Here is a 576,716-nt window from a genome sequence, read left to right on the forward strand (position 1 = left end):
GGTAATGTCAAAAAATTAAAGAAATTCCTACTTCCCTGATTTTGTAAGTTTGTCTCTGTATTTAATTAACTTGTAATGAGATATACCTGTGCACTGCCCGCAAAGGCAGGAAGTCTGTTATATAATGAGCCACCTTTCCTTCTGGTTTATGTTACATTTACAGTGCCTTGAATTATGTACACATTATCTAATATTGTTGTGCACAGATGTTGTGTGGTTTTGTGAGATGTTTCAACCTGGATCCATTAAAAGTAAAATATTTACTTCAAACTGGATTTATGAAATTCAGAATACATTTCAGAAAAATAATAAGTTGATTTCATATAACTGTATTAGCTAGCAGGAAAAAAAACTTTAAAAAACTTTTATGAGCATTATGGGAACAGCAAGGATTATTTGAAACCCGAAAATTGCTCAACAAGGCCCTGTGAATGTATTATTTTGCCTTCTTGCCCGAAGTTAATTGGCTCCACAAAAAAATTAATTCCTGAGATCAATTTTGTTGGTGCCAAGATGTGGGGAATACAAGGCTGTCCTTTCAGATTGGTGAGAATTATTCAAACAAATCAGGTTCTTAAAACCAATACTACGTGACTTAGAGTACTTACAGGTTTTTAAATAATCGTAAAAAGAGAAACCATGATGGTGATGTGGAGTATTATACTTGGCTGCTATTCATATTCTAAAAACGTCACTGTAATTTTAAATGTTTCACTTAACTCATGATTTCACACAATATTCTCCAGAATGAGAATCTGAACTAACTGTTGCGTAGATACCCAGAGTGAAACCCAGCTCACTAAAGCCAGTGTTTCTAAATCCCCGATTCATAGATTCAACACTTAAAACAAATTAGGGGACGTAATGATTTTTTTTTTTAATTAAAATGTGACACTTAGAACTGGTACATCTTTTAGGCTATTGATGGTTATCTAGACCTATTCCATCCTCTCTGTGACGTTAACAAGATAAGAGAGGAACCAGTTTCCTGCAAACTATAAATATACTGCAGGCATATCTCTGCAGCACAGCCACTATGGATTTAGTTGGAACCTAGAAATAAAACGTGGTACTCCACTACTTCTGGTTGTATTAGACAACACTTTTTATTCTGTTAGAAAAGGAAAGATTGAAAGTATGTGATCAGAAGTGCTCTGGTAATTTCTAAATATGAATTTTCTCCCAAATGCAAAATCTGTTTAAGATTTGCAGGATTTGTTTGTGTGCTGTATGTGTTACTGCGAAGAAAATGCTTTCTGGACTAAGGGTTTAAAGAAAAACACTTCTCTAGATACACTTAACTCCTGGAAGTTTTAGCCAAAAGGCAGATGGAAGGACAAGCAGAAGAGAGAGGGCAGTGGGATCCTGTTGATAGTGGTCGTGAAGTGTGCCCCCTGGGGACAGACAGGATTCCCGGGCCAGCGACCCAGAAGCCTGAGCCCATCACTGCCCGAGGGAGCAGTAGTCTTTGTAATGCGAAATTATCATGATAATTTCATGAATGTCCTCATTCACACATGCCCAAAAGAGGTGGGAATGCCTTTTCCTCTTCAAAGCACAATGGTCTGCTACAAAGCTCTGCCCTAAAATACAGGATAAACCCTTTGTCCCACCCGCTTTCAGCATAACTGTGGATCTGAATATAAGGAGAACTTGGCAGGTGCTCTCCCAGCATCAAGCGCCTTTACAATCTCACAACACTCTATGAGGCTGGGATTCAAGATCATCTCTCCGTGAAGGCAGGCAGATCTGGGGTTGGAGCTGGGTATGAACCTGCGTCTTCCTGCGTCGAAATCCCCCTCGCTGTCCCAACTCATCACCTCCCTGCACTTTTGCATGAGTGGATCTGGTGAACACAGCGCTATACTGCTCTAGACTGTACTGGGCTATATTTGAGGATTAGTCCTGCCACTAATTAGGTACTTTTAACAATCATATCTTTTAAAATTACCGAGCAAAGGGCACCTATTCAAGGGATGGTTCATTGTAAGGACTTAAATAAAGGGATGATGTAAGCTGCCTGCTTGTCAGTTCGTTCAGTGTACAGTCAAAAAGTGTAAGGGATATAATCAAAATCCATTAATTCAGTAAGCACTTAATGAGTGCTTATTTTAAAAGTGTAAGATAAAATGATAATAAACAGGACCAACTCAGAGTTTAGAGCCCAGTGGGTGGCAGGATGAAGAGCCGGGAGCTTGGGCTCCTTGGGGAGTTGAGCTGGGCAGTTCAGCGTGGGGAGACGGCCCCTTCTGGGCCCCCTGATGGGCGCTTGGAGGCTCCGGGAGGCCTCCTGAGGACAGCCGGGCTGCGGCGTGAGCAGGAGCTGGCAGCTAAGAATGCACGTGCAGGAAAGGAGGAGACTTGAGAAAGAGCACCCTGGGAGCTGGAGGCAGTTCTGTACTTTCAAGCGTCTGTAGGTGGTGGGGGACGGGGCCAGAGAGCCCCGTGAAGACCCTGCGGGCACGCCAGCAAGTCTGGGCTCGTCCCCAAGAACCAAGGGGGTGGCCAGATCAGATTCGCCGTTTCTGGAGCTCACGCTGGCTTTATAAGGAAATGAATTGAGGAGGGCAGAGCCAGGGAGACCAGAAACCAGGCGGGCTGGAGCGATGGCGATCTGCACAAACATTTGATGTGAGAACTTGTGGAGAACCATGCCAGAAGAACAGCGGCTGAGCAGCCCAAAGCCAGAGACTGTTCATTTTCTATTGGGATGAGACCATGTACAAGATTGGAAACTGTCGACTGAAAAAAAAAATGCACAGCCTAAAAGTTGAGAATCATCTTTTATTTGGCAAACAAAACTGAGGATTTAAGCCCGGAAGACAGCCTCTCCGATAGCTCTGAGGGACGGCTCCCAAGAGCTCTGGGGGGAGCCAGGATGTGTAGGAGCATTGCAACAAAGACCAGGGAGTCAGAACATCAAGAGAGTACTGTTAAGTGAAGAAAATCAGACATCTCAAGGTAAGGAATGTAGCGCTTTTCTGTGCATGGGGAGATGCAAGAGTCTGGGCTTCTTGAAATCATTCCTTTGACACGCACATTAGCTCTCTAGGGCCGGCGTCCTGTGCTCTCCCATCCCCTTCCCCTCAGGGTGCACCCTTGGGGGCGGCTGCCATGGCTGAGGGCTTGGCAGAGGGCAGATGGTTTGTCTCCACCCTGAGCTCCCGCAGGGCTCACCTTGGGCTGCGGCAGTGGCTGAGGGCTCGATGGCCTCCGCATCCTTTGTTTGTTGATACGCAGGCAACAGTTTTCATTAACAAAGCCTTAGGATGAGGTTTAAACCAGCTGGGAAATTCGTAGTGGTCCCTGCAGAGCAGCCCTGGGGGTCTTGGGCTGAGACTGTTTGACACTGAATTGAAATAGGAGGTGGCCTGTGGAGGAAGAAGCGTGAGCTTTGGCTTGAGACAGAACTGGATTCAAATCTGAACTCTGGCAATTCTGCTGTGAGACCATCAGAGAGCCACAGGGTCTCCCAAGTGCAGGCACTCAACATTCCATAGTTAATGTGCTCAGCAAATAAGACCATGCGAGGTGCATAAAGTACCTGGTTGGCAAAAAAAAGCAAAATAAGGGGGCTTCCCTGGTGGCGCAGTGGTTGAGAATCTGCCTGCCAATGCAGGGGACACGGGTTCGAGCCCTGGTCTGGGAAGATCCCACATGCCGCGGAGCAACTAGGCTCGTGAGCCACAATTGCTGAGCCTGCGCGTCTGGAGCCTGTGGTCCGCAACAAGAGAGGCCGCGACAGTGAGAGGCCCGCGCACCGCGATGAAGAGTGGCCCCCGCTTGCTGCAACTGGAGAAAGCCCTCGCACAGAAACGAAGACACAACACAGACAAAAATAAATAAATAAATAAAAAATTAAAAAAAAAAAAAGCAAAATAAGCTCTATTACTTACTAGGGAAAGACACAGCTGCCCGTGATGCCTGCCGAAGACCTGCATTTACCCACATGTTGGCGGAGCCCGAACTTGCACCAGAGAGCGACGTTCTCTGATACAGTCACCGTTTGTCGGGGACACACTAGTGGCGGGCTCTCTAGAGACAGGGCCTCGTTTAACCTTCGCAGCAGCACTGGGGTTCCTGTTGCTCCGTCCGTCTTGAAGGCACTCGAGCTGAACTGTCCCACAGGCTGTGTGGGTTTTGTCCACACTTAAACCCAGGTCTGAGAGATTCTAATGCTTAGATTAATTCTACATGAATCCCATGCATAAGTTTTCTGTACTTCTGCGTACATCCCATACATATCCTGCATAAACAGTGCCAGTAGGGGATGTTGTTTTGGTCTTTGTTTCTGGTCTTTTGTTTAACGCATGACAGATTTTTAAAAAATTAATTTTATGATTTTAAATAAAAACCATAAAAAGGGGTATTTTGGGAAGTCTCACTCTTAACCCTGCTCCCTTTCACCACTCCCATCTGTTCCTAAACCCATGCGTGTGCACATGTGTGCACATGCACAGTGTGAAGGGGGAGAGGAGAGAGCGAGAGAGGGAGAAGGAGAGGAGAGAACCACTTCTATTCATTCCGCTTCTATTCATTTCTGCAATAGCTTTCCAGAGTTTCTTTAAACAATACGTGCAAATATGATTATATATTATTTTTCTCTCTTGTTATACAAAAGGTAGGATTCCGTATTCACAGACCTTCATCATGTTTTCTTCATTTAATGTGTCCTGGAGATCTTTCTAGATCAGTGTATATTCCATTCCCCTGCTTGGCTGCACCAGTGGTCATTTGATTAGAATATTACTACTTAAGAGCATTCAAATGATGCCCTGCCGGCCCACAGAGGCTGCTCTTAGCTGGGCTTCCTGCCTTAATTTCTAGTTGAGGGAAATCCCGCTAGTTGCCAGCTACCTATTCTGAGGCTTCGTCAATTATGCCATTAAACCACTCAATACTGGTCCATATTAGAGGGGGCTGAGATAAACCTGTGGATTTGAGATCCATTGGAATTATGCTCAAGTTAAATCCTCAGTTTGCATTTTCTTTCCGTTGACATTTCTTCAGAGGCATGTAAACCTATTCTGTTTAGGTTTTTCAAGCGCATCACTAGGTGAGAGATGCAGAAGCTAGACATAAGTCCCACTCTGGTGAGAAGATGTGTATCCATACATGCTACCTACTGTGTGTTTTCAGAGTCTCAGGTGAAACCACACCAGCGGTCTACGTTTGTGGGACCCACTAGCTGGCCCGGGCTGGTGGCTCAGGGCGGGAGCTGTGGACTCGGTCAGTCCCAGCTGACATCTCCGCTCTGCCACTTACCGGCTGTGACTGCGGTGAGCCCCTCCCCTCTGTCCACCTCAGCCTGCTCGTCTTCACTGCATGAGGCTGTTGAATTATGAAAGGAGTGACTATTTGGGAAACACTTAATGTCTGGCAAAGAGTGAATACTGCCTGTAGCATTTGCTTAAAAAATAAAAACCTCGGGCTTCCCTGGTGGCGCAGTGGTTGAGAATCTGCCTGCCAATGCAGGGGACACGGGTTCGAGCCCTGGTCTGGGAAGATCCCACATGCCGCGGAGCAACTAGGCCCGTGAGCCACAACTACTGAGCCTGCGCGTCTGGAGCCTGTGCTCCGCAACAAGAGAGGCCGCGATAGTGAGAGGCCCGCGCACCGCGATGAAGAGTGGCCACCGCTCGCCGCAACTAGAGAAAGCCCTCACACAGAAACAAAGACCTAACACAGCCATAAATAAATAAATAAATAAATTAGTTAATTAATTAAAAAATAAATAAATAAAATAAATAAATAAATAAAAACCTCTCAGGGAACCTCAACCTCTGTATCTAAGGCTGCCCATCTGAATGTGGAGCCAGCAACAATATTTCATGGAAGCATTGTGAGATAAAGTATAAAGAAACGACTTAGAAAAGACAAAGCCTGATACGTTATGCAAATGTTAGTGCGTCTCTGCAGTTTATACTTGGAGACAGAATCATTTTAACGTCGGCCCCTCGGTATCACTACCAAACTAATGAACATCATGGAAAACCGCATCCTGCTAATGGAACTAGTGGGAAAGTTAAACTGGTCGATGATATTTAAAGTAGTCTCACTAAGTGAAAACTTCCATTTCATGAACTTCTCGATTTTGCGGTTCTTCTCTTCTTATGAGAGTGAAATACAAGGTAGTGATGTTCATCTTTATCTTAAAGAACCGCTTTAGGTTCCCTCAGTTTGGCAACTTTGATTCCATAGTTAAGACAACTTCATAAGTGATGTGGAAATACAGCTTCCTCACAAAGAGCATGCCTTGACCGGGGCAGAAGCCTGCCCGTGGGCATCGTCTGGGAGCTTGCAGGGTGGGATAGGTGCTTTAAAGTGGCTGGAGGACGGGGTAGAGTGTAGGCGCACTGCGGGGTGGACAGAAAGGAAGGCAGGTGGTGGGGTACAGCCGTGCTCTGACTTGTTTTTGCTAGAACTTTGAATAGAGAGAATTTTGAAAGTCATTTAAAGAACTACTGTTTTTGTTCTAGTGTTATTTATGTCACTCTCCTTAACATCAAACTGTTGTACATTTTCCAAAACGTTCCTGAAGCACGCATAATAGCGTTCAGTGGAGAAGGTGGCTCTGCAGCGCGTTTAGGGAAGAGCTCACGTCCGGCTGGGCTGCGGAGGTCCTGCCCCGTGAGAATGCTAATGCCCACGAGAACCAGCAAACGAGTGGGTGATGCCCATGCTCATATGTGTGCCCTGGTCTGAATGGCAAGCGTCCACTGCATCTCTAAGGGTTTTCCAAAAAGCACTTACAGAAACGTGTTGGAAACAAAAGGACAGATACAAATACAACTTACGATTTGATTGGAAAAAAGGCTGTTGTTCTTCCTACCACATGCATATGATATTACAGACCTTCGTGTTAGACGTTGTTGTACTCTGCCCTCTTTATGTGTCATTCTACATGCTGACGCTGCAAGAATTCAGTACTCACCCTAATGTTTAAAATAGAGCCAATAAGCCAGACTCTGGGAGTAGAGTGTGGCCACGGCTCTTCCCTGAACAGCAACAAAATGAGGGGCTCACCCGAAGGGAGAAGAGGCCTCATGTAGCAAGCATGGCGGTCAAGATGGGAAAGAGCAGACATTCAAGGAGAGCCAGACTCACCGGGAAATCACATCCGGAAATGTTGCTGTCATCGTTCACCAGGCACTGTGCCCAACACGAAAGACCCAAGAGTTTGCAGCTTGAGACTCTGAACACATCACACGTCAGGACCCCAGAGGGCTCCTCGTGGGGTGATAAGGAGTGGTGTCTCATCAGACAAGTGTGACTGCAAAGCTAGTTCACAGGGGTCTTAGTAGGTAACGTGGGAGTGTGTGTGTGTGTGTGCGCACTTTTTGTTGTTTTTTAAGTCTTTACCTGACTTTTCCTCTGGGAGGCCTGCTGTCTGGGCTGTTTCCTAGAAGTCTGTGTTGGTGCTGCGCCACCCGAAGGTCTTCAGTGTGTCCTGAATCACGTTCTGTTTTGTTCACGCTGCATCCTTCCACCTGTCACCTGAGATCTGCATCACTGCTCTGGGAATCAGTCCCTTTCAGAAAACTACCCCCCTCATCCCGAGTTACTGTCTATACATCTTCCTGCCATCCATTCATTCAGCAAGTGTTTTAGTGAATACGTGCTATGTGCCAGGAGCTGTGCTAAGTGTCAGATACAGTGATCCACACAGACCTGGTCCCTGCCCAACTTTTACATTCTAGCGGGAGGTAGGTGAGGGGTGAGGAGAGACCCAGGTCAGAGGGCACCCTGCCCAGACCTGAAGGTGCAGGTGCAGCTCGCCAGAAGCAGTGATGTACCAGCTGACATTAGCCAGATTCTGGACCGTAGCTGTTGATCTTCATGTTCCCAGGTGATGGTAAATACAGTGTTTACATAAACTTGGCTATTTTAATAGATCGGTGGAAAATCAGCCAGTCAAAAACTAGATCAAGGACAACTTAGCACGATTTCATCATGGCCATTGGAAACAGATTTTCCAGAATGACACCCACTGTTCTGGGAGTGATTGTACACTCCTTTGATGACAATAAATGATTTCAGAAAAATTAAACTCCTTATTAATACAAATGGACGGGTCATCAAGTTGGTTTAGGCGGTCGCTGTACTTCTCTACGCTTCTCACCCTCCTCCAGTGGCTCTGTTAGGGCAGAGCACGTAGTGGCGGCCAGTGCCTTTGTAAAACCCACCCATTTGGTCTACAGCTGCTGTTGACTCTGCAAAGGTCACACCTTTTCTAAGCTGATGCAGCTCAGAGTTGATTCTGAGTAAACAACAAATGTATTTCAAAACACTCATAGATGTTGACTATATCCTGTCCACAGTTTGCTCTTTTTAGAAGAAGGAGAGAAGTATATGTAATCACCATAGATTCCTTTATAGTTTTAAGGAAGTAGTAGTGGTATGCTGGCCCAACTTCCTCAGTATCACCGGGGGACTTATTAGAAATGCATATCCTCAGCCCCATGCCAGATCTGAATCAGAAGCTCTGGGGCAGGGCAGTCTGTTTTGCAGAGATCCTCCACATGATTCTCAATCTCTGCCATAAGGGAAAACACACACACACATACACACACATACACACACATACACACACATTTCCAAAACAATTATTGATGTTACTATTGATGCATAAAATATATAATTTTGAAGTTTAAAAAATTGTCTCAGTTTGGGATTAGCAGATACAAACTATTATATATAAAATAAACAACAAGGACCTACTATATAGCACAGGGAACTATATTCAATATCTTGTAATAGTCTATAATGGAAGAGAATATGGAATATGTTTAAAAATTGTCTCTTTTCCTATAGCCGCATGGACCTAAGTATTATATTAGGGCTGGCTTTTTATTCCTTTAGCAAATGTTACTGTTCTCCATTTGGAAACTGATTTAATCTTCTAGACTCCAGTGTCTGTCATATGGGCATGCTGGATGAGGTAAACTGTAGTGCTCTGTAAATACAGGCATTGTTATAGTAAAGGGAGAGTGGGAAGCTGTTCAGTACTACACTTACATGGAAAGTCCCATATGTATTCTCTCTAGAAGCTTTCATAGGCAGTTTACAAAGTAATTTGAGTCTTCAGGTTTACAGGTTCCATAGTAATGTAAAGATACTAGCACCGAAAAGCATTTTCTTCAAGTTGGCCACCCTAAAATATATAGGAGGAAACGCATGTATTAGGCAGAAGGTAATGAGTATTTTTGAAAGGAAGTGTTTTGGGGTGTAACACAGTGGTAGAGATTTTCGAGGTACGTTTAGCTTTATCTAAAAATTGTCTGCAGATTATGACTCAAGTTCAAGGTCAATTTATATAGACAAGACTCCATTTATTTTTTTTTTCTTACTGTACTCAAGGAGTATCTACCTATCTCCAATTGAAAGGCACCTTAAATTAATTGTAATTGGAAGTCTTCCTTCTGGTAAAATGGAGAAAGTATAATTGTTCACCTTGTTTGCTCAGTGGAGGTTGCTACAGCTGAACTTTGATCATTTTTGCTTCTTTGGCAGCAAATCACTTAAATGTTAGAATTTGAAAAATATATTAGGCCTTAAATCTCTCTTTACTTACCATATTACCCCCTATTTCCGAGAAGAAGTTTCATGGTGGAGTTTTTTCACTTCTCCCAGTAAGATGTTATACTCCTTAAGAGATAAACCAAAGAACAATATCCATAATTATTTTTGTTTCCATCCCAGTACCCAGTAACACCCAACAATACCCACTAGTACCCACCATAGGTACCCAATAGTGCTCAACAGTATCCACAATGGGTACCCAATCATAACCAAGAGTACTCACCATGGGTACCCAACAGTATCCATGGTGACCCTAAGGTCAAGACTATTCCAGAAGTGCCACTTCCCAAACTTTTCTCTCTGCATCCCTAAACTGGACACATGAAATTTTGTGGCCTCGTGTCTTTGAAAGAGGGCATAGCTATGCTTGAGGCTAAACCATGTAAAATACCATTCCTATAGGTCAGAACCAGTTGAATATCAGCAATTTCATAGGTCCAACTTTATTGTATATATATTTCCAAACTGTGAAATAGGATAGCCTGAAACCTAAGGAGATTGTGAAGTATTTCCTTGGCATTCACACACTTTGACAGCTTTGGGAGCCCAGCTTTGCTTTGTTGATAGCATCTCTAGAGGGTTTTTGTCAGGGGAAGGTGGCAGCCCCTCAAGGGCTGGAAGAGGTAAGAGCCGTATCAAATTCCAGACCTTCCCTTTCCAAGTAGCCTTTCTGATCCCATACCCTTCCCCAGGATTGTTAGGAAGGCTGAGAGAAGGTTCTTCATAACTTTCCTGTTTCAACTTTGAAGCCCTATTTTTTTTTGTTTGTTTGTTTTGTTTTTTGCTGGTACCTGAGGCTACCGAAGCATAAAGAGCGTTAAGGTAAGGATCAGGTTATTTGGGCTTACACTGAGATTTATCTGCCTAAATTGGCTTTTAAATAAACTAAAATACCTCACCCCTCTTCTCTTCTCCCTTCACCTGGCATGCATTTTGTTCTCCCGACCTGGTGAGGTTGTTCCAGAGTTCAACTGAGATGATTGACAGGACAGCCCCTTATTCTGAACACCCCAGGCCACGGTTACCTGAAGTGACCATATGCCACACACTTAAAAAATACTATCAAAATACCCTTGGGAAAATTCAGAAGTTCCAAACTGATCCTTTCAATGGGATTTTTTCCTGGACAACCTCCCATCTTCTTTCATCTTCTAATGTACTCCTTAACATAAAAGAATCTGGAAAAGTCTGGCTGACTGCTTTAAATCTCTTTCTAGAAGAAAACAGACCAGATCCTTGGGGATGACAGTTGATTTGGTGGCTGTTGCTAGGGTAGAATTTCTGCCACGTGTAAATAAGAATGTGATGCTAATTTATCATTCAAAGAGAATTTTTTTCTTTTTTGGTAAGCGCTAATGTGCAAAACCTGTTAGTACAAAGGGAGAAAGAGAGACAGAGAAGCTGAGTGTGGGCGGAGGAGGGTTGTGATCTAGTGCGTTGGCAGCGAAAGGGTTTGAGATTAAAGCAGCGAAGGACGCTGGCGGGGGCTGGGGGCTGGGGTTTGGCACCGAACACGTAGCACGAGAGAAAACTGTTGCCGCGAGGCAAGCAAAATAGGAAAGGGAGACAATTTTTACTAACTTTATTTTGGAATCCAAATAAAATGGTTATGAGGATTTGCGCTTTCACACTTGCAGTTTAAATTTAAAAAAGAAATCCCAAAAGGTTATTGCTACGTAAGAGATAATACAGATGCATTTTCCAGAAATACAGAAGACCAAGGTCTGAATACAGGCTTAACAACAGGGAAGGAATCATGGGGAAGTGTTCTCCAGAGAAACAGAACCAAAAGCGTTGGATGGGGGTGAGGGGAGAGACAGAGACAGACAGACAGACAGGGAGGAGAGCCAAAGTCTACCCGTGTAAATGTTAATCTCATCTAAAAGATGCCTTCCCTGCAACATGCAGACCAAACATGGGCACTGTGGCGAGGCGAATTGATGTATAAAGTGAACCACTGCAGGAAGGAAGGACGTCGATAATTTAAGCAAGATTTTGTACTTTTTCTCTGAAAGTTGTTATGAGAACAGTTCCATTTCTTGGGGATAAGTTAGTGCCCGTCCTGTGGGAGGAGATGGCCCTTGGGGCCCCCAGTCACCTTCAGCGCTCTTTGAAGGTCTGCTTTCACCCCCTCCTGAGGCTACAGGCCCATCCTGACGCACAGGAAAGGAAGCACAAGTGTGGATTGCCACTTGGCCAGGCTCCTAGCACCTCCATCCTTCCAGAGCAATTCAGGAAAAAAAAAATACATGAAATGTAGATGATTTTTTTAAAAACAAAAGTCAGATCATGTGAGTCCACCAGTTCCCCCATTTCATGAAGGAGGAAAACCAAGGTCAGTGGCGTGAACAGCTGGCACGAGCTGGTCGCCATTCCCTTTCTGCCTCCTGGCCACGGCTGCCCCTCCCCGCTCAGATCTGCTCCAGGCTCCTTTCTGAGAAGCCGCACGTGGGTCCTTGTGGGGCCTTCACACAGACTGTCCGCTGGGGCACTCCTCCTCCCACATGCCGCAGGCTCACCCTCACCTCCGTCAGGCCTTGGCTCACCCTCACCTCCGTCAGGCCTTGGCTCACCCTCACCTCCGTCAGGCCTTGGCTCACCCTCACCTCCGTCAGGCCTTGGCTCACCCTCACCTCCGTCAGGCCTTGGCTCACCCTCACCTCCGTCAGGCCTTGGCTCACCCTCACCTCCGTCAGGCCTTGGCTCACCCTCACCTCCGTCAGGCCTTGGCTCACCCTCACCTCCGTCAGGCCTTGGCTCACACACCAGCTTCTTAGTGAGCCCCGCCCGAGCACGGCTGAAAACCTGCCAGCGCCTCGACCCACCTCGCTGTACCCCACCACATCTACCACATGATACAGCCGACTTATTCATGTTATTTGTGGCTTTGTATTCTCCATTCTGGAGTACAGGCTTCATAAGGGCAGCGGTTTGTATCTGTTTGGTCCACTCATGTATCCCAAGTGCCTGGAATAAGGCCTGGCACGTAGCAGACACCCAGTTAATTTTTGTCGACTGAACACATGAGTGATTTCCTAGTGCGCCGCAACAGTTGGTGGTCAGCTGCCGCTAAATCCCTCACTCAGCATTTCTGGGTTTTCCTCACTGGCCTGATTGAGGCAATCTTGGGAAGAGATGGGAGTCCTTTCCAGTTTGCGAATATCCTCTGGGGGCATCCATGCACATGGGCACGCCAAGAGTATTTGTACATCTGATTTTAAATGATCTTATTTCAGCTAAATATAGAATGCAAATCATCCAAGAAAAATTTGAATTAAATATATTAAAGGCTTCTCTCCCCTTCTCAGTACACAGAAAATACTTAGAGAATGATGTACTTTACTCTTATCAAATAAAAATAAATCCTTACTTTAGACCCAGGCATAGATAAGCACCGGTAATGACTTGCCAGCATGCAGTCTAATTTTATTTACACTTTCCAGTGACTAAATGTGAAGTTCTGTGGTTTGGTCTTTTTGCTTAAGAAGTGTCTTCCAAAACAAAAGCAAACAAAGCGGATACTTAAATCTCAGGCTTTCAGAAGCATATAAAAAATTGCCTATTTGCAGAATAGCAAATTCATATGAAAAATATAGCCATATTTTTAGAGCAGACAGAGATGTAGAGAAAACCCTTGATTTTCTAATATCAGATTATCTTGATGTCTTCACCTCTCTTCTTTTCACCAAGATGGTTTATTCTAAAAACTCCAGCTTGAAAACTTTGCTCCCTTTTTCCAGAAGAAAAGGCCCTGGTTGCAGTGGGTTGCTGTGTGCTGTGGGCATCTGAATGGAGAACGCTGGAGCTCAGAGAGGAGGCTGAGGTCTGAGTGGGTAAGGAAAAGGCACTTGGAATGGAACCAGCTTTCTCCGAGCTTCGAGCATTGGGGATGGGAGATGCCCCCAAAACACATGAGAAATCCGTACGTGGAAGCCGGTGTTGAAAGTTAGTGTTACAATGCTCACAGGCTGTTGGCTGCACTCTGCTCCAGGGTCTTGTTTGGAAGAGCAATCTCTGGGCACTTTGAGTCCCGGTGGCTTCTGCCTTTCTTTTGTGAGAGGGTCGGTGGTTTTCTTTGGCCTGGTCAGGCCCTCAAGAATCATCAGTTAGGCTAGCTCGTTAGCTGAAAACACAGTTCAGTCTGAGTTGTCTCATTTTATGGCCCTAAGTAGCAGGTCGCAGGCGTGGGGCCTTGGCTCTGTGTCAGGCATCCGTCTAACAGCCTCCACGTGCTTTCTCTCTGAATCCTCACAGTTACGTCTAAAATGACCCGAAAGAGCTGCCAGGGTGTGGCAGACCCAGGATTCAGAACCACGCTGCTCTGACTTCAGAGACCCATTTCTTTTTTTCCTTCTTTTTTCTTAGTAGTATTTCTGTCTATTGAGCGCTTACGACATGCCAGGTACCATGTGAGGCATTTCACACACAGTCTTCCATCATTCTCACAGCAACACTCGGAGGTGAATGCTATTATTGTTCCCACTTTGAGGGTGGAAAACGAAGCTCAGAGAAGTTCTGTATTTTGTCCAGAGACACACACCTGGAAGGCGGTATAAGCAAGGTTTGAACCTGGGCAATTTGTCTCCTCAACAAAGACACGAGTCTGCAAAGCTCAGATTCTCCTTCCCCACCAGACCTTCATAAAGGTTGAGTATATACATGGACACAAAGAACACTTTAATTTAAATGTAAAATTAGAGATTTTACGGGCCACATACTTTCACTATAGCCAAAAAAATTTAAAAATGATATTAATGTGGCTGAACATATTCTTCACTACTTGGAAATTGATAAGCATACTTCTATATAACCCATCTATCAAAGAGGATATTAAAACTGAAATTAGGAATCTGGAAACATATGAAAGGGGGAATATTTTATTTTGAAGACTGTGGGATCCCCCAAAGCTCAATGTATGGAAGGAAATGCCTTCAATATGAGAGAAGAAAGACTGAAAGGAGCTGAGAACACATCATAAAAAAGTAGAAAACAGACAGAAAATGAAAGTGCAAAGAGAGAATTCAGAACAGCTGAAACTAATAACATATAAGAGAAAGTACAAGTAAATACGGAAACTGAGTCTTTGAAACTGGAAGTGGCCGAGGTGGTCTGAGTTGTGGGTGGTGTCAGGATCTCTGAGGGGCCCTCTTGCTGCCATAGTATGGGAACTCCTGGTCTTTGAGGACCTTAGCCCGTGTCTTTCCAAAACTGACAAAGAAGCTACATTGGTCTAATAAAGCCAAACCTGCTATGGCATGAAAGAAGACAATTAAAAGTATTTAACTGCTCTGCTTTTCTTATTTTGGAATAGTGTGCCTCACAGTGGGGTTACAGATTCCTGACATGTGATGCTGGCTTTTGTAAACCAAATTCCACTTAAATGCACTTGGGAAGTTTGCACACAACAGGGAATCTGCGTTCCATTCACCTGTGATGGTGCATGGCCTCTTCCCTTCCCTCAGTCTCCTTTATCTACTGATAAAGTTATATTTTCTTCAGAGTTGTGCTGTGCTTGCTGACTGCTTATTCAACAGATAGACCATGATTTATAGACCCTCTTTAAATTCTTTGCCACTCAAAGCTCATGTATCACCATTGATTTGGGCTTTTTGGAGGCAAGCTTTTGGATTTTTCTGTTATTACAAACTTTCTATTTGTATTTTGTGATTGTGAATCTACACTTTTACTTTCCAGTTAAGATTTGCCCTACCAAATAGACTTCACAAACCATTCCCCCATCTAGCCTGTACTACCACAGTAACAATGTCACAGTGCCCAGGAGTTGTGATGGTAATTCTTCTACCCTATAATGTTTTAAAATAAGATGTGACTATTATAAACCAAATGAAAGATTTGAAAATTAAATTTTTTTCACTAATTACACTTTCTTCAGAGTTATACTGTGTTCAGTAACTATATTCTGGATGAATTCACCTAGAAATGACAGTTCTGGGACATGTTAAGTGTTTGGTTCCAGATTTAATTGCCGTGAGCAGTATGGGCCCACTGCTGTTACCTTATTTTAATCTGTTGTAGAGGGAAGGGGGGAAGGACTCTTTTATACCCAACAAAGACTGGCAACTCCAGTAGCCACAGTGAAGTGCTAGGGTTATGTTAAAAGGCTTTGGTCAAGCTAAAAGCCATTGCTTTGTAGGACCATTGACCCAGGAGATACATATGAGTAATGCATACTTGTATGCAGTTAATGAGTTTCTGATAAACTTTGTGGAAGTACTCTTTTTTAAAAAAATTTTTTAACATCTTTATTGGAGTATAATTGCTTTACAATGGTGTGTTAGTTTCTGCTGTATAACAAAGTGAATCAGCTATACATATACATATATCCCCATATCTCTTCCCTCTTGCGTCTCCCTCCCTCCCACCCTCCCTATCCCACCCCTCTACGTGGACACAAAGCATCGAGCTGATCACTACCAAATGTAAAACCGAAAGCTAGTGGGAAGCAGCCGCATAGCACAGGGAGATCAGCTTGGAAATATTCTCTTTTATAATTAGAATCAGGTTCTAAATGCTCAATTCAAAGGGGGTACTTTGAATCATAGATCTATCACTTTGTATTGATCTCTCTTCTGAAAACGTATTTATATTGGATTTGTTTAAATCAGAGTTCAAAACACAAAATCAGACTTCACCTGTATTTTATGGTTACTTAAGAAATAAGATTTGACTGCAAACAGATGGATAGATTTTTTTCATAGCATGTATACTAACCCAGCTATAAAATCGGCCTATTTAATGCTTAAGCGTGCTTTTATATCAGAAGAGCATTTTAATTTAGCCCTCTTGAAAGTGATCTCACCTTAGTATATACAAAAATTTGGAAATACTGAATGCGGACATCCTGCCTTGGAGAATAAAGCACACATTACATACCTAAAGGGGAAATCAAAAGGCCTAATTTGCTTCCTGTAGCTGCTTTTCGTCAGGTTTATAATTCGTGTGCAAAATCTACAAATGGACCTAAATCCTAGCCCATAAAAGCCACCTCTGAGGACTGTTATGGCAGTTAACAGTCTTATGGGAGGTAAATTAACTGTCTTTGAGGGCAGTCACGGTGAACACACTCAGGGAGAGACACAGAAAATCGTCACGTGAAGGGGGCAGAATGAGCCATCTCTTCTCTCCTGGGCTGACTTAACTCACAGGTGCTGTGTGAACGGCGCATGATCAGTTCTCGAGTTAAGTGGGCAGGGGTACCTGGGCTGAATCTACGCTCTTCAGGGTTAGACATACTCTGTGATCACTCCGGGGGTATCATGCTCATTGTCTCCCGAAAAAAATAAATTACGAAGTTTGCCAGTCTTGGGAAAAGAGGGTTAGGGAAATTTAATCAACATAGTTAAAAAACAAAGCAAAACAAAACAAAACAAAACAAAAGCCAGAAGAGGGTTTCACTGTAGCCTATCATTGGATGATATTCACGAAAACAAATAGACTTTGGGAATTTATAGCAAAGATCATCTACTCTTTATTCTTTAAAAATAGTGAACTTCTTTTTGCCAAAAAGGGTGATTTAACATTGATACATTGAAAACCTATGAAATCCATCTCTTTACTATTGTAGCGTAATGTGAAAGGTAGGCCATGGGTATACAGTGTCCATGTGTTAAGACTCCAGCAGTTAGCAAGAAGGCAGGGGAACATGGTCAACAGAGACACCACGCAGCTATCAGATAATATGATCAAGGTCTCCTTCATGGTGGGACCCTACCGTAATTCATCTAAAGGGGCCCTGCCGCATGAAACTTCTCTGTTTGTTTGCATACATTTATCTCCGTTCTTGTTCCTCACCTAAAGCGTGTATAATGTCGGCAGTTTGGGGTATGCTAAGACCCCAGGGACTGTAAGCCCTCTCTACCACCTGTAACCTGGGCAGCTTCCCCAGAAATGTTGCCACTGCTTTTAGGTAACTCCAGAAAGAAGGAATAAGGCAGTCATAGGAAACACTCATATTTAAATTAAGGTGACTATATCACGATTTATTTGTCAATTATATAAGATTATCAGGTAAAAGTCACAATCATTTTAAACTTGGTTTTAATTGTTCAGTTTCATTTTTTTAACCAAGTAGAATTTTTCAGAATGCACGTTAACATTTCTAAACGTTTGTTATCAAATGAGTTGAATCTGGGTTAATGATGTTCCGTTATCTTTCTCAGTGCACCTGTGGTAAGGACTTTACACTATGGATGGGAAAACAGCAGCTAAATGGTAACTATGATATAAATGCCTTAAAGCCACGCTTTGTTTTCTGTATTTCACTCAAATGCATTTTTTGGTGACTCATATTGAGAAGTGTATTAGGTCTGCACACCGTATATGTCAGTCTGTTCACCGTCCTTGGCTCACGATGCTCATGTCAGGACCAGAGGTCCACCCTCACACCCTTTGGAAGGAGAAGATGGACAAAGTCTACACAGAACGTGCCACATTACTTGCCCCTCTGAAGCTCTCTGTGTCTGATTCCCCACGAGCCACCCTAACCATCCGTGTGTGGCAGGATTTTTTTCCTGGCCCCTGCCAGGTGGTGCAGCTTTAGCAAATGCAGCCTCCAGATGTTCCCTTCCTGCCCTGTTCAACCACAAGTGTACAGACCTGGGCTTGGGCCAGCTGGGTCCTTTAAAAAAAGGACCAGTGTAACATGGAAAGCAAAGCTAACAAATTATTTAACGCCACTTAACCTTGGTGTGTTCTTCTGTAAAGATGGCATTTGCCTTGTTGGCCATAGTCATGTCGCTCAGCTGGAAGCTCTCAGGGCACAGCAAACTGAAGAAAAGTAAAATGGAGATTTATTATGGAGATTTCCAGTCAGGAGGATACATGGCTTTTGAGTATATTTTTTCAGCTAGGGTTGATATGCTAAATAGTTGGGTTTTGTTGCTGATAGCAATGATGTTGGGTTATTTGAATAGGGCAAGCGTCCTTACAAAGGACTATTTTTAAAAATATTTATTTATATGGCCGAGCCGGGTCCTAGTTGCGGCACGCGGAATCTTTGTTGTGGCATGCAGGGTCTTTAGTTGTGGCATGTGAGATCTAATTCCCTGACCAGGGATCGAACCCAGACCCCCACATTGGGAGCACGGAGTCTTAGCCACTGGACCGCCAGGGAAGTCCCCCGTAGGACTATTTTGAACACCAGTAGGCAGAGTATGGATTAACGTGCCAGGAGCACAAGACTCCTGGGTGGAGATTTCTGGAAACTTCCTGTGGATATCTCTTCCCGTGGAAATTTCTCCCTCTCCTGGAGGGAGAAAGAGAAAGGGAATTTTCACACACACCGTTGCAGAAATCTAACTGGAGACCTGGGATCAGTGAAGGGGCAGATTTGAACTCAGGGGACCTCCAGGTGCTTGGCTAGCGCTCTTCTATCCTCTGTCTGAAACAAGGAAATCCTACCACATCATTGCTTACAGGTCAGGAGCATAATGTGGATGCAGATGAGCTCCCTGGGGAGGAAAGCCCACTTTTGGACATTGCTTTTGTTGATGACTGCAGTATGAATTAGTGCAGAAGATAAAACAAAGTTACTAACCCCCCATTCTCAACCAAACAAAACGAATGTGTCCAGAGGTTATGGAATATACATTGTCTCAGCTTCCCCCTTCTTCAACCACAGGCCCCCGGCTTTGGATCAAGTCACATAGACAACAAATGTGGCCGAAAAACCAAGGCTGCTTACCTTTTGGCTTCGGTTTGTTTTTTTTCTGTGATGAGAGTCCTTTCAAAAGATTTAATACACAAAGTTCTAGTGATAGTTCACAACGTGTTGCTTTTCCAGACGCCGGATGGTGTGTGTGTCAACAAGGAGGGATGACTTAGTCTGGGCAAGGACCGTCTGTATCATAAAACCCAAATCCTGAGAACTGTCTGGGCGCTGTGTGTCTAACGTGTGTAGTGCACGTCAGCAGCCCAGGGCGCTGGACGGCTGCATGAACCTCTCTCGCCATCTCCTTTTTCCTTTGGGCACTTTTGTAAGAGGAGCTCCGGGAAAAACCTGTCTTTGTAAGTCAAGGCCTGACGTCAGAACAACTCACCCGTGTGAATGAACGTGGCCTCTGCCGCATGCCCTTAAATGCCCATCCAATACTGGTCCAGATCAGAACACTTGTGCCCCAGGCCATGCCATGGTTTTTCTTGTTTTGTTTTTTGTTTTGAGGTGAACAGAAAGGAATCACATTCTCTGGATTAAGTGAGCCATTTTGATCCTAATTTTTGAGACAAATCGGTAAGAGTCAACAGTTTTGCTTTTTCCATAACTGCATCATACCCCCCCCTTGTATAAATGGCAAGGCACATTGTAAGAATATGGCTATTAAAATAATGTTTGCAAGGAAAGGATTCCCAAACCACAGATGAAGACCTGCTTATTTCAAATGACTTTAACAGTACACAGTTCAAATATCACATGATAATTTGTGTGGGCGCTAAGGTACTCATCATGGGGGGACAGACTTAGTAGGAATTTTGACAACCTTTTACGAAACTCTCTGCTCGTTGTATGTCAGGTGGTCGTAGGGGTCAGGGAATCTAAGCCATTCCTTAGCTTATCCTTTTTATCCCTGATGCCCCCATGGTCACGTTCTACTTAAGTGCTTTAAATTGACTTGGCTCTCTTAAAGAAATATTTCTTTCGTTTAGGCCTTTTATGTATATAATTATATATAAATATATGTAATCTCTCATTCAGCTTCTATGTGACTCTTAAGACAGCCTCAAAGGAAATTGATATATCTGACTTGTGAAAGTTTGGTGATAGTGTTGATTATTTAACCAGAACTCACTGTTGTATTCTACTTTGTGTGTTTTTGAGAAGTGAAAACTGCTTCAGCATTCTACAAATCTCAGTGGGTTTCTAAAGTGATTCGATATTTTTTTAAATGGCAACATCTTCAAAATTTAGTTCTGTGTCATAACACAGTAGTGTTATATGAGAAAGTAAATGCTCACAGGGACTTTGTATTTATTATATAACTTAAGCAGGCCTTTTAACTGCAGTCTCCTAGGGTCTAGATGTTCACAGCCATTAAGCAGAGCTTATTTTCATGAGGGAATTAAGTGTTTTGTTCTTGATTAATGAAAATTTCTACTTGATCTTATTATTCATCAAGAGACACACTTATCCCCCTTTTCAGAAGGTATGGATACCTAAGGAGATTTATTTGGAATATTAATGTTTTAACAATTGGCCTGTTATCAAAAACATTCCCTCATTGAAAATTAAACACTATTTTGGTGTTTTTTAATGAAAAATAATATAGTGTTAGTTGTTTTATAACATAAAGCAGTACTAAAATTGTAGTTTGTTTTCTAGTTAATTTGTTTGAATTCATAAAAATACTTCAATCAAAACTGCAGATTTAGGAATATTAGGGCTGAAGAAGTTGTTTTCATCAACTCTGGTCTATTTTCAAGGCAGTCCCATTCAGTGTATTGACTTTATAATAATATTTTTCTTACTAAAATTATAATGCCCTTTTTAAAAAATAGGCCTGACTACAACGGTACTGTAAGAATGGATCTGTCACTTTAGTCAAGATTTGTTAACAACGATGCTAATAGAAATTTGTAATCAGTTGGCATGCAGGTGACAGGTAGGGGAGCAAACATTGAGTGCCTCTTGTGTGCTGGCCTTTATTAAAGGTTATGAGTGGTAAGAGAAGCATGACTTCCAATAGCAGGCTGTTTAAAATAAAATTGTCAGTGCAGATTATATGTGCATTAAATTTCTTAAGAGGTTTAGTGCAACACATTCATATATGCAGATAAAATGCATTAGTTCTAGGAGTCTGGACAGCAAAGCTGTGATGGATTGCGGATGAGAAAAATTAAAGGAGGCTTTTGAGAAAGAAAAACTTAGAACTAGTAGTGAGGGATTTGGTGCACTGGGGAGGGCATGAATTAGTGCCTGGCGGCTGAACTCCACTTTTAACATGCCAGACAAGGAATAAGTTATCTTATTAGAATGCAGAGAGTTTGTGTGATATGATACATGTTGATAATTTACTAGCAATTAAATGGAAAAGTCTGACATGTGAAACCCACATGTTTCTATTGAGCTTGGGAGCAAAAGACACTTGCTTATGAATTATTTTGCTCCGATAACTTTGTATTTTAAATAAGTCACAAAAATTAAAATCAAAGTAAAAACAATGTGTCTTTTTATAGACCTTATCTATATAAATAGAGGAGTTTAACGTTTAATCAGTCTTTGTCTTATATCTTTATAAAGGTTACTAGCATTTTCAAAGAGAAAACAGATTATTCAAAAATCAGTTAGCAATGTTAAATTTACAGCTGTAAGCACTAATGTTAAAAGTTGTAAAATAAAATCAATTAAGACGCAGACCCACATGTTGACCAAAGAGTTCATAAAATATTAATCATATTTATTGTAAACCTAACTCTTAGGCTATTAAAAGGGGTTCGTGGTTCAATTATCATAAAAGAAATTTTATAATTTTATGAGAAAACCAACATTTTAACATTTCTTATTCTCTTCCTTGACCCATATTTTAAAATGTTTTTAAGAACATATCTTTCAAGTTAGATAATAGGCAGATATTGTTTCCTCTATATATGAATTATTATGCATAAAATACTAAAATTAATATAGAATTAAGGTAATTGAAAACTAACAGCATATGGAAGAATACTTGGAGAATTTAAATATACTTATGGTTGCATAGGTCCACTAATATAAGGTTTCATTACCGATATCAGTTTCTTCCTTGATCATTTTCCTTGGTAAAGGGCAGAGACAGATGCTTTACATTCTTTTAAAATGCTGAACTACTAGTAATGATCATCATAATTTTGGCACCTTTCCTGGTGTTAGTCACCCTCTTAGTATTCTTTTAGTTTTTATTCTTTGCAGTGCGGGCTGGCATTTCTTCAACCGAGAATGAGGAAGATTGTTCATTTCGCAGAGGGTGCACAGTCGTGGTGTGACCTGCCATTGCTCTTCTTTTGCTGGAGTTACAGCTAATAATTTCAGTTGTGCTTAAGCTGTGTTGTAATCTGATAACATTCTGACATATAGCTAAATTGCTAATTTTATGGGGGCTATCAGAATGCAGAGTGCACTTAACTGTGAGCCAGCGTGTTTATTCCTAAAAGGCTTGGAGTAACAAATGTTTAGTGACAGTCTTCTCCTTCTCCTGATATATCATCACTAAGGAATCTCAAAGCGAAGGAAAAGAATCCGCAAGAAACACATTCTACAGGTGTTGCCACACCTGAACACAGGGGTGAGTGACAGCGCCTTTATGTCTATGTGTTTGTAATTTACATCTGGACTACACAATATTTCATGAAGAAAGGAACTGTGGCTGGGCGCCTGTTAGACTTATATTAACAGAAGTGGACTCCAGCATTAAGTAGGGAGAACACTTAACAGATAGATGTAACCGATAATCAGTAAACTCCTCATCGTGTTTCTTTTCTGTTGTCAGGCTTTCTCGTTTTTAATTTGTCCAGGAAATGTGTGCCTTCCAGCAATCATTTGGAGAAAGAAGGAAGAAAAACAGAAAGAGGTTGATTCCAGAAAAGGGTTACTGAAAATTCTAAAGTTTGCGTCCTGGTTTAACAAAGACCCGGAGAACAAATATTTGATGTTTTCCATCCCGCGCCCTGCACCCCGCGCTCCTACGGCTTAATTCAAGTTAAAGGCAAATTTTCTTGTAACAGGGAAGTCACTTTAATGACTCCAGAAAGGCAACTAAAGAAACTTAAACGACAAGTAGAAACATTTTGCCTGTAAAAGAACGAACAGTAAACACTCCAAGGAGAAACGCGTCCTCCCCAAACCTGCGGGCAGCCCAGGACACCCTCCCCGCGGGGCCGAGCGCTCAGCCCGCGCGAATTGCCGACTGTCAGGAAAGTAACAGGTGTCAGAGCTGCGCGGCCCAGAAACGTCAGCCTGGAGGCTGCAGCAGCAGACCAGGCAGCACGGCTCGGTCGTTGTCGTTTTTTCTTCGCCGGAAAAAAATGCAAATGCAACGGACAAAATCCCCCCTCAGTAAGGTAAGAACCACCAGAATCTTCTGTTTCTTCCGCAAAGTTAAGAATTCCGATCCAGTGAGTGCCAGGGTCGGCGCGCGTTAACAAGCGACGGTCCGAGTCCGCCCCGCAGTCGCGGAAACGCCCGGGTACTTTGGAGAGGGAGGGGAGCCGCACAGCCTCCCAGGCGCCCCACCGGCCCAGTTTGGTGCAAATACCAGTATGCCCTTCTCCACTGTGGGTGTCTGGATGGGAGTGAGGAAAAGCAGACTAGGGAAGAATCTGGAGTACGTTTCAAAATAAAAACACCAGAGAACTGGACGGAGGGAAGAAACAGTTGAGGGCGAGAAAAGACCCCCCAGGCCAAGCGCACAGTGGGGGCCCCGGGCCCTGCGTCACCGGAGCGGCTGCACCGCCGCGCACGCCTAGCGCTCAAGTGACCGCCTTGACCTTCGCGGAAGCTGGGCATCGGCGCGCGTGTTGCAGTCCTGGGAAGGTGACCTAGTCCAGGGAGTCTGGACAGCCTGTCCCACCGTGGGTCAGCAGGCCCGCCGCCCCGGCTCAGACCCGGAGCGCTGCGGTGGCCCCGCTGCGCGCGCCTGCCGGACACCGACACCAGCGCATCCGTGCGCGCAGCGCTCCAACTTTCCTAACTTCTGGCGGCCGCTCCTGGTTCTGAGCGCCCATTGGGCGGCACAGTTCTCTTCAGTAGCAACCGTATGGATTGGGGCTGGGGAAGGAGAGTCGGGCCGTTGTCCAAGAAAGCCAAAGGTGAGGACGCGGTCCTCAAGGCTTTGGAGTGATGGTCTCCTAGTTTTTAACTAAGGGCAGCCATAGTTTGCCCTTTCCATTCTCTAACGTGGCCGGGGCAAACTGGGTTGTGAACACAAAGTTCGTTATAAAGTGAGTACTGGAAAGGGAGTACTGGGGACGAACCAGGTTTCTAAACCTTAGCTTACTGGAAACAGTATGCCTTGAAGGGAACTCCAACCAAATGTCTGAGTTTGCACTCTCCTGGGAGCTCTGAGCACAGCTCAGCTGGAGCTGCTGGCCCGCTATCAGTAGGGCTCCCGGGCTCGGGCACGGAGCAGGCCGACGTGGCTCGCCCAGCAGTGCACAGCTGGAGCGGCTGCAGGGCGGCGGGTACCGAATGCGGAACACTAGGATGTGAGAACGCCTCGCAGAGACGCAGCGTTTCTCGGTCCTCCCTCCCGGGCCTGGGGCGCCCTGTTAACACAGGGCCGCCGGGGTGCGGGGCGTGGCGCGGTGAGGCCGAGAAGCTGCGGGGCGCGCTACGGGGGCGCGGGCGGTGGCGGCGTGGGGAGAGCCGGCTCCGCCAGTGGGCGTCTTCTGCAGCCGCTGCCGCCTCCACGGGCAGCGGCACTGCGGCGCTTCTCTCCGCTGCTTTCGAGCAGTCGCGGAGGCTCCGCCAGCGGAGCGCGCGCACACCACGCCACGCTTGCTCCGCAGCCCCTCGCCCCGGCCGGGAGCACGCCCCAGGCCCTCCCACACCCAGCGCGGAACACGACGTGAAGACCGGGCCGAGAGGGAGAGAAGGGTTAGATTGACGGTCGGGCCGAGTGGCCCCGGAGGGCTGGTTCTGAGGGGGCGGAGCCCGCCGAGTCCCGGCCCGCCGCGCGCCCCTCCTGCCCGCGGCCGGCCCCCACCGGCGGCCCGAGGAGGAGGGCCATGGCCGGCCCCGTGGAGCCGCTCGTTCCCCGCCCCCAGGCCCCCCTGCCCGCGGCCGGGGACGAGCCCGGCCCGGGCAAACTCCGCCCGGAGCCCGGGGGCAGCGCAGCCGGCGGGGGGAGCGCGGCGGTCCAGGGCCCGGCCCCCGAGGAGCCTGGTCGCAGCCGGGCCGAGCGCGCCGTGCCCCCGCGCCCTCCCCCCTCCTCCGCAGGCCGCGCCAGCCCCGCGGGGGGCCCCGGCGCCCTGCCTGCGCGCGGCGGCTGGGTCGCAGCCCGCGCTCCCTCCGCGCTCGCCTTCTCCTCCCCTGTCCGCTCCTCCACTCCATCTTCCTTTTACTTCTGGCCGCCGCCCCCTCCGCCCCCTCCTTCTCCTCTCCCCTCCTCATCTGCCTTTCACTTCCCCGTGCGTCTCCCAGGAAGGGAGGGCGCGGCGGCGGCGGCGGCGGCGATGCTGGCGGAGGAGGAGGAGGAGGACAAGAGGCAGCTCCCTTGAGCGTCCCCCCCAGCAGTAGTCACCGCGGCGGCGGGCGGCGGCGGCTCTTCCTCTCCCCTGCGCTCCAGGGCTTGCTGCTGCCAGCTCGCGCCGGGCCCCGGCCGCCGCCGCCGCCGCCCCGGCTCCCGCTCGGCCCGGCGGTCCTCCGCGCGGGCTCCCACGGCTTCCCGGGCGCCGGCGGGGGCTGCCCCGGCTCCGGCCCCGGTCCCAGCCTCGGCGGCGGCGGCCGAACTCCGCGGTGGCCGCGAGGCGCCGGCGCCGCCCTCGTCGCCGCGTCCTCGCTGCTTTTCGGTGCCGACATGGAAGATGGACCTTCTAATAATGCGAGCTGCTTCCGAAGGCTGACGGAGTGTTTCCTGAGCCCCAGTAAGTGCCTGGCTCCACCTTCCCCGCGGTGGGCGGCCGGCAGGGTGCGTGTGCCCGGGGAGTTTGGCGGCCAGCGGGCTTCTCTGGAGGGGCGGGGGGCTCGGCCAGCGGCGGGACACCGGCGTTTCCCAGGCTCCGCGTGCGTGCGGGGGAAGGGTGAGCGGGAGAGCGGCGGGAGGCCAGCGTTAAAACAGGACCTGCTGCCCGCCTCGGGGTCCCGGTGCTGTTTCTGGCCACACTTGCCCTGCATGTCTTTATACTCTCAACTCTGTGATCACTGACACCAGGTTCGTCTTTTTAGCCTGCAGCCACTAGGCTGGAGTCGAGGCGCTTCTTTCCGCGTGGGGTCCCGCCCGCTGCGTCCCCAGGCTAGGGGAGGGCAGGCCAGGGCCCCGGGACCCCGCGCTCCCAAGCGTGAAGGCGCTCGCGGTTCCCCGGCTGGGTGTCGGCGCCTGGCCGCTGTACCCCCGGACCCCGCAGTGACCCTGTTCCAGAGCGTGGACTAGCCGCGTGGAAGTGGGTGCGTCTCCGCCGAGAGTCCACTTTCTCTAGATCCTGGGGGTTAGCTGGTGGTCGGGTTGGCCAGGGGAAGGACAATGGGGCGTTAGGGTGGAGGAGAAAGGTGCCGCCGGTTCGGACCCCCCGCCCCCCGCCCCGGGATCACGGCCACTCCGCCTCCCTAGCCCCGGGATCGGGGCTGAGAGCGCGCGGGAGCAGGGGTGGCAGAAGGCGTGTCACGGGGGAGGGGGACGGGACTGAGCAGAATCGTCAAGGCAGGTATTTGCTAGAAGGCAGGAGGCGGGAGATGTTAAGGGAAGAGGCGCCGGGTGCACAGAGGAGGGGGTCGCCGTTGTCTTGGATGGAGGGCGAGCGAGGTGAGGACCGGAGACCTGGGGCGGGGCGGGGCGGGGAGGGAGGTCGCGCCCGCGGAACACCGGGCGACTCCGGCGCCAGCCGGGGCGGGCGCGGCCCCTCGAGGCCCTGGGCGCGGGGCTCCGGCGCCACCGTCCACCGCGTGCGCACCCGAGCCTTTGTCTGCTTCTCGCCGGGGAACCGCGTTTCCGCGGCGCCTTCTCCAGGCCGACTCTTCCAGGGTTGCTGTTGCGGCTTCCGTCTCCCATCTGCCGCTCACTCCGCAGTCCCGGCCGGCCCGCGCCTCCTGGGTACCCGGGGTCTAACCCCTCCTCGCGGCCGGAACTTGTCTGGGCTCACCGCCCGCAGGGCGCCTTTGGGGTGCAGCCCCTGGGCGTGCGAGCGTGTACGGTGCGGCCCGGCAACCCCCCACGCCCTCCCCGCCCAGCCCCGCCCCGCCCCGAGATCCCGCCTCCCTGGCGAGGTTCAGTCCGAGGGGGCCGCGTGGTCCAGCGGCCTCTCGCTTGCTTGCTGGCTGTCTGGAGCCGCTGGCGGCTGTCTCTGCTCATATTTGCCGGTGGACCTGATAGAACATCGGGGCGTGGGCCCTGGGCTCGCAGCTGACCCCTAAATCCCGTAGCCTCCCGTAGTCTGACCTGCACAGCAACTCCCAGGAGTCTGCTTCCCTCGGGCCCCACCTGCGGGTGTTGATTAATTCAGAATGTTGCGGTTCAGGAAGGACATGGTCTGGGCAGGAGTGGCCTCGCCAGCTGCCCTTGGATGTGTTAGGAATGGACATTTTTACTTGCTGAAACAGAGCCTGGTGGCCATGAACTGAATGAAGGTTGCGGGAGAGGACGGAGCTCCCGACCAGCTCTGACTTGTGTTGGGTTAGTTGGGGCCTAGAATTGGGGCTCCTGTCTGCCCGCCTCCTCCTGCACTAGTGATTTCCTTCTGTAAAAAATAAACATCTACTCTTTACAGTTGGCAGCTGGTGGGGTGGGAGGAGTGAGGGTGCGGGTCAGAGGCTGCCACATCTTGCATATGAACGTTTTGGGAAGAAGGCTGTGCTAGGGAGACCAGCTGTGCAGGGGTTTTCCTAAAATGAAGTTTCTGTTTGTATGTTGTTACTGCTGTTTGTCTCGGGTGGGGCAGGTTGTGAGGGATATTGGGGAGAAGAATAAAGATGAACAGCTCAGGTGGGATGGAGATGTCCTAGGGGAATCCCTAGCAGGCTTTCCTTTTGGAAAGACAGAGGACCCGGAGAAGAGGGCCATCTGACCGCGCTGCCCACCCCCCTCACCCCCGTGGGAAGTTCCCACAGGGAGAAGCCCAGTGATAATAGACTCAGGAGTTGTTGGGTTTTTTTGTTTGTCTTTTTCTCTAACCAAGTCAGTGAGAGGTAGCTTGGGGTTTGAATAGGAACCAGAATCTTCTTTGGGACGTTACTAAGGTAGTAAATACTAAGGTTCTTTTAAGCAAAATCTATTATTATACCCATGTCACTGCAAAAGTGGAAAAAGGCTAGATGGCGACTTTAAGGACCATTGCCAGTTTCTGCTCTGACACTGTATCCTTCACGTTGGGGGACTGTTTCTGTCTGTTGCTGCGTGACAAGCCACATTTGTGTGAATGGCTGAAGTACCTGAAGCTTGGCAGACTTTTTTGATATTTGTCAATAAAAATGAGTCTTTTTGAGAAAACTTTGGAATTCTATAAGAATGGAAGAACGCCCCAAGTGTATACAGATGTGTCGTGATTGGTGCATGTTTATTCCCTTTTTTTCCGTTCAGTTTGATCTCCTCTAGGTCTAACAAGCAAGTTGTCATGTAAAGGCTGCTGTGTCCAACTGTTGTTTGTAGGAATGCCTGCTTTTTATCATCATCAAAAAGCAAATTGTGTTTTAAAAGTATAATATCCTAGTTCCATTCCTGTCCACTTTGGCTCTGCATTTTGGCTCACACAGATTCACTAGTTCGCTCAGTAACGCACGGAGCAAACACTTACTAAGAGCTACTGCCACTTGCCAGGCGCTGCCCTAGCCGGGCTGCAGTCCAAGAGGATGTCACCCACCAGGAGAAGAGAGCTCCTAAAAGCAGGTGCAGCATTGATGCCCAGTGCTAGAAGGGTCAGTGGTCACTCTACATCCCTATCAGGGTGTTGCTGACTTCACCTTTCATTGCTGACCTCTGAGCTTGTCCTCAGGCACTGGGCTCGAGCACTTTGCTGCTCGGAGAGTTGATGCTGGTTGGAATAGAAAGCAGTCCCCGTGCAGGGAGAGCCCAAATCCTCCCAGAGCGAACTGAGAAGTCCACTTGGCAGCGTGTGTGTGTGTGTGTGTGTGTGTGTGTACACATGTACATACACACAGGAAAGGAAAGCCAAGAAGTCGTGCTTCGATAGGCCTGTAGGAGTTGCATTCAGTCTTCCGGAGGAAAGAGCTTACCTTGAGTACACTTGGTGCCGTGGCGGGAAGTGCAGGAAATATACCTGGGGGGCAAGGACTTTACCAGTCGAGTTGGGAACCCTGCCTTAAAGACATCCAGAAGTTAAAGGAAGGTCATTGTCTTTCTCTCCCTCTCACGAATGCTCCCACCGCTCTGCTACTGTATGTTTCACCAGTTGGCTGCTCCGAATGATGCAGAGTGTTGTAGAAAAGAAAACTGTTGGTCAATGAGAGATCAGAGACAGCAAGAAAAATGAGCTGGGAAAGATTTGTTAGTGCAGGTGGCAAATATTCAATACTTCTTCACACAATTTGTATACTTCTCAAATATTCCAAACAGGAAATGTGTATGTGTCTAGGAATCCTAGACTTTAAATATACTCCGCATCCATCACTGACCACTCTTGCTCTGTTTCTTGAGACTTAAGATACTGTGTGGCCAACACTTGAGCAAACTGAGATAAATATGATCCCTTTAAAGAGCAAATGTGTCTACCGCATAGAAGCTACACTGGACTTCACGTTGAACCTGTTTTTATGGACCTGTTGAGACTGGGACTGCAGAGGGGTGCAAGGCCAACAACACAGCAACCAAACTGGGTATAACTCAATTAATAGCCAACTAACAGGTAATTATTGAGGACCTATTCAGTGCACATCATTTTAGGGAGATGCAAATGATAAGAACTAGTCCCTCAAAGGACCTGAAATATAGATAGGATACCTACCAAGATAACCATCAAAGGAAGGCTGGGAACTCTTGCTGCCAGGCCAGGGTGCAGGTCATGAAACGACCAGGCGTAGTGGAGGTGCCTACGTCTGTTTTGGCTGGAGTAATCAGGGCTTAAATCCAAAGGGCAAACTGTTTAAACCGGGTGGAACTATTTAGATTCATTAATTTTAATTTCATGAAATTCCTCTTTTAATTTCAAAAAGCTTCCATGAGCAAAGATAATCCCTAAAAATTTAAATGACCAATGGTGGAGACAGTAGAAGATGGTGTCTTCTACAGTGTCAACCTGATATATTAACTTTAGGTAATTTCTGCATCTAAAACTTTTTCTACCCCATTAAGAAAAATGAATGCGGTACGATAGATAAATAAGTGATGGTAACGTAGCATGGTGACTGTAGTTATTAAGACTGTACTGCATATTTGAAAGTGGCTAAGAGAGTAGATCTTAACAGTCCTCATCACACACACACACACACACACACACACACACACACACAAAATGCAGTGTGCTAGATGATTACGAGATTTCGTTTACGATAAAGCAGGTTAAACTTGGTGTGGTGAACATTTTACCAGTTAATACATTGTTAGTTTTTGTTTGTTTAAAAACAGCTCATGAGGTCCGAGAAGGAAAGAAACTATAATTTTCGTGAGAAAGGAATATTTCTGTCTTAAAAGGAGAACTCTTAGTTTTAATTCAAAACATTTTAATTTCCTTTTAAAATGTAAATCAGTCCCCTTCAGCTGATCTAAGTCTGTCTAAGGGAAAACTCCACAGCGATAGGATCGCTCAAATCTTACAAAGGAAGCAGAGGACGCCTAGCACTCTGATTTTATTTGTAGCATTTACCCCTTTCTGGAATTCTTGTGCTCATTTACTGGCATACTTGTTTACTGCCTGTCTTCCCTGTGCAGAAGGCAAGCTTGGTGCCAGCCTGAGGGCAGGGGCTTGTCTTACTTGCTTACATCCCTGAGCCTGGAAAGGTGGCGGACACATAGATGGAAGGAGGTCAGACATTTGTGTTGAAAATTCAGAGATGAACGGAAACAACAACGTGGTGTCCGCCTTCAAGGAACTCAGAAGTTGAAGGCCACTCATCGAAAGCGTCCTTGGCCTTGGCCCTTGTCCTGAGGAGCCAGGATTCCACCGTGGGTGAGAAAGGGCCACTGTGGTCAGAGCGCACGGCTGAGCACAGAGACGAGCCAGCTGACAAACAGGTTCCCGACGGAGGCCGTGCGGACGCTCCGGGACCCAGAGCTGAGCCCCGTCTCCTCCGAGGGCCCCAGAAAGGTTCCAGAGGAGCTGGGCTGGGGCTCGCGGTGGAGGGTGCTTCCAGCCAGGGCTGGGCGGGGCCGGGTTCTGGGGAAAGCCTTTCTGGCCAGGAGAGGCACGTCGGAGGCTGCTGTCAGGAGGCAGGTGGGGCGAGGCCTGGGGAGGGAGGCTGGCGAGGCGGAGAGGATTCTTCTGGACCAGCGCCGAGGGCCTCACAGTCACCCTTTGAGGGACCGTACAGAAGAGGGAAGGTAGGAAGGCAGGAAGCCCACCTTCCGTGGTGGAGCTGGGCTCGTGGGCGATGCAGACAGAGGGCTCGGGTCTGTGGCGGGCACGCCCGGTGAGAAGAGGCGGGCCTGAGCCAGGCAGCCAGCACGTGAAAGGCGGCCCGAGGCAGGGAGGATGGCAGCCGTCGCTAACAGGGCGGGCGGCCAGGTGAGGCGAGGGCAGAGGGCCGCTCGGGTCCTGACGGGAGGCTTGGGCTGCGTGTGGTGTCCTGAGAAAAGAGGGGCTGGCACTGAGCCCCTCCTCTGGGCCGAGCGTCGTCGGTGCCTACGTGCCATGGTGGAGACGCTGAGCAATCAGGCATACAAACCAAAAGTGTCAACCGTCAGGAAGATCAAGTGCCGTAAGAGTTGGCAGGTTTGAGCGGTCTGTGAGGGTCTCTCTGGGTAGAGGAGGTTAAACTGCAGATGTTAGAGAAGGAGCGCCCCAGGCCGAGGGAGACCCCCGGAACCGAGCGAGGGCCTCGATGCTGGGGCTCTGAGCCCAGGGGAATACCGTACCTGTGGAACGAAGACCACGAGGCACACGGGCCAGGTTAGGGCTTTGGAAAATTTGCATCTTACTCCCCGTGCAAGGGGCAGGTCCTGGAAGGTTCTAAGCAGTTGTGATCTCAGAAGTTCATTCTGGCTGCAGTTTGGTGAGTGAATCTAGGGTCTGCGGGGGAAACGGAGGACCCGAAGGCCACCACGGTAGCCAGGACAAGAGACACTGGTGGCTTGGACTAGGGCGGTGGTGACAAGTGGAATCCGTCGAACCCTGTACCTTTGGGAGGTGTTAGAACATGTCAGATGAGTGGGCGGGTCGGCTACTTGGAATAAGGGGGAGCGAGGACCAAGAATAGGGCCCAGGGCTTTAGCTGGACCACGGGCCGCAAGGTGGAACTGTTCCGAGCTGGGGAACTGGCAGGGGGGCGGCAAGGGACCAGGCGTCCTGTTGGGCTGTGTTGAGTCTGAGATGCCTGCTGCGCAGTTTAGTGGAGATGGTAAGAAGGCAGGTGGGTAAGTAAGTCTGGAAATCAGAGGGTTGATGGACCAAGACCGGAGAATAAAGTCTATAGTCATGGTGTCTAAAACCCTGGGGCCGTGTGCCCCCCACCGAGAGTCTGCAGATGCTTTGCGTGACCGGGAGGGCTTTGATGGAGTCGGCTAAGGAGCGGGCGTGTGGTGCGGTGTAGGTGCTCCCCCAGTCTGCTGAGTGACAGGAGGGCTCTGGAACCCTGCGGAGGGAACTGATTAGGTGTGTGACTCTCCAGGTGGGCGTTGAAGCCATGGCGGTGAATGGGAACCTGAAATAAACAGTGGGAGTGAGGAAAGGGCAGGAGTCAGAGCTGACAGAAGGGAAGGCGCCGTGGAAGCCCTGAGAAGGGGTGGTGCGAGAGCGAGGAGGTGAAACGGGCCAGGACGACCATGTTGTGGAATTTGGAAGAAGAACCTTGAGGCAGAGGCAGCTGGGGCACCCCCAGCGACCTCTGTCCAGGGCTTCCGAGTGGAGTGGCGGAGGCGGAGAGCCACCTTCAGGGGCTGAGGAGTCGGTGGGGACTAACTCAGTCGCTTTAGTCCTCAGAGGAGGGAAGGGGAGACGTCGCCCCGTATCTACAGGGAGAGAAGAGCTGGCTTTTCCCCACGTAGGACTGGCTGGAGAGTGTTTATTTGTTGAGGAAAAGGAGTTTGAAGAGTAGGAAAAAAGAGAACAGAGCAGAACCTTAGAGAAGCTGGGAGCAATGGAATGTAGTGGGCACGAGAAGGCTTGGGACACCAAGGGGACCTTGTCCTCGGCGAGAACGGGGGGAAGAGCGGGTGTGGGTGCTGAGAAGGGTTTGGGTGGAGAGAGGGAACGGGAAGAATTAACAGCGCCTTCACAAGATCCTCTCCTCCCATTTCCCTGACTGGACAACCTTGCGGGCACGTGGGGGTGAGCGGAGTAGGAGGGCCAGCCCCGAGGAAGACGAGCTGCCCGGGGCCACGCAGGAGTCAAGAGCACGGTCGCAGGTCCTGCCCAGGCTGGAGAGGACGGACTGGTGACTGGATGGTTAGCTGAGGGATGGGAATGACGGAGAACTTTTTAGAAGGGAACTTATATGATCGAAGGGACAGTTAAGGAAGACTTGCCCATCCGTGGTGTGTAGAGAGGCTTACGTGAGAGCGAGCGGCACAGAGCCCGTGCACACACACTTCTGCGTTTAAAGAGTACGCGGAACACTTGTAAGCTCTCCGTACACGTCTTGGTGAAAAGGGCCCAGTGGGAGGAAATTTGAGAGGCGTCTTGAGGGAGAAAGAGTGTTTGGTATGTGGAGCTAAGCAAGGCCCTGGACAGAGGCAGGCGGGTAGGAACGTACAGTCAGAATCCAGGAAACGGGAAGTGGGATGATTGGATGGTGGTGAGGGCTTCACGCAGAAGAGAAGGGAAGGTGGAGCTGGTAGGACGGAGCAAGGAAAGACTGCCAGGTCCTCCCCTGGAGGCCATTCGAATGTTTCACTGGGGAAGGCGTGGGAGGTGCCGCGGTGCGCAGTGTTATCAGATGCCGTAGCACGCAGATGTTTATCGAGGGTCTGCCGTGTACCAGTTGCGGTCGTAATCACCAGTAATGGCTATGTCCAGACCCATCCTTGCCTTCAAGGAGGGATGCGGACAAGATAAAAGGCCGTCTCGGACAACTGATGGAGGCGTGCATAGGCGTGAAGAACACTCTTTAATGGCACCCATTGCCCACTGTCCACAGGGCCATTTGCTTGACATCCTGAGCTTCTGGCCCAGGTCACACCGTCTCCTGCGACAGGGCTTCCTCCCCGATGCCAGCTGCGGGGACCCCTGGAATCCCGCCCTGCCCCCCAGCTTGCTCACCGGCCCCGTCTGTGTCTCCCTAATGCCTGGTGCTTGTAGGCGCCCATGCTTGCGTGTGCTCCGTGAGGGCAGGCAGCATGCTTTATTCTTTCTCTTAACCTCAGTGCCTAGCACAGTGCACAGCACAGCAAGTATAATGGATGAGTAAGTGAAGGTGTTTAAACGGGAGAAAATGATCAAAGTGTCCTTTAAAAATGTTAGTTTTTGCAAAGGAAGGGAATAATAAAATAAGTAATGTGGTTGATAAATTTTGCTAGCATAACTTGAAATTCCACTTGATTCTTTTTTCTTTTTCATGTGATCCAAATACACTGTTTGGCACCAATGACTAGGGCTTCTGAGTTACGGAGAGCACAGCATGTTTGTCCGCCTGAGCTGCAGGATGGGGAGCTCCAGGGGCGGCACCAGGAGACGATAGGAGGAGTGGGGCATAAGTGTGTAGAGCATTTTGGACGCCTCAGCTTTAGTTCCTGAGGCGGTGATAAAGAGCTTTTTACTTTGACAAAAACATTTTCTACACTAGGAAAGAGAAAGTGTTGCTTATGAAGTGCTGAAACAATGCCATGTGTTTGGATGTGATGAATTATTTAAAAGAATAAGCATATTTGGACTTGTAAGTTGGTAACTACTCTGTAAGAAGCAATTTTGCATGAAGAGCAGGTCACTGCTGGAGCAAAGCATCATGGGTGTATGGTATTCAAGTTGTACTTCTCTGTGCGTGACGTAATTGTGTGCTTCTGTTTTGGAGTTTTAGCAGCTTCCAAAATAAACATCTTAAATGATATCCAGAAGGGCTTGATTACTATGGTTTTCTAGATTTGGTAATTATATATTTATCTTTGCTATTAGGATTACATACATTTTCACATTTTCTTTTTCTCCCAGGACCAGAAGTTTACTTTGAAAAACATTCTTGTGTCCTCAGTCATCACGCCTTTTTAGGATAATACTCTTTGTGTCTCATGATTAAATATGTCATCTAATTATTTTTTTTATAAAACTGCAGTGATTAAAACAATGTGGTACTGGCGTGTGAATAGACAGACCAGTACAACAGAATAGAAAGGCCTTAGAACAGAGCCAGACTCATAAAGGAATTTAATGTATTTTAAAAGTGTCATCTCATATAGGAGGAGTAGAGATAGACTACTGAATAAATGATTTGGGGACAACTAGGAAGTCATCTGGAAAAAAAATAAAATTAGAGCATACCTTTTACTATACCTCCAGGATAAATTCCATATGGATCATATGTTTAAATATATATTTAAAAATATACCATAGATGCTGGCACAAAAACAGAAATATAGATCAATGGAACAGGATAGAAAGCCCAGAGATAAACCCACGCACATATGGTCACCTTATCTTTGATAAAGGAGGCAAGAATATACAGTGGAGAAAAGACAGCCTCTTCAATAAGTGGTGCTGGGAAAACTGGACAGGTACATGTGAAAGTATGAAATTAGAACACTCCCTAACACCATACACAAAAATAAACTCAAAATGGATTAAAGACCTAAATGTAAGGCCAGACACTATCAAACTCTTAGAGGAAAACATAGGCAGAACACTCTATGACGTAAATCACAGCAAGATCCTTTTTGACCCACCTCCTAGAGAAATGGAAATAAAAACAAAAATAAACAAATGGGACCTAATGAAACTTAAAAGCTTTTGCACAGCAAAGGAAACCATAAACAAGATGAAAAGACAACCCTCAGAATGGGAGAAAATATTTGCAGATGAAGCAGCTGACAAAGGATTAATCTCCAAAATTTACAAGCAGCTCATGCAGCTCAATATCAAAAAAAAAACCCAGTCCAAAAATGGGCAGAAAACCTAAATAGACATTTCTCCAAAGAAGATATACAGATTGCCAACAAACACATGAAAGAATGCTCAACATCATTAATCATTAGAGAAATGCAAATCAAAACTACAATGAGATGTCATCTCACACCGGTTAGAATAGCCATCATCAAAAAAATCTACAAACAATAAATGCTGGAGAGGGTGTGGAGAAAAGGGAACCCGCTTGCACTATTGGTGGGAATGTAAATTGATACAGCCACTATGGGGAACAGTATGGAGGTTCCTTAAAAAACTAAAAATAGAACTACCATACGACCCAGCAATCCCACTACTGGGCATATACCCTGAGAAAACCATAATTCAAAAAGAGTCATGTACCACAATGTTCATTGCAGCTCTATTTATAATAGCCAGGACATGGAAGCAACCTAAGTGTCCATCAACAGATGAATGGATGAAGAAGATGTGGCACATGTATACAATAGAATATTACTCAGCCATAAAAAGAAATGAAATGGAGGTATTTGTAATGAGGTGGATGGAGTTAGAGTCTGTCATACAGAGTGAAGTAAGTCAGAAAGAGAAAAACAAATACAGTATGCTAACACATATATACGGAATCTAAGAAAAAAAAAAAAGGTCAGAAGAACCTAGGGGCAAGACAGGAATAAAGATGCAGACCTACTAGAGAAAGGACTTGAGGATACGGGGAGGGGAAGGGTAAGCTGGGACAAAGTGAGAGAGTGGCATGGACATATATACACTACCAAACGTAAAATAGCTAGCTAGTGGGAAGCGGCCGCATAGCACAGGGAGATCAGCTCGGTGCTTTGTGACCCCCTAGAGGGGTGGGATAGGGAGGGTGGGAGGGAGGGAGATGCAAGAGGGAAGAGATATGGGAACATACGTATATGTATAACTGATTCACTTTGTTATAAAGCAGAAAGTAACACACCATTGTAAAGCAATTATACTCCAATAAAGATGTTAAAAAAAATAATAAAAAATGTACCATAGAAAGAAGAAAAATGAGGAAATTCCTTTCTAGCCTTGGAGTAGGAAGAGCCTTTAAATGTGACTCAAAATCTGGAAGTAATCAAAGAAAAGATGGAGAAGTGAGTCTACATTAGCAAAAACACCTTTTGATGGCCCTAAATACCATAAGCAAAAATCACAGTATATTCCTGCGCATCTCCCGTGCGGTGACGCCCTCTGCCTTCCTGTGCTGTCTCTATCCTGCTTCCTACAGGACAGTTAGGGCTCCAGCAGCACCAAACTGTTCTTAACTGTCAGCCCTAGAAAAAAACACTAATAGCCCACATCACAGCATAGGGCCAACCTTCCTAACATACGAATAGCTCCTAGAAATGGTTAAGAAAAAGAACAACCCAATTAAAAATTAGTCGAAGGATATGAACACAAAGATGCTCAACCTCATTTGTGATAAGATAAATGCCATTTAAAGTCACACTGAGGTACCGTTTTCTCCTGTCGGGTTTGCAGAAATTAATAAATTTTATAACACACTGTTGGCAATTTTATGAGGAAGCAGGTACTGGCATGCATTCCTGGTGGGAGCATCCACTGGTACAGCCCCGGAAGAGGGCAATTTGGCAGTATCGATCAGTATTAAAGATGCATGTACCCATTGAATCAATAATTCCACTTCTGGGAATTTATCATTTCGATAGACTCACACTTGGGCAAGATGACTTAACAAGGTATTAATATATTGCAGCACTGGTTGAAGAGAACGTTGGAAGAAACCACCTGAAGGCCTACCTGTAGGGGCCTGGCTAAATAAAATCTGTAGCAGTGAAACAAAGGTACTAAAGCTCTTCCAGATACATCGCTATGTGAAGAAAGCAAAATGTAAAGCAATGCACACATGTACACACACACTTTTGTGTTAGAAAGGACAATAAAAGTGTATACCTGTGTGTGTCTGTGTTGCATAAAGAAACGGGGCAGAAACTCAGGGAAGCGCCCACAGCACTTTCTCTGCAGGACTGGTGGAGATGGGGGGCCTGGGAACGAGTTGTAGGGAGACTTTAGTGTATACCTTTTATATTTTTTGATTTTTGAATAACAATTTATTACCCATTCAAAAATTAAATTTAAAAATAAGTAAGATTTTACTGAAATGCCGTTTAACTAATTGTAGTCGTCCTACTTTGTGGTTCACGTTATCCTTTTTTTTTTTATTGTCCTCCTATTGAGATCATAGTTGATTTTTCAGCCCCTGAAGTTTGTTCACTTGATTTCTGCCTTTCTCTAGCCTCCCACTTACTTCTCCTACACAAGATCTCAAAATGTCAAACCATGAATATTAAAGAAAAAAGTCACATGCATCAATACCTCTCATACTTACCAACTCCTTTTCTACGTCATGCACAGATTTGAAAATGGAAAAAAAAAAAGTCACTTCCATTTTAATGTAATTTCTGACTCTGATAGAGTCTATGGATTCACATTTAAGATATGAACTATTGTTTACACTGTTGGAGAGCTGCCCGGCCAGCTTCATCTGGTAGAAATCACTACATTTTGGCAAGAAACTGAACGTCTTCCCTGTGAAAACGTGGGCTTTACATTTTAGCGCTTCTTAAGTGAATGGAAATGTAGCCTCCAGTTGTCTTGCAACTTAATAATACCCCTCAACAGGGGCCACAGCAGTTCATTATAATTTATTCTCGTTACAGTGATTGGATTTTTTCCTTTTGAGCAGGGACAGTGTGAACTCATGCATTCATTCCTCAGCAGACATGTGCTGAGCCGCTGTGGGAGCCGTCTGGCTGGACCCGATGAAAGCCTGCCTCTGACCTCAGAGACCTTGCTGTCCAGCAAGGATACTGCCCTCCTTCTGGCTGTGCCTTTGTGGTGGAAACATTCTTTAGATGCTCACATTTGATCTATTCTCTGATTTTATTTTGGGTTTAAAGTTAATATTCACCATTTCTCTCGGTATCTAAGTGGGTTTCTTTCTAACCTCCCTAGTTATCAACCCTGCTGATTTTCCTGTGTTCTGCTTATAATGTTGACATTTTTCTTTGTCTTATCGCTTAGTATTATTTCCTCCTAGTCCACCCATTGGTTTTATTTTAGCTGCTACTTCCTTCCTAGTTACTGGAGTTTGTGCAAACCCTTTTCTAACCTTAAATGTCAGCCTTCCACTACCCTAACCAAGTTCTCTGACCCACATATTCATGCTTCTGGGGTCTTGACACAGTTAATCCATGCTACACACCCTAGCCTTGGGGATGCAGACATTGCCAGCTTGCACATACTTAAGCCTCTTTCTTGAAGGCATGGTTTTCCCATAGTAGCCAGGTTTTCAGGGAGAGCCCTGATGATTATTGCTCTTTTTTCCTGGAGTGAGGCATGTGGATCAGGTGTGTGTGTGGGGGGGTGGAATCCTAGTTCTTTCACTCTGCTGAGGACTGCAGATACTTTCAGAGGATTTTCAGGTCGCTGGGAATGCCTTTATCTTAAAGGTTATTCTTTATTAACGTTAATGCTCTAGTTTAATTGCATTTCTCCTAAGATCCTACCATAGCTGTAGAGTTTTGGCACCTATGTGTCTTGTAAGTGTTATGTTCTTTTTGTCAAATGGGCCATCGTTAGGAAATTTGTCATTTTTTTTTTTTCTAAGTGATTTTTGAACTCTTTTTGTTTTGTGTTGGTACATTTTTTAATGTATCCTGGCCAGATTTTCAAGATTCCAGATTATTACGGCTTCTTGCATCTGGGTTATGGTCTGGTGAGAAGTACACCATATTGCTCTTATGGCAAGGTACCAGGGTGTGGGACGACCCAGTCTTTTTGCAGATGTCATTATGAGACAGAGATCTGCCCTGGGGAGGGGGTGTGTGTGGAGAGAGATACAAACAGTTCATACTCTTGTTCATTTTTTCTTTCTTTGTTGATACACTGCTGGCCCTGGTCAGTATTTCCTAGCGCGTTGGGACTGGCGACTTCTCAGTAAGGAGAAGCAGAGAGTCTGAGGTGTTAAGAAATGGGTCTGTGTCGCTGTTTGTTAAGCAGATGCTGAGGACACAGCATAACCCGGTGCTTGTGGAGTTAGGCGAGCCCACGTTGGAGCGAAGACGAGACGAGATGACGTGTATGCAGTGTTGGCAACGGCGCCTTGAACAGAGTTAGTGCCAGAGCACAGTCGCCCGTCCTCACGCCCCTGGGCTCTGAGCGAACCCCGTGAGACAGGCTTTGCTGGGAGGGAAGCACGGCAGCCCTGCGAGGGCATCATCTGGCAGGGAGATGGTCGAGTGGCAAAGGGAAACGAAGAAAAAGGCTGCCTCGAGCATCCGATTGGCTGGGAAAGGTGTTTCTTTGTCGTTGCAGGAAGTACAGCTTCTGGAAACACTGATACCAGGAAATGGCTGGAGCCTTAGAGCAATTCCAGTTTCTTGGCAAGGAGTTAAAGGAAAGTGTGTTGAAAATAAAAGGGAAGAATTTTTGGAAAGAGAAAGAACTGAAAAACAGTGATTGTCATTAGAATTCTTGCATTTAGGGGAATCTATTTTTTGAACGGCTAATATAGTCATTTCCCCCGTTTGTGGAGGCTCTGCAGTTGCAACATCTTTGACCTCCATTTTCTCGTGTCCCTGAACTGTTCACTCTCACTTGGCCTGACTAAGGAGGGACGTTTCTATGGGGCCTCCCTGCTGCTGCAGTTGAGTGGGAAAGTGCAGCAGCCCTGGACGCAGGGACAGGCCTCACGTGAGGCGTGTGCCGGCCCAGGACGCAGCTCCCACGTCTGGGCCTTTATCCAGAGGACAGGATAGATTAGATTTGGTTTGTATGTGTACTGTTTACTTTGCCACTGGCTCTTTATTCACTTCAGACTTTTGTAGAGTTTTGGTCTATGTTCTTAGTTAACTACATGAATTGTCTTAGTCCTATGTACGTGTTACATTTTTCTTCTGTAATTTAATAGACTCTAACTTGGAGAAAGGTGGGAATGTGCCCATGAACAATTACCTCCTTAAGGGTGAATTTTGAGGCTACACTTGAAACCATTTTAAAAAAACATTCTCCATCTGGTTTACATTTATCTGAAACAAAACTACCAACGAGTTATCTCATTTTCATGTAAAACTTTACAAATAATTTGAGGAATTACACTTTTATCTGTTACGATCTTTTGGAATTCTTTAATACTATGTAGTAGACATGTATATTAAAAAAAATACTGAATTGGCTTCTGCTTTACCGCAGAGAATAGTTCATAAAAATTAAAAGAAATTCCAGATGGGCATTCAGCGGTGCAACCATGGCAAAGGCTCCTTCCCCATCCTTCTCTTTGGACGGAGACCTGGGTGATCGCTCTGTCATGATGCCGAAATTGCTCACCTGTTCATCTGTCTTTCCTTGACACTGTGAGCTCGAGGTTTGCTGTCTTTATATCTCAGATGACCAGCAGAGTCTTCAGTAGGCATCATTCACTAAGTGTGTATTGAATGAGTGAAGGATTTCCAAGAAGCAGGAAGGTGCACTGGAAACCTGTACTTTGGAAAAAAAGTTGGGTTCAGATCTCAGCTCTGCTTAATTTCTGAGCTAAGCTCTGCTTATCTGTAAAATGGGTGGTCAGTACATGTTAGCTTCCCTTCAGTACTTTTCCCCAAAGAAGAAAGAGCAGATCTAAGCCATAACACTTTGGAATTTTCTTGAATTGTAACAATTTTAGATTTGTAATGTTTTCATTTTGATTTTATGTTAAGTATGAGAGGCTCAGCTTAGTTCTTTTGCATTAAAAGAGACAAGAAAATGCAGAGCAGTTTTCAGAATTCCTTAAAATAGTGCCTCTGATTCTTAAAAGAGTCTGTGACTTCGCAGAAAGGTCTGTAAGGAAGCGCCAGGGCTGGGGCTGCAGGGCCCCCACCTGCCAAAGGGCTGGTCCTGGGGGGCCCGTGTGGCCTCTCTCTGAGAAGACTGACGCAGGGTTCAGGATTTGACCTGAAAACCCAGTGGTTTCCATTGCTGGGTGATTTTGCCTCTTTTATTCTCCTTTCTTACCTTATATAAGGCTAACTGTCCTCAAGTGGAAGAGTCTGTGAAACCATTTGTGGTTGGTTTGGTAGCGGCTTCGGGTGGAGTCGAGTGATTGGCTGAAGCCAGTGAGAAGTTGAGGGGCTCCGAGCTGGCCCCTCCTGTAGGTTTTCCAGAGTCGAGCGTGGTTGCGTTGCTGTGAAATCACCCTGCGCTCACACCTCTGACTCCAGTGGTTCTCTTAATTACTCCGTTTCCCTTGAAGAAAGATTTCAAAGAGCTCTAGTTTCTTAGTTGGGTTTTCCCTGGAAGCAGAGCCCACGATAAAAGACCGGTAGTTGATCTGGGAGGTGATTCCAGCAGGTGGGAGCAAGGGAGTGGAAGTGTGGGTCATGGGCAAGGAGTGAAGCCAGTAGAGGGCGAGTTATTCACACGGCCCTGTGGGCAGTAAGGGCCCCACTCGAAGGCCTTCCCTCCCGGAGGAGAGGGGCCTCCAGCCGGACGGGCCTCCCTCCCTCAGGGCTTGGGGGTGGGTAGGGGCCAGCAGCATTTACCCACCTGCTCCCCCCGCACTGGGGAGGGCCGTTCTTGGCAGCACTGGCTCTGCACTTCCAGCCTCTTCTGCGCTTGCTGGAGGGCCGTGTGTCTCTCCTGGAAGCAGGAAGGCTCAGGGTGTGCACCTCTTAGGGTGTGGACCGCCCCAGCGGAGTCTCACCTCGCTGGGAACAGGCCCCCACTGCTGGGCCAGAAACCAGAAGTTTCGCATGCTCTCTGAATAATCAAATTTCCACCATTTTGTTATTCCTAGTCCTCAGCTTTTAAAAGTGATTCTTCTAGATAATGTGGAATTATTATCCATAGGGATAATAATTATAAGCACAGGAAATGTAGCTTTATTTATAAATTTGGCACAGATGGAATTTAGGTTAGTAAAAAAATATCTTTACTGTTGCGCGTTTCTGAATCAGAAGATTGTATAAAGTAATTGATTAATTCAATCAATATGGTGATTGCCTAAGACTAATAATAAAGAGACTATTTTAAAATAAATACTAACGCTAGCATATTCTATGAAAACATCTATATGAAATGATGGTCTTAGAACAGGGGCAAACTTTTTCTGTAAAGGGCTAGGTGCCTGTTTTAGACTTTGTGGGACATAGTTTCTGTTGCCACTCCTCAGCTCTGCCGTTGTAGCAGGAAAGCACAGGCAGCACATAAGTGAATGAGCTTATTTACAGAAACTGGCGGTGGACCGTAGTTTGCTGACCCCTCATGTTAGAAGAATATATTATTTTTGATGAACACAGATTTCTCCCTTTGGGTGTTTAGAAAGCACTAAGCACTCTTTCAATAGAAAGAGTGTCTGAGGTCATAGTCGTAGTTTGGGAATGTGGACGTCCACCCCAACGCAGTGTGGCAGGCTGACTCTTTGCTCTAGTGGCCCAGTCTGTTTAAGACAGGGCGCCCGGCTCCAGTAATTCAACTTCTGTGGGGAGTCGAAAGGGCAGCAATTTCATGAAACGGGAATTGTTGGGTTTTCCTTGTAGAATTTGCATCACTGATTTTTATTTTTCTAGCATCTTGTAGTCCTAAATCACTTCACAAAGAGTAAGACAGAAATCAGGAGACATGTATAAATATGCACTTATCTCTGGGACCCATATGATGTATGTGTAATTTCTTTTGGCAGACTGCTTTAAATTTTTTGTACAGTTGAACTGGCTTGGAGAGATGATATTGATATATCCTTTTTTGGGGATAACTAGATTAATTTACACAGAGGCCAATGACCTAGTGCTCAGAATGGCCAATTTGTCAAGAAACCCCTGTTGTCACATACATACATACATGCCTGTCTTTCTTTTTTTCTTAATATATTGATTACGGATCCTAGGGAAGATTTGGATAATGCAGCCTGACTTATTATTTAGATATGTTAGGGAAATTTTTCCAGGGTTTACATACTGAATGTATGCTAAATACATTTGTATAATAATATATATATATTACATGTGATAAACTGTTATTATTATTACAATGCATGTGTAATAGTGACGAATGAATAATGTAATGGCCACATTAAAGGAGAAGCCTGAGGGGAAACCACTGGGCCTGTCTTCACACCTGTGATGCCCAGGGGTAAAGGCAGCCTGTAGGGATGCTGGAAATGCCCTCGCTCAGGGGGGATGACAGGAGGACCCCAGGGCTCTCTCGAAATGGTGGGAATTCCTCATCAGCTGTCTTCAAACTGGTGTACCCACTTCCAAGAGGGGACTTGGGCAAAGGTTTTAAGAATTTAAGAAAAGGATTTAAAGAAATCAATTGCTATGTCCTCAGTGTTCATATAGACTCTTGAAAAATGAATTTGCTTCCCTTGCACGATTGCGCTTCTCCCACTTACAAAAGAAGAAAGGCTTCCCACTTTCCTATCCAGAGCCTCACCGTGGCTTGTTGCCCCGGGGTGTAGACGTGGGTCCTGAACCGGGGCACCATCTCAGAAGGCTCTGCTCTGAGGGAGGGTCCGGGGAGAGCGAAGGGAGCAGAGCTCCTGGGGACGTGGAGACTCTGCTTCTCACGTTAACAGATCATTACCGAGCTCCTTGTGTGTGTCCATCCGTGCTCCATCCGTCCTCCATCTTCGAATTCTAACGCAGAAGTGAGATGCAAGTTAGAATGTGTAGCTAAATTATAAAATAATCCTTTCAGACTGAAATTAGGCCTGACTTAGTTATTTGTTGGCATGGCTTTCCCGTAAGGCTGTGTGGTGGACACAGACCCCATAGACTGAATGAACTATTCCTCAGCTCCAAGGTTTTGACAGAAATACATGTAAGACATATTTGTTGTAAAAAAAAAAAAAAGAAACGTATATCATTCACATCTATTTAAACCTGCGATAAAAATTCTTATGTGTCAACCTAAGAATGTGTGAGAGGGTACAATTTCTTCTGGAAGTAAAATACGCTGCAGAAGCGTGAGTAGATGTGAAAGGTGCTCTTGACCTGAACTGATGTGCTGCACGTGGGTGAATTACCTGGGCCCTGGCGTCCCCCACCTAAGAGTACCTGAAAGCCCTAAAAGGTGGAGGGGAAGCCAAAAGGGTAAAGATGACAGATGGGGATTATGCTTGAGGTTTGGCTGACAGATGTCTTCAAGACCAGAGAGGACCCCAGAATTGTCTTCCTACTGTCAACCAGCTCATACCCCTGATGTTGTGACCAGGATGACTGTTTGGGATTGCACACACCTCCTTGCTTTGCAGAGCTCGCCCTCTGGATATCTCTGTGGTGGCCTCTGTTTATTTTAAATTCCACGTTGATGCACTTCAATCCAGTGAGTGTTTTTTGAGGACCGCATGTTGTCCATACAGAGGTGAGCAAAGCTGGCAGTGTCCGCAGCCCCGTGGCCCGTGGTCCAGCAGTCCAGGCAGACCTACACCAGCACGCTGGACCCGTGTGCCCAGGGGCTGAGCTAGGCTGCGCCTTTGACCCCCTGAGGAAGAGACAGAGAGAAGGAAGAGGCTGATGAGCCGCTGTGGATGCTCTGGAGAGGGGGGAGGGGAGGGAAGGTGCCCTGGTGGAGGAGCAGTGGGTGCAGAGGCCTGGGGAGAGGGCGCTTGTCGCTCAAGTGCCCGTGTCTGGATCTGGTGTCTTGGGGCAGCCTCGTCACCATCAAAGCGACACGCTGCGGTCCCCACAGAGTGAACAGATGGATCTCACGCGCGTTTGTGACAGCACCTCCCCGATGGATGAGGAAACCAAATTCACGGGAGGCCACGCCCTTAAAATGGGGGTTGATGGCCGGAGGGCAGATGCGGCCAGAGCTGCCACAGCCGCCTGGGGAGGCCTCCAGTGACCTGGGTAGTTCCAGGGATAACAGCGCTTTACAGACCTGGAAGCGTTTTCAGTTTGTTAAATCGTTTTATATTCATGATCTCACATGGTTTTTTTGGTTATTTTTTTGAAGTATAATTGACTTACAATATTATGTTAGTTTCAGGTGTATAACAGTGATTTGATATTTTTATACATTATGAAATGATCAGCTCAGTAAGTCTAGTGACCATCTGTCACCATACAACGTCATTACAGTATTATTGACTATGTTCCCTATGCTGTACGTTTTGTCCCGGTGACTTACTTATTTTATAACTGGAAGTTTGCTCTTTTGGTTCTTAAAATAGTCCCAAGAGGACAAATTGTAAGCAAAGAGAGGCTCAGAGGCGCAGACCTGGGCCCCAGCGCTGTAGACGCAGTGAGCCTTGGTCCATGCTGGCTTCTGTACCTGGATGTGCTTGCGTGGTGACCTCCTTGTGCGTTATCACCCTGAAATGGACTGCCTCTGCCTCCATGATCCAGCCTTTCTGGGAGGGGAACCTTTTTCAGATTACTCACGTGTAACTTTTAAAGCATCTACTGTTAATAATTTATTTTACACAGAAATCTTCCAAAAATGTGTGATGCCTTTCTTATCTTATTAGATGTATATTGTTAATCTAATATTTTCCCTTTTGTCCTTATGAGCATCAATTATTGTTCTTTTATAATATAGGAGTGCCTGAAAGAACTCTTAAGGTTTATGGTTCTATAGGCTGCTTTAATTAATAATCTCAGACAATTGTGCATTTTTGTTTATCTTTCTTGCAACTTTTAAGGTTTTTGTTTCCCCTTTCTTTTTCTCTGTGGATCCATGGGCATCAGCCACAGAGGCTCTCCTGTCCTCCCGTCCCTAGGCAGCTTGCTTTCCATCTCCTCTGGTCAGGAAAAGCAGACACCACATTTGTGTGTAGGTTACTAGCCCTAAATATGGGATCTGCAGGCCTGCCCGTGGATGGAGGGCACCCACTCCTTGGTGAAGTCACTCCTGACTGCGTGGAGAATGGTTACTGGAGTAGTGGCCTTGGATGAGTGACACTGACTTTGTGTGCATTTTCAGTATTTCCCGATAGCCTGCTGGGCAAAGTAACAATCAGGATAAAGTTATTGTACTTACTGGGTGAATTATGTTGTTCTCTGCCAAACTTATAAACTATTTTTAATAAGAAATTTTTATTAAAAACGTATAGACCGTTATTTACACAATCCAGGTTTGATCTAAATTTGTATCTTACAGAAACAACATTGCATAGTTTATCAAAACTTTATTTTATACATCTGACATCCAGATGAGAATCTGGTGTAGTTTCAGTCCTTTGTAACAAGAAGTTTTGGAAGAGAGGAAGAGGTGGGGCCTCACAGCAGTTACTAATAGTTAATAGTAATGTATAGGTTATTACATGAAAGTTCTCCTTAATTTTTACTAGTTTTCATGTTCTTTACATTTTCTTTGTGCTAAAGTAATTAACTGCTTTTCTTGCCATTTTGGAATCACATGTTTAAATTTCACTTGTTTAAATTTCACAGTACAATTTGTTGATAAGTAACATGAAATTTTTACTTTTAAACCTTTACAAACCAAGAATAGTATAGTTGTACTTGTCTAATATGTGTTCACTGAGTAAATGATGTGTTATGGTTGGTGATTTGAAAAAGGTGTAAAATCTTAATATTACATATAAAATAATACAGAAACAGAAAGGCATGTGGCTTTTAAAAGATTTAAAAGAAAATGGTATATAAAAGCCATCAGAACTTTTATGCTTTGAAATGTCTTAGCAGTTTAAAAGCATTTTCAACATCTAGAAATTTCACATTGTCTGCATTTTTTATATCCTAATGGAAAAGAGTGACATGCATGCAATTTAAAGAACTTTGCTTCATTTGATGTTACATAGATTATTTTTTGTCTCCCTTCATTGTTTATCTTTTATTAATTGCAGTTGAGAATTATAATAGGTATGACTTCCTATAAGAAATAAAATTAGTTTCTGAGTTTTCAGTTGTACAAACTAAGGTAATGAATGAAAAGTCATAATAGCAGCAAGTCAATAAAATACAGGTATCAGAGTGTAATGTAAAGAATGTAAGCCTTGTAATCAAATGACCGGAGTTTGAATATGGAATAGTTTAAACACTGGTTCCTGCATCTACTGGTTATGGATGGCTGGGCAAACCACTTCATTTCTGAGTGTTTTCGCCAGTCTGTAAAATGGTGGCAATCTTACTATCCGCCCCTCCGTCTCCTCCTTCCTCCCTTTTTGGTCAGGATAAAGATGAAATAATGAACGTGAAAGTGCTTTGTAAACTGTAAAATTCACCACAAATGTGATGCATCATTAGGGTATTGTTACAAAACCTGGGGGACAGAGAATATATAGTTAATAGTTCTCATTGTTATATGGTGTTTGAGTGGCAGTTTTGTGCTCTAGGCCCTGAGAGACCAGCTCCCCCTCAGTACAGTAGTTAATTTGCCATTGTTGTTCACAGGCTCTATTTTAGATTGCTAAGTGGGCAACTAAATACATACCTTGTTATACAGTGTGGGTGACTTAACCTTGGGATGATGAACTTAACTTTTACCAGTATGACTTGTAAATATTTAAATGATCAAGTTTTAAGATTTTATAGTATATGCTTTTAAAAAATCTTATTCTCTTTGCATTTATCTGTGTAGTTATGTTAACAGCATAGAATATACAGTGTAAGTGTTCTATCCCAAACGCCGGTGCAGATGAGGTGATCTGAGCAGAGGAATAGGATTATGTGCATCGTTTCAGAATGCAACACAACAGTGCAGTAATTGGTATACGAAAATTAAATTATTTTTCTTTTAATGGTAGATTTTCTTTGATATAAAAATAACTGAGCCCTTCCTTCCTTCCTTCTACCCTCCCTCCTTCCCCCCCCTTCCTTCCTTTTTGTTAAAATTTCTTTGCATTTCTTTGCATTTAGTTTTGACTCCTGCTGTGCTTAATCTGAATTGTAAAGTGGAAATAGAAGGGAAGGGTGGATGTGCTGCATATTAGAATCATTTCCAAATGGAAAAGGTTAAAATAATTTCCTTTCTTTCTTCCTTCCTTCCTTTCTTTCTTTCTTCTTTCTTTCTTTCGGCAAAAAAGTAGGAGGCTTTACTCTGAGGCATTTCACAAAAGGCATAATCTTCGAATCTGATTAGATATCCATTTTGAGTTGGACCTTTTCACGCAGCATAAAGAAATCTTGACCTATTTTTAGAAGAGAAGTTATTGACAGCATTTACTAGCAGCGAGTACTGGATGGAGGAAATGAGGACCTATGGGAAAGTGGGATTATGGAGAATAATTGCTAAAAAGCATTTTCTTACTTCAAGAGGTGGGCAAGGCACATTTTTAGAAATTATTTTTTGGCTGTAGGGAAATTCAAGCCAGATTTTGCCTTCTGCTCTGGCACCCTGCCTTTATTGTAAATATCATTGCCCAGGGAATTCAGTGAGAACTCTGGAAAGCCTTTACTGCAAATCTGGGAGGATCTCCCTCCCGCCTGTGCCCGGGAACCGCACACTCAGATCTGGGGGTGCCTGGCCCTTGCTCTTCTTTTCCGCATGTTTGGATAAGAAGAAATAAGAAGAAGTTTGTAGTACTGGGGCAGGGCCTTTTACACACCATTAAAAATGAGGCCTTTGTCTTTGTGATCCTATGACGCTGCTTGACACATAGCAGGTGCTCCAAAGAGTATTTACTGAATATTGACTGGATGTAGCATCTGTTTTCTCATGGCAGATATGGGTCATTTTCCAAAGCCTGTGTGTGCACGTCACTGCCATCCACCATAAAGCTTAGTTTTGGGGACGGAACAGATTGCACCCAGTCTTTCATGGTCAAGTACAGTCGGTGCATGTCAGAGATAGGTTTATCTGGTCATAAACACACCTCGAAGCCCGGGCGGGACGGGGTGGGTGGAAGATATGGGCAGTGGCTGGAGCAATGGAAGCCTGGGGGAAGCAGGTGGCCCCTCTTTTGCCGGTTCTTTCTGTGTCAGCTGTGTTCCTGCCCTTGGCGTTCGTACTCGACACTTTGGTTCAGGTGGGGAAGTGCCTCAGCCCTGACCTGTCACTTACTGTTGGCGAGCAGTTAGTTGTATAACTTCTTTTTTGCCCCACTTATCTCATCTATAATATCGAATGGAAAGAAGTACCTTGTTCTTAGATTGAACTAGTTAAATAATAGGAGTCAGGGCAATGCACTGAATACATACCGGCTATTATTTCCTTTATTGAGGATTTTCAGGTTAATTATCTCAAGTGTGATCATAGCCATCTTGCTAGAGAGGCAAGCTATTGTTTTGAGATCATAAAATTGGTTTTGAGGTGTCAAGTGGCTTGGTGACAGTCTCTCAGCCTGAGTGGAGGTTTTGACATTGCCATACCCTCCCGGTAGCCTGCCCTGCCTTCCTTCCGGGGTGAAGGGTGTCTGGGCCGGGGGCTGGTTTGGGAAGCAGGGCTTTTGTACACTAGATGGAATCATGCCTGATTAAAGCAAGCGAATGCGTGGCATCAGAAGGAAGCTGATTTCTATACCTCCAATTAATTTTTCACATCTATTTTCATGTGGGTGCATGAACAGCCTATCCAGTTTTTGTAGAATAATTGCTTGTGTAGCAAATTTCTCTGTTTGAATAGTGAGTGTTGCATTTACTGTGGGAAGTAGACGGGAACAGACAGCTGCTGTTCCTGGGATTCACTTGAGCCCACGGTACGTCTGGAATGTGAGGTTTCCTGTCAGGGCTGCTTTCGCCTGCATTCTTCCTGTGAAGATTTACCAAAAAGCTGTAAATTGTAATCAGATTAGGGTGCTTCTTTTTGATGATGGATTTTTTTTTTTTTAACATCTTTACTGGAGTATAATTGTTTTCAATGTTCGACGATGGATGTTTGTTTAATCCTCAAAGTTATATATCAATGGAAAGACTATAGATACATAAATGTAACTTATCAAATTATATTCCCATATTTTCACCCTCAAAATAATTGTTAGAACTTTGTTTTGAGGTGTGTGTTTGTGTATTGTGTCAAAATTTTCTTTGTACGGAGACAATGAACTGGCTTGTATGTTTGCTAATACGACAAAATGTATGGGGGCAAGCATATGGGATTTATTTCCCAGGATTTATTCTAACCCACGGATAGAAATATGGGATTCTTTTGATAATGTGCATCACATGCCCCAGGTGAACAAGAGATTTTTATTTACCACATGAATGTAAATGTCTACCTATAGATAGAATTATGCATTTGAAATTTGTAGAAAAAATAAAGGGCAAACACTAAGGGACTTCCTAGAGGGCATGGGAACAGCTTGCATTACATCGAGACACTTAACAATAATGATAAGCCTTAGCTTGTGATATTTGCAGTTATTTTGAATGTTACTGTTTGAAACATTGCATCCAGGCAGATTACTGTAATTATATAGCATTTAATATTTTTCTGTTAAGAAAGTAGAATCTTTGGTTTTTATTAAATTAAAGTATAATATTCCTGTCTCTTTATTTTTTGTTCCTAATTACTCCTCAGATGGTTATTAAAGTTATCTTCTTTATTGAATGCCTCAAATTATATATCTCAGCAAAGACTATGGTCTTTAACATTTTTTATTTGAACAGACCTATGCATTTATTTGAACGTAATTTAAACTGTTCGCTCTGAGAAGTATTTCCAAATCTCTGAAAAAATTTTACAAAATGCATACGTAGGAAAATGTTTAGACTTGTCACAAATCCCTTTTAAAGTAAGTTAAAATAGATATAAATGTACTCTAAGTAAAGCATCCACTTGTTTTATTGTATGGCATAATTCTGAATCTGGTATGATACTTGCCACGGACAGTGGTTTCCTAAGTTAACTGTCTATAAATACAGACCTAAGAAGTTTTCCAAGTTTCTTTACCCACTAACTGATTTAATGGACTGGCTACGATTGTACACTCAGAGAGAAGCTGTGTATTATTGAACTCCCCGGCTTCCCAAAGACCACGAACACACACACACACGTGCACCGTTTGACTTCGTACCGATCTGTGATGGGATGCTCATGCCAGGACTAAATTGGTGCCTACGTTCAGTCTTGTAACATGATAAATAATAACCCCTGCTCCTCACAAATGATAATAACAAGTAAGATCCCTTTGCGGATACGACCTGTTCCGATGCCTTTTATAAACCCGTTCCCTGTGCTCGGCACGTGCCCACAACACTCGTTTCTTCTGGGGTCTTCCTTGCCTGTTTGTCCCTGTGATACTGCCACCGACTGTGGGGGCGCCCATGGCTGCTTCTCGGTAACTGTGAGGTGGCCTCTGTGAGGAGTGCAGCGGGGCTGCCCAGTTTCAGTAACAACATCCCCTCTGCCCCCTCAGCCCTTAACGAGGTGGCATGAGTCTTTGTTGAACGGACAACCTGGAGAAGCTGTAGTCCAGCCACTTCTTGGGAAACATCATAGGTCAGTGATTGCCGCCTGAAAGCTTGAGCTAGGACGGGCCAGAGGCCTGTGCTGCACGTGGACCCTGGACCGTGTCCCGTCGGACCCGTCCGTGTGAACACGGCTCTGTAGGGGGGATGTTATAATGAGGTTGTGTCTGCACAAAGTTTGCTGTGAAAGACCAGCAGCTGGGGGGCGTGTTCAGTCTTTTAATACCAGGAATACTGTTCTGTTTTTCCAGAACAAGTGGTCTGCTTTTATCCTGTGGATGCCGAGTTGTGTAAATGAGCAATTTGCATTTTCACCTTGACTGCTGAAAGTTTGCAGGCAAATTTGTGGCTTATCTGTAGTGTGTGTGTCACTTTCTGTGGGATGTGTTTTGTCTTATCCACATTTGTGCTATTTTATTTCCCTATTTTTTGCTTTCTTTTTCATTTTTGTTTAATGTATGTTATCTTGTTTTTTCACTCCTCTTGATGTATACTTGCAATACATACTCTGGAACAAGGCAAGGTAAATAATCTTCATTTATTCATTATTTAGTACAGTCTTGAGCCGGTAGGGTGTATTATCTTTGTTTTACATAAGAGGAACCAGCATTTTTAAGGTCCCACAGCTAATAACGTGAGTGGCAGGATTCAGGTTCAGCTGTAGGTTCCTTTCCTGGAAAAGCCAAGCTCGTTCCACCAACCATGCCATGTTCTCTCTCAGGAAAACCAACAACTACAATGTGACAACTCATGACACTCCACAAACACAAATGAACTTTGCCTGGGGAGCTGCAAACACATCCACACCCCAAGCCAAACACATGCAGGTTGTCCAGGCTGACCCCACAGGGTTCTCAAAGCGCGTGGGCCCTACCCCACACCTCCTGCATCGAAAGCTCAGGGCAGGGGGCCCAGCACCAGCTGATGCACTCTTTACTTTGAAAACCACTCAGTATTTTTTTTAGAGAAAAAAAAATTGTTTCCTTAAATAACGGGCGCTTCAAGTCCGTGTACATTCGAATTCAATTTTTAAGGATTCAGTTTTTAGACATCGCTTCCATAACTTATCTGTTGGGTGAAAAGAGTAAGTTTTAGAAGTAAAAATGATCTGTACTATTCCTGTTCTCAATAGTCCTCCAAACTACCGGCCCCTGTTTCCTTTGGAGACGTGAACACAGGGTTTTTAAACGTTTACGTGTTGGTTTCTTTTCTTAATGATTCCATCCTTTCTCTCTTCCAAGGGGAGTTTTTCCGTTTTTTTTCCAGCCTGCGATTCTGTAACTATAGAGAAAAAGCTAACCTATCAGTAGAGATTGTATAATATGTTTACAAAGGACATCCCGCCTGAAGATACTGAGGAGAATCCTTTGCACTCAGCCCTTTGGCTGCAGTGCTCACTGACATCGGTACGTGCCCTCGTGGGCTCTCTCCTTCCCCCCGCCGCGAGGAGCCCCACAGCTTTAATTTTCTTGCCCATCACTCTGATCCCCTTCTGCACAAAGGAAACCGGGCCCCCGGGTTCCTGAAGAGTCTCTGCTCCTGTGAGCGTGCAGTGCCCTCATCATGGAGAGGCAGCTTCTGAGCTCGATTTCAGGGGCATTAACTTAATGGAGGGTGTGCCTTATTGTTCATTATTACGGGCCTTATTATTAATTTCTCCCTGGTGCTTTGTTTGGATGTAGAGAAGTAACCCTGCGTCTCACAAGTGCATAAACCACGGGCATTGACTTCAGTGTGCAGTGTTAACGTCAGACCAAGATAAAAAGCTGTGTTTTTCTATACAATGACTTCCTTTCTTCTCTGAAGTGAGCATGGTACCCTCTTTACAGAAATTGTGAAATAATCTCTTCCGCATTCATTGACTGAAAAACACACAAGGTGATGGGGATGGTTTAATCATGCAGCCCCCGGATCTCGGATGGAAGGAAACCCTGTGCCTTCAAGCTAGAGCTGGGAGCCCATCTTGGCAAATCTGAGTGATTCCTGGGTGTGTAGCACTAAAGAGCAAAACAGATGTTATAGAAGCGTGTCAGTCGAGATGTCCTGGAGCTGGTGTCCCGTAAGCCCTCCAGGTCTCTTTCTAGTTGGAGTTTATGTGCCTGAAGGAACCCTCATTCCCATCTTTGTGACTAAAGTTATTGCGTGCAGCCAGCCTTTTAGGCTCTGGTGTGTCTGACGTGTGCAAGGACAGCCTTCCCCGCGCCACTTCGTCCCCAAGGGCTGTAGAGTCTGGGCAGAAATTCTCCCCCTGGGATTTACCGGGATACTGGGATCCAAGTCATAGGAAGTCCATCTTTTTTTGTTCTTAATTTGAAAGCACAAGATACGGCGATTGTGATGAACCCTTATCTCACAGCTTCTTGGAGCTGATAAGAATCAGAGCAGAGTTCAGTTTTCTTTAGGAGTCTCATTATCAAAACAGTGCCTTTCATGATGGTTCTCTGAAGTGTTAGAAGTTCGTTCAAATTACAGTGTAAGAAATTTCTAAGGAGAGAGAGGGATCCCACTGTTCTCTGTCCTCAAGGGCCTTCTGTGTAGCTGTTATCTGACGTTGCCATCACAGTCTCCTATCTGAGCTTTCTTATGAGCTTTCAACTCAAACTGGAATTCCATTTCGTTTGATTCTAAAGCAGCATAGCTTCTGTGGCTTCCTGCTTAGCGAGGGATGGCATTCACCCCCTGGCCTCTGTAATCTCAGCCTCTTAATATCCTTTTTTATTTTTAAAAATCTTTAGTTATGTCACTATCCCCTTGAGTATTAGGTACTGTCTTTTGGTGGTGGCTGTTTATAGTCTAAGGGTATAAGGGTAGGTTTTATGTAAGATATAATTTCTGAATGACATTTGTAAGACATTTGCAACCTCCATAGGCTATACATACTGGTTTGGGGGATGGTGTTCCTTTCTCCCCTCTTTACTCTTGGTAATTACTAACAGTTCTTATTTCTACGTAGAATGTTTTGTTTATCCACGGTTTTGTAACAGTAAGTTTAATCTTGTAATAAAAAACATGGAGAAAGGTATTTAAGACATAATTAATGGCATACTGTAATTAATAAATCTGTAGTGATACAGGTAACACAGCATTCATTCTTGGAAGGAAATTATTGATGACAGGTTACTTTTGTCCAAATTGTCTCACTCAAACAATCCTGAGGGGATTGACTTTTTCTTCCCCACCCCTGCCCCCAGGTGGGTGCTAAGGATGGTGTGTCCATTTATGACATGTCACATGGTTACGTTGAAATTAAACCCTCCTTTATTCGATCCAAAGAGAATAGTTAGGTGGCCTCATACACACTGCACAGGAAAACAGTGACTCCAGTTATTTTGACACTTATGTTTATTTTATTGTTTAGACAAAATTCATTGCACTGGGGCAGTTTGCAGGAGAGCTAGATGGAGCTTTAGGCTTGGATCCGTGGGAACTCCACCCAGCTGATTCTGGAGGAGCTGTCCCTTGGGTTCTGTCTCTCCAAGATTTCCTTCATTCTTCGCATTTTCTACTCAGAAGACTTAATGTGTGTACAGAGTCTCAGACTTAGGTCTTTTGCTAGGCTGTCAGCATCATACTTTCTGTGGGGTTGCTTCAGCTTTTCCCCATCTGTATGTAAAACGTCAGGGTTGTCAAGTGTACATTTCTCTAATAATTTACAGTAGAGATATTCTTCATTTCCAAATATGCTCTGAAATGTGTCCTACCAGTGTTAATTGTGGTGGTCAGAATCCAAATGTTCTAGTGTGTAATGCAGAGTAAGAAACAGAACAAAGAATGAAAAGGAAAAACTTCCTTCAAAAACGATCTATATGGGAAATGGATTCTAGATATGACACCAAAAGCACAAGCAACACAATAAAAAATAGATAAATTGGACTTCATGAAAATTCAGAACTTTGGGGTATCAGGGGACACTGTCAAGAAAGTGAAAAGACAGTTGATGGAGTGAGAGAAAATATTTGGAAATCATATGTTCGATAAAGGTTTAATAGCCAGAATATATAAAGAACTCCTACAACTGAAGGATAAAAGATAACTCAGCTACAAGATGGTCAAGGGACTTCCCTGGTGGCACAGTGGTTAAGAATCCACCTGCCAATGCAGGGGACACAGGTTCGATCCCTGATGGGGAGGATCCCACATGCTGCAGAGGAACTAAGCCCGTGCACCACAATTACTGAGCCCACGTGCCACAACTACTGAAGCCCGTGCCCTAGGGCTTGTGCTCTGCAACAAGAGAAGCCACCGCGATGAGAAGCCCGTGTACCGCAACGAAGAGTAGCCCCCGCTCAGCAACGAAGACCCAACGCAGCCAAAAATAAATAAAATTAAAAAAAAAAAAGATGGCCAAAGGACTTGAATAGATATTTCTCCAAAGAAGATATACAGATGGCCAATAAGCATATGAAAAGATGTTGAACATCATTAGCCATTAGGGAAATGCAAATAGGGGTGGGATAAGGAGGGTGGGAGGGAGACGCAAGAGGGAGGGGATATGGGGATATACATATGCATATGGCTGATTCACTTTGTTATACAGCAGCAACTAACACAACACTGTAAAGCGATTATGCTCCAATAAAGATGTTAAAAAAATGCAATGAAATACCATTTCACACCTAATATTGTACAATAGGTATAATTTAAAAATGGAAAATTATTGTTGGTGAGCACATGGAGACATTTGGACCCTCCTGCACTGCTGATGGGAACGTAAAATGGTGCAGCCATGAGGGAAAACAGTCTGGTGGTTCCTCGAAAAGCTAAACATAGAATTACCATATGACCCAGCAAGTCCGCTCTTAGGTATATGTCCAAAGGAACTGTAATCAGGGACGCAAACAAATACTTGTATGATAAGGTTCATTGCAGCACTATTCACAACAGCCAAAGGATGGAAACATCCCAAACGTCCATCGACAGATGAATGGATAAACGAAATGTGGTATATACATGCAATGGAATATTATTCAGCCTTCAAAAGAAAGGAAAGTCTGACACATGCTGCAACATCGGTAACTATTTATTTTACTTTTTATTTTTTTTGCAACATGGATAAATCTTGAAGACATTATGTCAGATACAAAAGGATAACTATTGTATGGTTCCACTTACATGAACTATCTAGCATAGGCAGACTTACCAAGACAGAAAGTAAAATGGAGGTTACCAGGGACTCGGCGGGGCAGAGAATGGGGATTTGTTGCTTAATGGCTACAGAGTTTCTGTTTGGGGTGTTAAAAATGTTTGGAACTAGATAATGGTGATGGTTGTGTAACATTGTGAATGTCATTACTGCCATTGAATCGTACTCTTAAAAAAGGTTGAAGTGGCAAATTTTATGCTGCATATTTAATAGTAGTATGTCTATTTAATAGTAGTGTGTGTATATCCTAATTTATCTTCCCCACCCCGTCCCCCCGGTCATCCCCTCTGGTAACCATAAGTTTGTTTTCCATGTCTCATATGATAGTTGTCTTTCTCTGTCTGACTTACTTCGCTTAATATGATAATCTCTCGGTCCATTCATGTTGCTGCAAATGGCATTATTTCATTTTTTACGGCTGAGTAATACTCAGTTGTGTATATATACCACATCTTCTTTATCCTTTATTTAAGATATGGAAGCTACCCAAGTGCCCAGTGACAGATGAATGGATAAAGAGTATGTTCGCATTTTTTTTTACCACAATTTAAAAAATGTTATGTACCAAAACCGTTAAACACTTTAAATGGGTTAATTGTATGTTATGTGAATTATATCTCAAGATAGCTGTTAAAAAAACCCCAAATAATATTAATATTTCAAGGGACCTAGTTGACTTTGTGACATTTAACGGTGAAGGAAAATTCCCCGTATCTTGATGTCTGTCATGGAAAGCTTGACCCCATTGATCCTACTTCTCTTCTTCCACACTCAGCCCTGCTTCCTGGGCCGTACAAGTGGAGGGAAGCTTTTGCTAAATGTTCATGTGGACACATAAAGGGCCGCAAACGTCTACCTGGAGAAATTTCAATTCCATTCAAACATGCCTCCCTTAATAGTTTATTTAAGAGGGAGCGGGAGGGAGGGAGGGAGGGTAAAAGAGTGAGAGAGAGAGAACGAGTCTGTGTAATTCCTTCATGTCACTATACATTAAATTGCATGGAATAATTACAGTCCATTTTCCACATAACTACAATCCTTACATACATTTAAATCAGTGTCGAAATAGCCCTGCTTGGATTCTCTGGTTTTGTACTGAAGTTAAGAAGATTTCAAGGAACTCGAGGTGTTGTTTGATGAGGGTTTCACGTTTGATTTTTCCTAATTGTGGATGAGTTCTTTATATTGACAATGGTGTTTAATTGGAACCAAAATGAAATCAGTACAGTAAAAATGGTTTAATATGATAACAATTTATTCTTGTTCGTTTTTAAGTTGAAAACAGTTGCTAATCCTGAGCTGGTTAAATTTCTCTAGTGAGCTTTAATTTTAAAAAATCTCATAACTCAAAGTAGGCAACTTGAAAGTAGTTTTTAATATTAACATATACACACTACTATATATAAAAAAATAACCAACAAAAACCTACTATATAGCACAGGGAACTATACTCAATATTTTGTAATAACGTGTAAGGGAAAAGAATCTGAAAAAATAGTTATATAAATATAACTGAATCACTTTGCTGTACACCTGAAATTAACACAACAGTGTAAATCCACTATACGTCAATAAAAATTATTCATGCTTTACTTGGAAAGTTTATAAACAAATTTATATCTAATTAAGAAAATAAAAAGTTTGGATTTGAAAATGTCATTCAAGTGACTTGTTTTCTGGCTTTCTGAATTCAGTATGATGATATTTAAAGACTCCAGGTCAGGGGAAACGGTTTTCTATGGAACCTTAGCTGTATGCTGTTGGGATCACACCTCACTCTGGCACACAGCCTTCTGGAATTCTCCTTTCTGGAGGCATCTAAGGAGAATGTAGGATCCATTCTGTAACTGCTTGCTGGAAGTCTGGTAGACTCGGTGCCCTGCCTTTGAGTTTGCTGCCTCTTCGCCTACAGCTCCGTCTTATCTGCTCACGCACTCACTGCACAGCTCAACTTCTCCAACTCTTAGGAACCCTTCAGAAGTTTTTTTTCAACGCTTAGTCATCACATCCTCCCACACCGTCTGCCCACTTGCACATCAAAAATACTGAAATAGTGTCAAGCCATTCATCTCTGTATTAAAAAAACAACCAGCACCGTGAAAATCTGGGTATCAGGGATTCTGAAAACTGTGATGAAAGTCTGGGCTTTTTCAACACATACGTCCACTGCCCTCAGTTAAGTAAGGGGTCTTTTCACTATCTAGATTTTTTTTTTTTTTTTCAATCCAGCACTTGGATTATTCAGAGCATTACAGTGCTTTTTACTGCGAGGGAAACATGCAATAGTGAAATCCTGGTTATCGATCATTCTGGAGGTTTAGACCAGCTTAGTGAATTAGTGAATTTCACCACCCCTTGAAGCACCACACTTGAAAAACTTACCATTTTGGATGGAAATGTTTTAAATTCTGCTTAAAATTTCTGTGTGCTATTCTGACTTCCAAATCAGAGCAAACTGATATCACTGAGCCTTTTCTTGATAGAAATAATAGAAATAAGAGAAATCAGTGCGTCCTTACTCTGTGTCAGGCACTGTGCTTAGCGTTTTGCCTGGATTGTTTTATTGGCACCTCAGTCCGTCCCTGTGAGGTAGTGGTGATTATCCTCATGGAATATATAAGGAAAATAAATGTCAGCGGGATTAGGTAACTTGGCCTGTGAGCACAGAGAGTTTCAAAACCCAGGCAAGTTGATCCCAGAGTGGCGCTGTTCTCTTAATTTTTTTATGCTTGAAGACTGTCACTTCACACTAGTCTCTTAAATTCCGATGGTTTAAGATTTTTATCATTTACAGCTGTTTGTGTTTGTTACGCTGATGTACCGTGGCACTGGTTTATAATCCACATAAGCAAGGTCTAAAATTATGTATAAAGCAAGAATAAACCACTTTCAAGTAAAAGATTGAGAGGAAACCTTATTAGTAAATTGCAGTCATTGAAATCTGGAGAATTTGTCTTCTGTGATGTCTTCCCAAGCTACCATTCCTTTTTCCTTTAAGTAACTTTAAAATATATTAAGACTTTTGTACCATTAAAAAAGTTTCTGTTTCAAACGTGCTTCCCTTGATGACATTTCTGGCAGCTCCTTTTTGAGGGTGTGTAGGTTTGTCTGGTTTCTTTTCTCTCCCTCTCCCCATTTCCCTGCTTTCTTCCCTCCCTCTTGGTCTCCCTGCACTTCTTGTTTCATAGGTTAAAAGGCATAGGACGTGATAGAGTCCCTTGGCATCTAAGTTGATTGTAAAGAAATTTTTTTTTTTTTTTTCCGCCGTGCCCTGCGTCTTGTTCGGCAGTGGAAGTGCAGAGTCCTAACCACTGGACCACCAGGGACTTCCCCAAATTTCTTCCTTTTACCGGGTTTCTTTCTCACATGAACTTTTCAACTGAAGGTGTTTTCTCATAGCTCCGCTGTGTGTGTGTGTGTGTGTGCGTGCGCGCACGCACATGTGCATGTTTTACCATAAGGATTTTATTAGGTATTTTAGGGTGAAGAGAAAGTGTATTAGTCATGGTTTTCCAGGAAAACAGAACCAATCCCAATTAGAACCAGTCGCAGCTGACCTAAAACGAACGCTATTCATGACCTCTCACTTGTGATAGAAAATTCCACTTAAAACTATGAGCAATCTTAGAGGCTCTTATTCTTCTGAATAGTCTAAAACAAAAAACCAAAACAAAACAAACAAAAATATCCACCCACCAAATCAAATAAATGGTGCCTGAAACAAGCAAACAAAAAAGAACCAATTGTGTGTGTGTGTTTGTGTGTGTGTGTGTGTGAATGTGGAGAGAGAGAGATTGATTTATTGATTGATTTTAAGGAGCTGGCTCACATAATTATGGAGGCTGCAAATCTGAAATCTGTATGGCAGGCTGGAAGTTCAGGTAAGAGTTGGTGTTGCAGTCTTGAGTCTGAATTCTTCAGGGCAGCAGGCTGGAAACTCAGGGTGGGTTTCTGTGTTGCAGTCTTGAGGAGAATTCCTTCTTCTTGGGAGAAACCTCAGTCTTTGCTCTTAAGGCCTTCGACTGATTGGGTGAGGCCCACCACGTTATGGAGGGTGATCTGCTTTACTCACAGGGGACTGATTTAATCACATCTAAAAAGTACTTTCATAGCAACATCGAGTCTGGTTTGACCAAACACCTGGGTACCATGGCCTAGCCAAGTTAACATGTAAAATGAACCATCACAGGAAGAAAGGAAACAGTTTAGGACAATTATCTATGTGTTAGAAGCCTTAGGTATGATAGAAAATGAGGGGAGAAACCTCTTGGTATCAGGGATTTTGTCTTCTGTATCAGTCTCTTATAATCCTTTACTGACAATTTAGATCTTATGCAACCTGTTAGAGATCCTGATCTGAGAGGTAAAAGACCTTCTCAGTTCCAGAAAGAGTCAGTTTTGACTTTGCAAATTTTATATTGTGAGCGTCATAGGCAAGTCATACTGTAAGAAGCGTCGTCATTTTTAAGCTTAAATTTGGTATGTGATGCTTTCCTGAACGTCAGTTCCAGTTTTTAAATTTTTTAGTTCTCTAAATGTTATGAATGATATCTTTAAAATATGCAGTTTGCTTCACCGTGTCGTTTTCATCACAACAGTTACATTTGATCAGGGTCTTCAATTTTTTTTTTTCTCAAATTATTTCAGGACAATATATGGAATAAGAATTGGAGGTAAGAATCAAAGTGTGAGCAGTTTTACCTTTCTCTGCCCTTCTTGTCCTGATATAGCATCTGCTCTGGAACCAAAAATTGAGTCCGAGAGTTCTGGGCTCTTCCATGAAACTCGCCACCATGTGAGGTAGCGTCCTTCCTTCCTCATCCTTTGCCTTTGGCCACCCCGCTTCACACCTTATCCGTTCCTTTACTTGGACATTTGCTCTCTTCCTTTGGCCTTAAGTAGCTCTGCTCAGCATTTCGCCAGGTCCTGGGCTGCTGCTAGCCTAGGGAACAGTCAGGTTTTCCACAGCTACCTGGTTACAGACCCTCAGGTATGCTCTGTGGCATCAGGAAGCACAAAGCTGGTAGGCAGCTTCTCTAGCCTCGACGTGTCACAAGGTATTTCATTTGGACACTGACGAGACGCAGCCGCTCTTCCGTTTCTACTGCCCTTCGTCACCTCCCCACGTTTAGGCACTGCTGGGATGGGGTGGCGGCAGGAGTGGAGACATGAAAGAAAACAAAAAACCCTGCTTTACTTGGTGTCTTTATTCTGTGAGCACAGAGATTGGTCCTTGGTATAAAAAAAAGTATCATGGCCCAGCGTATTGAGTGGCCTGTCGATTTTTTTTATTAGATGGAGGGTAGGAATTGGTAGGAAAATAATACAATTAATGGAGGAGAGTAAAGGGATATGAGTAGGGAAAGATTAAAATGTATTCTCAGCTTCTCTGAAACAGATTCTTCATTTTAGACATTATTAGAATTCTGGCTTACTGTTGGTTGAGACCTTGAAAGTTAGCGCAAGGGTAGCTAAGAGTAAGTTATGACAAGCTCAGAGTGTCTGGGTGCTTATGAAATATATCATCTCGTGTAATCTTCACTGCTGCCCTATACGTCATCCAGGGATTACAGATACTGCAACATGCTCAGGGAGTTCAGGTAACTTATTCAGGGTGCTCTGTGGTGAGTTAGAACCCGGTTCATCTGGCTCTCAAGATGACACCCTTGATCATTACCCAGCATGTCTTTCTCACGCTGGCCCGGGGATGAGCCAGGCCATACTCTTAGGGGTCTTTGGTTACCTACTAACACTGCTTTTTTCTTTTTTAATGCTCACCCAACACACTTCATCCTTCACATCGTGTTGGAGGGTTTTGTGCTTTTTGCTGTGCGCTGTCATGTGAACATGGCTATGACAGGAGGAGGGGAAGCCGGTACAGGTCATCACCGTCTGGCCCGGGGGAGGTCGGGTGATGGGTGAGGGGCAGAGCTGACATTTTTGTATATCAGTACAAGTTGCCCTTGCTGGAGGCCTGAAAAAAATTGGAGGGGGCACCAGAACCCCCTCTTTGTGACTCTCTGTGTGGAAAAGGACCATGTAATTCTTGGATTCTCTAGTTCAAGTGACTGTTTTCTCCCTCTGTGTCTTTGGTCCTTTCTTCACATAGACCACTTTCTCCTCAAGGATGTGAACCACGTGCATGCGAATTGCAGCCGGTTGTGTGCTTGATGTCGAGATGGGCCCGCTGTGGTGTGAGGAGACCAGGCCTGACATAGACGGCCAGCACAGACACCTCTGGATAATCCTCACATGCCTTTTCTATGTTTGCAGAATGGGTGGATTTCATGTGTGATGTAGTGTCCAGGTTTCAGATCCAAGAATTGCTATCAGAGTGAATTTTGCTCCTGTTTCTTTTTTGCTTGTGCAATCTGCAAGTTAAAGGTCTGTTATACTAACATAAAGTAAAAAAAAACCCCAATTACTAGACAATTAGATTAGTCAAAGTGATTTTCTCATGCACCAGTTTTACCAAGTAAAACAGTATCAAATACACATTTAAACAATACATATTATATATCTATACTTATATATCTATACCTATACACAAATTATTTTAGCTATCAAAAAAGTAGGGTCACTATATTCTTCTCTGAGTATTTCATTGGTCAGTTTTCTAATCTTTAATGCATGCAATTTATTTTGGAGAAAAAACAGCCTTAATTGCTATGTGATTATTCCACTGTGCTTCACTACTGAGAATTGTGTGAATAAGCGTGGATCCTTAAAGCTGAAGGCCAGTGCGGTTTATTCTGCTCATGAGATTGATTTTGTGTTTGGTTGACCTTTATTTTGGCTAAATCTCATGCTGTAGTTGCGACTGTGCCCGTTAGGCGGATCTACTGCCTGGTCCTGGTTGGCCTGGGAGTTTCCCGGTTTCAGCACAAAATGTCTCGTGTCCTGGGAAACCCCGCAGTCCCAGGCAAGCCGAGAGCATTGCTTACCCTAGTGCCAGACTTTCCGAGGAGCGCATTGCTGCAAACACCTGGCCACCTCCTGGCCCTACCTTAGTACTGACAGTTGGTAGCTGATCACCTGTAGCAGCTCATTTTAAGTTGTTCTTGCAGAGTTGAAAGGTGTGGCACTGCTGTAGGTATTGTAACCCTTAGGGGTTGAAGGGGCTGACCCCTTCCTGATTTCTAGGCACTGCTTTGTTAGGTATTTTGCCTTTGCAAGGGGTCAACTTGCCTATATCGGAGTCAGAGGACGGGAAGGAACCCTGCCCCCTTTAGAAATGGGCTTCACCCTTTTAAGCTTGCTCTGCTTGTTTTCCCAGAGGCTCTCCTGGCATTTCAGGACTTAGGGATGTAAACATAACCACACTTGAGAAAGCATCTTGCACTTGAGAAAATGTCAATCATATGTCCTTATGAGTATCTCTCATACCAAGATATATTTTCTTGAAGTTCTCTTAGTTTTGATTCTAGGCATCTAACACAGGAATAGTATTGACTAATTCTGCAAAGATTCAGGAGATGTCTGCCAGTACAATTAAAATAAAATATTTATTTTAAATAAAATTTATTGAAAAAATGGTCTGTTGCATATTTGTATTGCTTTCAATTTGTGTGTGTGTGTGTGAAGATGCTGGAGATATACAATATGTGTGCCTTTCTCTTTGCCGTTTAGAAATCAACTCTTTTATTTGTGTAGGAAACTGTAGTGCACATTAACTTGTTGGATTCAGGAGAAACTGATTGTACTAAGTTGTCTGTTAACAAAATAATTCATTGTGCTAGAAGGAAGCTAGTCTTTTTGAAATTCAGTGGCTGTGTAATAATTTGCTAGTAGGATATTAATTTGGCATCCAAGCCAAGTGTACGTAATAATGATATTGGCTTTGCCTGTATATGGTAATATCTTGTTATAATATCTTGTTATGTATCTCATTACATATATATATACATACACATACACATCATGATAATATCACAAAGAAACTTTAGAAAAGGCCACAAAACATCTATCCCCTTTAGGCTGTCTGCCTAAAGAAAACGTTTCCCTAAAAGAGTGAAAGCTACTTGGGGAAAAACTGGAATTATTCTTTAAAGAGTGTTTACTACGGCTGCCAAGGAGCAGTTACTTCATGAACTCATGGGATATGTGCTGAAGGTTGCTCCCCGGGACCTTATGCTGTTTCCTTGCTAAATATGGTTCGGGATGTTTGCCCCTTCAAACTAGGCTTTGTGCTAAAGAGAGCACTTATTTTCCGAATAATTTTATAAATTGGTTCCTGAGAGGTTTCTGGGTGAGGAAAGTAGAAAATATCACAGCCACTGCTTACCTTGAGTTCTGGTAACTTGCGTTCCTGTCATGTGGGTAAGGCCAAACGGGGGACTAAAACACATCTGACCTGGAAAATGTCTTCTCTTCAGTTGGAAAGAATAACAGAGGAAATTAATTTAAGTAACTTACTAGAAAGCCAGTATTTGCAAACTGCAAGTCAGGTGTAAAACGAAAGGAAGAAAACTCAAGTTTGTGGGCAAAAATCAGGGTTTTAAAATATCTAATGTGAATCAATGAAAATAGATTTTGCTTTATTTCCCTCTGTTTTGGTCTTCAGGGTGTGATTCATGCATTCCTCTGCAATGCTGCAAACACAACAAGGACGCAGGGTTAGATCACAGGAACTGGAAAATGAAAGTGACCATAAACGGGGAAATGGTGTGTAAGCAGGTCCTGAATGAGGCGCTGAGAGAAAGTAGCATAAATGTGAAAAGACATTTGAATTTTATTAAAGTCAACTGAGTAGTAACTTAATAAAATGAATCAAAGCTGAATGAATAAGTGTTATTATGCATAAAGTATTTCTTTGCAAAAAGGAGTTTTAAGATAAAACTTTTGATACCTATCATATTTAAAAGAACCTCAGGCTCACACATCTAATGCTTTATCATTGTTTTGTTTTAAATATTTCTTTTAAAACAGCAACAAAGCAATAATATCTCATTGCTTTCATCATAGCCTAATAATCTTTGCCTTTTGCTTCTGTTTGCCACTCATGGAAGAAATCCAGACTTATCTTTATCCCTTTGGTATCCGAAACATTCCACAGTTTGTTGAGAGTATCTGAATAAAAAGCTTTTTCGGAAGCCTGACATTTAAAATGATAGGTTTTACGTAATTATTATGACTTTAATTCACTGCCTTATCAAATTTGTTTTAACATAATGAAGGGAGTTTATTTATTTTATATGCATTTTTGTAAGTTCGGTGCGATGAGTTTACACCACTTTGCTTAGATTCTTCTTTGATCCCATTCCTTCCAGTGAACAGTTCCCCTCATCCAGTCCTTATTTCTGTTTGATCAGTCACTGCACCTGCAGAGCGATTTTAACATATTTTCTCTGTTTTAATTCATTTAATCGGTTATTCAGGTGTTTACTGGATGCCTCTTGTGCACCAAGAACTCTGCTAGGTGCTGGAAATGCATCAGTGAACTAAATAAAGAGTAGTTCCCGTTTCGAAAAAGGCCCAGGGGAGAACAGCTACTGCAGGCTGGGCGCACTGGGGAGCTTCGCTGGAACCAGGCACACCCTGATGATACGTGGGCCTTAGGCAGACGGGGGTGGAGGTAGGGGGTGCGTTCGTAGGGGAGGGGCCAGTGTACGGCCAGGGCACAGGTCAGGCTCCCGTGGTCTGTCCCAGTGTCCTGGGGTCGCTGACCCTGCGCTTACAGTAGGGAGATGGGTGGAGGAGGGGAAGCGGAAGAGGCGGTTTGCGATGGGATTTGGGGAGGCTTTCTGAGCCACAACCACAGTTCTGATTTTATCTTCAAGGCACGAGGACCGGCTGAAGACTCCTAAGGAGGGAGTGTGGGGAATAAGGTCGAATGAACACCGACAAGGGCGACTTTGGCAATTTTGGACCCTGGTTTGGAGGGGCACGAGTTAAAGCAGAGCGTAGGCAGCAGAGGGTTTAAGACCCAGTCACTGACGGAAGGAGTGAAAATAAAGGAAATATCTGAGCGATGTCTGATGTCGTCAGCACAGCTTGGAGCTGTGGTGTCCTGTGGCAGAGAGGGGAGGAGGATGGCAGGGCCCCCGGAGGACCTCCTGGTGTCAGGTCTGGGCGGCGAGGAAGGGGTCCCAGGAGGAGGGCCGGCTTGGCGAGTGAGATGAAGGGCTTGGCTTGGGCCAGCTGAGTCTCAGGTACATGTTGACTGGACAAGTGGCGAGTGCGGGCTGGTGTTAGCAGTTCGAGCACGTGGGTCTGAGGCTGAAGAGAGAGCAGTAAGTTGTTAATGAGAATATTGCTGTATCTTTAACTTTTATGCTGCCTTTGGAAGAGGAGCTCTGCAACAGATTGACTCAGGTAATTTCACACTTAGTTGTGACTAATAAGTTCCACGACCTCTGCTTTACAGTTCTGTGGGCTTCCTCAGTATCCAAGAATAGGCAATTTATTAACTGTAATTAAATAAGTATTTGTTTCATCGTCTGCTGGGTTATGGAGTGAGACATGTTAAGAAAAATATCCAAACACACACAAAGAAGGTATAACATCACTCTTCAAAAGGCAGCGTCTATTGGGAAAATAACATTACCGTCTATTACACCACATGATGCAAAGAACAGAAACAAAGCGAGACATTTTGGTTTTCAATTTAAGGTATGAACGTATGAAAGAACTCGAGTAAATATAAAAGAGGAGCTATCTCCTAAATAAAAATATTCTTTTCTGTTGGAGTTTTAAAATATTTTGTGTGTCAAGTTTGAATGCATTTTCGTCTTTACACATCGCTTCTGATTACAGGTGTAATAAAGGGTTTTGCTGATAGTGTCACATCATTCTGTTTGAATTTATGCCCTGTTGATTACAATGGTTTTTGATGTGTGGAAGCCTAGATATTTTTATAGTTATTCATGAAAGAAATGTAGTGAGGTGAGAGTGTCTTGCTGGAAAAGAATTTTTCTGGGCTATTTTAGTACCGTTTCTCATAGTCTACTTCAGTTTGCATTCTTGGCATTAGATAAAACCATATAGGTTTGTTTCTCATGCCATTTTCTAATGTGAAGACTGTTTCAAAAGTGTATGCAGATAAGGACAGTGTACCTGATGTTTGCTTACATGTGTTGGGCTGGGGAGAGGAACGAAAAGACCCTTCCCTAGGGTTGCCCTAGTTGAGAGGAATACAAGAATAACAAATGCTTCCCATCAGAAAATTACTTTCTGTTCTCTGAGCAACATAAATCTCGTTTGGTCTACCTTTAGATTTATAATAGGTAATTTAGCATGGATATTCTTGTGTTGATATTTTTTCGGAATGATGTTGTTCAGTATATGATGTTTTGAAACCCTAAATGAGATGCGTTGTCTTCTGCGTGTGGACAACTTGTTTTCAGTATCAGGGAGAAGAGGATACATGGGTGCGTGAAAGAAGTGGGGGAAGATTGTATCCCATCTTGGCGACCAGCAGAAGTTGTCTGCAGTAGTTACTGATGACAGTGTAATTTTCAAACGGAATTTGGCAAGTCTTCATAGGCTGGGAAAGAGAGCTGATTTTTGAATGAAGGAGACAAAATAACCTAAGCAGTACATGATCTTTGTTTTACTTATGGTTGCATAAAACAAACACAACTTGTTTAATCCAAACATTGTGGCAGGCTTTCTTAGAGAAAATTATATTAATATTTATGGAGAATTTTCTGCATGTTGCTTTCAAGGGAATGAAAATGTGTAATGGCTGCACTAATAAAGAGATAGGCTTGCAGATAATTGCTCAGAGATTAGGTAAATTTTAGAGAGAGTGTTCCATGGACAGTAGTAATTATGGCTCATCTGTCAGCTTTTGGTCACAGCCCCTGCACGCCTGCTGGGTTAGAAGGCGTGTGTCTCAGGGCTGGACCTCACAGTGTCCCGTCATCTGGGGCAGGGACTCGACCACGACAAGCCCTTCCTCAGGACTGGGAGGGACCGCCGGGAGGAGGGGTTCTCTCATTCTGCTGAGGCTGGTAAGCAGGGGTGCATTTGCTTGCACTCGTGTGAAGGAAGCTTGTGCTTCAGTCAGGATGGGCTAGGTCAAAACGCAGTAACAAGTGCCCTGGAAATCTCAGTGGCTGCACAGAATGGTGAAGTATTTCTTTTTCACACACAGTTTTCCACAGGCCCAGATGATAGCTTCATCGCTTCGTGCTTTTTGCTTGCTTGTTTGTTTGTTTGCTGAGCTAGTATGAATTGGGATTTTGTCTCTTGCAGTTGCAAGGGTCTTTTGAGAAACATACTGGAATTTTATCCAGTGGAAAGGAACACCACCTTAGGAGAGAGATACAAGCAGAGCCAACGGTTAGGAACGGCATTAGGATTCACTGTAACATGGGTACGGGCCCTCAGCTGCTTCCACTGGAAGACTCTTAAGTTAAAACTTCAAGTTAGACTAATAGTTTTCCTTATTTTATGAAGGGAAAGCTGAGGTGAGGTGACTTGGGCCTCCTGTTAAAGGTCAAATAGGAATTTAAAGACTGGGACTTAAACCAGAAAAAAGGATTTCTGACTCCACATGCAGTGATTTGTCAATGCTTTACAATCTCTCTCTCACAAATAAAGGTAGAAAAGTTTCGAGGGCCTGGCTCATAAAGTATCTAAAGAAAAGGCAAGTGTATATGAGGTTGGCACACACAGTAGGCGCGTTGCCCACAAGTTGGGAATTGCATTTAAAAATCCTGTGAGTTATCATTGATGGCAGCAGAAGCACCACTTGAATTGGAAGAACTTTTTCTAGAATAACAGAGGGTGACTCTTTGCCGGGACAAGCGTTTTGGCATCATCTCATAACACGGAGGTCATGTTGGGGTCTGTGCTCTGTAAACTCAGCGGACACCAGAGACCCTAGAACTCAACTGGAGATGAGTTCCACATGCCTGAAACTCCCTTCCTTCCGCGCCCGCCCAGCTCCAGTCTGAGTCGGCATTTGAATAACTACATTAAAGCTTTGCGGTCCACACTCCATCAGGGACTGGGACGGGCGGTGCCAACTTGGCCTCGTTCTTCCAGGGAGGAGGAGCCGCTCCTTGTGGAGATGCGTGTGCACTTCAGGTCTTTCAGGTCCTATGGTTCATGAGTTTCCGAATTTAACTTTCTTTCTCCATCTTAGTGGGAAAAATACTTTGAAAAAGTTGTTTTTCTGTTTCCAAGTTGTGAAGCAAGAGAATAGATAAAACATGAGTATAATTATGACAAGGTAACAACAGAATAAATATACTTCCTCTTGGAAGATGAAGAGCCCTAGGTTGATCGTATTCAATTGCAAATATTATCACGCCAGTCTCCTGGGCTCCCACCACTCGGGTGACCACTGACATAGCGTAGAAGCCCTTTGCGATCTGACTCAACCTGCCTTCCTCAGCCCAAGCTCCTGCAAGGTCTCCACACACTCCGCGTTCCAGCCACACCACGCTGCAGATGCTTGTCTTCCAACCTGACTTACTGTTTGCTCTCTGCCGGCCTTTGTGCATTCTTCCCCTGGTGCCTCCCCTGAGCCTTTCTCCCTCTTGCTGTACCTGGTACACTTACTGCTCCAAGAAATGCTCTTCTGTTCCCACTGTAGTCACTGGTGATGTGGTGTTTCTGGTTTTTCCCCTAGGTATGAGGTAAGATTGCATTTCCCCATCCCCTTCAAGCTTATAATCATGTGACTTGCCATGGCCAATAAAATGTGGAAGGAAGCGAGGTGTGTTACTTAACAGTGGACGTCTTTGATAGCCAGTGCACAGTTTACCGTGTTGCCTTCCCCCACCAGAGTAGGTAGTGATGTTCTAGACTCTCATTTTGAGTGGCTGAATGAGAACAAAGTAGGGGTGAATCCCCAGAACTTCAGTGGGCAAGTAGAGTGAGTGAAAAGAAATCCTTGGTGTTTTCAGTTACTAAGGTTCTGGAAGAGTTTGTTACTTCAGTGAAATTTAGCTCTTACTGACTGATGCATGCCCCCTATAATGAGCTTCCCTTTCCTCAAGGTTATTGTTAACTACTGATGGCATTTTTGAGAATTTACTGTGTCTCATGCTCTGTGCAAGGTGCTTCATTTGTGTTATCTCAATAAATCTTCTCAGTAGCCCTATTGGAACTTCTTTTTATCACTATTGCACTTTTAGGGAAACTGAGGCTTGGAGACGTAATATAATTTGTTCAGGGTCATGCCGTGTGTCTCTGGAGCCTGTGCTTCCAATGACTGCTCTCCCTGACCCCCTGGGCCGCAGTATCCTGCAAATATCCCTGAGCTCCTGTTGTGGACCCAGCTCTGCACTAGGTCTGAGGATGAAAATGTGAATCAGAAATAGTCTCTGTCCATGAGAAGATTAGGGTCGTACAGGGAGAGAGGGGCCTGTAAGTACCACCATGAAGTCTTAAAAGTAATGCAGCATAGTGGCTACTCAAAGATTTGGAATCAAAACCTGTCCCCTGCTGTATGGTCTTGGGCAAGTCCTCAAACCCACCCCCACTTCCTGACTTCTATTCTGTCATTCCTAAAATGGGGGAAGTTTCAAAATTGTATAAGCTATAAAATGCAGAAGCCCATCTACCTCAAAAATAGCATTAGCATGGAATAGGTCAAATATTTAAAAGTCCCTGGCACTTGGCAGCCTACGATACCTGGGAGTTCCCAGTTGATCTTGTTGTTTCAGTAGAAGAGTCAGTGAGAACATGAGGAAGGGAGCCCTCCATCCGAGGGAAGAGGAGCCGGAGAGTTTCATGGAGGAGGTGGTGCTGGGCTTGAGCTCTGGAGCAGAAGTGTACATTACTCACAGGAGGTGGGAGAGGGAAGCGCGTTCCAGGCTAAGTGGAATAGCATGGACTAAGTTATGAAACATTTAGGGAACTACAAGAAATGTAGTATTAGAAAAATACGGAGCACAGTGGAGGAAATGGCGAGAGATGACATTCTGGCAGGTGTCCTTGGCCGACTGAGTTGCTTCAGCTTTGTGGCTCAGGCCTTAAGGAACCATTGGGAGGGATAAATCTGTGCTGTGGCTTTTTTTTTTTTAAAGTGTGGTTTCAGGAAGTGTGGAAGCAACGTCAAAGATGGATTGGAGGGGGTCACAGACGAAGGAAAGGAAGCCAATTAGTAGACTGCTGGAGAGGGAGAGATGATGAAATCTTAAATTAAGGCAGAGGGGATGGAATGGAGAGATTAGATATAAAGCAACACTAAGGAATGAAAATTGAGAGACATATTCCTTTATACAATTTCAGGAGTGAGGGCAAGAGAGGAGCCCAGGAGAGCTCCCGAGTTTCGGATTTGGTGACTTAGATGTGAGTAATAAATATTGGGAATGCAGAAAGGGTTCTGTTTTTTAACTATCAAATTTTCTTTTTTGTATAGGGATTATTCACTTTAACAAATAAAACAATGTGAAAAATGTTCAAAGTAAAGGAGGAATTCTACACCCCATACGTGATGACCCTGTTAGTTTTTCCCCATTTGTTTAAAACCACATGTCTGTGTAATGATCATCTTAAACAAAAATAGTACCTTTTGCAGGTTTCTTTTGTCATTTAATAGCATGGTATGAGCAGCTTTCCACTTAAGTGCATAGAGATGGATCTATTTTATTTACTAGTGTAAAAGGATAAGTTGTATTTCATTCCATTTATAATGTTTCTGTTTACTTCTTTATATTTGCTTTTACAAGTAATGCTATAAAGGATACTCGTGTATCTATCTAAAAATTGTGATAAAGTTTACAAAAAAGAAGAAGCGGCTGGTAGGAGGGACTCAAGTTCTTAAATTCTGTGTTAGGGAAAACCCTCCCTGTTTGTCATATATTTTTCTTTTTTGCTAATCTCAATAATATTTTCTTTATGTACATGTCTTGATTGTTGTACTTTCCATGTATCCTAGAAGGAGCACACTGTGTAAAAATTGGCTTAAACAAGTAGAAATATTCTCAGTTTGGATGATAATTTGTGTGGTTTTATTACCTGCTTTAGCTAATTGGGGGATAGTATTCCATTGTTTGCTTATACCACCTTTTATTTTTTTCATTCCACCGTGGATAAACATTTAGGTTATTACCAACTCTTTGTTATTTATTTATTTTTTTTTTAAAAAAGCTATTTCGGGAACAACACATCCAACATTGAACTTGCCCTGTTTCTCTACGCTAGTTTAGTACTAGTTCTGTGTACTAGTACTAGTTCAATGTGCCAATGACTTCTCCTTGCTTGGAGGCGTGCTTCCCACCTGACCCCATCCTCACTGGTACACTATCCTCCCGCACCCTCTGCAAAGGCCTTTCCTCTGAACAGTGTAGGAGGGGCTTAGCGTCCGAATGCATTAGAAGAGGACACTATGTCTTCAGGACTGTGTGCTGGCAGGAAGACCTCTCTCTCTTACCCGAAAGCCTTCCTGCTGTGGACACAACATGGGGTATTAGAAGTGTCATTTTTGCTCCTAAGTGTTACTTCTCTGATTCTGTTTTAACTGTTTCCTGCTAACAGCATGTGGGTTACAATTGCCTTGGCCCTTATGTCACTAAAGTACAATTCTAAATTATCGTAAATGTCAGTGAGTTTTTAAAGAGTTGCCATGGAGTATAATCCCATAAACCTTTTGGTGCATTAATTTTCCCTCAGTGTGATTGCACAGCAGAATCCTGTGGGAGAGTCAAGGTTCCTGTCTTAGACTTACTCATGCAGACTCTTCAGACAACACAGCTTTTAAAAAGATGCTCATGGGTTACCAAAGCTGGTTCACGAGAGATCTGAAAAGGAGGCATATCATTAGTAACTACCATATTATATAAATATTTTTTCTTTCTAACATAAAATTTGTTTTTAACTTATTTCCCTTCTTTTGAAAGTTAACCTCATTTTGTTTTCGTATTGGAGAAAAAATGACTTGCAATGCCACATAAATAAATATAATACAAACTAGTTCAGACTTCATATTATCTATCTTTTAATTAGAGCCTTATACCTGTATAAGATATAATTTAGGAGCACTGGATTTTTGTGAGGTTGAACTTTATACCGTATGGGTGCCTATTTATGAAGAAGAACACAAATATCTCACTTTTGCAAATTTCACAAAAATATGTGATCATGTGAAATTTTGCAAATGTCACAAAACCTCTCATTAGGGTCTTTCCCAGGACCCTGGAGGGGCCTGTCCAAGTGCTAGGCCTTGAAACATAGCTTTTTGGTAAATCATCCTCTACCCCAAAATCTTGTTCCCGGTCAGTTTCCACCACAGCTGAAGTTGCATGTCTGGAGGGGCACTCTAGTGGTACATTGCTTTTTCTGGAATTCTTGCAGTAAAATTAAAACTTCTGAGAGAGACTGAAACAGTTAAGCCACAGAGACCAGTAGGTTTATTCTCCAGGCCCGACCCCCGTGGCCGTGGGCCGTAGCCAAATCCTGGAGTGTTTTGTTGAGGAAGGGTGTGATATAGATTGGGGTGGCGGGAGGGGAAGGGGGAGTTGTCTGTAGGATGGGGGGAGGGGGAGGGAGACCCGGGGTGGGTCAGGAGGACTTGTTTTCTGTCCCTGCAGTTTGTTACCATTGCCTCACACCTTAGCATGAGTTACTTTATGGATTTATGACATTACTTTTCCCTGTCCTTGTAAAAGCCTATGGAGAACGCTGGGGCCTAGAGAGTAGTGAAGAAGGAAGAGGGCAGTGGATCTGGAAGAAAAGGGCTGGATGAAAAGTGAAAACTCAGACCCAGAGACAAACTTGTTTTATCAACCTGTTTAGCTCGGTAGATCCTGATCTGTTTTCGTTTTTAAAAATAGTGATCAGAAAAACAATTTTCTCCTTTGTTTCTGACATCTATCATATAACAATAATTATTGCAACCAGGATAGAGTTGGGTTAAATGCTGTAGTAGTAGGTATGGGACCCTTTATATTTGAAGACTTTGAGAAGAGACAGTATAATCATAAACTCTCAATAAATTAGACAGACGTGAGAGACCCTACCTATTATTTAACTCAACTAAGAGCAAATAAGTAAAAATATCAGAAAACAGCCTGCCTGACTACTCTCTGAAAAATTTTAGAAGGACTAAGAAGTTGTCTGTTAGCAAGTTCCTTTTTCTTTTTAATATTTATTTATTTATTTATTATTTATTTATTTTTGGCTGCATTGGGTCTTCGTTGCTGCGCACGGGCTTTCTGTAGTTGCGGCGAGCGGGGACTACTCTTCATTGCGGTGGCTTCTCTTGTTGCGGAACATGGGCTCTAGGCGCACGGGCTTCAGTAGTTGTGGCGCATGGGCTCAGTAGTTGTGGCGCACGGGCTTAGTTGCTCCGCGGTATGTGGGATCTTCCTGGACCAGGGCTCGAACCCGTGTCCCCTGCACTGGCAGGCAGGTTCTTAACCACTGTGCCACCAGGGAAGTCCCTGTTAGCAAGTTCTTAATGTAAAAATGTCAGGGGATGAGGCATCCAGAGACTAGGAACTCTTGAAAGCAGTTACTCTTGTGAAGTGAATTTTTTTTTTTTAATTTTTATTTATTTGTTTATTTATTTATGGCTTGTGTTGGGTCTTCGTTTCTGTGCGAGGGCTTTCTCTAGTTGCGGCAAGCGGGGGCCACTCTTCATCGCGGTGCGCGGGCCTCTCACTATCGCGGCCTCTCTTGTTGCGGAGCACAGGCTCCAGACGCGCAGGCTCAGTAATTGTGGCTCACGGGCCCAGTTGCTCCGCGGCATGTGGGATCTTCACCAGGGCTCGAACCCGTGTGCCCTGCATTGGCAGGCAGATTCTCAACCACTGCGCTACCAGGGAAGCCCTTGTGAAGTGAATTTGAAGGATGGGGCAACTGGACGTAAGTATTGGAGTCTATCAACTTTTGTGTGTTGGTGTCTTCATCTCTACCTCCTAGAGAAACTGTAACCATGACATGTTGTAATGCCACTAGTCACATGAAGCATTACATAGTATGTAGCAGGCACTCAATAAATGTTAGCAAATCGTGTGTAATAAATTATGTGTGATAAGAACTGCTTGCGAAGCAGAATGCTAGGGGGAGGGATAAACTGGGAGATTGGGCTTAACACACACACACTACTATGTATAAAATAGGTAACTAATAAGAGCCTACCGTATAGCACAGGGAACTCTACTCAGTACCTTGTAATGACCTACATGGGAAAAGAATCTAAAAACGAGTGGATATGTGTATATGTATGACTGATTCACTTTGCTGTACACCTGAAACTAACACAATATTGTAAATCAACTATACGCCCATAAAAAATTAAGAAAAAAACAATACTCATTATCGCATTTGAGTAGGTAGAGAAAAAATATTGAAGTCATACTTAATCTAAATCTTTGAGCACTAGATTCGGCTAATATTGCTTTCAGCAGCAGGTATGTTTTAAGAATTGATTCCTTATTTGTGAGGCAAGACTGGAGCGGATAGAGTAGGAACAATATTTGCAAGTACCAATTTGTGATCGCGCTTGCTATAATCCTGGCAGAGAAGTTAAAGGCAGTTAATAGGCCCTGTGGGAATGTCTGTGGGCAAATGCTTTCTGTGTCCTTGCTTAAATAGCCGCAAGACCTTGATGGAGTACACCCTGTGGGAGTGAAAGGTTTGGTGAGGGAAGATATGGATGTAAATCTGCCAGCGAGAGCTAGAAAACCCAGTGAGGAAAAAGCTAATACAAGGGGGGGTGCATCAGCTGAGCTGGTGTGCAAGGCAGAGGGGAGGAAGGGGGTTCCGTGACAGGAGCCCAGGAAGCGGGACTTGCTACGCTGTCCACGGAAGGGCACAGTAGAGCAGTTTACCTGTGCCCGTGTGTCCACACACACACGCACTCGCACAGTTTGGTTCCTTGAACAGAAGCGCAGACCCTCAGAAGGCAACCAACCCACTTTCCCATCAGAGTAAGTTTTACCCTGATCTGAAAACTGTTAACGACCAGGGCTCTTGGCCTCCTTAATCAATAGAAATCAATCAGAGGCCAGACAAGAAATCCAGGCAAGGCGCTTCTGGGGCCCCTGCTGCAGCAGGGGGCAGTGAGAACGAACAACACGTTCCCTTGCTGGCTCGCTTGCCGAGGGCAGGGGGCGGTGAGCTGGGGGTAGGGGGGGTTCCAGGGCTCGGCAGGAGGGGTGGCTTAGGTGCTTCGCCCACCCCTTTGGTGGCGTTGTGTGCAGGGGGTGTACGCAGTGCCCTGCTTCTGCTTCCAGCTCTTCAGAAGTGGCACTTGGGCTTTTTGGTCTCTTTGTATCTTGTGGTCCATAATTTGCCCCGACTGTGCAGGGACGCAGTTGTTCTTAGTTCCTTATAGTTTTTTTTTTTTTTTTTTGTATTTTGTTGCTGGAGGAGACATTTGTCCGGGTGCAGGCACTGCAGCAAAGGGTCCCAGGTCCCAGGTCCCACCCTGTCTCAAAGCCAACTTTCCCGAGAACTCACTCCCTGCCATTTCCTACCAATCGGCCTTTAGAACTGTGCGCTGGCTGGCCTCTCGCTCCCTACCAAGCGGGTGAGCACCTCGGAAAAGCTCAGGGCCTCTTGGCCATTCGTCCCCAGGCTGGAGCGCTGAAAACCCCGCGAGGCTTCCCTGGAACCCCCTGAGAAGTGAAGATGATTGATTGTAAGGTGTCAGATTCTCCCTGGGGGGGGGAAGTGTTGGTGGAGAGAGACTCAAGCCTCTGGCTGGGGAGCGGGGAGTGAGGTGTGGTGAGGTGAAGGTTCCAGGCTTGCACTGTGATGTCAGCGGCCCCGGAGGGAAGAAGCGTGTACTCAGCCCACGGCAGTTGGAATCTGTTGGAGGGCGGTTGGCCAATCCTTGGCCTGAGAGAGTTGGGCAGTAGGAGACCCCACCGGTGCATCAGCTTTCACTCCAGCTGGAGAGGAAGTAACGTGAGGGCTCGTGCAAGTCCCGCTTCCCAGGACGGCCCGCAAGCCTGATGCCAGCCCCAGGAGTCAGGCTGCCCCAGAGGCCGGAGAGGCCGGCTTAGCAGCTCTGTGCTGCTGGCCGGAGAAGCGCTCCTGCCCCTGACCCCGGCCCCCAGTGGCTAATGGCTAACTGTGGGATGGCAAGATTATATGGTGAGGAGGAGGCTTGTTCAGACCGTAGAGCCATGCAGGCTCACTCAGCCCTTGCTGTGTACCAGTGTGCCCAGCCTGTTTAAAAACCCCTGGGTTCTCTTAGTTGCTGTTTTATGGTGTCATAATGTAACGGGGACACCTAGTATTTTCCTAATTAATGTAGGTTAAGTGATAGAAGCAGTGGCTTCAAGGGTTCCTCTGACTTTTCATTATTCTAAAAGGCCAGGAGGAGAGACGGATGAGAAAACAAAACCAAAAACTGATATTAACACAGTTTATCAGAGAGAAGCTTGGAAAGAGGTAGAGGGAAAAAAAAGGGAAAACTGCAGATGCCCTGTGCATTTGTGGAACAGAGAGAAATTCAACCCCACTGCAAGGGAGTGAGTTAAACTGAGCAAGGGCTGCACATAAAGACTTGTTTGCCTTATGAAGATGAGGGCTGACATTTTGCAACTGCTTCTTTTTGTTTGCCTGTTTTAGTATGCTTTTGTTTTCAGCAGAGCATTTATTACTCGCCAGAAATGCCGGCAGGAAGGGAGGAGTTGGCATAAAATTCACTATGATGATTTGTATTCTTTACAATTCATCCATAATTGCCCTGTAATATGGCATTTCTAAGATTACCAGAGTGAAATAGAGATTAGAATGTCTGGATTAGAGTTCTGGTTAATCTGGAAGTACTTTATGGGAGGGCCGTTTCTCACCTCTTTTGAAGTGTTGGAGAGGCACATTTGGGTAGGGTAGAAAATGGGAAGGAAAACATTCCGTAAGGGACAGCTGGAGATCTCTTCCAGAGACAAGAGGGGATGGGGGTGATGCAAAGGTTGTTGTGATGCACTGATCTGGTCCCTTTATTTTACATAAATTAAGGTCCAAAGCCACACTCCTAGCTGAGAGCAAAAGCAAGTTTCTAGCTCCTAGGCCAGGGTAAGTAGTTTTAAGTTCTCCTAATTTATTTGAAAAACGATAGAGATAAGGATTTTTTTTCTTTGAAAATTGATTTGTGATTCTACCCACTGTATGAGCTTAGTAGAAAATAGAAGAACCTCAGGAACCATTTATTGAGCAGTTATCGTGTTCTAGACGGTATATTGAGAATTTTACCTGCATTATTTTTATTAGTCTTTACAGTAATTCTTATAAGACTGGTACTATTATTATCACCATTTTACAGATATGAACCTTAGGATAAGTCCATTGCCCTACATCACACAGTAGGGACCATACCATTTGTACCCTGATTATAAATGAAGGGAAGGACTTCCTTTTTCGTGATGTGGAGCAGCTTCTGTACCAATGACTTAAGTGTGGAAGATTGTAAGCAGTTTTGCCAAAAAGTATTTTTTCATTAATTTTTTCTGTTTCAAAAGATAATTTGACAATAAGTTGCCACTGCATTTGCATGTAACTCTGAAAAGTTATATTTTTAAGGTCTCTTTCATATCGTTAGTCTTCTGGGGCTCTCTCCAAGATCTGGAAATAAGGAGAACAGAAATTAAATATCAGTAGTGAAGTTTACTTTCAAACTGTTACAACAACTAATTTTACCATTCTCAGATGCAGTGAAATAATTGCCAAAATGTATGTTGGTATTTTAAGATCTAACCAGCAAATTGACAGATTTGGAGGTTTTCCTCAACAAAAAATAAGTGGGAAAAGAGTCTTGTTAAATTAGACTATGAGTGGTTTGTTGGTCTGATTCATGGCCTTGAGTAAGCCAGGAGGCCAGGGACCAAAATGTTACTTATGCTGGTGAAATTCTTGTTGTCATAAGTGTTTGGTTCATAGAAGACATCTATTGCACTCTTCCATGTGGGTTGCACACAGCAGATCTTAGTTGCCCTTTCTCTTCTTTTCCTTTATACTAGCCTTGCAGTCTTTTTTCTGTTAGCTTCTAATTACATTCCATTATATATAAAAATAGGATTTCAAGGCATATGAGGGACACAACTAGACTGTAAGTAAACCTAATGTCATTTATGTTTTTCCTTGTCTACCTTAGTTTGACATTGCTAAGATCCGTCCACAGCTACTAAGCAATCTGGAAAAGAATTAACTGGAACACGTAATACAGACATTCTGTTTCTAAAGTGGATTTGTTTCTGTCCTACAAAAATTTCCCAAGTCTTTGTTTATGCGCTACATTTGGACTTGAGGGACTTCTTCTTCCTATTAATTACAGTAGTCACATTAAATATCATATACTATTCTGTAGTCAACACAGATAACCTAAGGGAGAAAACATTTTTGTGGCTAAAACTTGAGTTCTGTGTAGGAAAATACAAATACAACCAAAAACTCATTGGCTTACTTTTCTACATACAGTTTGTTTTAAGAATTAAGATAACTTCATGATTAGTTCAACATTAAAACCTGATTAGAAGAAAGTGGCTTAAAAAAACACAACCCACAAGGATAATTTTCTTTTTTCTTTTTTTTCATTAATTCTGAGATATACATTTTAAAGTAATAACTAGAATTATGACTTATAACATTATACCAGAACATATAAGATTTTTAACAATTTCATGTAATGTCAGACATTTATATTAACATATTTCCATACAAATAACCCAAAGAAAGTTTAGTATTAGTTGTTTTGTTTGCTTGTTTGTTCGTTTTTTTATACTGCAGGTTCTTATTAGTCATCAATTTTATACACATCAGGGTATACATGTCAATCCCAATCGCCCAATTCAGCACACCACCAACCCCACCCCACCCCACCACGGTTTCCCCCGCTTGGTGTCTATATGTTTGTTCTCTACATCTGTGTCTCAATTTCTGCCCTGCAAACCAGTTCATCTGTACCATTTTTCTAGGTTCCACATTCATGCGTTAATATACGATATTTGTTTTTCTCTTTCTGACTTACTTCACTCTGTATGACAGTCTCTAGATCCATCCACGTCTCAACAAATGACTCAATTTCGTTCCTTTTTATGGCTGAGTAGTATTCCATTGTATATATGTACCACAACTTCTTTATCCATTTGTCTGTCGATGAGCATTTAGGTTCCTTCCATGACCTGGCTATTGTAAATAGTGCTGCAATGAACATTGGGGTGCATGTGTCTTTTTGAATTATGGTTCTCCCTGGGTATATGCCCAGTAGTGGGATTGTTGGATCATATGGTAATTCTATTTTTAGTTTTTTAAGGAACCTCCATACTGTTCTCCATAGTGGCTGTATCAATTTACATTCCCACCAACAGTGCAAGAGGGTTCCCCTTTTCTCCACACCCTCTCCAGCATTTGTTGTTTGTAGATTTTCTGATGATGCCCATTCTAACTGGTGTGAGGTGATACCTCATTGTAGTTTTGATTTGCATTTCTCTAATAATTAGTGATGTTGAGCAGCTTTTCATGTGCTTCTTGGCCATCTGTATGTCTTCTTTGGAGAAATGTCTATTTAGGTCTTCTGCCCATTTTTGGATTGGGGTGTTTGTTTCTTTAATATCAAGCTGCATGAGCTGTTTATATATTTTGGAGATTAATCCTTTGTCCATTGATTCGTTTGCAAATATTTTCTCCCATTCTGAGAGTTGTCTTTTCGTCTTATGGTTTCCTTTGCTGTGCAAAAGCTTTGAAGTTTCATTCGGTCCCATTTGTTTATTTTTGTTTTTATTTCCATTACTGTAGGAGGTGGGTCAAAAAGGATCTTGCTGTGATTTATGTCAAAGAGTGTTCTTCCTATGTTTTCATCTAAGAGTTTTATAGTGTCCGATCTTACATTTAGGTCTCTAATCCACTTTGAGTTTATTTTTGTGTATGGTGTTAGGGAGTGTTCTAATTTCATTCTTTTACATGTAGCTGTCCAGTTTTCCCAGCACCACTTATTGAAGAGACTGTCTTTTCTCCATTGTATATCTTTGCCTCCTTTGTCATAGATTAGTTGACCATAGGTGGGTGGGTTTATCTCTGGGCTTTCTATCCTGTTCCATTGATCTATGTTTCTGTTTTTGTGCCAGTACCATATTGTCTTGATTAATGTAGCTTTGTAGTATAGTCTGAAGTCAGGGAGTCTGATTCCTCCAGCTCCATTTTTTTCCCTCAAGACTGCTTTGGCTATTCGGGGTCTTGGCTATTCGGGGTCTTTTGTGTCTCCATACAAATTTTAAGATGATTTGTTCTAGTTCTGTAAAAAATACCATTGGTAATTTGATAGGGATTGCAATGAATCTGTAGATTGCTTTGGGTAGTATAGTCATTTTCACAATGTTGATTCTTCCAATCCAAGAACATGGTATATCTCTCCATCTGTTGGTATCATCTTTAATTTCTTTCATCAGTATCTTATAGTTTTCTGCATACAGGTCTTTTGTCTCCCTAGGTAGGTTTATTCCTAGGTATTTTATTCTTTTTGTTGCAATGGTAAATGGGAGTGTTTCCATAATTTCTCTTTCAGATTTTTCATCATTAGTGTATAGGAATGCAAGAGATTTCTGTGCATTAATTTTGTATCCTGCTACTTTACCAAATTAATTGATTAGCTCTAGTAGTTTTCTGGTAGCATCTTTAGGATTCTCTGCGTATAGCATCATGTCATCTGCAAACAGTGACAGTTTTACTTCTGCTTTTCTGATTTGAATTCCTTTTATTTCTTTTTCTTCTCTGATTGCCGTGGCTAAAATTTCCAAAACGATGTTGAATAATAGTGGTGAGAGGGAACAACCTTGTCCCGTTCCTGATCTTAGAGGAAATGCTTTCAGTTTTTCACCATTGAGAATGATGTTTGCTCTGGGTTTGTCGTATATGGCCTTTATTATGTTGAGGTAGGTTCCCTCTATGCCCACTTTCTGGAGAGTTTTTATCAGAAATGGGTGTTGAATTTTGTCAAAAGCTTTTTCTGCATCTATTGAGATGATCATATGGTTTTTATTCTTCAATTTATTAATATGGTGTATCACATTGATTGATTTGCATATATTGAAGAATCCTTGCATCCCTGGGATAAATCCCACTTGATCATGGTGTATGATCCTTTTAATGTGTTGTTCGATTCTGTTTGCTAGTATTTTGTTGAGGATATTTGCATCTATATTCATCAATGATATTGGTCTGTAATTTTCTTTTTTTGTAGTATCTTTGTCTGGGTTTGGTATCAGGGTGATGGTGGCCTCATAGAATGAGTTTGGGAGTGTTCCTTCCTCTGCAATTTTTTGGAAGAGTTTGAGAAGGATGGGTGTTAGCTCTTCTCTAAATGTTTGATAGAATTCGCCTGTGAAGCCATCTGGTCCTGGACTTTTGCTTGTTGGAACATTTTTAATCACAGTTTCAATTTCATTACTTGTGATTGGTCTGTTCATATTTTCTGTTTCTTCCTGGTTCAGTCTTGGAAGGTTATACCTTTCTAAGAATTTGTCCATTTCTTCCAGGTTGTCCATTTTATTGGCAGAGAGTTGCTTGTAGTAGTCTCTTAGGATGCTTTGTATTTCTGCGGTGTCTGTTGTAACTTCTCCTTTTTCATTTCTAATTTTATTGATTTGAGTCCTCTCCCTCTTTTTCTTGATGAGTCTGACTAATGGTTCTCAATTTTGATTATCTTCTCAAAGAACCAGCTTTTAGTTTTATTGATCTTTGCTATTGTTTTCTTTGTTTCTGTTTCATTTATTTCTCCTCTGATCTTTATGATTTCTTTCCTTCTGCTAACTTTGGGTTTTGTTTGTTCTTCTTTCTCTAGTTCCTTTAGGTGTAAGGTTAGATTGTTTACTTGAGATTTTTCTTGTTTCTTGAAATAGGCTTGTATAGCTATAAACTTCCCTCTTAGAACTGCTTTTGCTGCATCCCATAGGTTTTGGATTGTCGTGTTTTCATTGTCATTTGTCTCTAGGTATTTTTTGATTTCCTCTTTGATTTCTTCAGTGATCTCTTGGTTATTTAGTAACGTATTGTTTAGCCTCCATGTGTTTGTGTTTTTTATGTTTTTTTCCCTGTAATTCATTTCTAATCTCATAGCGTTGTGGTCAGAAAAGATGCTTGATATGATTTCAATTTTCTTCAATTTACTGAAGCTTGATTTGTGACCCAAGATGTGATCTATCCTGGAGAATGTTCCATGCGCACTTGAGAAGAACGTGTAATCTGCTGTTTTTGGATGGAATGTCCTATAAATATCAATTAAATCTATCTGGTCTATTGTGTCATTTAAAGCTTCTGTTTCCTTATTTATTTTCATTTTGGATGATCTGTCCATTGGTGTAAGTGAGGTGTTAAAGTCCTCCACTATTATTGTGTTACTGTCAATTTCCTCTTTTATAGCTGTTAGCAGTTGCCTCATGTATTGATGTGCTCCTATGTTGCATGCATATATATTTATAATTGTTATATCTTCTTCTTGGATTGATCCCTTGATCATTATGTAGTGTCCTTCCTTGTCTCTTGTAACATTCTTTATTTTAAAGTCTATTTTATCTGATATGAGTATAGCTACTCCAGCTTTCTTTTGATTTCCATTTGCATGGACTATCTTTTTCCATCCCCTCACTTTCAGTCTGTATGTGTCCCTTGGTCTGAAGTCGTTCACTTGTAGACAGCATATATATGGGTCTTGTTTTTGTATCCATTCAGCAAGCCTGTGTCTTTTGGTTGGAGCATTTAATCCATTCACATTTAAAGTAATTTTTGATATGTATGTTCCTATGACCATTTTCTTAATTGTTTTGAGTTTGCTTTTGTAGGTCCTTTTCTTCTCTTGTGTTTCCCACTTAGAGAAGTTCCTTTAGCATTTGTTGTAGAGCTGGTTTGGTGGTGCTGAGTTCTCTTAGCTTTTGCTTGTCTGTAAAGCTTTTGATTTCTCCATCGAATCTGAATGAGATCCTTGCTGGGTAGAGTAATCTTGGTTATAGGTTCTTCCCTTTCATCACTTTAAATATATCATGCCACTCCCTTCTGGTTTGTAGAGTTTCTGCTGAGAAATCAGTTAACCTTATGGGAGTTCCCTTGTATGTTATTTGTCATTTTTCCCTTGCTGCTTTCAAGAATTTTTCTTTGTCTTTAATTTTTGCCAGTTTGATTACTATGTGTCTCGGCGTGTTTGTCCTTGCGTTTATCCTGTATGGGACTTGCTGTGCTTCCTGGACTTGGGTGGCTATTTCCTTTCCCATGTTAGGGAATTTTTCGACTATAATCTCTTCAAATATTTTCTCGGGTCCTTTCTCTCTCTCTTCACCTTCTAGGACCCCTATAATGTGAATGTTGGTGCGTTTAATGTTGTCCCAGAGGTCTCTTAGGCTGTCTTCATTTCTTTTCATTCTTTTTTCTTTATTCTGTTCCGCAGCAGTGCATTCCACCATTCTGTCTTCCAGGTCACTTATCCATTCTTCTGCCTCAGTTATTCTGTTATTGATTCCTTCTAGTGTAGTTTTCATTTCAGTTATTGTATTGTTCATCTCTGTTTGTTTGTTCTTTAATTCTTCTAGGTCTTTGTTAAACATTTCTTGCATCTTCTTGATCTTTGCCTCCATTCTTCTTCCGAGGTCCTGGATCATCTTCACTATCATTATTCTGAATTCTTTTTCTGGAAGGTTGCCTATCTCCACTTCATTTAGTTGTTTGTCTGGGGTTTTGTCTTGTTCCTTCATCTGGTATATAGCCCTCTGCCTTTTCATCTTGTCTGTCTTTCTGTAACTGTGGTTTTTGTTCCACAGGCTGCAGGATTGTAGTTCTTCTTGCTTCTGCTGTCTGCCCTCTGGTGAATGAGGCTATCTAAGAGGGTTGATGGGAGGGACTGGTGGTGGGTAGAGCTGACTGTTGCTCTCAAGGATAATTTTCTTAATCCATGATTGTATGTATGGGTTTGTCATATATTTATCTATTTGATATTCATTTACACAACAGATATTAGGAGCCTACTGTTTTAGGAATTGGGAATACAGCAGTGAATACATTAAAAAAAAAAAACCTCTGTGCTCCTGGATACCTCCATGATGGGCGTGCACGGGTAGACAGAAATAAACAAGTGAAATATATAGAGTGTCAGGTTGGTGATAAGTGCTACAGTGAAAAATACAGCAGTGAGGGGGGATATAGAGTGTAGTTATAATTTTAGTTGATATAAGCAGGGAAGGCTGCACCAAGAAGCTAAAATCTCAGCAAAGATTTCAAGCAGGTGAGCCAGGCAGATCGCTGGTGACAAGGTTTTCATGCAGAGGGAACAAACAGCAAGGCAAAAACCTGATCTGAGAGCATGGCTGGCATATTTAAAGGCTTTGCAGGGAGGCCAGTGTGAGTAGGGGAGAAAAGCAAAGATTGTGGAGGGTGCTCAGGCCCCCATTAAGGGTTTTGTCTGTTCTCTGCATAAGATAGGGAGCCATTAAAGGGTTTTAAGCAGAGGAGTGATCTGACTTACTAAAATCACCCTGGTTGCTGGTTTGGGAACAGACTCTAAGGAGAAGAAGGGTGGAGCCAGGGAGGCAGGTTAGGAAGCCAGTGACCAATCCAGGCAAAGGATGATGGTGGCCGGGCCACAGCAGAGGCAGTCGACTGGATGAAAAATCGCGGGTTGTGGATATATTTTAAAGGTACAGCTAACAGGATTTCCCAGTGGATTTGGACGTGGGGTGGGAGGGAAAGGCATGAGTGATGGTGTCAAAGTTTTGGCCAAGTTTCTTGGCCAAAGTTTTGGAAGAATGGGGGATCAGGTTGGTGGGAAAATCAGGTGTTTGGTTTCGGACATGTTAAGTAGAGCTATTGAGTAGGCTTTTGGCTAAGTTATGACAGAAGTCTGGGTGTTAAAACTTGATTAAAATGGGCATTGATTTTCATCTGAGGCTGTTGTAATGGACCACAGGCAAGCATTTCATGGATATGTCTCATGGTTAATTTTATTCAGTAATTTAAATTGACTAGAACAGTAAAATAATAATAATCTTTTAATTTTGGCGGTTCTATGGGCTCATCTTTATTAACTTTGCAGGCATCCATCCCTGTAATAATTGAGCTATTTTTCTTCACTATAATACAGCCAAAGGCATCTAGCCATCTTTACTGTAACCGTGCTGTGGTACAGCTTTGGTGGTGGTGGGGTATTCTAGCTTGAATTTCATAAGGACTAACGTAGAGTCAAGTAGGTTAGGAAGAGGAAGGACTGAGGCTGGGGCAGGTAGGCTTCAGGGCTGGCCCTGAGGGAGTGGGCCGCTATTTAAGGGAGCAGTCTACAATTGGCTGGACGTAGACTTTAGAACCAGTGGTGGTTGAGGTTGCCTGGCTCCTGTACTCAGAATAATCGGGGTTTGAGAATCAGCTGCACTTGGTTTAAATTTCGGCTTTGGCAATCACTAGATACTTGACTTTGAGAAAGTTATCTAACTTCTCTGAATTACGGTTTCTTTATCAGCGGATTGGATATAACCCTAATTTCCTGATCTGGATCTTGTTTACCATACCAGCTTTATCTCCTGCCACCCCTGTATGTGTTACTTCTCTTTCAAATTATGCAGGAGAGTATATGGTTCTCTGGCTTAGCACAAATTCTTATTGCATCCCATAATGTCAGTTCTATTTTTGGTGATCCTAAATTTGCTCACTAGGTTCAGATGGTGTCCGCCAGATGTCTCTACTATAAAGGTATCTTTTCTCCTTTGTAATGAGTAATCTGTGGAATGATACTTTGAGATGGTGTGAATATCATGTTTCTAACACCCTTTCATTCAGTGGTTTTAGCATTCATTATCTTTGCTTGCATTAGTACTTTGGGGCTTACAGAATGATGATTTTGAAAAATTCTATTTGTTGTACATTTAAACCTTGAATTATCCTTATAGGCTAGGTGAGCTCCCCTCACCACCCACCCCCAATCCCCTGCTCTCTCTCTCTCTTTTTTTTTTTTTGTTGTTGTTTTGCTTTGCTTTGTGTATCATTATGGACTCATGGATTCCTTTTATATTCAGTGTTATGATAATACGTTCCAACATTTATTCTTTTTCTTTTTATATTTAATATGTTGCAATACATTGCTGTATTTATTATTTCTGATCCTCAAACTGCCCCGTATTTGGGCAGTATCAATTCTTTCAAAACTTTTCCTCAGCCCATTTAACATGTCTCCATTAGCCTTAGACACTTACTTGCCCTTCTAGCACAAAATTTTCCATAATTATTTTATACTTTCCTATCTCAGACCTGGAATTAGCCATTTCTCCAAGGAGCCCCAGTCCTGTTTAATGGGGAATGGTAGTTAGTAGCCAAGACCTGATCACCAAGTGTGCTCACTGCAACTTGGCTGTTATTCATTCTAGGCCCTTTCAGTGGATAAAGCTAGAAGTTTATAATGCTAGCTCCAGTTCAAATCCAATACCATAGGGTTCTTCCTCACTAGGAAAGGCAGTTAAAAAAATTATTATATCAAGTAATCAGCATAGAAAGCAATTATTAGAAAGTCGATGTATTACAGGCTAGTGTGACTCGATAAGAATCTCATCTTATGGTACAAGTATTAATATGGATGATTTAGCTCACTTAGAATAATATCTTTTGTGGGCTATGATAGAACAAGAAATCTGAGGAAAATTTTTGTTGTCTTTGGAATCTTGACTTGATAACTCTTTGCATCCCTAACTTATTCAGAATGACTACATGATTCATAATATTAGTGTCTTTACAAGTTGGATAGTTTAGGAGTACACTTACCATTTTAACATTTCTTAAATTATAACACAAAGATATTTATTAAAACATAAATGTTTACTAATAAGACTTTGAAGAAATTGAAATGTGACTAATGTAATGTCTTAATATTAGCTGTAGATTTTGTTGATGTGATAGTCAACATATGAATTTTGACTTTTAAAGTTTCATACCCCATACCATCAACTCTCCTAATTAGAATATTTTTAAAAATTAATTAATTAAAAAAATAGAGGTAATGTTGGTTTATAACATTATGTAAATTTCATGTGTGCAACATTATATTTATACTTCCATATACCCTACAGCATGCTCACCACCACAAGGTTAGTTTCCATCCATCACATACAGTTGACCCCCATTATCTGTTTCACCCTCCTCCCTGCCCCTTTCCCTCTGGTAACCACTACTCTATTCTCTGTATGTGTTTGTTTTTGTTTGATTTGTTCATTTATTTTGTTTGTTTTTTATATTCCACTTGAGTGAAATCATACAATATTTGTCTTTCTCCATCTGACTTATTTCACTTAGCATAATACCCTCAAGGTCATCCATGTTGTTGCAAATGGCAAGATTTCATCTTTTTTATGGCAGACTAGTATTCTAGTGTATTTATATATATGTATCATAACTTTTTAATCCATTTATTCATTGATAGGCACTTAGGTTGTTTCCATACTTGGCTATTGTAAATAATGCTGAGATGAACATAGGTGTGTGTATATCTTTTTAAATGAGTGTCTTCATATTCTTTTTTTTTTTTTGGATATTCTTTGGATAAATACCCAAAAAGTAGGGTTGCTGGATCATATGATAGTTTTATTATTAATTTTTTGAGGACTCTCCATGCTGGTTCCGTAGTGGCTATACAAGTTTACATTCCCACCAACAGCATATAAGGGTTCCCTTTTCACCATATGCTTGCCAACACTTGATATTTCTTGCCTTTTTAATAATAGCCATTCTAACAGTTGTGAAGTGCTATCTCATTATGGTTTTGATTTGCATTTCCTTAATAATTAGTGACGTTGAACATCTTTTCATGTGCCTGTTGGCCATCTGCATGTCTTCTTTGGGAAAATGTCTCTTCAGCTCCTCTGCCCATTTTAAATTGGATTGTTTGTTATTTTGTTGTTGAGCTGTATGAGTTCTTCATACATTTTGGATATGAATCCCTTATCAGATATATCATTTGCAACTATCTTCTCCATTCTTGGTTGTCTTTTCATTTTGTTGATGGTTTCCTTTGCTGTACAGAAGCTTTTTAGTTCGATGTAGTCCCATTTGTTTATTTTTGCTTTTGTTTCCCTTGCCTGAGGAGTCATATCTAGAAAGATATTGCTAAGACTGAAGTCAAAGAATGCATGTCTTATGTGTTCTTCTAGGAGTTTTAAGGTTTCAGGTTTTCCATTCAAGTGTTTAATCAATTTTGGGTTGACTTTTGTGTATAGTGTGAGATGGTGGTCTAGCTTCATTTTTTTGCACATGGCTATCCACTGTTCTGAACACCATTTATTGAACAAACTATCCTTTACCCATTATAGGTACTTTGCTCCTTTGTTGACTTGTAATTGTCCACATATGTGTGGGTTTATTTCTGTACTCTCAATTCTGTTCCATTGATTTATGTATCTTTTTCTGCTAGTACCATGCTCTTTTGATTTGTAATATAGTTTGAAGTCAGGAAGTGTGATATCTCCAGCTTTGTTAAACTTTTTTCTCAGGATTACTTTGACTATTCAGTGTCCTTTGTGGTTCCATATAAATTTTAGAATTTTTTGTTCTATTTCTATAAAAAATGTCCTTGAGATTTTGATCAGAACTGCATTGAATCTGTAGATCGCTTTAGGTAATATGGACATTTTAACAATGCTAATTCTTCCAATCTCTGAGGACAGATTCTTACATTTATTTGTGACTTCTTCAATTTCTGTCAACAATGTCTTATAGTTTTCAGTATACAGACCGCTCACCTCTTTAGTTAAATTTATTCCTAGGTATTATTTTTATTTTGTTTGTAAACGGGATTGTTTTCTTAATTGCTAGCTCATTGTTCGCATATAGAAATCCAACAGATTTTTGTATGTTGATTTTGTACCTTGAAACTTTCCTGCATTAATTTATTACCTCTAATAGTTTTTTTGGTGGAGTCTTTAGGGTTGTCTATATATAAACATGTCATCTGCAAATAGTGACAGTTTTACTTCTTCCCTTCTAATTTGGATAACTTTTATTTCTTTTTCTTGCCTAATTGCTCTGGTTAGGACTTCTAATACTGTGTTTAATAAGAGTGGCAAGTGGGCCTCCTTGTCTTGTTCCTGACTTTAGAGGAATAGCTTTCAGTTTTTCATCATTGAGTATGATGTTAACTGCGGGTCTATCACATATGACCTTTGTACATTCCTTCTATACCCACTTTATTGATAGTTTTTTTAAAAAAATCGTAAATGGGTGTTGAATCTTGTCAAATGCTTTTTCTGCATCTATTGAGATAATTGTATAGTTCTTAGCCTTCATTTCGTTAATGTGATGTATCATGTTGATTGGCTTGTGGATGTCGAACCATCCTTGCATCCCTGGCAAAAATCCTGCTGATCTTGGCATATGATCACTTTAAAGTATTGATCTATCTGATTGGTTACTATTTTGTTGAGGATTTTTGCGTCTATATTCATCAGAGATATTGATCTTTAATTTTCTTTTTTTGCATTGTCCTTGTCTGATTTTGGTGTCAGGGTGATGTTGGCCTTGTAAAATGAGTTAGGAAACGTTCCCTCCTCTTTAATTTTTTGGAAGAGTTTGAGAAGGACAAGTATTAAATCTTCTTTGATTTAATGTTTGGTAGAATTCACCTGTGAAGCCATCTGGTCGTGGACTTTTGTTTTGGGGGAGCTTTTTGATTACTGTTTCAATCTCTGTACTAATGATTAGTCTATTTAGAGTTTCTCTGTCTTCATAATTCAGTCATGGGAGGTTGTATGATTCTAAGAATTTGCCCATTTCTTCTGGGTTGTGCAATTTGTTGGTGTATGGTGGTTCATAATATTTTCTTATAATTCTTTGTATTTCTGTAGTATCTGTTGTTAGTTCTCCCTGTCTCACTTAGTGAGCCTAGCTAAAACTTTGTTAATTTTATCTTTTCAAAGAACCCAGCTCTTAGTTTTTTTATTGGTTTTCCCTGTTGTCTTTATAGTCTCTATTTCACTTATTTACATTCTGATATTTATTATTTCCTTCCTTCTACTGACTTTGGGCTTCACTTCTTTTTCTGGTTCCTTTAGGTGTAACGTTAGATTGTTTATTTGAGATTTTTCTTGTTTCTTGAAATAGGCTTGTATTGCTATAAATTTCCCTCTTAGTATCACTTTTGCTAATTAGAACATTTTAAACTATATATATATATATATATATATATATACACACACATATACATAAAAGAACATTTTAAACTATATATATATGAATATGAAACGATTTGAATTAAAACTGATTATGCTGCAATGAGTGTTTATTATGCTAGTATGGCATTTTTGTCTACTTATATTTTGAAATATTTGATATTTTTCTTATGAACACATAATACAGTCTTTTAAATAAAAAACATTGCTGAATGACTGGGTCAGCTTTGTGGATTAAGTTCTTTTCTTTCTTCTGGCAAATAGCATAAAATCCATTGAAGGCAATCTCAGGTAGGTTATATTGTTAATTTACGTCATGCTAATATATATTCAGCTGCCACTTAACGATTTTTGATCTTTCGAAGAGCTATTTAAGCTCTTTGTTTGCATGTCCCAAGTGTGAGGTGAACTTGACATTGCATTTTGACCAGGATTGAGGAGCAGGGCAGGACTAGGTGAGTAATACTTATAACGGTTCAAATTTCTGGGAACCCATTCCATACTGCTGCGGTTCTTGCTATTGGAAAACCTGGCCTTTGAATGAGAGACAGCAGCCAGAACTGACAGGTTTACTATGGTAGAGTAGAGCAAAGAAAAATAAAACAATAAACAAATAACTTCTATATTGACACCAACTACAGTTGCACCAGTTGTATTTCTTTTTTTTTTTTTTAATGTTTTATTTATTTATTTTCTTTATTTTTTTGAATGCGTTGGGTCTTAGTTGTGGCATGTGGGATCTTTGTTGCGGCATGCAGGATCTTTCATTGTGGCACACAGGCTCCTCGTTGTGGTGTGCGGGCTTCTCTCTAGTTGTGGCATGCAGGTTTTCTCTCTCTAGTTGTGGTGCGTGGGCTCCAGGGCACGTGGGCTCTGTAGTTTGTGGCATGCAGGCTCTCTTGTTGAGGTGTGCGAGTTCAGTAGTTGTGGTGCATGGGCTTAGTTGCCCCGCGGCATATGGGATCTTAGTTCCCTGACCAGGGATCAAACCCACATCCTCTGCATTGGAAGGCGGATTCTTTACCTTTGGACCACCAGGGAAGGCCCTGCTCCAGTTGTATTTCAAGTGCAAAACTTAAACTTCATCCCAGGTTCTGCCTTCAAAGAATAACAAACAAAGGTTGACTGAAAATACTTGTCAGGGAAAATGCTTGAAATCTATTCAGCTGTTTTTTGGGCTATGAAAGAAAAGCCTCCTTTTTATTGGCTGTTAGGACTCACAGACAGGAAGGTTGCAATGTGATTCCCTTTTTGACCATGCTATCTAATTTACAGTGAATTATGCACAGTTAAAAACTTTCCCCTTTCACTCCACCCTCTGCTCTTACTTCTCTTACCAATGAAAATACCTCTTTTGTTGCTTTACTGCTTTTGTAATCCAGATGACTAATAAGATTCAATGGGAAATTATCCAGGAAAAACAACTCTGTCTCATCTTCTTACTTATTTTGGTCTAAACGATTTGTTAATTGAAGGGAAATAACTCTACAAATTTATAATTTCATCATGATTGTAATTTGGAGTTAAATGTCTACACTATTTAAAATGATATTTCTTTAACTTAAGTCATTTTTCAGCATCTGTCCAAACACTGAAATGTATGCATTAAAAGAAGAAAAAAGAAGGCTGCGGTATTGCAACTGGTGCATCATAAGCACTCAAAAAGTGTTTGGGTAAATATTAAAAGCATAGAGAACTCTATATGTTTGACATATGTTTGCTTTATAGTTCAGTTTAATTCAAGAAGTATTTCTGCCCTTGGAATTAAGAGTGTTACTCTGGAGGCAGACACCTGGATTTTAACCCCAGCTTTGCCACTGACTCGCTGTGTGACCAGCTCTTCAGCCTTCCTCTGCTTCTGTTTCCTCTGCTTCTGTTTCCTCATCTATAAAATGGAGGGAATAGCAATTCTCTTCTGAAAGAATTTTTGTGAAGAATAAATGAGTTAATATATGTAAAACAATACAGCGCTTAGTCCATGGTTAATACTTAATAAATGTCAGCCATTATCATTATTGTGACTACTTTCCTGTAAATCACTATTACCTGACTCTTAATTAGTAAACTTGTGGGAAAAAAAGCCCAATCCAAGATTTTCTTGAAATAAATACTGGTGTTATTTTATATGAAAACCAATTATTAAAGATTATTTAGTCATTATTCTTCTATCTGAACCTCTTCTAGTCTTTATAAACATCCCTGAAACATATTCACTAATAATCCAAAAATTTATCTCATCCTCAGATATATACAACTGAAAATCCAAATTCTTCAATTAACTTTCAGAAGAAACTTTATACATTTTTATTTTTGTCTTAAAAAAAGAAATAATACAGTATGCATATTTAAGCTTAATATTTTGCCTCTTGAAGTGTTTTTCTTTAACTTAACACTCTTTAAATTTTCTTTAAACTTACACTTTTAAATTTTAAATAAAACTCAAAATTTTTAATATACTATATGGGTGGACATTTTGAAAACCTATTCCCTCAATTTCTAGTTTGTTATTGAACTTTCAAGTCATACCACATTGCAGATAAGTTAGTTAGCCTAAGCATATAGTCCAAGACTTTTTTTCCCCCCAATTCACAGTTTTTCTCATCCATCCACTTGGCTTTCCATCGGTCCATTCATCCATCCATCCATCCATCCAGTAACAAAAATTTTCTGTGCTCGGCACTTTTGTGTGTCTGGGGATAAATGTAATTAGTTTAGAACATGACAGTAAAATGAACACCCATGCAATAACAAAGCACTGTAAGAAATACTCGATTTTTAAAGTTAAAAGGAGGTAATGTTCACTTTTTACAGTTTTTGATTGTCTGTTTTACTTACACCTAAGATAAGGAAATAAAACATTTTTCTTAATTTTAAACCAGTGTATTTAATTAATTTATTTATAGTTTTATACTTTTATAGTTTTTTCTTTTTCTAAACAAATTATTTTTATACAATTTTTAATTAATTTTTCTTGGAGTATAGTTGCTTTACAATGTTATGTTACTTTCTACTGTACAGCAAAGTGAATCAGCTATATGTATACATATATCCCGTCTTTTTTTGATATCCTTCCCATTTAGGTCACCAGAGAGCACTGAGTAAAGTCCCCTGAGCTGTACAGTAGGTTCTCATTAGTTATCTATTTTATACATAGTATCAATAGTGTATATATTGATATACAATCCCAATCTCCCAGTTCCTCCCATCCCCCTTCCCCCTTGGTGTCCATACATTTGTTCTCTGTGTCTGTCTCTATTTCTGCTTTGCAAATAAGATCACCTATACCATTTTTCTAGATTCCACATATATATGTTAATCTACGATATTTGGTTTTCTCTTTCTGACTTACTTCATGCTGTATGAGTCTCTAGGTCCATCCACGTCTCTACAAATGACCCAGTTTTGTTCCTTTTTATGGCTGAGTAATATTTCATTGTATATATATGTATATATACCACATCTTCTTTATCCATTCCTCTGTTGATGGACATTTAGGTTGCTTCCATGTCCTGGCTATTGTAAATAGTGCTGCAGTGAACACTGGGGTGCATGTGTCTTTTTGAATTATGTTTTTCTCAGGGTATATGCCCAGTAATGGGATTGCTGGGTCATATAGTAGTTCTATTTTTAGTTTTTTAAGGAACTTCCATACTTTTCTCCATATTGGCTGTATCAATTTACATTCCCACCAACAGTGTGAGAGGGTTCCCTTTTCTCCACACCCTATCCAGCATTTATTGGTTGTAGATTTTTTAATGATGACCATTCTGATGGGTGTGAGGTGATACCTCATTGTAGTTTTGATTTGAATTTCTCTAATAATTAGTGACATTGATCCTTTTTTCATGTGTTTGTTGGCCATCTGTATGTCTTCTTTGGAGAAATGTCTATTTAGGTCTTCCACCTATTTTTTGATTGGGTTGTTTGTTTTTTTGATATTGGGCTGCATGAACTGTTTGTATATTTTAGACATTAATCCTTTGTCAGTTGCTTCATTTGCAAATATTTTCTCCCATTCTGAGGGTTGTCTTATCGTCTTGTTTATGGTTTCCTTTGCTGTGCAAAAGCTTTTAAGTTTCATTAGGTCCCATTTGTTTATTTTTGTTTTTATTCTCATTACTCTAGGAGGTGTATCAAAAAAGATCTTGCTGCAATTTATGTCAAACAGTGTTCTGCCTATGTTTTCCTCTAAGAATTTGATAGTGTCTGGCCTTACATTCAGGACTTTAATTCATTTTGAATTTATTTTTGTGTATGGTGTTAGGGAATGTTCTAATTTATTCTTTTGCATGTAGCTGTCCAGTTTTCTAAGCACCACTTATTGAAGAGGCTGTCTTTTCTCCATTGTATATTCTTGCCTCCTTTTTCATAGATTGGGTGACCATAGGTGCGTGGGTTTATCTCTGGGATTTCTATCCTGTTCTGTTGATCTATATTTCTGTTTTTATGCCAGTACCATACTGTCTTGATTACTGTAGCTTTGTAGTATATTCTGAAGTCAGGGAGCCTGATTCCTTCAGCTCCGTTTTTCTTTCTCAAGATTGCTTTGTGGTGGTGGGAAGTCTTTGTTGTTTCAGGGTTAGTGGAAGCCTAAGCATATTAGAAATCTGATAGAAGGGGATAAAGCGAGTTTGAAGACATGAGATGTAGAAGGGAGATACTTGAGTGAGCAAGGCAAAGAAGTAATGAAGAACCGAGAGGGATAGCTAGCTGAGTTAAGAACAGAAGGTAGAGAGAAATGTTGAAGAGGAAAAGTGAAGGATGCTCTCAGGAGGAAGAAAAAAAGGTCAAGTCACATGTCAGGGAGATAATTATGTGTCTGGATGTTAAGAGTAATGTAGCCGTCTTGGTTCAGCTGCTTTGGGATCAAGACAGGGAGTCATCTCGGGGGAAATATAAAGTATTGGCATGACTGTGCATTTTTCTCTAAACAATTAGAAATACCAGTGAAAGGAATTGGATGGTGAGTTTGCCTAGTGTTGGGGATATGCAAGGGATTCTGTGGTGGTAGCTAAGGCATCATTGCAGTAATTGGCAAAGGTTTCCAGACTCTACAGTGAGACAAAATTAATTCTAATGGCAGAGAAACCAGGTGAACAGGAGCCAAAGTGTACAGTTGAGGGCAAAGACCAGGCTCAACAGGAATGAAAGAACAAGACATAAGGATAGGAAAAGGTGGATCAGTCTGCTAGGGCTGCTATAACAGATTACTATAGACTGTGTGGCTTAAACCACAGACATTGATTTCTCACTGTTCTGGAGGCTGAGAAGTCCAAGATCAAGGTGCTGGCTGGTTCAGTTCCTGGTGAGAGCTCTTTTCCTGGCGTGCAGATGGACCTCTTCTTGCTGCATCCTCACAGCAAGAGAGACTTGGCATCTCTTAAGGACACTAATCCCGTCAGGAGGGCCCCACTCCCATAACCTAATTACTTCCCAAAGGCCCCATCTCCAAATACTGTCACACTGGGGGTTTAAACTTCAATGTAGAATTTTGCAGGGTTACAATTCAGTCTGTAACAGAAGGTGTGGTCAGACGGGAACTTTGTCATGGGGGAGCGAGAACAATTTTTCAATCCATCATTTATGACCTCCAACCCATATAGAGGAGTATTTGGGTGCAAATTAATTATATTTATTCTAATTTAACAGGTAAGCTTGAAGGAATAATAAGCAGTGGGTTTACTGTAATTTTATGTCTATAGTTTTATTAGCTGTATAACCCGGATGACAACGTAGTTTGTGATGTGTAGTATTTTGAGATATAAAACATGGTATAAAGGTACTATCATTTTTTCATAGAGAACCATTTAACATATAAGCCAAGTTGAGAATAGTAAATAAAAATTTGTTTTGGACATTCCAAATATAAGTGTTTATTACATTGGCAGAATTAATTTTTACTTAGCAAGTATGATCTTTCCCAAATATTTAAAATTTGTTTTAAAGTGATTTTAAAGTAAATTACAGTTTTTTAAAAAATTAATTTTTAGGTAGTTTTTATAAGGCAGTTTATCTCTGCAGGAGACTCTCAGTCCTGGTTTGAGTGACGTGACTGAGCTGCACCAGGGTGGTTGAGTGTATCTCTCTGCCTTTCAGATCTTGTGCTTAAGAGTTGCGAACATTGGCAAACACTTGAAAACAGTTTAAATCTCATTCCCAACCCCCAAACGACTGTTTTAATGGAGCTAATGTAAGAGTTACATGCACATTTTCTAACAAATTGCTTTTTCTTTAACTCTTCTAAGTGGAATATAACAGAATCATTCTTCTGGAACTGTAACTTTGACATACATTTGCGTAAGTAGGAGGAGAGGTGGTCGTCATATAGCTAGAGAGCCTTTTTAAGAAAACTCTCTTTCTCTTAAGGTTGAGTTTGAGGGCAGAAAGTTTCATTATATCTAACGTAACACGTTGGACTATTTTTTTTTGTTGTTAATAAGTGGCTAAAACCTGCTTAACTCACAACTGTAACCTACACCCTCACAGTTATACACCTTCCTTCCCCCGAGGTTCGCACAGTAATGGTGGAAGTGCCAGACACTGTAAACTGATAAGATAAGCAGCACATGGTCCACTGCCATGAGCCAGGGGTCCCTGCTGGGCTGGCTGACGCACACAGCCCTCCCCTGATGTCAGACAGCTGATAAGTAGCGCCTTGGCTCCTTTCCCACATTTTGTGCCAGAGGGAGAAAAGGCTCTTTGTCTGAAAAATCAGCTCTATTGAAGTTTTTTTTTTAACATATTATTGCTTTGCTTGACTGTAGGCCAGATTCCTGTCTGTTAAACCATTTAGTATTATTTCTGAGTTGTTTGGCAGAAATGTTGGTCAGCAAAAATATGTTTAACTCATTATGCATGATTTCTGTGATATATTTGTTACCACTTACAAGACGTCGCATTTGTTTTTGTATTTTTTGTGAAAAAATAAGTGTGGCAAATTAGACGATACCTGGGTATCACCCCAGGTATCTTAATAAATCTATGAGGAGGGGGGAAAAAAAAGAAGTATCGACTGGGATCAGTTCAGCAACCCTTAACATCTGACAGGCCATTCATCTCAACACACTTATTGGTGTTTATACTGAAATATGAGAAATATTAGTTTCATGGGATTAAACTGTTAAAACTGGTGATAATCTACTGGTGTGTACACCAAACATATTCTCTCTCCTGATTAAAAGCATCCAGATATCAGACCACACTCTCGAGCCAAATTATCATTACAGTGATAAGGTCTGAGCTTTATATCATCCGGTAAAATGTCTGCTTGACTATATTAATGGCTCATTATGAAATCCTTGAGAAGAAAGAGAGCTTCAAATCTGTAATTTTATGACTGCCTTGTTAAAAAGGGGAGCCCAAGGTGCCTACAGCAAATTGAACGAATGGTCTGCAAACCTAAACATCCTAGTACATTTTATATCAAAATTATTAATTATTAATTCAGAGATCAGCTCAGGTTAGTGAAATTCAGATTTTTCATTATCGTCTAGATTTTCTATTTCAGATTACACGCTTTTGAATAAAGTTAGCATGAGAACTATAGATTACAGTGGTAAGCATGTACATCCAATTGGAATAATGGAGAAGGGTAAAATATGTTGAAAATGAAAAAGCTGTGAAAAATGACTGTTTAATGTCTATGTTTTTGTCACTCAGGAAATTGAAAAAAAGTGTTTTGGGAATGTATAAATGCCACTGAATTCCTAAAGTTTTATTTTGAAGCTGTGATATTCTACTGCGGCCACTTTTCTGATGACATAGTATTGTGTCTTCTGCTAATTAATACATAAACTAATGTTTTATATGTATGTGCTAGCAATAGCTAACGATTTCTGAGCACAATTTTAAAACATTTTCATCTCATATCCTGACTTAATCCTTAAAACAATCCTATGAGGTGTAGATACGATTTTTGTCTCCATTTTACAGATGAGGAAATTGAGGCACAAAAAGGCTAAATAACTTGTTCAGTAACTCAGTAAGTGGGAGAGCTCAGAGAAGGACCCTGGCAGTCTTTCTTTAACACACAGATTAAACGGTGTCACAGTGACCAGAAAAATAATGCACCTTTTCTTTGGCTGCCAACTTAACTATCATTATAAGTGATTAAGTATTGAGGAAGGGAACTGGAGCTTTAGAGATAATAGGTGACATTTATGAAACTTTCAAGAAAACAGATATGTTTGCATTGGGTGGGCCAAAAAATTCATTCAGGTTTTTCCGCAAGATGTTATAGAAAAACCCGAACGAACTTTGGGCCAACCCAATATTTAAATTTTTCTCTAATATAAATGAACACTGTTCTGTTCCTTCTGTGCAGCAAGTTTAAATTAGTGTGCAGAATTTAGATGTTTATATTCCTAATTGTGGCATTTCTTAGTCATCAGGAAGAAACTGGGTCATTAATTATTATTATTACTTTTTAATTTCTTAAATTATTTTTTAATCATTTTTTAAATTGAAGTATAGTTAATTTACAATGTTGTGTTAGTTTCAGGTGTACAGCAGAGTGTTTCAGTTATACATATACATGTATCCACTCTTTTTTAGATTCTTTTCCCATAAAAGATTGTGACTTACTTCACTTAGTGTGATAATGTTTAGGTCCATCCATGTTGCTGCAAATGACATTCTTTCTTTCTTTTTTTATGGCTGAGTAATATTCCATTTTGTGTGTGTGTGTCTGTGTGTGTGTGTGTGTGCGTGCGCACGCACACATACATACCACATCTTCTTTATCTGTTCATCTGTTGATGGACACTTAGGTTGTTGTAAATAGTGCTTCTATGAACATTGGGGTGCATGTATCTTTTCTAATTAAAGTTTTCTCAGGGTATATGCCCAGGAGTGGGATTGCAGGATCACATGGTAGCTCTGTTTTTAGTTTTGAAGGAACCTCCGTACTGTTCTCCATAGTGGCTGTCTCAATTTACATTCCCACCAACAGTGCAGGAGGGTTCCTTTTTCTCCACATCCTCTCCAGCATTTATTATTTGTAGACTTTTTAATGATAGCCATTCTTACTGGTGTGAGGTGATAGCTCATTGTACTTTTGATTTGCATTTCTCTAATTACTGGCAATATTAAGCATCTTTCCATGTGCCTGTTGGCCATCTGCATGTCTTCTTTGGAGAAATGTCTGTTTAGATCTTCTGCCCATTTTTTGATTGGGTTGTTTGTTTTTATATATATATATATATATATATATATATATATATATATATTAAGCTGTATGAGCTGTTTGTATATTTTGGAAATTAATCCCTTGTCAGTAGCATCATTTGCAAATAGTTTCTCCTAGTCTGTAGGTTGTCTTTTCATTTTGTTTATGGTCTCCTTTGCTGTGCAAAAGCTTTTACGTTGCATTAGGTCCCATTTGTTTATTTTTCTTTTTATTTCCATTGCTAGGAGACAAATCCAAAAAAATATTGCCGTGATTTATGTCAAAGGGTGTTCTGCCTATGTTTTCCTCTAGGAGTTTTTACAGTATCCAGTCTTACATTTAGGTTTTTAACCCTTTTTGAGTTAATTTTTATATATGGTGTTAGAGAATGTTCTAATTTTCTTTATTTTACATGTAGCTGTCCAGTTTTCCCGACACAACTTATTGAAGAGACTGTTTTTCTCCATTGTATATTCTTGCCTCCTTTGTTGTGGATTAATTGACCATAGGTGCGTGGGTTTATTTCTGGGCTGTGTATCCCATTACACTGATCTATAAGTCTGTATCTGTGCCAGTACCATACTGTTTTGATTACTGTAGCTTTTAGTGTAGTCTGAAGTCAGGGAGCATGATTCCTTCAACTTTGTTCTGGCCTTACTTTCCCTCAGAGATAACATTATCCACAGCAGTGATATTGACTCTTAAACATAGGAAGTTTTTAATATCTCAGTGCCAATTATAAATAGTGTGTGATTTCTTGTTCCATTCTATTGGCAGGACTTGATTCCTTAGGTTTCCCAACATAATTTCATGGCATGTGCTGTTTCAGTATATTCATATTTATCAGCAAAAAGCTAGTAGAATAAACAAAGAAGGTAACCTGCTTGCTAGGTGGGCAAGGCAGAAGGCTTAGTCCCCACAGACTCAGGTTGTTAGCTTGATGGCTAACAAACAGCCTGGGTCATGACATGCACAGCTTTTCCTGCCCTGGTGGATTCACTGTCATATGGGTATGTTTTAGGTGGGATCAAAATAATGAAATTACTAGAAGTAAAGGGAACATCTCATTATGATAGTGATTTCATTCATTTATTCCTTCAATTCTAAGACATTTATCAAATGACTACTATGTGAAAATGAGTTGAATCTCTTTATTTGTGGATTCTGCATTTGCAAATTTGCCTACTCACTAAAATTTATTTGTAACTCCAAAATCAGTACTCACAGTGCTTTCATGTTACTCATGGGCATGTGTATACATAGAGCAGTGGAAAATATGAGTCATCCTACACACACGTTCCCAGCTGAGGTCAAACAATGCCATACTCTACCTTACTGTTTCAGCTCTCACCCTGTAAACAAAAGTCCTTTCCGTGGTATATTTAGTGGCACGTTTTCCCCATTTTTGTGCTTTTTATTGGTGACTTCACTATTAAAAATGACTTCCAAGTAGAGCACTGAAGTGCTGTTTAGGCTTCTTAGGCACAAGGAGGCTGTGATGGGCCTTATTATGGAGAAAATACAGGTGTCAGATAAGCTTCATTCAGGAATGAGTTACAGTGCTGTCGGCTGTAAGTTCAATGTTAAGTACTAATCAACAGTATACGCTAAATGAGGTATACTTATTATATATTTAAGGTAGCTTTAAATAGAAAGACACATAAAACAAGGCTATATATTGATCGGTTGGTGAAAATGTTGTGACAGCAGTTTATAGGAACCAAACCCTCTATTTATTTCTCCAAGGGCAGTGTCTCAATATTCACTAATTTAGTGTTTGCTTTGGCTTTATAGAACATAACTACTGCTACTAACAAGAGTCAACAGTAGTTACAGGCTCTGGGAATAAGAAGATAAATAAGTTATAGTTTCTGTCTTCAAAGATCATGCTAATGGTGGAGAGAGTCTTAAGTTAAAGTTTAGAAAATTGATGTACCGAAGATCCCATATAACATAGGTCTTTTCAGCAAAGACTTTGAAGACTTTTGGGGGATGGGATGCCAGTTTATTAACTTTATTAAAGGGAATTGAGTTATTCCTGTTTTAAAATTAAGTAGTACGTACGAGCATATTGGTTTTGACTTGGAAAACATTTATCTTAAAATATAATTTTTTTGATATTAAAATAATGAATTAATAAAGTAAAATAATGAATTGCTGTAATTTCAAATATGTATTTTTTGAAAGTGTATAGTAAATCACATTATTATATGCATTGTGTTAGTTCTTAGTCGGAACTCTCCCATTTATCTTGATTGTTCTCCTAGTGAATGCAACTAAATTTAAGCATTAGGAAGACTGTAGTTATACATCTGCATGGCTCAGATATCAGATCAGATTAATAGTCTTTTTTTGCATGTTTATTATTGGACACAATATTTATGCATTTATTAAAAAGATTCATTCTGCCTTTAAAAACAGTTTTAGAAGTAAGATTGTCGGAAAGGAGAATGTATTGGTTTGCAAGGGCTGTCATAAGGACATCAGTCACGTTGGATTATCCATCTGTCCTTCTACATTTTATTACTTTCCCTTGTTTTTCGGCATGTAAAATGCAGTTCTGAGGTAGTGACTGTCCATTTTATTTCTTGAACCAAACTGCCTCTGAGAATATTCTCCCCATGGCACTTCTCTATGCTCTATTTAACATTAATTCTTCAAGGAAATGTGGGCCAAAAAATATGAAACCAATAGTAAAGCAATTATGCGCCAATAAAGATGTTAAAAAAAAAATAGATAACCAACAAGGACCTACCGTATAGCACAGGGAACTCTACTCAGTACTCTGTAATGACCTATATGGGAAAAGAATCTAAGAAAGAGTGGATATATGTGTATGTATAACTGACTCTCTTTGCTGTACAGCAGAAACTAACACAACATCGTAAATCAACTATACTCCAATAAAAATTCATTAAAAAAAAAAAAGACCAATAGTATCTCCAAGGAATAGTCAGCATCAGCAATAAAGATTGCCCACAAATGAGTGCAGTTTAGTTCAGCTCTTAGAAGAAAACTACTTAACACCTGTGTTTCAAGTTTATGCTTCCAGCTTGGCAAGTCTAACTGTACTCTTTCTTTCATGGGGCACCACTATAGTAGGAAACAGGGTTTTGCTAAGAGACTGCAGATTTGCCTCCCTTTATGCAGATGTGTTCTTTTCTACAAAACAGTTATTAAGCATAAACCATATGCAGAGCGAGCCAGCCTTTAACAGAGATTTGCAGATTTGATTTGGTATTTAAGGTAAACGTAGACGATGAATTCTTTTGTAAAGCAAAGGAAGCTTTTGTGAAGCACATGATAACTCATCCTTTTAGGAAATTTAGATGTTTTACACCCTGGATTTACTTAAGGTTGTGCATGATAGGTGTGTGCTAGGTTTTCTAAAGATCCTTCACTCTGTAAGGTAAACCTAGATATTGTTTGACTGAAGGCATAAATCTGAAAAAGAAGGTGGGGCAAGGGAGCCTAGGTGATATTGCACAGTGCTGATGGTTTACTTTTTTTAAGAAAATGCAATGATCATAAAACCGCATAAGGCAGGTGTTATTACTTCTATCTAACAGAAGATAAAACTGAGGCTCAGGGAGATTAAATAATTTATCCAAAGTCACACAGTTAACCAATGTTAGAGCCACTTTTGGGGTCCATGTCTGCCTGACTCCAAATCCTTACTTTTTCCCTAATCAATCATCGGTGTTTTATTTTTACTGATCCTGGGAGCAAAAGCCAGGACATGCGAACTGGAACATAGAGACAAGCTACTATACAGAGCAGTGGCTCTGGGGGGCTGCAGGAGAGCATGGTGGGTTGAATGGTCCCTCCCCCGACCCCCATATGTCCCCATACTAAACACAGAACCTGTGAATGTTACCTTATTTGGAAGAAGAGTCTTGCAGGTGTAACTAAACTAAGGATCTTGAGATGAGTTCATCCTGGATTACTTGGATGGGCACTGAATCCAATGACAAGTGTCTTTACAGGAGAGACGGGGAGGGAGATCACACAGCCAAAGAGGAGGAGGGAGGCTGTCCAGGAGGCCTCAGGGCATAGGTGCTGCGGCAGCCGAGAGCCAGGGCCCCTCGGCCAGAGTGAGGTCCGCCCGCCCTGCCCCCAGAACTGTGAGAAAATGAACTTCTGTTGCTTTAAGTTGCCGGTTTGTGGTGATTTGTTATAGTAGCCACAGAAAACTAATACAAAGAGTAATCTTTTATTCTGAAACACCCCTGAGATGGGTCTGAAAGCCTGGCTTGAGTCTCCACTCTGCTAATGATCAGTCAGTCGTATATTCTTGGGCAGATCACTTATCCTTGTTTCAGGTTTTGCATCATAAAAGGGGATGAGAATAATAGCCCTAGCTCCCTCAAGCCTTTTGTTAGAATCATGAGACCATGTACTAGGTGATCTATAAAGGTTTAAAGAAATTATGTTGATGTACATCACTTTATAGAAATCAAAAACGTTATTTGTTTTACATGTTAATCACTTAAAAATAGTAATGTCAAAATCAATTTTTAAGTAGGTTGGCAAAGTTGGAGCATGTCTTTTGAATACTAATACAGCCTAAGAACACTCTTGCAAGAGAGGAAAACACAATAAATTTACTTCTCTATGTGGAACCCAGGACAGAGCATGGCAACTGAATGGGCTGTCAGTTAGTTTCTGCTGTGCATTTTAATAGCCTAAATTAAGGGAAAGAGATCTTGAATAAGCAGGAAAAAAAAAAAAAAAAAGTCCTCAGAGCAGTGCTGTCCAATAGAAATGTAATGCAAACCACATATGTAAGTTAAAATTTCCTGGTGACCCCTTAAAACACATGCACCCCAGTGTTCGTCGCAGCACCATTTACAATAGACAGGACATGGAAGCAACCTAAATGTCTATCAACAGAGGAATGGGTAAAGATTTGGTACATATATGCAGTGGAGTATTACTCAGCCATAAAAAGGAATGAAATTGGGTCATTTGTAGAGACATGGATGGACCTAGCGAGTGTCAGACAGAGGGAAGTAAGTCAGATAGAGAAAAACAAATGTCGTATAATAACGCATATATATGTGGAATCTAGAAAAATGGTAGAGGTGATCTTTGCTGCAAAGCAGAAATAGAGACACAGACGTAGAGAACAAATGTATGGACACCAAGGGGAAAGGGGTGGGGTGGGAGGAAGTGGGAGACTGAGATGGACACATATACACTACTGATACTCTGTATAAAATGGACAGCTGATGGGAACGCACTGTATAGCACAGGGAGCTCACCCGGTGCACTGTGGTAGCCTAAATGGGAGGGAAGTCCAAAAGGGAGGGGATACCTGTATGTGTACGGCTGATTCACTCTGTTGTGCAGTGGAGGCTAACACAACATTGTAAAGCAACCATACTCCAATAAAGATTAATTTAAAAAAATTTCCTAGTGACCCCTTTAAAAAAGTAAACAGCTGAAATTAATTTTAATAATACATCTAATTTAACCCAATAAGTCATCCAATTATTTAATATTTTACATTGTTATATTCGCACTGTTGTCTTCGAAATCCATATATATTTTATACTTACAGCACATCTCGCTTTTGGAGAAGCAGCTTTTCAAGTGCTCCGTAGCCACACGTGGCTAATAGCTACTGTGTTGGACAAGCACAGCCCTATAGACTTTGTGACAGAAGAGTGTGCTTCTAGTTCTTACCCCAGAAAATGTCAAGTTTCCAGGGGTATAGGAGGCACTTGGTGAATGTTTGTTGAGTGATCTAATAAGCACCCGTGTATTCTAATAGAGCCTTTATTTTTTATCTTCAGAGGAAATTATACCTATTAATTACTTAATTCTTTTAAAAACCTTTAATGAGCTCCTGTTATGTGGTAGGCATTCTACTTAGAGCAGAGGATACAAAGGTAAGTAAGTTAGAGTGTCTTGACTTTCAAAGAGATTAGAATCTTGAGGTCAAAACAGATAAATCGATCATTAACAAGGTAAAGTGAAAGATGGAAACTGATGTAGTAGGTAGAACTTTGGATTTGGATTCAGCAAGACTTGGATTTGGATCTTAGTTTTGGTACTTTTTAGCCTTGTGACCCCAGATTATTGATCTCTTGAACCCCCTCTAATCTTATTGAGAAAAGGCTGATAAATGCCAGGCACTTATTAGTAAGCCCTTAATAAATGATAATTTTTTTTTAAAGTATTTTAAAAGTAACTTTCAAACCAGCTAGTTTCCTGATCTGTTGAGGGTGTAGGGAGAGACTGGGGGAGGCTTCACTTAGGAGAGGCGCGGGTGCTCGTGTGGAGACGCAAAGGCAGTGCTCGCGGTGCAGTTGGCGCACCTGAAGCCTGAGGAGAACAGACACTGGTTAAAAACATGACAGTTTCTCTAAGTAGCTTTTAACTCTGGGCTGTATATTTTTCATAGTTTTGTAAACCCGGGTTCGAATCTCATTTCTACCACTTACTAGTTCTCAGTAATTTAACCTCTCTGAATGTTGGCTTCCTTGACTGAAAAATGAGGATAATCATACCAAAGCCCTTACTGTGCCCCTTTCCAGTTACTACTCCTTAGAAAAACCACTTTTCCGACTTCTTACAGATGGTAATTAAAAAAAAGTTTATAAATGGCATCATGCAGTATTTACGCTTTTGTCTTTTGCTGCTTTTGTTCAGCATTCTGTCTGTGCACTTCACCCATATTGTTGCGCGCAGTTGTAACAAGTTCTTATTGTTATATGGTATTCCGTTGTGTGAATATACAACTTTCTTCTCTATTCCGTTGATGAACGTTTTGGTCTTTCCAGGTTTTGGCTCTCAGAAAGAGTGCTTCCTTGAATGTTCTAGTACTGTGTGTGGCTTTGATGGTCAGAAGTATGCAGTGCTGTCAGGTGGGATTGCTGGGTCATAGGACCTGCATATGTTCAGTTTCACTAGATGCTGCCCAACGCTTTTCCAGTGTGATCACGCCGATTTATCCTCCCGCCAGCAGCATATGGGAATGAGGGTGGAATTTTGACTTGCTCGTTTTGCCAGAGCTTACTCACTAAAGCTGGGATTGTTTTTTGCAAGTGTGATTAGGATCCTGTCACTCCCATGCTTTAGGAAAGCCCTTTAGTAGCTGTCTTTGCCTTCAGGACAAAACAGTTTATGGCTTACCAGGCCTGTTGTTATCTGACCCTGGCTTTGCTCTACACATTTATCTCTAGAATCTTCTCTTGGCATTGTACTTCTCAGCCGAATGGAGTTAGTTGCAGTATCCACACCGCCCCCCCCAACAGCCACCCCCAAACACACGCACTCATTTCCGGACTTTGACCCATGCTGTTCCCTTTGCCAGAAGGCCTTCCCTCTCCTCCTTGGCTAACCCTCATTAGTCCTTCAGTGCCCAATTTAGATATCACCTCTGGTCTCCCTGTCAACAGACTTTTCATATAGATGTTTGTGACTGACTCCCTCACTAAATTTGGAAATCACGAGCGAAAAAAAGCAAAACCAGAAACAAAACAGAAAAAAAAAAAAAAAGGAGACTGTACTGTTGTTTTATTTCAAGACAGACCCACTGGGTTTTAATTCTGCCTTTGCCCTTTACTAATTAGACCTTGGACAGATCTTTTATTCTGACTCTCAGTTTTCTGATGTGTGAAATGGAGGAGAAAGAGGGGGAAGAGGAAGGGGAAAGAGGACAGGGTGGGGAAGATGGGGGAGAGGGAGGACAGAGGGGAGGACGAGGTTTAGGTGTTGGGAAGATTGAGGTGTGGAAGAGCACTTAGAACCTGGCACCTCGTAAGTGCTATGTACATGTTAACTATTATAATTTGCTAACACTGAAGTGCTTTTGCACTTTTACTTGCTAATACAGGCAGTTCCAGACCATACAATTTATTTTTTGAGATCATGATCTGCTCTGCTTCCTCTGGAGCTAGGGACCAGGTTCCAACACTGGGAATGTGGCTGCTGTCTTCAATACCACTGCCCAGCAAGGGAGTGGATGGGACAATGGCAAGTAGAAATGCACAAAGCTCTTCTGTTTTTAAGTTGCATTTTTCTGGATTTAACGTATTTTGGTTGCTGTCAACATCTGATGACTATTTTCCAAAATTCTGACAAAGTTGATTCTGACAGTTTTTGCTCTATGGAGGGTCAGGTCATTTGAGCTCCCTACTTTGCCATTTTTGTTAAGGTCACTCTATCTATAAAAAACTTACAGCTAATATTATACTTTATGATGAGAAGGTTGATATTTTACAACTAAGATGAGGTACAAGGCAAGGATGTCCCGCTTTGCTGAAACCATGCACCTCAGATTGGGACTTGAACCCATGTGTTGGGACTTGAACCCAGCCTACACCCACATTGGGACTTGAACCCACACAGCTGGGACTCGAACCTGGCCAAAACCCACGGTGTTCCAACTGAGATCACACACCTGGTCTCAGGACTTCATGAAGCTCAGGTTCTTGATGTCTCATCGCAGAAAGAATTCAGTGAGAGTCAAGATGATTGATAGGTAAGAAGTGGATTTGTTTAGAGAGAAACACACTCTGCAGACAGAGTGTGGGCCATCTCAGAAGGTGAGAAAGGCACCAGGGTACAGGGTTGTCAGTTTATATAGGGGTGGGTAATTTCACAGGCTAATGAGTGGGAGGAGTATTCTAGCTGTTTTGGAAAGGGGCAGGGATTTCCAAGACTTGGGCCATCACCCACTTTTTGATGCTTATGGTCAGCCTTGGAACTGTCATGGAGCCTGTGGCTGTGTCATTTAGCTTGCTGATGTGTTACAGCGAGCGTGTACTGGGACTCAAGGTTTAGTGGAACTCAACTTGTCTGCCATCTTGGACCCATTTGGTTCTAATCAGTTTATGTCATGTTCTCAGGCTGTGTCATTCTTTCAAAGGTTGTGCCCTGCCCCCTTCCCTCCTGTTTGATCACCACCCCTTTTCAACCTTGTACTGAAGGATCTAGTTAATGCAATAAGACAAGAAAAGGAAAACAAGGTATCCAGACTGGGAGGGAAAAAAATAAAAGTCTTTTTTCACAGATGTTGTGATTGTCAGTGTAGAAAATCTGAAAGAATCAACAACAACAAAACTCCTGGAACTAATAAGCGATTATAGCAAGGCTTCAGGATATAAAGTTACTATGCAAAAGTTAGTTGCTTTCCTATGTACCAGCCATGAACAAGTGGAACTTGAAATTAAAAACACAATACCATTTACATTAGCACCTCCAAAAATGGAATACTTAGATATCAACCTAAGAAGATGTACACAAAATATATCTGAGGAAAACTGCAAAACTGAGTGAAACCAAAGGAGAACTAAATAAACAGGATATTCCATGTTCATACATAGGAAGACTCAATATTGGCAAGATGTCATTTCTTTCCAACTTTATCTATAGGTTCAATGCAGCCCTAATCAAAATTTCAGCAAGTTACTTTGTGGATATCGACAAACTGATTTTAAAGTTTACATGGTGTGGCAAAAGACCTGGAATAGCCAACACAAAATTGAAGGAGAAGAACAGAGTTGGAGGATTGTCACTAACTGACACCTTGACTTAACTACAAAAGTACCGTAATCAAGAGAGTGAGGTACTGGTGAAAAAAATAGACAAATAGATCCATGGAAAAATACAGAGCCCAGAAATAGACTCACATAAATATAATCAACTCATATTTGACAAAGGAGCAAAGGCAATACAGTGGAGCAAAGATAGTCTCTTAAATAGAGGGTGCTTGAACAATTGGACATCCACAAGCAGAAAAAGAAATCTATTCACAGACCATAAACCTTTCACCAAAAAGTAACTGAAACTGAATAGTAGACCTAAATGTAAAATGCAAAACTATAAAACTCCTAGGAGATAACATAGAAGAAGCTTTATGAAAATAGAGGTGGAATATTGATCTTGGGTGTGGGCGATAATTTTCTAGATACAGCCTCAAAGGCACAATCCATCACAGAAAAATTGAGAAGGTGGGCTTCATTAAAACTAAAAGTTTTTGTTCTGTGAAAGACAATGTCAGGATAATGAGAAGGCAAGCTACAGACTGGTAGAAAATATTTGCAAAACACACATCTGATGCAGCACTATTATCCATAATATACAAAAAGCTTTTAAACCTCAACAGTAAGAAAACAAATAACCTGATGGCCAGCAACCTTAACAAACACCTCACCAGAGAAGAGCCATATATATATATATATATATATATATATATATATATATATATATATATGGGTGGCAAATAAACGTATGAAAAGATGTTCCAAATCATTTGTGGTCAGGAAAATACATACGAAAACAACAGTGAGTTACCACTACACACCTATTAGAATAACCAAAATCTAAGACACTAACAATACCAACTGCTGGCGAGGATGTGGAGCAACGGGAACTCTCATTCACTGCTGTTGGGAATGCAAAATGGTACAGCTACTCTGGAAGACGGTTTGGTGATTTTTTACAAAATGAAGCATCTTACCACACAGCCCAGCAGTTGTGTTCTTTTACCCAAATGAGTTGAAAACTTATGTCCACCCCAAAACTTACACACGTATGTTTATAGCAGGTTTATGTATAATTTTCAATACTGGAAGCAACCAAGGTGTCCTTCGATAGGTGAATGGATAAATAAACTGTGGTAAATCCACATAGTGGAGTATTATCCATTACCGGGAAGAAATGAGCTACCAAGCCATGATAAGACATGGAGGAACGTTAAATGTATCTTACTAGGGCTTCCCTGGTGGCGCAGTGGTTGAGAATCTGCCTGCTAATGCAGGGGACACGGGTTCGAGCCCTGGTCTGGGAAGATCCCACATGCCGTGGAGCAACTAGGCCTGTGAGCCACAACTACTGAGCCTGAGCGTCTGGAGTCTGTGCTCCGCAACAAGAGAGGCCACGATAGTGAGAGGCCCGCGCACCGCCATGAAGAGTGGCCCCCGCTTGCCACAACTAGAGAAAGCCCTCGCACAGAAATGAAGACCCAACACAGCCAAAAATAAATAAATAAATAAATAAATAAATAAAAAAGTATCTTACTAAGTAAAAGAAGCCCATCTGAAAAGGTTAGATACTGTATGATTTTTAACTACATGACATTCTGGAAAAGGCAAAACTATGGAGACAGTAAAAAAAATCAGAGGTTGCCAGGGGTTGAGGTGGGGGAGAGATGAACAGGCTGAGCACAGGGAGGGGATTGTTAGGGCAGTGGAAGTACTGTGTATGGTACAGTAATGGTGGACACATGTCATTGCACATTTGTCCAAACCCACGGAAAGTACACTGAGTGAAGCCTAATGTCAACTGTGGGCTCTGGGTGATTCCGATGTGTCAGTGTAGGTTTATAGACTGTAACAAATGAACCACTCTGGTGGGGATGTTGGTAGTGGGGGAGGTCACACACACGTGGGGGGCAGGTGACATATAGGAAATCCTTGTACGTTCCTCTCAATTTTGCCGTGAAACCTAAAGCTGTTCTAAGAAGTTGTCTTTAAAAATTGCGTTGAGTGTTTTGAGCTTATTCTCTTAGACTTGAATACATTGCAATAAGCATCACTGTAATTATTTTCCCCTAAGCACTCATATTAGCCAAGGGATGTGAAAATGTACTATTTTTAAAGACACCCTTGACCCTGTTAAAAATATCTCCTCTGCAATTTTTTGGACTAAAAATTTGTAAGAACCTAGCAGCGTGTTACAGTGTCAGAGACAGGAAACGTCTTTTATCACCAATAACAGTTTGGAATTCAGCATGCCATTTGAAAGCCACTGAAAGATTTAAAAAGGGCCAGGGGGATTTTTTTTTCTTTTTAATGAAAAAAAGCAGAGACTTAGAATTCTTTGGGAGAGATGGTATTGGGTTGGCCAAAAGGTTCTTTCGGTTTTTTCCATAAGACGGCTCTAGCAGCACTTAATTGTCTTTAACTTCATTTGAAACAGTTTTGTTAGATTGTATGTGACAGCTGTCACATCAGCATGCATTTAAAAAAAGACTTACCAAAATTGGTGAATTTTTGTGTAGCCATCTTAATATTGAAGGTGGAAGAAAAAAAACAACATTTTCGGCATATTATGCTTTATCATTCCAAGAATGGTAAAAATGCAACCAAAACGCAAAAAAAGCTTTGTGCAGCGTATGGAGAAGGTGCTGTGATTGATCAAACGTGTCAAAAGTGGTTTGCGAAGTTTCGTGCTGGAAATTTCTCGCTGGACGATGCTCCACAGTCGGGGAGACCAGTTGAAGTTGACAGTGATCAAATAGAGACATTAATTGAGAGCAATCAACTAACGTTGATTGTGGGATAACTACCACACGGGAGATAGCCGACATACTCAAAATACCCAAATCAAGCGATGGAAATCATTTGCACCAGCTTGGTTATGATGCTTTGACGTCTGGGTTCCACCTAAGTTAAGCGAAAAAAACCTTGACCGTATTTCCACATGCGATTCTCTACTTAAACGTAATGAAAACATTCCGTTTTTAAAACACCTTGTGACGGGCGATGAAAAGTGGATACTGTACAATAACGTGGAACGGAAGAGATCGTGGGGCAAGCGAGATGAACCACCACCAACCACACCAAAGGCCAGTCTTCATCCAAAGAAGGTGATGTTGTGTATATGGTAGGATTGGAAGGGAGTCCTCTATCATGAGCTCCTTACAGAAAACCAAACAAACAATTCATTCCAACAAGTACTGCTCCCAGTTAGACCAACTGAAAGCAACACTTGATGAAAAGCGTCCAGAATTAGTCAACAGAAAATGCATAATCTTCCATCAGGATAACTCAAGACTGTGTGTTTCTTTGATGACCAGGCAAACACTGTAACAGCTTGTCTGGGAAGTTCTGATTCACCCGCTGTATTCACCAGACATATTGCACCTTCAGATTTCCATTTATTTAGGTCTTTACAAACTTCTCTTAATGAAAAAAATTTCAGTTCCCTGGAAGACTGTAAAAGGCACCTGGATCAGTTCTTTGCTCAAAAAGATAAAAAATTTCGGGAAGATGGAATTATGAAGTTGCCTGAAAAATGGCAGAAGGTAGTGGAACAAAAGGGTGAAGATGTTGTTCAAGAAAGTTCTTGGTGAAAATGAAAAATGTGTCTTTTATTTTTACTTAAAAACCGAAGACACTTTTTGGCCAACCCAGTATTACAGTAAGATGTGGGACATTTGGCTTTTACTATTCTAGTGCACCTATTTGGTCACGTAGCTTGGCCTTTCCCTTATTTGGTGATCTCCCAAATTCCTTCCAGTTCTAAGACTTCAGTTTTATATTCCATGTTGATTCTTAGCAGTAATACTTTTACGTCTTATTGAGAAGTGGAATTATGCTAATAAAATATTCTCAGAATTTTTAAAATATATTTTGCTTTTTAAAACTTGGAAATAGGATTGATTCAAGAAAATGATTCTTGTCACTAAAGATTTTTATCTGTATTCTTGTATGTCTTTATTACATGCTTTGCATATATCCCCTGGAATATTGTTATAAATTTCATTTCTTGAAGGAAATTCCTATCTTCTCAATGTATACCACAATGTAAACTCTCCTCTTGTTTTAATATGCTATGATGATAATGTTATAATTTTTGACATACTTTGGGAAAATTTTTGTTATAAGCCTAAATGTAGCTGTCTCTACCCAGTCTTTTGCTTCCCTTTTTAAGTTAAAGTTGTTGGAGAGGAATAGTTAATTTTTCTCTCCCATGAAGAAGCCCTGATTTATCTATTGAGTTTCTATTTGATAAGTGTGGGATAAAATGTTTATATTAAAGTAAGGTATATTAGGTGTCAAATACACTCCTAGTCTGTCAGTTACTTAATAGTTACTGATGAGTGTATATCAGAAAACGAGAGAGATTCTATATGGAACTTAATCTTGCATTCATTAAGTAAATAATTAGAAATGATGACCTAACAAATTAGAAGTATGCAATACACTGTGAAGGTGAAGGGTCGAATGCTTCTTGGGGGGGCAATGGCTCACTGCAAAGAGTTCCTGGACCCAGTTCCAGCTTGGTGTGTGTGTGTAGGCTTCCCAACACCAACAAGCAATTCTCCGACACCAGCAGTGTGTCTGAGAATTCAGCTCAATTTCGACACTTATCTACCCAGAAATAGAATCAGATTCCACAGGTAAAGGACTTAGTGCCACAAGACCTCCCCTCCACTTCAAACACCAGTCCCAAGCCCGGGTGGTTACCTCCGCTTTGACCTACCGGGTACAAACTGGACGTTTCGAGGACCTTCTCCTACTCAGAATGACAGTCACATGTCCAGGTTGTTAACCTGTACTTCTGACTGACTGGCTATAAATCAGAGGTTCCCAGAACCCCCTCCTCTGGTTTGATTAATTTGCTAGAAGGGCTCATTGAACTCAGGAAGACCATTTTACTCACTAGATTACTGATTTATTATAAAAGCATACAAATCAATGGCCAGATGAAGAGATGAATAGGGCAAGGCCCTGAACAAAGGAGCTTATGTCCTTGTAGGGCATGGGACCCGGCCGGTGGTACGGTTCGCCATCATGAAGCTCTCAGAAAGGGCACAAAAGCCACCTCTTCTGGATTTTTATGGAGGCCTCGTTACATGACTGAATCATTGGCCAACGGCAGTTGATTCAACCTCCAGTGCTTCTCCCTTCCCCAGAAATCAGATGGTAGGACTGAAAGTTCCAACCCTCTTATCACATGGTTGGTTCTCCTGGGAACCAGCCCTCACCCTTGGGTGGGACCCAAAGGCCACCTTCCCTGAAGCCTTCTCAGGAACTGAGGACAAGAGACTGAATATTATTCCATTGCTCTTATCACTCAGGAAATTCCAAGGGTTTTGGGAGCTATGAGCCAGGAACTGTGGATGAAGACCAAGTATATATTTTTTCTATAAATTGAAGTATCACACTCACTAATTTGTTGGACTAGGCAAGGAGAAAAATCTGTCTATAGTAGGTCTGTCTAGCCCACATGGGTGTGGAATATGCCAGGGCAGGTGGCCACCGGTGATGTTTTCTACGATTAAGTCTGAATGAGTTTGAGGAAAGATTTTTAAAATAAATTTATTTGAGTGATCTCTGTTTTTCAGGAAGATGTTCCTAGTCAAAACATTTTATTGTTGTTTAGTCAGGAGTGTCGAGGGGTCTTGTCCGTCCTTGTTCGCCCTCTTGTGTTTTTGTGGGCTTAAGGATGAGACGCAAGACGAGAGAGCCTTGGCTGCCTTGCTTCACTCAACTGCCAGCTCTTCGTGTGGTCAGGCACAAACACCAGCCCTGTGTTTCTTGCTTCTCTCAACAGCCCTGCTTTGGAGAACAATCTTGGACTTCTCAGGAAACCTTTGCTCGAAAATCCACTATTTAACAGTCTTCCCTGTAAATACTTGTTCTGAAGTATGGGGGTTTGAGTTGAGGATTTTTTGTTCCAGCGTTTTGGGGGAGAAAAATTTCAGACCGAGGGTTTTGTGGCTAAGAGATTTTTAAATTTCTTCTGCAGAATCATAAAGAATAGTCCCTTCCCTTTGAATGCTGTGCATTTCTGGAGAGAAGGCTGGCCTGTGTGGTTGAGGGGGAGGGAGAAGAGAGGGGAGAGGAGGAGGGGAAGGTATATATGTGCATATGCCTTCATCTGTCTCATCATCGTAACTACCGTTTCTTTGAGCCAAGTTTTATGTCTTTTCCATACGTTAATTTTAATTCTCATCTGAGCCATGAGATGGATGTGTAATTATTACTCATAGATCAGAAAACAGGTCAGAAAGCCTCGCTAACTTGCTAAGTCATTCTGCCTATTAGTGGCAGAACCAAGAGTTTGAAATGATTTTTGTCTGATAAACATGCACATATATACCTTTTAAAGACATTTATGTATTTACGTGTATATTTATATATATACACATATAAAATTAGTATATTAGATATAAAATTAGTATACACTACTGGCATACTCATTTGAACTTGTTGGAATAAGAAAAGCACCTTCTGGCAAGCCCCCTTTTATTCTCCCCCATCCCCCAAAGTAAGGCATATTACTTTTTGTAAAAATCAGTATCACATTTTAACTGATGTATTTTGACTTATTGGCAATGAGCTGCATATTTAGTATTATATTTCCTGTGATAGTGGACTTGCACTGATTTGTAAATAATAGCATTCATTTGCAAGGTGGTTTGCAAATGTAGAATATCTCCTCGATCTTGGGTTAGATTGAAGATAAACTGGCCCAACTGGGGAAGAGACCTTGGTCTATTGTACAGTGGTACAGCTGAGAAATGAGAACTACATCATAATGGTATAATTTACTCAAGACATAGAGGACAGTAGTTTCATTATTTTATTCTTATATCTTTAATGTGGTCTGAATTGTTGTGGTTTCTTACGAGGTTTCTACCCAAGCACTCCTAATGTCAGAGGAAAGGTAAAAGCATACCTGCTTGGGCTCTGTGTCTGTAGTTTGATTACTTCCTTACTTCCCCAACTCCCAACCCCAAATAGATGTTGGCACTCTGAATTCCTCATCTTTACCTTTTGTATCCCCACCCAGAACACCTTCTTCTGCCCCCCGGAGATTCTTGTATCCTATTTTGAGAATCACAGACTTCTCCAGATTCTAAATGTGAAACAAAACCAATTTGCCTGTTAAAGGTTAGGTTGGATTCTTTAGCCTTAAGGCTGCTCCTTATTATTAGTTAAAAGAAATGACATATAATCAGTTTGTAAGGTATTTTAGCTGAAACATGGGAAAATCCATTCATTCAGCAAACATTTGATCACCTCTCTTTTTACACACCACATACTGTTCCAGGTGTTATATATAGAAGTGAGTCAAACCCACAAAATGTCTGTTCTCCTGAAGCGGATGTTACAGTTGGGGTTGACGGAGAACAGATAAGATAATCATGTAAATAATTCAGACAGTTTCCAGCAGCGTCAAGGGCTAGAAAGGATGTAAAACCAGCTAGAGGATCGAGAATGACTGTGGGGTGTGGTGGGACCTGCCTCAGTGTGTAGGCAGGTCAGACTGCTCTGAGAAGCCACACTTGAGCTGAGACCTGAGAATTGGAAAGGAAGTTGTTAAATCTAGAGAAAGAGAGTGGAAGGAAAAGACAGCAGAAAGCTCACAGGCCCTCAGGTGGGAACTGCCTGCCTGGGCTTGGGTACCTGAAGAGCAGGGGGAAGGGTAGGTAAGCTGACCAGTTTAACAGAGCTCGTATGAATACACCAGAATGAATAAATACGTAATAAGAAAATACGTTCTTATGCACTTTTTAGCCTCTTCAGATTTTAAAGGAAATGTTTGATGAATGTAGTGATCATAAATAAACTTTATAATTTCAAAACCGTCTGGAGGATAAGAATTTGTACATGAATATATTATTGGTTCTTTGGTACAGAGATCCTATTTAATTTCCTCCCAAGAGAGTGCTGCATACAGTTAAGTACCAAACCTTTCCTATAGAAAGTATAGTTTTTTAGTTTCCTAGGCAACACACAAGGATCTACAGTATTATAGCATAGTGATTGAGAAGTGAACACTGAGATCAGGATAAACCACCTAGTAGCTATGTGACTTAAACTCTCTCTGCCTCAGTTTTCCCATCTACAGAATGGGAATAAGTAGAAATAGTTATGCCTGTAATGATTGCATAAAGTGCAGAGTACCATGCCTGTCACATTGGAACAGTCAACAAAAGTTTTAATTGTAATTTTAGGATGGGATATAGTTGACACTAAAATAATTTACACAGAGGCTGTAAGTTGGCTTGCTTATTACTCTCTCCTACTCTTAGATTTTTATCCTGCTCCTTATCTATCTCCCTTTTAATTTTGTTTCTTCCCTGCCCCTCCTCTTTGCTATTTGTTAAAACTTCATTAGGGATTAAATAAACTTGGTTCAGTGTTGTTCAGCTTGGGGTCCTAATAATGTACGTTTACACTGCAACTCGGTGCAGCTTTTTTCTAGTCGGCAGTACGTTCTGAATTAGAGCTGGGGTGGCAGGGGCACGTTTTCTCTCATTCATTTTCTCTTTGCTGTGGTTATTGGGCATCCCCTCTCATCTGGAGGGGGGCGCCCACTCGGGGGGTGAGTTGATGCTTCCAGGGAATGTGAGGGTTTTGCTGAGGGGGAGCAAATCCTGGCAGGGGTCAGAGCAGCTGTTTACGGTGCAGGAGATGAAAGTGGACATCTGTACTCATTTCTCCTTGTTCATGCTGACATGGATACTTTTTGGTGCCCCTTGTTCCCTAACATACTTGGGAAATAAAAGCACATTGCTTATGTTTGTTTATCTACAGTGCCACAGGAAATTAGCGTCTAGATCTCATTACTAAATACACATATATCTTATTAGTAGGCTTCCCTTTTATTTTGTTTTGGGATATTTAATTTCCGTACACCATGCTTTTAAGTACTGAAATGATCCTGATTGGAGTATTTTATACACTTGTCTTTATAAAGTCCAAATTATATGAGGAGAGACACCGTATTTTGATGAATTAAAGGTAAAGTCCTGGATTTCTGAAATGTACCTTAACATGCATTTCAAATTTACTTTTTTCCCCAGTGTGTGATTTACAGATGCAGAGAGATGGAGATAACATCATACCATTATCATACAATGAAAGAAAATAGACGTCTTTCAAAGAACTTTCAGCTAATACAATGTTCAAATGTTTAAAAAAATTAAAAAGACAAATCAGTCTTCTGTGAGAATGTGCTTTAATTTACTTTTTCTGGTTTGGTGACTGCATTGCACAGAAAATGGTTTCCTTGGTTAAAAAAGTCAATCTAAAAATCTCAGCTCAGTGGAGCAACCAAATATGATGTATGAACTTCAGGACATTATTGAAGCAAAAGGATTAGATTCTAGTTTAGATGATGGGACCACAGAACTCCTTGAGAACCTGATGAAAGCATGTTGCGCTTTCCCCAGGAAAATGTACATATGTTCAGGAATGCAAAATGCCACAGATGCCTCAGGGAGGTATCTGAATATATGAATATGTGAATTTTGGGGACTACAATTCAACATATAACGTTCCCTAAGTGATTTTTAATTGCCATAATTTCAAAGGCCTTCTGTTTCAGATGGTTACTAGAAGTCCAAAAGTCCAGATGCCAAGACATTTAAATCAGTGTTATATCAACATCTTCAGCTACACTTAGCACATCTCCATCAGGTATCCAGGCTGTACTTTTCAGAATCTCAGTGTTCTCCATCTTCTTAATTTTTTTTCCCTCCCTTCCTTTCTTTCTTTTGCTTACATTCTTCTTAAACTTCCACATGTGGGAAAGTTTATAGTATCAATTCAGGAGACACTTATTGAAACCAGGATTTCTCAACCTCAACACTATTGATACTTTGTGCGGGTGGTTCTTTGTTATGGGGCTATCCTGGGCACTGCAGGCTGTTTAACAGAATCTCTGGCCTCTACCCACTAGATGCCAGTACAACTCCTCTTTCTTCACCCTCCCCCCCCACCACTGTGACAAAACATCTCCAGACACATTGCTAATTGTCCTCCTGGGGACAAGGTTGCCTCCTGCTGAGAACCACTGATTTACACTTTACTATGTGCCAGGCCAGGCACTGGGGAATCCGAAGATTTGACTCTGACAACTCCCGTCCTCAAGTGACTCAGGTCACTGACACTGGTTACACATGTAGGCCGTGCAGGGCAGCAGAGAACAGCGTATCAAGGAAACTCAGAGTCAGATTGTGCCAGGGGTGAGAAGGGAGTAGAACAATCCGGGAATCTAGAAGCTAAATTTAAAAAGCAGCAGCTTTTTCACACGTATCTTGAAGAAATCTTAGCTGTTGTTTCTAATCGTTAGGCATTATCTTTGATATTCTCTAGACTTTTTTCATCTTTTGTCTTAAATTGCACTTTAAAAAATATTTATCTGAAAGCTATGTTGAAGAAGAGCTAATACCAGTGCCTGTGCTTTAATGTAAAATAGTTGGAGAATTGAGACTTTTCATTGATTTAAGAAGATCAAATTCATTCCTTTTCTTCATAGATATAAATTTAATAACTGACTATATTTCTTCGTGATAGTACACCCTGCATTTGAATGTAAATGTACATTTTGTTTCTAGCTTTTGAAATATTTTAAACATTATAATTGTTTTGATTATTAAAATCATAAACAGCTATAGTGAGTTTAGTGAAATAATGATGGCCATGCTGACTGAGTCATTTCTACTGCCAAGGAACAGCTTTGAGAGAGTACAGTTGCTTTTCCTGACAATCCAAAGAGAGAGGTCATGTCACCGTTGTTTTGTTGTATTTTTTAGTGCAATGACATTAGGAAATCGATTTTAATTTTGGAAATCGTTTTATCTGATATTATTAAATTGCATTATAATATTTAAATCATTTAAATGTCCAATGGAATTTTGAAACAATACACAGTGGCACTAAAAAGTAACAAAAATGACTTCATACATGATTCATGAAAACTAATTTTAATACTTCATAAAATTTCGTATGTTGAGGGAGGGATTTTCTGGGTTTAAATATAGAATTGAAGTTAATATGATTAATCTTTTACGAGTTCATGTTGGTGATTATTGGCCTAATTTCATTTATCAGTGGTCAACATGAAGTTTTAGGGGAATCAAGACCTTACTATTCGAAGGTATTAAAAGCTCTTTCAGCATTGCAAGTCAGAGGCATTTTGACCTTAATTGCCCTAAATGGACCTACCGATTTTTGCTTGCTCTGTTCTTGAAAACAGGGAAAGTATCAAAATATTTATATAAGCATCCTACAGAACAGAGGGGCACGGTGTCATACGTGTTTGTAGATGGGCTCAAAAGTTTGTTATTTGGAATAAGTCTGGTTGAGCAACGAAGCCAGGATTTGGAGACAGAGGATAAAGAAATAATCTTTTCAAAACTGTAGTCTTGGGTGAACTCCTTTGTTGTATGATGCCTCTTAGATTTTTAAAAAATGGTCCTTCTGGAAGACAAAAACTGAGAGCTTTTATTTCTTACAGAGTTTTTGTTTTTGTTTTTCTTTTAACTTCCTGGAAGAAAAATTGCTCATGGTTTCTCCCTCCATGAAGGATATGAATCTTTTTTCTATTTTAAGAGATATCATAAAGACCATATCGTGCAGTAGTGTAAGGTGTATTTTTAGTATTTCTTTCCTCCAAATGCATTTCTCTAACTTGTCAACTTTTTTAGATTTCATTTTTATCCCCAGAAATATTCGTTGTTTGGAGGTCAAATTTATATCTCAAATAAAAATGCACTGACTTAAAAAAAATGTTTTGTTTATCTCTCTGACAGAATTTGGTAAATAATGGTTATAATTTGGTAACTATTAAAAAATAATGCTAAAATTCTGTGACTCCATAGTTCTTTAGATTATGCAAAAATATGTAGTTTTCTTTTGAATAAAATACATAAGTTAAATGAAATTTGATGATCTGCAGCAATTGCAGTTATTTCAATTTATAGTTAAAGGTATGTGTCATAATTCTTCTTCTCAGAGATTTACTTCTAAAACACCTGAAACACATTAATTTAGTATGCCAGAAAAAAGCATAGTGCCACTCTTTTACAGCAATAAATGTTATGCTTTTGTCATCATTTTCTTTTTCAGGTGTTTTCTTTCAGACTCTTCTGCCCAAATTCCAGAGTCCTTTGGGATTTTAAACAAGTCTTATTTTGAACTGTATACTTATTTATATAAAAATCAGCTTACTGGGTTTTTTTAATGAGGAGTTGTCAAAATACATACACATTCATTCTTTCAACAGATAATTTGTTGGGTATTTATTATATGCCTGGCACTATTCTAGGCTAGGAATAAAGTAGTGAAGAAAAGAAAATTGGTCTATAGACTATACATACCAAAGGGAAAAATAAAGTGGAGAAGAGACTCTTTATGTGTTTGTTTTGAATGGCAGCATTGGCAGTTTCAGAAAAGATACCAGGGAGCCCTCACTGAGAAAATGACAGCATGAGTGGGTTAAAGCCTGGAGGAGGTGAGGGAGCGGTCCTTGGGAAAACTGGGTTAAGAGCTTCCCAGGGATCACAGACCTTCAAGACGGTGGAGAAGTAAGACGTGGAGATCACCTTCCTCCATACAAATACATCAGAAATACATCTACATGTGGAACAACTCCTACAGAACACCTACTGAACGCTGGCAGAAGACCTCAGACTTCCCAAAAGGCAAGGAACTCCCCACGTACCTGGCCGTGTGGCTGACAAGGTCTTGGTGCTCCGGCCAGGTGTCAGGCCAGAGCCTCTGAGGTGGGAGAGCCGAGTTCAGGACATTGGTCCACCAGAGACCTCCCGGCCCCACGTAATATCAAATGGCGAAAGCTCTCCTAGACATCTCCATCTCAACGCTAAGACACAGCTCCAACCAACGACCAGCAAGCTATAGTGCTGGACACCCCATACCAAACAACTAGCAAGACAGGAACACAACCCCACCCGTTAGCAGAGAGACTGCCTAAAATCATAATAAGGTCACAGACACCCCAAAACACACCCCTGGACACAGTCCTGCCCACCAGAAAGACAAGATCCAGCCTCATCCACCAGAACACAGGCACCAGTCCCCTCCACCAGGAGCCCTACACAACACACTGAACCAACCTTAGCCACTGGGGGCAGACACCAAAAACAATGGGAACTATGAACCTGCAGACTGTGAAAAGGAAACCCCCAAACACAGTAAGGAAAGCAAAATGAGAAGACAGAGAAACACACTGCAGATGAAGGAGCAAGGAAAAAACCCACCAGACCAAACAAATGAAGAGGAAATAGGCAGTCTACCTGAAAAAGAATTCAGAGTACTGATAGTAAAGATGATCCAAAATCTTGGAAATAGAAAGGAGAAAATACAAGAAATGTTTAACAAGGACCCAGAAGAACTAAAGAACAAACAAATAATGATGAACAACACAATAAATGAAATTAGATATTCTCTAGAAGGAATCAATAGCAGAATAACCGAGGCAGAAAAACGGATAAGTGACCTGGAAGATAAAATAGTGGAAATAGGTACCGCAGAGCAGAATAAAGAAAAAAGAATGAAAAGAATTGAGGACAGTCTCAGAGACCTCTGGGACAGCATTAAAGGCACCAGCATTCAAGTTATAGGGGTCCCAGAAGAAGAAGAGAAAAAGAAAGGGACTGAGAAAATATTTGAAGAGATTATAGTTGAAAACTTCCCTAATATGAGAAAGGAAATAGTCAAGTCCAGGAAGCGCAGAGAGTCCCATACAGGATAAATCCAAAGAGAAACACACCAAGACACATATTAATCAAACTATGAAAAATTAAATACAAAGAAAAAATATTAAAAGCATCAAGAGGAAAACAACAAATAACATACATGGGAATCCCCATAAGGTTAACAGCTGATCTTTCAAGAGAAACTCTGCAAGCCAGAAGGGAATGGCAGGACGTATTTAAAGTGATGAAAGGGAAAAACCTACAACAAAGATTACTCTACCCAGCAAGAATCCCATTCAGATTTGACAGAGAAATTAAAACCTTTACAGACAAGCAAAAGCTAAAAGAATTCAACACCACCAAACCAGCTCTACAACAAATGCTAAAGGAACTTCTCTAGGCAGGAAACACAAGAGAAGGAAAAGACCTACAATCACAAACCCAAAACAATTAAGAAAATGTTAATAGGAACACACATATCGATAACTACCTTAAATGTAAATGGATTAAATGCTCCAAACAAAAGACATAGACTGGCTGAATGGATACGAAAACTAGACCCTTATATATGCTGTCTGCAAGAGACCCACTTCAGACCTAGGGACACATACAGACTGAAAGTGAGGGGATGAAAAAAGATACTTCATGCAAATGGAAATCAAAAGAAAGCTGGAGTAGCAATTCTCATATGAGACTAAAAGGTGGTTCATTGAGAAAATAAACAAAATTGGTAAACCATTAGCCAGACTCATCAAGAAAAAAGGGGAGAAGACTCAAATCAAAAGAATTGGAAATGAAAAAGAAGTAACAACTGACCCTGCAGAAATACAAAGGGTCATGAGAGATGACTACAAGCAACTATATGCCAATAAAATGGACGACCTGGAAGAAATGGACACATTCTTAGAAAAGCACAACCATCTGAGACTGAACCAGGAAGAAACAGAAAATATAAACAGACCAATCACAAGCACTGAAATTGAGACTGTGATTAAAAATCTCCCAACAAACAAAAGCCCAGGACCAGATGGCCTCACAGGCAAATTCTATCAAACATTTAGAGAAGAGCTAACACCTATCCTTCTCAAACTCTTCCAAAATATAGCAGAGGGAGGAACACTCCCAAACTCATTCTACGAGGCCACCCTTGCCCTGATACCAAAACCAGACAAAGATGTCACAGAGAAAGAAAACTACAGGCCAATATCACTGATGAACAAAGATGCAAAAATACTGAACAAAATACTAGCAAACAAGATCCAACAGCACGTTAAAAGGATCATATACCGTCATTAAGTGGGGTTTATCCCAGGAATGCAAGGATTCTTCAATATACACAAATCAATCAATGTGATAAACCATACTAACAAATTGAAGGAGAAAAACCATATGATCATCTCAATAGATGCAGAAAAAGCTTTTGACAAAATTCAACACCGATTTATGATAAAAACCCTCCAGAAAGTAGGCATAGAGGGAACCTACCTCAACATAATAAAGGCCATATATGACAAACCCACATCCAACATCATTCTCAATGGTGAAAAACTGAAACCATTTCCTCCAAGATCAGGAACAAGACAAGGTTGTCCACTCTCACCACTATTATTCAACATAGTTTTGGAAGTTTTAGCCACAGCAATCAGAGAAGAAAAGGAAATAAAAGGAATCCAAATTGGGAAAGAAGAAGTAAAGCTGTCACTGTTTGCAGATTACATGATACTGTACATAGAGAGTCCTAAAGATGCTACCAGAAAACTACTAGAGCTAATCAATGAATTTGGTAAAGTAGCAGGATACAAAATTAATGCACAGAAATCTCTTGCATTCCTATACACTAATGATGAAAAATCTGAAAGAGAAATTAAGGAAACAATCCCATTTACCACTGCAACAAGAAGAATAAAATACCTAGGAATAAACCTACCTAAGGAGACAAAAGACCTGTATGCAGAAAACTATAAGACACTGATGAAAGAAATTAAGGATGGTATAAACAGATGGAGAGATATACCATGTTCTTGGATTGGAAGACTCAACATTGTGAAAATGACTCTACTACCCAAAGCAATCTACAGATTCAGTGCAATCCCTATCAAACTACCAATGGCATTTTTCACAGAATTAGAACAAAAAATTTCACAATCTGTATGGAAACACAAAAGTCCCCGAATAGCCAAAGCAATCTTGAGAAAGCAAAATGGAGCTGGAGGAATCAGGCTCCCGGACTTCAGACTATACTACAAAGCTACAGTAATCAAGACACTATGGTACTGGCACAAAAACAGAAAAATAGATCAATGGAACAGGATAGAAAGCCCAGAGTTTAACCCACGCACATATGGTCACCTTATATTTGATAAAGGAGGCAATAATATACAATGGAGAAAAGACAGCCTCTTCAATAACTGGTGCTGGGAAAACTGGACAGCTACATGTAAAAGAATGAAATTAGGACACTCCCTAACACCATACACAAAAATAAACTCAAAATGGATTGAAGACCTAAATGTAAGGCCACACACTATAAAACTCTTCGAGGAAAACATAGGAAGAACACTCTATGGCATCCATCACAGCAAGATCCTTTTTGACCCACCTCCTAGAGAAGTGGAAATAAAAACAAAAATAAACAAATGGGACCTAATGAAACTTAAAAGCTTTTGCACAGCAAAGGAAACCATAAACAAGACGAAAAGACAACCCTTAGGATGGGAGAAAGTAGTTGCAAACAAATCAACAGACAAAGGATTAATCTCCAAATTTACAAGCAGGTCATGCAGCTCAATGTCAAAAAAACAAACAACCCAATCCAAGAATGGGCAGAAGACCTAAATAGACATTTCTCCAAAGAAGATATACATATTGCCAACAAATACATGAAAGGATGCTCAACATCACTAATCATTAGAGAAATGCAAGTCAAAACTACAGTGAGGTATCACCTCACACCAGTCAGAATGGCCATCATCAAAATATCTACAAACAATAAATGCTGGAGAGGGTGTGGAGAAAAGGGAACCCTCTTTCACTGTTGGTGGGAATGTATATTGATACAGCCACTATGGAGAACAGTATGGAAGTTCCTTAAAAAACTAAAAATAGAACTACCATATGAGCCAGCAATCCCACTACTGGGCATATACGCTGAGAAAACCATAATTCAAAGAGAATCATGTACCACAATGTTCATTGCAGCTGTATTTACTATAGCCAGGACATGGAAGCCACCTAAGTGTCCATCAACAGATGAATGGATAAAGAAGCTGTGGCACATATATACAATGGAATATTACTCAGCCATAAAAAGAAATGAAGTTGAGTTATCTGTAGTCAGGTGGATGGACCTAGAGTCTGTCATACAGTGTGAAGTAAGTCAGAAAGAGAAAGACAAATACCATATGCTAACACATATATATATAGAATCTAAAAAAAAAAAAAAAAAAAGAAAGATAAAAATGGTTCTGAAGAACCTAGGGGCAGGACGGGAATAAAGACGCAGACGTAGAGAATGGACTTGAGGACACAGGGAGGGGGAAGGGTAAGCTGGGATGAAGTGCGAGAGTGGCATGGACATATATACACTACCAAATGTAAAATATATATAGCTAGTGGGAAGCAGCCGCATAGCACAGGGAGATCAGCTCGGTGCTCTGTGACCACCTAGAGGGGTGGGATAGGGAGGGTGGGAGGGAGACGCAAGAGGGAGGAGATATGGGGATATATGTATATGTATATGTATAGCTGATTCACTTTGTTATACAGCAGAAACTAACACACCATTTAAAAGCAATTATACTCCAATAAAGATGTTTAAAAAGAAAAAAAAAAAGAGCTTCCCAGGCAAGGACACCAACATGCAAATGCCCTGAGGCAGCGTTCTTGGTACCTCTGACCAAGTTCCTGGAGTGAAGTGAACAAGAGGGAAAATAGAGAAGTGAGGGATCAAGGGGGTCATTTGGGGGAGGGACTATTATTTTGAAGATACGGGAAGCTATTTGAGCCAAGTGATGTGATCTGACTTATATCAGAATTTTCACAGCATTGCTTTGTTGCTGTGTACAGAATAGAAAGAAGGAAGGCAAGGGTAGTAGCAGGGAAACCATTTAGGATTTAGGAAACTACTGAAATGCGTAGGTGAGTGAGGTTGTGGCTAGAACCTGGACAGCAAGAGTAAAGGTATTGAGTGGTTGGATTCTAGATTTAGAGCCCACTGGACTTAGTGACAGAGAGGGGAGTTAAGTCTGACTAGAGAGATTTTGGCCTGAGCAAGTCAGAGAATGGAGTTTTCATTTACAGAGATGATGGAAACTGTTAAGAAAAAGGTTTTGGAAAAGTCTTATTTTGGAAATATGTGGATTAAACAATTTTAGGTAGAATGTTGTAACATGAATGTATTATTAATTTGTTTTTAAGACATACTACTGTAACTTTATAGTCAGTGTCAAGCTCAGGTATATAAGTCTTTTCTTTCTTTTTTTCATTTTCAAGATTGTTCTGGTTATTCTAGGTCTTTTGAATCCATAGCAATTTCTTATAAAAAGCTGTAGATCAGTTTGGAGAGAATAAATACCTTAATGATACCGAGTCTTGTAATCAGTGTATATAGTATATCTCTCTATTTAAGTGTTCTTTAATTCGTATTTGCTGTGTTTCTAGTTTTCAATGTATGGATCTTAAATTTATTTTGTTAAAGTTGTTTCTACATGTTTTATTCTTTATGATGCTATTGTTTTAGTTCATTTTTCAATTATTTCCTACTAGTGTTTAGACAAATAATTGATTTTTAGATATTTATTTGTATCCTGTGACCCTGCTAAATATGCTTATTTGTTCTAGTAGTTTCTTGTAGATACTTTAGGATTTTCTACCTACAAGGTTATGTGTGTTGTTTGTGAATAAAGACAGCTTTCCCTCTTCCCTTCTAGTCTGTATGCTTTTACTTTTTTTCTTGAGTTATTACATTTTTTTTCTTGCGTTAGTATACTGACTAGAGCCTTCAGTACAATGTTGAATAGAAGTGGTGAGAGCAGACATCTTTGCCTTGTTCCTTGTCTTAGGAAAGCATTCAGTTTTTTACCTATGAACTATGGGTTTTGCTATAGGTTTTTTATAGACGCCTTTTATCTGGTTGAGGAAATCTCCTCTGTTTCTATATCATGAGTGGATGTTGGATTTTGTCATGTAACTTTACCTGCATCGATTTAGGTGATTGTATGATTTTTGTATCATAACTTTATTGTTATGATTATTAACTTGCTATGTTATGTTAATTTATTTTTGGATGTTATACAAACCTTACATTCCTAGGATAAGACCCTCTTGACTGTGGTGCATATTCCTTTATATATATTGTTGGGTTTAATTTGCTAATATATGTATTTTTAAATTTATTTATTTTTTAAATTATTTATTTTGGCTGCGTTGGGTCTTCGTTGCTGCACGCAGGCTTTCTCTAGTTGCGGTGAGCGGGGGCTACTCTTCATTGCGGTGCGTGGGCTCCTCATTGCTGTGGCTTCCCTTGTAGCGGAGCACGGGCTCTAGGCGTGCGGGCTTCAGTAGTTGTGGCACGCGGGCTCGGTAGTTGTGGCTCGTGGGCTCTAGAGCGCAGGATCAGTAGTTGTGGCACACGGGCTTAGTTGCTCCGCGGCATGTGGAATCTTCCCGGACCAGGGCTCGAACCCGTGTCTCCTGCATTGGCAGGTGGATTCTTAACCACTGCGCCATCAGGGAAGCCCTAATTTGCTAATATTTTATTAAGGATCTTTGCTCTACATTCATGAGGCATATTTATGTTTGGTATCAGGGTAAAATGCCTCATAACAGGAGTTGGGAAATCTTCCCTCTTGGCTTTGTGTGGGATTGGTATTATTTTCTTCTTAAATATTTTAGATAATTCACCAGTGGAACCGTATGCTTTTTAAAGAAATTTATTCTCAGTGATGTTGCTGACTGTTTAACCTTTCAGAGGGTTATCCTCCAGTGGGCTATTCCTTATGCACCCACTGTGTCTGCTAATTGAGCCTTTGATATTAACACCTTTTAACCACTTATCCTCACTCAGGTATTTAACCCCCTTTCAAACTTAAATTTATGATATTTGCCCACTTTTTGCATTCATGGTTATTTTAAAATTCAAGAAAATTTAAGAAACCTTTTTGAATAATATTATACCACAAATTGAACTAATTTAAGATACTTGGATTGGGAATCTCTGCTGCTGTGGACTGAATTATGTTTCCCCAAAATTCATATGTTGAAACCCTAATCTTTACTGGGACTGTATTTACAGTAAGGACATAATTCAGGTTAAATGAGGTTATAAGAGTGGGCCCCTAATTGCATGGGATTAGTGTCCCTATAAGAGGAGATACCAGAGAACTAGTGTTCTCTCTCTACCATGTGAGGGAGGCCAAAAGGGAGGCCTCTGCAGAAACCAAACCCTGATGGAACCTTGACCTTGGGCTCACCAGTCTCTAGAACTGTGAGAAAATAAACTTCTGTATTTAAGCTGCCCAGTCTGTGATATTTTGTTATGACAGCCCAAGCTGACTAATACATCTCCTTTATGCTGTTGCTTTTGGAATGTGTTTTCCTAATTGTGCTGTCATGTAACTGAATACCTGATAGGGTCTTCTGCATGGGCTTTTCAGGGCATCCTGGATTGGGTGCTTGCTACGGTCTGCTGGGACTGTTACAGTAGCTAGTTAAATGAATGCTAGTTTTCACAAACTATAACCTGTCAGGAGTGTTCCACCACCGTTGGTGTGTTCCCTCAGAATCGTGTACATATTCCTCAGAACTGTCAGTGTCTTTCAGTGCTAACGTGAGCTTGGGAAAGTAGAGATTTACTTTTCCGAGTTTGAACTTCCGTTAAACAAAAAATTTTTACAACTTTAACAGCAGTTGGCAGTTATACTTTTTGTTAAACTGTATACGGGTCACATAGTTTGGGAACTGTATTATATTCCTTTTTACTTTTAAGTGGATTAATGTTAAAAATAATCCAACTTTCAAAGGAGTATTTACTATTTTTGCATAACAAATGCCACAAATTTAGTGATTTAAAACAATGCCCGTTTATTAGCTCACAGTTCTGTGGACCAACAGTCTGGTGTTGTGTGACGTTTTTTTTTTTGCTTAGGGTATCACAAGGCTAAAATTAAGGTGTTCACCTTACTGAGTTCTCATCTGGAGGCTCTGGGGAAAGTTCAGCTTCCTAAACTCGATCTCGTCATTGGCAGAAGGCAGTTCCTTGTGGCAGTAGGACCAAGGCCCCCTCTTTCCTTGCTGGGCCCCCAGAGTTTGACTGCATTCCTTGATGCATGGCCCTCCATCTTCAAGGCGGCAGTGGAGCTCTGAATCTTTCTTGTGCTTGAATCTTGGAGTTCCCTTTCTGCCACCAGCAGAGAAAATTATTTATTCTTCAAGGGTTCGTGTGATTAGGTCAGACCCAACTGGATAATCTTCCTGTTTTAAGGCCAATCTATGATGTAACATAACCTAATCATGAGAGTAAAATCCATCATTTTCAGTCCTGCAAATTATGCAGGGTGTGTACACCAGAGGAAAATCTTACGGGCATCTTAGAATTATGCCTGTCACAAAAGGGTTTTCTGTAAGTGAATATGTCTGTGATTTTGAATCTTGATGATTTGAATGAAGAGGGATTGATCAAAGTATTTACTATGCAATCCAACTGACAAAAACCTATACATACGTGTTTTATGTTTTTCTAGAATGACTTAATCTTTCTAATGAGACAGTGTATAATACAATTTCCCTCCATGATTTAAAAAATAGTATAGGGATGGGAATGAGCATTTACTTTTGCTATGTGTGATGCAGTGCAGTATTGCTGAGAAATCTAGTTCATTTGTAAATCTGTCATCAATGTGAATGACTTCCAAAGTGTACATCTCTTAGTTTCTACTTCCTTCTTCTGAGCTGCAGATTTATATTTCCTACTGCTTACTGGAAATCACCATATAAGTAATCTGATAGGCAACTGCATTTCAGCAGATCTCAAACCAAAGCCATTTTCTTTTCCATGCATCTTTCACTAACTCCTGTATTTCCTATGACTGTCCGTTACCTAAGCTAGAAAAGGTGGAGTCACCTTTGATGTATCCTACTGCTTCATTGTCTTTTTAATTTGTCACTAGTTCGTGTTGGCTGGCCTTACCCAGGATTAAAGAGAATTTAAAACTTTATAAGGGTAAGGATATTGTTTGTTTATTGTATATCAACCACATAGATATGCTGGCTCATAATAGGCTCTCAGTGAACACTTATTGAGTGAATAAATGAATCTCAGTGTTTAGAACTAATCATGTCAGCCAAACTCTGTGTTCAGTTAATGTACCTTCCCAGCCTTGCAGCGTGGTTATGTGTCTGACTACTCCTCTTTCTACTCCTTTTTGAGGTCCCTCAGAGTTCACTTACAGATTTGTCTTCAGCTGACTTCACCCCCTCCTCACGCCGTGAGCTGTGCTTATAGACTTGCCCATGGCGTCCATACCCCTCTGGCTCTCTCCAGTATCTAATTGGCTTAACCCGGGCTTTGGCATCCATCCCTGTGTGGTCCTGCCTTCCTGGAAGCTCTCGAATTAGACCTGCCTTGGTCCCTTTGAGTTTAGTGTTCAAATACACATTCTGGTTAATACGGGGGTTAGCTAGACAATTTATGGATTTGATAGTTCTCAGTTTAAGCACTCATGGGTATGTATAAAATGTGTTACTATTCTGAAACACACCTAGATAAAATGGTCTTTAAATATAGGTAAATAAAGGTTTTGTCAAGTCAAATTACATTTAAACAGTAGCATGATTAGATATCTATAAAAATCTTAAATCTCATAATATTTCTTGATATAAAGGTGCCCACTGTTTTGATGAAGGTGGATAATTATTCATTAATCACTTATTATGTGTTCAGATCTTTGCATGTACTGTGTCCTTGTGGAGTAGGTACTATTATTGGCCTCATCTTTTGTTTGTGAGGCCAACAAGGCTTAGCAGTTTAAGTGGCTTGCTTAAGGAACATGAGCCTGTGCTTGAGCGTACATCTGGTGACTCAGAACCTGGAGGACCAAGGGATGCTGTCTCCCACAGGTTACTGTACATTTACAGGTGAACTTGAGTTAAACGGGTGAGAGTCTTCAACCCTTTGTGCTGCAAGGCGTGTGCCTGAACGGCTGCCTCTGTTGTAGGCTTCTCTTTGCTGGTGTTGTTTTCTGAGTCAGGAGAAGGGTAAAGGTTGGCGTCGTAAGCTTTCCTTGTGGTTCTACTCCAAAATCATTGTTTTCTTCTATGTCTTATCACTTTGAGCAGCATAAGTTTTTATTTGGCTTTCTCAGTTAAAGAAACTTTCATCGATATCCTCAGCCAAGGGAAAACACGTAATTTCATTTTGGTTTAGAAATACAGCAGTGTGGGATTTGCCTTCTGATAAATGCAAATTACAAACAATGAAAACGATGTCTTTGCAGCCAAGGCACCCTTCAGGCTGTTAATTCACTTGGAATGAGCAATCAATTAGGTAGGTCAAAATTCCCAGCAGCATGTTCAATTAAGGTTCATTAATTGACTCCTTTTTAGGGCATAGGCAAATCTTCTTTCAGTAAGAAGGTACTTGGGTAGGAAGGAATTATTTAGGTTATATAGATAGATAGATAGAAGGCAAGAATAATGATTACAAAGCATTTAAATCTTTTTTTAGCTTTATTGAGGTATTATTGACTTATATGTATCTGGAAGGTATACAATGTGATGATTTCAGATACGTATTTATTGAGAAATGATTACCACGATAAGGTTAGTTAACACTTCCATCCCCTCACATAATTTCCTTTGTGTGTGTGTGTGGGGGGGATAACTTTTAAGATCTACTCTCAACAACTTTTAAGTATATAATACAGTATTGTTAATTACAGTCACAACACTGTATATTAGATCCCCAGAATTTATTCACTAACTCATAGTTGGAAGTTTGTACCCCGTTGACCAGTATCTCCCATATCCCCGACCTGTGAGCTCTTAGCAACCACCAATACTCTCTCTTTGAGTTTGGCTTTTTTAGATTCCACATACAAATGAAATCATAGAGTATTTGTCTTTCTCTGTCTTATTTAACTTAGCATAATGCCTTCAAGGTCCATCCATGTTATCACAAAAGGCAGGATTTCTTTCCTTTTTATGGCTGAATAATATTCCTCTGTGTGTGTGTGTGTGTGTGTGTGTGTGTGTATCACATCTTCTTTATCCATTCATCTGTTGATGGACACTTAAGGTCGTTTCCATGACTTGGCTATTATGAATAGTGCTGCAAAGAAGATGGTGGTACAGATAGCTCTCTTCAAGATAGCATTTATTTCCTTCAGATATATACCCAGAAGTAGGACTGCTGGATCATATGTTAGTTCTATTTTTAATTTTTTGAGGAAACTTCACACTGTTTTCCATAATGGCTGCACCAATTTACATTCCCACCAACAGTGCACAAGTGTTCCCTTTTCGCTAACACTTTTCATCTCTTGTCATTTTGATGATAGCTATACTAACAGGTGTGAGGTGATACTTCACTGTAGTTTTCATTTTCATTTCCCTGATGATTAGTGATATTTAGTACCTTTTTATGTACTCATCTACTGACCATTTGTATGTTTCCCTTGGAAAAATGTCTATTCCAGTCCTTTGCTCATTTTTTAATTGGATTTGTTTTTGCTATTGAGTTGTATGAGTTTCTTATATATTTTGGATATTAACCATTTATCAGAGAGTTTGCAAATATTTTCTCCAATTCTGTGGGTTGCCTTTATGTTTTGCTGATTGTTTCTGCTGTGCAGAAGCTTTTCAGTTGGATGTAGTCCCACTATTTTATTTTTGCCTTTATTGCTTGTGCTTTTGGTATCATATCCAGAACAACTTTGTCAACATCAATGTCAAGAAGCTTTTCCCTATGTGTTCTTCTAGATGTTTTATGGTTTCAGGTCTTATGTTTAAGTCTTTAATGCATTTTGAGTTAATTTTTGTGGGTGGTGTAAGTTAGGGGTCCACTTTCATTCTTCTGTGTGTGGTCATCCAGTTTTCCCAACCCTGTTTATTGAAGAGACTGTCTTTTCCCCACCGAGTCTTCTAGACTCCCTTGTCAAATATTAGTTGACTGTATATTTGAAGGTTTATATCTGGGCTGTCAGTTCTGTTCCATTGGTCCGTGAATCTGTTTTTATGTCAGTACCATACTGTTTTGATTAGTATAACTTTGTAATAAAGTTTGAAATCAGGGATGGTGGTGTCTCCAGCTTTGCTATTCTTTCTCAGGATTGCTTTGGCTCATTGGGAGTGGGTCCCATGAATTTTAGAGTTTTCCTTTATTTCTGTGAAAAATGACATGGCATTTGCTTTTACTTTGCTCCTTGTTTTTCCTCCTTGGTTAAAAAAGAATGATATCACTGGCTATGGGGTTTGACAGAAATCCAAAAAAGCATCTCATCTATTCGTTTTTATTATAACTTTGGAGCTATTTTAATGATATTGAAAACCATTTACAGCTCTCACATTTTAACCTCTATTCATTGCGTATAAAGGACTTTGCCTTTCTAAATAAAGAAGCCAAAATGGAAATTACCTTTAGAGCCCATTAATCCCTTCCTTTATTTGATAAATGGCAAGAAGGAACTGCTATATAAATCCTTATGTTTATAAACTCATGTACACCAGTGTATTGTGGGGTAGAACTTTGACGTAAAGATTTCATATTATAGTGTACACAGGGATCTGTTTCCAGAATTGGAGCTACATTATAGGTGGATTGAAGGATGTCAGAATTAGAAAAGCATATTCAAGAAGTAAAGAAATTCTTGTTTTTCAGAAAACTGAATATAGACATTCAAACCGTTTGGATGGAAAAAGAAACGTGAAAGTAGTGTAAAAGAAAGAAACGAATCTCATCTGGTCTCAGGGAGGATTGGGAACTTGAGTGGGAGCTGTGGGCTACTGAGAGGTGGGGTCCATTGCTTGGACACTTGCTTTCCGACCTGGGTGCATCTGTGATCTTGCAGGGCTGGGCACAGTTTTCAGCAGCACATCTGCACATCTGTGAAATCACGTAAGAAAAATGGTGACTCATGGATTAATTCACTAATTGATGATGGTCCCTGTGTTGGAGATTGCCAAGACTACTTCTGAGTTTGGTGATTTGCTAGGAGGACTCCAGAACACATAGTCATGCTTATGGTTAAGATTTCTTACAGCAAAAGTGCCAAATCCGCAAAGGGGAACGGTACACAGGGTGAAGGCGTGGGGGGGATCGGGCACGAGCTTTCAAGAATCCTCTCCCAGGGGAGCCACACAGGACTCGGATAATTCTTCCAGCAACGACTGTGACAACACGTATGACGTGCTGTCTACTCGGGAAACTCATTAGAGGCTCAGTACCCAGAGTTCCTGCTGGGGGCTCGTCGCACAGGCACCCTCTGCCCGTCACCGTCCAGAATTGCAGACCCCCAGAAGGAGAGCAGGTGTTTGGCATAAATCATACTGTTTGCACAAGCGGCCACTGGAAACACTCTCAGGGCCACGTTCCCAGGTGCCAGCCTTGCAAGCAGCCTCTCAGAACAGTCTCAGGCCCGCCGTCAAGTCTCTTCTGCACGGACCCAGGGACTGTGCTCCGTGGACAGTGGAGAGTGAGACAGATCAGCTGTCCTCATGGAGCTTACAGTCTACCAGGAGAGGCTGACGTTTAATAAGAGAACAATAAATAAATAGGGACTTCAGCTTGGGGTGAGTGATTTGGAGTATGAGAGAATCACGGAACAGGGCAGTGAATGTAGAGTGTGTGGTCAGAGAAGTTGCCTCTGAGGAAGTTGCTTTGAAATTGGTGAGATGTCTCGCTTAGCCGGGTGAAGAGTGGGCAGACATCAGCAGAGACCACGGATGGGGAAGGGCTTGGCGCATTTGAGGAAACAGAGGAAGCATGGGGGAAAGTAGGATCTCAAATTAGACTTATTTTCAGGGCTAGCCTGTGGTTACAGGTGGTTTCTGCTCCAAAGATTTCTTCCTGCCTTCTTATCAACGTCTGAGGTTTAGCAGTCAGATTTCTCCGTTTATAATTTGAAGTAAAATGTGTAATATAACTCCAGATTGGGAGGTAGCACTGATCAGTAGCAATCCCATTAAAGTATGATAAGCTCAGATGGGGAAAGTGTCAAAAACAAGAGGCAATTTGCCTTTAAGAGGTAAGCTCTTGGGCTTGTAGCTTTGTTCCAACCTTAATTATTGCTTTTGTGGTGAAGAAAAAACTAATTCAATTACTTCTCTGTGCTCATTTTCCTTTTTTATACTTTGAGGATTAGGATTTATTTTTCAACCAATATTATTGATCATTTACTGTGTGCCAGATACATGATGCTCTGGGGCTTCAGTGAACTAATACATGTCACCGTTGTAGCATAGAATCATATGCAGAGAGAGCGTTGAAGTGAGGCCAGCAGTGATTAACGAAGGCTCTTAGCTGGTTTATCCTTTTGTGAGGGAAGGAGATTAAGTGGTTGGAGCAGAGGTGAAGCGAGATCAATACCCAGTAGGGAGAAGGTGTACAAAGTTTGAGTGTTGGGAATTCTAAAGGCAAACTTAACTGATTTTAAGCTTATTCCACTGCTAACCTGCACTTGATTTTGGGTAAATACAGAAGGTCATGCTTAGAAGCATACACATGCAACCCAGGAGAACGATTACCTGCAACTTGTGTTGACACACACACACACACGCACAGACAACTTCGCAAAGCGTTGCCATTGAGCACCATGACGATCCGCCACTGCTTAGTATGACATGAGATATCTTGTTTTAACTCGACAGATTTTGTTATTAAGGCACTAAAATGATTACTGTACATTTAGAATATTTACTCTTTAAGACATGTATTTTGGAATTGTCTTTTGAAGCTAATGAGAATTATTTCTGCAGTAAATTGTTATATACGCCTCTCTCCTGGGTAGTTTGAGAAGGTGATGACACCTCAGACGGTGAGGTGGGGTCCACTGGATTCCCCTCTCCTGAACCTCCAGATCCAGTTACAGAAGCTTTGATTTCCTAAAAATTTCTGCCTGACATTGAAGTACAATTTGGTTTCCTAAAATGTTAATTCTAGTTTTGTCCCCTGGGTTCATACATGGAAAAAAAAAAAAAAACGGAAAAGAAAAACCAATCCAAATTTCTTAACCTTTTTTACTTAACGGCATTCAGATTAAGTAGTAATAGTGTCCACCAGGAATCTTGTGTTCTCCCAACTAAACATTTGTAGTCATTCCCTGACTCCTCACGTGACATGCATTTCAACCCCCTCACAGTTCAGGTTATTCTTTGACAATTGAGCTAATATAGTACAATATTTAATAGCATGAGAGGTTTTGTTTTGTTTTGTTTTGTTTTTTGGTTGTTTATTTTTAATCAAATGCTATCTTACGGTTGAATTAAGACTTTAAGAAGCTGAAAATTATTTACTTATTCTTCACACCTGGAGTAAACATAGGGAAATTAGAAAATTGAGACAATTATTGTGATGAATCAGAGAAAGCACTATTAGTAACGTATACCTTAGAATTTTCAAGTATACGGTTTCTTCTAATCTAGCTGAGATTAGCTATAGTGAGATAATGGGGCAGGAGAAGACTTGATGACAAGACCCTTAATTTGAGAGGAAAGAATTCTTTTAAGATTGAGAAGACCTGAGTTAGGGTAACATAAGGGCACTGTGGAACGGGGCTCGGGAACCACAGCTCAGGAACAGGGCTGGGCGGTGGGAGGGTGCTGGGCTCCTGCCATATGTTTTTGACTGCTTTTTCAAAAAAGAATACAGACATGTATTGGGATTTTTCTCCACAAATTAAGATAGCAGAATTAATACTTGAAAAATTGTGCTTTTTCTTATTTCTAACAATAGATCCTTTAGTACTTATAATTAATTTAAAAGTATCCCTCTGAGTGAGAAGAACAATAGTTCTTTAGCCTCTGATTTGAAAGTGATTTTCTGATTTTTTAGGAATATTTAGATAGTAAGATTTCAGAAATAAAATGTTCTTCAGCATGTAGATACCCACTTTTGGAATAATAATTTGTTATAAAGACAGATTTACAGGTATATCTGAAGTGAACCTAAATGTGTATCCAGTTGGTGACAAAATCAGAGAGAAGAATATTCCAAGTGACTTTAAAATATAGTAATTTGTACATTTCTAGTGAGATATAAGCTAAAGGAGAAAAAAAAAAAAACACCGTATCTGTTTACAGCACTCATACTGTTACATGTGTATTGTATGATAAAACAAATGAGTAGTTATGTAATCTAGTCAGTCATTCCTGGAACTGAAATACCACTGCCCACCAAAAGGAACCAGAGATCCTAAGGAAAATTGTCTGTATCCAGATCTGGGGCAGAAAATGTACAAGCTGAACCTGAAACACCCTATCCTTGCAGATTGTAAGGAAGCCGTCAGGAACTACTAGATTCTTGTCACAGTGACTTGGGAACCAGCTTGAAGAGGCTCCTTCCACTGGCCAAAAGATGGGACAGTTTGAGTACCAGCAAGGAAAATAATTACAACGGAAGAAACAGATCAAATTTGTTCACATCTATGGGTTCATAGTAGTAATATTTTTAGTTCCTCACCTACAGGAGAATGCTACTGAACCAACTCATTGTGAAAACTGGTAAATAAAGGAGAACAAATTAAGCATTTATCCTGTCTCATCTCAATGAACTAACCAAATACTAGATGAGGTGAAGTTTCTCTTTGTATTATTTCAGCTAGTACATGAAAAAGGCATTATAGAATTAGGAAACCACCATTTTCAAGGCATAATGAATCAATAGCTCATAGATCATCAGTGCTGCTAATGTCACAAACAGAGACAGCCAGATGGTGTGAACCTTTTGGCAGAAGAATACAATGCCGCTTATAAAAATTGACTACTCACCTCGATGTTGAACCTCAATCTGTTGAGGTCTCTAGATCTAATTTCAGTTTTCAGGAAATGCAGAGGAAAGATGAACATGCTAAACAGCACAACAGGGATACAGTCAGAAAAATCCAAACTCTAGAAAACCATAGAACCAAAGTTCTGTTTTCTTCAGTAATAAATATGTGGGGAAAACAAAAAAGATGGAGGGGGAATCTAGGATAAAGAAACCTATGAAAATACCAAACAACTATAACTGCAGCATGTAGACCTACCTGGGTCGAGGTTTATGCAAACAACCTGGTCAAAAAATATCTAGAAAAATGGTACAGGTGAACCTATTTGCAGGGCAGGAATAGAGAGGCAGGCATAGAGAATGGATGTGTGGCTATGGGGCGGGGGAGAGAGGGTGGGATGAACTGGGAGATTGGGATTGACCTATGTGCACTGCCATGTATAAAACAGATAGCTAGCGGGAACCTGCTGTATATAGCACGGGGAGCTCAGCTCCATGCTCTGTGGTGACCTAGATGGGTGGGATGGGGGGGAGGGGTGAGAGGGACCTACAAGAGGGAGGGGATGTATGTATACATACAGCTGCTTCACTTCGTTATGCAGCAGAAACTAACACAACATTGTAAAGCAACTATACCCCAATTAAAAAAATATATTGAGCATTAGAAACTCAAACACTTGGATATTTGATGGTTTTAAAAATGATTATTAATTTGTCTTTATATGTGATAATAGCATCTTATAATCTGTATGCAGGCAAAAGATTGCATAGGTGAGAGAATGTAGTTTATTAGTGGAAATGAAGTATTTTTAAATATATTGGTTCAAATGTTCATGTTACCTTGGAATAGACATTAGTATCTATCTGTGTGATTCACTGTGTGGATTATTGGTGGCAAATTTTTAATCACTGGATGCTAGTGTGTGCTAATGACAGCTGTGGTCTGATCCTATTACTCTCATTGGGTTTGTTTCAAAGAAACACTAACCAAGTCTTTTATTGACATAAACAAAATGTACCGGCCATGGGAAGCTATGGAAACATTAAACCAAAGTCAGACAAAAACAAAAGAAGAATGATTTCATCATCCGTACATCTGCCATTTTCCAGGAGTGTGGATAATTATTTCAGTGTCTTATATTCTGGGTTGGTCCTGTGTTGGCCCAAAGGTCCTTTGCAAAATTGCATGTTAATAGGAAGTAAAAATGGATAAAATATTAGAAATAAGTGCTTTTGTTGGCTAAGAAAGTTGAGCATACTTTAAACGATAAAACAAAAATGGACATTTTAGAAAGTTTGGAGTTTTAATGCTAAAGAAATGAGAAGTTACAAACCTGTGATTTGATTCTGTGGACAATCCAAGAATTGGCTTTCATACAGGTGAAAAATGACTTTTTGGTACTATCAATGCCAGTAAATGTACTCAGCAAAAATGCTGTATATGGATTAGCTCATTGAATTATTATGGCACTGTGAGATAGATATTATTGTTCTCATTCCTATTCAAATCCCATTCCCATACAGATAAGAAGCCAGGCTGAGAGAGTTTAGGTGCTTTGTCCAGGCTCAGGCCCAGGTGAATAGGTGAAATGAGGAAACTAACTTTTGCTTTTTATCACTTTTAATCACCAAGACATAATGACTCCCCCTGCCATTCTCATGTTGAAGGCGGTAGTTATTTTCATGAAATGTGAATGGTAACTTGGGGAGAAAAATTATAATTAGGTCTTTTGAGACATTTGAGATATAAAGCTATGTAATAACATTTGGAACTCTAAAAGGAGTTTACAACCAAAATGGTCTATTTTCCATCCCATTCTCTTCTACATACTTAAATCCAAGATTTGATTAATTTCTTTAGAAGTTTACTTAGACATCACAGCTCATTTATGACTCAATTGATCTTTAAAAAATATTTTGAGTAATTTATACAAAATAAGTGTCAAGGAGTGGGGAGTTACGCTCCCTACTTCTTGAGGGCAGAGTATCTGCATAAATTATTTGGAATTCTTCTGTATGGAAGATTTGTCTACTCTTCTCTGTTTGTTCATTTATTTATTCAGTCATTTATTTATATCAGCATGAACTCATGGGTTGTCTTAGTCCATTCAGGCTGCTGTAACAAAATACCACAGACTGGGTGACCTATAAACAACAGAAATCTATTTTTCACAGTTCTGGACGCTGGGAAGTCCAAGGCCATGGTGCAGCTTGGTTGGGTGAGGACCCTCTTCTGAATCACAGAGTTTCTGTGTTCTCACATGGTGGAAAGGGGCTTGGGATCTCTTCGGATCCACTTTGATAACGCACTAATGCCATTCATGAGGGTTCCACCCTTTGCCTCTAACACCTGGCAACCAGTGATCTTTTTACTATCTTTTTCTATAATTTTGCCTTTTCCAGAATGTTGCATAATTAGAATTATACAGCATGCAGCCTTTTCAGACTAGCTTTTTGTACTTGGCAATATGCATTTAAGACTAATCCATGGCTTTTCATGGCTTGCTGGCTCATTTCTCCTCGTTGCTAAATAATATTTGATTATATGGTTATGGTACAACTGATGTGTCCAGCTTGCCTTTTTTAAACTTTTTTTATTTTTTAAAATTTTATTTATTTAAAAGATTTTATTGGGGTGTAGTTGACTTACAATGTTGTGCTAGTTTCTGTTGTACAGCAAAGTGAATCAGTTATACATATACATATATCCACTCTTTTTTAGATTCTTTTCCCATATAGGTCATTACAGAGTATTGAGTAGAGTTCCCTGTGCTATACAGCAGGTTCTTATTAGTTATCTATTTTATATATAGTAGTGTGTATATGTCAATCCCAATCTCTTAATTTATCCCTCACCCCCTTTCCCCCCTGGTAGCCACTTTTGCAGGACATCTTAGGTATTTCCAATTTTGGTTGATTATGAGTAAAGCTGCTCTAAACATTCACATGCAGGTTTTGTGTGGGTAAATCAGTTGGGTAAATACTTGGTAGTGTGACTGCTGGATCATATGGTAAGATTATATTTAGCTTTATAAGAGACTGCCAGTCTTCCAAAGTGACTGCCATTTTGCATTCTTACCAGCACTGAATGAGAATTTTTGTTGCTCCTCATCCTTGCTAAAATTGATAGTCGGTTTTTTGGATTTTAACCATTCTAACAGGTATGTAATGGAATCTCATTTTTGTTTAACTTCAACTCACAAATGATCATCTTTGCATATTCTTATTTGCCATATCTATATCTTCTTTTGTGAAGTGTCTGTTCAGCTCTTTGGCTCATTTTTAATTGGGTTTTTTTATTATTGAGTTTTAAGCATTCTTTGTATATTTTAGATACAGTTCCTTTATCTGGTATGTAATTTGGCAAATAGAAAGTTGAGAGTTAAAATCACTTTGGGAATAAGTGGAAAGGAGATGACTCATGTAGTTCTGAGGCAAGATGGAGCTTGAGGTGATGGAAGAATTTCCAAAATAGAGATTAAAAATATAATAAGATTTTGCTGTCATCATCATAGATTATTGTAGAGAAAGCAGAAGTAAAGAGCAAATAGAAAGTTAGGATAAGAACCATTTTGTGTCACAAAAGTGATAGAAGGAAGTTTTAAGAAGGAATCAAATGTTGAATATGTACCACTATGATGGACATAATGAAAGTATGAAAATTACTTTGTCTTCTTGAGGTCAAATCAGCTGTCAGCTTACTTCTATATTCTGTGCCTTTTGTATCTGGGGACCCTAACTTGCTTTGTCAAGAGAACTCTCTCTCTTACTTTAATGAGTCTCTTATCTTTAGCACCTTGTAGAATTTCAAATTGAATTTTACATCACTGAGGCTCTTTTGCAGGGTGAACATGGGCTGGATCTTGTTTTTTTTTTTACCTAATACAACTACATAATTATATATTTTATATATATATATATATATATTGAGAGATCTATATATCTATATAGTTTAAATTGATTTTTTAAATACTGAATTCATTGAAATAAATCAGTTGCCTTCTCAATAATACCAGTCTGTTTTAGAATCATACAGTTGTGACTTTAGTCCCCAGCAGAATTATTTAATATGTATAAATTCTGTGCCTTGTCTGTGCTAGAAACATGCAGCCTGTTGCCTGAAGTCATAAAGATATACTTGCTTTTTCTCTTTTCTGCATCTAAAAGTACAATTTTCCATTGTCTTTTTCACCTAACCATCCCTAAGGATGGTAATTTATTGAATAATTCACAGAGCGTGTACAATAGTACAAATAATTACAATCACTGAGTAATAATTATTGATAGCCTATTTGTGATTTTGAGTTGTTTAGTGAAATGGCATACCAACATGAAGCATCAATTTGAAAACGTAATTTTATATCTTTTTAAGTGAAGATATGTAAAAGTTCTTTGCTTGAAAATTCTGTGTATATTCAACAGTTATTAGACTATGAAAATTATTTCAGTGAAACTGACTACGTATATTGAATATCAATGAAAAAATGTCCAGTATTTTGAACTGAACATTAGTTTTATCATTGGATTTAGTGACCCTGAGAAAAGGAGAATTTGTGTTGTAAACAGTAAAAGATAAGAACTTATTCATTAAGCATGTTTTTTAGCACCTAAAATGTACCAGTGCTTTATTCTCCCATTTGATAATGTTGCTAGAGTTTCACTTACCTTAAGTCTTAAATCTATGATAATTACTTACAAAAAAGTGGAAGCACTTTGCAAGGCTTAACTGAACAGCACTGGAATACAACATCGGTTCAAATATCACACTGAAATTTACTGTTGCAAAACAGCTGTATAACATGACGTAATATCTATAGTTTAAAATTGCTAAAGTTCTAACTACTTTTTTTCCCCTACTTTTTCATAGTGGTAAAATATAAATAACACACAATTTGCCATTTTAACCATATCAAGGATATAATCCAATGGCATTAATTATACTCACAATGTGTGCAACCATCACCCCTGTCTACTTCTAAAACTTTGTCTTTATCCAAAACAGAAACTCTGTACCCATTAAGCAAATAATTCCTCATTCTCCTCTCCCTCGGCCCCTGCACGCCCCTAGTCTACTTTGTCTCTATGAATTTACCTGTTCTAGATATTTCATATAAGTGGAATCATATAATGTTTGCCCTTTGTGTCTAGCTTATTTTATTTACCATATCATTCTTAAGGTTCCTCCATGTTGTAACAGGACTTCATTCCTTCTTATGGATGAATAATAGTCCATTGTATGTATATACATCTTTTAAAAATATTTCTATGTTAAATCAATCGGCATAAATGTCATTTTTCTATATCTTTGATGTAAATGAAGATGTCGTATTGGTTAATTTTATTCTTTTCAATTCTTTTACAGGTTTGACAGATGAAAAAGTGAAGGCATATCTTTCTCTTCACCCCCAGGTATTAGATGAATTTGTATCTGAAAGTGTTAGTGCAGAGACTGTAGAAAAATGGCTGAAGAGGAAAAACAACAAACCAGAAGGTAAGATCTCATTCAGATTGAGTGTGGATTATTTTCTGTTTTATAATGACAAAAAAGGTATTTAATACATGCTAGAAAGTAAAATATTAGTAGTTTAATTCTGGAAGAATTTTATTCTGTTTAAAAAGATAACTTAAAATAAGTTAGAAGGAGGGGAAACAAATACAAAAGGATGATCTGTAACTAAAAAAAATGCCTGGCAAAGAATTGAAAATTTATTTAGATATGACCACATTGAAAAATGCAGATGTCAATATTAGACTTGATTTTATTTAATGATTATTATTGATTATAAAAATATTCTTTATAGATTTCAAAAATAGATTTATATTATATTTTGCAAAATGAATTATTCAAACAATTTTTGTATGTGCACAGTAGGAAAAGATGTCTTGACTTACATTAGACATTTTATTTACACTCATAAACTTAAGATGTGGTTATATTTATGGAAAAAAGAAAGGTGGACTCAAAAGGAATGTGAAGTCAAATAAATTTCCGCCAAAATTGAATCTATGTTAATATATTGGATTTGGTTATTCTGGTATAATTTTAATTTTGGATTTAAATGAATTTATATTTGGCCACTTATGACTTCTCATTTCTATGAATGTTGCTTTTATAGTGGAAATTAAAATTTATATACGATTCTAACTATATGGAGAACTTTTATATTAAAAAAACCAAAATATATACTATTTTTCTGGAAATTTTTTTTGTGTAAAAAAATGCTACATTTAAAGTTCAAACATGACCATTACTAAAATATTACGCTGTTAGACCTATGCTAATAGTGTGCTGCCTGGAGCTGATTTTCCTCACTCTACATATGAAAGTTTCTATAATTTTCTTACATAATTTTTATAATAAAAAAGAGGTGGATATTTTTAAAAAGAGAGTTTTTGGTATTGAAACACAAAATTGTTTTTAAAGTGTCCATGGGTGTGTGTGAATGTGTATGCATGTATGTGTGGATTGAGAGGGAGGGAAAAAGGGAGAGAGAGAGAGAGAAAGAAATATACCTAAATCAGAGACAGGCATATTCTTTTCAAAAGGATCATGGCATTAATAGTAAGAAAAAAGCTTGACATGGCATGTTTCATCTATTACAAACCTTACACATTTCCAAACAGTTCGAGATGTCTGAAACTTTCAGAAGTGTGACAGAGTTGTACTTAAGGCAACCTGCTGTATAATGGTGGACAGTAATATAATGCAAACATATATGCTGCCAACATTGTTAATCAACTACACTCCCATATAAAATGAAAAGTTAAAAATACATATGATGTCTCTGAGATATGAAATTGAGCGTAGGTCTTAGAAAATGAAAAGAATCGCATGCTGTTTTAGTGTTACAGTGATAGTTAACTTTTAAAGTTTTATAAATATTTGAATGTCATTCCACATCTCCCGAACCTGTTTTCTATATTAGTTAACCAAATAATACTTTAAACCTCTTAATACATATACTCAAGAGTTAAATGATTATTAAGAATAGCAATGTGTAACTGAAACAATACTCAGTTATGCTGGAAGAAAAACTTGTCCTTATAAGGAGATGATTTTGACAGTGACCCTGTGCTGGGCTAGAGACTGTTGATGCCACCGAGAATGTGAGTGAATCGTCCGCTCGGGGCTCACCGTCTAGTGGTGGGGACAGGCATAGAAGTAACCTCAGCGCAGAATGCATCAGCAGGAAACAAGGATGCAAGCAGTTTGCAGTGGAAGGGCATTAAAAGGACCCTTTAATTCTACTGCTGCGGTCCAGTAAGACCCTTTTTACCTCCCCTTCCAAGGAGTTTATCACAAGAATGTATCTCATTACATCTGCTTTATATCCCGTGAGATTCTGTAGCATGGCCCCTGCAGACTGTTTAAAGGCAAGGTTTAGCACTAAACTTGTGTGAGTAGCATGGAAAAAGCATTGCCCAGTCTTCTTTGAGATGTAGAAAGCCAGTTAAATATCTTCATTTCATTTATATTGTCATGGATTAAAGTAGTGGTTCTCTGAACCATCTCCTTTCTTTTCCCTCACCCCCCCCCCCCCTTCATTATTATCCCTTCATTGAAAATGTCTTGAGGAAGAAAATTTTTGTCAGGAGATTTTTAAGCAGTGTTTCTATTTCCACGTGTGGACCCAGGAACAGAAAGTGTGATAGCTAGAAGGTCTTGGAGAATATTTTGTTGAAAATGAGAAAAACCTATCCAAATTATTTCATTTTGTGTCAGTATAGTAAAAGAAAATGAAGTAAGGAAAACTGTGCTGGAATAAATAATTTGCACAACACTTTGTACATTATAAATACTCAATAAATATTTATTTTATTTATTTTTTTAAACACCGATAAACCAGCCTTGCATGGAAATGATCTATATTATGGGGACAGAAAATCGTGTAAAGGCATATTCTGCTTACAGAAAGATCCTATATGAAAATTCAGATTTTTAAACAAATGAATAAAGGGGTGATTATTTAAATTACAAAGTTATATTTGCCTTTAAAATGGTCAGCTTTCATACTGCTTGCACGTGTTTCTTAATGATGACTGTGCTATCCAAAAAGCTAGTTTTTCTTCAATCATTTAGCATTTTATTCAGCACCTACTGTTTGCTTGGTGCTCAGAAGGCAAAATGCTTAAAAAATAGAGAACGCATGACATTTTATTTAAACTATGGTAATATTTATAATGGCCTAATATTGTGTGACCATAGAGCAGTTGTAATTTTCAAGACAGCTCACATATATTGACCCTTTACATCTGGTTGAATTAAGGAAGGTTAAGTAAGCTCATGTTCATTTGGCAGATGTTGGAAATGTGCAAGGGAAGCTAAAGGGTCACTAAGGGTCCAGCGTTTATCACAAGAATGTGTCTCATTACATCTGCTTTATATTCAGTGAAATTCTGTAGCATGGCCCCTGCAGACTGTTTAAAGGCAAGGGTTAGCACTAAACTTGTGTGAGTGGCATGGAAAAAGCATTGCCCAGTCTATCACGTGTACCTGTAAATGTCAAGTAATTAACAATGAAAATGTTAGTGCTGTCAGCTGCCTTTAATGTTTACAAGAATGGTTTCTTTTTTTACACAAAGAATATAGTTACATTTTTTCACCTCTCCATGATTCTAGAGATGGGATTTAATTTTCATTCAAATAAAACTGTTAGATATTTCATACTTAGAATTAGTGGGATTTAATTTATGCCCCCCAAACCTATTATATACAACCTAAAATGTGGATTAAGTAGCATTTGCCCTACTTGGTATATAACATACAGTTTCTATGCTAGTGTATATAATGTAGCAGGATATTAAGTTAACAAAGCATGAATTTGCCAAAGCACACAATGTTAGAAGACTTCAGTTAGTAAGACACTAGTCAGTGATGTGTTAACTATTAGGACATACCATGAATAAGAAAAAACACATAATTGAAATAGTTTACTTGGAACTTCATTTTGGGCACTTTCTCTCTTTTCCTTAAAATTACGTTGTCTCAAATGTTGAAATTACATTTTCACATAGAACTTTCATATTCTTTTTAATAATGGAAACCAGAAAATGTGTTGAGTGTTGCCTGCCTTAATCTAAATTATAAATAAACCTGAATTCACCATCTGGTAACCAGAAGGGGGATAAAGTTGATATTAATTCATTTGTAAAGAGTTACTTGATGTATTTTGTTAATTCTGTTAATTGTACATATTACTGTTAAAGGCATATCTTTAATATATTCTTTTTGAGAGTGTTTGGGCTCCTTAGCAATCCAATCAAGTTGATTGGGATTTTGATAATTTCAAAAGATTAAGTCAGATCATCACAAATATTGTTAGTGATTATGAAACTAATTCAAAGAAATTTAATAGCTTTGTTATAGACTAGATTGATTTCTGAAGCAGTTTTTATATTATCTGTAAAGCTCCTATCGGTGGTAGCTATTATTTTTTCATTCAACATTGTTACTACATTTCCTAAATGAAAATTTTGTTTGCAAGGGATTCTAACTAATGAAAATGTTATGAGCTGATGGAGTTTTGAAAATACTTTTTGTTGGTGTTTCTTTTTATAAAAATTGTATTTGTTAATTGCACATATTATAGAAAAAGATGTGTAATAGAAATCATTGCATCTATTTAATATAATTTTTTTCGGCATTTAAAATTTTGTTTCATGTAACGCAGATTTTTAAAAATAAAATAAAAAGCCTGTGAAAGATAAGTGAAATAACCATTTCTGTGTGTGCGTGTGTGTGTGTGTGTGTGTGTGTGTTTTAATCTACCCCTTAAAAGCTTCCTGAAGATTTAACATTGATCTGGATTATTTGACCAAAGGTTGAATAATCATTTCTAGAAACATTCATTTGAGTGGTGAGTTGTAGCTGGAATGTGACCAGGTACTACTCATTTCTCTAGCTACTTATTCAGCATGCCAGTTGACAAAGATCTGTGTAGTACCTACTATGGGAGTGTAGTTGGAAAACAAGGAATATAAATTTGATTCCCTCAAGGTCACTTTCTGACAGAGGAAGACAGATAATAAACACATAAGCTATGAATGAGATTTATTTCAGTGTTTGTTGACTGTGTATATTTGAAAACATCTAGCATAAGGTCTAGCAAACAGAAATTTTTAGGAGAATTAGATTTGCTTGAGATTTTAAAATCCACATTGTTTGCTTTTGGATAGTCAGACAGAGCCTATGTTTTATATTAAGCATGTGTGCCTGTCCATCTGCCCTGTCCTGGGCTCTTTGTAAGTCACAGGAACACTATTTCTCGTGTTTACTGCCCTTAAGGAACTCATAATCTTGTGGTGTGGAAAGAAGATATGAAACTATGAGAGTACAGCAACTGAGGGTGTATAATCAAGTGTTAAATTGTGTGGTATAGTTTATCAGGACAACACTTGTGAGAATTGGGGTCATTAAGAGATATGAAAATTGAGAAGGCTTTTTGTAGGAATTGGTTTTTGATTTAGGCAACTGGTTCCCCAGATCACCACCAACATCACTTGGGAACTAGTTTGGAATGCCATAGGTTGGGTCTTAGCCCAGACCTTCTGAATCAGAAACTCCTGTGGTTGGACCAGCAATCTGTGTTGTAACAAGCGCCCACCGCGGGCCCCGGCCCCGGCCTGGCCCCCGGCCCCCGGTAATTCTGATGCAAGCTAACACTTGAGAACCACAGCCTTGGGCACTGGGGTGGGGGCCTGTGGAGGAGCTGGGGGGAGCAACAGGAGAAAAGGCAGGGCTGCAGGACTTGCTGTGATTTCCTTCTGGGAGAGGCTGAAGAGGGAGGATTTGTCACAAAATTCTGGGTAGAAGCAAGTTGACAGAAAGTAGTAGGGTGGTCGAAAGCAGGTTGGCTATAACAGCTCAAGTAGGAGTTTGGTTAAAGAGAATATGTTCAGTCACTCTTCTTTTCTTTTTAAAAAAGTTTCTGGATTTTTGTTTGTTTGTTTGCTTTCGTAGTGCTGGCAGTTTTGATATGCTGTGGAGTCATTTGGTATAGATTTTACATCTTGAAACTATTTTTTCTTATTTTAAGAATGGGAGAAGTTGCTGTTAAAATTTTTGTCTTTCTACTTTCATTTTATTTTAACTATTTATTCATGTTCTGCATTGACTGTAATAGGGAAAGCAGAAACAATGTAAAAATCCAAAGTAGGTGTTTAATTGATAGCTTTGCTAAAGTATGGTGAGTTGCAGAGCTACTTATATTATCACCTTTTTGCAAGATAATAATCACATATAAATGCATAGACAAAGAGCTAGTAAAATATATGTCATTGTGGTTGTTTTTGGATTTTTGGGATTTATAGGTGTGTTTATATCCTTATATGTGTTGCTGTTATAATAAGAAATAATTAGAAGAAATATTAAAAGAAAGTTTTTAGAGTTTTTCTTATATGGAGGGTTTTGCCCCAAATTTCAGTACTTCTAATTCAGTTTAAACCAATTATTCTCTGCTTCTTTGGCTACTCTTCTGTTGCAAGGGATAATAAACATTTATTCTATATTTACTAATCCCTTTATTATTGGCTTTTCCTCCCCCTCCCCCATATGTTATCTTCAGTGACATAGATTATCACATAGGAAGTTGGTGGCTGAAATGGGGTCTAGCAAAGCACACAGCTCAGTTTTTTCCCAGAGTCATCATTTTGGGTTTACAAATTATTTTACTCAAATTTACCAAATATCTTCTATATGTTTAGCATTTGCTAATAAGCATCAGACATGAATTCAGTTGTAATGGAATTTGCTGTCTAAAGGGGGCAACAAATATTAAGTAATTTGACCATAGTTATTTAAATCAGTTATATAAGTTTTTTCCTTGTGATGAGAACTTTTAGGATCTATTGTCTTAGCAGCTTTCAAATACCATGCAGCCGTGGTAACTCTAGTCATCATGCTGTACGTTGAATCCTCAGTATTTACTTATCACATAACTTGAAGTTTGTACCTTTTGACCACTTTCACTCAATCTCCTCATCCTAAATCAGTTTACAAAGTATTAAGGTTGAAACCTTTTTCTTGAAGGTCAGGAACAAGACAAGCTTGCCCACTCTCACCACTTCTATTCAACATGGTACTGGAAGTCCTGGACAGAACAATAAGGCAAGAAAAAGATATAAAAAGCATCAGAATTGGAAAAGAGGATGTAAAAGGGTCTCTTTTTGCAGATTACATGATTTTATATATAGAGAATACTAAAGACACTGCCAAAAAGTTGTTAGATCTAATCAGCTAATTCAGGAAAATTGAAGAATACAAAAATCAGTAGTTTTTCTATACACTAACAATGTATTATTTGAAAAAGAAATAAAACAATCTCATTTACAATAGCATCAAAAACAATAAAATTCTCAGGAATAAATTTCACCAAGGAAGTGAAATACCTCTACTCTGAAAACTACAAGACACTCATGAAAGAAATCGAAGAAGACACAAATAAATTGAAAGGTATACTGCGTTCATGGATTGGAAGAATTAATATTGTGAAAATGTCCATACTACCCAAAACCATCTGTAGATTTAATGCAATCCCTGTCAAGATTCCAGTGGCAATTTTTTATAGAAGTAGAAAAAAAAATCCTAAAATTTACATGAAACCATAAAAGACCCTAAATAGCCAAAGAATACTGGGAAAGAACAAAGTGGTAGGTATCACACTTTCTGATTTCAAGGTATAGTACTTAAAACAGTATGATACTATATGAAAAAAGACAAATAGATCAATGGAATAGAATCAAGAGCCCAGAAATACACCCAAACATACGTCAACTAATATTTGACCCTGGAGCCAAGAATACTAAAAGGAGAAAAGACAGTCTTCAGTAAATGGTGCTGGGAAGATTGAATTTTCACATGTAAAAGAATGAAACTTAGACCCCTATCTTATACCATTCACGAAGATTAACTTAAAATGGATCAAAGACTTAAATATAAGACCTGAAACCATGAAACTCCTAGACAAAAACAAAGGAAAAATAGCTCCTTGACATTGGTGTTGACAATGATGTTTTAGATATGACATCTCCAAACACAAGCAACAAAAACAAAACTAAGCAAGTGAGACTACATCGAGCTAAAAGCTTCTGCACAACAAAAGAAACAATGAATAAAATGAAAAGCCATCCTATAGAATGGGGAAAAAATTTGCAAACAATCTGATAAGAAATTAATACATCAAAATAAGTAAGGAACTCATTCGATTCAATAGCAACAACAGTAAAAGAAAAAAAATAATCCAATTTAAAAATGGGCAAAGGACCTGAATAGACATTTTTCCAAAAGAGATATGGGAATAGCCAACAGGTACATGAAAAGATGTTCAACTTCTGGAATCATTAGGGAAATGCAAATCAAAACCACTTCACGTGAACCTGCTAGAATGGCCATCATCAAAAAGACAAGAGCTTTGGGACTTCCCTGGTGGTCCAGTGATTAAGACTCCATGCTTCCACTGCAGGGGCACGGGTTCGATCCCTGGCCAGGGAACTAAGATCCTGCATGCCACGTGGTACGGCTGAAAAAAAAAAAAGGCCAAGAGCTAACAAATGCTGGCAAGGATGTGGAGAAAAGGGTATCCTAGTGCACTGTTGGTAGGAGTCTAAACTGGTGCAGTCACTGTGGAAAACAGTATGGAGTTCCTTAAAAAAATAAAAATACTATTATCATAGGATCCAGCAATTGCACTCCTGGGAATATATCTGAAGGAAATGAAAACACTCTGTCAAAGAGATACCTGCACCCCAATGTTTTCCTGCAGCATTATTTACAATAGCCAAGACATGGAAGCAACCTAAGTGTCCACTGATGAACAAATAAAGAAGTTGTGGTATATATATACAATGGAATATTATTCAATTATTTAAAAAAAGGGGAAATCCTGCCACTTGTGACAACATGGATGGACTTTGAGGGCATTTTGCTAAGTCAGAGAAAGACAAATGCTGTAAGATCTCACTTTTTTTTAATGTTGAATCAAAAAAAAAAAAAAACTGAAAAGGAGACCAGATTTGTGGTTACTAGAGGTCGGGGGTGGGGTGATGGGAGGGGAAATTTGGATGAAGGTGGTTAAAAGGCACACATTTCCAATTATAAGATAATTAATACTAGGAATGTAATGTAAAACATGATGACTATAGTTAACCCGGGTATGTGATACACCAGCTGTTAAGAGAGTAGACCGTAAGAGTTCTCATCACAAGGAAAAAATTTTTTCTTTTTTTCTTTTTTTAAATTTGTATCTATATAAGATGATGGATATAAACTAAACTTACTGTGGTAACCGTTTCACAATATATGTAAGTCAAATCTTTATGTTGTATACCCTGAACTTGTATAGTGCTGTATGTCAATTATATCTCGGTAAAACTAGAAAAAAATCTTTTAGAAAGATGCTAAAAAGGAAGATTGGTGTTTAAGCTCAGGCCTGAAGGATGAATTTGCTTTTTTTTTTTTTTTTTTTTTTTGGCTGCACTGGGTCTTCGTTGCTGCACACGGGCTTTCTCTAGTTGCGGTGAGCGGGGACTACTCTTTGTTACAGTGCGTGGGCTTCTCATTGCGGTGGCTTCTCTTGTTGCGGAGCACGGGCTCTAGGCACGTGGACTTCAGTAGTTGTGGCACGTGGGCTTCAGTAGTTGTGGCTCGCGGGCTGTAGAGCACAGGCTTAGTAGTTGCAGCACAGGGGCTTAGTTGCTCCGCGGCATGTGGGAATCTTCCCAGACCAGGGCTCGAACCTGTGTCCCCTGCATTGACAGGCGGATTCTTAACCACTGTACCACCAGGGAAGTCCCGAATTTGCAATTCTATTAGAGGAGAGGGAGAAAGAGTTTGAGGACTCCAAAGGTGGAACGGGTTTTGTTGGAGAATCGTGGAGGAGGAGGATGCGGATGGGAGCAGAGAACGATCCTACCAGACTGTTCAGGTCATATTTAAGGGCTTTGGATTTTATCTTGAGAGTAACATGAAGGTATGGAAAGGTTTGAAGGAGGTCTGATAAGACATATTTTGAATGGATTTTCACAGTCTATATCTTGTTTGGTATGAAAAAAAAATCAATGCAGTGAAGTTTCCGTCTCTGGTCAGTTGTCATCTTCCCAGAGCTCATCAGCACATTTGTTCGATGGTTTGTTGTGTCAGTATCAGTTGATAACTTACTTGCAGATATCTTAATGCAGTAGCTCAGTATTTTGAAATGGAAGCCAAAAGTGTGTATCTCTAACGTTTATGAAATATCAAGGAAAAAAGTTTTGCTGGGAACTTTTTATAGAACCTGTATGACTAATATTTTCAAGTGGAGTAAATAAATGTTCATGTTGGTTTTAGCACAATTTAAAACCTAATGGTGAAACATTAACTGTATTTGGGGAAAAGTGAACATTGAGTGAACAAGATACAGGAAGAGAGAAAGCACTCATTTCTTTAATCTGTATAAATCACGAAACGTTATCAAGAATGACTCATAAAGCACAGAACATTGAGAAGAGACACAACAAAACAAGAATGGTTCTCAAACTTCCAAAACAGTTGAACAGGAAATGATAAAAATGATGAAAGGAATGATTTATCTTGGAGTAATTTTATAAACATGAAGAGCTTGTCATCAACAAATGAACCATTAACACTAGGGATGTTTTAGAAATTAATCTCAGACTAAGGATTTTAAAAGTCAACGGTCCTTAGATTAATCAGAGTTGAAACTCCTTATTTTGGAATTTATGTGATGTTTTTCACTTAAAGAGTTTACCTAAACTATATATAAACAAGCATATTTATTTTCCTAATTATATATGTATGAGATTTATTTGAGATGGACTTATTAATAATATTTCTCACAGCCTTGAAATTTTTTTTAGACATCAATGGAGGCACTCAGATTTCAGTTTGGCTTGTAATTGTCCTTATACTGTGGTGCCTATTCAGTTTTCTATACATTCTTTTACTGTGGGGTTAAGAAAATTAAGTTCTAGACTAAGTCCTATTAGAACTTTCTTCATAAATTTTTTATATGAAAGTATAACACAAAGAATGGAAACTTAAAATGTGTTAATTTATTGGCAATTTCTAAGATATGTGACTTCAGTTCTTTTTTTGTGTTTGATATCCTAAGGAGGAAATTAGAAGTGACTTTAGAAGCAAAATATTTTTTCTGATATTTTTTCACATAAAAAGACTTATGCATTCCCCATACACATTTAAAAATGTAACATGTAGCATATATTTAAATTATTTTTGTTTTAAGAATTGCAAATCCGTTTCTTAGAGCAGTATCTTGTTATGCAGAATTCTTGCTCTAAATATTCGTTGAAGGACGGAATACACTTAAGTTAAATATGGACATGCAAAGTTTCAGTAAAACTGGGGATTACTAATATAAATCAATCAAAGCTTTATGAAATGAAATTAATGCCTGGCTAGTAAACATTTATAGAAAGAATGAATAAGTGAATATAGTGAAGCCCATAAGATTACAGAAAATTCCCATACTGTTTTGTAAAAAGAAAATTTTAAAAACTAGTTTTTATGCTATTAAGGAAAAACAACAATAACAATACTCTAACAGGAAAAAGCAGGTATAGGAGATGCTCCTATGGATAAAAAAATATATATATTAACTTACTCAAATAGTAAAAACAAGCAGAGATCTCAGTAAAGTTATAAATTGTGTAATAAATGAATTTTTCAAATGATAATGGCAAATAATAATGTGGTACTTATTTGCCAACTACTATTTTAAGTGCTTTACATATATTCAGCTAATCCTCACAACAATATTATGAGAAGGATATTATCACCATCCCCAACTTACAGATGAGGAAACTGAAATAGATCTGTAAAGCATCAGAGCTGGGATATGAACACAAGTATTGAAAGCAGGGCCTGGGGCTTCCCTGGTGGCACAGTGGTTAAGAATCCGCCTCCGGTGCAGGGGACATGGGTTCAATCCCCGGTCTGGGAAGATCCCACCTGCCATGGAGCAACTGAGCCCGTGTGCCACAACTACTGAGACTGCACTCTAGAGCCCGCGAGCCCCAACTACTGAAGCCCGCGAGCCCCAACTACTGAAGCCCGCGTGCCACAACTACTGAAGCCTGCGTGTCACAACTACTGAAGTTCACGCACGTAGAGCCCGTGCTCCGCAACAAGAGAAGCCACAGCAGTGAGAAGCCCACGCAAAGCAAAGAAGAGTAGCCCCCACTCACTGCAACTAGAGAAAGCCTGCTTGCAGCAATGCAGCCATAAATAAATAAATAAATTTATTTTAAAAAAAAAAGAAAGCAGGGCCTGGGAGATATATTTATACACCTATGTGCATCATAACATGATTTGCAATGGCCAATGGTGGAAGCAGCCCTAGTGTCCATTGATGGATGAGTGGATAAGCAAAACGTGGTCTATCCATACAGTGGAATATCATTCAGCCTTAAAAAGGAAGGGAATTCTGACCCATGCTACAACATGGATGAACTTTGAGGACATGATCCCATCACAGAAGGACAAATACTGTGTGTTTCTACTAATACGAGGCACCCAGAGTAGACAAATTCTTAGAGACAGAAAGTAGAACAGTGGTTGCCAGGGGCTTGGGGAGGGAGGAATGGGGAATCAGTGTTTAATGGGTACAGAGTTTCAGTTTTGCAAGATGAAAAAGTTCTGGAGATTGATTGCACAATAATGTAAATATAGTAAACACCACTGAACTGCATGCTTAGAAGTGGTTAAAATGGTAAATTTTATGTTGTGTATTTTATCAAAAATTTTTTACTTAAAAATTAAAAAAAAATCCAATCAACTATCACATCATTTAGGAAGTCTTTGGGGGACACCCCCAGGTTGATTTAGATGGGCCAATTGCTTCCCATGACACCCCGACTTGTTCTCCTGGCTCTGGGATACTGTGCATAAGAGTAAGTCCATGGTCTGTGAGGCTCGAGAGAGAGACCCTCTTGAAGAAAATTTGGTATAAAAGCGAGTATTTCTTTTCTTTTTTTAATTTTAATTTTATTGGAGTATAGTTGATTTACAATGTGGTGTTAGTTTCAGGTGTACATCAAAGTGATTCAGTTATGCATATACATATATTCATTCTTATTTAGATTCTTTTCTCATATAGGTTATCACAGAATGTTGAGTAGAATTCCCTATGCTATACAGTAGGTCCTTGTTGGTTATCTACTTTAAATATAGTAGTATGTATATGTTAATCCCAAACTCCTGATTTATCCCTCCCCATTCCATGTTTCCCCTTTGGTAACCATTAGTTTGTTTCTGATATCTGTAAATCTGTTTCTGTTCTGTAAATAAGTTTATTTGTATCATTTTTTAAAAATTAGATTCCATATATTCATATGATATTTTTCTTTGTCTGACTTACTTCACTTACTGTGATAATCTCTAGGTTCATCCAAAAGTGAATATTTCTTTGGATTGGGAAAATAAATGACCTTAAATTAAGAATTTTTAAAAGCTGAAAAATCTATGAACATTACACAAATCCAGAAAATTAACATAATACTGTATTAACTTTAGTTATTTCCACTTTTGAGGAATTGTGAATAATATTAATCCAATGTTAAATAACTCCCTAGAAGAGCAGTTTCATGGGAAATGCTGGGTCATGTTGCTTTTATTGGAGTGTTTTTATGTGTTGACTTATGTTTTGGTCTTTTTGACAAGATTTTAATCTTATCTCTTGGATAGGGATCTTTGAGTCTTCTGAACCCATTTAAGACATCATAAGATGTGTTTAGATGTGTAAAAAGTATCATCTGTTTCATACTTATCCTATTTAGCTTCGATTTCTTAGAGATTTATTCTATTTACTAGGTTTCTAATTGTAAGAAGGAATCATTTGGTGGCAGAGCTTTCCAGGATTGGCTAAGCCTCTAATCTCTTATGCAATGTTTGACATAATGGGCAATATTAAATGCTCACTTAATGAATAAAAGATTGAATAAGTGAATGAATAATTCACAAGCACTCTAATGTATACAATGAAATTAGTTTTGATTCATGGTAAGATAGTGATATAAGGTTATTTTCCTAGCTCATTATATTAAAAATACAGCTTTTTATATTACTTTGAACTGGAATCTTTAGAGTAATTTATATATTGCTTAGCATAGAAAATGAGTCACTTGTTAGTGCCCAAGGACACACTGTCTAAAGGTAGCTGTTATTTTATTCTACTATGTCCTTGTAGTTGTCGAACATGGTAAAGGGAATAATTATATATGTAATTCAAAGTGAAATATGATATTTATGATTATTTTAAATATTGCTGTTTTCCTTTAATGATTTAATTTGGATACATGATAGAGGGGAAGTGTGTGACCAATTTATTCTAAAGCCCCAGAAGCTCTCATAGGTCTCATGTTAACCTCACTTTTCCATTCGTTAATGAAAAATTACTTTTGGAAATGTAAAAGTTGCTTATAATTTGTTCTTTCATCCTTAACATGCAAAGTGGTGTCAGACTACTAAGTGCTTTTATACTGTCATCAGAAATAGTGCCAGCAAGTAAGGTTTCATGTGTGATATGGTAGTAGAAGGTTCTTTGATCTGGATCAATAAAAACAGGTGAGGGACAGCCTGTTTTTGATGTGTGTAGATCTTTGGGAATAATGTAACTCAATAAAGCAATCATTAATTGGACAGTTTAGGAGTTTTATATTTTTGAATATCAGGGTTAGAATAGGGAAGCAGTATGGTGGTTATAGGTAATTATGGTCAGAAAATATAATCAAAATTGCAGTATTCAGACAGTTTGCTGTAATTCTGCTGTTTCTCTGGACTGTAACATTAGAATGATCCTATATTTACCTTCTGATTCTTACTATGCTTTCATGCTTCCTGAGATAGTAAATTGAGTTGTAAAAAGTTAATTTGACTGAACTTATATGTCTGTGATGCTGTTTGGAGTATATTTTAAAAAGAAAACCTAATAGGGATACCATCATTTGGTTGTTAACTCTGTAATTTATTTCTGGAGAAGTTCGAGAATTAATTTAATTTCAATATTATTGTAATCACACTGTAATTATACTCATTGCTTGGTGACAGCACACAGGTAGACTCAGTTTCACATACAAAAATACTAGGCTGTTACTTCCTGACTGCCACCCCAGCACGGTGGGCTTCAATAAGTATTCGTCGCACCATCTGCAGGGGGTGTAGCTTAGGTTAGCTATCAGTTTATACAGTCACGTGATTATTGTATTTGTGATCCACTCATTCATTTGTTCACTCATATATTTACTACATGCTAGTCAAAGCAGTTCTAACTAAATCAAGTGATTCGATGTATGGTTAGGCCGTCTGGTCTGCCAGCCCAACAGTGTTGGATGAAAAGTTGGAGAATATTACCTTTTGTAATTTATCGTCATTTAAAATATATTTATTCTTTCCTTATTTTTTTAGCAAAAAAAAAAAAAATACACAGGCAGGTTCTCCATATTCTAATTATGGTAGATGTTCTACTGCAACCAAATTTTGGAAATGCATATTTGTTAATGAAATTAAATTTCTGTACAACCTATTCACTTTTAAAGTCAAGTGCTGAAATTAATTTCATAATATTTTCCTCTCTTTTTGATAGATGCAGTTGTGGTTCTATTACATTTAATTATCAAATAAGATTTAAATCCTGGGATATATTTATTTAACATAGGTTAAATTAGCTTTGCCCAAGAAGAACCTGATATCTACTACCAGATAATTAAAAAAACTGGAAACAGAATAGTTTCCATAAATTTAGAAGGGTGGCTTAAACTGATGTTGAGGATTCCCATTTCACCATGTTTGAATTTATGCACACAAGTACTTCATGACTTAGTGAACATGTAATTCCTTCATAGCAAACTTAATGGACCTATAATTACTTTATAGCAACAGATGTGCTGGGCCTATTTTAACAGGAATTTTTAACTTGAAAGCATCTATTTAATCCTAATTTTAGAAATAGGGAGAATTTTGAAGATGAGAGGAATATGCGTAGAGCACAATTTTTGGGGGGCAGTGGATATCGGGAGTTCAGTTATGGACATATTAAGTTTGAGATGTTTATTAGACATAAAAATATAGGGTCAGATAGGCAGTTGGATATTTGAGTCTGAAATTCAGAGTATGCTTAGGGCTGAAGAAATGAATTTGAAATCATGAGCATATAGACAGCATTTAGAGCCATGAGACTATGTGAGTAAGTGTAGACAGAGGTTCAAGGATTAGGTGCCCTGGAGAATTTCAGCATAGGAGTTTGGGGAAAGGGATCTAGCAAGAGAAACAGAAGGGAAGTGTTCAGTGAGCTAGGAAGATAACTGAGAGAGTGTGCTGGGAGCCAAGGGCAGAAAACCTGTGGGATGGAGTGAACAGCCGTGTCAGACGCTGCTGGTGAATCAAGTGAGATGAGGGTGAAGAACTGATCCTTTACTTTAGCAATGTGGAAGTATTAGTGATTTGCCTAAGCATGGTTTTGGTGGAGTGGTACAGTTGATTGGGGTGGGATTTAAGAGAGAGTGGGAGGAGAGGGCTTGGAGGTGAAGTGTATATACAAGTCTTTTTTTTTTTAACATCTTTATTGGAGTATAATTGCTTTACAGTGTTGTGTCAGTTTCAGCTGTATAACAAAGTGAATCAGCTATATGCATATGTATATCCCCATATACCCTCCCTCTTGCATCTCCCTCCCACCCTCCCTATTCCACCCCTATAGATGGTCACAAAGCACCAAGCTGATCTCCCTGTGCTATGCTGCTGCTTCCCACTAGCTATCTATTTTACATTTGGTAGTGTATATATGTCAATGTTACTCTCTCACTTCGTCCCAGCTTACCCTTCCCCCTCCCTGTGTCCTCAGGTCCATTCTCTACATCTGCGTCTTTATTCCTGTCCTGCCCCTAGGTTCATCAGAACCATTTCTTTTTTTTTTAGATTCCATATATATATGTTAGCATATGGTATTTGTTTTTCTCTTTCTGACTTACTTCACTCTGTATGACAGTCTCTAGGTCCATCCACCTCACTACAAATAACTGAATTTCGTTTCTTTTTATGGCTGAGTAATATTCCATTGTATATATGTGCCACATCTTCTTCATCCATTCATCTGTCGATGGACACTTAGGTTGCTTCCATGTCCTGGCTATTGTAAATACAGCTGCAATGAACATTGTGGTACATGGCTCTTTTTGAATTATGGTTTTCTCAGGGTATATGCCCAGTAATGGGAATGCTGGGTCGTATAGTAGTTCTATTTTTAGTTTTTTAAGGAACTTCCATACTTTTCTCCATATTGGCTGTATCAATTTACATTCCCACCAACAGTGCAAGAGGGTTCCCTTTTCTCCACACCCTCTCCAGCATTTATTGTTTGTAGATTTTTTGATGATGGCCATTCTGACTGGTGTGAGGTGATACCTTATTGTAGTTTTGATTTGCATTTCTCTATTTATTAGTGATGTTGAGCATCCTTTCATGTAGTTGTTGGCAATCTGTATATCTCCTTTGGAGAAATGTCTATTTAGATCTTCTGCCCATTTTTTGGGTTGGGTTGTTTGTTTTTTTGTTATTGAGCTGCATGAGCTGCTTGTAAATTTTGGAGATTAATCCTTTGTCAGTTGCTTCGTTTGCAAATATTTTCTCCCATTCTGAGGGTTGTCTTTTCGTCTTGTTTATGGTTTCCTTTGCTGTGCAAAAGCTTTTAAGTTTCATTAGGTCCCATTTGTTTATTTTTGTTTTTATTTCCATTTCTCCAGGAGGTGGGTCAAAAAGGATCTTGCTGTGATTTATGTCAGAGTGTTCTTCCTATGTTTTCCTCTAAGAGTTTGATAGTGTCTGGCCTTACATTTAGGTCTTTAATCCATTTTGAGTTTATTTTTGTGTATGGTGTTAGGGAGTGTTCTAATTTCATTCTTTTACATGTAGCTGTCCAGTTTTCCCAGCACCACTTACTGAAGAGGCTGTCTTTTCTCCACTGTATATTCTTGCCTCCTTTATCAAAGATAAGGTGACCATATGTGCGTGGGTTTATCTCTGGGCTTTCTATCCTGTTCCATTGATCTACATTTCTGTTTTTGTGCCAGTACCCTACTGTCTTGATTACTATAGCTTTGTAGCATAGTCTGAAGTCAGGGAGCCTGATTCCTCCAGCTCCGTTTTTCTTTCTCAAGATTGCTTAGGCTATTCGTGGTCTTTTGTGTTTCCAAACAAATAGTGAAATTTTTTTGTTCTAATTCTGTGAAAAATGCCATTGGTAGCTTAATAGGGATTGCATTGAATCTGTAGATTGCTTTGGGTAGTAGAGTCATTTTCACAATGTTGATTCTTCCAGTCCAAGAACATGGTATATTTCTCCATCTGATCGTATTATCTTTAATTTCTTTCATCAGTGTCTTATAGTTTTCTGCATACAGGTCTTTTGTCTCCTTAGGTTTATTCCTAGGTATTTTATTCTTTTTGTTGCAATGGTAAATGAGAGTGTTTCCTTCATTTCTCTTTCAGATTTTTCATCCTTAGTGTATAGGAATGCAAGAGATTTCTGTGTATTAACTTTGTATCCTGCTACTTTACCAATTCATTGATTAGCTCTAGTAGTTTTCTGGTAGCATCTTTAGGATTCTCTCTATATAGTATCATGTCATCTGCAAACAGTGACAGTTTTACTTCTTTTCCAATTTGAATTCCTTTTATTTCTTTTTCTTCTCTGATTGCTGTGGCTAAAATTTCCAAAACTATGTTGAATAGTAGTGGTGAGAGTGGGCAACCTTGTCTTGTTCATGCTCTTAGTGGAAATGGTTTCAGTTTTTCACCATTGAGAATGTTGTTGGCTGTGGGTTTGTCATATATGACCTTTATTATGTTGAGATAAGTTCCCTCTATGCCTACTTTCTGGAGAGTTTTTATCATAAATGGGTGCTGAATTTCGTCGAAAGCTTTTTCTGCATCTATTGAGATTATCGTTTGGTTTTATCTTTCAGATTGTTAATATGATGTATCTAATTGATTGATTTGTGTATATTGAAGAATCCTTGTATTCCTGGGATAAATCCCACTTAATCAAGGTGTATGATCCTTTTAATGTGCTGTTGGATTCTGTTTGCTAGTATTTTGTTGAGAATTTTTGCATCTATGTTCATCAGTGATATTGGCCTGTAGTTTTCTTTCTTTGTGACATCTTTGTCTGGTTTTAGTATCAGAGTGATGGTGGCCTTGTAGAATGAGTTTGGGAGTATTCCTCCCTCTGCTATATTTTGGAAGAGTTTGAGAAGGATAGGTGTTAGCTCTTCTCTAAATGTTTGATAGAATTCGCCTGTGAAGCCATCTGGTCCTGGGCTTTTGTATGTTGGAAGATTTTTAATCACAGTTTCAATTTCAGTGCTTGTGATTGGTCTGTTTATATTTTCTGTTTCTTCCTGGTTCAGTCTTGAAAGGTTGTGCTTTTCTAAGAATTTGTCCATTTCTTCCAGGTTGTCCATTTTATTGGCATATAGTTGCTTGTAGTAATCCCTCATGATTCTTTGTATTTCTACATTGTCAGTTGTTCCTTCTCCGTTTTCGTTTCTAATTCTATTGATTTGAGTCTTCTCCCTTTTTTTCTTGATGAGTCTGGCTAGTGGTTTATCAATTTTGTTTATCTTGTCAATGAACCAGATTTAGTTTCATTGATCTTTGCTATCATTTCCTTCATTTCTTTTTCATTTATTTCTGATCTGATCTTTATGATTTCTTGCCTTCTGCTACCTTTGGGGTTTTTTGTTCTTCTTTCTCTAATTGCTTTAGGTTTAAGGTTAGGTTGTTTATTTGCGATGTTTCTTGTTTCTTGAAGTAGGGTTGCATTGCTATAATCTTCCTTCTTAGAACTGCTTTTGCTGCATCCCGTAGCTTTTGGGTCATCGTGTTTTCATTGTCATGTGTTTCTAGCTATTTTTTGATTTCCTCTTTGATTTCTTCAGTGATGTTTTGGTTATTTAGCTTCCATGTGTTTGTATTTCTAACAGATTTTTTCCTGTAATTGCTATCTAGTCTCATAGTGTTGTGGTCAGAAAAGATACTTGATACGATTTCAATTTTCTTAAATTTACCTAGGCTTGATTTGTGACCCAAGATATGACTTATCCTGGAGAATGTTCCATGAGCACTTGAGAAGAAAGTGTATTCTGTTGTTTTTGGATGGAATGTCCTATAAATATCAATTAAATCCATCTTGTTTAACATATTGTTTACAGCTTTTGTTTCCTTATTTATTTTCATTTTGGAAGACGTGTCCATTGGTGAAAGTCGGGTGTTAAAGTCCCCTACTATTATTGTGTTGCTGTTGATTTCCCTTTATGGCTGTTAGCATTTGCCTTATATCTTGAGGTGCTCCTATGTTGGGTGCATAAATATTTTCAGTTGTTATATCTTCTTCTTGGATTGATCCCTTGATCATTATGTAGTGTCCTTCTTTGTCTCTTGTAATAGTCTTTATTTTAAAGTCTTTTTTGTCTGATATGAGAATTGCTACTCCAGCTTTCTTTTGATTTCCATTTGCATGGAATATCTTTTTCCATCCCCTCACTTTCAGTCCGTATGTGTCCCTAGGTCTGAAGTGGGTCTCTTGCAGACTGCATATATACTGGTCTTGTTTTTGTATCCACTCAGCCAGTCTGTGTCTTTTGGTTGGAGCATTTAATCCGTTTACATTTAAGGAGTTATCGATATGTATGTTTCTATTACCATCTTCTGAATTATTTTGGGTTTGTTTTTGTCAGTCTTTTCCTTCTCTTGTGTTTCCTGCCTAGAGAAGTTCCTACAGGAGCCATTTAGATGGAGATCTCTGGGATAGCTGTTGCCGATTGATATTACATGGGGCTGGGAGGTCTCTGGTGGTCCAGTGTCTGGAGTTGGCCCTCCCACCTCTGAGGCTCAGGCCTGACACCAGGCCAGAGCACCGAGACCCTGTCAGCCACACGGCTCAGAAGAAAAGAGAGAAAAAAGAAAGAAAAACAAACAAATAACTAAATTAATTAAATAATTCATATAAAATATTATTAAAATACAAAAATAATAAAAAAAGAGAGCAAGCAAACCAATAAAGAAATCCACCAATGATAACAAGTGCTAAAACTATACCAAGATATACATAAAAATCAGAAACAAGTCAGTCACAGACAGCAAATCTCAAGTCTACAGTTGCTCTCAACATCCACCGCCTCAATTTTGCATTGATCTGTTATCTATTCAGGTATTCCACAGATGCAGTGTTCCTCAAATTGACTGTGGGTATTTAATCCACTGCTCCTGAAGCTGAATGGAGAAATTTCCCTTTCTCTTCTTTGTTCGCACAGCTCCTAGGGTTCAGTTTTGGATTTGGGCCTGCCTCTGTGTGTAGGTCGCCTGAGGACGTCTGTTCTTCGCCAAGACAGGATGGGGTTAAAGCAGCAGCTGATTAGGGAGCTTAGCTCATTCAGGCCAGGGGGAGGGAGGGGTACGGTAGTCATAATTGGAATGCAGGGCGAGCCTGTGGTGGCAGAGGCCAGCATGACATTGCAACAGGCTGAGGTGTGCCGTGTGTTCTCCCGGGGAACTTGTCCATGATTCACGGGACCCTGGCAGTGGCAGGCTGCACAGGTTCCTGTGGAGGTGTGGATAGTGATCTGTGCTTGCATACAGGATTCTTGGTGGCTGCAACAGCTGCATTAGCGTTTCATGCCCGTCTCTGGGGTCCGCGCTGATAGCCGCAGCTCGTGCCCGCCTCTGGAGCTCATTTAGGTGGTGCTCTGAATCCCCCCTTCTCATGCACCCTAAAACAATGGTCTCTTGCCTCTTAGGCAGGTTCAGACTTTTTTCCAGACTCCCTCCCAGCTAGCTGTGGTGCACTAGCCCCCTACAGTCTGTGTTCATGCAGCCAACCTTAGTCCTCTCCCTGGGGTCTGACCTCCGAAGCCTGAGCCTCAGCTTCCAGCCCCCACCCGCCCCGGTGGGTGAGCAGACAAGGCTCTCAGACTGGTGAGTGCTAGTCGGCACCGATCCTCTGGGCGGGAATCTCTCCACTTTGCCCTCTGCACCCCTGTGGCTGCGCTCTCCTCCATGGCTCCGAAGCTTCCCCCCCACCCATCCCCCTATCTCCTCCAGTGAAGGGGTTTCCTAGTATGCGGAAACTTTTCCTCCTTCACAGCTCTCTTCCAGAGGTGCAGGTCCCATCCCTATTCTTTTGTCTCTCTTTTTTCTTTTTTCTTTTGCCCTACCCAGGTATGTGGGGAGTTTCTTGCCCTTTGGGAAGTCTGAGGTCTTCTGCCAGCATTCAGTAGCTGTTCTATAGGAGTTGTTCCACATGTAGATGTATTTTTTTAAATTAATTAATTTATTTATTTATTTTTGGCTGTGTTGGGTCTTCATTTCTGTGCGAGGGCTTTCTCTAGTCACGGCGAGTGGGGGCCACTCTTCATCGCGGTGCGCGGGCCTCTCACTGTCGCGGCCTCTCTTGTTGCGGAGCACAGGCTCCAGACGTGCAGGCTCAGTAGTTGTGGCACACGGGCTTAGTTGCTCCGTGGCATGTGGGATCTTCCCGGACCAGGGCTCAAACCCGTGTCCCCTGCATTGGCAGGTGGATTCTCAACCACTGTGCCACCAGGGAAGCCCTGTAGATGTATTTTTGATGTATCTGTGGGGAGGAAGGTGATCTCCACGTTTTACTCCCCCACCGTCTTGAAGGCCCACCCTGTGTATATACAAGTCTTAAGGCTTGTTGTGAAGGAGAAGAGAGAGGGCATGGTATCTGGAGGGTGAGGGCCTTTCTTTTGTTTTTTAACATGGGTGCATGGGTTTTGTACTGACAGTATTCCCAGGACGGGTAAGTTCATTACCCTCTGGGTAAGATACATCGCAGTATCTACCACAGAAACCAAGTGCAAGAAGGTCAGAATGGTTTAGAATTCACATTTCAACCCGTCTGTAAGAAACTATTATATGCCAAGTGGTGGTCTCATTTCAAAGCAGAATATGTACAGTTATCTGAAAAGTCTATGAAATACTCCTCCCTTCTCTAACTACATACGTATCTTTATGAGTTCAGATTTTCTTTGATTACTTCAACCATAATAACATGCCACAAAAAATTAGGTTCAAGAGCCGTTTAAAAAAGAATCTAGCCTTTTAAATTAGGCAGACTTTACAAGGATTTATAAAAATGTAAAAATATACCCCTCTTCCCAGTAAAATTTTCTTTGTTTTGGAAAATAGTAGTTTCTTTGTAAAAATTTGTATGCGTGTTATGTGTAATGGGATTATTACTATTATTTTAAAAGTAATAAGTACACATTTAAAATGCCTCAGTTTTTATTTCTATTACAGCAAATATCAGTACTTATAAAAGACATAAATTAAAAGCTCTCTGGGCTCCTCATTAATTTTTGAGTGTAAAGGAATGTAAGATTAAAAAACTGAGAACCACTTCAATGTAAGAATCTCCCAGATTTCCCATGGCTGGCTTTTCATGAAAGACTAAAATCCTTTAAGAAATTATGGTCCAAAAAAAGAATTCTAAATACTCTGTGTAAGTACTTTATGCAGTAGAGTTGTGCATAATGTATACATTCATTTAATTTCTTCAATTCTATAATATATTAACATTATTTTCTGATATTGTTGAGCATATAAAATATGATGTATTTGTCTTACCAATAGCTAGGGCTTTTTGTTAATTAAAAGCCAATTCAGTACGTTGTGACATTTTTTATTTGCTCAAATTTATTAGCATTCCCATCTTAACTAGCATATTTAGATTTTACATATTAGAAGCAAATCTAGAGTGTGTAAGTAAAGGGAGAAGGAACTTTTGGGACAAGTATTGTACTTAAAAGCATATAAGTTCTAACATTTGTTTTCATAAAACATAAAAAAAATCACTATGCAATCACTATACAATTAGTATCAATCATGTAACTGGAAGTGTTGTATACTTACTGCCTTTTTATGAAAATATTCTAGTCTATAAAATACTTAATATGCCTCTTAAAAGTCTTGTGCAAATAAATGACCTGCCTCTCATGTAATCTTTTTTTCCAATTTTTAAAATAGTGGTAAAATACATATAAAATTTACCATCTGAACCATTTTTAAGTATACAGATCATTGATATTAAATGCATTCATAATGTTATGCTACCATCACCACCATCCATCTCCAGAACTCTTTTCTATACCCATTAAACAGTAACTCCCATTCCCCGCTTCCCTATTGCTCCCAGAAATCACCATTCTACTTTCTATCATTTTGACTAAGTATCTCATATAAGTGGAATCATACAGTATTTTATTTGTGACCGGCTTATTTGATTTAGCATAATCTTCTGAAGGTTCATCCATGTTTTAACATATATCAGAATTTCCTCCCTTATTAAAGTTGAAAAATGTTCCATTGTACGTATACACTACATTTTGCTTATGCGTTCATATGTTGATGAACACTTGGATTGCTTCCATGTTTAGCTATTGTGAATAAGGCTTCTATGAACATGGTTATACAGATATCTCTTCAAGCTCCTGCTTTCGATTCTTTTGGGAATATACTCAGAAGTGGAATTGCTGTATCATATAGCAATTCTATTTTTAATTGAGGAACCACCATATAGTTTTTCATAGTAACAGAACCATTTTACATTTTCACCAGCAGTGCACAAGGTGCCAGTTTCCACATCCTCACTAACACTTTTTAAAATTTTTTTGATAATAACCATCCTAATGGGTGTGAGGTGGTATCTTGTAATTTTGATTTGCATTTCCCTAATAATTAGTGATGTTGAGCATCTTTTCATGTGTTGATTCGCCAGTTTCCTATCTTCTTTGGAGAAGTGTCTATTCAAGTCCTTTGCTCATTTTTAAATCTGGTTGCTTATTTGTTTTTGAGTTTTAGGAGTTCTTTGTATATTCTGGATGTTAATCCCTTATCAGATATGTTATTCAAAAATATTTTCTTCAGTTCTGTAGGTTGCCTTTTTAATCTGTTGATAATGTCTTTTGATGAACAAATTTTTATGCAGTCCAATATTTCAATTTTTTCTTTTGTTGTCTATGCCTTTGGTGTTGTGTCCAAGAAATCACTGATAAATCTAATATCATGAAGATTTTGCCCATTATTTTCTTTTAAGAGTTTCATAGTTTTAGCTCTTACATTAAGGTTTTTGATCCGTATTGAGTTCATTTTTCTATATGATGGTATGTAAGGCTCCAACTTCATTTTTTTGCATGTGGATATTCAGTTTTCCCAGCACCATTTGTTGAAAAGGCTGTCCTTGCATCATTGAATGGTCTTAGCACCCTTGTCAAATTATTTGACCGTATATGTAAAAGTTTATTTCTGAGTTCTCTATTTTATTCCACTGACCTACATGTCTTTCTTTATGCCAGCACCACAATGGTTTAATTATTGTAGTTTTAAAAGCAGAAAGTGTGAATCCTCCAGCTTTGTTCTTTTTGAAGATTGTTTTGGATTTTCAGGGTCCCTTGAAATTTCATACGAACTTTAGGATAGGTTTTCCTATTTGTTCACCAGTCATCTTTGGGATTTTGATATGGATTGTATTGAATCTTTAGATTGCTTTGGGTAGTATTGACATTGTAGCAATTTTAAATCTTCCAATCCATGAAAGTGAAATGTGTTTCCATTTATGTCTGCTTTAATTTATTTCATCAATGTTGTGTAGTTTCTATTGTACAAGTCTTTCACTTCCTTTGTTAAATTACTTCCTAAGTATTTCATTCTTTTTGATGCTAGTGTAAATGGAATTGTTTTCTTAGTTTCATTTTTGGATTGTTCATTGTTAGTGCATAGAAATTCAGTTGATTTTTGTGTGTTGACTTTGTATCCTGCTACTTTGCATTTATTAATTCTAATAGTGTGTGTGTGTGTGTGTGTGTAATCTTTAGGGTTTTTTGCATATGAGATCATGTACAAACAGAGATCTTTTTACTACTTCTTTCCAACTTGGATGCCTTTTATTTCTTTTTCTTGCTGAATTATGCTGGCTAGAACTCCCTGTACTGTGTTGAATAAAAGTGTTGAAAGTTGACATTCTTAAAGGAAAGGCGTCTCTTTTTTATTATTGAGCATAATGTTTGCTGTGGGTTTTTCATATATGGGGTTTCATTTTGTTGAGGTAGTTTCTTTCTGTTCTAGTTTGTTGAGTGTTTTTATCATGAAAGGGTGTTGAATTTCATTAAATGCATTTTTTTGATTCAATTGACATGATCGTGTGTTTTTTTTTCCTTCTTTCTATTAATTTGGCATATTACACTGATAGATTTTTGTATGTTGATCCATTCTTGCATTCCAGGAATAAATCTCACTTGATCATAGTGTATAATCCTTTTAATATGATACTAAATTGAGTTTGCTGGTATTTTTTTGAGGATTTTTGCATCAATATTCATAGGAGATATTGTTCTGCAGTTTTCTTTTCTTGTAGCTTCTTTGTCTGGCTTTGGTATCAGGGTAATGCTGGCCTCAAACAGAAAGCTAGAAAATGTTTTCTCCTCTTCGGCTTTTTGGAAAAGTTTGAAAAGGATTGGTGTTAGCTCTTCTTTAAATGTTTGGTAGAATTCACTAGTGAAGCCGTCAGGTCCAGGGCTTTTCTTGGTCAGGAGTTTTTTTTTATTATTATTATTCAATCTCCTACTAGTTACAGGTCTCTTCAGATTTTCTTTGTCTTCACAATTTAGTCTTGGTGTGTTTTGTGTTTCTAGGAATTTTCCATTTCATCCAGTTCATTCAGTTCGTTGGTGTGGAGTTGTTCATAGTACTCTCTTATAATCCTTTTTATTTCTGTAGAATCAGTAGTAATATACCTGCTTTTATTTTTTATTTTAGTAATTGGAGTCTTCTTTTTTTTTCCCTTAGTCCATCTATCTAGGGTTTGTCAATTTTGTTGACCCTTTCAAAGAATCAAGTTCTGATTTCACTGATTTTCTATATTGTTTTCTATTCTTTATTTCATTTAGCTCTGCTCTAATCTTTTTTTATATCCTGCCTTCTGCTGGTTTGGGGCTTATTCTTTTTCTAGTTGCTTTAGTTCTAAAGTTAAGTTGTTGTTCTGAGATATTCCTTATTTTTTAAATAATCATTTATAGTTATAAATTTTCTCCTTAGCAGTACTTTCACTGTGTCCCATACATAAATTTTGGTATGTTGTGGGGTTTTTTTTTTGATGCATCTTTAAGTGTTTTCTAATTTCTATTGTGATTTCTTTTATGAGCCATTGGTGATTAAGGATGTGTTGTTTAATTTCCATAAATTTGTGAACTATCCAGCTTCTCTTTTGTTATTGATTTCTAACTTCATCTCATTGTGGTTGGAGAAGTTGCTTTGTATCTATCTTTTTGGTATATTGAGACTTAATCTGTGGGCCATCGTATGGTCTGTCCTGTGAAATGTCCCATGTGCACTTGAGAACAATGTGTATACTGTTATTGTTGGGTAGAGTGTTCTGTATATATCTGTTACATTTAGTTGGTTTATTATGTTATTCAAATCCCCTATTTCCTTGCTTATCTTCTGTCTGATTGGTTTGTCCACTATTGGGAGTGGGGTATTAAAGTTTTTTTTTTTTTTAAACATCTTTATTGAAGTATAATTGCTTTACAATGGTGTGTTAGTTTCTGCTTTATAACAAAGTGAATCAGTTATACATATACATATGTTCCCATATCTCTTCCCTCTTGCATCTCCCTCCCTCCCACCCTCCCCATCCCACCCCTCTAGGTGGTCACAAAGCACCAAGCTGATCTCCCTGTGCTATGCGGCTGCTTCCCACTAGCTATCTATTTTACATTTGGTAGTGTATACATGTCCATGCCACTCTCTCACCCTGTCACATCTCACCCCTCCCCCTCCCCATATCCTCAAGTCCATTCTCTAGTAGGTCTGTGTCTTTATTCCCGTCTTGCCACTAGGTTCTTCATGGCCTTTTTTTTTTTTTTTTTCCCTTACATTCCATATATATGTGTTAGCATACTGGTATTAAAGTTTTGAACTATTATTGTGGAACTGCCTATTTCCCTCTTTGATTCTGTTAATTTTTGCTCCATATGTTTTCATGGCCTTTTATTAGGTGTGTAAATGTTTGTAATTGTTATGTCTTGTTGCTGTATTAAACATTTTATTAACATATAATGCTCTTCTTTGTTGTTTATAAACTTTTTTGACTTAAAGTCTATTTTATCTGATATTAGTATAACCACCCCTGCTTTCTTTTGGTTATCTGCATGGAATATATCTTTCTGACCTTTTACTTTCAATTTATGTGTCTTTGGATCTAAAGTGAGTTTCTTATAGATAGCATGTATTTGTATCATGTTTTTTTTAACCTATCCTTTAAATCTCTGTCTTTTGATTAGAGAATTAAAATCATTTACATGTAAAATAATAACTGATAAGGAGGAACTTACTTCTATTTTGCTATTTGTTTTTCCACATGTCATATATATTTTTCCCTTATCTCCTGCTTTATTGTCATCTTTTGTGTTTGTTTAATTTTTTTTTGTGACCCATTTAAATCCCCTTCTCATTTCCTTCTGTGTATATTCTTTAGCTATTTTCTCTGTAGCTAGTACTATGCAGATTACATTTAACATTCTAGAGTTATAACACTTGAATTTATACCAGCTAAACTTAAATAACATACACAAACTTTACTCCATTAAGCTCTATCTCCACCCCTTTTATTTTATTTATTTATTTATTTATTTATTTATTTTTTAATAAATTTATTTATTTATTTATTTGGCTGTGTTGGGTCTTCGTTTCTGTGCAAGGGCTTTCTCTAGTTGCGGCGAGTGGGGGCCACTCCTCATCACCGTGCGCGAGCCTCTCACCGCCGCAGCCTCTCTTGCTGCAGAGCACAAGCCCCAGACGTGCAGGCTCAGTAGTTGTGGCTCATGGGCCCAGCCGCTCTGTGGCATGTGGGATCTTCCCAGACCAGGGCTCAAACCCGTGTCCGCTGCACTGGCAGGCAGACTCTCAACCACTGCGCCACCAGGGAAGCCCTCCACCCCTTTTAGTTGCTTGTCATAAAATTACTTCTTTATACATTGTTTACCCCAAAACATATGCTAATAATTATTTTAAATACATTAGTCTCTCAAATTATGTAAAAAACAAAATGTGGAGTTACAAACAAAAGTTACACTAATACTAACTTGTAAACTAGTTTTAAAAAAATATTTTAGCCTCAAATCATGTAGAAAACAAAAAGTAGAGTTTCAAACAGTTGTTAAAATAATACCAGCTTTTATAGTTGCATGCCTGTTTTACTTTTACTGAGATATTCATTTTTTTCATGTGACTTTGAGTTACTATATGCTGTCTTTTATTTCAACTTGCAGAACTCCCTTTCTTGAAGAGCAGGGCTAATGGTCATAAATTCCCTTTTGTATCTGAGAATGTCTTAATCTCTCTTTCATTTTTGAAGTATAATTTTACTGATACAGGATTCTTGGTTGATAATTTTTTTCTTTCAGAACTTTAAATATGTTGGCCCACTGCCTTCTGGCCTCCAAATTTTCTGATGAGATATCTGTGGATAATCTTACTGAAGATCCCTTGTGTGTGAAGAATTGCTTCCCTTTGGCTGCTTTCAAGTTTCTTTGTTTTTTAAAAGTTTGATTATAATACATCTTGTATGTGTCTCTTTGAGTACACCTTACTTGGAATTTGTTAACCTTCTTGGGTGTTTATATTCATGTCTTTCATTAACTTTGGGAAGTTTTCAGAGATTTCTTTAAATATTCTCTACACCTTGTTTTCCTCTTCCAGGACTCCCGCACTGCATGTGTTTGTTGGCTTAGTGGTGTTCCACAGGTCCCTTAGGCTCTGTTTACTTTGAGTATGTTTAAACAGTCTTTTAAAGTCTTTGTCTATTGATCTGCCATTAGTTCTTTTTTAGGGAGAGTTTGTGTTGATCTGTTTTTTCCTTTGAATGGGCCATATTTTACTGTTTCTTTGTGTGCCTGATTTTTTTTGTTTGTTTAAAATTGTATATTTGAATGAAATACGTAACTCTGGAAGCCAGATTCTCCCCCTTCTCCAGGATTTGTGATTTTTGTTAGTTTGTTTTTCAGTTGCTGCAAGCTATCTCTGTTCTGAGGATCAGCCTAATGTGTAAGCTCAAAATGTTCTTGGGTCTTTTCTGAGCCTGTGTCTTTACCTGAGCCTGCATGGTATGTGCAGTTGTTTTTGAATGTTTTTAATGTCTTTAATGCTTCGCTCCCAGAGGGGAAAAAGAGAAAAATGGAGGATGGGTAAAAAGAGAACTGGCCTTTTAAGTCCCCTGATAGTCTCTTTAGCCAGAAGAGAGGGCCTTGCAACAGTTGGGGGAAGTGTAACAACAGTGGATGCCCTCTGTTTTGCCAGCACCGCTGAAATCAGAAACAGCAATCAATGACCAGATTGTAGGCCCTTGATATCTGGAGGAGAAGGTCCTTTTTGCTCACCCTGACTCCCACAAGCTGTGTGCAAACTGCTACAGGAACACTGCACAGCTGCCTGCCATGGGAGTAGGGGGGAAGGTAGCTGGTACTGTGCTAAGAGCCAAAATCGACCAAAATTAACTGTAATTTACTATCCAAGCTTTCGCTGGAAGTTGCAAACCTTCAGTAGACTCCAGACTTTCAAAATAATTACATCCAACAGACTGTGCCAGTGCAGTTGTTGTCTAGAGCGGGAGACTAATTTTCAGAATTCTCTCTCTCCCTTCATGCAAATCTTGTAATATGATGTATTTTTCCCATTAGTTTGTATTTCCTTGTTTTTAAGATGTAATTTTTACCCCAAGTCCTCATTCATTAAAAATCCTTTGACACAATAAAATGAAGTAGCATCAGTTGTATTGTATATTCTAAATTTAAAAATTTTATCCATAGTGCTAATTTTTATTGCTTTGAAAGACAGTTTACAACAAAACTAGATCTTTAATACTTTGCTACCTCATCTGATTTTATATATATAAGTAAGTAGTGCTTACTTTTCCTTTAAGTGAGCTGTTTCCCTCAATTAAAGTTCTGATGTTTGGACCCTTATGAACTGTACCACCATTTCCCAAACGTCTTCAAGGTAAATCTGTGAAACAGATTTTTTAGAAAATAATTGTGAAGTGTTTCATACATATAGCTTTAGGTCCATACAAATTACAGAAATAACTTATTGAGCTTTTACATAATGTGTTGAAAAATCAAAGTTTTACATGACAACAGAATTAATGACAAATATAAATGAAAGAACCAGCAGTATGTTGGAGTGGCTTGTATTGGCTCAGCCAGTTGATACATTTTCAGGAATTTTATGATCCAGATGATATCAAAGTTGGTAGCTTGAAATCAGCCATGGTGGAAGTATTCACACCACAGCAATCAACAAATGCTATCAATACAAATCAGAGTTTTGCTTCTTTTCCTTTGATAGAGCTGGTAAACATTTACTTACAGAGCAATGAATTCCTCCCATTGTAGTCCATATCAAGCTACCAATGTGAGGCCACCAAACAGGGAATTAAGAAGAGATAAGCGGTAGCACAACATTATATAGTATTTCTATCATACAGATACGGTAGATATAAATAATCTCAAGGGTATAGATAACAGTAAGATGTCAAAAAATAATTAGAGAATGATGAGTTTTCAATATTTATTACCTTTAAAATATATTCTGTTTAAGTTTATATAATTAAGTTTTTAATAATGGCTATTTTAACGACCATCTTGCAAAATTCTTGAAAGTTTAATAATTGGTTCTTTCGAGCCCGTGCAAGCTGGTTTCAGCACATGATGGGAATATTTATACCACAGAGATTGGAAAATGCTACAAATCAAAGCATGCTTTCCCCAAGGAGTGATTTGTTAAACACTTACCAGCTCGCCACTGGAGATAAACCCTACAGTGATTCGAGGTCCGCCTAAAATCAGCAAACATTTTTAGGGGTTTGGTGATCCTGGGTCATTGCCTGCAAAGTAATATGGAAATTACTCCATCTTGCACCTCCCATTACAAAACATTTAGCATACTCCTGGAAGTCTGTTCAGGTCTGGAAGAAGCATATTCCACACCTGAGAACACTCTTGGCCCTATATGCTGGATAGCACAAAAGGCTGGGCTTTGACTGGGACCCAGAACAAGCTCAGTCTGCCTGTAACAGATCCAGGCCATGATGCAAATGACTCTGCTTCTGGTGCCACATGACCCGACGTATCCTGTGATGTAAGATGTATCAGTGGTGAGAAGGACTGGGTTACACAAAGGGGTATGGAGGTTATGCTTGGTCCTGAGGTCATTCACTTGGGCGCCTATTTGTGACACTTGCCTTCTAGTGATGTGAAACGGGTAAGTTCCACAGCAGTGGCCTGCTTCATTAAGAACATCCTTAAATTAAACTGACGTTGTTTTTTCTACGACTGTGGGAGAGCTTTAAAAAAGTTATTCAACACTTAGCATATTTTGTTACCATTTGTGCTTGTTGCCTAATATTACACAAAATATTTATATTTTTTGCTAGTGTATGGCATAGAAAAAAATTACAGTGGCTACTAGCACAATTTGGGGTCATTGCCATGATTTGTGCTAGCCACAGGCTGCTTTAGCAGAACAAATGTCAACACGGTTGTTCCAGGATAAACTGTGATACTTGAAAAAGTCACTCAGCTCTTTGAATATTTCAGCACCACTTGTATTTGTTATCCAATATTCATATAAAAGGCCTTTGATGATTCTTATGTTCTGATTTTAGACAAATGTAAGGAAAACAATGACACCAGCCACATCTATAGGTTCATTCATTGTAAGCCAAAATTACAGCTTCGAAGATACTAATTCAATCTTTATGTTTGCAACTAAGTCTTTAATGAGTTACCTTATCACTGGAAACATGACAACACTGTGGATTCTTTTGCTGACTTTTCCTGCAGCAGGCATTCAGCAGTGTCAGCTGTACATTTGTGTGTGCCTCTCTGGTCAATACAATAACAGTAACTTACCCTGAAGCCAGTGGCTTTGACATTTCTAGTTTGAAAAGCTATTCCAAACAATTTTGGGCTTTTAAAGAGTGCATCATGTCTACATTTAAAATGTTCATTTCTTTTTTCTTTATACACTGAATGATTGGTCTCAAAATAACCTTGCAACTTAACTGGTACCTCAGTACTATTTGAAAATGTTCTGTTGCATAAGACAGGATAAGGTAAATTTTTAAAGCCAAGAGAGTGATCTTTTATCATATTTTTGTTTCTTATTTACGGTTTCACCCTGTTTCTTTGGGGTAGATTCCTCCCTTCCATGAGTCAGAGAATCTTCTGATAGGTCAGTTTCATCTTCTTCAGTATCTTTAGACATAAATAGTGCAGCTGTAGGTTGAGAAAATGAGTTTACTAAGCGCCCCCTTTTAAAGCCAATGATCTGGGGCTTCCCTGGTGGCGCAGTGGTTGAGAATCTGCCTGCTAATGCAGGGGACACGGGTTCGAGCCCTGGTCTGGGAAGATCCCACATGCCACGGAGCAGCTGGGCCCGTGAGCCACAGCTACTGAGCTTGCGCGTCTGGAGCCTGTGCCCCGCAACGGGAGGGGCCGCGATAGTGAAAGGCCCGCGCACCGCGATGAAGAGCGGTCCCCGCACCGCAATGAAGAGTGGCCCCCGCTTGCCGCAACTGGAGAAAGCCCTCGCACGAACCGAAGACCCAACACAGGCAAAAATAAAATAAATAAATAAATAAAGTAGCTATAAAGCCAATGATCTATCCTTAAATATAAGAAAATATACTATATATGAATTTTATTTTTAAGATAAAATAATTAAAATATTAAATTCTAAATAATAATAGTTTTGGATGAAGTGTACTTTTTCTGTGTCTATGTAAATACAAAGAAAACTTAGGAATTCAAATAACTACTTATTGGATGTTAATGAAGTTGCAGAGACTATAGCAGGTGTGACCAAAGGTAGCAAATAAAAGCACTGTGAAAGTATTGAGAACATGAATTAGCCTCTGAATACTGATATCCTAAAGCTATGACCTTAAAACATTGTAGAAAATATTAGGATACAAAGGATGCATTCCATGAATCATGAGAGGACATGTAGCCTATGAAAAATACAATGTACACTTGTGAGAAAAAGGTGAATAACATTTTAGTGTGATTATGGAAATATCAATAGTTTTTACCTGTGAGTTCTCTGAATTTTCTCTGGGAGGCCAGAGGTCTCTGAAGTACATGTTGATAATTGCTGCTACTCAATGAAAATGATGAATTTGAATGCAAAGCTAGACTTCCAGCTATGACTGAGTGAAGAAAGAAGCAAATTCTCTTCTCAAAAAGCAATTATAAAATGGACAGTCATGGACAAAACCAGACATTTTAGTCTCTGGATATCAATCAAAGGCATACAACAATTCGAGAGGCATTTATGATTTGTAAACTGTGACCTTCAGGTAAGAACTGTGGATATTCGTCATGTTATGGCCTGGAGCGTCTTCCATTACTCCCTGTCCCCTTGGTTGGAGCAGAGGTTCTGACAACTTCTCTGCCACAGGTGAAAGGGCTCACTCAACTTGGAGGCCATCCCCTCTCCCCCACTCACTGGAATTTTGGGGGCCAGTGAGTGGGGGAGGGTTGGCAAACAGCTGAGCTGCGCCAGCCTGAGACTTCAGTCAAGATTGAGGCCAACATGCTCCTGGCTGAGGACATGCACACGTTCCTGGAGGAGCCCCTTGTCTCTTCACAGCTTCTGCTGGTCACCCTTGCAAAGGGCCCAAATGACATAAAACTCAAGCAGACCTGAAAATGGTTTGAATTTTGGATTTGCTCCCCTTCTGATGGACAGACCCATCACAGCTGATGGAGGATGAAAAACCTCACATCAGAAATTAGACGACTTGAATGAAACAGATTCCTGGAAAAATTAAATCACCAAAACTGATGCAACAACAAATAGAAAATCGGAACAGGTCTTCAGTGATTAAACGTATTCCCACAACCAAAAGCTTGTTTCCAGATCACTGTACCGATGAACTGTATCAAATATTTTAAATGGAATAATACCAATCCTTCACAAACTCTTTCAGAAAATAGAGGAGGGGGGAAAAGCTTCCCAACTCATTCTATGAGTAATGTATTAACCTGATATGAAAACCAGACTACAACAGCACAAGAAAAGTATAAATCAAGTCCCTCCTGAACATAGATGCAATAATCCCTAAATAAAATTAGGAAACCAAATCCAGTAAGATATAAAAAAGATGGTATAGTATGACCCAGTACAAATACCAGTTGGTTTAATATCAATAAATCAATTATTTGAATTTATTAAAGTTAAAAAAATGTTCATCTTAATACAGAAAAAGCATTTGACAGAATCCAGCATCCATTCATGATAAAAACTCTCAGAGAAGTAGGAGAAGGGAACTGTTAACTTGAGCAATGAGAAACAAAAAGTATCCAGATTTAAGTGGAAAAACTAAATCTGTCTTTTTTCCACAGATACATGGTCCTGGATGTAGAAAATTTCAAATATTCAATAAAAAACCACTAAAACTAATGAATGAGTGAGCAAGGTCTCGGGATTCAAGGGCCAATATACAAAAAAAAAGTCAATATACAAAAATCCATTCCATTTCTATCTACTAGAAAGGAACAATTGTAGATAAATTAAGAAAATAATTTCATTCATAATAGAATCAAAAAATTAAAAGCTTAGGAATAAATTCAGCAAAAGAAATGCAGAATTCGTATACTAAAATCTATAAATCATGCTGAGAGAAATGAAAGAAAAATCTAAATAAATGGAGACAGATTTTATGTTCATGGGTTGGAAGATTCAATATTGTTAAGATGACAATTCTCTCCAAATTGATCTATAAATTCAATGTAATACCTATCAAAATCCAGGAGGTCTTTTTTGTACAAATTGAGCAGCTGATTATAAAATGTAAAGGACCTAAGAAGAGCCATAATCATTTTGAAAGTGAAGTTTAGTATTGAGGAGTCACATTACTTGATTTCAAAACTTACTATACAAATGATATTTCAGACCCTTTGTTACTGCCATAAAGATAGGCATATAGATCAATGCAACAGAATTCAGAGTCCAGAAAAAAATCCCTACATAGTCAAATGATTTTCGACAAAGGTGGCAAAACAATTCATTGGGAGAAAGGATAGTTGTTATAGAACAATTGGGTATCCACATGCAAAATAAAAAAATACCCTTTCCTCATATTGTAAATTACAATTAATTTAATATGGATATTGTATCTAATTGTAAGAGCTAAAATTCTGAAATTTCTATCTAGGAAAAGATATTCATGATGTTGGGTGAGGCAAAGAGTTATTTTATACAATACCTAAAGTATGATCTGTAAAATAAAAAAAATTTTTTGGAAAAACAGACTTCATTAAAGACTTGTATCTAGAATATATAAAGAATTCTTAAACTCAATAAGAAAACAAATAACCCAATTTAAAAATAGACAACAAATTTGAATATGCATTATCCCAGAGAAGATATGCAAATGACCAATAAAGGCTGCTCAACATCATTAATTATTAGGGAAATGCAATGAGATACTGTTCTACGCTCACTAAATACATTAAAACAGACAGACAATGTCCAGTATTGACGAGCACGTGGATAAACTGGAATCTGTACGATTCACTTTTGGAAAAATAAAATGGTAATAGCGCTCTGGAAAACAGTTGGTCAGTTTCTTAAAAGGTTTAATGTACCTCATTACTCATCAAATCCACTCCTAAGTGTCTATCCAAGAGAAAGGAAAGTGTGTCCATACAAAAGATACGTATACAGTTGCTCATAGGAGCATTGTTCAGAATAGCTCCAAACTGAAAACAATTAAAATGTCCATCAGCTGGTAAATGGATAAAAACAAATGTGATATATCCATATAACGGAATACTATTTGACGATAAAGAGAAATGAAGTACTGATGCGTATTCTAACATCGATGAACCTCAAAATATGGTGCTAAGTGAAAGAAGCCAGATGCAACTAGCTCCATTTTATGTGATTCCATTTATATGAAATATCCAGAAAAGGCAAATCTGTGAAGACAGAAAGCACATCACTAATGCGGCTGGGCTATGGATGGGAGCAGAGATTAACTGTAAATGGGCAGAAGGGAACTTTCTGGGGGAGGGAGTGTTCTAACCTGGATTGTTGAGAGGGTTTCACGCCTCTGTAAATCGACTGGAGTCACTGAATTGTATACTTACATTGGGTGAATTTTATGGTATGTAAATTCGACTTCAATAAAACTGCTAATGAAAAAGCAATATCAATGCACACTTCTTAAGAGTGGCTACAATTAAACACACCGACCGTATTGTTACAAACGTTTCTTAGAGAAAATGTGGGCTAAATTCTCTCACAAATCTACATTTTAAGATGCAGCTTTACAGCATGACCACTTTAGGCGTGTTGGGAGGAAAGGCGAGGTCAGCTGTGCCACGCCTGCGTCAGAGTCTCACCAGCTCCGGCAGCCTGGCTCCCGCTCAGCTCCATCCCTGGTTTTCCAGAAGATCCACCTAGTTCTCCCCGTGTGTCTGTACCCTGTCCCCAGTCCCTGTGAACAGATCAGTGTGGGGTTAAACACCTGTGCTTTCCTACGGGGAGAGCAGAAGTTTGCGTCCATTCGGAGGCGCTCTCTGATGGCAGCAGCCTCGGCGGTTTATCTTCTTGCACAGGTGGTCATGTCCCGCCTCATTCAAACTGCGGGCTTCCTTGACTCCTTCAAAGACGCTAGATCCTTGGCTCTCCAGCCTTGTGCTTCCCGACTAAACCGCCTGTGGTTGCAGCCCTGCCAGAACCCCGTTTCTTCAGGGCTTGTCACTACTCTGCATCCCTTGCTTGTTCAAATCCTTGAAATGACATTGCCTTTTACTGGGAACTCTCACCGTCTTTCCCCTTTGAAACGTGAGTCCACTCCAGAGTTTCCCTGGATCTGATCCTCTTTTGATTCCTGAATACTGTCTGTGAACTGGACTGAATCTAGAATTTTTACGATTAGACTGTCCCACTCCTCTCCACTTTGTTCACACATACCCAAAGATAAATGCAGGTGTCTGGAATATCCTAATCACTTGCCAAGAGATGGCCTCTTTTTGGCAGTTGGAACACGTAGCTACGGAGTCTGGTCACCCAGGTGAGAGTCTGGACCGGCAGTGATAGGAGAGACTCTAGTATTGATTGATCTCATTCCACAGATAGTTAAGGAACAACGAGTCCAGGTGCAGGCAGGAAACCAGGCACAGGAGGTACAGCACTGAACAGAGTGGAGACAGCTGTTTGTGTCATGGAACTTTGTTTTAGCAAGGAAAGGGATGATTTAACATGCAGACAGATGGAGCAATGGGGAGTGAGGAGGGTCATGATGGGGAGCTCTGGATGGGCACTGGGGTCAGGGCAGTCTTTCAGCAGGTCGGGAGGCTCTGGTTTCATCAGATTGGACTACATGCTCTCCAAGGTACTGTTTAGCCGTAAAATTTTACATTTTGTGAATTTTTAAAAGGAAAATTTCTAGCTAGGTATTCAGATACTGTTGATTTAAACCAAGCATCCTACTGAGGAAAGGCTTTGCTTTTAAAACACTTAAAAAAACTGCAATGATGTCATTTGAAACCAAAGATTTAGGACTTAAATTTATTAGCACGAAAAATATACACATATACACACAGGGGTGCATGCGAGACTGTTTCCTTTAGTACTGTATATGATACTGGGAACCTTTCCAAGTGTGTGTGTGTGTTTGTGTGTATGATTAGTTCAATCAAATAATATAATTTGGCCAATTGACTTCTACTTAGTTATATACAATGTAACGCATACTCTGTGGAGCGTAACCGCACAGCACGGTCATAACGTGATGGTTATACGTATATTTACTTACGTATAAAGATGTTAATAATATAATTTGGCCAATTGACTTGACGTAGTTATATACAATGTAGCATACGCTGTGGAGCATAGCTATGTAGCGTAGTCATAACATGATGGTTATACCTATAGTTACTTACATATAAAATGTTAATAATATATATTATAGTTTATAAAAGCATTTTAAATGTAGTTTATGTAGAATGACACTATTTTATGAAATGTGAATTATATTTACAGTGTATTTAGGTATAGAAAAAATACAGGAGACACCTAAAATTTTAATGATATTTAATTCTGATTTTTGTATGGTATTAAGTGATTTAAATATTGTTTTCATTTATTCACATTTTGTAGTCTTTCTCTGCCCTTTACATATTTATATAATAAAAATGAAATAATAAAATTTACATTTATGAACATGACTGGAAGGCATTGTAATATTATGATTTGATTTCTTCAGATATTTGCAATGTACTCATCACAATCTTACAGACATAAAAATAATATATACGCCTAGGAAAAGTTGTTTGAACCATTCCAAATAGCTGTTGAACTATTGGACTATAGAAACCTAATTTTACCCATTGACTTTTTTATTTTGTTTTTTTTCTTTTTTTCTTTTTTCATTTTTTTCTCCTTTTTACCCATTAACTTTTACTTTGTTTAATTTATAATCTTTTCTTTTGTTGTATTTCTTATTTTCAGAAATAATTTATGTATTTAGACATTTTTGCTGTGAACATTCAGGTTACTGAATCTCTTAGCATTATAATGACAGATCATCAATAAGGAGATATAATTTATTTTTACAAGGATCATAAAAGTAAAAATAATTGAAACAATTTTTGAAAAATTTTACCCAACATGTATTAGGTAGGCAAGTTAGAAATGATAAAAGAAAGGGTATTTCTGGGGAGGAGGACATTTGTTTCTCTAGAGATCACATGAAAAACTGGGGTGTATGAGAGAAGGAACAATAGGCTGTGAGAATTCCTGGTTTCTTATTTTAAATGTGTTTAAAGGGTGCAGGCTGGCCTTGCTGACGATTGTCCATGGGTTTCTCACTGCCTTTGCCATTATGATGATGCTCTTTTTTTAGAAGAGTTTGTGCTTCATTGTCTGTTATTTCTCCCACTGCCCCTTTGTCCTCCAAGCCACTGCAGGCCACACAGTTATTTTTCTGCATTCATTCAGTAGCCATTTTTAAGTATCTACCATTATCTGGGAGATGGGGTGACCCTCCCGCCAGGGATGGTCAAGTCCCACATTATCTTTTAAGAAGTTTTAGGTGCTATAGATCACTCTAAAGTAAAATAAGGTAGACTGAAACTGTCTAAATTGTCACCTCAAATAAATTTAGAAATATGAGATAGTTTTGTTAAAAGCATAGTTTAGTCTACTGATCTATATTTAGTTTCTCCTCCTTTGTCTAAGGATTTAATGATTGAAGACAACTAGAAGATTTAAAGAAATGATTGTGCTGCTAGCCATTCATTCACTCATAGAGAATAACAATGGAATAAAGAAGAAGAATAACCTAACAGGAAAAAAAACTTTTCATTTCCTCGTAAGATCCTGGGGAGATGTTGTTTTATATGTATTTGATATACTTGTCTACAAATATCAGGGTTTAGTATTTTACTATCTCACAGTATTAAAATAAAACCACCTATCAAAACCTTTTGCCATTTTTTTCTTCTTCCTATAACATTAATGAACATCGTATTTTCTTTCTAAGGTGGTAAGAAGAAAATTATCATAATATTAGTTGCCATTTTGGCCTCAAACCTCCAGGTTATTTTTATATTAATATCTGTGTTCCCATTTCCACAGCCTTGAACCTTCTGAAATGTATGGTTAGGTGGGTTTATATTTTGAATTGTTCATTTGATTTGTTTACTCATTTTAAACTATTATCAACATTTTATGAAAATAGTTTCTGGTAAATTAGAAGAGGTCATGATGTCACATATGGATGAATTCTTTGACCTATATCAGATAGTTGTTTAAATTTTATATTCAGTATAATAGTGGCTTCAGGTCTATTATACAAGGTATTGATTTTATTTATACTTTTGGTGCTGTGGTAGATATGAAATTATTGAATTAAATCTGTTCATTCACTGAGGATATTATATCTTTTGATATTTTCAGACTGAGAACATAGTGGGCATTGAATAAATATTTATTCATAATCATCACTAATAAATGTATTTACTGTATACTCATGGATAAATATGATCAAGTAGTTATATATCCAATCATTCATTTAACAGATATTTACTGAATTGTCTACTTCACGTCAGAAATAGTTCTAGGCACTGAAAATAAAGAATTCTACGAGAGGTATTTTTGCCCTCATTAAACTTTCACTGTAGTGTGAGTAGAGGGAAGACAGACAATAAAATAATAAATTAGCACTTTTTATATTATGTTTGAGGTATGAAGAAAACAAAAGCCAGGGTAAGGGACAGATGAGAGGCTGTAATCCTTATCGGGTATTCACGGACATAGAGCTCACTTTGTTGACTAAGGTGGAAATGCCTAGGCACATGGGACTTCTGTATAATGGGAAATCCCAATGAACATTATTTTAGAACTAAAATAGAAACACATTTAAGTGTATGCAATAAGAAATGAAAGAGACAAAATGCTAAAATTTCAACCCAAGGGAAATATTTGGGGAGTTGAAGCTTGTGTACCCAGAATTTATGTAAATCTTGTGTACCTGAAATCAGATTTAAAACATGATTATCTAGGCCAAGTGCCTCATACCTGAACCCCCTATGCTTATTTTATCTGAATATATTTCTTTTTATAGATCATTCTCAGACCTATGATTAGGAATCTTCTTTTTTCTTTTTACTTGTGGCATAAAACAAAAAGGAAATAACAGGAAAGAGAATCACATAAATAGTGGTTTTCATGCTGTGTTCCTTAGAATTATGTACTTCTACAGAAGTGCTTCAGAGGCTTCAGAAATGTTTGATTCAAATTTATTTTAATATTTAAAACTATAATAAAATAATAGGGATGTTTAAATGTACCAAGTTTTAATCTATTGGAGACCACCAGGAGAATAAATTTGTGTTGTTGGTTCAACTTATTTTTAAGAAGAACTCAGATAAAACTTACAGCAACCTATCTGTATATTTGTTTGAACTTCTTATAAATGTGTCGTATTAGTCAAGTTTTGGCTCTGTGCTCTCAGCTTTTTTTAAAAAAAATAGTTCCGTGCATATTTAATCACAAGAACATATACAGGAGTTGGCTTATTGTGTGTTGGGGTGTTTCTTGTTATAAGAAATTTGTATTTGTGTTTGTTATATATTTAGTGATTCAACATTGAAAGAAAAGTTTGTAAATATATCTCTTTTAAGCTTTGAGTCATTTTAATCAAGAGACCTTTGAATTTGTAAGGCAGTCTATAAAACAAACAAGTAAACAACAAACTCCCCAAAGCAATATCTTTTATATCTTGTTACTTCTGTGAACTGTTATGGGTCTCCAAAAAAAATTCAGAAATAAATCTGATCCTCAGGCTGATGTAAGACTACAGATGTCCTTTTTTTCTCAACTGGTTTTAACATGTTTCTCCATAACTGTTTGAAAGCAATTGAACTAAGATTTTCCCCAGGAATGGGAAATAATAATTTTAATACTACCATGAGAAGAAATAATGATTCCAGGGCACCAACCAGTAAGGCCAGCAGCCCTATAAACCTGCTACAAGAGTGAAATTCATTTAAATGAGTGTCTTCTAGGAAAATTGGCAGAATCATTCTAAAATACTTTTAACATGAGAAATAACATATACTTGTTAATTTCCTAGTTACCAAAGGGCCAGATTAAAAAGATTTGTTGCAGTCAAGGGATTTTTCAGGGTTATGATATCGCCTATCAAACATCAAAACATGAGGTGCACAAGACTCTGAAAAAATTCAGTAACTTTCATTTTTACATGCAGTAGTGAGTCCCTGGGAAATAAGTAGATGTCCTTGACACTGTACCATGGTTAGTTTCTGCTGCTCCAGGCATTTTGCTGAACACTGTTTTTACCTTTATCGGCATGCAGTCATAAACAGTGCTAGGGAATGTTGAAATAAGTACGTGAACTTATTTGGTCTTGTTTACAGTAAGAATTCAGAAAACATGGGATTCATGAATAGAATGAATGCTTATTGTTTTTATGTGCTTAAATAATTGAATGTGGTTGTTTTAAAAATTAGAGTAGAATAAATTTGGAGCAAAAACAAACAAACAAAAAGACTACAGATGTCCTTCATCAACATCTGTTTCAAAATTTTATGTTAATCAAATAGCTTCTTTGTTCTCATTTGTTGACCTTATAATGTGATATATACTAACTTTTAACTCTGACAATAAATTTTTACTAATAAAACACATGTCAATTAAGGTTTGGTTATAGATAATAGAAACCAATCTAATTTAGCTTAAAGGGAAAGAAATGTATTAGGCAACTTAAAAAGCGTTGGAAGGGCAGGAGGGGTCAACTCTAGGTGGAGTGACCAAGTCTGCCAGGCCCCAGAATTTCACTTCCTCAGCTGGGACAGGAAAAATTGCTCCCTTGGCTCCAGGAAGCCCAGAGAGGCAGGAATCTGGTGGCTGTGGATCTACGCTGTCCCTGCTTTCATGCTCCCACTTCACCTCATTCTGAACTCAGTCTCCCATCAGCAGTACATCTGATTAGATGCAAGGAAATCTGACAATGTGCTTTTTCAGTTTCCAGCCTGTGCAAAACAGGAAGGAGGTTTCAATGGAGGTTGGAATTATATCTGCCACTATAATTCTTTCAATCTATTTAATGTATTGGGTTATTCCATAAGATTTTATTTGGAAATAAAAACCTGCCCTGTTAGAAAAAGTTTGGAAACTAGTGATACAAGCACCAAAATTTAGATTGTGATATTCAGTACCGAACACTGTAGATCTTCTGATAACAAGTGGATGGCTCTGCCTGTCAGTAAGCACGTTGATTTGAAGCCCCTAGAGTCTGCTGTCATGCCTGCACCTGTGCTCCAGAACCATAGCCAGTGTGTTTAGAGACCTCAAGTTTATTGGGATCATAGTAGAGATGAAGAATATTCAATCATTTTATCTCAAATAATGCTGTAATTTGTTTTCAAATTCTAGGTATTTAATACTATAGCTATGTTTGGTTATTTTTTATAGTGTTAATAGAAAGTCATCGGGCTTCCCTAATGGTGCAGTGGTTAAGAATCTGCCTGCTAATGCAGGATACACGGGTTCGAGCCCTGGTCCGGGAAGATCCCGCATGCCGCGGAGCAACTAAGCCCGTGCGCCACAACTACTAAGCCTGCACTCTAGGGCCCACAAGCCACAACTACTGAACCCGTGTGCCACAACTCCTGAAACCCACGCGCCTAGAGCCCACGCTTCACAACAGGAGAAGCCACCGCGATAAGAAGGCCGCGCACTGCATCAAAGAGTAGCCCCTGCTCGCTGCAACTAGAGAAAGCCCCCGCGCAGCAACGAAGACCCAACGCAGCCAAAAATAAAAATAAATAAAATAATAAATAAATTTATAAAAAAAAAAGACATAGTGTTGGTCTCTAATGCATTTTTCTATTTTGTGGTTTTTTATTGAAGTATAGTTGCTGTATAATATGGTATCAGTTGCAGGTGTTCAATATAGTGATTCACAATTTTTAAAGGTTATACTCCATTTATAGTTGTTATAAAATATTGGCTATATTCCCCGTGTTGCACAGTATAGCCTTGTAGCTTATTTTATACCTAATAGTTTCTACCTCTAATGCATTTTAATTTAGGAATGTGACCTCTTGTCTCTGCTTAGTGGTTATCTTCTCGAACTTCCAAAATAATATTCTAAAAAAATATTTCTCCCTGGGCTATACTTGTTCTACTGATCTCTACTGCATAGGATTCTGGAATTATTCCATTATCAGTTCTTTTATCAATTTCCAGAGAACTACAGACACAGCATTTTTTAATTCAACAGTCTTTTCTGAAAATAAATGCTTAATTCACTTTTATAATTGAATATAATTAATGGATACTGAAGAATAATGAATTTCATAACAATATTTTAGCCTTCTTTGTAGAAGTACAGCAGCAAGATTGCTTTGGATATGCAGAAGAAAGTATAATTTTGTTTTCTTTATCTGATTTTATGCTGCTCATGGATAACATTTCCTACTGATAGAAAACATATAATCTCAGCAACTGAAGGTCTCAGTTACTTCTGCTTTAAAGCCTACTTTTTTGCATTAACTTGGTCTCTTTTGGAACTTGGTATTCTCCATACTTAGTCTTAGATAAATACCTAGCACTAGCATTATAAGAAGGTGCCAAACTGTTTTCCAAAGAGGCTGTGTGAGAGTTCCAGTTTGGGACAGCTTCTTCGTAAATTTTCTTTCTTCTCTCTGACAGGTGGGCACATAGGGAAACTCGGAAACAAGGCAGTGATGGTGAGCAGCCTTGAACCCTTTAACACTGTCCTCCTGGGTTCTGTTGAGCTCACTGCTCAGGCTTCTCCGGCTAACACGCTGCAGGGCCTGTTACTTCGTGGTGAAGCGGGACAGGGTTTCTCCTGCCTGCCGGCTCTCCACGTGGACCCCTCCCTGCTGCAGCTGTCAGCCTCCGAAACCCACCCTGAGTTCCCAGCGACCCATGGCTGGAGCGGCTTTGTCCCTCCGTGTGAGAGTCCCTCGGTTTGCTGCCTGTGCCCTCGTTCTCCAGTGAGGCTGCTGAACGCCTGCAGGGTGCTTTGAGGCGGGATTGAGGGAGAGGAATGATGTGGGTCAGGGTGCGAGGTCGCAGTCAATATGGAGGAATAACTTGGAGGCTGGGGACGGTGCAGGACACGTTAACATTCCCTCCCCTCCCCCAGTGCCCCCAGCCAGCGCTGAAGTGTAGGGCTGGAGAATGTTCTAGACAAGACAGTATCCTGAATGGTCCTGGTGCGCGCTGCACGAGGAGCTAAAGCCTAGGGCGAGTCATACTTTCCTGTTCAATCAGCTTTATTAAGGCACGATTACATACAATAAACCTGACCACTTTTAAGTACGCAGGTCAGTGAGTTTTCGTGGATGTATTGTGTCATGTAACCATCACATCAGCATTGCTGTCACCCCAGAAAGTGCCATGTGCCTCTTTGCAGCTGAGCTCCCCTACCTCATCCCTCTCTAGTCTCTGGCAACCTCTCAGCTGCCTTTGTCCTGTTTACGGAATTTCATATGAATGGAATCATACAATATGCGGTATTTGCATCTGGTTTCTCTCACTTGGCGTAACGCTTTTCAGACTCGTGTCTGTTGTGGTGTGTATCAGTGCTCTGTTCATTTCTGCTGCTCAGTAATATTCCTTTATTTGGATGTATGACACTTTTAGCAATTTATAAATTTCCAGTTGCTTCACATTCTTTCCTTTTAACTTTACCATCCTAATGGGTATGTGATGGTATCTCGTTGTAGTTATCGTTTGCATTTCCCAAACAACTAAAGATGGTGAGCATTTTTTTTTTCAATGAGCTTATTTGCCATTTCTATGTCTTCTTTTGTGAAGCATCTATTCAAATATTTCGCCCATTTTAAAATTGGGGATATTTGTCATCTTAATATTGAGTTGTAATATTACTTTGTATACTCTGGACACAAGTCCTTTATTAGATATATAATATTATGTATCTCCCAGGCTGTGGCTGTTTTTTGTTTTGTTTTTTCCCAGTAGTGTCTCTTGAAGAGCCAATGTGTTTAATTCTGACAAAGTCTGTTTTATCCATTTTTTCTTTTATGATTCTTTTCCCTAATCCAAGAAATAAATTAACTCAAGATTTCCTCTCATGTTTTATAGTTTTCACTCTTTTGTATATGTCAGTTCAAATTCGTTCATTTCAAGTTAATTTTCCTATGTGGTGTGAGATAAGGGTCAAGATTTTTTATTTTGTTTTGTTTTTCTATATGAATATCCATTTATTACAGCAACGTTTGTTAAAAAAGATTATTTTTTCTCTGGTGAATAAAACTTTGGAACCTTTGTTGAAAAATCGCGTATATCCATATGTTTATTTCTGGATTCTCTATTTTGGTTCATTATCTACATATCTGTCATTAGGTTGTTTCCATCACACTATTTTATTTTGGTTTCCAGCTTTATTGAGGTATAATTGACACAATTGTATGTATTAAAGGGCACAACATCAACATCACTAATCATCACGGAAGTACAAATAGAAGCCACAATGAAATATATCTGCTCACACCTGTTAGGGCATCCGTTATCAAAAAGACGAGATAAATGCCGGTGAGGTTGTGGAGAAAAGTACCATGCAGTTGGGATTAATACAGCTTTATGGGAAGCCTTAGAATGCAGTGTAGCTTCTACAACTTCCTTATTTTTCAAAATTGACTTGGCTTCTCTGGTTCATTTGCCTTATCATGTAACAGGTATCTTTATTTAGGAGTTAAATTTCTCTGATCTTGCGTCTTGTGACCTTACTGAATTCACTTATTTATTCTAGTAGTGTTTTTTTTGTGTGTTTTGTTTTGTTTTGCAGATTCCTTAGGACTGTCTACCTAGGTTATCATGCCATCTGTGAATAAAGACTTTTTTTTTCCTTTCAGATCTGTATACCATATATAATATTTATATTTTATGTAATATAAACTATATAACACACACTTTTTTGTCTTATTTTTCTGGCTAGAACCTTCAGTATAATGCTTAATAGCAGTGGTGAGAGAAGATATTCTTGCCTTGCTCGCCATCTTAAGGAGGAAGCATTTAATCTTTCACCATTAGGTATGATGATACCTGTAGATTTTTCATAGATGCTCTTTATCAGGTTAAAGAAATCTGCTTAAATTCCTAATTTGCAGTTAGCTTCTATCCTGAAAGAGCACTGACTTTTTTTCAAATATTTTATCTCTGAGATCACAGTCTTTTCGCTGCCTGGTGTCCACTGTCTAAAAACCTTCATTTCATGCATTTTGTCTGGTTTTCTAGTTGTTGATGATTGGAAGGCCATTTCTGTTTCAGTTAATCCTTCATGAGCAAAAGTGGAATATTATTTTAATACTATAACTAATGTCACCCATATCAAACTTCAGACAAAGTGAAAATGAATGTTCAGTGATTCATTGCTATAAACTGCTGTTACTTTTAAATTAAGTAAAAAGTCTTAATATGGAATTATCGACAAGTCATTACTTCTTAACGGATACCAGAAATGTTGAAGAAGTAGGGTTGTGGGAACAAGAAAGAGTCAATATGCTAAAAATTGTAGACAATTAAATTCTTTGTTCAGTTCTAGTATTTTTTTGTTAGTGTCTCAAAAACATGAAGTATTTGCCTGGTTTCTTTGTTTTATTCCTTTGGTTGGTATCAATAATAAATAAAATGTATGTTCAATGCAAACGTACATATTCCTAGAGAATAAGCAATTTTCTGACAGAACTGTACTTCGTGTAGGGCCATCCTCACCCCCATGGTTCAGCTGCCCACTCCCCTGCTAAGACCACTTTGCTCCCGCTGGCATGAGCAGACTCTGTCCCTGAGGGTGTTTCCCTTCTTGGCCTGTCAGCTGGTCTGAAGCAGAAAGAGAACCGCTCACAAACGTCAGCTTTCTGCAGATGATTTTTTTTTTTTTTAGCAAAATGAGACTCTTTAAAAGTTTTACCATTTTCAGTGTCACAGAAACAAAAAAGAGAGCCAGTGTTCTAAACTTTATCTACTGCACACTTGAAATGTACTGCAGAATAAATAGAGTGTATATGAAGTAACTTTATAGAAAAATAATAAAGCCCCTACTTTAATTTTTCCTTTGAACAGCTTTAGATTAGAACTTTCATGATGTACAGATTAAGTTAGCAGTAATTAGGCTATAACACAATAGTAACAGGAACATCTTCAATCAAAAGTAAAGTAAAAGATTTACACAGAACTAAAGACTTTTGTATCACATTTTCCAATTTATTTTATTTATCATTATTAATGTTATTACAATTCAAAATGATATGATTGAGTCAGTAAAATTTAAACCTTTTTCTGAGTTCTTAATGTTTATCATCTATTTAGTCCCAGGATCTTCTCCTATTTTCATATCAGTTAAGATCTCTGGCTAGAGGCTCTTCAGCGGGACTAATGGCGGACTCTGGGAGGGCTCGCGCCAAGGAGTACTTCCCAGAACTTCTGCTCCCAGTGTCCTTGTCTCGGCTGTTAGCCACAGCCACCCCCTGCCTCTACAGGAGACCCTCCAGCACTAGCAGCCATGTTGCTGACAGGATTTCGGTGCTCCGGCTGGGTGTCAGACCTGAGTCTCTGAGGTGGGAGAGCCGAGTTCAGGACATTGGACCACCAGACACCTCCCAGTCCCATGTAATATCAATGGGCCAGAGCTCTCCCAAGGATCTGCATCTCAACGCTAAGACCCAGCTCCACTCAACGACCAGCAAGGTACAGTGCTGGACACCCTACGCCAAACAACTAGCAAGACAGGAACACAACCCCACCTGTTAGCAGAGAGGCTGCCTAAAATCATAATAAGTTCACAGACACGCCAAAACACACCACCAGATGCGGTCTTGCCCACCAGAAAGACAAGATCCAGCCTCATCCACCAGAACACAGGCACTAGTCCCCTCCACCAGGAAGCCTACACAACGCACTGAATCAACCTTAGCCACTGGGGGCAGACACCAGAAACAATGGGAACTATGAACCAGCAGCCTGCAAAAAGGAGACCCCAAACACAGTAAGTTAAGCAAGCAAAATGAGAAGACAGAGAAACACACAGCAGATGAAGGAGCAAGGTAAAAACCCACCAGACCAAACAAATGAAGAGAAAATAAGCAGTCTACCTGAAAAAGAATTCAGAGTACTGATAATAAAGATGATCCAAAATCTTGGAAATAGAAAGGAGAAAATACAAGAAATGTTTAACAAGGACCCAGAAGAACTAAAGAACAAACAAATAATGATGAACAACACAATAAATGAAATTAGATATTCTCTAGAAGGAATCAATAGCAGAATAACTGAGGCAGAAGAACGGATAGGTGACCTGGAAGATAAAATAGTGGAAATAGGTACCGCAGAGCAGAATAAAGAAAAAAGAATGAAAAGAATTGAGGACAGTCTCAGAGACCTCTGGGACAACATTAAACTCAGCAACATTCCAATTACAGGGGTCCCAGAAGAAGAAGAGAAAAAGAAAGGGAATGAGAAAATATTTGAACAGATTATAGATGAAAACTTCCCTAATATGGGAAAGGAAATGATCAATCAAGTCCAGGAAGCACAGAGAGCCCCATACAGGATAAATCCAAGGAGAAACACACCAAGACACATATTAATCAAACTATCAAAAATTAAATACAAAGAAAAAATATTAAAACGAGCAAGGGAAAAGCAACAAATAACATACACGGGAATCCCCATAAGGTTAGCAGCTGATCTTTCAGCAGAAACTCTACAAGCCAGAAGGGAGTGGCAGGACATATTTAAAGTGATGAAAGGGAAAAACCTACAACAAAGATTACTCTACCCAGCAAGGATCTCATTGAGATTCAACAGAGAATTTAAAACCTTTACAGACAAGCAAAAGCTAAGAGAATTCAGCACCACCAAACCAGCTCTACAACAAATGCTAAAGGAACTTCTCTAGGCGGGAAACACAAGAGAAGGAAAAAAACCTACAATAACAAACCCAGAACAATTAAGAAAATGGTAATAGGAACACACATATTGATAACTACCTTAAATGTAAATGGATTAAATGCTCCAACCAAAAGACATAGACTGGCTGAATGGATACAAAAACAAGACCCGTATATATGCTGTCTACAAGAGAACCACTTCAGACCTAGGGACACACACAGACTGAAAGTGAGGGGATGTAAAAAGGTATTCCATGCAAATGGAAATCAAAAGAAAGCTGGAGTAGCAATTCTCATATCAGACAAAATAGACTTTAAAATAAAGAGTATTACAAGAGACAAAGAAGGACACTGCATAATGATCAAAGGATCAATCCAGGAAGAAGATATAACAATTGTAAATATTTATGCACCCAACATAGAGGCACCTCAATACATCAGGCAAATGCTAACAGCCATAAAAGGGGAAATCGACAGTAACACACTTATAGTAGGGGACTTTAACACCCCACTTTCACCAATGAACAGATCATCCAAAATGAAAATAAATAAGGAAACACAAGCTGTAAACGATATGTTAAACAAGATAGACTTAATTGATATTTATAGGACATTCCATCCAAAAACAATAGAATACACTTTCTTCTCAAGTGCTCATGGAACATTCTCCAGGATAGATCATATCTTGGGTCAAAAATCAAGCCTTGGTAAATTTAAGAAAATTGAAATCGTATCAAGTATCTTTTCCGACCACAATGCTATGAGACTGGATATCAATTACAGGAAAAAATCTGTAAGAAATACAAACACATGGAGGCTAAACAATTCACTACTAAATAACCAAGAGATCACTGAAGATATCAAAGAGGAAATCAAAAACTACCTAGAAACAAATGACAATGAAAACACGATGACCCAAAACCTATGGGGTGCAGCAAAAGCAGTTCTAAGAGGGAAGTTTATAGCAATACAGTCCTACCTCGAGAAACAAGAAAAATCTCAAATAAACAACCTAACCTTACACCTAAAGCAATTAGAGAAAGAAGAACAAAAAAACCCCAGGGTTAGCTGAAGAGAAAAAATCATAAAGATCAGATCAGAAATAAATGAAAAAGAAATGAAGGAAAAGATAGCAAAGATCAATAAAACTAAAAGCTGGTTCTTTGAGAAGATAAACAAAATTGACAAACCATTAGCCAGATTCATCAAGAAAAAAAGGGAGAAGACTCAAATCAATAGAATTAGAAACGAAAACGGAGAAGTAACACCTAACCCTGCAGAAATACAAAGGATCGTGAGATGACTACAAGCAACTATATGCCAATAAATTCGACAACTTGGAAGAAATGGACAAACTCTTAGAAAAGCACAACCTTCTGAGACTGAACCAGAAAGAAATAGAAAATATAAACAGACCAATCACAAACACTGAAATTGAGGCTGTGATTAAAAATCTTCCAACAAACAAAAGCCCAGGACCAGATGGCTTCACAGGCGAATTCTATCAAACATTTAGAGAAGAGCTAACACCTTTCCTTCTCAAACTCTTCCAAAATATAGCAGAGGGAGGAGCGCTCCCAAACTCATTCTACGAGGCCACCATCACGCTGATACCAAAACCAGACAAAGATGTCACAGTAAACAGAAAACTACAGGCCAATATCAGTGATGAACATAGATGCAAAAATCCTCAACAAAATACTAGCAAACAAGATCCAACAGCACATTAAAAGGGTCATAAAGCATGGTTGTGGGGATTATCCTAGGAATGCAAGAATTCTTCAATATATGCAAATCCATCAATGTGATAAACCATATTAACAAATTGAAGGACAAAAACCATATGATCCTCTCAATAGATGAAGATAAAGCTTTTGACAAAATTCAACACCTATTTATGATAAAAACCCTCCAGAAAGTAGGCATAGAGGGAACTTACTTCAACATAATAAAGGCCATATATGACAAACCTGCAGCCCACATTATTCTCAATGGTGAAAAACTGAAACCATTTCCACTAAGATCAGGAACAAGAGAAGGTTGCCCACTCTCACCACTATTATTCAACATTGTTTTGGAAGTTTTAGCCACAGCAATCAGACAAGAAAAAGAAATAAAAGGAATCCAAATCAGAAAAGAAGTAAAACTGTCACTGTTTGCAGATGACATGATACTATACATTGAGAATCCTAAGATGCTACCAAAAAACTACTAGAGCTAATCAATGAATTTGGTAAAGTAGCAGGATACAAAGTTAATGCACAGAAATCTCTTGCATTCCTATACACTAAGGATGAAAAATCTAAAATAGAAATTAAGGAAACACTCTCATTTACCATTGCAACAAAAAGAGTAAAATACCTAAGAATAAACCTACCTAAGGAGACAAAAGAACTGTATACAGAACACTATAAGATACTGATGAAAGAAATTAAAGATGATACAGATGGAGCGATATACCATGTTCTTGGATTGGAAGAATCAACATTGTGAAAATGACTCTACTACCCAAAGCAATCTACAGATTCAATGCAATTCCTATCAAACTACCAATGGCATTTTTCACAGAACTAGAACAACAAATTTCACTATCTGTATGGAAACACAAAAGACCCCGAATAGCCAAAGCAATCTTGAGAAAGAAAAACGGAGCTGGAAGAATCAGGCTCCCGGACTTCAGACTATACTACAAAGCTACAGTAATCAAGACAATATGGTACGGGCACAAAAACAGAAATATAGATCAATGGAACAGGATAGAAAACTCAGAGATAAACCACGCACATATGGTCACCTTATCTTTGATAAAGGAGGCAAGAATATGCAATGGAGAAAAGACAGCCTCCTCAATAAGTGGTGCTGGGAAAACTGGACAGCTACATGTAAAAGAATGAAATTAGGACACTCCCTAACACCATACACAAAAATAAACTCAAAATGGATTAACGGCCTAAATGTAAGGCCAGACACTATAAAACTCTTAGAGGAAAACATAGGCAGAACACTCTATGGCATCCATCACAGCAAGATCCTTTTTGACCCACCTCCTAGAGAAATGGAAATAAAAACAAAAATAAACAAATAGAACCTAATGAAACTTAAAAGCTTTTGCACAGCAAAGGAAACCATAAACAAGACGAAAAGTCAACTCTCAGAATGGGGGAAAATATTTGCAACCGAAGCAACTGACAAAGGATTAATCTCCAAAATTTACAAGCAGCTCATGCAGCTCAATATCAAAAAAAAAAAACAACTGAATCCAAAAATGGGCCAAAAGCCTAAATAAACATTTCTCCAAAGAAGATATACAGATTGCCAACAAACACATGAAAGGATGCTCAACATCACTAATCATTAGAGAAATGCAAGTCAAAACTACAGTGAGGTATCACCTCACACCAGTCAGAATGGCCATCATCAAAAAATCTACAAACAATAAATGCTGGAGAAGGTGTGGGGAAAAGGGAACACTCTTGCACCATTGGTGGGAATGTAAATTGATACAACCACTATGGAGAACAGTGTGGAGGTTCCTTAAAAAACTAAAAATTGAAATACCATATGACCCAGTAATCCCACTACTGGGCATATACCCTGAGAAAACCATAATTCAAAAAGAGTCATGTACCAAAATGTTCATTGCAGCTGTATTTACAATAGCCAGGACATGGAAGCCACCTAAGTTTCCGTCGACAGATGAATGGATAAAGAAGATGTGGCACATATATACAATGGAATATTACTCAGCCATAAAAAGGAACTAAATTGAGTTCTTTGTAGTGAGGTGGATGGACCTAGAGACTGTCATACAGAGTGAAGTAAGTCAGAAAGAGAAAAACAAATACCGTATGCTAACACATATATATGGAACCTAAAAAAATAAACAAACAAACTGGTTTTGAAGAACCTAAGGGCAGGACAGGAATAAAGACGCATATGTAGAGAATGGGCTTGAGGACACAGGGAGGGGGAAGGGTAAGCTGGGGCAAAGTGAGAGAGTGGCATGGACATATATACACTGCCAAACGTAAAACAGATAGCTAGTGGGAAGCAGCCGCATAGCACAGGGAGATCAGCTCGGTGCTTTGTGACCACCGAGAGTGGTGGGATAGGGAGGGTGGGAGGGAGACACAAGAAGGAGGAGATATGGGGATATATGTATATGAATAGGTGATTCACTTTGTTATATAGCATAAAGTAACACACCATTGTAAAGCAATTATACTCCAATGAAGATGTTAAAAGGAAAAAAAGATCTCTGTTGACATAGCAGTGTGTGATGTCCAAATTTCATGGAATCTTATATGCTCTAGAGAATTTGGGAAATCTAGAGGTGATCAATACATTCTGGGATTTTATCGCATCCTCAGAAAACTCCTAGACCATGTAGACTTTGATGCTAAGCCCTTTTCTGCTGATTATTTTTATAAATACGATAGGAAGGCCTTGGATTTCTCATATCCCCACATCCTCAATATTGAAGCATCATTATAAAGATATTTTTTTAAAGGCACAAAATATTGTAAGAGTTTTAGGAAGGTGCAATAATTTTTTATTTATAATTTTAATCTGTCTATCTATTATAATAAAATTTTAAGCTCCATAGCTGCTTCTAAATAGTTACTTAAATCTATGAATTTTGGAAGACATTATTGAATATAGAACTTCCCATGTTACAAGGTGAATAATTCTCCAAATGTTAACAGAGTTTACATTTAATTACTTTGGTTTCTTCTGTCAGAGTGATAGAATTGCTTCTCTATTTCAACAGCTCACATGTTATCAATTGAGAAACTAAGATCAGCTCTGCCATTAGCTTCTGGGAGAGATGTTGCTCAGGTTGCTAATGGTGAACCTTACAGTGAGTTACAGTTGCTCACGAACATGATACCAAACCAGAGTTCAAAGACACAGAATCCACACAGCTCCAGGACATTTAGAGATAGCTAAGTTCCATAATGCAACATATAGAAATGGAGAGAAACACATTAAGTGATTGTTTAATGATAACTTTGCTTATATATATTTATATATATGTATAAGGAAGGTACTTTGTAAGTTATTACATTATATATAGAAGACCACCTGCAATTCACACAATGCCTTTTTAAGCCATCACTTTTTATTTATAGAATTGGAAAGCTTCATGGACTAACTCTCACTAGGAATGGTCTCCTTCTGTTTATATAGAAATAAATGCAAAGAATAGACTACAATGGGGTGTGCTAGAAAATGTGATTCTGTAAGTTACTGAAAGTCATTACAGTCCTTCAGGGAAAAAAGATAATAATTTTTCCTGTTTTGTGATATAGCTTGTAAACTTATTATTTCCTCCCTCCCCCTTTTTGACCAAGACTACAATAAGTATATAGTTCTTTATACTTTCCAGTTATTTAGTGATTTGTAGATTATTTCATGTTTCCTCATCAGTAACTGCAAAATAGAGGGTTTATTGGCACAAATCAATTAATCTGGTACTTCAGGTCTTGATTACATGGCTCATATTCTTCCATAAATTCCTGGTTTTTAGCGTTAGAAAATTGAAGTAAGAAGGGTAACAAAAGTGAAGTGATTTGAGCACTATCTTTAATAGTTAGGCCACGAGATTTTAAACCATTGACAAAGGTAACAATCTCCTAATGTTTTACCACAATGTTGCTGTCTGTATGCAAAAGAATCATTATATCTTAATCATTTAAGAATCATTTTTTGAAATGCCTCCCCCCCGCCCCAGTAATGTAAAAGAAATATTAGATGTGGTCTCTTGTCTCCAAGAACTTGTATCCAGTGAAGAAGTTAAGTCATTCATATGTATATAGTTATCCACACAAAGCAGAATATAGTCAATGCCAGGTTGAATGCGGAGAAAGAAAACTGCAATTTATTGAGAGCCCGCTCTGTGCAAAAACTTTATGTACATTATCGCACTTGATCCTAGCACCTTCTGAAGTGACCTCATTTTATAAATATGAGATTACCAAGTTGGGAAGGTCAAGGAGCCCATGCATGGTTTGTAAGTGAAGCTGAGAGTTGAAGACAGATCTCTTTGGACTCTAAGCCTATCTTCTTTTTTAATGTACCATTCTGCTCTCCTCACAGGAAAGGAGTGTGTAAGAATTCTGAGGGAAGACATATAGTGGGCCTATGTGCTCTTGAGAGGACCTCAGAGACAAAATACAAATTGAGCTGAGTCTTGAAAGACTTCGATGTGTGGGAAGAGGGAGGAATCAACTTTGAGGAAACAGCAGGCACACTCATGTCTCAGTGTCTTTGCTCAGGCCGATTCCTCTGCCTGGAATGCTTTTCCCTTAGGTAGCTGCTTTTATAGCTCACGCCCTGGAGGAGGTCTTCTCTAACCACACTTTAATCTGCAGCCTGCCCCCAGCCATTCCCCCACTGCTTTCTCATCCTTCTTAACCTGGACTACTTTGTTACCACTTCCAGCTTGCTGTATAATGTAGTTATCTATCATGTTTATGGACCATCTCCTGCCTTTAGAATAAAGCTTCATGAGGACAGGGATTACTGTCTTTTTTTGTTCTCAGATATATTGTAGGCACCGAGAATAGTGCCAGGAACTTAGTCATTGAGTAGGTGCTCAAAAAATACTTGTTTGAAGGTATGAAGATTTTGAGTTAAGAGTGAGCAAAGCATATTTGGGGCTCTAGTAAGACCAGTTGACTCTGTTGTTACAGATTCCAGTTGGAAAAATAGAACCAAATTGTGAGGACTTGAATCCCAAGCAAAGGGATTAGTTTATTTTTGGTAGGAATCGGAGAGCTTTCTGAAGATTTTATTTTAAATAACGATGTATTGATTTAATGATATAAAAGTAATATCCTATTAACATTTTATTACATTTCCTTCATTTCCTTTCCTCATTTCCTTTTGAGGGCTTTCTGTTTCACCTGGTAAAATTGGCTTAATCAATAGGGAAATAAACTGTCTCACATATTAAGAAGGCTTTAGGTAAGGCAGTCTTCAAGATTGGCTGATTGAATTGGTTTGAAATGTCTCCAGAGATCCAGCTTTTCTCTCTTTCCTCTCCCCCAGCCTCCCTCTCCTTCAGCCCAATGCTCTGTGCCCGCCTCCCCTTCTCCTCTGTTGCCCTCGCTGAGTTACTCTTTGGGGTTGACTCCTCTCATGGCTACAAGGTGGCTTCTGCCACCAATTAGGGCCAAAGGCTGCCTTTTTGTTTTCTCTCAAAGCCGTGGAATTTAAGTCCTCCCCTTTGGTATGATTGGGCCAACTGAGACATTTATTCAGTATCTGGCACATATTAGACATTTGATAGATACTTGTGGATTGAGTCGGTAAGATTGCATTGTTAGAAGACACACAGCTGTCTTTAGACAAGCTCCACAGCTGTGCCGGAAACGGCTGGAGGAGGCCGAATAGAGCCACACCAGCTCCTAAGAGCTGGACGTGTGTATAGAAGATGGCTGGTTTATGAATTTTCACGGGAAATACGTATTTCCCACGAGGAGAAGACAAGTGTGCTCCACTTACGTTATCTGCAGAAACCGCAAGGCAAAGTGAGATGGATAATCTTGAAGGCCTGAGGTGCAGTGACATCTTTGCAATGATCCCCAAGTCCTCTATCTTCTGGTCACTGTCTCTCCTCTCTGGATACATAGTATCAATGCGTCACTTCTTAGGCTTCTTTTCTTATACTACAGGATGAGCACTGAAAGCCGAGAACTTAACCGTGGAAGATTTAGTCAAAATAACTGTATATTGTACTTCAAGGAAATGGTAATCAATCTAAAAAGTTTTCTTTTTAACAATATTAACACACATTTATACATGTATAAATTATACATGACCATAATTGTTTTCATTTCAGACTTGTAACATGATATACTGAAGAAAAAATAATTTGTAATTGAAACCAATTTGTGTGTCTATGTATATAATTTATAAAATGTGTATGTGTTTACATACACTTATAGATTAAATACATATACATATATTTTAACTTAACCAAATCATGGACAACTTTTCATGTCAATAAATAAACATAAACATTCATCATCATTTTTAGCAGCTGCAGTCTTGGATCATGTTGAATCTGTTTTCTTTATTGTAAAAAAAATTATTGTCTTTTAGTAGGAAGATTTTAAAAGATCAACAAAGAATAAAAATACTTAAGTATCATAAGAATCAATCAAAACTCTTTAATGCTTGGTTTTAAATGGCTATTTTTTAGATCTATAATAATTTATTACACTTATTTTGTTATTCTATTTGTTATTTTTCTTTATCACATTTTGTTTTTCTTTAATGGTATTCACTTTTGTCTATAGTTTTTATGGCTCAAATAGTAAGAAAATTTAATAATTTCTTATTGATCCTAAAGAATATGAGTTTTAGTGGAATTGTCTACTCTGCATTTCTGGAGCTCTTACTTCAAATCTAAACCCCAGAGTAAAGATGAATATTAGAAGCAGACACAGAACTTTAAATCAGTCATCATAATGTGAATTCCTTTAAGTTCTACTTATAAATTTGGATTCATTCCTGAAATCCCATTTCATATAAGAAATATCAAAATTGACCACAAAAAACAAAGTACAAATATGTGCGCAGCTATAAGGATTTATAAAATATTCAAAATTAAGTACTTGCTGAAAAGTGTATTTACTAAGAAATCCTCCAGGGGAGTTTTTGTTGCATGAGCGATTCTTCCTAAGGCTTTAAGAAATTATTTAAATGATGTTTACATTGAAGATGGTTTCTTTTTTTAAAAAAAAATAAATTTCTCTTTAACAAGCATCAATATTCCCTTTCTGAAATTATTTAAAATTTTTTCTTGCTTATTCTTCCCACTAGAATTTCAGCTCCTTGAGAACAGGGATAAATGCCTGGCACATAATGGATCCATAGTGCACATTTCTTGGATAAACAAATGTTTACAGAACCCTAATGCCACATAAAAATTAGTGTCTGCTGTTGCTAAATTTTTGTTGCTAATCTGATGCTCATGAGGGACTCAAAATCTGCCATCCGTGGCAATTTCCTTCTTTTCCATGATGGCCTGTCCATTTTTAAGTGAGCTTCATTCCTGAACCATGTGAAATGCCACTCCAACAGTTTAGCTGGGAGTACGTGTTGGAAGTGTACAGAGACGTTCCAGAGTTGTGGGTTCTTAGGAGTCATTCTAAGTTGTGGTCTCTTAACCTTACATTGAAAATGTTTTGTGGAAAAAATTATTTTTCAGTATCAAATTATACTGATAGGATGTTGTCTCACTTCAGGCTTATGAGGTGGCAAAAGAAGTCAGACACCTTGCCGAAAAGTAAGACAGCAAGTGACTGGCCATGTGGGCTTCTGGCCACAGTGCATGCTCTGAGCCAGTAGCCGTGCCACCTCCGCTATGCGGTCCTCGTGTCCTCTCCATTGTGGACGAGAAAGTGAATGGACTGTCTGCAACATGCTGAAACTTGCCTCGGGCAAGAGAGTTCAACAAAATGAAAATTCCAAGTATAGGAAGTAGGAAGGAAGCTTCCCTTATCCTAACAAATTCACTGGACCCATTCATTTCCTCAGCTAAAAGACCATGTTCCCTAAATGTAATGGACTTGACGTTCATTTAACAAAAATTGTTTGGCTTCTAAGTTGGAGGAAGAGATAGATGATATATTTCGAAATCTGTACATAAGGTGAAAAATCCAGAAATAAGTTATAGGTAGCATTTTTCTTTCAAATACTTTGTCCATAAAGCAAGAAAAAAGTTGGTTTTTATAAATACTTATCAGTAGAGTATCTTATGCACACTCGAGTTTGAGAAGCACTAAGCAAAACTAAAGGAGAAAGCAAAGGGGACATTTGTGTACAGATGTCTGGACATTCGAGCTCTTCTTCCTTTGAACTAACTTTCAGATCGTACTGATGACTGGAGAGTGGAAGGTTCCAAAGGGTCACAGCTTGAAAACTCCATTCAGTCCCACAGTAAACTTGTTCACACAGCTGCTGCTTTCCTTTGCGTGTTTTAATCAACCTTGAATTTTCAACCCTGCTCATTGAATTTCTTAGATAAAAATTTTAAAAAATTAAAAACATATATGCCTCTACAACTTCATGATCTGTTAATAAATTTGTTGTGATGATTAAATCGAAGAGTCCCATCTTCAGAGAGGTTTAGAAAAAAATAAGAGGTTAGGAGTTAAAGAATAAATGAAATGTTTCTGTGATGTGACTTCAGTGTATAAGGTAAAATAAATGTTTTTCCTATAACATGGTTACATTCTTAGGGAAATCAGATGCGATACTCAAACCATTATGGAACAATCATAAGAAAAATATATAAGCAAGTATGTATTAATACAGTAATACAAAAAAATAGAAACTGCTTATTGAACGCTTACTATCTGATAGTCCCAGGCTTGCTAATTTTGAAAAGGTTCCCAGGTAAAGGCAACATGCCACAAGTTTTGAAGTCTAATTTACTTTAAATTATGAAGCATCCAAGGGGCATGATAGATGGGATATTTTTGAAAGATAAACTGGGTGAGTGTGTGTGTGTGTGTGTGTGTGTGTGTGTGTAGGCATGATTGCCAGGGCAGATATTGGATTCAGGGATCAGCTTAGAGGTTACTGGTTGATAGGTGATTTGGAACTAGACTTAATGTTATTTGTGGAAATGGATGGTAAGCAGTAAATCTGAGAAAGATCAGAAAAAAGAGGAAACAAAAAGACTCAGTGGTTTAGTTAATAAGAATATTGAAGGAGAAAGAAGAATCACAGCCCTGTCTGGACTTGTGAACTTTGTCAGTGTTAAGATAGGTTAGGCTGTGCTTTTTGGTAATGTAGAATACGTTAGAAATTTGGTGTGTTAAGTGTGTGCTGGTGGTGGTAGTTAGAGAGGGTTTGGTTGCTAAGCAAGACACAAGATAGCAACAGCATGAAATTAAAGGCTGCCTCCCAGTGAGCAGTCTGGACAGGCCCAGCTCCAATCACCCTTCCTCTGGAAGGGCCATATCAACACCTTTTCTCCGGGTCAGAACCAGTTACCAGGCATGGGATAGTCTTAACCAGTGGGCCTAAAGCGGAGTCTTGGACAGTTTGTTTCTTGTACCCTGCTGGTGGACACAGGCCTATTCTTGCCATGTAGCCAGATTCGTGGGGAGAGCCCTTCAGAGGGCCTCAACTAGACCAGATCAGTCCATCAGTCTGATTTTACTAGCAAAGAATGCTGACATGCTGGTACAAACCACCCCGCCAACTCCTGGGATCCATGGTACAAAGCAGCACTATTAATAGGTGTGTTTCATGCCTTCACCAGGGCGCCATGCAGGCCCATGTCTTATTTCAGCAAATTAGAAATGCTGGAAATACCCTCGCGGCACAAGTGTCAGTGACCATTTGAGATATTCATGTGGGTTGTGTCATTTAGAATATCGCAAATATTACAAACCCTTTTCTCGGTACGTGTATTTGATAAACCACAGTGTAGCCATGTTTGCAGGCACTACCATTTTAGAATCTCTGAAAAGGTAATCTTGAAAATGACTGGCAAACTGTTGTGTTATTTCATTTCCCTCCAAAATTAACACGTACATCTAGCTCTAAACTTACTGTTTAACTTTTATTTTACAGAGGTTTAAAACCAAATTCCTAGATTTCACAAGCGGAGGCATTGCAAATAGCCTTCTAGTTTATTGAGCGTGAATGACATGTTCTATATTTCAGAAACTACTCAGACTTTCTAATTGTATTTTTTCTCCCTTCCTTCTCCATCCCCCAGATGAATCATCTCCTAAGGAAGTCAGCAGGGTAAGTAATGTGAATATCATTTTTGTTACCACAATATAGGAAATAAATTCTTTTGTATATTTTCAGTGCTCTAGCGTGTTTAAGTGTTAGAAAAATAATTACAAAAACTGAGTGCCCTCTCCAAAGTATCACTCATCAGTATGGAGTAAAGCCAGTGAGGAGAGAGGTGTGAAATTGGAGGCCTCAAACTGAATACAGCTAACAGATGCGTTCCGTTTGGCCTGCACATGCTTATGGAGTTTTCTGAATTTGTTGCCAACATTTAGATATTGAGAGAGTGCATATTAAGATCGGATTTCTGGCTTCTCTTGAAAAACCGTAAGATAAGGCAGCACTGACACCGAGTTCCCATGTGGCGACGGTCTGCTCAGGCCGCTTCCTCACCGTCCCCTGCTCAGTGGCTTTGCACGTGTGCTACAGGGCTAACACTGCCTTCAAGTTCATGCACCTTCTTTCTGGGAGAACAAAAGGTGACTACTCGTGAATTGAAGACGTGATATTCTTCAGTACTTTTAGAAATACTAAATGCACCGTTCTCACGTTCAAGAGAAATACTTAGTGTTAAAGTTATGAGACTTAACAAAATTAAAAGCTTATGGGGTATGAGTATCGAGAGCATTTTAGCATGCCATGTTTAATGCTACAAAATTATAATTCTGTAATTACATATGAAAAAGAATCTTAACTATATATCCTGTTTACAGATAAAGATCTTAAAATGTGGATTCAATGTTGAAAGTAATCAGAATTGTATCTGATGCAACCTTATGTAAGAGATCACTCTTTATCATAAGATATAAACTGAAGTACTGTTATCAGGATCACATATATAGATATATTCCTTTATTTTTGATTATCTGTAGAAAGGAATCTTTAAAATGACCAGGGCCATTGCTGGAGACTGGGCAGAATTCCCTCTGTCCCCAGCAACCTAACAGACTCTTAAGGTTTCTATAAGTCTCAGGGTTTTCCTGGGTACATGCACTATTAACTTCACATATACAGGGTTCACAGCTGCAAAGTTCCCAAGACTGAGTGCTTCAAGGTATATCAGGGGGCAGAGAGATCAGCCTGGAATTTTTACAGCTACTGAGAGCAGCAGAAATGGCTGAAAAGCCATGTTTGAGGATAAAAGAAGATTCTCACACATGGACCTAGGCAGTCATAAGATACTGGGGTGTCGATATTGGCAAAGCTACTATCTCAGATCTCTGAGATAGTACCAGGTGTTTATAAATCCAGGACAGTAGGAAAAAAAACTACAACTTACTCATCAGTATTCTTGTTTTAGAATAACTTTAGTTTATAGGGAATCCCTGACCTCAATTTAACCTTTATAGCCCTCAGAGGATTTTAGACATGGTTGTTGTTTTTGAGGGAAGTGGGAAAAGAGATGCCCAAAGAGGTGGTTTCCACCCACCCATGCGTTTTCCTTACACCCTGTTCTGTTGACAGCAAAGATCAGAGCTGTCCTTCTGACACCTTGCTTATTTCAATATATTAACTCTATTCACCTGTTTGGTGGAACTCTCCCTTCGCCTCCAGGGTCCCCCAATTTAAAGATTTTGTACCATAGTGTCTGTCATAAATGATTTTGTTATTGCAGCTCACTCTTTCAATTATAAGCCAGGTTCTATTTGGGGAGAACGGCTATATAGACAAGGAGTAGACTTTTTAATTGAATGCGTTTCTATATATTTTAGTTATGCAAAATATCGCCACAAGACATCTTGGATTCAGATTGCCACCTACTTCTTACTATGCCAGTGCCTTCTTCCGGGTGAAGAGAGAAGAGATGCAGATAATACCACACACTATCTTTAAACCCATTAGAAATGATGATAAACTATACATAGTCATTTTTTCTTTGCTATTATTTTGTAAAATTCTTTTACTTTATGCCAAATTTGGAGAAAATGCAATTCCAGGTGAGAAATGCTAAATATATGAACTGATAACCTAGAATAGTATCAGTTGCCAGGATCTTTAAAAGTTGTTTTTTTTTTTTTTCTGAATATACCCCAGATCTTGGTCAGTTCCGATACATAGAATTTGCATTATAAAATAGTATACCAATGTTTTAAGTTAAAATTAAGATTTAGAAATACTAGTGCAAACTTTTGGTCGATGGTGACGGGCCACAGGGCACACCCATTGTCAAAAGCACGCTCTTTAGTGATGCAGATTCTTACCCCTCCAGGCAGTTCTGATTATCGTGACATACTTTCTCACCTAGCGCCAAACGACCTCTCTTTAATTGCCATCTACTAGTATTGTTCTGACTTTTGTAGCAACTCAAAAAAGACTATACCCCCTACTCCATATGAGAGCTCTTTAATTAGAGGGATTGTGTTCTTTCTTTCCCAGTGAGACATGCTCACTTAAAATAATTTTTTTCCCGTGGGCCTCCTTAGGGTCTGGGTTGACATTCTCTGGACAAAGTATGCATTATTAATCTATTTTTTAGAAGGTGGAGGCAATGCCATGACATTATAGACCAATTGTGGCTTGACCCTGATAAGACGAGGTAGGCCAGGTAGCCCTCGGAAACTATGTATCTGTAATAGAGTTTAGGGAGAATTCGCTTTTCCAAGACACTATAGGACGTTTCTGGTTATTGATCCAGAAATGGAAGATATTTTTTCCATGAAGTCAAGTCAGATCTATTAGTCCTGAGCCCTTTCTCCGTCCCCTCTTTCTTCCTCTCTTTCTCCTTCCATCCCTCCCTCTCTCCATGTCCTCCTCCTTCCCTGCCATTCCATAGACAAATATTTCTTGGGCACTTATATGCCAGGCACTGTTCTAGGTTTTAGGGATACAGTGCAAAGCAGTATTCCAGTTATCATAGTATGGAAGATGGTGGTGGAGACAGTTGAAAGTTTTTTTTTAATTTATATATTTCAGGCAGTGATAAATATTATGATAAGTACATAGAAGAATAAAGCAGAATGAGCTGATAGAGAGTGATGGTGGATTAGGAGTGGACTTAACTGTAGAGACAAAGCCAGGACAGAGGATGTGGTGCTAGGGGTGTGAGTGTGCAGCCAGGGATGGCTTACCAGGGTAATTGAGGAAATATTATGGGAGATGAAGGAGGGAACCATGCTGAGAACTGCGGGAAGAACACTTCAGGCAGATGGCACGGCAAGTGCAAGGGCCCAGAGGCAGGAAGGTTCACGTTACAGAAGGAGGTCATCTGGGCCAGAACTGAACGAGTGCAGGAAAGAGCCCTGGTCAGAGAGGTTGAGGTAGGAGTGGATCTAGAGGGATGTGGTATCTGTCATATCTGTGTCATTTGTTTTCATCTAGTCAGCAAAGTTAATCTTTTATTTTACTATTATTGTTGTTGTTGTTGTTAAGTGGCTCCAGCTTCTGACAGGAAGAGAGAGAGAAAACAAGACAAGAAGAGTATTTGGGTGCTGAGTGCTAGAATATGACAAATTTAGCCAGGTCTAGAATTATTGGGTACCGTCTTTGTCCCTCAAAATGCTGTAGATATGTTTCATTATATTCTAATTTTTATATAGCAGTTTTTAGTCTGATGAAATATGTCCTGAGGAAAAACACTGATTCGAGGCTACTTGGTCAAAGGACACAAATATTTTATAACAATTAATATACATTGTTAAGTTGGTTTATCAAATTATTGTTCCAATTTAAGGTTTCATTTTAACCCAATTTAATTAGCAATTATATCTCTTCTTGTGTAAATGGCATGCCATTATTTTAATATTTTTATTTAAAGCAGATAAACATATTGCCATATGTTAACTATGTTTCTTTTTGTGTGAATTGCATCTCTATGTCTTTTGCGTGTGATACATTCAAAAGAACTTCTCTGGTATAATGTAAATCACACTTAGATTTGAATTTCTACTTTGCCACTCTTCATCTGGGTGACCTTTTAAAAAAATAACTTTTAAAAGGCTCAAATGTAAAATGGGGACAAAATCTACCAAACCTAAGTATGCAGCCATAATAGGATGAAAATTTATATTCTAATATTATTTTTAGAACACCAAAAATAAACTTTTTAAAAGCAGAGGGAATTAATGAAAAGAAATTAATGGCCCACAATTTAAAATACAGGCTTGATTAATAATGAAAAAGATATTTTCTTAAATAGATCAATAAAATAGGCTGTGTTTGGCAATCTATTCAAGAAATAAGAAAATAACAAATATTAAGGAATGTGAAAGGAAAGATAACTATAGTACAGGCAACAGGGCGATTATTAATAATTTAATAAGGAATAGTAGATACTAATGCATTTGAAAAATTAGATGTAATGGGAAATTTTAAATTATTAAAATTGATTGAAAAAGAGTTAAGAAACCTAAATATATTGTTAACCAATGAAAAAAACTGAAAAGTTAGTAAAAGACCCCCTATAATGGCATGATACCCAAAAGCTTTTGCTGGATAATTCCACCAAACATAAAAAAGGAGAAAATTCCTACATAATATAAAGTATGTATTTCCAAAGCTAAGAAAATAACTTATCTCACTCAAGACAGAATTTTATTCCTAAAACAAAAATTAGAGCATTATACAAAATAGAAAAAGTATTGACCAGTTTTACTAGTGCAAACATAAGTGCAGAAATCTTAATAAATTCAGCAGCACTTTCATTGCCAAGGGTGGTGTCAGGTAGAAGGCTAGTGCAGTAATCCTGGTAAGAGATGAAGATGGCTTGGACCCGGCTGATGATGATGGAGGTGGGGAGAAGTGTTTGGATTTGGTAGACTGAATTCTACGTATATTTGGAAGGTAGAGTGAACAAGAACTGCCGATTAATCAGATGTCTGGTATAAAAAAAGACAAGAAAGAGAAATGATTGCATCGAGGTTTTGCCTGAGCAGATGGAAGGGTGAGTTGCTATTACTTAGATGAGAGTGTTTGCCAGAGGGGCAGGTCAAGGTGTGTGTGGAGGAGGGGGAAACAGAGGTCACTACTGGGTGCTTAGTCTTAGATGTGCTAAGTCTGAGATACCTAGTAGATTTCTAAATAGAGATGTTAAGAAGTTGGCTGAATATTTGAGTCTGGAGTATAGGGAAATGATCTGAATTAGAGATGTAAATCTGAGAAGGCTTAATAATATGGATGAGTTAAGAATCATCAGCATGTAGGGTGGTATGTAAAGTGGTGAGGCTGGACGAGATCACCTAGGAAGTGCGTGTGGTTTGAGAAGAGAGGATAAAAGCCAAAGGCCAGCCCTGGCACAGAACGTTTAGAAGTCTGAGATGGGAGGAAGACCTACAGAGACTGAAAAGAGGTGTCCAAGGGGCAAGACGAGGACCAGGAGTGTATGCATCCTGGCAAGGAGGAGAAATTCTGTCAAGACAGAGAGAATAATCACTGGTGTGTTAAACGCTGCCTGTATTTCAAGGGTCATGAAGCCTGAGAGTTTACAACTGGATTTGGCAGTGTGGAGTCATTGGTGACTTCAGTAAGAGCTGTTTCACTGGAGAGATGAGGTTGAGTTTGAGAGAGAGAGAGAGAGGGAGGGAGAGGGAGAGGGAGGGAGATGGAGAGGAAGAAGAGAAATTGTAGGCAGCAAATATAGACAATTGTTTTACGGAGTCTTGCCTTAAAAGAGAGAAGAGAAATAGGGTGGTAGCTAAATAGGGAGTTGAGATATTTTTCTTGAGATATAATTGACACATAATCTTTCGTTAGTTTCAGGTGTACGACATAATGATTCAATATATGTGCATAGTGTGAAATTATCATCACAATAGGTCTAAATTGTCCATCACCACACATAGTTATAAGTGTCTTTTTCCTTGTGGTGAGAACTGTAAGATTTACTCCCTTTAGCAAGTTTCAAATATCCAATACAGTCTTATTGATTATAGTCACGATGCTGTGCATTATATCCCCAGAACTTATTTATTTTATAACTGAAAGTTTGTATCTTTTGACCACTCTCCACCCCTGAGATATTTTCTTTTTAAAATGTTTGGTTTGTCTTTTTAAAAATGGGATAAATGACAACAGAAATGTACTAATGGAAATAATCCAGTAGAGAGAAAAAACGTGATGATTTGGGACAGTGGGGCAAGTTGGTTGCTGCACAGTCCTTGAGTGCTCAAGGGGCCTCACCCACCTTCGGCAGCCTCCCCAGTACCCATCAAGTCTTTTCCTTCGCAACTAATTCCCATTTACTCACTTTCAATTTCTTTTTATACCATATCAGTCTTAAAAAGAATTTTTAATTGGTTATCAGAAAACAAATATAACCAAAGAAACAAAATAGAGGAAGAAACAGAAGAGGAGAAATAAAAATTGGAATAGTCAGTACTTTTCTATGAATAAGCAGGCTGTTAACTTCCAGTTATGTGAAACTGAACCAAAGTAGGTTGCTTCACTTATGTAAAGTTGACCTTAAAAATAAAAGACAGTTATTTTACCAGCAAGGTATGTTTTTTTCAGGAGTAGCAAAGAATTGCAGTTTGGGATAAGAATGTTATAGCAAAGACTATAAGCAAGTCCAGACAAAGAAGAGGAATGGTCTTTTACAGAGGAAAAGGGGAAGTTTGGAGGGGTTCTTAATAAGCAAGGAGTCCACTGGAGGAAACAGGGAGTTCAGAGTGTAGTGTCTTTTCATTGGCTGAGTTGTGACAGTCTCTTGTTGGCTGGGCTGTGCCTGGGCGGGGTGAAGATTTTCTTTTCTTCTACTGGGTAGTTAGGCAGTAAGCAGCCTTCTCCCAGGTGGAGATGCAAGGTAGTCTCTTCCTGTTTGGGGTCTGCATGAGAGTTCCCCCTTCTGCCCTTAACTGACTCCAATTTAAATAAGGTATCCTTTATTTATTTTTACATCTTTTAGGGAAGGATACCAATCAATTATTCTTAAGGACAAAGTTTTTATTATCATTACTAAATTTCATAAAAGCGCAAATCTGTTTATATAATCTTACATCCATCTTTAGTAAGTTTCAAAGACATACTGTTAAGATGTGGTTCACTGTTCAGTAAGTGAAGGTGATATACAAACAGCGAGAGTAGGTAGACACATGGTAGAATTATCTGGAGTAATTTTTCATGTTACCTATACCCCGCCTCCAGTTGATAATCACGGGGCTCATGTGCTGTGGCCCAAGGATAGAAGTTAGAATGTGTGGAGAAGCAGACAGAAAGCATGTCTTCTAAAATCTCCCTATATATAATTTCCTCTAATCAGGCTTTGGCTAAGAGGTGGGGTTTGGACAGTTGAATATGATACTTAGAAACAAGGCCCTAGAGGACAGGCAGGTCACCGTCCCATTGATTATCAGCATATCTGTGGGACGGAGAAGCCAGAGCAGGCAGAGATGTAACGTTCCTATCAGGTAAAGTGGAATTCTGGCATTTTGAATTTTAAATATCAAAGAGCCCAACAAGTATTTCTCGCCCTGATGGAAAATCACCCACTTTCCTGAGGAATACTGGCTGGAAGCCTGCAAGCAGAGTCTGTGTTTTCCATATCACACAGGTCAAAATAGCTTCAGGCACTCCAACTTGAGTTTTGTGGAAACCCAAAAGAAAATTTCTTATAAAGCATGGCATTGTTTGTTTTAGCTAAATTTCATTTCACAGGCTTTGCCGCTAGTTATTAACTATAGCCATAGAAACCTGTGTGGAGTATCAGTTCTAAGCACCTCGGTTTCCTGAGAGAATTAGTTGCAAAATATTTCCCTATGTAACTGAATGCATCAATCTGCTATACGAAAATATTTCATTCTATTTACATACTGGAAAACGGTGGCCAAAGATAGTGATTTTTGTTTGCTTGTACTAAGGATGAAACCCATAATCTTAACAGTAAATTAAACATACCAATCATCTATTAAAGTTTGTTCCTGATCAATGATAATAAAATGATATGAGTGATGTATAGAAGAATACAGATCCTATTAATCATGATGGTGGTTATTAAAAACAGTATCAAACCATTATGATAATTCTTTTAAAAAATGGGAACTGAACACGTTCTTTCACAAGATTTTAAATTATTACCTGTTTTTTAAGACCATTCTTGGCAACCACAACTTTATTTTAGAATATAGATGTTGAGAAGTATTAACAATGGAGAAACTGTATTAAGCTGTTTGGTCTTAGTAGAGTTTGGTCTTGGCCACAGAACCAAAGGCTAATTAAAGGCCATTGTTTTGTGCACATTTCCTTATTGAATGAAAAACGAAAATAGTAATGATCCAGCCAAAGAGTAGTTGTGCATAAAATCCAGTTTCTCCTAGATCGCATTTTATTACATTAAAGGTGGCAACAAAGTCATAAATATGTTTGATTTTTGCCATAGATGTTATCACAAGCTGATATTTTCTTGTTTATCACTTTCTCCTCACTGGGATTTAAATTCCGTGAGTGTTAGAGCCTTATCTGATACTTATAATAGTGCTTGACACGTTGGTGAATAAATATTTGTTTAAAAAGACTTATTTACTTGCGACATTCAGAAATATACCTACTGGGTAAAGCCCTTAGATACATCTTTTGTTTCTCTAACCTTCTCTTTGTTCATCTTCTCCTGATAACTTAATTTTTTTTCTATTAGCAGTCTTAAACGTATCAGAAATATTTACTACTTGAGTGATTTTAAACTGTTTTAGCTCCTGGAGTCATTCTTCCTAAATTAAATTTTTATTATGAAAAGCCCTTTCATCTCATGGACCTTTTTGCCCTAATTAAATTAGTTAATAATAGTCCTTTGAAAACTTAAGTGTTCTTTAGGAATATTAGTTTTTATTATTTCTGTCCTTGGGTTGAGCTGATAATGTGTTTTCAAAAGAATGCCTCACTCATTTATAGACTCAGCCTGTTTGCTTTCACCACTTTTAACGTGAATTCACTGTCTTTCCTGAGTGTAAGCTGTGCTCATTCTGTCCTCATGTCCTACTTGTTGCTCTTCTGCCTTCCTCCAGTTTTCTCCATCCTTTGTAGCTTTTCGTAAGACGCTTCCTCTGAACCTGTGAAGTCTGCTGCTCACAAACCACATCTTCCCCCTGTACAGCACTTTGAACCAGCGCCACGCGTAGCCTTCCCTCTGCACTCAGTTATGTGGCGGGACAAGCGAGGCAGCTTCCCCTTAGTGTTAGGATAGGCTCGGGATGAATATCTACTAATCCCTTGCTTGCTGTTGAGGACTTTTAAACTTTTAAAATAAGCATTTGCAAAAGGGTCAGTAGCACCCTCTTTCCTAGCCCTGTTCTCTTTTTCTCCCACGATGCCCTTGAGGCCACAGGTTTCCTTAACTGTTCATTGCGATTGCTTATCCTTAGAATAGTTAGAATTCTTCTGCCTGTGGTGTTTGTGTGAAATAAATGACCTATATTTGTAATTTATTTTCCTCTAAAATACTCAAATCATTTTGATAACTTGATCTTTAATATATAACATTGAAAAATGTTTGCCACTTTCCTGTCAAGTTAAACATACATTTACTTTTTGACCCAGGAATATCCCTGTCATGTATTTGCCTAGTATAATTTTGTTCCTATTTTTTTCTGAGAATTAAGTATTACTTTTTAAAAAATTTATTTTTTATTGAAGTATAGTTGCTATACAATATTATATAAGTTACAGGTATACAGTTTAGTGATTAACAATTTTTAAAGGTGATACTTCATTTATAGTTCTTATAAAATATTGGCTATATTCTCCATGTTGTACAACATATTCTTGTAGCTTATTTTATATGTAATATAATAGCTTGTACCTCTTAATCCTCTACCCCTGTATTGCCCTTCCCCACTTCCCTCTCCCCACTGGTGACCATTAATTTGTTCTCTATATCTGTGAGTCTGCTTCTTTTTCATTTTATTCACTAGTTGTATCTTTTAGATTCCACATATGATATCATACAGTATTTGTCTTTCTATTTCTCATTTCACTTAACGTAATGCTCTCCAAGTCCATCCATGTTGCTGCAAATGGCAAAATTTACTTCTTTTTTATGGCTGAGTAGTACTCCACTGTATATATATAACACATCTTCTTTATCCATTCATCTGTTGATGGACACTTAGGTTGCTTCCATATCTTGGCAATTGTAAATAATGCTGCTATGAACAGTGGGGTACATGCATCTTTTTGAATTAGTGTTTTTGGGTTTTTTTGGATATATACCCAGGAATGGCATTGCTGGGTCATAAGGTAGTTTTATTTTTAGTTTTTTGAGAAACCTCCATACTGTTTTCCACAGTGGCTGCACCAATTTACATTCCCACCAGCAGTGCACAAGAGTTCGCTTTTCACCAACATTTGTTATTTGTGTTTTTTGATGATAGCCGTTCTGGCAAGTGTGAGGTAATATCTCACTGTGGTTTTGATTTGCATTTCCCTGATGATTAGTGATGTTGAGCATCTTTTCATGTGCCTCTTGGCCATCTGCATTTCCTCTTTAGAAAAGTGTCTATTCACTTCTTCTGCCCAATTTTTAATTAGTTTTTTTTTCATGTTGAGTTATATGAACTGTTTATGAATGTTGGATGTTAACCCCTTATCAATCATATCATTTGAAAATATCTTCTCCCATTCAGTAAGTTGTCTTTTTGTTTTGTCAATGATATCCTTTGCTGTGCAAAAGCTTTTAAGTTTAATTAGGTCCCATTTGTTTATTTTTGCTTTTGTTTCCTTTGCTCTAAGAGATCCAAAAAATATTGCTGTGATTTATGTCAGAGTGTTCTGCCTATGTTTTCCTCTAGGAGTTTTCTGGTATCTGGTCTTACATTTAGGTCTTTAATCCATTTTGAGTTTATTTTTGTGTATAGTGTTAGAGAATGTTCTGATTTCATTCTTTTACATGTAGCTGTCCAGTCTTCCTGACACCACTTACTGAAGAGACTGTCTTTGCTCCATTGTATATTCTTGCCTCCTTTGTCATAGATTAATTACCCATATAAGTGTGGGCTCATTTCTGGGCTCTCTATTCTGTTTCATTGATCTATGTGTCTGTTTTTGTGCCAGTATCATACTGTTTTGATTACTGTGGCTTTGTAGTGTAGTCTGAAGTGGGGAAGCATTACTCCTCCAGCCCTGTTCTTTTTCTCAAGATTGTTTTGGCTATTCGAGGTCTTTTGTGTTTCCATACAAATTTTTAAACTATTTGTTCTAGTTCTGTGAAAAATGCCATTGGTATTTTGATAGGGATTGCACTGAATCTGTAGATTGCCTTGGGACATATGGTCATTTTAACATTATTGATTCTTCCAATCCAAGAACACTGTTTATCTTTCCAACTGTTTGTGTCTTCTTAAATTTCTTTCATCAGTGTCTTATAGTTTTCCGAGTACAGGTCTTTTGCCTTCTTAGATAGGTTTATTCCTAGGTATTTTATTCTTTTTGATGTGGTGATAAATGAGATTGTTTCCTTAATTTCTCTTTCTGATAGTTCATTGTTAGTGTATAGAAATGTAACAGATTTCTGTATGTTAATTTTGTATCCTGCAACTTTACCAAATGCATCGATGAGCTCTAGTACTTTTCTGATGGTGTCTTTAGGATTTTCTATGTATAGTATCATGTCATCTGCAAACAGTGACATTTTTACTTCTTCCTTTCCAATTTGTATTCCTTTTATTTCTTTTTCTTCTCTGACTGCTGTGGTTAGGACTTCCAAAAACATGTTAAATAAAAGTGGCGAGAGTAGACATCCTTGTCTTGTTCCTGATCTTAGAGGAAATGCTTTCATCTTTTCATCATTGAGTATGGTGTTAGCTGTTGGTTTGTCATATATGGCCTTTATTCTAATATAATTGAAAACCTGTGTTCACAAAATGACTTCTACAAGAATGTTCATAACAGCTTTATTCCCAATATTCCAAAGCTGGAAACAGAAACATCCCAGATATCCAACAATAGTAGAACAGATAAACAATTGGTGGTATATTTATACAACAGATGCTACCAGAAATAGAAAGGAACAAGCTACTGGAACACACACCAACATGGATGAATATCAATAATACTATGTTGAACAAATAAAGCAAGGTTCAAAATAGTTCGTGTTGTGTGATTCCATTTACATAAAATTCTTAAAACAGGCACCACTCTAGTGGGAAAATGGTTAATTAAGAAGGACCATGGGAGGGACTTTATAGAAAGATGAAATGTTCTATACCTTTATTATTATTGCTGAGATGTTTATTATTTATTTTTTAAATTACATTTATTTAAAAAATTTTCTTTTTCTTTTTTTGACAAATAATAATTTTATATGTCTAAAGTATATAGGGTGATGATTTGATATATGTTGTAACATGATTACCACAATCAAGTTAATACAGTCATCACTCACATAGTTACTTTTTTCTTTTTTTGTGTGTGGTGAGAATGCTGAAGATCTACTCTTAGCATATTTCAGGTATGCAATACAGTATTCAGGTCTTACGTTTAAATCTTTATTTCTAGTTGATTTTTGTGTATGGCATACGATAAGGGTCCAATTTCATTCTCTTGTATGTGAATATCCAGTTTTCCCATCAACATTTATTGAAGTGACTATCCTTTCAATGCTATGTATTCTTGTTGCCCTTGTTAAAGAGTAGTTGACCTTATATGCATGGGTTTATTTCTGGGCTCTCTATTCTGTTTCATTTGGTAAGTGTCTGTTTTTATGTCAGTACCATACTGTTTTGATTACTATAGCTTTATAATGTAGTTTGAAATCAGGACGTGTGATGCTTCCACCTTTTTTCTTCTTTCTCAAGATTGCTTTTGCTATTCAGGGCCTCTTGTGGTTCCATACAATCTTAGGATTGTTTGTTCTGTTTCTAGGAAAAATGCCACTGGAATTTTGATAAGGATTGCATTGAATCTGTAGATCACTTTGGATACCACTGACATTTTAACAATTTTAATTCTTCAAATTCATGAGTATGGGGGTATCTTTTCATTTATTTATGCTTTCTTGTATTTCATTCATCAATGTTTTATAATTTTTAGCATACAGATCTTTTACCACCTTGGTTAAATTTATTCTTAAGTATTTTATTCTTTTTCATACTATTGTAAATGAGATTGTTATTTTCATTTCTTTTTCAGATAGTCTGTGAATAGAAATGCAACTAATTCCTGTATGGTGATTTTGTGTGTCTTAATTAGTGTATATGTTACAAGAATGTATCCGTTTGTCAAAACTTAATGAATTGTACATTTCATTTTTGTATATTTTAGTATTTCTTACATTTACCTAAAAATCTAAAATATATTGACAACTAGTTAGTAGGTTTGCTATTTTCAATGACATGGCTTAACAATTCTGAAACTACTTCCGTATGTTCTAGGCTTGAGAAAATATGTAAATATGTTATAGTCATCAGCAGTAAGATATTTCGTTGTTGGGTGAGGAATTACAGGTATAGATATGGGGAATATTAGAATGTTTACACTGTGGTGTTTGGTTGAAATTGAAAGTATCAGTAAGAACTCATAGTTTTTAATCTTTTACTCTACATGTATTTATAAATAAATAAGTAAAGAATTACATATTTGTATATATGTATATATATATATATTTACATAAGGCCCTCTCATATATATATGTTATATTTGTGTTGATGAGAAGCCTAGAAGCAATGACAGCAGTGGGCACATACAGCTCCAGCTCTTAGATTTTTAAATATCATTTACCACTAAAAGGATCTAGGACTTCTTTTAAGAAACAGAAATGGCTGGTTCAAACTCTAGCAAAATATTTGATGAGAAAGTAAGAAAATCTTGAAAGCATCATGAAAATTTGTCAAAAGGGCATAGGAGATATCTTAAAGGGCTTCCCATTGGTCAAATCTGGGACAATTTGAGCATTAAAATGCATGTATAACAGTATTAATTAATATTAATTACACATGTTGAATAAAATAAGCATCTGTGAGTCCAGGCTCATGTAAATGAATGAATGAGGGAAAACAGAAAGCTCTTCTTCCCAGTAGAATGCCAAATAGCAAATGTAGGATGGTTGATAGTTTTCTAGCTTCATCACCTCATTGTATTGTTGCCAAAAACACAGAACCTGAATCTAATCTTGAGAAAATATCAGACAAATCAAAATTGGCCCATATTCTTCAAAAACATCAAGTTCAAGAAAGGCTTGAACACAGAAAGGCTGTGGAATTGTTCCACATTAAAGTATACCAAAAAGACATGACAACTAGATGCCATATATGATCTGGAGTTCAAACCTGGACCACTGAGAGGGGGATAATTATAAAGACATTATTGGGAAAAGGTATGAAATTTGAATGTGAATTTTTTAAATTTTAATTTAATTAATTAATTTATTATACAGCAGGTTCTTATTAGTCATCTATTTTATACATATTAGTGTATACATGTCAATCCCAATCTCCCAGTTCATCCCACCACCACCACCCCCAATTTCCCCCCTTGGTGTCCACATGTTTGTTCTCTATGAATGTGAATTTTTAATTAGCTAATATTGTTGTAGCAATGTTAATTTTTCTGATTATGATAACTGCATTGTAACTATGTCTCTCACATTCAGTGTACAAATTCAGTGTATTGTCTTAATATTCTTTTTCTTAGGAAGTATATACTGAAGGTTTGGGTAAAAGGAGCATACCAACTTGTTCTCAAATATTCAGAAAAAAATATTTATTACTGTTGTGTGTATATATGTGTGTGTGTATAGACAGACAGATAGAAAAGACGGAGCGAGAGAGAGAAAGAAGAAGGAGAAGGAGAAAAAGAAGGAGGAGAAGGAGAAGAAGGAAGGAGGGAGAGAGGAAGGAAGGAAGGAAGGGAGGAAGAGAGGAAGGGAGGGAAAGAATTTACCAAGAGGATAAGGCAAATATGAGAAAATGTAAATAATTGTTGGTATGCAGGAGTTTCTTGTACTAGTCTTGTAGTTTTCTGTAGGTTTGAAATTACGTCAAAACAAAAAGTTATTTTTTTAAAAAAAGGTAAATTTAAAAAAGAAACGAAAAATCTAAAGAATGATGATGAGAAGATATTATTCAAACATTGAGCTTTATACTGGAAACTAAGAGCTTATTTTGCATGCTTTTAAGTATTTATCCAACTTAACACCCATCTCACTCTGTTTTCTAGTGTGTTTGTTAACAGTGCTTCGAGATATGTCAGTGACGCCTCACGGAGTCACGGGCTCTTGGGGCCAGCAGGCATCACAGACTTCATCTTGTTCTCTCTCCCATTTCATTCTTGAATTGCCTCTAAACTCTTGTGGTGAAGTGGTCTTCCAATCTGTGTTTAAACACCTAACTCACTTTAGCAAGTCTGAGGACATTTACTCTTCTGGTGAGACCAGGTCTCAGCTTTCTTTCTGAACCAAGGGTTAATACTTCTCCATTCATTACCACTGTGTCTCATAAAATACTATTTCCCTCTGGGTGAAAGAGTGGCTGTTCCCCTGCTTCTCAAATTGTGTTCCAAATGCCGTTAGGCACCACAACAAACCCACAGGGATGATTTAGGACATACTACAGTTTCATGGGAAACAACACCGTCTGTCAGAGCTTGCTGAAGCTCACAGTTTCAATAGTAACCTGACATAGTTCCCAGTTTTAATGTTAGGTCACTACAGTCCTGTCAATGAAGTCATATCTCTGCAAATCCATTTTTTTAGTGGTTGCTCTAATGAAAAGCAAGTACTGCATGAAAACCAGCCTGGAACAGAAAATGAGGTTGGCCATGTCCAGTTTGATTCTAAGGTTTATACCGCCCAACTCATTGTACCTTAGAGTTCTAACTCATCTTGATTGAGGAATGTCTCAGTGATACTCAGTATATACTTTATATGGGTTCTTTTAATAAAGGCAGTGGTGAAAGGACTTTGTGAAGTTAAAAATGCTGTGCAAATACAAGTTCTTAACAACTTCATTAATATACTATTGTAATTTTCTGTTAGTCAAGACATAGAATTGAAAGTTTATTCAACTGAATGGAATTGATCCCTTAGTAAACTTTCTTCATCATGTTTCCATAAGAGAAGTGCATTTTTTGACGTTCATCTCCACTTGTTGCCTCTTCCTTCCCTCTCGTGTTAGTGCTCATGAGCAGCAAAATGGCCATAAGGCTAAGAACCAAATAATAATTATTCCTATTATTCACATTTATATATAATTTAAAATTTTCAATATATTATGGTTTGAATGATCCACTAACTATGAAGGTAGGTCTTTAATATTTTAGAGGTAATATTATATTTGTATAGTTTAGTAATCATAATTAAACATTTTTCTCTTTTGAGATTTATGCAATTGTCATTGCTGATCAAAACAAACAGGGTGTACTAACCCATCTATTAGGTTTAAGATTAGAATTTGAAGCTTAATATAAACAACAACAAAATCGAGGTCATAGATCATCATAGAAGGTTACTGTTGAAAGGTATTCTAAAGACAATATATTTCAATCTTCGTGTTACACAAATGAAAAAAATGAAGCCCAGAGACTTGAAAGGAAATCTCATGATAAACTGTCCCTAACCCCAAATGTCTTCTTGTTCTCACTTGTGTGTGGCAACCAATTTCCTGTCCAGAAGAGATGGAGAACAGCTGTCATTAATGTCAGCACTGCATTCTGGTCATTTTAAAGGGCCTGTTCTCAGAATTACATTGTCAGCGAAAAGGGTCAGTCTGTACATCATTTTTATAGGGACTCCTCTATTGAATGATTAAACACCCACCTTAAAACTAGCTAAAGTATCCCTTCCCCACAAAAAAGAGGGTGTATTCGAAGAATGGATTGATTCATGAAAAAGAAATGCCTAGGGATAGAATTTTAGGCTTGAAGTCTTTTGCATGGCTGGGTCTAGGGGTTCAAAGTCTGTCATTATGACTCAGTCTCTATCTCTTGGCTTCAGTCTCAGCTAAGCTCTTTCCCAGGACTTTGGGGTGGGGGGCGGTTATAGAATGAGTGATTCTGATGAGCAGTAAGGAAGAAAGGGTATATTAGAGTAGAATATTTTCTCTGTAGTTCTTCAAAACTTGGAATAGCTCAAATAGGATCTTTTTACAGATGATAAGAAACAACAAAAGCTTTTGCGACCCCATACGATGCTGTCACGTTTTGTAGGCATCAGAATTTCAAGTGTTCTTGATTCTTACGCACATTTTCACTATCACGCTGGTAATTTCCCCTTCACCCAGTGCACAGTTACCCAGCTTAATGACAGCAGACCTCTTTGAGGAATGTAAATTTGGGGCTGTGAATCAAAATGCTTCCTCAAGGGGACCTGGTCTCCCCTGGCTTTATTCAAGAAGTTCTGTGAAGTGGCTCAAGTCTAGAATTCATTGAGGTACCTGACTTTCTGCTGTGGTAATTAAGTCAGATTTTTGTTCGCTTAACCCAGAACTTCTCTCTTCAGACAAATGAAAAAATAGTAGGTCGCCCTGTCTATTTCAGTTCCAGGGACACTGATCGAGTGCTTGATCCAGTGTCGAAGAGCTCTGCTGGCCAGGTCATTCTGATAGCAGCTTCAGTGTTGTTCATTTTGCTAACAACATCTTATCTCTGGAGATTATGTGTTGCCTCTTGTCCCCTCGACGCCAAGATCCCATCTTCTCAGTGAAGCAGGAGACCCTGTTGGAGGGCGGTGGTGCCCCTAGTCATCCGAGGCCGACACCGCAGACCTCTTCGCACAGGCCAGGCGGGCGTGGCCTCGGGATGTACTCTTCATGGCCCTGATGAAGGGAGTGTCCATGGGATATAGCTAGGGGCTGGGTAGACGGGTCGTATAGGACAAATCCACTCTAGCATTCAAGTCTTGCCAAGGTTAGAATATATACCAGGGAAGTTCTGGTTTTCAGCTTCATTTAATGTCAGCCATATTGGGGCATAGGTTTTAGCCAAGCAAGCACTAGCACCCTGAAGCCAGTACTTCTGCTTAGTGCACCCATATAAAAAATTTGCCTGGTCCACCATTATCTTTATTCTAGCCTATTCCCGCACCTGTGCGATCCATTCTCCTTTGTTTCCGAGGTTTCTATACGTTAGCGAAATCTAATCCATTCCTTTTGGTGTGTATTCATCTCTTGACAAGTCATCCTTGATACTGCATTTTCTGGGGCCTGCCTGGAACTTGAGTCTGTTAATAGGTCAGAAGCCAAGAGAGGTGGTGGATGATGGGCAGACTCCAGCCCTCACGGGTTCTAAGTTTCATCGGAGTCTGTCCTTATATCTCATGTCACTGAACCTTCCCTTCCCTGACCATCCTATTTAAAAGGTAGCCCTCTCCCTCCAAAGGCGTTTACTGTCAGCCGTCCCAGCTCTGCTTTCTGCATCGTGACCACTGCCTTCCTTCACACCGTGTAGATTACTTATTCCCTTCCAACGGGAATGTACTTTCCTTGAGGACTGGAATTTTGTTTTGTTCATGCTCTAGCATTTTTTGTTTCTGGAAGTGTTCCTACGTGTAGTAGGTTGTCAGGATTGGCTGCGCATGTTTTGTTTTGAGCCACAGAGTCACAGAATTTTATTTTATTAAGTTCGCCATGGTTGATGTTTGGCGAAGAGGCTTAGGAAGGCAAGCTCTGTAGCAGGGAAGCTCATTACAAGACTGTTTTCAGTCCTTCGAAGAAGACACAGTGCCGGGCACAGCCACGGTTTCGCTTCCACCTTCTTCCCAGACCTTTGTCCACCTGCTGTTGTCCCCGCCCCGCGGTGCAGCCTCGTGCCACGGGCTTGCAGCAGGGCTGCCGCTACTCCGGCGGCAGCTCCTGCTCTCGTTCTAGTGGCAGAGTTGAGGTCAGACTAGAGTGGTCGCCACGTGCACCCAAGTGAGTGGAGAGAGTAATAAACTTTGTTTCACCCGGTGCGATGCACGGGGGGGCTTTTCTAGCATATTAGGATGTTTCATTTAGTTAGCAAACTTTCGAACTGTTTTTACTGATCTAGTTGCCTGATACATCATATATCAATATAAAACTTCAGAAACAAAATTGTAATTTGTAACATTCGATGTCTTAATATAAATAAGCATGCATGGAGTCTATAGATAATTCTAAGTAAGTTGTAGCAATTTTAATTTTCAATCTGTGAAAATTTATAGTAGATCATAATATTTAAATCATGCTCTATAAAAGCATAATGAATAGCTATTATATAACATAAAGCCATATATATTAATAGTATGTTTTACAAAGTAAGGAATTTTTATTTTATTATATTTAATTATGTCTTTTTTTTTATTCAAAGTATCAAGATACAAATATGCAGGGAGTTGTATACGAACTGAACAGCTATATAGAACAACGGTTGGATACAGGAGGAGACAACCAACTACTCCTCTATGAATTGAGTAGCATCATTAAAATTGGTAAGAAACGTTTTATAGTCCTCCTAGTAGAAAAATTAAACCGAAGATAAAGTTAAATTATGTTCTCTTCACTGATGATATGTAAGCATATATACATTGTTCTTTCTGGTTGATGCTTATATTATTGGTTATTCAGTATTATGAATATCACTTTGTCTATTTTTAAATACTTAAAAAATTAAATGTAAGTCTCAAATTTAAAAAATATTTTCTAATAGTTCTGATATTCACATTTTGACAAATGTATTATTACGTAGTACATTGCTGTATGTATTTGAGGGTGTCACATCTTAAAAATTGCAATAGCTAATGAAAATATTCTAATTATGTGATTCAGTAAAGCCATAAATTATTTTGTTCAATTTACTGCATGACCGTTAATTTTGCTAACAAATCCATTCAAAAGACTCATATTTGAGGTCTCACCTTAGAGAATTCATGCATGTTATATTCTTCCATTGAGATTAGTTTCTTCCTTTTTTATTACTTTGGCAGCCACAAAAGCTGATGGATTTGCACTGTATTTCCTTGGAGAGTGTAATAATGTAAGTATCTAAATTTAGATATAGGTGCTCTAGATAAGAGAATGTTATAAGCTTTTTAAAAAAGATAAACTATTATGTTACAAACAACTTAATAGATGTATCATAATTAAGTACCTTAAAGCTCATTTTGTATTTTGTTTCTATATGTGGTTATTACCAGCTGGGAATTTTACCAACATGGTGACATTTAGGCATAAAATCTTATATTTTTTTATTGTTTTGGTTTTGGTCTGTGGTATCCTATTTTCTGAATGGCATTTCTAGACTTACTGTTTGGTATAGAAGTTATTTCATCACTGTGGGCTGGGATGTCAGGGACAAGTCTATGCCCTTTTTCACACACAATCTGCAGTAGAAGAAAATGAGAACAGAAGTTTTATGTGAATTTTTTAGGTATTTTCTAAGATGACTCTAAAAGTGCAGGGATGGAGTTGCTAGGTATAGATTGCTGAGCTGTGGTGGCCGTGGCTCAGACTGTTTGGTGGCATGGGGCTGCCCAGGGGTGCCTGGTCCAGTCTTTGGTGGGCCAGGCAGACCCTGTGTTTCTGGTTTGACTCACTGCAAGCACAGCCCACTGTCAAGTGCAGCTTGCATAGGCACTTGCAAAAGTATTTCGAGACATTCCATTACTGGCATTTGAGTTTTATTATGGTGTTAACACATATGTAACATTTTAGAAAAATGTTCTGAACCAGTAACACCTATATTCATAGCTGAAATATATAAGACTCCGTTATAACGTTATTTTGCAAACTTTTACTGTGTATTTCTTGTGCGTTTGGTATTGTTATTTGAGATTTGGGATGTATTTTTGCAATGTGATACTTGTTTTTGTGAGTAATCAAAACTCACAAAATATATAATATATTTATATTATATTATAATATTTATATAATATTTATATTATATAAAATGTTAATAGGAATAGAGACACAGTAGTCTGAGATTTTTAATAGTATTCATGAATAGTCGAGTAGTGCAAAGCACGACAGTAGTTGCACAAAAAGTATTTATTGGCTGAAAGACTTAGCTCGTAACTGATCCTCTTCATTTGCACTGCCCTCATTTCCCCTTGCGTTGTGATAATCTATGTTACAAGATTAAAAGCTCTTTAGGACAAGGACCTTTCCTTATTCATTTCTGTATTCACCTAGCATCTCTCCTTGTGCCTTTCACATAAACAGTTAACAAGAGGGTTTAATAAATTGAATTATTCAGATATTACTCCTACTTGTAAATACTTTGTGTTTTACATACTGGTAGTATTTTAGAATGGCTAAGCTACTAAAATAACAAATAGATCTCTTTCCTCTTCATTCCAAAAATTTGTTTCTAAAATTTGAGATTTTTATTTAAAAATCAAGACTTCCTTTCAGAAAATTATTATATAATTTGCCATAATTTTTATGATTTCTGGTATGTTTATTATCATGTAACTGTGATGGTCCACATCTCATTACTCCTTCCCCGACATCTCCAGACAACCCACAGGGGTTGGCCATGGCAGCCGTGTTTGTTTCATGTGACCCTTGACCTTCGATCACAGCTGTTTGGGGCCCAAACGGGGACCAGTCAGATTCTCTACTGAAACCTGGATCGCGGACTCAGCATTGTAGCTGTTTACCTGAAAAGAAATGATGTGAACCCTAAACCGAGGCTGCCACGGTGGGTTGGCCCTCTTCTTCTCCACGTGAAGGAGAATGGGGAGACGGGGAGACCTTGTTTGCAGAGGTCGAAAAGCGGCGGGCGCCTCGAGGCCTGGGTCTGCAGTGTGGGCACCTCCAACGGTGCTTGACTCTTGGAGCCTGGATTGAGATTCCTAACCCCCATGCTTTTAATCACTTGGCTACAGTTCTCACTTCATTGTTTGCATACTTCTGCGTGATGATGATTTAGAAAACACTTTTGTATCTATAAAATCCAAAATGCAATTCTCTGTGTATCAATTCTAATTCTTTCACTTTTACTTACCATTCACTTTGGTAGCTTAATTGAGGGGGGGTATACCATGTCTTTTCAGGCTTTAGTTGGCTTCTTATTCTAAACCCCTCAGGTCAGTTAATATACTCTATGTGGTTCTCTCTAGGGTCATTATTCCCTTCTCTCCCACATCTCAGGGGCCAAGTGTATCCTGTTTAACAGTATAACCCTAGGAGCAGCAGGGCACATAGCAAAACTGTAGCTTTTTCTGACCTTCCTAAGTCAGATTCCACTCTGCTATGCTTTCTTAATGTCATATACTTCTCCTGCATAGAATTTTGCTGAACCTGTAATTACACATTTATCTGTGATTTGTTCGATTATTTGCTTATCTGACTTTCTCACTAGACTATAAGCCTCACGAAGGCAGAGACCTTGTCTCCCTGGGAGGATAATTTTAGGGGATAATGACTGTTCTGTTCACTGTATTTTTCCTTTTATGCATTCCGCATAGGTAGTGGGGCCCTTGTTGCTTCCTTAACCCAGTGATCTCTCTGGATTAGGAAGAAGACCTACTGTCTGAAGTCTGCAGTTCACGGCGGTGTTTCTTTAGATGTATCTGCATAATTACCCGTCCCTTTGCTCCTCATTTCTTCTTGTATCTCAGGTCTGACATTTGGAATCAGTTTTTTTGTGTCTCGGAGAACTTCCCTGAGTGAGAATCTGCTGATGTGAAACTCTCTCATTTTTGTGTGTCTGAATATATCTTTCTTTCCCTGCTTTCTTTTCTTTTTTGTTTAAAGGAATTCCTTTATTTTTATTATTTATTTATTTATTTATTTATTTATTTATTTATTTATGGCCGTGTTGGGTCTTCGTTTCTGTGCGAGGGCTTTCTCCACTTGCGGCAAGCGGGGGCCACTCTTCATCGCGGTGCGCGGGCCTCTCACTATCGCGGCCTCTCGTTGCGGAGCACAAGCTCCAGACGCGCAGGCTCAGTAGCTGTGGCTCACGGGCCCAGCTGCTCCGCGGCATGTGGGATCTTCCCAGACCAGGGCTCGAACCCGTGTCCCCTGCATTGGCAGGCAGATTCTCAACCACTGCCACCAGGGAAGCCCTCCCTGCTTTCTTGAAAGATATTTTTGCTGGATGGAGAATTCAGGTTGATAAATATTATCTCTCCATATATTGACTATAATTAGTTACATTTTGGTGGTTTTTTGATTTGTCTCAGTCCTTCATTTTTTTTTTTGTTCCCTGGACCTATTTTCAAGTTTATCTTTTATTTCTTGAAATATACTAACTATACCTCTCTTGTGTTGTTTCATATTCTTTCTGAAATTAGTTTCTTGGCTTTTGTTTCATCTGCCTTTCATCGATGATGACTTATGTGCTCATGCCTTTTATTTATTAACCATAAACCATATTCCTTTGGCCCTTTTAAATGGATATTCTTGAGGCTGTTGAAGTTCCTTTCCTGTTGTATTTCTAGAGATTGGATATGTATTTGTTTTTGTCAATCACCTAAGGCAGTATCAATTCAGGACTATTTTAATTAAATTATCTAGTTGAGATTTTTTTCAGACCACTGAGTGGTATGGATTCAAGCCTCAAATCCACATGATGTGCAGTTGTTATTTTTCAGAGGAGATTTTTATTTTCCCTCCAGCAATAAATCCAAGATAATCTGGTTTCCTAGTAATCCCCTTGCAGCTGTAAGTATATTCACCCTTCAAACTAAGATGAGCCCATAGCCCTTTGCTGGTCCTGGCCCCATGCATGCAGTTGAAAATCCACATATAACTTTACAGTCGGCCCTCAGTATCCACGGGTCCACATCTGCAGACTCAATCAGCCGCAGATGTGTAGTACTACCACGGCATTTATTGAAATAAATTAGTGGATCTACACAGTTCAAACCCATGTTGTTCAAGCGTCAACTCTATATCTAGGCTTTAGTTGATGCTCTCAAGAAAAAAACAGTTTGGGATTTGCTAACCTCTCAGGGTTCCTTTATCTACTTCCTTTTAGATTTCTGTGGATTCCTCCATTCTTCTCAGCCCAGCAATGCGTTATAAAATATTTGTGAAATATACTTTATCCAGCTTTTAAATAATTTTAAAATTGTTTTTTTCAGGAGTGTCAAATTATCTAATCTGCCATATTGCTTGCAACAGATGTTGACATACTTCTAAAATGTAAGCTAACCATATTAAATAAAATAAAACATTTTTTTGAACAATGAGCAGATACATGTATATTTTCTTATATTTCTTCCTTTGTACATGAAAGGTAGCATATTATAGATATTTACCAATGTTTTTAAAAACTGTCTCTGGATTTTGAATCATAGTTAGAAAGTGTTTCTTAATAACTCACTTTCAAAACAAAATATATATACTTTAGTGACAAAATTATAATAATGCAACCCAAATGGACTGAGATAAAATTTTTAGTCTATATCAATAAATACCAAGGATTAAGACAGACATGGCAGGGACTATGACATCCTTATATGTATAAAAGTATTAATTTCTTTTTTCGTAAATGAGAATCAGTAGAAAAAATTTAATTTCTGAAATTGATGCATTGAGAAATATAATTTAAGTAATATTTAAATACATCAAAAGTTATACTAGTAGAATTTAAAACCCACATTCATATTATCAGAGAAGAAAAATTTAAAGAAAACGTAGAAAGTTTAGGAGATGATAGAAAACAACCTAAGTGGTATTAAAGCACTAAAAATAAAACATAAAATATGATTATCACACTCATTTTGAAGATAATTTAAAAGATAGTAAAACAATAGTGTGAAAATGACAAATTATGAGAGGATACTTATATTAATAAATGTGAAAATCTAGATAAAATGGACAGTTTTTGAGGGAAATATAAATTGCTCCATTTAATGCAAATGATGATAGAAAACTAATAGACCGGTAAATGGAAGAAATGGAAAGCAGTGTTGAAATGATGTTTTTTAAAAAGCTGGTAGGACATTTATTGAACACTGTTTTTTGAGCACCAGCCTCGTTCAGGCAGTTGCTAGCCGTGGGGCACATTGATGAACCAGAATCGTTTCCTGTACTTCTGTGCTAACACTCCACTGGGGACAGCCCTTCAGGAGAGAGAATTTCTGTGCTGTCTACACTGTCTCAGAGCTTGGGAAGAGAAGGCAAACTTCTCAGTTAGCAGCTGAGTTTTCCAAAGAATTTTGATTCTGGAGTTGGATTGTGTGAGTTCCAATTCACCACTTTGGGACTTTGACAAGAGTCTTAAACTTTCTAAGTCTGAATTTAACCTCCATTGGTTAAATGTTACATCATGCGTGTTATTTAAGAAACCATTTCAGACACCTGCCATGTACCAAAAACTGTGCTAAATTGCTGAGCATACAAAGATAAATAAAAATCATTCCCGTCCTCAAAGAATGTACAACCAGTAGGAGAAATCAAGAAATCCGCAGTTAATTACAGCACAGGACCTTACGTGCGAACAGACAGGAACCAAGGTGCTCTGGGATCCTGCATTTGATGGGGCTGGCAGGGGTGCTGGGGTTGGTGACACTGAAAAGAGCTTGGATGATGAGCCCTAGGAGGCCTTTCCCTTAACAGACAAGAAGGGACAGTAAAGGAGGAAGCAATTTGTGAGAAATCTGGAGCTGGGAAAGGAAGCCTTTTGTGTTCTGACCAATACCAGTGTCTGACACATAACATATACAAGATGCTCTTGAAATGTTTGTTGGGCAAAACGGATTTTTCCATGATTAAGATTTTGCTTAATTCACCTTTTAATGTTTCTACAGGTTTTCTCTTTCATACCTAGTCACATACTCCACTTACTATGTAACATGTTTTATAATGTCATTACTATAGTTTTTCTTGTGTTGCCTGTAATTGGGGTTTGTGAAAGCTGGAAACCTAGTGATCTCTAATTATACGTAAAACTTTGTAATTCATAAAGTAAGTTCATAGATAGCTTTTGTGTATTAGCTTAGAAACCAGTTTACAGCCAGTAGTTTAGAGTAACTGTGTGACTTTTTTCAATGCACAATGACTTTAGTAGGTTTATTTCTAAGAATTATGCTAACAAAGTTAGGCATGTGGTTCAAGGTCCGGTGTACCTGGGGTTCCTGGCTCACGCCCTCTGCCCGGATCTACGTTCATCTACTCTCCAGTGCCATCTAGTGTCTATAAGAAAAATAACTTAATGGTAAGCCTAAATAATGTTTTTTCTTCTTAAAAAGTGTTTCCAAAATTTAACTGGTTGTGAGTTGAGACCTTAACATGAAAGTGAAGTTTCATGAATCAAGTGATCTTTGAATCGTTCATGGAAAGAAAGATGAGAGCAACTGTTTACCAAGTGAAGTAGACTTCTCTCTTTAGTTGATGTCAATGAATCAGAGTTTCCCAATTCATCAAAAAATCCTGGTTTTTCAGAAATAATGTGTGATAGTCTATTCTCTGGTTCTTTTCCCACCCAATCTATTTCTCAAAATTTGATTTTTTAACTAATTTGAATGCTTTTTATTCCTTCATTGAGCCAACTTATTCATTATGACTACCGTTACCAATCTTCTCTAGTTTAAATTATTTAACTTTAGAAATATTTATGAAAATGTACTGTTATCACAAAAATATTGGATAGTTCATAATGAGTTTCTTTGAAATATTGAAAGAGCTAATTCATCCCCTACTACTACATGGCCTCGCCTCTGGATTGATTTCTAGCTCTTTGGCCAGTCTCCTTGCTGGTGTTGGGAGGGGAAGGGCCTAACAACAGTCTAGCCACCTGCAGAGCTGTCAGGTGGGAATGAAGGCACAGAGCATCAGTGGGCAGGTGCACGCCCTGAATGCAGTGATGCTCTTCTCTGGAAAGGGTAGAGGTGGTTGAGGTTTGAAAGTTTGAACCTTTTCCTTGTTTTTAGTTTTCGTGTAGTTTTCATCTCTAGCCTCTAAAAAATGTTTGTGTTAATAAAAGTTTTCATAGATTCATACAACATTAAAGCAGAAATTAATTTTAGAGGCTCATTTCAACACTGGATGTTATAGATTGTAAATGTATGCATAATAGTCTTAATACATTTAAAATGTTATGTAGTGATGTTTGATGAAAGTTTTCATTCATCCACCTATGAAAATAAATAGTGAGTATAATCTTTTTCATCTTATTAATCTGAACATCCCAGTCAAATTCTTATGTCAAAATTCATAATGATTGGCATGGAGGAGTGGGAGGTACAAACCATTGGGTGTAAGATAGGCTTCCGAGGGTGTATTGTACAATACGGGAAATATAGCCAATATTTTGTAATAACTTTAAATGGAAAGTAACCTTTAAGCATTGTATTAAAATTTTTTTAAATACGTCTTTAAGAATTCATCATGATTGATTTTGAAAAATAAAGCCCTTACTTCATTTTTAAGTTTCTTTAGAACTTATTTACACCCATCAGTTGTTAATGCATTATTGCAGGCCCTTCACCAATGAAAAATGCAAAATATGTCTTATAAATTATGATCATTTTGAACATGAAGAACCCAAGCAAGACTCGCCTTGCCAGATCACAACATGTACTATAAACTTACGGTAATTAAAAGAGTGTGCTAGGCAAATAAACCAAGTGGTACAGAATTGAGAGTTCAGAAGCAGACCCAAGTGTACTTGGGGATTTAGTATATGATGAAAGTGTCAGTTCAGCCAGTGGGAAAAAGAAGACTATTCGATGCACAACTATCTGTTCGATTATTTCTGTGGAGTAAATAAAGGTATATTTAATAAATTTTTCTCCATTCCTGAATACATGTAAAATTTAGCCTCTAATTTGGAGGTTCGTTATCGACATTGTCTGTTTGCAGTAATAGCTGCCTATCAGCCTGTTCCACTACAAAGATCATACAGAATATGCTATTGCAGAACACACAATTCAAACCAGTGATTGATCTTTAATCAGAAATGGAGGTCATGGATGGAGCTGTTGCACCGGTGAATCGTATGGAGTTAAAAAAAAAATGCCACCCAAAAAGAGTAGGAAACTACTAAGTACACAGAGGAGAGAAACTGAAGCTGTAAAAACATCAAAAAACAGGTGTCTGTCTAGATTGGTCCTCATTTTCCCTTCCTATCTGAACTTTTGGCCTTCATATGACAACTTATTCCAAATTTTGTTAGCACTTGCCCTCAGCTCTCATTTGTAAACATTTCTATTTGGTAAGTATGAACAAAAATCATAACCTAATTAGTAAAACAAGTATGAAGTTCCCACTGTAAAGAATTATTTATTTTTTTGATAATTATTTTCCACAAGGAGTTTTCCACATTCAATCAAGTAATTGAAAGATTTCTAAATCATTTATTTTCAGCAAATCTAGTATGTAAAATAGCTTTCCATATACCCAAGGTGCAGTATTTGCTTGTCTGTTTCTGTGTATCATATAGAAAGCCTACACAGAGACAATAAATGTTTTATATTAAATAAATGACCTAATAACCTAGGAATGTGTATGTGTAAGCTATTTTGTCATATTGAATTATGAAGCTAAATGAAGATATTATTATGAAGATATTATTATGAAGATATTATGAAGATACTATTAAATCCAGGCTTAAAGGGCATATAGCAAAGTCATCCAAAACAGATATCTGTTGTATATCTTCAAACAACAAACAAAGTCAACAACTATTTTTTTAAAAATCCAAACCTTCTGTTGGGAGCTTGCTTTAGAGTTTACTTTCTATTGCTGTCATGGGAAGTTATTTAAGACTTATCTAAACGATTCAGGTCAATTTAAGTTCATTTCCTGCAGTTCTGACTCTGGTTGAGTAAAGAAACATTACTCAGCATCCTTCTTACAATTAACTTTCTCATAGTTTGGAAAAATCATTGTCAATTCTGACTTTTATTCAGGCTAAATATACCATGTCCTTTACATTTTTTTCTTGCAATCATCTCTCTTCCTGTTCTTGGATCATTTCGCTACTCTTCTCTCAATCTTAAGAAGGGGTGACACACTGAATTGTATTGCCACATAGATAGTAAATCTAATGAAAGTCTTACTTCGTTTGTGTCATATGTATATTGGTGCATTATAGTAACTATAAAAACAGTGACTTATTTCTAGCCTCTTTAAAAAGAAAGTGCATTTGTCATTTATCATCTTACGTGTAGTTGAATTGTAAAAATCTTTTTAAAGTGTGTAACTTGTATTTAAACATTTTAAGCTTAATCCTTTTTAAAAGAAGCATTCAAAAAACATTTTTCACAGGCATAATAACAAATTACTGCTTAAACACAATCCTAACGAATGTAGATATATTAAGGAATAAAAATATTTTGAACTTAACTTGTCATCTTTAGATAATGATGACTTACTTAAAGCAGATGGGGTGAGCCAAAGCTGTTTTCCTCCTCTCTGCTCCCAGTGATGGAAGTAGCTCAAGTTTATAGGGTTCACTCTCTTGTGATTGTAAGATTTTACTTGAAGAAAGGGCTCGTCAACATTACAAAGCTTGAAAACCACGTTATCTAAAAAGTAATAACCACATCCAACTCATTGTCTTCACCTAGACCTAGCTTAGTGCTAGCAAGCATTAATAGGAACATCTTTAGCTTCAGAGGATTGCCTAATACTCACTGCTTCAAAAGGGCATCATCCATAAGTCACAGCACTCCAATTTAAGATAAAAGTATAGTGTTGGGAGAATTTACCAGAACTTTAATATTTTTCAAATTGAGTAGGTAATCATAATGCAGTTATGTCAAAATATTTCTCCCCATGCCCAGATGACTTGTTTTGATGAGCAATTCTTATTTAGTAGAAATTTATTTTTAAATATGATTTGGTTTAGTCAAAATAACTGATCATATTTTAAAAAACATTTCTTTTAAAATAATTTCAAATGTTACCCTCCCACCTAGTCTTTTGAGACAGAAAGATACACCCAGCTTTGTCCTTTTTTTTTTTTTTTGGTGTGTGTGTGCAGAGAAGAGCAAAGATCTTACCAGTAGTATTCTGAATCTGTAATTTTATGGGCAGGTCAGTTTCAGGAATGGAGTGGTTGAGTATTAAAAATAGAAATAATGTTCTGAGAAAGATTTTTAATGAAAATGAAAAAATATAACCAAATCACATTGACCTGTAGTTACAGAGCCATGTGGCAAGTCTGTAGGGTGGTGGGGTGCAGTGTGTCTCTTTCTTGTGTGATAGTTTCTTGAGCCCAAGGACAGCTTACATTTTTTTTTCATTTTATTATTTTCTGTGGATAAAAATCGGAGGCTATTTTAAGAGATTTTCTGCACCTAGACATTTGTGTGAGTCCTGTATCTAGCCTGTGTGTTGTGTGTGTAGAACATATGAAAGAGAATTTCACCTCAGATGCTCAGTTTGGTCGTTGCAAAGCACCTTTCCTCATCTTATGTCTCTACTTTTCCTTGGCTCACAGATTTCTCGCGATTGTTAAGTAATCTTTTCGTCCTGTGCCAAAGACTTTCCTAAGTCTATAAAACATATTCCTTTCTTCTTCCTAGAGCCTTTGTGTGTTTACCCCACCTGGAATCAAGGAAGGAAAACCCAGGCTCATCCCTGCTGGGCCCATCGCCCAGGGCACCACCACCTCTGCCTATGTGGCCAAGTCCAGAAAAACGTTGCTAGTAGAAGACATCCTTGGGGTAAGTGGCTTTTTACCCTTTGTGACATTCGTAACCTGAAGTATTTAATTAAGAAAGATAACATATACTCTTGATGTTATAATTTAAGCCATTTTATAAAAGCTTTAAAGCAAGATACAGATCAATAAATGCATTTGTATGTAAACTAATTCTTTGTACTCCAAGAATTATATCTCACGTACCCCCAAGATGTAGATTTTAGTTGTTCTTTCAACATTTGCCAGTATAGTTAAGCATAAAAATGTATACTCATAGTCATATAGACTAGATGATTACTGTTTTATGTTTCATATCCTAGCAGGATATATATGAATGAGTCAGCTATTGCTGTGTGACAAACCACCCCAGATTTTAGTGGGGTCATAGAGCCACCACTCACTGTCTCTGGATTGGGCCATTCTGCTGATCTGGGCTATCTTTGACTGGGCTTGCTTATGTGTCTGAGATCAACTGGCCGTCACTTAGGAGCTGGCCAGTCTTAGGTGGCCTTCGTCCTCTGTGTGTCTCTCACCACCCCCTCCAGTAAGGCTAGCCTCATGTTCTTATGATGGTGGCAGGTGTCAGAGAGAAGAAGTGGACACATGCAAGTGACTTTTCAAGCCTCTGCTTACATCAAATTCACTGCCCTCAGGTTAGCCAAGCAAATCCCATGGGAGGCCCAGACTGAGTGTAGGAGGGTCTGACCAAGGCCATGGGTACAGAGAACAGGACAAAACAGAGCCCTCAGAGCAGTCTCCCACAGTGCATGTGCACACTGTGATGAAATGTCACTGCATGAGCTCAGACTTTGAAACTGACAAGCATACAAACAAGTATGTAGGTGTCATGAATTTGCTCTGAAAAAGTACTAAATTGGAGTCACAAAATCTAGATATTAATTTTGTTTTTGCCACTAGTTATCTGTATAGCCTTGAACAAATCAGGTTACTAGTTACTTTATCAAAAATAAGAAAAGAAAAAGTGCTAAAAATAAATGTTTCACAGTATAATGTATATAGACAACAATATTGTATTATAATCATCAAACTTGCTAAAAGACTAGATCTTAATTATTCTCACCACAAAAAAGAAAAGATAATCATGTGGCTTGATAGAGGTATTAACAATGCTACAGTGGCAACCATATTACAATATATAAATGTATCAACATGTTGTATACCTTAAACTTCCACAATGTTATATGCCAAACATATTTCATTTCTAAGAAGTAAATGTAAAAAGTAGATACTGTATAAGTTGTCATTTGAAAATGTTCTATTGTATGTATATGCAAGCGTTCAAAATATCTGTAAATTACAAAGTATAGATTTATACCAGTCTATTCATGAAAAGCTTCCTGTAGACCACAGAAATTGAATAAATAGAATTGATGTTTTGATATTAATTCATTTGAGTTTCTTGTGTTCCTTTGAGTGATTTTGCTAAGCTAGAAAATTAAGTCAAAAGAACCGATTCATTTCTTATGATAGGTAATTGGTAATTATTGGATGATTTGAATATCTAATATGGGCCTTTGAGGTTCAGTTACAATGACTTTCATTAACATATGCTTTTGTGTTATTCTAACCTTAAAAATAGAAGAGAAAAAATTTTATACATGTAATTTCCTTCCTATGGCATTTACATTTGGAGTAATTTTCACTTGTGACGTTATACCTGTAAATCCCTTAGTTCTGGCACATACCAGGTGAGGAATAAATAAATGTTAACCATCATAATTACTTTTATCATTGCATGAAGTTATGTATATTCATTCACTAATTAAATTCTACTGTACAATGATAAAGAAACATTAAATCCATATTTGGGTATAAGTTCCACGTTGCTAAAGATAAGCATTTTCTTAAGCAATGTTTATAGTGGCCATGATCATTTGGTTTTCCTTTGAAAAGGACTGCTTATTACTGATGACGAGTATAAGGAATTTTCTGATAGAATCATAACTTGATGATTCCATTACTTTCACTGAATTTATATCTTTTACCCTGCTATTCTTTTAGGATGAACGATTTCCAAGAGGTACCGGACTGGAATCAGGGACGCGTATCCAGTCTGTTCTTTGTTTGCCAATTGTTACAGCGATCGGTGATTTGATTGGCATCCTTGAGCTGTACCGGCACTGGGGTAAAGAAGCCTTCTGTCTGAGTCATCAGGAGGTGAGGCCTGGACACTGCCTGTGAGGGCTTTTAGTTGTACCTGGTTCACTAAAGGTGCTTATTAATATTCTTCAGTTAATATATGATGAATATTTAATGAGTGAATATTTAAAACCGTAATTTGCTTAATAATATTTTGATACTAATACTAACGATTTTTTAAAACATTTTTTTTGTTTTGCAGTTGTTTAGAGAGGAAACTCACTCAATATAGCAATATAGAAATTTATAGTAAGTTATTTTAGTAAGGATCCATTTTAACAATAAAAATAAAATACCATATTGTGAATCAAGTGAAGTAGTAGGATGGCTTTGGAGAGTTTTCACATTCTAGTTGACCCCTTAAAAATGTCCTCTTCCTAGAGTAGGTCCTGAATAGAAGTTCCAGCATCAAATCCATTTGGGAAACAATAATTTCCGTTCACTGTTCCCTGTACCGGAACGGCTCAATCCTACTAAAACCAAACAGCACACGATCTATCTGTCAGACGTGGTGCTCGCCCAGGTCCCTCCGTGGCCCGCACCGTGTGCACTGACCAAAATGACCCGTCTTCTACTGCTCCAGCCCCTTCCCTCCCTGCAGCCACGCTGGGCCCTCCTCTGCGCACAGCCTGCGCCTCTGTTCTCCCTCCGCTTGCGCTGCGCTTGTCCTGTACGCAGCCCCAGCTGCCTCCTTCGGGAATGTGCTCTAAGGTCACCCTCTCTGATCGGCCTTCGCAGGACACCGCACACGGACGTGAGCGGCTCCCGTCCCTCTGTCGTGCCTCTGTTCCGCTATAGCCCCGTCACCGGCCAGTATAACGTGCGCTTCGCTTTATTTTCTTTCTTGCCCTTCCCTCTGCCCGCAGCAGCTGTGAGCTGGTCTGTCGTTGATGCTGTATCTCCAGCATCTAAAACAGCGCCTGGTACCTAGTAGGCACCCAGTAAATATTTGTTAGGTGGATGAAAAATCAAAGAAATAGAATAGCTGGAAGTTTGAGCTCTTGTCAGCGAAGTCTGGGAAATACTTCCTCATTTTAAAGTGGTCATTAGAGGCCTTTTTAATAGTATTTTGGTGGAACTGAAAAATAATTATTTTATGTTAAAATCATTGGATGACAGCTCTCTTAATCAATTTATCTTCCTTTGTAACCCAAAGTAGGAGGAACAAGAGAGCATTAAACTCAGTAATAAAGAAATGGGAAATATAAAAGAGAAACTTTATACATATTTGACAATTCCCATTTGGCAAAATATTCAAAAATGCAACGATCTTACAAAATTGTTCATATATGTTTATGCTAGAGTCCTTCGCTGGGATGTCTGCGTGTGACTGATAAAAACTTGCTTCATACTCTTTTTTTTTTTTTTTTTAGGTTGCAACAGCAAATCTTGCCTGGGCTTCAGTAGCCATACATCAGGTTCAGGTGTGTCTTTGGGCTGTTTTCACAGGGGCTTCCTAGGAGAAGGGGTGTTTGGAGTGCAGCGCTGGGGAACGGAATGGAGGTTAACGAGTAACCCAGGGCTTTGTTTTTGGGTATTAGGTATTTTGTTGTTTCTAAAATGTTTGATCTATTTGCTTATATTTACTTACTCCCTGCCTTCAATATTTTCCAATTAATTATTTTTATATATTTACATACAATGTTAAATTATTTATGTTCCCTATCCTGGTTTTTGTTTTCCACTGAAAGCCCAGGAATGGCCTCCTCCTGGCAGTAACACTGATATTTTTATGACTCCACTTCCTAAATTAAAACATCCACTAAACTAAGTGGTATATGAAAACATTAATCTTAAACATTAATTGTTATTTAAGATGCCTGATTCTCTTGAAAATGTGATCTAATTTAAAAGATCACAAACTGCATGGAGTTTCCCCGATAACTAGACTTTTTAAGTTCAGGAACATGGCAGCAATAGAATTCTATTTTGTATCTTCCACTTTTTCTCGTTTTGTTCCTTTAAGTCCATTTCAGCAAACTCAGGTTGATGAGGAACTGTCTGATAGGGAGAAAATGTATATATATTTTAGGATAATGGTATGAGAAGCAAGGGCTTCCTGGACCTGACAGTATTGAATGTAGGTAGGATATGCAACCAAGTACAATTTTAAAAGCATTGAAGTAGTGATTGTGTTATGCCTTTTTAAATAAATAAGGTAAATAGTATTCTGGAATTTTTATTCTTAAATAAGCAGAACTCCCTTAAAATTAATAGCCATTATTTTGTATGGCAGGTATGCAGAGGTCTTGCCAAACAGACTGAATTGAATGACTTTCTACTCGACGTATCAAAGTAAGTGTTCATTTCTAGGGATGTGGTAGCTCTTATTGATCAACAGTTTAGGTTAAGTGCAGGCTCTGACAGTGATAGATTACTGTCTAGTGCAGTCAGTAACAGAAGACGAATCTTTATTAGGCAAGTGGTCTGGTAAGTATGGTCGATCCTGTTTTGGATCTTAGAGTTACATTCTCATCCACGTTCACTTTACAAGTGAAGGATCGCAGATGTATATGTGATGATCTTAATTTGCAAGTTGGTATATATTTTCTAAGCAGACTCACTAGATGGTGTTAGAGACTATATAGAGAGATGCACTAAGTATTGATATTTCTATTTTCATAGGAGAAAACTGACAGCAGTAGAAGGAGAGGAAATGTCCTAGTTTATTATTTTCCAAAAAGTCCTCTCTGGCCTTTTCAACAAATGTCAGTACATTAAAACAGACTCTTAATATTATCATTTTAATTATCCCATGTAGAGTAGCTCAGATATCATTCTCCAGAAAATGCTCCATTTCCCTGAAGTTTGACCTAGAAAAACTCCCTTGGGCTGGCAGTGGAAGCAATTACAGATATTTATTAAATTTCAGGTTCATATTGGGTTTGCTTGCTACAGGGAAGATCTCGTATCTATCTGACCCATCTGCTTAATTGTTGAAATCTAAAACGCCCCAGGACATGGTAACTTCAGGTCCCGTCCTCTGATAAGTTAACTCAAGGTGTGATGTACCTGTGCCTCCAAGGCCTCCAACACAACTCTGACTGTGTTCTCGCTCACACGTCACCCTGGCACACTTCATAACTAACTCATCACCAAGTCTTGTAATCCTCAGCGCTAATGATTCTGAAGTTGCTGCTTTGTGCTTTGGAATATAAAATTAAAGAGGTATGGGAGTGAGGGAGTGCTCTTTTGATACCCTAGGCCAACTATCTTCTTTGAGATGGAATTAAACAGTATCTCTGGGACACATGGTATTACTACTTCAGAAACACCTAGGAAGGGAAGCTGTGCACGTTCTCGTACTAACGTATTTGAATACTTTGCAGGTCTCCCAAAGTCCAATTAAAACCCTCATGTGACACCTGAAATCTGTTCCCCAGTGGGAAACCCATTTGCTTCACCCTATTCCTTGCAGGATATTCCTCAGTGGATGGTGTAACTAAGCATATTAGTAGCTTCAAGCCAGATGATTTCTCTTCTAAAAAAAAAGGCACTGTTTATTGCTATAAGTTATCTTAATCCTGAATACATTACTAAATTCTCACAAAACTAAACTGAAAGCAGTACCTTGCCAATCGAGTCTATGTTAAGCGTATCTCTTTATATATTCCCTATAACACATGCCTGTTGATTCATCTGTTTCTCTGGTCTACATTTTAATGTATGTACCATATGCCTCCAAAATATTTACTTGCAGTTCAAAATGATGGGTATATATTTTACTTGTGTAAAGTTGTCAGGCCCTTGTCATTATTTGTATTCTTATATCTCTTCTGAAATGAATTGCCTTGCTTTCTTAATACAGTTAAAGTACATTTTAACTTTTGAGTTTTTCAGTGATAATTTACATTTTTAGCATATTAATGTGATTTAGCAAATTTAAATATTTTTATTTTAGATCAAAGTTATTTATGAGATATTAAATTTGATGAAACCAATTTTATTTCTTCATAGTTTTAGTTAAATGCTCCAAACTTTCTCTCTACCTTGAATACTTACTGATAAAATAATTACTTAATGCAGCCTCCGGAATTAGAGTCCTTATACTAAAGTCAATGATAAACTTTCATTTCTCTCTTTAAAATAATATTATTGGTTGTTTCCACAAAAGGACAAAAATCAAACAACATATACCTTTATGTTTTTTATTTAAATGTAGACAAAATTGGGAAATGTATTCAAAGTTTAACGTGTTCTTTGTTCTAATAACATTACTTAAAGGTTTTATCTTCCTTTTTTTCAGAACGTATTTTGATAACATAGTTGCAATAGATTCTCTACTTGAACACATAATGGTAGGTTGCCTTCTGTTTGGAAAATGATTTTATTTAATCCTCAGATTCATGTCCTAATATGTGGTGGAACATTTTAATGTAGGAGACATACATGCTGTTTTAAATATGATGAAAGGGTGGTGCTTAGTGATCTGGAGGCGTCGCCTTGATTTATTTGTCACTTCTGTTAATTTTGGAGGGGTTTTGAATAGTGTTTTGAAAAATACCTCAGAGTTTTTGATTATTTAGTGGAGAGCTAATTTGGAAAAACATTTAGTTTCTTTTTATGATTTCTTCAGAATACCTTCTGCATATAGGTTATACTAGGAAGTTCCAGTGGCTTCTTCCTGATCTTGAGGTTCATTCTACTTAGTTTTAGTCTTAATTATTTCTCTCTTCTAGAAGACTCACAGGCAACTGTGGCTGAAAGCCATATGAAATAGAATTTTTTTCCGCCACACGTAACGTTGCTGCTTTAGTGCTCTGGAGAGACTCCACTGAGGAAGTGGCTTCTAGTAGTCGAAGTGCTGTGCATGTGTACCCCTGGGTGCCAGGCTGGCTTGCTTGGTGCCGTTCATGCCCTGTTGTCTGTTTTGATAAATGTTCTTTCTCCTTTCTTTCCTGGTCTTTCTCAAAATATAGTAATCCTGTGCAACAAGGGTTTTTTCGTCTCCAGGTTTCTGATGTGCACTGATCAATTTCTCTTTGATACCATGGCAGGCCAGGTATGGAGTGTGATATGCTCAGTGTCTTGTAGAAGAAACAGGCAGTTTACTGAGGGTAACATTAGGGGTTATTACTTTCACACATTCTTTCTGTAATTAATTACATTGATGATTTTACAGTTGACCCTTGAACTGCATGGGTTTGAATGGGTCCACTTATGCATGGACTTTTGTCAGGACTAAATACTATAGTACTACACGATCTGCAGTTGTGGAATTTGCAGATGTGGAACCGTGGATACGGAGGAACCGCGTATGTGGAGGGTGATGTAAGTGATACAGGGGTTTTTGACTGTGTAGAGGGTCGGTGCCCCAACCCCTGCCGTGTTCAAGGTTCAGCTGTATTTGGACAAAAAAAGAGAATAATTGATTGCACAGTAAAAAAAAAAAATAACTCTTTGGTTGTGACACAATTTAAGGAATTTGTAAAGCAATGAAAAGTATTAAGAAGAATATGAAAATATGTAGATATAATATGGATCAACATAGAGCTTGTACAAGGAGTACAAGAAACACTATTGACCGGTTCTTGTATTATTAATATTATACTTTAAGAAACAGTTTTATTGAGATATAATTCCTGTATGATACAATTAATCCATTTAAAGTGTTTAAATCAGTGGTGTTTAGTATATTCACAGACATTTGCAACCGTCACCAGTCAATTTTAGGACATTTTCATTACTTCAGAAGGAAACATCATACCATTTTAGCTATCACCTCTTTATCACCACATTTTGGCTAATGCAAATAGTGCTCTTTTGAACATTTGGGTACAATTTTCAGTTCTAATACCTGTTTCCAGTTTTTTTAGGTAAGAGTGGATTTGCTAGGTCATACGGTTACTCTATGGTTAACTTTTTGAGGAACAGCCATACTGTTTCCGTGGCACTTGTATTATTTTACATTCCTACCAGCACACGGGTTCCAGTTTCTCCACGTTCTCACTAGCACTGGTTATTATCTTACTTTTTGATTATTGCCATCATAGTAGATGTGAAGTGCTATCTCACTGCGGTTTTGCGGTTTTGACTAGCATTTCCCTGGTGACTAATGATGTTGAACATCTTGTCATGTGATGAAAGATTCAGATTCATTGGCTGCTTTTTACTTTAATTTTTAGTGTTATGTTCTAAGATTTCATCATGTATTATAGATACCACTCCCTTATGTGACGTATGATTGGCAGATATTTTCTCCCATCTGTGTATTATCTTTTCACTTTCTTGATAGTATCTTTTGAAGCACAAAAGGTTTTAATTTTGATGAGGTCTAATTTATCTTTTGTTTTCTTTTGTTGCTCATGCTTGTGGTGTCATATCTAAGGATCCATTGCCATATCAGATATTATGAAAATTTACTCCAATATTTTCTTCTAAGAGTTTTATAGCTTTAGCTTTTACATTTAGGGTTTTGACTTACGTTAGTTAATTTTTGTTTATGGGGTAAGGGTCCAACTTCATTTTTTTTGCATGTAGCTATCCAGTTTTTCCAGTACCATTTGTTGAAAAGACTATTATTTCCCCTTTAAATGTGGTCTTGTTAGAATCAGGTGAGCGTAGACACATGGGTTTCTATTTAGGGTCTCAGTTCTATTCAGTTGATCTATATGTCTAGCTTAATGACAGTATCACCATGTCTTGATTACTGTTACTTTATAAAAAGTTTTGAAATCAGGAAGCGTGAGTCCTCCAAATTTGTTCTCCATGTTCAATTATTTTTTTGGCTGTTTTGGGCCCCTTGCAATTCCATATAAATTTTAGAAACCAGCTTGTCAATTTCTACAAATAATTCAGATGGGATTCTGGTAGGGATTTTGTTGACTCTGTAGATCAATTTGAGGAATATTGCCATCTTAATAATATTAAGACTTCCAATACATCAACATGAGATGTTTTCCATTTATTTAGCTCTTCTTAATTTTTTTCAACACTGTTCTGTAATTTTCAGAGTACAAGTATTGCTCTTATTTTGGTAAAGTTATTCCTAGGTTTTTTTTTGTTTTTTTTTTTAATGAATTGTTTTTTTTTTTTTTTTTAGAAATTCATGTTCTTTTTTTATTTATTTATTTATGACTGTGTTGAGTCTTCGTTGCTGTGCAAGGGCTTTCTCTAGTTGCGGCAAGCGGGGACCACTCTTCATCGCGGTGCGCAGGCCTCTCACCATCGCGGCCTCTCTTGTTGCGGAGCACAGGCTCCAGACGCGCAGGCTCAGCAATTGTGGCTCACGGGCCCAGTCGCTCCGTGGCATGTGGGATCTTCCCAGACCAGGGCTCGAACCCGTGTCCTCTGCATTGGCAGGCAGATTCTCAACCACTGCGCCACCAGGGAAGCCCTATTCCTAGGTATTTTATCTTTTAGTGCTATTAGAAATGAAATTGTGTTCTTAATTTTATTTTCACATTTTTCATTGAAAATATATAGAAATAAAATGAATTGCCTTGGTAAAATAAAATGAATTGCCTTGGTAAAATGAATATTGGTTTTTATATTTTGATCCTGTATCCTGCAACCTTGATGAAGTCATTACTTCCAATAGTTTCCTAGTGGATTATTCAGGGCACTTTAAATATTCTTCTGATCTGTACTTAAATTCCCTTCCTCATCTGTAATTCAATTAATGAATATTTTCTCCCACCCTCCCTCTCTCTCTCTCAAATCAGACTTGCCTTGAGCTTGTTTTTTAATTTGGACTCTTTGGTGTAAGCCAAAAGACGTCAACTACCTAACTCAGATTAGTTTGAGAGAATAAAAGGAGGGGTTTCTTGGCTCTTATCACTGAAAACCTTGACATTTCAGACTTCTATAATTGCCAGACCTGGGGCCTCAAATTATGTTTTCAGGAATATGTCCTTTTCTGTCTGTCCAGCTCATATATGTGTGGTCCATGATAAAGCACAGCATAATTTTACTTCTCCCTTTTTTTGTATTTTAATCTTATATATTTTTGGGGCACAACCAGATATTTTAAGTCTTTTTTTAATTAGCTTTTCTATATTACACCTGTAACTCCTTACATATCATTTCCTAATGAATTTTACAGCTTCATTATAGTTTTAGTGGTTTCTTTGCTCATCACCTTTTCTTGTACCCCGAGTCTTCCCATGCTTTCTTGAATTTATCTATTTGTTTATTTTTGCTCAAGCTCATCTGTGTGCTTGAGAAATGTCTTTATTTTGCCTTATGACTGAATGCTAGTTTGACTTGGTAAAGAATTTTAAGTTTAAAATAAGTTTTCCTCAGAAATTTGAAGATATATTTCCACTGAATTTTAAATCCTCTGTTGCTGTCAAAAATTATCTTCCGCTTGTAAGTAAACCTGTGTGCGCGTGTGTGTGTGTGTGTCTGTTCGTGTGTGAGAGAGAATGTGTGTAGGAGCGGGGATGGCTTTTAGAATGACCTTCTGAGGCTTGGAGTTCATAAATATTACCGAAATATACCTAGGATTTCTTTATTAACTCTTTTCCAGTATGTGAATGTCATTTCAAACTGAAAGTTTAATATTCGGGGAGAATGAAAAAGTAAACATGTGTTTAGAGTCACTCATCTTAAAACAGAAGTCTTTCTTATTGCATGTAATTGTTTTCAGTCGATTTTCTTGACTTTTCAACATACTCAGTAACATTGTCACCTAACAGTAAAACTTTTGTCTCTTCAAATATGTATACTCATGCTTTTTTTTACCTAATTGTGTGTTAATAATTATGATAACATGTCTTTGTCTTGTTCATAACTTTAATGTCTTAACCTTAATTGGTTAATTCTGATATTTTATCATTTTGTATTATGAAGACTGATATTTTCACATATTATCAGGATATGTATGCATACCAATATATACACATGTACATATATATTTTTTCTTCTATTCCCATTTCACTAAAAGTTTATCATGAATAATTACTGAATTTCATTACATATGTTTTTTGACAGCCATAAAGACAATCATATGATTTTTCTCCTTTGTATTATTGCTTTATGAACTGTAACAATAGACTTTACAATACTGGACAGTTATGAATAGAGTGTAATTTTAAAATATTGAAATTAAAAAAAATTTATTCCTAAGTTTGACTTGCTAATATTTGTATTTATAATTTTTCTTCTGTTTCCAAGGTAAATTGGCCTGTGATTTTCTTTTTTATAGTATCTTTGTCAATTTTTAGTATCCGTGACATTGCAGGGGTTGTAAAAATAACTGGAGAGGTTTTGTTCTGTCTGAACTTACAACAATTTAAATTAGATGGGACTTTATTTGTGAAGACTCTTAAGTAATTCGTATTTGAAATCATTTGGGCCTGCTGCCTTTTATGGGAATAAATTATTTTTACAGTATTTCAATTGTCTTTATGATTCTGATTCCATTCAGATTTTTCAACTCCTTCTAAATTCATTTCTTTTTTCTAGAAAATTGTCCATTTCATCCAGATTTTTATAACTATTGACATAATTATGTGCCCAAGTATCAAGCAGCCAGCATGACCACTAAGGATGCAGATGCCACTGTAGATAATTTATTATGACTTTATAATTCAGGATCTCGTGAGCGTGCAGAATAGACGGGCGATGTTTCTGGGTTTGCCAGCAGTGCCACCCATAGCTCCCTTCCCACCTTCATGTTGTTCCTCCTCCTCAAGTATTTAATTGAGAGTTGTTATATGTTCTAACCTAAGGGCTGGCAAATTCTTTTTAAGGGCCAGTAGTAAAGTGTTATGCTTCGTGGGCCGTACTATGTTGCAACTACTCAGCGCTGCTGTTGTAGCAACTGTGAACCCTGCATAAAGGAATGCGCGTGGCTCTGTCCCAGTGAAACTTTATTTACAAACACAGGCAATGGGGTGGATTTAAATGGCCTGTGGACTTTAGCCGACCTCTGCTCTAGGCCTGGTTCTGGGCGTTTGGGATACTGTGGGGGAAAAGGAAGCAGTTTCCACTGCCGAGGAACTCATCAGTCGGCTTGTGGCGGAGACAGGTCACCTGGAAATTCTGACACTCATAATGCCCAGTACTTGGTCCACGGCGTATAAGGCACAGCCAGTGTTTGCTGAGTGAATGAGTACAGCTTATAATAGCAGGAAAGACAAAGATGCAATATGAGAGTGAACCAGGGTACCTAACCCACTCTGATTTCTTTTTATTTAATCTATAAGGTATTTTTACATGAGATTATATGTTTTCCTCTGGCCACAAGGTGGCCTATGTCCCTTTTGCATAGACTTTGTGATGGCTCTTTTTCTCTGAGAAGTAATTCTTTTTCTCTGAGCAATAATTTCATGTCTATCATCTTGAAGTTGCCAGAATTCTGAATATGGGTAAATACAATTTTTTGTGGCATAACTGTAATCCCAGCCCACTGGGGACAGTGAGAAATGTTAGGCATTAAAGACGTACTTGTTGAAGGGAATTGATGAACAAATGCATGACAATATGAATCCACAATTTTCCATTCAGAAATGGTAAGGCTTGTTTGATATAAGAGCATAGGCCATGGAAACAGCTAGTATGAGTTCAAATACCAGGTCCGTTTACTAGCCACGTGATAGTGGACAAGTTAAGTTACCTCTCTGTGCCTCGGTTTTTCTAGCATGTAAAATGGAGATTAAGTTTCCCCTGAATTAATATTGTTATTGTGAGGATTAAGTGAATTAATGCACATAAGTCTATAAAAACTATCTGGCACATAGTAAACACTTACTAATAGTTACACATTATTATTAGCGCAGCAAATAAAATGCAGCTAATGTAAATATGAACACTGTGTGTCTTATTGGACACACATTTCATATTTTTTACAACTGGTATGTTGTAAACATCAGCCAGTCAGAACGGATGCTGGCCTGAGAGCTGACAGAGGCTCAGACTAGGGCATCAGGAAGCCCTGAGAAGCTCTGGAAGAGTAGCCAGGTGGCAGACAGGCTCTCAGGGAGAAAGGCCAGTAGCTGCTTTCCAGCCCACCCAGGAGTGTTGTAATATTCCAACATCTGCCCCCACAGGATGGACGGAGAGCACCTGCTAATGTCAGCACCTTGACAGTGACAGAGAGTATTATTTTTTGTATTTATATACCTATGTTTATTTAATTATAATGCTAATTTCCTACCCAGTTACAGTATAGACTAGCTGAAATTAATATTTATTTCTGATAAAGTTCACCTGTAAACTCTGTGAATCTCTCATTGGCTTACTCTTGTTTTCCCGTTTCCCTTTAGATATATGCAAAAAACCTGGTGAATGCCGATCGTTGCGCCCTTTTCCAGGTAGACCATAAGAACAAGGAGTTGTATTCAGACCTTTTTGATATCGGAGAGGAAAAGGAAGGAAAACCTGTCTTCAAGAAGACCAAAGAAATAAGGTACAGCTGGAAGTAGCGTGTCGGTTGCTGTGACGGCAGCTGTGCAGCTGCTCGGTGACCCACTTGTCTGTGCCTATTCACAGGTGTGCTGACAGCACTTGTCATACTGTGATATCATTCCCACCAGGACCCGCCTCCTGAAGGTAGTGCTTCTGGGAATGACCTTGCAGTGCCAGCGAAACCGCGCCTAGGAAGCTTTAGCGTCACTCCTGGAAATGCCGTCTTCCGGAGGCGGTCCTTTTGGAAATCATGTTGGAAAAACTTACTAGTGCTGCCAGGTAGGTAAAGGTGCACCCCACCTGGAGTCTGCAAGGTTTCCTGTGTCTAGGAGCAGGTGTGCTTAAACAATCCGGACCCCACCCTTCCCAGCGTATAGCGCTGTCTCAGAGTCCAGACCACAGTGGAAGTTGACCTGGTATACTGGATAACTTCAGCACATTATTCTGTCCCCAACAGTTGGCTTAATCGATCACAGAGCACACTTTTGTTGCATCTTGAAACTGCCACCTTCTTCGTTCTTTAAGTGGCAGCTGTTGTCACTTAGGTGAACAGAATGGCGTTTGGCTGGTAGAGGTGCGGTGGCTCAGCCCTATGACGGTCTGGGCACCTACAAGGGGCACTGTCACAGAACTGCTAAGAATCAAGCGTAACATTCAGAAATTGTATTGTTTTAGATATTTGCATTTCTTTTGCTTTATATTGATATATATTGTTTAACTACTTTTCCGCATAGTACTCTAAAGTACCTCGGTAGTTACAACTTGCTAGTAAAATGCTGTTCCTTATTAATAAGAATTGCTATTCACTTGGGCCGTCTGTCATACAAGGAAACATAGGATGTGGTCTGCACTGGACCTCACTACTGCCCACCACTGGGTGCTTCCCATTCTATCGTCCCGGGGTAATAGAACCTATATTCCGTACTCAACATAACTCTGACTTACAGGCACCATTTAGGTTTTTTAAAAAGTTGTTTTCGTTCTTCTCGTTTGTTTAGAGCTCAGTAGATCAGTCTGGATATAGTCATTTAGGTAAAGTCATTTCTGTTGCTGAAGGTTTGAGTGTTCCCTCACAGTGCTGGCATTGATCTCATTTTGAAGATGTTAACTTGGGAGCCTGTATTTACGAGTGTGGGAAAAACAGTGAGGGGGATACGGTTGGCTGTAGCTCTCTCGGCTGACCGAGCGATGCCAGCCATTTATGTGAGGACTGGCCCCTCAGTTACGGCTTCCACTGACCGGAGATAGCAAACCACACCGAGCTACTCCTAGACCAAGAAAATAAGCGTAAACCATGAAGTGGATTCTGATGCTTTGCTCAAGGCACTCTAATTTGTTGTGGTCATGTTGTTCAAAGCGCAAGAAAACCGGGGCGAAAACAGCCTTGCATTTTATGCAGCACAAGGTTGGGTTCACTTTTTGGTGTTTTAAGAAAGTTAGTTCTCTTTGGTGTCAATTCTCTTTTGAATTTTCCTTAGGGAAATCCTTAGGGTGGAGCTTTATTTCAATAATGATTATTTTCTATAATGTTGAAAATGTAATATTATGAAAGTAATTTTTGAGCTATTGAAATATGTAGATATTGTGATTGTAATCATCTTAACTAAATTTTGAATGAATCCATGTTTGATTATAATATCGTAATGAGAAAACTATTTATAAATATAAGAATATTTTTTTAACATCTTTATTGGAGTATAATTGCTTTACAGTGTTGTGTTAGAATATATTTATGTATAAAAATGCTGATATTAGATATCAAAACATACTTAAGTGTAATGAGATAATGCCTGTATTTTGGCTGATTTTAAATTTAACAAATTAGGGGAGTAAAAATACTACAAGATGTAAATTGTGTTATTTTGGTATAGTAGTTGTATTGCAAATGCCTTAAAATTCAAGTCCTGTATCTCAAAGATCACAGATAACCTGTGGTTTTGGTTATATGTGTGGTGGAACGCACCCTGGTGTTGACCTGCATTCTTGTTTTTATTGTGCCACTCATATTTTAAGAGTGTTGGCAAGTTATTGAACCCTCATGGGTCTCAGTTCACAGTGAGAATTAATTAAGACAATTTATGTTGAAGCATCTTGTAAATTATAAGGTATTTTGCAAATATAAAAGATTATTATTGGTCAGTGCAGGAGAATGCTAGTTAATTTTTCAATTTCAGCTTGTGATTCGGTATAATTTAATGCATCGTGAATTATATCTTAAAACAAGGTTCTCAAGTGGTTACTATGCAGTGTTTTTATGCTTTACCTTTATGTATTTTATAATAATATGATTTAGAGTATGTAAATGTAAAATTAATACAAGCCTTTAAACTAAAACAATCTGTTTTATTCAGTATTTGGTGGTGCTGAAATGTCTCAAATTATTTTACAACATCTGTATTTTAATTACCACGTTCCTCTTTTTTATATGTGCAGATTCTCAATTGAGAAAGGAATTGCTGGTCAAGTGGCAAGAACAGGGGAAGTCCTGAACATTCCAGATGCCTATGCTGACCCACGCTTTAACAGGTAAGGAGGAGTTTGTGTCCGCCGTCGGTTTCTCCTTTCCGGTCCCGCTTGGCCGAAGCCGCTGAGGTAGAGCCCTAGTTCTTCGTGTCCCAACTCAATTTTTTTTTTTTTCCCCACTTGGTGCTGTTATACTGTCTTTGAACCAGCTTATTATCAGTAGTCAGTGTTTTCAGGTATTTATCAGTATAAAATGATGGATTCTAAACCATTAATCATCTCCAGCTGCAGGGGTTTGAAATGTTATAAAAATAACTAAAAAGCAAGAGTTTAAAAGTATAAAGTTACTTTTCTTCATTATAGTGTCATCATTTTGTCCTGAGCACATTCTTTATCAAACAATACCTTCAAAGGCTGTAACACATAGTGATAAAAGTACTTGTTTTGAGTCCTGGTTCTGTCCTTTATTGGCTCTAGAATGACCTGGAGTAAGTTACTTAATCTGGAGCCTCAGTTGTTTTCTCATTTTTAAAATGGGCACAGTAATACCTATTTTGTAGGGGTTTTTTTAAGATTAAGATTTCAAGATTTTTAAAATATTCATAAAAGGTCTGGCAACTTTATATGACACAAAGTAGGAACTCAAAAAGTTGCAGCCTTTATTGGATATTATTGAAGTGGATATTAGGATTGCTTATAAAGATTTTTTATTTTGTTTTGAGTGTCTTTGGAGAACTAGAAACCAGTTTATATCATTCGATTTTAATAAATGTCTCAAAATTGAAATCCCAAGGTTGACGCTCTGGCCACTGAAAGTAATGGCTCACATGTCTTGGCAGCAGTGCTCTGTGCATTCAGACACTGGGCTTCCTTCAAGAGACAATTAAATACCATAGGCAACAGAAGGCTTTTCAGGCGTCTGATTGATCAATGTCAGATATTCATGACTCGCATATAAGCACAGCTGTATCCTCATAATAGATTTCATCAATACGTGAAGAGTATGCTGAAAATCTCAGGTTTTTTCTTAAAGGAACAAACTTGCTATTAAAGTACTTAAATAGTGAAAATATTTACGTATCCTTATACAAAGTCTTTATATAAAAATGTATGGATCAAGTATTAAGAACCTGAAAAGGCAAGCGACAGATTGTGAGAAAATATTTGCAAAATATACACGACTGTTCTGAAAAACTCTCTTGAAAACGGAACAAATTCGTTAGAATATTTTTGAGAAGGTTTTAATAAAACACTTGCAAATGTCATGTTGTCTTTGAATTTAGACACTAGCAGTTCCATAACAGTCAATTGTAGGAGAAGCAAAACTGAGTTGAGATTTACGATAGAACGTGTGGTTTATTTTCTTCTGCCTGTTCTTTCTTCTGTCGTCTTGCTCCTTGACTCTCGTGCAGAGAGGTGGACCTGTACACAGGCTACACGACCCGGAACATCTTGTGCATGCCCATCGTGAGTCGGGGCAGCGTGATCGGCGTGGTGCAGATGGTGAACAAAATCAGCGGCAGTGCCTTCTCTAAGACGGACGAAAACAACTTCAAAATGTTTGCTGTCTTTTGTGCTTTAGCCTTACACTGTGCCAATGTAAGTAATACTTTTTAAACACCTTTCTTACTCAATATTAAATTTTATAACCTTTTAAATAAAAGTTTTTTTGGTTTTTTTTCCCACTTCTTTTAGAAGCCCCAAACAGCGATTCCTGGTTGTGCATGTTTTAGGAAATACCTTAAAATACCTTGGAAGAAAAAAAATCTCCTAATTTTTACATTTATCTCAGTGTGTGAATTTGTTAAAAAGAAAAATGAAGTTAACCTAAGGGTAAAACGTTCGAATGTAAGGTTTACATTTCCTGATAATCTACTGATGTGCAGGAGGGGGTTATCCAAACCCTTAGCGTTTGTCACTTGTACCGCACTTGAGACTCTTGTACACAAAAAGAGAGTAATGACTCATGTCTTAACACCCGCCAGGAAAGTTTCCTTTGTGAGGAAAAGTGAGGCAGCCACTCAGCACGTTTGTCAGATGCCTTGTAGATGTTAACTCATTTAATCCTCACAACAGCCCAACCCTGTTTACTGAATAATAAGATGAGGCTCTGTTTATTTTATGAAGTCTCACTTTAAAACAGTTGAACGTATCATCTGTCTTTTAAATTTTTATATTTTAAATGAATTAAACATTTAGTATTCTATAAACTCTAGTAATCCTCTAATGACATCACTGGAATTTTGAAGTTAAGGAAAATTTTAGTAACCTTTTATAAAGCCAAATCAACATAAATGGGAATTATCACCTTAGTAGTTTAGAGAAACTGTCTTTTTGGAAATAGAACGGAGTTCCATAGGAGAAAGCATATAACTAATGGAAACAGTTAAAAGAGAAACAAAAATGGCAAAAAAAAATAATACTCTGGTGACTAGGGATAACTGTTTACAATGCGATTAGTGCTGTTTAGTAAGAGCTCCCATCCCCTGTCTGCACCACCTGGGCCCTCTCATGGGGATATTTACTGTTACTCGGCCCATGCGAAATAAACTAGTGCAGTTGTCAGATACTTCTTACTTCAAACACTTTCTGTACCTATGTATCTCCTCATAAATAAAAATAATGACAGTATACTTTTTTTTTTTTGCTACACCACTCAACTTATGGGATGTTAGTTTCCTGACCAGAGATTGAACCCGGGCCCTTGGCAGTGAATACGTGGAGTCCTAACCACTGGACCGCCAGGGAATTCCCTACATTTGTTTTGTTTAGTTTAAAAGTTGCAGAGAATGTAACTTCCAGTATATTCTAAATATTGATTTTCATCATTTTTAAATGTATTCGATGGAATCTATGTATTAGAACAACTTGACATTTACTATAGTCCAGTTAAAAAACACAATGACTAGCTCTTACGACTGAAAAATTTAGCACCATTCTTTTCTCTCTTTGAGCATGTGCTTCTATTATGCCACAAAAGTTTATTTAATATATTTTATGCTTTATTTTGTTAATTACCCTAGGATAATAGTCTAAAACAAACATGTATAAGAAGGATTACAAATTAATTTTGACCTATAGTATTATGTTATTATTACTGTATATGTGATCAAAGCAACCATGTTATTAAATTTTGATAATTATCAAAAATGAAAAGTACACATTATTGGAAACTGTTGTTTCTTAATGAGATGGCTGTGGCTTAGAACAGAAATAGTTAATGTACCCATTCTTAAATTTTACCTATCGTTAGAATGAAACTAGGCTTGCCATAAATTTTTTACACTTTTTATTTTGAAATAATCTCAGGCAGAAAGCAAAGTCGCAAAAATAATACAAAGGATTCCCTTATACCTTTACCCATGCTCCCCCAAATGTTAATATATTAAATGTGAATATATTAGCATTTTTGCTTTGATATTCTTTCTTTCTCCTTCCCTCTCTTTCATTCATAGGTATCATTTTTCTCTGATACATTTGAGAGTATGTTTCAGACAGTATGTCTCATAACCCCTAAATACTTCAGTTTGTATTTTTTACAAACAAGGACGTCTTCTTTTTCTACTGCATAATTAAAAATAAAGACATTCACCTCGGTACTGTGTTAGTTTGTTAGGACCGCCATAACAAATACCACAGACTGGGTGGGTCAAAGGACAGAACATTATTTGTCCACAGTTCAGGTGACTGGAAGTTAAAGGTGAGGGTGCTGGCAGGTTTGGTGTCTTCGGAGGCCTCTCTCCGTGGCTTACGGACGTCTTCCTCCTCCCTGTGTCTTCACGTGGTCTTTTCTCTGTGCAAGTCTCTGTTCCACTCTCCTCTTCTTACAAGAACACAAGTCATGTTGGGTTAGGGCCCACCCTAGCGACCACATTTTACCTTAATCACTGCTTTAAAGTCCCCATCTCCAAGCACAGTCACATCTAAGGTACTGGGGAGTAGGGTTGCAGCATATGAATTTGGGGGGGGACACAATTCAGCCCCTCACAGGTACTGTACTGTTGTCTAATCTACAGACCCCTTTAATCTCCTTTAATCTGGAACCCTTCCTTACTCTGTCTTTCATGAGCTGGGCATTTTTGAAGTGTATGGGCTGGTGTTTTGCAGAGTGTTTCTTATTGGGGTTTTGTCTGGCATTTCCTCATGACTGCATCAAGGTTATCATTTGACAGGACTATCTCAGATGCTGTGTTCTCCTGGCACCCACTGTGGGAAGGCTCGTGGCCCATTGCTGGTGATGTTGACCTTTACCACTCTGTTACGGAGGCATCTGCCTAGTTTCTCCACTGAAACGTCCTTGCCCCTCTTTTCACTATTTTAGAAGAGAGTTTACACATAAGCCTCGATATCCTTTGTGCTCTCTCTCTCTCTCTCTCTCTGCATACCAATACCTCCTTGTAATGCCACAGAATTCCTTCCAGCCATTTCATTTCCGTCTTTGGAACTTTGTTCTTTGACCTTGAGAAATGTGGCCCCTACTACTCAGCGTCAGTTTTATTTGTACTTGTTGCTTTTACTTTTAGGGAAGCCATAAGAATTGTGTTCATTTTGGGTAGATGGGAACAGGAAGCGTTTTATTATGGCAATTACTCTTAATCTGAACGCCACCTGAGCTAAGAGGCCGAAAAGTACTGACAATTCTATCATCAAAAATTATTTTTAATGATTTATCAGCTGACAATTTATTTAGGTCCACCTTCAGTGTCTTATGAAAGCTTTAGAAACCACTTTTAGACCTTATTAACACCAATATTTAAAATTTTAAATTATCTCTTTGCTTTAAGAGGTTTTTGTATTAGTGCAATTTGAGAAAGGTATGATTTGAAATGGGATGTGGGAAAAGGTCATTTTTAGGTAAATGTACGTGTGAAAGTTAAGGCGGTGGAAATTGATCTTCTTATAATCTGTCCATGTCTTCACGTATCCCTTGAAGAATTACTGTGTACTTCCCAGAATACATAAATGTCAGTTTCAGTACTATGGAGTTGATTCAGCTGTGCTGTGAGATGAGCTAGCCCAGTGGGTTCAAATCTCTTCTGAACACTGATTGTTGCATCATGAAACCTGGACTCAGTCACGATTAAATGATTATACCAAGCTGAATACCAAACTGAAACAAGAAAAATAACACTCCTTCTGAAAAGTCATGAATAAGTTAACAGGCATTCTATTTTTACGTTGATTATTTAGGGTAAAGTTAGTGGAGTTCGTTTGTAGTGAAACAGACTTGTAATTTTTATAAACACTTTGAAACTCACCAAAACTATCTCTGCTCTCCAACAATGACCGGTAGTGTATGTGCCACGGTTGTAGTACGTCATCACCCGCTGACAGGCTCCGGATGTAAAACTCTCCCAGGCTGAGCAGACCCAGGGCTGGTTGCCTTGAAGGTGCATGTTGAAATCCAAGTAATGCAGCTTCAGCTCTCTGTGGAGTTAATCACCACTTTTTTTAACTGCAATATTTCTTCTCCTCATGAAAGCTTAAAAAAATTATATAGTTTTTGAGAGTTTCTCCAACTCAAAAAAAGTAACAGCGTCTGACGCTGCAGCTTCAGGGTACCTCCTCTTCTCCGCTTCCCTTCCCCTGGCCTTCCAGTCTGGGGTTATTTCTGTTCCTATTCAGAAAAAAGACCAATTCACATACCTTCTTTAAAGTAATACTTGCTTTGTTGAAGCAAGCATCCTTCTAAAGAAAAAAGAAAAAGCAGACAACTCCCAATTTATGTCAGTTTCAATAAGCCAGCAGTTGGTTTCTTTACAAGAGAGTTTCTCAGCGCTTTCTTCAGCTGAGGATGTCAGATCGTAGACCTCTAGGGTAAAGACCAAGACCTGGATTCCAGTCCTCACTCGGGCGCTTACATGATGTTTCTTTGAGCAAGTCTGCTTCGCAGTTTTGAACATTTTTTTCCCCAAGCATCTTATGAAGATTAGTTAAAAACAAAAACTTGTATTAGCATTGTCCCAAGCAATTAATCATATCCATGGCTCCCTGCTTTACCTCAATGTTCTACTCGTTTCTAGAGAATGTACATGAATATTTGTTTAGATCGCAAATAGGAAGAAGCGTTGGGCAGTGTGAAGTGCCTTGTAAACGCTGGCTACTAAGTCAGATTAAACAGGTTGGTCCTGGGAAATTCAAATATTGCTGCTCCCGAACAGATTATTATATCCTTAACAGGAGCATTTTACCACATGTAAAAGGCTTCTAATACTGAACGTGATAAGGTAAGAGCATCCCTTATTGCTCAGCTCAGTGGTCTTGTTTGAGTGAAAGGCCTGTCCGGGAGGCATATGTCTTCATTCTTCTTTAGTTCCTCTGTAGATCTCTTAGGTTACACATGTTTGACTGGATTAAAGGGGCATGTCTCTGACTGGCGACATCTCCATTTTATTTTTGACAGATAATTGATAGTACTGTCGATGGAACGGTAACCCTTTAAAAAGAGGGAGAGAGATTTTTAAAACTAAAAGAGTCAATTAATTCACTCATATGTGTGATTTTAAAGAAACAATTTGATATGATGCAAAAAGCTAACAGGATAGTAAATACCTGTTAGAGCTTTTGCCTAGAAAAAAGGAGTCCTTTAAAAGCAGATTAGCTGTGTACATTTTGGATCGAGAGACATTTAACATTAAAGGAAGGTGGAAAAAATCATTATTAAAATGAAACCAATTGGCTAGGAACAGATTTAATAAATGGTCCAAACTTTATTCATTCCTGAATTCAACCACCAAGTACTGCGTGTCTTTTCTCTACAAGAAGGTGACTATTAAGGTGACTCTAATATAAGAAGTCCTCTCAATCGATGTAACACTGACTCTGGGACAGGCACTATTCTGGACACTTTACGTATAAAAACCCGTTTCATTAGTCCCACAACAATCCTGAGTGAGTATCAGTAGCTCCACTTGACAGGAGGAAAAATGGACACGTAGCGTTTAAGTGATTTGCGGAAGGTCTCACAGCAAGTGTGTGACAGAGCCAGGCTCTGCATGTGTGTACGCCTGGCTCTGGAGCCCTGGCTATGCTGTGCTTCACTTGTCTTTGAGAAAGACAGCATTGTAAACACTTCCACCTAGGATTTGGTCAAGGAAAAAGTATCATTGCTTTGCATTTGGTGCTGTGGTTTCCATAAACTAGAATAACCGTGCAGGCAAAGGAAGTCACACATCACATGGTGTATTTTTTCAACAGTATACCTTTAATCACTCAATTCTTTTTTTATCAACTCAGTTCTTAGGGGGCGTAAATCTGTTGATGTTCCCTTGTGTTGGTCTCTTCTTTCTTGGATTTATTCATCCATGCATTCATTTACTTATTTACTTGATCTTTACTTATTTACTCAAATTGATCCGGAATTACTTGCCCTGCGGGAGACCTACGTGACCTTCACAGAGTCCTCAGTTCAGTAACTGGTCTCAGTAGCCACGGCGAGGTCCCTCGTCCCACACAGGCCTTCAAGTCCCAGACCACGAAGCACAGCCTCTGCTGGGTCTGGTGTTTCTCTCGCCCACTGCAGCACTGTTTTATGCCACTAAATACATAGCCCAGGGTTCCTTGCTCACACCCCTGTGTAGTATGTCTTTCATTTTAGGTTTATTTAGGGGACCAAATTAATTTTATTAACGATATCACTTAATGCTGTTGGCAAACATCATATTGAAAATTTGTACTCTAGCAAATATTTTGTCAATTAGGTTGGAAACGTGAATTGCGTAGAAAGGGGAAAAGAGCACACAGTTTATAAGGGCAGAAGTTAAGTTACTTTTATCTTGTGGATTGCCCATACCCAGTGGCATGCTGGTAAAGCCTGCTCTCTACCCAAGAAGAGGCCTTATTTGTAGCGTTTCCCAGTTTCTGTGGAGTGCGGCCTCCCACTACGGACTCTCTCAAGCTCCCACGTGACGTACTGAGCGCAGACTTGCGAGGCGATGTGCATAGTTGGCACTTGCAAGACAGCACAGACGCCCCTGCCACTCAAGAATCCTTGTGCCGGTGTCGTCCAAGATGAGCAGATTGTAGCTGCCAACAGCACTGATTGCTTAACGGCCTTTGCCCGAGTTTGTTCTCAGTTCCTTAAGTGCGTTACTGTGCTGAACCCTCGTATTCTTCCTGGCTTGGGTACTGCAGTGTCCACAGTCTGTACCTGGGAGACTGAGGCACGGAGAATTAGGTAACTTACTTAAAGGTGTACCGTTAGTGAACGTCGGAGAGGAGATTCAACCCAGGCGGGTGATGCAGAGTCTGGTTCTTAGTTGCTTTACCTTTAAGTGATTCCAGGCCTGTCATGATGTGGATAATGTTAGGGCATCCTCCAGACATCACCGTGTCTACTCGCAGTGATGATTGTTGTAGAAATAGGCACAAGAAAAACATTCTGAAGCATCACTAAGTATTCTTGGATGCCAGTAATTAGGGATGCCATTTTATAAAATTATAAGTGGTGGTATTCTTACCATGTGGTAGAAATATGCTAGGTTATATTCCCGTTTCCAGGTCCTCTTTCTTCTGTCTTTTGTGACTTTTCCATATCCTAGAGCCTAAGATTGAAACATCATCAGAATAAATGGCAGCCACCTCTCCTTGCAGTCTCTTCCGGCTAGACAGTGAGCCCAAGATTAATTCCTCAGCTGTCATAGGCAGTTCATGCAAAATCAGCTTAGACAGCGTGGTTTTCTCCTTCATTAATAATTTGCAGTAGGATGAATACGGTAAAATCATTTACTAATAATATTACATTATATTATTTTCTACTATTCATATTGAAGGGCATTTAGAAAACGGGGACCAAAGTAGCTGTAAAATTTGCCAAAACTAACTATTTTTTGCCGTAAAGTTAAAATGCATGTTACTTCCCTACACTGACTACAAAATAGAATAAAAATAAAATAAATAAATAAATCTAAATTGAATAATTTATATATTTGTAAACATCATAAATTTATTGAAACTATAAATAAGTTTATAAATAAAAATAATAAATAAAAATATAGCTTATTCTAATTGGAGGTCATAAGCTTGTAAAATGATAAATGACAGGATTTTTGTGAGAGTTACGTGAAGTAGTGCATGCAAAGCACTTAGAACGCTGCCTGCCACAGAGCTAGTGCTCACTAGTATTAATGACTGTAATAGCAGTATTATTTTGCTGCCTAACGTATAATAGCTACTTTTACTAGCACCCCCCATAGAATTACACTGAATAACAAGTAATACCGAATCACGGTAAATACTGAGTAATTCCTGTTGACTGTTCACCCTCCTGCAACAACCTACAGTATCATCTCGAGTGGAAGGCAAGTGACAGTCCATTGAGGGGTAGGAGGAAAATGTGAGAACTTCTTTTAGGTAAATGATATTAAAGAAACTACAGTTTCTTGATTGGTCATACACGGATGGAGCTTTCATCCAGTTCATGCGTCAGGTCGTTGTGTCTTGTCCAGGGTGTGGAGTCCCCCTGTGACAGAGTGGGCCTTCTACAAGGAGGAAGAGGTGACAGTGGTGTCCAGCCTGCACTTTTAAGCCCCATCCTGGCTTTTCCTCAACCGTATCAGGAGGACAGCTTTGCAGTGTACATTCATTTCCATTGTACTACCAAGGATTTGCTGCTATGAGGCAAAGCACTTGGAATAGTTATTAAATTCACTGATTATTTACACATATTTCTTTCACAAAAAGGTAACTCCAAATTGCTGATCTTTTCTGATGACAAATGACAATGTCTTGTTACTTAGAAGACATATTCAAAGAAATAAGCATTTAATCTGAACTTCCAAATTGCAAGTAACATTAACACTGAAAAAGAAGATAATTGCTTTTCCAAATAAACTGATGCCATAAAGAGAGTACTTTGAAAACGGATGTTTTCATCACCCTCATGTGACTTTTTTTGCTGAAATTTATGTGTCACATATTCAAATTATCACATACCTTTACAAAGACTGGGAGCAAACTTTTTAAAAAAACTTTACTGGGGTTTATAAATATCCAGTGAACTGCGTGTGTTTAGAGCATACAGTTTGACAGGTGTATATGCACACAGCCCAGTGCAAGCATCACATCAAGATGACGGATGTACCCATCACCCCCTCAAGTTTCTGTGGCCCCTTTGTGATCCCTCCCATGGGACCCTCCCCATCTTCATCCCCCAGTTTCAAGTAACCACTGACCTACTTTCTATAACTTACTTTGCATTTTCTAGAACTATTTTTTATAATTGGAATCATAAAATCTGTTTTATGATTATGAAAAATGTTCCTTTCTACCTGGCTTCTTTCACTTAGCACACTTATTTTGAGATTCATCCATGACATTGCGTGTGTACATAGTTCATTCTTTTTTATTACTGAGTATTCCATTGAATGGATATGAGCTGTTTATTTAGTCACCTGTTGATGGACATTTGAGCTATTTCATTTCTGGCTGTTACAAATAAAGCTGCACACGTCTTTGCGTGGGCACACGCTTTAATTTCCCTTGAGTAAATCCCTAGAATGGTGGGGGTCATCCGGTGAGGGGATGTTTAAGAAACTGCCAAACTGTTTTCCAAAGTGGTTGTACATTCCCAATATCATTGTGTGTGTTCCAGTTTCTCCACATTTGCCATCTCCATGTCTTCTTTGGTGAAGTGTCTTCTCAAATCGTTTGCCTATTTTTTGTTTGTGATTGTCTGGTTTTTTTTATTGAGTTTTAATAGTTCTTTTATATATTCTAGGTACAACTCATCTATCAGATTGTTTATTTGCAAATATTTGCTCCCAGTGTTTGGCTTGTCATTCTCCTAACAGTTTCTTTCTAAGAGCAGTTCTTATTTTGAAGAAGTCTAATTTACGATTTGTTCTTTTTATGATCATGGTTTCAGCATTGTATCAAAGAAATATTTGCCTAACCTAAGACCACAAAGATTTTCTCCTATGTTGTCTTCTGGAAGTTTTATAGTTTTACATTTTGAGTAAACTTTTGTATATGGTACAAGGTAAGGATCAACATTTATTTGTTTATTTGGCCTACCGGTGCCCAGTTGATCCAGCTCCCTTTGTTGTGTAGACTCTTCTTTCTCCACTAACTTGCCTCTGCACCCTTGTTGAAAACCAACCGACCATATACGTTTAGGAGTATGATGTTCTCCTGATGAACTGACCCCTTTATCATTTGAAATGATCTTCTTTATCCCTGGTAATAGTCTTTGCTCTGAAATCCACTTTGTTTGATACAAGTACAGCCATTCCCACTTTCTCTAGACTGGTGTTAAATGTTAAATATCTTTTTCAGCCTTTTACTTTTACCCTAGTTGAGTCTTTATATTTAAAGTAGGATTCCTGTAAACAGCATGAGTTGGGGTTTTGCTGTTCTGTTCAATCAGATAACCTTTTCTTTTTAATGGGGATATTGAGACCAGGCACATTTTATGTTTAGAGTATAAGTCCATCAACTTGTTATTTGTTTTGTTTGTTCCATCTGTTTTTTATTTCCTTTTCCCTCTCTGTCTTCAAAAGTTGAATTTTTAAAAAATTTTATTTTATGAAACAGCTTTTAATTTATTAAAATCTTCCCCATGAAAAATTTCATTGAGGGTCATTGGTTTTGAACCTGATTGATAATATATAAAGATGCAACTGATTCGTTTGCAAGATTAACTGACTTACATCAGGGAGAATGGAAATTTTTCTGAATTTCAGTCAAAAATGTTAGTCATTAGGGAGCAAAACTGTAAGTGTGATATTTAAGAACAGTCAATACTCCCTTTATTCCATCTGGATCCGCATACTTTTTGGCATATTCTTCTCCAATAGTACAACTGTTTCTAAGTATTAAACTTGACACCACCATCCCACAAAGTAGTAAAGAAAAAAACTTGACAGTTGATAACATACAATTACAGTGCTTCATTTCAAAATATATCATTGTTTAGTATGAACAAAAAGAGTCTTGTTTACTAAGTAAATAAAATTAAGTATTTAAGAAATATGTACTTTTTATTTTTATCTTTTTAAATTTCTAGTTTAGTTTGTTTCATAATATAAACAATATATTAGCACAGTGCATGTGCATATAATTGCTGAAGGAGTATACGTTTATTATGCGTGCATCTTTAAATTTATCTTACCAGTAAAGAACTTTACAGTCGAACATTTTTCAAACTCCCCGGACTAGAGGACTTTGAGATCACCAAGAATTAAGCTAAATATTTTTAAAAGGAGACAGAGAAAAAAATATCTTAACTCTTGTCTCATTTAGTCCCTGTCTCGGTCCATTTGTGCTGCTATAACAAAATACACGGACCAGGTAGCTTATAAACAGCAGACATTTATTTCTCACATTCTGGAGGCTGGGAGTCCGAGAATAAGGTACCAGGTAATCTCTCTACCCAGAGATAATGTCCAGCAAAAAGACATTTGTTACGGAATTTCATAAGTCTTTTAAAAAGGAGATATAATTTTAAAAAAAAACTATTTGTATCTTCAAAGTCACATGCGTCATGGATATCTTCAGTGTATATGGAAATATATATATAGCAATAGTAGTTTATGGAAAGTAATAGTGAATCCAATTATAGTTCTGCTTTTTTTATACCAAATTCTGAACTTTAATGACAAAACTACTTTAAACATTCTTTATTTTTTTCTCTGTTGGATTTGCTTTCCAGATGTATCATAGAATTCGTCATTCGGAGTGCATTTACCGGGTCACCATGGAGAAGCTGTCCTATCATAGCATTTGTACTGCAGAGGAATGGCAAGGCCTCATGTGTTTCAACCTTCCCGCCCGTCTTTGCAAAGAAATTGAATTGTGAGAGTTTTGTCTTGTCAGTTTCTTCAGGAACAGATTTTTAATTTGATTGAATTTAAAGTGAAATGGGTTCTAGAATTCGAATCATAAATATCATATTACATGTGTGGTTTCTTGTGTTGCCATTTTCCCCCTGGAAGGAAGGAAAGGCCAGATCTCTTTATCTTTAAAAAAAAAAAAAGTCTGAACACCATTTTGAAATGATTTAACCTAAATGTTAGCTTTTCTCTTTAGTCTTTTGCACACTTTACACTATGTAATATTTAATATTCAAAATGACATTTAATATCAGATAGCTGAAAGTTTTCATTTCCATATAATTTTAAATTTACAAATTAAATCTGAGAATTTAGTAATACATAGTTCAACTTTCACACTTTGTTTCTAATCCTATGCTAATGTATTTGTTACTGGTGGTAGGACCTGCCCATTAGAAGTACAAGCCAACACTATATAACTACATAAAAGATCTTCAGAAGTGATCCAGAGCTGATATTTGTTTATACTTGGAAATATAGTATTCTTAAATTAATTAAACAAGGAGGCCGTTAGACTGATGTGACTTTAATGCCCTGGTGGCCTAGTAAACAAACCTGTAAATCGAAACCTGTAAATGCCTCAAGGTAACGAGATGGAAATGCTAAGGACAGCCAGTTCTGAACAGCTAACTAGGCTTTAAGCTGTAGCCAATCAAATAATTTCTTTTCTTTGCATCTTCTCTTTAGATGTGTTTCCATGGCTCCTGTCACCAAAGCACTCCTAACTGCTTTAAATTGGTGCTGCCCTATTCAAATGGGTTTTTGCTCAAATAAACTCTTAAGATTTTTAATATGCCTCAGTTTATCTTTTAACAGTATATGTATTATATAGTGTGTGTGCGTGTGTATATATATGTATATATATATATATATAGTATATGTTGTGATATAATAAGAAATATATGACTATAGTCTTTGTAGCTAGTTCTTGGCACAGAGCTCCTTTTACTCTTGTAATTCCCTGAGTGATCTGGGTGAGAGAGGCATCTTTTGTTACTCATATTAAACCTCTTTCAGCCACCCTGAGTTTCTGAGTGGCTCTTGGAGGATGAGGGCCAGTTGCCAGAGAAACCAGCATATGATTAGAGGGTTGGAAGTCAGCCTTACTCTTGGACTCCTTTCCAGGGAGAACTGGGGATTAAGCTAATCACCAGTGATCCGTGATTTAGTCAACAGTACCCATGTACTGGAACCTCCAAAAAACCCTAACCAAGGGGTTCGGCGAGTTTCCAGGTTGGTGAAGGCATCAGGTGCTATAAAGGGGGTGCCCCCAGAGAGGCATGGGAGCTCCACAACCCTCCCCCCTACCTTACCCTGTGCATCTCTTTCGCTTGGCTCTCCCTGCATTGTATCCCTCATAATAAACCGGTAATAGTAAACGAAGTGTCTCCCTGAATTCTGGAGCTGTCCTAGTGCATCATCTGACCTGAGGACGGGTTGTGGGAACAGCCGATGGATTAGAAGTGTGGGTGGCCTGGGCTTTTGACTGACGTTTCAAGTGGGGGCAGCCTGTGTGCCTGCGGCCCTAACCTCTGGGGGTCTGCATCAACTCCAGGTAGTGACAGAATTGAACTGAATTGCAGGAAATCAGCTGGCGTCTGCGGAGAACCGGAGAATTGCTTGGTGTGGAAAACTCACACATTTGGTGTCAGAAGTGCTGTAACGAGAGGAAAATGGTCTCTTTTAATACTTTCCCGTTCTGCTTATTTGGGTTAAATGTTTGTAACCAAATTAGCACATGAAAAATAGGTAATAACTTTGGATGTTCATATTTATGAAACTTTTCTCTGGATTAAAATAGGAAATAGACTAATTTTCATCTCTCAGAAAATTTCAGATGAGATCCTCCCCCATATCTATGAGTTGTGTAGTGTATGTGTAGGGCTCATAATATAATTATTTTGGACTTTGTCATTGCTCTGATAACAAACACAACATTCCTTTTTTACAGATTGCTTAATAAAGAATTAAGCAATGGCTTAAATCTTGGACTAAGTTCCTGAGGGAATGTGTGGAATTTCCTCCTGGAAACCTTTGAATACCACAGAGATGTGACTGAGAAAGGCAGGAAGAGGGGGCCGAACTCCCAGTATTTTTTTAGTCTCTTGATAGGCAAAAAGTTAAATTACTCCCTTTACTAGTTATTATGTTTATCCTAATTAATTACATTTACTCATGACCTGTGCTTTCTGTTTATTTCAGGTTCCACTTTGACATTGGTCCCTTTGAAAACATGTGGCCTGGAATTTTCGTCTACATGGTCCACCGGTCCTGTGGGACAGCCTGGTGGGTGTGACCTACACATTTGCTTTAAAACCCTCCTCCCCTGCCTAAGTGCCTCGCCGCTTTCTTGGTTGATAATTACCTTAACTATGCCATATAGAAATTGTTTTTCTAGATATTTAAATTAAAAAAGGCTGAGGTTATTGGACAAACGTGCAGCCTTTTTAGATTCCTTCAGAGGCTGCCCCTTGGTTAACGACCAGGTCTAACCAGGTGATCAGAAGAATATAGGTGGAGCTAAAAGAGATAGGGGTTACTTCTCAATGTAACTGCATACTGTTTTTAGGTGTGTTTTGGAATGTACGTACACATTTAACATCGACTTTCACCTTTACCTTCGATATATCAGTTAAAACAAGTGCGAAAGAAACAGGTCTGCTAATTCAAAGTCTAGTCCTTTGTTAGTAATGAAGTTATGTTGCCCTGTCCTTGCAAATCTCTCTCCTCTCCTTGTGGCCTGTCCTAGAGCCCTTTCATGACTTTGTATCTGGTTTTTTTTTTTTTTTTTTTTACAGCTTAAACACATACTTAAAATGCAAGGAATGATTTTCTTTTTCTCTTTTTTTTACTAATTTAGTCATTAAGTGGCTTATAGAGGCTCTTAGCTTCTCTAGAACTAAATTGTCGCTTGTTTCCTATTGAATTCTGTGTTTTCTCTTATTTCCATCAGCGACTTATATAAATTATTGTCTCAAAAGGATGCACACAGGGTAACTAATGCCACTTATTTCTTAGATAGCAATTGAGAGCTTGACCAGTTGAAACTCTTAAAATCACATACCTCACACTTCAGGGACATTTGAAAATTTTCAGTGGAGAAAGATAAAGGTTATATGTATTTAGAGGTTTTATGAACTCTCATCTCTTTGATATTGCGGGGAGCCCTGTTACATATTGATATGCCTATGTCTTAAGCTGCCTTAAATCCACTGAGAGAGTTGGTGGGGCTTTAAATACGTGTAAACACATGATACATATAAAAATTTATAACCATATTGTATGATAAAATACGTCATATTCTTTCATGGACTGCGTCAAGATTTGGATATAGCCATCTGCTACCACCGCTTAATAATTTGAGTGTCCCATGGTAATTTGGATTCCTCTTGAAAGGATAATCACTCACCTGGGAAATTCTTATAGCTTGCATGTTTGCAGTTTGTGAATCTGAATGTGCTTCCTGGAAAAACTTAGCTAAAAATACCCTTGAACAGGATGATGATATGCTGTTGTCTGTTAAGCACTGTGGGATGCAGGAGTTGCTTGAAAGCTAAGGAAGAGGTGGCGGGCATTCATGATGGGTAACGGCAAGCTGATTCTGGGATTTGCTCCCCGGTGGGCCCGTTACCGTGGCAGGGCACGAGCCGCCAAAGAGTCTTCCTCTGTCACCTGGCTGGAGAAGCAGTGGGGAGGTGGTGAGTGACGCCGCCGTGCTCTCACACCGAGTCCCCGCGGAAGTGTTCACCCGTGCAAGCGCGCGCGGGACAGACGCGCACATCTAGTTGTCTCCTGGAACGTCCTGGTTCTTTACCAGTTTCTCTCTTGACGATTTCTTTTCCACACAGCTTTGAGCTTGAAAAGTTGTGTCGTTTTATCATGTCTGTGAAGAAGAACTATCGCCGGGTCCCTTACCACAACTGGAAGCATGCGGTCACGGTAGCACACTGCATGTACGCCATACTCCAGAACAACCACGGGCTCTTCACCGAACTCGAGGTGGGTGTGCACACGCTGTCTTTCTCCCGCCTCCAATAACCTGAGTGGGTTGAAGTACTCTACGTCTGGAGTACATCTATGATATAGTTAGGCGACTCTGTGTCATTCCGGGACAAATTTTGGTTCCGTAAATTCACAGAAGCACACTTTGTAAATTGTTGTACCCAAGCATTTTCCCTATTATTTTGTATAAGGAATGTAGATACAGAAATTCCAACTTCATCAAAATATCCCTCAAGGAAACACTCATTTTTGTAGTCCTTCTTCCCTATTAAAGCTGAATTCTTCTGAAAGGATGTAAACAAAGTGAATTGTTCTCTTTGCCCTTATGCCCTGGATAATGGAGACGTATCCTACCCATCTGAGAACCCAGAGCGTTAAATACAATTAAAACATAAATGCTTATTTGACCTTCTCTAGCATAAGGGAACAGGGGCTCGGCGATGTTCCACTGATGCACCGGACTTTACGGACTTGGAGTTGGTGACACACTCAGAGAAGATTTGGGGGTGCCTAGTCCATTCATGCACCGCTGTCGAGCCCCTTCCTTGAATGCCCGGCCCGCATTTGGTAATGGGGCGCCTTCGCCCCAGCTGTGCTCCTCCCAGGCAGGACCTTCCTGATGGCCTCGCTGCCCTCTCTCCACAAGGCCCCAGCAGCCCTATGAAAGCCCTAACTCGAATCCACCCTTCTCTCCTCCTGCTTCAGGACACGTGAAGAAAGGGAGCTGCCATCTCTGTGATAAAGAAATTGTGCTTCTCCCAAGGTCACGTCCACCAACACTAGAACCCCGAGGTCCAGTCCTGTCCTTTCCATCCTGTCAGACCAAATTCACAATTTGGGTGGGAAACTTGAAAGATGCATTTTAGAAAAAAAAAAATCTATTGTAAAGAAAGAGTCAAAACGTTCCTTTTTTATTAATAATCTTTAGATGGGACTTAGCCTAATAAATAATTTATTATTTATCACACACACACACGATGAAATTTTTTCTTTTTTAATATAAATTTTTCTAAACAATTTTCCATCTCATGGAACCCCACATTTTTGAAAATTTCAGTATTTCTCCATTCACTTCCTTTTAAGAAAGCAATTTTATTATCTTTTCTGCCAAAGGTTAGCCTGTAAGCTTGAGAATTCTAGAAATTATTCTTTTGGATTATATTAAAATTTATATTCAAAAATGGAAAATTTTTAAGACAAATGAGATAAGTTTTGTTACTACACATTGACTTTCATTTAAGTTTCTAGAATTATATCATTCTGTTTCTCCAGAAACTTCAGGTCTTTTGGCTAAAAATAATCCCAACATAACATACATAGGTGTTTAAAATATATTTTATAAGGTGCATATGTAATCTCTAGTAGAGCTTTAGAAATGATCGTTTGATGTTTTTAAAGGAAAAGTTAACAAAGGTAGTTCTTTACTTTGTAAGTTATTTTCAGATGCTTGAATTCTGGCATACACTTGACAAAACCATTGAACATCAATACAAATAAAATAGGTTAAAAGGAATTAGAAAGCTTTTATCTCTTGTGCCAGATTTTACAACCTTGACATTTCTTACCAGATTCATTATGGCTGACGTTGCAGCATAAAATATGGGAACAGCCCCCAAACAAAACGACCCCCAGAACATACACAGTTCAGTGTCTTAAGACCTCCGAGCACTTAGGGTTGGTCCCCTACGTACTGCATAGTTTAGGGGTGCGGGTGCCCGGGGCGACCTCCCTGCCCATCAGGTGGCAGGAGAAACCAGCGCGGCCCGGCGAGACTAAGGCCGCAGCAGGGCGCAGGCGCAGTGCATGTGCGGGGCTTTCTGCAGGCGCCGGCCCCGCGGCAGGTGGCTTCGCGCCCTCCTCCGATGCTGCCCGGGCTCCTGTCCGCCGCCGCCCTGCCAGCTGCCCTGGTCTCAGAGGGCCCTGCCCTCGCGGTTCTTCCCAACAGAACCCCCCCGCCCCCCGTTAACTTGCTCCCTCCGCGCTGGGTCCTCCGCAGGCTCTGCATCCGGTGCAGGTCGCAGGCTGTGACCTCCACCTCACCGCACCCTCTGCCTCTCCGCTCGGCTCCCTCCGGGTTTCTAGGCTCTTCTGCCGCCGGCCCCTGGTGGAGTCGGTGTGCTGGCCGCCTGCAATCTCTCTCCTCCCCCTTTCTCTGAAACCAGCTCCATCACACCCCGGAAAATGCTCTGGTCCAGGGGCCGTGCGGGTCCGAGGGTCAGGGCTCAGCTTTCCTCTTTGCGTCGCTGTTCTCACGCGGCTCCCAGGACCCCCAGCACCCTCGGCTCCCGAGCGCTCCTGCAGCCCGCTGCCCCTTCAACCTTCCCTTCTCAGTGACGAGCCCGTCCACCAGCGTCCAAGGCTGATGGCCTGGCCCTCCCCCGCTCGCCGCCCTGCCCTCCTCTCTTCTCATGCCCGGCCTGCCAGAAAGCTCTGTTCACTCTGCCTGCAGAATCTTCCAGACTTTAGTCATGTCTCCTAAGCCTGCATTGCTAGCGTCCTGGTCTAAGCTTCTGTTGTGTTTTGCCTGAGTCCCGACGAAAGCCCCCCCACCCAGGTCTCTCCCACCCTCCTCAAGTCTGTTCTCAATACAGTGGCCAGCGCGGGGATCTTTAAAGAACGTCAGCTAGACGATGTCACTGCGCTGCCAAAACCCCGCCATCGGTCCCTGGATCACAAATGATACAAGACCTTTACCCTCCCCTCCCTTGCCCTGCCCTGCCCTGCCCTGCCGTTCCTCTCCGCCCTCCTCTCCCCGCAGCCCCCGCAGTGGTCAGTCCTGGTCATGTGAGTCTGGTCCTCTGACTCGCGGGCAGGCACCCCTGCCAGGATGTGCGCTGGCTGAAGCCCCGCCCCCGCCCCCGCCCCCGGGAGCCGCCTGCTCCTCCCCTTCACCTGCGCCTCTGCGCTCACCTCTGCGCTCGCCTCTGCCTGTCTGAGGCCCATCCTAACTGCTGTACATCACAGCCACCCGCCTCTCACCTGTCCCCTTCAGCCTGCTCTTCCTTTTATCTTTTTCTATACAATTTGCCGTTTTCCACATGCTTTATGATTTACTTGCTATATTCCTCATTTATGATAGCCGTAATAACACCGTTAGAATTTAACACTGAATAGGTTTTGAGTGAAGAACTGATACTGTCCTCTCCTTTTGCAGACTTGCTTTATCTGTGATTCTTTGGAACATTTGCTTTAATTTGATACCACCTACACTTTTTACCAGAGTCGATCAGGAAAACGCAAGAATAATTTGACTGCTAAGTTCATAAGCAGAAAGACAAAGAAACTGGTTAAAAAAGAAGTTAGATTATCTGTTATTTCAGGCGTTCATGAGCATGTTGACTGCATCAGTGACAGAAGTCAGTGTGACAAGAATACTAACCGTAACTTTCCTCATGTCCCATTTCTTTGTTCTGAACATGTGCGCACTGTGGTTTCTCCTTAAGCGCAAGGGACTGCTAATTGCGTGTCTGTGCCATGACCTGGACCACAGGGGCTTCAGTAACACCTACCTGCAGAAATTCGACCACCCCCTCGCAGCGCTATATTCCACGTCGACCATGGAACAGCACCACTTCTCCCAGACCGTTTCCATCCTTCAGGTGAGGCGCCCAGGGCCACGCGCCTGCCCGCTGTCCCGTGTGTACGTCGTCTTGTCAGAGAGACCCACGGTTTATACGTAAAAGAGGGATATTCTTCCGGCTTTCTTTAGAAACAGCAGCTACATTTTATCGTAAAACCTTTTTAAAAAGATTTATATATATTTTGCAATCACATTTGATTTTTAAGTACGTTTTACCCTAAGGCAAAGTTTGTTTCACATAGTTAAGTTGATCTATGTGGATCATCATATTCTTGACCAGAATGTGTTGAACAGCGAATCTTGAACGTTAGGCAAACAAGATTTTAAGTGCATTGAAGTTCTTTTATTTTTTCTTTTGTGTGTTTTAAATTGAATTTTCTTGCTTTTAAGATGTCCTTAGTGGCTGATCTGGTTGCTGACAGGTCTCCCTTCCCTGTGAGATACGTACGCTCCTTCTTCACTTCAAACCTTTTTCGCAAAGGCGTCTTAACTACGTAACTATTGCCTCGTAATGCTTTGACTCCTCTCACAGACAATCTTTAAAATATGATCTGTGTTTGACTTAAGAATAGGGGACCCCATTTCTTCCTCTCACTGTCAGCACCTCAAAATAGGAAGAGACATCTCATTAGATCTTCTGATTACGAGTCTACGGGAAGGATTTGGAATTTTCAAGGTTGTGACGCAAAGCCCCGGCAGGACCTCAGCAGCGCCTGGCTGTGGGCGTCTTGTGAAGCAGAAAGGTGTTTGCCACTTGGTGCAGTTTTCCTCTCTTGTGTAGCCCAGGCCTCCCCTGACCACCCAGGGCTGTCTTCCTCTCCGTAGCTTCTCCTAGTGCCTCTTCATTGTCGCAGCTGTCTCAGTGATTGGTAGTACCGCACACTCAGGTCTTTTCAAAACCCAGCAACATTTACGAGGTCAGGCCCCCTTTCCTCAGGACTGAGAAGGTAAATGGTGAGCTTACTGAAGTGCAGGTGCTCTTCTGATGACCTGCGGGGTAGAGTGAAAGGTCTGTCAGATACGGAGTCATATCCGGCAGGTGGCTGAATGTCCCCCTTGCTCCCGGGCTGGTTCTGTCCCTTGCAATAGAACCTTGCAATGGTTCTATCCAAAGCAATAGGTAGTCACCATTCCCGATGTTCCCTTGGCACCAATACTTTATTTTTTAAATGATCTATGTTATGTATGTTTGGCTGGATAGATAGATACATACATACATACCTAGAAATTTAAGCAGGATAAAAGATGTGTGTGTGTTTGTATATGTGTGCATGATATAGATATGTGTGTACCTATATATGTGTGTATATAATAGGTGTATATACACACACACATTTATATTAACACACACATGCATTAAAACATGCTTTTTGTAAATAGACATTTATAAAACTTTATGACAGTTTATATCTACTTTCCCCTTAGGCTATTTATTTGCCCAGGAAGAAGGGTATATGCCAGAAATGACATCAGGACGCCTTCATTTAGAAATAATTAGGACTCCCTGGGTCCCATGTGCATCCTATGTCCTAAATGAATTCATACATATGACTATGACAGCATTTCTGGCAATTTAATCTGCAAATGAATTTTAATAGCCTTCATAAAGTTCCCTCAGAAAACCTATTTTAAATATAAGAGAATTCGTTTTCACAAAGACCAGGATTGCAAAGTACATTGCTGCTGGATGGAATAAGACATAAACTGTGTGATACAGCAGTGATACAAAGCAGAAGGGATGGAGAGGGTCTGACCCAGCCAAGGAAGACATCCGGCAGGAAGACTTGCTCCGTTTGCCGCCGTTGACAGTAGAGGTGGCTCAGAGCGGTTTGTCTCTTTTTCAGCAAACCCCCAGCCACGGGGGGGGGGGGGGTTCCGTGTTACATGATGTGGCGTTCCTAGAGTGATCAGAGCGTCGCCACTGGAACTCAGGCAGTGAATGAAGTTCAAGTACGCTGTTGTGTTGGCATCCACAGAGTTGTTGGAGGGTAGTTAGATCCCGAGTGGTAGAGAAGGCATTTCAGTCACTGGTGGGGGGAACATAAGGGCACCTTTGTTCTTGTGTCTTTAGAGAGGTGAGGTTCTCAACAGACGACTGGGGTGGGAAGCCGGCTAGAAGAACCGTCATGGCCGCAGGTCCAGCCCACCAGTTAAAATCTGAATCTGTATCCTGGCTTGACCAACACCTCCTGTGTGAGCTGTGACAGGGAGAAACATAGGGGGCGTAAACTCATGGCCCCATCTTCATGGGCAGGAGAATGGCGGAGGGCTCCTTCATTTTCTGGAAATCTCTAGAATCTGCTGATGGTACATGCTCATGATAACTCCTCTGAGTTTTGCTTCTCAGATCCATCTGACTGCCTGTTGAAATTCGTTTCAATAGCGAACATATTTATTCACTGCCTCGCGGCTGCCAGCACACGTTTCAGGCCCGGGGGACAGAGGTGACAAAAGCACAAATGCCTGCTGTGTCCACAGCCCCGCCCTCAGGCTGGTCTTCCTGCCGCTCCACCTGGCCGGCCTCCTGGGGTCCCAGCCATCCTAACAGGCTGTGGCTCTCACGCCTGTGTGTCAGCCTGGGGTACCGTGAGGTTCTGTTTCCAGACGCTTGAACTGCGTTTGGCATTCAGTGTGGCCAAAATCGTGCTGAGTTATTTTACGGCTCCCGTGACGGCTCCTCACTCACCCCACGGGTCAGTGACCCTGTTAGAGCCCTTCCCCCTCACCCTGCCCCCAGCTCCAGTCACCAAGCCCTGCCAGTTTGAAGTTTTGTCAGGACACCTCCAGACTTGACCAGTTAAGGTGATATCCTTGGCTGAGAGTAAAATTTAATTTCAACATCCAGTCACTGAATTATCAGACAGAACCATATGTCGTTACATCACACAGACCCCTCTGGTAGGTCTGTCCGCCCGGTGGGCATGGTAGTGAAAGGCTTCTCCTTCGGCCGTCCTCATCTCCGCAGGCGGTCTCCAGCGCTCCGGCCACACAGAGGAGCGCAGTCCCAGAACTATTCATCCTTTGGCAACGTGGCCAAAGAGGAGATTAAAAAATTCACCCTGATGGTTAGAGATGGCTCCCCACGAGGCCTCCTCACAGCTGTGTGTGTGTGGCTCTGTGTGTGTGTCTACAGACCACAGTCTTGTTAACCCGAATGCTGACTTTCAGTGCTGTTGCCACAATTACTTACGGGATAATCTGGGCGACGGGGGAAGCGTGGCGAAGAGGCCCCCCGTGTGACCACCGCAACCTCAGCAAACAGAAAGGGGAAGTATATTTAAGAGCTAACCTCAGTCCTTCACACACTAGCACAGGACTATTCACGGTACAGCACGGCAGGAAGGGTGTATGTTCGTTCACACTTGCCTTCACTTTCGTCACAGTGAGAAAGATGCAGTGGGCAGTTCCCCCCCAACCCCCCACCCCGAGTGGGCAGTGGGAGGAGATTAAGTCAGGAATGAAGTAAGGAGAAGTGTGAAAGCATCTAGAGGAAAGATAGGTTCAGATTCTTAACTTTTGCTGAGCTGCTCCTTGTCTCAGCGTTGGGCCTCAGGACTGTTTTCCCGGTGACTGGGGCCCGAGGCTGTGTACAGGCCGTGAGGAGCATTCAGGGGAAAGGGAGTTCCCATCTGGCGCCTGTGGTAGATGCTGAACTGGCCCCTCTGAGCGTACAGTCTCCTACATGTCCATCAAAGACCTTTTCTGAGTGACATCCCAAATTCCGCCTTCTTTAGACGTTGTCTGTTTGACTGCCTTTTCCCCCATGTTGATCACCATTTCCCCAAACTTGTGGTTCTCAAATTTATCTTCCAAATATATGTCTGAACATGTTATTCATGTTATTCTCCTTTTTAAAAGTCACCAGTGGGTCCCATGGCCTCAAGAATAAATTTTGTTTCTTAATTGATGTACAAGTCTTTTATGAATGGCCTCTGCTTGTTCCAGGACTACTGTATCTACCGTATTTTTGCAGTTCCAGACCATTTCTTAACTCTGCATTGTCTAGCGTTTTCTATTTAGGTGGCCAGCTTCTCCTTATCTTTAAGGCTCAGCTCAGGCAGTACTTCCTCCAGGGAAAGTATTTTATGACGTCTCCACATAACTGGGGCACAGTTGTGTGCCTTTTCCACATGGCCCCCGAGTCCCTTAAACATACACGTATTCTAGAGTTCTCACGTGGTACTGAAATTCTCTGTTTGTGAGTTTAGCCTCCCTCTCCTCTGAATTGTAAGCCCGGTGAGGACAGTCGCCGCCCCTTGTTCATCTCCATCCCGCAGGCCTGCTGCCGGGTCTGTGGACATGGGTGGTGGTGGTCACATGAAGATAAGGATGTGGACCTAAGAGTCAGAGAAGGCAAAACAATGTGTGCAACGTTTGGCCACTGGTAACTGCCAGGTTCTATTTAGGGGACACTGAGTAGATATGTCTCCTTAGGACAAAGCGTGTAGGTGGCTCAGTGGTGGAGCGTACATGGAATCACTTCAGGTAGGTAGACTGTTCTCTGTGGACAGTGTGACAAGATAGTGGGTAAGCTTTGTGTTCCGACCTAAAACTTACCCCTGTGTTTTTATTTAGCAACGGTGATAGAACCATTAGCGTTAGAATATTAAATCCATTTTAATGTTCATTGAACATTCCTTTATGTAATATTCGTAATTAATGTTCATTCTAATAGTCAAATTATATTTCATAATAAGATGTTAATGATTACTTTGAATATTGAAGCTACCCTTTTTCTGTCTTTTGCCTTCTGTGAATACCCCACGTTAGGTACGCAGAAGTCAAAATTGTAGAAAACGGACCAATTAGGAATGGTTATTCTCATTATTAAGAAAAATTTCTCATCATTCCATTCATCTTAAATCATCTAGTGCTTTTGAAATATGTTTACATTTTTAAAAAGTTATCTTTATCCCAACATTTTGGGATCCCATGACATTTTCATTACTTTTTATAGCAGTAGCATTTCTGTGACACAGCCAAATCCATCTGCAGTGGGTAGAATTTACTGTTGTCTGTTGCAATTATAGCAAAATTGTTGTACTTACACTCAACACTGTCCCTACTTCTAGACTAAAATGTATTAGTTTATTACAGAGGTTAGCCTAAATCTATCCTTTTCTACAGATGTATTCTAAATAGATAGAAGTGTTCTCTGGCGGTCCAATTCAATTCTGGGCGTATCGGTTTGTTTGCTTGTTTCTCCTTCTCTCTCTCCCTGTTTCAACTCTGACTGCAGAAGTTGTACTGGTAGGTTTTATCATCATCACCACCATCATCATGGTAATCATTTCATCATTTATTAGGTACTTCCTATATACCAGAAACTTAAGAATTTTGCACGTATCAGTACATTTGATTTTTATGGTATCCTATGAAACAAGTATTATTATTCATTTCCATTTTACAAATAAGAGTAATGTGCATCAAAGAGGTTAAGTAACTGGCTCATTGTCACACAGCTAGTAGGGGGCAGAGGATATTAAAAATCAGAGTTGTTTGACTCCAAAACTTGTGTTCTTAATTATAGTACTCTCATGTTTCCTAGTATATGGTTTGATGCAGTGGACAATTAAATGTCAAAATAAGTATTATGTATCTTTTACATGCATCATTGTTGTGAATGCTTGAAGCGATTAGTTGTGTCATTGACTTTTTTCATCCTGAAGCCCCAGAATGATTCAGCCTCTGCCCGTTGCCCCTGTGATAGTGATTCACAACCCAGTAGGGGCAGGGTTGCTGGGGAGTGAGGTCTGGACTGGCTGGCATGCAGATACTGAAATCTCAGCTCCAAAGCCCTTCCAGGAGAATCTCTTTCGTAGAGCTCAGCACAGTAGGGCTTTGGGGAGAACTACGTATGATTAATGGTAATATTTTAAAAGCGTGCTGAGGAAAGATTGATCATCCGCCCTTCTGCCTCTGTTCTGACCCACCTCAACCCACGCTGTTGCCGGAGGGACTGCTCTAAAACCCACCTCCTTAATCCTCAGTGGCTCCTTATTACTTTCCATATAATATTTCAGTTCTGCATCCAGGCCTTTTGAAAAAACTTTCACTTTAGTTCTTACCGTTTCTGTATTAAGTTTGCCTCAGCCGTACGGAAGTGTTTGTGCTTCCACCAAGCACACAGGGTCCCACGCTGCTCCTGCCTTTCCTCCGACTGGTCCTTCAGAATTCACGTCGCCACCAAGAAGAGCGTCCCACATGCTCCCATGGTCTTCACTTACCTCATTCGCGGGGACCATGCCACTCTATGTTTTGTGTACCACTGAACAGTGAACGCCTTAAAAAAATGAACTTATGTTGTTTAGGACTTTGGATATAGTAGGCACTAAGCTACTAATATCCTTACCCAAAGTGAAACACTATAGACTGAACATCTGCTCAATGAGACATACATTCCTCATTTTGTGGTGGGAAAGATACAGCTATGGCAAGAAAGCAGTGCTCCAACAGTGAGTCAGAATGCTGAGAATCCTCAGACCCATCATGTTTGAGAGTTAGGAGGGACCTTAAAGACCATCCACCTTAAAGACCTTAAAGTGTGTCCCCAAGCAGTCTCTCAGCATCAGGACCGTTTCAGCGTTGTTTATATTCTCTTGTACATATCTCACAAATCTCCGCTACTTAAGTAGCTGAGCCTTTACAAACAGAGCCCACTCGTAAGCTTTCACAGACGTAAGAATTATATGCTCCTTCCCTATTTTGGGGCTTTAGAAATATTTCTGGGTATAAAATGCTTGTTGTTTTATGCTTGATTGATACAACATGGGATCAACTGCCTTGAATAAATATAAACTTTAAACAATGTAACCTGGAATATTAGTTATTATTAATAAACTTATTAGTTTTTAAAGTTATCATTAATAAACTTATTAGTTTTTAAAGTTATTATTAATAACTTATTAGTTATTATTAGTAAACTTATCAGTTGGTATATAAAAGCATCTTATTATTTTATGAGGTTTTATTAGGTTGTTAACTAATGTGAAATTGGAGCTTTCAAAACAGTTTCAGCCGTTTATCTGCTGTTCTTGGTTGCTGTATCTCCCTTGTTGTCTTTTGTTTTGGTAGGAGCAAAGTGTTGATAAATACATACTATATTCTCTTGAAAGGAAGGGACCATTTATTGTTTGTTTATCACTTATTCCCTTTACTCTTGTAAGATGTTGAAGGAAGTAGTCCAATTGTTCATTGTAAAGGTTCACTGCTGAACTTTTCCACCTAGTTTCCCTTTAATATCGAAAAGTAAAGTAAAAAAAGAAATAATCTGAAATAATCTGAATCTGAAATAGCCAGCAGAATATACAGATCCTTTAAAATAGGTCTTACTTTGTCTTAGATTATGGACACTTTTGAGAATCTGATGAAAACATGTGTTTATGGATGACACACTCAACATACTATATACAGTTGTAATGAGTTCATTGCTCTGTGGTCCCCAAGAGAATTTATAGAACCCAGGCTAAGAAGTCCCTATTTTAGAGAGGTTAAAACATAAAATCCAACAGTACGTGAGAATATTTTATGTGCTGTAATTTAATAGTTTGTTGGTGATAGAGAGAATAAATCATATAAATATATATCACACGTGATTCCTCTTCAGACGACCTGCCAAGAGCAGATGTGTGCATGAGTACCAGCCAAACACATCCAATGTGAAACATGTTTATGAGGTGGGAGCCCAGGTCACAAGGCATTAAGTGCTGAAGCAGAGGCCAGCTGCTTTACTTGAGTTATGATCAAAGCAAAGCAGATTTCTTAGCACAAGTCAGAGTCAAGATTTCTTTCTTGTAACTTTGTACAAGTTTAGAGTTGAGGTTGAAAGGGGCTTGGAAGTTAATTACCTTCCCAGTGATTAAATCCCCGCCCCTGGTCCCCATCAGTTACTAACTAGCCTGTGTTTTGAATGTCTCCACAAACAGCATCCCATGCATAGTTCACCTGGTAACTCCAAACATTTAGATGGTTCTTCCTTGTGTTGAGCTGAAGTCCTGTCCTTATTGTGTCCACCTCTTTGGCCCTATTGTATTTATGAAGGCTGCTTCAAATGAGATTACATTACTAAAAATTACTGAAATAACCAGTTTATACAAGTACTGCAGTTTTTCTTTAGTCAAATAAAAATGTTGTTAATGCTTCAGCAAATACTTCATTTCAATTAGATATCAAAGATTTATTTAAATTTTATAATTTGAAAGTGCAATCATGTGTTTGAAAGTGCTTTATAAGCTTAGAACATTCTACAAATATGTCCTTGCTATTATCATTGTCTGAAAAAGAACCAACTGAACTAACTCCATTTATCATAGGATAATTTAAATATAAATATAATACCTTAAAAGTAAATAATACAGGAAGACTCTGATAACTGAAAATAAATGTGGCACATACAACCTTATTTCAGAGTAATAGGAAGCAGACAATATCTTAGTGAGATGTCTGATTTTGTAAAGAAATTACTTTAATAATTTCAAGTTTGTCATGTAATTTATCAGTCAATATATGTAGCTTAAGACAAGCGGAAACAATTAAAAATCAGTTTATAGTACAACTGTGTTGACTAATGAATCATTAAAAAATAATTGATGAACCCACAAATTGAATCTCTACGTTTTTTTGTTTGAACAAAAATGACCCGTTTTAACCTCAACTAGAAATAAAACTTAAAATCCTGAGGAAGAAATTATTGTAAAAAGTTTTTAAAAGATTCATATACAGAAGAATAATTATGAGAAAACAGAATCCAAATGACCAGTGTTTGGTCTTGTTTAGGGAGATGATCTGCTGGGTCCATCTCCCATGAGGACAGAAGACAGGATAGCCTTACAGTTTTTGCACCTCAGGGATTTGTGCTTTATGTAAAAGCATTCTTGCCTGTAGGGAGAGTTTTTAATATGCCTAAATTTTATTTTCAGGTCCTGGGACATTTTCTTCTATGATACAGAGAAAATAGTTTATTAATCATTAGGCTTGCGGAAGTGAACAAAGATATAGATGACTTTTTAAGCCCATTAATTTCCAGTATAATGTGAAAATTACCGAAGTTCTTAATTAGTTTAAAAGGAAAAGTCTTTTGCTTAAATATTTTACATATTCCAGTCCTTTAATTCCTACTAGAAATATCCCCAAACTAAGTGTGTATTTAAATCACTGGGATTTTATGGTGGGAAATGTTACGTAGTTTAAATAGTTCATTTAAGTGAATGTTGTATCCTGAAGAGAAACCAAAACGTTAATTTCATTAGTCATTTCAAACTATCCTTTTGTTCCCCCAAAACCCGTCCTGACCAAATGCCATTGACTGACTGTTGTTTCAAGTAACTGAAAATGTCATTAGATTGGAGCTTGTGCTTGTTATTGGTGGTGTTTATTTGTATTTTTTCCCTAGTTGGAGGGGCACAATATCTTCTCCACCCTGAGCTCCAGTGAATATGAACAGGTGCTTGAGATCATCCGCAAAGCCATCATTGCCACAGACCTTGCATTATACTTTGGAAACAGGAAACAGTTGGAAGAGATGTACCAGACCGGATCGCTAAACCTTAATAATCAATCACATAGGTAAAAATCATTTTTGAAAGTTTAGTAACCCAGGAAGTGTTATTTGGAATAAATTTATATTTAAAAACAAAAATGTAATGTGGTATAAATTTATATTTGAAAAAAGAAATGTAAAAAGAATTTATGTGTTTTTTGTTTGTTTGTTTTATGTGCGCTTTAATATTTACTTTGGGTATTTCGTTATTTGACAAGATTGCTGATAATGTATTGTGAAGGTAACTAAAATATGAATTAGAATTTCAGCTGATCACATAGGAATGGGTACTTTTAAAGGGAAGTCATTTTCCAAGAGGCCTGTCTTTGAATTTACCACAGTCCAGCATTTGGTCATTGACCTTACAGACTCAAAAGCAAATGAAAATGGATTCATCAGAATCCAGATCTTATTAACCTAGCCAATGTGATTGATATATAAAACCTGAATTCCATTTTATTGATCTGCAAACATACACTCTAGTTATAAGCATCAGAATATTGGCATTCAGCGTGGTCACAATCCTTTAGGAAGCCAAGTGGCAATCCAAAGTTGGTTTGAACGTGGGGTCGGAACAGAGAGAATGAGATTCCTTAAATGTTCTAATGCATCAGGCTAAGGTAGTTTGATTCCTTTTTTTCTGAGAAGGCGTGACTTGCCCGCTGGATTCAGAAATGTGTCAGGTGTTTTCATTGTGCACCTGTCCACCCATCTGTCCATTAGATTTCAGTCCACTGGCTAAAACACCTCTTGGCCTTGCAGGTGTGTAGGTGGTTACCACCAGCTTTTCTTTGTAGGACTTTCCTTTTGCTGTTTCCGTGTCTGACTAAGTCCATCTTAAGTGATGCCATCTTTATCTTTAGATTTGGGAACACTTGTTTATTGGTTCATTTCTAGTCTTGCTGAACTTGAATCTATTCTTTTTTGCTCAGGTGCTTTGTGTACCTCCTCTGTGATCCATTAAGGTACTGATCATAACATTTCTTTCTAGAGAAATCTGCTTTCAGTTCTTAGAAGCAGTTCACTCAGGTACCCCAAACACAAAACATTAGGTCTACAAATGACTATAGACAGAAACATAATAAATAAAGTTGACCTCTTCAAGAATATGATCATCAGAGTTTTTATGGGGAACCTTCTTTGAGGAAAAAAATATACAACTTAATTTTACAGAGGGCAGTCTGGACACTTTGCCAGCACCCTCCCAGGTTGGCAGAAGGGTCAGTGTCATGCAGGACAACACACCCTCTTCCGCCTGCAGCCCAAGGGATGCGTGTGATTTACAGTCTTCATGTGTCTGTAGAAACGAGTGTTTGTCCACAGTTCTCTTTCTTATGGCAATTATAAGACTGGAGAAATAGGCGCTGGGTTAAAGTATCCTTTGGCTTGCTGAAAACTATGTGTATACATTGTTTTTAAGTTACAAATAAGAGTCATGTAAGTAGTAACAAGTTTCTTGCATATGATTTTAGCAAAATGATTACAATAATAATATTCTTATAAAATAGAAAATTTAAAAATCTAATTGCAAGTAATATTATAGTTGGTGCTTAATGCATATATACATGTTAGTGGTGTATACTGCATAGTTATGATGATTAAATAATTTTAAAGGTGATGCATATTTGTTTTAAGAATTCAAAGAGTGCAGGTATATACAAGAAAACAATAATAGAGTCGTCCGTGGGTGTTCGTTCCTGGAGCCCCTGCAGGTACCAGAATACTGGTAATACGTCCCTTGTATAAAATGGCCCTGGACGATGAATAGGGTCACTCTCCCATCCGCACAGCGCGGTTGAGAGACCCGGGGGTCCGCTGGGTCCTGTTCTGCAGAACCAACAGAACCATGCATTCTCCTCTGTTTAAGCTGTTTATATGCACAAACATACGTCTTTAAACAAAAACATGATTACAGGCCTTCCTCGGTATCCACAGGGGATGTGTTCCAGGACACCACCCGCATAACAAAATCAGTGGATGTTCAGTCCCTAAATCCCTTTGTCGGCCCTCGGCCCTCGTATCCGTAGGTTCCGCCTGTACAGATTCAAGCAACATACTACAGGATCCGAGGTCGGTTGAATCTGCAGATGCAGGACCCGCAGATGAGCAGGGCCGACGGTATACCAGATGCTTGCCTATTTTTAAGAGTTATGTGACATCACGTAGTATGGAGGACTAGCTAAAGGCTCATTAAACCTTCCTCCTATTGATCAGATATTTCTAGAATTTTGCACCATAAATAATTCTGCAATAAACTCTTATAAAGTCATCTACTGTCCTTTAAAAATATATATCACATCGCATATGGTGCTAGAAATGTAGATACATGTTAAATTTCCTAGAAGGACTGTAGAAATTCACACTTCTCCTCACATAGGGTGAAAACTGTTTCTCTTTAAGTATGCCATTCTCTGACAACTCCCTGCATTAAAGATCTTTTCATGTTTGTTGACTTTGTTCCTACTTCTGTTTGTTCACAACTTTTGTGTAATTTTTGTTGAATTCTTTACTTTTTTTATAAATCAGTTTGCATTCCATATTTTTGTTAAGGATGTTAACATTTTCTCTGTTATATGTTACAAACATTTTCTTAGGTGCTTTTCAAAAGTTTTATTTAGATTTTATTTTAAATACAAAGAAATTTAATTTCATGAAGCCAAATCTTTCATTTGTTTTTATCAAATCTGGTTTCCTGTCTTGCTTATGAAGGCCTCCCCTATCCTCAAAGTAATATAAATTGTACTTAAAATTTTCTTTGCATATTAATGCTTCTGGAGTTATACTTTTTATGAACATAACTTTATTTCTTCCTGATGGGTTGAATCAATACCATTTAATTAACAATCTATTTTCTTCCACTGAATTGAAGTTTCATATAAACTCGAATACTTCTTTGGACTCCTTAAGCCATGTAATTGTTAATTATTTAATCCTTGACTGTGGTCATACTGTTTTGATTATTATAACTATGTTGAAATTTATCATACATACCTGGTAAAATAATCTTCATCTTTCATTTACTTTCTGAAAATTTCATGGAAATTGTTACTTAGTAAATGCATTTTTTATATTTTTATAAGAAAAATTTCAAACTTAAGAAAAGTAGAAATTATACTGAAATGTATACTCATACCCACATTCAAGAATTATTAACACTTTAATGTATTTTTTGCCTTTATTTTTTGACTGTGCCACTTCCTTGTAGATTATAGACATCATGACCCTTCATTTCCTTCATAGTGAATACTTAAAAAAGAAAAAGAATATTTTATCGTGTTTGTTTTCAATTAAAAATATCCACATTGGGATTTTGATTGCAGTTATATTGCATTTATTTCTTCACTTGTAAATGAGAGTATATTGGCTTCTCATCCAAAAGCATTGGCATGACTTTTTAGTCTTGAATAACATTTTATATAGTTTATTTACACAGATCCTATCACTTTTTTAGTTAAATTATACTGGTCATGTTATAAATTTTATCACTTGTGAATGTATTTTTTCCAGTTTCTAATGGAAATACAATTTCCAGTGTAAAAAAAGGTTATGAATTTTTATATATTTCTCAATTTTGCTTCATGTGTTTAGAAACTTTGTTATTAGGTGCTTATACATTTGTGTATTTGTTATGTCTTCTCTATGATTTATCCTCTTGCCACTATGAAATTCTCTTTTTATTCTGGTAATACTTCTTGCCTTAAAATTTTCTGTGTCTAATAGCCACACCAGCTTTCTTATGCTTACTTATTGGCATGTCATATTCTTGTCCAGTCCTTTACTGTTACCCTATCTGCATCCTTATATTTTAAATGTATCTTGTAATCAGCAGTAGTTGAGACTTTCAGTCGCTGCTTCCTTTAGGACTGTCAGTTCGTTTGCTTTTAGTGTAATTATATTTATGTTTGTCTCATTATCTTGTTTGTTTTCTCTTTAACCCTTTGTTCTTTGTCCTTCCTTTCCTGTCTTCATTGGAGTTAATGAAATGTGTCCTTTGTTGTTGTGTTCTATATCTTCTATTGGCTTTTATTGTTACGCTTGTATGTTTTCAAGTGGTTGCTCTTGAGTTTACATGAATCTGCATTTTTCAGTCCACCTTGAATTAATATTACTCCATTTCTATACAATGTAACAACCTTAAAAAGACAGAATCCAGTTATGCCCAGTTTTGTCTTTTATGCTACTGTTGTTAAATATTATACTGCTACATATGTTGTATACACCACACAGGTTGCTAATACTTATTAAATAGTTAATTGATTATTAAAGAATTTTTAAAAAGAAAAAGATAATCTGTCATATTTTCTCATATATATACCATTTCCAATGCTTTGCATTCATTTGTGTAGATCCAGATTTCCATCTGGTAATTATCTTACCTCAGTCCAGACAGCAGATTCTTTCAGCCTTAGCTTATCGCCTTTATTTTGGCTTCACTTTTCCAAGATATTTTTGCTGGATTTAGGATTTTAAGTTGACAGGCTTTCTTTCAGCATTTTTAAAATGTTATTCAGTTGTCTTCTGGCCTCCATCTTTTTCTTTTTTCCCTGATGAGAGGTCAGCAGTCATTCTTATTGTTATTCTCCTATATGTAGCATGTCTTTTTATTCTGGCTGCTCTTAAGATGTTCTCTGTATCCTTGGTCTTTCAGCACTTTGTTTATAATGTGCCTCAGTGTCCTCCTTGTATTTGTCCTTCTTGAGTTCCTCTGAAGTTTCTGGGTCTCTGGGCTGCTAATTACAGTAAAACCTAGTAAAGTTTTAACCACTTTTCTTCAAATATTTTTTTCTGTCAACCCGTCATTTTTCTTCTGCAACTCTAATTACACATATGATAGATCACTTAATGCTGTCTTACAGGTTATTAGGGCTCTGAACTGTTTTTTCAGTCATTTTTCCTCCCTGTGCCTCAGTTTGGGTAATTTGGTATGATTTGCCTTTAATTTCAATGATCCTTTCTAATGTTCTCTCCAATCTGTTGTCAATTCCATCCAGTGATTTATTTTATATATTGTATTTGTCAGTTCTGAGATTTATTTGGGGTTCATTTTTATAGCTTCTATGCCTCTTTTAAGATTCCTGTCTCTTCACCCATTGTATCCAAGTATATATTTTCCTGGAGATTCTTTAGTATATCTGTCAGTTACTTAACAATCCTTGTCTTCATTTCCACCAACTGAGTCCTCTATGGGTCTTTTCTTGTTGACTTTTTTTTTTTTTTTTCTGAGTCATGGAACACATTTTTCTTTTTCCTTAGATGTCTAGTAATTTTTTAATTTATATAATACGTTGTGGATAATATGTATTCTCTGTTATCTTTCTGGATCCTGTTATCCTTCTCTGAAGATAATTGACTTTTATTCTAGTGGCCAGTTAAATTTCTCACGGATTATCCTAAATTTATGGATATGTGCCTTAAGCATTTTTTGTGCGGTTCTGTTTCTGTTTTGGCCTTGGTCCTTGGGTCCAGCCAAGGATTTGAGGGAAATATGAATGCATATTTGGGGACTATCGCCTTTGTGGCTCTCTCCTTTCCAGGATCTTTCTCTTCAAATTCCATGTGCTCTGACAGCCCCAGATGCTAACCTCTCCACCGTACTGTGACTTTTTGGGGGCCTCTAAATGTCTCATACCCCAACTGAGCCATAATCTTAGCAGAAAAGCTAATAAATGTGGATTATGCCCAAAGGTTTTGAACCCCTTCCAGTTTCTGCCTGCTTTTAGGTACTCAGTTGCCTTCAATGAGTTGTTTTTAAATTTTGTTCAGAATTTATTCCGTCATTACTGGAATTCTAAAAATGTGTTTTCTAGCCATTTTATTATGTTTTCTGTGTCAGTTGAAAATATTAGTCTCTTGGATTTTCTAGGCATACTTTCACATCATCTACAGTTAAATATCATTCATTCCACTTTTCTGATATTGATACCTATTTTGCTTTCTCATCTGACTGTATAATTAGAACCTACAAAACAATATTGGATTATGGTGAAAAAGCAAGTATATCCAGTATGTGTTTGATTTTAATTTTTTATGTGATATGTGATATTTTTTGGTAAATCATTTTCATCATGTATGAGTTTTTTTCTTCGTTTCTTGTTTATATTACTTTTTATTAGGAATTTTATCAAATTCATATTCAGATTTCAGTGATAATATGATTTTCCTAATTTCTGTGTTATTGATTTCTTATTTTATTAATAGATTTTTAAATTTCCTAATTTTGTGCTACCACTGAATTCCTTGTACTCTAGTTTCCCATGGAATTACTTTTTTAATATGCTAAGGAAATCAATTTTTGCTTTTTTTTTTTTTTAGCAAGTTTGTGTCGAATCCATTAATTGACATGTAGTTGTTTTTCTGTATGCTATCATAATTTGCTATTAAGATTATGATAGTTATGAAATTAAATTCCTCTCTGATCTAGAAGGGTTTAAATAACTAAAGATATCCATTTGGGGAAGCTTAAATAATATTTATTTGTAAAACCATTACAGTCTGGCACATTTTTTTAATGGAAGATCTTTAACAAACTTTTTAATGTCTTTTGTGGTTTGAGGTAATTGTTTTGTTTTGGCTTTTCCATTTTATTTCACCTCTTGGTCAACTTATTTTGCTAGAAAATCATTTTTCCTTTAGACTTTCAAATTCATATAAAATATTTACACAAATTATTCTCACTTAAAATTTACTTATCTTACTATATCTGTAGCTATCTCATTTTCAATATTTTATATTTTTATTTCTCCCTTTGTTTCTTAATCAAGTTTGCCCTTTCATTTTAATTATTCCTTTTTTACAAACTTACTTTTTAAAAATTTATCATTTCTTTCTTATGTGTTTGCTCTTTCATTAATTTTAACTTTTATTTTTATGCCTTCTTCGTAGTTTAGTTGTTCCTTTTCTTATTTCTCAAATTGTGTAACAAAACATATATATGTATTATTATCTGACTACTAACTGAACTGTCCCCTGCAAGTTTTTGATGAAGCATTCTTCTTTTTCTGAGTTTTTAGATAATTTTCATTTCTGTTTCCATTTCCTCATTGATGTAGAGGTTAATTTAAAAGAATTTTCTAATTTCCAAATACTTTGGGTATTTGCTTACTTTTTGTTTTGTTTCTAAGGATGCTACTTTGGATCCTTAGAAAAGGATCCAAAAGAGAATATGACGTATGAATTTTCATATATATCTTCTAATTTTTTTATAAGATGAACGAGTGATTAAAGCAAAAATAATAATTGTACTAAGGTGAGGTTTATATCATATGTAGAGATGAAATATATGAAAACAATAGCACAAAGAATGAGGGGTACATAGAATTATAGTGTTGTAAGGTTCTTATGTTTGTGAAGGGTGAGAGTGAAGTGCTAAGTGGAACAATATTAAATTTATGTATGTGTTATAAGTATGTATATTGTAATGTATAGAAACCATGAAAAAATAAAAGTATAGTTTTTTTTAAAAAAAGAGGAAAAGTGAATACTAAAAAGTACATTTTATTAGTCCACAATGCAGCAAACGGAAAGCAAATATGAAGACAGTAGACTTGAACCCAATCAAACTAGCAATTAAACGTAAATGGATTAATACCTCAATTGAAAGCCAAAAATTATCAGACTTGATAAAATAACAAGACTTAATTATATGTTATGTAAGAAATATACACTCTAAATAGGAAGACTCAGATAGGTTGAAAGTAAAATGATGGGAGAAGATATACCATGCAGACACCTTTAAAAAGCTGCGTGGCTGTAGTAGTATCAAACAAAGTCGTTTTGAAGGCAGAATACTGTGAGCCAGTAAGAGGGATAATTCACCATGACAGAAGGGTCAACGCATAGAGAGAAATAACACTGCAAAATGTGCACATGCACCTAATTAACAGAGCTGCAAAACACATGAAGGAAAATCTCACAGAACAGAAAAGGAAACTAAACAAAACCATAGTTAGAGAGTTTTACATTTTTCTTTAAGTACTTTATAGAGCAAGTACATAAAAATCTAAGGCAAAGGAAAAATCAACACTGTCAACATAACCTATTTTATATACACTGAACACTAAAAAATGACTACACATTGTTTTCAACTGCACATGGAATATTTATAAGATAGACTGTGTGCTGGTACCTAAAATAAATCGCAATAAATTTCAAAAGATCGGATTCATAGAATATTTTTTATTGTGATGGAAATAAAAATCACAATAACCTATGTAGAAAAGCCCTACGTATGTGGAAATTAAACAACACACCTCTAAATAACTCATGTATCAAAGAAGAAATAAGAGAATATTTCAAACTGAATGATAGGGAAAACAAACTATCATAATTTGTAGGATTCAGCTAGAAATTTATTTTTAAATGCCTGTGTTAGTCAGTGTTTTAAGATGACACCTTAAGCAGCTAGGAAAACAAGAGTAAATTAAACCCTAACTTGAAATGAATAATCAAGAGAGGAGCAGAACAATAAAACAGTGCAGCAAACAACAGAGAAAACCAATGATGCCAATAGTTGGTGCCTTGAAAAGATGATTAAAATGATAAACCCCCAGCAAGACTAAGTAAGGAAAAAGGAGAAAATACCAATCACCAATACTAACAGTAACAGAGAGGATATTGTTACAGAATGTGGGCAAAAAGAGGCAGTAAGACATTATTATAAATAATTTTATGCTAATTTGAAACAGTTAAAAATGGAATAATTCCTTGAAAATTACAACTTACTGTACATGAACCAAGATGAAACAGAAAATCTGAATATCCCATTAAAGAAATTCTGTTCTTAAACAGAAAATTCTCCAGGACCTCATGGTTTCACTTGTGAATTCTATCAGACATTTATGGAAGAAATAATATCAATCTTACACAAAATGTTTCTGAAAATGAGACGACTACTTACCACTTTATTTTATGAAGCCTGAATAATACTGATACCAAAAGCTGACGAACACATTACAAAAACAGTAAATTAAAGATCTATATTGATTGACACGTATGCACTGCTATATTTAAAAGAAAATGCCTTTCCATGAAAAAAAATCTATATTCCTCATGGACATAGATCCAAAATTCATAACAAAGTATAACAAATTCAGTCACATATTCAAAAGACAATATAACAAATGGATTTTATCTCAGGAATAGAAAAGTGGTTTAACATTTGCTAAATAATATAATTCACAGTAATGGAACAAAGAAATACCATATGATCATAGCCAGTGCATTATACTGAAAATAAGTAAATAAATAAACAAAATTAGAAAGGAAAAAGTAAATCTGTCTTTATTTTTAAATCACATGCCATCTACTAAAAAATTCCTCAGGAATCTCCAAAAAAATCTACTAGAATTAGTAAGTGACTTTAGCAAGTTCACAGGATACATTTAAAAATTAATTTGGTTTATATATGAATATTAATTGGAAATTCAAATTAAAGCAATTCCATTTGCAATGTCATTTAAGAAATAAATTTAACAAATGATATAAAATCATTTAAAAATAAATTTAACAAATGATAAAATACATAACATTTCCTGAGAGAAATAAAGAATACTAAATGACTGGAGAGATATATCATGATTATGAATTGCAACACTCAATTTTGCTATCGATTCTCTACAAACATTCCTCCAAAACTGCAATTCTAGTCAAAATATCCACAGGCTACTTTTTGTAGAAAGTGACAAACCGACCTCAAATTTATATAGAAATACAAAAGACCTAGAATAGTCAAAGCAATTTTGACAAAGCAAAGACAAATTGGAGGACTTATACTATCTGATTTCAAGACTTAATATAAAATAACAGTAATCAAGACTGGGTGTATTGGTGTTAGGGCAGACAAGTTGGGACAGATTACAAAAGACCCATTCTATGTAGCCTGTTGACTTTCAGCCAAGGGGCCAAGATAATTCAACTAGGGAAAGGATAGTCATTTCAACATTGCTTTTTAATTACTGAGGTTTCAGTTGGATGATAGACTTAAATGTAAAAGCTAAAATTATAAAATTTTTAGAACAAAACATAGGAGAAAGTGTTCATGACCTTGCATAGGCAAAGATTCCTTAGCACACAAAAAGCATTAACCTTCAGAGATGTCCGTCAAAGGGTACAAACTCTCAGTTATGAGATTAATAAGTTCTGGGGATCTAAGGTACAGCATGGTGATTACACTTAGTAACACTGTACTGTACACTTGAAATTTGCTAAGTGAGTGGATCTTAGGTGTTCTCACCACACACACACACACACACACACACGGTAACTGTGTAAGGTAATGGATGTGTTAATTAACTTAATTGTGGTAATCATTTAACAATGTATACATATATCAAATAATCACGTGTACAACCTAAATATATACAACTTTTTTTGGTCAGTCATGCCTCAATAAAGCTGGAAAAAGCAAAACAGAAAAGCACTAATCTTCAAAGAAACAAACAAATGATAGATCGTCTTCATCATATTAAAAACTTATGATTTTCAAAACAGCTTTTAAGGAAATGAAAAGACAAGCCACAGAATGTGAGAAAATATTCTCAATATTTATGTTTAATAGCAGTCTTATATAACTCTTACAACTCAATAATAAGACAAATAAAGTAGAAATGACATGAAAAAATTTCCTTTTAAATTTATTTAAGAAAAAATGTGACTTACTTTAAAGGAGATTAAGTATGTTAGTACAGATGCTATCAAGTGAAATACAGTATGTAGAGTGTACTGTCTGACATGTGAGTGTGTTGTATCAGAGGCTCTTGAGGGATCGGCCAGTAAGGAGTGGGAGAAGGGAGCAGAGACACCAAGGGAGACATCCAATTCCACAGCTACAGATTCGGTACCTTTCAGTGCCAAGCCTGGGGCGAGTGCTGGGTGTGCAGCAAAGAGCCAGAAGCCCCTGGCCCTGCTGTCCTGGTCCTTCCAGTCTAACAGGGAGATGGATGCGTCAACTAAATGACTCTACAACACATTAAAATAAACTTGTGTTCTAGAAAACTCTTATGGGATGAATTGTGTCGCCCCACAGATTCCTATGTTGAAGTCCAGATTCCCAGAATGCGACAGTATTTGGAGATAGGGCCTTTATAGAGTAGATTAAGGTAAAATGAGGCCATGTGGGTGGGCCCTAACCCAACATGACTGATATCCTTGGAAGAAATTTGGACAGAGACGTGTCAGTGGGGAGACCATGTGAAGACACAGGGAGAAGATGGCCATCTGCCAGCCAACAAGAGGAGCCTGGAAAAGATCCTTCCCTCATGGCCCTCAGAAGGAACCAACCCTGCCAACACCTTGATTTGGACTTCTGGCCTCTAAAACCGTGAGACAATAAATTTCTGTCACTTAAGCCACCCAGTTTGTGGTACTTTGTTACGGCAAACCTAGCAAACTAATACAGAAGCTTAAGTGAGTTTTTGTCTTCTGCAATCAAAAGAGCCCAGCTGACCCTGGGAGCAAATAGTCTTGAGTTTGGGAAGGCAAGAGCCTGGCCAGGACTAGAGACTTCACGGGGCTTCCTGGGGGTGGGGTAGCCCCCGCTGTGTGCCTGTTTGGCTTCATTGTCTTCCTTACCCCGGCCCACAATCCCTCCGACCCCAGACACTCATCTCCCCTCCTGGGTGGGGAGTAAGTGGGTAAGGAGACTCCCGCCTCCCCCCTGCCTGGTCATGGTCTCCCTGATGTTCTAACCCTGATCAGCTGTAACAGTCCTGCGGGAAGGGCTGGGTTCACCGCCAGGAAGAGAAACTCCAGGGATCCCACTTTCTGCTTCTGGGGATAAACGGGTGGAGTGAGATTCTCCAGCCCTGACTAATGCGAGGTTTCATGGAGGAGGGAAGTTGAGAGCGTCATAATGACCATCCTGAAGAGCAGTTGAACGCATGTCCACTGCAGCATTCCCCGGAATCAAAACCTGCACGATTTGATCCTGTGTTCAGTCGCAGCTGCCGTGGACTAACACCCAAGCCATCGGAGCAGGGTGAGCTCAGTTTGTTCGGTAGGATATACTGTCTGAACCCATCTGGGCCTGGTGATTTCTGTTTTGGAAGGTTATTAGTTATTGACTAAATTTCTTAAATAGATACAGACCTGTTTGGATTGTCTATCTCTTCTTGTGTAAGTTTTGGAAGATTGCATCCTTCAAGAAATTGATTCATATTATCTAGGTTACCAAATTTGTGGGCGTAGAGTTGTTTATAGTACTCCTTAATTATCCTTTGAATGTCCATGAGATCTGTAGTGACGTCCCCTTTTTCATTTCTGATATTAGTAATTTGTATTCTCTTTTTTCCTTAGTTAGACTGGCAACAGGCTTATTGCTTTTATTGATCTTTTCAAAGAGCCAGCTTTTAGTTTGGTTTATTTTCTCTGTTGATTTACCGTTTTCAATTTCATTGATTTCTGCTCTAATTCTTACTATTTCTTTTCGTCTGCATATTTGGATTTAACGTGTTCTTCTTTTTCTAGTTTCCTGAAGTGGAAACTTAGATTTTTAATTTTACATCTTTCTTCTTTTCCGTTATATGCATTTAATGCTGTAAATTTCCTTCTAAACACTGCTTTCACTGCATCCCACACATTTTTTTTAAGCTGTGTCCTCATTTATGTTTAGTTATAAATATTTTAAAATTTCTCTTGGTTTCTTCTATGACCTGTGTGTTATTCAGAAGTGTTTTTTAATCTCTAAATATTTGAGGGTTTTCCAGCTATTTTTCTGTTATTGATATCTAGTTAATTTCATTGTTATCTAAGAGCATATATTGTATGATTTCTGTTCTTTTAAGTTTGTTAAAAAGTGTATTTTATGGTCTGGAACATGGTCTATCTTGGTGAATGTTCCATTTGAGCTTGAAAAGAATGTGTCTTCTGCTATTGCTGGATGAAGCAATCTACAGATGTCAGTTGTATCATTGTTTGATGAAATTATTGGATTCAAATATGTCCTGATTTTCTGCCTGCTGGACCTATCCAATTCTGATAGAGGTGTGTTGAAGTCTGCAGCTATAGTAGTGGAGCTGATATACTTTTCCTTGCACTTTGATCAGTTTTGGCCTCACATATTTTGATGCTTTGTTGCTAGGGGAATACAGGTTAAGGACAATTATACCTCCCTGGAGAATTGATCCCTTTATTCTTATGAAATGTTCCTCTTTATTGCTGATACCTTTCCTTGCTCTGAAGTCTGTTCCATCTGAAATTAATCTAGCTACTCCCATTTTCCTGTGAATAATGTTAGCATGGTATATCATTCTCCATCCATTTACTTTTAGTCTATATGTGTGTTTATATTTAAAGTGTGTTTTTTATAAACAACATATATTCAGGCCTTATTTTTTGATCCACTCTGATAATCTCTTTTAATTGGTGTATTTAGATCATTGACATTTAAAGTGATTTTTGATATAGTTGCATTAATATCTGCCATACTTGTTACTGTTTTCTATTCTTCGCACTTGTTCTTTGTTCCCAATTTTGTCTTCCACTTTTTTTCTGCCTTTCGCACAAAGGCTTGGACGCAAATATTCACAGCAGCATTATTCATAATGCATCTAAACTAGAAGCAGCCCAAAGGTCCAACAACAGGGAATGGATAGACAGTTTCTGGCACTTATTCAGTGGAATACTGTACTATTCAGCAATAAAAAAATTAGAAACTACAGATTCATGCAACATCATGAATAAATCACACAGTCATTATGTTGAACAAAACAGTGCATACTGTATGAAAACATTTTTACCAAATTCTAGAATAGGCCAAACAAATCAGTAGTGTTAGTGATTGCGGTAGAATTCAGGCTGGCAGTTGTTGGTGTTGGTTACGGGATATGGAACGGGAAAGGACAGAAGGAGTGTCTGGACATGAAGATGTTCCCTGTCATCACTGGTCTGGTGGTTGGACTGTATACATTTTCACACTCATTGAACTGTATCTTTCAAATTAATGCATTTAATTCCATGTAAGTTACACCTAAGTTAAAGTATGAGCGACAAAAATATACAATCTAGAAGTATGATTCTGTGATAAAATATGATATACTTTTGTTTCAAGTGTTTTGTTCTTAAACAAGGTAGAGTATGTCAATTATATCAGTAGGCCTTTAAGTGAAATCTTTAAAAATAATTAAATAGAATGGTCCTTAATTCACCAAATGAGATCAAAGCTCATTTCTGTGAGGTGATTAGGAGTTCATGAGCTCATAGAAGCAGTTCACAAAATTCTGCATGGTACTGAGCCAGCTTTTAATCTATTTTAGGATTATTAGTGAATTCAATATTCATGCATTTGACACGGCTTTGTTGGCCTTTCATAGATTTTCTTGTGAGGATTCCATAGTGATGTATGTAAGAAATTGCATAATTTGAGCCATTCTGCGTTGTCCTAGGAAATGGAAGACATGGAGTTCAGCCACAGGGGGATTTTACAAAGGCTCAGGGCTGCCCTCGTTGTGGGAAATGTTTATCTTCTCCTTTCCATTCTCTAGAACCTTTACTACACTTGAGTTAACACAGACATTTCCCCTGTAACTAGGTTACATATTCCACCACCTCTGTCATAGACACAGGTTCGCTCCAAATGTTCCGTACGTGGCATCATCTATAACTTGACAGCTGTTTCTCCAGTGAGAGCTGCTGTGTGTGGAAATAGCTCCATTGAGCACTGTACCAAGTGGACAGATATCATCTCCAAATTAGGCTAGTTTTTACATCTAGCTCCTTGTTTTCTTGCTCTAGCAATTTCTGCTCGAAAGAAACATGGCAAGGGCTCTCTTTCCTGACTCTGCTGGCGCATTCACGGGGCAGGTGCCTCCAGGGCTGGCTGGTCCGCATTCACGGTAGCCGGGAGTTCTCTGCATATGGTTTAAAAAGGATGCTTCTCCAGAGCTGTTTTCTATCTATTAGTTAATGTGCAGTCTATAAGCTGGAAATATACTTTTGAATAAAGTTTATTCTGTTATTTTACTGTTTATCTTTGCTTAACAGCATGGTATCGTTCTTTGATTGTGAATTCTTGTTCTCTTTTGGGACTCTGTTCCAGCAGCAGTTTCTGGTGCAAGCATTTACTTCAGCCCACTAATGTTTTTCTCCTTTTATGTAAATATCCAATTTAGTTTAGTTTGTTTTATACCTTTAATAAATTATTTATCTGCTATTTGAATTTTTGTAGTTAAATATATGATTATATTTCTTAGAAGATAATTGTTAGGGATAGTAATTGTAATTGCTCCGATAGATAGTTAATGAATGACAGACATGGCCTCTCCCTTTATACCTGGAATTAATACTAAAACACAAAAGATGCTACCATTCATCTGAGGACATCAATGGCAGACTTTGGCCAAGAATGACGTTACCTAATATCTAGAGAAGTGCAGCCTTTATTTAAATTAAGAATCACTGTATTTCTCAACCGTAAGCAGAGAGATTAACGTAGTACTTACAAGAGCATTTTATTTAGTTACATGTGCATACCCATGTTAAGCCTAAAAATGTTTAGATGGATTATTTTTTCTTCCCTACCAATTATTTGGTAAAAAATTAATATTTAAGATTAATATTTTTCATAACAATTCTCAAAGTATTGATATTATCTTTATTTATTTTGTGATATTTTTGTGTTAAAATCAGGGTGGCCAGACTCCCTAGTTGGTCTGGATCATTCTCAGTTAATACCTGTTGTCCTGATATAATTAATATTAGTGCTCACTTTCACTCTCAAAACTCTTTTGTCTTAGACATAAATTATAACGGTATAATGTCCTGTTGAGCATATCAGAGGACAGAATGCCATACGATGGAAGTAATTGCATTCCAGGCTTTTGTCCACTTGTTGGGCCCAGAGTTATGGGTAACTGTGACACTGCTGAGCATGTAGGAGGGTTCAGTATTTGTCAAGCAAACAAATAATCCAAAACGACAAAAAATAAAGAGTGTAGGTTTCATAATGTGATCTTATATTCTTCTTATGTCTTCAGTGGCATTTTGTGTCCTGGTAATTTTCCAGTATTTTACATGTACTGATGAAGCTGGAAATCTGCCCTTCCTGGCATCCAGTCCTTTCTAAAAAAGGACAGTATCACGTCAGATATCTCAACTCTCTGGGTTTTTTTTCCACAAGTATTCTCTAGAGCATGACAGATAATCATTTTATATCAAAAGATATAGTGTATTCTGAATGAAGCCAGTTGGCCGCATGTGCATTAAGTGTTTTATCAGTTAGGAAAGCGTTTAGTTTACAGAAGATAAATCCTAATGACTAGTGTCTTAAAATGTAGGGTTTTATTTTTTATCCTATTGCAAAGAGTCTGAAGATAGGTAGTTGCTGGCTTAAGTTCAGCTGCCCAGTGATGCTTTCACGACACCAGGCTTTTTGTGTTTTTTCTGCTCCATCATCCTTGGCGTGTTGGCCTCTTATTGGTCTCTTACTCTTGGGTCAGCTGGACTTTACCCAGATCATTCTCTCATTTTATGGCTCTCTCAGTCTTTGTTCCACTCGGTCTGGAGCTGAATGTCACGTAATCTCTTCCTCATTGCTGGGAGTCCTAATATTCTGACACTTCTTCCCTACCTTTTGTCCTTACCACTGGTCCTTGCCACCTGCCCTTGACATTTACTATTATGTCTTTTTTAAATTTAATTTTTATTTTATATTGGAGTATAGTTGATTTACAATGTTGTGCTAGTTTCAGGTGTACAGCAAAGTGATTCAGTTATACATATACACATATCCATTCTTTTTCAGATTATTTTCCCATATAGGTTATTACAGAGTATTATATTGAGTATAGCTCCCTGTGCTATACAGTAAGTCCTTGTTGATTATTTTATATATAGTATGTATATATGTTAATCCCAAACTCCTAATTTATCCCTCTCCCCCTTAACTTGACATGCCCTTAACATTGACTATTATGTCTTGTATGAACTTGACATTGTAGCCACAACTGTGCTTAAAAATATTAGGTAATTTTATTATTTTTTATTTTGAAAATGAAGCAACCAGAGACTAGATATGTATGAAAGTCATTGCTATGTGTCTTTCAAAATCAGATGAGTGACTCACTTTTATATTAGACATACATACAGTTTTATTTTTACAAATATCTCCCATTTAGTAATGAGTATATTCTTTAAACTTTTTAAATAACAGAGCCTGCCAAGTGATTTTAGGGCCCCAGAAATGAATTATTAGATAAGTTTAAATCTAATTTATAAAAGGGGACTTGCTAGTGACATAAAAGGTGGAGAGGAGGAGAAATAAAGTGCACCAAAAAGAGAAAAAGAAATTGTAAACTAATTTATTCCTTCACTGAAAATGTCCTTCAATACTCTTTCCCTAACCACAGTTAAACCACAGTTAACCACAACTAAAATGAATGTCACATTTGGAAACCAGCTCTGGACTCAAAGCAAGGGTAGGCAAAGGGTAGCTTAGTTTTTCACTGAAACAACTAGTGATCATTGCCTCCTTTTGACAAAAACTGAACAGAGCATCCATAGAAATCAGAGCACTATTCTTGAATAACAGCATCTTTCTTAATGGACGAAAACATATAATCTTGCCTAAGGACCACTTTAGCAAACATTATAAAAGATCAAATGTTTTTTAAGTTATGAAATCAAGTTAAAGTATCCTTTTAAATGTTAAAATGACAAATATATGAGTTAGTAGTAGCTTTTATAATTTTTATTTCCATGTATTTCATGTTGGAATTGCCTTCCTAAAACATGTATTTAAAAAATCAACTAAGTGCAGAATTTTATCCTTAAAAGCTTTCGGAAATATATGAATGAAAATGTTTATTCTCTTAATCTCAGGGAATATTTGTACCCTTCAAAGACATTCCTTTGCCACCATTCTTCCGAAGTCTTTCCTTAATTTAGATTTAGGTGCATATCAAAGAAAGGGTACGTTAAACGCTTGACCAATTCTTTAAACAATTCAGAAACAGAGCTAGAAAAGATGTACGCTTTCACACGGCTACTGCTCTGTACTTTGTTCGTGTGGTTTCCTTTATTCTTAGACCTTAATGCAGTTTCCTGTAGCATTTTGTCAATGTGACACCAGTGATCTGTCTTTACCTGCAGTAGTAAATGTACGAGGGCCTCGTTCTGCTAGGTGTGTTTTATGTTTCAGCCGAAGAACTTGAAATGTAGGGAAACTAATTTCTAGCGTGAAATCACTGATGTCTTCACTTGATTTAAAGTAATACAGAGTTGCCCGTGTTAGGAGGTCAGAGTCATCAACTCTGGGAGTAACACAAGGATTCTGTTAGGCAAAGAAATTTTAAGTTAGAATATGTTTTTAATAACAGCAAATCCCTCTGAGACACATTTGCTCAAGACTGATTCTGCATTGACATATAATTTTGTTTTCTCTCTTCTTAATGGTGTTTTTCAAAAAGCAACACAGGGTTCCACAAAAACAAGAATTGAGAACTTAAAGTTTATTGAGTGAGATCATCACTATATCATGCTGATGTTTATATTAAAGAGTTATTATTTGTGTCTTTGGAAACAGCAAGATTCTAAAATCTTATCTATGATTTTGGTTCTGCACCTGTTCAAATAATATTCTCAGAATCTACAGCATCCTTAGTCCAGTTTAATGTTTAATAAATTAACCAAAATAGGTCATATTATGAGAGAAGTACAGTAGTTTTTATAGACATGATTTAAGTTAGTACAGTGATTTAAAATGCCTTGAAGATAAGTTTTAAAACAAGAAAAAAAATCATTAAAATGATAATTTAAGGGAAAACGGATTTAACCTAGTCTCTTTTCACATGCTATGTATGACCTAATTTTAAAATAAAACAAAGGGATTAAAATAAAGCTAGATGACAGTTTCTAAGGAAAACATCCACTTGTATACCCCCAAGCGCTTGCTTTTTATTTAACCACTTGACGCCACTTTACTGACCTGCTCTAACAGTTACAATTAAGACGCCTCCTGATAGAAGTCTGGTCTTTGATCAGCTCTTTCTATATGCACACTCTAAGATAAGCAGGACGTGCATTTGTTTTCTTTTTTTTCTGTTGTTTTGGTGACAATCTTGTGCCGGGTCCCCAAAGCCTAATGGCATAGATTTTCTTAGATTAGTAGAAATGTTGGCTTTAAATTCATTTTTCTATTTCTGTGCAATTTAATATTTAAATGGTTCAAATTTCAAATGTATTTTTCTGTGTGAACAACAGCTTTTTAGCGCCCACTATGGGCTGCTCCCATGTGCTGGGCGGCCTGCTTTTGGCCCCCAGATCCACTAAGCTCGTCTTCCACTTTGACCCTCAGGGGCAAGTCACTCAGCTCCCTCGCCCTCCCTCCAACTTCCATCTGGATTCAGCCACGGGTGGCGTTGACAAGAGATCAGAGGGCAGGAGGAGAGAAGAGTTGGTGTGTTCGTTCCCCTCGCTTCTTCCCTGTGGGTCCCCGGTTTAATAGCGCTTCTGGGGGCAAGACCTCAGGCCCTGGCTAGCTGTCCTTTGTCCCTCCAGGCCCAGGGTGGGGACCTGCCCACTATCACTGGCCCTCAGTGCCTTACTATTCCTTGGTTTCCCTCCAGGCCATGTGAATAGTCCCTTCAGTCAATCCTCCAATTCTCCTGGGTGTGTCATCTGTTTCACGTCAGGATCCTGGCTGATATAACCTTGTATTGAAGTAGGTATTAAAGTTACTGTGTTTTACAACTGGGCTATGTTTCTTAATTTTTCTCCCACTTAAAGACTTAGTTGGTATGTGGGAGGTTGCAATGAGGTCAGAGCCTAGTAAACAGTGAGGGTGGAGAATCAGAGGTACTGAGTATTACATTTCCAGCTCACTGTGGAAATCTAGCCAGCCTTTCAGTCTTTTTGAATTCCAGTTATTCACACAAGTGAGAAATTGTAATAATAATCATATGAGAATTCATTCTTTATTTATCTTCACAGTGCTACCTGAAATCTTTTGTAAAGTTGCTTATATGTTTCGTCTGCGTGGTTCTCCTTCTCTTCCAATAGGACATCGTATCCTCGGCTAACTAACTTTACAGAGTCTGTGGCATGGGATGAGGGGAGCAGGGGAGGGGGCAGTGGGGCAGAGCTGGGGCTTCCTTTTTGGCCACCAGTAACTCACCTGAAATCCTGCAGGCTGTGTGGTTTCTTTTCTCTCCGTCTTGTAAAGTTCTGTGATTCCATGATCGTGGGATGTGGGAAGAGAATTTTAAAATAGGCTGGCACTGGGAAGGCAGACGTACGCACTGGCGAGGGGCGCTCGCTTTCAGGTCGGAACCTCTGCTCACCTGTGACAGGTCCTGTGTTTTAAGCTGCTCTACCCGGTCTGGGATGATGCTGGTGGGTGGGGAGAAGGGAGGAGGGAAAGACAGGGAGAGAGATGTCTCTTATTGTAACTCCTGTGGATGTTAACGTATTTCAACTTGGCTCTGCCTCTAACGACTGTAACCCTCCTACTTTCTTTGTCTCCACTACTGTCACCTTAATTCAAGCTGCCGTCCGCGCGCATCTGGACTGCCGTGTGTTCTCCTAAACGGCCTCTCAGCAACCTCCCTCCCCTACAATGCTACAGTTCATCCTCCTCTGGGCAGAGCTGAGGGATCTCTTTAAAAGTGTGTCATGTCCCTCTTCTACCCACAGCTGCCAGCATCTCACCGTCAGACTTGGTCCTGTCGTGTCTGGAGACTTAGCAGCGGCCTGGCAGCACCTCGCTCCTGCGCTTCTGCCAGACTGGCTCTCTTGCTGTTCCTCCAGCACACCTCACCTATTCCCATGTTAGGACTTGTACGCACACTGCCGTCTCTACTGGACTCTCTCTCTCATCTTCATATTTTTGCCTCTCTTAAAATACTTATTTATTTATTTGTTTGTCTGTTTGCACTGGGCCTTAGTTGCGGCATGTGGGCTCCTTAGTTGTGGCATGTGAACTCTTAGTTGCGGCATGCGTGTGGGATCTAGTTCCCTCACCAGGGATCAAACCCGGGCCCCCTGCATTGGGAGTGTGGAGTTTTATCTTCCTTGCACCACCAGGGAAGTCCCCTAAAATATTTTTTATATAGACTTGTTGAGTGAAAATCTCTACCTTATTTTCTACTTCTCCCCGTTGGAACATTAGTTCTACAAGAGCAGTGCGTATTTTGTTTATTATTTTCGCCGTGCCTGATACATACAGGCATTCAAAACTTTTTGGAATAAATGAATGTAGTCAACCGCCCCCCACCCCGAAATTACCCCCGTAAGAACCATCTGTGATAGAGGCGTTGTGTTGGCCTCTTACTGCAGTGCTCTTAGTGAGGAGGCTTTGCAGGATCATACCAAGAGCACAGTTGGCATAAACTCCGTCCCTTTCACAGTTGGTTATTGGAATACGTTACGAATTAGGTTTATACCATTAGGTCTATATTCCACTCATAGAAAGAAATAAAACAATTCCAGTTCAGGTTAATATTTCCGGAAAACCATGACCATCTAGCTGATTTGTCATGGAGAGTAAAAAATGAGTAATTTTTATTTATTAAAGGCATTTAGTACAAATTTTCTTATCTGTCTTATTTTTTACTTGTTTGGTTAACAGTAAAATACTCTTAAATTGTTTTGTCTAAGTAATTTTGATAGTGAAATCTAAATGATAGCTAGGTTATAAACTTTTCAACCCTAGTAGTAGAAATGCTACCTATGGAATCATATCCAGTGAGAAAACTGGCTCCACATGCTTTCCAGTGCCCAGTTCTATTAACATTTTTTCATAGATTTATGAGATAAGAAATCTTTTATGAGATAAAGCTTATTACAATATTTAACCAAAAGAAATAAATGCTGATTTTTTTGTGTGACTGTAGATTGAATGAGATTGAATTATTTCTGTCTCATGAAATAATTATTTGTTAATAAAATAATCGGGTTTTTTTTCATGTTCTATTTCTGTTTAAATGAATTTATCTGTTGAGCAAACAGATAATATACTTGTTGCTTTAGAAGCCCAAATCCAGAAATAAATATTCTTCTTTTAAACCACAAGGTGCTTAGGAAACTACCTCGTCAGGAAACCATGGGGTTTCCTGATCATTTTAAGGGATTTGCATCTTCACATGGCATCTGTTTTGGGGTCACAGGATGGGTACACGTCTCATTGACGTTTTTAAAGTTATCTAGTCTTCCCTGTTAGAGACATGATACCCTTTTGACATGTGTCCTTAGTGAAAAGTAAAGTTGTAGAAGATACCATTTAATTAGGCTAATGGGCTAAACAAAATTGGCTGATGGGAAATGAAAGAACCTTACGAGTGATTGGCATCAAAGGAACCTGCTTTAGGGAACACCACTAAATCAGAGACTGCCCACGCGACAGACAGATGCTCTTACTATGCTGTGGGCCTGGTGGGCAGGCTCAGGACCCAGGGAGTACTGTGCCCACAGATGGGGATTGTCTGTGCACCTCCAGGAAATAAGGCGGCCTTGAGCAGCCGTGGAGTCCTCAGATGCATTAGAATTTAGGTAGGAGCTGGACTTATGACATCTTCTCACTTGTTATGTGGTTTTGTGTCTTTCTCGATAATTTGCCTTTTATTATTATGTAATTTGCTTTGTAAAAGTTAATGTCAGTAATATTAAAAGCTCTTAATAACTAGTACTTAGTGCCACCATTAAGTGTAGACTTCATTTAGGGTAACCACATGTCACTAGAGCAGAGGCATTAAAATTATAGGGGATATGTCTGTTTGAATTCTTTTAAGCAATTTTTATCTTTCTCCAAGAGGAAATATTAAACCAAACCATATTTAGAATAAAAAATCAGACCTAGAACACACAGCTGTGAGTGCAAAGCAATTGAAAAGAAAACTCCTTTTAGTTGGGAAGTTGGAGCTTGTAAAGTGTTTGGAGACATCACCTTTCTCTGCAGGTGGGGAGATGGGAGTGAATTCTGGAAATCTACATCTACTCTGGCCTTGTCTTGAGCCAGTTATACCTTGAAGAAATCATTTCATTTGCACCTCAGGTTTTCCTTATATAAAACGAAAGGATTGGGACTTTTTTCTTCAAGGTTTCTTCTCACTCTAAATTTCCAAAATTCCATGAAAGTCAAAATCTGGTTTGTGGCAGTAAAATATAGCAGGGGATTTAGATGGCATCAGGGCCATGCCCACATAATATTTTATTTCAACAGTAACAATCAGGCAGCAGGAACACAGGATATACGCTTCATGGAACTAGGGACAGAAGTGACTGATGTTCTTACAATTAAAGCTACACTGTTCTTTAATCCTTTATTTTCTTGCCTGTTAGTTGTATCTGCTCTGTAACACTATCGTTCCCCCATCATGAAGCGATGCCCCGTTTAGGCCTCTCTCACCCCTGAAAATACAGAAGTCTTTCCAGTTGTTCTTATAAATTTGCAAATGCTGCAGTGACCAGTTTTATATTATTGTGTTCTAGAGACCGTGTCATTGGTTTAATGATGACTGCCTGTGATCTTTGTTCTGTGACAAAACTGTGGCCAGTAACAAAATTGACGGCGAACGATATATATGCAGAATTCTGGGCTGAGGTATGTCCTTGATTTTTATGTGAACATAGATAATATCAAGAAATGAGAAACAGTTGGGAAGAAATTAAATATACGGATAATTTAGTAACAGTATCTTAGTTGCTCATGCTGCTAGTTACTTAAAAAAACTATTGTTTAGCATTTATACAGGTATGAAGTAAGAACAGTCATTCTGTAACATCTGACTTGAATATGTGTGTAAATTCTCTGATCTCCACTGAAATAGTTCAGGAACTGATTCCCTGAACAGTAGTGCAACAGTTTTCCTTATTTAATAGCCAATCTTTTGTCATCCATCCAATAAACCGCATTAGGCCGTCTCTTTTATGGCAGCCACTGGAAAACGTACTAAGAGGGACCCACAATATCATGGGCTTTATGTGCCTGCAGCTAGAAATTCGAGAGACTAATCACGTTGTACCGTAGAAACTGAGATTATGTAAATATACCAAATGGTCAATTCAGCTTCAAATTATGACTTCTGTGGAATATGTGGGATGTTAAGCCATGAATTCCTGACATGTGAAACAACCATGTGAATTACTTTCATGAATACCTTTTCTAGACTGAATTATCCAAATTATCAGAAACATGTGTTTACTCCTTGATTTGCCATGAGTAAGTAGAATATAATTCTCCTATTCAAATGAATCCACAAATACTTAGATCCCTGCATATTCAAAGATTATGGGGAAAAAAACTGTAAAGTGTTTGTGCACCTCATTTGTTCTGAAGAAGTAAAAATAAATTTGGAGGACAAAAAGTTCGGTAGTCGATGGTTCAAACCATAAATCTCGTCCATGTAGAAGAATGGATGTAAAAAGCAAAAAACAGTAAATCATTCAGCTAACGATTAGTAGAAATAGTCTATAATGTTGATCTGTCTTATAATTGCAAAGCCGAAGAATTTTTGTTGGGTGAGGACCACAGGCCTTGAGTTGAATATACTCAGGGTGTTATTTCTCAAATACACAATGCATACATTGTGTAGGCATCCTCTTGCATGGTTTTTTTTTTCTTCTTTATTTTATTGTGTGTGTGTCAAAATCTGGTTACTATCAGACTCAGGAAGATGGTTTTTAGATATACATGTCTGAGCTGTAATGTTTGACTTTATTATCACAGTCAACTTAATTTGCATGTGTGTCTAAAAGTAGTAACCTAGAATTAATTCTATAAGTACCACATAAGAAAACTTGTCTGAAGCTAGCTTATTGTTTTGCAAATACTTTTATTTAGTTAACTATGACATACTTAATACCATAACAACTATATTTGGATTCGAAAATACGAATCGAAATGTGGGAGATGTGTAGATTTTTTCCCTTTCTATTGCCCATTGGTTAGACAGTCCACAGGGAGCAATCAGCTGCCAGTATGCTCATAGATGACGTCTGCAGGGGGCTCACAGGCCGGGGGTGGAAACAGAAGTGTAATCACCAAGTCTTGTCAGTTGATCTCCTAGACGTTCATAAAGTCCACGCTGCCCACCTCAGCCCCACACTCTGTCCCACCCCTTCAGAGCCTCACCAGATCCCGCCTGGGTTACTGCAACATCTAACTGGCTTCCTTGCCTTTATCTTTTAGAATCAGTGTAACAGTGATTAAGAGTATATAGTCTCTGGTGTCATGTTGCTTGAGATGAAATCCTTGCCTTAGTACTGAGACTGAGCCCTCAGACCAGTTCTCTGACTCATCTCTGTGCTTCGGTGGCCACGCTTGCCGGTTCAGGACGACTTTAATTCTGTTTATGTCAGTACCCCACCTCCCATCTTCCGTCTCTCCACGCTGATATGATAAAGGTGAAAATCGCGCGCTTGATGCAGCAAGCGCCCTGCCTCTCCAGCCTCTCCCACGTCTCAGCCCCTCTGTCCTCTGGGTCCCTGACCGTGCTGTGCAGTTTCATCTGCCTGGGGCTCCTTCCCTCCCCCCTGCAGCGCCTCCCCCCTGAGCCCCAGACACCCCTGTGCTCCTGCACACACGGGCCATGGTGTCCCATTGTTTTCCTCGTCAGTATCAATCCTTATTCAGGTACATATTCAAATCACTGCTTATTTAAAATCTTTTTATATATTGGGCTTGTGAAATCCTTGAGCAAGGGGCCTAGTTATTTTCATTCACTTAGGACAGAAAAGAAAAAAAGCTTGAGAACTACTGCTGTTCATATTTAAAGCAACAACACCAGAGCAAACTCTATACTTCAAGTGCCTTTACGTAGTCAAGGCAAGTGTCTTTGTCCTGTACACAAACATTCTTAACAAGGGTTATAGTAATTTGTCTCTAGACCTTATCTTAGCAAATTCAGGGTGGTTTTAGTTATTCTGTGCTTTGGATTTCTGAAAACAAGCATAATTAAAATAAAATAATAAAATAATTAAGAAATGTGAGGGAAGAGTGTGAGGTATTCAGGAAAAATTTTAACAATCTTTAACCTTAAAAAATAAATAAAAACAGTAAGATAATTTTTAAAATCTATAAAACGAGGATAATAATATCGAACTTATAGTATTTCATGAAGATTAAGTGAAATAATATTACAAGTTGCCTAGCCCAGAGCCTGCGATATCATACATCTTTAATAAACATCTATAATTTTTAACCATTATGCTGATGTCTAGCCAGTTATACTGTATCTCTACTGACATGTTTTAGTAGACTATTGTTTATTATTGATGTATCAATATTCCTCTTTAAAGCCTAGCTTCACCTGGTGCATTGCATGTGAAAAATCATCTGAAGAAGTGAGATAAAGCCCTTGAGGTTATTTCACATTTTCTTCTTGTGTTCCTCCTCGCACATTTATCTCCTTTTATTACTAACTTTCACTAACTTCTACAAAATGAAACCAGGAGAGATGGCTAGGTTTCTGGTAATTCAGTACAGGAGAGGAATATCAGGATAAAAACCTGCAATAATACATTACATTTTTTTATTATTCTGACGTTTGTTTGGGTCATTAAGCAGCAACATTATTCATTTTGAAGCAAATTAACGAAAAAAGGGAACAACTCATCAATACCAAAGTTTCATAACAGTTTATACAATTGAGAGAGCCTCGTTTTCCCCTGTTTCTCCCAGGGTGATGAAATGAAGAAGCTGGGAATTCAGCCTATTCCCATGATGGATAGAGACAAGAAGGACGAAGTCCCACAAGGCCAGGTATGAATTGTGTTGCAAAGTCCAACCGTTTACAGCGGCCATAACAGCGGATATGAATGAAAAGCACATGCAGTCTTACAGGACCTGGAACCACCCGAAATCTCCATTTAGACGGACTTGGAGGATAGTAGGACCACGAATGGGAAATCCCAGCTGGAGTTAAAGGGTTCACAGCTAGACTTGCCATCATCACCTCTTCTACGGATGAAATTGCAGCCAATTGCAGGCTTTCTTTTCTTACTTGAAACAGAGGGGATGGATGAATTTGAATTGTTGATATTTTTAACAAGCAGAAAATATTTGTCATCAAATGTACAAAGATATTTTTGGAGAATAACATGATAGATTTTGACTAGGTCCACTTTTCCTAACAAATAATGCATATATTTTAGTACATTTTGAGTTTTGTCTTACCACAAACTGGCACTAATTGTTCTCTTTTCAGGTCTTACTACATAATTTATGTTAATTTTTGATGTTTCGAGAGCTCTTGTGCCTTGTTAGTTTTGCATGTGTGCGTGTGTGGTGTGATATATTCCTTTTATCATGGTCTTTTTAAACGCTCAATCTTCTAACATCATAATAAGGATGTTAGTTACAGACAAATAAATATAATATAAAATTCAGTTTAGAAAACATTTCAGAAAATTCACAAGATGATGGTTTTGGATAAGTTCTCAAACTTTCCTACTTTATTTAAAGTTAAGTTATTAACTCTTAATGCAAAAGTTTAAGTTTGTCCACAGCTCTTGGAGGGCACAGCCCAGCAAGAGGTGGCGTGATTTTCTCACCATCGTTGCCTCTGGGGAGCAGTTTACTCGTTCGTATCCTTAACCAGTTCTTCTAGCAGGAGACTCACTTTCCTTCTCTGCTGACTGTGTACTGACATGCCTACCAAGCATGTTGCAGGTGGATTTTGCAGTTTAGTTTTATTTTAACATTGTTTGTGGAACTTTCCCGTATAGGTAATCACAGTGATTATCCTTTCATGTCTTGTGCCTGCTTTTCATGTCACATTGTAAAAGTCCTGTCCCACGCTGAGATTATATAAACATTTGCCTATATTTTCTTCAGTTATTTTTTTATTTCATCACTTTATATTTAATTTGTTAATTCATTTGGAATTTATCTTGTTATATTGGTAAGATAAGGAGCTGATGATATTAGCTTTTCCTTGTAAATAGTTGAGCAGTCATCCCAATAGGGTACATAAGAGAACTGAAGATGCCGTCAGGGAATGAACTTTGTTCTCATGTTATTTCATTAAGAGTAGTATGTTTCTGGGCTTCCCTGGTGGCGCAGTGGTTGAGAATCTGCCTGCCGGTGCAGGGGGCACAGGTTCGAGCCCTGGTCCGGGAAGATCCCACATGCCGCGGAGCAACTAGGCCCGTGAGCCACAACTACTGAGCCTGTGTGCCACAACTACTGAGCCTGCATGTCTGGAGCCTGTGCTCCGCAACAAGAGAGGCCACGATAGTGAAGACGCCCGTGCACCGCGATGAAGAGTGGCCCTCGCTTGCCGCAACTAGAGAAAGCCCTCGCACAGAAACGAAGACCCAACACAGCCTAAAATAAATATAAAAATAAATAAATTAAAAAAAATAAAAGAGTAGTATGTTTCTGCCAAAATTCCAGATCCATTTATAGTCTTAGAGAATTTTAAATAAAATATTTCTGTGATCAGCTAGTATTTTACCAAATATATTGCCTCTCACTTGAGATTACTCTGAAATTATTCTTTGCCATAAAAATAAAAGACTCCACTTCCCAATAATTAGTCTCTCTCTCGAGACCTTCTGCTCCATGGCATCTGCTAAATATTGACATAAGAAAGTCTGTGCGTGAACTGTAAAGTGAAAAATGGAAATGCATTTATTCTAGCAAGATGACTATGATGATAGACTTTACAACAGGAGAAAGCAGAAAGGAACCAAGTAGATTTGACTCTTCTATATTCCTTGGTGTGTCTCACCGAAATTCAGTTAAGAAACTGCTAAGCCATGGTTTGCCGGTCACTTTATCTAAGGAGCCAGTTTTATCTTGTACATGTTGTCAACCATTAGGGCAGTTATTTGTAGCCAGACAGTCTGTCTTCTCTGGTTAATCATCCAGCAGCTCTTTCCCATGTGGCCTTCAAAGGCCAGTCGGGGCCAGCATCACTTATGTGCACAGTGGCCCAGAATAATTCCTAATAAAATCTTCTTTAATATATTTTTTAAAGTATCACAGACTAAAAACTTTAAATTCCAACATATTGAGAGAGCTGTTACCTCAGAGGGCTATGATAAAGTCAGTGAGATTTGTCGTAGGTCCAAAAAAAGGAGGGAGGAGATGAAGAAAATTTCAGTAAACCAAATGAAGTACCAAAGCTAAGAGTAACAAACAAGACACCCAACAGTGGGTGATTCCTGAATATTAAGTTGGCGAAGAGTCACCCATGTAGAAAAGTAGCAGATTTGACTTTGAAATGCTTAACACTTAAAGTACTAAATTTGACCAGAGACAAAAATAGGACCTGAATTATAACTGATCTATAAATAGAATCCCATTGAATATTGTACTTGGGTTTTAGATTAACTTCTTTTTATGTTTTTTTTTAAATTAATTAATTTATTTATTTTTGGCTGTGTTGGGTCTTCGTTTCTGTGCGAGGGCTTTCTCTAGTTGCAGCAAGAGAGGGCCACTCTTCATCGCGGTGCGCGGGCCTCTCACTATCGCGGCCTCTCTCGTTGCGGAGCACAGGCTCCAGACGCGCAGGCTCAGTAGTTGTGGCTCACGGGCCTAGTTACTCCGCGGCATGTGGGGTCTTCCCAGACCAGGGCTCGAACCCGTGTCCCCTGCATTAGCAGGCAGATTCTCAACCACTGCGCCACCAGTGAAGCCCTCTTTTTATGTTTTAAATTTTTATGTTTTATTTTGTGAATGTATTTTAATGAATTTTTAACTGTAATCTGCAGTAGTGTTCCTTGAGCCAAAGATTACTTAGCAAAACCAGAACATTTAGTTTTTTAGGTAGGCTTGAGAAGTAGAAAATTCACTTGAGGAATATAGTGCTACTAGAATTGCTAATGTGCAGTTGTGTTTCTTGTCCGTGGTTTTTGCACTGAGGCAGCTTGGATTCTACAATGCCGTGGCCATTCCCTGCTACACCACCCTCACCCAGATCTTCCCGCCCACAGAGCCTCTCCTGAAAGCCTGCAGGTATGTACAGTAGTTCAACCTGTGATGCTATTTGTTAAAAAATAAGAATGTATAGGATTTTATCTCCATCTAAGTATACATGTGTCTTCACTACAGTTTACAATAAATGGGCTGTGTGTTTGCCTATGTAACAAGTATACATCAAGAGTATTTATTCATAAAGTTTTGAAGTTTTGTTTGTTTGTTTTTATGACTCAGAGGTCCCTGCCCAATGCTGTTTTTAAGAAGACAATAATGTCTTTTCTGGGCTGCTGGTTTGGAAAGGGACTCAGTTTAAATCACACAGTTTATCTTTTTATTGGACGAGATGGAATCTTGAATGGCATCTTCTTGAAGTTTCAGTTTCTTCCCAAAAGAAATGCAAACCATCAACAGTTGATCTGTTCTAGTTCAGATTTCTCTGTGTCCTCTCATCATCTTTTTGGAGGGCTAAACTCAGCTAAGAACGTTGGAAATTTTTTAAGATTTTCATCTCACTTTGAAAGGAAATTCCTTTGGGGAAGGCGAATGGTGCTGAGCAACAGCTGTGTGAGTTGATTCTCTGCAGGGAAATTGGTTTCGACACGAATTTTCTAACCACTCAGCCAGAACCACACTGAGGGGCTGGAGTGGGTGCACCGTCGAGGGGAGGAGAACAGACATGTGACGAGATATTTGTAAACAAAATCTGAGGATTTAGCATGCTCCCATTCTCTGCGGTGGAAACTTATCTGATGAACTCATTCTTTAAGGAAAACCAACTAACAAGCAAGAAGGTTTTTAAAAGATCCTGCTTTTTCCTATTTAAGTGATTCTCTTTCTTCTCTGCTCCTGTGGAGATGAACAGAACATCCCAGTGTATTTTGTTGCACCATCACTGACCTTAATCAGTAGCTAGTTTCTGAAAATATTATCTTATTCCCTAAGGGCTCAGCCATGTGGACGGTTTGGAGTGTGAGTGAGGATTCATTCTTGATGGAGTCAGGTTGGAAAAATGAATGTTCCACCAAAGCGAAAAGAGAATATCAATCGAAATCCAAGCAACATGTTGTAAAAAAAAAAAGAAAAAAATCGATGCAGGCATTACTCAGAAGTTCTTTTTGTCCAAAAATTCTCTATATTTGCACTAAATATTTAGAACCAGCAGGATGAACACTTGCTATTATTATCAAGCTCTGGGATTGTTATTCAGCTGTCTCAGCAGTTTTGATGCCTTCTTGCTACTGTGGACTTGGCTAAACCCCATAATCCCTTAAAGGCCATTTCAATATGATTAAAACTTGAAAAATTCATCATGTATCATTGTATCCAAGGAAACACAACAAAGCTAGTGGGTGTTTTTTTTCCAATATATCAAAAATTCTCTTCAGGCTCTGGGAAAATGATACCTGATGACATAGGACAAAAGCTAAAGTGTTAAATTTTTCAGGTTATTTTTTAGGGGTTTCTTTTGTCCAAAGGTATCTTAGCAGGTGTGCTTTGCATGAATTTTGTGTTTGCTAATGATAAGGTTCCCTTCTGATTTTGACTTTGCGTGTGAGAAAGCAAGGTGCAAGGTGGGGAATGTTGGTGAGGCCTCTGCGAGGTTAGCGGGGCCAGCAGGGTGGCGGTCAGGCAGCGGAAGTCCTCACACCCTCGGAGGAGAGGAAGATGCTGGAACCCTTGACCTGCAGATACTGAGAGGGGAAGACTAGGAGGTGGGGGAGTGCGGCTGCGTTTGAGACTAGAGGCCACCAGAGCACAAATACAACCTCGTAACGAGGAAATTTCAAAAGTTCGTAGCAGGTGTAACTTATGGTGCCTTTCTAATACATGACACGGTGTTCAAAATAAGGCTTCTCCCCGGTGTCGCATGTGGGGTGAAGGGGATGGAGATGCCCCGGGGGGACACACGCTTCCCCCCCATGGGGTGGGAAGGCCTGGCCGGAGGTGTCATTGGTGGATGAACTTGCGGCTCCGGACCCCCTTCCACCCTTTCCTCCCATCCCGCGTGTCCTCGGTGGTCACCCGTTGGCTCAGTCCCCTTTCCAGTGAATCCCAACTAAGAAATGAGCTGGTGGGACGGGGCTTTGGTGGCCGAGGCTCCTCTGAGGAGACTGAGCTGTGGTGCTGAGTCGGGGGACAGGCTGGGAGCCTGCAAGCTGGTTAGAATCAAGGTCACCAGAGTCAAAACAACACCCAGAAGCCATCAGGCTGAGTTATGCCACAGGACGGTGCAGAGGATTGTTGGGACAGAGTCCAGAAGTCCTTTCTGAAACGGCCCCTGTCGCTGCATCTCTTATTCCAGGAATAACCTGAGCCAGTGGGAGAAGGTGATTCGAGGGGAGGAGAGTGCCGTGTGGATCTCGAACCCGCCGGCGGCCCAGGGGACCTCGGAGAAGCTGCCTGTGAAGATCGATGACTGATGGCGCTCCTGAGCCCTCCCACCTGAAGGTGTTCATCTTGCTTCTTTGACTTTTCTTCCTTTTATTTTTGTGGGGGGAACCTACACCTGGCAACTGGGATGCAGACCTCTTCAAGAAGGTACCATCAAGTAAACACATCCAGCAGACGGCACCCTGCCAGCCTCCTCTGTACGGCGTCGCCGACGGTGATCAGCCAGGACCAGAAATCCGCAGCCCCAGTGACTCCTTGTGAACTGGCCTTTTCTAATGGGCTAACATAGCTGAGGCCTTAATGGAAATGGACAATTATTCGGAAGGGGGTACTTTTCCCTGTATCTTTCCAGTGAGGGTTAAAACGGTACTAATATGATATTGTACTTTGGCTTTAACACCAGTGTTGCTTTGATGTTGTTGGTTATAAATAGGAACTTTTACATGTTACTCTTGTGGATGTTCATGTGTGACCTACTTGTAATTAGCGTGAATCATAGCAGACAGCCTCAGACACGTGGCATCGAGGTTACAGAGTAAGAAGCGCCTTTCTGCAATCAGTGATGGAAAATCGATTCTTCTTCAGAGCCTCATGAATTAAAAGTTAGGTGGACTTAAAGCATATTCTTTAAGCTTATACTAAAGGGCTTAGATGAATAAATTTAACACTAAAGGAAGCAGATTTTCTATCCTCTTGAAAAGAGATGCAGGTATACATCATAATAAATCTCAGAAATCCAAGTATCAATTCAAAAAATGTCAGAGAGTATTGTTGTCTTTACTTTTTTTCTTTATTGTAGTCTTGGCAAATTTCCTAAACCCTTTACATAAAGAACAAAATAAAAGCAAGGCATACAATTTATTTTCAACGGACAAGTCTTAGGGATGTAAAATGTGAATTTTTAACAATGATTCTTTTATGTTTTCACTTGATGTCATTGCAAAATCTTAAACTCACATTCAAAGTGGAAGGTTTGTTCTACAAATTATTTAATTACAAGACCATACATTTCTCTTAAAATCAATTAAACCATAACATTTCAGCCTCCTGGAGTCTTCACTGCGAGCCGCTCATCCATCTCCTGTTTGTCCTCCCCTCGTGCTCGTGCTCTGGATGGGTCTTTCGTAAGCTCTCTGCCCTCGGCAGCTGCATCCGGGCCCATCTCTGTTCTCTTTGCTCTGCTCAAGATCAAATATCTACAGAGACACCTGCGTCTGCCGTGTCTCTCCTGTATCAGTTTTGGTAGGCTCATATTACTCTACAATGTGAATGTTTTGAAAAAATATACAAAAGTAATAGTCTGGACCCCCTCCTACAAGGATTATACACCAGTCACTTCTGGTGCATATTAATGCTTTAAGGATTTTTAGCACAATGACTTGGTAACCTCCGAAGCTGTGCTAGTCCTGACCTGAAGGAATTAGAGTCTCAGAAGTGCTAGGCTGATCCGTAACAAATGGCTTATCCACGATTCTCGAAGCAGGAAACTGGAATATTACTTTCAATAAAATAAATTTTTAAAAATATTCTTCTGCACATCCAATACTATATACATTGTTGTTCATATGAGCTTGGTTTGTGCAAAAATGATGAAATCAGGCGTTTCTATAATATGGTTTATTTGTGTTGCAGCAGAGTTAGCTATACACGAACATAGTTCTTATTTTAAAATTAACACTGTGTGTTCAGTTTCCTTATGGGCTTCTGAAAGTTGCCAGGGAGCTCCATTTGCTATTATAATTATACAATATGAGGTAAAATGAAATAACAAAAGAGAGAGAATACCACTGTGGCTAGATACACACACACACACGGATGTGTTTAGCTGTGCACGCATAGACATTCATGTAGGTACACACATGTATGTAGATACACACACATATATGTGTAAGAGAGAGAAAGGGAGAGAGATGCAAACACATCTTTGAAAAGTAAAAATCAGCCCCATTCTTCAAAAAGTGATTTTTCGTGTTGGAAAATGTATATGGTTTGATATAGAGCTGACCAGAAGGAGTCCTTTCTCATGTTAATGTACTCACAGAACTGAATTCTACAAAGTTGCGTACATCCAAACTTTCTACGGCCAAATGTATGAAACTGGACCCATGAGATTCAACTTTAATCACAAAAGTTACTTAGGTCATCTAACTGAACCTGGAGACTGAATTGCAAGGGGGCAGGAAATATCATTGAAGACTATTGTTTAATTTAAAGGATTTTAAAAGAGTGCATGAATTCTGCTTCTTGAAATAGACAACAGTCATGGGGGAGGGAATGCTATGGCTATTTTTGCATTTTTAAGGTTGCTGTTCTGACATGATTATTAGAGAAAAGTATCTTATTTTGGCATACCCAGGTGTATTGCATTACGTGACCTGTACTTTGAGCAGTAGTTTCCCAAAGAAACGTGTATGGAGTTATCGGTTGGTTGATTTCTTGTGAAATAGTCATAATAGAAACAAAGTTTGAACAAAGGACTGTATTCTAATGTAAACTGTTACTATTACTTTTACCATGTGTAAGATTGACTTAGGAATCATAGATTTACCTAAAATGAAAGGGCCTCAGATGCAGTGATGTTTAGTTAACAATCTGTTTTGGAAAACACACAGTTAGGAGTATTTTGTATCTCGGCAGATTGATTTAGCAGACACGCTTTTGAGTTCTGTCTTGTCTTTTCCCCAGATTTTTTTCTTTAAAGGGCAGATGGTTTTTATCGCCAAAAGTTTTGATGAGTTTCTCATTAAAGTGGTATTTTATATTGGGTCAAAGTTTCCCTGTTCAGTATAAATTTGGTAACCAGCTGTGAGTATATGTAGAATATTTGATTTGCAAAGTTTTTTATTGGTTGTGCTGATTTATAATAGATACAGTTTTATCATCAAATGCAATTATTCCATTCAGAGATAGGGAATATATTTTTTAACTAGAAATTTTCTTGGAAATGCATGCTAACAACGTGAACTATTGAACTCGGGCAGCGGAATAAAATTCTAAAAAATGCAAGTATCTGATTAATTACTAGTTGTGATTTAATTAAATAGAAAATCTTAAATGCAATTAATGTGGAAAGGAATTCTCAAAAATGACCCTTTTGCTAGGGCAGGAATTGTGATCCATTTCCCAGCTTTAGTTATTTCTAAGAAGCACGTGAGAAACCAATGTTGGAAGAGAGACCAGGTTTTGAATTAGTCACACGCGGTTGTCCTCCATCCTGACTCTTCTCTCAATGGAAAAGCATCTGTGCAGACAATCACGGTGCTGCTCGGGGTGACTTGTTCTCACGGCAGCAAAAACAGAGCTAATTCAGAACTAGATTTGTTCAGTGTAGGTTTCCTCTTTTCAGCATGCTTTTCAGATATTATGCTTTCTTTATTTTATGCAATCAACCTCAGTGAATTTTGCTTTCTTGGTATATTCAAGCACAGTAGCTATGTTTGTACACGATACACATAGATGCATAAATCCTTAGCTTCCTGGATTGCTTAATAGATTTAGTTTTGAGTATTATGTTGCTGGTCTTTTAACCCAGAGTAAGGTCTGAGTTTTAATAGGACTAAGTGATTCACCATGCCTTGGCCTGTGCCTTTATTTTAAATTCTGTAATTTTACTTCTTCATTCATATATTCATTGTTTTGCTTTCTTGCTTAACTATAATTAAAAACATTTCAAGGGACACATCCATGGTTAATTTTATCAAGTGGAATGAGTTAGGATCATTCTCTCCTTATCAGATTTCTATCCCTTATTTTATTTCATTCATAGTCACCCTTGTGACCATAACCGATGAACTGTTCAGATTCAGTCTTTTTTGCAAGAACTTCCAAGAGCTGTGACACTGATTATGATGTGATTTTGTTGGGTTTTTCAGGTACATATGCATGATTTAGATTTTGAAAATCACTTCTATCTTTGTATATTTCAAATGTATTTGCTTTCTACACTTTGCTGATTTTATTCAGGATTTAATTCTTTAAAGACATATTCATTTAGTCACCTTAGTGTATCCCTTCTATTGCAAGTATTGATCTGATTTTAAAATCACTGTAAAATGTAAATCAGCCGAGTATGCTGTCAGGGATGGTTTCCCCAGGCTTGTCTGTAGAGCATGGCTAGTATATTTTTACCTTTGCATTAAGTATTTATCCTGATACACATTTTGCCAATTTCTTTAAACACTTAAGTTTAAATTAGTGATACCCAATGCAGTGCTTACACTTCTTGTTTTTTGTCTTTTTTTTTTTTTTTTTACTGGATATTTTGGTTGTCTGAAGCACTAGATACATTTATGTGATGATAAGAATAGAAAAAAAGGAAGAAAACAGTTTTGATGCTGTTCTGGTTCTAAATTGAAAAGATGGGACAAAGTGAAAGACAAGAAACACGTTTGAAATCCAAAGAAGCATTACCACCTTCATCCGAACTCTAAGCTTTTCCCTTCTCTGACTGACAGTGGAAGGTCCTGCAGAGCTGACCGCCCTGAGAGGGTGCAGACCTGCGTGTACCCCTGCTGGGCACGGGTGAGCGTTACCCCAGGACCCAGGCCGAAACTTCCAGCCAGATCACGCTTGCCAATTAGGGTAGTCGGTTTCCACACATCAAGTTTCAGCTAATATTTTTGAGGAACCGTACATTCACTGAAGCTTAAGTGGAAAGGTTTTATTCCTATTGCAGGATAAGTTTTAAAAGTGTGTTATCCAGTACCCTAGGCCACCTAAAATATCATCCTATCCTGGGCATTGCAGCTTTTGTTTTTTCTTTAGTTCCCAGTCTTGTGCCGTATCTCAAATATACTGTGTAAACGACATATGGGAACACTCTTTTCCATATGACCTGTTGTATGGTGTATGCCCTTTATATTCACTTAGTGTGCACACTGAGAGTAGATGTAGTTGTAGAAGGTGTTTCTATACCACGACCCCCACCTATTCACCAGAACCCACCCAGTGACCCACTGGAAAAAGTGTGCGTGCCCAGAACACTGTGAAACAGTTACCAAAATTTGTAGAAATGCAGCATCTTGACTCTTTCTGAAAAGAAGAGGTGACTTTTTTTTTTTTTTTAACAAGTCCTTATGAACAAAGGAGATCCTCTATCCCTGCCTAGCCAAGGCAACTAAGAGTTTGCTGGTGATAATCTCCTTGCTGACCAGAAGCTGCTGGAGTGGAATACAGGTTACAAGCTGTCAAAAATACAATGCTCATAATAAGCTGATTTGTAGAGTCGATGGACCTGTATCCAAAGTTTTAATGGGCTCACTTTTGGAAGGAGAAGGAATTTTGAGTTAACAATATCCAATTTCATTACAGTTAATAAGTTATAACTTTAAAAATATTTTATATGTATGACATATAAAAACTTTGTAAAATGCACAAGTGCAATAATTTAAAGAGGTCTTAACTTTGCATTTATAACTTATAAATATTGTACATGTGTGTAATTTTTTCATGTATTCATTTGCAGTCTTTGTATTTAAAATAAACCTTTACTGTCATGTTTGTATAATATAACAATAATCATTGATTATAACCTAGGCAAGTTGTAAATAAATTCATAATTCAAACAGCCAGTATATATGCATATATGGGTGTTACTCTGCAAAATCTTTGTGTTACTTACATGCTTAGAGCAGCAAGAAACCTTTGTTGATATGTAATTATACATTTAAAGTATATATATATGTATGATACATGAAATATATGTAGAGATGTTCATAACTTTAATGGCTATCCTTCGGTGTGAATAATTGAATACAAGAGTTTTTAAAATATCACCTTTCACGTTTATCATTTGTTCTCACGTGTGGGGAAGGTAAGAGATATTTGCAGCTTCATAAAAGTTCATGTGCAAACTCTCCAGGCCTTGTCTGCAGAGGAGAGACCAAGTTCACAGTGGAGCAACGTGGTATGTTTGCTTCAGCCATTTTCTGGCAGAAAGGATGAGACAACATAAAACGTTAAATTTTACACGATGATTTGTATTAACTCCACTGTGTAATTTTAAAAGTGAAAAGACTCTTTGGGAAAAGTGTGGTCTTTTAGAAAGACTGCTTCATGTTACAAAACTCATGAGCCCCAGTGCCAAGGCTGCTTCCTGAAACAGCTTCCCCACTGGCAGGGCTCCCAGGACCAGTCCAAGCCCACATGGCTCAAGAGTGGGAAGGACTCCACGTGGCGTGCGTGTTTACACTGAGTGCTGGGATTCTCTCTGCTAGGAAAAAAAAATGTTCTCAGCTAAACTCACATAATCTTTAAGCCGTGATCAGTATCCTTATGGCTTCATCTTTTAAAACTCCGCTTAAAGTAATGGTGTTTATTTGACTCTCTCTGCTTGCCATCAGGTGGGCAGGGAAATGATAAATATTTAAGACCAGAAAGTTGAAGCTGAATCGCATCCCAAGACCATCTCTCACCAAAAACATATTAGAGCTACATTTGGGAGTCAATGAAATAAATGTTTCCTGGAATAAAGACTTGTGGCGTTGTTAAACACGGGTGTCCACGGCCTTGTTAATTCGACGAACGTAGAAAGACCTTAAAATGGAATTCTGCACACCGAACTCTTATTAATGGACGGCTCTCTGAGCACACAGCACTGTGCATGTTGTGGACAGGAGTTTTGTTAAATATTCATTTCCTGTGAAACTGTGTCAAATGTTTACTGTGTTTAAAATAAATTTCATGAGCTAATATCTCCAGAAACTTATTTGGTCATTGAGCTTGCAGATTGGTTCTCTGTAAAGCTGATCTGAATTTGAGCCCTTATCTTTATTACACAGGTTTGACTTTTCCATCAGACTTACCATAACCAAGAGCTATTTCCACACCAAAGGAACCCTAAAAACACAACACTATTAAGCAAACACTTATTCAGCAAGTGTGTCGGGCGCCTGATGTTCCGGGAAGTGCAGGGAGGGGCGGCTGGGAGTCAAGGGCAGGACACAAGTCTTCCTTCCCCGAGGCCTTCTGTCACCTTGCTGTGACTTTCTGTGCCCTTGTCCCCTCCTGTGATGACTGTTTTCAGAGGCCCAGTTCTGGGAGAGACAAAAGGGAAACTACATGTTTTTTGACCTGAGAATCTCACGTATTTAACAAGACTTTTTTTAAATCTTCCAAATGATACACAAATGATGCGGTTGGCAAGAGGACACGGAGCCTGATGAAACAGAAGCCTCCGTAAGCTGTTCCTGCATCCCTCTCCGCCCTCCCCGCGCCCCTCTCCCACCGTCAGTCACGTAAAAGGGAGCCGGTTGAGATTTTTCCTCGAATGATGTTGAGGGGAGAAAGGAAAGCGACTAGAAAATAAAACCAGGCATTTATTTGAAACGCCAACTTCCAAATGTTTATTTGGTAACGGTATACATTTCGATAATGTCGGCCTTGTTGATGTCCGTGTCATTGATTAGGGAGAATTCTTGCTCAGAATGATATTCTTAGAATATGGTAAATGCTCAGTCATCAACAAAAAAAGTCAAACATCTTAACACACAGAATGACTAAGATACATTATTATATTAATATATGTTAAGAAAATAACATTTACCTGCTTAACTTGGCAGTAACTAAAGAGGCCATGCATCAAAACACCTGTTTCCTAAGCCTTCCTGGTAACTGAATTCTGTCCGTGTGAAACTATGACTGTCAGAGTTCGGACTTGAGGGTCACTGGTTTGACCTTCCACCAGCAACTCGAGGTCACTTACTCGCCACCTCTGGTAGATGGTCCTCCAAGTGGACGCCGCTCCAGGGGTGGAGGACACGTTCCCATAATGCAAACCAGACCATTGCCTGACAGCTCTGGCTGCCAGAGAGCTTTTGCTAAAGTTGTCCTGAAATCTGTAGCTTTATGATTTTTCTTCCGAGACGCTAGTTCTGTACTTGCAGCCACACAGATAGCTCCACTTCCTCTTTTATCGGACCACCTTTCAATTACCTATCTGGTCGCTCTCTGGCCTCCTTGTGCTTAACCTAGTCTCATTTAAAACAGTATAATTTGGCTCAGGAGCCTGTGCAATTCTCGACATCCTCCCTGTAGAAATTTGCCAGTGGCCTTCTGCTGGGCCTGTACTTACTAGACAACCAGCTGTCGGGGTTCATCAGCTGGCACTCTGGGTGCATCTCCTACACCTCCCGTCTCTGTGGCTCTGTCATACCGAGGCGTACCTGTTCTTGGCTCCTCCCACACGTCCTTTCACGAACACGCCCTGTAATGGTCTCTCTCTTGGAACAACCTCCCTCTGGCTTCTGCTGAGCGCATCCTTAGAGGCACGAGGGTTCCCTCGTCTGTTCAGGAATCTCTGTTCCGCTCAGTGACCTGCTCCCTCCTGACTGTGCTCGCTCGGGACAGGGCTGCACCCCACGCCCGGACGGAAGTAACAGAGGTTAACATATATTGAGCACTTACTACGCGCCTGGCCCTCTAGGTACTACTTGTATCAACTCAGTGTTCGACAATTCTATAAATTATGCATGCTATTGCCCCCATTTAAAGGTGAGGAAAATGAAACCCAAGGAAGTTAAATAGCTGATGAAAGAGAAAGCAGGCTGGCGTAGTCCAGCTCCAGAGACCCACACGCAAGCACCCTGCCGTCCTGGGCGAGCCTGGCCTCACTGCCTGCCGGTAAAGGCGCCTCTTGACTAATGCAGACACATGGAACCTTGGAGGCGCCGGTGAAGACCGGCCCCAGAGCACCTGCTGCTTTATAAGCAAGCCTCCCTCCCTGCCCTTCCTCGGTGAGGACCTGAACGGGGACTCAAAGGGGAGAAACTGCGCTCAGCTGTTGAGTTGCAAAATTACATGAGGAAACTCAGATGCAGTCTTAAGAGAAACGCTTCTATGGGTGTTTATAAGCTGACAATCCAGCTGCAAAGAGCTGTCTCCAGACCGTTCTGCCCCGGTACTGAGGGTCGCACGGCCCCGGGGAGGACGGACTGTGGAGAAGAAAGCTGTCGAGGTGTCAACATGCCGTCTCCACCAGGTGAGAGCCGTGCGGGGGGGATTCACCCCGGACCTGTCCTGTGGAATCTGGTCAACAGGATCCTGGCGCCCACTTTTCTCCTAGAGCTCGGAGAGTGGGTGCAGGTTGCAGCTGAAGCCCTGCTCTGGGGGTCACAGCCCCGCTCTGGGGGGAGGGTCACAGCCCCGCTCTGGGGGGAGGGTCACAGCCCCGCTCTGGGGGTCACAGCCCCGCGGACCTCCTGCCTGTGACGGCAGCACGTGCTGAGTGGTTAGGGGGTAAGGGGGAGGGACACTGCCTCCGAGAAACCAGCCGGAGGAGCACAGACTGGCTCAGGGGACATCACTGAGGGCAGATGGGCAAGGACCAGGCAGGACAGAGCGCCAGAGCCGCCCCCTCGCCCCCCACCAGGCAACAACCCAGCACAGCCGCTCCTGAGCCCGCACGACAGCACCCGCCCCGGTACCCCGGTCTCCCTGCGGCCACACCCAGGATCAGGTGGAATGGGGCAGGGAGACAGGCTTTTAACTTGACTGATTTAAAACCCAAGGGACTTGAGGGCACAGTAAGTTTAATACAACTGACCCGATCATGCCTGAATTCAGTTTCCACCTTGGACACATTAGGAAATCAAGGCAAGTTAAATACAGTTCTAGAAAAATAGTTACATTTTTTTTTTCACTGAATTCAGGGCCAGTGAAATGTGTCTTTGCTATATTGATATAGCTTATTCTGGGTTTCAAATTCTTCGTTCCAATCGTTTAGAGATTTATTTAACTTCTACTTTGCCAGCATCGGCCTGAGAGTGACATGGAACTTACTAGAGGGAACACGTGCGTCTGTGCATCACAGTGTTGACGAATCACAATGCAGCGCTATCACCGAGGCGGCGTTTCCTCACTAAGGGAAGTTTTAAAATTCCCTTTGTAAACGTTGCTTCTCTTTCAGAATAAAAGTGCTACTTTTATTCAATATCCTATTAACATTCACGGTCCAACTGAGTCAACCCAGGAGTATGAGTCAGGGCTCCCCAGACAAGCAGAGCCAATGGGCTATATGCCTACACATGTCTCTACGTACGTACGAGTGTCTATATATATCCCGCTGGCTCTGTTTCTGTGTAGGACCCTAACACACACACACACACACACACACACACACACACACACACACACACACACAGGCATTTATTACGAGGGATTGGCTCACGCAATTACGGAGGCTGACAAGCCCCACCATCTGCCGCCTGCAAGCTGGGGACCCAGGGGAGCTGGTGGCTTAGCTTCTAAATTCTAGTCTGAGTCCTACGACCTCAGAGCCAGGAGCAGCGATGGTGTGAGTCTCATTCCAGGGGCAGGAGAAGACCAGCGTCCGGGCTCAGGGTCAGGCAGAGCGAGCAACCCCACCACCCCTGCCTTCTGTCTGTTCCGGCCCCCAGCAGCTTGGATGGGGCCACCCCCACTAGGGAGGGCGATCCGCTTGAGGCTATACCGATTCCAATGCTCATCTGATCCAGCGACAGCCTCCCAGATGCGCCGAGACTTCTGTTCAGCCAAATATCTGGTCCCCGCAGCTCAGGCATTGCCACGTAACACGGACCCTCACAGCAAGACAGTGCTTTCTTCTATCAGGGCGCTTACTGTCATTTGTAAACAGCTCTCCAGCTCACAAAGTCCTCCTTGGATCTCTGCTCTTTACGTGTGTGCGGCCTTTTGCTTTGGCCCTTTTGCATCCCTCCAACATGCTCTGCAGAAGCCAGCTTCCCGTGCCCCTGCTCCGGAGGCTTTGGCCAGCGGTGCTGCCACTCGGGCGCTCGGCCAGCTTTGCTGTCATTTCCCCGGCGGTGCTGAATTCCGACCGCGAGTCTGGCTCTGCCCCAGGCACTGAGCATCCAGCCATGAAGGAAAACAAGAGAAACACTGCTTTCAAGGAGTGTACATGCAAGTGTGGAAAGACGGATGAGAAGCGGGCAAGACAGTACGTAACGTGTCAAATGGGGACAGCTGTGATGGAGAAAAGCAGGGCAGGAGGTGAGGGACAGCAGTGGATATCTCTAATGAGATGCCATTTTAGCAGGTTCCTGATCAAGTGACCCTGGGGTAGGTGACAGCTGCTTAGATATGACACCAAAACTGTCAGCGGTAAAACAAATAGATCAATCAGACTTCACTAACATTAAAAATATCTGTGCTCCAAAGGACAAAAAGTGAAAAAAAGACAACCCCCTAAAATGGAAGAAAATATTTGCAAATCATAGATGTGATAAGGGACTTGTGTCCAAAATATATAAAAAACTCTTTCAACAATAAAACAACAATCCAATTTCAAAATAGACAAAGGATTTGAATAGACGTTTCTCCAAAGAAGATATACAAATGGCCGATAAGCACATGCAAAGTTGTTCTACATCATTCGTTATTCGGGAAATACAAGCCAAAAACACAATAGCATACCACTGCTACTGCAATGGCTAAAACAAAAAAAGACAGACAATACCAAGTTTTTGGCAAAGATGCAGAGAAACTACAGCTATCACACATTGCTTGTGGGATTGTAAAATGGTATGACCACTTCAGAAAACAGTTTGGCCATTCCTCAACATGTTCAACTTAGAGTTTCCATATAAGCCAGCTATGCCTCCCCTAGTTACATATTCAAGAAAAATAAAAACTTATTCATACAATACCTTGTACACAAATGTTCACAGCAGCATTACTCATAATATTCAAAAAGTGGAAACAAACCCAATGTCTGTTAACTGGTGAGTGTATACTCAAAGGTGGTCCATCCACCCAATGGAAAATTATTGAGTCATGAAAAGGAATGAAGCACTGACACCTGCTACAACATGGGTGAAACCTTGAAAACATTATGTTAAGTGAAAGAAGCCGGTCATAAAAGACCACACACAGTATGACTTCATTTATATAAAATGTTCAGAGGAGGTGAATTCATAGAGACAGAAAACTAGATCAGTGGTTACCAGGGGCTGGGGGGGCATGAAGATGAGGCATGATGCTAGTGTGTAGAGGGTTCCTCTCTGTGATGACCAAAAAAGCTGTCCTCAAAATAGACAGTGGTGATGGCTGCACGATTTTGTGAACATACTGTGAACCACTGAAATGTGAATGTAGCACTAACCACTGAATAGACACTTCAAAAGAGTGAATCTTATGGTATGTTAATTATATTTCAATAAAACTTATGAAAAAATGTGTAATTGATTATGTTACATTGGATAAAGAAAAACCTACAAGTCCAGAATGCTCCTCAAAACAAAAAGAAGGAATAAATCCAATAGGCAGTTTTGGAGGTGACCACTACACCAACTCCTTTCTTGAAAAGAGGCAGTTAAAGGTAAGAATAAAATACTTCCCTCTTTAGGAGATGAGATTCCAAATTGATGAGGGAAAGCCCTTTTTACAGAATTGCATCTCATCAGTGTGGATGACATGACAGTGGAAATAACCATTTGCAACCCCTCAGAGCTAATTGATTTGGGCAAGGAGTATCCACGGATGCGAAAGATTCTTGGAAACTGGGCAGCTTCATGACCTCAAAGCATTACCTGGCAGCATCCTTGCTGATCACAAAGGGAAAACCCGTCACCACAATAACAAGATAGTGTGGTCGCCCCCTCCATGCAGTGATCAAATTTTACATTACTAATAGTGGAAAGTACAGATCACCCCCCGAGAAGGACTCTTACGGACCAAGATGTTTTGACTTACATATACTTGGGCCTTAGGCTCACCTCCACTTTGTAGGTGATATAAGACAGGCAGCACAAAACAACCGCAGCACAAAAGAAATAACCAGGCACACCTCAAAGTAGGCAGTGTATGAGACAACTGGCCTGGTCTTCTCAAAGGGCCACTGTCATTAAAAAAATGGAAAAGTGTGACTGTTTTAGGTGAAAAAAGCACAACTCTGTGACTATACTGGAAACCATCAAATTGTAAACATTAAATGGGTGAATTGTACACTATGTAAATTATATATCAAAGCTGTTTAAAGAAAGAGGTAGCAACTAAATGTATGGATTCTTGTTTGAAAATACAGCTATGGATGATATTTTGTGGATGATTAAGGAAAACCTGAATATTGGGCTAGGAATCAGCAGACAGAAAGCAAAGACTTACTTTTCTTCAGTGTGATAGTGTCCTGTGGCTATGGAGGAGAAGGCGGGTGCTGTAGTATTTAGGGCTAAAACTTGTGATGTCTACTACCGATTCTCAAAAATGTCAGCAAAAATGATGGAGAGATAAAGTGAATAAGTCAAAATGTTAATATTTGAATCTGGGTGGTTGTTTAGTCTACTGTTGTTTTTCTGAAAGAATAGTACATGGTACATTTAGTGGGCATGAGTTTTACTCTACAGTATAGGTGTATAAAAGTAATAATTTTCAAAACTCAGATCTGACTTATCATTCCCCTTCCCGCCAGCTGGTGGGAACATCACCCCATTTATCACGGGTGACCTCCTCAAAGTCGTGTGAGAGCCCCCAGGTCTGGGTGCAGGGCGGCCTCTCTGTTGGGCTCCACACTGGGTCCTGAGGACATGCCCTTGTCCAGGGCAGCTGGAGAGCAGGATTGGTGCAAGGTCCTTCTGAGATGGGGTCCACCCTGGATATCTGGGGGTCCACTCTGATGTCCTGCTCTTCGGACGCTATGAGAGACGAGGTGCCACTGGAGGAGCCCCACCTACATCTCCTCTCGAGGCCTTGGACCCTCCTCTTTCTGTTCCACTACCCACTCCATCCCCACCCCACAAAGGCTCTTTTCTTTTCTTCTCCCCTGAGCACATGTCCTCCAACGAAATGAGGTTTCCAAAACACACACTGAGAACAAGAAAGGAGAGTCACTCCATACAAGGTCAGCTCTCTGCCTGTATCACAAACCTCCCCAAGAACTGAGAAATCTGGAGGACAGAGCACAGATTCTATGGCTGTAAATTACCCTGCAAGGCCCCCAATCCCACCACCAAAACCAGAGAAACAGCTGCAGGTGCCACTCCGTTTAAGAAAAAAGATGCTTTACGAAAGAAGTTCATTTAGCATTTCTCAAAGCATGTTGCATAGTCAGAGTGGAGCCTTGAAGAAAAAAAGGTCTGTGATGAAATAACTTTGGGGGCTGCTGGAAGGATAGAATGGGTGCAGACACTCCCACTCCCCCAGATGCTGAGCGTAAACCCTTCTCAGCACTGGCTCAGACTATCCGTCAGGTGCGTCTCGTGCAGGATGGAGAAGGTGGCAAACAGGCATGGGGTGGTCCAGGGCCCCATCACTTGGCCAGGAGCCAGGAGCTCTGCGCCCTGCCAGGCGGGCTGGTGACAGCCTGGGCTCCTGGCTGCAGAGCCGCACCTGGAACCAGACTCCATCTCAACTCTAAAATATCACTTAGACATATTTTTCTTATATTGATGTAAACTCTGGCTTGATTTCTTATGAGAGTAACAGTGTTCCCCCACTTTTCTCTGCCACATTGCTGGGAAAATGCCCATTGGACGAACAGAAGGAAAAGCCCTCCTCTTCTGCACCCGATCTGCCTTCCCCAGGAGGCCTTCTCACTCGCTCTCAAAACCCAGGGGACTCTGCCAGATTCCTAAGGCTTGTCAAGCGGACAAAAGCAGCCGGTTCCCAGCGGTGCAATCACCACCGTCTCTGGGTGTGTTTTGGGGAACCCACGGGCCACCATGATTATTTTTAAAGGTGAGCAACTCTTTATCCTGATGAAAAACCAGCGATGCAAAGGATAAGTAAGAAACAGGCCGTGTAGGGAAACATCCGGATGGTTTGTTTCCTGTAGCGACAGAGACTGTCTTCCCCCGAGTCTGCCTGCGTCCCTTGGGAGGGTCCTTGTACCTTTCAGACGTGTACCGGGTTGTGGAATTGAATGTCCCCCGTCGGTAGGTTCTCAACCTTCCCTTCTCCACGGCCCTTTCCTTAGCCATGCTCACATCTCTCCAGTCGTACAACATCAAACAAACAAAGCCCATCACAGCCCAGGGCAGCACCATCTACAGCGCCTGCTCTGGCTCCCACCCTCCCTCTGCTGCCCGACAGAGACTTGGGTTGGGAGCCCGGGTTTCACCTCTACCTGGATGGAGGCTCACCTCCGGTTCCGCTCCCGACGCCAGAAGCCCCTTCCTCTGGCTCTGGGTGCGACACCCGGGATCTCAGGCCAAGCATCACCTCCTCTGGGGGCAGATTCCTCGGCCAAGAGGAAGTGAGGCTGCAGGTGGAAGGAAGACGGCTGGGCAGCTGACCTTAGCCAGAGGGCACGGCCTGCGCTGTCCCCTGAGCCCAGGATCACAGCGGTCCTTCTAAGGGGGAGGCGGAGGCAGGGAATTGTGATGTGATGTCAGGAAGACTCGACCAGCCTTTGACCATCAGGCACTTTTAAAAATAACTTTCCTTCAGTTATACTGGGATATAATGGGCATTTAGCACTGTGTACGTTTAAGGTGTACAGCACATTTCCAACCTTTTGGGGTCTTGTAGTGACTTTGCCCTCAAATGCCACTTAAAAATAAAGTGATGCTGCAGAAAAGCACCGTCAGGGCAGAGTCAAGGCTGCACGTGAGAAGGTGTGAGCTGCGTGGAGACAGGGCTGTGTGGGTCACCTGGGCGGCTATCCGGCTGCATCGTCCCAGCCCAGCAGGGACCCCACTGCACTGCCTGCGGTGTTCTCTCACTACCACCTGTCCCGTCAACAACAGCCATAAAAGGAAGCGCAGCTGAGTTATCTGTAGTGAGGTGGATGGACCTAGAGTCTGTCATACAGAGTGAAGTAAGTCAGAAAGATAAAAATACCGCATGCTAACACATATGTACACAATCTAAAAAAAAAAAAGGTTCTGAAGAACCTAGGGGCAGGACAGGAATAAAGACGCAGACGTAGAGAATGGACTTGAGGACACGGGGAGGAGGAAGGGTAAGCTGGGACGAAGTGAGAGAGTGGCATGGGCATATATACACTACCAAACGTAAAATAGATAGCTAGTGGGAAGCAGCTGCATAGCACAGGGAGATCAGCTCGGTGCTCTGTGACCACCTAGAGGGGTGGGATATGGAGGGTGGGAGGGAGATGCAAGAGGGAGGGGATATGGGGATATATGTATACCTATAGCTGATTCACTTTGTTATACAGCAGAAACTAACACACCATTGTAAAGCAACTATACTCCAATAAAGAGGTAAAAAAAGTAATAATAAACGCGAGGGCGCCTTTGCCTTAGAAAGAAGTGGCGTCACAGCAAAGGTTTGCTTTTATATATTTTTAAGATTGGAGAAAACGAGAGCACATTTGTTTTCCCGATGGAAATGTTCCATCAGGCGGAGGGAGGGAGGGAGGGAGAAGGAGGGAAGGGCAGGGGCAGAGGGGAAGACCCACAAGTGGGGTGCGGACCCCAAAAAGGCAAGCAGGCAAGGCAGCGCAAAACCCCGCGCTGTGGGCCTTTGATGGGTGAGACTTTCCTTCCACCGCGTCAGGAGGGGGTGGGATGGGGGCGGACTTGCAGCCAGCCCTCCTTTCAGTGTGTGGACCTGGAAACGCCCGTCCTGACTCTTACTACTGTCCCGTCACCGTCTCCAATACAGCACCAGCGTTATCCTTCTCCAACGGAAACCTGTGCGCACCTGTCTGTGTAAACTCTTCCAACAACTCCTTGCCATCTTGGGGACCAAACTGAATTTCCCTCTTGACGCTGCACCCGTGCACCCGGCCGCTCTCAGCATCCCTACATTTCCGCATCTTCCCCCCTCGGGCTGGCGTGTAATTTCCGTCTAACCTCAAATTCCCTCTACGCATCCCTGTTTCACGCCCCCAGAGCTGAGAGGCCACAAAGATGGTTAACAAGTAGGTTCAACTTTGCCCATTTCTGCTCAATGAATTCTAGTAACGGAAAATGTTTATTTTTGACCACTTGCCTTTCCAAGCCGTTGGCTGTTCCGACCCCCCCGAGGCTCTCCTCCCGCCCCCGGCACTTCAGCCTGGGGTCCGCCGACCACCCCCTCCTCTGCGCCGTTTCCTCTGGTCTCCGCAACGCTCAGATCACCGCGTCTGACCCCTGGGTTGTCTGTCTCTTCTCCACTCTGCATCTTCAGGGAATAAATCGTGCATCTCTGCAGTCCTGGCAAAGTGACAAGAGCGGACGATATTCTTTTTCTTTCTGGACGCGGAGTAGGTTGGAGGACGCGCGGACACGAGCTGGGACGGCTGCGTCGCACCTGCGCTCCGTCGGGTTTTAAGATGTGCTCCAGCGCCACCTAGAGCTGAAACGCAAAATAGCACCATCCGTCCCGGTAGAAATAACTGCAAGGTGAGCCATTGCTGGTGATTCCTACACAGACGTCTGGCCTCCAGGAAGACCCCTGTGGTTCTGGCAGATCCGTTCGTGGCGCCCATAACGTAATACTTAATTACATTTCTGCTTCAGACACTTCGTTGAAATATTTAGCAATCGGAGAGCCGCAGGTGGGCTTTTAAGGCTCGCTTTTGATTTGACCAACGACTCCCTGAACTGTAGTGTGTAAGGGGTAGGTTAATTTACTGTATGTGTGTCCATAAGACCTGACTTGGGAGAAACTTAGGTCTTGGGGACAAATGGATCATTTTCTTTCTGATCTAAACCAAGACTGTGCATGTCCACGAAGAATGAGCCCTGGCTGAACCTGGAGACCACCCACCAGCCGGGGCTGACCCCCCCCCCCAGCTGTCTCTACCACGGCCTCGAGCCCTGTCGCTTCAGCCTGCCAGTGGGGCGGAGGGGGGACACCTCTGCCACCTGACCGCCTGCCCCTACAGGGTGGAAAAGGTGCAGTGCTCTGTCTACAAAAACAATCCGCCATTTTACTAAACCACTAAGCACTGTTTCATCTCCAGTAGCTGGTAACATGGCAACCTGGATTGCCACACGTTTGCCCTTAATTTATAATTAACTGAAGGCGGGAACTTTCCTCTCCTGGGTCAATGCTTAGCTAGCCTCGTGTAATGTGGGCATTTACTGCCAGCATTTCTCGTTATGGTCGGATGCCTAAATACTGTGAACGCTGGAGAGAGAAGATCAGTAAACACTTTTCGTTATCTTTTTCCAGGTTAAATTCAAATACACCTGATTAGGGAGCCGTCTGAGCCTGCTAGGGTCACGACAACTTCATGGTTTCAGAAAGGCTCACATTTAAAGTGTCCGGCCAGCATCAGTGGAAAGAAAGGAAAAAGACGACGTGCCCTGAATCTTTCACAGGCACTGACTTCATCCTCACAATTCTGGAAGGTCAGATTTGTCACCTTTGTCATCTGGAGCTGGTGAGTAGTGAGGGCTGCTCAGAGTGACCTCTCCTGAGAGCAGAGGAGCCAGCATTCCACTGCACTGAATTCTCTCTGCCTGGAAGAAATTTAAATCGAATACAGTTTTCAAAGATAAGAATCTTAGAGGGTTTTAGAGTTTCCTCCCTTGACATATGGGGTAGCCTGAGGAAAAAGCACCGACTTTGCAGCCAAACGTGAATTTACATGCTTTTGTTTCCTGCTAACTGATCTCCGGCAGGTTGCTTTACCTCACATGATCTCAATTCCCTACTAGGAACTTCGTGGATAATAACACTAAAATGACTAAATGATCATTTAGAGACTGGCACCTACTATGCACTAGCACTCCAGGTACAGTTGGATGGGTCGTGCACTGTACAATCTGTACATCTCCATAGAAGATGCCCAACGAAAGGCCACTTACCTTTGGCTTCCTGGGCTTTGGAAAGGAATTAAAGAGTGCGAGGGCATTTTGATGTTTTTCAAATCACAAAAAGGGTTTTATTTTAAAAAGGAAAACAGGCAAGCAAACCTAGTACTCCCTGTTCAAGAAGGCCAGAGGCATATGAGGCGGTCAGAGGAGAGATCCCTTGGCAGGGGGCTGTGTACCCTGGTTGCCCGGCAACAGAGGAGCCCTGGGGGAGGGACTTGGAATGTTTGTCTGTCTCCAGGGCAACTCCCAGCCTCAGCAGCTGCAGTGGGGAGGTGGTGATGGCTGAGGATTCGGAGCCTGAATGTAAGTGGGCATTGAGCGTTTTGTGTTTGGTGTTTGATGTTTGATTGCCTAGGAACCCAGCTTCTCTAACCCAGTGTGGAGAATCAAAACCTTTCTTGTGGCTGCAACTCAGCTCCCGATCACCAGGGTTTAGGATTGGATTTGGGGATTGGAAACTTCTCAGAAAACCCAATAATAAAAGGCAGAGAAAGAGGTCGGGTGTGTGTGTGTGTGTGTGTGTGTGTGTGTGTGTGTGTCTTCTGGGAGGAGGGAGGATGGGGGACATTTCTAGATGCTGTTCGTGTGTTCTTTTTTAAAAAACCACATTTCAGGATTTTTTTTAGCACATGGCCCTTCCACAGTCTCGCTAAACAACCACAAACCACAGGAGCTCCACACCGCTGCGTACAAAGTGCTTCCCAATCTCTGATTTAGTTTCATCTCTCTGGAGGCTGGGTTATTGTGATTTTACAAATGGGGGGCAGACTTCGCCCTGGGTCTTCGGACTCTGAAGCCCTTGCTTTCTCATCACACAGCGTGCATGAAAAGGCTGATGATTCAGGTGAATTTGGGACAGAGGGAAAACTTGTTGGATTGAAGCAGTCTGAATTATAAAATATTTTAATGGGATTTTATTACTTCCAAGTGCGTTTGTACTGGCCTCTGTGCATTGGTTAGTGGGCAGGTGAGACCATGGGCTGTGGAAGCAGCTTTCCAGGAGCCGTGCACACCTGATTAACCACCTGTGTCTCAGTGTCCACATCTGCAAAAGGGGGTGGTAAGAGCACCCGTCTCCTGGGGCCGTGGTGAGGACTAAATGAGCTAGTGCATGTACAGTGCTTAGGATACCAAATGTAAGTACTCGTTCCATTTGCTATTACTATTACTGTTTCTTCAACAAGGTAATGAGTCTAGTTCAAGGGTGGCTGGACCATATTTCTTTTTTTAAAATTAATTATTTATTTATTCATATTTTAATTTTTTTAACATCTTTATTGGAGTATAATTGCTTTACAATGGTGTGTTAGTTTCTGCTTTATAACCAAGTGAATCAGTTATACATATACATATATCCCCATATCTCCTCCCTCTTGCATCTCCCTCCCACCCTCCCTATCCCACCCCTCTAGGTGGTTACAAAGCACCGAGCTGATCTCCCTGTGCTATGCGGCTGCTTCCCACTAGCTATCTGTTTTACGTTTGGTAGTGTATATATGTCCATGCCACTCTCTCACTTCGTCCCAGCTTCCCCTTCCTCCTCCCTGTGTCCTCAAGTCCATTCTCTACGTCTGCGTCTTTCTTCCTGTCCTGCCCCTAGGTTCTTCAGAAGTGGGCCATATTTCTGAATGTCCTCAAATGCCTCATGGAGACATTCAACCAGGCCGAGAGCGTCTGTCACGTGCGCACTGGGATTGGTCTCAGGGACATGGCCCAGTCAACGCACTGCGGGAATCGCCCAACTTAACAAATAAAGGCGAACAGCAGCCGGTGTGAGTGCAAAAGCGTCTTGGAAATGTTCGCTGCTTAAAACGTGATTTTGTTAAGTTCTTTGACTATTCTTCTGCATGCAATGACTCGACATACTAATTGTGTTTAAGAAAAACCCTCTTCTTTATAAAGAATATAAATGATCGTGTCAGTCCCCTCCCTGGGCAAGTGTTCTCAGCACTAAGAGTGAGAAGAATTTCTAATTGTGCTACTTTAGCTCTTGTCAAGCTCCTGTCTGCTTCCAGGTGTGTTGCCTCCGTCGTACTGACCGTTCAGACAGTTTTGCACAAAACACCTGTTTCTTTGTGTCCCGTGGGGGTGTCAGTGTTGTTCCCGTGAGGGCTGGGAGGGAAGGAGGTGGGCACCCAGAGTAGAGCTCATGAGGCTGAGACAGAACATCCAAGCCCACTTTGCCGGGACATCCGTGTCAATGTCCCTGACTCTCAGGAACTGCCCTACAGAATTAAATTCATAAAGTAACTTCATTTCACGTGTAAAAAGTACAACTCGGTGGTTGCACATAGAAAAGCATCTCACCTTATTTTTGTATTTCTTAATAAGTACATAATCTGTAAATTAAAAGTAGGAAGAAAAATTAGTTGCCAGGCAAATCCCTACCAGGTAAAGTGGGTAGAAGGCCAGAGTCGGTGTTCGGTGCCAGTGAGGCTGAGATGCCCGCATTCCAGGCGTAGGAAGTGCATGGGGCAGCGGTGGCAATTCTACAGTCGGTCAGCCCTGGAGGTCATCCTTTCTTTAATAGGCAAGTAAAGAAACTGAAGTCGCTCTACTCCATAAGGTTGGGAGGTGTCACTGCTTTCTTCTGTTTGGGGTCCCTGGGGGAGGGAGATGGTGGGCTCTGGGTGGTCACCCGTCACCTCTCCTTGCAATGCCTGCTGTCCTTGAAATGCCACTGCTGTCTAGGGCTTTTGCCGCCCCTTCTGCTGGCCACTAGCTCCCGCCACCCTGTCATCACCGTCCCACCCTTCCTATCACAGATCAACTAAACCTACATTCCACTCACTGCCCCAATGTATTAGTTTTCTGCTGCTCCTAGAACGGATTGCCACAGCTTAAAGCAACACAAATTTATTATCTCCGTTCTGTAGGGCAGAAATCTGGGTGAGCTCAGGTGGCCTCTGTTCAGGGTCTCACTGGGCTGAAATCAAGGTGCAGGCTGGGCTGCCTTCCTTTCTGGAGGCTCCAGGGCACAAACTCCTTCCAGGATCATCAGGTCATTGGCAGAATCCTGTTCCTTGAGGTTGTAGGACTGAAGTCCCATTCCCTTGCCGGCTGTCAGCTGGGTCCACTCCCAGCTCCTAGAGCCCTCCCTCTACTTCCTGCACCTGGACCCTCCACCTCACAGCTCCCAATGGTCCTGAATCCTTCTCAGGCTTAGAATCACAGAACTCTGACCTCCCCTTCTGCCACCTCTCTTTTCTGACTTCAGCCAGGGAAGGTTCTCTGCTTTTAGGGATTTATTAGACTGGACCCAGATAATTCAGAAAAATCTCTTTATTTTAAGGTTATAACTTTAATTAAATCTGCAAAGTCCTTTTGTCAGGAGCATGGCTTAGGAGATGGACATCTTTGAGGCACCATTACTCTGCCTTCCACTCTCAACCAACCTAAGAAAGATAATTGACATAAGATCTCTTTTTCCTTTCTCAGTCAACACTGTAATGTGTGCTTCTCCCACAGCACCTGTATTCTCCCTTATCACAGGTGTTCATATCTTCTTCCTTATCGGACTTTAAGGTTCCTGGTGGGACACTTGCTTTATCCCCTAAGAAAGAGAGCACAGTGTGTGGTACAGAATAAAAATTTAAATTATTATTTAAAATTCTGAAAACATTACTTCTTTTCCACATTTATTCATTAAACTAAACAATTACCCCTCATCTTTTCCCAAAGATGCTAGTGTGAATACAACATAGTTCTTTCCCTTGAGGAAATTTAAGAGTCATAGCAGAAGTGTATGGGTACAGTCCCAATGCCATCTGCCGGGTTCAGGAAAGAAAGATGACAATCTTGAGAGGAGTTTTTAAATATCCTCCAGGGGGATAAAATGGGGCAGAGCAAAATAGCCAGAAGGAGAGGGTTCACATGGATGGAAAGATGCCCCATGTAGGCTCTGTTAGGAGTTGGTAGGGGACCACAGAACACAGGGAGGGACCGGGTTGTCTGAAGCCTGGCACCCCACCTGGCCTGGCCTGTTCTCTGAATTCTTGCTACTAACACATTCCAGGATATTTGCTGACTTCAGGATGGAAGTGGGGGAGACAGAGCACAGAAAACACAGGTGGTGTAGGATGTTCTGGAAAGAGACCAACGAGATTTCCATGTGATGCCAGGGTTCCCAGAGTTTAGATAACACAGGGCAGTGATTTCTAATAATTTTGATGTTAAAGACCTGTTGCTTCTATTCTGAAAAAGGTGAATTACTAAAAAACAACACCCTGTGTTTAAAAATATCAAATGCTAACAATTGTTGAAATATCTGTTAATTCAAATCTAGTCCCCAAAACCTATTACTATATCTGCCTTATCAGTATCTATTCAAAAAGTTGGTTTGCTTTTACTTAAAGCAAATTTATTCCCTGATCATTTTGTAAAGAATCACATTTTCCATGAACCCTTTCAACTTTTTTTCCCTGCATGTCAGCTTGAGATGGCAGGATATGCAAATCACAATGTTTACGATTAGAAAAATCATTAAAATATTCATTGCTGAGATGGGACCCCTGGTACTTATCATAAGATCTTGGCAGAGAGAAACGGAATCTGGATTCTCCAAGTCTAGTGAAACAAGTCTTCCTGCAAACTAAGGAAAACAAATTCTAAGTAGGAAAGTGATTTTACTAATTAATTTGCTGGTGGCTCTAAATCATTTCTGGAAATAGAATAAACAAAGGAAAACACAACAATTAAGTCACCTCCTCCCATTTTCCAAAAAGAGTGGGTCTAATGTGTGTGATGGTGAATTTTATGTGTCAACTTAGGTGGGCTACAGTGCTGGATATTTGGTCAAACATGCTGGATGTTTCTGTTGAGGGTGTTTTGGGATGAGATGAACATTTAAGTAAGGAGCCTTTGAATAAAACGAATTCCCCTCCATAGTGTGGGTGGGCCTCATCTAATCAGTTGAAGATCTTAATAGACCAAAAACTGACCTCCCGCAAGCAAGAGAAAATCCTCCAGCAGAAGGTATTTGGACGTGAACTCTGTCTCTAGCCTGCTAGCTACCCTGCAGATTTTGGACTCTCCAGACTGCATAACTGTGTGAGCCAATTCCTTACAATAAATCTCTGTCTCTATATATTCATCCTACTGGTTCTGTTTCTCTGGAGAAGCCCAACTGATGCAATGTTTTTTTAGTGCTTTCTTTACATGTTGGTGCGTTTGATGAATTATGATTATCTGGCTTGAAAACTTGTTCTATTAATATTTTAACATTTCCTTGATACAAATGAGCTTATTTACAAAACAGAAACAGGCTTGGATTGACATGTACCCACTGCTATATTTACAATGGATAACCAACAAGGACCTACTGTATAGCTCAGGGAACTCGGCTCAATATTATGTAACCTAAATGGGAAAAGAATTTGAAAAAGAATAGATACATGTGTATGTATAACTGAATCCCTTTGCTGTACACCTGAAACTATCACAACATTGTTAATCAACTATATTCCAATATAAAATAAAAGGTTAAAAAAAAAAAAGAAAAAAGGAATTCTGGCTGAAAAAATTTTTTTAACATTTCTTAACTGGTTTCTTTGAAGTACTAAACTACTCAGCAGGGAAATTCTTAAGGATCCCATTGCTACAAGTGTTTGCTCCAGGATCCAACTGCACAGGAGGGAAAGGATGATTCCTTTCCCCCTGGGACAGTGCAAAGGGAGCCTGGGCTCTGGGCTTGGGCAGAGAGCAAGAGCCCAAGCCCAGAGCCCAGGCTTGGCTTGGGGTGGGCAGAGCCCTGGGGTGGCCCGAGTTCCCTGCCCCGTGTATGTGCGCAGCACAGATCCCGGGACTGAACATGAGGCAAGCACCCTGTGTTTGCACCGTGTCCCATGGTACCAGTGACCTCACGGCAGGGAGAGTGCTGGGTGGGCCTGGCCTAATCACATGAGGTCAGTCACAGGGGAGGAGTCAGAGGTCGAGGGCACGGGAAGTATGCAGAGTGCCCTTGCTGGCTCAGGGATGAAGGTGGCCCGTATGGCCAGGAAGGTGGGTGGCCCCAGGAGCCAAGAGTCACCCCCGCCAAAGGCCAACTAGGAGGTGGGGATCTCCGTCCAACACCTGCAAGAAACTGGCTTCTGTCACAACAGGACTGAGCCCAGGATCAGATTTCCCCTCAAAGTCCCCAAGGACCCAGCTGGGCCCACACCCTGATATCCGTGATGTGATCCTGGAGTGGAGAGCTCAGCCCGCAGGCTGAAGTGCCGACCATGGGGTAGTGAGCTAGTCTGGGGGTGTGAAGCTTCTGGATGTAGGGGGGTTCATCACACAGCACGAGACACTGTTACCCCTCCTCATACCCTCTGTGCCCTCATTTCTTCTCTCAGGTGGCAATGGAGACAATGACATGTCCTGATTTATGGTCCTGCTTTCAGACGTGGATTGGCCAGAGGAAGGGGTTTGGTGTGGGTCCCAGAAAGCCCTGCCCTGGCCCCCTTTGCTCGAGCCCTTGTGGAATGAGGGAAGAACCCAACAGTTAGGGTAAAAATGCTGCGTTCAGAAATCAACGCTGTCACTTGTCAGGTGCCGGGACTTGAGTTGATCACAAAACTCCCCTCGGCTTCCCTGTCACCAAAGGGACCTAGTTACAGGTGGGCCTGTCGTGTGGATTGAGGGGTGTGGCAGGTGTGGATGTAGGTGAATCCTGGGCCTCTGAGAGCTCAGGCCAGGCCCTCAAGGGCCCCGACGGGCCTGGTTCACTGCCTTGTTCCCAGGGCCCCTCCCAGCTCGGGTAACAAGGCAGTGATACGACATCTGCTGGCTGATTCCTCCAGGATTCGCTGGGAAGGTCGTGCATCAGGCCTGCCACTCCATGAGCATCTCAGCGACAGCCCAGGAAGAAAGCCCCTCCCCCGTGTCATGTTGGAGTCTGGGCCTACTCCTGTCCTACCAGAAGCGTTGAGAAGGTGTTCCCTGGACTTTGATAAAAATAGGTGGCCTTTATGGAGTGTCTACTGCATCCATGTGCTTTTTTGCCAAAAGCAGTTCTATTTGGTTGGCCGTTGGCCCTTCAGAGCAGGACAGTTCTCCTGATTGTGCAGAGGAAGCAACTGCTTCAGAGAGGTTATGTAAGATCTCTGAGCTCACACAGTTAGGGAACTAATTCAGAAGGCCGGCGTTTCCCAGTGCCCAAACGGACAATGGACTCCTACCTCCAGGACCCTTTGCGGAGGGAGCTGGGGCCCCTGTCAACACAGCCACACGTTTCACTCTGTGGCTCATTATCTTCCTACACGGGGCGGGGGATGTGTGAACGCCTCATCAGCCATGGACCGGTTTGCTCAGGGACTCCTGAGATGTTTAGTTTTAAGGGAGAAAGAAAAACACCTTTATTTATTCCCTAGCATGGCTGTCTTTAAGCGTCATTAAGAATTATGATCACGCCTTTAGATTTTTCTTCTAGAGCTTTTGCTAAGAGAGTAAGAAATTCCCTGTTGGATCAGAATCCCCTTTTCCTTCTTCCTGGCTTTGCGGGTCCCGGGCTTTCTGATGGGAATTGCCCGTCACGTGCCCTGGTTCACCCCTCGTCTGCAGCCAGGCTGGTCTGTACTCTCTCCTCTCTGTACGTGTGGGCTCCTGCTCTGGGAGAGGCATGTGCCGGCGCGGCAAATGCACACAGCCCTCTTACAGCCTCACTGCGGAGCCAGAGTGGTATTTAATACTCTTCTTGCCTTTCCTGACCAGTTTACCTAAGGCGGAAACACTGTGAGACACCACGTATTAAGACTCCGTGCAATCTAAGGACACTTCTGAACAAACTCCAGAAAGACCACAGAGATGATGTCTACACGTACACCTCCGGACACCTGAACCCCAGCAAGCTCTACAGGCCTCTGGAGACAATCCTGTACCACTGGCCCAATGCCAACAGGCCCAAGGAGGCAAACGTCTTTGGAGTAGAAAAGCCATCCGATAAGAAGATTAAAAAGATGAAAGATGCTTTAGCTTATTTTACATTCAACACAGCTGTGGGCCCAAACGATGCCGAGAACACACCACTCTTCAGGTATTTGAACTCTCTGACACAGGGTTCCCACACTTCGGAGAAGGATTTGATTCCAAAGAAGGGTTTGAGAGAGGGAGGTTCTCCTGAACGGCCAAAGAGAGAAGAGCTAAGATGGCCCAAGATGAAGGTTCTGAAGTACAAAGAAGTGAAGTCCAGCCGTGAGTGTGCAACGTGCCCCCCAGGCAGGGACGAGTTCCAGTACCTCAGCTCACACTTGGCTGGCATAACAAAAGCTGACAAGTACAGGAAGTTCTTGAGTTTCCAGAAACAAGTTCTTGCAAAGCAAGATGTCTGGAAGAGTGACTTCACTGGGAGCAAGGTAGCGACATGCCATGAAAAGAAGTTGGAGCAGGTAAGGAGGGCAGTTCTGCGATACTGTCGGTGCCCGTGCCAGTCCTGGGAGTCTAAAGATTGTGGGCGGAGGCTGGCTCTCTGACGCCTCACTTACTTTCCCAGGCAGGATGGAAAAGGGCTGAGAATATCCCACGTGATGTAGATGGTAACAGTTAGGGTGAAATCAAAGAAGGTTAAGTTTGGAAAGTGGTGCCTTGGAGGTGATTTCATAATGGATAGCAACGGATGTTGCAGAGTAGCTATAGTCAAGCAAGTGCCCCTGGGACAGCAGACGCACCTGAGGAAGAGGTTTGCCTGACTCGCTATGGAAGAATGTGAAGAGAGGGCGAGGAGAGAGTTGAGGGTGCAGGTGAAATCCGAGTCGGAGCCAAGCGATCTGTAGAAAGTATTTTGGCATCATCATAGGACATGCTGCCGTGAGCGACCGAGGGCTGAGAGTGGTACTTAGTGATGGGAAGGGTGAGGTTGCAGGGAAGAGTCTACATATGCAATAACCAAACAGCGATGAGATTTTTGGCTGCGAGGACTGATAGAAAGAGATGGACCTTGAGGACACTGTAGAGGCAGAGAGTGAATCCCTGATTCACAGGATGCAAGGGAATAAATATGGAAAAATCAGGCAAACATAGGTTCGCAGCCCCAGGCTGTTTGGCACTCAGCTCTGCTGAGACCCAACGCTGGGGGGCGGGACCTGTGCCCCCTGAGAGAAAGCCCCATGGGGTGTCTGATTCCTCAACCTGAGAAACTAATCAGAAAGGAAAATGAAGTCATCCTGAAACGGGCTGGTTCTCTTTTTCCTCCAGAAGCTCCAGAAAATATGTGTCTGTGACCCTGAAGAGTTCAACAGACTACAGGTCTTTGGAGAAGTCTTTGAAGATATTTGCAATAGTTCTTTGATATTTGGTGATATCTTGAAAGAAATTAAGGTAAGAGAAAGATGCTTTTCCCAGATAACAATTGAGAGCCATGCATGATTTTTTGCACACGTGAGCTCAAGCCTCACAGAAATTCTGCCGAGTATCATGGTGTCCGTTCTACACATGAGGAAAATCGTTCACGGAGACCTGAAGGAATGTGCCTACAGCCACGTGAGTCATAAATGGGCCACGTGAGACAAACACCCAGCTAGCTCACTCCTGAAGCCCATATATTTATACTAAAGCTTCCTAATTGTAGATAAACTCTTATAAACTGCAAATATGTGCCACAGAAACGTCTATGGTTATGCATATATAATTTTATATGACTCTTTAAGGAGTTATAGGTGTGTTGTGATTTCATGGTGAAAGTGACCATCATATCATAGCTGAGTTGGAATTAGGTTGCTTGTGGAGTCTGCTATTGTCCAAGTCCCCAGAACAGGCAAGGCTTAAAAGCAGGGTGTGGTGGTCTGCCCTCCGGAGAACATCTCCATCCCTGGAAGGTCAGTAGGACCCAAATCCATGGAGCGTCCTAGTGGCAGGAGGTCATATGTTGTACGTGTGTCAAGGTATTTTGTGATTCTATCCTGAAGTCATCAATAGTTAATACTCAAATATGCTTTAAAGATGGTGAGATTTTGTACCTTTTAGTGTGTATACTATTTAATATATTGCAGGAGCATTCTTACATTTTTTTAAAATGATCTGAACTGACGTCCTTAGCCTCCATTTTATTTACATATGCAAAGAATATTACATTGTTCTGTAACTCATAACACATTTCCAATGGATCTTTCTTTCTTCTCTCCTTTCTCCCTTGCTTCCTTTCTTCCTTCTTTCTTTTTTCCTCTCTTTCTTTCTTTCTATAGGACGAATATGAACTCTACATGTTATTACTTCTGAAGACCCAGCCCACAGAACAGTATAAGGTAACAATCAATCATGCAAGTCTTAAGTAGAACCTATTTCTTCATATTTCCTGAGCACTGGAAAACTGTCTGAATCAAAGAAATCCCACTCATGCCTCCATAATGTAGAACAGCTGACACTTTTAATAGGAATGGGCTTCATACTCATGAAGGACACTCCAGGTAAAGGCTACAGTGAGGGGTGGGCGGGAGAGGCTCGCACGTTTCTTGTTTTTTGCAGTATCTCTGGCCACCAGTTCTCCGTGATCTCTGCAGGCCTGTCCTTCTGTAACCCAGTCCTCGCGTGTCTGCTTCGCTCAGAATCGGCCCTCTCTCTCTCCTCACTCTCTGCTGGTAGATGAGATCCCTTACACTGATGGCTCCTGGCTTTGTATGCATCACCCCAATCGTTCCTGTGAGTTCCAGATTACAGTGTATCCAGCCGGTGTCCCCCTGGAGGCTGACACTTAGGTGTCTGAGTCGGCAGGTTATAGACCTTAAAATAGGGAGATTATCTTGAATTAACTGGATGGGCCCAATCTAATCACACGAGACCTTAAAAGCAGAGAACTTTCCCTGGCTGAAGTCAGAAGGGAGAGGTGGCAGAAGGGGAAGTCAGAGTTCTGTGATTCTAAGCCTGAGAAGAAGTCAGGACCATTGGGAGCTGTGAGGTGGAGGGTCCAGACGCAGGAACTAGAGAGAGGCCCCTAGGAGCTGAGAGTGGACCCTGCTGACAGCCGTCAAGGGAATGGGACTTCAGTCCTACAACCTCGAGGAACCGGATTCTGCCAATGACCTGAATGATCATGGAAGGGGTTTGTGCTCTGGAGCTCCAGAAAGGAAGGCAGTGCAGCCTGCACCTTGATTTCAGCCCAGTGAGACCCTGAGCAGAGTCCAAAAGCCACTCAGATTTCTGCCCTACAGAACAGAGATAATAAATTTGTGTTATGACACTAAGTTTGTGGTAATTTGTTATGACAGCAAAATAAAAGTAAGAAAATGTCCCACAAACATCTCCAGTTTCCAACACTGTTGTTAAGCTGCTCTTTATTGAACATTTGCTGCCATAGTTCGTGTGTGGTCCTTGTCTCCTGATGCCTCACCAGCTCCTTCCAAACTGCACATTCTGCATTTTCCCAACGAGGTGAAATAGTGCCCACCTGGAAGCTGGGTGCCCTCTTGGCAAATAAGGTTTGTGCAGATGTAATCAAGCTCAGATGCGGTCGTTAAGGTGGGTCCTAATCCAATGACTGGTTTTCTTAGAGGAAGAGGGAAGTTTGGACACAGACACAGCACGGAAGCAGAGATGGGACTCTCTGGGGTCCCAAACCCTGGAGTAGCTATAGATGTAAATGGTTTGGGACTATAGAGGGTGCTACGTTAGTAATTACTGGAAAGCATGTACAGTTGTTACCCTCAGGGGAGAGCGAGAAGCCCACATAAACTGTGGCTACCTCCTCTCACTGTGCCGACTTCCAGGGGTTCCCTCCAGGCTTAAGCCACACCTGTGGATGCTTAGTAAGGAAGATGGGCTACAGGAATGACGTTATCACTTACAAAACTAAGAGAATGTAGCAGTGTAGTTAGGATGACTTCTGACATTTTCCATAAAGTTTGAAAATCCTATCTTATAAATGGGGAAGAAGGATGTCTTACTTTGTCTAGGAAAAAAAAAAAAAATCACAGCCTGACAAGGAAGTCCGTTCTAACTTAGCTCTTAATTGAAAATCACATGTGTGCATGGTGTTCTTTGTCTTGAGCTTTTCGTGCTTCAGAAAAAAGCTTTTGTTTGGCAGGAATAAGCCATGGCTCCAGCTGGGTGTCTACCCTGTTCTTTACTTTTTGAGGTTAAGTCATAAAGGAACATATATGCCCATATCCCAATCAAACACCAGAATGAAAAAATCCCCAGGCCATCAGGGCACTAGATCCTTCTTTCTGCTTCTGGAAACTTGGCAGCCCATCACTTAAGAAGGCAGAGACCTTTGTTTCACCACATTTGAGAAGCATCACTTTATATCCATATATAGCCATCGAGTTAATATCGTTTCTCACTAATTAGGAAGAAATAATTGTGGTGCTGATAATAATGCGCTCGAAGCACTTTATTCGGCACTTTCCTTCCCCCACACAAACCAACAGTGAAACCCCACCACTCTAAATGTCTTAGGAAAATAAGAGCTTAACATTAAAAAATATATACCTTACCCAGATCTTCACGTGGCTATTTATCCCTCCTCTGATATTCCTCCCTCCCTTCCGTCCTCCCTATTTACCTATTTTGACTAGAATTTGTATTTTGGCTCAGGACATCTTGAATACACTGTATTAACAGAAAAAGGAAAATCCTCACCCTTGCTTTGTGTTTGTCTCACCTGTTACAGCCTCATTCTGCCCAGACTTTGCTGACTCACATCCAGGGGCTGGAGACGGGGAGGGTGAGGACCGCAGATGTCAACCAGGCCAGGGAGGCGCTGAGGACACTCGTGATGGCCATCAAAGCAGCCCTGGACCGTAATGACAAGTGAGGGTTGATCTATGCTGGGATTACACTTATTTTACAATGTCTTAAAACCATGTGACAAGCATATTTTACACTTTTTCCTGCCTTGTTGGGTGTGGCGCCCTGCCTTTATCAACACCAAGCTGGTCGCTGGGTCTCTTGCACAATCCGTCACACATGTGACGAGGATGTTCTACTAAATCTGGTGTTTCTACGAGGGGAGTTTGGGGAGGTTTCCGAAGGAATCTCAGGTCCTCTTCGGTTGTCCCCTGAGGATTTATTGTTGGCTGAGTATGCTGCAAAGTCAAGATAGCTTTTAAGAATGCCCTAGTTATTTTTATTTTTATTTTTTAATTAATTAATTTATTTATTTTATGGCTGTGTTGGGTCTTCGTTTCTGTGCGAGGGCTTTCTCTAGTTGTGGCAAGTGGGGGCCACTCTTCATCGCGGTGTGCAGGCCTCTCACTGTCACGGCCTCTCTTGTTGCGGAGCACAGGCTCCAGACGCGCAGGCTCAATAGTTGTGGCTCACGGGCCTAGTTGCTCCGCAGCATGTGGGATCCTCCCAGACCAGGGCTCGAACCCGTGTGCCCTGCATTGGCAGGCAGATTCTCAACGACTGCACCACCAGAGAAGCCCCCCTAGTTATTTTTTTAACTTAGAAAATCTTTTAACCTCTGTGATTAGTCTTTCAGGGTGAAACCACAATCTGATAGGGTATAATTTTTTTAAAGAATTAAAAAAAAGATGAAAGTAAATCTGACACACTCAAAATATGCTCAAGCAAACAACACAAGAAACAAAAACCAAAAATCAAAACTCTGCCTTCAGTGTAACTAAAAGACAGAAAGTGTCCTAAATTCAAAATACCTGAAAATAGAAAATAAACATTCTGTGCCAGTGAAACATTATCTACTCTCTTTCTGTAAAACTTGGTGAGAGGAAGGTCAGTCTGGGTCAGAGAGAAGAATGGAATTAGTAGAAATCCTAAAATTGTCTTAAAAGCACTGTGTGAGAGGGAGTGAACCACCCAAAGTGAGAATACTGCACAGGTTACTGGGGGGTCCACCAGAGCACTGACACAAAAGAAGGGGACATAAAAGTGAGTGTGGAAGCAAGGAAACAATTCTGAGATGATGATATGGGTGAGAAGAGGGTGAAAAGGAAGTGATCAGCATACTTGGAAGAGAAAAATTAGCAAGGGAGAGAAATTTAGAACCCCTTAAGAGAAGAAAATCAAAGGGCACACAACCCCTCCCACTACTGTTTTTCCATCTCTTCAAAAAAAAAAAAACATAAAAAGGAAACAAAACAAAACAAAATAAAACCCAAACAACGAAAACAAAAGTATAATTTGCTCTGACAGAGAAGTGTCTTCTTGAATTAAGAATCTCACAAACTAGGAGCCCTAACCATAAAAATGCAGAGTCTGTGTCCACACAGCTGACTCTAAAAAGAAAACAGAAAATAAGGACCCATATAATTTAGCTGATGAAAATCCCTAACATCTGGCAACAATAACAAACAGCTGGAGAAGAAATCTGTGCCACAGCCCTGCAAACTAAACCAAATATTCTCAAAAGAGCATTTCAGGGTATAGAAACAACCTTGAGTCATAAATTTAAAACCTAAGCACAGAAATCAACAGCAGCAAAAGAGGAGGCCATGAAACAAGATTTGACAGCTGAGGAAAGATAGTGAAAAAGTCAAAATTATATTATAGATCAAGAGTAAACTAGGACATGTCCAGGGAGGAATAGTTTTGAATGAAAATGTAACAAGGGGCATTAGAAAAAAGCAAGAAACAATCAAGAGAATTAAAACGTGATAAATAAAGAAAACGAGTCAGAGAAAAAGTGGTTGAAATAAAAGACAGGCAAAGAAGATCCAACTTATATGTAATGGAAGTCCCCAGGAAGAAAAACAAAACAGTGAAATAGAAACATAAGTAACATTTAGAACTGTAACACATTGAAAGTTTTTTTTTTTTTTAATTTATTTTTGGCTGCATCGTGTCTTCGTTGCTGTGTGCAGGCTTTCTCTATTTGTGGTGAGTGGGGGCTACTCTTTGTTGCAGTGCATGCGCTTCTCATTGCAGTGGTTTCTCTTGTTGTGGAGCATGGGGTCTAGGCACGCGGGTTTCAGTAGTTGTGGCATGCAGGCTCAGTAGTTGCAGCACGTGGGCCCTAGAGCACATGGGCTCAGTAGTTGTGTCGCATGGGCTCTAGAGCGCAGGCTCAGTAGTTGTGGTGCATGAGCTTAGTTGCTCTGCAGCATGTGGGATCTTCCCGGACCAGGGATCGAACCTGTGTCCCCTGCATTGGCAGGCAGATTCTTAAACAGTGCATCACCAGGGAAGTCTCATATAACACAACACATCAAAAGTTTGTGGAGACTAAACCCTCTGAAATACATATTGAAAAGGTTTTCAGCGTTATTATTAACCCACTTAACCTTAATTTCTTAAACTTGGAGTCATAATACTTTTCTATTTCTTTTAGTCTGTCATAAAATGAGTTAATGTGTACGAAAATCTTAAACCATTAAGCCCCTTGTAGGCAAGGCAGTGTTAAGTCATTTGTGGTGCTGATGTTTTTAACCAAATCACAGGGTTTCCCTCAGTATATGCAAGACTTATTTGATTCCTTTTTCTCTCTAAATCTATTAGAGATAGTCAGTGTAGTTTATTTTGAACGAGGAAGAAGATACAAAGAGATAACACAGGTTTTATTTCCTCCTTTTAAAATTTCTTGTGTTTTATTTTTAGTTTAAATATAGTGGAATTTGTAAATTGTATCTATGGGATGCAATCATAATTAACAGGGAAAATGCAACATGTATTCCAATATCGGTAGGATTTTTCCATTATTGGCCTCATTATTTCATTATTGGCTTCAGAGTGTAAAATACTAGTTTCTTTGCCTCCTTGCTTCTTAAAAATCCAAGTCACAAAGTAATATCAATAAATGCTGTAAGACCAGCTCCTTTACCAGTGGCTTAGGCAATCTTGGTAAGAAAGTATCCTTTTGTTTATTGAACTTGACTGATCCAGGCTCTCATACATCTTCAAATCACCTTTTTTTTTTTTTTTTTAGAAGCAGGGTTCATATCCTGCTTTCTTTTTTTTTTTTTTTTTTTTAATTTTATAGCTACTTTATTTATTTATTTATTTATTTATTTTTGGCTGTGTTGGGTCTTCGGTTCGTGCGAGGGCTTTCTCTGGTTACGGCAAGTGGGGGCCACTCTTCATCGCGGTGCGGGGACCGCTCTTCATCGCGGTGCGCGGGCCTTTCACTATCGCGGCCCCTCCCGTTGCGGGGCACAGGCTCCAGACGCGCAGGCTCAGTAGCTGTGGCTCACGGGCCCAGCTGCTCCGTGGCATGTGGGATCTTCCCAGACCAGGGCTCGAACCCGTGTCCCCTGCATTAGCAGGCAGATTCTCAACCACTGCGCCATCAGGGAAGCCCCAAATCACCTTTTTTGTTAGAAACTAAGAAGATCTGTTCTTATTTCTCAATTGTAGGACTGTAGTATAAAATAGACAAAAGGAAAAAGGTACAAACAGGGTTCTAACACATCACTATGTTTTATCACCAAACCGTAGACTCAGAAGTGAATTGGAGCTGGAACGCACGTTGCTGCAATCCACTAAGAAGAGATCAGGTGAGTGACATGTGATTGATCTTCTGACGTGACTTTTGCTGTGACCTTCGGGTGAGGAATCTTCACACCTGGTCCACTGTTCATGGCCTCTTCTGTTAGTTGTTTGAAAGCGTTTTTCAGAGAGGTTATTACATTTTATTCCTTTTTCTCCCCATCAAGTTCTTTAGAAATTCAGTAAGTTTTCATTTTATCTGAAGTGGTTTAAATGAAATACTTTAAAGACACAAGGAAGCAGTTGATTTCTTTAAGAGATTCTGTCAGGGCCAAGATCTTTATCCCAGTTTCTGCTGCTTTGGGCACTTTTGGTTATTGAGTTTCTGTGTAACAGGAGACGACTTGTATGCATTTCATTTTCCTCCAGGATCTTTGTGGGTTTTAGTGGAACACTGAATGAATTCAGGACCTTATGTAGCAAGAATTAAGTCAAGCTTTGACCAAGATATTTGGAATAGATTCTAAGAAAATTGACCAAATGGTATAAATATGAGAGTCAGCTCCCCCGAGGAAGTGCTGAAGGACTAAACACTGTTGATTTTAGAGAAAGTGTCTTGAAATATATAATAGATTGTGTGTGTGGGGGGTGACAGTGAACACTTCAGCGCAACCAAGTGAGATGGAAATAGAAGAAGCGGGGTCGTGGCCTGTGGTTTCCAGGGTAACAGCAAGGAAGACAGCCCAGCCTGGTTTTCACAACCTTTACATCTTTATTCCTGCATCAGAGGAGGCAGCTTTTCCAGGCAACAATGAGTTTCTGCCCAGGTCTGGGATGCCCTCTCTTGCAGACAGTCCTCAACCTGCCCGTCTCAGCGACCCACTCACATGGCTGTTATCTGAACTGGTTTCATCTCAGCTGCTGCCTGGTCATTGGGGGCAGTGACAGTGCTTCCCTCAGTCGTTAGGAGGGTTCAGCGTGATGACCCGTGTGCGGCAGGACCACAGGGCCTAGCACAGCCGAGTTGCTCTGCCTGTCGGCTTGTATCGTTATTACATGTCGGCAGGAGCACACAGTTCGCGGGAAATTAGTTACATTTTGTGAACATTTATGCAGTAACAATATTAAAAGTTATCTCAAAATCAGATACGCAACTTAGAGTTTGATTAAATAACCAAAATAAGTCCAATTAAGTATGCTGCTCATTAATCTTTACTGTTTACACTTATGATTCACTCAAATGTCATTTTTCCTCCAGGCTTTTTCCACACTAACTCACCCTGGAATCACTTTTCTCCTCTCAGCATCTTTGAGGTTGTTCTCACAAGTCTCACCGGTTTTGAGAAGAAATCTGGTGTCCTGTATTCTTCCTCCTTTATTCGTTTTCTAAAGTTTTCTCATTCGCAAGCCTTCTCCACCCATACACATTTTCTGTGGAATTGCCCCCATTTTGATACCACAGTCTTCCTCTTTAGGTAAAAAAGAGGAACAGTTGGGTCACACTCCTTTTGGCTTCTTTGCTGACAGTTAATTGTTTCAGGTGAAACCCTCAGGTTAGATCAAGGTGGGGATCAAAGACTTTATTTTGTAGCATTTCTCAGAGTTCGTGTAGAAGCTTAATGACTGTTTCTGCTCTGTTAGCTCATCATGTATCAAAACTTACCTTCCCACTTTTCCCTTCTTCCAAATTTGGCAAGTTTGAGTGACGGCAATGACTTGGGTCCTGCTCACCTATGTATAAGTAGGTATGATCACTCTTTCTGCCTTTTTTCCTGTCAAAAAGGAGTAGTTGTTCTTTCTCAAAAAATTAAACCCCCCCACTCATCAGAATCTAGCTGTGCTGCTTGAAAGCAAAGCAGCCTTAGCAGTGAGTTATTCTCTGTCTCCACTGCCTCTCTGTACTCCTTAAATACTGATATTTATTGGAGCCCAGCATGTTTTTGGTTCAATCCACGTGTCTTTGATTCTAAATCTCTTCGCTGCTAAAATACATTTTTAGGCTTAAGATCTGTATGTGCCACTGCCTACTGGACATGGCTCATGAGTGTCAACTCAACAAGTCCAAGGTTGGGTTCGCTCTCTCTCTCTGAATTTACATGTCCTTGGAAATTTCCATGAATGGCATCTCCAAACGCATGGCGCTCAAGTCAGAACACCACTGGCAGGCGTCTTCACTCTCCTCCCTGTAACCATGTCAGCAGGGCTTGTAGTAAGTGGCCGTGGCCAAGTTGGGTTCAAACCCAGCTCTTTCTTACCTCTCTGCTGCACTGAGCTCATTATTCCCTTCCCACCACATCTGTTCTTAGCTATGGCCATGCTGAAACCTAGGGGTTATTTTGATATCTACTCCTCTACATCCAGATCATGGCAGCTACCATGATCTATTCTATTCTAGTTCTATTTCCTAAATCGTTCCTCTCCACTTCTCTTTATACCCCAGGTTCTACTGTGATCTGATAGTTTGAATGACTGCAGTAGCTTCCTAACTGGCCATCCAGATTGGAGTCTTGCCTTTCTCACTTTTGATACCGTAGACAGAGTGACCATGGTTGATAGTGTTTCTTCCCAGCCTAAAAGCCTTCAAGTCAGCTTTGACTGATTTCTTCACGTAGGCTAGAAGACCTTTGCAGATCTGCCCCCTGTTCCTTTCTAGTGTCATTTCTTCCTGTCTCTCACCGGTCCCTCAGTGCCCCCATCCTACTGTGTAACTTTCCTTTTACTGAATGTGCCAAATTCTGCTCTTCTGCCTCCTGCCCACACCCTCACGCTTGTCTGACTCCTGTTCCTCCTCCTGGTCTCAACTTAGTCCCACGTCTCTGGCAAAGTCATCCATCCATGCATCTTCCCCACGCTGTGTTAAGCACTCAATAAATACTCATCAATTATATAAATGAATTAAAGGAGGAATCCCCCCATTCTTGGATCAGATAATTTTTTCCTTTTATCTCCATTGCTATGCCTTTACTGTTTATATTTTTAATAGGAAAAGATTCACAATATAGAAAGATACCAAGGCAATGAAATACATATACTTAACTTGGATCAGATAATTTTTATTGATGTGCTTGAAGTTTGAGTTACATTATAGTTTATAACTATATACAACATACATAATATTCTTAATACATAATGTTATTAATAAGGACTAAGGTATTAAACGTAGAATACTTTGCTTTTAAAAAATATTCCAGAATCACCTGAGAAAAATGTAATGAAGGAGGAGCGCCTTACTCTTATTGAGAAGGTTGAAAAAAAGAGGTGTGAAGTGCTTAATAAATGGGATGAAATTCAAGCTCTTGAAAGAGAAATTAAAACAACCTTGGTTCATACTGGAATTTTGCATATCACCGAGAATAAGATTAAAAGCTTAGAGGTATGCAAATTGTTTATTTGAATGTTTACATTGTTCTTTTGCTGGAAGACCTTGGCAAACACGTGAAGCATTTTGATTTTGCAATAGGGAAAAAAAATAACATAACATTTGGCCCAAATATATTTTCAATTCAAAACATTTATAGCAAATGATTAGAAGAATTAAGAGATAGAGCTAAAACAACAAAAATGAAGGTGATAAAAATTCTGTAGAGCTCTGTTAAGGGTCAAATTGGATCTCTTTCAGGTCAGTTGACATCTCTTAAAACTTAACAGTTTTGTATAGAAAATGGTTATCATAAAAATTACTCCCATCATTCAGTGTCTAATATATACTATGTAGTTTAATCTGAAGCCCAGAGAGGCTAAGTGACCTGCTCAACTTGACACAGAATACAGGTGGCAAAGCTGGGATTCAGTTTAATTCTTTTGGGCCCCAAAGTTCTTATATTTACTATTGAGCCACATAGACTCCATACAAGTTGTACAATTATGCTGGAAGATAGGATTAGTTACTGCCATTGAGGGTCTACTATATTAGACTTTATCAATTGTTGCTAACCATTTCTTTGATAAACAATAAAATATAAATTATGATCTATGTTTTGAAATGCTATGATGCCCAAATTTTTAATGTTATGATCTAATTTTTATTTGTGCAGAATCTGACTCAATACAACTTCTACTTAAAGAATTTAAAAGTGATATTTGAATATTCTTTTTCTCCTGGTTATAGAGTTACATATATTTTCCCAGTACTACCTTTTTTTTTTTAAGTCAAATTATAAAGTGTATAGGAAGGTAGTGGTGGTCTAAACTTGTTTTGATTTCTCTCTCTCTATTTTAAAATAATCTGTTCAGATTTCCTTCTGTATTTTCATTTAGAGTCTGCCCCTTCCTTTTTAAACTAAAACTGTCTTCAGAAGAAACACTAATTTATAGTTGAATTTTTAAACAGTGAAAACAAGTTGTAGCTTTATGTATTGTGAGCATGTTATAATGCAAAATCATGTAAACTTTTCTTTCATAATTAAGACCTCTTTTAAATGGATTGAACCTAGGAAATAGAAGACTCCCTACAATGATTCCATATCAGTAATTTATAATACTTTAAATATTTATTATTTATATTTGGTTCCTTAATTCAAATACTGGAGGGTACAATAGAATTGCATTTATTATCCTATTATGTAACTGATATCTGGATCTGGATTCAAAATGTTATTTCTAACCAGAAGACAAAATAACTAAATATATCACGGATTTATGATGCACAGATATTTCTGTAAACAATACAAAAATACTATTTCATTTAATTCCCAACAACCCTAAGAGATAGATGCTGTTATTAACCCTCTTTTTCAGATAGGGAAACCAAGACACAGGTATACTAAGTAACTTGATTAAGCTCACAGCATCAAGTAGTAGAATTAGGATTTAAAGTCAGCCCAACTTCTTAATTATACATTATCCAGCCTCATGATGCAATTACGAATCCTTTTCAATATGGTGGATATCTGGAAGAGCAGATATCCTCTCTTCATCATTATTTTGTTCACAATTATCTTGGATATTGTCATTTACAGTATTAACTAATTTTTCAGTTTCAGTAATAATACTCTTGGTATTTTTATTGTGTTTCTAATGAATTAGAAATTCATTTGGGAAGAAGTGACAGCTTTACAATATGAGCACTCTATCTAGGCTCATTTTGTATTTGTTTATTTTAATGCATTGGTCTTAAATATTTTTTGTTACTTTTGTTCTTGTGACTTTTCAGTATCTGTTACTATTGTGAATGGCAACTCAAAATTTTTTTCTTAACATTACAGTTTATAATCAGTTATCACTGATATTATATGACTTACTGATGTTTGTATTTTTATATTGTACCTGGCTATCTTAAAAATTCCATTATCAGCTCTGAAAAATGAGAAACTCTTCTACTCTGGAACTTCCCTAAGCTTCTCCAGTTTTTTGCAACATCAGCTACCACCTTCTCTAGTTTTTTACCCAGAGGGCCAGGATCTTTCTGTCTCAATAAATGTCCTTCAAGTCATGCTTTGTTTTTTCATTGTTTTTAAGTGGTGCGCTGTTGAATACTTTTGAAATTAGCATAACAGCATTCACATAATACTTTTTGTTCCATAAGTGGGGAAAAATATTTAACAAATATTCTTAACCAAGTATCTTTCTTTTCAAACCATTTTCCTTCAGACTGAAACTATAAAGTTGGAAACAGCAAATAAAATTTTAAAGAAGAAAATACAAGTAAGTTTGTGTGAATCTATGTTTTTCAATAAAAATATTTCCCCTAGTGGCTTCTCGTACTATGTCATAAACCAAATATGAAAGTATATGCATAATCTTTCTAAATGATAACGTTCTCTCATGCCAGGAGTATCTCACTATGCAGACATTAGCTTAAAACTGGATAGGTGTAAGCTAATGTATTAATGAAAAGAAGAGCATTCTTTTTTTAATAGTTGAATGTGTCAATCAGAATTGACCATTTCTCTAACCCTTCTGCACATAAAAATTAATTGTAATAAGTTTATTTGGTGACAAGGAATGTAATGTAATGAAATGGCTCCCTTAATGACTTTCCAGGATAGCCCTCCAAAGTGCACGGTAACAATTTGTTTTTTCATAGATGGTAGTGCTGCCTTGATTACATATGTATTATATACAGTATGAAGTAGTATGCTATGCCTGATTCTAGAAGTGGTAACGCATTTGGACATAATCGACAACACTACCGACATTACCAATGAGCAGTATCATGCATTACACATGACCAAATGATTTCTGATTCTTGGTAGTTTATTGAAAACCACGTGAAGCAGATCATGGGGAAGAGCAAGCTGAGTGAGGGGGAGAAACAGTGAGTATCGATGCCCTGGTAAAGGAACTGTCATAATAATCTGATGTTGAAACTATCAAGACCGTCCATTTACAACTAGACTACACTGGACAGTACATTTGAAGTGTTTGTTTGCATTCCTGAGTGTTAACTTCACACATGCATGCCACACATCCTTTCCAGTGTTTAAGAATGCTTAGTCCAAGATTTCAAGCTCCACTGTATATATTATTCAGCAATCTAGAAATAAATTCTTTGGAAAAAGCTGGAGTTGAGGGTGAATCCTCATGGGCAGGGATCAGGAAGGTGGGGAGGTGTGTGGCTCTGAGTGGCTTTCTTTTCTCAAATTATATGGCTTTTAGTGATACTAAATCTTTGAAACAACCTATACATGTATGATTCTGAAAATTTTAATTTAAAAATAAAATGCTGATTTGTATTATCTGTTACATACGTTTAGATTTTATAGAGTTAATTTTCTTTTGAGTTGGTAACATATTTTAAATCTCAGGATTTGGAAAGGCTGGGAAAACTATTGATGGTTTAAATATGGAAAGAGCTTATTGTATCAACAAGTAAAAAGACGTTTAGTTGTTGGTGGCGTAGGTTCAATGAAATCATCAAGGAACCAGGGTTCTTCTCTCTTCCTTCCCTGCTTTCCTTGAGGATGGTTTTCCTCCTCAGGGCCTCAGCATGGCTGTGTTCAGACACTGGGTCCATGTCCCATGTGGGAAGAAAGGGGAAAGTGCAGGACAGGTGGCAAAGAGCTTCTCATTATGAGCTTATTCTGTTGTATTTGGGAAGGAAAGCCCTTCCCAGGGACTTCCACTGTATCTCACTGTCCAGCACCACATCCCAAGGCCACCCTTAGCTGCAAAGGAGTCAGAAAATAGAACCATTCCACTTGCCAGTTTACATGGTAGAGAGAGGAGAAAAGGTGTTAGGATGGGTGTTGACTGAGCCACACAGGTAGATCCAGGTTCTGTGAGGCCTTGTATTATCCTCAAAGGAAAAGAATATAGAAGTACAAATACAAAAGAGCGAAGATTCATTCCATAGTCTTGGCAGTGAGAATGAACTGACCTGATGTTTAAACATCATTATCGTCAAGGTAAATCTACCTCTGCTGCCACACCCTACTTAGCCTGGAAAATCTTGCAGGGGACTGTGCCCATATGTAGAGAGAGAAACTTTGCTCCATTCAAGGCCAAAAGTCTACTACAAATATCCTTTGAAAGAAAGTGGAGGGTTGCAAAGTCTTACTCTAAGTTTTTGAGTAAATGTGTCCTAAATAGATGTTTATTTTGAAATTTTCTTTTATGCTTAATGTACTTTTTTCTAACCCATTGTACTCATTTGTTTTGTATTTTAAGGAACCTTTGGGAATTTATTAAAGAATTTGTAAAATTAAAACAGACAGATAATTCTTAAGTGACTGGAAGAATGACCTAGGAAAACTCACAGCCACCATCTACATAGCGTGGATGTTTGCAGAGGTATAGATTAACGAAGATACATTTCATTTTGTCAGTTTTAATCTCCAATAAAATTAATGTGGTATATGTATCCTACTCAGGATATTGAAATAAGTACATGTATTCATGTGATTAGTTTTACTTTGTATACATATTCATAAAAATAGTAGTTCTTAGAGTATTTTCTGCTTCCATTCAATAACTTTCTCCAGGAGGAAAAACTTTCAATTATTTGATAGGAATAGGAAATTCAGCACTGCTGCAATACAGATTAAACTTATTTCTTATTTGCCAATGCAAGTTTATGTATAAGCATTTAAAAAATGTAGTAGTTGTTGAATAAATATCCATTTAATTAAATGATACAGTGCCCTACCGCCGTTACAAAACTAGCATGGTGCTTTGCACTGCACATGTCTTAGCTGATTGTGATCTTCATGACAACCTTTGTATCCACACTTTGCCTATAACATGGCTTGAACACTCAGAGTAAATGCAAGTCCAGTTACTTTGGACAACCATATATAGGGCTGCAGTGAAGATCAAATGTCAGTAGTAGGTATAAACGTGAGGGTTTTAGCCCTAACTTGGAACAGTAGGGTTTGAGGTTAGAGAGAGAGAAAGAGATAAGCAAGGTTTATTTTCTATGGACCAGAAGGTGTGTTCATCACAGGTCTCCTTAAGATGTTCAGCTCTTCCTAGGGCATGATCCACTCTGGTTTCAGAGACACACGGGTGGCAACTGAAACAGAAACATTTTACCACGTATAAAAATAAATTCGACTTTATTAATGTTTGTTGAGTTCTCTATGTTCAAGTTGCTTTCTATGGGTTATTTATGTTCTTTGGAATCTTATTGAGTAGGCACCTTATATCCCATTACACAGGGGAGAGAATGAAAATGTAAAATGGTGAGTTGATTTGCTTAAAGTTCACTTAAATAATAGAACTGGGATCCAAACCCAGATGTGGCTTGCTCAGTTCCTAAACTCTTATCACTGCAACGTGTCATGTCATTTTGACCCATCACCAGTCAAGATACAGGGAAATGAATTTCTGCAATGCCAAAGAGCGACATAAAGACCACTAGAACTAACAACAGACCAACAAAGCTGCATTTATTTGCTTGTCAAGAAAGGGAGAGCTATTCACTCAAGAGACGGGGTCAGGGAGGATCTACTTTGGAGGCAGAGAAGCTGGATGCAGAGACAAAGGGATGTGTTATTCCATGGTATGAGGGCTTCTGGCTTTAGGGACCAAATGGATTTGTGGGGGAGGAGTGGAGGGGCAGGAAAATCCTTCTTTCAATTGGCCATTATTCTGGCTAATGCCACAAAAACACTGTTTTTGAAGAGATATGAGATAAACTATAATAAATCTTTGTCAAGATCAAAGTCTTGTAGCAGTCACTTTGGTATGTATATCCTTGGGACTGGTTAACTTTTCTTTAAAAAAAGTCATCCTACTATTCATTCATTTATTCAAACAACATTCATTGCTTGTCATCCTTTTGTTCATTCATTTATTCAAGCAACATTCATTACATCAACATTCAGGTACATTTCAAACAATATGTTAGTTGCTGGAAGTATGGGAAAGAAGACACAGTCCCAATCCTTAGGGAGTTTACCATTTGCTGCACAGATTTCTGAACAGAATAACAACAACAAAAAAGAAAGTCTGCTAAACCTAAGTGCACACAAGGACACGGATAAGCTAAGTCTTACCGACTGCTGAAGTGAGTGTAAATTGATACGAACAGGTTAGAATGTAATTAGGCCACAAGTTGTGCTGGTCACCGAATATCTGTGTTCCTAATGTGTCCCAACCCACTTGCAGGAAGACCAGGTAACATGTTTGTGTCAACGTGGGAGGGTTGTGATAACATATTACAAGAAAGGCGAGCACCGGAAAGATCAACTTATTTGTAAAAAGAAACAAAAAGGAATAATACAAAGGAGTCAGCAATTTGGACTTCTCACTATGAAAAAAAAATGATTGCTTTGAGTCCAGAGATGTAAGAGATGAGATTATAAAAACTCTGTAACTTGATTGACCGTGTGAAAATAAAGAGTAAATTACAGGTGTGGCCTTCCCACCAAAGCCCCATCGCCTCCAGGAAGCTGTCCTTGAATTGAGGATTAGAGCTGGGCAGTGGGAATGAGAAAGCAAAGAAGAAGATCTGAGAGCCTCTCTAAGCAAACAGTGGGCACCTGGAAGTGACTGGAAGCAAATGAAGTGGACATCTAGTGAGTTTTGAGGGGAGTTTTACTGCCAAGGAAATTGGAAACCTAAGGCAAGAAAGTCCATTGCTGTTCAAAACCTTGAACCATCCTTGGACCCCTGAACTTCCATGAAAAGGTGCAGGAAGGAAGCTGAGAAAACGTGTATCCCCCAAGGAAGCATGTTCCGGGAAGCTCACTTCAAATGTGTCCAAGTGGGGAACAAAGGAGGGCCAAGCCAGTGACAAGGACAATGAACAAGAGGGCCCCATTCAGATGCAGAATCAGTACTTAAACCGAGCACTTCACCCCATGCTTGCTAGGGACCCTTACAGTGTCTCTCTGCAGGCCTTCAAGACGCTGCAGAGCAAGAGCCGCTATGTGTATGTTCTAGTCTCACCTTTTTTTTTTTAAATTATGTATTTTATTTATTTATTTTTGGCTGCATTTTGTCTTCGTTGCTGCACTCGGGCTTTCTCTGGTTGCGACGAGCGGGGGCTACTCTTCGTTGCAGTGCGCAGGCTTCTCATTGCGGTGGCTTCTCTTGTTGTGGAGCACGGGCTCTAGGTGTGTGGGCTTCAGTAGTTGTGGCTCGCAGGCTCAGTAGTTGTGGGGCACGGGCTTAGTCGCTCTGCAGCATGTGGGATCTTCCCGGACCAGGGCTCGAACCCGTGTCGCCTGCATTGGCAGGTGGATTCTTAACCACTGCGCCACCAGGGAAGCCCTATTCTCACCTTTTCTGTATGAAAACACATTTGTACATTTATTGCAATCATTCTGGTTATCAGCAGGTGGAGAGACTACAGGGAATCCCCCAGTGACCGTGGACTTGGAGCTGGATGCGGGGACTGGATGGGAAGTTGTCTCCCTTAGAGAGTTTGGGAATGGCTCCGTGGCAGGAAGGAAGTGAGACCAGAGATGCGTTACTCAGCGTGTGGATTGTGACATAAATGTTCCCTGTTGCAACATCAGTAAGATGTAAGATTTATTACAGCTATATATATTATACATGCCAACAGGTATTAGGATTAACTTGTTACTGCAGCACAACCTAGTCTATCCTGATCTACCATAAAGGTTGACCCTAGGGAAGTCCCTGGCGGTCCAGTGGTTAGTACTCCACACTTTCACTGCCGAGAGCCCGGGTTCGATCCCTGGTCAGGGCACTAAGATCCCATTATCCACGTGGCTGGCCAAAAAAAAAAAAGTCTGACCCTAAAGAAGAAACTCATGTACAGGTACCCAAGGAGATTTCTCTCTCTCTCTCTCTCGTTTGGTCTGTCTATTATCTACCTACCTATCTATCTATCTATCTATCTATCTATCTATCTATCTATCTATCATCTATCTATCTGTCTATCATCTATCTCTATCTATCCATCTATCAATCATCTGAATACCTATCTATCAATGGTCACTGTATAACTGTGATAGTGGAAAATGGAAGCAACTTAATGGTTCCTGAGTAGGGTAGTAATGGTCCTGGTGATGAAATCTTTCAATGGAACACTATAAAGCAGTTAAAAGAAATAGAGCTACATATGTTAACATTGCTAAATATCAAAAATATAATGTTAGGTGAAAAAAGCAAGTTTCAAGAGGATACATACGTCGTGGTATCATTAATTAAGTATAAAATTAAACAAATAAACAATAAAATTAAACAAACATATAATTAAACACACATTGGTATGAAGCTCACTAATTCTAAGATGCTGATTAGCTGTAGGGAAGAAAAGAGAAGGCGTAGCTGGCTTTAATGGTTTAGTATATCTGTAATGTTTCATTTCTTTTAAAAAAGAAAAATTTGAAGCAGATATTCCTAGATACATTCCTAATGTATGTTTAATATTGATAGTGAATTCACAAGTATTGGTTATATTATTTTCTATACGTTGCTGTACAGCTATTATGCTAGCACCTAACACGTATTCAACACTCACCGTATACTAGACGCTAGTCTATGCGCTTTACGTGTGTTCATTTAATTCTCACGTGACCCCATGTGGTAGATTACAGTTACCATTCTCATTTTATAGATGGGGAACTTCTTATTTAAAATGTTTCACAATTTAAGTATATTTTATAAAGTGATGAGTGGAATAGCCCCGTTATGGGGCTCTGGTGTAAGTATTTGTAAATGGTATAAAGAGTAAAAAGATGGACCCAAAGAATTCATGAGCATTATCCGTGGGAGAGAGGGGTCAGAAAGCCCTGGTGGCCTTTTCGAGTCCTTTGTTGCCATGAAGTTACCAGGAACAGTACCGCTCTCCCAGCCTCTTCCTGCCCCCAGTCCTGCAGCCATGATCTGGGACTCGGGATGGAGTGAGAGAGAAGTGGCCCTCACAGGCTCACACCTTCCCCCGTAGAAGATCGTGAGCTGTCTTGGCCCTCAGCTGGGCTGCCCTGGGAGAAGGATGATGTGGTAAAGTCAAACTTCTCCTCTTACCCACGCAAGTGCATCCAAACTTATAGTTTTTGCTCCAAAGTTGTGCAGGACCTTCTCCTCTGGAAACCTGGACTTCACAAGGCTCCCTTGACTGTAGGTGATTGTCTAAGACAACGTTTTTCAAGGACTCCCATGGCTGAGAGGGGCTGGCGCTGGTTCATGGGCCCCAACGGGGTGCACACCTGGGACCAAGGTCTGCCTGCCCATCACCAGATGCATGCGTGGGCGAGGCTGTTCCTGGGTCCCTTGACATATGGTGTTGGATCCCACAGCTTCCACAGAGGCACCTTTGTCTCTGGATGGACCATGAATTGTTGTTGTGGAGTCGGGTGGGGGAAGAATAAGGGACATAATATTCAACAATGATGTTGACATCACTCCCTGAAGACTGGGTTGTATCGCAAATCTCACAGCATTTTGGAAAGAGTCTATTGGGTGACATAGATTTATTTATATTTTTATTTTTTATTGGTGTATAATTGCTTTACAATGTTGTGTTAGTTTCTGCCGCACAGCAAAGTGACTCAGCCATGCACATACACACATCCCCTCCCTCTTAGACCTCCCTCCCCGCCCCCCATCCCACCCATCTAGGCCATCACAGAGCACTGAGCTGAGCTCCCTGTGCTATACAGCAGGTTCCCACTAGCTATCTGTTTTACACACGGTAGTGTATTTATGACATAGATTTATTTAGATAAACTTTTAACTGTCCAAGTCCCATCTGTTAGGCTATAGGAAGCAAGTGTAAGGTCTCCAGGGGCTTGGCGGTGCCAGGAGGGTCCATCAGAGATGCTGCAGGAATGCTTGGCTTTGGAAGGGAATGAGAATCATAGTAGAGAGAAGCCGGAGTCATAACACAGATGTCTTAAGCATTAAGTTTGAAGTGAGGAAGGAACAGGAGAATCAATTGCTTTCTGTGATGAAAGTGGCCACTGGAGTCCAAGGAAGTGGATGCGGGGTATCCCAAGGGTGAGCAGGGCGTGCTGGCATTTGTGAATAGAGACCATGGGTCACTCTTTCTCTTCTACACACGAAAGCCACGTTCCCCAGCCCTCTCTCTCCTACAGGTCACCTAACAGGCAAGCTTCAAATTCCTGCATGTTGCTTCTGCTTATAGACAGGGCATCTCAGCCGGTGACACTCCCCACGTGTTTCTGGGAGCAGGAGAAGGTGTCTCACATGTGTTTCTGAGAGGGTTCCCTCCTGGTAGGCACTTTACCAGGCGCTGTGTCTCTCACTGAGCTCTCCTTTCCCCTGCAGCCAGCACACCACAGCCCTCATGCAATGCGAGTTTGCGTGAGTTTGCATGGCCAAAGGGAGCTAGGAAGCACATCTCCAGCATGCTTTATGCTCTGTGCAATAGAAACATCCGCAGAGGATTGCTTTCGTGCCTTCACCACGTGAGGTGGTAAAACCTTCTAGGCAAAACATATTCACTATTTACATTTCCATGAAAGGCAAAATTCTAGACCACAGTCTGCTCATGGATCTAACTTGCATATTGGAATTGACATGAATCTTGGCTTTTAATCTTGTCTGTGTAGTTTTAAACCTTTATCTTGATTGTAGAGATAATACTACACATGCTATCATCCCAGGTATCTATCTCCCAAAGATACTCATAATATTGACTCAAGGGATGGCCTTCTGGATGTCTCTCTATGTATACTTGTGTTTGGTGCATATATATATCCATATAATAGGCTTGTGCACTTATATTAATAATTAATGATAAATTAATTATAACTATAAATTAATAAGCACATACATATTTTAACAAAACTGGATCAACTTATAATAGCTTTGAAACTTGTCCTTATTTGACATTATACTAGCATCATCTTTTAAAATAAGAACATGAAAATCTGCTTTTTTTTTGAATGGCTACATCGTATTCTATGGTGTGGCTATATTTTAATTGATTTAACTATTCTCTCATGGATTACTGACTCTTAGCTTGTTCTCAAAATCTTTTTGCAATGAAATGGACGTTTGCAACTGCCATGAACAACCTTTATTTGAGACGGTAGTTTTTTAAGATAAACTATTCAAAGTAGGATTTCTATGTAAAATGGTACATGCATTAATTTTTTTCTAGATTTGTTAAAATTGGTCCAAATCATGAAACTGTAATTTGGTTGTACCAAAATTAAACCCTCATCAACCATAGAATACCCATTTCACCTCTTTGTAACTAGCAGCTATTGGAGTTACTATTTCTAATTCAATCATTACTCACAATTATTTATTGAGGACATACTATGTGCTGGGCGTTATCCGACATGATGTAGACACAGCTGTAGATGCCAAATACAAAGTCCCAGGAGTCCTGGGCTCAGGAAGCCCAGTTCTTGACCAGTTCCTGACCCGTTCCTCACCAGTAAACTGGTGAATATGTCAGATGGCAATTAGTGCTATGAGTGAAAGTAAAGCAGAGGAAAGGAGACAGGGTGCGTGGAGGATGGTCAGGACGATGCCGTTTCACATAGAGCGGCGAGGGAAGTTCTCCCTCTTATCATTATATTGGAGCAGACACCCTAAAGAAGAGAGGTGAAATCATACAAGGGGCTGGTGGAAGCATTCCAGGCAGAAAGAGAGCACGTGCAAAGGCCCTGGAAACAGAAGGACGTGGGACTTCAAGGCACAACAGGGGTGTACATCCAGTACTGCTCATGCTATCGTCCCAAGAATAGGCTCAGCAAGGAGGGAAACGCAGCAGAAAGGAGGAAGCAAGGGAGAAGGAGCAGGGAGAGATGCCCGGAGTTAGGGCAGGGCTTCTACTGTGAGGGCGACAGGCAGTCACTGGGGGTGAGAGCAGAGGAGAGAAGACCAGTCTGTCTCCTGCGTAAGGGGCTTGGATGGTGAGTTTTATGGGTCCGTCTGTCCGGGCCACAGTGCCCAGGGATTTAATCAAATACTGTTGCGGTGTTGGTGTAAAGGTATGTGGTAGGTGGGGTTGACATCTACCATCAGTTGGCTTTAAGTAAAGGTGAGCACCTTCCCTAATGCCGGTGGGCCTCACCCAATCAGTTGAAGGCCTTAAGGGCAAAAACTGAGGATTCCCTGTAAAAAAGTTCTGCCTCAAGATGGCAGCATCTACTCCCACCTGTTTCCAACCTGCTGGCCTGTCCTATAGATTTCAAGCTTGCCAGCCTCCACATGGCATGAGCCAATTCCTTTAAAGATTCATTTTAACATGTATATCCTACGGGTACCTTTCCCTGGAGAACCATGGCTGATACAGGCCCCAGGGCAGAAACCTTTTACACAGGGACCCCACGAGGAGAATTTTCCAGGAATACAGGCAGGAGGTGATGCCGAGCCAGCCAGGAAACTTGGGAGTGGCGAGAAGTGGTCAGATGTGCTAGAAACTGGGGGTAGAGGAAAGCAGATTTGAAGGGGAAATGGCAGGATTTGCTGATGGTTTGGATCTAACGCTGGAGGGGGAGCAAGGAATCTAAGGCGACTTTAAGGCTTTTTGTCTGAGCAACAGACAGGAGCTGACTGTGGGAAGCATGGGTTTTGGGGAAATGGCGAGAGTGGAGTGGGAGGGAATTATGAGTTTTTAGTTAATTTAAGATTCTTACTTGAGCTTTTAAAAATAAATTTTATCTGGCCATTTAATGTCTTCTTATTAACAAGATCAAGCATCTTAAAATATGCATGTTAGCTATTCTTTTCCCCCCTTCTCTATATTTTTCGCATGTGGTAGATACTCAATAACTATTTTTAATTGCTTATTGGCTACCCATTTATGTCGTGCCATTTGTTTTATGGGTTTTTCATCTGAATTCTGTGTGACTTGGCACATGGATCTTGTGTAGCATTCAGCAAGTACAAAGCATTGATTTCTGTTTGGAATAACAGCAATTGAGACAATTAGACTTCAGTTTTTAAGTAATCATGAATTTATTCACCTGTCAATTGTACACAGAGTGTATACTATTAGTACTACTTTATTTAATTAAAACAGCAAGAAAGTTGAAATTATTTTTTTAAGGTGTGTGCCTGCTTGAGTGGGGCTCTGCAGTGTGTGGATGTGTATGTTTTCATTGTAAGGGATCAGGCTGGTTGTCCCACATGGTTGGTTGGAGCACAGCCAGCTCCATCTGAAATTTTGGGGGGCCAACTTGTAAATAGGTAACAGCATTCTGAAGGAGGAGGGGGCAACGTGCAAACTTCTCATGGTTCTCAGAGCTGACTAGAACCTCTCAAAAGCATGTGGAGAGCCCTTCTTTCAGGAAAATCACGTTTTGTTCCCATTTCACAGATGAGAATACTGAGTCTCAGCTGTAGGTGGCTGGGGGCCCAGGCACCAAGATGGTCCATCTAGGTGAATCTATGTCCTTACCTGCTTGTGGAAATCAGGTCAGATGTATCACCGTGGAGGTCCACACTGTGCCTTTCGTGGACAACAGACCTCGGCTTGGGCCAGTGACTCAGAGAACTTTCCCTTTGTCCTGAGCCACAGGGCACCTCCAGAGCCCCCACTTCTTCCGTGCAGCTTCAGTTTCTGCTACTGACCTTCATTCCCACTTGGCAGAAAACAATTTTAAAAAATGATACAAATGAACTTATTTACAAAACAAAAGCAGACTTACAGATATTGAAACAGACTTACAGTTACCAAAGGGGAAAAGTGTGTGGGGGGATATATCAGGAGTTTGGGATTAACATATACACACTACTATATATAAAATAGATAAGCAACAAGGACCTACTGTAGAGCACAGGAATCTCTACTCAATACCTTGTAATAACCTATATGGGAAAATCATCTGAAAAAGAATGGATATATGTAAACATATGTCTAACTGAATCACTTTGCTGTACTCCTGAAACTGAAACAACATTGTAAATCAACTATACGCCAATAAAATTAAAAAAACAAAAGAAAACAACCAAGATGGGAAGCCATCTGATCAGAGCCATCTTTATGTCCTGCTCTGTGATGACAAAATCATCCACATTCTCATCCATCGTTACCACCTTCCTTGAATTTACCAAGTGTCATGATCACACTAAGAGCCCAGTGCCGGGCTCGCTGTTCTAAACAGAGGAAGGGGCTGTTATGATCCCAGCCCCGCAGATGAGGAAACCGAGGCACAGGAGGTGAAGGACTCGCCCAAGTTCACAGAACCTTGCGGCCAAGCCGTGCTGTCTGGCTCCGGGGCCCTGCTCCCAAGTGCTCCTGTGTAGCCTCCGGAGTCCAAGCTCGTTCCATGTGGGAGACTTTTCTGCCCACATCCTCATCCTGCTCTTTCCTTCCCTGGCCCCTCAACTCAGCGGTGTCTTATTTCCGTATATTGTCAGATAGCCCTTTTCCATCAGTTCCTTCATATCAAGGTAAAAATGTCTAAATTTCTCCTATTAAAAACAAAAAGAGGGGCTTCCCTGGTGGCGCAGTGGTTGGGAATCTGCCTGCTAATGCAGGGGACACGGGTTTGAGCCCTGGGCTGGGAAGATCCCACATGCCGCGGAGCAACTGGGCCCGTGCACCACAACTACTGAGCCTGTGCGTCTGGAGCCTGTGCTCTGCAACAAGAGAGGCCGCGATAGTGAGAGGCCCGCGCACCGCGATGAAGAGTGGCCCCCGCTCGCCACAACTAGAGAAAGCCCTCGCGCAGAAACGAAGACCCAACACAGCCATAGATAAATTAAATAAATAAATAAATAAATAAATTTAAAAAAAAAAAAGCCCTCATTTAAAAAAAAAAAAAAACCAAAAAGAAACAGAACTTCTTTACCCGATAGTCTTCTTAGGGGCAAATCTTTGTTTCAGAGTCGAGCTTCTTAACGGACCGTTTGCTTGCACGTTGCGGGTGTGTGAGCAGACGTCCTGCCCTGTGTGCCAGGGACTGCGGTTGGCTGCACGCACGTGAGCCGAACGGAGGGGCACCGCCGGAGCCCCTGGCGCCTGAGCGTCTGCGTGGCACGACAACGTGGCAGGTGAGCACGAACGCGTAATTTGCTCCATCACACACATGGAATGCCAAGTTGCTTTATTTCTAAGTCAAATTAAATTTGGCTCTGAAGCCCTTATCCATCTGGTAGAAAGATAGCTCATATCAATTATTAGAGTTCCTCTATCCAGCTCCTCTTTGGTGGGTATAAAAATTTTGGGGATAATTTGTTTTCTAAACATTGAAAAGGCAATTTAAAAATTTATTTGGAAAAGTGAAGGACCAAGAATCAAGGACATTCTTTACCCGACATCAAAACTTACTATAAAGTTGATCAAGAGAGTATGGTATTGGTAAAATGACAAAAAGTAGAGACCAGAAATAGACTCGCTCATATACGGTCAGTGTTTTTGAAAAGGATGCTAAAGCAATCCCATGGCGAAGGAAAAATATTTTCAACCAATGGTGTTAGAATAGCTGAGTATACGTAAGGGGAAAGCGCTTTCTCAAGTTCTACTTCACACCGTCCAGGAAAATCAATTAGAGATGGGTCTACACTTGGCATAAATGCTAAACAGTAAGCCACCAGAGGGAACACAAGAGAATATTTTCATGAGCTTGGGCAGCAAAGACATTTTTTTTAAGTGAGGGCACAGAAAGTGTGGGAAAAAAAAGTAAAAAGCAATGTGGAATTCTGGATTGGATCCCGGAACAGGACAAAGACAGCAGTGGAAAAACTGGTGAAACCCAATCAAAGCTGGCAGTTTAGATACCAGTTGTGGACCAGTGTTAATTTCATAGTTTTCACAAATGCACTGTAGTCACATAAGATATTAACATTAGGGGAATCTGGGTGAAGGTTCTAGGAACTCTCTGCACTTTTTTATACCTTTTAAGTAAATCTAAGAATGTATTATTTTAAATGCCAGGAAGCCCAGAGGCGGGCAGTTTAGAGCTGATCCAGCGGCTCCAGTGTCCTCGGTACCCAGGTTCTGTCCATGGTTCTGCTGTCCTAGTATTTTGGTTTCATATTTAGATTTCTTCCCTCGTGGTAAATTGGCCAAAGAAGAGAGGCATTTCATGTTACCCCTCGCTTTTGTATCAGGAGGAAAATCCTTCCGAGGAGCAATCAGCAGACTTCTCACCAGAAATCACAGGACGGAATCGGGTAGGTGCTCGAACTCTAGCTGCAAGAGAGGCTGGTGCTACAGGAAGGAGGCCCATTCAGAACAGGATATTCTGAGGACAGTTTACTAACAGAGGTGCTGGGGTCGGGGACCTGCTAGGCTGGGGCAGTCTCCCAGAGCTGGGACTTTTGAAATGTTTGCATACCTCGGCCAAAGGGATGAGGGGAGGGAGACATCACTGGACCCCAAAAGTGGGGCATCTTGTAGGGAGACCATGGTGAAAGGAGCAGGGACACTGAGCCCAGGGTGATCTCCAAGGAAAGGATCTGGCATTTCCAGCCCGGATGGTGGGGGGTAGGGAGTGCCAGAGAGCAGCCGAGCTCTGCGGGCAGTCGGCGGGGGCTGCCACGCTCCCCGACGTGGCCGGGACCAGTGGCTCCACATCTCTCAGTTTCTCCATCTGTGAAATGGCAACAGTGAGAATCCTTCCTTCACATATTTCGGGATTAAGTTGAAAAATAAAGGTTAATCGCTAACATACGACTTGGACTACAGTAAATGCTCAGTAAATGTTAGTATTAGCGTGACTTGTCTGTTTCCTAACCAGATCTCCCTTTCTTATGCTCAGCTTGGAATCCTCATTGCCTTGTGACGTGCTAGCAAGCTGTATGGCTGGACGTCGTTTTCCAAGTCTGGTCCTTGACCAGCAGCTCAGCACCTCTGGGAACGTGTTAGGAGTGCAAACTCTCAGACCCAATTGTTGAGACCTGTTGGATTAGAGACTCTGGCGGGGAGGGGGGGCCCAGCTGTGGTTCAAGCAGCCCCGGGGGGCTCTCCAAGGGCTGGTGTGTAGATCAGGCATGGGTGACGCTGGGGCGGGTGGGCTCTGACGTTTAGCACCTGGCTCAGCTCCTGCGTTCATCTCCCCTGGTGCGCGGTGAAGGGGTCGCTGTATTGAGAACTGACTCAGAACACTGTCAAGAATCCCTGGGCGCCCTGACACTGCTTGGGGAGAGGTGATCCTTCCAAGTCCTGGAGTTCCTGGGACTGAAGTGTGAGGGGGTGAAGTACGTTGGCTCCGCGAGCTGGTCTGTTGTCCCAGCACCGACACGGGGTGGATGGAGAAGTCTGAGGAGAGTGGTACACCAGCGATAAGGTACGAAGCTGGAGAATGACCATGTTTGTACTCAGGCATGTGAAAACTTACCCCATTAGCGCATCGCTCTCACTTGCAATTGGCTTTGTCTCTTGGTACGGAAAATAAGGGAGTAGGGCTGAGGTCAGAGTATTAAATCTGCTCTTCCCCGCCCTCCACCCCACCATAAGATAGTCTGTGTGCATAAAACTACCTTGTGTGTGCTAGAGGAAAAAAACGGGTGAGAATGGATTTTCTAAGGAATTAAGTTTATTTTCTATTTACATTAGAGCAAGGCTTACAGATCCAGTGACATCAAATGCAAACTCTAATTATAAATGTAGGTATAAATATTTTAAGTATTGCAAGGGCCTGTTTTCTAGGCATTTTATACTTGATAAAGCAGTGCTGCTTATGTTTTTATGCACAGCTGAAGCCCTTTCGCCTCTCAACCATAGTGGTAGACCTGAAGCAAACACTAAGCTGATACAAGAAGTAAATGTGTGTCCACCAGTGATCTTTGTTCCATTGCTACTTTACTTCGATTTTATGAGTATTTGTGTTGGTGAGAATTATCAATTACGACACTTGAAAGTATAGAACTTTTTTCAAGGGGTAGCAAGCAACCTAAATTAGTATCATAAAAAAAGGATCTTTTATTGGCTTGTTTTATAGGTAAGTCCAGGGGTGTGTTTGGCCTCCGGCTGGTGGCAGGGGTAGGGGTGGGTGGGGACTGGGGACTGGTTGGGATCCAAGGGCTCCAGCAATGCTCTCTTTACAGGTCCTCAAGATTATTCTCCAGACTCCTCTGTCTCCATGGTATTTCTTGCATTAAAACCAATGATTTAAAGTCCCAAGGGTAGGGATATTTTATCTATATTTATGAATATAGTTATTCACTTTTTTAATAGACTTTATTTCTTGGAGAAGTTTTAGGTTCACAGCAAAATTGAGCGGAAGGTACAGAGATTTCCTGTATCCCCCCTGCCCCCCCATGGGCACACCCTCCCCCATTATCAACATCCCCCAACAGAATGGTGTATTTAGGATAACTGATGGACCTATGTTGACACGTCATCACCTTAGGGGTTCACTCTTGGTGTTGTTCATTCCACGGGTATAATGACATGCATCTACCATTATAGTATCATACAGAGAAGTTTCACCCACTGTCCCCCAAATCCTCTGTGCTCTGCCTATTCATTCATTTCCTAACCCCTGGCAACCACTCATCTTTTTACTGCTCCATAGTTTTGCCTTTTCCAAAATGTCATATAGCGGGAATCATACAGTATGTAGCTTTTTCAGATTGGCTTGTTTCACTTAGTTGTATGCATTTACATTTCCTCTATGTCTTTTCATGGTTTGATAGCTCATTTCTTTCTTTCTTTCTTTTTAGAAAATTTTTTATGTAGTGCATTTTTTTTCTTCTGGCTCTTATTTTTTTTAATTTTAATTTTAATTTTTTATTTACTTTTATTTATTTATTTTTTGGCTGTGTTGGGTCTTCTTTGCTGCACGCAGGCTTTCTCTAGTTGCAGCGAGCAAGGGTTGCTCTTTGTTGTAGTGCACAGGCTTCTCATTGCGGTGGCTTATCTTGTTGCAGAGCATGGGCTCTAGGACACACGGGCTTCAGTAGTTGTGGCGTGTGGGCTCAGTAGTTATGGCTCACAGGCTCTAGAGTGCAGGCTCAGTAGTTGTGGTGCACGGGCTTAGTTGCTTCGCAGCATGTGGGACCTTCCCAGACCAGGGATCGAACCCATGCCCCCTGCAGTGGTAGGCGGATTCTTAACCACTGCGCCACCAGGGAAGTTCAGCTCATTTCTTTTTAATGCTGAATAATATTCCATTGTCTGGAGGTATCACAGATTATTTATCCATCACCTAGTGAAGGAAATCTTGGTTGCTCCCAACTTTTGGAAATTATGAATCAAGTTGTTACAAACAGTCATATGCACATTTGGGTCATTTGGGAAGAGTATATTTAGTTTTGTCAGAAACTGCAAGACTCCTTCCAAAGTTGTTGCACAATTGTGCATTCCCACCAGCAAGAAATGAGAGTTCCTGTTGCTCCACATCCTCATCAGCATTTGGTGTTGTCAGTGTTCTGGAGTTTGGCCATTCTCACAGGTGTGTAGTGGTACCTCATTGTTGTTTTAATCTGCATTTCCCTGATGACAAATGATGTAGAGCATCTGTTCATATGCTATTTCCCATCTCTATATCTTCTTTGATGAGGTATCTATTAAGATCTTTTGCCCATTTTTTATTTGGATTGTTTATCTTCTTATTGTTTAGTTTTAAAAGTTCTTTGCATATTTTGAATAACAGTCTTAAAACTTGAATTAAAAACATTGACCAAATTAGCAGAATGAGTGAAATAGCAATAACTTTAATCAAACACCATAGTCTTTTTTTTTGTAAACTATTTTTATAAACTTCATTAATTTGCACTTGCAGCTAGTGAGCTCATTTAAAACTGATTTATAATATGTCTTTATCTTTATAATGTTGAATAAATCATTCTGTTCAGAATGCTGAACATCTTAACTTGAATTTGGTCCCATATTCTAATTTGCTCTAGGTCCATTCATAAATGTAAAAATAAATTGTAAAGAGGAACATTTTTGCAAGAGTAAACTATGATTTTTCAGTCTCCATTGATTGTTGTCATGGAGCCTTGATCTAAAATTATTACTTTATCATCCGAATTTGCTTAGCTTTGGCTCTCAGCTCAGCCTCCTAGTTATAATATTTAAATGGATATTATGTTTTATGTTCAAATATATACAAAATCCCTTGGATCTAATTCATTCAAAATTTATGACCTTAAGAACTACTTAATTTGGTCTATGAATGTGCCATTTCTCCCATGTTTTCTTCTTACAACACTTAACAGCATTTTAATTCCAAGATAAGTTTTTAAATTCTACTATCAGTGTGTGTTGTAGATTTGTTCTTGTACCTTTCTTGCCTGGAATAGTAAGAGTCAGGGCACTCTGAAGGGTTTTCCAATGTCCTAAGGATGCAAAACTGTTCTGAGCTGCAAACAGAAAGTGCAAGAGCATTGCCTTCCAGGAAGGGAGGAAATAACTATTGATTTTAAGAGTGTCCTCATCGAGCACTCTCCAAGACTCACTGCCTCTTTGCTTATAGCTTCCAGTTGCTAAGCAGCAGCTCTTTTTGGATCTCAGAGTCTACTCTTATTTGCAAGGGACTCAACGGTGTGTTAACAGCGCTTCTCTGAGCGTTTAATTTGTGTGCGCTCTAAGCCTCTGGAGATACCCATTGCTGACTCTTCAATAACCTTGCCCCATCAATCAGACTCTCTATCCTTTATCTGTAATCGCTCCTTTCCTGGGTCTTTTCCCTTAACTTGTAAACATGGCCAAGTTATCCATGTTACAAACAAACATACAGCAAGGAAAGAGAACAAACTTCCCTTGATTTTACTCTGCTGTAGTGTGGGCTGCCTACCCAGCATCTGTTACCCACTCTGCCTTCCTAAAAGAATCCGTGTTTTGCAATTGTTTTATACTTTTGATTTTTAATTTTTTTCCACAGTACCCACCCCTCCTCCACCATAGCCCTTGTAATGTGGCAGACCAGACCTTCCTTCTACATTCAAGAGTGGATCCCAAATTCGACCGTGCCAACGGGTCTCAATTTTATCTGAATGTTAGACTCCTCTGAGGGAAATTAAGAAAAAATAGATGCCTGAGCTTCAACCTGGACTAATTAAATTGAGAGATTGGTGAGACTTGGGTATTAGAAATTTGTATAAGTTCCCCTAGTTCTTCTGATGGCTGAGCTGGTGCTCTTGCCTTCATCCCTCCCCAGTATTTGGTCAGGAACTCAGGCTGAAGCCTGGTATAGGGGACTCTTACTGTCTAGGGGTGGGAACAAGACCCACAATGGACCAATCAGATGAAAGCCAAGGATGCTATTGGGCGGTTGGGAGCAGTGTCCTCTGGCCCCCGAAGGTCAACAAGGAGGCAAGTTGCTCAGTTGCTGCTGACCACTGTGTGGCAGTGATGAAGAAGGACATCGAGAGAGCAGCATAGACACACAGAGATGGGCACAGGGAGGAGGAGGGCACGCAGACCGTGAACTGACCTGACCACAGTCTCCCGAAGGCCACCCACCTCTGCCTTCTCAGTGTGTTTTCTTATCTGAGCCACATTGTCTCAGGCTGTACTGCTTGGGGCCTCTTCACTTCATCGCTTTCCTCTCCAAAGTGTTTAGAGCCACTGTCTTCTGACTTCCTCGCATCCAGCTGAAGGGCTGGCATCAGGCGTTGGTCCAGGACACCTGACACTGTTCTTGGTCCTTTGCGTTGGTCCCCTGTTCATCCCGTTTCACGCTCTCCGTCACAAGCACCCATTCCTGGCCCCGCAGAGCATCACGCCATCTCTGCTTTGATGTCACAGGGAAGGTTTCTCAGCCTAGAACAGCCCGCCCATCCTTCCTGCTACAGTAAGTAGGATCCGTCTTTAAGAATCAGATGTTCACCTTGTCTAGGAAACCGTCCTAGGGGCACAAAGCCCCTCCTGTGTACACATTGTCACAGATGCGGTGATTTTCTGTTTATGGGTCAGTGTCCCCCCACAAGAGGGGTTGCTCCTTGAGGAGAGGAGCCATAAGCATACCTGTTGCCTTCAGTATCTTCATAACACGTAATGCATTTTGGTGACGTTATGGGTTGAACTGTGTTCTCCCAAAAGATGTTGAGTTCTTAATCCCCTGTCCCTCAGAATGTGAACTTATTTGGAACTAGGGTCTTTGCAGGTTATTAAGTTTAGATGAGGTCATAGGGTGGGCCCTAATGCAGTATGACTGTGTCCTTATGCAAAGGTGAATTTTGGACACAGACCCGCACACAAGGAGAACAAGCTAAGAAACCGCCAGGAGCTAGGAGAGTGGCCTGGAACAGAACCTGGCTCTGCCGACACCCTGATTTTGGCTTCTGGCCTCCAGAACTGTGAGAGCATATGTTTCTGTTGTTTAAGCCACTCAGTCTGTGGTACTTTGTGACAGCAGCCACAGGAAGCAAAGACAGAGAGGAATCCCTGCGTGTCTGCTGGGTGACTGAGTGAACGAGTAAACAGGGAAGCTAACCTTGACCACAGGAGCGAAGCTCTGACGCCCAACGCAGGTAGAGCTTTTACTGAACGCAAGTTCTTATGCCTGACGCACAGTGAGGCCAAACAAACCGAAGTGTGGAGTTTGGAGCAGAGAAAGGTTTATTGCAGGACCATGCAAGGAGAACGGGGGGCTTATCCCCCCCCAAACCCCTAACTCTCCAACTGGTTTCAGCAAAGCATCTTTAAAGGCCAGGTGAGGGAGGGGAGTGGTTGGTAGTTGCAAACTTCTTGTGCAGGAATCCTTTGTTCTTGCAGCTCTTCATGTAGGTCAGGTCACGTGTTCCTGTAAACCTCCAAGAAGACAAATGTTCTTCTCTGTTCTGCAACTTTTTATCTCTGTATGAGTGAAAAGTGTGTTATCCTTAAAGGTCAGAGCCTTGAGAATGAGCTATCCTGTATATTTCAGGCTATAGGCAACATTCTTAAAGCAAAGCGAAAGCAATAGAATACAAAGGTTAAAGTAAAAGACAGATCTAATATGGAGTCAGATTTGTTCTTCCCTATTACAGAGCCAAAGGGTGGGGGAGGCATGCTTAGTGCAGGACTATGTTCCGGGGCTCAAACCTAGACCAGCCCTGCTCAAAATGGTGTAAATATTGGATGTGACTTTTTACTTGTGAACTCACACTCCTCATTTTTAGTTAAGAAAATTATCTTTTAACCTAAGTTTTGTCTAGATTTCTCATTCTCTGGTCTTTTAAGAATTTATGTTAGACTTTTCTGAAATGCAAGCATCGTATAAGCAATTGTACATTTAAAATTTATTTCCAGGTAATTATTTGCTTCACTGTATCTTCCATTTCAAATTCTCTCGGTTCATTGAAAGTAATTCAGGTTTTCCCTCTCTCCAGACAATGCCTTGCTAGACATTTTCCTACACTTTCCAAACATACTGAACTCAGAGTCCTTGGCAGAAATGAGAAAATAGTGGTGAACTTCTCTTCAGGTAGTAAAGTGAAACTGACCTATTTGATTTTTCAAATCTCAAGGAATTTACACACAAATAAAGTTGGTTTACACTCTTGTAAGATGGCTGAACAGTTATTATCTAGTTGTTTCAGAAATGTAACTATTAGCTTATTCTTTCTGAGAACATTACTCTTCACATTTGTACAATAATAAGCCTATTTGGCTACTGTATTTCCTTTTCACCTGTAAGGTTTAGGGCATGACTTTTCATTTCCCCTAGTCTAAATCACATACTTTCAAGCTTCCTTGGCTTGTGCAGAACAATGGCTTTTGGAGCTAAGTTAACTCTCATTGGCATGTTATCCAGAATATTACAAAGAAGCACCCCAAGTATTTGATGGGACCTTCCTATCCCTGAACAGAGGCTAATACAGGTGACCTTTCCTTCTCTGCCCTGGCAGGGCCAGGGAGGCCAGGTGGAAGGTTACCCTTGTGTTAGTGCCTTAATGTCTTCCAGTTTCCCTCTTTCAAAACGGGAGGTGATAATAATAACTCACGATAACTATTGTGAAGGTCAAGTCCCAGATACTTGCTTTGGCAATATCAGTAATTGTGGTGATCCCCTTCAGAGGGAATCCCACACCCGCCCCTGAGTGGGCAGCAGGTTACCGGGCACCAGCCCTCAGTGTCACAGGATGGACACCTGAGCCCAGGGAATGCCTAACTGAAAACATATTGCATGTCTGCTGTGGGCAGCTGGGACGCTCAGGGAGCCTGGACCCAGCCCTGAATGATCCCACCCAGCAGGACGGAGGCTGGGGTAGTTATCGCCAACTTCCATCTTGTGTGGGTTGAGGGTTGTTTCTGGGGGTGCATCATGACCCTGGTGCCCCTGAAGGAGTCAGCGGGCCTCTGTGGCCAGAGAGAGATCTCAGGAGAGGGGCCCAGGGGTGCGTGGGAACTTCCCGCCAAGCTGCGGGTGACATCCAGGGCGGGTTGAGGGACTCTGGGAGGGCAGGGACCGTACGTGACGCTACAGGGACGGGAGAAAGGCCAGGGGAAGCCGGACAGAGAGGACACGGTGCGTACCTGCAGACATGCTGAGGTGAGACATGCCGGGTAGCCCCTGGGGACTGAGAGATGCTTCGACACCAGCCTTGTGTGTCTGAGTTCTGGCCTGTAGGGTCCTCATAAAACCTCTCCTTTGGCAGTTCGAATAGATTTCTGTCCCTTGCACCCAAGAGCCTGATCAGAGCACCTTTATGATTTCACAAATTCAAGCATTGATTCATACATCTTGATTGAGTGCTACATGGCCCCCTCTGCAGAAACAAATATTCATGAAATGTGGGAATTGTCTGGAATCGCTTCCATTGTGTAGAGCTGTTTAAACTAAAACCAGTTATGATTCCTGAAAAAAGGACAAGGAGATGTTAATATGCAAAGACACGTTTTAACATATGTTTGGAATCCAGGTTTATATATCAGCGTCCTTGGAAAGGAGCACGCCTAGAGAAAAGCGTATTGTCTGGATCTGGGGTGGCGCGGCCTGACCTTGTCACCTGCTTGTCACGGGCTGGAGGTCCTGCACTGCCTCGGTCACCCTCTGTGGAGGCTTCTTGGTGTCATGTCCTCCTCCCTCTGTCAGCAAGGTTATCTTTCTGTATCCTGGGGTCGCGGGGGGTCAGCCTTGAAACTATGCAAGAGGATTCTTCTGCTTTTGGAATTTTTATCCCCCCCCAGACACCTCCAGAAATTCTTAAATTTCTCCAAGAAAGATGACTCCTTTTTGCAGATATGATTACCTCGCTAAAGAAACGTTGTTCCACATGTCTAACCTAAAGCATGTTTACTGCAGTTTAAGTGAATTTTTGATGCAGGCAGCAGGGAGAGTTAGCAATTTTGATACTATTGCGAACTTTGAAGCCGCTCCCGTTTCTGTACATTTCACAGAAACTATGAAGCCCTGAAATGGAAACAAAATGAAACTTTGTGACTAATGACACAGTCCTACAAATCACATATTGCAGTTTCTGGGTAGATTTTGCTTTAGTTATGGTTGCATTGCTGACAAGGATTCAGGGCTGACCCTTACAGACTCACACTCACATCTGCTGGTGTTTTCAGCCTGCAAGTCCAAGAAGAACTTTTATCTTCAGACTTGGTGCACATTCCTAAGCCCCTCTACTCTCAGAAAATAGGAATACTTTGCAATCTATGTAAATATGCTAATTAAACTTTGACTGAACTTTGCTTATATATTGTAGATGTTGTAATGTTATGGGGCGCAGACATGCAGATCGTCCACCTCTGCAGAATCAGAGATCGAACATCTGGGTTGGCAAAATATTGTAAAGACAGGGATAACAAACATTTCCGTTTCTAGCTGTCTGTGTCCCACCACCTTTTCTCGTCTGCTGTGACAAGAACTCACCAAGAGAGCAGTGACAGACACTGAATGTCACGGGCCCTGTTGAAAATAGCTCCGCTTGTTTTACCCTCAGAGTAGATCCAGAGTCACACTGCTATCACCTGCCAATACCACCTGGGCATCACCTTGCACTTGGCCCGGGTTATATTTTTCTGGGATTATAGTGATCCCCTCCTACTGGTCCGCCTGCTTCTCTCCTTGGTGGCCCCAGCTCAACACCCAGAGGGATGTTTCTGAAACGTGAGGCAAGCACTTAACTCTGCTCACAGGCTCCTGGGCACCCAGTCCTGAAGAGTAAATTCCCAAGTTCTTAGGTGCCTGTCTGGCTCTCATGGCTCTGCCCACCATTGTTCTGCGCCCGCTCCTCCCAGTTGGTTCCAACCAGAACACTCTGGCCTCTCCCTGTGGACTGAGTCTCTGCTCACGCGTGCCCTGGTGGGGCCTTCCATGACTACCGTACTCAAAATTACAGCCCTCCATCTCCCAGCCTTCATACCTGCTTAATTCTTCCCCCAGACATATACATTACGTAACATCCCAATTAATTTACTTATTGATTCTGTTTATTGCCTGCTTCCTCCCAGCTTGAACGTCAGCTCCAGAAGTTGTAGATCGAAGTTGGTTTTGTCCACTGTGTCCTCTGAGCCTAAAACAGTGATGGGCACAATGACTTTGTGACACTTTTTCTGATGCTTTACGTGTCTTGTGTACATCAGTTCATCTAACCCTCCTTCCACCCGTAAGAGTAGGTACCCTCTTATTATCCTCACTTCATAAAGGGAAAGCTGAAGCAAGCCCTGCAGGGCCTAACAACTGACCGAGATCGTGGGGTTTGTAAGCAGGGGACGTGCCCTGGTTCCAGAGTATGCGTTCTTTTTAAAATTTTTTTAAACTTTCTATTTTACATTGGAGTCTAGTTGATTAACAATGTTGTTTTAGTTTCAGGTGTACAGCAAAGCGATTCGGTTATACATATACATGTTCTTAAGTCTTTTATCACCACTCAGGAGGCAGGGCGGTCCACACCTCCTTTCAAGTTGAGTGTTTTCCCTTCAGAGCTGGGGCCCTGGCCTGGGCTTAGTTCATTGCTTTGGGTGTGTTTTGGCATCTCCACTGGTGGACAGTCATTGGTTGGTTCCAGACACACAGATATTTAGAGATATTTAAAATAAGATTTATTTTACCTACACATTTCTTAACTGCCTTCTTAACAGGAGGCTCTAAGAAGCTCTAAGTCCTGCTCTTGTATCCTCTTCATGTCCTTTACTTCTCAGAAGACTTCATTGTAAGAAAACTTGACTCCTGCTTTGCCGTCTGCTTTTTGTCCCATTTCTGTACCCAAACCCCAGTTTTCTCTTTTTTCTAATTATCCCCATGGGGAGACAGTAGAATTCCATACATCCTAGAGTTGTAATCCTTGCCGCTGTTGGGAAGATATTCATAAATAAATGTATGCATACTAGAATTTTGCATAAGTGCAAATCTTTGGTTGTGGATAGATATTGAATATGATAGTTGAAGCATAAGGTAAGCGTACGTTATGAGTACAGTGGATAATCATTAGAAAACATCAAATAGATGAAATAGTCATATTTTCATAGGAAGATTTCTAACTATGGATTATTCATTTGATCTGTTGATTGTGTTTCTCCAACAAATTCCACACTTTTTCTCTACCTTACTCTTGCATGTGCCTCATACAATGCGACCCACTTCTGCTACCTTCCTTTGTTCCTGCTTCACTTTATTCCCCCAGAGTATTTATCACCTTCCAACATGCTATATTATTTACTTACTTATCTTTCATCCTCCTTTGCCGAAATTTAAGCTCCTTGAAGGCATGGGTATTTTTGTCTTGTTTTGTTTTGTTCACCAGTGTATCTTAAACGCCTTGAAGAGTACCTGACATGTAGTAAGAAATTAATAAACATTTGATGAATGATTGAATTCGTTGTTAAAGGGTGCTCGATCTTTATTTATCATAACATTATCATTTAAATTAAAGTCCTTTCTTAACCTTGACCAAACCAAAAAGATATAGACTCTGACTTATCAACAACTGTTCCTCTAACACATGGACTCAAGACTGTGCCAAAATACAGAAGCTTCACATAAGATTTTCTGAAAGGGCTTGTTACTATTTTTTTTTAACCTAGCATAACTTAATTATAGACTCTTCTTACAAAACACCATAATTGAATAAAATATACTGAAATATGGAACCTGATTTTTCCTAGTAAAGCTATCAATCAAAGCTAAAGTTTTTACTGATTAAAAAATTGTATAATATTTGCAAACTCATTGCAGAATTTTTTAGATTACTTCTTTTTGCAAGTGAAAATGAACACATATAGGATATGATTAGATAGCTATGAAAAGATTGAATAAAGAAGGGAAAAGTATGATATGAAATACAAGACAATGAAAATAATACAAGAACAATTTCAATTTCACTTCCAAACTGATTGATTGATGCCTCCTATGTGAGAAGCACTGTTTTAGTGCCTATGGAGAACATAAGGCAGAACGAGATAGTCTTTTCTTTCGGCCACTTGAATCTTGTGAGTTGAAGTGGCAAACGCATCTTATTTGAAAGGGCCAAGAGAGAAAGAGCATAAATTCAATTCTCAATATTCAATGGTTTAAGAAATTTACAGATACTTGGAAGATAATCTGGGAGCAACAATGACAATTACAGGTAATTGAAATAAGGATAATATGGCAAAAAAAACCCCTCTATCATATTTAACGTTGCATATTTTCTGACGAGATCTTCGGTAATCTCTTGTATTGTTACTCTGTGTGTCATGTATTTTTATCTCTGGTAGCCTTCAAGAATTTATTTTTACTTTTGACTTTTAGCAGTTTGAACATGATGTGTCAGAGTCTGTGCGTGTCTAATAATTTTTGAGTGCTGAGTATTGTAGACTCGTAGAGACTGAACTCTCGTATATGGGTCCATGTTTCATCTATAATGCTTTGATATAATGGCACGTGAAGTCAGTCCAGTCAATACCTGAGCTGGATTTAGGTTTATTGTTGCCCTGGTTCCACTCACGGAACCCCTAGCTTCAAACTCTGCTAGCATTGCCTTGTGTTGAAGGCTGTGGCTGGTATCCTGAGGGCTTTTCTCAGCTTCCATCTTCCATCTTCAGCTCTTAATCTTTGCTGTGCTCCTGTGCCTGGGGGGCTGGGTATTAGTTTCCCAGGCCTGCTGTAACAAACTACCACAAACTTGATGGCTTTCAGCAACAGGAATGTATTCTCTCACAGCTCTTGAGGCCAGAGGGCTGAAATCAAGGTGCCAGCAGGGCCATGTTCCTTGCAGTCTTCCAGGGGAGGAGCCTTCCTTGCCTCTTGCAGCTTCTGGTGGCCCCAGGTGTTCATTGTCTTGTGGCAGCATCTCTCCAATCGCTGCCTCTGTTACCGAGTTCAAGGTCATACTGCTCACTGCGCGACAGGCCAATAAATTGAGAGACGAGTTGCTGGGGCAAGGAATAGCGACTTTATTCAGAAGGCCAGCAGACTGAGAAGAGGGTGGACTCGTGTCCTGAAGAACCATCTTGCCTGGGTTTGGGTGTTCGTTTCTTATATAGAACAAAGAGGGGTAGGTGAGGAGGTAAAGTAATAGAGGTGATTAAGTTGTTACAGATATTTCCTGGTTCCGGCCAGACTCTGGAGGGGATGGGTTAATTTCTTCCTTCTTGCAGCCATTCACAGGTAGGCCTGGTCAGGATGTTTCCTGCACTAAACAAAGGTATTTTAGCTTAACTTCAGGCATGGGAGGCAGGGTTCCTGGTGATGGGTCGTTATGTGTAATTTAAGTTATAGGCAACATCCCTTTAGTGATTAACTTGTAGCAAAATCAATAGAATACGAAGGTTAAAGTAAAAGAAACAGATCCAATATGGAGCCAGATTTGTTCTTCCCTGTTACACCTCTGTCTTCGTATGGCCATCTTCTGTCTGTGAATGTCTCTGCCTCACAAGGCCTTTTCCACTCTGCATGTCTGTGTTCAAATTCCTTTTATAGAGACACCAGTCATTGGATTAGAGCCAACCTGATCCAATAATCTCATTTTAACTTGATAACAAATCCAAAGATTCCATTTCCAAATGAGGTCACATTCACAGGTACTAGGTGTTTGGACTGACATATAGTCTGGGGGACACAATTCAACCCAATGCTCTCACCCCCTCCCAGTGGTAGATTGCTGTCACTTGTTCCTCGGTGCTTGCTAGCCTGGTGGGGGGCACTGGGAGGGGGCATTTCTCTGTTTTCCCAGTGTAGCCTCAGTCTTCGGCTCTACATACCTGAGTCATGATTTTTTTTTTTTTCAGTGATTCTGGGAGGTCTTTCTTTTCTTCCCCCAGTGGTAAAAGACCTCACTGAACTGATTTAGGATCCTGGGTCCAGGAGTTTTCCTTCACCTTCCCCAGAACAGAAGGCTTTTGTTCCTTTTACTCTTTCCCAAGCTGCAGTGGGTCATCATGTGAGCACTGGGGTTGGCTGGGTTCTAATAGTGGCTTAAAGCTTAATTTTCAGGGGGAGGAGTCCTTTTATCTTGGGCCTTTTCTGTACTAGTAAACCACCGCCTCCCCCAGGCTGCACCAGAGCCCATAGCTTTCTCTGCCCTGCCTTTCTGGGAGCACCCAGCAGAAGTATGTAAGGATCCAGCGAGAGGGTGTGACCTCCTCTTGTGTCTCTGGCTTCCAGAAGTTCTGTATTCTCAGGCTTGCCCACACAAGCCTTTAGGAATTTCTACAATTTTTGGATCAATTCTTGGTGCCTACTGTTTCTTCCCGTGCTCTGCTACAAGTGAGCCAGGGTCCATCACCTCTTTCCTTGGATGGTTATGCCTTTCCGTAGATTTTAGGTTATTTGCTCTGTGACCTTAGCTCTCTGTTGGGATACTATTATTATGTTTTTGAAATTATCCAACTTTTTCTCATGGCTGGAGTAGGAGGAATGTTCTTCCCAGCTTTCTGATTCCCAGGCACAAGGAGAACACCTTCCTTCAGTTGTGTTTCCAATTGTAAATCTCTACTAATAGCTTCGGACATATTTTGTCAATAGAGTAATTTGTTTTTACAAACATAATCCTCAGGTGTTAGAAAATCTTGACAGGCCTTTTGAGTCATGTGAGAGTCTAATGATTATCTAGCACTGCTTTGGGATCCTATTTACTTAGAGATCTAATTTGTTGAAACTTGGTTGTGCTTGCAGGACGTAGCCTCAATGAACATCAAGACTCTAGACCCACTTCTCAGCTTTGTGTAACAGCCCTCGGGAATTGAGAGGGAGGGAGATGTTACCCATGGAAGCAGTCAGGCAAGGGGCCCCAGGTAATAGATTGCACTGATCTGCTCCTGAAAATCATCACTGTTGAGAACTGTAGCTTGGAGTTGCTGCTGCAGTGGCGTTTTGGGGCTTATTTGCCTGTTACTGGGTCATTATCATACCCATCCCACCCACTCCCTGCCCCATGCTGCCTACTCCCTACATCCAGTTTGATATTTTTATTCTCAAACCAAGTCATTTAAAATAGTTAAAAGTATTTTCCATTTTGCATTCCATTTATACTTATCATTTTTACCCAAGACTTTCTATGGAGACACTTGAAAACATAAAGAAACCTTTATAGTGAAAGGGTGAAATATTCATTTCAGATCTCACTTTCTGTTCAGGAGTGTATGGGATACATTTGTGATTGCCAACTGGAGTGCCACCAGTGGAATGAATGGGTAATAGGAGTAACTATGCAGGAGGGAATAGAATAGAGGATTTCTAAAAAATTGGGTATCTGGAGATGTTATTGAAACGTTTCGAGCTACATGAAATATTTTATCAAAGTTTTCCCTGAAGTAATTGCTTACTTTTGAAAAGCAATGCTATTTTATTTAAATTGGCTTGAGTCTCATGGGTAAATGAAATGTAGTATGTAGACATATGAAGGAATAAGGAAATTTACTATAATTTAATTTTGTCAGGTTAGGAGTTAGAGAATTCAGCAGAAAGAAATAATAAATTTCACTCAGCAGCTCATTTCAAAATTCATGGGTTCTTTACATTATTTATTTTGTAATAATAATAAAACACTTTTATTAAAAGCTTTCTATTCTGTTCCAGAAAAAACATAAGTCTATTCCTATGGAGTTGTTCAAATATTTATTCAGCCCCTTCTATATGTTACACACTGTGATGAATAAAGCTTAGCCCATGTCATCAAGTGGTTTACATTTCTCATGTAACTGACAAGGGTCCAAGCTAGATTTACACACATTTTTCATTTCCTTCAGTGGATAAAAGAAAGAGTTCTTATGGCACTATGTATTAAGTCTTATAAATGTCTTTGTGTTTTTATAATATTTTACCTGTTCAAATGGAAACTTTAGGAGTCACTAGGGTTTTTCTTCTAACCAGTTTGACTTTTGAATTCATTTGGATTGATTGAATTGACTGGTGGTTTTGGCTCTGAGAACACATAGACAAAAATCATTTTCTAGCTGATCTTTAGCTAAAAATGTCAGTCATGTAAACTTTCATGTAGTTATTATTCTCTAGCCTTTTAAAATATCATTACAGACCACTTAAATTTTCTTCCCCCTATTTCCTATTGATCCATGGATTACTGAAATAGTTTCAAGGGCAATTTACTAAATTAAGTATATTGTGCATTTCATTTGTGTCCTCTTTTTAAAGCCATTAGAAAAATCTGAAAATATTTGCTGTGAAGTCTCTGATCAGGCTATGTTTGAGGGGCAACTTTAGAGTTTCATCAGTAGGGAAAGTAGGACCATGTTCACTTTTAGGGAACACCTGTAGCCTAAAGATGGAACTTTGCACCAGGAGAGTCCAAGAGAACTTTGAATCTGGTGCTGCCTCATTCCCTGGTGAATTCATAAATTCAACAACCCTCAGACATGGCCAGTGGCTTTCTATTATGATCAGCTTGCTAGAGGTCAAGATTTAGAGAAGAAAAGGATCCATCTCAGCAAAAACAACAGGTGATAATGTTACAAGGGTCCGTGGCTCTTTGAGTCTAAAAAAAGTAGCAGACTCTAGGAGAACTGATGCTGAAATTGCAGGGTTAATCATCTGTCCACTCTGATGGTGTATCCTCTTCCTTTGGCTTGTGGACATTCTTATATACCTGATTTCCTGGCCAGGTGAGGGCCCTTTGAATGCTCTTTCTCTGTGGTCTAATGGCCACCTGCATCAGAAACTTCTTAGATTTTGGAAAATTTGGATTCCCTGCTCCTAATCCAACTCAGAGTCTCTAAGGGTGAGGTCTGGGAATCTGTATATTTCATCTGCTTCTTGAGTGAAAATGTCTCCTTCATTTTGGGGGACCTCATTTTCCAGAGTTTTAAATCAGGAGATTAGACTGAAATGTGGTTTTTAAGACCTTTCCCATGGGATGCAGGCACAAGTCAAGGAATGCCGATAGCCCCTAGAAGAGACAAAGAATGGATTTTCTCCTAAAGCCTCTGTGGGGAATATAGCCCTACCAATACCTTGATTTCAGATGCTGGCTTCCAGAACTGTGAGAGCATAACTTTCTGTCATTTTAAACTACCAAGTCTGTGGTAATTTGTTATGGAAGCCACAGGGAGCTAATACACACATTCAGTTTTCACTGAATATCAAAAGATAACTTCCTGGGAATTTTCACTTTTATCACTTGATGGATTATCTGGGATTAGATTTGCCTTCCTACTCTAAAAATCTAGAAACTGGGTAAAATAATGAAAGAACTGCTTACGGACATTGGGCAACAGGCGATGTAGTACTGTGTTCCCTGAGAGAAGAGAACAAATGAGGGGGCCTTCGAGCAGGAGGGAGGTCACCAGTGAGTGTTGGTAGTTGGAGAGACAAAGAGGCTGGAATTTGCAGGACAGTGGACAGAAGAGTTGTGAGCTGTGCAGAGAACAAATTCCAGAAGTCTGCTTATGTGACTCTTTGAACCTTTGTTAAGTACTTATCCGTACATCTGTACCTGCTCATGTGTACTGTACATTTGTAGTGTGTTGATGAAAAATTAATCAGTTGATCTAAGAAACAATTGGAAAATTTTATTCAAACCAAATTTGAGGATTATAATATGGGAAGAGCATCTCAGAAAGCTCTGAGAACTGTTCCACCCATTAGAAGTCAAGACACAGTTTATATAAGTTTTTTGAGACAGAGGGCTGTGCATCAACTGATGTACGTATTATTGACAGTTAACGCAATCCAGAGCTAAGTGCCACATGGCCTCTTACGAGATCAAGAAGGAATGTTACCTTTAAGGAGCTGTCTTGTTGATGTTGGGAGAATGCCGCTCTTTATGGCTGAGCAGGTATTCCTGCTGATGGGGGAGGTTTGGTTGATGCATAATGCAGATACACAATGTGCAGTGGAGGGAGAGGGGAGGCCAAAGGGCAGAGAAGAATTTTTATGTTTAAATTTTTCTTGTCTTGCCATAAAATACGAATCTTATTTCACAGGTGTGATGCTTATCATTAGTAAAGAGGACAACGCATCCTGAAACCGTAGTAAGATATTCCAGCATACTTGCTCTGTCAGCTAAAGTGAGGTGTCCACTGTCGGCATGGGTGTGGTGCAACAGGTACGGTCATACACTGCTGGTTGGAAAATAAAACGATATAACCACCTTGGAACAAGTTCAGGCAGCTTCTTATAAAGTTATTATACACTCACGATATGACCTTGTGAATTTACTCCAAGGCATTTCAAGAGAAATGAAAAGACTTGTGTACAAATGTTGACTGACTTATTTATAATTACCCCAAACTGAAACTACCTAGACATCCACCAGGTAATGAATGAATAAACAAAATATGGTATATCCATACAGTGGAATACTACTCAGCAAGAAAAAAGATTATGTTAATGGTACATGCAACATGGGTAAATCTCCAAATCATTATGGTGAGTGAAAGGAGTCAGGAAGCAAAGCAAATATATTGTATGATTCAATTTATCAAAAATTCTAAACCTGGCACAACATAAAAGAAAGCAGATCCGTGGTTAGGGCTGGTATGGGGGGGGCAGTGTGGCAAACAGGCATGAGGGAAATTTGGGGGGTAATGGAAAATTTTATTTGTGGTGGTGGTAGCAACAGTTTTGTTTGCATTTGTCAAAATCCATTGAACTGTACTCTCAAAATAAGTGAATCAATACATTTGATTAGTAACATGTTTCTCATGAATTTTTATTGAGAGTTCCAAGTAAGTGTTCAAGAGCGGCATGGGGATGGTTGAAGTTGGGCTAAGCTGAAGACCCTTGCCACCCCCTCTTCTTAGTTCAGTTCTCCAGAACATTCCATCTTGAAATACAGACACCATCCTCTCAAGAAATAAAGATCAAGTTTTGTGGGTCAGTTTTGAACAGGAGATTTTCTTTGTATAATATCCACCACAAGATGGCAGGGCAGACTGCTTTACAACATTTTAAAAGGCTCCATCCAAATTCAGTTATGTTTGGCTTATTGTTATGGTCCTAACAACGATTATTTGGCATTTTGGATGGCAAACGTCCCTCCAAGGCGGAGAGAGAGGGCTATCCTTTCAACCAGGGACTCCCAGCCATACCTGGTGCATTTGCAGAGCCGTGCACAGAGAGCTTCCGTTACCCTTCCATTTCTATTCCCCTCAAATGCTCAGGAAGAGCCAGTGTAGGGACAGGCAAACCTTATCACAGCCATGCACCACTTAGCAGGCCCTTCTGCTTGTTTGTGACGTCAGAGGTTTTGAGATGCATGTAATAATAATTTGATTCAATGCACACTGTTATTACAAGGTCTTCAGTAGCCGGGTCAAGAGGCTGCATTATTACTGAAACTCTGTCTTGGAATGCTTCGGCCACTGGCTTGCTGTGCCCAGAGAGCGCTTTCTTTCACACCTGCTGCCACCGTGGAGGAGGAGGAGGGGCAGGGGAGGGAGGGAGGATGACCACAGGAGCACATTATTCCTTGGTGGGCACAGGGACAGACCCTGTCTTCTTCTTCTTCTTCTTTTTTAATTTTATCGAAGTATGGCTGATTTACAAGGTTGTGGTAATTTCTGCTGTACAGCAAAGTGATTCAGTTATACATACATATATATATTCTTTGGCATATTCTTTTCCATTATGGTTTATCACTGGATATTGAATAGAGTTCCCTGTGCTCTACAGTAGGACCTTGTTGTTTATCCATTCTACATATAATAGTTTACATCTGCTGACCCCAAGCTCCCAATCCATCTCTTCCCCACCCCCCACCCCTTGGCAACCACAAGTCTGCTCTCTATGTCTGTGCAGACTCTGTCTTCTGTTGGCTCCCGCTGTCCAGGTGCTGGGCAGGCTGTGGGCAGGGATGGCCTCTAACTTAAGACCTGGCTGAGAGAAGTTCTCCTTAATCTTCAGCCTAATTTTAAAATCTTTGGATTAATTTAATCTTTGGACTAATTTTCAAAATATAGTTGGACACTTTTCTTCTTTTATCCTCCCATAGACTCTTCATCTCCACCTAATTAAACTCTCTCTTCGCTTTCTGACGCCTTATTTACTTTCCATCATTTTCTCTGATTCTCCTCCTCACTCCTCCCCTTGTGTTCACTGCCTCAGTGCTTTCCTGTAAAGACTTCTTTTTGTTTTCATTTTTGAAAAATTCATTTCTCTACTTTGCCATAAAACTTTACATTACTACAATGGAAGTATTTAGCTATAGTCAATGAAGGATCTTAAGAACGTCACAATACACTCATATATTTAAGCAGTATCATCAGATGAAAGAAATAACAGCTTATCGATGAGCGTGCGAAAGGCATATTGCAGAAATGTGAATATTTATTGCTTGTTATATTATTGTTGTAACTGGGATGTTTTGCAATTATGAATGTTTGTTTGACCTTTTATATGGCTGGGAAAATATATTTATTATTATTATTTTGATGTAGTTTACTAGTAGAGGATACCAAATGTGTAAAGTCTCATTTACTGGATTTACATGTTTACAATAATATTTTTGAAAGGAAATATAGCTTGTTCTTTATTTCTCTTTCTCTCACGTATTCCAACACATGTATACATGGGGGATATGTGTTCAATTATTTAGCCAATGGAACTTATTTATCCTTCTCACACTGATAAAATCAGCCTTGGAAAACTTAGAAATGACTAAGAATAGTAAGAATGGAGCATTTAAATGTTGTAAAAGTAGGAACTATGGTGAGACAAAGCATAAATATTGGCAGAAAAGTATTTTAAAAATCTTTATGAAAAACCTTTGAACTTAGAAATTATACCCAAGACAATTAGGTATAAATTTAGGTGCAGCATAAGAGTTGTTCAAGCCTTCTTCCAAATGATTTAAAACTAATGCTTATTGCATTCAGATTGACTTTAATGAGAAAATATATTTCTTAAGTGAAAGCACATTTTTCTCTCTGATAAAGCAATATATGGAAAGTTTATTTCTCAAATGAATTTGAATATAAAACTCTAAAATTTTATTTTGGCTCATTTTTACCTAGAAGAGTTGTCTTGCAACTGATTGACAATTGATATTATGCTGTGTGTCCCACAGTAAATAATAGAGATTGGAAGAAAACTACACCTTGAGCATCTATGCAAAATAAATGACAAATTGTGATAGTAAAGCCAAGAAGTTATTAGTGGTTGACTATAAGATCAATCGATGAGAGAAGTCAATGAAACCGTGGGAAAGAAGCACATGAAGAGATGATTAATACTGCTAGATTTCAGGGAACTGAAAATTAAAACCACTGTGAGACATACCTTATACACTATCTTACATTAAAATGAATGACCATGCAAGTGTTGACAAGGTTGTGGAGGACCTGAAACTCTCATACACCACTGGTGTGACTGTAAAATGGTACAATCACTTTGGAAAAGAATTCAGCAGTTTCTCAAAAACTTGAACGTACACCTCCCACATAACCCAGGCGTCCTACTCTTAGGTATTCAGGGAAATGAAAGAACACGTCCTTGCAAATATTTGTACACATGTTCACAGCAGCTTTATTTGCAAGAGCCTCAAACTGAAAAAAACCTAAATGTCTATTCATAGATGGATGGATAGATATATCCATACGATGGAATATTATCCAACAATAAAAAGGAATACACTATTGATATAGGCCACAAATGGATGAATCCCAAAACACGATGCTGAATAAAAGAAGCAGAAAGGATATATTGCATGGCTTCACTTATATAAGATTCTGTGAGATGCAAATGAGATTCTGTGAGATGTCCTTATAGTCACCTATAATGACTGATGGTGGGTTACTGGTTCTTGGGGATGGAGGTGAAATGAAAGGGGCAGGAGGGAAGGATTTCAAAGGCGCAGAAAGAAACTTTGCACGTGGTTTTTATTTCATAACATTGATTACAGGATATAAACTTGTCAAATTTCTTAAATTGTACCCTCTAAATATGCACAGTGTACTCTATATTAGATACATATCAACAAAGCTGTTAGAAATACAAATAAAAAATAAAAATAGGGCTTCCCTGGTGGGGCAGTGGTTGAGAATCTGCCTGCCAATGCAGGGGACACGGGTTCAAGCCCTGGTCTGGGAAGACCCCACATGCCGCGGAGTAACTAGGCCCGCGAGCCACAACTACTGAGCCTGCACGTCTGGAGCCTGTGCTCCGCAACAAGAGAAGCCGTGATAGTGAGAGGCCCTCGCACCACGATGAAGAGTGGCCCCCGCTTGCCGCAACTGGAGAAAGCCCTCGCACAGAAATGAAGACCCAACACAGCCATAAATAAATTAATTAATTAATTTTAAAATAAATAAATAAATAAAAATCATAAAGAAGTAATCTACTAGAGAATATGTTCTAACCACCCCCAAATAAAATAACAATTACTTTAGAAATTTTATGTCATGATGCCTGATTTGGCTAACCCAGAGTGATTTGCTTCTTCGAAGTTAGATCCACAGCCCGTTCAGTCTTAGGCTCCAATGGCTCTGTTGCCTGCCTGTTGTTTGTGATGCATTGTTCTCCTGACCAGCGATTGCTCACGGACAGTGTATGTCCTGGTTGACTGCGTGTATTACTTTGTTCCTAGAACCAAGTCAGTAATTCCGAATTCTTTGTTCCTCGCTGTGTGTGCACGTGACCTTCATGGTTCTTCTATTTTCTTTATCCAGTACACACAACTAATTTTGTTTATAGTTAATCTCAGTGATTATGTATTGTATTAATGCTCTGAGCAGCGTTGGTCACTCAGGGCAATGCTTTTCCTCCGCCACACCGTGTCCAGAGCAGCCGGCAGGCCGCCTGCAGTCTCTGAGCCGGAGGATGATGACAGCATCTTACCTGCTGTGTGATTCCAGACCAGCACTAACCACGTCTCTTAGGTTCTGGTCTCACGGTGCCACCCCCCGTAAATCCTTATGCATATAATGGACTATTACTTGGCCGTAAAGGAGAATGAAATAACGCCATCCGCAGCAAGCTGGATGGACCTGGAGATGATCACACTAAGTAAGCCAGACAGAGAAAGGCAAATATTATATGATTCAGTTACATATATATATATATAATATATATAACTGATTCACTTTACTGTGCACCTAAAACTAACACAACATTGTAAATCAACTCTACTTCAATTTAAAAAAATAGTTAATCTCAAAAATAAAAAAACAGCACTTGCCGTGTGGGCAGGGATATCGGGTATGGGAGTGACCGCTCTGCAGTCTGTCCCGCTGGGGGTGAGGGAGCGGCGTCCTGTCTCGGCGGCCAATCCTGCGGAGCAGGTCTGATGGCGACGCGTGTCTGGGTCTGTGTCCCGTGGGCTCCGAGAAGCCTCGGGGATGAGGTCCGCTGCTGGCATCTGCCAGGTGTGAGCGGCGTGGGCCGCACTGCCTGTCCCTCCAGGGCCGGGGCTGCCCTGGGCTCTGAATCCTTGTGCCACCGTGGGCTCCTCTGTCCCCTGCAGGGGCTGGGGGTCGTGGCAGCCCAGGGGGGCCAGGGGTCCGCAGTGGAGCCTCTGCCCGTGTTCTGCGCACCGAGTCGGGCTGAAATCGCGTGGAGGGCAAGACACGATCCCTGAAGCACAGGGGGCTCCCGACCTCTGCCTCGGGGCCCCACGAGGCTGCCACCTGGGCCGCCTGCCGTCGCAGAGCCTGGGGTCCCGGACAGGCAGGGGCTCTGTCTGCAGTGCTGCTGGGAGATACCTAGGGGGAATGAACACATTTATTTTCTCTTGGGAATTAAAACAGAATAACCAAGCAGATCCTGTTATACTTGCTGACATCTATTCAGATTCTACATTCAGACACTAGTAGTTAACTTGCCCCCCTGGCTGGCCTGTTTGTACCTGTGGAGGAGAGCCAGGCCCTGCGACAGACAGGCCGTGAACACCTGGGGGTACCTGACCAAGGCAGAGCTCATGGGAGACCCTCTACACTGTGCCCTTCCAGCGGCTTCCAGGGGGCAGGCACTCCAGCCTGTGGCCTCACTAGAAGGCCAGCTGAGCCCTCGGAAGGAGACCAGCTCTCCCCAAGCCAGATTTTAGGCAAGCAAGGCAGAAGGAGCAGAAAGGTTGAAAGGTGGAGGAGAGAAAGTGACAGGATGGATCCAGTTATCTTTTAAACCGGGGTCTAAATATTTCAGAATCTTAAGTGATATGAAAGTGGCATAGATTTATATTCAGCGTGTAGCCTCTTGGGTACCTGGACGGAGAGGACGTGGATGTGGTGGGGACTTTTATGTCAGCTTGGCTGGGCTGTGTTGCTGGTTGTGACATCACATACCATCTAGGGGGTGCTCTGAGGTTACTCTGCAGATGCGATGAGCATTTGCAATCACTCTGCGTTTGGTTTAGGTAAAGCCCATTACCCTGCATCATGTGGGTGGGCCTCATCCAATCAGTTGAAGGCCTGAAGAGGTTTCCTGGAGAAGAAGGAATTTGGCCTCAGGATCCCAACGTCAGCTCTGCCTGCGTGCCCAGCCTACCCTCCTGCCCTGTAGATTCTGGACCTGCCAGCCTCCACAATCTCCCAAGCCAATTCCTTAAAATAAGTCTCTCTCCCTCTCTCTCTCATTGGTTCTGTTTCTCTAGAGATGCCTGACTGATACGGCATGGGAGAAAAAGGGTTTGAAGACAAAAGAGGACGTTTTCATAATTTGCTGGTAGAAAATTGGCTTTTTGAGCATGAAGACACTTACATCCTTTATGCTGACTCTGGGGGAAGAGACCCAGGTTGGGTCTCCACCGCCCCTCTTGCCAGCCTCTGAGCGGCTTGTGTGGGATTGCCTGTTTTTCTGGAACTCGTGCACTCACCTGTCGTGGCCCCAAGGCTGGTGAACCGTGGCACGTGATTCTGCAACACACGTGTCTTTGGGGCACATTCCTCCAATATTTAAAGAGCTTTCCTCACAATCCTTGGGATTAGAATCTGCAGCGATCCCGGCTCTCACTGCAGGAGTGGATTTGCATCTTTTGGGAAACATTCCCCCATCGGTTGGCGGGGTCTGTTCCAAGCGTTTGTTTTGGAGGCGTGTGTGTTGAAGCTTTTCTAGAAAGGATCCAATATCATACTGGCTTTTGCTGGAGGCAGGACATGGCACCAAAGGGACCCTTCTTCTGATTCCACATTAAATACAGACTTATTTCTGTTTTCTCACCGCCTGGAAAGAGCTACTCTTGGTAGCCCTGAAGCCTTCAGATTTGGTGGTATTTAGTCATGCTGGGTCAATATTCCTCAAACTTTGATCTTTCCAGTTTCAATGTGAATTTTACATCCTCTTTTCAGCATACTTTGTTTTTCTCACAAAGGGCTAGGATTCAGCCTTTGATAAATTCTCATTTGCAGAAGGGAAGTAAAAGGAGAAAAAAAGCATTTGGACCCTTATAACAAATAAGGTTTTACCATGCGATGGTTTTGAAGTTTGAAGGCTAACACACGCACGCGTGCACGCACACACACGTGCACTTCAGACATGAAAAGAATTTGAAATAAATCAGGCACCACGCAAAGGGATGGAACTCAGAGAAGAAGATGCTGTAAAGGCTGTGACAAGCCTTTTCTTTACTCTCTTGAGCTAATTGTGTCCCTTGACACACTGGCATCAGGTGTAGTGAAATTCTGACGGGCTAATTCGAGCTGGTGGTTCCAATGAAATGTACATAAGGCACTAGTTATACTTAGTGACAATCAGGGCCATTTTCTGTTTAAAAGCAATCCATTTATTTGGTCGCCTGTGAGCGCAGTAGCCCTTTGGAGGGACTTAGAGACTTAGACACAGTAGGACAATGGGGAGGAGAGACCAGAGGGCAGAGAGAAGGCCCTGGCTATTGGCTGCTTTGGGTCACCCTGCGGGCAGGGCCTGAGAAAACGCAGGATGGTGACACACGCTCGCATTTGACAGTAAAGATGGGCTTACACCTTGCCTGGGTGATTTCACCCCTATTTGGCAAGATCTTACAGATTTTGACTAGCAGAGATTCAGATGGTGGTTTTATTTGGTTATAAGTCCAGCCTGTGGCTTTAGGTAGAAAGTTAAAAGCTAATTCCACATGGATTCCTGGAAACACTGTTAGCCCAGAAAAAAATCAATAAAATGAGAAGGGGGGGGGCAGAATATATTTTGCCAGTAGGTGGCAGTATCGAACCAGACAGAGCACAGCTTCCTGCATGGCTGCAACAGGGAGATTATAGAGCTGTATAAAATTTCCCGTTAAAAAAAAAAAAAAAAAAATTTCCCGTTAGCATAGAAGGTGAAGTCAAGGGTTGTAATAAAGACCACTTTGAGTCTTTGAAAATGCCGCGTGTCAGCAGCAACCAAGACTGACCCTTTGAAAGAAAAGCCCAGGGACCAGGTCACCGAAGAGTGTACTGAAACAGTGTCCTAGTTGAAATAATATCTGATGTCATGGGTGAAAATAGACAGATCTTGGCTGTTTATTTCGACCATAAAGTGGTCACATTTCTTAGGCGGCTGGAAGTTATTTCATTTTAAAAGAGAGAGGCATATTAAAATAATTTTTATACAGCTTATTTTTCAGAAAGATAAAGAAGGTATTCTAAATAATATATATCTCCCAAATCTTGTGTGTGCCCCTCAGGAACCCTAGTGCTAGAACAGCAAGGTCAAGGTAGGATGTAATTACAGTGCCAGATGGGAGACTATTTCTGCCATCCAAAATTCTAATTTAGTCTTTCTCTTTATCCAGCACTAAATTGACTCAACTTAATAGAACCACACACGGCCACTGCTGTGTAGCATTCTGATTTGTGCCTATCTTGTAACATTTCAGAAAAGCCACATTTTTAGATTGAATGAACGTGAAATAGGAATGTTACAAGAATAACTAAGTTGCAAAGAGACTGCAGAAGATTTAAACACAGTATAAAGTAGCCTGAAATGGTACTCTGACCCTATCAAACCTTACCTGGGGGCGGTGAGGTGATGTCCCGATTGGTGAGCTGTCATCCTAAGCTGCTGTTTCCTTAATGTTGACACCGGACTGTCCTAGCGAGATTTTTTTTTGTTTTGCTCAAAAATCTTTATTGAGCCAACTTATTTCCCCCTTACTGGAAGCGATCATCAGCTAAAGCTGTAGTAAAACCCCTTTCCCCCCAAATCGCTATAGTTTCTGGGCAATGAAATGTAATCAAGTCAGAGGTGTGCTATTTTCTAAAACAGTGATCCAGCCATGAGGACTTGGGGATCTGGCTTCTTTCCAGAGACATGTGTTAGCACCATTTTATTAGGGAACAGTAAAGTTATGGGCAGAAATGTAAGAAATAGGGCTGAAAAATTGGTGGGAGAGAGAGCTCGGAAGAATCCAAGTGTGGTCAAGATAAACAGTTCTGCACTGGGCAGCCCGATTTCGGGAGCCCCATATTTTGTTTGGCTTATTTTTTTCTTGCCAGAGTGAACAACTGTTGATACTAACCAAGTCAGAGTCCTGCAGAGGCAACTATGGCAATTTTCCAAATGGAATTTAGGCTTGGTCAATTTCATAAACTCCAGTAGCTAAATTCTTCATTATTACTCATTTGGCCTCTCAAATTAATGCTGCTTTATTGCAAATCTCCAAATTCACTCAATCCCGATGCGTACAATTACTGCTCCAGGCAAATCTTTTACCCTAGTGTTCTCCTTGTGAAAAGAATCTGGATTTGGAGTTAGAAACTCTGACTTCATTCCAGGTCTATAATTTGCTAGTTCGGGCTCCGCTCCTGGTCCAGACCTGGCCAGGCCATGATCACTCACTTCAGGAGCATTCTTCCCGTATTTCTGGACACACTGGGAAGGAGGGGGTTGTCAGGCTCTCTGCTCTCCTCTGTGCTTCTAGAGGGTTATCCTAGCATGATTCCTTAACAAATGCTTCCTTTGTTCGATCGTCACCATCTGATTGCATTGTCCTTTTCAAGCCCTTGTTGGTCCTGGTCTACTGACCTTTAGCCTATCTGGACACCTTCTTCAGAGCCACAGGGAGTCTCCCTACCTTGTCATGGTAGGGACAGAGTAAAGGGACAAAGTAGGCGATTAAATAGTTAATCCCACTAACGGATCCTAAGTAAAGGATACGTACGGTATGGGAGACCCCTGTAACTTGACGATCACTCAAGAAAGCAGGTTTGCTTAACCACAAAACCAATCAGGCTTGTCTAGCAACAGAAGCATGAAACATGCCCCCAAACAATAAAACAATGGTGGCCTGAGACCCACATCCTGCCCAGTGAGCTCAGTAAGCTAATGATTCCTAGGACATGCTCTTCTGGGCAGACTAAAAACAAAAATATAAGGAAAAGCTGACTTTATCCTGAAACTTGAGAAGATTTGCCATATTGTAGCATATGTTACCAACTTTTTGCTCGTTTCCACAGCACCATGACAGTCCCAGTTTGACCGTGTAGGGACGAGAAAACTCCCCCGCCCAATGTGGAGGAGGAGGAGGGGCTGATGATGGAAGCTCGACGTCTACTCAAGAATGAGGAAGAAGGTGGTCTTCTCCCCCTCCCCACTTTCCCTTTGATTATAAAACTGTAGCCCACTGAGTTCTCAATGTGGCACTCTCTTGCCCACCAGCTTGTATTTCTCACACGCCTCCTATTCTAATAAACTCTTTCCTTACCTGTCACTGTCTCTTACTGAATTCTTTCTGCATCGAGACAGAAGAACCTATGCTCTACTAAGTACCGAGATGCATTCTACCAGTTTTAGTCACAGGGTCAGTCGAGTGTTGGTTAAAAAATGGGTGGATGTCCTGGAACACGGCAGTTGTGACGTTCTGCTTGTGGACGTACCACAAACTCATGCTTTCTCTCCACAGCCAGATATCCATCTTTCTTTCCAACCATCTTAGAGTAAGAAGGATCTCATTTCCAAGGCTAACCCTTCCAGGTGGCATTTCTGTGTCCTTCAGGATTGTATTCTTTTAATTTTCCCTTTTGTCCCTCTTTTATCTCAATGTCCTCCCTCCCCACTGCTCCTCCTCTGTGCCTGCAGACATGGGTATTTCCCACAAGAATAAAAATGGGTAAACATTTCCCTGGAATACTGTCAAGGATCCCCTCTCATACCAAAATCATGACCTTTTCTCTGGAAACCACCACCAGAAGTCAGCATCCTACTTCTGGAGTCACATAACTGGTTTCCTGATTTCTGCTTACATTCCCTCCATTCTACTCCACACATCAGCACGCGTGATTTCTTTTAAACATAAATTCATTATGCCAATTAATGGCTTAAAATACTCCAGAGTGCTCCAGTTACTCTTAGAATAAAGACTAAGCTCCTTACCGCATTGTCCTGGACCAATTTGCCATGGAAGGCCTGGGTTGTGACAAGCACTGTGACCTCACTTTGTGTTGCTTCATCTTGTTTGTGCCCCCGCGGTCACCCCAGTCTGCTTCTACTGTCACAACGCATTGAGTTCTTCACACCGCAGAGGCTTCGCATTTGCTGTTCCCTCTCCTGGAATGTTCTCCCCCTAACTCTTCTCGTGGTGCTTCTCCTCAATCTTATAGAAACCTGCTTCTTTCTTTTCTGGCACTTAACATAATACTTAATTAATGAACTTGTTTAGCTTCTGTCTCTTCTGGTAAAATGTAAGCCCCTTGAGGGCAGGGATTATTTCTGTTTGGTTCACTCTTGTATTCCCTGCACCCACTCAGCAGGGTCTCTGGTATATTAAACACACTCAGTAAACAATTTATTGATCTAGTGAATTAACAAAGGGATGGATGAAGTAATTAACCCTGTGACCTCAACCAGCCATCTGCCATGTGGACATTTGTCCACTGAGCCCTGTTACCTCTGCTGCTGTTCTATGAATACTCATGCTTCTCCATGCCATTGATTTAATTAGAGCTAATTTTGAAGATGCAGACCCCATCTCACCTACTCAAATTACTCCACTCCTAATCAGCTTAGCCTAAGCTCATCTCTCCCTTTTCTCTGAGTCATAGTATATTACCTTGTACTATTTACAAAAAGCTAATTTTTTCATGAAAGCATGCTTTGTTCTTTTAACTGGATTATGGGCCTTGACAACAAAAAACGTGTTTAATATCTTTTCAATTTCCTAGAGTTCTTTAGCACTATAATGACTGACTGCTAGACTTGAAAAAGAGGATGATGAAAGACACTTACTGAATGTTTAAACTTTCATCAAGATGGAATAAGTCATATAAGAGTGACTTTCCTAATCTTTATATACTTTGCTCCGAGATTTCCTTCCACTGTGATGAAAAAAAATAGAATATTTAAAAAATACTAAATAATATGTAATATACTTCAGTGGATATGACAAATATGGCTCAATGTAGCAGATGAAGATGAAGTGTCAGCAATCCTTGTGCCTTATCTTATGAGGAGAAATTCTTCTCCTTTTCTTTTAATCTCTCAGGTAGGGTTGGAAACTACTTACCCAAGAAAATCAATGGACGGAAGTCAGTTTGGGAGCCAGACTGTTGCCAGTTTTGGATCAGAAGAGGTTTTCAAGTGTTTTCAGACAGCAGGGTAGAGCATGGTCTACACACGGTGGCTGGGGTGATTGTTTGTGTGGACATAGCAATGCTGCTGCAAAATGAGTTCATCATATTGCACTCATGTAATGATGTGCATTTGGTGAAACGTGCTTAAAATCAGTTCAGTGTCACCCACTGTTGGAGAAAAAAAATTCTGAAATTGATTCAAACAGCTTTGTGGTTTGGCTCTGATTCAATGGGGTAGAGTGATCTAAACCACTTGTTACCACTCTAGTACCCAGGAGGCTATACAATGTCTTCTAAACAAAATGTACTTGAACAAGGTATCAAAGGCCAGTGTCATAAATTGAGGATTAAAAGGTAATACAGAAGGAAACATTTGGGACAGGTTAGAAATTAAGGATTAGTATAGAAATCCTACTTGAAAAATGCAACATGATTGATTGTCACTCGGGTATAAAATAATAGCAAACAGATTCCCGGGAAAGAGTTGGGTTAAAGCCAATTAATCAAATTAGAGTTGGAAGCATAGATTAAATCAGAAATCAGAGGAAAATCTCAAGTGCTCATGGAACATTCTCCAGGATAGATCATATCTTGGGTCACAAATCAAGCCTTGGTAAATTTAAGAAATTGAAATCGTATCAAGTATCTTTTCTGACCACAATGCTATGAGACTAGATATCAATTACAGGAAAAAAAATCTGTAAAAAATACAAACACATGGAGGCTAAACAATACACTACTAAATAACCAAGAGATCACTGAAGAAATCAAAGAGGAAATCAAAAAATACCTAGAAACAAATGACAATGAAAACATGATGACCCTAAACCTATGCGATGCAACAAAAGCAGTTCTAAGAGGGAAGTTTATAGCAATACAATCCTATCTCAGGAAACAAGAAACATCTCAAATAAACAACCTAATCTTACACCTAAAGCAATTAGAGAAAGAAGAAGAAGAAAAACAAACAACCCCCCCCCAAAGTTAGCAAAAAGAAAGAAATCATAAAGGTCAGATCAGAAATAAATGAAAAAGAAATGAAGGAAAGGATAGCAAAGATCAATAAAACTAAAAGCTGGTTCTTTGAGAAGATAAACAAAATTGATAAACCATTAGACAGACTCATCAAGAATAAAAGGGAGAAGACTCAAATCAATAGAATTAGAAATGAAAAAGGAGAAGTAACCACTGACACTGCAGAAATACAAAGGATCATGAGAGATTACTACAAGCAACTCTATGCCAATAAAATGGACAACCTGGAAAAAATGGACAAATTCTTAGAAAAGCACAACCTTCCAAGCCTGAACCAGGAAGAAATAGAAAATATGAACAGACCAATCACAAACACTGAAATTGAAACTCTGATTAAAAATCTTCCAACAAACAAAAGTCCAGGACCAAATGGATTCACAGACGAATTCTATCAAACATTTAGAGAAGAGCTAACACCTATCCTTCTCAAACTCTTCCAAAATATTGCAGAGGGAGGAACACTCCCAAACTCATTCTACAAGGCCACCATCGCCCTGATACCAAAACCAGACAAAGATGTCACAAAAAAAGAAAACTACAGGCCAATATCCCTGATGAACATAGATGCAAAAATCCTCAACAAAATACTAGGAGACAGAATCCAACAGCACATTAAAAGGATCATACACCGTGATCAAGTGGGGTTTATCCCAGGAATGCAAGGATTCTTCAATATACGCAAATCAATCAATGTGATAAACCATATTAACAAATTGAAGGAGAAAAACCACATGATCATTTCAATAGATGCAGAAAAAGCTTTCAAAAAAAATTCAACACCCATTTATGATAAAAACCCTCCAGGGCTTCCCTGGTGGCGCAGTGGTTGGGAATCTGCCTGCCAATGCAGGGGACGCGGGTTCGAGCCCTGGTCTGGGAAGATCCCATATGCTGCGGAGCGACTGGGCCCGTGAGCCACAGCTGCTGAGCCTGCGCGTCTGGAGCCTGTGCTCCGCAACAAGAGAGGCCGCGACAGTGAGAGGCCTGCGCACCGCGATGAAGAGTGGCCCCCGCTTGCCACAACTGGAGAAAGCCCTCGCACAGAAACGAAGACCCAACACAGCCATAAATAAATAAATAAATAAATAATTTAAAAAAAAACAAAAAAAACAAAAAAACCAAAAAAACCCTCCAGAAAGTAGGCATAGAGGGAACTTACCTCAACATAATAAAGGCCATATATGACAAACCCACAGCCAACATCATTCTCAATGGTGAAAAACTGAAACCATTTCCACTAAGATCAGGAACAAGACAAGGTTGCCCCCTCTCACCACTATTATTCAACATCGTTTTGGAAGTTTAAGCCACAGCAATCAGAGAAGAAAAAGAAATAAAAGGAATCCAAATTGGAAAAGAAGAAGTAAAACTGTCACTGTTTGCAGATGACATGATACTATACGTAGAGAATCATAAAGATGCTACCAGAAAATTACTAGAGCTAATCAATGAATTTGGTAAAGTAGCAGGATACAAAATTAATGCACAGAAATCTCTTGCGTTCCTATACACTAATGATGAAAAATCTGGGAGAGAAATTAAGGAAACACTCCCATTTACCATTGCAACAAAAAGAATAAAACACCTAGGAATAAACCTACCTAAGGAGACAAAAGACCTGTATGCAGAAAACTATAAGACACTATGAAAGAAATTAAAGATGATACAAACAAATGGAGAGATATACCATGTTCTTGGATTGGAAGCATCAACATTGTGAAAATGACTATACTACCCAAAGCAATCTACAGATTCAATGTAACCCCTATCAAGCTACCAATGGCATTTTTCACAGAACTAGAACAAAAAATTTCACTATTTTTATGGAAACACAAAAGACCCCGAATAGCCAAAGCAATCTTGAGAAAGCAAAACAGAGCTGGAGGAATCAGGCTCCCTGACCTCAGACTATACTACATAGCTACAGTAATGAAGACAGTATGCTACTGGCACAAAAACAGAAATATAGATCAATGGAACAGGATAGAAAGCCCAGAGAAAAACCCACACACATATAGTCCCCTTATCTTTGATAAAGGAGGCAAGAATATACAATGGAGAAAAGACAGCCTCTTCAATAAGTGGTGCTGGGAAAACTGGACAGCTACATGTAAAAGAATGAAATTAGAAAATTCCCTGACACCATACACAAAAATAAACTCAAAATGGATTCAATATCTAACTGTAATGCCAGACACTATAAAACTCTTAGAGGAAAACATAGGCAGAACACTCTATGACATAAATCACAGCAAGATCCTTTTTGACCAGCCTCCTAGAGAAATAGAAATAAAACCAAAAATAAACAAATGGGGCCTAATGAAACTTAAAAGCTTTTGCACAGCAAAGGAAACCATAAACAAGACAAAAAGACAACCCTCAGAATGGGAGAAAATATTTGCAAATGAAGCAACTGACGAAGGATTAATCTCCAAAATATACAAGAAGCTCATGCAGCTCAATATCCAAAAAACAAACAACCCAATCCAAAAATAAGCAGAAGACCTAAATAGACATTTCTCCAAAGAAGATATACAGATTGCCAACAAACACATGAAAGGATGCTCAACATCACTAATCATTAGAGAAATGCAAATCAAAACTACAATGAGGTATCACCTCACACTGGTCAGAATGGCCATCATCAAAAAATCTACAAACAATAAATGCTGGAGAGGGTGTGGAGAAAAGGGAACCCTCTTGCGCTGTTGGTGGGAATGTAAATTGATACAGCCACTCTGGAGAACAGTATGGAGGTTCCTTAAAAAACTAAAAATAGAACTACCATATGACCCAGCAATCTCACTACTGTGCATATACCCTGAGAAAACCATAATGCAAAAAGAGTCATGTACCACAATGTTCATTGCAGCTCTATTTACAATAGCCAGGACATGGAAGCAACCTAAGTTTCCGTCGACAGATGAATGGATGAAGAAGATGTGGCACATGTATACAATGGAATATTACTCAGCCATAAAAAGAAACGAAATGGAGGTATTTGTAATGAGGTGGATGGAGTTAGAGTCTGTCATACAGAGTGAAGTAAGTCAGAAAGAGAAAAACAAATACAGTATGCTAACACATATATACGGAATCTAAGGGAAAAAAAAAAAAAAAAGGCCATGAAGAACCTAGTGGCAAGACGGGAATAAAGACATAGACCTACTAGAGAATGGACTTGAGGATATGGGGAGGGGGTGGGGTGAGATGTGACAGGGTAAGAGAGTGTCATGGACATATATACACTACCAAATGTAAAATAGATAGCTAGTGGAAAGCAGCCGCATAGCACAGGGAGATCAGCTCGGTGCTTTGTGACCACCTAGAGGGGTGGGATGGGGAGGGTGGGAGGGAGGGAGATGCAAGAGGGAAGAGAAATGGGAACATATTGTATATGTATAACTGATTCACTTTGTTATAAAGCAGAAGCTAACACACTATTGTAAGGCAATTATACTCCAATAAAGATGTTTAAAAAAAAAAAAAAAAAAAGAAGATGTGGCACATATATACAATGGAATATTACTCAGCCATAAAAAGAAATGAAATTGAGTTATTTGTAGTGAGGTGGATGGACCTAGAGTCCATCATACAGAGTGAAGTAAGTCAGAAAGAGAAAAACAAATACCGTATGCTAACACACATATATGGAAACTAAAAAAAAAAAACCAAAAATGTTCTGAAGAACCTAGGGGCAAGACAGGAATAAAGACACAGACGTAGAGAATGGACTTGGGGACACGGGGAAGGGGAAAGGTAAGCTGGGACGAAGTGAGAGAGTGGCATGGACATATATACACTACCAAATGTAAAATAGAAAGCTAGTGGGAAGCAGCTGTATAGCACAGGGAGATCAGCTTGGTGTTTTGTGTCCACCTAGAGGGGAGGGATAGGGAGGGTGGGAGGGAGATGCAAGAGGGAGGAGATATGGGGATATACGTATATGTGTATGTATAGCTGATTCACTTTGTTATACAGCAGAAACTAACACACCATTGTAAAGCAGTTATACTCCAATAAAGATGTTAAAAAAAAAAAAAAGAAGTCAGAAGAAAGAACAAGGCAAGGAAGGATGTAGGAGAAGTTCCTGGGCCACTTGCTTCTCTCTAAGAGAAAAGAGAATATAGGAGATCGGATTGGACTGTTTTGTTGCTCTCTGACAAAACTGTTTGCCTATTGGGAGAAATCCAATTCATTCACTTGATAGAGACTGTCTTGAGCACCAGGTGGGTTCCAGGCACAGTTCCTGGTGGTTGAGATTCATCAGTGAACAAAAAAAGACTATTGTTCTTCTGGAGTTTATATTCTAATGGAGGTGGTGGGGATGTGAGGACAGAAAGTAACAAAGGCATATTTGAACATTTAATTTGTAACTTGTTAGAAGATGAGTGCTATGAGAGGAGACACATACGGGGGCTTCCCTGGTGGTACAGAGGTTAAGACTTTGCGCTTCCACTGCAGGGGGTGCAGGTTCGATCCCTGGTGAGGGAATTGAGATCCCTCATGCCGCAGGGTGCCGCCAATAAATAAATAAATAAAGCAGTTTTAAAAAAGAAAAAATACATACAAAGTAAGGTCGGGTGGATTGGATGTGGGAAATGAGAGAGGAGTCAGGGTGATGAGTGTTTTTGTTATGAACAACTCAGTAAAATGTGCATGTGAAACTAATGTATTTTTCTCACTGTTTTTCCTTTTCAGGGTGTCAACTAGTTTGGCATGGAACATGGGCTAACGTGAGCATGATTATCAGTCTGCAGCTAACATGGGCATCTAATATGGAGAAAAAACTCTATAGCCTAAATCCATCTAGTGAAACCATGGGTTGAGTACAAAAGAAAGTGGGCAAGGAGTATGGTTTAAGTGGCAAACACCATCTTCAGAGGGAAATAAGTATATTATTGATTCTCCAAGTTCCTCTCCCTGGTGGGAAGCCTGGCAAAGTTGGTCTGGTGGTTATATGTCCCAGGGGACCTGGATGGGTAGGAGGAAACACCTTTGACTCTCAGCCTTATATTTATGACCTGAGGGACATTTAATTTGGGTTAAGCTTAATGTTTGCTGACATGAATCACTTGGGGGCCTATTTCCAAATGGATTGTCAAGCAAGCTGAGTCTGAACCTCAGCAGTGAAACCAGAGGGTAGAAAGCCAAGAACTCTCACAGGCGTGACAAGAGGAAGAGAAACAGGTGGACAGAGGGAAACCTTGTTAACCTCAAAGACAGAGTGCATGCTCAGATTATGATGGTATAATTGTAAAAGCTTCAGGTAGAGTAGACCCGAAGGGGAGTCTATAGCCTTCTCTGATTTATTCTGGATGGTATATTTTTAGATGCCTGTATCATTATCCATGCAATAGTTATGAACTGGCACATTTACCTGAGTAGAAGCATTTGTTTCTGATGTTACATGTAGGCGAAGAGGCTTGTGTAATTATAATACGACCTCAATATTTGGGATGGAGCAGTAATCAAGAATGGAGGTTGGATGGGTCCTAAGCAGTGACTTTGCTCTGACATTGTCCTGCCCCTGGATCCTACATGGTGGAGCTCTCAGCCAGCTGTATGAAAGGCTAAGTACGAGAGAGACAGATTATTCTACAAGGCAAGGCTCCTGGGCTTGTTCTTTTCCAGTTTTCTCTTTTTCTCCCATGACACCTGTGATGGCTAATCTTATGAGTTAACTTGACTGGGCCACGAAGTGCTAGGATATTTTGTCAAACATTATTCTGGTGGTGGCTGTGAGGACCTTTCTGGATGAGATTAACATTTGAATCTGTAGACTGAGCAAAGCAAATCACCTTCCCTTATGTGGGCAGCTCCATCCATTTAGCTGAATACCTGAATAGAGCAAAGCACTAACTGTCCAGCCAGTAAGATGGAATTCCTCCTGCCTGACTGTCTTCAAGCTGGAACATTGTTTTTTCCTTGCCTTTAAACTTGAACTGTATAATGGGGAAAAAAAAAAAACTCAGTTTTTTCCTTCCCATGTAGGGAATAACCCAGTTCTTCCCTACCGTGTGTATCCAGAAAACACTTCACTTCTGGTTACAAAATGTATGGAGATTTTCCCCACACCAAGCAATTCTCTGCGACACCGGCTCTGTGTCCTATAATTTAACTCAATTCTGACACTACTGACTTGGACAGAGCACCAGATCCCCCAGGTTAAGGGCTCAGTCCCACAAGACTGCCTCCCCTCCTCCACAACCCCCGCCCACCCCCCACCCCCCGCTTCAGATGCTTGTTGCAAGCCTAGGTTATCACCTGTGGTTCTGACCAATTGGCTATAGATCAGAGGTTCCAATGATTCTCCTCCTTGGGTTTGATTAATTTGCTAGAGCAGCTCACGGAACTCAGGGAAACACTTATTTACATTTACCCATTTATTAAAGGATATAATAAAGGATACAAATGAACTGCCAGATGAAGAAGTAAATAGGGTGAGGTCTGGGAGGGCCCTGAGCACAAGAACTTCTGTCCTCATGGAGCTGGGGTACATCACCTCCCAATGCGTGGATGTATTTGCCAGCCTGGAGGATCACCCAAGCCCATACTATTGGGGTGTTTTAGAGGCTTTCTCATGCAGGCATGGTGAATTATTATCTTCATTTCCAGCCCCTTTTCCCTCTATGGAGGATGGAGGTGGGGTTGGAGCTGAAAATTCCAAGCTTCTAATTCTGGCTTGGTCTTTCTGGTGGCCAGCCCCCATCTAGGAGCCCACCCAGAGTCACCCCATTAGTACAAAAGATGCTCCTAGTTTTCTTATCATTGAGGAACTGCTGGAGGATGAGAGACCACATGGAGCAGAGACTTGCTATCGCATTTGAGGCAGTCCAAGATCAAGAAGCCCCCAACAGACCCAACAGCGGACCACAGATCCAGCCTGAGTGAGCCCCACTGAGACCAGAAACACAGTCTACCTCAACTTGCCCATATTGCTGACTCATGGAAAAGTGAGCCACATTAATAGTTGCAGTTTTAAAGCATTAAAGTTTTTTTTGGGTAATTCGATATAGAGTAACACCAGCTTTCATTCTGTTCCTCTAACCAGAAAAACCGGTCCCCTCATCTGGATGGCTCTGCACTTGCTGTTCCTTCTGCCTGGAATACGCTTCTCTTAGCTCTTTTTAGTCATAGTTGCTTCTGAGTCTTTGTGATCAGGAAGAAACTATTTAAAAATTTTGCATGGGTTATCTTATTTAATGCTGATGACATTATTATTTACATGTTTCCCAATAAGAAGACTGAAGTACCACAAGCAGCCTGTTAGTTTTCTCAGTGAACCAGTTGGGGAACTGGGACTCAAGCCAGGAAAATTATGATTCCAGGAGCCCATGCCATTTCTTCTCCCTTTATGTATACACGGTAAGATACTAATAAATATTTGTTAAATGAAAAAAAATGTGTAAGTGAATGCATAAGGCAAATGTGTGGCAGAAACACAAGAGTAGCAACCTTCTTTTGGAGACTGTCCTGGGGGACAAAATGTTTCTTAAGGACTTTTCCAAGCATACGTTTTTAGTATTTAAACATAAAGGGAGGGAAAATATATTAAGGAAACACGGAACATTAATGATCGTAACAGGTTTATTGAATGATCTGAGCTCTGAGTAGTGAATAAAGAAGCAACTTCTCTTTTGGCTGCACCGCACGGCTTGCAGGATCTCAGTACCCCGACCAGGGATTGAACCCTGGCTGCAGCAGTGAAAGCCCGGAATCCTAACCACTAGGCCACCAGGGAACTCCCCACAAGCAACTTTTTCTGACTCATGTCAGATGGCCCTCTCCCTAAGAACAAAGACTCTGGCAAACGCTCAGTCAGTTTCAGATACTGATAAAGTTTCATGCACAGAAAAGACCTAAATGGAAGCTTCGGTTTCTCATTCAGTTTAAACTCTCTTTTCCACAGGTCTTCTGGCCTAACCCAGAAGCTTATGTAGGAAGAAGGTGTGGTTTGCTTTTTCCTCTTTGCTCCTTTTCTTCTCTTAGCCCTGGTTCTTCTGGAGCCTCCAGGGTGAGTAGCGAGAGGAGTTGTAGGAATGTGAAGGTCTTGCTTGACTGGTGTCATTGCAATCTGGTATAGTGCTCATGTTTCTGCTGTGAAAATGCAGACACTTCAGTCTTGGGGTAAAGCTCACACAGCTTCTTTCCATTGGTGTCGCTTCTCCCTGACAAGCCATTTTTGGGACGGACTCTTTCATGGAAGTTCATGGGCTACTTTCCATGGCGACTACTCTGGCCCGTGGAAAGCACTTGGCAGGCCACTCTCCATGTAGCTACCACTTCTCACTCATCTATCGCAGATACCTACCGCCAAACTCTTGCTTTTGGATTTTTCTAGATAAAGGTCAATTACTCAGTCTCTATGCCTCAAACTTTATATGGTGAATGCAATGCTTCCTTTTACCTGATTTGAATTAGAAGAAATATACCCTTTCCTGGATGGGGGTAAAGGACACACAGCACTCTTAAAACACTTTCCAAGAAAATTCTCAGGGTCAGTCTTCTCCCTTACTCATCAGTCTCCTGTAAGTACCTGGCCTGGGGGAGAGCTCAAAAGAGCTTTCATCGTCTCGTGCATGACTTGTTTGTACTGGCTGGTGTATCTCTTTCGAACATGGGGATACTTGAAACCTAGAGTCCTTAGCAGCAATTCTGACTGGAAAAGCCTAATTTAACATGTTTAATAACTTAGTTCCTTAAAAGGTAGCTTAGATCTGATTACTGAGCAAATCAGTGTTAGGAGAGTTTGACAGAATGGGCTGAACATGGTAGGGTTAGGCAGAGTCCTAAGATGAAGTTCCCAGTATGTTCCCAGTAAGATGAAGTTCCCAGTATGTGGGAAGAAGACTGTCTGCTGGTGAAGGCAAGGCAAAGAAAGTTTCTAACAGGGCACCAAGTGTGTGCCCAGAATAAAGATCATTAGTCTAGCCTTCATGACAATGACCTGTGATATTGTTATTCTCATTTTACAGATGAAGAAACTTACACTAGTTATATTATTTTTACTGTTTTCTAGCCAAAGGAGAGGACAAATATTTAGATTGGTAACCGATGAAAATATTATCACCCAGTAAGTAGGTATTTTGCTTTCTGTGTTCAGTTTGATAAATAATTTTAATTACACTGCTTTGTTCATTATCTGCACTCTAATGAGTAAAATCATCGTTAACTTTAATGTTTCATACGTTGCTTACTTTAACTTTCATGTTTCATCTCACATTGAATTCTCATCTACCAGGTGACAGATAAAGGTTTTCAGTATTGACAGGAATTGACCACTTGAGTTAATTCCCATGCTGATGTAGTTAAAAATTTTACCAGTCTGGGCCATTTAAAATAAGAATGCATAGGAACATCCGAATATGCTCTCTTTTTGTCCCAATCCTCCCCCAGGTTCTTCTAAAATGACCCCACTCTTGCCAACTCTACTATCTTCTGTATTCATCTATTTCTATGATGTTAATCTGTGGTATCTAGACTCTGAACAAATATTCATTCAGACTGAGGCAAAAACACCCAGTGTAAGATTCCAAGGGAAACCAGTCATGCACTCTTTATCTGGACACATACAGAGAATGTAAAAATAGTTGTCAAGTCCTTTTGTGTCTATGTAAGAGATAAGACACTTTTTTCTCACCTTCCAATTTATCATTGCCCATTGGAATGTTTATCCAGTGTCAGGAAAACAACCCAAGCATCTATTTTCTACTTTAATAGCCTGCCAGACACAGGTGGCCAAATAGCTTTTATTTTGAACGATATCCTCATTTTTATTACATTTACTGTTTGTTGATCATATATCACTTGACATAACAAACTTGACTGTGTTCTTAAAAATATATAACAAGACATGATAAGGGTTTAGGTTTCAGATAATTTTGACTGAGTGGTGTTGGATTTTAGCACTGCTGAACTAGACTGAGACTTTTCCTGGTGGGAGAAATGTGAATACATTAGAATCAAGCGATCAGCCTTTCGTATCCGAACTAATGGGATGCAGAATTTAAACAAAAAATAATCACAGCAGCACTGCCAGCGTTCCTATCGGAGAAGCAGCTGTGCTAACACACTGCCACCCCTCTCTTCCAAAACCTGTCTACATGTAAGATGTCAAAGGGTCACATTTGCTCACAGCTGTGATTCCCTGAGATCTTTCATCAAGATAACCAGCTTCTGGGTAATGCGATCAGTCTTCATTTATCTCTGCAGAATGTCCAGTTTAGAAAAATGAAATGCCTGTATGAGTTAAGATTTAAGGATACTTGAAGCCAAGCTGAAATCTCTATTCATTAATTTTTTTCCACACCATTGTCTCATCTGCTATAATGACATAAACATTAAATGCACACTAATACAGTAACACTGAAAGATAAAGGCACAGGAAATTGTTTAGGTTTAGGAATAAGACAGAAATGAACTTTATGGGGCAATTATTAATATTTCCCATGTGTATGACTTGCAGAAAAAGCAGCCGATGTGTCTTGACTAAACTGTCATTGTTTGCCAGCTGCAGTTACAAAGGTCGCCATGTCAAAGTAAGGCGTGTGAAAGCCAGTTGATGTCGACGGTGTGACACAGCTGTCTGTTAAGATTTTTCTTCAAGCGGAAGATGCCAAGGGTGAATGCTAAAATTGAAATGGCATCAAGAATATTAGGGCCACAGGATAGAATTACTTGAACTGAAAATTGACCTGCTCATGAGGACAAATGCTCCCTATCTTATGAAAGTGTTTTAGGAGCTCTCCAAAAGAATTTTCTATCACGTGTGCTGACTCAAGCAGCTGCAACTTTCACCAGCTACAAAGCTCTCCTCACCCTGAACTGTTCTTACTGCACATAATAATTTTGACTCAGTACCTTCATATCTTGTTTGCTTACCACCACAATCTCTATTGTTTTCAAGAACACCTTTAGGATTGAATTTCCCCATGTTTTGTTCCAAATAAAGTTAGTTCAATTGGGGAGAGCTTTGGCGCTATCTGTAATTATGCCTTTCCTCTTCCTCTGGGCAACAATCTCTGTACGACTGCTCTGGAGCTGGGCCAAGCACAGTACCACACTTCTCTGAAACACCCTGCTTCACAAGCATGGCACTGGGCTCAGAGGAGAGCAACTGGGGCCCTGATATTCTCCATCTGCTGTGCTTAAGGCCGAGCCTCTGCTTTATGAGTGAGAATTGGGTAGATAAAAGAGTCTCAGATCCCTCTATTGCCATTGTCTGGAAGAAAAGCCTCTACAACATGGACTTGGGGCTGGTAAAAAACACTGGTAGCTTTCCCCTCCTGGTAGCTTTCCCCTCCTGGGGAGATACCATAGCCATCCACTGGGAGCTGGGGGGAGAGGAAGCTGTGTGTCCTCTTCTGTCCCCACACATGTGGTGCTTCTGTCACTATGGGTGAAGGAAGGAGGAGGGAAGGAGGGGATCATGGCTCAAATACTACAGACTGTTTCTATTCTTATTTAGATTTCATAGATTTTCTTGACTGAATGTTTATTTGTTTGCTATATACACTTAGGACAATTTCTAGAGACTTAAAATTTTTTTTTTTAAAGAAAAGTTTCACCAGTCATGCTCATTTCACAAGAGAGTGGGTCCTTGCTTATGCTACCAAACCAGAAGTCATCCTCATGTATGGTTTTTAAAATTAACGTTATTAATGTATAATTTTCTTACAATAAAAGCACCCATTTTCAGTGCATCTTTTGATGAGGTTGACAAATTGATACACCTGTGTATCTACCAATGCAATCAGTAGGTAGAGCATTTCTGTCACAACAAAATAGTCCCTATGCCTCTTCCCAGGCAACTCCCCAGTAGTGACCCCAGGCAGCCACTCATCTGTTTTCTGTCTCTACAGGTTTTTCTTTTCTAGAGTTTTAAGTACATGGAGTTATACAGTATGTACACTTTTATGTCTGCATTCTTTTACTCATCACTATAAATTTCAGGTTTATTCATGATATACCTTGTATTAACAGTTCATTCCTTTTCATTCCTAAATTGTATTCCATGGTAGCAACGTGCCACAATTTGTTTATACATTCACTTGATGGACATTTGAGTTGTTTTGATTTTTGGTTAATTCAAATAAAGCTTTTATGAACATTCTTTGTGCAGACACATGTTCAATACCCAAGAGTGACATTGTTTTCCAAAGTGACTGTACCATATTGCATTCTTGGAAGGAGTGGATCAATTTTCCTATTGCTCCACATCCTAACTCTCTGTATTGTTTTAAAAATTTGAGTCATTCTTACAAGTTTATAGTAGTGTTAAATTGTAGTTTTAAGTTAGATTTACATAAGAGCTAATGATGTTGAGCATCTTTTCATGTGCTATCCGCTGTCTTTATATAGCTCTTCTTTGGTGAAGTGTCTGTTCAAATCTTTAGCTTATCTTTTTAACTGGGTTTTAAAATTTTTTTATTATAGAATTGAAAGACAAAAATATTTTGGTTATAAGTTCTTTATTGGATACATGCTCTGGAAATATTTTCTCCCAGCTTCTCTGTTTATTTTCTTAAAAGTGTTTATTGTTATGTCTTCTGGGAAAAATTGATCCCTTTATCATTGTGCAATGTGCTTCTTTGCTCCTGATAACTTTCCTTGTTTTGAAGTCTGCTCTGTCTGAAATTAATATAGCTACTCCTACTTCCTTTGGATCAGTGTTATCATGGTATAATTTTTTTCAACCATTTACTTTTAATCTATATATGTCTAATATTTAATTATATTATTTTCATAGGCAACATATATTTGGGTTTTATTTTTTGATTCATTCAGATAATCTTTTAATTGGTACATTTAGATATTTGATGTTAAATTGATTACTGATATAGTTGAATTAATAACTACCATACTTGTTACTGTTTTCTATTTGTTGTCTTGTTATTTGTTCCTATTTTTGTTTTCCACTTTTTATGCCTTTTGAGGTTTTAATAAACATTTTATATATGGTTCCATTTTCTCTCCTTTCTTAGCATGTCAATTATACTTTTATTTATTTATTTATTTTTAGTGGTTACTCTAGTGTTGGTAAAATACATTTACAACGAATTCAAGTTCACTTCCAAATAAAACTATACAGCCTTACAGGTAATGTGAGTATCTTATAATAACAAAATAATTGTAGGGGGCTTCCCTGGTGGCGCAGCGGTTGAGAATCTGCCTGCCGATGCAGGGGACACAGGTTCGAGCCCTGGTCTGGGAAGATCCCACATGCCGCGGAGCAACTAGGCCGGTGAGCCACAACTACTGAGCCTGCGCGTCTGGAGCCTGTGCTCCGCAACAAGAGAGGCCACGATACTGAGAGGCCCGCGCACCGCGATGAAGAGTGGCCCCCACTTGCCGCAATTAGAGAAAGCCCTCGCACAGAAACGAAGACCCAACACAGCCAAAAATAAAATAAATAAATAAATAATAATAAAATTTAAAAAAAAAATTGTAATTTCTCTGTCCTGTCCCTTGTATCATTGCTTTCACTCATTTCAATTATACATAAGATATATACAGAAGCATACATAATTGAATACAGTGTTATTATTTTGAACAAATTGTTATTGGTTAGATCAATTAATAAGAAAAATAAAAATTTTATTTTATCCCCATTTACTCCTTCATTGATATTCTTCCTCTGTTTATGTAGATCAGAGTTTCTAAGCTGTATTATATTCTCTCTCTTTAAAGAACTTATTTTAACGTCCTTTCAGTTTCTGTTTGTCTGAGAAAGTCTTCATTTCTCCTTCACTTTTTAAAAAATTTTATTTATTTATTTATTTTTGGCTGCATTGGGTCTTCGTTGCTGTGCATGGGCTTTCTCTAGTTGCAGCAAGCGGGGACTACTTTTCATTGTGGTGCATGGGCTTCTCACTGCGGTGGCTTCTCTTGTTGCAGAGCATGGGATCTAGGTACAGAGGCTCGGTAGTTGTGGCACGTGGGCTTAGTTGCTCCACGGCATGTGGGATCTTCCTGGAGCAGGGATTGAACCCCTGTCCCCTACATAGGCAGGTGGTTTCTTAACCACTGCACCACCAGGGAAGTCCCTCTCCTTCACTTTTGAAGGATAATTTTGAAGGGTACAGAATTCTAGGCTGGTGATTTTTTCTCTCAGCACTTCAAATATTTCACTCCACTCTCTTCTAGCTTGCATGGTTTCTGTGAAAAGTTGATATAATTCTTATCTTTTTTTCCCTTTAGGTACATTGGTTTTTCCCCCCCTGGCTTCTTTCAGGATTTTTTTTTCTTTACCTTTGATTTTCTGTACTTTGAATATAATACGCCTAGGTAGAATTTTTTGGGACATTTGTTCTGCTTGGTGTTCTCTGAGCTTCCTGGCTCTGTGGTGTGGTATCTGACATTAATTTTGGGGTAATTCTCAGTTACTATTGTTTCAAATATTTTTTTCTGTTCCTTTCTCTCTTTCTTCTCATGCTATTCCCATTATGCATATGTTGCGTACTTTGTAGTCATCCCGCAGTCCTTGGATATTCTGTTTTATTTTTTTCAGTCTTTTTTCTCTTCGCTCTTCAGTTTTCGAGGGTTCTATTGATATATCATCTAGCTCAGAGATTCTTTCCTCCGCTGTGTCCAGTCTGCTAATAAGCCCATGAAAGGCATTTTTAATTTCTGTGACAGTGTTTTCATCTCTAGCATTTCTTTTGGGCTCTGTCTTAGGGTTTCCATCTCTGTGTTTATATTCCATTAGAGTCCTTGGCATGTTGATTACAGTTGTTTGGAATTCCCTATCTGATAATTCCTTTATCTTTGTCATGCCTGGTTCTGATACTTTCTCTGTCTCTTCCAACTGTATTTTCTGTCTTGTAATTTTTCCTTCATAGCTGGATATGATGTACAGGGTAAATAGGCCTTTAGTAATGTGGTGTTGAGGTTTGGGGCTGGGGAAGCTTTCTATAGTCCCAGGTTATGTTGATAAAACCATGTTTACTTATGCTTATTTATGGCATTTAGAGGTGGGGATCATGAAGATTCTGGAATGATGCCCACATTTTTTGGATGGTGCATGGCAGGGGACTTCCATGATCATTGAAAAGGGAATTTTACAGGGAGATGCTTGTAAGAAAGGCTGTCACTTCAGTTGAGGAGGTGCTGTCTTTGAGATGCCCAGGTGCAAAAGCCTTGTAGGTATTTGGTACCCCAATAGATACCTGAGCTGGAGAAATATATTTAAAACTTATGCACCTTGGGAATAGAGAGAGAGAGTGATTGCTTTTGTGGAATGATGATTCCAATAAGGAAAGAAAAGTTCAGTGTTTTGTTTTGATTTTGACAGAAAATCAGCACTCCTAAGGTGAAATTCATCTTATGGTAGGTAGAAAATTCTCCTTTGATGAATCATTTGTCAGGGTAGAGCTGCTTTTTGAGGCAAATCCAATATTTATTTATTTTGTACCTTGCCTTGTTACTAAAGGCATTTCAAGTGGCTTTCAAGGGTGGATAATATGTGACAATATTAAGTGACTCAATGACAGCACGAAGAGGAAGGAGGAGGAAGAGGGAGGGAAGGATGATGTGAGCAAACTGAGACAAGGATCACGTTAAATGTGTGTTACTAAGGCCTGCATGTATTCTCTGACCAAGTGCTAAGGCATTCTGGTATTGCATGTGACAAAGACCCTTTGTGTGTATTCTATACTTAGAATTGGAACTGCTCTGGGGCTAATGTCAGGTGAGAATTCAGAGAGTCTGGTAAAGAATTACACTCTATGTAATACAACGTACAAAGTCCTCAGTAATGTCTTTACGGTAGATACTGAGTTTTATTACTGGGGGATGCTTGATCCCCACTCGTGATGTTTCCCTCCAAGTGGAAGGTGCTTCATTATAGAAGCACGTCTGGCCTCTCTCCATCCTCTCATTCCCTTTGTGAGTTGGTGCAAAGCAAACCTTGGCATGAAGAGTACAGCGGCTTCTCCCTCTCCTTGGGAGTAAGGTGCTTGCTATATACACTGGAAATGATGCCAGCCCACTACTGCCTATGACTAGATCTGTGAATAAATCCGAGTAATCCCACTGACTGAAAATTCTTTAATATTTGTTTATCAGTCAAAAAATAGTATGTTGGATTTCCACCTATTTGCTTATTTTCTATTTCTCAATTGGCTCAGCTCTCACACGGGGAAGAGATGTTTGTTTACTTACAGAAACTCTTAGAAATGCAATAATTTTCACAGTTATTTATTTTAAAGATAATCAATGTAAGCTGACATCATAAAAAGAAAATGCAACTTAGTAAGTGATTCTACAAGTGCGCAAATTTGACATTGGTACCGTATTTTGCTGGATTTTCTAGATCTAGAAATGTATTGAAGAATATCTAGAAAACAATAGATGGTCTGCATGACCTTGAGTTTGCTTTGTTTGCTGGAAAATAGTCAGAAGAGCCACTTGTTTGGGAATCAGGAGACCTTTATTGCAGTTTTACCTCTGCTTCTCGATGAGCGGTTCTGGCAAGTCAAATGACATCTTGGGAACTCATGCTTCTGACCCCCTAAGGCTCTGCTTCCCAAACCTGCAGTTCATCACACTTTCTTGAGAGCTTATCCTGGGTTGTGGCCCGAAGATTCTGGGCCAGAAATTCTTGTGTGCACTACTTGAATCTGGATTGGATCAGCAGCTCAGGAAGAGAGGTTTTTCCCATTCTGAGAATCCCTGATTCCCTGAACCTTCCAACTGATGGATGACATTTTCTGTCTCATCCTTAGTATGTCACCAATCACACCATTCCCAACATCATCTTCACATGCACGTTTTTATGTAAAATATATTCTCAGTTGAGTGGGGATATGGTACCTGTAGCAGGTTGCATACAGCAGAGTGTGTCATCATGTTCTTACAATCACCCCGAATCTGAAGACTCCAGAGGAAGCAGGGCCGGGAGACTCGTCCATTTTGAGTGGTGCTGGGAGTGACGCAAAACCCACGGTTTTAGTGGCTAGTTGACAGGTCCTGGTTGCTGTGAACGGGGCCCCACTTGGTTCCCTTCAAATCACTCATTACTCATCTGTGCCTGGTGCTTCATGAAGGAACAAACGCTGCCCTCAGCTCGGAGCCTGGGGCCACCCAGTGGAACTCCAACAACGCATCCTGTCAGCTGGGTGCTCCTAGACATGAATAAGGAATCTTTTAGACAAACTATCTTGTCAATCTGCAGTTTGCAAATTTGCATGAATAGGATTTTTGATGTGATGACTTGGAGCAGCCCCACATACGCTTTGTCAGTGTGCTGTGCTAATCCACAGAGAACTGTTAGGATATTAATAATGTCGCAGTGGGCCAAGCTTATTTCTAAACCAATGAGGCAGATCTTATGGAAATGGCAGGGAACAAGGTGGGGAGCACTACAAAGATAGAAGAAAAGGGATTCACTGGTTATTTTTGTCCATAAAAGGACAAGAGATAGATTATTAATCGTTTGTTGTCAGCTTTCAGACCTCTCCACAAGGTATTGTTTGAATCACACATGATTTAGAGAGGAAATGGATTGGACAGTTTATCTAGTCAAATCTCTTCACTGCAAAAATGAGGAATATGGTCTTTAGAGATGTGAAGTGATTTTTCCAAAATAACACAGCTAGTTGATAATAGATCCAAAAGTATAGGATCATTTACCTTGTGAAAATAGTAACGAGATGTATTCTTCCTGTCAATTTCCGACTCTCTCTGTGGAAGTACTATTTTTTCATTTCTCAGCTGTCATATCAGAAGTATATATTATCTGATGGTTTCCTAATTTAAGCAACAAATGCATTACCTTCTTGTAAATCATTTCCCCAGCAACTTATCAAAAGTGATACTCATGCCATTGACTCAGAGGGTTTCAGAGACAGAGCAAAGATTGGTGACATGTAACTGCAAGGGACTCAAAGATAAGAAAAGTCATAATATTAAGGAGTAGCCCATAGATCATTCAAATATGCATTTCTGGAAGGAAACTGGGATTATCCACTTTTAAACAGAGAACATTAGGGAAAAAAAGACTGTGAAATGCTGACTGAGATTGAGTCTGGAACACTTGCTTTGTGCAACAAGTAGCACAATATTTAGTTGTTTCACAACACGTAATACATGCTGAGGGTCCAACATATTATTTAGACATTGCTAATTAAAGATGGAGGTTTTGGAGTTCACATTAGTAGTCATCATAGAAAACAGTAGTGCCCAGAAATACATGTTCTTGTTACTCTTTTTTCCTCTTAAGGAGGTTAAATGGGTTGAAATTGGCCACAGTGAAACATATCATGTTACCATCTTACAATTCACATTTCATATTTTCATTCATGGAGGAAGAAATAGGATATTGGTTTGGGACAGAATTTGAATAAAACTTGTGATCCTCAAACATTCAGTGTTAGCCCTTTGTTACAAATTGGCGGGAAAGGAGATTCTTATATATCTCAGTGTCAGAGCAGTTACACGTTGGTGTTGCATCTGAGATGAGGTAGAATGTAGCATAGTTACCTCTCCAGGTAGCAAGTGGGATAATGACATTTTTGTGACATTTTCGGAGGGAAAGTATTTTTTCCTCCATAAACCTTTTGTATTTACCTGTTGAATCATGCATTAAATCATCAGTATTATAATTTTGAGAGTAACAGGGCAGGACTTCAACAAGAAAAATATTCCCTCACCCTCAAATGCATGGGCTCATTAACCCATTCATCACGTTTCTTGCACACCTGCCATTACAAGGAGCTCTGTCAGGAGCTACGAGGACTGTGAAAGTGAATAAGGTACGAATGGGTTCTACACCCAAGATCAGAATAAAAGGTGCAGATCTCTTGTTACTTTCTTCACTCCATGTGTTTAAACATTTAGATAATGTCATAACATGCAGAAAATGCATTTTCTTCCATCACACCATGGGGGTTCACCTCGTAGGGTTTGTTTTTCAAATTTAACAGCTCCAGAACTTGTGAAAAAATGATGACTCCTCCCACTCAACACCCCCCTTCCCAAACGGGACACTCCTGTGTGCTGTCTAGGTCACTACCTCACACAATTTCTGAGGGTCAGGGTTCTGGGAATGGCTTAGCTGGGTGCTTCTGGCTCGTAGTTTCTTGTGAGGTTGCAGCCAGTCTGTTGACTGGGGCTTCAGTCATCTGAAGACCCAGTGGGGCTGGGAGATCACCGGCATGGCTGTTGGCAGGAGGCCTCGGTTGTTACCATGTGGTCTCTTTGTGGGGCTGCTCAGGACTTGGCGACTGGCTTCCCGTAGAGTGAGCAATCTGAGAGCAAAAGAGAGAGGCAGAGAGAGAGGAAGTGGAAGACGGAAGCACAGCATCTTTTACACTGTCATCCCAGAGGTGACTCACCATTACTTCTGCCATTTCTATTGGTCGAATGGACCAACCCTAGCACAATGGGAGGTGTGGGGTCTGGGGCCATCTTAGAGCTCCCATGACAGGGAATGGACTGAACAGGATTGAAGAGAAGATCCCTCTAGTCCTCCGACTATCTGATCTTTGAATTTATTTAGAGGATGAGACTCTTTTCTATTTGGCCCCATTAAATGAAAGTAAGAAAGCTTCTAATACACTTCTCCTTTGCCATAAATGGTGGATGCCAAAAATGCCTTATAATACTCCTAATGAAATAGAAGATACTTTTGTAAATTTTGGTCTCTTTGTCTATGGCCCTTATAGCCCACTGAATATGCTGGAGCTTGGTAGAACTAGAGGTATTCCTCTAAGCTGGAGGCTAGGACCAGAACACCTGTGCAGAGAGGCTATGGGAGATCAGAACCCTAGTAACAACTAGACACTGGGTGGTGCTGAGTCCCGGACAGTACAGACAGTGGGCAAAGCAAGTGGGAAGTCCAAGCAGGTGAGGACAGAAAGAAACTTGGACAGAGATTTACAAGTGAGTCAAGGAGCAAGTGGGTCTAAATCATGCTCCTCAGAAAACTGACTTTGACTTGTGTGGATGAGTCTGGGTGAAAATCATGGGAGTTGTTCTTTCTGTTGTTTTCCCAAAGCACCTTTTCACCTGTTCAAATAATTCCAGCCCCAGCTGGCATCCGGGCATGGTGCAAGGTTCTGTCATGTCGCCAATATAGGGCAATTGCATCTAATGAGATGGAGGCCCATTGTAGGATAAGATTAGTGATTACGTAAGATTATATTCCATCCTGAGGCTGTAAGAGGCTTACACAGTGGTGGAGATCTGCATAAATGTGATTAACTTCAGCTAATTAGGACCCTTCTAAACCTGAGAAATCTGGATTCCAGAAGCAGAGATGAGAACACTTGGACAACTTTACTGAATTACAAAGCAGCTTACAATTTGCCTGTGGCCGGTGCTTGTTTAAATCCTCAAGTAGTAAAGGCTTTAGCTGAGGATATTCAGTCTGGCCTGAACAGAGCAGCTGTCTACAAAAACCTTGGATTTATCCGGTGGGGTCTCTAAGATTTTGATTGTTGGACTATAATTGTTCAGAGGGAGTCCGCCGCATCCAGACCATGTAAAAAAGGCGAGAAGCCCCACTTTCTCTTAGAACATTGAAGAAAGAAGAGCATTTATTAAACATGATGCAACCTGCTTTCTGGATTAAGAATGGCAGAGGTGTTTCTTTCCAGGTGTTAGATTTGCCTAAAAACCACGGCTCTCCATAACAAGTGGAGAGGTCCTGCTTTTCTTCAGGTTCTACCTGCCTTGAGGGTGATACTTACGTAACATCAGGCAATCGTCTCTTCTCATCAAGTTCAGTCGCTTTCGGGTTCTGCTGAGCTTTCTGCCTTCCCGTGGTTTTCCCCAATGTGCTGAAGAGATGCGTGTTTCAGGCCCTCACAGGCTTGCAGAATGTCCTCAGCCTTTGCTTAGGTACGTGTTCAAAATCCCTCTGATATGCAGCCTTAGTAACTGTTTCTGGTCTCTGTGTATTGGAATATGTGCTAGAAAGGAGAGCTGCATATCACCCCAAGAATAGCTCCTGTAGGCATGTGTGTCCGAAGGCCCCTCTCCGCACTGAGTTCTCTGCGGCTAAGGTGTGGACACGGTGCTTGTCCTGATTGGGAATACGGACTGGAAACTGGGCCTTTGCTTTGAAGCACTATGACGCTGCCTAGGTAACCCCATTAAATACTTCCCTCCAGAAACCCCGATCCCTCCTCCAACTAGTGCAAGCAAATGTCTGCACCGTGGGCACACACACCGTAGATGCAGGGTTAACTATATCCGACTTTGTTGTGTCTTAGACTACTATTAGCTTATTTGCTTAGATGTGTAGAGTAGTGGTTAAGGACTCCAGCTCTGGGGTCTCACTTCAGCTCCTGGTGTCTGAAGCTTGACGCTCCTCAATGTTTGACCTCGAATGAATTACTTAACTTCTCTGAATGTCAGTTTCCTCAACGTCAGATATCTATCTGTCTATCTATCTAATGTATCCTCTGTCTATCATCTTTCTCTCTCTGTCTGTCTCTCTCATATCTGTGTATCTCTATTGCCTATCTATCACTACGTCTATCAATCCTCTGTCTCTCTCGTATCTCTGTATCTATCTGTCATCTATCTATCCATCATCAATCTATCAGTCTTCTATCTATTATCCACGTCTATCCATACCTCACAGGTTGTTGTCAGGATTAAACAAGTTGCTTTATGCAAAGTGATTCAAACAGTGCCTGGCCCATAGGAAATATTTAATAAATGTTAGCTTTTAAAATTGTCTAGTGGCACCCTTAACATCACCCATGTTATAACAGCCAAGTTTTACCTTCTCCATTTTCTTACTTGCATACATGCCCTGCTGTGTTGCTTTTATCTTTAACTGTTGTGTATGTGTTCATCCCTATCTGAAGGGCATGAAAGGAAATTGGAAATGATGTTATTTTGGACTAATAAGTAGATCTACATATTTAGCAAATTTCCAACCAAAATCATAATGCCTTTCCTTTTATAACTAGATGGCACTTTTTCTGAAGTTCCTAATGAAGAAGTGCATGAAAATAAAGATATTTTTGTAAATTAATAAGAGGGCTGCTTGCCATACAGGTGAGACATTGCATTGATGACCCAGGGTGGGGGATTGAAAGGACTCACAGACTCCACAGGGTACACAGGACACATAAGTGAAGACAAAGGATGCAGCAAACAGGAGAAACTGCTGAAGGTCACGGTCACAGAAGGGTTCCAAATGTCCAGGTGCAGCTACTTTCCCTGCATCCCCCTGGTCCCTTCTCACCTTCATGGGATGTACTTTATGAACCACTGAGAAATATAGCTCAACGTCAGAGGAAATCAGTGAGGAAAGGGTAAATCAGTCAATAAATTATAACAGTGTGTTCTAGGCATTTGTTGTTTTTCTGGAGCCATCATTTCTATTTTATAAGTGACCTTTAATTTTACTTCCTGGTAGCCCAGGGACTCTTCTGATGGTCATATTGCAGTAAGATACCAAGAATACATAAATTTCAGGGAAAATATATTATTACAGTTCTCTGTCAAATTTTCAAAACTATGCTGTCCTACATGACTTCAGTGCCATAGGTATTGCAGAAGTAAGACCAAATAAATGAGAGAGAGAAAAACACCATATTTTCTGTTTTATCCTAATTTTTACTGGAAGTCTATGAAGTTTACTAAAGAATCTCTTTTCATTTCATTTTTAGATATTTTCTATTTTAATACAAGGCAGATGTCTATCTTATCATGAACTTTAACACCAGTATTCTTCCAGTTTCTTTTTGTATACAGCAAAGTTTTGATAGGCATACTTAAAAATGTCCTTTAAAGGTATACATTTAAATGTATTTATCATCTTCAAAACGTTTGTTACTATTACTTGTGCTTGTTGAGTAAGGCACTCAATTTTGTCTTCCAAGCTTGTTTCTAGGACAGGAGGTTCCTTGGAGACCGAGCATAGATATGCTGGTCATTGGAAAATTGTCTATTTTCTCATTATTATAAAATAATACATTGGCATTCTGTGTTGCAATCTGCTGGTCTGGCCTCTGGGAGCCAGGTTCTTTTAATCAGTTCCTTAGGGCTTTAGTTAAATGCTCTTCGTCCTCCAGAATTGAGAATAAAAGGAGCATTTTATAGCAGATGTCAGAGACAAGATCTTACGACAGGGTGAATAGGGTACAGTGCATATGAAGGTTACAATGAACAGCTTTTTACTTCCTTGGTCAGAAAACTCTAAGATTCCACAATAACTTTGTTTCTAATGTTATCATTATATCTCTGTTTATTAGTTTTATTCTAATGATCAATTCTCAGCCAACTACACTTGCATATTTCAACAGTCAAGATACATCTGCAACAGAAAAAGTGGTTTTTTTTGTTGGATAAAGGCAAATGAGGACTGGAAAAGATGTCGTCAGCACAAATGTGCTCTCTTTCTGCTCTTTATGAATTAGAAAGCTTCGTCAGTGATTTCCTTTAAATTATAGGCTCCTAATCTTACCACCTAGCAGTCACATAATTACCAAGTCCTTATCTGTTGCCACTAATTTTCCATTTGTAACGTGTCCATTTTGGAATGAGAGAAGAATGGCACAAGGGATTCTCAAATAAGAAGGATAATGATAAAAACTTCAAATGTTCTGCCAAAGAAGAATAAAGCCACTCTCATATCATTTCCACACCATCTTCTTATCTACATCACAGTCTGTCCTGGAGACTCCTGCAACAGCTGGGATATTAACACAATATGGTTGATGTTTCAAAGTCAAGTTCAAGTTTGGCAGCAACACTGAACTTGATATAATAAAATAAAAGAATGAAGCTATTCAGTCTTAAATGTTAATGGAAAGATCTGTTGGCTTCCTTCTTTTCTTAACTCTAACTTATCAGCATCTCTTGCTAATATGAATAAAACTTTTTAATTTTGCATGTATATGTAAAGTATTATTGGTGTATATTTAATTATATTAATTGAGTCTTATAGATGTTTTCTATGTTAATTTCACAAAGCAAAACAGGATAACTGGAGAAGGAAAGTCATGTGATATTTAAAATATAACAAACATGGAAGAAACACTTAAGAATATTGAGACTTTAAGACGCGTTATTGTTCTGAGCCAGCCTGATCAGAGGTAGTGTAGGGTAACGGAAAAACACTGGGAAGGAAGTCAGGAGACCTGGGCTTATTGCGATTTTTTTTCTGACAATTTTTTAACTGTCTCATTTTCTGCATTGGGAAAATGACCGTGTTGGGTTATTAGGTCCGATGATGTCAAAACTCTCAGAGTTCAAACATTACCTGATATTTTCACTTCCTTGTGTTGTCACTAAAGTATAGGGATTTTAAAAGCTTGATGAACTAAAGGTGAAGAATCACACAGAACCATTGTTTAATTTTGTCTGATGCCATACCGCAGATTAAATCGTAGTCTGCTTCAGGAAATGTGCTAGGCACTTTCATTAGTTATTCTCCTAAAATAACTCTCCATTTAACAGCTGAAGAAACTAAGAGAATTTAATTGAGTTTGTTAAGGTCACACACGCAGTGAAGGGCAGACAGAGTTGGGATATGACCTGATCTGCTCTCTCTGAGTACAAAGCTGTTTCCCTAAATCTCTGACTTGGCATAATATTTATATCTAGATTATGACAATATTAATTAACGTTACACTGATGTTTTTTACACGTAAAATAGAAAGTGATATGTAGTACAATTTGAAGAAATGCTGATAGAACGACTGACACTGATCATTGAAATTATCTTTTATAGAATGATTATTTTGGAAACACGTTTCATTTAAATCTGCCTAAATCTGCCTGCATTATTAACTTCTCACAATACATTAGTATAACTGATAACAGAAATAAAATGGTTTTCCAAGTTCCTCGCTCACTGGTCAGTATTTACTGACATGGCCATGATCCTAGTATAACTAATAGATGGGTTCAGAGATGAACAACAGGCCATAGAAAAGGGAAATGGAAGTTTTATGCAGGGAACTAGACTAGGGATGTCTTCCCATCCACTGATCACGGATACAGTGGATTCTTGAGACAAAATAAATTTTGTGGTTTTAAAGTGAAAAAAAAAAGAGATTTTATTACTAGCAAGAAAGGAAAATAGACACTGGGAAAGAAATTGGAAGTTCCAACATATATCAAATAAGGTTCCAGAAGGACATAATAAAGTAATAGGGAAGGAAGTTTTCTGGAATTGAAAAAAAAAGACATGAAACTTCAGTATGAAAAAGCACAATGTCTCAATAACAACAAATAAAAACACGTTTATTCATAGGCACATTGTAGGAAAACTATGGGCCATCAAGTATGAAAATAAATATCTAAACAGCTATCAAAGAGAAAAGACAGAATGTCTGCCAAAGATGACCATTGAAAAGTCTACTCTTCAGGAGAAATGAACATCGCAGGACAATAAAATGGGTAAGCTATAGTGTTAGGGGGATAATGGAAACGACCTGAATAGAAATCAGGAGACCAATGAAGAAAAAGACAAAAACCACATCAGAAGTGAAAAAAAAAATTATTGGGTGGCTTAGAGTGAATCAATTGAAATATACTAAGAAACTTTGAAGAAAGGCAGAAAAACGATGAAGAAGATAAAAATGTAAGAAAAATGAAAGGTTCAGAGGGAAAGAGTTTGTAATTGAATGCAGGAAAAATGGCCCCAAGAAGATACAACTGGAGTTACTGAAGAAGTAAAACAAAATAAAGGAAGAGAACCAATATTTAAAATAACAATCCAGGTAAATTTTCTGGGAAAGTGAGGAAAGACTGAAGTTTATTTCTTGAAAATGGCCATTGTTTTCCCAGGAAATTGAACTGAAATCACTAAACCTGAGACAAAGCCTATTAAAAGTATTCATTGGAACTCCTGGAAAAAAAAAAAAAAGTTACTGGTGTGGTTAAATGAATTAGGCAAACTTGAGACCAAGTAGTCCTCCAAGTACAGGCTTTGGGACAACAGCACTGAAGGGACGGGAACTGAGGGGACAGAGTGGACACATGGGCTGCGTGAAACATCACCGAAAGGATGACCATCATCAAGTGGGGAAGCCTTAGCAAAGAATCGATGCTGATAACTTAATCCTGTTAACTGACGAGCTAAGGTTAAAACAAGAATATGTTCTGACAATGTAGAAAGAAACATGTAAATAATGGCAATTAGAGGAAGACACAAAGGGAAATTAGAATAAGATCATTGAAAATAGAAAATCACAGAAAATAGGTGTGAGTCAAACAATACAATTTAAGCCTCACAGACCTAATAGCGGTGGTTATGTAAGAAAACAAAAAGAGGACTCTGCATTGTAAAAGGTATAAACATACATTTAACAACTAGAACAAGTTTAAGCCTTTGAAAAATACCAAAGGAATTTAAAAAATAATAACAGAGGTGACTCCCCATATAAAGAAACAATAAATATGACATAATACATACAGGTATTATAACAAAAAATTATGTGACAGATCTGAGACCAATATATCAGTCATATCAATAAAAGGTGCATGGGTTTGACTCATCTATTAAAGCTAAAGCGGGACGTCCCTGGCAGTCTGGTCCAGTGGTTAAGACTCCACACAACCAATGCAGGAGGCATGGGTTCAATCCCTGATGAGGGAAGTTCCACAAGCCATGTGATGCACCCCATGTCCCCCCAAAAAAGCAAAACCATCTTCACAGTGGCACATAAAATAAAATCCCGCTCTATGCTGTAAATAAAGACACACCCAAGGCACATTGATTCAAAAAGCTAAGAATAAAGGGATGAGGGACCATATACCAGGCATGGAAACAATAAGAAGATTGGTGCTGCAATTCTGATTTGGGATGAAGGAGAATTCAGGCAAAAGAGCATCATATGAGGTTATTTTATAATGCTAAGAGTAAAAACTCATAACCAAGAAATGATTTTCTGTGCCCCAAACAGCCATTATCTTCACAAAGCAGAAACTACAGGAGATGCAAGGGGAGATACACATAAACACACTAATAGTAGAAAATTTTAACATACCACATGGTGAAAGACAGGTCAAGTGCACAGGTAAGTAAGAATATAAAGGATCTAAAAAACATCTGGAATAAAGTAGCTCTTATATATATATATATATATATATACCTATATCTATTTCTATATCTATGTATCACTATATATAATAATATATCCTGAAAATAGAGAATATACCTTCTTCACAACTGCACATAGATCATGTACAGAAAGTATGTAATTTTGATCATATATCAGATCATCAAGAAAGCATTCATAAATTCTCTGTAGTAAATATATTTCAAACAAAACTCTTTAATCAAAAAAAAAAAAAAAAAACCCTCCAAAATCCTAGAAATTGAAAAGAAATTAAAAACTCTTCAAATTCCTTCTTTCTGGAAATTTAAAGCTTTCTATTAAACAACTATGGGAAGAAGGGAAATATGAATTGAAATTTCAGAATTTCTGGAAAAAATAATAGGAACTTATATTACATATCAGAATCAATGGGATACATTTAAAGCAGTGACTAGAGGAAAATATATAACCTCAAATAGCTCTAGCAATGAAAGCAAGAGTGAAATAAATGTATTTACAATTTAAAAAGTTATTCAAAGTACAAGGTAAACAGAACAAAAGCACAAAAGCACAATAAGAAAATAATAAAGAAAAATTAATGCGGTTTGGAACAGAAAAATATTAGATGAATCTAATAATTCAAAATGTTGGTTCTTTGAAGATATCAAAAAAAAGAAAGAAAAGAAGAAAATCCACTGACCAATTTCATCAAGGAAAATGGGAGAAAACACATATACAAAATATTTATTGATACAGAGGAATTTGAAACAACATAAAACATTTTTACTACTCTATGGAAATATATTTGAAAATCTCAGTGAAATGAGCAGTTTCTTAGGAAAATAAAATTTATCCAAGTTAATCCCAGTAGAGACAAAAAGCTTCTATTCATTCCTATAGAAGAAATAGGAAAGTTATCAAGGCCACAAAAAGTACCAGGCCCAGATGCTATCACAGGGGACTTCCACCAAATCATTACATGACCAGATAATCTCAAAGTTAAAAAAAATTGTAGAAAATGAATGAAAACTTCTAAATTCATTTTATGAAACAAGATTAACATTGACACAGATATGCCAAAAATAAAATATAGATCAATGTAGCTTATGAATATAGTGCAAAAATACTAGTTACAATATTACTAAACAGGTTGAAAGCCACATTAAAAGTAAGTACACCATGACTAAGTGAAATGTATACTATGAATGCAAATCTGATTTAGTATTAGGAAATCTTTTTTTTTTTTGGCTATGTTGGGTCTTTGTTGCTGTGCGTGGGTTTTCTCTAGTTGTGGCAAGCAGGGGTTACTCTTCAATGCAGTGTGCGGGCTTCTCATTACGGTGGCTTCTCTTGCTGTGGAGCACGGGCTCTAAGCGCTCTGGCTTCAGTAGTTGTGGCTCACAGGCCTAGTTGCTCCGTGGCATGTGGGATCTTCCTGGACCAGGGCTCGAACCCGTGTCCCCTGCATTGACAAGCAGATTCTTAACCACTGCCCCACCAGGGAAGCCCAGGAAATCTATTAATATAACTCCCCATACTAATGAGTCTAAGAGGAAAAATCATGTAATTATCTCCAAACGTGGTTTAAAAACTTTGAATTCCACAAAATTCAACACCTGTCCTATTAAAGACTTTCAAGAAAATAAGTACGGATAGGTACTTTCTTAACATCATAAGATATAAATACCTCAGTCTTAACATCAGACTATTAACGGGGAGGAAAGAGGCATTCCCTACGTGGTCAGGAACAAAGCAAGAATATTTAGCAGGTCATGGGAAGCCAATGCAATTAAGAAAGAGAGAACAATTAGGGACACAAGACTTAGAAGAAGAGTAAAACCACTATTAATAGCTGATATGAAAGCATGCTTGGAAAGCCCTAGAGAAACAATAACAAAACTAACTCAAACCATAAAAGGATTTATCAGGGTAGTAGAACATAAACTTTGCACACAAAAATCAATAGTCTCCATATACAGAAAAAAAATAACCAATTAGAGTATAATGGAGGAGAAAACCCCATTTATAACAGCAACAAAAAAGATAACATACTTAGGAATAAATTTAATAATTTAAATGGATTAAATCCATCTATTAAAAGACAAGTATTCTCAGAATGGATTAAAGAAAGTCTAGGTACATGCTGTTTAGAAGAGTTATCTATGTACCTAAAATACAAGGATATAGAAGGGTCGAAAATGTAGAAAGGGAAAAAGATAAACCATAGAGTTATTATCTTAAAGAAAGCTAGATTAGCTATATCAGAAAAAAAGTTATGGGGAAAAGAATTAAGGAGAATAAAGAAGGAGAATTTCTTAATAATAAAAGCAATATTTCCTCAAGAAGATATAAAAATCATGTCCCTTATTCACCTGACCCCGTGGCCTCAAAATATTTAAATCAATAGAAAAGGGATAGATTATAAAACTCACTGACAAATTTACTCTCATAGCAGAGATTTTAATAAACTGAGAGAAGAAATCAACAGATCATTGTCATTTGTATATTATGCCTCATTTAGTCTTCACGATAATCTTATGAGGTAGAGACAATTATTATCCCCAGTTGAGGGAAGTGGGAGCACGGAGTGGTTAAGTAAGTTGCTCAGGGACACACAGCCAGTAAGTGGTAGACCCAGGAATCAAAATTTGATGATCTAGCCCCAGAGCCTGTGTGTTCACGCTCTGAAGGCAGATGGGGGGACCTCACCAATTAGCTGTGACCTTAAGTTACCTTACTTGCATTACTGTACTTAGCTTCTCAGTTTACCATCTGTAAAATAAATGAATGGTGCACGGTGCCTGGTACACAGTGGGTCTCAATAAATGGTAACTCGCAGCGGTCTCAGCCTCCCTCACTGCCGTCTAATCCAGCTTTCCCTCCTGAAGAGGCTCCTGAAGAAGGGGCTGTCTCTTCATTCCCTGGTTCATTTCTTTTTTTTTTTTTTTTTAAATTTTATAGCTACTTTATTATTTATTTATTTATTTATTTTTGGCTGTGTTGGGTCTTCGGTTCGTGCGAGGGCTTTCTCTAGTTGCGGCAAGCGGGGACCACTCTTCATCGCGGTGCGCGGGCCTTTCACTATCGCGGCCCCTCCCGTTGCGGGGCACAGGCTCCAGACGCGCAGGCTCAGTAGTTGTGGCTCACGGGCCCAGCCGCTCCGTGGCATGTGGGATCTTCCCAGACCAGGGCTCGAACCCGTGTCCCCTGCATTAGCAGGCAGATTGTCAACCACTGCGCCACCAGGGAAGCCCCCTGGTTCATTTCTTACGTATCACTCTAATTTGTCTTCCCCAGCTTTAGAAAGATTCAGCGGACAACTCAAGAAAAGAATTGCCAGAAGACAGGCACAATTAACTCACAACAAGAACTACAATTGACTAGTAAACATTTGATGAAAGTAAAGGTCACCCCCACTGGTATTCCAAAACATGAAAAATTAAAACAGCGTTTTCAAATATCAGGTTGGAAGCCATTTAACAATGGTTACTACTCAGTGGTGGCCAGGTTGTGTGAGAAGTTTATTCTCGTTCATTGCTGGCTGGAATTTTACTATGTATAATCTCTCTGAAAAGCTTGTATCAAACATTTTTAAAAAGTTCACATGACTATGACTATGATTCTACTTCAAACACTTATATGAAGATAATGACAGGCAATTACTGAGTTCTGGTGATGTACCAGCATTGTTCTAAAATCACGCGTAGCTTTTGCTGTGGGCTCCCACCTGTAGCCCAGCTCATATTTTAAAATCTTTTTATTGGTGTATAGTTGACTTATAATGTGTTAGTTTCAGGTGTACAGCAACGTGAATCAGTCATACACATACATATATCCATTCTTTTTCAGATTCTTTTCCCATATAGGTTATTACAGAATGTTGAGTAGGGTTCCCTGTGCTACACAGTAGGTCCTTATTAGTTATCCATTTTATATGTAGTCGTGTGTGTATGTCCATCCCAATCTCCCAATTCATCACTTCCCACCCACATTTCCCCCTTGGTAACCATAAGTCTGATTTCGAGATCTGTAAGTCGGTTTCTGTTTTGTAAACAAGTTCAACCGTATCATTTTTTATTAGATTTCACATATAAGTGGTATCATATGATATTTGTCTTTCTCTGTCCCACGCCCAGCTTCTTTTTGAAGAGGCTCAGAGACGCAGCTGGGGACACTCCCCTAGAATGCAGGGTGGCTCAGTGGGCTCACATTCTTGGAATTCTCCTGCTCTGAGTTCCCCAGACTGGCCAAGAAAGTAGGCACCTCATCATGGGGAGGATTCTGGAATTTCCACCCTGCCTTCAAGTCCCAGCCAACCACAAGCCTTGAAATTATCCCCACTGGTAATCAAGCCTGACAGTGGTCCCCAAGGAGCTGAAAGCACAGCCGGCCTTGGGATGGATTTGGAGGCTGCCAGAGGCAATCCGAAACTAAACTCCTGGCTGCACCCGCAGTGGGGTAAGACACCTCAGGGACAGTGCAGGGGACATTGTTTTTATTCCCTGCTCTGAATTTTTCTTGTTTTCTCCATGTCCTGTGTTGTAAACGACGCTTTCAAGTGTTTTCTCCTGTCTCCTTTACAGATGATTTTTTTCTTGAGATAAGCAGTACCATCCGCACATTCCCGCATCATACAGAGCACAGTGCCTCACGAGAGACGCGCACTCAGGAAGGACTGATGGATTGACTGAATTGCCACTCCACGAGTTTTCTCATATTGTCGCTTGATAGTTCCCCTCGTATTTTAGCAAAGAAGATTACATAAAAGAGTACAAGAGATTCCAAAGCAAAGAAGGTAATTGCAGCCTAGTGTGGGCAGATCTGGTACAGCTGACTAACAGGTACAGCTGTTCAGGCTTTTCTGTAGCTAGGCAGCTATGGCATATTTTCAAACTCAAATTATATTTGTATTTTCTTGGGTTGACATCCCAAGTTCACTGTGTAAGGTTCACATTTAGGATAATAAAGAAGAAGAAAAAGCGAAGTTTTTACACCTTGCATTTTTTTTTTAGGTCAACATCAGCAATTAGGAGGCAAAAAGGAGATGGGGAGGAGGGAGAAATAAGAAGAAAAACCTCAGCCCCGCTTTACAGAAATGTATCATACATCTCTACTGGAATATTTGACCAGATCTGAAATGCAGCTTTTTGATTTAGCAGGAAGTCTTGCTATCTAACCGGCAGGCAACTGACAGCCCAGAGTCCAGAGTATTTTTTCCTGGAGCTTCTACTCCAAAAGCGGCTGGCCCTGGCTGTAACAGATATTCTTCTATCAGCTGAGAAATGGGATTAGATAGCAGTTAGGGTCTAGTGGAATCTAATCCAGTATATTTCAAAATTTTATTTAAAAGAGATATTTTATAAAAAAATCATCTACTTAATTCACAACCCAGTGGTTTAGATTTCAAATTTCCAAATCAACTTGAAATCTATTTAATTCAATCAATAAGCAATCAAATAAGCCAACCGCCGTACTAGGTATGGAGATTGCTCTGGATATGTGGCAGGTTATGCCCTCAAGGAGCACGTGATCCAGCGATTCTTCAGAAAATATTTTCCACTGTTGATTTACATGCTGGCATATCTGAAGATGAGAAATCACACAGTTCTTGGAAAAGGCCTTGATTTCTATGCATCCTGAATGAGTTCACCACTGAGCTTATCCAGCACATACGGATTTTTCTCAGATGATCTTCAGTAGATACTTTTCAGAAGTGCTGAGAAGTTCATTGACATTCTTAAGCACTTATCTCCCAGGTATCCATCATAGCTTGAATTCCAGGTATCAAGGGCGAGCCCTTTAGAATTCCTCCTCCTGCTCTCTTACCAGTGCTTGGCCTCCCATCTCATGGCAAACACTGGAGACATTGGGACTTCTGTCCGGTATGTTGTACTTTCACCATGGCAGTCGCTCTAATGCTGATGTCATGTGGCTAAATGTACTTCACTAAGTACCTTCTGATGGCATCCGAGCATTAAAATGCCACTCTGTGGTGTGTTCTCTTTACTTATGATATCGGTCTCAATGCTTTTGTTGTTGTAAGAAGAAAAATATTCTCCACATTTTTTTAAGAGGGAGAATGAAAATCTCCCAGAGCAAAGAAAGGCCTCTCTTGAAATGCTGAGGGGCGGAAGACAGTCGTCAGAAAGCTGTTTGAGCTTTTCTCTTATAGATGGATCCCTGAGTTTTCAGTATCTAAAATGCCACTATCACGTGACAACTTTCATAAGAGGAAAGGCTATACCTTGGCAGATTACAGCATGTTTTCATTCATTCACAGTGAATCTTCTGGACTCATTATTGATAAAAATGAGCTGGCCTTCCTTTAAAGAATGACTAAGTGCTTTTCATACAGATAGGATCTTTGGTCCTTTCTATTTTAGAAAAGCACATAGATAAGAGTTTCTATATTTTCTCTGGTCCTGAATGCCTCCCACGGACTGCAAAGGCTACCAGTAGCCATGAAGCAACACAGAGGATGCCAGTCGGAGTGGTGTCTGTTGGCCGGCCTCCCTGTGCCGTAGGACCTGCTAAGCCAGTGATGCGGGGTTTCTGCACCTGGCACTGGGGACTCCCACCTCCTTCTACAGGAGCTGCTGCCACCTCTTGTTACACAAGGCAAGGCCGCAAGGGAACATCTTCCCCTGAATTTGTGTCACACCCTGGTGTTTGGGGCTCCTGACCTGTCATTCATTCATGAAGCAAGTATTTATTTATGCACCTGCTATGTCTAGAAACCCTTCAAAGTCTTGGGATGATGCATCAGTGAAGAAATAGACAGTGATCCCCACCCTGATGGAGGTTCATATTAAAGTGGGACCAAAACATCCCATGTGCGGAGCAGAGTCTGCAGAAGCTGATTTGGGTGAGAAATCAAAGGAAGGAAAGGGGCGAGGGGCCAGGATGTCCTGGTGGAGAACAGGGACGGTCAGTGCTGTGGCTAGAGGGGGACCACAGCTGGCCTTCCTGCCGGGCTGCCCGTCTTGCCCAGGGCTTCTCTGGTGTCAGATGAACCAGGAGTAAAGACCAGAATCACTCACAGGAGGGTGAGGCCAGAAGTCAAGTGTGGACGAGGAAACCACGAGCCTTTCTCCAGAGCTGTGTGAACAGACCTCCAGAGGAGCCTCTCGGTGTCTGTCGGAAGCCCTTCTCCAGTGCCTGGAGCTTTCTTTTCCCTTGTTGCTTAGAGTCACTTTGTACTTTATGAGCTCTCTACTCCAAAAAAGAGGGTGAATTAGTGAACTGATAACGTTTCTTGTGGCTTCAGCAAATATAAAGTGTGTATATAATATTTCAGAGCATAAGGTATTAGGTGGATTACAAATACGGACCTTTCTAACCCACGGTCCAAATCTAGTCCGATGGTTTCTGGCTCTGGCGAAAATGTATTCTTCTGGAAAACTGTAACAGGGAAACTGGATCAAACCTGTCCGATTCCACTCTGGGCAAGTGTCTGACACACATTCAAGCTGGGTTGCCCACAATGCCCTTGTGGGCTGAACTAAAGGCCACGTCTTACAGTGTGAAATACAGGGAGGACTCTCTGAAAGCGGGGAAATCTCCGAGAGACCTAATGAAAATACTGCCGGTGCCCATCCTGGCCAGAACATCTTCCATCAGCTATTATTTGGGGACGAAAAGTAACTAGACCAAAGAAGATTAAACGCATGCTCATTTGTTCTGAACTTTTCAGAAGCAATTAAAAAAATCGGAATCAAAATCTTCCTCTGATTACAGGACAATAAGTAGTGTACCCCTTTGTCTCCCCATCCCTTTCTATTTTTCTCTCTCTAACATCATGGAATTGACTGTCGATATTTTAAAGTTAGGTGATGATGATTCAAATTCCTTATGACGGAAGAGATAGACAAATATACCATAGCTGGATTTTGAAGGCAAAACTGTGTGTAATTGAATATTTGCTTTCAAGACATGTAACTTGAGGATCGAAAATAACTCAGTAATAATTCATTCAACACATATTCAGTCAGCGCTTATCAAATTCTTACCATGGGGGAGGTGTCCTCTGTCAGGCCCTAGAGGTTAATAAGATGACCAAGAATCTGTCCTTTTTCTTTAGAATCTTAACATCCAATCAGGGAGCCAAGTGTGTCTGTAAACGATTTTATTCCAATGCAGATATACAATAAGTAAGAGACAATATAATACTCAGGGTAAAGGAAGGGAGAGGTCAGTTTTTTCTATGAATACTTTAAAAAAAAATCTGTGGAATAGCTTCTTAAAGAATCTAGAACTGGAGAGGTCATTTAAAAGATGCCTGGAATTCAGAAGGGCAATTCATGCAGAGGAAACAATTTGAAGAAAGACAAAGGACTGCTTATATTAGGGGGAATAGAACTTCATCAATTTAGGGGGCTTTTAAATACCAGAATGAAAAGTTTGAAATAGAAAACAACTGACTATTTTATAACAAAGGAGCGGCATTCTCTGCTCTGTATTTATGGAAACAAAGGTGATGATGGTAGCGGTAAAGAGCACAGATTTGGAAGAAGCAAGATGGTAGGAGGAGGGCTGTCAATTCCAGTTAGGAACCTGGGCAGTGGCCGCAGTAAGATAAAGGTGGATGCGAGGAAGTGGATTTAATGATTGTTCAGAGTGGAAGTAGAGAGGCATTGATGATCTATCTGAGTAGGAGTAATTTGCCGTGTGTCTGTGGGGATTATGTGGTATAAATTCTGTTTAGAAAATGTTGTTTCAAAGGTTTGGGAATCTTGTATCAAGATGTTAATCAGGCAAATCAAACTGTGGTTTTGGAGCTCATAAGATAGATCAAAGCTGGAGACAGGGGTTTGTATTCCATCAGCTTAGTATTGCTAGTGGAAGCCGTCAGAGTAGAACATCTTGCCAAAGGAGAATCTGTGGAGTGATAAGGAAAGAGAATGAATATTAAGGTAGGTAACAGCTATAACAATGATGACAGCCATAGCAGCAACTAAATCCCTATGTCAACGGCTGTGGCAGTGAACTTCCCAGACGGCCCTGAATGATTCTCAGCTCCTGGTGTCATGTCTGTTTTGGTCAAATAATGTCCCCCTCCCCAAATCCTGTCCCCCTGGAACCTCAGAATGTGATCTTTTCTAGAAATAAGGTTTTTGCAGATGTAATCAGGTTAAGGTGAGGTCATATTGGATTGGGTGGGTCTGTAAATCCATGACTGGTGTCTCTATAAGAAAAGCGAGATCTGTAGACACAGAGTGTAGAACCCCATGGGAAGCTGCACACAGAGATTGGGTGATATATCTATAAGCCAACGACAGCCAAGGATTGCCAGCACCCACCAGAAGCTAAGAGAGAGGCAAGGAAGAGAGTCTCCCTTCCAGAAAGAAGCAGCTCTGATGACACCTCGATTTTGGACTTCTTGCCTCCAGAGCTGTGAGAGAAGGCTAGTTTAAGCCACCTGATTGGTGGTACTTTGCTACAGCAGCCCCAGGAACTAATACAAGGTCCTGTGCTGTCCTCTCTTGCATTGGACAGGGCTGGGCTGCCTGACCCATGGGATATTGCTGGCATGACAACGTGTGGCTTCCACCTTGCTCTCTCTTGGAGCGCCCTCTGGGGGGGGGGGGGGGAGGGAGCCAGCCGCTGTGTCTGAGGACACATAAGCAGCCCAGTGGAGAGGTCTTGGGGTGAGGAACCGCAGCCTCGGCCAGCCACCAGCACTGCCTTGCTGGGTCAGATGTCGGGCCACACTGGAAGAGATGCCCCAGCCCGGTCAAGCCTTCAGACGATTGCAGCCCAGCCAACATCTTGCCCGCAGCCTCCCAAGGGGGCCTGAGACAGACCACCTGGCGAAGCTGACTGCAGATTCCTGACCCACGGAAATTGTGCAAGCTTATAAATGCTTGTTTTTTGAGCTGCTGACTTTGCAAAATGACTTTTACACACTGAAACAGAACGGATTCTCATTTGGAAGGGTTTTTCTTTTCCTTTCTCCATGGCTACACCTAAGGCAGGTTATGGGGAACATCCTCTCCTTAATGACTGAACATGCAGTTTGCTTCGGGCTTGTGCAACGTTTAGCTCCTCAAGCCTTTTTCAAGGCTCACCTAACAATCATGGGATTTTTTTCATACCAGAGTCATGGTTTCCTGGGCAACACCCTCCCCTTAGACACCATCATGCTTCTGGCCATTTCTGGTCAGTCGTGTGTGGGAGAACCATACCCAAGTTCATTCCTGGACGTGCCTTTCATCTTTTCTTCCTCCTTCCATGCTTCTTTCACCATATAAGCATCTTAAATAACAGGCTTGGGGGGGTGGAGCCTGGTATTTAACGCAGCTCCAGGTCACTCTGTCCAACTGAGGAGTCTTATTAGCCTTTGTTGCCCAAAGCTCTAATGAGTCTAATTCTCTTCTATTTGGGGCCAGAAGCACTTGGCTTTTCTTTATTTTCAGAAGTTCTGTATTTCCTTTAATTTCAGCCTGAAAACCATCGATGTTTTGCCCAAGCTTATTTCATATGTTGCTAAGGGCAGCCCAAAGCAGCCCAACACATGATGCTCTGACTCTGCTTTATTTATTTCCTGCTTATCTAACCAGAGCATATGGGTCAACTTCACAGTTTCTAGATGTAGGGGATTTTGTTCCTTATATTTTATCCAGGGACTCAGGCTGCCAAAGCGTTGCCGTCTTGACATTGCCCGCCAATGTTCAGCCAGCACACATGTAAAGAAGATGGGGGATTATGCAGAGAATATTTTTATGGGTCTGACTTGGGACATATATAGGTCATTCTCACTGGCTGTATGTGAAGCTGGGAAATGTAGCCTGACTGTGGCTTAAAATACAAGAAAATAGGATTGATGGTCAGCTAGCAGTCTCTGACACAGATATTGAATCTTGTAAAATACTCTCACTTAAGGAATAATTATCAGAAGAAAGGAAAGACGAAATTGAAAATGAAGCTCTTAGAGGGGGATGAGACGCAGCAGAATCCAGTGACAAGGAAATAAATACATACATAAATAAACAAAATAAAAAGAAACAAGGAAAGTGATAATTCTAAGGACTGAGGGTCAGGTTTTGTGTTTAAGTCTGTAAATCTCCCTTGTCACCACTTATATCTTCAGAAAAATACACTATGCACATTACGTATGTGTATGTATGTATATTTAGAAATGGGTTGAGATTAAATGTTGGGTTTATGCAGTAAATTACAGATCAGATTGCTAGTTACACATACCTAGACCATCTTTGATCTTAAAACTACATTGGAAATATTGGGTGAAATAAAGCATACTCATATTAAAATTATGTCCACACTGGTTTCAAAACAAGTTGATTTAGTTAAATTGATCAGTTCACCAGGCTATGTGGTGGAGATGTGAAGAACAAGGGCTCTGGGTTCAGACAGATTTGGGCTAGAATTCCAGCTCTACCTCTCTCCACCTGTGAGGCCCCCTGGGAGTCTCAGCCTCCCCATCTTTAAAATGGGAGTAGCAACCATAGTGCTTATTTTGTACAGGCTTTGATAGGATTGGTTAAAATAATAAATGGAAATCAATAAGCATAGTTCCTAGAACAAAACAAAATATACAATTTATTCATTTTTAAAGAAAGGGCCCAAGAAGTGGGTGATTGTAGCTGGAGCATAACCTCTAGGGGTTGCAAAATTTCCCACCTTCCTTCTCCCACAAGGAAGTGGCGTGTAAAGGAATATGGTGGAAATATTAACCCTATGATGACTAGGACTTTTATACTTTCATAAGTAAAGTAAGTAGAGCCTTTGAGTGGAAAATCCAAGCGGTTAGAAGAGCTCTTTTCCATGTCCCTTTTTGATTTCTTTACCATTTAGATTTTCATCTTTTATTGTATTCCTCTTCCATGGGGGTAGTGATGAAATGTGATCCAGGATTTCCTCCAACCTGGGAGAAAATACCTCTCTCATCCCTCTTTCTAATAACTCCGAGTTATAAAGCCAGGTAGCTGCAACCCAGTGGGACCCAGGAGACAATAAGCATGAGGGAGGCCTCTTAAGGTCACATTTTGTCTGGGCTTCAACCTGGAGGGAAAATCAAGATTTCTTAATCTGACTCATGTTACCACATGAGAAGAATTTATAGAGATATGTGGCTGAATTTCTACTAATCACCAATGTGTGAATTTTTATGGAGTGCCTTTTGTGATATGTGGCCATAGAAGACTAGCAGAGAATGAATTTTCAGAAATTCTGATTCCTGGTTCTCTTCACAGAAGAGAGAGAATAACAGTGATAAGTGAACAAATAAAATGAGTAAATAAGGCTTCCACCTTGAACTGTATTTTGTTCCCTTTCTTGTGCTATTTTAAAAATGTCCTATCTATCCTATCTATCTACTATCTATCTATCTATCTATCTACTATCTATCTATCTATCTATCTATCTATCTACTATCTATCTATCTATCTATCTACTATCTATCCATCTATCTATCTATCTATCTACTATCTATCTATCTATCTACTATCTATCTATCTATCTACTATCTATCCATCTATCTATCTATCTATCTACTATCTATCTATCTATCTATCTACTATCTATCTATCTATCTACTATCTATCTACTATCTATCGATCTATCATCATCATTTATTCACCATCTATGTATCTTTTATTTTAGTAACTGTTGGGAAACATTAATCATTTCTAACCCATACATTGGAGATTGCTTGATAAAGTACTTCTTTCAGTACTATAAATGGTCCCAGAATGTGTTCCGTACATTTATTCATATCATATTGAGTACATTTGCTTAGGGCAGTTTCTAAATATGATTCACTGTTGGAGTAAAGCAATTGTTGTACCCCTTTCCTATCATTATTCGGGCTGCCCTTATGTTAACGGGTAATATGGTTATGTCTAATTCTGTACTATGCACTCAATAATGTTTTGAGGTCTAAGTCACAATTAAAAGTGAGCCCAAAATACCAATTTTCTATCAGGGCATTAATTCATTAGTTTCTTTCTCAGTAATATTTTTATGATGTTACTTGTTTCTATTCTAATTTTAAAAGAAGATTGATTTCATAGTAGTGTCTATTAGAAATAGAACAAATAAGGAAAAATTTGTAAATTGTTACATAAAACAATTATTAATACATTTTCTATTTCTAGTTGTTTTCTTCCATGTAAATACACATATATAAACTTATGCTTATATGGTGAAAAAATTTGCTTATACAAATGTATATGTGGAGGGTAAAATTGGAATAACTCTGTACATGATGTATTGTTCTTAATAGGGTCATGAATCTTTTTCTGACTTAACATGACATAATGAGCATTCTTAAATGTTATTAAGTAATTAAAAAACATCTTCTAATAGAATTACACTTTAGATTTGCATTTCAATCATTTTCCTGTTATTGATGCTTTGGTTTTCTGTTATAAATAGTGCTGTGAATGATATTTATTATTATAGTTTCTTTATAATAAATGCTAGGAAGTAACATTACTGATTTAAAGGGTGCAATCTTTAAAAAAAAGTCTGCACTGTCTTGCACTCTCACCAATAATACATATTCACAAAATAACTCTTTATACTAAGTATTTACTAAGATTAGAGGTGAATACAATGCATCAGTGTTTCAACTTGTATTTCTGTAATTACTAATAAGATGGAATTTTCCCCATATTTTTATCAGGCATTTGTATTTCTTTCATGAACTGTCTTTACTTGGCCTTTGCCCACTGCATATTACGGATCTCAGAGAGATTAGATTAATAACATCAAGAAAACAGGACGGTTCCATTATTTTCATGTGTTGATTATTGGCACAATTAGAGTGCCCTTCCTCCCTTCCCTATTGTGTTTTCTTCTCTATCATCTCTTTTGAAATATCAAACTCATAGAAAACAAAAAGTAAAAAGTAGGTGGGGTGAAGGGGGCTACTGTCTGCAGAACATTGGTCACAAGTCAGGGGCCACAAGGAGTGGGGTGAGGGGGAGAGCTCTGGAGCAGTGCATGCTGGGATTCATGGTGGGCTTTGTGTTTCATTGGTTGGGAGTATTGAGAGGTCCCACTCTGGTCCAACAGAACCCACCTGGATGAATGTCTACTGAACATGAGGATAGAGGGAAAGAAACTATGTCCATCAACTTATTCTGCACCTGAATATCCTACGAGGAATTCTGATTGTCATCCACGTGGATGGGGAATGAGTCAAAAGCAACGCACATACCCCTCCTGTTGGTAAAGAATGGTTCTGTTGAGAGCCTGCCTTACTTTAACACAAATAAACAAGAGTTCTATGGAAGACCAAAGGGGCAAGTGAATAACATCTTGAGTCATAGGGGGAACTTAGCATTCCTTTCAATTGTTTTATTACATGAATAAGAAGAAAAATGTAGAAAACTGCTAAACATTCTTAATAGGTTGTAAGATAGAATGAACTCTTAAGACACAGGGGCTGCTATACATTGGAAGAGAAGAAAGAGGATAAAAACTGAACAGGGGTGAATAAACATGGAGATGCATGAGTTAAGAAAGGACTGCAGTGAAATTTTAAGAAATGTAATAGTACCTTTAAGTCAATATGGAGGATTCATTTACAAAATGATAACTGTATTTTGGAGTAATCTCTTCTCAATGTCTTTGAGAAGAGATTCATTCCTAAGTCCACTAGGTATTTTTCTTTTCCTTTTTTTAAAAAAATAGACTATTTCTTAGACCAGTTTTAGGTTCATAGAAAAATTGAACAGAAAGTACGGAGAGGTCCCATATGCTCCCTTCCACCACACACGCACAGCCTTCCCTCTATGGTGTTTTTCTTTTTAGTTATGAGAACTTATAAAGATTCTGGAAGTATTGAAGAAGTATGAATATTTTACATTCAAAGGTGCAAAAGCTTAAGTTGGCTTCCTTCTTTTCCTCTGCACCTAGTTTCAGAAGAAAACTGTGCCGTAATCAACATTTATGAGATAAATGCCTGCTACCCAAGAAGCACATGACCAAAGAAGTTGTTTTTATGCAGGAAGGCATTAAAGACAGTTACAGATGTACAAGAACTAGGAAAATACGCTGTAAATTTGTTATTTTTATGGTAAAAAGAAACCTTGGAAACATACCAAGATGCATTGAATCTATGACTTTAAAACTAACATATTCATGGCTCAAAAGGGCTTGCAAGTCTTCCCTTCCTGGATTTCACCAGAGACTCTGGAATTTAGCTGAGCTGTGTATTCTGACAGGTACTGCAGGTGGACCCAAGCTGGATTTTCCTCATTGGTTACACACCTGACTACTCTTCTCACAAGGATCCCTTTTCTCAGCCATGTTCTTCCCCCCATACATGGAAACAGAATCTAACACTCAACTTTGTGTCCACTTCCTGTGATTACTCTTTTTTCTCTTTCACTACTTACCAATTTTGGTAAAATATTTCTCTAATTTGAATTCTGAGATTGGAAAATTACTTATTTAAAAAAATCTAATCTTAACTCCTATTCAAACAATGTTGTGAAAGGCAACAAAATGGCCATTTATAAAAGAATTTGAATAGTAATTTTATTTTTTTAAACCTCCTTTTGATTGATTTATACACTGCATATGTTAAAGTTAAGAAATACAAATAAACTACTTATTAATAGATATTATTTGTTTCCAAGTTGTCTTCTGTTTCTTTTCTGTCTATAACCTGTGCATACAGCAATGCTATCATTCTAAATATATTTAAACAAGCATTCCTGGCAAAAATGCTGGAAGGAAATATTAGAAGTAATTATCTATTTAAAGCCCTAGAGGCGTTCCTTCTTTTCTTCTGTACTGTGTGTTTCAAATTCACTTAGTTGTCCTGAATTTTTAATTTGGGAGAAAACAATTATTTTATTGATAAAATAAAAATTATAAAAATACAATTTTAAAATGGCTTCCATATTTTAAAAAGAAAAAAATTGATATTCTGAACCTGTGATGCAAGATTTTGAGCAAGATATAGATTCAAAAGTATCATAGAGAACTTAAGTTTGTACAACATTTCTGTCTACTCATTTAATAGTAAAAACTAGGCAAATATTTTGAGTGAATATTTTTAAAAATTATATGTTTAAAATGTGGTACTTTACAAATTTACAATATTTTTAAATTAAAAAATCAACAACAGAATTTATTTTGAAGTGTAGATTAATATTTTAAAAATCAAGTTTGGGAAGTTTTCAGACTTTTAAAAAATATTCTATCTGCCCCTTTCTTTCTCTCTTCTCTTTCTGGGATTCTCATTATGTGTATGTTGGTACCATCAAAGTCCCATAAGTCTCTGAGACCCTGTTCATTTTTTAATTCATTTTTTAAAAAATCTTATTTATTTATTTATTTATTTATTTATTTATTTTTGGCTGTGTTGGGTCTTCGTTTCTGTGCGAGGGCTTTCTCCAGTTGCGGCAAGCGGGGGCCACTCTTCATCGCGGTGCGCGGGCCTCTCACTATCGCGGCCTCTCCCGTTGCGGAGCACAGGCTCCAGACGCGCAGGCTCAGTAGTTGTGGCTCACGGGCCTAGTTGCTCCGCGGCATGTGGGATCTTCCCAGACCAGGGCTTGAACCCGTGTCCCCTGCATTGGCAGGCAGATTCTCAACCACTGCGCCACCAGGGAAGCCCTTTAATTCATTTTTAATATCTGTGATTTGGATTGGACTGTATTCATTGACTTATCTTAAAGTGTACTGACTATTTCTTCTGCCAGCTCAAATCTACTGTTAATCCTCTCCAATGAACTTTTCAGTTATTTCATTTTTCAACTCCTATTTAGATTTGGTAGCTTTTTCTAATTTGTATCTCTTTTTTGATATTTTCTATTTGTTTTCATATTTCCTCTAATTCTTTAGACATGGCTTCTTTCATTTTTGAATATATTTATAATAGTTCATTTAACATCTTTGTCTAGTAAGTCCAACATGTGGGCTACCTGAGAGTTTTTATTGACTTATTTTTTCCTGCACAGGGGCCATACCTTACAACTTCTTTAAATGTCTTGTAATTTTTTTGTTGTTGTTATTGAAAACTGGAATTTTAAATAACACAATGTGGCAACTCTGGAAATCATATTCTCCACCTGCATTTTTCAGAGTTATTGTTGATTTTCTTTTCCTGTTTGTTGCTTTTTTTTTCTTTAATTACTTTCTTGAACTAATTCTGTAAGGTCTGTATTCTTTCTCATGTACAGCCACTGAAGCTTCTGACCTGCTTATCTTAGTGGTCAGGTAATGGTTGTACAGAGATTTATTTAAATACTTTGACATAATACTCCAGTGTTTGCTAATGAGCTCTGTGTTTGTGTTGGGGATCTGTCTTCAATGGGTCTAGAGTTTACAACTCTGCCTCTGTCTTCACTTCATACTTGCACAAAGTTTCAAGGTTCACCAAGGTAAGTGTTTATGATCTTCTAAGGTCTTTGCTGGGAATGCATACAGCCTTGCATATGCATGTTGACTTCTAGATTTCCGGGAATATGTTGGCGTTTTTCACAGCTTCTATGGATATTTCATCCCTCAGATTTCCTTTTTAATTTTTTTGTGAGCCTCTTGTTTTATCCAGATATTATCCCTTCCTCAGGCAGCTATGATGTTAAACAGTCACCACTGGTTATTTTCAAAATATGTCTGGAGGAAAAGAGTTCAGAGCATGTAACTTCTGAGTGAGGTTCAATAAAGAGAAGTCCTGAAAGTGGGGGATTTCTAGGGAGCTTCCAGACAGGTCAGATAGTGACAATTCACTGAGGATGGAGCTTTGGGAGTTCCAACCCAGTTCTCTCCCATCCAGAGGTGGCTAGGCTGCTGGTCTTCAGATCTCCTGCAGTTCTGAGACTGTTGGTTCTCAAGGCCCCACGAAGATGGGGTGAGGAAGATGGAAACAGAGCAAGTTAAAACACCAAAACCTCACTGTTTTTACTAAAGTTCTGTCATTTTCCTTGAATAAACTGGATTTTTGCAAGCTTTTGTTTAATTTCCAGAGTTCTGAAAAAGTTGATTTGCCCTTTTTGCTAGCATTGTCATTGATGTTGTGGAGGAACACATTTTCATAAAGTGGTCGTTACTATTATAAGTGGTCCTTACTCTATTATTCTGGGTGTTGTATACCTCTCTCCTTATTCTTCTCACCAGGAACATGGAAGACATGTCTGGGGGTGAATAGAATCTTGTTATTATGAACACAACTGTCCCACAGTAAGGATAGCAGAGCAGGAAGATAAATGGAGTCTAAGTCTTTCATGTTGTTGAACCATTGAATCAATCCTGCACTGGGATCCCATTTGTGGAAGAGGAAAAAATCCCTTATTTTTAAAATCATTGTTTGATGTTTGTTATTTTTGTTGCCATTACTAATAACTGAATGCAAGTGCAGCCTGGATTATGGCATAGAACACTTGTTTAATGAATCATTTTGAAAAGCATTAGTTGATTGATAATCTCTATTGTATGTGACTAAGTATAGGTTCACTAGGGAATGCTACCTTGATGGCAGTTTATGATAATTTATTGAATAGATTCATTAGATATAAATCTATTAGAGATGTTCCTTGAAGGAAGTCAGTGGGCAGAGCAGACCTGGAGGAGGAAAGTGTCAAAGCATGAAGAATGGCATAGCATGAAGAATGGCATCGAGGCAGAGAAGTGGGAGATACAAAAGGGGATGTTGCGGAAATGCAGGTTCCATGGTGGGAGCTGAATTAAGAAAGTTATGCTGAAGTCAGTTGTCAGAAGGCCTTCAATGGTGTATTAAGAAGGTGGTTTGGTCCGTCTCACATATGCAAATTGGTGGTGGAGTCTGTCTTTTCCCAGACGTTAAGAAACATTTCCTTACAGATATCTTCAGTCTTTGCTTTAAAAGAATGAGAGCTACACACCATAGTCTCCTGCCTGCCAGGTCTCAGCGGGCATGGAGAGATAGGACCAGTCCAATTTCAACGTCACTGTCTCTTCTATAAACACATTAGAGCGTGATCAACAGTAAACATGGAAAACTCATCCCACAGCTTGATAAATACCTGTTAAGAAATGCCAGTCTTCCTAGGGGCAGCTTCATCTCATAAATGATGGGAGGCCTAATGATAAGGACCACTCCATAAGTGCAAATTGATGAGAAAGAAAATGCATAAAATATTTAATTTAAATTCTTCTCAATAACATATTATTGTTTCACAGAATTTCTCCACAATAATAATCTTCCGTGTCACTTGGAAGCAAAGCAACTGCATTAAAACTGTTTAACAATTTTTAGTAAAAGCTCTAACATATAGAAATGGAAAATATGGGCTTGGCTAGTCTTTTTGTCATAACTTTGGAAAAGAGATCTTTTGAAAAAAATGACATTAACATGAAAATATCACTGCATATTAAGTTTGCTTATGATATATATGGCAGTAGCTAGTAGAAGACCCCAAAACAGAGATTACTATCAATTAACTAAACCTGATTTTATGTTTAAGCCATGGAAGGTCCTTATGAAATATTATTATTATTATTTTTTTATTTTTTTATTTTTCTAAACATCTTTATTGAAGTATAATTGCTTTACAATGGTGTGTTAGTTTCTGCTTTATAACAAAGTGAATCAGTTATACATATACAATATGTTCCCATATCTCTTCCCTCTTGCATCACCCTCCCCATCCCACCCCTCTAGGTGGTCACAAAGCACCGAGCTGATCTCCCTGTGCTATGTGGCTGCTTCCCACTAGCTATCTATTTTACATTTGGTAGTGTATATATGTCCATGCCACTCTCTCACCCTGTCACATCTCACCCCTCCCCCTCCCCATATCCTCAAGTCCATTCTCTAGTAGGTCTGTGTCTTTATTCCCATCTTGCCACTAGGTTCTTCATGACCTTTATTTTCCCTTAGATTCCATATATATGTGCTAGCATACTGTATTTGTTTTTCTCTTTCTGACTTACTTCACTCTGTATGACAGACTCTAACTCCATCCACCTCACTACAAATACCTCCATTTCATTTCTTTTTATGGCTGAGTAATAGTCCATTGTGTATCTGTGCCACATCTTCTTTATCCCTTCATCCGATGATGCACACTTAGGTTGCTTCCATGCCCTGGCTATTGTAAATAGAGCTGCAATGAACATTTTGGTACATGACTCTTTTTGAACTATGGTTTTCTCAGGGTATATGCCCAGTAGTGGGATTGCTGGGTCGTATGGTAGTTCTATTTTTAGTTTCTTAAGGAACCTCCATACTGTTCTCTATAGTGGCTGTATCAATTTACATTCCCACCAACAGTGCAAGAGTGTTCCCTTTTCTCCACACCCTCTCCAGCATTTATTGTTTGTAGATTTTTTGATGATGGCCATTCTGACTGGTGTGAGATGATATCTCATTGTAGTTTTGATTTGCATTTCTCTAATGATTAATGATGTTGAGCATTCTTTCATGTGTCTGTTGGTAATCTGTATATCTTCTTTGGAGAAATGTCTATTTAGGTCTTCTGCCCATTTTTGGATTGGGTTTTTTGTTTTTTTGTTATTGAGCTGCATGAGCTGCTTGTAAATCTTGGAGATTAATCCTTTGTCAGTTGCTTCATTTGCAAATATTTTCTCCCATTCTGAGGGTTGTCTTTTGGTCTTGTTTATGGTTTCCTTTGCTGTGCAAAAGCTTTTAAGTTTCATTAGGTCCCATTTGTTTATTTGTGTTTTTATTTCCATTTCTCTAGGAGCTGGGTCAAAAAGGAACTTGCTGTGATTTATGTCATAGAGTGTTCTGCCTATGTTTTCCTCTAAGAGTTTGATAGTGTCTGGCCTTACACTTAGGTCTTTAATCCATTTTGAGTTTATTTTTGTGTATGGTGTCAGGCAGTGTTCTAATTTCATACTTTTACATATACCTGTCCAATTTTCCCAGCACCACTTATTGAAGAGGCTGTCTTTTCTGCACTGTATATGCTTGCCTCCTTTATCAAAGATAAGGTGACCATATGTGCGTGGGTTTATCTCTGGGCTTTCTATCCTGTTCCATTGATCTATATTTCTGTTTTTGTGCCAGTACCAAACTGTCTTGATTACTATACCTTTGTAATATAGTCTGAAGTCAGGGAACCTGATTCCTCCAGCTCCATTTTTCCTTCTCAAGATTGCTTTGGCTATTCGGGGTCTTTTGTGTTTCCATACAAATTGTGAAATTTTTTGTTCTAGTTCTGTGAAAAATGCCAGTGGTAGTTTGATAGGGATTGCATTGAATCTGTAGATTGCTTTGGGTAGTAGAGTCATTTTCACAATGTTGATTCTTCCAATCCAAGAACATGGTATATCTCTCCATCTATTTGTATCATCTTTAATTTCTTTCATCAGTGTCTTATAATTTTCTGCATACAGGTCTTTTGTCTCCTTAGGTAGGTTTATTCCTAGATATTTTATTCTTTTTGTTGCAATGGTAAACGGGAGTGTTTTCTTAATTTCACTTTCATATTTTTCATCATTAGTGTATAGAAATGCCAGAGATGTCTGTGCATTAATTTTGTATCCTGCTACTTTATCAAATTCATTGATTAGCTCTAGTAGTTTTCTGGTAGCATCTTTAGGATTCTCTATGTATAGTATCATGTCATCTGCAAACAGTGACAGCTTTACTTCTTCTTTTCCGATTTGGATTCCTTTTTCTTCTCTGATTGCTGTGGCTAACACTTCCAAAACTATGTTGAATAATATTGGTGAGAGTGGGCAACATTGTCTTGTTCCTGATCTTAGTGGAAATGGTTTCAGTTTTTCACCATTGAGGACAATGTTGGCTGTGGGTTTGTCATATATGGCCTTTATTATGTTGAGGAAATTTCCCTCTATGCCTACTTTCTGCAGGGCTTTTATCATAAATGGGTGTTGAATTTTGTCGAAAGCTTTCTCTGCATCTATTGAGATGATCATATGGTTTTTCTCCTTCAATTTGTTAATATGGTGTATCACGTTGATTGATTTGCGTATATTGAAGAATCCTTGCATTCCTGGAATAAACCCCACTTGGTCATGGTGTATGATCCTTTTAATGTGCCGTTGAATTCTGTTTGCTAGTATTTTGTTGAGGATTTTTGCATCTATGTTCATCAGTGATATTGGCCTGTAGTTTTCTTTCTTTGTGACATCTTTGTCTGGTTTTGGTATCAGGGTGATGGTGGCCTCGTAGAATGAGTTGGGGAGTGTTCCTCCCTCTGCAATATTTTGGAAGAATTTGAGAAGGATAGGTGTTAGCTCTTCTCTAAATGTTTGATAGAATTCACCTGTGAAGCCATCTGGTCCTGGGCTTTTGTTTGTTGGAAGATTTTTAATCACAGTTTCAATTTCAGTGCTTGTGATTGGTCTGTTCATATTTTCTATTTCTTCCTGGTTCAGTCTCAGCAGGTTGTGCATTTCTAAGAATCTGTCCATTTCTTCCAGGTTGTCCATTTTATTGGCATAGAGTTGCTTGTCGTAATCTCTCATGATCTTTTGTATTTCTGCAGTGTCAGTGGTTACTTCTCCTTTTTCATTTCTAATTCTATTGATTTGAGTCTTCTCCCTCTTTCTCTTGATGAGTCTGGCTAATGGTTTATCAATTTTGTTTATCTTCTCAAAGAACCAGCTTTTAGTTTCATTGATTTTTGCTATTGTTTCCTTCATTTCTTTTTCATTTATTTCTGATCTGATCTTTATGATTTCCCTCCTTCTGCTAGCTTTGGGGTTTTTTTGTTCTTCTTTCTCTAATTGCTTTAGGTTTAAGGTTAGGTTGTTTATTCGAGATGTTTCCTGTTTCTTGAGGTAGGTTTGTATTGCTATAAACTTCCCTCTTAGCACTGCCTTTGCTGCGTCCCATAGGTTTTTGGTCCTCGTGTCTCCATTGTCATTTGTTTCTAGGTATTTTTTGATTTCCCCTTTGATTTCTTCAGTGATCACTTCGTTATTAAGTAGTGTATTGTGTAGCCTCCATGTGTTTGTATTTTTTACCTATCTTTTCCTGTAATTGATATCTAGTCTCATAGCGTTGTGGTAGGAAAAGATACTTGATACAATTTCAATTTTCTTAAATTTACCAAGGCTTGATTTGTGACCCAAGATATGATCTATCCTGGAGAATGTTCCATGAGCACTTGAGAAAAATGTGTATTCTGTTGTTTTTGGGTGGAATGTCCTATAAATATCAATGAAGTCCATCTTGTTTAATGTATCATTTAAAGCTTGTGTTTCCTTATTTATTTTCAAAGGGAAATCTCTCCTTTGTTTGCACAGCTCCCAGGGTTCAGCTTTGGATTTGGACCCGCCTCTGCGTGTAGGTCGCCTGAGGGCGTCTGTTCCCCGCCCAGACAGAACGGGGTTAAAGGAGCAGCTGCTTCGGGGCTCTGACTCACTCAGGCCGGGGGTGGGGGGGGTGGGGGTGGGGGAGGGAGCGGTACGGAGGAGGCGGGGCGCGCCTGCGGCGTCAGAGGCGTCGTGACGTTGCAGCAGCGTGAGGCGCGCGTTCTCCCAGAGAAGTAGTCCCCGGATCACGGGAGCCTGGCAGTGGCGGGCTGCACCGGCTCCCCGGAGGGGCGGTGTGGAGAGTAACCGGTGCTCGCACACAGGCTTCTTGGTGGTGGCAGCAGCAGCTTTAGCGTCTCACGCCCGTCTCTGGGGTCCGCGCTGATGGCCGTGGCTCGTGCCCATCTCTGGAGCTCGTTTAGGCGGCGCTCTGAATCCCCTCTCCTCGCGCACCAGGAAACAAAGAGGTAAGAAAAAGTCTCTTGCCTCTTCGGCAGCTGCAGACTTTTTCCCCGGACTCCCTCCCGGCTAGCTGTGGTGCACTAACCCCTTCAGGCTGTGTTCACGCCGCCAACCCCAGTCCTCTCCCTGCGATCCGACCGAAGCCCGAGCCTCAGCTCCCAGCCCCGCCCGCCCCGGCGGGGGAGCAGACAAGCCTCTCGGGCTGGTGAGTGCTGCTCGGCGCCGAGCCTCCGTGCGGGAATGTCTCCGCTTTGCCCTCCGCACCCCTGTGGCTGCGCTCTCCTCTGTGGCTCTGAAGCTTCCCCCCTCTGCCACCCGCAGTCTCCGCCCGTGAAGGGGCTCCTAGTGCGTGGACACCTCTCCTCCTTCATGGCTCCCTCCCACTGGTGCAGGTGCCGTCCCTATTCTTGTGTCTCTGTTATTTCTTTTTTCTTTTGCCCCACCCAAGTACGGGGGGAGTTTCTTGCCTTTTGGGAGGTCTGACGTCTTCTGCCAGCGTTCAGTGGGTGTTCTGTAGGAGCAGTTCCACGTGTAGATGTATTTCTACTGTATCTGTGGGAAGGAAGGTGATCTCCGCGTCTTACTCTTCCGCCATCTTCTTCTCCCCCCCGAAATATTATTTTTATGTTATTCACATTCCTATCTGTAAACTTAATGAAATTGAGAATCAGTCAAGACACATTCTTTCTGATGGGAGCATACCAAACCTCTTAGTTATATATTTAAAAAAAAGAAAAAAATGGTTGAGAGGAATTCATCTTTTGCCTATGTGGACAGTAAATGTTGATGTTTGTGGTTCCTTCAAAACTTGCTTTTATATCAGCTTTCACATGTCGTCTTCAATATTTAATCAGCTCACAACTTCACAGACGTTCATTTGCAAGCTCTAGTTGGATTGCATGACAGAAACACTTATTTCCCATGATAATCTGCCTTGTGTTCTAACCAAGAACCTTCTGAAATAATCATTTCTCTCACTAAAAAATAAAATGTTGAAAGCTGTAAGTTTCCGTCATCTAGCCTCCACACATGCTGCTTCTAAGTACTTCTACTGTATTCAAAAGAGGTCTGGAAAGAATGAAGAATTAATACCTTTATTCCATTTAAATCTGAAAAATAGTGTTTTCCTTGTGAGTAATTTTAGATAGTGCTGTCCAATAGAACTATCTGCAGTGACCATTGAACACTTGACATGTTGTTAGTGCAACTAAGGAATTTTTACTTTTTAATGTTAAATAATTTAAATTTAAATAGACCCAAGGAACTAGTGGCTCTGTCCAGGGCAGTGTGATACTCGATAAACTCAACGTGTGGATCAAATCACAATAACTGTTCTTAGAGTGCTAAGAAAAACATAATTTAATTTATGTCTGAATATATACCTCTTTTCGAGCTTCAGGTAAACATCTCCAGGAAGAATGTCTAGGTAAATTGCTTTCAAATTATGAAATTGGCTTTGTGTGTGTGTGTGTCTTTGTGTTTTGTTTTTTAAACTAAGCTTTAGTAAAGCCCAATTTGTGTATAATAAAATACACCACTTTTTAGTTACAATTCAATGAATTCAGATAAATATTTACAGTTGTGAACCACCACCATCACAAGCATGGTATGCAACATTTCCAGCACTCCAAAACCTTTCCTTGTGCACCTTGGCAGTCATCCATGGCCCTTACCCCCTGGTTCATGGCAACAATGACAGCCTTCCTATCATCATGCCTTTGCTGTTCTTTGTTGTCTGACTGCATCTCATTGTAATGTCTTTGAGATTTATCCATGCTGTTGTCTGTCTCAGTAATTTGTTGTTTTCCTGTGAATGACACTCCATTGTATGGATTTGCCACATTTTCTCTGTCCTTTCACCCATTGGTGGTCATTTGGATTGTTTACATTGTTTTGATATTATGAATAAAGTCAGTGTGAAAATAATTTTAAAAATTTGTTTTGGGTAGGTTACAGGGGAACGTCTGGGTTGTATGGTAAATGCATGTTTAATATTATAAGAAACTGCCAACTGGTTTACCAAGTGGTGATACCATTTTGCGTTCCCACTGGCAATGTATGAACTTTCTGATTTTTCCGTATCTTTGCCAATGTGTGGTATAGTCAGTTTTTTTTTAACCATTCTAGTGCATGTGTAGTGGTATCTCATTGTGGTTTTAGTCTGCATTTACCTGATAACGATTTTTTCGGATTATTTTTTCGTGATGCGGAATATTTTTTCTTGAACTTATTAGTCATTGGTATTTCTTCTTTGGTAAAATGCCTGTTTGAATCTTTCCCCATTTTTTTCAGCTGGGTTTTTTGTCTTCTCATCATTAAGTGATAAGAGTTCTCTATATATTCTGGATTTTTAAAATTTGGATATATTTTTAAAAAATATCTGCCTCCAGTAAGTGGATTGACTTATAAATTTTTAACCGCCTCAAAAAGAGAAAAAAATTTAATTTTGAGGAAGTTCAATTTTTAATTTTTGTTTTGTGGTTTGTGAATTTGTGTATTATCTTAGAAATCTTTTTAAAATTTTTTATTTAAAGTTTTATTAAATATACACATTAAATATGGAGAAATTGACAAAGATTTATAGTAATCATAAATCTGTATTCATTAAACAAGAGAACTTCCAAGTAAACTTATAAAGGTTTATAACTTAAAATTTTTTTATGGTTTTAACCATTTCTTTAAATTGAAGTATAGTTAATTTACAGTGTTAGTTTCAGGTGTATAGCAAAGTGATTCAGTTATATATATGTATTCTTTTTCAGATTCTTTTCCATTATAGGTTATTGCAAGATATTGAATATATTTCCCTGTGCTTTAGAAATGTATTTTTAACCCACAGTAATAAATTATTTTCATCTGTTTACTTCTCAGAATATTATAGATTTAGCTCTGACATTTAGTGCTATGCTCTGTTTGAAATTTACTTTTGTTTGCAGTATAAGGTGAGAATTTAAGTTTATATCTTCCCCTTTTCCTTCCTCCCTCTCTTCTTCCCTCCCTTCCTTCTCTCCTTCCTTCCTTTTCCTATTTTTGCATCTATGTATCTAGATGTTTCAACACCAGTTGTTGAAAAGTTCTTCTTTTACCCCATTGAATTACCTTGGCAACATTGTAAAATATTTATTGACTGTACATGTATGACCTGTTTCTGGACTCTCTATTCTGTGTTGTTAGCTTGCATGGCCACCTCTGTATCGTGTAAAAGCTCATCCTGAAATCAGCTAGGTAAATTATGCTGTGTGCAACTAAGAATGATGACTAGGAGGTACACTTTCCATCTAACTTAATTATAAAATTTTGCTCTGAAAAAAGTATTCATTTTGGTTTTTTGAAAAGTCCGTATGACAGTATATAACTCTCGAGATGTTAGAGATGCTTAATGATAAAGCTGGTTATAGGAAAGGAATTTTCTTTTTTCCACACTACACGATTTTAGAGTTGCTTATTCAGCAGCAAGGCAGTCTTTTGATTGTCCTTAGTCAAGTGGCTTACTTCCCTGCTGAGTGATCCTCATGAGTCACTGTTCAGTTCTACCAAATGTAAGAGATGAGATACCCCCTTGTGAATCAGAGGAAATCTGGTGTCTGCCCTCTGCAGTGGGTTTGAAGCTAGTTAAACCCACATAAAAGCTTAGAAAAATAATCTTTAGATATTTTTCACATTCTTAATTTCATTTTTACTTTAGAAAAAAACAGTAATTCTTTTGGGAGAGATGAAATTTTAGGCTAAAATTAACTAGTTAAAAACAGGCAGGAAATTATGATGGTTTTTGCAGAGGACACATACATCATACAGCTCTTAATTCCTTCTTTGCTGTCAGAAAACACCATGAAGCACCTGCCTCTTGGTTTCTCCAGCTCTTAGATTATTCCACGTTTCATCTCTTACCCAGACAATTCAAATCTAGCGTCCCCTATTCTCACTTTAAAGTTTCACAACACCTAGTAATTTTGGCCCTAGGGTTTAGGTAGAATCTACTATCTGGAATTTATTTTGCCCATTGACAATCTTTTATTCAGGGATACACAATATACATTTGCCTACCACATCCATCCCATTAATGTTTACACATTCATGAATGAAGAGAAAGTGGTGGGCACTTTAAAACTTAGATGTGGAAGAAGGCACACATTCTGAAATTGATTTGCCTCTTATCTTGCTTTTGTTTTACAAGCATATCAATCTTATCTTTCTAGCTAGATCAACTATTAGCAGTTCGGGCCCTGGGTCTTAACCCATTTTTCTCTTTTTTACCATTTAAACATAGCTTTGAGCATTCAGCTGTACTGAGTAAATAACTGTTGATTGATAAGTGGAAGACATTGACGATTGTTGATTGTTGTAGACTTTTATAGAGAGTGGGAGGCTCATGTTCAGAGAGATTGATGGAAATGGATTTGACTGGTGGCATGGGGAAAAGACTGAGTGGTGAGGATCTGTGACACCAGCAATGGGGTGATGGACACCACCTCCCACTGGGAAGTTTGCAGGGAGAACAATACACTCCCAAGGGGTTGAGATAATTATTATTGTAATGAGGGCTAACTGGAGGTTGGTGAAACTGCTAATGGAATTGTACTCTAAGGGAAGTTAGACGAATCCAAGATATTATAATAAGGCCAAAGCCTTGAATAGATCGTAATGTTAATGATGTGTTTGGGCCCGATTCATTTTGCTCCCCCCGGAAGCACCATGAACTGTGTTATTAGCTACAGGATGGACAGGTTACCTGTTCTCTCTATGTTTCAGTATCATCTCAACTTGCTTCCTTGGCTGTAAAGCCAGGTCGAAGGTCATAGCAGTACTGACATAATAGGACTATTTTGAGGATTAAAAGGGTGGTTCATGCTAAGCGCTTAGCCTAGTGCCTGGTACCAGGTTAAGTGTTCAAACTATTTTAGCAATTTTGTTTTCCTGTGATGGTATCTAAACAGCTTCCATGACTCCAATCTCTGCTCCCTGCCTCTGAACAGACTTGATTTTATTATTCCCAGCTCTAAAATCTTCCATGCTATCTTCTTACATGATAAAATATAATTCTCTTATCTGGATTTCTTTCACTGTCTTTTACAATCTGGCATCTGCTGTTTCATTCCTTATTAAAACCCTCATTCACAGACCCTAGTTTCTGAACACTTTCAGAAGATGGAATATTTCATGGCAAAAATTATAGAGAGTAGATAAAACATGACCTGAAGCTTTGCTCTTTCTGGCTTTTTATCTGTAATTTCCATTTCTTCTTTCTACCTGAGCTTGAAGATCTAGCTCACTTGTAAAATCCTCCAGGAAACCTTTATTAATTCCCTTGTCACAGCAAATCTGCCTGGATTAACCCTTACAGAATGCCTAGGATATAATTCTCTCTGCCTTTGTACTCTTAGAATTTTCATGTACTTCCACTATCGCACACATTACATTTGCTGTATACTATAGTAATTTGTAAAAATCTCCCTGAGAGAAGGGATCTAATTTTTATATGAATTTTCCTTGAAGCCCTTAGTACAGTAAAGCATGTACCAGATCTTTATCAAATCTTTGATGAGTAGGCTTAAGATAGGATAAACAAAGCATCAAGATTTCAGAATAGAGTGATGAACCAAGAGTAATAAAAATTATGTGAATTTTCCTGTTACTGTACTCTCACCCACTTCGTGTAGATGGTTCAAAGTTGTCCATTTCCTAATGTATATAGTTTGCTTAAACAATAGGTCTCATCTTGATCCTTCTCTCATTCGCATCTATCAGTAGAAAGAATATATTTCTTTACACATTTTACACATACTACATTTCTTATTACGTGTAAAACTCAACTACTGTTTAAATGTGCTAATGCCTCTTATTAGGAAATAAAATCTTAAGGAAATTCACCTTGAAATAAACCCACAAACGACATATAAATCAAAATTTCTTAATAGGTCTTTCCTACACAATATTTGGTTATTGTCTGTAACATAAATTCGGTTGCATACATATCTTTGTACATTTAGAGTATTTTGGTCTTGTAGCTACATGTGCGTGCACACTCACACATGCACACACACACAGCCAATTCACCCGAATGTATTTATGTTGTGTCTTTATGTTGAGTGTCATTACTTTTCTTTTAAGATATTTAGGGGTTTTTTTTTTACAAAAACTTTAACTGGAGTTAGTTTCTCCAGGCTTTCCTCATGTTTTATGTTACTGGACTTTAATCTAGGACTAGGATTTTGTTGCCAGTCTTTTAGATTTAAGCGTTAGTTAAGACATCTAAGAATTAGACTTCCCACGGCCCAAGAGTGTATTGAGTGATGTAACTTATAGTTAAAAGAAACAAGAAAAAAGATAGTGCTGAGTAGAGCTATACCAAAGAAATGATCCATTTATTACCAACAATTAAAATAATTTAATACATTTATTTTCTTATGAAAAGGGACAAATTAAATCCTGAGTAAAATTTGAGTGTTTGACTAGAAATCCATTTTGTTAAGGAAAACAATTCCTATGCCTTAAAATGATACTTTGTTAAATCCACAGTATTAAGTTGGTGGTGGCGGGAATGTGGTGAGGACCGGGAGTTTTTGTGGGCTGCGCTGAAGAAGGTAAATAGAAGAAAGCACCAAATGAGCTGAAAAATAAACTGTTCCACAAATATCGAAGCAAAGGTTGGGTGACCATTGGGAGATAAACTATAAATACTTTGTTATATGGAATGTGCTTTGACTGGAGAGTGGGTTTATAAGGAATTGGCATTGGTAACACAATCTGACCTGAGAGTGAGACGTTAGTCCATAGGTTCACACTGTCAATTTACTTTATTGATGTTTTCTATCTTGATGATATTTGCAAATTTTATGCTTTTATAGAGCAAATGCATCTCACAACTTACAGAACTGAGTTTATTAATATATAATGTCATATTTTATGTTCTGTCATATTTTTAATATGTGCTCATAATTTTTCCTCATGTATTGGGATTTTAACTTGTTATGGTGGAAAGTTGGGGATTGGGGATAATATTGTGTCCTCGGTGTTTCCCTCATTCTATCCCCCATATATAATCAGGACCATGGACATCACACTAATGGTGATAGTTGATTTTAAGCTTTCTGTTAACTTGGATATTTTAACGATTCATGTTTAATCTCCCTCTTCCCTAGGGAGGTTAGATCTTAGTGTATTGAACACCATGGTTTTTATGCACAAATTTCTAAACCAATAAACTAGAAGTTGTACTTGATTAGTGAAGAAAGATTGAATTAAGAACTTTATTTTACCACATTTCAACTGTAAGTAGGATTGTCTCTGTTTTTACTGTGACTTTAGTTTATATCACTGCTCTCTTACACCTTTTATTATTCCATTCTTGAAATTCATTTTCCATGGGTACACAGAGTTTTGAGTATTTTATAAATTAATCAGGGATAGATTTCTTAGGGTTTTCCAATTTAATTATGTTTTAAAATTTATGTAGTTACTGAAAGTCATTTGACATCATATTAAACTACTTGACTCTGAAAATTGTGTTTTGGAAAAATTGAAATACTGAAAGTGCAAATCTTCAAATGATCTGTAGATTTAATTCTACACTGACATTCATAAAATTTAAAAAATGACAGATTTTAATCTGACTTTATTGGGTTTGACACTTCCATCTATATTCAGAGCACCCTTACCTCCAGATTCAGGAACTTAAATACCATTCCACACTGAAAAGAAGAAGGACCACTTAAATAAATGGCTGCTTCTGGGTCTGGGGGGCAGTATAAATTTTGGACATTTTGTCGTTTCAGAAAGCAAGTAAATCATCAAAGACGACTAGAGGAGTCTTCTGTGAAGTTTTTCCATTGTTAGAATTAGGCTCTGTGCTTGATCTTTAGCTCCATTTGCCTTTGGACTGCAAAATATGAAAATTCATTCAGATGTTTTCAAAGGAGTTCACTGACCTTCACACTATGCTCTAAATTGTGCTTAATAGATCTGTGGCTGCCATTTTCTCTCTTCAAGGAATCTATAGCCCTTAGCCATGTTCATCCAAGTCTATAGACCTTAAAATTACCAAGTTCCCCATGTTTTTCAAATGACAGAGGTACTGCAAGAGCTAGTGTGTTTCCTTCTACGTTTATCTGGATCCCGTTTATCAGAGGTAGATGCCTTAGCAATCACACATCTACTTGCTAGGTTCTAGCAATACTCCACCCGTCACCAATCATAAAAACTCCATTGCCTTCAGGTCTGCTAGGGATCCGATTCCAGAACCCCATCCCAAGAGTCTGTTTCTAGAGAACCTGACTGTCACCAACCAACTTAAACTGAGTTCTCTAAAAGCAGTGCCCAATCCAGTGTTCAGGGCATGTGATTTACAGGACTGAGTGAATGCTCTTTGGGAAAAATCTCTAGCTTGTGAAGCAAGAGAGAGCAGGGGGAAGAGCTGAGCAAGCTGGTCTCGGGTCAAGCCTAGTGTTGGCCTGACCCACAAAGGGAGCATAATCCACACCAGGGAGTTGCTTCCCTCTGCCCACCTCAGGCTAGTGAGCCAGGCTTTCACGTCCCCATGTCGCTCAGTCATTGGCTTTAGGCCATCAGGTGTGAGATGGTGGGAGCAATTTCCCAGGCAAGGTGGCTCTGTCAGTTGTAGGTAGTTGTCCAGAGAAGGGGAACAGCTATAAGCCTTCAGCATCCTTCACCCACAGTTCCTGGGGGATGTTTGCTGGACCAGTCGCGGTGACCAGGGCAGGCCAGCACAGCATCACCCACAACCAGGTAACCAAAAGTATGGGACAGAGAGAGAAATGTGTTAAATCCAGAATGTGGGTGTATTAATTTGCTAGGGCTACATCACAAATACCCCAGGGCAGCTTAAACCACAGAATTTTATTTCCTCACTGTTTTGGAGCCTGAAAGTCCGAGATCAAGGTGAAGTATCAGCCAACTTGGTTTCTTCCGTGGCCTCTCTCCTAGGTTGTAGATGGCTGTCTTCTTCCTGTGTCCTCATGTGATCTTCCTTCTGTCACCTGTGTCCCAATCTCCTCTTCTTATAAAGACACCAGTCAGATTGGTTTAGGACCCCCACTTCCCCCAAGGACCTCCTTTTAACTTAACTACCTCTTTAAAGGCTTTATCTCCAAATACAGTGACATTCTGAGGTATAGGGGATTAGAGCTTCAATACATGAATTTGGGGGGAACACAATTCAGTCCAAACAGTGGAAAATTCATCAGGACAAATAACCTAATCTCTTCAAACAGTCCAAAAAAGAAGGGGGGAAGGGAACTTGTTATAGATTAAAAGACATCAGCAAAGTGTAGGATATGGGTTTTCCTAGAATCTAATTCAAATAAATCAACAATAAAAAGATATTTTTGAGTGAATTAGGGAAAATCATATTCAGACTGGGTATTAAAAGATATCAATAAATAATTTTTAATTTTGTTAGGTGCACTAATGGTGGTTTTGTTTTTATAAGAACGTTCTTATATGAAAACAGGTACTGAGCATATGTGGGTGAAATGATACGCTGTCTGGGATTTGCTTTAAAATAGTCTGGATGTGCTCCCTCCACAAAAGAAAAGCTGAAGGTGTATTAATGAAAGAATAAAGGTAAACATCTAGACATTTTTGAAACTGGGTGATTAAGGGTTCATTATATCATTTTTTCTTTTTTTTTTTTTGCATTTAAAAATGTTCATTAAAATGTTAATTAAAAATAAATTAAAAATCATGCTCAAATTGTTCCATGAAAGAGACCTATTCCTTGCACATTTAGGTCAGTAAGGTTTTCTGTTACTCTGCTAAACAGGATCCTCACTCATCTATGCTATCAGGACACTCCTTCAGGGCAGCAGTTGTATACCCTTGGGTTTTATTTTTGGCACTATTGGACCTGTATCAGGCCTGCCCATGGCCTTCCAAGTCTTGATTTTAAATATTCTTCAGGCTCTGCTTCTAACTCAGCTTCCCACTTGCACTCACCACATACTCACCATATTCCTTTCTCTCACTATGTTCTCCCATGTGTTAGGGTTATTAATATATTTGCTTTATCTTCCCTATTAAAAAGGGGGTTCTCTGAGGGCAGGGAGCATGTTTTGTTTATCTACAATATTTTTCACAGGATCTTGCATAAAGTAAATGCTCAATAAATATGTGAATTAGCTACAAATTAGAATGTTAGGTTCTTCTTCTTCTGCTGCTTCTGCTGCTTCTTCTTCTTATTTTAGTTCCTGTTAAATGTTATACACTAAAATATTTTTTTTGCATGTAATGTTTTTGGTCTCACTCAATTTGGATACTTTCCCCAGGATTTTTTTTCCAAATAATTTTGACTTCTAAATTTCTCATATTATATTTGTCAATATAGATATTAAATAGATTTAGATATAGCTATCATACAAATTTAATAGGCATAGGCAAAAAGATGGCACAAATGACAATAGAAATTCCTTCTGAATACTCTAAAAAACTCTATTATTATAAAGAGCTGTGATCTCCACACTGGTTGATGGCCAGTATGTGAAGGGCTCATAAATATTTACAGGTTGAATTAACATCTACTCAAGGTCTGTACTTTAAAAAGGGCCTTCCCCACTTGACCTTTTTATTTTTATTTTTATTTTTTTGATGTGGATCATTTTTAAGTCTTTATAGAATTTGTTACAATATTGCTTCTTTTTTTTTTTTTTTTTTAATGTTTTTGGTTTTTTGGCCCTGAGGCATGTAGTCTCTTAGCTCCCCTACCAGGGATCAAACCCGCACCCCCCTGCATTGGAAGGCGAAGTATTAACTAGTCCCCCTAGTTGACTCTATAGAAGGTAACAATCCAAAGCTTTAAATTTCCTACAGACTGAAAGCCAGTGAAATGCTTGGGTCTCTCTCTGTCTCTCTTTCTCTCTCTATCTCTGTCTTTCCCTCTCTCTCTTTAAATCTAGTCACAGGCAGGAGGCTTGGAAGCTCAGAAGCAGATGCTGGTGACAATTGCTCAGATGTTGGCACATTGGTCTGGCTTTTAATTCAGAAATGTTCTTTTCATCCCTATCATCTGCCAGATGACAACAAACTGCCTTGCCTACAAGTGCCTGGCACCTGCCGCCATCGGGCAAGAGGCTCACAGCAGCCACTCACCGAAGTCAGCAATGGAATACTTCATCCACTTAAGGACAGAATGCGTGGTCCTGCTTGTTTAACGCTTCTCGCACACAAAAGAAAGGCGCAAACCTAGACGCTAAAATGTCTTGATGTAGTTTACAATTTCACTTTGGAGTTTGGGTTTCTTCCCCTGCAGATTTGGTTTTCTTCTGCTTCCAGAATCTCTCTGTTGGCAGCCTGAATATTGCTGAGCTTTCTGATAAAATTCGGGTTACAAAACTAAGTCCCAGCTGGAAGACAGACCCTTTGGCTTTTGGAGATTCCTTATTGTGACGCAGGTTTTCTTCCTTTCATGTTTTCTGTGCTTACTCTGTTTTGACCCTTGTTTTATTTCTTTGGTGGTAGCCTGGAAAATCTAGCATGGCTAAGAAGTGTCATATTCTAGAAAGATTAATTCATAAAATAACGTGTGTTGATAGGCAACCTATTGGAATTTTAAGAATCCTTAGTAAAGATAGAATCCGGGGGATTGTTTCTGAAGTTTCAGCTGAGGAGCCCAGGATTTATATCAATGCCACCTATTCTTATTATTTCAGCTATTTTTTTCCTTTTAATGAAACAGGCAAACAAACCAACAATAATGCCAGCTTGGAAAAAGGGCTTAAAAATGTCATCACATAAAACAAACTTCCAGTTACCTTTGACGTGCATTTCCTTTTTTGCCCCCTAGTTTCCATTTGGATCCAATTATGCTAAAACAGCAACAACAAAAACAAAATAAAACAAAAGTAGCTTCACTATTTCCCAGCCTAGGAAACACGTGAGCCATATGGACCCCACACTGAAGTTCTGATATTAAATCTATGGCAGGGCATTCACTTTTTATGTCCAGAAGATCAAGCAGATGGAGAAGCCATTTCACGTGGGTGGGAGACTCCTATTTAAAGCACAGATAGCTGAAATAATAACTAAATAAATTCAACAAAGAGGTAAACTATTTTCAGGTGCAATTTTTCTTTCCTTTTATAACTTTACCAAGTATGAAAATTCACAGAAGTAAAGATGTAACGGAGAAGAAAGGCATAAAATATCAAGTTTCTATGGAAAGTGGTGAGCAAAGAGCCATGGATCAGTGGGCTATAGAAATCACAATGATTCTGGTGTGTCCATCAGAAAATGCTACAAGAAATATCCTACATTTCTTCTTTCTCTTCGGTTCCAAAGGTAGAACAAGGTATTAAGAATATTAAAAAAAAAGTATGTATATAGTTTGTTTTTTCCAGATTAAAAGAGGAAAGATTCATTTTCTCTTCTTCCTCTAAAATATAATTAAGCACACACACACATGCACATAACATCAGAGACGCGCACATACATGCACACACATCCACATGAGTACACGTGTATGCACATGCACATAAGCACACACACAGATCACCAAACAAGTGCTGGTTGCAACAGCTCTCAAATGGCAATAATGGATTGTACCAGATGGCGCAATGTGAGAACAACTCTGCCAGTGAGTGATTTGTGTTTTTGTTGCTATTTCAGAAAGTAGAAAGTATATCAAGCGGAATGTAATTTGTTTCTACGAGAGGAATGGGTAATTCTTTTGCAGGGTCACTGATGTATGACGAAAATTGCTATACTTCATTAAATTAGCTTGTCATACACTGTTTAGTGGAAATACCTTTTCAGCTTTTTTGTCAGTTATCCTGACAGATCAGAGAGACCTCAATTTTTCAGGAAATATTCCATTTTACAATGGAAAGGGGAGTTGTAGAGTGAGAGGGAGTGAGGCATAAACACATGTGGAAAATATGTCTTCACAAGTTTCATTGGAGTATATTTCAAAATGCCTCAAAATGAAATTTAAGGCAATGTTTTCCAGAATATGATAATTCAGAAAACCCTCAAGTCTTTGGATTCTACAAGAAGGTTACTCTGACCTGTTGACGTTAGAACAGTGTTATTTTTATCTAACTCACTACTAATATCTGATGCTGTTGTAGTTTATTGAGGGTTAGACCAGGGTAGATTGTGTATTAGCTTATGGGTTAGCCTATTCCCAACACGTTATTATTTTGCTGTTTTTGTATTTTAACTCTGGCATAGATGAGTAGCCATATCCCCTAGAATTAAAATGTAAACATCTATTTTTATGCAAATTTTCTCATCTAAGAGAAATTTCCCCTTGACAATGCTGTCTCATTATATACGTTGTTAATAAATAGCAATTTATGCCTGGTATTATGGAAAGGAAGTCACAAGAAGTCGTTGATCTCTGTGGACCAAAGTAGATAAAACAGAATACTGCAATTAGCAACTAATGTAAGCCCTGGAGAGGCATAAAGAATGAAAAGAGGTGTACACATTTTTCTTCTGGAAGGATTTTAAGAGAACTAAAGCAAAGAAGGATATAAAAGTGGTGAGATAATGGTATTTTTTATGTGTCTACCAGGATAACAATGTCCATTGTTATCTGTGTAAAAAGCATTCATTAAACATCTAATGACACACCAAAGGATAATAATACTAATTCAATATTTTAGCCCAGAAATCATTTACAAAAGTTGTTAGCACCATAAAATTCACCTTGGAAAGTTAGACTCCATCAATATTTGCTAGAACAAGAATTCCATTCATTTAAAGCAGGTCATTCCACTGTTTTAGGAGATGGAAGTCAAATTCTTTGTGGACTTTTGTGATATTCTCATTGTCTCTTCAAACTATAATATTGTTTATTTTTTGAATTTCAAAGAAATTAATTTAATTTAATTTTGAGGATCTTTGAAATACACAAACATGCTCTTGAAACACCTGGCAAGAGTAGCAATGTCATAAAACCAGGCTTGGAACTGTTGGCCTATGCGAAGAAATTACACAAAGAGTTAGTGGGATAAATTTCTAAGACTATGAATTTAAAGTAATAATGTTATAATTTTTCACTGCCAGATAACCAAACCCCAAAATAGTGACAAATCATAAACATACAGAATGTCTGACCACATGGGAACAAACCTAGGTGTCCATTATCCAGGGCTTGAAACTGAACATTATATGTGACTCAGACCCCTTCACGCTGTATAGTACTCACCACCTCCCATTCTTTTCTTCTCCATGGGTAACCGTGACAACCATGACGTTGACTTCTAACATGATGGACTAGTACGACTTTTTGTTCAATCTAACACAAAAGGAATCACATACATGTATTCTTTGTACCTCTTTGTATCTCTTTCCCTTACTATGATGCTTATAGGTTTCAGTCTGGTTGTTGTGTGTACAGGTAGTTTGTTCATTTTCATTGCTTTGTAATACTCCATTGTATTCCACAATTTCTTACCACACCTCACAATTTATTTACCATGAGAAAATACCACATAAACCCAAATTGAAGAACATTCCACATGTATTTTCCAAGACTTTTGGTGCACATCTACATGCATTTATGTTGGGCATACCCATTAGAGTGGAGTTGCTCTTTCTACAGTACATACACATTTAAATTTAGAAGATAATGCCTTAACTGTTTTCCAAAGTGGGTTTCAATTTACCGCTTGCAGAGTGTGAATGTTCCTGTTGCTCCAAATCGTTGCCTCTTGTCCTGTTAGTCTTCTCAATTTTAGCTATTCTGGCGAGTGTATAGAAAAATCCCATTGTGATTTTAACCAAAATTCCTTAATGACTCATGACATAAGTATGATTTCTTTGTGTATCTCTTCTGGGAAGTGCTTATTCAAGTGATTTGTCCATCATTTCTGTTTTGGGGGGGTAATTTTCTCATTGATTTATGGGAGGTGTTTTCAGATTCTGGACACTTGTTACTATGTGGGCTACAACAGTTTCTCCAATTTTCCAGCTTACCGTTTTACCCTCTGGATGATGTTGTTTGATGAATATAAGTTCTTAATTAAAATGTAGTCTCACTTATCAGTCTTTTTCATTATGGGGAACTCTTTGTGTTCTATTAAGAAGTAGCTGCCTACTCCATATTTAAATTTAAATTAAGTAAAATAAAGTAAAAATAAAAATTAAGTGATCCAGTTACAAGAGTCACATTTCAGGTGCTCAAAAGTGGCTAGTGGCTACCATGTCGAACAGTGCAGATAGTAAAGCATGTCCATCAGCACAGAAAGTTCTATTGGATGACACACTTGAGGGAGTGCTGTTGTTTTACCTTTCACATTTAGAACTCCAATCCATAAGGTATAATTTTTTCGCTGTGGTATGAGGTAGATGTCATTTTACTTTTTTGCCATATTGGTATCCAATTGACCCAGTACAATTTTTTTGAAAAGACGGTTCTTTCTCCACTGCTCTGTGGTACAAACTTTGTCATAACAAAGCGTCCACTTATGGGAGGTTCTGTTGGTAGACTCTTACTATTTTATTTCTATTTATGGATCCTTATGTCAATAACACACTCCTTTAATTACCGTGGCTTTATGTAATTCTCAACATCCAGTAGCTTGTCTTGAAATAATCTTGGCTCTTCCCTTCTGTACAAATTTTAGAAATGTCTTCTGAATTTCTACCAAATCGTTAATTTTCTAGGGATTTTGTTACGATTTCATGAAGTCTGTATAACCTTCTTGAGGAGTGGGATGAGGCATTCAACATGCTGAAAGAAAAAAGATTGTCAGTCAAGAATTCTATATCCAGTGAAACAATAAGAAATTAAGACAATTTCAGATAAACAAAAACTGAGAAAATTTATTACTAGCAAGTTTTCCCTATAAGAAATGCTAAAGTGAGTTCTTTAGACTGAAATTACAGGACACTAGACAATAACTCAAATCCACATGAAGTGATAAAGAGCACCAGTAAAGGTACATACACATACATAGGTATATAAAAAGGTATATACATAAAAGACTGTATACATGATTTTTTTCTTTTAAAATATTTATTCTCCAGTAAGACTGACAACATTGAGCTAGACTTATCAAGAAAATAAGAGAGAAAATTCAAATGACTAAAATCACGAATAAAAGATGGGACATCACCACCGACCTCGCAGAAATAAAAAGGATTATAAGAAAATAGTATGAACAAAGCATGCTGACAAATTAGGTAACTTAGGTGAAATGTATAGATTCTTAGAAAGACAAAGATCACTGAAACTTGTCAAAAGAAAGAGATAATTGAAAGAGACTGATTACAAACAAAGAGATTGAGTTAGTAAGTAAAAATCTACAACAACAACAAAAAAACCAAGCCCAGATGACTTCATTGGTGATTTCACCAAACATTTAAAGACTTAATGCCAAACTTTCACAAACTTTACCAAAAAAGTAAACAAAGAGAGAACACTTCCCATCTCATTCTGTGAGGCTAGTATTATCCTGGTGTCAAATCCAGACAGATAATACAATAAAAGAAAACAACAGATCAATATCACCTATAAATATAGATACAACATTCCTGAACAATATAATGCAAACAAAATCAAGCTGCATATAAAATGATTATACATCATGACCAAGTGGGACTTATCGTTGGATAAGAAGGTTGTTTCAACATCTGAAAATCAATGTAATACACCATATTAATAGAACAATGGACAAAACCACATGAACATCTCAATAGATACAAGAAAATCATTTGACAAGAACCTAATCTATTTTTATGATAAAAGCACTCAACGAACTAGGAATAGAGAAAACTTCCTTAACCTGGTAAAGGACATCGAGGCAAGTCCCAAAGTTAATATACTCAATTGAGAAAAACTGAATGCTTTCCCCCTACGATCAGGAACAAGACAAGTGTGCCTGCTATCATCACTTCTATTCAACATGGCACTGAAGGTTCTATCTGGTGCAATTAGGCAAGAAAAAGAAATAGGAGGCATCAAGTTTGGAAAGGAAGATGTATGACTATCTCTATTTGCTGATTATATAATCTTGTATATGGAAAATTCTAAGGATTCCACAATAAAATTATTAGAACTAATGAATTCAGCAATATGCAAAGCAATTAAAAATGATTTCAATAAATATTTCTTCAAAGGAGATATGCAAATTATTAATAAAGAAATGAACAGATCATTAGACTATACCATTAGTCAATGGGAGAATGCAAGTTAAAATCACGATGTGATTATTACCACTTCATACACACTAGGATGGCTACAGTAAAAAAAGTTAAACAATAACACCTGTTGGCTAGGATGGAAAGAAATTCAAACCCTCATACATTGCTGGTGGGAATGTAAAACAGTGTAGCACTTTGGAAAGCAACTTTTCAAAAGGATACACGTAGAGTTACCATATGACCCTGAAATTCCATTAGTAGGTGTTGTGAAAGAAACCCAGTCACAAAAGACAACATATCTCATGAGTCCACTTATGTGAAATGTCTAGAAAAGGCAAATACATAGAGAGAGAAAATAAATTGGTGGTTTCCAGGGACCGGGGGAGGAGAAGAATTGCAGAGTTACCGGTAATGAGGACAGAGGTTTCTGAGGTGATGAAAATGCTCTAAAATTAGTTATGGTGATGATTGTGCAACTTTGTGAATGTACTGAAAACCCACTAAACTCTATATTTTAAATGGGTGCATTTTGTGATATATAAACTACATCTCAATAAACCTGCTAAAATGAAAAAAAGTAGAGCCTCTGGATTATGCTGTCTTCCTTCCTTTCTTTTTGATAACATATATGGAGTGTAAGTAATCACTTAAATTCTGATGAGGTTTGTTTTTAGCTTTGCTTATCTCAATTTTGCTGGTCGATTTCAGTTTTGCCCTTATTCTGAGAAGGTGGCCCTTCTGGTGTTTATTAGGACTCCTGTACCTTGGCCTGAACGCCAGCCTCTGTTAGCCTTCTTATGGCATTCTATTCCTCTACATCAAAAATGGCAAATGTTGTCACTAGAAGCGCCAAGATGAATGTGAAGCACCCCTCGTTGTGTTTCCCTTCGTAGAGGCTCAGAGCCTCTCAATTCTTGCCTGTGTTGGCTACCCTTCAAAGTTGTTTAAAGTGTTTTTTCCTCCAATTTTCCAGATTTTATGTTTCTTTTTTCCAGCAGGAGAGATAGTAACAAACTGATGCTCTATGATGAGAAGTGAATATCCCCCTATAATGCCTGATTTTAGCATAGAGAATTGCAAGACTCCCTGTAGTAGATGCCCTTTGTTTTGACACGGGAATAGCATGGACTCCCTCCGCCTAGAGGAATGTATGCTTCAGGGACTACTTGGACCTCGACTCCAACCAGGTGACTTGAGTAGGAGCTGCCAATCAGAGCACTCCACTCCCCAGGCCAGCCAATCAGAATCTTTCCCAAGTTGGAAGCCCTGTAACTAGAGAGAAGAATATTTTCCTCTCCTGTGCAACTCTTTGAAAGCATGAGTCCCAGAGGGAACAGTTCCAGCCTTTGGGGAAAGGAATCTTGTAAAAGGAAAAGGTGGAGCTGCTGTACAGAGAAGGTAAACCGTGAATGAAAGAATCACAGAAATCTCTGGTTCTTAATCTTCACTAGTTACACTCTTTCCTGTGTAGTTAAACCAGTACATTTATCGTATTGCTGAAACTAGTTCATTTTTTTTTCTGTCCTAAGAAATGAGCCATTTGATCTGTGGACCACATGGTGATTTTTGTGCTTCTTTTACACAATGATTTAGGAAATTTATATGAATTTGCTTTTCTTCCCACAGTTTGGGAATCGTCAATATAGGCATTAGGGAGAAATAGGGTATCCTTTATCAAAAGAAACACATTCCTGGATTTATGTCTCAGAGAGCTGAATTTGATCACACTTCAGTAGGTGAAATAAGGAAGAGTCAGAAGTCAGCAAAAGGAATTGAAAAGCTCAAGGTAAATTAAAGGAATAACAAACCATGGAAATTGCTAAAGATATGGAAAATGAAAGAACACTGGTTAAAGAAGTAGTTTGGAAAGAGAGCTGAAAGGACCTGGATACAGATGAAAACAGAAAAATAGAAGAATTCAAAATTTTAGAAAATGCTAAGAATTATGACAGGAAGAGTAAGATAAAGGAAGAAATCTTTTGCATGTGTTTCCTTGGGGATCAGTCATTGAAAATATTGGTGAAAATCACATTTCACCCCATTTTTACAAGATCTAAATATGGACTTAAGACATCAGAAAAATCAGAATTCATTTATTCTTTACTCTCTCCCCATTCTCATTTTTTGATCAGTCTACTGTATTGCTTTATTTCACTATAGGTTTTGAGATATGAGGAATGTTATAGCCCCAACTTTAGTAACTACAACGGATACTCAGATTGTTAGCGGGTTGCAAGCACTTCTGAAATAATACTGTTCCTCATGATGTGATTTTCCTTCCCCTATTTAGAAAGAGGTAGCACCTCATATTTCTGCACATCTCAGAATGAACAAATTTCATTTTTGTAATCATGGCTTAGATGATAAAAGAAAAAACAATAGCATGTACCAATGAACAAATGAAACACTTTCTTGACTGGCTCAGTGTTAGAACAATGACAAAGCTTTGACTGAAAAATAACCTAGTTTCTTCTCTGTTTAACAGTACGCAACACATTTGATTCTCATTTTGTTGTTTCTCTGTCATCTTATCTATGTTCTAGGAAATTGTATCCTAAAATTTTATTACAATGAGAAGAAATATTTCCAGGATGCATACAGTGGTACTCTTGAACATGTGACATTTAAAGGGCAATAGAATGCTAATGTGGCTAATAAAATAGAAAAATGGCTTTATAACAGGCCATATGAGGATCCTAGCTTCTCCTTAACTTATAGACTGACTAAATTTGACAACTTAGTTTGTAAAGATCGAAATAGAGAAGCACCGTGGATTCAAAATGAAGTAACAGTAAAACAAGAACAAAGTTCTTACATTTCAATAAACAGGTTGTCAAGTTCTTCTTTTTTTATAAGGCAAAATCTATTGGGAAAGGGTGGAAGGGTGTTCTTCTGTGAATGTGGTGGTCTATAATGATTTTTGAATTATTCTGGAAGGCAAGAGTTTGCAATACAAAAATAATCCTTCTTTGGTAATTGATTGCTGTACTTTCTTTTGAAAGCACAAAATTGGTTTCAGCGCTGGCATGTTACCATGTGCCAGTGAGCGAGAATATTGATAACTATAGTCTATGAACTCGGCAAGCTATCCATTGCCATTTTTGCCCTCGGTGCTTACATTTAGCATACTAAAACTAGGTCTCAGCAGCTGGGACGCCTGTGTTCAGAGCTGAAGATCAGGGCACTGGGTCTGTCAAATGTCAGTGTACTTACATGGGAACACTGAGAGAGAATATTTGAAATACGGATGCTCCAGAAGTTCTAGGACATAGAGTTACTCTAGCTAAAGCCTCTTTTAAGGAGAAAAAGAACATGTGTTCATTCACTCACTTGTTTATTAACTCAAGAAACATTTTTACCCAGCAATCCCACTAGTGGGCATATACTTAGAGAAAACCATAATTCAAAAAGAGCCATGTACCACAATGTTCATTGCAGCACTATTTACAATAGCCAGGCCATGGAAGCAACCTAAATGCCCATCGACAGACGAATGGGTAAAGAAGATGTGGTACATATATACAATGGAATATTACTCAGCCATAAAAAGGAACGAAATTGGGTCATTTGTAGAGACGTGGATGGATCTAGAGACTGTCATACAGAGTGAAGTAAGTCAGAAAGAGAAAAACAAATATCGTGTATTAACGCATATATGTGGAACCTAGAAAAATGGTACAGATGAACCAGTTTGCAGGGCAGAAATAGAGACACAGATGCAGAGAACAAACATATGGACACCAAGGGGGGAAATTGGCAGGTGGGTGGTGGTGGTCTGATGAATTGGGAGATTGGGATTGATGTATATACACTAATATGTATAAAATGGATAACTAATAAGAACCTGCTGTATAAAAAAATAAATTAAATTTTTTAAAAAAAGAAGCATTTTATGCCATTTAATAGTCACCAAACACCAGAAAAACGAGTTGGGGATGAAGCCATGAGCAAGAACCAGTCTCTAGAAGCTCACAGTGACTCTTAAAGGAGCAATGAGAACCAGGAGACCCTGCTGACCTGGACCTTTTGTCCCCACTGGTTCTTCCATCTGAGGAGGACACCTGAGCATGGTCGTTTGGTATGGAAGCCAGGGTTCGTTGTGAAAGGTTGTAAGTGAGCCAGTGAACCTTCCGGCTTGGCAGAGCAGGGCAGGAAGCCTCCGAGCCTTTCATGCAATGGCTGCCCTGGCACGATTTCCGTTTGCTCCTGTCAGGCACTGCTGCTCTTTCTCTACCCTGCTTGAGCCTCAGGAGGCGGCCCTGCGTGGGCTGAGTCAGTGGCGCCCTGGCTGGGCCCTCTGGCTGTTGAGACCCACCAGGAGGAGACTGGAGCTCAGCCCCTGGGCTGCCCCGCTGGTGCCTGCATCGCTGTCTGTCTGGAGAGCTGTGTCGCACAGCCGCATTGGCTCTCTCCAGGTTCTGGTAGCCACTTCCTCCCTTCAGGTCCAGCTGCGTCAGCCCCAGGATGCCTCACGATCTCTTGTTGATTTCTTAAAATTCCACACAGTTTTATAAATTGTCCCATTCTGGAACTTTTCTCAGTTGTGCTGCTTGGATAGACCCTCTGTCTCCTACCTGGCCCCGACTGACACATAATGGCAGATTCAGCCGCTGTACCAGCAGCAAACCAAGAGTGATGAGACACACCCAGTGTGGCACTGGCTAATGAGGGGTCCTGTGTAGTCTCCAGGGCATTACAGAGGCAGAGGCTTGGGGCGGAGTTTGGATGCAGGCTCTAGTTGGTTGCATTTCTTTTTCTTTTCTTCTTTCTTTCTTTCATTCTAATAATTGGGTTGGAAAGGTCTTTTTTAAAAAAATGTTTAAATTTTTATACAATTTTTAAAAGTTACTCTCCATTTACACTTATTACAAAATATTGGCTACATTCCCTGTGGTATACAATGTATCCTTGAGGCTAATAGTTTGTATGTCCCACTCTCCCACCTTTATATTGCCCCTCCCCCTCACTGGCAACCACTAATTTGTTCTCTGTATCTGTGAGTCTGCTTCTTTTTTGTTATATTCACTAGTGTGTTGTATTTTTTAGATTCTACATACAAGTGATATCATACGGTACTTGACTTTCTCTGTCTGACTTACTTCACTTAGCATAATACCTTTCAAACCCATCCACACTGCTGCAAATGGCAAAATTTCATTCTTTTTTTATGGCTGGATAGTATTCCATTGTATGTATGTTAGTTGGTCTCATTTCTGCATTCATTAGGAAAAGGTGATATATAATTGATAATCCACTAAATTTTAAATTAGGAGAAAAATCGTGTTAATAAGGTTTTTGCAACTAGAGAGAGCCCTTGATGTTGACTCTCTATGAAGCCTATTGAAGACCCTCTGATAAATCAAGAGTTAAAAATCTAACCATGTGACTGTTAGAAAAACCCAGAAGTCCACTATTCTTTGTTCAGTTTGAAATTAACTTTTCTATGAAATTTGAAAGGATGATGTAACAGTTCAAATGGGTGTGTCCAGGCCAATTTTCTTCTATTACCTCTGCAATAGGAAGTAAGTCGTTCCACAAAAAAGAGGTTTAAAGTGCTTCTCCCATCACTGTGGAGTACAGAAGACTGATACAGGCAGAGAAAAGCTGCTGGTTTGGCAGAAAACACTGGCACAAGGCAGAGAAGTACATCCGTACACAGTCATTTCTGTTAAGCAAAGCAGGCAGCCAGAACTCTGCAAATCTTGATGGTGGGAAGCAGAGTCTTTAACAACTGTTCTTTGAGTACATAGATAAAGTGAGGTTAACAGCTTGGAGCAATAAGTAATAAGAACCCTTAAGTAAGGAATAGACATGCCAGTGTAAAGAGTGCATAGAGTGAATATCCTAGCAAGGAAAGAAGAGTCGTTCACATCTCTGTTCTCTTGGAAAACTGGTCAAGGATTAGTGAAAATGATCATAAGAAATCCCTGTTTAGTATACGGTTTTACATGAGTACAAGACTGCAGTTCACATTTCTTTTTTTTTTTTTTTTAATTTATTTTTGGCTGCGTTGGGTCTTTGTTGCTGTGCACGGGCTTTCTCTAGTTGCGGCGAGCGGGGACTATTCTTCGTCGTGATGCGTGGGCTTCTTATTGCGGTGGCTTCTCTTGTTGCAGAGCACGGGCTCTAGGTGCGCGGGCTTTAGTAGTTGTGGCTCATGGGCTCTAGAGCACAGGCTCAGTAGTTCTGGCGCATGAGCTGAGTACTTGTGGCTCACAGGCTTAGTTGTTCCGCGGCATGTGGGATCTTCCCAGACCAGGGGTCGAACCTGTGTCCCCTGCATTGGCGGGAGGATTCTTAACCGCTACGCCACCAGGGAAGCCCCCGGCAGCTCACATTTCTAATTTCATTTTCAACTCTTCTCAATAAGTCATTTTTTCATCTTCAGAAACTTTCAAGAACTTGTCTGGATATTGTTATGTACACGTTTGTACCTTTCCTCTCACACCCACACCTGTGTCTAACTTTAGAAAGGAAATGTTGTAATAAAGCACTGCTAAGGCATCTGCCTGTTGCATAGGTATCTAGAATTGCATCCCCTACGACGGAGGGCGGTCCCTATATGACTCTCCTCCCTTGTCCCAGCTGCCTGGACCAGGTGTGGCCAAGAACTCCATCTGGGATCATAGCTTTTCTCTCTGGGGATTGGGAATTGTGACCCAGGACCAGTTGCTCTGTGTCTTGAGTGTGGCTGAAATTGAAAGGCGTGTGGCTGAATGGTGATGTCATGGTGCTTCCAGGGTTGAGGGGGTCACAGGCCTGCCTCTGACTCTTTCTGCCAGAGCATTAAATCGTGGCCGCCTAAGAGCCACCAAATGCAGTGTTTTGTCCTCCTTCCCCACAACCACTGGCTCTCACATCAGCCAAGGAGAAATGGCATATTCTTGACAGCGGGAGACCGGGGGGTGTGGGTGGAGAGTTGTTGTGGAGACTGTGTACAAAGGAGAAGAGGATTTTCCCTCTACACCCTGAGTAGCAAATAAACTCCAGGCTGTGGAAAGAAACAGCTTTGGAGGACAGAGTTTGGAGAAGAAAGGAGAACTGGGAATCACTCCACCTACCTAAGTCCCTTAAGAAAAGGAGGCAAGATACAGCATCCATTAATTTAGTAAGAATAAGAGAGGAGGCATATCAGTCAGGATTAGGTTTGGCAAAAAGTAACAGGAAAAGATAAGAGTGAATTAAATCGAGCAGAACTTTATTTTCTTTCATATAAAAAGTCTGGAGGTAGACTGCCTGGGGCTGGTTGGACAGGTTTATAGTGTCAGAATCCAGGCTTCCTCTATGTGGCTGTGATAGTTAATTTCATTTGTCAACTTGGCTGGGCTATGGGGACCAGTTGTTTGGTCAAACGCCAGTTAGATGTTGCTGTGAAGGTATTTTTTTAGATGTGATTGATGTTTACAATCAGTTGACTTTAAGTAAACTGTAAGTCAATTATCACCCTCCATAATGTGATTACAATTCATCCTGTCAGATGAAGGCCTTAGGAGCAAAGACTGAGGTTTGCCAAAGAAGAAGGAATTCTGTTTCCAGACTGCAGCATAGAAATTCTGCCTGAATTTCCAGCCTTCAGACTCAAGACTGCACCATCAACACTTACCCGATTCTCCAGACTGCTGACTTGCACTGTGGATGTTGGACTTGCCAACCCCACAATGGCATGAGCCAATTCCTTAGATGTTAATCCACTATTGAGAGCAGCCGATGTGAAAACCTCTCCTGCACCGCTGGGGATGAGGGCAGACATATGGTAACGGAATGGTGCCTCCGAGGTTGAGAGGGGCACAGCTATGCTGGTGACCCTTTCTCCCAGCTGGAGAGTGGCACATACAGTAGCCAGGTGTCCCTCACGGTCTGTGAAGTAAGGGGCTCCTCCCAGCATAAAAATGGAGGTACACGTTCTCTGGAACCTCACAGAGATGGGTAATGAAAATGCAAACCTGGCCCATCACCACCGTCCAAAGGAATATCCAAACATTGTCCAAGCTGGGAGAACATGTAACTCATGATTTCAACAACGCACAATATCGGGAGATTCCGGGGTGGGGGGAAGCAAACCTATCCCCACTGTCTTCCCAGCCCCCTGCCTTCCATATTGTATCATGAGGATTACTCCAAAGAAGGCGAAAGGGGGTCGCTCACTGAAGCATTATGGTTTAGATGAAGAGTAACTTGAAATCTTGAAGAGCTTATTTGCCAAACTACACTGAGTTTTAAATCAGAAATGGCTGTGGAGTGTATCTAATATTTTCACTGTCAAGTGGAAATGGAGACTCAGATCAGTAGTAGAAATGAGGAAAATTGTATGTTATTTTCTCTTTCTTTCTTGGCATGAAATGACATAACCTAAAACTAACCATTTTAAAGTGAATGGTTCAGTGGCACTTAGTACGTTTACAATGTTACACAACCACCACCTCTATCTAGTTCCAAAACTGACTTGATTTTCATCACCTCAAAAGGAAACCCTGTAGCCATGAATCAGTTGCTCCTCATTTCTCCCTTCCCCTAGCCCTGCTCACCTTCCATCTGCATTCTGTCTGTGGATTTATCTCTTCTGGATATTTCACATAAACCTATTCATACAGTATGTGACATTCTGTGTTACTTGTCCTTAAAATAATACTTTGAAATTTCATCCGCGTTGTACCCTGTATCAAACTTCTTTCCTTTTTATGGCTAATATTTCATGTTATATATTTAGCACTATTTGTTTATTTATTCATCCATTGATGGGTATTTGGGTTTTTCCATCTTTTGGTCATGGTAATAGTGCTGCTGTGAACATGCATATACATAGATTTGTTTAAGTACCTGTTTTCAATTTTGAGGGATACTTCCCATGGAGTAGTAGAATTTCTAGGTCATACGGTAAGTCTATGTTTAATCTTTTGAGGAACCACCAAACTGTTTTCCACATTGCTGAACCATTTTCCATTGTCAGCAGCAATATATGAGGGTTCTGCTTTCTCCACATCCTCACCAACATTTGTTATTTTCCATTTTCTAAATTATAGCCATTATCATGGGTGTGAAATGATACTTCTTTGTATTTTTGATTTACCTTACCTTAATGCCTAATGATTTTGAACATCTTTTCATGTGTGTGTTAGCCATTTGTATCTTTTCTTTGATGGGATGTCTATTCAAGTCCTTTGCTCATGTTTAAATTGAGTTGTTTGTCCTTTTGTACTTTAGTTGTAAGAGTTCTTTATATATTCTGGACATGAGACCCTTATCAAGTTGAAGATTTGCAAATATTTTTTCCCATTCTGTAGGTGGTCTTTTGTTTTATTGATAATGTCCTTTGATACATGAAAGTTTTTGACCAGTGAAGTTCAGCTTACCTATTTTTCCTTCTGTTGCTCGTGCTTTTGGTGTCATATCAAAGAATCCATTACTGGTTCACTCCTATGTTTTCCTCTAAGAATTTAATGGTTTCAGTTATAATATTTAGGTTGTCGATCCATTTTATGTTAATTATTGTATATGGTATGAAGTGTCCAACCTCATTCTTTCGAATGTGGAAATTCATTTGTTCTGACATCACTTAATGAAAAGACTATTCTTCCCCAGTTGAATAGTCTTGGCACCTTGTGTAAAATCAATTGGCAGGAAAATTGTATATTTTTGATACACTCAGGGTGTGATTAAAATCTATTTATCTTTTACATTAAACCCAGGGGCTCTGAGTAAACAATATCCTAATTGTGCAGCAGAGGAGGAAGCTGGTCTGGTGTGAGAGGAGATTGAGACAAAAATACAAAAGAAAGAGATGTAAGAGATGCAGGGTACCTGTCACTCACCAGTTTCTGCTCCCAGTCTCTCCCTGAGGTACAATGCTGTTCCTGCCCTGGGCTTCCTGGTCACATATCTATCCTTATAAGTTCCACTTAACTTGCAACTAACAAGATTTCCTTTTATGTAGAATTAATGAGTCTAATCAATAAGAATCAATTCTTTCATTGTACCCAAGAAAAATGAAAAGATAACTATGTTGGAATTACTGTATTTAATCCTACCATGAGGAGATATTTATATACAATTACATGAGTATTAGAAAGAAAGAATGGCCGAAACATAATATGCCAACAATGTTAAGGCTAGAAATGCTCTTATGAGGCCATGGAGACTCCCTCTGAGCAAACTAATCCCTATGTTCTCAGACAGGGGCTCCTAGACTCTTACTGACAGTGGACATACCTTGATCAGAGCTGGTACTTGTCACAGACATTTGATGTGGAGTTGCCAGAAATCCTTGATTCCCAGGCAACCCCTCCACCTGCTGATTTTGTCCAGAATTTTTATATCCCATTTCCATCCTTTTGATTATACAGGTTTTGTTTTTGACTGAGGAGTGGTCATTAAACAATGAGTCAGACTCCGTAAGTCTTATATTAAAACTTTTTTTTTACTTTATTCATATTACATAGTCCTTAAAATTTTTATTCCACAAAAATTTCTCCTTTCCTTTTAATTTTTCCAACATGACCCCCTTAACTCAAGGTTTAATATAAACATTTAATTTTGATATAAATTCACAGTGTAAAATAATTCAAAACCTACAGAAAAGTTGTAAGAATAGGTAAATAAAACCTGTATATTCTTTATCCTTTATCCTGATTTACTAATTGTTTACGTTTTGCCCCATTTGCTTCAGTGTCCGCTCTCTCTCCTTCAAAGAGAGGGAGCAAGAGAGGGAGAGAGAGAAATTATATATATATAATAATAAAGTTATAATTATATGTTAAATATATTATATATATATGTATATCTTTATCTTATTTTTCTGAACCATTAGAGAGTAAATGGCAAACTTAATGTCCCTTTAACTACTTTAGAATGTATCTCCTAAGGAAAAGGACATTCTCTTAAATAACCATAGTACAATTATTATAATCAGGATACTTAATATTGATGTAATACTACTATATAATTCATGGGCTAGATTGCAATTTTGTCAGTTGTCCCAATATGTCTTCAAGTTTTATTCCTTGAGGAATTTTTCAAGGAGTATAAACAAGGCATTCTTAAAAGGTTTAATTATTTAATTTAATTTAATTAATTTATTTATTTTTGGCTGCGTTGGGTCTTCGTTGCTGCACACGGGCTTTCTCTAGTTGCTGCGAACGGGGGCTACTCTTCGTTGTGGTGCATGAGCTTCTCATTGCGGTGGCTTCTCTTGTTGCGGAGCACGGGCTCTAGGCACGTGGGCTCAGTAGTTGTGGTTCGCAGGCTCTGGAAGGCAGGCTCAGTAGTTGTGGCACACAGGCTTAGTTGCTCTGCGGCATGTGGGATCTTCCCAGACCAGTGCTCGAACCCGTGTCCCCTGCATTGGCAGGCAGATTCTTAACCACTGTGCCACCAGGGAAGTCCTCAAAGGTTTAATTTTTAAAATTTGCCTTCTCTGGCTCTTTTCCCCTCCAACTTTATGAACTCTCTTTTGCTTTTTCTGTTGATTTTCATAGCATTCAGCTTCTGCCTTTGTGGCAATGAGTTCCCAGTCAATACATCTCTCCTGATTTCCAGAGACATATCTCTACCTGCATTTTCCAAATGTGACTTTCGTCATGTAGACCCATTGGAATTACCAAGTGTTTGGCAAAAGAATGGATGAATGAATGAATGTATTTCTTCTTGTATCATGGGCTCATCGGCTTCTCCACAAACCTACCCAACTCAGAAACCTGGACAGTCATTCTTCTGTCTCATTTCTTCCCCAAATAGTCAGTCACTCCCTATTCTCCATGATCTGTCTGAAGTATTTTTCATTTCTATGCTATGGTCTAAGCCATATTCTTAACTTCTATGCTCATGTCCATTTTCTTTGGTAAGAGCAGAGCTCCCATTGGTCTCCCTGATTCCAGCCTCATCCCTTCCACACCACTGACAGAATGGTCTCCATGACTTACAAATCTGATTCTTTTACTCCTTCCCTCAGTGTTTTTCATAGAGAACATTTCTCAGTAGAAAATGCATTCTCTCTATCACGGTAGAAAAGCCCTTGACCAAGTTTCTGTGCTTGGCCAAATTCATCTCCATCCACCACATCTGCTCTGAGCTTTATGCCTCTGGGCCCTTGAGTCTGTAATTATTTTGTCCTGGAATGTCCTCTTTACTGTCTTGTAGAAACTTCTCTTCACACACGATTGCTTATTATATTAATTTTAAAAACACAATTGCAATCTGAGTAATTACTTGCTGTAATTTGCTGCTGTTTGCCAGTTGAATTTGTATTCAGACATTAAAAATTTTTTTAAAGCTGATGTTACATTGAACCTGGTCTGGTTGTTATTAAAATAAATTAGACTGAGAAAGATTCATAGCAAGAGAAATTTGATCCCTACTCTGGCCATCTGAAGGGACTATTGAGGTCGATTCCAAAACAAAGGCATGTAAATCAAAGAATCTGACAAGTGATGAAGGAAAATTCAGCCAGAAAGCTAGTGTGGTTGTCTAATGTGAGGTAAGGGGAGGTGCTACCTGCAGGCAGCATGAGGCAGTGAGGAATCTCAGTTGAGTGATAAGTAGAAGTTTAAGTGTGTAGACAGATGGCCTGGCAATGTATGTCCTCAAACACTGGAGCTCTATCTCAGGGCAGGGGCCACGGACAGGTGGATACCAGCTAGATGCAGGGAGAGCTGTGGGTGTAGATGCTCAAAGCAAGGTGGAATCCTAGTCCCAGAGGACCACATGTACTGGGATGCTGGTGTACTGAATAAGCATTTAGGTGTAAGGAAAAAGGCAGAAGCTCAGGTAGCGCAAGTGCTACCAGATCTGAGCAGGATTTAGAGGTGAGCATGATTTGGTGCTGATGCTGGACTGTTAAGCTCCTTAAATTTCTCTGAGTCAGGGATGGTGTAGAGACTGAGCTGTCTTGATCCTTCTATGCAGGACCAATGCCTGGAGTCTGATAGAGCAGGGAGTGGGCAGCGCCTGAGAGCATCAGGTTATGTTGACAAGTATAGATGTTTCATGAAAGCACCTACTCCTTTACCAATGAAGTCATTTGTTATTTCCCTTTCCAGTCTTAAAATCTCACCTGTACTCCAGTAGTTATTGAAATAATTGTCTGTGACTCAGTTTTATTAAATACTTTCCAAAGCAGATTGAGTCAGTATCCTGTTGATTTGAAAATGAAGGTTTTTAAAATAATCTTTGAAGAGGTTTTAAATTAAGCATGTAGTAGAGAACAAAGAAGTGAAAATCTAGTGTTTCAACCAAATCTTACTGGTGTTTGTTGTTAAAACGAGACATCTCAAAGTAGCACATTTCAGAGACCTGCAATTCTTTTAATATCGTTAATCATTCCTTTTAAAATACTGGAAAAAGAAGAAACATTTTCTGGAAAATTAGAAAATAATGAAGACTTTGTAAAAATAGCTGCTGTTGAAATTCAGGTAAGGGCACACTTGGATAATTTAAACAAAATAAAATTAGTGGTACCAGATGGCATTGAATGCAGTGCTGCAGCTGAACTAACTAAGAAGCATATTCAACTACTAAAGAGTATTTTTAGAGTACAAAAATAGAGACCCGGGAAGGTATCAGAAGATCAGAAGATAGGAAGTAGGGTGCGTCTTTTAAAAAAGAGAAAGAATAAGTGTGGTAATGATCCTAAATGTATAATTCTTGTTAATTTTATAGGAAACAGTAAGATAAAATAGCTCAGAAATCCAGACTCTAATGGCGCTATCAAAAATAAGATGCATCAGTTTGGAAAGGTTGATGATAATCCTTTTGGAGGAAGTTCTGTTTCCCTTTCTCATTGGGTTGTGCTCTTTTGCCCACATTGGACTACCTTTCCATTCCCACTTCCTGCTTCACGATTTCTGTTCCTTTGAATCTTGGTGGCTCAGGGCTTTTTTCCTCTCTTATTGACCTCTGTCTTGCGCCTTATGTGAGATCATTCACTCCCCTGCCATAGGACACTGTCAGGGTTAAGTGAGACCAGGTGTGGGGTAGCCGCCCATGACACTCCATTGTGCATTCACTCTCCTGCCTCTCAGCATCTTCCCTTCCCTTCCCAGCCTCACATTCTACTTCTCTGCGGTACTTACTGTGTCTACTCACTACCCTCTGATTACGAATTCCAGTTTCCTAATTCTGTGAATTAAATGAACCAAACATATATCGAGCATCTGCTCTAGTGAAGACACGAGGATGGGATGTGATTAACCTGAGGGCACCTGCTTGGCTTACTTCCTTCTTCCCAGAGTCCATAGTCTCTGCTTCAACACTCCACCTGCTCCTGACCCCAAACTTGGGAAGCCCTTTTCTCCCCTTCTCTGATCTTCCCCATCCCTCCACCTCAGGAACCCTCCAGGCTCCTCATCACAGGACCTTTTCTTTACCTTGAGCCTCCAGAGCAGCATTTCCTGAACATGGCCTGAAAAACACTATTTCTTTGGACCTCTGATCATTTTTTTTTTTTTTCATTAAAACAGGGTTATGTGGTCAAACACCTTTGGGAGTTGCTGATTTAAATGAGGTTAATCGGGCTTCTTTGCCACAGTATTTCTCAGAGCTTCTAATATCCTAATCTGCATTTGGAATCCTCAAGTAGGGGTCACACGGTGTGTACAGTTGACTTTTATATTTGAGTACAGACCTGATTTCATGGAATGACAAATGGGACTCGTGTTCCACAAAACACACCTTGGAAAAAAACCTTATATCATCCATTCACCATACTTTGAAACATTTGTTTATATTAGGTTTATAAGTCCATTTCTTCAATTAAATTGACAGTTTCAAATTTTTGAAGACAGTGCTTTATGCTTCTTTGTACTTCACTAAACGTGGCACACTGTGGCTTGTCCGCTTTACACAAGGGACAACTTCAAACAAAAAACAAACTACTGCTAATCAAGAATTTATCATCTGCAAGGCCTGGGCAGTGCATCATGGAGACTATGAAGCTATGACTCATCTTGCACTTTCTTGCTTTAATAATTAACATTTTGCTTGTTTGATGCTTTAGAATTTACCTTGTACTTTTTTTTTTAAAATTAATTATTTATTTATTTATATTTTATTTTTTTTGGCTGTGTTGGGTCTTCGTTTCTGTGCGAGGGCTTTCTCTGGTTGTGGCGAGCGGGGGCCACTCTTCGTCGCGGTGCGCGGGCCTCTCGCTATCGCGGCCTCTCTTGTTGTGGAGCACAAGCTCCAGACGCGCAGGCTCAGTAGTTGTGGCTCACGGGCCCAATTGCTCCGCGGCATGTGGGATCTTCCCAGACCAGGGCTCGAACCCGTGTGCCCTGCATTGGCAGGCAGATTCTCAACCACTGCGCCACCAGGGAAGCCCCTACCTTTTACTTTTAAAGGAAGTGTTTTATTTGAGCTTTGCAACAATCCCATGAAGTTGGATAAGTGTTACTCTTCCCACTTAGTGAGTAAACTGAGTTCCAGAAAAGTTCACCAACTGGAGTGATTCTTCATTAAGGACCAGAGCAGCCCTGGGTGCCAGTGCCTCTGCTTTGCATGCAGGAAGCTGTCCACACATTAGGGGAATCCTGCAAGAGTGTTCACTGTAGGGGATCAGGAACTTACCCCAAACACACATAACACTAATAACGGCAATGTTGGTGTTTGCTGGAGGGTAGATCATAGAGGGCAAAAGGCTTGCAAAAAACTTCACACAACTTTGCGTAACTTTGCACAACTAACAAGTTTGATGTGGTGTGATGAGCAATTAGACAAACAGAACTTTGCCAACTATAAGTTGTGTGATTTGGGGGCAAGTTGCCATCTTTACCGGGACCTTCATGCACCAGGTAGAACCCAGTACCCTGTATGCAAATCACGGTGTTTATTTTGTCTCTAGTGCCATGAAAACATGACCACACTTACCTGAATCACCACTTGCACTTTTTAAAGGCACCCAAATAACGAATGCTCCTTATTTTTTAGAAGAATCAAATTTTCTGTCCTAGAAAGAAATCAGAAATGATGAAATTATACACAGGTATTGAAGGGGCGTGAACTGAAGAATGCGGATTGGGAGTGGTACTCATAAGGCATGTTTGGTAAATGATGATAAAAATACAATAAAAATAAATCCAAACATATGCGAAGAGGTGGCAAAATTAATATAGAAATATTATAAGTAAGTAGGGGCAGTATATAAGTTCAAGAAAAAGAAAGGATTATATTTACAAATGGATTAAGGCTGTGAAAAGCAAGTAACAGACTATGAAAAATTTTGTATTTATTGAGGTAAGAATAGGTATTTTGAATTATAGAGTTTTATAAACTTTGATAACTCACTTTCATCTATTTTTATATTTTGATTTGAAAGTTTTATGAATAATACTTATAAAATTATATTTTTAAATTTTAAGGGGGAGGTATGAAATTGTCTTTACTTTCTAAAAATTATTAGCTTTCTCAATTAGTAATGCAGAAATAATGTAGTTTTCCTGGGTAAAAGGGATATTAATGCTTAAAAATTCCAGCAAGGATCAAGATTTTAAATAGATACAAGGAAGTTCATACATATGAAGAAAAGTTTTAGGTTCTTTCAATATCTTCATATTTTTGCTATCTTTGTTGAAATCATTGTGAACATAAAATTGTGTTGAAAGGAATTTTCCTCAGTTTGATAGCCCTTTCAGTTTGGGGCTTATCACTATTTTCTATAGTAATTGTTCATTAGTGGGCATCCTGTTTACTGATAATGTTTGCAGGAGAACTTTGAATTGGCTTTGAAAACAACATATGAATGATAGATTACTAAAAAGCATTTGGCAGTCTGTGTAGCAGACAGTGACAGCCATGCCCATTGTCCCTGGGTGTGGTTCCTGTTGATGATGTAGAAGAGGGGTTAGCAAACTGCAGCCTGCAGACCAGTTGGGCCTGCTGCCGATTTTTGTAAATAAAGGTGTTTTGGAACACAGCCATACTCACCTGCTTACACATTGTCTATGACGGCTTTTGCGCTCTAGTGGCAGAATTGAGTCATTGTGACAGATGTCTCACGGCCCAAAAACCTTTTACTCTCTGGCCCTTAACAGAAAGTTTGCTTCTCTGACATAGAGGAGGTGTGGTAGAAATTTACTGTTTTCCCCTGTCCGGTACCCAAGTTTCCCTCTTCTGGTAGCAGCTCATGATTTCCCTTTGGGGAACTGACCTCCTCTACTCTCGATCCTTATTCTTTGATGGGCCCAATCCTGCTCCAACTCCAGGAAGGGGCACCTGGCCCATCCTTGGCCAACCAAAGTCAGGGTGATCAGTTCACGGAAGGGTGCTTTATGTGCTTTGGGCCAACTCAGAACCTTTGATAAAGGTATTTTCTGGTAGGCAAGAGGGCTTTTTTATTCCTAAAAATTTGCTAAATTTATGGGAGATAACTCAATTTCCATGTTGAGAGAGCCTGCCTCAGAATGAGGTTAACCAAAGTACAGCTGGTCCAGCACGGAAGAGGAAAAGATGGGGACAGAAATAAAATTATAATGAACTATATCTGTATGTATACATGTCTACCTATCATCTATCTATCTATCGACCAAATTCAGATAACATGGCTTGTTACCTGGAATCTAGCTGTACTGGGCCTCCCTGCAAACTTAGACCGCACTTTAAGTTGTGTTTTGGTCTCTCCCAAATAAAGAACCCCAGTGAACACAGTGTGTTCTCAAGTTGGGGTGGGGAGCAGGGAGTGGATAGTGCATTGAAGAAAGAATCTTCCAAAATCATGACAACGAAAGCTGTAGAAAACAGTCAAAAAGTCACTATCTGGCAGAGGAAAAACGATGTCAAGGCAGAGAGAAAATCACTTAGAGCCAAATGCTCATTTGCCTTCCCTGATGCAAAACAATTGACGTGGAATTCGCTGGTTCATAGGAACTGGGGCGTTGGGCTCCTCTCTGAGAATGTGACAGACATGGTGAGGTTGCCAGTTGAATTCAAAAGGCCTTGAAGTAAGATTTTTAAAACAAAGCCCTCCTCAAAAGCATTCCACTAAGTGACAGAGTGACCACATATTGTAGGATTCCGTTTGTATGATTTGTTCTGAAAAGGCAAATTTATAGAGACAGAGGGTGGACCAGTGATTGCCTGCTGTTGGAAAAGGGAATGGGAATTAGCTGGAAATGGGCATAAGAGATTTTACTGGGGAGATGGAAATGTTCTAAAACTGATTTGTGGAGATGGTTGTATCACTCAGTAAAGTTAATAAAAATCATTTGAAATGGGTGAATTTTATGATATGTAAAATATACTTCACTACAATTGTTAAAAAATAAAGAGACACAAAAGATAAAACTAAGGTGAAAGTGAGATAAATAGCAATGCTTAAAACAGAGTTTTATTTAAAAATATTGTTCCTGCTGAGTTGGTACATGGTGTTGATAATATCACTTATAGTCAAATGCAATATATATACCTTGGTTGAATCTGGTGAAGAAAGAAAAACAATTATACAAGACATTCTTGGGACAATTGGAGACATTTAACTGTGGATTGGATATGATAGCATTATGGAAGTATCTATTTATTTATTTATTTTGGGGGGCTGCACCGTGCAGCTCTCGGGATCTCAGTTCCCGGACGAGGGATTGAACCTGGGCCACAGCAGTAAAAGCCCGGAATCCCAACCACTAAGCCACCAGGGAATGCCCTAGAAGTATTTTTAATTTTCTGAGATGTGATCCTTATACCCTAATTTTATGGGAGAATATTCTTTTTTTTTTAACATCTTTATTGGAATAATTGCTTTACAATGTTGTGTTAGTTTCTGCTGTATAACAAAGTGGATCAGCTATATGCATACGTATATCTCCATATCCCCTCCCTCTTGCGTCTGCCTCCCACAGTTCCTATCCCACCCCTCTAGGTGGTCACAAAGCACCGAGCTGATCTCCCTGTGCTATACAGCTGCTTCCCACTAGCTATCTATTTTACATTTGGTAGTGTATATATGTCAATGTTACTCTCTCACTTCGTCCCAGCTTCCCCTTCCCCTCCCCCGTGTCTTCAAGTCCATTCTCTATGCCTGTGTCTTTATTCCTGTCCTGGCCTTAGGTTTATCAGAACCATTTTTTTTTTTTTAGATTCCATATATATGTGTTAGTATACAGTATTTGTTTTTCTCTTTCTCACTTACTTCACTCTGTATGATGGACTCTAGGTCCATCCACCTCACTACAAATAACTCAATTTCGTTTCTTTTTATGGCTGAATAATATTCCATTGTATATATGTGCCACATCTTCTTTATCCATTCATCTGTCGATGGAAACGTAGGTTGCTTCCATGCCCTGGCTATTGTAAATAGTGCTATAAGGAATATTGTGGTACATGACTCTTTTTGAATTATGGTTTTCTCAGGGTATATGCCCAGTAGTGGGATTGCTGTGTCGTATGGTAGTTCTATTTTTAGTTTTTTCAGGAACCTACATACTGTTCTCCATAGTGGCTGTATCAATTTACATTCTCACCAACAGTGCAAGAGGGTTCCCTTTTCTCCACACCCTCTCCAGCATTTATTGTTTGTAGATTTTTTGATGATGACCATTCTGACCGGTGTGAGGTGATACCTCATTGCAGTTTTGATTTGCATTTCTCTAATGATTAGTGATGTTGAGCATCTTTTCATGTGTTTGTTGTATATCTTCTTTGGAAGAATGTCTATTTAGGTCTTCTGCCCATTTTTGGATTGGGTTGTTTGTGGGTTTTTTTGGTATTGAGCTGCATGAGCTGCTTGTATAATTTGGAGATTAATCCTCTGTCAGTTGCTTCATTTGCAAATATTTTCTATGGGAGAATATTCTTATTCTTAAGAGAGCATGCTGACATATTCAGGGTAGCAGGATAATAATAATAATTTTAAAAGTCTGGCATTTACAGTATTTCATTGTATCTAATACTCCAACTATTGTAAGATGCATCATTATTATTTATACCAGGAAAATGGAAAAACATTGCCAGTAAAAATGATACAACACCTTCACACTAAAACAAAAGCAATCAACCAAATAAGCAAAGACAGAAAACAACCTCCGGGAGTAAAACAAGGTTTTGGAGCCACAAACCAGAGGTGCCTGAAAAACCACTGGGAAGATGCAATCTGAAGCCTCCTACTTCTTTATCCATCACGAATGAAGTAAAATACATGGAAAGCAGTAATATCTGGGTGGCTTATGAAGTTTTCAGCCCCAAATGCATTCCACTGATTTAACGTTTGTTTTATGTAATGATTGATTATTGAGAATTATTATTCAATAACTTTAAGAGTGGTAGCGAAAATGTTGAGTTGCACAGCACACGTTGATAAGGATGCCGGGAAAAGTTCAGTCAGCTCATCAAGATCAACGTGAGTAAAACAGGGCCTTGGGGGGATATGTTGGAGGGATGCACCTGACACGTGCTACTCACACCACGATGAGTAGAACCTGATTTCTGATTTCTGGAAAATCTCACTCTAATGTGGACCACACTAATGAGCAAGATACCCAGGCAAGCGAGAAAGGAGAGGGACACCATGCAGCTGAATCTTTCGGGTCCTACTCTCATTGTCACTTAAAAAAAAAGATTAGGTTAAATATAGGCAGTGAATGAATTAATACAGAAGTCAACAGAAAGTTGAAAATAATGGAAGGGGAAGACGTATTAGGAAGTTGTAAAGAGAGAAGCAATAGTCAGGAAGGGGATGTGTATGTCTGTGTGGGGAAGATGTTAGCTGAAGAGTGCATATTTTTAAATCTTGGAGATAAGTAAATGAGGCTACAAGCAGTTTATTGATCCTGAGGAATATATATATATATATTATACACACGCACATTCTTTACCTGGAAAACTGAACAAGGCAAAAATAAAATATGTCTGACTTTTTTGACTAAAGACAAAAAATGATAGACCGTAAAAGTAGTTTGTTGTTTCTCTTCCTATTACCGATGACAATTATAATTGAATAATTATTGATGTAATTATTGGTCTACCGTCTATTGCTCTACCAGACTACAAACTATGTGAGAGCCAAACTGTGTCTCTCCCCTGTATGGTCATTTCCTTAGCTCTAGCTTGTTAGATTGCTCATGCTGATTCAACAATTTCTTAATGAATGAATGGATGCAGTTTCTATCAGGTCAAAATATTTCAGAAAAATAAATGCTCCATAAAATATGAATGTAAAGACGTAAGGGAACAAAAGGTAGTAGAGAAACTAACACAGTAAATAATTATTTGTTGAAAGAATAAATGAGCCGGTCTGTGTGACAGGAACTAAATAAGAAATGTAGGAAAAGGTTATTCCAAAATGTGAGTCCTCTAGAGGCTGATGGTCAGACAGTTTTTATAGAAGCGAGTTTTGGGGGATGAAGAGGATTTTGCCAGGGACTAAGGAGTGAAGTTGAACCCAGTGAAATTACTTAGATATGATCATTCCTTGAGGTTTGGAATATTATTGTGTTGGTTGATTAGAAGCAATGGCAAGAGGTTTTGCATGGGTGGGATGTGGGAAGCATGGGGGGTGGGCAGGAGGTGGAAGACAGCCTGAGAAAGGGGTTACCTGGAGACCAAAGAGAGGGAGGGGAGTGGTCCCTGAGGAAGGGTCAGGCAGAGTGCAATCACCAAGACATAGTTTACCTGCCAAAATTTCTCTGAAAGTGATGGAGGGCCTTTGGAGGGTTTGGAGTAGGAAGAAATACTATTAGTTTTGTTATTTAGAAAGATGAGTGTTTTAGTAATGTGGAGGATGGGTTACATTGGAGACCAATAATCCTTTTATGAAGCAAAGTTATAAGAACTTAATATAGGATATTGGTAATAGCAATAGAACGAACAACTTGAATAGATCTTAAAGTGACTTTGTAATCTATTGGGTATGGAGATTGAAGGAGAGGTGAGTGTCTGAGATAATAATTCTTGCCTTTTTAGAGTTCATGGGCTTTTGAGAATTAGATTAAATGTTGACTTGGAAAATGTTATCAGCACACAAACACACATTTTTGCTGAGAGATTTGGGGAAGGATTTCAATGATCTACAATACATCCCTCTCAACACGGCCTTGCTCCATCCCTGAGGTTCATTTAAATGTCATCTCTGTTAAGAACCCCTGGTTTAGGAAAACTAGCTGAAATGAGCCTGGGGTAGACTGTTCCACAATGGAGTCGTTACCTGACATAGGAAACAGAAACGAAAGTGAAGTTTGGAGGGGAAAGATGACGTCAGTTGAGGAAATGTTGAAACCTAATAGATACTACTATTAATGTAGCTAAAAGCACACGGTGTAAGCTAGGAGACTATTTTGTCTGAAATAATCAGTTAATAGGTGGTATTCAAACATCAGAAATAAATAAGGAAGTCTGGGAAGAGTACCGAGAGAAAAGAGAAGTGAACAAAGGATAGAATCTTGAGGAACATAAGAGAGTTCCTTAAAATATACTGAGAATTGGGCAGATAATCAGTAATCCATGCTACTGATCTCGGAGAGGCAGCAGTGAGCAGTGGCATGAAGCAAGATCTTAATTCCCTGCCCAGGAATTGAAACTGGGTAGCCTGGATGAAAACCGGGAATCCTAGCCACTAGACCACCAGGGGCTAGAGGCTAGGAGGTATTTTTCCCTGGCTCTTGCCCCCATTGAAAAATGCATTTCTCAAGGAGGCAAAAACTGTAAAAACAGGGACAAGTTTATTATTAGAGACACAGCACAGCAACAAGTGGGAGAGCACACAGAGAAACAGTTTATTTAGTTAAGACAGAAGCAGGGCAGAGATGCACTCCTGGAGAGAAAGGGTGTGGGCGAGTGCAGTGAAGAGGAGGTTAAGTCATTTACAGGGCAGTTCTTCCAGGTCTTTGTTTACCTGGAAGATGGATTCCAGCCCAGAGGCCTATGGGGGGGGGGCTTAGCATCACATATTATGGGGTGGTGCCCCCTAAGGAGCTTTTCTGCACCCGCGCAATGTCTCCCTTGCCCCAAGGATGGGAGATACGTGACCTGCGGATCTATTACTCAAACAAGGGTTAGCTCCTCTCTGTTCCTGACACGACTGTTATCTTAAAGTGTCCTCAGGAGACAAAAGTCCAGCTATTTACCCTGTTTCTGTTGTAATTTCTATTTCAAAGTGCAAACAGGAGGCTGGTTGTAAATATCTAGCCTGGAGCCCACCTATCTCCTGTCTCGGGAAATGCAAACAGGAGGCTGTTTGTAAGTGTCCGGCCTGAAGCCCATCTTTTTCTCTCCCCAAGAAATGTAAACAGGAGGCCAGTTGTAAATGCCTAGCCTGGAGCCCATCTATCTCCTGCCTCACTACTTAAAGAAAGATAATTTTGAGAAGAATGGGTGATCTTTTAAAAATGCCTCAAAGAGACCAAGAAGTTGAGAACTACACAGTCTCCTGGGCCTGACAAGTGGAGGTCATTGGTCGTGGTTAGTTACTAAAAGTTGTGTCATTGGTGTGGGTGGGGCTGAGCTAAGACCCAGACTGCAGTGACTTGAGGTGTGAATGGGCACAGAAAACAAGGGGAGACAGCAAGTGCAGAGTCTTTTCTTTTGAAGAACTCGTTTGTGAAGGGGAAGGCCAGGAGCGGTGTACCTAAAGAGAAACAATCATTGTGGATTCGTTACTAAGGTAAGTTAAGATGTTCAAGGTGCGTCCACTGCTTCCTGCCACGGACCCTGCCTTCAGAAGACTGGCACACGCCCCACTTCCAGACAGACCAGTAGGCTGTGTAGACTCTTGGGTTGACCCAAATGACAACCACTGAAGTAAAGAGTCATACTGGACTGCATTTTGTGAGGCTTTCTACTACTGAATGTGTGCTAGCTAAAGCAGAACTTCCTCTTAAATAGAATTAGTACCATGGATTCCTAAAACAAGGGGGTTATTGTTTACAACATCATCCTGAATTCTTTATCCATTTTTCCCTCATAAATAACACATATGAGTGTTTCAGCTATGTAGTCAAAACGGTAAAAATGCTCCTTTGAAGTGGAATAATCTTTGAAATTTTTTTGTCTCACTCAGTGTGTTTAGAATGCAGTCCAAACAGAAAAGAGGTAAGATCTAAAGTTATTAGTTCTTCATTTTAATTAACATGACTTTATACGTTTTCATCTATGTGAAAAATAGACCCTAGACAACTTCTTTACATATATTTTAGGAGCAAATGATAGGTTACTTTTGCTATCTATATATTCTATACTAAAATTTAAAAACTGTAGTTTTGAGTAATGCACTTAAGTTTATAACATATAAGAATCTCACAACTCATACTGCTATTTGTTTCTCCAGGCTACTCAACGTTTGTGCATTTCAATTATGTCTTCCTTTAATTGTCACAATAGCAGAACACTAGGCATAACTGCTTATTCCTCAATTCTTGTCTCAGGAAGTGTGCTTATTTTCTTATTTATTAATTAATTTATTCCTTATGTTGAAGCCAAATCTGGTCTCTGTACCCCAACACCGAATTAAATCTCAGAGACAGAGTTTTGGGTGAAGTAGAAAAGAAGAGCTTTATTGCTTTTACAGGCAAAGAGGGGTCACAGCAGGCTAATGTCCTCAAGACTGTGTGTCCCAACCTGGAGCAGGTAGTGAGGAGTCTTACAGTAATGGTTCAAAGAGGGCGTGATCAGCTCGTGGACATTCTTCTGATTGGTTGGTGGGGAGGTAAGTGGGAGTCGGCATCATCAACCTTCTGGTTCCAACTTGTCTGGGTTCTACATGCTTGTGGGCAGCGTACATTTAACTTCGCCCACCTGGTGAGGGTTTCTTTATCTGCAAAACAGCTCTAAGATATTGTTACATGTATCCCTTGAGGGGGAGCCAGGACCCTGCCCCAAGGCTGCACTATTGTTTCTATTCCCTTGTTTCCATATCTGCTCCCTTCCCTAATTGGCAACTGTTTGAACCTGCTCTGGGAACTCAGGGAAGGTCATGGAGTCTGAATGAAGCCTATTTCCTGTAATCAAGAAATGGGGGACACAGAAAGGCTGTTGTTCCCAGGAGCCCCACAGGGTCCTGCTCGGGTTTCAAGGTCAGAGTTTATTATGTGTGAGGGTACTAGAGAAATAAAGAAGGAAAAGGGAGACTTGGGCTCTGCTTGCATGTAGTAGCTAACCGTTTTACAAATAACTAAGTGGTGGCAGGCATAAGAGAAGAAAAGTGCAAGGTGTTTTAAAAAAATTTTTTTTTTATGGAAGTATAATTGATTTACAATACGTTAATTTCTGCTCTAGATCATACACAAATATATGTATACACACACATTCTTTTTTATATTCTTTTCCGTTATGGTTTCTCATAGGATATTGAATATGGTTCCCTAGTGCAAGGTGTTTTGATAGTGTGAGGTGGGGAGGGTCTTCTCGAGCGCTGGAGGTTTAAAGAAAGCCTTCGTGAGGGAACACCACTGATGCCAGTACTTGAGTGAAGAGCAGGGCTTGGCCAAATGAAAAAGTGATGGAGCATATTTTAGATAGAGACGGTAGTGGTTATAGAGGACCTTGGCACATTTAGGGAACGAAAGGAAGGCAACTGTGTCAGGGGATTAAAAACATCATGGATGAAATGAAGGTGAAGGTAGTCAGGGACCAGGACGTTCAGGACTTCGATACAGACGAGATGACAGGATGTCTGGGAATGATGTCAGATTTGCCTTAAATGATCCCTCTGGCTGCCAAATGGGGAAGAGAATCAGGAGTGCAGGAGTGACTGCAGGAAACTGTTTGGGGACCATTGCAGGTGTCCAGGAGAGATGAGTAGGAGGTGGGACAGAGCTGTGCAAGGGGATGATGGGAAGCTGACAGAGTGGGGCAGGTTTCAGGGAAATTCTATTGGTTATGATGCGAGGCAGACAGTTGGCAGTGGCTGTTTGGCTTCTGCCATAAGCCCCTGGGTGGATGGAGATTCCTCTACTCGGGTGAGGGGCGCTGAGGGAGCAGGGCAGGGTGAGTGGGAGCCTGAGCTGTGAGAGGATAAGGTGAGAATCAATAATCATTTACACCGGTTTTGGTTTGTATCAGAAAGCAACAGTATTATTTTATCTAATTAACAGTAACAGTTGAGCCTATGATATTATTTCCTCGATGACATTTCAGATAACTTCAGGGTCTACTGACGTGAAGTAGTTGCTGCAAACTGTACTGCGTTTTTAAAAGACACATTTAAGACGAAAGGGGGTTATTTTCCTCTTTGGTTCTTTCTTCCCCTCTATGGTATGAGATGACCTGAAATGAGAGAATAAGCAGATAAATTCAGTGATGATGATTTCTTGCTGTTCAAATGGCTCTCTGACCTGTGCCAGGGGAACACTTAGCGGTTTCACCTCAGCTCCCTCCATGGCAGTGGTCCCCAACATTTTTGGGACCAGGGGACCAGTTTCGTAGAAGACTATTTTTCCACGGATGGGGAGGGGGGGTGATGGTTCATGTAGAAACGCCAGCGATGGGGAGCTGCAAATGAAGCTTTGCTCACTTGCCCGCCACTTGCCTCCTGCTGTGGGGCTGGGTTCCTAACAGGCTGTGGACCTTACTGGTCTGCAGCCCTTACTGGTCTGCAGCCCTGGGGTTGGGGACCATTGCTCCGTGTCATCTGTGATGTCAGTGAAATCCTCTCCTTAAAAAACTATTTCAAAAACGTCCACCTGTTTCAAGGGTTCCTCAGCAGAGAATATCACAATGAGGACATTCTAGGGTTAGGATAGCAACGGAGGGTGTGGGAAATTCATAGAGAATATACACAGTATTTCTACTCAAAACCAGGAAACAAGCTAAAAAATAAGAGAATTTATTTTATAAGAAATCTTGGAAGAAGTTTTCAGGATTAGTGAAAATATAATCTAGACTCTCATGGCTTCTAAAGTGGAGATGTTCATGTATTTAGGGATATCTGGGATGTCCTGCAAGAGCCAGAAATGCCTTCAGATATGCTTAGGAGGGAGCCCCTCATTCACTGCTCCGATGCAGGCTATGGACCCACCGGAGGCGTACCCAGCGCCTCTGCCCCCCTGCACACAATTTTATGCAACTCTTGGCAACTCCCACTGGTGTCAAAAAGTGGGATCCCATGTTAGAGCGTATTGGCTTATATTTTCATAATTTGGAAATTGTTAAAGGTGACTCTCAGTTGATTTAAATAACAAGAAAATGCCATTTCTTAAATGTTTGTGTGCACTCCTCTGCATCTTGGGTAAACCTCACTACTACCGCTATGCTCCCATGTGTGAAAAAGTTCTGTTTCTGGTTGTACAGCAGCTGGCTTTAATCCAGTTAACAAAAGATATAGGAGATGTGGGCTGGCAAAGAAAAATATCTTCAGATATCTGCAATAGCTGCCAATTTTTGTGCCTTTACTTCTTTCAAAATGGGGTGCTGATTGCCTTATATCAACATAGTGCCATTAGCCAGTTGTGTCTTTTCCTTAAAACCTAATATATCTTATCCTTTCCTAGTAAAGAAAACCCTTTTTCTTTTCTTTACCAGATCAGTAAGAATTAATGCTATTATTATTTTTTTAAAAGTCTGAAAATGAAATATAATCCCTAATGCCGCCTACATAAAGCTACAGCTATTTCAAAATCAGGTTTATTATCTTTCCCAAAGAGAAGAATACATTGTTTCTGCTTGGCTTGTCCAGGGAACATCTTAGACTGGGTTCTAAATTGTGCTGTTTTCTGAGTTTCCTGGTAAAAAGAGATTTAAAATAAACATGACACTGATGAACTTCTGGCATTGAAATTTGTGCTCCTATACAAGGGATTTAAATATTTTGAAGATTTATGAAAGTTCATTAGGAAAAAAATGTTTTGCATGGCTCAATAAAGATTTCTAAGATCTCTTAAAAATCTTTAAATTAGCACGTATAGCTACATAGTTCAGAAATTTATTTTAGGCCATTACTTACCTTCAAAAAGGGAATAGGTTTGGATGGCCCAATATCTGTGACAATCAAGCATGCCAATTGCATCAGGCAGCATACTGTGGTGATTTCATGCAGTCTTCCATCCATCCATCCATTTCTTATTTTATATATTCCACAAATATTTATTGAGAGATTTCTAAGCACGTATTTTTTTTGTTAGTTTCTGGGTGCAAAGAAAAATAAAGTACATGTTTTACTCATAGTGTTGTGGGAAGACAAACATACAAACAAACAAGTATAATGCAGTTTAATTCTAGAAAATGATGGGAAGTGACCAAATCAGCAACATATGATCTTGGGAAGACCTTACTCTCCCCCTAGTCCTTTCCGAAAAATGACTAGAAGAAATGATCTTTTGTCCCCCTCCAAAAGTATTAAGTATCTGTTTAGGACACATGCATTTCTGTGATTATAGATCCAGGGGTAGGGGACATTTTGTGTACACCAAACATGAAGACTGCAGCGACTTGAGGGCTTCAAATCAAATTTTAGGTCACTACTATTATCATAAATGAAAATACTAACTAAGTCGTAAAGCACTTTATGGATTTAGAAAGAGATTTAACATTTAGCCTTATAAACTCAGACCTTGTACAAAATCTACTTGTAATGGCTTACTCATGGTAATCGACATTTTCAGACAGTGGTTTAAATTGAAGATGCATGGTGTTAGGAAACAAAACTGTCAATCTTGCCATCATAAAAGAACAAGACATTCAAAGATATGCCATTAGGAAAGAAATTATATCCCTAAAGCAAAAATCTGCAACTGTGAAATATGTTCAATCTTAGAAAACACGCTATAAAAGAAAGCAACGTATTTCAAGCAGCATATTGTAACTGATGACTGTTAAAACTGAAATGCACAGGAAAAATTTTTTTTAGGATAAACATATGTTATTTTTCCAGGGCAAATCATCCAATCTTTACTGCTTCGCAGACAATTCTGTCATTTCAGAGGCTTTGGGAGAGGATCTCATAAAAATCGATTATAAAATGGCAGTTCCATTCTAAGCCTCAAGTCTTTAGTTTTTTGTTATAAATATTTATGATGAAGCACAATTGATTATGCTTCATAAAACAGTAATAGTTACCTACATAAAATTCAGTCTCTGTGATTTTGTTTAACCATTGCTGATACATAAACATTGCTGGTCTGTAGTAAGGCTTTATTCTTCCTGCTACAAAAATTACCCAAATTTGGAACTATAGTCAAAACTACATTCACCTAGGAAGTCACCTGAAAGAATTATGCCTTAAGTTGACAATTCAGTTGTCACATGTGAATTCTTGTAACACAAATGTCACAATTTTTTCATTTGTTTCTACATCAGATACACCCCCCAAGGAGAGAAATATAACTCATGTTACCTTGTATTTTCTACTGCAGGAAAACTTTAATTAGGTGTAAATTGTTTAATCAATGAATAATTAACTTCAATTGAAGTTTAAGGAGATTGCCTGACCTGACCATTCTATTCTGAATTTAATCTGGAAAAGGCTGGATAATTAGTGTTCAAGGAATTAATGCTGTCCTTCTCAGTGTTCACACTGAACAGGGTTGAGTCAGTCAAAACTTACTGTTTTACAGATTATAACACTGAGCCTTCCAGAAGTGAAGTGATGTGAAGGTCATGGGGACTTGGGAACTGTACCTGAATGTTTTCCACTAAAGCCCACATCATTTTTCACTCTAACACTTTGGGAAATGTTCCAAAGTGAACTGAGAAAGCTGAGAAAGTTAAGAGGCAATTCTCCTGTATAACGGTGTGGTTTCAGTGAAGACATACGGACTCTCAGAAACTCTGGTGAGGATCAACATTGTATTGGTTAATTATGTTACCCACACAACCAAGATATCATTTCCTATAGAACGGGAATGTTACGACCGCTCACAGATCGTTGTATAAAGGCCTAGTTCTTTTAAAAAGGAAAGATTGAGGCAGTTTCTGCAAAAACTACAAGAAGTAACTGAGAAGAAAGGAGAAATTATGGAATATATTAAGGTAATAACGTCCAGTGATTAGAAGGAAAATTAAGATATTGGTACAAGCAACAAAAGGGAAAGCAGAGGATGAAGAAAGCTTGGTGCTCAACGTCACTAATCATCAGAAAAATGCACATCAAAACCACAATGAGGTATCATCTCACCTCACACCTGTTAGAGTGGCTACGATAAAAAAGACAAGACAGAAGAATAGACATTCTATTGGCAAGAATGGAGAAAAGGGAACCCTTGTGCCCTGTTGGTGGGACTGTAAATTGGTGCAGCAACTATACAGAACAGTATGGAGGTCCTTCAGAAAGTTAAAGATAGAACTATGATCCAGCAATTTCACTTCTGGGCATATATCCAAAGGAAATGAAAACAGGATATTGAACAGATATCTGCACTCCCATGTTCATTGCTACATTATTCACAATAGCCAAGGTATGGAAACACCCTAAATGTCTGTCAATGGATGAATGGATAAAGAAGAAGTTATATATATAATCAGCCATATTGGAATATGGAATATTATTCTGCCATATGAAACAAGAATATCCTGCCATTTGCTACAACATGGCTAGACCCTGAGGGCATCTTTCTGTGTGAAATAAGCCAGACCAGAAAGACACATACTGCACAGTATCATTGATATGTGGAATCTAGGAAACAAACACGTGAACAAAAAGTCAAACGTGCAGAAATAGAGAGTAGAAAAGTGGTTGCCAGCGTCTGGGTGGTGGGTGGGAGAAATAGGGAGAGGTTGGTAAAAGGCTACAAACTTTTAGCCATAAAATGAATAAGGTTTGATGATCTAATGTAAAACATGGTAACTATAGTCATAACACTGCATTGTATCATTGAAATTTGCTAAGGGTGTAGAACTTAAATGTCTCACCAAAACAACATCAACAAAAACAAATATGTGAGGTGATGGATGTATTAAAAAAAAAAAAAAGAAAGAAAAGAAAAGAGAAAAGAAAAGAAAGCCTGATGCAGAAGGTATAGAATTAAAAGGAGTGAAGAACTAAGGAAAGTGTGTAGATGAAGGAATTAGGGAAGGTCAGAAATGATCATGGCAACGCTGATACTGTAATATGTGCTATAAGCCCGGTGCACAAGGGGGGAAAATAAATGGTAGCACTGAGGAGAGAAAAACACCATACACCATCGGGGCAGGGTAGTCAAAGGTCACTACAACATCTCTAGATAAATGTTTTACCTTAACTGTGTAGGATGTCAGCTCTCATGGTTTATCTGATGAATGAGGTTTGGGGAGCATAAAAGGATATGATTCATTAGGGAGCAAGCAAGTATGTAAACATGAACTTGGGGATTTTACACACTGTTGGTAGTAAGTCCTACACTCTACGATTTAGTTATATATTAAATCATTGTGTGTGTATATATATGTTTCACAATAGCCAAGATATATAGATATAGATACAGATACAGAAATATGCATACACATGTAATGAAACATTTGAGTAGTGAACTTCTTATAATGAAGTGCTTTAGGCATGGACATGTCTCTAACAACAATGATATCTTTTCTCCAGTAAACATGGTTAAGAAATATATGTATTTCAACTTTCCAGAGTAAAAATACAAGTGGAGTGTATTCTAGACTTTTTGGGAGTTATACTCATATATAAAACATTATTCCTTAAAAATTGAGGTCTGACTATGGGAGAGGGAAAGGGGGAGGCAAAATAAGGTCAGAAGAGTGAAATTACAATAGCGCAGGTAAGTGAGGTTGTAGCAGAGGAGTAACAAAGAAGCACGAGGGGAAAATGGAATTAATGAACATAAATAAAAGGGGTAAGGGCAGATTTGGAAATGTAGGAAGCAGAAACACGATGGCTTCATAAAGCCCATGACGTCAGTAAAAAGTCAAAGAAAATTTATAAGAAAAGAATGGATGAAACTTTAGAACAATCCAGGAGGAATGACATACATAAATAGGAAATAAAGTTTAGATGGGGAAACTCACACTAAACAAACACTTTACCTGGAAGCATGACAATTCACAGTGCACAGAGAATGATGGGGTAAAATAATATTAATAACATTAAGACCATGAAATCTAAGGACAGAGACTGTGTGACTTTGAAAACAGTAAAGGATCTATATTGTTTTCCTGTCCAGATTCAATCCAAAGCCTAAGGGAATGATGTGTAATGCCAGAGTGAGTAGGACTGAGTGAATCTCACTGAAGTTTTTCTATGAGGAATTTATATGTGACTGCCGCTAGCTGGATGCATGGTTTCCCAGCTATGATTTTTATTTTGCTTTTTGGAACAATATTATTTAGAATCACTTCTTGACCTTTCATCATCTTCAAGCGTATGTATTCACTATGCTTTACGTAATTTTGATAAATTGTTCTGTAATTGTTCTGTCATTTCATGTTACGTCTCCCTGAAAATATTTTAAGTTCTATGAGGTTAGGGACTTTGTCCTCTATTTTTTCTTTTTTTTGTATTTATAACCCATGTTTCCTTTTCCAAACATATTTTCTTCTTCCACTTCTTCCCAACATGTGAGCACGAGTACGCACGCATACACACGCACGTGCACACTGCACCTCGTGTATAGAAAATGATTTCTCAAGACTTGATTAGTGACCAAAGATTTTGGAAGATCTAATTGACAGTGTTTCTTTGCAGAAAATGGACTTAACATTTTATTTTTATAAGTTATGGTTAAATGGGACTTTTGAACGATCAGCTGAAAAATGTCAACATTTTTAGTTGATAGAGTATTTATACTGCATTTGGAAGAAGAACTGCTTTGGAAGTTAGCACACATGGGTTTTAATTTTGACTGTGTCTTAGCTGTGCGACATCTGTAGTTTATGTAACCTTCCCTGAAGTCAGTTTTCTCATCTATAAAATGTGAAGTTCTGTTAGATGATCTCTGAAATCTTCCAGTTTTTAAATCTGTGATAAAAATGTCTTGTTTTAAAAAGGAATTAATAGAGAATAGATAAATGACAGATGGAAAGAAGGCAATTGAATGCTAACAGTGGCGGTTGGAAAATGAAAACAAGAAAATGGAACACTATGATTACTTTTTAGTTCTCCATCCTCAGTCAGTTCTCAAGGGCTTTTGAATTCATTTTCTGTCCTCCTTACTCCCAGTCCTTTGTTTTTACTTCTGTTGAACTAATAATCTAAGCCCCTGAACCAACCACTCTTTTTAAAAGATACTATTTTATTTTCCTGTTCCGTTCAGCTCATAGCTAGTTCACCATGCAGCAGATTATTCCACATTTGGCCATCGTGACTTTCTTATTTCTCTTTGTTCACATACTTCTTTGATTTTTTTTTAATTAATTGATTTATTTATTTATTTTTGGCTGTGTTGGGTCTTCGTTTCTGTGCGAGGGCTTTCTCTAGTTGCGGCAAGTGGGGGCCACTCTTCGTCGCGGTGCGCGGGCCTCTCACTATCGCGGCCTCTCTTGTTGCGGAGCACAAGCTCCAGAAGTGCAGGCTCAGTAGTTGTGGCACACGGGCCCAGTTGCTCCGCGGCATGTGGGATCTTCCCAGACCAGGGCTCGAACCCGTGTCCCCTGCATTGGCAGGCAGATTCTCAACAACTGCGCCACCAGGGAAGCCCTCTTTGATGTTTTAATTTGTATTTGCACGGGGTATTACTAACAGCCTATCCACAGCATAAGGGACGTTTGACTTTTGGGAAGCAAGAAATCGAAAGAAGTATCCACCTGTGCATCTCCCTGTACTGCCATAGCCACAAGTATGAGCCCTGAAAACCAAATACTTCATTTCAGGCTTGCTTACTTGTACTAGGACATTTGAAGAAGACCAATCAATCCAGACTTTAGTTAACTTCTCTTAGGGTCTTGAACATCCCTTTCCCCACTCTCACAAATGGACTCAAGAGGCTGTTGGGACAATATTGGAAACCCTGCTGTCTGCTAATGCCACCTTGCTTACACCAGTATTATCATCAGTCACTACAGCAGCCCTCTACCATCTCCTTTATTTCCACTCCTGTACTTTCTGCTTCCTTACTCCTTCTTCAATGTGCTATTGCCCAGCTCATTTCCAGATAATCACTTATGCTCAAACAAATCCAGCTACCTGCTGAACAAACTGTATCTTGACTTCTTCACTTGATGTTTCCTTTAACCACTGACCTCAGCTGTTCCATGGTGGCCCGGCCACTTTGATAGCTGATGCTCATTATTTTAACTCACTATTCACTCTGTCAGGTTCAGAAGGAGAGGTTGACATTTTTCTTCAGCTCAATTTCTACTTCCAGACGACCACTCTTCCACCTTGCATTAGACAATCAGATGAAAAGAAAACAAAATAAAACAAGGAAATCAAACAAAACTGCCACAAAAAACACCCATTAAGAAAACCCAACTTTTGCAAATCATGTGCTATATACTTTCTATCCTTCCTCCTCATAGATCTCCAGAAATCCCCACCTCATTATTCACTGCAGGTTGTGGAGGCAATCTTAAAAACTTCTTTTCCCCACACAACTATGGTCAATTAATCTTCGCAAAGGAGGCAAGAATATACAATGGAGAAAAGATAGTCTCTTCAGCAAGTGGTGTTGGGAAGCTGGACAGCTGCATGTAAATCAATGAAGTTAGAACACTCCCTCACACCATACACAAAAATAAGCTCAAAATGGCTTAAAGACGTAACTATAGGACATGACACCATAAAACTCTTAGAAGAGAACAGAGGTAAAACATTCTCTGATATAAATCGTAGCAATGTTTTCTTAGGTCAGTCTCCCAGGACAATAGAAATAAAAGCAAAAATAAACAAATGGAACCTAATCAAACTCATAAGCTTTTGCACAGCAAAAGAAACCATATACAAAATGAAAAGACAACCTACAGACTGGGAGAAAATATTGGCAAACCATGTGAGCGATAAGGGCTTAATTTCCAAAATATACAAACAGCTCATACAACTCAGTAACAAAAAAGTAAACAATCCATCAAAAAATGGGCAAAAGACCTACATAGACATTTCTCCAAAGGAGACATACAGATGGCCAATAGGCACATGAAAAGATGCTCAACATCACTAATTATTAGAGAAATGCAAATCAAAGCTACAATGAGGTACCACCTCACATCAGTCAGAATGGCTGTCATTAAAAAGTCTACAGATAAACAAATGCTGGAGAGGGTGTGGAGAAAAGGAAACTCTCCTGCACTGTTGGTGGGAATGCAAATTGGTGCAGCCACTGGAGAGAACAGTATGGAGGCTCCTCAAAAAACTAAAAGTGGAGTTGCCATATGATCCAGCAATTCCACTCCTGGGCATATATCCAGAGAAAACCCTAATTTGAAAAGATAATATATCTTAATGTTCACAACAGCACTATTCACCATAGCCAAGACTTGGAAGAAACCTAAATGTCCATCGACAGAGGAATGGAGAAAGAAGATGTGTACATATATACAATGGAATACTACTCAGCCATAAAAGGAATGAAATAATGTCATTTGCAGCAACCTGGATGGACCTAGAGATTGTCATATTAAGTGAAGTAAGTCAGACAGAGAAAGACAAATATCATATGTTATCACTTATATTTGGAATCTAAAAAAATGATATAAATGAACTTATTTACAAAACAGAAATAGACTCACAGACATAGAAAACAAACTTATGGTTACCAAAGGGGGTAGTGGGGAGGGGGGAGGAGAAAAATTAGGAGTTCGGGATTAACATATACACATATACATATATACTATACACACACTAGATATAAAATAAATAACAAGGACCTACTGTATAGCACAGGGAACTGTATTCAATATCCTGTAAGAAACCATAATGGAAAAGAAAAACTTTTCCAGCTGAGTCCTCCTACCATCTGAGCGGCTGCATGTTCATACCGATGACCTAATACAGTCAATTCTAACTTCTGGGTTTCTAGACTCCCTCACACATGTCTTTTTCATTTGACTTCCACTTGTGTTTTCAGATCTCTCACACAGTCTTTCCCAGTAAAGGTGCTCATGTAAATTTTCAGGACCTCCAGTCCCTTGTCCCCTCATTAGTTCTTCAGATCTGTTCATCTTATATTCATCTTTATTTCCTTTGCCAAATGGGACTTTAGGCCCGGTACTAAAGCCATTCTTCTCCAGTGCCCTGCCCTATACTGCTTTTGTTGCATCTGATCACCTGATCTCCACTTTCAACTGGGCACAGGGCTGCAGCAAGTGTAATTTTTTTTTTTCCTTGTAAACTTTTACTCCTATTCTCCATAGAATATATTTTGAAATTGTTATACTCTCCTCAGGCTCCTCCACTTGCCTCGTATTACACAGGGAAAATGCAGCAACCTATTAATATTATAAATCCTTTCATTTCTTGCCATCAAATTGAAAATTTTCTTTTATCTTCCCCCATGTTTTCCTTCCATTATGTTACAATAGAAGAGGCATTCCTTCTCCTGTCTAAAGCCCACCTGCTATTTGTCTCTGCATCTAAATGCCCACCCACCTGTGCCCACATCACTCACTCAGCGTTCCCCACTCTTCTCTCTGTATTATCCAGTCTCTTCCTAGATATTGAATAACTCTTATCAGAGATGAACTAACATAAACATATTATTCATATTCATTAACATATTTCCATCATTTAAAAAACTCTCAACTCTGGATCTCAGTTATTGGCTGCTCCACTTCTTTCCCTTTTAGTCAGTCCTTTATAGAGTTGTCGATACGTGTTTTATGTGCGCCAAAACTCCCTACTGTTTCCTCATTCCAGCAAATCCTGGCTTCCACATCCTATTCCAACTCAAACCACATCCAATGTCAATTTTTATGCTTACCTTCCTTTGGCAGAATTTGACAATAATCCCTCCCTGCTCTCATCTTGAAATGCCCTCTACCCTGACTTTTATGGTATACTGTCCTGGTTTTCCGTTTTCTCTTTCCCATCCTTACAAGCCTTCCTGAGAGCAATCACTTTCTCTCTGTTCTAGACTCCCTTCTCTCTTCTCTAGACACACGTTCCTTGTCAGTCTCTTCCATATCATCATGCTAAGTAACTGTTTCTGGGCTGATTTCTCTCACTTCTCTGTTTCTCACTCATACTGATTTTCCGGACCTGTTTGGTTACGGGTTTACTGAGTTTGCCCACTTGTATGACACACAGATCGTGGATTAGAGAAGCCACTGCATTCAACTCTAGGCACCTGCACTTCGCCTCTTTCAGTGACAGCCTTTAACTCAAACTCCAAAACTCCAGCCTCGGATTTCATTATCTCCAATTTATTCTCTACCCTGCAAACAGAGTGACTGTTCTATATAAATCAGGTTATACCACTGTCTTTCTTAAAAAATGATTTCCTATAACTCTATAAACTCTTGCTGAGTTTCCATATTCATACTCTGCGTTCAGACTATACTTGTTTCTTGTCCATATAAGCCTATATATGGAATATCTATCTATCTATCTATCTATCTATCTATCTAACCACACACTGTTCTCTTAATTTGGTTCAGTTCTACTCATTTATTAGCTGAGACATCACTTCCTTTAAGAAGCTAGTCCAGAACCTCCAAAACGGTTGTTAATTCCAGAGCACCTGTACTTACCCCTATGGTAGTGCTTTTCATATTATAAATTCTCTTTCTTGCCTGTGTCTCCTATTATATTGCAAGTTCCCCAAGGCCAAAAAGCATGCCTTGCTTTCTGTTTTATGTGCAGTCCCCAGCACATTGCCTGGACAGAATGGATACTTGTTAAATATTTGTTGAATTAATTAATTATTATTTTCTTCCCCTTATGTTGTGATTACTTGCATCACTGCAAGCCTTTATTTTTGAATGTATTTCATTAAATATCTTCTTTGAGAAAGAGAAGACCTGGGGCAATAGTTGAATTTATCATTATGTAGAAAATATTTTAAGGTTCTGCAAAACAGTCTTAAGAATGTCAGGAATAGACATGTTGAATACACTGGAAATTAAAACAGTACTAAAAATAGTTTAAATAATATAAAATTAGTAAAAATCATTTTCTAAGAAGTCTGGTGATGTGATTGCAAGACTACTGAGCATAATTAAATAAATAAACCAAAAAAACCCAAGACATAAATTTATACGAACACACTTTTGGGTGTTTATCAACCCTTGATCAGTGTTGAGGAAGGATGGTGGTGGCATGAGGAGAGCTTTTGGGACAGGCAGATCTGGGTTATAATCTTGATGGTGCTTTTTAGCTATGTGACCTAGAAATTATATTGGATTTTGTCTTAGTCTAAGTTTTCACATCTGTGAAGTGAAGTGCTGTCAGCTGACTGTGTCACTCAAAAATTCATACGTTGAAACCTACCTTCCAATGTGATGAGATTGGGAGGTGGCACCTTTGGGAGGTGATTAGCTCGTGAGAGAGGAGCCCTAATGAATGGGATTAGTGCCCTTATAAAACAGACCCCAGAGACCTCCCTCTCCCCTCCAACATGAGGACACAGAGAGAAGACAGAATCTAGGAACCAGGAAGTGGGTTCTTGCAAGACACTGAATCTACCAGCTCCTTGATCTTGGACTTCCAGCCTCCAGAACTGTGAGAAGTATTTCTGTTGTTAATGAGACACCCAGTCTATGGTATTTTTGTTATAGCAGCCTGAGTGGACTAACACATGGAGATAATAAAAACTACCTAGTTTAAATTTCAGTAGCAAAGATGAAATGAGACAATGTTGTGAAACACATAACATAGAAGATTCTCAGTGCACAGTGGTTGCTACTAGTTCTTTCTGAAATGGAAAGAAGAAAATAATTCTGTTTGCAAAGAAAAATAGTCAATAGATAATACTGCTGGAAGAAACAATAACAGCTTTTTTATAAACATTTTTAAATACCACATTTTAAAAAGAACTCTGCATACAGGTATCTCCCCTGGTGGGGAGAGTGTCTTTTTTCCAGTGGAGGCCTGTGAATTTAAAGAGATAATGTCTGTGGATCTATTTGTGTTGCTTGGAAGAAACTGCTTAAAATCATTTTTTAAAACTTAATTTAATTTAATTTTCTCCTTTTTAAGAAGATGAGAAAAAAAATTTTTAAAGTTGTATTGTTTCACTTTGTCTTGAAGTTTTCTTATTCCTTCTCAGTAATTTTTTATATGGTTTAAAAAGTTGATGTCAGTTAGGGTGGACTAAATTTGGCTTCTTAATGGTATAGTTAGTGGAATATTCACTGTGGGGTAGGTTAGCTCACAACTATTAGCTTACCAAGTGCTGAGTTCAGTAAGAGAGCAAATGTTACTGATCAGAAATACCTATTGTAAAGGTAAGGTGTGGCTTATAGACAAAAGAAGTTTATTTCTCATAGTTTTGGAGCTGGAAGTCCAAGATCAGAGTGCCAGCATGGTTGGGTTCTGGTGAGAGGTCTCTTCCAGGTTGTAGACTGCTGACTTCTCTGTGTCCTCACATGGCAAAGAGCAGAGAAAGGACGCAAGCTCTCTCGTGACTCTGAGTGACTTATAACCCCCCCCACTTGACTCTTATAATCCCGTGATGGGGCCTTCACCCTCATGATCTCCTCTAATCCTAATTACCTCCCAAAGTCTCCACCTTGTAACACCATAGCACTAGGGGGGTAGGACTTTATTTTTATTTTATTTATTAAAAAAAATTTTTTTTGGCCACACCATGCGGCATGCAGGATCTTAGTTCCCCGATCAGACCAGGAATGGGGCCCGTGCCCCGTGCGTTGGGAACGTGGAGTGTTAACCACTGGACTGCCAGGGAAGTCCCGGGGATAGGATTTTAACATATGAATTTTGTCATTGCCGAAATAGTCAGTGCCTCTGAATCCACACCAATAAAGACAGTAGCATAAAACCTATTACTGATGATTAAGCATCCAAAGCATATTACAGATCCTCAGTGTTTGGACACTTTGTCCATTGATCCAGCATGCAAAGAAAAAATAAACACGACAAAGAAACTTACTACGGTAAGTTCTAAATTCAAATCTGTTTACTTCTTTCCACCTCCTTTACCTCTTCACTAGTACAAGCTATGTTTGTCTCTCACCTGCATTACTACAGCATTCTCTAATTGTTCTCCTGGCACTGGCTTTGTTCCCAGCATTGCACCTGAATTCTTTTCAAAAGACAAATCTGTTTAAGTTAGCTTCTGCTTGAAGTTTTCATTGACTACCATCCAGAATCTTCATAAGCCTTGGCTGGCCTGGCCCCTCCCCACTTCTGTGGTCGCATCGTGCATTTCCCTCTGCTTTGTGCTCTGTGTTGAGCTGCAGTGACCTTCTTCAACGACCTTGAAAACCCCACCCTATCCCTCACCACAGGTTCCTCATGGCCCAGCCCTTTCTCCTCCCACCCTTATCCAGTTTCATGAAGGTAGTTTCTTCTCATCCTACAGATTTTTTATTTCAAAGGTAATTTCTTTAGGGTGGTCTTTGTTGAGCTCCCCGATTAGGTCAAATGCTTCTGCTATGCATGCTATGGTACCTTTTTGATTTTAGCACTTGTATCTGTGGAAATTATTCATGTGCTTTTGTGATTGTTTGTTAATTGTCTGTTTCCCCACTAGTTAGGAGGCTACATAAGAGCAGAGACCTTATTTGTCTTTATTCATCATTGTATGTCTTGGACTTAGCACAGTGCCTGTCACTTAGGAGGATTTAACAAATAGTTTGTTCACAGAATTAATTAAACAACTGTTTTTTTAAAAAGGCTGTCAAATGAGTTACCTTAAACTCTTGCTGAAAGGAGGCTATTCCAGACCATATCCAGGCTACATAAACATGACCAGAAGTAGTCCAAGATATAAAATTCTCACCCATTTATATTTATACTATATACTATGTATATAAAATATGCTATATATGTGTGGGCGTAGCTTCTTGGGCACATGCAGGTGCAGAAGAACACACAGGCATATCCAGTGCACAGGCAGGCTCCTGACGTGCTCTGCCCAGTCTCCTCTGTGCTTTGGCTCTATGTATGTCAGACTGTAGTGTTATGATTCCAACGTGCTCTTCCTGCTTGAAGGAGGTCCTGGAGCAAAGCACTGTGCAGCATTTCAGGACTGTCGCATTGATTTGATTGTCCAATAAGTCTTTGCATTTAAACCACAAGCCTGTGTGGCACTAGCTCATCCTCTCCTTGGAACATGCCTCCCCTGGGAGAGATTCTCTTCAATTATGCACTTTGGCATTGTCTGCTGCCCTTTTATGACTTTTATCTCTCCCTCTGCCTGACTGTTTATTACTCTGTCTTTCCTTAATATAAAGCGAGTCATTTCCTGCATTTTATGAGTCTCAAGCATGGATTTTTCACTCAAAATTAATTAGAGCACAACCCTAGCTCAGTGCTAATGTGATGATGCCCTCGAAGAAGGGAAGGGCCACTTTCCTTTCAGATGGACTTAGAGATTGAAAGGATGATTGAGGATAGTTTTCCAAATTGTTTTGCCATGTGTAAGCACTGGTGTTACATTACGCAGGAGAAACATCTTTTGTTCTTGTCTCTCCTTCACATCACCCTGTGAAGTTCCTGTTGATGACTTGAAAAAACTGTGGTATACACCTTATTCTCTTCCAGTATGCCCCTCATCCTTCTACTTTTTCTGAAGTCACTATGAAGTGAGCATAATTATTTATGTCCTGTTTTCCTTTGACTCCGAGGAAAACAAAAATCCTTTTTTCTTTCTTTCTCTGTTTTTCCTTCTGAGCTTGTGTAGCAATTGTATTACCATTTCATTGAATATCATTTCTTCCTTCACTGGTCCTCTTCCTCATACCTCTATGTTTAAGTCTCATTCTGATCAAAGGTATGTCTCGAAGTGGATGAGTCTCAAATAATTGCTTGTATTAATTTGAAATATTTTATGTAAACTAATTATGTAAATACATGTTAGCTTACACTCTAATTGTGGTGAAGAAAGTGAAATTCAGGGCAACAATCCATAAACAACTGTGATTACACAGTTTGACCTGAGCTACAAAGGAGGTTTTCATTCTATCCTTGGAGGCTCATTGGGGAGCAACGGAGACATTTTAGAGAGAGAAAGATGGATCATATTTTAGTTTGAGAAGAATAAGAGGCATCGTGGAGGGAGGAGAGAATTTCAAGGAAAAGTAGACTTTACTCGGATGTAAGATAAGCATTAAATATTTGTGTATTTACAACCAAGCAATTGTATGACTACGGACTATCTGCTTAGATGTAAATATGTTTTACAGATATTCTAACCCTCAATTTCTGTTTTCTTCTAGAGAAGATTAAGCAGGAGTTGATGACAGAAACCAGATTGTGATATTGTGAATAAAGCACATGGACACAGTTCAACGGAAGCTCAGAAAATGCCCAGTTAAGCCTATTGGAGGACATTGAGGAGACCTCATAAGGCATGTGAAACTGAGCTGAAATCAAAGGCTAGCAGCATGAAGGAGTTTGGCATTTTCTAATATAATGAGAAATGCAGAATATACATACTTGATGGTTTATTAGTTAGGATACTTTCAGCGGCAGATGACAGAATTGAAAAGTTCAGATTAATTTATAAATGATTTTGGCTCAATATCAGAAATGGTCACGTCTCTGGCTTCAGATACGTCATCAAGAGTCTGTATCTCCATGTCTTGCCTCTACTTACCTGTGCTGTAGCTTCATCTCCAGGCACCTTCTTGTCCGACTGTGAGCCATTTCTTAACAGCTCCTGACTTACAGAGTTCCAGTACCATGGGACCTAAGACAGAGGCAGTTTTGCCCACAGCATGTTTATCGATCACTAGAAGGGGACTATAGTTCACCCTGCTCAGGCCATGTGCACAAGCCTTGGACTCTACAATGACTAATTACCATTAGATTCGCCTAATGTTGACTCTCTACGTACAAACCTGAGACTCAACAGTATAGGCAGAGATGGACCAAGGCAGGTGGGTGGATGGAGGGAGTGGTCCGTCATGGTGGAGAGGGATATGTTATTACTGACATTGTTTAGAATTACAGAGGCACGATGACAATTAAAAGCAGACCCTTTGCATTTTTAAATTCTCTATGGATAATGCACCCTCTTATTGTCCCTCTCAGTTGATAGACAACCAAGTGCAAGTTGATGTCTTTTTTATTCTTGTACTTTTTTGTGGTAATTTGACCATTTTGTTCCTTCGAGGGAGAAAGGTATGTCATCTCGATTTTCTAGCTCTTAAGTAAATGATGGGTATTACAGAATATAAAGTTCTAAGAAAGGGCATAAAAATCAAGTCCTCAAATAACCTGTAGAGTTAGAGTGACTTTAGAGGATCAAAATCATTCAGCAGAAAGAAATCCATTAAATGAGAGTGAGAACAATCTGCTTTTGAAGACAATTCATGTTTAGTAGAATGTGTCTTGCTATCTCTTACCATCATGGCAATTGATAGTCTCTGCTAATTTTTAGAAGTTTTAGATCTGTGACCAGGCTTTTGGGGATAAATTTCTTCGCCCATATTTCCTAAGGCTTCAGGACATATGTAGCTACAAGGAGGCCTTCAGTAGCTGTAACTGGGTTTGGTCAAAATGCATTGAGTCTGCTCCAAGTCTGGGTTCTTTGTGGCGCTGGTTATAATGCAGAGAAGAAGAAAGCAGGATCCGTAATAACATGGAAGCAGTGGACGAGTCCCGCAAGAGTCCTAAGTCCTGAGTTAAAATCCTCATTTTGCTACTAACCAGGCATGACGCTGAGAAACCCACTTCCCTACTTTGTGATGCAGATTGTTCACCCGTAAAATAAAAGCTTGGATCTGATCACTGCCAACATCCATGTTAGCACTAATAGTATTTGAAATCTAGAAATTTTATATCAGGGTTGAAAAAAATATTTGGATACTTCTTTTATGAATGTCTTTTTACTTTTTTTCTAGAGAAACTTGAGTCCTATTAGGACATAAAGTTAATCTTTCAGATCCTGCGATTCAAAATGAAGTCCAATATTAGCCCAAATAGACATGGAAAAATTCTATGGTAGAAAAATGAACTGAGTCAGTCATCATTAAAACGGTTACTTCATCGCTGACATGGAGTTAGAGCTGCGCCAAATGAGATGCATCTGAGCATTTTATATGTGTGTGCTCTGTGCCGATAGAGACCCCACCACAGAGCACGTGCATTCCTGAGTGTTTGTGTGCACCTGGGCGCATGCCTGTGGTGTGTGTGTGTGTGTGTATGTGGTGTGTGTATGTGGTGTGGGTGTGTGCCTGTGGTGGGTATGTGCCTGTGGCATGTGTATGTGGTGTGTGTAGGGTGTGTGTATGTGTGTATGTGGTATGTGTGTTTATGTGGTGTATGTGGTGTGTGTATGTGCCTGTAGTGTGTGTGTGTGGGGGGGTGTGTAGGGTATGTGGAGGGGGTGTGTATATGTGCCTGTGATGTGTGTGGCGTGTGTGTATGGCATGTGTGTGTATATGGGGTGTGTGTCCACTCTCCCCTTACCTCACGCTTTCCCATGGAGAAGTCCCTGAATCTTGTCTCACTCACTCACACACTCACTCATTCCTCCCAGGTTGGGACCCCAGTCTTTCTCCTGGGATCTCTCGTCTCTACGAAGCCTGTCATTTTCTTCTGCTCTCAGCTGTGTGTGGAGCTGGGGGTGGAGGCTCGTGGTCATCCCCCTGGCCAAGGATCAAGGAAGCCCACCTGCCCTTACACGACCCACATTCTCACCAGCTTCATGGATAACACAGGCCGCATGCTGACCTCAGTCAGACCTACTACTCTGTTTCTCAAGTGGTTCTGCGATGCAGACAAGGAGAAGGGGTGATTTACACTGACACCCTCAGGCTCCCAGATGTGGGGACGCTTGTGTGTGTGTTAGGAAAATGGGGAAGCCCCAGATGTCACCGCGCACTTTCTTAGAGAGAGAACTTGTTTGGGAAGCGGGTTCATTTGCCTTTGGAACCTCAGCCTCTGTGTTCTGAGCTGCTTTCCCTGCACCCATGGCTCCTCCTCTCCTGCCCCTCAGCGGCCCGGTCCCCAGCCTTCCCCTGCTCACCCACCTCATCTTATCTGTGTGAATCATCCAGTTTGGATGATCTCTGAGTCTTAACGTCAGATACTCAATCCACCTGTCAAATTATGTCACAATATCTTTCCTGATTTCAATTTTGGGAAGACTTTCTCATAGTTGTATTTCCTGCTGCTTTAGTTAGACATTGTGTTCATTTGCAAATAATAAAAATCTCCATAACAGTAGCTAAAAAAGATAAATTTAAAAACGTTCTTTCCCACATATCAAGAAACTATCCAGGCTGGAACCTTGGCTCCGTAGTGTCACCGAGAACCCAGCCACTTCTGTCTTTTCTCCCAGCCATTCACAAAATGCTGTCTCCCTACTTCCGGAACCTGTGAAGAACAATTTCAGCTTAGATCTCAGAGGTTGCGGTGCTGGTAAAAGAGTCTGGGAAATGTAGTCCTTTTACCAAGGAGGATGGGGCGGGTAGATATTGGCAGAATCCAACAGCCTCTGGAAAACCTGTACTCAGCTCCTTTATTCACACAATAGAGCTGATGCCTTAAATATAGCATAGGTCTGCTCTGGGGTGTTTTAACAGGGGCCAAGCATATAAAGTAAAGGAATTAATTTACCATTCTGATTGTTAGATATTAGCCAGCTTAGAGGGTTGGCTATTTGGGGGCTGTGGGACCTCCCCAAGGCCCTTGGCCTCACATCATGTAGGCAGGTAATACCTATGGGACAACTGATAGTTACTTTAATTAGTAGCATTAGCCCTGCTCAACATACTTGACCTAAGACAATGTAATTTTGACATGAAAATAAAGATATGAGATATTGTATTGGTGTAATGATGTCATCACCAAAATGCAGAACTATTAGAATATTGTAATAGCCACTTGAGTGGTTTCTACTTTTCCTTTACTGTTGTCCATTTTTGATCACTGTGTTCCATTTTCCCAGCCAAGACATGAGCAGAAAGAAAACCAAAGGCAGGGAATTATGAAATCATTGATTCAAGTCCTTTTGCTTCTTAAAGTCTTCAGTTATAGGAAGGAGTTGCATGAATTCTTTTCCTGCCCCTGCCCCTTCTGCTTAAGTTAATTCAAGGGACACACTACACAGCTCAGAAAACCTGCTTTAGAAAGGCTATAAGATAAAGTCACTACTTTCCTTTTGTTTCTGACCCCTCTCTACCACCCTCCTCTTACTTCTGCACATTGCATCATTTTCTTGACCACTCCGTAATTGCTTCACCTGTGTCAAAGGTTATAGCCCACTAGTTAACATAGTTTTCATCTGTGACAAATTCTGTAGTCAATTTTGTAGGATTCTGGTTATTTTTCATTTGGGTCTTGATAGTTCAGGGTGAGCAGTGTTTAATGACTTAGTATTCAGCAGTTGATGAGCAGTGCTATGGATGCCTGGGGCTTAGGGATTATGAAAGGACTCAATTCCCCACATAAATTAGTGCTACCTGTACAATAGAAAAGAAGTGAACAGTATGCTATTGATGAGTTAGGAAAAGTGTAAGAGAACCAAATATGTTTTTCATTATGCTATGCTGCTATACCATGGGGAGCTCAGGTAGGTGTTTGAATATGTAGAATTGATATTTTTAACATAGCTAACCTTGTGTGAAGGAATTCACTACTAGAGAATTAGACAGGTTACCAATATAATAATCTGTATAATTTTATAAAATGCAATTCAGAAAATATATACTGCATTGATTTCCAATCAGTGCTCTGCACTTGATAACTGTACTTTAAGAATTGTTACCAGAATTTCTCAGAATATTAACATTTTCAAACTCCTGAGTCCAGGATCATGCCAAGAACTCAGCACTTTGAAAACTGGTGAGTCTATTTCATTATCTAGTTCAGATCTACTTTCTTTCTTGAGAACAGAACCAGAAAATATTCTCATATGTTTGTGAGGCAGGGAAGGAAAATAAAAGGAAGAACCAGGGATAAAACAACCTATCCATGAAGATAATGAGGACCAATGAGATATGAAGGAAAAAATCAGAGGAAAGGACTCATTTTTGTCCTCATTTGTACTTTCAGATGCTCTTAATGGAATAGCACGAATTCATTCTAAAGTAAAGCATTCAGTTGCCATAATGACTGTTGACATTAAACTCCATTTAATTATTTTTAGTAAATAACTATTTCAAGTAAATACCTGAGATGAGAGGACTTTTTTCTCTCCTCTGTTTTTTTTTTTTTTTTTTTTAATTTTTCTTTTATTTATTTATTTTGGCTGCATTTGGTCCTTGTTGCTGTGCGCGGGCTTTCTCTAGTTGCAACAAGCGGGGCTTTCTCTAGTTGCAGCAACTCTTGGTTGAGGTGCACAGGCTTCTCATTGCGTCTCCTCTGTTTTTAAGTGTGTATTATAAATACATTTCTGTCTAACTCTTGATATTTTTCCCTGAAAATAAACCTTCATTCTTTGATTCATTTCTCATGTAATAAAAAGCAAATTTAGGGTTTTATATATATATATATATATATATATATATATATATATATATATATATATATGAATTAGTGTTTTTCTTACGAAGAACTAAACTCAGGTAATTTTGTATTGATTAAATTTATCCCCACAATTTATCTATATTATTGAAAAGGTTGAAAGAGAATTTATCACTTCATTTTTCAACTGGGGAAATTAAGAGAAAAAAGGTCAAGTGACAGAAATTAAAAAGTACATGATGAAGCCAAAACAAAGTCTCAGTTCCCATAGATTCCAGTTTCTTGCCGAAATAAGCCCTTAAACTGTGCTTCCATCTGCATCTTATCCAAGTTTTATCAGATTGGTGCATTTCATTTCCCCTGATGTATTTGTTACATTGGAATAAACCAGCTCAAGATGGTTTAATACCAACCATGACTCCAATAATCTCACCATTTTCCTCCACTCAGATTCCTTACGGCTTCTCTTCAGTTTAGTGATAAAGCTCGTTGATCTCATCTCTGCTCTCCCTGACCCCACCTCATCAGAATCCAGCTGTGACAGGACCTGAAGGTTTTAGGGAAATCCTCACTATAAATACTTTAATACATCTGTACCTTTGGGTGGCAGTTGAACCCATAAAAATATGCCTTTATCCCTTTCTAGGGATAAATTTATAAATTAATCTGAACTTTTCAATTCTGACCTTTTCTGGTCAACCAGAAAGCAAATGTTCTGGAAAGGAGAGGCATTCATGTAGCATGAGATCTTTTCAGAGAGTGTTTCACAAGATGGAACATTCCTGTTGGAGGTCAGGCAGTGTTGAATGGGCACGGCTTTCTCTGTGCATTGCTAGAAACCACAGGCAGCTGGACAACCAGGGTCATCATCTGGTGAGAGGCTAATATATTCCTCTTAAGTGTACAGTGTTGGGGTCTCATTGTGATTCTGTGTTTTCCTTCTTTTAAGCCTCAAAATAATTACTCATTGTTCAAGCCTTATATATTGTAATACTTAAAAAATTGTCTCAGAACCCATACTCATAACTCATACTGAGATTTTAGTTTTTGCCTACAGTCTTAAAAAAAGTTTTGAGAAAAATTTCAACAAAATGAAATGCACAGACTTTAAGTGTAAAGTTAGATGAGTTTTGATAAATATATTCACTAGAGTAACTAACACCCTTACCAAAGTAGAGAATATTTCCATTATTCCACAAAGGTCATCTGTGGCCATTTTCCTTCAGTTCCTCCCCAGGTGGCAATCAGTGTTCTGATTTTTACCACCATAGTTAACTTTTCCTGTTCAAGAACTTCATATACATGACACCCTATAACATGTACTTCTTAGTGCCCAGCTTCTCTGATCTATACAATACTTTGAAATTCATTCATATGTGTCAGTAGTTTACTTTGCTTTAAGTCCCTCTTGTTGAATCCATTCTGCTGGTGATGGATATTTGGATTGCATCCAGACTTTGCTATAACGAATACAGTTGCTATGGACGTTCATATATATATACATTTTTTGTGGACATATATTTTTATTGTTATTGTTCTCCTTCATTGGTTAGGACCTCCAGAGCAGGTTGAATAGTGATGGTGAGAGAAGACATTCTTTCCTTGTTCCCCATTTTAGGGAAAAAGCAGTACTTTTGCCATTACGTATAATGTTACCTATATTTTTTTAAAGTGATTTTTATTGATTTGCATAAGCTTCCTTTTATTCCTTTGTTTGTAGAGAACTTTTATCAAAATAAGTGTTGGATATTGTCAAACATTTTTATACATGTTAATTGATAATATAATATAGTTAATATTATTTGTTTATATGGTGAATTACACTAATATTTAATTATTCAATCAGCCTTACATTTATGAGATAAAACACACTTTGTCATGATGTATCGTCCTTTTTATATATTTGTGGATTTGATTTGTTCATACTTGTTAAGCTTATTTTTGTGAAAGTTCATGAGGGATATTAGTCCATAGTTTTCGTTTCTTATAATGCCTTTATCTGGTTTGCTTTGGTTATAAAAAATGAATTGCTGTTTTTTTTCCCTCCTCTAATTTCTGAAATGATGGCAGTATTTATTTTTTAGTCTTTGAATTAATTACTGGTGAAACCAGCTAAGCCTAGAATTTTCATCGTGGAAAAGTTCTCAATAATGAGTTCAATTTTTTAATACGTAAAATGCTATTAAGATTTTCTATTCATCTTCAGTCAATTCTTTAAAAGTTGTATTTTTCAAAAAGTGTGACTGTTCGACTATGTCATTAAATTTATTGGCAGAAAGCTTTTCATTTTGTTCCCACATTTACCTTTTAATGCTTGTAAGATTTGTAATGATATCTCATTTTTCATTATGATTTTAGTAGTTTATGGGCTTAAAAAACTTTTTATTTCTAATCTCTCTAGCACTGTGATTTGTTATATTTTCCAGTTGTCTATATTCCATTTCATTCTTTCTGATCTTATTTTTATAGCTTCTTTTCTACTATTTACTTTGGATTTAATGTGTGCATCTTTCTCTAGCTTATTAAAGTGAAAACTTGAATTCTTGATTCTAAATGTTTGTTTTCTAATACAAATATTTAGAGCTATGACTTTCCCTCTCAACATTGCTCTAGAGGCATTTCACAAATATGACATGTTGTATTTGTTATTGTTGTTTAGTTCAAAACATTTTCTAATTTCCATCATGATTTCTTTGTTGATCCACAGATAATTTAGAAGTACGGTGCTAAATTTTCAAATGTTTGGCAATTTTTTAGGTATTTTCATTAATGGATCCCTAGTTTAATTTCACTATTATCAGAAAATATACTCTGTATGGTTTCTATCATATGAATTTTATTGAGACTCTTTTTTCCTAGCTAAATATATATTCTATCTTGGTGACCCTTTCATGCAAATTTGAAAAAATAAATTGCTTCAGTTGTTTGGTTTAGGGATTGTTACAGAAAGACTTAAGCTTACCTCCAAGCTTTTGCCTACTGGTATTTATGCTTTCATGTAATTCCTTATCCTTGAGGTTGGGTGGGACCTGTGACTTGCTTTTAACCAATAGAATATGACAAAGGAGAGGGTTGTTACTCTTGTGATTATGTGATTATGTTATATACGACTCTGTCTTGCTTTCAGACTCATCTTAGAGTCATTCTCTCTCTGTCTCTGTCTCTGTCTCTCTCGGTCTCTGTATATCTCTCCCCTTGCTGGATTTAGTAAAGCAAGCTGTCATGAATTCTTTAGCTGTCACGGAAAGAATTCTGCCAATAACTGGAGGGAGTTTTGAGGTTGGTACTTCCCCAGGCTAGCCTCTGATGAGACTGCAGCCCTGTCAACACCTGCACTGCAGCCTGATGGGACCCTGAAGCCAAGGACCCAGCTAAACCATGTACAGGATCCTGACCCACAGAAGCCACAAGATGATAAAAGTGTGTTGTTTTAAGCCACTAAATTTGTGGTAATATGTTACGTAGCATGCACATGTTTGCCCTACATTACAGTATTTTATCTTTAAATGTGACTTAAGATAGTTAATGCTGTTCAGATATTCCTTTTCCTTATTAATTCTTTATCTTGTCCTTTTTTCTATTACTGAGATAGAGGTATGAAAATCTCCAGCTATTACTGTGGGTTTTTCTATATCTTCCTGAATGTCTGTCATGTTTTTCTTTGTGTATTTTGAAGTTCTATGCTTAGTGTGATATTCAGTTTTATATGCCAACTTGGTTAGCCTATAGTTCCAGTTATTTAATTAATACTTATCTAGGTGTTGCCTTGAGGTCTAGTTTGTCTGATATTAATAGAAGCATTCCAGTTTCTTTATGCCCCCTGTTTGCATAGTATAACTTTTTTTTTAATCATTTTGCTTCCCAGCTATCTCTAAAGGGTGTTTCTTGTAAATAGCATCTAGTTGGATTTTATGCTTTTATGCACTGTAATAATTTCAGCTTCTTATTGAAGTGTTTTGTTATACATAGTCTGCTAATTTACTTTTACATGGATTACTAACCCCACATTAATCACATATATTGTAAAGAAAAGAGAAGTAAGAGTTAAAAAATCTCCTTTTATATTTCCATACATATGTATATTTTGAAGGTCCTTATCTATTCCTATAGATTGAAGTTTCCCTATGATAACTTTTCAATCTGAACTTCCTTTCCTTGTGGTGCATGTCTGCTAGCTAGTGATAAATTTCCTGAGTTTTAATTTTTTAAATGCCTTTTTATCTTCTAATTTTTTTAATGTATTATTATCACTGGATATAGATTTGGAGATGACATTTCTTCTTTTTAATTTCTTTTCACATTTGTCTCTAGCCCTTCTTTTTAGCTGTTATTCATATCATTGTTTTCCTGTCTTTAATATTACTTTTTTGGGCTTCTTTCAATATTATCTTCTTATCTTTTGTTTTCATTTGTTTGACTATGATGTGCTTAATTACAGTAATTTTTTTTTTTTTATTTTATAGCTACTTTATTTATTTATTTATTTATTTTTGGCTGTGTTGGGTCTTCGGTTCGTGTGAGGGCTTTCTCTGGTTACGGCAAGTGGGGGCCACTCTTCATCGCGGTGCGGGGACCGCTCTTCATCGCGGTGCGCGGGCCTTTCACTATCGCGGCCCCTCCCGTTGCGGGGCACAGGCTCCAGACGCGCAGGCTCAGTAGTTGTGGCTCACGGGCCCAGCTGCTCCGTGGCATGTGGGATCTTCCCAGACCAGGGCTCGAACCCGTGTCCCCTGCATTAGCAGGCAGATTCTCAACCACTGCGCCACCAGGGAAGCCCTACAGTAATTTTTAAAGCTTTTTATTTTGAAATAATTTCAGACTCACAGAGAACTTGCAAGAATAGTATAATTTCCATAAGTCTTAGACTCCTCAAATGTTAATACTTACCTTATTTATTTTATATATAATATATACTAATATACTAACACAATTATACACTATATACATTTTTTCCTGAACCTTTTAAAGTAAAGTTGCAGATGTGTTCTTCCATACAGGTAGATAATTCAGTGTGTGTTTCCTGAAACTGAGGAAATTCTTTTACCTATTTACAGTGCAATTATCAGTTGTATAATGCTGTTTGCTAGTCAGCAGTCCTTATTCAAATTTAATCAGTTATCACAATAATGTCTTTTATAGCAGAAGATAAAAAGTTTTTTTACAGGATGCAACCCAGGAATACTCATTGCATTTAGTTTTCACTTCTTTTTGGTCTTCATTCATCTGGAAGAGTTCATCAGTCGTTGACATTTTGACAAGCGCAAGCTGGTTATCATGTTCAACATCTTTTAATTTGAGATTGCTGGATGATTTCTAATGAATAGATTTAAGGTGTGCATTTGCAACTGCAACAACATGGATTGATGTTTTTAACACATTGTATTAGGAGGTAATTGCTACTGATTTGTCCCTTTACCAACAATGCAATGATGCTAATTTTGATCATTTTATTATAAAGTTATGTCTTCCAAGTTTACTTGCTATTAAGTTACTACTTTATCTTTGTGATAAATAAATATCTTATGGGGGGATTCTTTGAGACTAGTTCAATATCCTGTTTCTCCTGAAATCTTTCATTCACTATTTTTATTATCCATTAATGATTCTTATCTAAATAAATGATTGCTATGATGATTATCAAACAGTGTTTTTCTAATTTGATCATTCCTTCTTCATGTGTTCTTTGGGGTTCTAGTATAAGGAAGAGCTTTTACTTTTCAACTATGAATTTATTCATTTCATAAGGAATAGGAATTAAGTGTGATGCTAGCTATAGCTTTTTTTGGTAGAGGTTCTTTATACATCTGAGAAAGGTCCCCTCTATTTCTAGTTTGATAAAATTTTTTTTAATGGATGGATGTTGGATTTTGTCAAATACTTTTTCTGCATCTATAAATATGATCATGTGACTATTCTTCTTTAGCTTATTGATGATGTGGATTACATTAATTGATTTTTAAATGTTGAACCAGACTTGCATACCTGGAATAAATCCCATTTTGTTGTGGTGTATAATTATTTTTGAGTTTATTTATTTTTCTTTTCTTTTCTTTTTATTGCAGTATAGTTGATTTTCAGTGTTGTTAGTTTCAGGTGTACAGCAAAGTTATTCAGGTATCTATCTATCTAACTATCTATCTTCTTTTTCAGATTCCTTTCCCTTGTAGGTTATTACAAAATATTGAGTATAGTTCCCTGTGCTGTACAGTAGGTCCTTGTTTGTTATGTACTTTTTATATAGTAGTGTGTATATGTTAATCCCAAGCTCCTAATTTGTCCCCCCCTTTCCCTTTTGGTAACCACCCTGTTGGATTTGATTTTCTAATATTTGGAAGATTTTGCTTCTGTGTTTGTAGGAGATACTAATCTGTCATTTTCTTTTCCAGTAATGTCTTTGTCTGGTTTTCATATTAAGATAATACCAGCATCATAGAACGAGTGAGGAAGCATCCCATCTGCTTCTGTTTTCTCTAAGAGACTGCAGAGAATTGGTATAGTTTCTTCCTTAAATGTTTGGTAGAATTCACCAGTGAACCAACACGGGCTTAGTGTTTCAATTCTTAAAATAGATATAAGCGTATTCAAATAGTCTGTTTCTTTCTGTGTGAATTTTAGCAGGTTTTATCTCAAGCAATTGGTCCATTCCATCTAGGTTATCGAATGTGTGGGCACAGAGTTGTATCATTGTTGTCAATTTTATGTAATTGCTTTAAAGTTATCTATATTCAGTTTACTTACAATAAAAAGATAACAAATAGGAGAATTATAAATTGTCTATAAGCCCTTATTTTATCCCTAAATATTTTACTTTCAGACTAAAAGGCCTGGATCGTGGATTTTAATTTGATAGTGAGTTTTTCACTAGGCTGAGAATTACTGTCTTGATTTTGAAAATTCTCTTGTTAAATAATCTTAGCTACAAGGCATTGGTAAGTGTGAATAGAGGCCCATTGATGTTTTACCTTGAAATTAACTGGAATGTTTTAATTTATTAAAAATTCTTAGCATACCCATTTGTTTTCCTAATATTCAGAGCATTCAGGTAAATTTTACCATGCTACCAATTGAACTAAGAGAAGTTTGACTTTAGCATAATTTCCTTCTCTTTGACTTCCTATATTAAAATAGTAAGAGGAGGTGCCCTTCAAAGAGACTTCAAGGTGCGTGGCACCTCTGGGACGTGTGCCGTGTGGTGGCCTTGTTTGAGAAGTAAAATGTGTGTATATATTGACAAGGTGTTCAATTAATTCTATCTTCCCCTGAACTATGGGCAATATTGTGAGGGTAAAAAGGAAGAGCAAGTGTTGGAGAATCATTGTGGATTGTGTTCCATTTGTGTGCATTGGAATCCTACAAAAAGAATGTTTCACTAAATAAGTTTGGAGCTTGTCTTCAACCTTTTATTTATTTCTTTCATATTTTTCAGGCAATCCCCGGGAAGATAAATGGTGTTGATTTAATGATCTTTTAAGCTGCTCTAGACTATAACTATATGCATCCTTATTTCTGTGAGTGAATGACTGAACAGCTCTATTGATGAAACTATTAGATTTAGAGAGCTTATTGATTCTAAGTCTTGGAACAAGAATGGTCAATACACTGGTTTGGTAGTACTTTAGTTCATTTAGATTCAAAAATTTGTAGCGATAGTAGACATTGAGGTTCTGCTTTTGAATTAAAGACTACAGTAGCTAAGTAATTTAACAAAAACCCTGATCCTTCCCTTCATGAAGTTTAGAAGACAATGTTAGGAGATCAATCTGTGCATGTGATTACTAAACACATGTATAGAGGCTTTATTGACATCAAGTCTATGATGCGAGTATGTCTAGTCTATGATACGAGTATGTCTAGCTTGTTATAATTTGGATCTTGGGAAATTGTGCCTTGCAGTGATTGACTCCTTCACTTGAATCATCTTGATAATATTTTACTCAGCCTAATAAAATTAGTATATTCTCCAGTTAGATTTAAAATTGATCATCCAACCATCATTAGTAGAAAGAATTGATGAATTAAAACAAAATCAAACAACATATATTGATTTTCTACAAAAAGCAGGGAACTATTGTCAGAATCCTCTAGCTTTGCTGCAAATCAGGTTATCTTTACAAATGATTCTGAAAGATTCAAAGTAGAATTAAATTAGAATTGCTAATTTGCATCCAAAACGGAAATGACTTCTGGCTTGGCAGTGCTGGACACCTGGCCCTTGTTTTTAGGAAATGTACCAAGTCAAACCAACTGGAGATGGGGCAGAACAAAATGCTGTGCTGGAGAAGACCCAACTAGAATGAGTGTTATCAGTCTTTAATATATGGAGCACTGGTGGTCTGAACTCCTCTAAGCCCTGGAAGAATGTTTAGCCATTTTAAAACTGCCTACGTGCCAGCAGGCTTCGGCGGTCCAACTGGCAGACTTGAACACTTCGGTTGGTTGGTGTATAAGCCTGCAGGTCCACAACGACTTCAGGGACCACCTTAGGAGCTAGTAAAAAAAAGAAAGTGCAGTCAGTGTACAGATATTCTGAGAGGCATGGAGGGGTTGAGTAGAGGTTCTGTGCTGGTGTTGGTCATTTTTAATAACTTGGGAAACTCCTAAATATACAAGGAGGGATTTGGGATTTTTATCACAAACTTAAATCTCTTCAGGAAAAACACAATTGTTTTGTTTGAAATAAGTGTCCCTTGAGAAGATAATGCAAACACGGATTTACCTCACAAAACTGTGATTTAGTCTAGGAAAGTAATAGTCATTTCAAGATGAAGGCACAATTCCTGTACTTGCCATTGGCTCAGGCTTCGTGGTTGATACAGTGGCTTATTTCTGATCCCAAATGTTGCCTTTGGGTATCTGTTGGGTAGAGCCCACATCAGGAGACAACATATATGTGAGAGGAAACGTTGTTTCTTTGATGTGTCGTATAAGGAAAGCCTGGAGAAGATGTGAATAGAATTTTCAGGGCAGGGAAAAACACTTAACTGGAGGCTTAGAAAGCCCTGGCTGTAACATCAAGCTCTTCTATTTTCTTGTTTCTTGGGCTAATTTAACATGACCTACATCACTTTATTTGCCCAGTTTTGGCTCCAACTCACTCTTCAAGGCTGAGTTTATTGTTTTTGAGATGGTCTGAAAATGTGATACTTTCTTAATTATGACATGACATTCCTGGCAGAGAAGAACCAAGAAAAGGGAAATCCTCTGCTGACCTTGGGATATTTGTTTTCCTTGTTTGAAAGTTAGTGCCTTGCAATGGATCAGGAGAATAGTAGTCTCAATCTGAGGCGACAATATTATAACAGAATGTAAGATCATCACTTAATCCACCTAAGACAGCAGTCTATTGGTTTAACTCTGTTACCAGTCGCCAGTTACTTTTGTTTGCTCCCAGAGTGATACGGTATATCAGTTTCCAAGCTAATACTTTTTTAGGAAAAATGTATTTTATTTAAATAAAAACTGCTATATTTAAGACCCCATGAACAGTGGCATGAAATCCATTAATTTTGGATTTCTGAAGAACTGGTTTCAGACTGAGCAGAAGATTATTTGTCAATCTTTCTTCCTAATATAAATAAATGCCCTTAATAGAATGCATGATATATGATTATGAAAGCTTCATGACAGCTAGTACTGCCATGGATGCCATGTTACTGTTTAGGGGTTCTTCTAAGGTAGGCACGCCCCACTCAACACAGTTGGGAATATGTCCTATGCTGGAAAAAATTTCCTGTGTGTAATTTGTGGAAGAATACCCCAAATCAATTAATTAAGAAGAATATAGAAATATAAAGGGATGTATATAGAATATACACAAAAACATCTAGCATTAGTTCTGTCTTTTGATGTGAAGTATAAGGAACCTGCCAGGTAATTTTGTTTCCAGGTGTTCAATTCTCTTTTTGTTGCATTCTATTTCCTTTATGCTCTTGGGTTCCAGTTTTGGTCCTTTTACAGTAATTAAAAAATTCCAATGTAACATAAAGACCTATGCTGGGATAGGTGTTTGGTGTGACTCTGAATGTGACTTGAAGAACCTATATGCATTTTTAGTAGAATTCAGTGGCCTTCTATACTAACGGTTGTTACATATCCACGTGGGAACATGTGTGTGAAATATGAAGAAGCTTATTTCCTAAAAAGACAATAAATCCCAATCTTTTGAGCAAAAAGAGGTTAAAATTTATTAAGCTCGTATTATGGGCACTGAGTAAGAGGGATGCCATCGAAGGATGAGCTACCTCTTCCTGCAACTTCAGGGTCCCCTGCAACGTGCTCTTGGGCACTCCTTTGCCTTACTGAGGTGCACAGTAGTGCTATTTCCTGGTTGCCAACGATCCACAATGATTTTCCAGAATTTTGTTACTTTCTGCAAATATCTAATGGATGAATTAGACAGTTATGTGATAGAAAGCCTGACCGTGCACTTTTCAAGTATTTCAGTGGGACACTCCTATCTACAAATATCCCAGGGATGTACCATTGCTTTTGCTTTACTATTTTGGTCAGTGGAGTTAATCCCAGGGGCTTCTACTTGCTCTTTTTACCATAATAGTCTTCATTTCACAGGTCAGGGATCCCAGCTGGGAATTCTTCCAGCTACTGAGTATATCTATTTCAGCTCTGCCTCAAGAATAGTCATATAATCACAGTGGGTCTATGTACTCACTGGGCCTACTAGGAGAAGAACTTGGGCCAAACCCAATTGTTTTCTGACTTCCTTAAACTCCCAGGCTGATAGATGAAATATAGTGATATTTTGGATTACCAGGAACTTGGGTAAACTCCCAGCACCACCTTAGAGCCTGCATCTAATAATCTTCAGAAACGTTTAGTTATTTCCCTTTCCCTTTTTTACAAGGTTATTTCACCTTGGGAGATGGGAAGCCATGAAGGAAGATTTACGGAGTATACTTGTGGTTTGGCAAGATTTTCCTTAAGGGAAGCTAATATCCTCTTAATTCAAGGGACATTGGGTTGTGAAGCGTGCAAGAGGCTTTGATTCTTCCTGTCGTACTCAAGCCAGATGTTGGCTCTGCAGTCCTAGATTTTTTCTGATTATCTCAATCAAGATATGTTTTTAAATGGTGACAATATATTTCATCACTAGGGATACCATGAGCAATTTTCCACTGTCGAGGATCTCTGATCAAAGCCTTCTGTTGTTTTACCAGCCCTGGTGTCTTATGACAAATGACCTGTCTTATTTCTGGCATTTAGGTGATACCTGTTGGCCTCTATTCTTCTGAAAGCTCATCATCTCCTTTAAAATCAGAGTAACTTTTCCCTCAACAGGTCAGGGTAATGTCAAAGGAATGTGAGACTTCCAAGGTCTTGCCCAAGAAACCCAGGGTGGCAGCTCCTCACCCGTTCTGCCTGCTCTCACTCTGAGAGCATATCCTTGCTTAAATAAACTCTCACTTTGCTTTCCTAACCCCTCTGCTTCGTCTCCGAATTCTTTCGCGATGAAGAAAGAACCTTAAATTCACCGGGAACTGACATTTGCTATGCAGCATAGTTGCATCAATTAATAATTGTTATCCCCCTACCTTTCTGAAGATATGAAGAAACACAGTGGTGCTTTAAAAATTCCATTTATGGTGCTTTTTATTTGTTTTTGGTGTCTTTCTTTCTCTGTTCATATTCAAGAGTAAATCCCTAAAAAGCCCACTGAAAGCTCGTTGTTCCAGGCAAGCCTTGTTGAGGGGATGGCTTTTAGAGCCATTTAGAGTAATCAAGTGGCAAAGCAGCTGTCTTGCTGGGTGGGCAGGGTGTGGAAAGCACTCAGTATGTGGGAGGGATTTGTCTGTGGCTATTAAGTTTCTCCAAAGAGGATCCTACAGTATCCTGTCAGTGGGTGACATGAAACAGGCAGCTAGCCTTCTGGGAGTTTGTCAGGGAAAGGTTTCTAAGTCTCCACAGTCCAATTACAGAACTTAATCTCCCTGTTTTCAACCTCTCGCCTCAGCCCAGGTCTCTGCCGTATCTCATTTCTCAAATCCATGTTCCCCCCAGGTCGAGTTTTTACAGAAAGTAAACTTTCAGTCTCGTGGATTGGAGGTTGGTGGTGCTGGTGTGTGTAGGAGAAGGAGCTGGGGTCCATCACCTCTGTGTGGACACCTTTGCCCTCCTCTGGGCTTCAGCCCACCCCCAGCTCCCTCACTCCAGTGCCTTGCGCTTTCTCTGAGACATCCTGGAAGTCTCTGGAAGTCTCAGCCAGCTGCTGGCCTCCAGCCCCTCACCTGCCGACCGCCTTGTGCAAATCCAGTAACCACTCTCTTTGTTTCTGCTCTAGTTTTCTTTGTTGCTTGGGTTCACACCCATTTTACATTGTTACTGTAATATTTGTAAAGTTCAGGAGGGAGGGGGGCAAATATGTGTGTTCCATCCATTATTTTAAACTGGAAGCCTAATATTTAATTTCCACCAGTGCTTTTCCATCTTTTCCCCCCCCCCCTCCTCCTCCTCAACATCATGGCTAAAACCACTTTGTGGATTTACATCGTGCACTGCATTGTGCTCTAAACAGATGCTTGTCTTACACACACTCCTAAACTGTTCTTCGGGTAGCCAGGGACCAGATTTTGTAGTTTTAACTCTGCGTAGAGCCTTCACTTAGCAGAGGAGCAGTAAAAAATTTGTAAACAAAGATAGTAACTTTGGTACTCTGAGTAACAAAGTTGGATGACTCCGAGTGTATGCTGCAGTTCTACTGAGAATGTTACCTTTTGAGTCAAGTGCTTAAGTTCCTGTATGTTAACTGTTATATGATGTACATGAGTTTATACACTCAGTTGTGTATGTATAGATATAGAAATAGATACACACATGCATACAAATATGTATATGTGAGTGTGGATGTGTGTGTGTGTGTGCACGAGAGAGAAAGAGAGGGGAAGAGATTGAGAAAAAGAGAGAGATACTACTACAGGTAATATTCTAGTGATATTCTGGTTTATTCTGACTCAGTAAAATTGACTTTGATTTTAAAACCATATAATACTTACATAGATCATATGCATGCATAATCTTATTCCTGAATATTTGAATATGACTTCATCAGAAGTTTATAAAGTTTAAAGTTTAGTTTAAGAGTGCTGGGAATGGGAGGGTTTTCGATAAATAAAATTTCATGTTTCTAAATCTTAAATGGGCAGTGGGAACTTTTTTTCATTGAATATATATCATCATTTTCAATTTACTTTTAGGGAGAGGTTTTCTCCTTCTCCTTCCCTCCAGGACAATGTCTCTAGAGTTCTACAAATAGAAATCTCTTATAAAAAGGTTCTTACTAGAGGTAATTTTAACTTATCCTTTTTTTAGTAAGCACGCATTATTTGATCAGTACAATATAGCACAGTTAGAACATGCACAAATATCTCTTTGTGTTTATTTTCATCCAATTTGATTTCTCAAACTTCTTAGGGTAAATTTTATTGAAAATCTGGTCACATACAATACCTATTTCTAAATTTGTAATACCCTAAATATTATATGGCACTTAATATTTTTTGCAAGACTAAATTTTTCAGTTTCTAATATAGCAACCCATTTGAGAAGTGTTCCGAATGCAGAAACTCTCAGCCTCTCTCTGACGCTTAATGCTGTGAGACATTTTTCTGTAATCTCAATATCAGAAGTACAATTTAAACTTGCCTAGAGGTTAATACTATAGGGCTCTTGGGCCATGGAACCGACAGCTTCTCGTGCCCTTGAATTCTGATTTTTCTTCACCAGGACCCTACATTTTCATTAACAGCTGATGCATATTTTAAAGATGTAAGTGAGTAGCCTCAGGCAGTTGCAGAGAAAAATGGTTCTTTTCTGATTTCATCTTGTCTTCACGTTCATTTCTACAAAGTTTCCCCTTCAGTCTAAGCATAATTCTGCCACAGAGAAAAGCAGAGTGCAACGTGAAGTCCAACAATCATGTTCTTTTTCTAAGATGACATAGAAGCTATATTGGATTGGTTAAAAGATTTTAGAGAAGGGTCGTTCTCAGCTGAATTATTTCACCAGTTTATGTGGACAATAAAAACTATAATTCAATGTAAAGATGGGGAACCATTCATACAGCATTATATGTAATCCTGTCCAAACACACCCAACTCACATTCCTATCCTCAGACCCCCTTTTGCTGTATAAGTTTATTCCATTTCGCTCTGACTCACTGTTACAATACTTACATCTTTATTCCTTTTTTTTCAGATTTTGACTTAAAGTATATAGTATTTTTCCAGTTTCATTGAGAAATAATTGACATACATTACAGTATAAATTTAACATTTACAGCATGATGGTTTGATTTACATATATTATGAAATGATTACCACAGTAGGCCCAGCTAATATCCATATTCTCATATAGATACAATAAAAAGAAAAGAAAGAAAAAAGGAAAAAAACTCTCCTCGTGATGAGAACTCATAGGATTTACTCTCTTCACAACTTTGCTAAAGATCACAGAGCAGTGTTAGCTATTGTCACCATATTGTACATGACATCCCTAGTACTTATTTATCTTATAACTGGAACTTTGTACCTTTTGACCACCTTTCTCTAATTTCCCCTCCCTCCACCCTGTGCCACTGGTAACCACAAGTCTCAGCTCTTTTTCTATGAGTTTGTTTTCTTAAATTTTTTCTGTTTGTTTTAGATTCCACATATAAATGAGATCATGCACTATTTGTCTTTCTCTGACTTCTTTCACTTCGCCTAATGCCTTCAAGGTCCGTCCATCTGTCACAATGCTAAGAATTCCTCATTTTTTTATGGCTGAATAACATTCCATTGTACCTATGTACCACAACTTCTTCATTCATCTGTTGATGGGTACTTAGATTGATTCCATGTCTTGGCTATTGTAAATAATCCTGGGGGTGCAGATATCTTTTCAAGTTAGTGTTTTTGTTTCTTTTGGGTATTTTCCCAGAAATGGAATTTTTGGTAGTTCTAGTTTTGATTTTTTGAACATTCTCAATACTGATTTCCATAGTGGCTGTACCAATATACAATCCCACCAACAGTGTAGAAGGGTTCCCTTTTCTCCACATCCAAGCCAACATTTATTATCTCTCATCTTTTTGATAATGGCCATTCTAACAGGTGTGAGATGATATCTCATTTTGGTTTTACTTTGCATTTCCCTAATGACTATTGATGTTGAGCATCGTTTATGTACCTTTGGCCCTTCCAATATCTTTGAAGACACACCTGTTCAGGTCCTTTGCCCATGTTTAATTAGGTTATTTGGTGGTTTAGTTTGCTATTGAGTTGTATGAGGTTTTAAAAATATATTTTGGATATTAACCTCTTATCAGATATATAGTTTGAAAATATTTTTTCCCAAGCTGTAGGTTGTCTTTTCACTTTACTGATGTATTCTTTTGTTGTGCAGAAGCTTTCTAGTTTGATATTGTCCCACTTGTTTATTTTTGATTTTGTTGCTTGTTCTTTAGGTGTCATATCCAAAAAAATTATAACCAAGGCCTATGTCTGGTAATTAATCATCTGAGAACACTAAATTTATCAAAAGGTCACAGCTGCAATTTGACTGGGCATGGAGTTCTGTATAAATCAGAGAGGTAACAGAGTCTAGATTACAGAGACTTGTTGAGTGGCATTGTTATTAGCGTTGCTATATTTAGCATATAAAAATACAGGATACCTAGGTAAATTTGAATTTCAGACAAACAACAAATAGTTGTTGAGTCCAAGTTATCCAATTTAGTATTTGGAATACTGTTACCAAAATTCAGCCTCTGTGCACCGGGGCTGGATTAAATCTTGGAGACAGAGTTTTGAGTGAAGTAGAGAGAAATAGCTTTATTGCTTTGCCAGGCAAAGGGGGCCAGAGCAGGCTAATGCCCTCAAAATCCTGTGTGCTGTCCCGGAGTGGGTAGTGAGGAGTCTTACAGTGTTCAAGGAGCAGGGCGTGACCAGCTCGTGAACATTCTTCTGATTGGTTGGAGGTGAGGTAATTGCGAGTCGGCATCATCAACCTTCTAGTTCCAACCAGTCTGGGGTCTACCTGCTTGTGGGCAGCACATAGTTAATTTCTTCCACCTGGTGCGGGTTTCAGTACCTGCAAAACACCTCAAAGGTCATGGCTCAGAATATTATTATTTTTTTTTTTTTTTTTTTTTTTTTTTAGGATTTTCTTATTTATTTATTTATTTATTTATTTTTTTGGCTGTGTTGGGTCTTCGGTTCGTGCGAGGGCTTTCTCCAGTTGCGGCAAGCGGGGGCCACTCTCCATCGCGGTGCGGGGACCGCTCTTCATCGCGGTGCGCGGGCCTTTCTCTATCGCGGCCCCTCCCGTCGCGGGGCACAGGCTCCAGACGCGCAGGCTCAGCAGCTGTGGCTCACGGGCCCAGCTGCTCCGTGGCATGTGGGATCTTCCCAGACCAGGGCTCGAACCCGTGTCCCCTGCATCAGCAGGCAGATTCCCAACCACTGCGCCACCAGGGAAGCCCCAGAATATTATTTATAGCCCTTGAGGAGGAATTAAAGGTCCTTGACTTTGTTTAATCGCTAAAGTATTATTATTTTGTCTTGCTTGATTGTTTTGCTTTCTTTCTGCATTTTCTGATTAAATTTATTCTTTGACTAAAGTTTTTCTATAGACAAAAGGCAGGTGGACTACATGGGTGGAGGTCTATTCTGGGAAGGCCTCATAGGGTCCTGCTCGGTTATAATACTTACACGAAAAATATTAATGCTAAACATATATAATTTATACACTCTTATACTTATCCCCTTGACTGTGACTGTTTCTTATGATGCTGTTTTTGATGACCTTAACAGTTTTGAATAGTACTGGTCAAATATTTTGTAGAATGTCCCCCGATTGGGCTTTGTATCATGTTTTTCTCATGATTAGACTGGAGTTTTGTGTCTTTAGGAGGAAGACCCCAGAGGTAAAGCCTCATTCTCATCACAACGTCGTAGCATGCCATCACTATTGGTGTTGACCTTGATCACTTAATTGAGATAAATTTTCTTTTAAAATTTATAATCTATTTTGATCATTTTTGAAATAAAAACTGTCCTGGCATACTGCTTTTCAAATTAATTAACATACATATTGCTTAATACCATTTATCAAAGGAGCTAGAGGGTAACAGATCCAGAGACAGGGCAATATCCCTGGTCAGACAGATGGGAAGTCAGCCAAGAATTCAGTACTTTGGCTTCTTTTCTGCTACTCTGGGAAAAATGAAGTAACTGAGTAAAGGCCCTAGTCTGCCAGGTCCACTAGGCAGGAAATGAGGGACATGACACAAAAAGGTAGTTGGATACATATTTCTTTGGATCAGAAGGTGATCCTTGTTTATATAACCAATCAATTGTATAGATGCAGGGAGATGAGACCAAGAGATACTTCCGCTCAAGCAGCAGGGGTGGGTAACTAATCATTTCTGCCTCTTTCTTACCCAGGGTAATAGATAGTCATAAAAGCTTGTACTTATCCAGTACTACTACATGTGATTGGGAATAGACAAATGGTAACACTGGCCAGACACTTACAGGTGCCAGTTCTATGAGTTGGTCCTCTTTCTAAATCTGAGGTCTTATATCAGGTTGTACCTTGGATCTGTGTAAAAAAAAAATTATGGCTAATGAAAAGAAAAGGGAGTGGTTAGTCAAGGAAATGGAGTCAAGGAAATGGAGCCAATAAATGGATAACGGATAATGCAAAAAAAAAAAAAAAAAAAAAGAAAGAAAAAAGAATATCTAATAGTAACCAGTACTTACTGAGTGTCTGAGAGCAACAAACTGAACCTATGGTTTAGCTGTATTACAGATGCCCTTAAGAGAGAAGCCAGCTGTTTGTCTGCAGAATTCCTCCTTTGTTTGAAGACGAAGGCCCAGGATAGAGTCCAGCGCATTTAGGGGATGTTTCATTCAGATATGCCTTGATGATGCCAGGAACACCTTGTAGATGAACACTAACTTGGTATAATTATAACGTTACTTTGTCTTTTGGTTCCTCTTCTAAAGCTGCATCTCTTATAGAGGACCCGTCCCAGATTTAGCCATGCCTGGTGTCTCTCTGTCTCTCTCACACATACACACATACACACACACACACACACACACACACACACACACACACACATGCATTACTGAAATATTTTAAAGCAAATTTCCAGATTATTTGTGATTTTGCTGCTATGTGATTAGTACGTACATCTTAAAAATATGAACCTTTTCTTACTGAGCCATAATGCTTTTATCACACTTATCAAAAATAACAATAATTCCTGGGAACATTTAGTATTCATTTCACACTTGAGTTTCTCTGATTATCTCAGAAATAGGATTTTACAACTGGTTTATTTGAAGCAGAATTCAGAAAGTTCATTCATTACCTGTGTTTGTTCAATCTCTTAGGTCTTTTTAAATACAACGCAATCACCCCATCATGTTTGTTTTCACGCCATTGACTTGAAGTAACTGGGTCAATTACCTTGTAGAAAGTAACAGTTTCTTGATTTATTGATAACTTCATGTAGTCATTTAACTTGATTCTCCATCTTCTGGATTGCCTGTAAACTTAAAGCAAGCTCTAAGGGATTTGTTAGATTAAAAGTTAACTTATCAGAGGACAGAACCCCTCTTGGGTGGGGCTGTGTACTTTGATAGCATCACAGGCTGCCTGGTGTCCCACTCCTACTGATGCCAAGATGGACCATTGTGTACGGTGGTGGCAGCCTAAACCTTCCGTTGAAAAGTTTGTCTTCTTTTATCAGGTGATGATCTTTGCCTGATTTAATTATTTTATTTAAATGTTGCAAAATGGTTAATTTTTTTAACTTTTTATTTTATACTGGAGTATAGTTGATTAACAATGTTGTGATAGTTTCAGGTGCACAGCAAAGTGACTCAGCCATACGTATAGATGCTATCCATTCTCTCCCAAACTCCCCTCCCATCCAGGCTGCCACATAACATTGAGCAGAGTTCCCTGTGCTATAGAGTAGGTCCTTGTTGGTTATCCAACAAAATGGTTATTTCTTTATTCTCTCATTTCTATAGTTATTAGTTGGAATTTTGCTCTAAAAATATCTCTCATGAACTAGAATTCTCTGATTACATTGAAGTACATTTCATACAAGAATGACAGAAATATGTTTAATTCATTTCCTTTATCTGGCAACTTTCAGAGTGAGAAGTTGGTGCCTATAGCAGCGCTGTGATTCCCTGCCCCCATTCCCGTAGGTTTAGCATTTCAGCACAAACTCCTCTTACCTCCTCCTACCAACAGAAACTGCAGCTCTTTGCCTGGCAACTTTCTCTGGTGACCAGACCTCACTTTGCCTGTAACCATAGCAGACCAGAGGGAATTAATGCTGTCAACCCCCGTCCTCCTTTCTGCTTTAACCAATACCTGACTGGAATAGGTGAAAAAAGACCCAAGATCCTTCTCTCCCAGCTATCTCTGACATGTTCGTTCTACACTGGCTTCCAGAATCTTCCATGAGGATCAAGCCCCAGTTCAGCACTGTGACAGTTAGCTAATAACAAGGACTCTACACATTTTCTCAAGCTTTCCTCCTTTCTCCATCTGACCTCCCCACTCTTTTGCTGGTGTTTCCAGGATTATTTTCCAAATAAACTGCATACACACAAATCCTTGTTCCAGGGTCTCTTTTGTGCAAGACCCAAACTAGAATGATGTCTTAGTTTCTGTCAACGGCAAACAGTGCCTTTGGTGCTCCCTCCACTGTTTTTCTTTTTTCTTCTCTCTAGCTTTTTCTCTCCTACTCCCCTTTAAGTAATAACATTCCATTTATGGATTTTATATATTCTTTGTGTTTCATTGGATTACAGTCATTTTGAAAATACTCAAATTGTCACATTTTCAGTCATTGGCAGCCTTTCCCATGTTATGTCTTTAGTCCTTTCCTTGCACTTCTTTTTTTTTTTTAAGATTTTATTTTCTATAGAAATTTTAGGTTCAGAGCAAACTTGAGTGGAAAGTACAGGGAGTTCCCTGTCCCACCCCAGGCAACACACAACCTCCCCTGCCATCCTCAAATGGTATGTTTGTCACAAAAGATGACTCAGCATTCACACATAGTTAGCACCCAAAGTCTCTGCTTTACATTAGCTCATTCTTTGTTTTGTACATTCTATGGGCTTGGACAAAGGTATAACAATATGTATTTACCATGATAGTATCATACAGAATAGTTTCACTGCCTTAAAAATCCTCTGTGCTCCAACTATTTATCCCCTCCCTCTTAGCCCCTGACAACCACTGATCTTGCTACTCTCTCCATAGTTTTGCCTTTTTCAGAACATCATGTAGTTGGAATCATATAGTAGCTAACTTTTTCAGACTAGCGTCTTTCACTTAGTCATATACATTTAAGTCTCCTCCACATCTTTTCATGGTTTCATGGCTCATTTCTTCTTTTTTTTTTTTAAACATCTTTATTGGAGTATAATTGCCTTACAATGGTGTGTTAGCTTCTGCTTTATAACAAAGTGAATCAGTTATACATATACAATATGTTCCCATTTCTCTTCCCTCTTGCATCTCCCTCCCTCCCACCCTCCCCATCCCACCCCTCTAGGTAGTCACAAAGCACCGAGCTGATCTCCCTGTGCTATGTGGCTGCTTCCCACTAGCTATCTATTTTACATTTGGTAGTGTATATATGTCCATGACACTCTCTCACCCTGTCACATCTCACCCCACCCCCTCCCCATATCCTCAAGTCCATTCTCTAGTAGGTCTGTGTCTTTATTCCCATCTTGCCACTAGGTTCTTCATGACCTTTATTTTCCCTTAGATTCCATATATATGTGTTAGCATACTGTATTTGTTTTTCTCTTTCTGACTTACTTCACTCTGTATGACAGACTCTAACTCCATCCACCTCATTACAAATACCTCCATTTCATTTCTTTTAATGGCTGAGTAATATTCCATTGTGTATATGTGCCACATCTTCTTCATCCATTCATCCGATGATGGACACTTAGGTTGCTTCCATGCCCTGGCTATTGTAAGTAGAGCTGCAATGAACATTTTGGTACATGACTCTTTTTGAACTATGGTTTTCTCAGGGTATATGCCCAGTAGTGGGATTGCTGGGTGGTATGGTAGTTCTATTTTTAGTTTCTTAAGGAACCTCCATACTGTTCTCCATAGTGGCTGTATCAATTTCCATTCCCACCAACAGTGCAAGAGGGTTCCCTTTTCTCCACACCCTCTCCAGCATTTATTGTTTCTAGATTTTTTGATGATGGCCATTCTGACCGGTGTGAGATGATATCTCATTGTAGTTTTGATTTGCATTTCTCTAATGATTAATGATGTTGAGCATTCTTTCATGTGTCTGTTGGTAATCTGTATATCTTCTTTGGAGAAATGTCTATTTAGGTCTTCTGCCCATTTTTGGATTGGGTTGTTTGTTTTTTTGTTATTGAGCTGCATGAGCTGTTTGTAAATCTTGGAGATTAATCCTTGGTCAGTTGCTACATTTGCAAATATTTTCTCCCATTCTGAGGGTTGTCTTTTGGTCTTGTTTATGTTTTCCTTTGCTGTGCAAAAGCTTTTAAGTTTCATTAGGTCCCATTTGTTTATTTGTGTTTTTATTTCCATTTCTCTAGGAGCTGGGTCAAAAAGGATCTTGCTGTGATTTATGTCATAGAGTGTTCTGCCTATGTTTTCCTCTAAGAGTTTGATAGTGTCTGGCTTTACACTTAGGTCTTTAATCCATTTTGAGTTTATTTTTGTGCATGGTGTCAGGGAGTGTTCTAATTTCATACTTTTACATGTTCCTGTCCAATTTTCCCAGCACCACTTATTGAAGAGGCTGTCTTTTCTCCACTGTATATGCTTGCCTCCTTTATCAAAGATAAGGTGACCATATGTGCATGGGTTTATCTCTGGGCTCTCTATCCTGTTCCATTGATCTATATTTCTGTTTTTGTGCCAGTACCAAACTGTCTTGATTACTGTAGCTTTGTAATATAGTCTGAAGTCAGGGAACCTGATTCCTCCAGCTCCATTTTTCGTTCTCAAGATTGCTTTGGCTATTCAGGGTCTTTTGTGTTTCCATACAAATTGTGAAATTTTTTGTTCTAGTTCTGTGAAAAATGCCAGTGGTAGTTTGATAGGGATTGCATTGAATCTGTAGATTGCTTTGGGTAGTAGAGTCATTTTCACAATGTTGATTCTTCCAATCCAAGAACATGGTATATCTCTCCATCTATTTGTATCATCTTCAATTTCTTTCATCAGTGTCTTATAATTTTCTGCACACAGGTCTTTTGTCTCCTTAGGTAGGTTTATTCCTAGATATTTTATTCTTTTTGTTGCAATGGTAAACGGGAGTGTTTTCTTAATATCACTTTCAGATTTTTCGTCATTAATGTATAGAAATGCACGAGATTTCTGTGCATTAATTTTGTATCCTGCTACTTTACCAAATTCATTGATTAGCTCTAGGAGTTTTCTGGTAGCATCTTTAGGATTCTCTATGTATAGTATCACGCCATCTGCAAATAGTGACAGCTTTACTTCTTCTTTTCCGATTTATATTCCTTTTATTTCTTTTTAGTCTCTAATTGCTGTGGCTAACACTTCCAAAACTATGTTGAATAATAGTGGTGAGAGTGGGCAACTTTGTCTTGTTCCTGATCTTAGTGGAAATGGCTTCAGTTTTTCACCATTGAGGACAATGTTGGCTGTGGGTTTGTCATATATGGCCTTTATTATGTTGAGGAAAGTTCCCTCTATGCCTATTTTCTGCAGGGCTTTTATCATAAATGGGTGTTGAATTTTGTCGAAAGCTTTCTCTGCATCTATTGAGATGATCATATGGCTTTTCTCCTTCAATTTGTTAATATGATGTATCATGTTGATTGATTTGCATATATTGAAGAATCCTTGCATTCCTGGGATAAACCCCACTTGATCATGGTGTATGATCCTTTTAATGTGCTGTTGGATTCTGTTTGCTAGTATTTTGTTGAGGATTTTTGCATCTATGTTCATCAGTGATATTGGCCTATAGTTTTCTTTCTTTGTGACATCTTTGTCTGGTTTTGGTATCAGGGTGATGGTGGCCTCGTAGAATGAGTTGGGGAGTGTTCCTCCTTCTGCAATATTTTGGAAGAGTTTGAGAAGGATAGATGTTAGCTCTTATCTAAATGTTTGATAGAATTCGCCTGTGAAGCCATCTGGTCCTGGACTTTTGTTTGTTGGAAGATTTTTAATCACAGTTTCAATTTCAGTGCTTGTGATTGGTCTGTTCATATTTTCTATTTCATCCTGGTTCAGTCTCGGCAGGTTGTGCATTTTTAAAAATCTGTCCATTTCTTCCAGGTTGTCCATTTTATTGGCATAGAATTGCTTGTAGTAATCTCTCATGATCGTTTGTATTTCTGCAGTGTCAGTGGTTACTTCTCCTTTTTCATTTCTAATTCTATTGATTTGAGTCTTCTCCCTTTTTCTCTTGATGAGTCTGGCTAATGGTTTATCAATTTTGTTTATCTTCTCAAAGAACCAGCTTTTAGTTTTATTGATCTTCGCTATTGTCTCCTTCATTTCTTTTTCATTTATTTCTGATCTGATCTTTATGATTTCTTTCCTTCTGTTAGCTTTGGGGTTTTTTTGTTCTTCTTTCTCTAATTGCTTTAGGTGCAAGGTTAGGTTGTTTATTCGAGATGTTTCCTGTTTCTTGATGTAGGCTTGTATTGCTATAAACTTCCCTCTTAGCACTGCTTTTGCTGCATCCCATAGGTTTTGGGTCGTCGTGTCTCCATTGTCATTTGTTTCGAGGTATTTTTTGATTTCCCCTTTGATTTCTTCAGTGATCACTTCGTTATTAAGTAGTGTATTGTGTAGCCTCCATGTGTTTGTATTTTTTACCGATCTTTTCCTGTAATTGATATCTAGTCTCATAGCGTTGTGGTCGGAAAAGATACTTGATATGATTTCAATTTTCTTAAATTTACCAAGGCTTGATTTGTGACCTAAGATATGATCTATCCTGGAGAATGTTCCATGAGCACTTGAGAAAAATGTGTATTGTGTTGTTTTTGGGTGGAATGTCCTATAAATATCAATTAAGTCCATCTTGTTTAATGTATCATTTAAAGCTTGTGTTTCCTTATTTATTTTCATTTTGGATGATCTGTCCATTGGTGAAAGTGGGGTGTTAAAGTCCCCTACTATGATTGTGTTGCTGTCAATTTCCCCTTTCATGGCTGTTAGTATTTGCCTTATGTATTGAGGTGCTCCTATGTTGGGTGCATAAATATTTACAATTGTTATACCTTCCTCTTGGATCGATCCCTTGATCATTATATAGTGTCCTTCTTTGTCTCTTGTAATAGTCTTTATTTTAAAATCTATTTTGTCTGATATGAGAATTGCTACTCCAGCTTTCTTTTGATTTCCATTTGCATGGAATATCTTTTTCCATCCCCTCACTTTCAGTCTGTATGTTTCTCTATGTCTGAAGTGGGTCTCTTGTAGACAGCATATATATGGGTCTTGTTTTTGTATCCATTCAGCCAGTCTGTGTCTCTTGGTGGGAGCATTTAATCCATTTACATTTAAGGTAATTATCGATATGTATGTTCCTATTCCCATTTTCTTAAATGTTTTGGGTTTGTTATTGTAGGTGTTTTCCTTCTCTTGTGTTTCTTGCCTAGAGAAGTTCCTTTAGCATTTGTTGTAAAGCTGGTTTGGTGGTGCTGAACTCTCTCAGCTTTTGCTTGTCTGTAAAGGTTTTAATTTCTCCATCACATCTGAATGAGATCCTTGCTGGGTAGATTAGTCTTGGTTGTAGGTTTTTCTCCTTCATCACTTTAAGTATATCTGCCTCTCCCTTCTGGCTCTCAGAGTTTCTGCTGAAAGATCAGCTGTTAACCTTATGGGGATTCCCTTATGTGTTATTTGTTGTTTTTCCCTTGCTGCTTTTAATATGTTTTCTTTATATTTAATTTTTGATAGTTCGATTAATATGTGTCTTGGTGTGTTTCTCCTTGGATTTATCCTGTATGGGACTCTCTGTTCTTCCAGGACTTGATTAACTATTTCCTTTCCCATATTAGGGAAGTTTTCAACTATAAGCTCTTCAAATATTTTCTCAGTCCCTTTCTTTTTCTCTTCTTCTTCTGGGACCCCTATAATTCGAATGTTGGTGCATTTAATGTTGTCCCAGAGGTCTCTGAGACTGTCCTCAGTTCTTTTCATTCTTTTTTCTTTATCCTGCTCTGCAGTAGTTATTTCCACCATTTTGTCTTCCAGGTCACTTATCCGTTCTTCTGCCTCAGTTATTCTGCTATTGATCCCATCTAGAGTATTTTTAATTTCAGTTATTGTGTTCTTCATCATTGCTTGGTTCCTCTTTAGTTCTTCTCCGTCCTTGTTAAATGTTTCTTGCATCTTGTCTATTCTATTTCCAAGATTTTGGATCATCCTTACTATCATTATTCTGAATTCTTTTTCAGGTAGACTACCTATTTCCTCTTCATTTGTTTGGTCTGGTGTGTTTTGACCCTGCTCCTTCACCTGCTGTGTGTTTTTCTGTCTTCTCATTTTGCTTATCTTACTGTGTTTGGGGTCTCCTTTTCACAGGCTGCAGGTTCGTAGTTCCCGTTGTTTTTGGTATCTGTCCCCAGTGGCTAAGGTTGGTTCAGTGGGTCGTGTAGGCTTCCTGGTGGAGGGAACTAGTGCCTGTGTTCTGGTGGATGAGGCTGGATCTTGTCTTTCTGGTGGGCACGTCCACGTCTGGTGGAGTATTTTGGGGTGTCTGTGGCCTTATTATGATTTTAGGCAACCTCTCTGCTAATGGATGGGGCTGTGTTCCTGTCTTGTTAGTTGTTTGGCATAGGGTGTCCAGCACTGTAGCTTGCTGGTCGTTGAGTGAAGCTGGGTCTTGATGTTGAGATGGAGATCTCTGAGAGATTTTCGCTGTTTGGTATTATGTGGAGCTGGGAGGTCTCTTGTGGACCAGTGTCCTGAAGTTGGCTCTCCCACTTCAGAGGCACAGCCCTGATGCCTGGCTGGAGCACCAAGAGCCTTTCATCCACATGGCTCAGAGTAAAAGGGATAAAAAATAGAGAGAAAGAAAGAAAGAGGATATAATATAGTGAAGTAAAATAAAGCTATTATAAAGCAAAGCTATACAGACAAAATCTCACCCCGAAGCATATACATATACACTCACAAAAAAAGGAAAAGGGGAAAAATTAATATATCCTGCTCCCAAAGTCCACCTCCTGAATTTGGGATGATTCGTTGTCTATTCAGGTATTCAACAGATCAGGCACATCAAGTTGTTTGTGGAGCTTTAATCCGCTGCTTCTGAGGCTGCTGGGAGAGATATCCATTTCTCTTCTTTGTTCGCACAGCTCCCGGGGTTCAGCTTTGGATTTGGCCCCGCCTCTGCGTGTAGGTCGCCTGAGGGCGTCTGTTCCCCGCCCAGACAGGACGGGGTTAAAGGAGCAGCTGCTTTGGGGGCTCTGGCTCACCCAGGCCGGGGGTGGGGGGGGTGGGGGTGGGGGAGGGAGCGGTACGGAGGAGGCGGGGCGCGCCTGCGGCGTCAGAGGCGTCGTGACGTTGCAGCAGCCCGAGGCGCGCCGTGCGTTCTCCCGGGGAAGTTGTCCCCGGATCACGGGAGCCTGGCAGTGGCAGGCTGTACCGGCTCCCAGGAGGGGCGGTGTGGAGAGTGACCTGTGCTCGCACACAGGCTTCTTTGTGGCGGCAGCAGCAGCCTTAGCGTCTCATGCCCGTCTCTGGGGTCCGCGCTGGTAGCCGCGGCTTGCGCCCGTCTCTGGAGTTCGTTTAGGCGGCGCTCTGAATCCCCTCTCCTCGCGCACCAGGAAACAAAGAGGTAAGAAAAAGTCTCTTGCCTCTTTGGCAGCTGCAGACCTTTTCCCGGACTCCCTTTCGGCTCGCTGTGGTGCGCTAACCCCTTCAGGCTGTGTTCGCACGGCCAACCCCAGTCCTCTCCCTGCGATCCGACCAAAGCCCGAGCCTCAGCTCCCAGGCCCGCCCGCCCCGGCGGGTGAGCAGACAAGCCTCTCGGGCTGGTGTGCGCTGCTCGGCGCCGAGCCTCCGTGCGGGAATCTCTCCGCTTTGCCCTCCGCACCCCTGTGGCTGCGCTCTCCTCCGTGGCTCCAAAGCTTCCCCCCTCCGCCACCCGCAGTCTCCACCCGCGAAGGGGCTTCGTAGTGTGTGGACACCTTTCCTCCTTCACGGCTCCCTCCCACTGGTGCAGGTCCCATCCCTATTCTTTTGTCTCTGTTATTTCTTTTTTCTTTTGCCCTACCCAAGTACGTGGGGAGTTTCTTGCCTTTTGCGAGGTCTGAGGTCTTCTGCCAGCGTTCAGTGGGTGTTCTGTAGGAGCAGTTCCACGTGTAGCTGTATTTCTAATGTATCTGTGGGAAGGAAGGTGATCTCCGAGTCTTACTCTTCCACCATCTTGCCCCGAGTCTCATTTCTTCTTAGTGTTGAAGAATATTCCACTGTCTGGATGGACCATAATTTGTTTATCCATTTACACACTGAAAGATGTTTTGGTTGCTCCAGGTTTGGGCAATTATGAATAAAGTTGTTCTGAACATTTGTGCACAGGTTTTTGGGTGGACACAAGTTTTCAGTTCATGAGTAAATACCAAGGAGCATGATTGTTGATCGTATGGGAAAAGTATGCTTGGTTTTGTAAGAACTGATAGACCATCTTCCAAAGTGGCTGCACACTCCTACCATCAATGAATGATAGTTTTTGTCACTCCACATCATCTTCAACTCTTGGTGTTGTCAGTGTTCCAGATTTTGGCCCTTCTAATAGGTGTGTTGTATTATCTCATTATTGTTTCAATTTGCATTTCCCTGATGGTGAGGTGTCGTTCAGGTGTTTCACTCATTTTTCAATCCAGTTGTTGTATTTTTTATTGATAAGTTTAAAATTTTTTTGTACATTTTGGACAACAGTCCTTTATCAAATGTGTCTTTTGCAAATATTTTTCCCAGTTTTTGGTTTTATCTTCTCATTCATTTTACTCACACTTTTCTCAAAGTTTTTTTTGGCAGGTTAACATACACTAAGGAAAATGCACAGATCATAAAAATACAGCTAAATAAATGATCACGTGGTGAATGCAGTCTTGTAGCCAACACCTCAGGAGTTCTCATGGTGCCCTGTCCAAGCAACACTCTCTAGATAAACTCTATGCTGGGTTCTGTTACCATAAATTATTTTTTGCCTCTTTTAAAACTTCATAGAAATGGATTCATTCTGTGTCTGGCTTCTTCGATTCAAGGGTATACTTATGAGCTTTATTTATTTTTGATGGATAGTGGTAATTCATTTATTTTCATTGTTGCATTTCATTGCATTAATGTAGCAAAGAATGCTTCCCATTTTTCTGTTGTACATTTAGGTTGTTTCCGGGGTTTAATTATTATGAATAAAATTATGATGAATGATATTGGACAAAGTTTTGAGGGTATAAATAAAATTTCTTGTGTAGATACCGAAGAATGATATTACTGATAAGTCAGTAGGTGTACGTTTAACTTCGAAATTGCAGTGGTGTTTTCAATTCCTGCTAGCAACGTACGAAAGTTTCTGCTTCTATACATCCGTGTCAACTAACTATTGTCAGCAGTTTTTTTTTTTTTTTTTTTTTAATTTTAGCCATTCTAGTGGGTTTGACATTATTCTAGGCATAGTTTTTATACAGTGGGCATGGTTTGCATTTCTTTGATGACTAATGATGCTGTGTACCCTTTTATTTGCTTACTGGCAACTCATATTTCTTCTTTTGTTAAGTATTTGTTCAGATCATTTGCCAACTTTTAATTGAGTTTTTTTGTCTTTTTATTGTTGAGTTATGGAAGTTTTTAATATTCTAGATGTAGGTAATTTGTCAGATACATGGAATAAAACTATTTTCTTACAGCGGATGGCCTTCCTGTTAATTATTTACCAGTGGCTTTTATTGAGCAGATGTGTTTTAATTCTCTTTTTTCTTTTTAATGTTGTTGAAGTCCAATTTACAAATTTTGTTTTATGGCTATTTCTTTTTCTGTGCTTTCTAAGAAGTCTTTATCCCAAGGTACCTACCTACTATCTACCTAACTAGCTGAACTAACAATATGCATAATGTACATGCTTATTTACATATTTGTATATATTACACTTAACAGTTAATATATTAAGTATTTTAAAGAACTCTGTTGGTGTGCAATTTATGTACCATAGATTTACTCGTTTTAAATGTATTTAGTTGTTTTTAGTGCATCCATCACCACAATCCAGTTCTAGAACATTTCCATCACCCCAAGACCATCTCTCAGGCCGTTTTGCAGTCATTCCCATTCCTACTTCCAGCACCGTGTAACTACTAATCTGCTTTCTATATCTGTGGATTTGCGTTTTTGGACATTCATATAAATAGAATCATACAATATTGTGATAAGCAGAATTTAAAGCGCTCTTCATGATCTCTCTCCCCTTGTACTATAATGATGGACACTGGTACTTTATATGACAAAAGAGAGATTATTCATGGGGGCCTAATCATATTAGTGCTTTAAACACAGAGAGTTTTCTCTGGTTGGAGCAGAGGGAAAGACAGAGATGAGGTTCGAAGCCCTAAGAGAATCTGATGAGCCTTTGCTGGCTTTGGAAATGGAGGAGGCCACATGCGGGGACAGGACAGCAGCCTCTGGGAGCTGACAGCCAGCAGCCTCTGGGGGCTGACAGCCAGCAAGGAAATGAGGAGCTCTGTGTCACAGCAGCAAGGAGCTGGGTCCTGCCAGCAACTTGAATGAGCCTGAAACCAGACTCTTCCCCAGAGTCTCCAGATTAGTGCTCAGTCTGGCTGACACCTTAACTTCTTAGCAGAAGATCCAGCTAGCTGTGTCCAGACCCCTAGCCCACAAGTGGAGGAGGAGTGTTGTGTCAGCTGCTAAGTGTATGGTCACTTGTCATGTAAGAACAGAGAATGCATTCACATATATAGTCTTTTGTGTCTGGCTTCTTTCACTTACATTGAGGTTCATCTATGTTGTAGCAGGTATCAACGTTTTATTCATTTTTAATTGCTGAGTAGTACTTAGTGCAATTTTAAATAATTTTAATAATACTTAAGTTTAAGCAGTTAAAAATAGACATAGGAAAACACTTCAGTGTATATATATTTGTAGTGTTAACACATTCTGTAAATGTTCAGAGGGGTAATATGGGTAAATTCATATTCAACAGAGATAAACTTAGTTAGCTTTTACGTGTATAGTTTTAGCTTTTACACTTAAATCTATGATCAAGCTCAATTTTTCTCATATATCAAAATTATTATTTACTGGTAAATTCCTAACCGCCCCCCCCCAAAAAATCACATTTAAAGGCAGTGACTGTGGTCTCTGACTTTGAAAAGTACGGGAGAATTCATTGTTAGAAATACATATTTTACTTGAAAGACTTGAATCAGGTTGATGAAATAAGATTTACTTTGTATTTTAAGGCTTCATATTTTTACATCCTTTTAATAGAAAATTTAGTTTGTTCTACAACTGTAGAGAATACAACCTAATTGTACATAAAAAAGACACATCACTGCTCTCCACATATGTTTATCAAATTAGTCCCTGAGACTAAAAATGAAAGAATATACAGTTTACAGATAGAATAAGAAAATGTCTATGAAGCCATAGTGAAAAATACTGGAAGTGGTGCAAAAAAATAGCAATTGTTGATGTGTGGTCTATAATCACATAAGAGTCTTGCCTGTGGTCACGACACTTTGTCCCTTTCTGCAAATGTACTTATTTTGATTATTTACACTGAGAGAAAAAATAGTGTAAATTAGAATTTGAGGCATGCTCCCCCAATTTGGACATAAAGTTGTTTCACCGCCTTTTGTTGAAGAAACCTTTCATTGTTTGATTTTTTTAATTGAAAATCAGTTTTCCATTTAAATGTTAGTATAGTTGTGGACTGTTGATTCTGTTTCATAATATATTTGTCTGTCCTCATTCAAATCCCACACTGTCTTGGTACTTGTCACTTTATAATGTCTTGAAATCAGTTAGTGCAAATCATTCCCTATATTGACTTCTCTAACCTATAATCATAGTACATATCTCTCTTGATTTAGGATTTCTTTAATTTTGCTCAACAAAATTCTGTAAGTTTTTCGAAGAGATCTTGAATATCTTTTGATGGATTTATTCTTATTCATTTTAAGTGTTTGGTATTATTACAGATAGTATTGCTTTTAAATTTTATTTTCCAATTGTTCACTGCTTACACGTAAAATTACAACTGACTTTTGTATAAACTGACATTTGTATATGATCTCATATTTCGTTACCTTGAAAAATTCACTTACTAATTTTGTTTTTGTTTTTTTGTAAATTCCTTTGGATATTGTACTTATACATACACATTATCTGTGAATAAAGACCATTTTACTTTTTCCTTTCCAATCTCTATATATTCACGATCAAGATTATCCAAAAGTGGTATGTTTGTGTATTGGGAATAGAAATGCTGTTTGGGTTTTCCCAGAGTGGTTCTACCTCTACCTCAGAAACTTTACAACTTTGTTTTCCCCATCCAGGAGCCCTTCTATGTAAGAAGAGATAGTTCAGTTTTCTATGCGAATATGCTCTGGAAGGGAGAGATTAAGTAAAATGACCAAGTCACATGATTATTAAATTTCTGAGCTAGGATTGGGAGATCTTTCTGATTTCAAGGACATTTTGCTTTAGAACCATTATGAATGGTTCTAAAATCACTGAACTTGTGATTTGTTTAATAACCATTTTATAAGTTGCCTGCACAACACGCATATTTGTTGTCTTCTATATCATTGATAAAAGTTGAGAAAACACAAAGACCTCCTATCCCACAAACTAATGCATGATATTCAACCAGCTGTAAATCCACAAATCCACCAAAGCAAATATCAACATTCCTCCATGGGTCTCATCTTTAAATATTCCTAGTAAAAGTCCTCTGACATGGATAAATAATTAATGAAGAAGATACTGTATAATAAGCACTAGATGGTCCTTAAGTTCCAATTTACAGTGTCAGAGCTGTGCAGATTATGGGGCATGGAGCAATGAGGTCCACATGAGTCTGATAGGCTGTTGAGCAATCTTTGCCCCCTGATTTATTTTTTGATTTATGAAAGGGCATTTATCAAATGCCCTTTGGGTATCCACTCAGCAGTGAGCATAAATTTAAAATACAATAAATGCTTCTTCTCTATAACTTTTTTCTAACATACTGAGAAAAGAAAATGCTACAGGGAAACAATTTAACAGAGGAAATCATATGAGCATTAGACAGAGTCATTAAAAGTTGTGTACTGGGAAATATAACTGGGTTTCACTGAATATTTAATCAAAATTAATTAAAAAGAAATCTCACAGACTCTTATTGACTTTCTCTGTGTATGTCTAAATAGTGTTAGATACTGTGGCAAAACAAGACTTCACTGTTATCTCTAAATAATGTCTACCTCACTATTGATATTATACATTTTGTTTCTGAAATATGGGGTTGAATCATATATGAGTATAAAATTATAGCTGATGATATAAACTCTGTGTTGTCATGAGACATGCAAATATAAAAATGTTCTTTGTGATTTTGCTTTTACATTTTTAAATTTCCATAGCAGTCACCTATAAATAGCTCTGTACTTCTGAGATTGCACTTGACGGGGAGGGATTGGGGGATGAGAAGGGAGGGGAGAAGGATCATGAAAATATCGGCTGGACCACTGTCACTCTTCAAGGCCACAAAGAGAGTATGGTAAACCAGTGACCAGTGAGATGTTGGAAAGTGAAATGAAGTAAGAAGAGGTGTGTTAGGAGAGCTCTTGAGTGCCAAAGCTAATGCTTGGTTTCATTTATATCCAGAGTTTCCCTAAATGTAATATAAATAATATAAATAGAGGTAGAGATGACACTGATGTAGAGAGTTAGAGATAACTAAATAATATTGTGGGTTTTCTTTTACATCTTCCAATGTCATTGACTCATAAACATTGTTTTCAGTGGTTCAAATCTAGTGAATGTACTATAATTTACTTAACCACGTTTGTGTGAATGGATTTCCACAAACAGAACTGTTGTCAGAGCTTCAGCTAGAGACTCTTTATTATGGAAGAGGTAAGAATTTTTTAGAGATCTAATAAGGGAATTAAGAAATAACCATTTGTTGGTCAATTCCTAGCAAAAATAAGTCATATTTAAAGGCAGTAGCTGGTGGCCTCTGACTCTGGAAAGTACATGAGAATTTATTGTTAGAAATATGCATTTTATTGAAAAGAATTGGATCTGGTTGGTAAGACTTATTTTATATATTAAGACTTTACATTTTTATATCATTTGAGTAAGAAATTTAGGTTTGCTCTAAGATTGTAGGCAAAAAGACACAGCACTGCTTTTTACTATCATGTTTACCAATTTAGTCCCTTGAGGCTAAAAAAATAGATATACAGTTTGCAGTAAAGAGAAAATAAGAAAATAATTATAAAATCATTATGAAAAAGTACTGGGAGTGAGGCAAAAAAAAAAATGATGTTGATGTTTAGTCTAGATTCATACAAGAGTCCTATCTGTGGTCACAACACTTGTGTCTCTTTCTGAAAATGTATTTGTTTCAATTGCTTACACTGAGAAAAATAAATAAATCAATCAATTTATTTAAGAACAGTGGTGTCTGGAGACAATTTTTGGTTTTTATAATTGGAGAGGGCTACTACTAGCATTTAGTAGGTAGAGGCCAGGGATGCTGATAACAGCCTACAATGCATAGGACAGCCCACTGCAAACCGTCCACCCCAACAAATACATATCTGATCTGCCGTGTCCGAAGGGCTGAGGTGAGAAGCCCTGATCCAGAGGAAAATGAGCCTTTCCCTAATTTGCCTAAAGTTCTATATGGACCAGCAGTGGGCCTCTGGGTCTGGTGCTGCCAATTTCATAAAGAGTCTGAAGGTCGTGTAGCACAGCTCTAACAATTTTTAACTGTACATCAGTACTTTGGAGTATCCTCCGATGCGTAAGCCCTTTGAGCACTTCCATGACAGGCAGTAACAGGGATAAAGGAGATCTTATTTAGGCCTGCACGTAGGGAAGTTCTCTTCCTTAGTGGTTCTTACTGAGACTGCTTTAAAATATTTGGACAACTAGCACTTAACCACATAGTGTTTACTACTCAGGTCATTTTAACGCTAACATTTTCTTGCCGATGATATTACTGAGAAACAGCTTCATGGAGCCCATCTGCCCCTGGAAAGCGTCTTGCTAAACATACACTCCCACCTGAAGGGGATGAGTCAGTGTCTCTGTGTGAAAACAGAAATTTCTCCTGAAAATAACAGTTTGCATGGGAATGGAAATATTTCACCTCTTTGAGAGAGAAATGTTAGAAAATCAAGAAAAGTTACCACACATTTCTTCAATCTACTTTGTAAACTGAGGTTTGCCTTCTTCCAGTTGAAGGACGAATTAATGCTAAGTTCACAGTGTGTCCAGGGACAGGAGATTCATTTCCACAAGGATTCAGTAGCCAGGTGTGTGTGTGTGTGTGTGTGAGAGGTCACTTTTTGTGGTTGCCTGTGTGCACACATGTGAGTGTGTAGTGTAAGAGGGTGCATCAATGTGTGTGCACACACGTGTGAGCATGTGCATGCGTAGTGTTATAGACTTCTTCAGAGGGAGCAATCCTTGTGTATTAAAACTGAATGCTTTGTAAAAGCACATGTGGAGAAAATGACAGAGAGTTCACTGACAGCAACTTCTCTGTGAGGGAGCATTTCCCTCCTTTGATACAGTGCTCTATCATCTCTAGGAATTGGGATGGAACAGAATGGGTCATTGTAAAAGAGGGCACATAGACCTCTTTGATTATGAACAGTGCTATTAGTCACATAATGCTGCTTTTCCGATGGTCTTACATCTGAAGAGCACTTATTAATTGTATAGTGCTAGGTAGCTGGTAAGCTGTGTGAAAGCAAGGACCCTTCCTTTACATGTCTTTTCTTCTCTGTTTTTTCCTCCTTTGGCACCTAATACAAAAACCAGCACACAAGGGACACTTGAAATGAACTCAGCCCATATTTATTGTCTACTCTACACCAGTCGGTATGCTAAGGACTGGAGTCCCAGTGATGAAAAAGGCTGAACTGCTCTATGGCATGAGGGTCCATAAATAAAACATGCACTATGATAACTGCTGCTACTGATATGGACAAAGTCCTGCAGAAAAAGTTAAGGCAGTTTAAAGTTAAATTTTGAGATGCAATTGGAATTTTTCTTGGAAGGGAAAGAAAGCTAAAGAGGAATTTAAGATAAGAAAGATCATAAGGTAGTGGCAAAAGATAATTTGCTTGTTTTGGAAGAATTTGCTTCTTTTTTTGTACATATGTGTCATCAAGAAATGTCTCTTTCTTTCTTTCTCTCTATATTTCTTCCTCTCTGTCTTAGACTGCTTGAGCTGCCATAACAAAGTATCATGGGCTGGGTGGCTTAACCAACAGAAATTTATTTCTCACAGTTCTGGAAACTGATAAGAGCTCTCTTCCTGGTGTGCAGACAGCCCCCTTCTCACTGTCTTCACATGGAAAAAGAGAGAGAGAGAGAGAGAGAGAGAGAGAGAGAGAGAGAGAGAGAGCACTCTGGTCTCTCTTCCTCTTCTTAAAAGGGCATGAATCCATCATGGGGCACCACCCTCATGACCTCACCTAATCCTAATTACATCCTAAAATCACCACCTCCAAGTACTACCGCTGGGGAATAGGGCTTTAACATACAAATTTTAAAGGGACACGATGTTCAGTCCATAACCTTATCTGTCTATCATTTACCAGTTTATGAATTATCTATACATATTAGGCTGTTTGTGAGCTCATTCTGAAAACGGTAGGGAACAATTTCAGATTTTTATACAGAATGAGGAAGAATTATATGAACAGACCTGTATTTTATAAAAGATATTCTGGTGGTAGTTTGGGAGGATGGGTTGGAAGGACAGAGTTGCTCATTTAATGTGCAGGAGATGATGAGGGTCTGAGTGGCAGAGCAGCAGAGATCTGGAGGGGAGAGGATGGAATAAAGGGCAAATACAGAGATAAGACGAATAAGAGCCACTGATTAAATGAATGTGGAGTGTAGAGGGAGATTGAAAATTCATGGATATTTCTAGATATGGTAACTGTGCATCTGATGATGTCACAACGAGGCAGTGAACACAGAAGGGAATGTAAAATATTTACAGGCAGAAAAAAGACATAGCCATGGACATTACACTGTGAAAGCTGAGCTCGTGAAAGAGCACAGGATTTGAAGGCAGGCAAATTTAGGTGCAAACACAAGCTTTCTCATCATTGGGTGAGTCACTTACCTCTTCACTCTTCTATAAAATTGGGATAATTGGGCATTTTTCTGACCCTGTATATATAACAATATATAGCTTATATTGTTTCTGAGTCATTTTCTTTGAAGACCCTGCAACTGTGCCTGGAACATAATAAACAAACAATTAATGTTATCTATTATTACATAACTTTTTTTTCACTCATCATGATAAATACATTAATAAGTAACAGGTACATTGCTCCTGCTCTATAAAAGACATGTTCTCAGATCTTTCCAAAGAGCAATACATTGAGTTTTCAAGCAACATCCTTTGAATAAAATACTACTATTATTTTTATTTTAGAGATGAAGAAAGTGAGACAGAAAAATCCAGTAAATAAGGCAGAAGAGGGGAAATCACTAAATGAGTGATTTTTCACTAAGGAGTGAAATAGGAGAAGATCATGCAGAAGCAAAGGAGGAAGCATCAGGAAAACATCATGTGCCAAGTGCCTTGACAGGTGCAGGATGAAGGCAGAGAGGATACCGGGCTGTGTGCTGAGAGAGGGAGTCCCATAGGGGTTGGGAAGGAAAGGCAGGCGGCGATGGGACTGAAACACCGACGGAAAGTAACGGTGTAGAAACAAGCTGGGTGAAGACCAGCTTAGTAGAGAAATGAAGGAGAGAGAAAAATGAGAGCCAGACACAGAGAATGAATGTGGAGGAAATAACAAATTTTCATTTTCCTGTTTAATATCTAAGGTGATCCTGTGATGAATTCTCTTCAGTTACCTTCGTTTTATAAATGAGAAAAATGAAACAAATGAGAGACAGCATCTTGCTTAGGGCAACACTGCAAAACCATTTATGGCGGAGTTTCCATTAATATACAGACCTTGAGATTTCTCAGGCCGCCCCACTGAGCTCCACATTTTACCACTCTGTCTTTGACTGAAGTAAAAAATAAAAACTTCACAATTTAAGGCAATTATTGCTCATTTAATGTCTGCAGAACCACTTTGTTAGCAAGGGATAGCACAGTATGTGGGCTTCGCATTCCAAAGCTATTGCTTTCAAACTATTTTCTGGATTATATCTCTACACAAACTGCTTATATTTTCTTATTTATAGATATTTCAGTTACCTCTTATTCTCTATACATTTAAACTGAAATATCGTAGAATGATAGGACTTTAATCGTTAAATTATGACCCTTTCTGTCTTGGCGTGTACGAAGCCGCCAACATGGAAAAGCAATGTGAGGACTGCCGGCTGTTTATTTTATTTTTATTTAAGGACTGGTATTTGACTCTTGCCTGAAAAGACTAAATATGAGACACTGCGACTGGCCAGCTGTAGTGGGAAGGTTGAATAAGGAGGGTATCGCTGTGAGAAAGCTGCCCTTCCACCAAAGAGACATGTTTTTCAGGGCTTATATATAGACCCTATGGAAAAATCCTGCTTGTTTGTACCACCTGAGGGGCAAGAGGGTGCAAAAATTGAAGCCTGGGACAGGAGAGTCTTCAGCAGGAAAGAGCCGTCACTGAAGCTGCAGAAGGAAGGAACCTCAGGTGAGCCACACAAGCTTGAAAACCAGGTTACTTCCATGCCCAGTGCACCAGCAGCAGACTACATCTGCCCTAGACAAGGAGCACGTTGCCTTCCCTCCAGCCCAGGAGAGTGATGGCGCTCAGAGAAGCTGCCCGTGTGCATCTCTTCTCATCTTTGTGCTCAGAGATGCGTATGCTGGTAGCATCAAATCAGCTATCACAGGAGCCTTTCTACCAAGGACATCAGCAAGCACTACGGATCAAGATCTCTCTTATTCTTTGGAGAACTGGCTGTTGAACATTTATCAGCACCGTTGCTTTAACCTCCTCTTTCCTTCACCCTGGCCATGAAGGGGGTCCCAAAAAACCACAAGGTGGAGGAGGAAAGGGAAAAGGAGGGATTCTCCACACACGACTTTCAAGCCCAAAGTAGCCCCAAGTTAGGGAAAGCAGAGAAACTGAACAATCAATGAACTTGGAGGCATAGACTGATTGTTGGCTAGTGAACTTAATGAAAACTAGGAGGGATCCTCAAAGACTAAGAGACCTGACAGAATTTCTTCAGGGGCTAGAAAGGAGGAAACTGTCAAGGGGTGTATAGTGAGTACAGTAAGTGAATAATAAGTATAGTTCATATTTTTATATATTAAATGCATCTTTTTAAACTGGTTACAACTTGATGATACTTTCCCATGGCAATTGAGTCAAAGTAGTGTGGTATTTTTGTGACTTAGAAACGACATGGTTAAATATCATTTTATATATCAGAGGACTACTCTTCTCCCTAGTTACTCTGAAATAAATGCTCCCTGTAGCTCTCCTCTGAAGTTTCAAAACAACCATTTCTCTAGGAGTCTGTGGTTTAAGAACCTTAAAATTAGAAGAAACCTTAAAATAGTAATATCCATGTGGGGACTAAGGTTTCTGTGTTTCATCACTGAAAATAGCTAGAATGAGGACAAAACAGATGAGGGGTTGTGTTTCCACCCTGTATGTCAAAAGCTTCAAGGGAATGCGACTTCAATCCTAACAGTGAGTAAAGGTCAGAAAATCTCTAGAAGATAACCTTCCTTGAACCCATCAGAGAGCAGCCAAGTGTTCCGAATGATGAAGGCTGCTCAGACTGTCCAAGGAAATTAAGGGTGCACGAACTGTTTTGCCTTTAGCGGAGTGTGGGAGAAATGGGTGGCCCTTGTAAAAGAGGGTAAGAAGAAAGCAGCTACAAAGTTTTAACAAATTCTTAAAAGCCATGTGTTGGCCCAACAACAGCCTAGAATAACTGGGAGCTGGGATGTGAGAGGAGTCTAAACTCACTTTCACTCTTTCTCAAGCTTCCACCAGGTGCTCCAGAGGAGGACAGGGCAGGGGGCTGGGGAGACTCCCCCCTGGATGGTGCAGGCATCCCAGTGATGATCAGTGGCTGCTGGGGGCAGCTAAGAAATATCACCCACCTCCTCAGACCATTCTCTATGTGAAGTCAAAGCCTATGGTAAAGGGAGATGACCCTCCAGCTTCCAGCACATGCGAAGACTACTGCTTCTGGAAGAGGCGTGTAAGCAAAAGACATCTAAGAATGCTTGGTTCCTGCCCCCTGAGTGCACAGGGCTTTCTGAGAAAGAGGGAGGATCAGAAGTGGCTTCTGAAAGCTGATGATGGAGTGGAAACACTGAGAAAATCCCTCTGTCACCTGAGCTCAACACCAAGCACAAAGAGCAGCAGTCCCCTGCTGCAGGAACTTGAAGCCTGGGTGCACTGCCAGTGAGGAAAGTAACCACAGAACCAAGCTCAGCTCAACCAACCAGGCTGAATCAACCTTCCACAAGAATGGTCTTAGAGGAGAAGAGATGGGCCAGTTTGGGGGTATAAACAAAATTTGCCACAGTCTCTACCATTTTATTCTATACAATGTCCTATATTCAATTAAAAAGTGAGAAACACAATAAAAGCAAAGTTAAAAAATAAAGTGTGAGTTAAAGAAGTCAACAGAACAAAATTTAGAGAAATCCAAAATGTTGGAGCCATCCAACAGGGACTTTAAAATAACTGCTTATTATGTTAAAAGACAGAGTGGAAAGTATATAGTTCAACATGTATGACTAGATAGGGAATTTCAGTGAAAAGTTGGAGACTAAAAAATAATTAAATAGAAATACTATAAATTAAAGAATAAACAGTATCAGAGAAGAAGAACTTATTCCATGTACTTATCAGCAGGTTGGGCACAAAAAAGGAATTAGTGAATTTGAATTAGTAACAGAAATTTTCACACTGGATTATAGGAAAAAATAATATGAAAAAATAGAGCATTCAAAGGCTGTGGGACATCAAATTGTCTAACATAATTGGAATTGGAATTTTAGAAGGAGAGGAAAAGAGAGGAAAAAGAGAAGCGAAGAGATAGTGAAAAGTTAATGAAGAAACTAAACCACAGATCAAAGAAGCTCAGAAACATCCCCCATCCCCTCCAAAAAAATACCCTCCACAACTAGCCACAATGTAGGAAAACTCCAGGAAACCAAAGATAAAAAGACAAAGCACTGAGGAACTTCACCCACAGAAGAACAAGGAAAACTTACAGAAGTTTTCTGATGGGAAACTGTGGATAAATAAGCAGACTTGTACTACAAGAAACATTAAGAAAATTCCTCAGGTAGAGGATCATGATAGTGGATGGAAATTTGGATCCAAATAGAAATGAAAATCACTGGAAACAGTAAAAATGAGGATAAAGATAAAACATAGTTTGTGTCATTCTTAATTGCTTCAAAAGAAAAAATTTTTTTTAAACATCTTTATTGAAGTATAATTGCCTTACAATGGTGTATTAGCTTCTGCTTTATAACAAAGTTAATCAGTTATACATATACAATATGTTCCCATATCTCTTCCCTCTTGCATCTACCTCCCTCCCACCCTCCCCATCCCACCCCTCTAGGTGGTCACAAAGCACCGAGCTGATCTCCCTGTGCTATGCGGCTGCTTCCCACTAGCTATCTATTTTACATTTGGTAGTGTATATATGTCCATGCCACTCTCTCACCCTGTCACATCTCACCCCACCCCCTCCCCATATCCTCAAGTCCATTCTCTAGTAGGTCTGTGTCTTTATTCCCGTCTTAACAATGTATTGCACAGTTCATGACAAGTGTAGAAGTAAAATGATTAAAGCAATAACATAAAGCATGAGAGGGGAAATATGGACGTAAAATGGTATAAAGTTCTTATGACTATATGTGAAGTGGTGTAGTATTATTTGAAGTTAGATTATGATAAATTAAGAGGTATCTTTTAAGCCCTATATCAGCCAGTAGAGATAAAAGAAAATCATAAAAATATTTGTTAACCAAAAAGAAGTTAAGTAACAAGGAAAAAGTAACAAAGAATAGATGGGGAAATAGAAATAGCAAAACGGTGTGTTAGATTCCAACCATGTTAATGATTACATTAGATTTAACTGATCCCTCAATTTTACTTCTAAGTATTTACCCAGGAGAAATGAAAACTTATATCCACACAAGGCTTGTACATGAATGTTCAGTGTGATTGAGAAGTTCTTTATCTTAAATATAGTGTCACACAAATGTGTACACTTGTCAATTGTGTACATTTTAAACTGTAACACTTTAAAGGGGAATATTTTACTAAGTATAAAATATACTACATTAACACTCACTTAAAAATCTAGAATAGGTAAAAATATTATTTCAGAAGCTATAAAATAAAACATATAAAAATTATATCAAAAATTTCAAAAAGTATTTTTAATCATTAAAATATAATTTTATTTTATTTTGGGTATCATTTATTCATGATCATGATTTGTGTATACTTGCCTATGTGTATGAGGAAATGGTGTAAATTTTAAAACAACAATTTAATAATAACAATATTGACTGTTCCCTAGAAGTTACGTATTCATCATTAAACAATCAATGCTCCTATTAGGACATATGCAGGAATAAAAAAAATTGTGACAATATTGTGACAATCTAAAATATTTTTCGTATTTTTCTCAAATTTCACAATGTTTTCTTTAAAATAAATGAAATGTAAAAAAATCAATGCATTTTATAATTTATAGCATTTTAGAAATAAAGAAACTAGCTAGTAATTCAAGAATAAAATGCTGCATATTGTATCTTTTAAGTGAACTTTGAATTAATTGACAAGTCTAGGAAATGCAGAATAACTTTAAAAATACGTTGCTATATCCATTGAGGTTTGCCCTTTTATGACCAATTTGCTATGTGATGCATCCTCTTTTTTTTGTCTCAAAACATTTATTTGGATTAATTTCCCCCTCTCCTCCAATACAGTGAGCCCCTAAGATCTATAAATTGAGTTTACTTGATTTAGCTTTTACCAAACATCTGGACCACATTCTAAATATACACGTAAGGAGTCCCATTTGGTGGGTCATGACCAGTCCCAGGTCAGATTAATATTGAGTTGTCCTGACTGTATATACGGTTGTTACATTTCAGAAAATAAACTGTCACTGACATCAGAAAGCTCAATGAAACAACTCTGGAAACAGAGAAGAGATAGTTTCAGTGTTTTTGTTTTTGGAGATTGAAATCGCCCCTGTCTTTATCATTATTAGCAGACCACATTTTCCTCCTTAGGGTTGGAGTATAATAGCGGGTTCCTTCTCTTATGAAGTCTCTCGCAATGGCAGTACAATTCTATACCACAAGATACTTGCTTCTCCTTTAAAACATCCACAGATTTTATATTACATCTTGAAAAAGTAATAAAACATGAGAACCAGGTTTATTTTACTGGATGAAATGAGATACTTTACTCTTAGCAGTAGAAAATGACACTGATTGTAGAGGACAGATAACGTGGTAATCATCTCACCGAAAAGTGCCATTGTTCCTGGAATTTAGACTTTGAGAATCCACCCTCAGGAGGTAAGCATAACTCTTCACTCCTTAAAGCAGGCTATGCAGTGATTTCCTTCCAAAAAGGACAGTATGAAAAGGAGGAAAAGAGCAACCTTACAGTGGAGTAATCTAACAAACACTACCTCAGCCAGGTGGTCAAGGTCAACAATAACAGTGATGATAGCATGTACCCTTGATATGATATGGTGAGCATGACTTTTATCTTTGTGATCTTACTCTTCCAAACCCATAAGCCCAGTATGGTGTTGAGAGAAACATCAGAGAAACAATACAATAAATGAAATCAAAAATTCTCTAGAAGGAATCAATAGCAGAATAACTGAGGCAGAAGAATGGGTAAGCGACCTGGAAGATAAAATAATGGAAATAACTGCCACAGAGCAGAATAAAGAAAAAAGAATTAAAAGAACTGAGGACACTCTTAGAGAGCTCTGGGACAATATTAAACGCACCAAGATTCGAATTATAGGGGTCCCAGAAGAAGAAGAGAAAAAGAAAGGGTCTGGGAAAATATTTGAAGAGATTAAAGTTGAAAAATACCCTAACATGGGAAAGGAAATAGTCAATCAAGTCCAGGAAGCACAGAGAGTCCCATACAGGATTAATCTAAGGAGAAACATGCCAAGACACATATTAATCAAACTATCAAAAATTAAATACAAGAAAAAATATTAAAAGCAACAAATAACATACAAGGGAATCCCCATAAGGTTAACAGCCGATCTTTCAGCAGAAACTCTGCAAGCTAGAAGGGAGTGGAAGGACATATTTAAAGTGATGAAAGGGAAAAACCTACAACCAAGATTACTCTATCCAGCAAGGATCTCATTCAGATTTGACAGAGAAATTAAAAACTTTACAGATAAGCAAAAGTTAAGAGAATTCAACAGCACCAAACAAGCTTTACAACAAATGCTAAAGGAATTTCTCTAGGTGGGAAACACAAGAGAAGGAAAAGACCTACAATAACAAACCCAAAACAATTAAGAAAATGGGAATAGGAACATACATATTGATAACTACCTTAAATGTAAATGGATTAAATGCTTCAAAAGATATAGACTAGCTGAATGGATACAAATACAAGACCCAAATATATGCCGTCTACAAGAGAGCCACTTCAGACCTAAGGACACATACAGACTGAAAATGGAAGGATGGAAAAAGATATTCCATGCAAATGGAAATCAAAAGAAAGCTGGAGTAGCAATTCTCATATCAGACAAAATAGACTTTAAAATAAAGACTACTACAAGAGACAAAGAAAGACACTACATAATGATCAAGGGATCAATCCAAGAAGAAGATATAACAATTGTAAATATTTATGCACCCAACATAGGAGCACTTCAATACGTAAGGCAAATGCTAACAGTCATAAACGGGGAAATAGAAAGTAACACAGTACTACTAGGGGACTTTAAAACCCCACTTTCACCAATGCACAGATCATCCGAAATGAAAATAAATAAGGAAACACAAGCTTTAAATGACACATTAGACCAGATGGACTTAATTGATATTTATAGGACATTCCATCCAAAAACAACAGAAAACACTTTCTTCTCAACTGCTCATGGAACATTCTCCAAGATAGATCATATCCTGTGTTACAAATCAAGCCTTGGAAAATTTAAGAAAATTGAAATTGTATCAAGTATCTTTTCCGACCACAGCACTAAGACACTAGATATCAATTACAGGGAATAAAAAAAAACTGTAAAAAGTACAAACACATGGACGCTAAACAATACACTACTAAATAACCAAGAGATCACTTAAGAAATCAAAGAGGAAATCAAAAAATACCTAGAAGCAAATGACAATGAAAACACGATGACCCAAAACCTATGGGATGCAGCAAAAGCAGTTCTAAGAGGGAATTTTATAGCAATAAAATCCTACCTTAAGAAACTAGAAAAATCTCAAATAAACAACCTAAACTTACACCTAAAGCAATTAGAGAAAGAAGAACAAAGAAACCTCAAAGTTAGCAGAAGGAAAGAAATAAAAATCAGATCAGAAATAAATGAAAAAGAAATGAAGGAAACAATAGCAAAGATCAATAAAACTAAAAGCTGGTTCTTTGAGAGGATAAACAAAATTGATAAACCTTTAACCAGACTCATGAAGAAAAAAAGGGAAAACACTCAAATCAACAGAATTAGAAAGGAAAAAGGAGAGGTAACAACTGACATTGCAGACATACAAAGGATCATGAGAGATTACTACAAGCAACTATATGTCAATAAAATGGACAACTTAGAAGAAATGGACAAATTCTTTGAAAAGCACAACTTTCCAAGACTCAACCAGGAAGAAATAGAAAATATAAACAGAGCAATCACAAGCACTGAAATTGAGACTGTGATTAAAAATCTTCCAACAAACAAAAGCCCAGGACCAGATGGCTTCACAGGCAAATTCTATCAAACATTTAGAGAATAGCTAATACCTATCCGTCTCAAAGTCTTCCAAAATATAGCAGAGGGAGGAACACTCCCAAATTCATTCTACGAGGCCACCATCACCCTGATACCAAAACCAGACAAAGATGTCACAAAGAAAGAAAACTACTTGCCAATATCACTGATGAACATACATGCAAAAGTCCTCAACAAAATACTAGCAAACAGAATCCAACAGCACATTAAAAGGCTCATACACAATGATCAAGTGGGGTTTATCCCAGGAATGCAAGGATTCTTCAATATATGCAAATCAATCAATGTGATAAACCATATTAACAAATTGAAGGATAAAAACCATATGACAATCTCAATAGATTCAGAAAAAGCTTTCAACAAAATTCAACACCCATTTATGATAAAAACACTCCAGAAAGTAGGCATAGAGGGAACTTACCTCAACATAATAAAGGACGTATATGACAAACCCACAGCCAACATCATTCTCAATGGTGAAAAACTGAAACCATTTCCACTAAGATCAGGAACAAGACAATGTTGCCCACTCTCACCATTATTATTCAACATAGTTTTGGAAGTTTTAGCCACAACAATTAGAGACTAAAAAGAAATAAAAGGAATATAATTTGGAAAAGAAGTAAAACTGTCACTGTTTGCAGATGACATGATACTATACATAGAGAATCCTAAAGATGCTACCAGAAAACTACTAGAGCTAATCAATGAATTTGGTAAAGTAGCAGGATACAAAATTAATGCACAGAAATCTCTTGCATTCCTATACACTAATGATGAAAAATCTGAGAGAGAAATTAAGGAAACACTCCCATTTACCAATGTAACAAAAAGAATAAAATACCAAGGAATAAACCTACCTATGTAGACAAAAGACCTGTATGCAGAAAAGTATAAGACACTGATGAAAGAAATTAAAGATGATACAAATAGATGGAGAGATATACCATGTTCTTGGATTGGAAGAATCAACATTGTGAAAATGACTATCACTACCCAAAGCAATCTACAGATTCAATGCAATCACTATCAAACTACCAATGGCAGTTTTCACAGAACTAGAACCAAAAAAATCACAATTTGTATGGAAACACAAAAGACCCCAAATAGCCAAAACAATCTTGAGAAAGAAAAACGGAGCTGGGGGAATCAGGCTCCCTGACTTCAGACTATACTACAAAGCTACAGTAATCAACATAGTATGGTACTGGCACAAAAACAGAAATGTAGATCAATGGAACAGGATAGAAAGCCCAGAGATAAACCCATGTACCTATGGTCATCTTATTTTTGATATAAGAGGCAAGAATATACAATGGAGAAAAGACAGCCTCTTCAATAAGTGGTGCTGTGAAAACTGGACAGCTACATGTAAAAGAACGAAATTAGAACACTCCCTAACACCATACACAAAAATAAACTCAAAATGGATTAAAGACCTAAAGGTAAGGCCAGACACTATCAAACTCTTAGAGGAAAACATAGGCAGAGCACTCTATGACATAAATCACAGCAAGATCCTTTTTGACCCACCTCCTAGAGAAATGGAAATAAAAACAAAAATAAACAATGGGATCTAATGAAACTTAAAAGCTTTTGCATAGCAAAGGAAACCATAAACAAGACGAAAAGACAACCCTCAGAATGGGCGAAAATATTTGCAAACAAAGCAACTGACAAAGGATTAATCTCCAAAATATACTAGCAGCCCATGCAGCTCAATATCCAAAAAACAAACAACCCAATCCCAAAATGGGCAGAAAACCTAAATAGACATTTCTCCAATGAAGATATATTCTGGTGATGGGAGAATATGTGTTAACCCCACCTTTTACCCTGGCTGAACAGGGAGACCCAAACCACGTGGAGGGCAAACTTCCATCCAACCAGCCCTTTACTATGTTTGCACAGACCCCTCACCCCCAACTCTAAAAGCCTGGCATAAGGAAAGATGTGCTCATGTCCAAGAACTAAACAAAAATGCTTTCGTAGCTGCTGTCCTATACAACATATCCATCTCACAACAGAATATCATGAGGTATGACAGAAGTCAAGAAAATACTCACTCTGAAGAGACAAAGCAGTCCTTGGATTATCAGAACCAAATGTGGAATTTAAGATAACTATTATTAATATGTTACAGCCATTAATGGAAAAGGTAGACAGTATACAAGAAGGGACAGATAATTTCAGGTGACTGGCAACTGTAAAAAATAATCACATGGAAATGTTATAAATGAAAAAAAAAGCAACAGAGATGAAGAATCCTTTTGTCAGTCTCAATGCAGACTCTACAAATCTAAATAAAAAACAATGATCTTATACATAAGTCAATAGAAATTACCCAAAATAAAACATACAGAGAAAAAAAGAATAAAAGAACAGAGCAGAGAGTTCTAAATCTACTGAAAATTTTCAGGAGGCCTAATATATGTATAATTGGAATCCCAGAAGAGAGAATAGGCATAAACAAATATTAGAAGAAATAAGAGACAAGGACTTTCAAAATTGTTTACAAACACAAAACCAGATAGCCAAGAACACCAGCTGGAAAAATACCACACAAACAAAAAAAAACAAACAAAACAAAAGTTAAAACTAAACCAAAACCAAAACCCAACCTGAACAATAGAAAAGCTAAAGTAGCTATATTAATTTCCAATGAAATTGTTTACAGAATGAGTAATATTTTCAGGGGTAAAGACATACATTTTATAATGATAAAGAGGCCAACTATCCAAGATGTCATAACAATTATATAACAAATACATATATTGGTAATTTAGACAGCATTTTTATGTAATGCTTGCATAGAGCACACATGTTTCAGTGCACATGCTGCACTCAACTCAAGCATTCTCTCATCTCCTTTCCTCAGTGTCTCTATCACTGTCACCACCACGTTGCTGTTATCTACATCAAACTGTTATGGAAATGTTTTCAACTTTATTAATTTATAAGCTACAGATTTTCTTTAGTTATTTGTTCATGATTAATTCCCATATATCCCACAATATCTTCCATTTCTTCCTGGGGTATTTTGTTCTGAGTGTTTCTAGAGAGGGTGTTTTTATTTCATGCTAACATCTAAATGATATTTAACTGGACATAAAATTCTAGTTTGCTTCACACAATATGTTTCCTTCATCTCTTTGAAAGTACCATTTAGTTGTCTTCCTTTAATTACTATTTCTATCGAGAAGGCTAACAAGACTTCCTTTCAGGTGTTCAGTTGTTGAAACCTTGAAAGACTTGACATTCTCGTCTTTGATGTTTTAAAATTTCATTCTCATAGGTCTAGTGTGGATTTTTAAAATCTGTATCTCCTATACAGCTCTCTGTGCCCTCCTGTAATCTGTGGACTTTCATCTCTCTTTCATTGGGGTTTGATAAACTTTCTCATTTATCATTTGTACTAGTATCCTATTGCTGCTGAAACACATAATGGCAAACATAGTGGCTTCAAACACAGACACACACACATACACAGACTTATTCTCTTGCAGTTCTGGAGGGCAGAGTCTAAAATCAAGGTGCTAGAAGTACTGTGTTCCCTCTGGAGACTTCGGGGCTTTTCCAGCTTCATTCCTTGGCGTGTGCCTCCTTCTCCTCCTAACTCCAACCTCTTGCTTTCATCATCACACCTACTGCTCTATACCCAGACCTCCTCTGCTTCCTTCTTGTAAGGACATATGTGATTACATTTAGGGCATAGCCGGATAATCCAGGGTCATGACTCCATCTCAGGATCTTTAGTTTAATCACGTCTGTGAGTCTTGTCTGCCATGGAGGGTCACATTCTCAGGTTCTGGGGATTTGGACACAGCTACCTTTTGAGGGACGGTTATTCAGCCTCAACATCACTACTTTGAATAGTCGCTCCTCTTAGGTCTTGTTTGTTATTTTTCCTCTACTTCTATGACACATTTTTCTAATGCTTCTCTGTTCATCCGTATCTTTAAACCCAAAGTATTGGCATCCAAAAACTGCTAGGTTTCTCTTACATCCTATCCTCCCAGTCTCAGGAAAATCTCTATTTTTCTCCTCCACCTGCTTTCTAAGGAGTCCCTGAGCTCTTCTCTCAGGGATACACAGAATCATCTCTTTAAGGGACTTGGGTTTTACAGAAAGAAAAGAAAGAATAAGGAAAGAAGGAAGGAAGGATGCAAGAAAGGAAGGGAGGAAGAAAGCCTTGCTTCCAAGTACATTGTCTTTCCTTCTTGCCATAAATATTCTCTGAGAAAGAAGCATATTGTCTGACCATCTGCTTGAAATGGAGGGAAGTAAAATAGGGAGAAAACACACACACAACTCCCTGCAGTTGGAAGTAAAAGAGCTGAGTTTAAATCTAGGTTTGGAGCTTAATGTGTAAAGCAGAGATAGTGATGCCTACCTCACAAGGCTGTTAAAAAATAATCATTGAACCTGAAAGTTCCATGCAAATATATGTTGTTATTGTTTTATACTGTTAAGAACAAAACAATGATTATGTTCCTCATTCATTTTTGTTGTCTTTTTTTTTTCTGGTTGTTTTTGACTTGTGATAAAGACAACTGTGGCTGAGTGAGTGGAAAATCTATTTGTTCTTTTAAAATTGAGGGAAACACGGTTCAAAAGCCATTTTTTAATTTTCATGAAATAGCAGTGGATTGACCTCCACTAGATTATTTTGCTGCAAAGCTATGTGAGACTAACCTCAGTGAGGCAATTGATTTTCTCATAGTTCCTTATGAGGCTTGTTAGGCAGGTTTCACTGTAGAGTCCATTACTGCATGGAGAGCCATTGACCCTTTTTACGACTGGCAATATAAAAGGTTCATTAGCTTCCCGCACCTACACCATTCAGAGAGCCAGGGCCCAGGGACCAGGGCAGGCGCTGGGCAGAAGCTTTTTTCTTTCTGCTTAGTAGCACATTTTAATGGACAGTAAACCACCACCTTCACTTGTCTGCCAAGGAATCCTTTGCCAAGGAACAAACACACACACAGAGGACATTAGTGACCTGTTCGTTTCCTTCTTGGTGTGGTTATTAAAATTTCACAGTGGCAAAGGCAAGAGATGTTTAAAGAGATGTGGAGGTCAGCTATCTTCCCTCCTCCACTTCATGGACATATAACACAAACTGATCAGTGAAATTTTGCTCACTGATTTAGTGTAAATATTTTCCAACTTAAGTGTACATGTTTCTTATATTTTAAACTAGCTTTTCCTAAATAAAAGAAAACTGGGGATATATATATATATATTTACATATATATGTATATATATATACACACACATATATATTATATAGAAGCATTACTAGAAAGAAAAATTTAAGAGCTGAGAAGCTCTTTTTCTTCTTAAATTGCCAACCAAATATTTGGGGGAAGTACATTTTTTTTAAAAATCTTTATTGGAGTTTAATTGTTTTACAATATTGTGTTATTTTATGCTGCATGGAAGTACAGTTTAAATTCACTAGTGACATGGAGCTCTGGTCTTCCTAAATAAGAAAGTTCACAAAACACTCAGATAGATTTCAGATGGCCTGAAACTCCCAGGGACTTTGATTCCTTAACTGTTGCACTGAAATTCAACATTTGATTCACTTTTAAATTGTAATATATAAGAAATAAGAAATAAATATATATTCCTTGGAAAAAATATAACATGCAGCGTAATAAGAAACTATAAAATTGTCTAAACTATACTGTGTAGAATTTTAAACATTTCTATGCATATACTTACTTGTATATAGAAGTTTTGTTTAAGGACTTCCCTGGTGGCGCAGTGGTTAAGAATCCGCCTGCCAGTGCAGGGGACATGGGTTCGATCCCTGGTCCGGGAAGATCCCACATGCCACAGGGCAACTAAGCCAGTGCACCACAACTACTGAGCCCGTGTGCCACAACTACTGAAGCCCACACCCCTAGAGCCTGTGCTCTACAACAAGAGAAGCCACTGCAAGGAGAAGCCCACGCATAGCAACAAAGACCCAACGCAGCCAAAAATAAATAAATAAATTTATTTTAAAAAAAGTTTTGTTTATTGTTCTATGTATACCAGGAACAGCGTTTCTGATTAATGAATTTAATCTAATCATCATTCTTAATGTGCATTATTATTATATATTATTATTATATATCAATATAAATTTTATATATAAAATTGCATGAATTCACATGAAATTTTAATAAATGTCCTGTTATGTTCAGCTTTATTTTTTCCATCTCCTTTTCCTTTTCTTCTTCCTTATAATTTTGCTATTTTAAATATGAGTACAGTAAACATCCATAAAGAAGGCATTATGGTGGAGTATGCAGGCATACGATGTGTGTAGACTGGGTTTGCATCCCGGCTTCATTCTGTAGATAGCTATGAGAAATTGGACATGTTTCAAAACTGCTCTGAGCCTTTAGTTTCTTCATGTGCAAATGGGGATAATACCCACAGGGCTTCGTGACAATGAACTTATACCACTTGTGAGGTGTTTAGCACTGTTCTTCGAATGCGGTAAATGTATTGTAAATGGTAGCCATTATGCATTAATTCAATGCATAATTGGACGTTTCTCTAACTACTTCTTTGGAATAAATCCCTAGAAGTAGAACTGCTGCTTTCCTAGTAGGATTCTTACTTTCGAAAAGTCATTTGATGTACACTTAAGTGGTCTGCCAGAAAGCCTGTGCCAATTTGCACCCTAAACAGTGTGCTTACATGTAAATTTTCACTTATTCCCTCAAATATTAGGTATTTTCATTGATTAAAACATTTAGTAAAAGATTGTCCCATTATTAATTTCCATTTCTTTGGTTGCTAGTGAGATTGCACTTTTTAACAACACTTATGTGTGTTCTCAGCATCTGTATTTCTTCTTTAGTGGTTTGTTTATTCATGCATCAGCCTGTTTTTCTATTGATAACAATTCCTGTAAGTAGTAAGAATTGTAACCCTTTTTGTGACATAAGTTGCCATTTTTCTTTCAGATTTTTGTTTACTTTTCATCCTTACTTATGTTTGTTTTTTCAGGGCTATACAGGTTTTTCAATTATTTATGTTATCAAATCTCTTAGTCTTTCTCTCTAAGATTTCTGCCTTTGGGGTCATAGTTGGAAAGTATTTCTCCATCCTCTAGTTGAAATCAGAATGCCCTCAGATTTGCTGGGTTGTTGCTTTGTTTTTATTTAGAATTGCCAGGGAACACCTGCTTTTGTGAGAAGATTCCAAAAATGTTATACACTTAAACCAACTGTGCTAAATATTGATGTGGGTCACCAAAGGTTGGAGTGGTTTTAGGGGTCAAGAATTAGTGAGAACATGCCCAAATATCAGTGTGAATTATTGTATTTGTGACTTTTACACAGAGGCCAACGATCTCCATTACGGATGGTGTTAACGCAAACATTTCCTGGAATCTGGTTGAATATATTCCATACCAGATTTTACCTAGCTGTTAATAGAACAAAAAGAGCAGGAACATTTCTTTAACCCCAAGATTATATAAATATTAATCTATATTTTCTTCCAAAATATGGTTTTTAGTATAAAATTCAGTCTTTAATCATGCAAATATTGTCGTGATAAAGCTAACAAGAAAAATCTATAATTTTATAATTTTTCTGTTGGCAAATTGGCTCAAAATGCATTTTAAGAATATCCATTTATCATTGATTGAGATAGCATCTACTCGCCGTTTTGATGAATATTAAATTTTGCTTTTGTAATTAGACTTAGTATTATTAATTAGATATTATTTTAAATTAGATGGTCCATAAATAAAGGAAAATACAATATTTTCCTTAGGTCAGTACTTCCTAACTTAAACTCCTCCACATATTTCAACACTTTGCTTTTTTCCTGCAAAGCGTTGTTTAATTATATGAAACTATGGATTTATGACCCCATGACTATGGAAAAACAACTTGTCTTTCTACTACAGTAGCTCGTGGAGCAATGTTAAAACATTAGCACAAATAGCCACAAGGCACATTCAATTTCAAAATTATGTTAGGAAAAGTGCATTCATGTCTCCAGTTCTCTACCTCACTCCCTCCTCCTCTCTCTTTATACGGAACTGATATGATTACAGTAGAGGACTCTGTAACTTCATATTCATAGTAATTGCCAGGCACTGTTCCTCAGCCTCTATGGTCATATTGTTTTTATACCTGGGGCCACCTGATATATAGTCATGGACGAATCTCACCTCCGTTCCAAGGATTAATTTTAACCATATGTGGAAGACATTTATTGTATCTAGCCCAACAGCATACAAGTTACTTTGAGTGGAGCTGTACCTATTTACCCAATTCTGAGAATTTCACTTCTACTTTCTTCAGCTGACTTAGAAATTTTCCTGATTGCTAAGTGCTTCTATGATTTGGCTCTACCTCATTCTAAGTAAATGCTTTCCTTCTTACTACTACCCTTCTCCCCACCCCAGACTAAATTCTGTACCAGAACCTAACCCAGCATAGGGTCCTCTGGCCAGACTTCCCTGATGCTATTGGTAGAGTCACCTGCTGCCTAACATTTATTCACTAAATATTAAATTATGTTGGAATCTTTGACACTGAGCTGGCTCTCATTACTATTTAGTTGGACTCTTTGGATAGCTGTGTTCTCAATATGACCTAGTTCCTTTCTCTTCAACTTGTGTTGTACATCAATAAATACCTCTAGTCCTTTGCTTTTGTCCCTCCTGATCTTTCTTGCCCTGCCATAGTTAACGTTGTTCTGCCTGATTCTACATTATGATATGTCCATTTTTAACACTGCATCTTAAAATTTAGTTTTCAGTTTTGTAGATAATTTTTTATTTCTCCCAATACAGACTAATATAATAAAGGTAAAATTGCATTCCTACTGTCAGAAGGAAAAGTAAAGTCTTTTAGGTAGTCTCAGAAAGTGAAGTTATGTGATATTATGGTATATTTTCCTTTGTGATAGCATTACCTAGTGAATTTAGAATGGGCTGCAGAGCATGGTAAAATTAGAGCTAATTTCTAGATTAAAAGTGGGATTACCTAGAACTTTTTCTTTCATCTCTGACATGTAAAGAGCTTAAAAGTTGTCACTCCTATCCTTATAAAATGAAAAATCTGAACAAACTGAATATCAAGTACTTTTCTTGGATTCCTCAGAGAACTGAGGTCACAAGGCAAAGTACCACCCCAAAATCCGGAGAGATAGGAAAATCCAGAGAGTTATAGATGAAATATACTTATTTATCTGGAGCAGAAGCCTCTGGAGATTTGAAGTGGTAGAATACTTAAGGGGGGTTGGAACTAAGAAACACTCCTGGAGTTCACAGCCCAGAGACACAAACCCAGTGAGAATCTGAGATTTATTCATAATATTATGAAATGTTTCTGCTCTCCCACACCCTATTACCACACCAACAGAGCTCCAGTTACAGCTGAAAGAGCTGCAAGGTGCAGACTGTCTCTGAGGAGAAGTATTTAGGGAACGCCCAAATTAACAGGGAGACAAAAGCAGGGACACCAGAGGAATTTGAGGTCTTTGGCACCTACAACTGCAGCAAAGATGAAACAGCCAAACTTCCAGCCAGAACACAAAACTTCACCCTAATGTCCATTTACATCAGATCCTCTTATCTGGTACATTGTGTCTGAATTTCAATGAAAAATTACAAAAGGTAAGGAAATATACAGTTAAGAGACAAAACACACACCAGAAGCACACACAGGTAGGTGTTGGAACTATTAGATAAAAAGTTTAAAATAGCTACTATGATTAATACATTAAGGGCTCTAATGGAAAAAAGCAACATGTAAGAATAAATGAGTAATATTAGCAGAAAGACAGTCTAAGGAAAAAAATCAAAAGTAAATGTCAGAAATAAAAAGAAAAAGTAAAAGATGGGCTCATAAGTAGATTGCTTATGGCTGAGAAAAAAATTAGTGAATTTGAAGATAAGTCAATAAAAATTTTTCAAGCAATAATGCAAATAGAGAAAATTAAAACAAAACAAAACAAAACAAAACAGAATATCTCCAGATCTGTGGGACAACTTCAAAGTGTATAACTGGTATACCAGAAGAAGAAGGGAGAAGCAGATTGGAAAAAATATTTGAAGTAATGATGGACAAACTTTTTCCAAAATTAATAACAGATAACAAGATATAGAACAAGGAAACTGAGAGAACAACACATAGGATAAAAATTTAATAAATTATACCTAGGCATAGCATATTCAAACTTTAGAAAACCAAAGACAAGGAAACGATATTGAAAAAGTCAGGGAAAACAAAACATCTTAAATGTAAAAGAAAAAGGGTTGTCATCAGAAACTGTACAAGCAAGAAGAGACTGGAGTAAAGTATTTAAAATGTTGAAAGAAGAAAACCCCTCACCAACTCTCAATTATCTATCCATCAAAAATTTTCTTCAGAAGTGAGAGAGAAATAAAGACTTTCTTAGACAAAAAAAGTTTTGAAAGAGTTCATCACCAGAAGACCTACAATGAAAGAAATGTTAAAATAATATTTTCAGGGAGAAGGAAAATAATTTCGATCATACACTTGGCTCTGCATAAGGAAAGTAAAAGCATCAGGGTAGGAATAAGTAGCAGTAAAAGTCTTTTATTTTTCTTATTCTTAATGATCTAATGATCCCAAACTGTTTGATTAAGGTAATAATAGTAACAATTTATTGGGTGATTATATTATACAAAGTAGGTGAAAGATTTGTACACTGAAAACTATAAAACGCTGATAAACAAATTGAAGAAGTCATAAACAAATAGAAAGATTTCCCATGTTCATGGATTAAAAGAATTAATATTGTCAAAATGTCCATACTACTCAAGGTGATTTATAGATTCAATGCAATCCTTATTAAAATTCCAATAACATTGTTCTCAGAAATAGAAAAAAAATCTAAAATTCATACAGAACCACAAAAAAACCATAAATAGCCAAAACAGTCTTGAGAAAGAAGAACAAAGCTGGAACATCACACATTTATTTCAAAATATACTACCACAGTATAGTAATCAGACAATATGGTACTGGTGTAACAGACATAAAGGGCAATGGAACAGACTACAGAGCCCAGAAATAAGTCCATGCATTTATGGTGAATTGATTTTGGACAAAGGTGTCAAGAACACATAATGGGGAAAGACAGTCTCTTCGGTAAATGGTGTTGGGAAGACTGATTTTTCCACATGCAGGAGAATGAAATTGGACCCTATTCAATCCATATACAAAATCAACTAAATATAGAAGAAATAATTAAAAACTGACACTATAAAACTATTAGAAGAAAACATAGGAAAGAATTTTCATGACTTTGGCTTGGTTTTTCTTTTTGAATATGACTCCAAAAGAAGAGGCAACGAAAGCAAAAATAGAATTACATCAAACTAAAAATCTTCTGCACATCAAAGAACACAGTCAACAGAGTGTAAAGATAACCTACGAAAGGGGAGAAAATATTTTCAAACCATACATATGATAAGAGATTAATATTCAAAATATATGAGGAACTCATACAACTCAATAGCAAAGAAACCCTATTAAAAGGTGGGTGAAAGACCTGAATAAGCGTTTCTCAGAAGGAATACACACAGATGGCCAAGAGATAGATGAAAAAATGCTCAACATCATTAATCATCGGAGAAATGCAAATCAAAATCACAGTAAGATATGACCATACACTATTAAAATGGCTATTTTCAAAAGGACAAAAGATAACAAGTGTTGACAAGGATGTGGAGAAATGGGAACCCTTGTGCACTGTAGATGAGAATGTAAATTGGTTCAGACTCTGGATAACAGTATGGAGTTTCCTCAAAAAAATTAAAAATAGAGCTACCATATGATCCAGCGATCCCTCTTCTGGGTATATATCCAAAAGAAATGAAATTACTATGTCAAAGAGATATCTGCATCCCTATGTTCATTGCAGCATTGTTCACAATAGACAAAATATGGAAACAACTTGATCTATAGATTCAATGCCATCCTAATCAAAATCCCAGCAAGTGATTTTGTAGGTATCAATAAACTCATTCTAAGATATATATGGAAAGACAAAAGACATAGAATAGACAATACAGTACTAATGAAGAACAAAGTTGGAGGATTGACACTAAGCTGATTTCAACTCTTATTATAAAGCTATAATAGTCAAGAGAGAATGGAATGGTAAACAAACAGACATATAGTTCAGTGAAATAGCATCCAAAAGTTGACAAAAATATTGCCAAGGATCAAAGGCAATTCAATGGAGAGAGGATAAACTTTTCAACAAATGGGGGTAGAACAATTCACTGTATATAGGCAAAAGCATGGACCTAGACCCCAAACCTTACAACTTTCACAAAACTAAAATTAAAATGCACCCTAGGCCAAAATGGAAATTGGAAAAAATATAAAAGTTCTAAAAAAAATAGGAAAAAATGTAAGAGACCTAGGTTTGGCAATGAGTTTAAGATAGAACATCAAAAGCACAATCCATGAAAGAAAATAATGAATAGGTTGTACCCAATTACAATGAAAAATTTACGTTCTTCGAAAGACACTCTTAAGAGAATGATAAAACAAACAACGGACTGTAGAAAAAGTTTGGGAAACACATATCTGATAAAGGAATTGTATCCAAATTATGCAAAGAATTCTTAAAAGGTAATGCCAAAAAACCAGAAAGATGTGAACAAAACCTCACCAAAGAATATATGAGGTGGAAGAGAAGAATGTGAAAAGATGCTCAACATCATTTATAATTAGGGAAGTGCAAATTAAAAGAAAAAATTACAAGCCATTACACACGTTTAGAATGGCTAAAATCTAAATCACGGACATTACCGAATGCTAGTGAGGATGCAGAGCATCAGGAACTCTCATATATTGCTGGTAAGAATGCAAAATTTTACCACCTCTTTGGAAGATAGTTTGATAGTTTCTACATAGCTACATGTAGCTTTATCATACAACCCAACTTTCACACTCTTAGTTACTTAACCAACAGAATTGAAAATGTATCTCCACACTAAGATGTACACATGGATGTTTATATCAGCATTTTTTTGTAATCACCAAAAACTGAAAGCAAACAAAATGTCCTTCAATAGGAGAATTCATAAGCAAACTGTGCTGCATCCATACAATAGAATATTATTCAGTAATAAAAAATAATAAGCTATCAAGCTATGAATAGACATGAGTG

At 39.5% G+C, this 576,716-nt stretch overlaps 2 protein-coding genes across 2 annotated transcripts; both read left to right on the plus strand.

Moving 5' to 3' along the window:
* Window positions 1-25,293: 25,293 nt before the first annotated feature.
* Window positions 25,294-323,832, plus strand: PDE10A (phosphodiesterase 10A). The gene is given in 23 exon segments (XM_057528096.1): window positions 25,294-25,723; window positions 25,726-26,151; window positions 146,596-146,724; window positions 208,537-208,565; window positions 227,739-227,859; window positions 228,355-228,404; window positions 238,855-238,995; window positions 240,996-241,151; window positions 242,507-242,557; window positions 243,370-243,428; window positions 245,380-245,431; window positions 252,344-252,486; window positions 254,919-255,011; window positions 256,361-256,547; window positions 267,598-267,740; window positions 269,981-270,064; window positions 271,627-271,777; window positions 275,224-275,379; window positions 284,752-284,924; window positions 308,314-308,425; window positions 311,504-311,584; window positions 314,697-314,785; window positions 317,052-323,832. Coding segments are annotated over 23 exon segments (3,174 nt in total). The 3' UTR covers window positions 317,170-323,832.
* Window positions 323,833-336,119: 12,287 nt separating this feature from the next.
* Window positions 336,120-359,803, plus strand: C14H6orf118 (chromosome 14 C6orf118 homolog). Its single transcript, XM_028167467.2, has 10 exons — window positions 336,120-336,144; window positions 343,537-344,210; window positions 345,016-345,138; window positions 346,002-346,061; window positions 348,440-348,564; window positions 352,147-352,205; window positions 355,329-355,510; window positions 357,727-357,780; window positions 358,332-358,393; window positions 359,746-359,803. The coding sequence occupies exons 1-10, from the start codon at window positions 336,120-336,122 to the stop codon at window positions 359,801-359,803; spliced, it is 1,422 nt and encodes a 473-aa protein (XP_028023268.2).
* Window positions 359,804-576,716: the final 216,913 nt, after the last annotated feature.

Source organism: Balaenoptera acutorostrata, chromosome 14, assembly GCF_949987535.1.
Source record: "Balaenoptera acutorostrata chromosome 14, mBalAcu1.1, whole genome shotgun sequence".
In the NCBI taxonomy this organism is placed as follows: Eukaryota; Metazoa; Chordata; class Mammalia; order Artiodactyla; family Balaenopteridae; genus Balaenoptera; species Balaenoptera acutorostrata.

Coding starts and splice junctions, on each gene's coding strand:
- C14H6orf118 (XM_028167467.2), top strand. CDS start 336,120: ATGGCTGAGGATTCGGAGCCTGAAT. Junction 345,139..346,001: donor ATATCTTGAAAGAAATTAAG/GTAAGAGAAAGA, acceptor TTCTTTCTATAG/GACGAATATGAACTCTACAT. Junction 355,511..357,726: donor ATAAGATTAAAAGCTTAGAG/GTATGCAAATTG, acceptor ATTTTCCTTCAG/ACTGAAACTATAAAGTTGGA.